This window comes from Homo sapiens, chromosome 12 (genome assembly GCF_000001405.40).
Source record: "Homo sapiens chromosome 12, GRCh38.p14 Primary Assembly".
In the NCBI taxonomy this organism is placed as follows: Eukaryota; Metazoa; Chordata; class Mammalia; order Primates; family Hominidae; genus Homo; species Homo sapiens.
In genome coordinates, this window is record NC_000012.12 from 16,278,176 (window position 1) to 16,769,272 (window position 491,097).

The 491,097-nt window shown below is 36.6% G+C and overlaps 2 protein-coding genes and 2 pseudogenes across 52 annotated transcripts, besides 12 other annotated features; 2 read left to right on the forward strand and 2 right to left on the reverse strand.

Moving 5' to 3' along the window:
- Positions 68,560-69,489: an enhancer, noted in NCBI's record as "NANOG-H3K27ac hESC enhancer chr12:16499669-16500598 (GRCh37/hg19 assembly coordinates)". NCBI's record gives its function as "activates a minimal SCP1, AML or CMV promoter by ChIP-STARR-seq in naive H9 embryonic stem cells {active_cell/tissue: H9 hESC(naive)}" and the evidence as "EXISTENCE:reporter gene assay evidence [ECO:0000049][PMID:30033119]".
- Positions 68,940-315,156, forward strand: MGST1 (microsomal glutathione S-transferase 1). Of its 35 annotated transcripts, XM_047428857.1 has the most exons (6): positions 69,603-69,723; positions 76,056-76,203; positions 79,430-79,524; positions 89,150-89,290; positions 105,332-105,429; positions 311,353-315,156. In XM_047428857.1, the coding sequence occupies exons 2-5, from the start codon at positions 76,078-76,080 to the stop codon at positions 105,411-105,413; spliced, it is 444 nt and encodes a 147-aa protein (XP_047284813.1). In that variant the 5' UTR covers positions 69,603-69,723; positions 76,056-76,077; the 3' UTR covers positions 105,414-105,429; positions 311,353-315,156. The 35 variants fall into 35 exon arrangements, 31 of the variants coding, with proteins under 31 accessions (XP_047284814.1, XP_047284811.1, NP_001401286.1 ...); XM_047428858.1 differs by lacking the exons at positions 69,603-69,723; positions 105,332-105,429; positions 311,353-315,156 and adding exons at positions 68,940-69,009; positions 91,594-92,887; XM_047428856.1 differs by lacking the exons at positions 69,603-69,723; positions 311,353-315,156 and adding an exon at positions 69,470-69,535 and having other exon boundaries at positions 105,332-108,950.
- Positions 70,420-71,349: an enhancer, noted in NCBI's record as "H3K27ac-H3K4me1 hESC enhancer chr12:16501529-16502458 (GRCh37/hg19 assembly coordinates)". NCBI's record gives its function as "activates a minimal SCP1, AML or CMV promoter by ChIP-STARR-seq in primed H9 embryonic stem cells {active_cell/tissue: H9 hESC(primed)}" and the evidence as "EXISTENCE:reporter gene assay evidence [ECO:0000049][PMID:30033119]".
- Positions 81,720-82,014: a silencer, noted in NCBI's record as "tiled region #9686; K562 Repressive DNase unmatched - State 12:CtcfO". NCBI's record gives its function as "represses a minimal TATA promoter and a strong SV40 promoter by Sharpr-MPRA in K562 cells {active_cell/tissue: K562}" and the evidence as "EXISTENCE:reporter gene assay evidence [ECO:0000049][PMID:27701403]".
- Positions 104,183-104,776: an enhancer, noted in NCBI's record as "H3K27ac-H3K4me1 hESC enhancer chr12:16535292-16535885 (GRCh37/hg19 assembly coordinates)". NCBI's record gives its function as "activates a minimal SCP1, AML or CMV promoter by ChIP-STARR-seq in naive H9 embryonic stem cells {active_cell/tissue: H9 hESC(naive)}" and the evidence as "EXISTENCE:reporter gene assay evidence [ECO:0000049][PMID:30033119]".
- Positions 104,777-105,369: an enhancer, noted in NCBI's record as "H3K27ac-H3K4me1 hESC enhancer chr12:16535886-16536478 (GRCh37/hg19 assembly coordinates)". NCBI's record gives its function as "activates a minimal SCP1, AML or CMV promoter by ChIP-STARR-seq in naive H9 embryonic stem cells {active_cell/tissue: H9 hESC(naive)}" and the evidence as "EXISTENCE:reporter gene assay evidence [ECO:0000049][PMID:30033119]".
- On the reverse strand, positions 120,700-124,334 carry SUPT16HP1 (SPT16 homolog, facilitates chromatin remodeling subunit pseudogene 1; annotated as a pseudogene).
- Positions 171,783-172,357: an enhancer, noted in NCBI's record as "OCT4-NANOG hESC enhancer chr12:16602892-16603466 (GRCh37/hg19 assembly coordinates)". NCBI's record gives its function as "activates a minimal SCP1, AML or CMV promoter by ChIP-STARR-seq in primed H9 embryonic stem cells {active_cell/tissue: H9 hESC(primed)}" and the evidence as "EXISTENCE:reporter gene assay evidence [ECO:0000049][PMID:30033119]".
- Positions 172,358-172,930: an enhancer, noted in NCBI's record as "OCT4-NANOG hESC enhancer chr12:16603467-16604039 (GRCh37/hg19 assembly coordinates)". NCBI's record gives its function as "activates a minimal SCP1, AML or CMV promoter by ChIP-STARR-seq in naive H9 embryonic stem cells {active_cell/tissue: H9 hESC(naive)}" and the evidence as "EXISTENCE:reporter gene assay evidence [ECO:0000049][PMID:30033119]".
- Positions 178,936-180,827: an enhancer, noted in NCBI's record as "VISTA enhancer hs607". NCBI's record gives its function as "enhancer in: neural tube[4/7] | hindbrain (rhombencephalon)[4/7]" and the evidence as "EXISTENCE:transgenic organism evidence [ECO:0001131][PMID:17130149]".
- Positions 235,165-236,695, forward strand: GOT2P4 (GOT2 pseudogene 4; annotated as a pseudogene).
- LMO3 (LIM domain only 3) lies at positions 270,197-331,999 on the reverse strand. 17 transcript variants are annotated; one of them, NR_045012.1, is made up of 6 exons: positions 329,761-330,039; positions 327,891-327,957; positions 322,480-322,693; positions 315,962-316,086; positions 282,238-282,363; positions 270,197-273,152 (listed from the first exon to the last, which is right to left on the reverse strand). NR_045012.1 is itself a non-coding variant. In NM_001243613.1 (6 exons), exons 3-6 carry the CDS (start codon positions 322,683-322,685, stop codon positions 273,047-273,049), a joined length of 504 nt encoding a protein of 167 aa, NP_001230542.1. In that variant the 5' UTR covers positions 322,686-322,693; positions 327,891-327,957; positions 328,826-328,975; the 3' UTR covers positions 270,197-273,046. The 17 variants fall into 17 exon arrangements, 14 of the variants coding, with proteins under 14 accessions (NP_001230542.1, XP_047285109.1, NP_001230538.1 ...); NM_001243613.1 differs by lacking the exon at positions 329,761-330,039 and adding an exon at positions 328,826-328,975 and having other exon boundaries at positions 322,539-322,693; NR_045013.1 differs by lacking the exon at positions 315,962-316,086 and having other exon boundaries at positions 322,539-322,693.
- Positions 272,756-273,257: an enhancer, noted in NCBI's record as "NANOG hESC enhancer chr12:16703865-16704366 (GRCh37/hg19 assembly coordinates)". NCBI's record gives its function as "activates a minimal SCP1, AML or CMV promoter by ChIP-STARR-seq in primed H9 embryonic stem cells {active_cell/tissue: H9 hESC(primed)}" and the evidence as "EXISTENCE:reporter gene assay evidence [ECO:0000049][PMID:30033119]".
- Positions 284,206-285,251: an enhancer, noted in NCBI's record as "VISTA enhancer hs336". NCBI's record gives its function as "enhancer in: neural tube[4/7]" and the evidence as "EXISTENCE:transgenic organism evidence [ECO:0001131][PMID:17130149]".
- Positions 326,421-326,921: an enhancer, noted in NCBI's record as "H3K4me1 hESC enhancer chr12:16757530-16758030 (GRCh37/hg19 assembly coordinates)". NCBI's record gives its function as "activates a minimal SCP1, AML or CMV promoter by ChIP-STARR-seq in primed H9 embryonic stem cells {active_cell/tissue: H9 hESC(primed)}" and the evidence as "EXISTENCE:reporter gene assay evidence [ECO:0000049][PMID:30033119]".
- Positions 331,810-332,309: an enhancer, noted in NCBI's record as "H3K4me1 hESC enhancer chr12:16762919-16763418 (GRCh37/hg19 assembly coordinates)". NCBI's record gives its function as "activates a minimal SCP1, AML or CMV promoter by ChIP-STARR-seq in naive H9 embryonic stem cells {active_cell/tissue: H9 hESC(naive)}" and the evidence as "EXISTENCE:reporter gene assay evidence [ECO:0000049][PMID:30033119]".

Here is a 491,097-nt window from a genome sequence, read left to right on the forward strand (position 1 = left end):
TATCTTATCATTATTACATTTCTTGTTATTTTTGGTTGGAATTCTGATAAGAAACTTAATTAGGTAACAAAAGTGCTAGTACATTTAGGTAACAAGCAGAGTTTACAAGAAAGTAATTTAAGTGCACTAATGAAAGGAGAAAATATTAAACGAAACCCTGCTTCCTTTTAGTTGACCCCATGCTTGTAGAACAGCCTCTCAGAGGAAATCAGAATCAAAAGGTGCTATTTAACTCCTTTATTATTAATCAGTAGTCAGGGATACAGCAACCAGCCTACACAGGCTTTGGGGAATATTGGATCTGGTATCACCCTGACCCTTCAGCTGGGTGAATGGGTGTTAGCATTCTATTTTGGAAAGCAGGAGGGCCAATTAAGCTAAAAAAGCAGCAGTGAAAGAGAACACCTTAACATTTAGTGGCTTAGCTGCAAGGACATAGGAAGAAAAGGGACCGGAACTATTGGGTCAAAGTCATAATAATTCAACACTTGAGTATAGGAATGTTATTTTCATGCTGTAGTCAAAACCTAAAGACCAATAGGGACTTTTGACTCTGGTTATCATCTTTTGGTTGTGAGAGACTGGGGGCAAAATACTCTGTTTTGACCCCTTCTAATAGCCTCATTGTAATGGTAGCTATTTGTCTCTGCTCAGCATTGCTACTTTGGTAACGATGCCCTAAATTTCCTTTGTGTAAATTGATCATGCAATTTATGATCCAAACTTGGACAGTTTTGTGCAGGTGAAAAGTGATGCTATTTATGGTTACTCCCCAAAAAAAAAAAACAGTTATAAACTGGGACTGTCCAGGGCAACACTCTAACATGTGTTCACCCTACCTTTGGAGAATGACTCCTATCTATTACCTGAGATCATGGTGGGGCTGTTGATCAGCATATGCCTTTTCTTCTAACCAAGTGGGTCAACACCCGGTCTAAGATAGTCCTTTTACTTTTCTCCTGTGGAATTTTAATCTTGAGTGGAATGACTTAAGAATGGGCATGGTGGCAGCTGAGTTATTCAGATGGCAGTGTATTAGTCTGTTTTCATGCTGCTAATAAAGACATATCCGAGACTGGATAATTATAAAGGAAAGAGGTTTAATGGACCTACAGTTTCACCTGGCTGGGGTGGCCTCACAATCATGACGGAAGGCAAAAGGCATTATCTTACATGGCAGCAGGCAAGAGAGAAAAATCGTAGCCAAGCGAAAAGGGAAACCCCTTATAAAACCATCAGATCTAGTGAGACTTATTCACTACCATGAGAACAGTATGGGGGAAACTGCCTCCATGATGAAAATACCTCCCACTAGGTCCCTCCACAATACTTGGGAATTATGGGAGTTACAATTCAAGATGAGACTTGGGTGGGGACACAGTCAAATCATATCAGCAGTACCCAAAAGGGACTGCCCATGAGGCCCTGATGAACTCAGCACCTCCCTGATACTTTTTCTTCTGGAGCTACGATTACTTTTTCCTTCTGTAGAAGGCTCAAAGAATTCCCATTAATTTTGGTTTGATTTAGTTAGCCCCATTTGGCTTGTGTGGCTTACAAAGAACCCTAAATGATACTTTACTTTTTTGTTTACCCTAGATGCAAGGGCAAGCTGTTCTCTAGCCACTGGCTGATTTCTTTAGACCCTGACAAAGTGCTCCTTCCTAAGCAGAGTAGCACTGCTCTTTCCCAGGGCCTGATGATGATCCCATCTGGATTGTTTGGCTCCTCTCTGTATACTTGCTCAAGATCAGGCTCCATTTGCATTTGAGCCTGATCTTGAGCAAGTATACAGAGAGGAGCCAAACAATTCAGACTGGCCATCAGAGAAATGCAAATCAAAACCACAGTGAAATCTCACACCAGTTAGAATGGTGATCATTAAAAAGTCAGGAAACAACAGGTGCTGGAGAGGATGTGGAGAAATAGGAACACTTTTACACTGTTGGTGGGACTGTAAACTAGTTCAACCATTGTGGAAGTCTGTGTGGTGATTCCTCAAGGATCTAGAACTAGAAATACCATTTGACCCAGCCATCCCATTACTGGGTATATACCCAAAGGATTATAAATCTGCTGCTATAAAGACACATGCGCACGTATGTTTCTTGCGGCACGATTCACAATAGCGAAGACTTGGAACCAAGCCAAATGTCCAACAATGATAGACTGGATTAAGAAAATGTGGCACATATACACCATGGAATACTATGCAGCCATAAAAAATGATGAGTTCATGTCCTTTGTAGGGACATGGATGAAACTGGAAACCATCATTCTCAGCAAACTATCGCAAGGACAAAAAACCAAACACCGCATGTTCTCACTCATAGGTGGGAATTGAACAATGAGAACACATGGACACAGGAAGGGGAACATCACACACTGGGGCCTGTTGTGGGGTGGGGGGAGGGGGGAGGGATAGCATTAGGAGATACACCTAATGCTAAATGACGAGTTAATGGGTGCACCACACCAATATGGCACATGTATACATATGTAACAAAACCTGCACGTTGTGCACATGTACCCTAAAACTTAAAGTATAAAAAAAAAAAAAGCATTACAAATCAGCAAGAAAAAAAAAAAAAGATCAGGCTCCAGGTGGTGGTAACCTGTGGTTTGGGGACACTTGAGTTAGTAAGAGCAACAGCATTTGCCGTCTTTGGAGGGGATATTTGGTAACCCTCCAAGAGAGCCACCTATTTAGAAATAAAGTTTATTTTAGTTATCTGTAAGGGGGAAAAATCTGACTTCAATAGGGACATAATAGTTAGCCAATAGGATATTCATTTAAGTGGGAGTTAGGAGAACTAAGTTATATTCCTGCCCCTTTATCACTTAAGGCAAATTTCTTCCTGTCTATGAGCCTATTACATTAACTGCAAAATACAAACAGTAAAGCCTGTCTCAGAAGATCATTTCTGAGGCTTGGTATAAAAAACGGCTTATGAAATGTCAAGAATTGCACATGGAAATGCCTTTGTTATTACTTGCTTCTATATTCCTGCATTTTCTAGCTACTCTAAGCAATGAGCCATAAAGAAATGTCATGGAACCACTTCCAAATTCCAGTTTGCACAAGAGACAGACGTTAGGAGGCCTGGATTATGCGGAATAGAGTTGAAGCAATGGGAAACCACCGCCTTTTTATTTGTCACATCCCTACTAGTTCTCAATACAAAGTTCACAGTGAGCTCAAAGGACAAGTAGTAATTCCATTTGAGAATAATACTTGGCAGAGTATATTGAATGTCATCATCTTTATCAACAGACTTGGGCCCTTGAGTAAGACTTATGCATACTTTAGTTTTATGCAAACCCCTCCCCCATTCCAACCCAGGCTTGTTCTCTGTCCCTGCCTCTTCTCTCTGTTATAAAGTGATATTTTTCTCCTTTATAGAGGCAGTGTATGGAATGTACGTAAGTTGGATACAATTTGGAAAACATCTAAAAATAGAAGAAAAACCATGGAAGTTTTTGAAGCATTTTGTTGGATGTTTTCTCCCCATGGCTTGTTCTCTTTATTAGTAGATTTAACATATTTAAATTGTATAATTGTATACAATTATTGTTCAATAAATTTTCTACCCCATTTGTAGGTACTGTTAAAAAGCATTTTAACCTGCCATTATGAACTCTTTGTAAACATAGTTTTTTATGGTTGCATTAATGGAGACATAGTTTACTTAACTATTCTTCCATCGTTGGTTAGTTATATTTGTTTCAGATTGGTTATAAGCCAGCCTTTGTCAAACGTTTGACCATGAACCCACAGTTGAGAGAAAAAAAACCTTTATAAATAATGCTGAAATGAATATTTGTGCATAAGGCTTTCCCCATTCCCTGATTATATCCTTAGGATGGTTTTTCAGAAGCAATATCACTGCCTAAAAGTATGAGAAAGTGTTTCGGTTTCTTGATATATAATGCAAAATTACAATATAAACTTCAGGAATTTTTTAAAATTGGAAAGCCTACATTGTTTTTGGAAGGCAAAGACTATACTTATCACTAGAATTCTTCATTGGAAAGACAAAGTCACAAATGAAACATAGGGAGTAATAATGTTGGCCATACTTGTACATGTTGGCAAATGCATCTTATTTAATAGAGAAAATTAGTCAGATGCTCATTTCGTGAGCTGATGACATCCATGTTTTTTTCTGAGGACCCAGAGCATGGATACATCAGATCTTGTAAGGATTGTTTAGGGAACACACTAGGAATGCAAGCCCTGCTTCTAAGGAGGCTATTTTTAAATATTCAGGATTAGAAAGAATCTCTATAAGCTACCTCCAATATGATTATAAATTCTGAGAAAATGGTGGTGCCTTTTAAAATGTTTGTACAGGGGGTTGCTGCAATGCTTTTCCATTTGTGTATGTATTTTCAGAATAACTTTTCATAGGTCCTCTAAACAGTAAGTATTTTTAAGGGAAGAGCTTTTCTAGCTCAGTAATTCTCTGTAAATGGTATACACAAAGGTCATTTGAAGATATTTATTCTTTTAGGCCTATCGATTCCATTTAATTCCATTGACTATGAGGTTTGGTAGCTGGTTTGAAAGCATTGTCAAGAACATGAGGATTGGCTTCCCTATAATTTAATTGTTAAAAATGGCACATCAGAGGCTTGGAGTGAAATTTTTGCTTCATTGTTCAAGGTGTAAAGCAGAAATGAAAAGGTAACATATTGGGCTTTACTTTTTGCTTTGTAAAGAAGATATTCTCTGTGTAAACCTCTGCTCGTCCATTATAAAGAGGCTATGGCAATTATATGATATCTATACCTTGATCCTTCTGTCCAGTGTGAAAGAGAATTACTTCAGCCCTGATACGGTTTGGCTCTTTGTTCCCATCCAAATTTTCTGTTGAATTGTAATCCCCAGTGCTGGGGGAGGGACCTGCTGGGAGGTGATTGGATCATGGAGGTGGTTTCCCCTTGCCTTTCCTGTGACAGTGAGTGAGTTCTCATGAGATCTTATGCTTTAAAAGTGTGGCACTTCCCCCTTCTCTCTCTCTCTCTGTCTCCTACTCTGTGATGGGAAGATGTGCTTGCTTCCCCTTCACCTTCTGCCATGATTGTAAGTTTCCTGAGGCCTCCCACTCATGCTTCCTGTTAAGCCCGCAGAACTGTGGGTCAGTTAAATCTCTTTTCTCCATAAATTACCCAGTCTCAGGTAGTTTTTTATAGCAGTGTGAAAATGGACTAATGCAAGCCCCTAGCAGAAAATAACTTATATAGTCCCAAGAATATATAAGATATTCAATTCTCTAATATAGTGTGTTTTTTTCCTTTTTCTGGGGACAATTAAGAATGAAGGGTATTTTTCTCCTATTTTTCCCTCCACACTATGCAATGACCATTACAAACCTTGCTATTTTGTTGAATTCTACATGCAAGATAAATCAGTATAAAGTAAGTAAAGTGGGAATGAGTCATCACATGAACACCATAATGGTTTATTTTATGTATCAACTTGGCTGGGCAATAGGGCCCAGATATTTGGTCAAATATTATTCTGGATGATTCTGTGTGTTTTTGGATGAAATTTGCATTTAAGTGAGTGGACTTTGAGTAAAGTAGATTGCCTCATCTAATTGATTGAAGGCCTGAATAGAACAAGAGGCTGAGGCTGAGCATACCCCCGCTTTCAGCAAGAGGGAATTCTCCAGCAGACTGCAAACTTCCTTTGCAACATCAGTTCTACCTGGTTTCCTAGCAGACTGCCTTTGGACTCAACTGCCGCTCTTTCCTGAATCTCCATACTGTCAAACTCACATCAGATTTTGGACTTGCCAAGCCTCCACAATCACATGAGCCAATTCCTTAAAATCCATTGATATATAGACACAAGCATATCCTATTGGTTGTTTCTCTGGAGAATACGAATATAGACACTGTCCATATCATCCCTATTGTTCATTCTGTTCATTCTTTTTTTTCTCTATTTGATCACAAAGGAAAAAGGATTTAAATACAACACTGGTAGCTTTCACATTGATGTGTGGAATTGAGACTTCTTGGAGTTTTTGGTAGGTGGGTACACACTTCCACCTAGCTTTCATGTCGAAAATTCAAACTCATCCTGTTCCAAGCTTAACTCATCATCTTCTTGCCTGATCCTACTCCTCTTTTTCCTTCTCTTAATGGTTCATGGCATCACCACTTATCCACATATTCAAGGTAAAAAACTGAGATGGCCTAGGCTCTTTCTTCACTTCTTTGCCTATTATATTTACCTTTTTCAGGAAAATATTTATTGGGTCCCTAACATGTGCTAGGCTATTTTATACTTGGTGGTGGTGGGGAGGGGCAGTGCTGTCAGTTCAACATTTTTAATGTTTTACAAATCCATCCTTTTTCTTTGCCTTCTACTCTGCTGTAGTTTGAGTCCTTTAGCGGTCTCCTTTGCACTGCTGCCTCAGGCACTGCTTCCATCTTTCTCGTACCTTAGTCACTTGTACATCATTTTCATCAGTTTGCCCTAGCTGCCTACCTCTTGCCCCTCTGACTGGCCTGATTTTTGCCATATGTTATACTGTTTTCTTTTTTTGCCTTATTTCCTAAATAGTGTTATTTAAAATGGCTTACTTTTAAAAATCAAGTAAGTTTATTTAACAAGGAAACTTTTATTTTAGGTGCGGGGGTACATCTGCAGGTTTGCTACCTGGCCATATTGCATGATGCTGGGGTTTGGGGTACAAATGAGCCCATCACCTTGGTAGTGAGCATAGTACGCAATAGTTTTTCAATCCTTGCCTTCTCCCTCCCACTCCCCAGTAGTCCCCGGTTTCTATTGTTGCTATCTTTATATCCATGAGTACCCAGTGTTTAGCTCCCACTTACAAGCGAGAACACACAGTATATGGTTTTCTGTTTCTGTGTTAATTTGCTTGGGATAATGGCCTCTAGCTATATCCATGTTATTGCAAAGGACATGCTCTCATTATTATTTTTTATTTTTATTTTTTCCCAAGATGAAGTCTTGCTGTGTCGCTTGGGCTGGAGTGCAGTGGTGCTATCTCGGCTCACTGCAACCTCGGCCTCCTGGGCTCAAGCAGTTCTCCTGCCTCAGCCTCCCTAGTAGCTGGGATTATAGGCATGCACCACCACGCCCAGCTAATTTTTGTATTTTTAGTGGAGATGGGGTTTCACCATGTTGGCCAGACTGGTCTTAAACTCCTGACCTCAAGTGATCCACCTGCCTCAGCCTCCCAAGCTCTCATTCTTTATTGTGATTTCATAGTTCCAAGGTATATATGTACCACATTTTCTTTATTCACTCTACTGTTGATGGGCACCTAGACTGATTCCATGTCTTTGCTATTGTGGATAGTGTTGTGATGAACAGGTGAGGGCATTTGTCTTTTCGGTAGAAAGATTTGGTTTCTTTCAGATATATACCCAGTAATGAGATTGCTGGATTGAATAGTAGTTCTAAGTTGTTTGAAGAATCTCCAAACTGCTCTCCACAATGGCTGAATGAATTTACATTCCCACCAGCAGTGTCTAAGCATTCCCTTTTCTCCACAGCCTCACCAGCATCTGTTGTTTTTTTGACTTTTTAATAATAGCCATTCTGACTCATGTGAGATAGCTCATTGTGGTTTTGATTTACGTTTAGCTGACGATTAGTGATGAGCATTTTTAATGTTTTTTTTGGGGGGGCCACTTGTATGTCTTCTTTTGAGAAGTATCTGTTCATGTCTTTTTGCCTTTTCTTTAATGGGGTTGTTTGTTTTCTGCTTGTTCAGTTGCTTAAGTTCCTTATAGATTCTGGATACTAGACCTTTGTCAGATGCGTAGTTTGAGAATATTTTCTCCTATTCTGTAGGTTGTCTGTTTACTGTGTTGACAGTTTATTTTGCTGTGCAGAAGATCTTTGGTTTAATTAGGTCCCAATTGTCAATTTTTGTTTTTGTTGCAATTGCTTTTGAGGACTTAGTCATAAATTCTTTCCCAAGGCTGATGCCTAGAATAGTGTTTCCTAGGTTTTCTTCTAAGATTCTTTTAGTTTGAGGTCTTAAATTTAAATCTTTAACCCATCTTCAGTTAATTTTTAATATAGTGAATTGTAGGGGTCTAGTTTCATGCTTCTTCATATGGCCAGCCAGTTATCCCAGCACCATTTGTTGAATAGGGTGTTGTTTCCCCATTGCTTATTTTTGTTGACTTAATTGAACATCAACAAAGGTGGTTGTAGGTGTGTAGCTTCATTTCTGGGCTCTCTATTCTGTTCCAATGGTCTATGTATCTGTTTTTATACTAATGCCATGATATAAAAGCCTGTGCCATGCTGTTTTTGTTACTGCAGGCTTATAGTATAGTTTGAAGTCAGGCTTATAGTATAGTTTGAAGTCAGGTAATATGGTGCCTCCAGTTTTGTTCTTTTTGCTTAGGTTTGCTTTGGATATTCAGTCTCTTTTTGGTTCCATATGAATTTTAGAATAGTTTTTTTTTGGTTCTGTGAAAAATGATGCTGATAGTTTGATAGAAATAGCATTGAATCTGTAGATTGCTTTGGGCAGTATGGCTATTTTAACAATGTTGATTCTTTCAAACCATGAGCATAGAATGATTTTTCATTTGTTTGTGTCATCTGTGATACCTTTTAGCAGTGTTTTATAGTTCTACTTGTAGAGATCTTTCACCTCAACAATGAAACTTTAATTTACTATCATAAATGAAATTACTTGCCATAAATGGAAGGTAACGATAAAGAAAATAATACTACTTAAAAATAATTGTTAACATTTACTAACTGCTTTTCTTTGGCCAGGCTGTTCTAAGAATGAATTCATTTATCTTTGAAACTATCTTATGAGGAAGATACCATTTTTATGAGCCCCATCTTACCATTATGGAAACTGAGGCACAGAATGGGAATAACTTATTCAAGATCAGTTACAAGTAGTAGAGCAGGGACTTAAATTTAAGTGACCTGATGCCACCACCTCCACTCAACATATGCTTTTTCCTTTATATAACAAAAAAAATTAAAAGATAGTACATAAACAACCACTTTTCTTACTGCAGGATTCTACATTATCTAATGCCCAAACCACATATCACTTAAAATCATTTCAATTTCCAAGATATTGGGAAACACTTTTCTATTTAATCCTCCCTAAACCTCCAGAGATTTTTTTTTTGTTTAATCTAAACTTGTTCAATATGCTCCCCTGCTTACAGTCTGTAAATAATCCCTTTAAACTGTGAGATCAAGTTAGAAATTCTTTGCTGGCACAAAAGGCCCTTTATGATCAAGTTCCTGCCTTGTGATAAGAGTCTTCCCTTGCTGTTCTGCCATGGAGCTGGATAACATGCTCACAGTCCCAGGACTATGCCATGTTCTTTTACCTTGTCTTGGTTTTTCACATGCTATTTCTTGTTCTTGGGACACTTTCATTTTCCATTCACTTTGGGAACTTCTCTTCATTCTTTAAACTTCAGCATAAATATCACGTCTCAGTAAATGTTTCTTTGATTCTCAAAGATAGTCTCTCTGGGCTCTTAAAACACTGCTTATGTTTCTGTCTTCTAATACATAGTATATTATATTAATTAGTTTGAATGCCCCTTTTCTTGCTTACCATGAGTTTTTTTGATAACAGGGGCAGTTTCATATTTATCTTTATAAGCCTAGCACAGTGCCTGGAATGTACTAGTTATTTCAGTACATGTCGAGTGGCTTACATGGCTGTGCCATGTGACATACCCAGACATAAATTACTTTCATTCAGACAGAATTCTACAAGAAGTGCTGCTTACTAAGTTTTCCTCCCAATTGACTACCAGGATCTTGACTCTAATAACTGGGTAAAATCCACTTGCTACCTATATATTAAAACATTGTGAATGAATGAATGCCTGGTTGATTTTCTGAATGAATGAATGAATGGTGTAGGTTTAGACACTCAGAATGTTATGAATGAAGTAAATGTATTACTATGCAGCAAGTAGACTGTATCTGACTACTAAAAAATATTTATTGAGCACCTAATAGAAGCCAGGCACCAAAATGCTATGATGACAGAATACCTATCTTGGTTTTATGGATCTTACAATCTAGTGAGGGATACCAGCAATTAGCAAGAACTACAGTTCAGTGAGCTAAATGCTATGATGGAGGAAGAAGGAAATATCATGGAGGCATATAGCAAGGCTTGCATCTCCACCTGAGAAAGCCCACATAAACTTTTCCATGGAAATAATATCTGTGCTTGGATCTAAAGGAGGAATAGAATTCAGCTGGGGGAAGATATATAAGTCTAGGATTGTTCTTAACAGAGGGTGTGCTCTCTGTGATAACGAGCATGCTACTGTTTAAGGATCTAAGAAAAAAAACTTTTTATGATTCAAGGCAGGAGCAGATTTGGAAGTCCTGGGTCAGGGACCTGCAGGAGTTGGGGGAGAAATGAGGCTGAAGAGTAAGAAAAACCAGATCATACACAGCTTTATAAGACAGAATTTTGACTCATTCTTGAAGTCATTCCTGGACCTGTCTACATAGAGTGAATTTCTACAATAAAGCAAGGTGTAAAGAGCTAAAGTCTTTGCCTGTTTAAGGTCAGAAGTCTGGGTGCCAATTAAGAGGGACTGGTGAGATTTGATAATTCTTAGCTATTTCTTTTACTACTACCACCACTCTACTGCTGTCATCATCTAAGCAAAATGTACAGAAACAGAAGTACCAGGATTTGGCAGAAGTACCAGAATTTGATAGAAAATTCTAGGTAGAATCTTTTCTTGAGACGGAGTCTTGCTCTGTCGCCCAGGCTGGAGTGCAGTGGTGTGATCTCGGCTCACTGCCAGCTCTGCCTCCCAGGTTCACGCCATTCTCCTGCCTCAGCCTCCCGAGTAGCTGGGACTACAGGCACCTGTCACCATGCCTGGCTAATTTTGTTATTTTTTTTGTTATTTTTATTTATTTATTTTTGTTTTTAGTAGAGACGGGGTTTCACTGTGTTAGCCAGGATGGTCTCGATCTCCTGACCTCGTGATCCACCTGCCTCGGCCTCCCAGAGTGCTGGGATTACAGGCGTGAGCCACCGTGCCCAGCCTCAAGGTAGAATCTTAATGACAGAAGCGAGAGCATCAGAAATGCTGTGCAGGTTTCTAGCATAGGCATCCTGGTGGACGGTGGTGCTATTCACGCAAGGGAACAGACCAGGAGAAAGGAACATGACTTTACCATTTGACATTTTGAGTTCGAGGCACCTAGGGCATATCCAATAGTTGACGAAAGAAGGGAATCAAATTCATTTTCTCTCTCTCTGTCTCTCTTTCTTTCTCTCTCTCTCTCTCCCTCTCTTTTTTTCATAGGAAGTCACTTTTTCCTTTGAGTGGAGGTGAAATATATCCCCCATTGTGCAGAAAGAACAGAATGACATTTTATGTAACAATGTTAAACCTTCCCAAGCCAAAAGCAGCTTAGAACATTACTATTTAATTACCCTCTCCTGAATACCATTTGGATTTCATGAAAATTTATTGGGGCACTGTGCTATTCCTTTGCAAGGTACCTAGGAAAGGCTATACAATGCTAAACATAAACTGTAGAATAGCAATGAATTTGAGAAAAAATTAAAGTTTTTATTAAAATAGGAAAATGGACAGGTTTTAGTTATTTTGAGATTAATTGCAAAATACTAATCAAAATTTAATTTTAATTTCTATACTTGTTCTTAGCCAAAAGGCTGAGAAGCTATTGAATTAAACTAAATTAAATTTAAATTTTAAATCAAATTTAATTTATTTGAGTGTCTTTTTTATTTCTTGGAGTGAACTAAATAATTTGGCTACTATTTTAATGCAAGATTGTATTTTCATTATAAGTAAAACATAAGCATTTGGATCATGTACTGTTAGTCAGTGTCAAGATAAAACTAATTCTTTGTCATTCATCTGAGATTTGAGTTTTGCCTGCAAAAACTTTAGAGAAGGTGTGAAGGAGGAAATTCAATTGTTGATGAATGTTAAGCCCCCCACTTTTAAACCTATCATTTGCTTAGAATATGAGTTAGTAGACATGTTTTGAGGAAATGGCTACCTTCAGGAAGGCATCTTACCGTGGAAGGGGGCAGGATTGGTGAGATGGATAAAGAGTTAGGACGGTGATATCTGATTTTTACAGTTCATCATTTTAGACTGATTCTCCCCTAATTTCAAATTTATACAACATTAGACTTGAAAGAGGGCATTTTGGCCAAGTCCTTTATGTTACATTGTTATACAGCTGAAGATCTGAGAGGTAAATTGACTGGTCTAAGCTAACTTAACTAATTAATAGGTTGTTCTGCAATAAAATTCACGCCCCTTGGCTGCTAATCCCATTTTTTTCTTCAACATTGTAATTGGATAAAAATCTGTCCTAGAGCTTTGAAGTTTGAGTATCTTAAAAATTAGAAATTGACTTGGACCAATAGAGTGTATGCCTAATCAAATCCATAATGCTATAGAAATGCTTTTAGACTTAGTTCTTCCACTATCTACACAAATTCGCACAATTAACTTCTTAGGACCTCAGTTTCTTATACAGTGACTTAAGGGCTTTGGATTAGATGATATTTAAAACACTCCAGTTTTCTGAGTCTAAGTTCCCTTTCTAAAGACCCTGGAAATTTACAAGAAATAAATCTTTTTCACAGTAGTAATAGAATCATCTTCCTATAAATTTTACTTTTCATATATGTAAACTATGCACAGGGCATAAGTAAGATTTAACCATTTTGAAAGATTCAATTACCATGGTTATGGCTAGATTTCTATCTTTGTAGTACCCTCCCTGTGGATCCAATTTGAGAGATGGACACAGAGGAAAGCAAAGGAAGAGCTACTCCATCTTTCTCTCTTCCTGCACTCCATAGTTCAAAAATTATCCCTGGCCTTTCAAAATGTATACAGAAGAAAAAAAAAACAGAACATTTAAAAATATATAGTTATAAATAGCTCTTTGGTTCTGATTTCATTGTTTCTTCAAACTCTGCACATTTTATTCTGGGGACTTTATTCACACACATGTAATTACCTGAGCTAAGCAATTTTTCATACTTTTCAAGGCTCTTGCATTATTGCACCTGTACGACGACGGCTTTATAATTCAGTAGTAATTGAACAGCAATTATTTTCCATGATGCATGTACATTTTTATATCAGATTGTTGGCAGATATTCTTTATGATGTCGTTTTCACTAATGAGGAAATTAGAGTAAGTTATCTCATAGAGTGAGATGTCTTTTTCTGACTCATTTCCCAGCTCTTGACATGGATTTTAGAAAAGTTTGTATATTGTAAAACAGCATATACGAATGGGAGCAACATTGGTTCTGGATCTATGGGGGCCAGGAAGAGCAGTGAACTATTTTATAGGTCTAGTAAGGTCCTGTCTGTTCCATCCATATGATGGACTCTGACAGCAAATTTACATATGCATGAATGTAAATATTTAGATTGTAAAATTCTAAGAGAACAAAGACCAAGCTTTGTACTACTTTTAAGCTTTTCATCATGCTCACTCAGCCTAGTATAGGTCCTCAGAAGGCACAGACTGTCTTAATCGTTTGGCATAAGACAAGAGAGCAAAGAGCTACCATAATTATCCAATAAACTCAGGCACCAAATCATTTTGATCGAGACCATTTGCAGCCAACAAAATTCAACATTTTTTGAGCACTTGCTATGTCAGACACTCTGCTCGATGGTGTGGTTTCTAAGGTGAATAAGACCTGATTAACTTTCATTTTCTTTAAGCAAGTATGTTATGTTTTAGATATGCCATATGTATACATATAAGCATGATAAGATTACTTCATTCATTCAAGAAACATTTATTTAACACCTGCTGTAGGCTAAAAAATGTACTAAGTAGGAGGGACCCAAAGAGAAAGACATGGATTTTGCCTTCAAGGAATTCATAGTCTCAGGGTTGAGACAGAAATAAGTACATATAAATACAATTAGAAAACCGTGAAAATTGTTCTCAGAGAGGTACGCATGGGCACTGTGGGATAGCGGATGAGGTGCACCTTAATGAGATTGTACAATAAAAACTTTCTGGAGAAAGTGATGTCTGCATGAAATCTCAAGGAAGAACAAAGGGTTGTCTAGGACAAGAAGGTAAAGCACATTCCAGGAAGAGGGGAGAAAGGGCAAAAGGCAATGATATGTGAAAGCAAATAGAAATTGAGAACGGTAGATACTTTTAGCTAGTTCTAGAGCATAATGTGAAGAGAAGGAGTGGTGAGAAATGATTTAGATGGGACAAAATTGTGGAGAGCCTTGCCAGTCATGAAGAGTTTAGATTGTATTCTCAGCTCAGTGGGAAGCCATTAAAAGTTTTCATCTGAGGATTAGTGGGGTCAGAACTACATTCTAGAGAACAAAGGGAACATTTTTCTAGCAGCAATGGGAAGAATGGACAGGAGGTCATAGTAACCGGGTAGTATGGAACTAATCTTTGTGATAAGTGATAGGAGCCTATTAACAGGCATTATAGGAAACGGTACAGATTGGTGAATCATTAAGGAGGGAAAATTTACAAAAATTTCTGACTGATTTAATATCTGTGCTAGGGGAGGGAAAATCAATCTTGATTCCCAGATTTCTGGCTGGAGAAATTTCACAGTGCCATTCCCTGAGACACAGATGAGTGAAGACGGTGGTGGGTGGTAGGAGATTGGGTGGGGGTGAGGGAAAAAATGAACCAAGTGTTGATATATTGCTTTGGGAAGCCTATGGGACACAGAGAAAGAGATGCCCAGACAGTTCATGTCTGAAGTTGGGGAGACCAACCTGGGCCAGAGATACAGATTAAATAAGAATCATCTGTTTACTGATGGTAGAGGGAGCCAGACATAAGAGTGGTCGAGGTCACTAAAGGAGGGTGGGAAGAGTAAGACAAGGGAAAAGCAAGGCTTCTTGGAGGATTTCAATATTTAAGACAGAAAAAACATTGCTTATGTGGGAAAGTAGGAAGAAATGAGAATGGCAGGAGTGGTATTGCCAGGTAGACTTAGGAAGAACTGAATAGTCAAATGTGAAGTTGATAATAATTAAAATGTACTTATTTGATTTAATAATAACCAGGATATTGATGTCTTTGGTGAGGGATAAATTTCATTGGTACATTCAGTACTACACTCAAGGTATTTTTAAAGTGCTCAGGAAGACGGAGAAGTTGATGAATTCCCCTGAGATGAGGAGACATTCAGGTGATATTTGAGCTGGACATGAAGAAAGTGGGAATTTGTTACGTGGAAAAGGTAAAAAAGTGAATTCCATCCAGAAAAACGACCTGAGCCTAAGAAACGTGATATATTCGAGTCGAAGTTTGGCTTGAAATAACCTGACCCTACCCCTTTCTCCAAGCCTCCAATTTTCCATGTGTACCCCATTGATCAAAGTTAAGTAGAAGGAAGTTGTAAGAGAGTTTCAGAAACAGTTTGCAGAGGTCAGCCTCCCAGTTATAGATAGCAAAATAGAGGAAAGGCTGGGAATAGACCTGAGAGAAAGTAATGCTGGAAATAAAGAGAAAAAGGTAAACTCAACAAACATGTCGTAGGTATCAACATCTAAATATGTTAATTATGTGGACAGGGCCAGGAATATTGGGCCCGGAGGGATATATAGACAGTGACTGCATATTCCCCCTGTCTCTGCCTCCTCTGCCATCGCACACTTATTTGGGTGAATGATGTTTAACTGGGATGGAGAATACAGAGGAAAAAGCAGGTTGGGGTCGGATATTTAGCTTGAATTTAGGCATGCTGGTTAGTTACTGAAAAAAATTCAGATCATGTTAAAAATACATCCTGGGGCACAAGAATATGAATGATAATGATGTTCATTTGGGAATCATCAATGTATAATCATTACAGCCAGTGAAATAAGTGAGGTCATCCAGGAAAAAATGTGTATAGTAAGAAATGAAAGGCCACCAACAACAAACCTTGTGAGAGACCCACACATTTTGGATTAGATATTTCTAGTATGTTTTCATTACTCACCCTTCTAGATTCTGATGTCACTGTGGCCAAAGGTATTCATAAGTAGCTAAGGGAAATGGAAAATCAAGTCTGTTCTAACATTGCTAGGTATTCTAATGTTTCTTTTAAAAATGAATCTTCTACTACTGAGAGAAAAAAAGGTTTGATTAATTCTTTATTTGCTGTATTTTTATTTTTCTTACATAAAAACCACAGTAATGATTTGAGACACATCATTTCATCATCTCATTTCCAGATACCTCCTTTTTGGGGCTTGTGTACATCTAGTCATACCCAGTTAATCTACTTTTAAAAATATACTTTGGGCCTTACTTTGGCCACCTCTACTGAGAGAAATCATTGACTGTTTCTTGAATCTCTTTATGCTATGCTGACAGTCTCCATTTAACACCCAGAGAGCACAGAGCATTTAGTTGTTGCATTCCCTTACATTTGCAATTCATTTTCTGTGTCAATTCATGTGGTTGATATTATAAAAATCATTTTAAACCTAGTTTAACTTTTCTTTTTTAACGTTTGGCTTATTCATAATTTTATGAGCTATAAATTTTATTGCATTGTGAATTGCTTTTCCCATCTGCAGATAATGCTGAGGAAGTCCTTGGAGGAATTGCTTAGGATGTGGTAGAAAGTGAAAAGAAAGGGACTTCTGTTGTGAATTGGTACATGTTAGGCCAAAATGTATCCTTGAGTAAAAAATAACCAAAGAGGAAAGATTTGGGCTTTGTAAATCTGGTTTTATTTGAAGTATTCACTCTAGTTGAACAGGTACACTCTGTCCACAACGTGCAAAATGAATCTAAAATTTAACACAATTGCATGCTTTACTGAAACAGCTCTAACTAATTCAAATGAAGTCCTTCTCAGCTAAGGATTTTCTTTGGTGTGAATTATCCAGAGAAGCTGTCAATAAGAATTAAAAAATTGGGAAAATGCAAGATTCTATTTTTCTTGTGACATGCTGACTTAGTCTTGGTACAGATTAAGACTGGGGTTATTAAGGTCATACCAAATATTTATCGAGTGTTGCAGGATTCTTCATGCCCATATTTTATCATTAAGACAAGGCAGAAACTAAGTGCCAGAAATATGTATGAAAAAATTATATTGATTGGTTTCATGTTGGGTTTATTTATATTGACAAAGTCTAAATGACGCAAAGGATATTGAAGAAAAAGTGCGATGAATTTTAGTTCCGAAATCCTTCTGGTTCGTTGATTTGGTACAAATGTAATTTTATTAAATCCCTTTCCATTCACTGACTGTCCAAACTTGGTATTTTTATTATTTCTCACAATGCATAATTGTGCCCTGAAGGAGTTTGGAGAAATCCAGTATGAGTCTTGGGAAGTAGAAGAGCCTAAATTTGAACGCTGTTCTGACTCATACCTCAGTCTTTTTATTTTGCTGCCTTATAGATATAATCCTTCTTAATATCTACTTTCTATGTATTAAATTGGTGCAAAAGTAATTGTGGTTTTGCTCAATTACTTCTGCACCGACCTGATATATTCACACCAAGCGTTCTCTCACCTTAGGTGCTTTTCTCTAGCTCTTCCCTAGCTAGAATGCTTTTCTCCCAGATAGCCACATATCCAGCTTCCTCACCTCCATCAAGACTTGCTCAGATAATATATTCTCAATTAAGCTGACACCGAGCTTCCTCTTTAAAATTGTTTACCACTTGCCTCCTCCACACTGTAGGATGGCCAACTTGTCCTAGTTTGCCTGAAACTTTCCCGGTTTTAACACTGAAAGTCCCACATCCCAGGAAACCCCTCAGTCCGATATCCTTTACTGTGCCCAAGTTTTAACCTATCTGTGTAATCTATCTATCTTTACACACACACACACACACACACACTCACACACACGTTTAATTGAATATTTTCCCATACTAGGATTAAGTTCTATAACGGCAGAAATTCTTGCTATTTTTTTTCCCAACAGAAGCATTTACAAGGGTCCCAAAATGGTGCTCAAAGAATATTTGGTAAATGAACAAAAACATATATATGTCAGGGCAGATTACTAACAATTAGAATAGAAAGGCCATGTTGACATTTTTCTGTCTGTCCAAATAACTACCAAAATTATGTTTTGGTTTTTATCATTTTCTTAACTCATACTTACAGGTAAACTCTGATTGAGTCAGAGATTCCAAATAGCAGAAAATGTAATGCCTTATGTACTTAGTGGTTTGAAGTGAAAATTGAGATTTATATAATGAAGATGCTGATTCATAGCAGAATTGTGCTTCAGGATGATCAGATGAAACACAAACTTTCCGTTGTGCCTCATTATTTAGAAGACACTGATAGAAAAGTGAAGAGAAGTAAATGATGGGCCTAAAATAGCATTATGGAACAGGCTTGGCAACTGACTTTAAAGTAGGTATGGTACACTTCAGTACTAGCAGATTTAGATTGAAATTCAATCAGCCAAAATATACTCAGGCACTTTTATATATGGCATACAGATATATGTTATCTAGTAAAAAATAAAAACTAGAAAACAAATATAGACCTGGATATGTTATTAGAAGGCATCTAATCAAGTACTCCAAGTAAAAATGAGGTCATTAGCCCAGGGAAATGACATAATTTACCAAGGATTACTCAGATCTCTCTCTCGGTGCCATCTTTATCACCATTTCTTTGAGCTTCTTACATTCTGGCCCTATGACCAAGTGTTAATGTCTTTTCTTACCCCCTTCCCCTTTCTCATTTAAAATTCTGAGGTTTCAGATACTTGTCCTTCTCCCTCACTGTCCTCCACATCCAATCATCAGGCTCTACCCATTTTATCTTTAAATATTTTTCACACTGCCTTCTCTTTTCTACCTTGGGGCTCAGAAAATGATAGCTCCACATGAAGGCCTCAGAAGCAGCTTCAAAAGCACAAGTTTCAGGCCGGGCCTGTAATCCCAGCATTTTGGGAGGCCGAAGTGGGCAGATCATGAGACCAGGAGATCAAGACCACCTGGCCAACATGGTGAAACCCCGTCTCTACTAAAAATACAAAAATTAGCTGGGCGTGGTGGCGCATGCCTGTAATCCCAGCTACACGGGAAGCTGAGGCAGGATAATCACTTGAACCCGGGAGGCAGAGTTTGCAGTGAGCCAGGATCGCACCACTGCACTACAGTCTGGCGACAGAGCAAGAATCCATCTCAAAAAAAAAAAAAAAGCACAAGTTTCTCTCTGACCTTCTCCTGCTCTCCTGTCTCTATCCCTTCATTATCCCCTGAGGCCAGCCATAGAAACTAGAATCCCTCTCCCCAAGGTGGGCCATAGAAACCAGAATGTCTTTTCCCCAAAACCAGCCATAAAACTTAAAAATATCACTCTAACTTCCCTCTTCTCCCCTCCCCACCTTTCTGTGCAAAAAAACTGGCCAAAAAGAAATGATCTGACAAGCTTTATTTGATTGTAGGTCATGAAACTCTAATTTCAGGATAGATTCCTGCCCCATACCTAGAAGGAAGGAATGCATGCTCAGAGAGGCCAAGAAGATTCCAGACAGACAGGCCTGGCTGGGTTTCCCATCCAGTCTATTGCATTAGGTCGTGGTCTGTTTGTCCAGTCATATTTCTACATGACTGTTCATACTTGGTTGAATCTAAGCATAAAACTGGACAATTTCCTTTGTATCTTTGGGTCTTCATTCTGAAGGTTCCTGTGTCACATACAACTGTGATCAAATAAATGTGTATGCCTTTTCTCCTCTTAATCTGCCTTTTGTCAGCTGATCTTCAGCAACCCTTCAAAGGGCAAAGGGGAAGTGTTCCCTTGTCCCTTCCTTACACTACCCGTACTGTTCCTTATTCAGGCCATCATTATTTCTTGCTATAATTATAATAAGAGATTCTCTACTGATCACCTTGCCTCCACTTTTGTGTCATCATAATCTCTCTTCTACTCAGCTGCCATCGTCTTCTATTAGCATCTCAGTCTCCAGAATAAAGCCCATGCCCCTTGAGAAGGCTCATACTGCCCACCATAATCTGCCTCTGCCTGTTCCTCATCCTTCAGTTTTCTTTCTACTTCATCAGCACTGAACTACCCGTAGTTCTCAATATAACTCTGGTGTTAGTTTCTTTCTTTTAACTCATGCTGTCTATGATTTCATAAATATTACCCTCTGTAGCCAGGCAAATTTTATTTTCATATTTCAAGATCTATTTCAGGGGTCTTGTCCTCCAGGAGGATGTCCTCATGTCTCAGTGGGTGGCAGGTAAGATGTTGTTCCTCTGTGTTGCCATAACACTCTGTGTTTCATAATATTACAGTGTAATTATCAATATACATCTCCTTTCCCTGCTTTCCCTTTATATTTTTCATACATGGACTGAGCCTTACTCCTCTTTGTATTGATGGCATCTGGCAAAGTACTTAGTGACAGACACTTTGGTTGATTCCATATCTTAGCTATTGTGAATAGTGCTGCAATAAACATGGTAATGAAGATAGCTCTCATACTGATTTCATTTCCTTTGGATGTACACCTAGAAGTGGGATTGTTGGATCACATGGTAGTTGTAGCTAAGCTAAGCGCTCATCAATGGATGAATGGATTTTTAAAAAATGGTATATATATACAATGAAATGCTATTCAGACATAAAAATGGATGAAATCCTGTCATTTATGAAAACACGGGTGAACTTAGAGGACATTTTATTAAGTGAAATAAGCCAGACACAGAAAGACAAATACCACATAATGTCACTCATACGTGGAATCTAAAAAAGTTGATCTCATAGAAGTAGAGTGGGACAGCGGTTCCCTGTAACCACCGGGGAGGGTAAAGGAGAGAGGAGATTGGAAGAAGTTGATCAACAAATATAAAGTTATCATTAGATAGAAGGAATCAGTTCTGGTGTTCTATTGCACAGTGGGGTGACTGTAGTTAACAATAATGTACTGTATATTTAAAAAGTAGCTAGAAAAAGGAATTTTGAATGTTCTTACTACAAAGAAATGACAAATGTCGAGGTGATAGATATGCTGATTATCCTGATTTGATGATTATGCAATGTATACATAAATTGAAACATCACATTGTACCCCATAAATATGTAGGATTATTAGGCATCAGTTAAAAACAAAATAAAACTTAAAAAGTACTTTGTGATAAAAACAACGATTGGTTGAGTGATTGAATAAATGAATGTGTACATGACTTCACTGTAAACGGCATTATATCAATGGACACATTCAAGTCATTCATTGATCAGCAAAGAACTTCCTTTTATGCTATTTTGAAAGGTGTCTTTTTGTGTCTCTTATGGAGAATCCTCTTTTATTTCAATACCTGACAAATGAGTCACACCTCAACTGTAATGAAATTTTCCTTTTACTGCCAATTCTCTGTTCCTGATGGAAGGATCCATGTTAAAACTTTTTATTTTACTCCCTTTGGACTATTGTAACAATATTTTGGCTGGCGTCCCAGCACACATAATGAGCAGACTTCAGTTGCTATGAAATGTTGCTGCTCAAATCCAATCCAACACTCGATCAAATAAGCACATAACTCTGGTTTTTGTGTCATCAAAATTAGAAATGGAAAATTATTATTAGTTTCACATAGACCCTGTGCCTCTGGGAGTGAAGGCAAAATTGTTCCCCTCTGGTGTTTTGTCCACTGAGTTTAAGAGAATCAAGCAACAGGTCCTCTACTATTTCCCTCGGGAAAGTCTTTCACTGTCGAGTGGAAGTGATTTTTTAAAAAGAAAGAAAAAGAAAAAAAAAATCTCTTCAACTTGTATTAGGTTTTCTTTACTAGTTTCTTTCTAACCTCTGCTCAGTTGAACTCCAAAGCATCTCTACATGATGGAGTGTTTTTGTTTGTTTGTTTGTTTTTGGCTAAAAGGTTTATTTTCCTTTTTGATGGTTGTTGAAGATATTGCCTTTATAATGACCCATTTACTCCCAGTCACTTGGAAATGAGTTGAGTACTCCCTCCTTCACACAATCTAAATTGGTTTAACATTTTTCATTGCAAGTTATTTGTGTAATTCCCTGCACATGCTAATATATACACCTCAATCTGACTACATAGACATCAGGTCCAAACAAATGATTTCAGGGGCCCAGGAGTGAATTACTGTATTGATCTGTTAAACAGACCTAAAATGCTTATTTGAATTTGGAAGTCACTTGCAATCAACAGCGTTTTAGTGAAAGGCATTTCCTGTGAATGACTTAGTAGTAGGAGGCAAAGCCATGTTGCTTAATGACCTACAGGGACTGGTATTCCAAGAAGTTTCCACAAAGGCCTTTACTACTAGCAGCCTTTGGTATAAGGCTTGATGTCAGTTTTATTTTTATTTTTATTTTTTATTTGAGATGGAGTTTCACTCTTGTTGCCCAGGCTGGAGTGCAATGATGCGATCTCAGCTCACTGCAACCTCTGCCTCCCAGGTTCAAGCGATTCTCCTGACTCAGCCTCCTGAGTAGCTGGGATTACAGTCACCCACCACCATGTCTGGCTAATTTTTTGTATTTTTAGTAGAGATAGGGTTTCACCATGTTGGTCAGGCTGGTCTCGAACTCCTGACCTCAGGTGATCCACCCATCTCGGCTTCCCAAAGTGCTGGGATTACAAGCGTGAGCCACCGCGCCCCGCCTGTTGTCACTTTTCTCTATTAAAAATAACCCTCAAAGTTAGATCTGGGGAATAGGAAAAATTTTTTCCATTCTACCTCTTCACAGTTGCATAAGACATTCACTAGGGAGGGTTTTAACACAGAGGAAAGAAAGCTTGCTGGGATTTGAAGCCAGATGGGCTACAATTCAAGTACTGATTCTCCCACTTCCTAGTTGTGAAACATTAAAAATGTTATTTGGCTTTTCTAAATCTCTGACTTCTCATTTATAAATTGAAAATAGTAATATAATACTCATATGATTATTGTGGGGATTCAATGTTGCAATGTACGTAGTATGTCTTGGCACTGGGTTGACAATAAAATTTAAATATTTTTCTCCCTTTCCCTTTTGCTAACAAAACTATTCTGCTATGCGAATTGATGAAGGTATGTTGGCAAATGTGAATGAACATCTGGGATGAATTTAACATGCATTTTACGAAGATAGGAAACCAAGGTACACTTTGTATTTAATTATTAATAAATTACCACAAATGATATTAAATAGAAAGTTCCATGTAAGTTCAACATACCACTGGTACTGCTAATATTATTATCTACTTAGTGATCAGCTGTCAGTCACATCCACTTAATAGCCCTCTCATGACCTATAAAGCTCTTTAAACAATTTTTTTCCAATGTATCTGTCTATATAGCTGAATATTATTCGGGGCATCTCAATCTTGCCTGGTTTTGTCAATAGCGCGTAAATGCATTACACTAAAAAGTTATTTCAGACATTCTGGAGGCCTTTCTTTCCTTTTGGTTTACAATTAATTGATCAAGAATGTTTAGTTTTCAAAGCAAGCAAAGTGTGTGTGTATGTTGGGGTGAGAGGGATAGTGATAGAAGCATTATGCCATTTGACTGGATCCAGTCTCTCACATTTCTATATCCTCTGGGCTGATTTTTTAGGTCTCTGAAGCATTATTCTTCATTTTGTATTATTATGTATCCTACTTTGTTGCCCAAATAATAAAAGCAGTGGAGTCTTTGGATTTAGGATGTGCGTGTGCTATGTTGGATGGGCAGCAGTGTCCCAGCCTCATGCTTCCTGATGGGTTTCTGGCTAGTTCCAAGTCAAGGCTACAGGAAGTCAGTTTGACCAAGGTCATGTAGGAAACCTAGGGGAGGATAAAGTGCTTTGTGGATTGCAGTCTTGTGCAGATGATCTGTAAAAAAAAAAAAAAAAAAAGGTGGTGGTGACAAGGGCTTCTAGATTGTGATACAAGCTAAGTTATGATTCAGTGAGAAGAATCCAACCTTTTTTTGTCCTCTAATTTGTTTTTCAAAAAAAGGAAAAAAAGGATTTTTGTTGCCTTAGCATTTAAGTTGCACGTTATATTTTAAGACGTTTCTTCCTTTTTTTCTTTTTATGGAACAACTCTCTGTGAGACAGATCAGTCTGTGAAAGGGGTTGAAGAAAAACAGTTCCTAAAGGCAGGTGTTTACGTTAACTTGTTTCTCTTTAGAACTAGACTCTTGTCCCATTAAAATCAGTGCCAGAAAAGATAAATACCCTGTGTTCTCACTCATATGTGGAAGCCAGAAAAGTTGATCTCATAGAAGTAGAGAGTAGAAAGGTGGCTTCTACTCTCATAGAAGTAGAGAGTGGGAGGCTGGGAAGCCTCCTACTTTTATAAGAGAGTAGAAAACTGGGAGGGTTAAGGGGTCAGGGAATAGCCAGAGGTTCGTTAATGGATACAAAAGTACAAGTAGATAGGAGGAATAAGGGCTCATGTTCTACAGCACTATAGCGAGACTTATAGTTAACAACAATGGATTATATATTTTCAAGTAATTAGGAGAGTGGTTTTTGAATGTTCCCAACACAAAGAAATGATAAATGTTTGAGGTGATGGATATGCTAATTAATCTGATTTGATCATTACACATTGTATACATATGTTGAAATATCACTCTGTACCCCATAAATATGTACAATTATGTGCAAATTAAAAATAATAAGTGCTAGACCAGTGTTAATTTGGCTATTTTTTACATAAATCTGCATTAATATCTGAGACAATTAGTGGTACCTCTGTCAACTATATTTAAATCCAAGATTCAATGTGTTGAACATGGCTGAAAAGCACAAATATTTAAATCAACCAGTGCTTATTCGTGCTTAGAGGAGACACACAAAGGAAGTATTCGGACACACACACAGGAAGATGCCATAGATGCCTTCTTCGCATTTATAACTAGAAACATGCCCACTTTCTTCCAACTCCTCCCTCTCTCACCACCCAACCCCCGTAAAAAACAGAAAAAACAAGACACAAAACCAAAATCCTGCCACAAATAACATCACACGCACAGACGTGTGGGACAGAAAGCCTTTGTCAAGAATGTAAGCCTCCGTGTATAGTTTTTAAAAAATTTTTTTGCTGAGGTTTTAGAGATGCTTCACTCTAAAAAAACAAGGTATAGAATTAAAAATAGAGGTTGTGGTTGGGGTGCGGAGAGAACTGAATTGCTCTTCATGGGCAAATGGTGGTAGGAGTTGGTTTTGAGAAGAGGGAGGAAAGAAGGAACAAAGGAGGTCTGAGTAGGGAAGGCAGACCTGAACCCGAATTGCTCCAGTAGCTGGCTATCTACTTTGATTCATTGGAGCAGATGATGTTATATAAGGAGAGACTGTCAAACAAAAAAAAAAAGGACAAGACTTTGCAGAAAACAAACATTTAAGAGGAAGAAGACCTGCCAGTGAAGGAGATTAAAAACAAGTTTTCCTTCTTCCAAGTCTGCTGTTTTCTTAATTTTCATAATCCAGACCTTTCCTCAGGGCATAACCATTTCCATCCTGGACTTTCTCTAATACCTTTTCTCTGAGCTCCGGACCTTGGAGAAAAGTGGGAAGCAACCTAATTTTCACCAACAGAACTGATAAGCAGCTGTATTCCATTCACCGAAAGAACACTATACAGCAGGCAAATTGACTAAGCTACGTGTATTAACAAGGAAAAGAATCTCAAAAACGTAAGATTGAATGGAAAGTATTTGTAAAATGATAACATCTAGTACGATAACATGCTTTTCAAGGTTAAAACTAAAAAAAAATCGATAATTGTCATAGAAAAATACAAATGAATGGGCATGGTAAATAGCAAATTCAGGATAGATGTTATCTTCAAGGAAGAAGTGAAGGGAACAAAACTGAGTAGATGTTTTTAGAGGAGGCTACATCTCTATCTGTGATCTTATTTTACTCTATTTTGTACAGGAATAGAAACTTTAACCTGAGTTTAACAGTGCATATGGCTGCCTAGCTAGAGATTAGGTTTTCCAGTCTCTCTTGCAGCTGCTTACGATCATTTGACTAAATCCTTGCCAACTTAATGTGATTAGAAGTGATGTGTGTGACTTCCCACTCACTTTCTTAGAGGAAATTGCTTGTCTTTACCTCCTCTCATTCCCCTTCCCCACGTGCTAAAATACCTACAAACTGCTGGTAATCCAGTCTCAATCCTCAATCCTGAAGGCACAGACTGTACCCTGGGGCACGGATCATGGTCCTTGGGCCAAAGGTCTCATTTCATATGATCTTTGAGCTAAGATTCTGTTTTAAAATAATTTTGAAGAGTTGTGAAAAAAAGAAGAAGAATATATCACAGATACCATAATTGGCCAGCAAAGCCTAACATATTTACTATTTTAAAATATTACAGATATTTGCCAACTCCTGTTATGGAGGATGTTGAAACAAGAGAGAAAGGACCTGAGTCCCTGAGACCTCCAAAAGCAGAGTTGCATATCTACTCTAGGTCCCCTGACTCCTATTTTTGTACTGGTACATGTGTGCAATATACATTTCTATCTTATTTGAAGGACTGCAATTTTGGGGGGGATCTCTTTGTTATATCAGCTTAGATGATATATTAATATTAACTAATATAATAGAAGAGTATTATTCTCAGTACTCTTTGGTATGTTTAAATAGAATTTAAGGGTCCTTCATGGATCCAATCTGCTATAGTACATAATGTGTACATTCATTCATTCATTCATCAAATATTTACTGAGCACCTACTATGTGTCATCTACTAGGCCAGATGTTAGAGATATACTAGTGAACAAAATTTGTATGGTAATGACCTTGAAGGAGCATGTTTTTGCTCCTAAAATCTCTCTGGATTTGATCTTGCCAATAAGTAGCCTCTATGTTTCTACTCTACACCTCATTTCAGTTGAAGGAATACTGCAGAGAGGTAGTTATTTCAAATGACCCTCTACTAAAAGAGTCTGAACAAAGATTTTGAAGAGGACTTCTGGGAACATTCACGGGTTTTGAAGTTTTACTACTCTGATTCTTTAAAAAGGTGTTTGATTATTGTAAAATATATCATGCATACAAAAGTGTGTACAACCCATCTGTATGGTTTAAAGAATAATAATAAAATGAATACCCATGAGACCATCACATAGAATTAGAAATACAATGCTAGGAGTGCCTTAGAAGTCCTCTGTAGCTCCACCTTTATTGAATTCTGCTCGTTCCTCACCTTCCCAAGCAATATATACTTCCTCAGTAATATATCCCATTACATGCATATGTTGATGCGTGTAATCGTTTCATTCATTAACTTCCACTCCTATGTCTTATTTTATTATGTAAATACAACACAGTTTGTTTGTTGACCTGTTGATGGAAATTAGATCATTTCCTATTGAGGCTATTAAGAACAACTTTGCACAAGACATCTTCCCTCGTAGTTAGAGTTTCCCTATGGTATCCATTTAGAAATGAAATTGCTGAAACATGGGATATGCCTATGTTGAATTTTCCTTAGTCATGCCAAGATAGACTTTTTTTCAAGTGGCTGTAACAATTTATATTATCACCGGAAGTGTGATAGAGACCTTCACCTTGTTTTTGGTTGAGTTTTAGTTTTAAAATTTGTCATCATTTTAATTTTTTTAATGTTATTTAAGTTCCAGGGTACATGTGCAGGATGTGCAGGTTTGTTTCATAGGTAAATATGTGTCATGGTGGTTTGCTGCACCTATCAACTCATCACCTAGGTATTAAGCCCAGAATCCATTAGCCATTTTTCCTGATGCTCTCTCTCCCTACACCACCCACCACCCTGACAGGCCCCACTGTGTGTTGTTCCTCTCTGTGTTTATGTGTTCTCATTGTTCAGCTCCCACTCATAAGTGAGAATATGTGGTGTTTGGTTTTCTGTTTCTGCATTGGTTTGCTGAGAATAATGGCTTCCAGTTCCACCCATGTCCCTGCAAAGGACATGATCTCATTCCTTTTTATGGCTGCATAGTATTCCATGGTGTATATGTACCACATTTGCTTTATCCAGTCTATCATTGATGGGCATTTGGGTTGATTCCGTGTCTTTGCTATTGCGAATAGTGCTGCAATGAGCATATGTATGCATGTATCTTTATAGTAAAATGATTTATACTCCTTTGGGTATATACTCAGTAATGGGATTGCTGGGTCAAATGCTATTTCTGGTTCTAGGTCTTTGAGGAATCACCACACTGTTTTCCACAATGTTTGAACTAATTGACATTACCACCAACAGTGTAAAAACGTCCCTGTTTCTCCACAGCCTTGCCAGAAATCATAATTTTAATGTTTATGAAAGTTAATTGTTTTTCTCTGTAGCTTCAATTTGTGTTTTTCTGATTTGCAATAAGTATTCTTCCATATACACAGGGCCATTTTTTTGCCTTTGCTATAAAATGTTCATTCACACTTTTACTTATTTTTCTATTGGGTTGTCTTATTTTATTGATTCTACATATAAATCCTATGTCAAAAAAATATGTATAGCAAAATTTTTTCATTCTGTGGCTTGTCTTTTTAACTCCTCATGTCTTGTGATGAACATAAATTTTTAGTCTTAATGTAGTGATATACCATTTACTTTACCATGTGCAAGTTTTACTATTGTTTAGGAAATTTTTCTGCATTTGCAGTTGTAAAGATATCCTATATTTTATTCTATAATTTCTAGAGTTTTACCTTTTATATTTGCCTTAAATATACAACTAGTGGCCACGTGCAGTGACTCACGCCTATAATCCCAACACTTTGGAAGATGAGGTGGGAGGATCACTTGAGCCTGGGAAGTCAAGGCTGCAATGAACTATGATCACATCACTGTACTCCAGCCTGGGCGACAGAGCAAGACACTGTCTCAAAAAAAAAAAAAAAAAAAAATATATATATATATATATACTATATATAATAAATATATATATATATACTATATATAATAGTTATATATATAGTATATACATATACAGTTTTATTTATTTAATTTATATAAATTTATTTATTTATTTATATAAATATAAATACAGTTTTATATATTTATAAAACTGGTAGTTGATTTTAGGGTATGATATGGGTTAAGAATCAAATTTATTTATTCCCTTACGGATAACCATTTGTCCCAGGCCCGCTCATTGAATAAATGTTATTCTCCCCAGTGACTTTTAATTTCTGTTTCAAATTATTTGTGTGGGATTATTTTAGGATTCTTTATTCTTTTCCATTATTCTGCTTATCTGCTCTCATGCAAATGCCACACTGTCCTAACTATTATAGATTTAATAAAAATGTTGAGTGTCAGGTAGGACAAATCTCCCACTCCTTGTTGTTCTGATTGATGATTACCTTGGATATTCTTTTTTCTTTGTTACTCTATCTTAACTTCAGAATCAGACGATTGTGCTGTTCTACTGTCTTTGTAGATTTGTAGATTTCATTGCCTTTATAGACGAATTGGAGGGAGAATTTTAGCTCCAGTTCTTTGTTTTTAAATTTACTTAAACATAATTCTTTTATATAATTTGACTTAAATCTGACTTTAATTCTTTTCTGTTTTTATATGATTTAAGTCTGACTTTAATATTTTCCTGTGTTTACATGATTTGTAATTTTGGTTCAAATGTAAACAAAGAAAAGTAAAGAGGTAACCTGGAAGGAATTGTTTAAAAAAGAAGAAAAGGAGTTTTTGCTGTTGCTTAGACAATGTCTATATATTGTTGCTTAAAAGACAAATCCATACATTGAGAAAAAAATAACTTTAGCTGGAAACAAGGAAAGTGTGAATCATAGAGAGTGAGGATCAAAGCATATGCCTGACCTCCTTGAAGAGTGAGGTGAGGAAGAGGAGGCTGGGCTGTCTCCCGGCTGGCTCAGACTGGCTTAGGAACCTCTCAGCTGTATTCTGGAGCAATCCCTGAGGGAGAGAGCTGAGGATCTTGAGATAAATAGTGAGGGTGGGGTAGAATGAATTCATTATGTAAATAATAGTTGCAAGCCAGATGTTCATAGCTTGGGTAGCTTGGGTATACCTTACTTGCCTGAGGCAGTTGTACAATGCATTTTGAGCTAGTTTTCATATCTCAGGGGCCTTGCTATCAAATTCCAAAATTACTCCCTCTCCTTAGACAGCTTGCCTCACAACTGCTGAAAAAAGAAACCGTTAGGATGGTCTCATATTGAGGAAATTTTGGTAAAGTGTGTTACATGCAAACAGGAAGAGTGCAGGAATTAAGCAATCCAGATAATTACTGTCATGAATGCTGGATGGTGTGAAAAAGAGAAAAAATACTGCTTTTTAGTGTTTATACCGAAGTACATAAAATGAAAAAGGAATGCCACAGAGCTAATTTTTTTTTTTTAACCCAAGCAGGCTTTTAACTGCTCAGATCCCATAAAAATCAAAAGGACGAATGTGACTTAAACTTGCCTTACTAAAGCACATTTTCACAACCTGGTATTTAAATTGAGATTTGGGGCACTCAAATAATCCCACAGGCATGTAAAATCTGATACTATATCTGCATCTAAGTATACTGCTCTGGGATTTAGAATCCCAATTGGCAACCTGGGAAAACCATATTACTTACACTTGCTCAAATAGTCTCCAATTAGTTCTTCTGACCTTCTTGTATACTAATAAATGGCCCATTACAGAACATTAAAACTGAATCCTTTCTATTAAAAAAATGATTTCCTTGCAAGTGAACATGATCTAGGTTTAATGTACAGTGTTAGTTAACATTAGGTTTTTCTAATGTACAGTGAATGCTTTCCAGTAGGAAGTGATTGTAGCACTAATTAGGCTTTCTGGTTCAGTCAATTAGCTGAGAGGGGGATGAGTCTTCCTACCATGATCTAGATATTGCTTATATTCTTAGTTTGTTTTTGGTCTATTACTTTGTGATCGAAAGAGCTGAAAACGCTAATGTGAAATTGTATAATGAGCCTTAGAAAATTATGAGTCTGAAGAGACATTTGGATCACCTCATCAGATCAATTTTCAAGTTTTATTTGGTTGGTGGCATGCACAGGCTGATTTGACAGAACTTCTTTTGGATTCTGGCCACACCCTCATTCCATCCAAAGCTCCCTTAGTACATTGTCACACATAGTAGGGGTCCAGGAGTTATGTGTTAGATTAATATTGTTAAATACTCTGGGTGACCAGTGATGAAAATTTCTGAAACATTTTCCTAAGAAGTCAGTAAACACATATTTATTGAGCACCCATATGTGGCCAGGATTGTGCATGAGCAGCTTGAAGGAAAATGCAAAAGAAGCATTAAATCTGTTGGTAGGCGACAATACAGGGAAAATATTAAATATTTATTTGAAATTCCTATATTTACTCCCACCGACCTCAGGAGGAAGTGTCCTTTGCTTTTCAGCTATTAATAGTTTTGGAGAGGGATACTGGATAAACTGAGAGTGGCCAAGTTACTTAAGAACAGGGAAAGCTGTTCGTAAGTTTCCAATGGAAGAGTAGGATGCTGAGAATGAAGTTTTTGGTGTCGCAAAAAAAAAAAAAATTAACACGGGAACAAATGATCTCAGCAAGGCGAGCTTTACTTTCTGCAGAAAGGGTGCTACTCAATAGCTGTCCAGCCATGAGAGCACACCAAACAAAGGAGACAGAGTTATTTATAATCTGACGCGTCTGCCCTACTGTTTTGTCCAATTTCCATTGGCTGGAATAGGACCTCACATTTTACACATTACCCGATTGGCTATTAGTTTAAAACTTTTTTAATTGGGTAAGGGGAACAGAACAAAGAAAGAAAAGGAAGTTGCCCAGGGATAGTTAAGGAAGCATCTGCAAATAAAGAATGGCATGCACTATGGGCTGTGGCTTGTCTAGTTCTGCCCAGGCATGCTGGAGCAAGCTAGGACAGCTGATTTGGAATATATATATATATATATATATATATATATACTAATAGTGGATAGCAATGTTATAGTAAGAAATTGTGACTTTTTGTAATCTTTGAAGAAGAACTTTCCCATTTCTCACAAGGAGGCTAGAAGTGGCCAGAGAATGGAGTGAGAAAAGCCAAAATGGTGATGAACTTTGCATGAGAAGGCAGAGCATGGAGCAGAAAAGAGAGAGAGAAGTTGCTCTAAGGAGTGGATCTTAGAGTACTCCTACAGAGTCAAAGAGAAATATTTAGTGAATTTTAAATGAATTCCTACTTGGTAATATGTGAGGTAAACAACTTTCTTGTCTTTCCAGGAAACCCTCAGTAAAAATATCTCTTTATGAAGTTTTTGGAGTCTGATTTGTTGAGAGGTTTGGAAATAGGACTTACACTGGTCTTAAGAACTGGTTACATTCAAATATAGTAGAAGCATAACAGGATATACTCAAGTACTCATTTATCTAGCATGAACTATAAATATAGGAGTTGTTTTTGCCACCAAATTTGGACACATGATTTGAAAAATGTGATTTACCTGTGCTTATTTAGTTGATTAGTCATTAAAATTTCTGAAATGTTTATCTACTGAATCAATAAACTTATCTGTTGAGCACTTATTATGTGTCCAGAATGAACTGTGCATAACAAGCCCTAAGGAAAATTAAAAAGATGTGCTACTTGTGGCTCTTTGAAACAACATAATAGAGATTATTTTAGGTAATTATAAACTGTCTTAGACTGGGGCTATCCCAGAAAACTCAGGCCACAGGCTCACTAACTACATGCTATCAGGAAGTTAAGCAGGAGATCAGAGAAGATTTTAATAAAGTAACCACTTTTTTTTTTCTGAGTTGCTATGGTGGGAATTTTACTGAATTAATATTTATTGAGCACCTAGTAGGTGCCAGGTGCCCTGCTAGGCCCCAGCACATAGATGAGGCATTAAACATGCCCTTCAGAAAAGCGTGGTCAAAGGAAGAAAGAGAGAGAGCAAGACATACAAACAAATATTATGGTAAATGGAATAAAGGTCATGATAGCTGTTACTGCAAGTTTAGCCTGACTGACCCCATGACCCTGTTGAGCTAGGCTTTGCCCATCCAGGTGCAGAGATAGGAATCCTGATGATTAGGCAGGGATAGCAAGTGAGGTCAAAGGAATTGGTGAAGGATGTTGAATAAATAGAAATGTACAAGGGACAGGAAGTAAATGGAGGAAAGAGATATTCATTCAATGGCATGAAGTCTAGTAGAGGTTTGGGGACTTAGTTGGTACCCAGTATTGCAAGAGCTTCCCAATTGCACTTCTTATTTTCAGTCCAAGCTCATAATTAGCAAGTGAATCTTCTTTAAAATATGGCACATACATGCTGTCCTCTCAAAAGTCTCACAGTTGTTTAAGAGCATAAGTCCCGACTTTTTCTGACATTCAAGATCATCTACAATTTAGCCCCAACATACAATTTTGACCTACAAGAACAGCATTTTTATATATTTCAACCACATAAATTTGTCTCTCTTTACTCCTCCACAAATATGCTCAACTTTAATCATGTTTGACTTCTTTATTGTCTCTGTGTCTTTTTAAAAAATTCCTAATTGCTAAAAACCTTTTTCTAATACTGTTCTTTCATGAAGTTCCTCCAGGTCCCCCTTGACTCCCACCCACAATATGCGATTTCTTTCTCAGCTGAATATACATTGTAATTGGTTTCTCTCTATGGTGTATTCTGTGTTACATTATTATTATTTACATATATCTATGTTTTTTAACCTCTGATTATGAGATTCTTATTGTAATCAACTTTTGATCTTTCCTCTCCTCATACTCATAGCAACTAATACAATGTAAGACTATCGATTACAGTTAAAATAAACAAAATTGAGTGTTTGATGGAGTTGATAGTGAGATACTTGAAGATCCAAAGCAGAAATGCAGGAGAGATACTGAGTTGTGATCCACTGGAGGGCTGATTGAAGAATCTCTCTTTCTCCTTTCCTCTTTTTCCCATGCTCTCTGTTCAGAGAGAGAGAGAGACAGAGAGAGAGAGAGAGAGTGTGTGTGTGTGTGTGTGTGTGTGTGTGTGTTTGGGGGGGAGGTCTTCTTAATATGTAAATGGAGGCTAGGAAATCTAAAAGTATTAGTAGCTGTGAGTAGGCAAAACCACTATAACCTTATTTATTGTGTAATGAGATGGACAGCTTCATTTAAACACTGTGAATAATAAAAAATGCTTTTTGGGGGGATTTCAATATACAGTTTTTCAACAGTTTCAATTAGTGGATATAAAGTATTTTCAATGCCAGCACTTTCTGAGAATGAATTTTATCCTAAAGACTTTTGTCTCCTACTTGCATGAGAATTTTTTTAACAAAAAACTACTATTTTTGTTTTGGCCAATTTTTCCCACTTGGAGTAGCTGTGTTTACCCAATACCTGTATCCCATTGTCTCTAGGAAGTAACTAGCTTGCTTTTGATTTTACAGGCCCATAGGTGGAAGGGACTTGCTTTGTCTCAGATGAGACTTTCAACTGTGGACTTTTGAGTTAATGCTGAAATGAGTTGAGACTTTGGGGGACTGTTGGGATGGCATGATTGCTTTTGAAATGTGAGGACATGAGATTTGGGAGGGGTTGGGGTGGAATGATATGGTTTGGCTCTGTGTCCCCACTCAAATCTCATCTTGTAGCTCCCATAGTTCCCACGTGTTGTGGGAGGGCCCAGGTGGGAGATAATTGAATCATGGGGGTGGGTCTTTCCTGTGCTGTTCTTGTGATAGTGAATGTGTCTCATGAGATCTGATGGTTTTAAAAACGGGAGTTTCTCTGCACAAGCGCTCTCTTTGCCTGCTGCCATCCACGTAAGATGTGACTTGCTCTTCCTTGCCTTCAGCCATGATTGTGAGGCCTCCCCAACCAGGTGGAACTGTAAGTACAATAAACCTCTTTCTTTTGTAAATTGTCCAGTCTTGGGTATGTCTTTATCAGCAGCAGTAAAATGGACTAATACAGCATGTATCATAGTGAGAACCAAGTGTGCATGGAGACTGGCTTTCCCAGCAGCTTCTCAGAGGGGTCAGGTAATATAACTAGAAGTACAAAGGAGTTAACACCAATGGGATTGTAGCCAGTTGAAGACAGGAGACAGAAAGGAGCACAACAGATGAACAGCTTCCTCTGTTTGACAAGTTCTGAGCAGAGACTATTTAGTCCTGACAATCAGCTGTGGGTTTTTGTTTGTTTTTGTTAGATATTATAACAAGCTCACCCTATCTTTGCTTTGTTTCATATCCTACTTCACTTTTATTTTCCTTCATTCCTACTTTCCTAGGACTATCCTGCCTTACCCCCATAAAACAAAATGAAACACTAACATGTATGTTTTGCCTCCGTCTCTGGGATAGGCTAAGACAACCGTATGAGGAGTGATTCTAGCAATCAGACCCTCAAATAGTATTTTGAAGTTGAGTCAACCACTGATTTCAAGGCATTAGGATCCCTAGCATGCAATAATATCACAGTTGTTAAAGTTTACTTTTGCATGTTCAGGGATATGTCTATGGCCTTGATGGTGGTGATGGTTTCATGGGTGTATGCTTGTCCCCAAACTCACTGAATTAGTACACAGTAAATATGCATGTCAATACCTCAATAAAATGGCTTAAAAAAGCTTACTCTTATAGTTAATTGGGAAAAGGCTTAGGGCCCCTACTTGCCAAGTTAAAGCATATTGTTAAAGCCACAGGCGGGTTTAAAGGAGATTTTTATCTCATATAGCCATATGGCTGACTGTGCTAGAAATCAGGCCTAGGATCTCATTACAAAGTAGAGCTGCAAAGAAGACTAAATGCAGAGCCATTCCAGGTGTCCTATGTCAACACTGAATGCCTGATAGGGAAAAAGTAGGACCCTTGACATTTGAGTAGACAAGTCTAAGAACAGAAAGCCCTGAATTTCCTCCAAGTGCTCCTGGGTAGCAGAAGAAGCCCCTTCTCCCTTTGTTAGAGGAGAACAGCCTCCATTTACCTGATGTCTCTGTCTGTTCAGGCTGTGATAACAAAATACTATAGACTGGATGGCTTATAGACACTAGAAATTTATTTTTCACAGTTCTGGGGAGGCTGGGAAGTCCAAGATCAGGGTGAAAGCATAGTTGGGCGTCTGGTGAGGGCCCTCTTTCTGGTTCAAAAATGGTGGCATCTAGTTGTGTCCTCACATGAAGAGAGAAGACAGTCTCTGGGGCCTCTATTATAACGGCACTAATCCCACTTATCAAGGTTCTAACCTCATGACCTAGTAACCTCCCAGAAGCCCTGCTTCCAAAATCACATTGGTGATTAGATTTCAACATATGAATGTGGAGGGGAGACAAATATTCAGACCATAGCACCTGAACACCACTCAATAGCCTCAGCTTAGAAGATGCCATGTGAGATGATGCCTGCTCTTCTCAAGATGTGCCACCAACACCATTCAATGCCTGTAGCCCAATATCAGGATACAGTCTCAACACAGACTCGGTAGGGAATCGAAATCCCTATTTGAGACAGGCAAAGCCTACAACAGAAAGAAATTATAGAATTTGCTATTATATGCCAACAGGAATTGGGAGAATATATATGAGAGTGGATTTTATGTGTTGGCATGGGAATGTGCAATGAAAACTGAATATGAAAAAAAACCCATTGACATGGTGGGCATTCAACAGTGACTCAGGATTCAGTGTTGTGACAGGTTCACTTGGGGATTGGTTCTGGTATTTTGTTGGAATGATTTATTGAAGCTTGGTCATGATGATGACCTACGATGAATAAAGTAGAGAGGCTAGAACTTCCCAGAGAAGGCTCAGGGAGGTGAGAATGTTAGACTAGTTTTGTTAGGTAAGACTAACCACTTGACTATGGTCCCTGGGAAGGTTCCTGGGAAGGTTTCAGAGAAGTAACAGGGAGGACTCTCCCTTCATGAAGGCAATAAGGAATGCCCTGAGAACAAGACACCAAAATCTTTGAGATGCTTATTGGTTGTTGTGTGCTCTCTGCAGGTTGTGGTTGACAGTCAGATATGCCATGGAACTAAGATCCCTATTATCTGTAGGGATGTTGGGATTTCATTATGCCAGGGGTCAGATGATAGTACTTAAACATCAGAGACAAGATGAATTTTATTACAGAATTGGAAGTAAAGGTAGCACATTGTGACAATCAAGGTTCCTTTACCTGCAGGATTCTGTGGCAATGGTCAATAGGTCATGGTATGCCTAAGAGTGAGACGGAGGAACAGGTAATGTATTGCTCAATTTGTGTATAAAAAATAAAAATGAAGACAGTGGCAAGGAGAACTTAGTTGCTAACAAGGGAAAATTGAGTTATAGGCATTGAGACTCCTGGCTAGTGGTTGGTTCCTGGACTTGTCCAGCAAATCAGAGGTCAGGAAGGAATAATCCTAAAAGAATAAGGACAAGACATTGGGAGGTGGGTCTTTGAGGATGGGCATAAGGTGAGTAAACCTTTGTTTCTCATGCTCACTAGAAAGCATTACCTCAGCACGGACTGTAAGTACCAAAGGGAACAAGTGGCCCTGTCCTGTAGTTATCATACAGCACTGCTCTTAGTACCCAGTACTTCTCTAGTGGGCCTGTAACATGAGTGGCCATGAGGCAGAGATGGAGTCTAAACATGAGTTCAACAACACGGCCTTCCTCTTAATGAAGGCTAGTCTAGCTACTGGCAGTGTGTAATGCACAATTTGCCAGCAGGAGTGACTAATACTTAGCCCTGGATTGGCACCATTTTTTGGAGGGAACGGCCAGCCCACATAGTGCCAGGTCAATTACATTGATCCTTTTCTCTCTTGGAGGGAGCAATTCATCCTTACCAGAAGCAATAATAGATCAAATAATGTGAATTTGTAAATACTGGACGATTTTTGGCCAATATTAGTGAATATTTAAGACCAAAAACATTATTCTGGACGTGGATATTGCAGACAGAACAATGCTCCTCTCTTCCCCAAACATATCTACATCCAATCCCCAAAACCTGTGAACATATTAGGTCCTGTAGTTAAGGAGAATTAAGGTTGCAGATGGAATTAAACTTACTAATCAGCTGACCTTAAGATGAGAAGAGTTGACCAGGTGTGGTGGCTCAACCTGTAATCCCAGCACTTTGGGAGGCTGAGATGGGTGGATCACCTGAGGTCAGGAGTTCAAGACCAGCCTAGCCAACATGGTGAAACCCCATCTCTACTAAAAATACAAAAATTAGCCGGGCATGGTGGCGTGTGCCTGTAATCCCCACTACTTGTCTGGGATTCACTGGATTCATTCCTGAGGCAGGAGAATGACTGGAACCTGGGAGGTGAAGGTTGCAGTGAGCCAAGATAGCACCACTGCACTCCAGCCTGGGTGACAGAGCGAGACTCCATCAAAAAAAAAAAAAAGAGTATCCTGGATTTTTCAGGTGGCTTAATAGCTAATTATTAGGGTCCTTAAAATTGGAAGACAGAATCAGAAGAGAGATACCAATGCGAGGACTCAGCTCAACCTTGATAGATAAAGAAGGGGATCATGCGTCAAAGAATGTGGGAGGCCTTTAGAAGCCAGAAACGGCAAGGAAACAGATTCTTCCTGTAGAGAAATGCAGAAAGGAATGTATCCTATTGACTTGATCCTAGACCAGTGAGATCCATATTGGACTTCTGATCTATAGAACTGTGAGATAATTAATTTTTGTTGTTTTAAGCTAGTGAATTGTGATAATTTGTCATAGCTTTAATAGAAAACAAATATAGTGAGTTTGTTTTTTCTGCCTGCAGTGCAAATCTCAGCTTTACATTCCAAGCCTTTATAGAAAGCCTTATCCATTGACATGATATGCCACACAACATTGCTTTGGGCCCAGAGATCCATTTTTTTTGGCAAAGGAGGTGCACCACTGGGCTCATTCACATGAAATTGATGTGTGTTCCTCATAACTTGTATATAGACAGCTTGATAACATGTGGAATAGGCTCAGTTAAGGCACCAGCTCAGGGGCAACTTTTAAGAGGTTAGTGCAATATATGTGCTGCACCTACAACCTGAACATGGAACTGTGTCCCTGATAGCAAGAATATTTAAGATGAAGAAAAAAGAGAGATACCTAGAATTTGTTCATTCTCGCTGCACTTCCATTCTCTCACATGCCTCTTATCCTGGAAAAGTTAGGCTTTGTTAGGTTGGAACTAAAATCTCTACATACTGCTTGGCTGCTTTAGGATTTCCCTGCCAGTAGATCATCAGGCAAAAAGGAGTTACCCTATAGACTAGGCTAATTGATCCCAACTACTATCAGGAACTAGGGTTTCTACTACACAATGGGGGTAGGATGTGGGGATTCACTGGCTGTTCCCTTGATCCTTCAGTGCACTCTGATATTTGTTAACAGGCAATCGTAGCAATAACAGCCTGACAATGACAAGGTGACTAAGACCTCAGATCCTTCCAGAATGAAGGTCTGGGTCACCTTATGAGACAAGAAATCCAGATCAGCTGGAATTCTGGCTAAGGACAAAGAAAATCTAGAATGGGTAAGGGAAGGGAGAGGTGATGAATGTCAATAGGGCTTTCGGATCAGCTAAAGCAGCTAGAAGTGCAGCTTGGGTTGCTAATCCTCTATATGTTGTTTTAGAAGACGGCAACTGGCTCAGTCTTGGAAGATTACAATTTTTTACCTCCCTTCCATGGAAGAAGTAGGGACACCTCGCTCACATATAAGATTCATATGTTATTAGAGAGTGTAAGCAGAATGGAGTGGCACTCAGTGAATTTTATCAGATTCAATTTACGTGTCATTTCATATCAGCCTGACTCCCTTGCCTACCCACTCCAACTTCAGCCGTTTGCCTTGCTTTCTATCTGGATTGGTCCCAAAGAGCAACTGCTCATACCATGCTGGGCTGCAGCCTCAGTCATCCCATCTCCTAATACCTCCCATTGTTTGTATCCTCCCCGGGAATTTAGGGCTGAGCTTTAGGGCAACCTTCATCTCACTCACTACAATTCTATGGAAAAGCTATAGTAGCTCAGTGCTTAGGTCCTACTTGCATGCATGCCTGGAGACTCTAATTTCTTTGGTGGCTGTCCAGGGTGGGAGAAAGAAATTATAATAGAAGTGTAGGAAAAATAAAGCCCCAAGAGGTGGACTTTGACCAATGAGAGATAGAAGACAGGATCAGATCATCTGCTTACTCTTCCTCTCTCATTGATTTTTTTCTAGCAGTGCTTTCCTTCCACCTTGTGGAACTGAGGCATTGTCTAGGCTTCCTCAAGAAGCTGTGGCCAGTTCAGTAACAGATCATCTTATTTTTGCTTTTCCTCCTTTCTTGCCTCACTTTTCTTTTTCCTTCACTCTTCCTCTCAATAACATTTTAGCACTGATGCTTTGCCTTAAACTCTGATTTTTAGAAAACCAGGGCTAAGATAATTTGCTTGAGTCATGCTGAAGACTTGAACTATAGGAGTCAATGAAGATGGTAAAGAGGGGTAGGTACATTTGTAAGACAATTAAGGGAGATGAATTGTCCATATTTGCTATTGCGTGGGATTGGAATTAGAGAACTGAATGAGGGTAAGAGAGGTGATTATGAAAACTTTGAAGTTTATAGCATTGAAAACTGATGAAATGATATGTTAACTGGGATTTCAAATATTAGATGTTTGGAGAGAAGGTAATGAGCTGAATTTTGACTATATTCTTCTTGAGGTAGCTGTGGGACATCCAGGTGTTGAAATCTAGGTGCAAGTTGAGAATGTGTGCTTGCAGCTAAGGTGGCGGCTTTAGTAAATGAAGGGCTGAGGTCAGCTTGCTACAGTGTAAATTTTTTATACACATAGATTTTTTACGACCACATTTCTGGCAGACATGTAGGTGTGTTTCAGCAGTGAATGTAACACCTTTTGGAAAATAAATCATCCAATAGCATTTATTTGAATGTCCCTTGCCCTAAAACATTTTAACGCTCCTGTCATTTATTTCTTCCAAATCATCTATCATTTATCCTTTCCTGACTAAGGCCACATTTATCCACAGGGCTGGCTATGATGTGCTATCAGAGGCACAAATAAGGCTGCTGTGTTTCAAGAAGTATCTCTTCTACTGCCTTGCTTAAGCTTGATTTTCACAATTAGTGATTCTACTGTTGAAAGATGTAATTTATCAAAACTGGGTAGATCATTAGTGGGTTTGGAGAGACTGAGAGTAAGCTTCTCTCTGAGTGAAGATTTTGATTATAAGGAAACGTGGATGTATATGTGCTTGTGTCTCTGTGTGTGTGTGTTGTTGGGGGAAGCAGGGTGCAATCAGTGATGTAAAAGGGAATAATAGTGTTCTACTTAGAGGTTAAGAGCTCAGGCTGTTGGGTCAGTGACCTGGGTTCAAACCCAACTGTGTGTTACCTGGCTCTAATGCCTTGGAAAAGTAACTTCACTGAGATTCAATTTTGTTGCATCCATAAAATTGGGGATAATTATAATAAATGTCTATAGGGCTGTTTTGTGAATTAAATGAGAAAATGGATGAAGGGTACTTAGTATACAGCAAACTCTCACAAATTATTAATAATTTTAAAGGTGTGGATGGTAATGCTAAAAGTAAACATTACCGTCTTTATAGTATTGTCCATAAAAGACCTTTTTGGTAAGGTATAATAATTTGTAAATAAGTTCAGATTCAGGATCCAATTTTTTTCTCTTAATTCATTTACTTTATAAAATAAATATACAAATCAATTTCAACCACCTCCTTCCCCACCCGCTTGGGTGACTCATCTACCTACCTCACTTCCTGGTTCACTGGGAAAATAGCTTCTCAGCATCATGGTGCTCACGCATTTACTTGAAAGGTGCACTGTCTGCTTTACCTCAAGAATACATCTTAAATTGTCCACCTGTCTCCTCTACATGGCCTTCACAATGGCAGTGGCCTCCTGTTGGTACTCCTACTTTCACTTTTCTCCCCGCAGTCTGTTCACCTCCTGGCCCAGAGACCATATTTAGACCCCTTCAATGGATTCCTGTTTGTGGTTTTTTTTTTTTTGAGGAATTCTTTTTTGCTTTTATTATTATTTTTAGTTGACACAGAACAATTGTACATACTTATGGGGGTACAGTGTAGTATTTTGATACATGTATACAATGTGTAATGATCAAATTAGGGTAATTAGCATATCCATCCAAACATTTATTATTTCTTTGTGTTGAGAACATTCAAAATCCGATTTTCTGGCTATTTGAAAATATATAGTAAATTGTTCATTATAGTCATCTTACAGTGCTATAAAACACTGTAGGGTGACTGTAATAGAACTTAATCCTATTTAGCTGCAATTTTGCATCCGTTAATAAATTTCTGCTTATGCCCTCTCCCCACTATCCTTCCCAGCCTCTAGTAATCTATTCTACTCTTTACTATTCTACTCTTAACTTTTATGAGATCAGCTGTTATAATCCACATGAATGAGAATGTGTGGTATGTCTTTCTTTTTTGCTTTTATTATTATTTTTAGTCAGTTTATTTCACTTAATGTCCTCCAAGCTCATTCTTGTTCCTTCAAGTGACAGGATTTTGTTCTTTATGGCTGAATAGTATTCCATTGTGTCTATATATTTCACTATTCTTTATCTATTCATCCATTGATGGACACTTAGATTGTTTCCATATCTTGGCTATTGCAAATAGTGCTGCAATCAACACAGGAGTAGCGATATGTCTTTGACATACTTATGTCCCTTTTTTTTTTTTTTTTTGGATACATACCCAGTAACAGGATTGCTGGATCACATGTTAGTTCTGTTTTTAGTTTTTTGAAGAACCTTCATACCATTTTTCATAATAGATGAACTAATTTACATTCCCACCAACAATATGTAAGAGTTCCCTTTTCTCCACATCCTTACCAGCATTTGTTATTTTTTGGTCTTTTTGATTATAGCCGTTCAAATGGGGATGAAATAACATCTCATTGTGGTTTTGATTTGCATTTTCCTGATGATTCATAATGTAGCACATTTTTTCATGGGCTTCTTGGCCATCTGTATCGCTTTTTATGAGAAATGTCTGTTCAGCTTATTTGCTCACTTTAAAATAAGATGATGATGATGATATTATTATTATTAGTATTTTGAGACGGAGTCTCGCTTTGTCGCCCAGGCTGGAGTGCAGTGGCGCGATCTCCGCTCACTGCAAGCTCCGCCTCCTGGGTTCACGCCATTCTCCTGCCTCAGCCTCCCGAGTAGCTGGGACTACAGGCGCCTGCCACTACGCCGGGCTAATTTTTTGCATTTTTTTTTTTTTTAGTAGAGACGGGGTTTCACCGCGTTAGTCAGGATGGTCTTGATCTCCTGACCTCGTGATCCGCCCACCTTGGCCTCCAAAAGTGCCGGGATTACAGGCAAGATTATTATTATTATTATTATTTATTTATTTTTGCTGTTGAGTTGTTTGTTTCTTGTATAGTCTGGTTTTTAACCCCTGTCGGATGAATAGTTTGCAAATGTTTTCTCCCATTCTGTGTGTTGTCTCTTCACTTTGTTGATTATTTCCTTTGTTGTGCAGAAGCTTTTCAGTTTGATATAATCTCATTTGTCTATTTTTGTTTTCTGTGTTTTTGAGGTCTTCTTCATAAAAGCTTTCCCCTGACCAATGGCCTGAAGTGTTTCCCTTATGTTTTCTTCTAGTAGTTTCATAGTTTTGGGTCTTATATTTAAGTCTTCCGTCCCTTTTTATTTGATTTTTTGTATGTGATGAGAGGTAGGAGCCCTGTTTCCTTCTTCTGCTTATGGATATCCAATTTTAATGAATTCCTGTTTTGGTTAGAGTAAAATCCAAACTCCAAACCATGATCTCCATTTACTCACATAAGTAGATTTCTTGCCTGGTCTCCCATCTCATTTTATATCATTCACAGGGCTTCATTCTGTTCCTTAAAACATCAAACCCTTTTTGTTTCCTTCTTGGTCATCTTCTTTCTTGGGCTTTTTCACTAATCTCGTCAGGATGAAAAGCTCATGATGTGTCTGGATCATTCAAGAATGATCTTCCTACTGCAATTTATTAACACAATATCCCTTTCATTTTCTTCACAGATCTGGTATCACATTTTTAACTACCTTTTTATTATTTTATTTGTATATGCTTCTCTCTTCTAGCAGAACTTCATGAGGCCAGACACTTTATGTCTATCTTGTTTATCTTTATATCTTCAATGTTAAAAGAGCCTAGCACAGAGTAGACAATAAATAATTGTTGAGTGAATGAAAGAATGAACATAAGGAAGAATTATTGCCCATCCACATCTCCATGGTTAGCAGAGTAGGAGAACAAGGTGACAAGAAGACCCCTTACATGATGATAATTTACAAGGTGTCTGTGCACCTATGGGTAATTGAAAAGAAGTAAATACAAAGGTTTTTAAAGTTGAGAAAGAAGTGTATAATAATAGCAAATACACTGAGCTTTGTTTACCAGGGACAGTTCTAAGAAATGTAGCTATATTAACTCATCTAATTATCACTACAATCCTAAAAAGTGGAAACTGTTATTAACATTCTTCTTTTATAATGAGGAAATAGTCACACAGGAGTTGAGTTAGTTTTGCTCAAGATCACACGGCTAGCAAATGTCAAGGCAGGTATATCCAAGCAGTTTGGTTTCAGAGCCCATGCATGTGACCACCCTACTCTAGTTTCTTACAGGTGCATCAATGTAATCTTTGATACTACCTGATGAAAGCAAGGGCCATATCTTATAAATGTTTGTATCCACTTAGCCCTAAATCCATTGCCTTACCTGTGATTGTTGTGTATCAAATTGAATGAGATATTGAAGAGTCTGAGAATGTCAGCAGGATAGGTGAGACAAGAAAGGTCCTAAGCTAAACATTAAAATTAACAACTTATTTGGGAGAATATTCTGCAGATTGGTAGGAAAAAAATGATAAAGATTAAATTAAAATGTGGAACATGGCGATAAATACAAATAATAGATTTTTGTGGAATCCAGAAAAACAAAAAGCAGGGTTAGAATGAATGTGTTTCAGGAGTGTGGCATTCAAAAGAAAGAATGTAACTTGACAAGGGTCTATAAATATGTGATTACATTGGCAGACATAACCCCTTAGTGGAGAGGAATGACTCACCAGGCTTCATAGCTTGACAAAAGTATCATCTTTTGAGGCCATGTGATTTTGATTTCTCTGATTCCATATTTACCAAACAACCTTCAAATTTAAATTCAATCTCCCAGTGTTTCCTGACCTGGATAAGAAAGCACTAGGAACAAAAAATAAAACACAAACAACCTGTCTGTTTTAAATCAAAAATTTTCATGGAAAATTATTAAATTTGCTCTCTATTACCAATTTGAGTAATGCTGCTTGAGTATTTTTAATCTACGCAAGCAATCCTTCTAGGCTGTGGGGGTGGTACAAAAATGAGTGAAATATCATCCCTGTTCTCAGTTTGCTTACAAAGTTGTAAGGTGAGGCAGTGTTTGTTTTAGTATAAATGTGGGCCTTATTATCATCTGGAGGAGCTGACCATTAAACTTGACCTGTAGCAGTGGAGGGTCAAATCCTGGGCCCATATAGCTTTGGAGTAATGTGTCTCCACCAGAAATGCCTGCATTTCCAGAAGAGGAAAATGCTTTTTCTTTCAGAATACTTACCTGGCACCTGGTCAAACTTAATTCATGTTCCTCCTCTATCTTGTGAACTGGTACTGACCTGTTCAACCAGCAATGAGCATGTTGGCAACTACAGACTAAAATAATGCCTGGGCTTCCGTGATACTGACACCAAACACTGGTAACATAACCCCCTTTTTAGGTGTGGCCTTGGGAGAACTTAAGAGACAAAGATTGTGTGATCTTGGCAATAACTTGGAAGATTTTTATTATTTGCTTACACGAAAAACCCAGAATAAATAATTTAAATCTATTTTAGAGTGTTCATTTTTCCATCAAGAATTATGTAGTTTGATAACTCTCTCTTCCTCTCTCTTACACACACACACACACACACACACACACACACACACAGATCCATGCACATATGGACACATGTGCATTGTAAGTGCATGAGGATGGGAGAAAGGAACATGGAGGTAACATTATCTGGAAAGACTTGAATGAATTTGGTTGCCACTGCAACCATCACCCTATGTCCTACTTGTCTGTTCCTAACATCTTATGGTCTTCAGCATGATCCCATAAGCTTTGGTGCATGGGGCCCTCCTCAGGCTAGTGTTAATAGGTTGACATAAAAATACTCGAAAATTACATAATTTTAAATGTCAGTTAAGGTAAAGATAATAGGCATTCTATGACAAAGGGAGTAAAGTTTCTCGCAGAAAGGCTGTTTAATAGATAACAAATACAGCCTCGATGGCTAAAACACTGCTGTGGACTCTTGTAACTATGGCCTCAGCTACTGTGCTTACTAGATAAGACTTCCAAACACTCGTCCAGTTTGGATTGAAATCAGTCTAAACTAAATATGAGATTTTTTTCTTTCCACCCGCTTTTTTCCTCCATGCTATTACTTTTTCATAGTTAATGTCTATGTGGAACTAACTCACTGCACTGTTTTTCCATTTGTGCTCCCCAAAGCCTCCTCCAGAGTCATAAAACCATGAATAAGAGGAATTAGCAAACAGAAAGCCTATGATTTTAGAGTATCTGGGGTAAATGGGAATATAATTAGGCTTGTGCTGGTTTACAATTAGGAAAGGGATTATATCTGCCTTTGCTCACTATCTATGAAGGTAACCTGGAGAAATAGGACTAATTTGCAGAAGAATTATCATGTTAGCCCATAGCTCTAGGTCAGCCTCTCTCTCTCCCAGCTGTGGTAACCCTACAGGCCCCTTCTTAAAGAGAAAGCACTGGCTACCACCCCTGCTGCTTTATAAATGCTCTCTCCAACCTGGAGGGATTGTGCTCACAGCACAGTGCAATTTTCATTTAGAAATGGGCTTCCAATTGTGTAGACACACCTCATTAGATAAGCCCTGCCTCTAGAATCAGGGACTTTCGTACAGGTGGTAAGTACTCGGGCGGGGCAGTGGGGGGAAAGCCCAACTAACAAGTAAATGAAGAAAAGCTTTGATTTTTACTCAAATAAATCAGGGAGGGCAACATTCTTTATTCCAGGTCCCCTGCACCATGCAATTCTAAGGTTTGTTATTGCTATTGTTTTATTTCATTTCATATTTCTTCACCCCAGGGTAGGCAGTCACATTCTTTGCAGATAATGAGGGTGAGGTTAGATATGGATTTGGCTTTGTAGAATTATAGAAAAATAAAAAAAAGCCTAATATATTGTTTTCCTCCTTAAGGCTCCCACTCCTATGCTTTCCTGTCATTGTCAGGTATGCCATTTGGAAGTATTCAGTTACATTTATTTAAATGTTTTCTTTTATCAGTCTCTGCTGAGGATATGTTTGGCACTTTGTTTTACTTATTGGTTTATCCGATGAGTTGTTTCTCAGTTGTCTAAGGAAATATGTGTGCTGATAACTGCAGCAGGTGTTAAATCGTTTGGCAAGGTTTGTCACTTGGCAGAGAACCAACCCAGCTTGGGCCACGTCCTGTGGTAGTAAATTTCAGCTCCATTGTAGGTTTCTCCTGCTCATTGCTGATTTACATGTCAGGAAGAACATCTTAGGAGGTTCTATTGGGTTAGATGACTCTGTTGCCCTCAGAAATATTTAATGAATCAGTGCCTATTAGAAGACCAGACTAGAGACAATTGCTCATCTATTTTGCTCTTTTTTCTGTTTTTTTTTCTTTCTCTTAGCCTTTTCATCATGTGAAAGAGAACTGCATCATAAACCTGCTGTGTGCAATTAATATGTGATACTGTACTTGCCTTTTTCTGGATACCTTTTTATGTTTCATGATTAGCTTTGGCTAACAGCGGAAATGGGAGAGAATTTCCAGAGAGGGATGCTACTAAAAAGGCTTTATGTGACAAACCATATTGTCAAACATTAACAGAAAATACACCACTGCAGAATGATGGCAACACGCAGAGAGAAAGCACCAATGGCCATCACAGATAACATTATACATGTAACCTCCTTTAAGTTCTTTTTTCACAGGTTATTGTTCTGCAAGTACATTCTGTAGTGTTATTTGGGTAAATTAATGGTTTTTAGAGTTAGAAAATGTTCCTCAGTAAACTCAGTGCCCCCTTTCTACATTTCATGAAATTACTTTTATTTTAGCTTTAGCTTTCATTCTGTCCTTTTCATATGACCTATTGGTAAACTGAAATCTTGTTTCATTCTCATCACTGGTTGTCACTAATGATGTTTCCAGACCTGTCAAAGATTGACTGTACTTTTGAATTACACCACCCCATCTAAAATAACCACCAAGTAGCCTACCGCCTGAAACACACATCCCATTTTATTCAAAAAGCATTTCCTCCAAGTTCGGAATTGTGATACAGTCTTTACTTGCTCACTTAAAACATGAAGATATTACAATGTTTCCAGCCATTCTCAAATTAAACTCTGAAAGAAAATGCCCCTGTGCAGTGTTTCAAAGATTGTATAACCATAAAATTCACCTTCTTGAAAACACCAATTCTAGCCTTGAACTAGACTGGTTTGGATCAGAATATCCAGGGGGAGTGGCCCGGGAAACTGTAATTTTGACAAAACACTTACTATCAGGCAAGTTTGGGGAACTCCTCTTTGCATCTATGAACTATCTGGTATAGGGGAAAGAGAATAGTCTACAAAGATCGGAAGATACAGGTTTGAGGCTGTGCTTTACCATTTACTAATTTATGACCTTGAGTGAGTATACTTCTCTGAGCTTCAATTTGCTGGTATGTAGATTAGGCATAATATGGCTTGTGAGGAGCTGATATTGAAAATAATTGACAGCCAGCATGGCATGGCAGCAACCAATCAGAATCAACACTGGCCAGAGAACCGTGCCAGGAATCAACCTTTTGATTGCTGGATTATGGGGCTTGGGAGCAGGTGATGGTAAGAAAGCCTGGAAAACTTGGAAGTCAGGTGGGAGGTTTTTGGGAGACTGGGGCAGTGGCTATTTACTAACCCGTGAGAAAGCACTGCAGTATTTTCACAGCTGGGAATGCTATATTCATATGACCATCAGCTGGCTATCAGCCCTGCATAAATGAAAAGGTGGTTGTACATGTTAACGTAAAACTTAAAAACACAGTTCCTAGTCAGCTGGGCGCGGTGGCTTACCCTGTAATCCCAGCACTTTGGGAGGCCGAGGCAGGCAGATCACGAGGTCAGGACATCGAGACAGTCCTGGCTAACACGGTGAAACCCCGTCTCTACTAAAAATACAAAAAATTAGCCGGGCGTGGTGGCAGGCGCCTGTAGTCCCAGCTACTCAGGGGGCTGAGGCAGGAGAATGGCGAGAACCTGGGAGGCGGAGCTTGCAGTGAGCCGAGATCGCGCCACTGCACACTCCAGCCTGGGTGACAGAGTGAGACCCTGTCTCAAAATAAATAAATAGAAAAAAAAAAAACAGTTCTTAATACTTAGTGTGTATTTAACAGATATAAGTTACCATTATCTTTTATGGTTTTATTACTTATATGGCACTTATTATACCTGGAATATAGGGCTGAAGAGACAAAGACCAGGACCATAAATTCATAGACACCCCCAGGGCTTCTAAAATAGGATTATAGCCAGAGTATTAATCTAGCCATAGGAGGACATGGATGTGAATATAGAAAGGGAATCTGAAATTGGGAGATGAGTCAAAGGGGAAAGAACAGACATGATATAAACCAAGGTTAGAGTGAAACTCACATGTTATCTTAAGCAGAGGTGGAACAGGTAGTTATTATGGGGCATACAAAGTGGACAACTGGCAGAGATCAAAGAGAAAGGTATTCAACTATTCAATAGTAGATGTCAAGAACCCAGATGTAGGGATGGGGATCAAATTAGATGTCTTAGTCAGTTTGAGCTGCTATAACAAATACCATAGACTAGATGACTTAAACAATAAACATGTATTCCTTGCAGTTCTGGAGGCTGGGAAGTCCAAGTTCATGCCAGCTGATTCTGTTTGTGGTTAAAGCCTTCTTCCTGGTTTTCAAATGGATGTCATCTTGCTATATCCTCCCTTAGTGGACTGAGAAGTCATCTTTCTGGTGTTTTTCTTATAAGGGCACTAATCCCATCATGAGGGTTCTACCCTCATGACCTAATTACCTCCATTCCACATACGATTACATTAAAGATTAGCCTTCAACCAATGAATTTTGGTGGCATGCAAAACATTCAGTCTCTGCCATTATGTGAGGGCCCAGCTAATAAAGGTGGTCAGGGACAGGAACACAGCCTTGGGGAAACTTGGTTGCACTAGTCACAGTGTTATGATAGAAAATAAATTGATGTAGAATGGAGATTAAACTTCTTAAATACAAGTCCTGAAATTATTTGTGTCTAAGGACTGGGCTGATTACAGTGTATAGATGAAGGCTAAGCAGACATTTCTCCAGTTGCTACCCTGATCTGTATGGGAAGAGCCAAACAATGTTAGGGGATACTGGGAAAGGATTGGGTGAGAAAGGAAGGCAATGACTTGCAGAGGGGCTGGCCTGGGAAACAGAAGTCAGCAGGCATGGAAATTGCCTGCTGGGGAAGTCATTCTTTGTCAACTCACACTCACCAGTAATTCCTGCCTCTAGCCCATTTCTCTCTCATTCATTGACGTCTGCTCCCCAAGTCATGTAACTGTATGGAAGCATATATGCATTACCCCAGGAAAGGATTATATACATTTATTAAATGGAAACAGAGCTAATTGTAGAAAACTTAACTTTAAAAAAAATACAAAATACTACTTAAGGTAATGAGTGACAGAAGTGTAGCCTGCAAATCTGTCATTGAACCACTGCTAGAAGGAAGAGGAATCCAGCTGCTGGCACCTCTGTGGTGCCAAATTTGAGAAAACTTCATGTTTTGTAACCCACAGCAGTATTGATTATTTTCTGCTGCCTTCTGTGGGAACCAGAAATAATTGTAGCAAGAAGGCTGGCCACGGGCAATAAGAAAAAGGGGTTTCCAAGTAGCTCAGGAAACACAAGGGAGGGGAGCATCTATTGGCTGGAACCTCAGGGTCCCAGGTTACGTTTTGAAACCTGCCTCTTCTTCCACAGAGCTCTGGCCAGTGTTGATGTGGAGTAATGGGGAACGTTTCTTCATCCCATTATCAGTAAACTCCAAAGGGAAGTCTTACCAAACTGCCTCCTGGTTGCTGTCATTTCTAAATTTTAAGCTGGTGAGTGGAGTTACTCATAAAGTGGGTACTTTGTACTCAATGACTTAAATAAATGCATATTTATTTATATCTTTAAATTAGTTTCTTTAGGCACCTCCTGTTCTAAGAACTGTCACAGTTAAGCTGAAGAGGGTAAGCTCGAGCTGGAAAGATAGTTTCTGTTTCTTGAGTTTAAATTAAATCCTTGACATTATAAAGCATTACGGATACATTACCATTGTCGATTTTGTCCTGTTCATATGTTTTTGCTATTGCATTATTCAGAATCAAGTTAAAAATTCTTTTTTATTGTGTTTGAATGTTTCTAGGATGTGGACAGATCAATATTTCTAGCCTGTGCACACACTCTACCTAAGGGCTGTGAGTCATATTTGCTTTGAAAGAAATAGCACTTAAGGACTGTCAGTCAAGTCAGTTGTAAGAAACATAGAACTCTTTAAGAAATACTCTGCCTCCTCCTCACATCTAAATATAGCTAACCGGTTGGAGTGTCTAAGACAGATAGTGAAGCTGTATTTTTAAAATGGTGCAATTGCAATTAATCAATGCAAATAAAAAGCTCTCAAGGTCTTTTTACCTATACATATCAAATATGTAACTTTTATTAAATTAAAAATTGTATAACATGATGAGTAATGAATATGCATAAGGAAATGACCCAGGTTCTTCAAGTCATTTGTAGGTCAATATTACAGTATTTTACTTTTATGGATCCCTATAATCTGGTTGAGAAAGCGCTGGGCAGGATGTGTGAAGATGGGATTTCTAGTATCCACTTGGCCATTGCTTAAGTGCATAAATCTGGAAAAACTACTGCCTTCGTCTCTTTCTTCCAAGGTCTGAGTTTCCTTTCAGACTATGGGTTAACAGCTATGTATTAAGAATTAACACTGTATCTTCAGGTTCATTTCCTATGTCTCTGTGAGAAGTTGGAGTTAATATCAATATAGCTTGATATAGAAACAATCTTCCTTTAACTGTACAGCTGGTTTACCCAATTAACATCTGTTTAATGCTCTTGAAAGTAAATAAAAGCAAAATTGTTCCTCTTGTGTCTAATATACTAATGGCACAACAACAATTTATCCAGTGACTACTTACCTTAGGCTCATCTCTGTGCTGGGTGTGTGTATATTTGATCTGCTCCCTGTATGTACTTCTATTTACCTGTCACATAATTTATATTTGGATTCTTCTGGCACATTACTGCCAGGAGTGCCAATAAAGTAGCCATACTGTGCTCTAATATCCTTGATTATATTTGTACCAGTGTCTACAGAGGTTACATTAGCAGACGGAACAATGGACTGTACCATTAAATTAGCACAATTTTGCAGCATCGCCTGGCAGAAGCTCACATTTAATCCAAGAGGTTATTCAACCCTATCCAATATGATTACTCTATAAATATTTGCCCAAGCTCAGCACCAGCCGTTACATCACTAATCACACACAGGTTTGTTACAGCGAAGACCCCCAATGTCAGCAATTTGAAAAACAAAGCTAATTAGTTTTGATTTAGGGATGAGAAGACTTATTAAATTGAAAGTGAACAGTTTACTTAGTATAGTGGCTATTTAGAGCACATATGAATATGAAGATTTATTGTTGTTTGCATGGGATTTTGAGTAGGAACGGAAAGACTAAGCTAGTAATTCAGAGATATGTGATGGCCAATGGCTGCAACCAGTGATGGCTGGGGGACTTGCGGGGTGGGGGGTTAAGGGGAGACAATAGAAACACCCCCTTAAAAGTACTACTCCAAACAAACATACATCTAAGTAAATGGTATATTTGCAACCAGCTTTAGGATAAGTTCCTGATTCCCCTTCCCAAACAGCACTGCCCCTAAATTTCTCCAACAGAGAATTCTGGGACCAACACTAGTATTGGTCCAAAGGTGGCAAAGAAGCCTCTTACCCCTACGTCTCTCAGCCACCAGCCTACTGTGACGCTTGAATTTGTTGGTTTTATTCTTATGTCTGCAGCCGTTAAAATCTGTTTTAAATTGCAAAGATCTTAGTAACATATAACCTTATCACCATGAAATAGTGCAGTACTATTTTATTTATTCTAGTTTTTGAAAAGCAATGTCATTCGATGAAGAAGACATTTACCCTGAGGAAAGAAAGGGAACTAACATTAATTGAACCTTTGATTGTTCCAATCAAGCACTGCATTACCCTCTTTAAATATTCTCTCATTTAATTTAGTACTCATAATTTTATTCGGTAGGGATTATTATTTCTTCCTTAGAGATGAGGAAACTGGGACCTAGTGGAGTTAAATAACCTACCTGAGGTCATCTCACACTGACTTCGGTTGACAGCCAGCTTCTTCCACTAACAATTGAGATCTTGGATAAGTTGCTTCCCTTCTGTGTGTCACTTGCCTTTTCTGTGATGTAAGAGGAGTAGATGAAATCACTCATCTTCCAACTTTTGTGATTGTACCATTTTATTAGTAAAAAAGAAAAAAATTGAGCATGTGCCCTTTAATATATTGACTATTTTAAATAATAAATATGTAGCATTTTGAATGCATTCATTTAAGAATTATTTCTTGCAAATTTTACACTAACAATATACACAGACCTATAAATTTTAATAGATTTTCCCCTTGACTTCAATGGATCAAGATTCCTGTGCACCCTACTTTGGAGACTACTAGAATAGATGGCTTCCATGGTTCCTACAAGTTCTATAAATGTATGATTGTAGGGTTTCTGGTCAGCTTTGTAAATCACAGAAAGAATGCACTGATAAAAATCTTATTGACATAGGTAAATTCTGATAAAGAAGCCAGAGAAGACTGGAAAAACTGGACCAAGAAACTAGTTCCGTTGGGAACCCTGAGTAAGGCAATTTGAAGGAACTGGAAACTCAACAAATGAGAAAGAAGAAGTCAGGATCACAGACTATTGATATAATCAAATAATAATAATAATAACAAATACAAGAGAATACTTTCTATGTACCAGTGTGTCCGGAATTGTTCCTTCCAGTGGGTTCTTGGTCTCGCTGACTTCAAGAATGAAGTCACGGACCCTCGTGGTGAGTGTTACAGTTCTTAAAGATGGTGTGTCTGGAGCTTGTTCCTTCAGATGTTCCTGAGTTTCTTCCTTCCAGTGGGTTCGCTTGACTTCAGGAGTGAAGCCGCAGACCTTCGCAGTGAGCGTTATAGCTCTTAAAGGTGGTGCGTCTGGAGTTGTTTTTTCTTCCCGGTGGGTTCGTGGTCTTGCTGACTTCAGAAGTGAAGCTGCAGACCTTCGCAGTGAGTGTTACAGCTCATAAATGTAGTGCGGACCCACAGAGTGAGCAGCAGCAAGATCTATTGTGAAGAAGGAAAGAACAAAGCCTCCACAGCGTGGAAGAGGAGCCGAGTAGATTGCCCCTGCTGGCGCCAGTGGCCAGCTTTTATTCCCTTTTTTGGCCCCACCCATGTCCTGCTTACAGAGAACTGATTGGTCCATTTTACAGAGTGCTGATTGGTCTGTTTTTACAGAGTGCTGATTGGTGCTTTTACAAACCTTTAGCTAGACACAGAGCGCTGAAGGGTGTGTTTACAATCCTTTAGCTAGGTGGAAAAGTTCTCCAAGTCCCCACTCGACCCAGGAAGTCCAGCTGGCTTCACCTCTCACCAGGCCCTGTTTTAAGCACTGTTTATTTATTTAATCATGACAAAAATCCCCATGAGGTAGGTACAATGATTATCTCTAGTTTACAGAAGGGAAAAATGTGGTATAGAGAGGTAAAATAACTTATTGAAGGATGTGTGTGTGTGTGTGTGTGTGTGATATATATGCCATCTATCTCATTTCATTTAATACTCAATAATTTTATTCGGTAGGGATTATTATTTCTTCCTTAGAGATGAGGAAACTGGGACCTAGTGGAGTTAAATAACCTGCCTCACGTCGTCTCACACTGACTTCTGTTGATAGCCACCTTCTTCCACTAACTATTGAACTGAATTGGTTCCTTCCGGTGGGTTCTTGGTCTCGCTGACTTCAAGAATGAAGCCGAACTGAATATGGCAGTTCTGAATATATGGTAGAACTGAAATTCAACCCCAGTCAACCACCTGGTTTTAGAAATAAATAATAAAAGGAAGCAGAGGAACAAAGAGTCATAGAAAATTGCTATTTCTTAGTGGACATTTGTTCATGCCTTTAGAATACAAGCGTCTCTACCCCATTCTTAAAACTCTTCCCAGGTTTCCCAATTGATAGGTGACTAAGATTCACTTCCATCCCTGCCTCTCCAGGAAGGCTCATCTAGTGTAAGACATTCAGTGCATTTCATCTAATTTCAGTGATAGATATCAGATCCAATTAAGACAAATTAGGGCCAAGAAGGTTTAATTCTGTGACTTAGTATGCGGTTAGAGTCAGACATGTCTTCCAAACTTGAGCAGAGAGTTTGCCTGGAATGCAGTCAACACCAAGGAAGCAGGGCAGAGAAATGGGGAGAGATCCTAATTTCATTTTATGACACTTGATTCAAGCCCTTACAGAAATTAGATATACCTGTGGGCCACCTAATTATATGAGTCAATAAATCCATTTTAGTTGAATTTGTATTGGGTATTCTCATATCTGCAATATAGAATGTTTTAACAAATATACAGAGAGAAGTCAGGCAGGGAAAGATCCCAACGTCTTTGAGATCAGCTTCAGGATGCAGGTAGTTACCATGGTCTTTCATATTCGGACCATGGCAGCTGACTATTAGATGGATCCAGGATGGCATTGCAGACATTTTCTTGTTTTTCTATGTGCAGAGAAAAGTCTGGTTGACCTTTGCTGGCAGATGAATTATTGCCTACTTCATGGTTTTGCCTAGGACCCGCCTAACGACTAACAAGTTAGCAGAAGGATGTGATCATAATCAACTAAATCACAACCAGAAATCTTGAAGGATTTATGATCAAAGTTGTAGTAATAGACTCTACAAAATCATTAATTGCAAACTCCAACAAAAAATAATCTTGAAAGAATCCCCTATATAAACGTTTCACTTTTTTTCTCAGTCCACGTCAATCTCCGTATTTCTGATGATTCTTTTGCTCATATTGTCCCTGATATGGCTCCCTTCCCCTGACTTTCTATGCAGTGGTACTGGGAAGAGATGTTCTTCAAAAGCATTTTTTTTTGTTTATTTTCACCAATGTTGATCTTTCCTTTTTCTAAGCCACTGAAGTTGATATTACCTGTTCTACTTATGAGCATGTAGTTATTTGTTGTCTTAGTACCTTGTACAGTTGTGTGTGTGTGGAGGAGAAAGCAAGAGAGAGGTATCACCCCACCTGATTCTTAGAGGACCAAGATGGAATGAACTCAAGCTCTATTCCCTGTACATTGAGCAAGACAGAGAAAACAGAAAAATCGGTGGAGAGTCTAGGTTTGTTGCTCAGCCTGAGAGTGGTAAATTCAGACACAGACATGTGGAGGCTGGAGTGCTTTCCACTGCAAAATCAGGCCAAATGTGGAATAGTCAGGAAAGATGTAAGGATCTTCAGGTTCAAATAAATCTTCACTGTCTGTCAAAGGAGAAGCAATATAGGTGATGAGAAGATGGCTGAACAACAGGCCAGACATTGAGGACAAGCCCTGAGGAGGTCCGGAGCATAGCCATTGAGTGACAGGGGTTCTTGGTAGGAAAGCCTTTGTTGGGATCTGGAATGAAGCAGGACCCTAGACTTTGAAGACTAGGTGTAAGCAGAGTGTAGGAGCTCTAGGATTCAAATGGGACATATGTCACAATCTGAAATTAGGTCCAAGAAATGCAATGCTCTAAAATAATCACAAAGAAGAATTAGGAGAGTGATACAATAGGCAGATCCTTAGACTAAGAACATGTAAGTTCTAGTTACTAGCTGAGTAATGTAGGTCAGGTTACAATAGCCTCTCTATGCTTCAATTTCCTCTCCAGTTAAAAGAGGGAGCTGGACTAGATGAACCCCAAGATTTCATGGAGATGCTTCTGGGATTTCCTAACCAAAGAATTACTCATTTTCTCCAATCATTAAATATTTTAGACCATCCGAAAGATTTGCATATTACTATAAATTATTTTAAATATTAAGGTTATCTTTAATATTTTATTTGAACACAGAATCCTATGGGAAAATATAGTTTGAAAACCCCTTGATCTAATGCTAGCAGAATGTGTTTCAGTGATAAGAATATGAGGATTGAGATATCTATTCTAGCAAGTAATCGTAGGTGGTAAGAGATTTGTAAGTTTTGTTGTTACCACTTGAGAGGATCTTGGGAGTAAAGGGCCTAAAGTACTGTTGGTAAAGGGCATAATACAATATTTGTATTTCTGATCACATATATTTATTATTGCATTGCATATATAAATAATACATATCATAATGAACATTTTCAAAAATAGAGATAAGGAAGAATATGGATACATAAATATACACATATGCATGTATATATGTATATGTGTGTGTGCGTATGTTTAGTTTTTCAGCAAACTTAGGGCCATGGTTTATATTCAAGAGTGAGTTAGGATGGTCTAGTAGGAGTGTTAAAATTACAAAAGTAATCAAATTACAAGATAAAGTAAACATGTCATAAAATAGGTAAATATAATTTGCTACAAAAGTTCAGCAGAGAATGACATCACGTTTAACCGAGTGAGAGCTTCAGAATTAAGAAGCAGTAGGAGCTGGGTTAGGCTGTCTGGATTTTAGAGAGACTGATGTAAGAAGGAAGACACTCTCGGCCAGGACAGAGGACAGGTATGGCAATGGGAGTAGGTGGAACATGTGTAAATTAACTACCTCCACACATTTATCCTCTCAACCTATTCTACTTTCTCTGCCTCATCATGAATTTCATATACAGTCAAGATAGCAATAATTTTTCTACTGGCCCCATAATACCTATTTTGTCCTTCCTAAGCCCTTGTTCACAGGGATTGTGAAGGAGCAAGTCTTCATGGTGTTCACAGGAAAAGTCCCGTCACTGTTAACATGGCACACCCTATTTACAGATCTCATTTGAAGCAAGAAGCAATTCATTTTTTTTTAAATCAGGATAGGAGCTTTAAAGTCTATCGTTATATTTCCAATCCTCTTTGAATAAGAGAACAGAAGAAAAGGATTTTGCTCTTACAAAAAGATGGCAGACAGGGAGGGTATAATTTTTCACAGTCAGTCAGCATTTAAAGATGATATTGAAAAGAAAAACATTTCTATATAAGTCACATATAGACTTCCATAAACAGACTGCTCTATGAGCAAATCTCCAATTAAAGATTGAGACTTCCCAATACTGGTTCTGTAGTAAGATGTAGCATAGGTTTTGTTGGCATAAAAAGAGTAGAACACACAGAAGAAAAATCCACTTGGACTCAAGTTATTGCCAGTTATTGAGTTATTGAATCAAATGATTGCCAGTTTCTTCCCAAGGAGAAACTGGAACTGTGATCGAAACCTGCTATATGTTGATTGTACATTAGTTGTTTAACCAAGATGTGGCTGTACTTGAGGGACCCCTCTCTTCTCAACCCATCTGTTGAAGTCCAGCTCCACACTCTGTTGATTCACCTAGGCCAATAGACTAGACTTGCCTAGGTCAATGAAAAGAAAATCAATTCCCTAAGACTTTACAGAGAGTGGAATACTTTACTAAAGACAGTATGGGGAAAGGAGAGGAGCCTTATATTAGACATTATGTCTAAAAACTTAATAAAAATCTCCGTTAGAAAAGAGAGGCTGGGAGGTGTGAGTGGGGAGGACAAAGAGAAGTGAGTTAAAGGGTACAAACATACATATAAATTCAGTGTTTGATAGCAGAATAGGGTGACCATAGTTAAAAAAATATATTGTGCTTGGGATATGGGCACCTTAAATACCCTGCTTTGATCACTATGCATTAGATACATTTAACAAAATTTTACATATACCTCATAAATTTGTGCAAAACTTCCTTCCTTTAGTCACATCTGTTCTTCTTCTGATGTCACATCTGTTCTGCCTCTGAAGATCATCTTACTCCCCAGCTACTTCATCTCTGTCTCAACCCTTTCCCCAACTGCTCCTGAAGTCTCACTGGCTCTGCCTCCTCACCAGGTTTCTGTTCCAGCAACCATCTCCTCTTTTTATCTCCCTTCTCTCTTATCTAGACCTGGCTAAACTCTCTCATTTTCAGTAGCCACTTTCTTTTGAAGGTGCCAGGGATCGCAAATTACTGATTTTCGTAGGTAGAAATTTTGAATTTTCCTTATGTATTCTAAGGAATAATGTTTATTTTCAAGATGTCTGCTTAGTGATTCTCAACAAATATTTCACATTCTCTTCAAAGAGGGAAGCTTGAGTGACATAACAGGTACTGTTAACACTGAGTGCAGGTGAATCTTACCCAGCTCTTACAGTCAAAATCTTGACATCCCAGACATTGTCAAACTAGGTAGAAGGCCCATTCCATTTCATGAATACTTCAATTTTATTGCAACATGGCATTGTCTAGAAATAAGATTGGAATGGTAGACTAGGCAGAAATCATTAAATTGCTTAAATTCCGGACAAGGGGAGCCACTAAGGGTTTCTAGTGGAGGAGTGGCTTATTAAGAGCTGTGCTTCAGAAAGTTCAAACAGACAGTCCTGGGGAGGCTCTGTGGAAATGGAGGGTGAAGAAGGAGAGGCTAAAACTACAGAATCCAGTTAGGAAACTATAGTAATATTTCTATGGTCACTCAGAAGGTGTCCTCTGATAAAAACCTGAGATAATTATCCTAATTCTACCATAGCCTGGAAAAAGCATTACTTTCACTCTGGACAATTTGCTATTTCTTATTTGGGTTTCCACCTAAGAAGGGAGTACCTTATAAAGCAGACTGAGTAGCTGATGAGCAGAAAGACAAAACGTCTCTTTTTACCGATTAAATTGGAATTCTGATTTATAATTCAGCAATAATAAATATATGACTATGAAGTCATTCTGAAGACTTGCATAGGCCAATAAAAAGGAAATATTTAAAATTTTTTCACACTTAAACACAGAGACATCTGTGAAGGCTCAGAATTTCAGCCCACTCACCTTCTAGTCAGTCATACTTCCCACCCTCCCTTTGTTTCTTAATTGCCATATAACATTTTAAGGTCATTTCGTCTGTTCTTCAGTTTCCTATCTACGAAAGGAAGATAATACTTATCCTAAAGTGTTATTTTGAGAATTGAATTATCAGTAGAAGAGAGGACACTAGAAAAAGAATTGAAGTGTTATAAGAATGTAAAGGGATAAGAGGTCAACTTTGTAAACAGAAATTGTTTGTCCTTGTGTTTCTGAGTGGGTCATACATGGCTGTGCTGAAAAGACAAAAGGCATTTAACATATAAAATGTATGTCCCTGCCTATTAATAATGTGTGAGTGTTCCACTCTTGGGCTTTGTGAAACGTTGGGAAACACTGGTATTAGATATATAATGTTTCTAGGATAAAAATTGTAATTGACTATAAATTGGTAACTCCATAAAAGTTTTCACAAGTGGTTGGAAAAATGTCCAATTGAGGTGAGTCAAATCAGAATTTCTCTGTTTGGGGTAGGTTGTCCTTTGCTCATCATAAAAACAATTCTCTTTACCACTTAATAATCTCAGTGCGCCTTTCCAGCACTTATGCCATACTTTAGCCTTGCTTGAAAATTTGTACTGTTGCTACCACTGATGCATCTGTTCTAGAAAGTAACAGGCTTTCGTTTCCAGGACTGTCAAATCAGAAGTTTTCCCAAGAACACAAAGATTCACACTATTATTGCACATCATAGAACTCATGCCTGTAGCTTGAAAATAGAAGTCTTTGGTGTAGGCATTTGCTTGTTTGACAGCTCTGTTCTAAATTTTGAAACTAGTGGTACTGTAAAGTGCCTGTCTGACAATGGTGTACCAGACCTTAGTCATGCAAAATAATTACTGTTCACGGTTCCTTAGCTGAAGTCAATAGCTCCCTGCAAAACACAACATAATGCAGAGATCTAAAGGTACTAAATCGAAAGGGAGAAAAAGAAGAATTTTAAACAGATTTGGAAGAAAAAAATAGATTCTACAAGATTTACCAAGTGATGTCTTGCAGCACATGGAAGGCTCTAAACTTTCTAAAAGAAACTCCATGATAGGAATGATAACTTTTATTAATCCATTCTGGTAATTGTTGTCAGGAAGCTTATGTGAGTTCAAAAGAATGAAAGCAGTTGTGAAGATGTTAGCAAATAGTGTATAGTGTTTATTTTCTTGACTTGAAATCATATCTTCAAGTTTGCTTCTGCGAATTTGGTATTTAAAGCCAGCAATATATCACCTATACTAAAGAGATTGATTAAATCAACTTAAAGAGCTACAGTTTTGGAACTAGAGTGGCAGGATGCCCTCCCTGGACCTTTGGTAAACTCCATGAATCAGTGAAATGGTATATCCTGGAAAAATCAATGTTAATCCAACAAATAAATAATTTAGTCTCCATGTCGCCTGAAACATTTGCCAGGGAATTCTGGGAAGATTGCTGCTTGACTGCTTGAGCGAAAAGGATAACCTCCTTCTTAATCCTTGGTACACAATTGCATTTAAGACTATCCCCCTTCTGGGAAAAACAAGGAAACAAACAATAAAATCGATTGTTTCCCTGGAAGAGACAAAAACACAGAAATAAATTAGAATTTCACAGACTCCTTTATGACATATTTACCTACATTTACCTTCAACGTTTTCAATCTAATATTAAGGTGGAACTACTTGTGATAGTTATGTAATTATCTTATTATTCTTTTATTGTCAACTTCAATGAAGTTTATAAAATTTTTTTTATTTTTAAAAAATGTTACTTTTTTTTGGCCGGGCACGATGGCTCATGCCTGTAATCCCAGCACTTTGGGAGGCCGATGCGGGCGGATCATAAGGTCAGGAGATCGAGACCATCCTGGCTAACACGGTGAAACCCCGTCTGTACTAAAAATACAAAAAAACTAGCCGGGCGTGGTGGTGGGCGCCTGTAGTCCCAGCTACTTGGGAGGCTGAGGCAGGAGAATGGCATGAACCTGGGAGGCGGAGGTTGCAGTGAGCCAAGATCGCGCCACTGCACTCCAGCCTGGGTGACAGAGTGAGACTCTGTCAAAAAAAAAAAAAATGTTACTTTTCAATGATACACAATAAATGTCCATATTTTTGGGGTATATGTGATAATTTAATACATTCATTAATTTGTAAAGATGAAATCAGTTTGGATGCTCTTTCTTTCTTTCTCTTGCCTAATTGCTCTGGTCAGGACTTCTAGTGTTATGTGGAATAAAAGTGGTGATAGTGGGCATCCTTGTCTTGTTCCAGATCTTAGAAGAAAGGATTTTAATTTTTCCCTGCTCAGTATGATACTAGCTGTGGGTTTATCTTATATGGGCTTTATTATTTTGAGGTATGTTCCTTCTATACCCAGTTTGTTGAGGGGTTTGCTTTGTTTTGCTTTTTAGAGATGGGGGTCTCACTATATTGCCCAGGCTGGTGCCTCGAACCCCTGTGCTCAAGGGTTCCTCATACCCCAGCCTCCTGAGTAGTTGAGACTATAGGCATGTGCCACCACACGCTTGTCTAAGGGTTTTATATATATACATATATCTGTATACATATGTGTGTGTATATATGTATACATATATACACACACATATATGTATACATATATACACATATATGTATACACATATACACACATATATGTATACATACACACACATGTATACATATACACACATATGTATACATATACACACACATGTATACATACACACATGTATACATATGCACACACATATGTATACATATATACACACATATATGTATACATATATACACATATATATGCGCATATATATGTATACATATATACACATATATATAAAATAAGTAATGTTGAATTTTATTGAATGCTTTTCCAGTATCTATTGAAATGATCATGTTTTTTTATTCTTGGTTCTATCAATATGATATGTCATGTTTATTGATTTATGTATGTTGAACCATTCTTGCATCCCTGGGATGAATCCCACTTGATTGTGACAAATTATCTTTTTCAGTGTGTTGTTGAATTTAGTTTGCTAGTATTTTGTTGAAGATTTTTGCCTCTATGTTCATCAGTGATATTGGCCTGTAGCTTTCTTTTCTTGTCTCCTTGTCTGCTTTTGGTATCAGGGAAATCCTGGCCTCATGGAATTAGTTTGAAAGTGTTCCCTCTTATTTATTTATGTATTTATTTATTTATTTTTGAAGAATTTGAGTAGAATTGGTCCTTCTCTAAATGTTCAGGTAGCATTCAGTAGTGAAGCCATTAGGCCTTGGGTTTCCCTTTGATGGGAGACTTTTTATTATAGCATCAATCTTGTTACTCGTTAGGGGTTTGTTGAAGTTTTCTATTTCTTCCTGGCTCAATGGTGATAGGCTATGTGTGCCCAGGAATTTATCCCATTTCTTCTAGATTTTCCAATTTGTTGGCATGTAGTTGTTCATAATAGTCTCTAGTGATTCATTATATTTCCATAGTCTCAGTTGTTGTGTCTCCTTTTTGTTTCTTTCTTTTTTTTTTTTTTTTTTTCCAGACACAGGGTCTCACCTTGTCACCCAGGCTGGAGTGCAGTGGCACAATCATAGCTCACTGTAGCCAAAAACTCCTAGGCTCCTGTGATCTTCCACATAGCACCCTCCATGTAGCATCATCACACCTGGCTAATGTTATTATTATTATTATTATTATTTTTGTAGAGATGAGGTCTCCCTATGTTGCCCAGACTGATCTTGAACTCTTGGCCTCAAGTGATCCTCCCACTTCAGTCTTCCCAGTGGTGGGATTACAGGCATGCGCTACTTGTTTCTGATTTCATTTATTTGACTCTTCTCTCTGTTTTTCCTAGTCTAGCTAAAGGTTTGTTGATTATCTTTTCAAAAAACCAACTTTTTATTGTATTGATCTTCTGTGTTTTTTTTTAGTCTCAATTTCATGCAAATTTCAGCTCTGATCTTTATGATTTCTTTCCTTCTACTTATATTGAGGTTTGGTTTGTTTTCTTTTCTAGTTCCTTGAGGTGCATCATTAAGTTATTTAAAGTCTTTCTACTTTTTTGATATACATGTTTATTGCTATAAACCTTTTTTCTTCATTCTGCTTTTGTTGTATCCTATAGATTTTGTTATGTTGTATTTCCATTTTCTTTATTTTAAGAAATTGTTGTTTCCTTCTCAATTACTTCAATGACCCATTGGTCATCCAGGAACAAGTTGTTTAAGTTTCATGTGTTTGTGTATTTTCTGAGGTTCCTCTTGTTATTGATTTCTAGTTTTATTCCATTGTGATCAGAAAAGATACCAGGAATGATTTCTACTTGTTTGAATTTGTTGAGACTTGTTTTGTGGTCTAAGAAATGGTCTATTTTAGAGAACTCATGTGCTGATGAAAAGACTGTATTCTGCAGCAGTTGGGTGAAATGTTCTGTAAATGTCAGTTAGACCTACTTAGTCTAGAGTATAGTTTAACTTTGATGTTTCTTTGTCGATTTTCTGTCTGGAAGATCTGTCCATTAATGACAGTCAGGTGTTGAAATCCCTACTATTATTGCATTGCAGTCTATCTCTCCATTTATATCTATTAATGTTTGTTTTATATGCTTAGGAGTGCCAGTGTTGGGTGCATAGATATTTATAATTGTTTTATCTTGCTGAATTGACCCCTTTATCAATTTACAGTGACCTCTTTGTCTCTGTTTGTTTTTAGTTTGCAGTCTATTTTATCTGATATAAGTATAGTTACTGGGGAGTGATTAAGTCATGAAGGTGGAGCTGTCGTGAATGGGATTAATACCTTTATAAAAGAGGTTGAAGGGAGCTCCCCTGCCCCCTCCGTCATGTGAGGAAGCAGCAGGAAGGAGCAATCTTACAAGCAAAGAGCAGCCCTGGCACACACCAAATCTGCTGGTGCCTTGATCTTGGACTTCCCAGCCTGCTGAACTGGGAGAAATAAATTTTCTGTTGTTTATAAATTACCCAGTCTAAGGTATTTTGTTATAGCAGCCTGAGCAAACTAAGCCATGCTCCTTTCCAGCTAATCACTGCCCCCACCCCATTAGAAACAACCACTATTATCATTTTGATTATTATACATTAGTTTTGTTTATTTTTTAATTTAATGTAAATGAAATCATACTCTTTTGGGTCTGGTTTCTTTTGCTTGGTGTAATGTTGAAATTTAGTTAGATATTTTTGTGTGTATCAGTAGTTTCTTACTTTTTTATGTGATGTAGTTAGCATTTCCTTGTATGAATATACCGCAACTTGTCTTTGCACTCTTCTGCTGATGAACATTATGGTTTTTCCAGTTTTTGGTAAGTATGAATAAAGCTATTAAAATCATTCTTGAACAATCTTTTTGGTGGCCATATGCTTTCATTTCTCTTGGGTGAATACTGTATTTAGAAGCAGAATTGTTGGATTATAAAACAGTTCTATGTTTATTTCATAAGAAACTATGAGACAGTTTTACTATTTGATTCCATTTTATACCCTCACTGGCAATGTATGATGGTTTCATTTGCTCCACAGCTTTGCCAATGTTTGATTTTGTTTGTCTTTAATTCTTGCCTTTTCAATTTTTGGGAAGAAGCAAATCGTTGTGGTTTTGATTTGCCTATCTGTGAAGACTAATGACATTGAATACCTTTTCATGTGCTTCTTAGTCATTCATATATCTTCTTTTGTGAGTGTTGAAATATTTTGAATATTTTCAATTTTTAATTTTCTACTTTTGTCTCAATTATTGTCATAGGTGTTCTTTTGCATACAAGTTCTTTGTCAGATACATGGTATTGGGAATATTTTCTCTCAGTCTCTGGCTTTCCTATTTATTTTCTTAATAATGTCTTTTGATGAAGTTCAATTTATCAGTTTTTTTTTGTTTTATAGATAATTTTTTGTTTCCTGCCTAAAACGTCTTTACCGACCCCAAGGTCATGAAGATAATCGAGGTTTTCTTCCAGAGGCTTTATAGTATTAGCCTTGAGGTCTGTGATTCAGCTTGAATTTTTGTGTATGATGTCAGTTAAGGGTCAAAGTTCAATTTTTTTACCATGTGGCTATTCAGTGGTTCCAGCCCCTTTTGTTGAAAGCTTTCCTTTCTTCAGTGAATTGTCTTGGCACCTTGTTGAAAATCAATTGATCAATTAAATATAGTTCTATTTCTGGATTCTATTCTATTCTTTTGACCTATTTGTCTATCCTTATACCCTTACTATACTCTCTTGATTAGCTTCAAGAATTTTTATCATTTTTTAGTTCTGTTCCTTTCATCGTGGCTACTTTTGCCTCTTGACAATATTAGCTTAAGAGTTTATTTCAGAAGTTAGCACAGCTTTCAGGCTGCTGTGTATCTCAGAGTGTCTGTCTAAAAAATAGGAAAAATAAGAACTCCCTTATAGGGTTATTGGGAGAAATAAACAATCTAGTATACATGTTTAAAATGTATTATAACTCTAAAATAATCCTTAAGTGTTCAGAATATTGCTTATTTTTGTTTCACTTTTTGCTCTCTTGACCTTAAAACATATTCTTATGCAAGTTTACTGAAATCCCCCAGTAAGTTTCAGATTGTGGCAGGGCACCTGTTCTGTGGATTTAGGGAAAAACAAAGGCCCCAATATAATTGAGGGGAGTGACAGGCACCTGTTTTCTTCCTATTTACAGCAAGCCTTAACAGAAGGTGATGGCAATTCTTTCTGCCATTTTTACTTTGTCTGTTTTAAAAACAGACAAAGGTATTACTGGACTTCCAATGCTTTGCTCTTCCAGATATTTCTAATTTGATCCCCTGAACAGTCTGCTTTTTTTTTCTTTATTGTGGTAATTCCTTTTTCAGATGAATGACCTTTGCTCTCCTCACCCCAAATCAATGACCTTTTAAACTGTTTTAATATTTACTAGGGAATTACTTGTTCTGAGGCTTGGATTGAGTTTCTCTAAAAGATGGTATTCTAGAATTTAAATGGTGGTGAGAGGAAGGGTTGAAAAGCTGAATCCATTCTTTTACCCAGACGAAACTAAGCTGAATAACAACTCTCTCTCTTTCTCAATCATTTAAGAGCTTATAACAAAGATGAATATAAAGTGTCAATTATTTTACAACTTTTACCTGTTACCGCCCTAGTTCACACCCCAACTGTCATTCTTATTTCTAAATGGAAACTTTCCTTCCACAAGCTTAATGGCAACTTTTTACCTTTTTGGCCTTTGTGTTTACTAGATTGTAAAATCCTGGAGGACAGCTCTTTGACGTTATTTATCTTAGTTTTAGATTTTAGCATCAAACCAAGTACATTGCATTCATTTAATAAATGTTTATTCAATTAAACCAACTGCTAATATTCTACCCAATACAGTGTCATATATATATCCGTATGTATATATATAATATTGCCTGATACACACAAACACACACACACATATATATATGTATGTAACAGGCAATAATTGTTCGTGATTTAGTGATAGTAGGAACTCAGTATTTATTCATTGATCAATTAATAGTTTGAACACATTCTATATTTAGAGCATTAGATGAGTCAAGTGCTACTTTCTTTTTTAAAAAAATGTTAGAACCAGCTGGACGCAGTGGCTCACGCCTGTAATCCCAACACTTTGGGAGGCTGAGGCAGGTGGATCACGAGGTCAGGAGATCAAGACCATCCTGGCTAACACAGAGAAACCCCGTCTCTACTAAAAATACAAAAAATTAGCCAGGCGTGATGGCAGGTGCCTGTGATCCCAGCTACTTGGGATGCTGAGGCAGGATAACGGTGTGAACTCGGGAGGCGGAGCTTGCAGTGAGCTGAGATCGCGCCACTGCACTCCAGCCTGGGCTACACAGGCAGACTCCGTCTCAAAAAAAAAAAAAAAAAAATGTTAGAACCATTCAACTAGCATTCTGTAGACCAAATTATCTAAACAGTAGCTCTCCTCTTCCTTTTTCTGCCATGTTATCCATAAGATTTGGCCTGTATCACCTTATAATAAATGAAGAGAGTCTTAAATTCTTATAATACCAAACTCCTTTGGAGAGAATTCAGAATAGATTTATGTCATCTCAAATTCTATCCTATTCCAGTTAATGTTACAGACAGATTCTAGTATACTTTACAAAGATAGGTGAATAAGTAGAGTTTTGAAAAGATACAGACATAAAAGTGAAGAACAGATGCCTTCTGATGCTAGATTTTCCAAAACTCCTACTGTTATGCTTATATAGAAATCATTCTCAGACCTTCCTTGGATTAATTTCTGTTCCTAGAGCAAACTGGTAGTTATTTCTTTCTTTAATAGAACATGAACTTGTCCATCACATCCTAGAAAGTTAGTCCTAGGGATATCCTTTAAAGCCTAAAGGAGTAAATTAAGAGCAAAAAAAGGAAGTAGACCTTGCAACAGGTGGTGAGTGTCTGAGATATAGCACTAGGAGAGAAATAATATAGATTGAAAACAGAAATCCTTAAACATTTCTCATATAAACCCATGAAAGATAGATCCATAAATATTGTGGGGACTATGGGGACTAGGAAGCTTGGAAGTATCCCTAATCTAGATAGTGATGGTAGGCTAAATATCTACGGCTTCCGTAAACGTTCCTCTAAACCTCCCTGTAAAAAACACACTAAGCTGATTGTGTAATGAGCTGATCCAGTACAATTGCCTCCAATTTCATTCTGGACCCTGAACAGGAGGGGACATCGTGACAAAGCAAATTGTCTGGTATCATGAATTTGGAACACCGTAAGTGATCTTTACTGAGGGTTACATTCTGTCATTGTCAGCCTTTTAAGGAGGCCTTGCCACCAGCGCAGGGGAGGTGAAGTCTAAGGGAAGGTAATATTGTCAATGCCTGCTAATTAGTTCTACCCTGGAGATTTTAACTTTCTGCGAAGTTTTTAAAAACAACTTCCAAAACTCTGCTGATCCTGAAATGTTCGAGAATTCAGAGTTCCTAGACAATGGCTACTGTCCCCCTTCCCACTGATTAGGGGAGTTGGCATTTCAGGAACCAGAGTTTCTAAGGGCGCCAAATAGAAGGGCTCAAAGGGAATCAGCAGGCGATGGTTACTGTGGGCGGGTAAATCAGGTGATTTAGAGGAGGGGTTTGGCGAGGTTGGGGTCGGGCTTTAAACGTGGGAGGGCTAATTAACAGGAGATTAACTGGAGAGGGGCGGTGCCTGCGTCCGGCCCGCGCGGCCACAGTCCCTGCATTGCGCGCGACCCGGCGGCGGGACAGGCTTGCTGCTTCCTCCTCCTCGGCCTCACCGTGCGTACTGGGAGGGGAGAAGGGGACCGCATGCAAAGGGTGGCAGGCAGGGAGGGCCAGGGTGGGTGGCAGATGGAAGACTTGGGGGGGTCTCTGCCAGCTGGAAGTGCTTGGCTCCACTTAGCAGCTAAACTTAGCTTTTCAATCGATCGCTTTTGAAAGGGAATTGTATTTCTGTCCCCGTGCGGGTAAGTTTTCCCATTTCTCAAACTCCAGGAATGAAACGAGAGAGTCTTTTCATGCTTGAGTGATGATTTCCAAACTTAGCCTTTTCAAGTCAAAGTAACCTCCTGTTTGAAAGGGTCCCTTGAACTCTGGGGAAGGAGGAAAAGGCACGTGTAGTAATGGAGGAAATGCCTGTAGTTTGAACGACTGCTGTTCTCCCCAAGAGTGCAAAAGCCTGCGATGTCTCAGGTTTCATGGGCATAGTGGCCTTTATGCCTATTGTAAGGCAGGATTTGCTCTTCTGAGTTCACTTTGATAGGAGAAACATCAGCAAGTTTTAAAATAATACTAAATAATACTACTGCTAATAATGCTAGCTATCGAAACAAGAGGATGTGGGTTAGATGATAATATTTTTGTGTGATATTATAGCCAGTGACAAGAGAGCTAAGGGTGAGCCCCTTGGGACGGTTCTCACCTGTGCCCCACTTCCCCAGTCTGGAGGAGGAAGCCATGTGGAAGGAGAAAAGGAGAAGGGAACTCTCTTTTTCGGGAATTAAGGTGTCATATATTGCTCTAGCTGGCTTGGGACAGAGGAGAGAGGAGTGCATGTAAATCTTCTAGTCTCTCTGCTTCTCTTGAAATGTGGCAGTCTGAGCTCCACGTTTATATTCCCCTATTTCTTCTCCCTAATTTCTTACCCAGTGAGTGCTGAGTGGGTGCCCGCAAGCATTGCTGTATAGCACCCAGGCCTCCAGTGAGCAATCCTTAAAGCCCAGTTTTCCTGGGGTCCCAGCCTGCTGTGAGTCCCAGCCTACACCTACCTTTTGCATATGCTTTTCTTGGCCTTAGGATAGTACTGGACTTTGTTGTCCTCTGCTGTTTCCAAAATAAGAGGGCTATGTGTGCGATTATCTTTGGTAATTAAAAAAAAAAAAAAAAAAAAGGCAAATCAGTCCAAATTTGGATATTACCCTCTCTGGCAGACGAGTAAAATTTTTCTACCGCTTTGTTTTAGAGTGGTGTCTATGAATCCCTGAGATTGGAAAAGGAGGTCAGGTCAGCACAGAGAAAGGCCTTACCCCACCACTCTCCCGAGAGGCACCAGCATTTCACCTGCAGCCTCTGGGCTCTGAACCCCACTTTGCATGAGACCACATAGTGGGCTGAGTCTGCAGCCACCACGATGCCTTCAGGAAATGCTAGAATTCATCTAGAGTTCCAGATTAACGTATCCGCAACATGGCCACCGAATTATCTTTTTTCTTTATCTCATGTGTAGTGTTTGTTAGTTTTAGAAGGTACAAAATTGCAGAGTCATGGCCCTGGGGATGCGTGCCCAGATTATTCATGTGTTTCACAATATTGATGCAGAAAGGCTGGCCACCTCATCCTGAGAAGAGAACTTTGCTCATTTTGGCCAAAAGCCTGTAAAGGGAAAGGGCGTTCCTCAACTGAGAAGTGAAGATTCTTCTCTGCTAGATAGTACGGGGGTTTGGGGGGAGGGGTAGAAAACAGGAATGAGATTTGACAAGGAAAGGCCTCCAGAAGACCAGAGCTGTTGAGAATTCTTAGCCTTGATGGTGGGTAGCCCAGAGGTAAACACTTGAGAAAACTAAGTTGCAGTCTTGGTCTCTCCACTGTGAATTTGGGTCATATTACTCACTACTTTTCTGGGCCTTAATTTCCTTACATACTAAAGGTAGAAAAAAATATTATTTGCTCTACCTCAGGATTTTTCGGGTCAAGCGAGATAAAATATGCAAAAGCTTTTTGAAAATTCTAAAATCCTCAGTGCCTAGAACAGCGCCAAAGTCGGAAGTTTTTTATTTACCAAACACACAGCATTTAACAGGTCCCAGAGCTTCTTTTTTTTTTTTTTTTTTTGAGACGGGGTCTCGCACTGTCACCCAGGCTGGAGTGCAGTGGCACGATCTCAGCTCACTGCAAACTCCGCTTCCCGGGTTCACGCCATTCTCCTGCCTCAGCCTCCCGAGTAGCTGGGACTACAGGCACCTGCCACCACGCCCAGCTAATTTTTTGTATTTTTAATAGAGACGGGGTTTCACCATGTTAGCCAGGATGGTCTCGATCTCCTGACCTCGTGATCTGCCCGCCTCCGGCTCCCAAAGTGCTGGGATTACAGGCATGAGCCACCGCGCTCGGCCCCCGCTTTTCTAACTTTATTCAGCTAAGGCTCACAAGAATCCAGTGAAATGGGAGTTCTTATTCAACTCCTTTCACAGGTAAGGTGAAGAGGTCCCAGAGAAGTTAAGTTACACTTACTAAGTGGCAGGGTCGAGATCCACCCGAATGCCAATCTAGTTCCAGAGTTTTGAATACTTGACACTCTACCCCATGTCCTCTTATGAAGAAGTCACCTCCACATTAGGGGACAGAGCTCTGGTCTCTGGCAAGAGAGGTTGAGATACTTATTACCATGCTGGCCAATGAATGGAGAATATAATGAGCAAACAAACCACTGTGCAAACATGATTGATCATTGTAAATATTTTCTATAATTCATAACCAAATTAGTGTTTTTCCCTGCTTACTTTTCTTTGATTATTTCTCCTTCATTCCTTGAATCCTCAAACCACTTAACATTTCATCCTGTTATTTATTATTATACAGGACCACTCTTCTCCCTCCTGACAACCTTTCCTGGTAAAAGGCTTTCAGTAATTTTGTTGTGGCTGCAGAGCCAACCATGATAATGGCTGCAGTTTTGTGCAGCAAACTCGTGGCAATTGATTGATAAATCAGCTTTGGGGGAAAAAAAGTTTACAACAGCATTGCCTTAATCCATGCTATAAACAACTACTATTTCTTAATGTTCTTACCTTAACTGCTCATTACCTGGCTCTTGGGTACCTGTGAAGGGGAAGATGTTACCCTGGAGAGATGGTTCATTGACTCATCAGGTGTGTGTCAGATGCTTGGTGCTGGCCAGTCTCCCAAACCCACAGACTTGAGGAGTTAAGCCACATTCTTCGTGATTGAGAAACTCTGTGTGAAGTGCACAGTGTGTTGTTCATTTTTAAAGAAAAGGCCTCCCATTGCCCTTTTTCCCAGCCACTGACTTCTTTGTGTACTTTCCTACCAACAGTCCTGGGAGGCTGCCATTTTTTTCTCTACTCTTTCAATACTGATTTTCAATGAGGGGGAAAAAAAAGTTCTCTGGACTTTTGTTCCATCAATACATAAATTTCATTCTGGGAACATTAGTAGAGGCCTATAGAGAATGTTTTAGTTTTAAAATTATTGTTAAGTAGCAACTTTCTATTTGATAAACTTACCTTAATTTTAAAAAACTTCACACGCTTGCTGTATTTCTTCACATCTTTGTACAGAGGCCTGGGACTTAGGGATCCTTTCTTAAGCTAATTACTTTACCTACACTCTGAAGGATAGTGCAGTTTATTCATGACTTTCACCCCTTCAATACTAGAACAAGCAGACACATTAAATGTTACCAAAAATATTATATTGCACTGAGAGCTAATCTAACATACTGTGCTTTCAAGACTAGAGACTTATGGAGGTTGATTAATTTGCTATCTAGGGGATTTTTTAAAAACCTTGCGCATGTAGTTTCTGTTTGCCTAAATCCAAGCTGTATATTTTTAGCCTAAGAAAACAAAAATAGGGGGGCCAGGCATGGTGGCTCATGCCTGTAATCCTAGCAGTTTGGGAGGCTGAGGCGGGTGGATCACCTGAGGTCAGGAGTTTAAGACCAGCCTGACAAATATGGTGAAACCCCGTCTTTACTAAAAATACAAAAATTAGCCAGGTGTGGTGGCGGGCACCTGTAATCCCAGCTACTCGGGAGGCTGAGGCAGGAGAATGGCTTGAACCCAGGAGGCAGAGGTTGCAGTGAGCCAAGATTGCACCACTGCACTGCAGCCTGGGCGACAGAGTGAGACTCCATCTCAAAAAAAGAAAAGAAAAGGAAACAAAAATAGGGGTTACTTAGGTAGCTTTGATTTCTTTATCTGCAAAATGGGAATTTTAATACCTCACCACATAACTGGAAAAAGAAAGAAGATGACAGATATAAGGGGTGCCTACTTGTGCCAGCCACAGAGTAGGCATTCACTTAATGTCAATTGAATTAGAATTAAGCAGAATTAAAGAGTTGAGAGCAGAATTAATCAAGCCTCTTGAAAGAGAGAGTATAGTGTAGTAACCGTATGGGGTGTTCGTGTCCCAGCTTGGCAGCTTAACAACTCTAATTCCCTTTTTCTTCTTTTGTGAAATGGGTATAGTTATGACAATTGTAATAGATTAACAAAGGTGATGAAAGTAGTGTACATAATGTACATAGTATAGTTGAACACATAGCAAGCTCTAATAAAGCTAAGTATATATGTATGTGGTTTTTAATCACATTCACCAGCAACACAAAGATGGCTATATGACCAATAAAGATACATATAAATGTATAGATTACTGGTAAGATGGATAGAAAGATTGCAGCTGATAGGTGTCAGGCTAATAAGGACACAATGCAGGGGTTGAGCTTTAAAGGCAGGAATGAACATCATCTAGAAGAGACAGTACTACATGCCAAGCAGGATAAATAGCCTCTAAGCTTGGGTCTGAGAAAAGTTGTGTGTGTTCTGTGGAAGAGAGAGAAGTAGATAGCAGGGCTGATAAAAGAACAAGAGGAGGTTACAAAGAATAATGGCAGAGGACTGGAAATGTACATTTTAAGCTTTACCCTAAGTTCCTACCTGTTTTGACTTCAGTATCACCAGTGTGTCTTGGCCTTCCTCTTCAGCACATTCCCAATTATACTTCCAATTCCAGACACAGATAACTACATTCCTCTACTCAACGGCTTTTAGTTGAATGTAACTTTGGAATGTGAAATGACTCAAGGATCATGTAAAGCTAATTCTCCTTCCCTATTACACCCATGAAAGTACCATATATGGTAATTCCTTACCTTGCATTTGCAAGCCTGTTTTTTGATGTTTCCATTATCCTGCTTCTCCTTCTTTACCTGTCTTCGAATTGATGATGATGGTGATCATGATGACAATTGTGATAAGGATATTATAAATTTATTGAGGGTTTTTCTTGGGCCAGTCCATATTTTATCTCCATTACATTAGACAATAACCCATTAAGTTAGAAGCTATTACTATTTCAATTTTTTTTTTTGGAGGGGGAGACAGAGTCTCACTCTGTCACCCAGGCTAGAGTGCAGTGGTGCCATCTTGGCTCACTGCAAGCTCTGCCTCCTGGGTTCATGCTATTCTCCTGCTTCAGCCTCCCAAGCAGCCGGGACTACAGGCGCCTGCCACCACACCCGGCTAATTTTTTGTATTTTTAGTAGAGACGGGGTTTCACTGTGTCAGCCAGGATGGACTTGATCTCTCGACCTCGTGATCCACCCGCCTCGGCCTCCCAAAGTGCTGGGACTACAGGCGTGAGCCACCACACCAGGCCTACTGTTTCGATTTTAAGAATGAAGAAATTTAGTCTCAGAGACTGAATCCCTCAAGCAAGGTTAACAGCTAAATCGTGGGACTGGAATTCAAGTCCTAAAGCCTACAGTTTTGAATACTACTGAAATGACAAGTTGTAAGTTGGGTCTCCAAAGCAGGATACATAAGAACTGAGGCCTTCCTAAGTTCAGTGCTGCTGCTAGGTACATAGCTTGATGTTTCCAAAGAGATCAGTCTATGACCTCTGGTCTTTTGCTTTCAACCTACTTATAGTTAATCTCAGTGCTAGTATGTGATGTTAGTCTATGTTTAGGGCATTTTTGCTATTTATTTTTGCTTATACTGCACCCTTTTTTTTCAAGTAGTACTTGCTTGATGTCTTCAAGCTAAATAATATAGAACTAGATAAAATATAATATTGCATACTTTTTTTTTTTTTTTTTTTTGAGATAGAGTCTCTCTCTGTCGCCCAGGCTACAGTGCAGTGGCGCAATCTTGGCTCATTGCAACCTCCGCCTCCCGGATTTAAGCAATTCTCCTGCCTCAGTCTCACGAGTAGCTGGGATTGCAGGCACACGCCACTGCGTCTGGCTAATTTTTGTATTTTTAGTAGAGATGGGGTTTCACCATGTTGGGCTGGCTGGTCTCAAACTCCCGATCTCAAGTGATCCACCAGCCTCGGCCTCCCAAAGTGCTGGGATTAACAGGTATAAGCCACTGCGTTCAGCCCCTATTTACTTTGACATTTTAAAAACTAAACAATCATTTCTTCTGCAAATAGTCCAAGATATTTTTAAGAACAGTATAATTAATGCTGCAATATAAGAACATCAAATGATCTTCCAGTTATTTTGGGTATTTATGTCTGCTTTTTCCCATTTTATTTAAATCTTTTTAAGATTCCAGACCAAAATTGAAAAAATGGTTGACCTCACCCAGGTAATGGATGATGAAGTATTCATGGCTTTTGCATCCTATGCAACAATTATTCTTTCAAAAATGATGCTTATGAGTACTGCAACTGCATTCTATAGATTGACAAGAAAGGTAAGAAATTTGGAGGTAATATTTTCTTACTTTTAAGAGTTGGAATTCTGGAGAGCAGTTTTCTTAATTTTCTTTTTTTATTTTTGGTAAAGCCCAATAGCACACTGTTTTATGCTGTAAGTGAAGTATGCCATCGTTTGGCACAGATGGATCTGATGTATTTATGGAACAGTTGCTTTCTCCTAGAAACTAGTAAATGGTTTTTTCATTATGGCTTTTACCTTTTTATCATTCTGCTAAGCAGATGAGATATTCTGGAATATCAAAGTTTTCACGGAAACTTTCTTTCATTTTGGAATTAATTTTGCCAATGAGGGTTTAGAAAACAATCATTTTCTAGACAGTTAACTGGTATTTTCAGCTCTAGTGCAGGTCAAGGGTATGATTTTGGTTAAAAAAAAATAGAAAAAAAAAGAAGAAAGAAAAAGAAGAAAAAGGCTGAGAATTAAAGTCTTACTTTCAAAGTGAGCCTCATATATGAGCCTTTTGAATTTTGTGTACTTCTGACTTTTTAAGTGGATACTATTTCTACCCAGCATTATAAGAATGACTTTTTTTTTTTTAAGTGCAGATGTGGGGAGGGTGGTAGACAGATTCTGAAGCACATATTATGTATTCAAGCAGGGTTTATACGTGCTTGAAGCGCGTAGAGCGAGGTTCCCTTTACAAAATTAAAATATTTTCACGGGGGTAGTCCCTGTGCTCATTCAGCAACTTCTTCCTGGAGACCATCTGTTTCTCTCTTAGGACCTGTCCTGAGTTTTGTCCTCTAGAGCCTTGATTTTATCTATAGGTCACAGTCTTCCCTAAGGTGTTTCCTTGTTACTTTTTTTTTTTTTTTTTTTTGTGAGATGGAGTCTCACTCTGTTGCCCAGGCTGGAGTGCAGTGGCAGGATCTCGGCTCACTGCAACCTCTGCCTCCTGGGTTCAAGTGCTTCTCATGCCTCAGCGTCCCAAGTAGCTGAGATTATAGGCACGCACCACCAGGCCCAGTTGATTTTTGTGTTTTTAGTAGAGATGGGGTTTTGCCATGTTGGCCAGGCTGGTCTCAAACTCCTGACCTCAGGTGATCCACCCACCTTGGCCTCCCAAAGTGCTGGGATTACAGGCGTGGGCCTGGCCTACTATTTTGAGGTATAATGGAAGGATGTTTGCATTTTAATGGAGGGAACACCTCTCATGCACTGATGTGTTGCAGCATCAGGGCAACAAAGTGGCTGTCTGCTTCCAGGTCCACACTGACTTCTAGACACAGAATGTCACCAAGGAAATGTACCCTGTCTTAAAAGAAAAGATGAAGGGAATTCAAATTTGGAGAGTGCCGGGAGCCACACGCTTTTTATGTGTGCTTGGTCATGCAGTCATTTTACACACTTGTTAGCATTGTCAGGTGAAATGAGGATTCATCTTTCCATTTTATATAGAGGGGGCAGTTAGAGGTTAAGTAGCTGTCTGAGTCCCTTTGGGCTGCTCTTACAAAATGCCATAGACTGGGTGGCTTAAGCAACAAACATTTGTCTCACAGTTCTGGAGTCTGGTAAGTCTAAAATCAAGATGCCAGCAGATCTGGTGTTCAGTGAGGGCCCAGTTCCTGACTTGCAGATGGCCATCTTCTCATTGTATCCTCACATTGGCAGAGCACAGAGAGAGAGAGAGAGAAGGAAGCAAACTCTCTCCTTTCTCTTCTTATAAAGACTTTAATCTCATTCATGAGGACTCCACTCTCTTCACCTAATTACCTCCCAAAGGCCTCATATCCCAGATACTATCACATCGAAGATTAGGCTTTAACATACAAGTTTTAGGGGGCCACAAACATTCAGTCCTTAGCAATAGCTTATCCAAGGTTACATACAAATAAAGAGTGAAACTGAGATTCAAACTGAAATTGCATTAAACCCAATCTAATGCCCTTTCCATTGTAATACATTTATTTCTTTATTCAACATATATTTATTGTACATCTAGTGTGTGCCAGGCACTTATTTAGGGGAGCACTACGATGAACAAGACAGACAGGCCTGACCTTAGGAACTTTATCTGGAATATTTATTCCAGATAAAGATGTTGAGGAAAACTGATGGGCAGTATCCCAGCCCTGTGCATCGGTTCTCTTCAACATCTTTATCTCTAATATAATGTTCATATCATATTAAGAAAAAATAGAAAACAAATGAGATTAATTTTGCAGTTTGTGTTTTTCTCTGCCATCAATTATTAAATAGTGGCACATGCTTAAATATTTTTTAAATGCAGATTTCAAGTTTCAAGGGATGGGGAAGCTATTTCAAAGAGCATAATAATTGCAGGAAGGAATACATGAATGTGTACTTCTTATTCCTAGGAATGCAATTCAGCTTCTCAAATTTCATTATACAGTATTCTTCAACCCAAAGTTTTATCTGATTTAGAAAAAGAAAAGAGGTACACATGTTCTGACAGAGTACAAGACACCTTTCCCATCCCTTACTCTTTTATGCTTCTTGCCTGTTCTCTAAAACCTTTGGCAGGTAAACATATTACTTTCAGATGAGCCAATCGCTTGGAAATGTTAATACACTTGAGGGAAGGTATGTCAACATCACTGTGAAAAAGATACCAGTGAACCATACTAATAGTCAATGACTTAGAATTATGCCTTTCCCCATATTTGCTTCCTTTTCACTATTTTTATTCACTGGTTTTTGTTCAAGTTCTTATTTATGCTTCTCTTTTTACAACTTTGCATTGTTAATAAAAATTCAGTTTTAACTATAGATGCCTTCTTCTCCTCTTGTGTTTGATTTATTGCTCCAAATGGGCCAACCTGGATGTCTATATTTCTTCCACTAAAATGCAAATAACTTACTAGGTAGAATATCCCCATGTTATTTCTTGGTTTGTTTGTTTTCTTTTTTTTGAGGCAGGGTCTTGCTCTGTCACCCAGACTAGATTGTAGTGGTGCAATCACAGCTCACTGCAGCCTCAACCTCTCGGGCTCAGGTGATCCTCCAACCTCAACCTCCTGAGTAGCTAGGACCACAGGCATGCATGTGGCCCACTACCATGCAAAATTTTTTTTAAAAAAATTTGTAGATATGGGTACTCCCTATGTTGCCCAGGCTGATCTTGAATTCTTGGGCTCAAGCAATCCTGCCTCAGCCTCACAAAGCGCTGGAATTACAGGTGTGAGCTATTGCTCCTGGCCAGTATTTGAAATAAGTTTTTTTTCTTGGTATTTGGATAGGTTTTTGCCAATCCAGAAGACTGTGTAGCATTTGGCAAAGGAGAAAATGCCAAGAAGTATCTTCGAACAGATGACAGAGTAGAACGTGTACGCAGGTAAACCAGTGTCTCTTGAAATTACTTACTTTATGAAACAATTTTGGTCAAGGAGTTCAGTGAAGATGTCTCAGGGTCTTGGAGACTGAGGAAAAAAAGTGAGACCTCTTACCTACTCCACATGACAATTACAGAAAACTGGATGTCTGAAATTGACACACTGCACTTGTATGTGTTGCCAATTTGGCAATACTGTACTTTTATGTGTACTTTCTTGGGGTTAATGACGTTGCTGTATATAGGGATGTATCAAAAGTAATGGCAGGGAGGAGGTAAAATGGGAACAGTAGATTCTTGGAGTTTTATCGTCTTTGTCCATAGGTGAGACTGTCAACTCATGTAAAAGGTTGAAGAATTAGGTATTTTTGCATAAGATTCAAAATAAGAATGTTGACACTCTGGAGGAGTAGGAACCTCTTTCTCTGTCCCTCTCCCCACTGCCATCTCTTTTTAAATATTATGTTTTAATGTACTGGGAATTCAATGAGCAATGAAAAGCAATAAGCCAAGATACGACTGGGGTATGATTGTTCCTATCACCCAGGTAGTGAGCATAGTACCCGTTAGTTTTTCAACCTTTGTCTCCCCTTCTGTACTCCCTCTAATAGTCCCCAAAATCTATTGTTGCTATCTTTGTGTTTATGTACCCAGTGTTTAGTTCCCACTTATAGGTGAGAACTTGTGGTATTTGTTTTTCTTTTCCTGTGTTAATTCATTTAGGGTACTTGCCTACAGCTGCATCCATGTTGCTGCAAAGGACATGATTTCATTCTTTTTTTTTTTTTGAGATGGAGTCTCACTCTGTCACCTAGGCTGGAGTGCAATGGTGTGATCTCGGCTCACTGCAACCTTCTTCTCCTGGGTTCAAACCATTCTCCTGCCTCAGCCTCCTGAGTAGCTGGGACTACAGGCATGTGCCACCACGCCCAGCTAATTTTCTGTATTTTCAGTAGAGGCTGGGTTTCACCATGTTGGCCAGGTTGGTCTCGAACTCCTGACCTCAGGTGATCCACCCACCTTGGCCTCCCAAAGTGCTGGGATTACAGGCGTGAGCCACCGGACCTGGCCAAAATTCATTCCTTTTTTTTTTTTTTTTTTTTTTTTTTTTTACAGCTGTGTAGTATTCCATGGTGTATACGTACCACATTGTCTTTATCCAATTCATATTGATGGACACCTAGGTTGCATTAGCCCTTTTTTGATTCTCTGTGAAAGTCTGAAGCCCCTCCCAAGATTTCTGCAGATTCCCTTATGGCATATCATCTCCAGGTTAACTCTGGATCTGGGTTCCTGCCTCTATGCATGTTTCCATATTCTGCAATTGGTTATGCTGGATGTTAATCCAGCCCTTTCATCAGTTCCCTTCAAAAATGAACTAAAAAAAATGTGGCTAAAAATAGACTTGAGTAAGTGGAAGTGCAGAGGCGTTTACACTGTGGCAGCACAAACATTTTAAGTTGTATGTTATTTCTCTGTCAGACAATGGCCTTCAGCGTCCTCTCTTTGCAGAATATGCCCCGTACCTGTACCTCCTTCACGCAAGCAATGCCCAGTGTTACACCATTTTTGAGGCTCTCCTCTAGCCCCACAGACTCTTCAACCTTTTCAGCACTAAAATTAAAAGTACCTTCTTGCTCATGCAAAACAATTCTACCCCCAAGCTATTCATCAAGCAAGAATGTTTCTCTTCTAAGAAGAAGTCTGTGCAGATACTTAGCACAAAATTTCACCTTCTATCTCACTTAGTTATATACTTCTTAATTCAGCAGCCCTGCTGAGTAAATCAGTGAGTCTTGAGAATGGGTTGTGTCAAGAATATGGATATAAAATAGTTTCAGGACAAAGAATCACTGTGGAAATTTCAAACAGCAGAACAATATCAAAGGAAAAATTATGTGTTAGACGAAAAAAAATAAAAAAAAGTGAGTGAAGCTTAAGTTTTCAAAACCACTGAAGAGACATGAAAACTTTTAAAGCCTTGTCTGGTCCTTTATGCACTTCCCCTTTTAGAGCAGGCAGCCGCCTGCATGATGCTAGTCATGGCCCTGTATTTATAAAATTGCCCAGAACTGGAAAGTGATCAGAAGCAATTAGACCCTCAGTAGTATTAGTAAGACTGAAATGAAAATCCAAGTAAGTCTCCTGTGTGAAAGCGTAACAAAAGATATTTTATTTGGGGATTTTAGATTCCTCCCTACTATTCTTTCCGACCTTCCACCCTTACTCCCTGCCCGTGGGATTGTACTTTTAGAGGAAAACGACGTTATCTAAATTGATCCGCTAGTCAGGTTGCAAATGAATGTTAGAAAGAACAATTGACCCCAGTTCTGTAAAGGTTCCGAGTCCTGGAGGAGGTGCAGCGACTGTGTGCACAGCGCCCCCTGGTGATGAGACACTGGCTTTTCCGCATACTGAGAGAAGAGCGTCTCCAACAGAGCGGAGTTTCCAGTTGTATAATGCTTTTTGAGACAGTACCTGTTTCATCGAAAAAGTGCCTAATAACACACTTTTGGAGACACTTTTCAGAGAGAGCGTTTCCAGCATCTTCCCTTTCCATTTTTAAGTTAGACTTTTTTTTTTCACCTCTCTCGTTACTTCAGTCATTGTAAAGCTGTTACGATTAGCATATTTGAACGGCAGAGCCAGAATGGGGCTACAAATGAAGTGAAAAGTATGCTTTACCGTGTGCAACAATTGTGAAAGTTAATACATACACATATGGAACAATTAACTAAAAACTTAAGGTAATATGTGTTGAAATACCAAGATATGTGACTTAAAGTCAGTTATTTGAGTTCTGGAAAGACAGAAACCAGTGATGGTTAGAAAGCACTTGACATATTTATTTATTTATTTAATACCATCTTAGCTTGTCTAGGAAGCATTCAAGACCATATACATTCAACACAAAAAGATAAAAAGAAAGTTGAAAGGCAAACAGGCCAGCTGGTGAAATACAGGGAGTCATTCAAAAGACAAAATAAAGGCTTGAGTTGGTATTTAGGGACAGGAGAGACATTTAGAATATATTCCCTTTAAAGGTAGAGAATAACCCTTCACTGAGAGTGTTCCATGGAGTCTAAGTGACACTTGCTGGGGACTCTGTCATGAGACTGGAGCATAGGCTAGGGGTTGAACTGGATGATGTCCCTCGTGGCCCCAGTGTATGAACACACATATATGGAGAGATTATTGTGTATGTATCACTGTCATTTCTTCTATTGGGATGCTATCAAAGAGCTTTAAAACTGGGTTCCTGACCCTCAGGGGTTTATAGTGTTCCCCCCCTCCCCGCCCCCAAAAGACCCACATGCATATAGGAATGGGAGAATGATATGAAGCCATGTTCCATTAGTTCCATGGAATATTTCATAAAGGAAGACCTTGAAGAGTATTAGGATTTGAAAGGAGAAAGAGGAGAGAAGTCTCATCAATTTGGGAAAATTCCTTTGTGAGAATGTGAACACATGGCTGGCTATGTGCTGAGGGTGAAGAGCTTTGGCTGAGATGAGGGCGTCAGGAAAAGCCTGCTGTGCAGCTCCTTTTGTAGTTGTTCACAGCCTGACAATCCCCAGAAGCATGTAGCAATGGCAGTCCAGGTCAGGTGGATGCTGGGATCCAAGTAATTCTGATCTGAGGGAAGGAGGCGTGGCTGTGGCCTCAAGAGCACAGAGATGGTGGGAAGGTCCGTCACAGAGCAAATATATGCCAGGGCATGTGTGTCCAAAGGAGAAAGAAGAATGGGAAAATGTAATCATGGGGAAGAAGGGTAATAGACCCAGGTAGAAAGTGGACTCTTAGGAAGACTGATGTCCACCTGGTGATAGATTTTGGCAGCTGTCCATAAATGGCACTAACGTGAAGGAAGCTGCCGCTCCAGGAAGGAGTCTGTCGTTGGAGAAGAGGGGAGGGTTAGGACGGAAGGGTGATAGTGCACTGCAGCAGGTGCTCACAGGGAAAGCTGGGGAACTGTTTGCCTGGAACAGAGTCTCAAAAGAAGTACAAAATACAGCATAAATTGGCATAAGTATGAGGGTCTGTGGAAAACAGGCCTTACTAGCATAGTGAGGAGTGTTATCTTTGAGAACATTTTGAGGGCTGACGAAAGAGAAAGAGAACTCAAAAGGGAGAATAAGATAAAGAGAAAATGAGGCTAGAAAAACATGCAGGAGCTAGAAAGGTAAAGGAACCCCTGCCCCTTGACCTTCCTTCCCTCTACCCTCATGGTCCTCTTACTGTCCTTGACTTTCTTCTCTGCTTTAACATTCCATTCTATTTGTCAACTGCGTAACACAGGCGTAGAAGTGGACATTGTTTTCCAGAGAGTCTCCTTTTTATAGTTTCTTCCTCAACCTTAAAATGTCTGTCCTTTTGGCATGTTGTGAAGGAGAACACTAACGTGCCTAAGATTGGAGGTGACGATATCTCTGTGATGCTGGGGGAGAAATCACAGGGGCAAAACAAATACTCTAGGTGTCATTGACAAAGTGGGCCCTTCTTTAATAGAAAATGGTATTCCTGTCTTTTCTTTCCCATCTCATTCTCAGTAGTACTTGTATTGCTCCATGAAAGAGAGGGCACAGGAACACTCACACCATCCTCTCTTTGCTTTTATTCTGTATTGAAGCCTTTTCAAATCATTACTTAGCTGGGCTGCTGCTGTCCTCTTCATGTCTCTATGTAGTCATCCTCTTTGTGAGACAAGCTTAGAGATAATCTAGGGAAGACAAGACAAAGGAAAGGAGAGGAGGAGAGTGACGATCGTTGAGCAGGCAATATGTAATAATTATATGCTTATTGCTATAGAAGAGAGTAACGTAAAGCAGAAATAGTTTTCATTTTGAAATACATATCAATAGCTGACAAACTATCAAATTCTCCATTTCTAGCCTAGATTCTAAAGCAATTTCTAATTCTGTAGACTTAAGGGAGGTGACATTTTAAAATTAAGTATTTTTAAAAATGTTGCTGGGCATGATGGCTTGCACCTATAAACCCAGTGTTTTGGGAGGCTGAGGCTGGAGGACTGCTTGAGACCAGGTGTTCAAGACCAGCCTGGGCAACATAGCAAGACCCCATCTCTAAAAAGAAAATTTAAAAAATTAGCCAGGCATGGTGGTGAGGCCTGTAGTCCCAGCTACTCATGATGCTGAGACTCAGGAGTTTGAGGCTGCAGTGAGCTATGATTGTACCACTGCACTTCAGCCTGAGCAACAGAGCAAGACCCCCTCTCTAAAAACAACAATAGCAATGACAACAATAATAATAAAAATGTCAAGTCCATAGTAGATGTGTTTTGTATTCGGTCTTAGCCAGAGAAACCCAAGATGCCACGGTTTGGAGCAAAACTGTGGCTAAAACATGCTTTTTGTTTTCTTCTAGCTCTGTTATAAAGAAAACATTTAGGAAATTCTCTCTTTCTCTCTTTCACCTATCCTACTTTTTGTGTGTCCTTTGTAGTTTTGCACCATCATTCCTAACGAATTTATTTGGCATTTGGAAGATAGGTTAGCAAAAATTTTACTATATTTGAAAGGCTAGTTATGTATTCTGTTATTTAGATATAAGAGCATGAGAGTCTTGATATTAAATTGGTAAATTAATTATTGGCAACCTAGTGGTTTGGGTTGGCAAGGATTCTGTCAATAATCATTTGGTAGAGTAGCAGAAGCAAAGGAGGTGTCTTAAGAAAAATCAACACCAAAAGGGTTTTCTTCCTTCGGGAGAAAGAATTTTTATAAAAAGAATCTTGAATTGCTAATTGTTATGAACCTCATAAGAAAAAAGTATTTTTATTTACAAAAATGAAATGAGTTCTATTAGATAGATGTCGTTTTGATATTCTAGGAACTACAAAATGCCTTCTGTGATATTTAAAGATACACTAAAAATAAAAAGAAACAGAAATAATGAGAGATTCTAAATAAAAGTCAAGTGGGCAAGGAAGCAAGACAATTTGAGAGAAAAAAAATAAATCTTACTTTGAAATTTAAGGATCCATTAGTGCTCAGATTTAGTTTTTAGAAGAGAGAGAAAAAAGGATACATATCTAGTATTTTGAAATTAGTGTCTTTAATAGTTATCTTTTTCCACAGAGCCCACCTGAATGACCTTGAAAATATTATTCCATTTCTTGGAATTGGCCTCCTGTATTCCTTGAGTGGTCCCGACCCCTCTACAGCCATCCTGCACTTCAGACTATTTGTCGGAGCACGGATCTACCACACCATTGCATATTTGACACCCCTTCCCCAGCCAAATAGAGCTTTGAGTTTTTTTGTTGGATATGGAGTTACTCTTTCCATGGCTTACAGGTTGCTGAAAAGTAAATTGTACCTGTAAAGAAAATCATACAACTCAGCATCCAGTTGGCTTTTTAAGAATTCTGTACTTCCAATTTATAATGAATACTTTCTTAGATTTTAGGTAGGAGGGGAGCAGAGGAATTATGAACTGGGGTAAACCCATTTTGAATATTAGCATTGCCAATATCCTGTATTCTTGTTTTACATTTGGATTAGAAATTTAACATAGTAATTCTTAAGTCTTTTGTCTGATTTTTAAAGTACTTTCTTATAAATTTGGATCATGTTATGATTTGTAACATTCACACAACACCTCACTTTTGAATCTATAAAAGAATTGCACGTATGAGAAACCTATATTTCAATACTGCTGAAACAGACATGAAATAAAGAATTTAAAGAATGATTTTGTTTGGTTTTATTTTTCCCAACATTTTATTTTCAAAAGTTTCAAACCTAGGGTAAAGTTGAAAAATAGTACAAAGAACCACTCTGTACCCTGCTTAGAATCGCCAGTTGTTAACATTTTGCATATTTGCTTTCCTTCTCTCTCTGTTTTCTTTTTCTCTGAAACATCTGAGAGTAAGTGGCAGATATCATGACATGTCACTCTTTAAAACTTCAGCACGTTTTTCCTATGAACAAGACATTCTCCAAATAACTACAATACCATTATTACACCCAAGACACTTAGTATTAATATACTAATATTTCATATATAGAGTCCTTATTCCAATTTTTTCATGTTTCCCCAGTAATAGTCTTCATAACTACTTTATTTTTGATCCAGGATTCAAAGATCAAACATTGCCTTCTGTTATCATTTCTATTTAGGTTTCACTTAAATGAGAGAGTTCTTTTGCTTTCTTTCTCTTTTGTATAACCTTGACATTTTTTGAAGAGTATAGACAAGTTGTTTTACAGAATGACCCTTAATCTGGATTTGTTTTATCTATGATTTTCTCATTCTTAGATTCAGATTAAACAGTTTTGGTGGTGTGTCCTTCACACTATAAAACATCAACAGGCATATGATATCAGTTTGCCCTGTTATTGGTGATATTAAATTTGATGAATTTAGTAAGGTAGTGTCAACCAAATCTGTCCATTTTAAAGGGATCCTTTTATTTTTATAATCATATGTGGGGTGATAATTTGAGACTGCATATCCTGTCTCCCCACAAACTTTCACTTAATAGATTTAGCACCCATGGTTTCTACATATAACTATGTAGCACGTAAATCACAAATTTAGATTTTTTTGGTCTTAAGTGGAATGTGTACTTAAGTCTTTATAATAAAGGGTAAGCTTTTAAAATATCAGTTTTTTCTTGTATATGCCATCCATCTAATTTATATTAGTTTTTGATTTTCATATCTTTTGATGCATTTTAATTTTAAATATGTATTTCTCAAACAGTACTTTTAATGACATTTGTGAATTGTTCATTTAGATGTGCCACTCAAGAGAAAAGTCACTGTGTTGTATTTTAGGTTTCATAGTTTGAGCAACTCTGAAGTCCATAAACAAAACCTATTAGACAATTGACTACGTAGAATTCCATACAAGTTTCCTTTTACTTCTTTTCCTAATGTTAAAAAGCAGCTTTGCATGCTGTGGATCTTGGCCTTAGGAACGCTTTGTGGTGTAATTGACAGAAAAGACCACGAGCTCAGGAGGGAAAAGTCCGAAACCCATGAGTTGGCTCTGTGTGCATGAACATGCACGCGTGCACGCGCACACACACACACACACACACACACCCTGCTCTGGAGTTGGGCAACTGACTTATGCTGTCTGATCTGCAGTTTCCTCAAACTTTACAAGATTTTTTGAAGGTCATATGCTTTTCTGTATGTGGAGCAATTTGAAAAAAGTATATTCTAAGCCATTAAGTGTTTCCCATGTGTGAATTATCTCAGTAATCTCTCAATCATAAAGATTCAGATAACTGAGTTCCTCCTGGTTTTGGGTCAGGTCTTTGTTGAACCATTATCACGTCTTTCATCGTTTTCTTAAATTTTCTTCTCACTTGGTGATGCTTCTCTGAGTAGAAGCAGAATGGATTGTGGTTATTGTAACAGTTATCCATTTAGCTACTAATATTTGATATTCATTAGTAGACAATTATTAGGGGAAAAGGACGTTTAAATTTTATATTCTCAGAGGTATAGGAACTATGTATATGAGCAGAACACACGTAAGGAAAAGTGCAAAAGTCTAGGGATTACCCAGTTCAGTTTCTAAATTTAAGTATAAGTTGTAAAAACAATTTAGAATAGTTTCTAACTATACTTTTACTCCCAAGAGAAGCTTTAGATACAGGGGGATTTATTAGTGAAACTGCTTTTATGAAGGAAGGTGGATGAAGGGGAAAGCTATTTACTGGTCTAGTCTCTCCTGAAACAAGGATTCCCCACCTGACTACAAGACAGAATTGGCTCTAGAGTGAAGTCTGTGTGCTAAGTGACTTTAACTTGTGATAGGACTCAGGTGGAATGGTACAGCTTGCCTTAACACTATTACTTATGAGGAATAGGATGGGTTTGTTTTCATGTTTCTGCTACTTAATTTGAAAACAAAGATTGTGGTTATCTTTCTATCTGCATGCATATCTGTGTGTACACACACACACACACACACACACACACACACACACATACACACACACATACTACCATCATCGGTTCTAACCATTATGGATGCTTAGTAATTAGATAACATTGTTACTTTTTCAAACACCACCATCTCCCTTCATTCAGGCCTTGTTCTGTCCTCACCTGTCCTAAGGCAACTCCATCACAAGCAGTTCAAGGTCCACTGAAACTGGAAGATATTTATCTGTATCTATTATAGAGTCATCATCTAGGGCAATGATGGGAGTTTTGGGGGCAGGGTTCAGTGACTCTCAAATGAAATTGGAGAGGGGTAGATTTTACCAGAATTACTGTAGCAAGGGCAAACGTACATTTATATAGATATTGAATCTGTATTATACTGGACAAAAGTTTGTATTTTTATATAATACTACATGATGTAGAATCTTCTTAATAGGTGGGACATCTGTAAGATGGAAATGAATACATTGAATTAGAACAATTTTTGAAATATTCTGTGACTCTAAAAATTCTATTTACTCTGGAGGCAGGTGTTGGTCTACTCTTTTCTCCATCTTGGGCATGTTGATGGATGGGGGTAGGTCATGAGATTTTTATGTACACTGAAAGCCTCCGTGGTTTAAACAAGGCTGAGAGATCCTTGTTGAATTAATGTCAAATAGACGAGTCTATTTTGAAGACTGAAAAAATGATTCTTTCAGGGCACAGGAGATCTTAGGCCCAGAAAGGCAGATTCAGAAGAACCTACATGTAAATGAGACTGGAGTGGAAATGAGAATGGCAGGAAATGCATGGAAACAGACTTGTAACTGTCTCATGGCCTGGTCGTCCAAATCCCAGAGGTTAGTCCATTCTCCTGCTTTGGTCAAGCTGCCCTGGAAGCCTCTCTTAGGCTGCTGTTGGTTCTCTCTGCGGGATCACTGCTAAAGATCCCAGAGTCACTCCATGTCCCAGTGTTCTGCACATTGCTGTATGTTGGCTTGTGTGGCCAAACAGCATGTTTGGTGAGTGTGGGTTTAAACCAAACAGAGTTAGAGGAATCAAATATTAAATGGCTTAAGACTAAGACAATCTGACACATCCATCATTCACTTCAAGATGGAGATGATCTCTCTTCAGTGAAACTTAAAACCTCAGTCTATTGGCCACAGCACCCCACATTCAATTCACCTTTACACTTGGAATGACTCTGCAATTGGGACTAGCAAGGCCAAGTCTGATGACACAGGACCCTCACCACTGTGGGTGCTTGGATAGGTATAGTCAATGCTTATCTTTGTATATTTTTTCCTGTTTCTTGGGCTATCCAATCATTCTTCTGACTGATACATTCTCCCTTTCACTACATTAAAACACAAAGAGGCTACTTCTTGGATCTAACCAATCAGGAAGTGACTTGGCATGTCTATGCTGAGTTTAGCTAGGAGGTTAACGATCAAAAGGTAATTGTACAATCTCTGATCCCTAGTTATTAGGGAGACCTCTCAAAACCCCTAAGCACTGCTGACTGCCACCTTCCCGATCTAACATTCAATGATTCTAAGGCCAGAAATTTTGCTAGGCAGTGAGGAGAAGGGCATGGAGTTTCGGACAACCAAAGTGTTAAATTTTAATGCAGTAAGGCCCAGTCCTAGGGAATCCTGATGGGTTCTATAAACCATTCACCTGAGAGCTCTACTTTATAAATAAAGAAACCAAAAAGAAAGTTTTCTGAGTTGCATAGTTGCATCACACTGATTCTTCATGGAGGCAGATGGTGAGAAGTGAGGCAATTTGCCTTGGGAGTCTTTACAATCCATTTAGAAACAGCAGCACAAAAATCCTATGATCATCTCCCCGCTGCCAGCCTGAAATGTCAGCCCTGTGGGAAGCTGCTAGGTGTTCCTGCCATCAGCCAAAGCGGCACCTCTACATTCATACCTTTCAGGGTGCTTTATTCACTATATATTCTATGTAAACTGTTGGATTTGACAAGGAGGAGTTGTCAAAGGCAGATTACTGGGAAGGGCCGTGTTGGGTTGAATTTGGCACCAATCTCTCATACTTGACAGCTCATGTACAAGATTGTGGATGAGCTATAGGACCTGTGAGCCTCCTCAGTCAGCAAGCGCAGGCCCTAAGTCACATTTAATTCAGAAAGCCCTGACAGCCCTGCATAAAATGTGAGCCGTAAAATGGAGAGATAGGAGCTGTGTGCAAGAGTAGACCATTTAAGTTATTGCCTTTTACTGAAGTTTAGGAAAACATGAACCAGGACAATATAGACTCTGATATACCACGAAGAGATCTGTATTAGTAACTTCAAGAAAATAATCCAAATAATCCAAACTTTAAGCCAGACATAATTTTTAATGACCCAAAACTAAGAGGGACATCAGTGGAGAGTTAGAGGTTGCCTAAAGTTCTTAGTCTTTTAGCCTAAGTCATTCGTATCTATACCTATATCTTTATAGAAGCAAAACCACCCAAAATAAAGAGAATAGTGAAGGACTGAAGCAGTGTGGTATAGTGAATAGATCCTGGATTTGAAAAACACCTATATCTGTGTCTTGAGTCTCGAGGCTTTCTGGCTGCCTGAGATAATGACTGAGGCTTTATGCCCCATCCTTAATTCTAAAGTGGCAAAATTAATACTTTACCTACTGTATTAATAGCCACAATAATTCTGCATGATAAGTCATCCTATGACTCAGTGGCTTTGCTAATGGTTCTGTAGGGTTGGGCTGATCTTGACTGGGTTTGCTCATGTGTTTGCTGTAAGTTACAGGGTAGCCAGGCGGTCCTGCTGAATATGTGTCTGGGTTCTCTAAGGAATCTGGAAATTGGCTGAAACTTGGCTGATTCAGAAAGATCTCAACTAGGGTTACTTGGGCAACTCAACTCTCTCCCATGTGTCTTATCCTGTACTACAGTGCTCAGCAAACTATGGACTCTGGGCCAAATACAGCCCATGGGCTGTTTTTATAAATAATGTTTTATTGGAACGCAGCAGTACTTACTTATTTTTATATTTCCTGCAACTGCTTTTGTGTCACAATGGCAGAGTGGCGTAGTTGAATTGTTGCAGTGGAGACCACACGGCTCACAAAACCAAAAATATTTACTCTCTGGTGTTTTACAGAAAGTTTTCTGATTCTTGCTCCAGTAGGTTAGCCTGACTGTGCTATCACAGCATAGGAGCAAGACAGGAAATGGAACTGCATAAATCTCCTTTCAAGAGTCTGCAATCATTACATCCACCAACATGCCCTTGGCCAGAGAAAGTCACAGGGCTGGCCTCAGAACTAAAGTGCTGGGAAATGGACTCAACCCCCTCAGGGAGATGAACCGCAAAGTCACATGGCACAGGGGCATGGATGCACAGAGGGATGAAGATTTAGGCCACTTATACAGTCAATCTATTGCACTTGTCCGCTTTGTTATGCTAGTATGAGTTTCAATTCAGACACATGTAAAAGCATTTTATAAACTTTATGACATTATGCAATTAAAACAGCATTTATTCTAATGTGTCATAATTTTATCAGATTAGTGGTAATCTGTGATATGCTCAGTATGAGAGCAATAGTTACAAACTAAGTAAAAAACACAATACAGGGTTTGTGAACTTGGCCTTCTCCCTCTCATTTGCAATGTGCTGCCTTAGGAAGACAGATGGGACAAGGAACAAATATTTGGACAGCCTTATCGCCTCTATAACTAAGTTGGTTCCCAAACTGTGCCCAGTCTGTTCTCTTGAAATTATAATATGCACCCTGCTCCCAACCAAGTGTTTCATCAAATTTAATCAGTTTCTGATTATTCACATATTAAATGTAGACCAGAGAATATTGCTGGCCCAAATGTAAAATTTTTGTGTTAGTGTTTGCTGAAATAATTGTATATTATCTTCTATGGGTTGTATATTAATCATGAAAATAAAGCTGTGCTAAGTTCTTGTTTGAGCTACCCAATTTATAACTTGATAGTGAAAGGAATATAATTTCCTTTGTAACTCATCTTTCATGACAATACAGTTAGAGTCTGGATCCTAGAATTGATTCTAATAATAGTTTTGCCACTGATACACATGAGAAACCCAGGCAAGTCACCTACTTATGCTCTATTCATTTCTTCACATTTAAAATGAATACATTGAACTAGAACAATTTTTGAAATATTCTGTGACTCTAAAAATTCTATTTACTCTGGAGGCAGGTGTTGGTCTACTCTTTCTCCAGTGATAAAATATGAATATCAAGATGTGGAAATAATTATAGCAGAAAGCTTATAGCCTTTATTAATGAGGTCAAGCTCAATTTGAGTTAAATAGCATTTTGTGGGTTTAATGTCTCAGAATAATAATCTTTAATTTTCTCTGAATCACCAATGTGATGTCACCAAAATGAAATGATTGTTACTTTTCCGAAAAATTCAATAAATGCATTGAATTACCTCCATTTAATAATTTTCTTCTATTAATTCTTCTTCAGACATTGAACATACTATCACTTGAATAGACCAGTAACTTGTGCTAGTAGTTGATGGTGGGACAAATAGAATGCTTGGAAGTAAATGAAACAGGGTTCCTTGGTCTAATCATTATTCTGGGTTCCCAGAATCTTGACTCTATAAATTAGTTAGGTTCTACCTAGTCCAAATGTGTACAGATAAAATAAAAGAAAAATGTTTATTCATTTCTTCATAAAGAAATATTTATTGAAGGACTCATATGTGCCCAGCACTATTCTAGATGCTTGGTATACAACAAGGACCACAGAAAAAGTTTGCATTCCAAAGGAAATTCTTTAACTTAGGGCTTGTAAAGAAAGAAAGATGGTGAAACGACTGAACTCATATTATACCAGAAGTCAGTCAACTATGGTCTGTGGGCCAAATCTGACCTGCCACCTCTTTTTGTATGGCCCACAAGCTAACAATGATCAATGGTTTTTACTAATGAACATTTGCAATCAATTTGATGACTAGAAACACTAACCTTGAACTCCAATTAAGCAAAATGTTAATCCCCTGAATAAAAATTCCATTCTTCTCATTAGTAGATCTTTGTTACAAAAAAAGGTACTTCATCATTATTGTTATCTTTTGAAGATCATCAGCTAAAAAATATGGAAATTTGTTTTCCTTCCTGTTTTATAAGTACCTATGTAACATACTTGATTTTGCCTCTTAGCTCACAAAGTCTAAAATATTTACTCTGGCATAAAAACAGACACATAGATCAATGGGACAGAATAGAGAACCCAGAAATAAATCCATGAATTTAGTCAACTCATTTTTAACAAAGGTACCAAGAACATGCATTAGGGAAAGAACAGTCTCTTCAATAAATGCTACTGGGAAAATTGGATCTCCACGTGCAGAAAAAGGAAACTAGACCTCTATCTCTTGCCATATACAAAAATCAAACCAAAATGGATTAAAAGCTTAAATCTAAGACCTGAGACTATGAAATTATAAGAAGAAAACATTAAGGAAACACTCCAGGATTTTGGTCTGGCAAAGATTTCTTGACTAAAGCCTCAAAAACACAGGCGACCAAAGCAGAAATGGACAAATGGTATCACATCAAGTTAAAAAGCTTCTCCACAGCCGAGGAAACAATCAGCAAAGAGACAACCTACAAAATGGGAGAGAAAATATTTGCAAATATCCATATGATAAGAGATTAATAACAAGAACATATAAGAAGCTCAAATAACTCAATAGCCAAAAGTCAAGTAATCCACTTAAAAATGGGTAAAAGATCTGAATAGACGTTCTCAAAAGAATACATACAAATGGCCAACTAGTATATGAAAAAACACACAACAGCACTAATCATCAGGAAAATACAAATCAAAACCACAATGTGGTATCATCTCACTCCAGTTAAAATGGCTTTTACCCAAGACAGAGAATAACAGATTCTAGTGAGAATGTGGCAAGAGGGGAGCCCTCTTACACTGTTGGTGGGGATGTAAATTAGTGCAGCCACTTGTGGAAAACAGTATGAAGATTTCTCAAAGAATTAAAAATAGAATTACCATATGATTCAGCAATCTCACTGCTGGGTGTATATTCGAAAGAACGGAAATCAGTATATTAAAGAGATATCTGTACTCTCACGTGTATTACAGCACTATTACCAATAGCCAAGATCAGCCTAAGTGCCCATCAACAGGTGGATGGATAAAGAAGATGGGATGTGTGTGTGTATAATATAATATTCCATTATATATTATATGTTACATATATTATGTATTAGATTATATATTACATATTATGTAGTATATTATATATTACATATTTTATATATTTTATATTGTATATTTTATATTATATATTACATATTACATATTATATATTACATATTATATAATATAGTATATATTATATACTATATTATCATATACTATACATACTATGTGTTACATAATGGAATATTATACAAAACAAAATATTATTTGGCCATAAAAAAAATTCTGTCATTTGAAACAACATGGATAGAACTGGAGGCTTTTATGTTAGTGAAATAATCCAAGCACAGAAAGACAAATATCTCATGTTCTCACTCATATGTGGGAGCTTAAAAAGATAACCTCACGGAGATAGGGAGTAAAATGGTGGTTACTAGAGAGGTTGGGAAGGATAGTAGGGATGTGGGGGATAAAGAGGGGTTGAGGAATGAGTTTGAGAATATGGTTGGATGGAAGGAATCGATCTAGTGTTTGGCAGCACAATAAGGTGACTATAGTTAATAATAATTTATTGTATATTTCAAAATAACTAGAAGAATGCAATTGGAGTGTTCCTAACACAAAGAAATGATAAATACTTGAGGTGATGAATACCCCAATTAACTTGATTAGATTATAATATGATTGTATCAAGATATTATATGTATCCCGTGTGATAACTGTTATGTATCCGTATCCATAAGAATAAAAATAAATAAAAATTTTTAAGAAGAAAAATAAAATAAAGTATTTACTCTGGCCTTTTACAAAGTTTGTCAACTCCTGATCTATACAATTGAATAAAAAGCATATAAATGGATACTGAAATTTCTCTCATTATTTTTCACTGACTAACTGGTGCCAGAATTTAATCAAAGTGACTAAGAACACCACTTTATTTCAACATTGGTCCTCTTATATTTGCCCCAAATTATCCATTTTTGTTTCAAATTATTACAATTATTACATTCTATATGGCTTGGTATATATGGGATACTCAGTAATTTTTCAAGAATTTTCTCAGTTGTTAAAGGATTGAAATATTGTTAATTGTCTTCTATGAAAACATAGCTTCTTATCAGCATGTTTTGAGCTTGTATGTGCTTTCCCTAGTAGCTGAATTTTTTTCCATGAGATCAGTTCTCTTGACATTACTGTGATGGAAATTGAGGTTTTAAAGTCCCTTTGGTTGGAAAAGTGTATTTTTGTTTGGAGTAGATATGCAGATATCATGATACATCCAGTGTAACACCATTAAATCACTCACTTCTCAGAAACGGTAGCTAAAACCATTAATGTTTAATCACTTCATAGCCAATGCCAAGTAGTTTACATTAACAGGGAGCAGAATATGCTATGGCCAAATGAAACTAAATGGAAAACTCAGAAACAGCTGATGATGTCTAACATCTTTGTTTTTTCCTGGGACATTTATGCTCACGGTGGTGATTTTATATTGCACACATATAATATAGTCATGGTTATTGCTTTTAAAATTGCTCCTAGTTTCTTTGATGGATTTAAATTTATTGCTGTTTTATGGAGAGATAGCATATTATTCCACCAGGAGCATCACAGTGTCTCATTGCTCTGCCACACAAACAAAATTTAAACCCACCCAAATCCAAAAATCACCCCAAATCCCTTTATCCAGAATAAAAACAATAGCCATTATGTTTAGGATACTGATTAGCATTTTAAACTATATTTTAAAATATGAAGAAGAAAAATGTCATAGATTACTATTTTTAGGAACCTACCCCAAAGTTACACTAGATAAATGTATGAAAGTACTTGAAAACCAGGTTATTTATTGAAGCACCATTTTTAATAGCAAGCGAATGCAAATAATTCAAATATTCACTAACAGAGACTGGTTAAATAAACTATGAAGATTAACACAATAGATTATTATGCAGCTGTAAAAAGAATTAGAAAAATCTCTATATGTTACTATGGTTACTGTGGAATAAACTTTAGGATATATATATACTCTTGTATGTGTGTGAGTGTGTATTTGTGCTTATGTTTTATTTAATTTAGTATTGGTTTGTTTTAGAGACAAGTCTCACTCTGTTGCCCATGCTGAAGTGCAGTGGGACAATCACAGCTCACTGTAAGCTCAAACTCCTGGGCTCAAGCGATCCTCCCTCTGCCGCCTCTTGAGTAGCTTAGACAACAGGCATGCACCACCATGCCTGGATAATTTTTAAATTTTTTGTAGAGATAGGGTCTTGCTATGTTACCCAGTCTGGTCTCAAAATCTTGGCTTCAAGTGTTCCTCCTGCCTTGGCCTCCCAAAGTGCCGGGATTGAAGGAGTGAGCCACTGCACCCTGACTGTTCTTATGTTTTAAAATCAATGAAAAGACAGAACATAAAGTTTGGAAAAAATAGTTAACTATAGAGGGAAGGAGGCAATAGAATAAAATGAAAAGAGATAGAAACTATTTTTAAAAGTATCTTGTTTTAAAGATGTGACTTTGAAAACATAAATATTTTACATAATGATTAAATTAATTAAACACAAAGAGCAGTTCCTAAACATTGAAAGTAAAAAGAAACAAAGAAACCTCAATGCGTATCCTATTGATGGCATAACCTTCCACAAAGGAACTATCCGAAGTGGTCTTAAAATGTAACAATTTGATTAAACATAAATGGTAGGACAACAGAATATGAAAACAATCTTTTCAGTAATAGTATTATTATTGGTAGTAGTGTTGATATTATTCTGAGACTGCAATCTGCATAGTGTGGCATGAAACAAATGAGTAATTATATCAGCATCACTGAAAACTAGGATTTGGGGCATGGCAGAAAGAAGATACACATACAAAATCAAATACGTAGAAACTCTGTACTACTGAATTTGAATTAGAAGTATTAGTTTTAACTGATGATGTGTTTTATCTAAAACAAAACAAAGATAATTATTTTTATCTACGTCTACTGAAAGGAATTAGCAAGCAGATGCAGGCAATGTGAGATGAACCTGGAATATGACTTACCATATTAGAAAATAATGATGCTATTCAATACAACTAGCATTGTGTCAAAAGGACTCTAGACTAAATGAATACGCTCCCATGCCAATAAATTTCAAGATGTGAAAGATGTTTAAATCTATGAGCTCATAAGATATATACACACACAACACCCACACACCTATATGTACACACACAGATTTTATACATATATATAAATGTATTTTATGTGTTCACGTGTGTGTATATAGTCTTTGAAGGATATTAAAAATCTTATTTTTTTTTAATTGTTTAGAATCAAACAAACCCTGAGCATTTATCTTGCCTCTTCTATATAAAGTTTAACTCGGCATAACCAATTGCTGATGAAGAAGAAATGTTTCCTTGTAGAAGCAAACCAGTGAATAATTGAAGAAAAAATTTATCTTTTCAACATCTAATGAGTTAATGGATTCAAGCAAAGATTATCCACGGCTGTTAACAACACAAAAAGACAATCGGAAATTAGCTATTACTGCGGGAAGTACCCAATACCATCTATGAAACTGTGTGGACAAAAACACTGACAAAAATCTCCACGAATCTCTAATTTTGAATACAAATTTAAAGAAAATGCAAAGGATTAAAATAGACCATGATGAAGTCAGAAAAATTCAGACAGAGAAAAATGCTCCAGGACCAGAAACCCATTTCTTCCGCAAAAGCTTCCAGGTAGAGATTGACTGACCGAGAGAACAGAGACATAGAGAGAACCTAGAGATTAAAAGAAACTTGAGCGATTTGTCAGCATTCAGTTGCAACGTATGGATGTGATTTGAATTCTAATTTAAAAACCAAAGTAGAAAGTGGTAAACAATTGGGGAAATGTGAACAATGATAGAATATTTAATATTAATGAAATATGTTAAATATTTTCAGATATGATAATGGCATTGAGTATGTAAAAAAGAGCCTGTTTTTAAAGAAATACCTCTGAAATACAGATGATATAATATCATCTGTATATTAGATGATATTATATATATCAGTATCATCAGAATAAAGTAAGGTTAGCATGAATTGTTAATTGTTGACACTGTGCAATAGGTACGTGGATAATTACTATACTGTTCTCATTCCTTTTATTTATGTTTGAAATGTTCTAAAATTAAAAGTTAAAGCATAGAGTGTAAAGTTGAGCAAATTCCTCCAAGACCTAAATATAGCTTATCAAAACTTACATTAATTAGATGCTGACTGTTGAGCTAATACTTTTTTTTAATGATGTGTGCTTCAGTTTATTGCACTTTTCAAATACTCCAGTTTTTTGTGTGCGTGTGTTTTTTAAATTTTATTATTATTAAAGTTTTAGGGTACATGTGCACAACGTGCAGGTTTGTTACATATGTATACATGTGCCATGTTGGTGTGCTGCACCCATTAACTCGTCATTTAGCACTAGGTATATCTCCTAGTGCTATCCCTCCCCCCTCCCCCCACCCCGCAACGGTCCCCAGTGTGTGATGTTCCCCTTCCTGTGTCCATGTGTTCTCCTTGTTCAATTCCCACCTATGAGTGAGAACATATGGTGTTTCGTTTTTTGTCCTTGCGATAGTTTGCTGAGAATGATGGTTTCCAGTTTCATCCATGTCCCTACAAAGGACATGAACTCATCATTTTTTATGGCTGCATAGTATTCCACGGTGTATATGTGCCACATTTTCTTAATCCAGTCTATCGTTGTTGGACATTTAGGTTGGTTCCAAGTCTTTGCTTTGTGAATAGTGCTGCTATATACATACGTGTGCATGTGTCTTTATAGCAGCATGATTTATAATCCTTTGGGTATATACCCAGTAATGGGATGGCTGGGTCAAATGGCATTTCTAGTTCTAGATCCCTGAGGAATCACCACACCAACTTCCACAGTGGTTGAACTAGTTTACAGTCCCACTAACAGTGTAAAAGTGTTCCTATTTCTCCACATCCTCTCCAGCACCTGTTGTTTCCTGACTTTCTAATGATCGCCATTCTAACTGGTGTGAGATGGTATCTCATTGTGGTTTTGATTTGCATTTCTCTGATGGCCAGTGATGATGAGCATTTTTTCATGTGTTTTTTGGCTGCATAAATGTCTTCTTTTGAGAAGTGTCTGTTCATATCCTTTGCCCACTTTTTGATGGGGTTGTTTGTTTTTTTCTTGTAAATTTGTTTGAGTTCATTGTAGATTCTGGATATTAGCCCTTTGTCAGATGAGTAGGTTGCAAAAATTTTCTGCCATTCTGTAGGTTGCCTGTTCACTCTGATGGTATTTTCTTTTGCTGTGCAGAAGCTCTTTCATTTAATTAGATCCCATTTGTCAATTTTGGCTTTTGTTGCCATTGCTTTTTGTGTTTTAGACATGAAGTCCTTGCCCATGCCTATGTCCTGAATGGTATTGCCTAGGTTTTCTTCCAGGGTTTTTATGGTTTTAGGTCTAACATGTAAGTCTTTAATCCATCTTGAATTAATTTTTGTATAAGGTGTAAGGAAGGGATCCAGTTTCAGCTTTCTACATATGGCTAGCCAGTTTTCCCAGCACCATTTATTAAATAGGGAATCCTTTCCCAATTTCTTGTTTTTGTCAGGTTTGTCAAAGATCAGATAGTTGTAGATATGTGGCATTATTTCTGAGGGCTCTGTTCTGTTCCATTGGTCTATATTTCTGTTTTGGTACCAGTACCATGCTGTTTTGGTTACTGTAGCCTTGTAGTATAGTTTGAAGTCAGGTAGCATGATGCCTCCAGCTTTGTTCTTTTGGCTTAGGATTGACTTGGCGATGCGGGCTCTTTTTTGGTTCCATATGAACTTTAAAGTAGTTTTTTCCAATTCTGTGAAGAAAGGCATTGGTAGCTTGATGGGGATGGCATTGAATCTATAAATTACCTTGGGCAGTATGGCCATTTTCACGATATTGATTCTTCCTACCCATGAGCATGGAATGTTCTTCCATTTGTTTGTCTCCTCTTTTATTTCATTGAGCAGTGGTTTGTAGTTCTCCTTGAAGAGGTCCTTCACATCCCTTGTAAGTTGGATTCCTAGGTGTTTTATTCTCTTTGAAGCAATTGTGAATGGGAGTTCACTCATGATTTGGCTCTCTGTTTGTCTGTTATTCGTGTATAAGAATGCTTGTGATTTTTGCACATTGATTTTGTATCCTGAGACTTTGCTGAAGTTGCTTATCAGCTTAAGGAAATTTTGGGCTGAGGCAATGGGGTTTTCTAGATATACAATCATGTCATCTGCAAACAGGGACAATTTGACTTCCTCTTTTCCTAATTGAATACCCTTTATTTCCTTTTCCTGCCTGATTGTCCTGGCCAGAACTTCCAACACTATGTTGAATAGGAGTGGTGAGAGAAGTCATCCTTGTCTTGTGCCAGTTTTCAAAGGGAATGCTTCCAGTTTTTGTCCATTCAGTATGATATTCGCTGTGGGTTTGTCATAGATAGCTCTTATTATTTTGAGATACATCCCATCAATACCTAATTTACTGAGAGTTTTTAGCATGAAGAGTTGTCGAATTTTGTCAAAGGCCTTTTCTACATCTATTGAGAAAATCATGTGGTTTTTGTCTTTGGTTCTGTTTATATGCTGGATTACATTTATTGATTTGCATATATTGAACCAGCCTTGCATCCCAGGGATGAAGCCCACTTGATCATGGTGGATAAGTTTTTGATGTGCTGCTGGATTCTGTTTGCCAGTATTTTATTGAGGATTTTTGCATCAATGTTCACCAAGGATACTGGTCTAAAATTCTCTTTTTTGGTTGTGTCTCTGCCTGGCTTTGGTATCAGGATGATGCTGGCCTCATAAAATGAGTTAGGGAGGATTCCCTCTTTTGCTATTGATTGGAATAGTTTCAGAAGGAATGGTACCAGCTCCTCTTTGTATCTCTGGTAGAATTCGGCTGTGGATCCATCTGGTCCTGGACTGTTTTTGGCTGGTAAGCTATTGATTATTGCCTCAATTTCAGAGCCTGTTATTGGTCTGTTCAGAGATTCAACTTCTTCCTGGTTTAGTCTTGGGAGGATGTATGTGTCAAGGAATTTATCCATTTCTTCTAGATTGTCTAGTTTATTTGCATAGAGGTGTTTGTAGTATTCTCTGATGGTAGTTTGTATTTCTGTGGGATCGGTGGTGATATCCCCTTTATCATTTTTTATTGCATCTATTTGATTCTTTTTTCTTCTTTATTAGTCTTGCTAGCGGTCTATCAATTTTGTTGATCTTTTCAAAAAACCAGCTCCTGGATTCATTAATTTTTGAAGGGTTTTTTGTGTCTCTATTTCCTTCAGTTCTGCTCTGATCTTAGTTATTTCTTGCCTTCTGCTAGCTTTTGAATGTGTTTGCTCTTGCTTTTCTAGTTCTTTTAATTGTGATGTTAGGGTGTCAATTTTAGGTCTTTCCTGCTTTCTCTTGTGGGCATTTAGTGCTATAAATTTCCCTCTACACACTGCTTTGAATGTGTGCCAGAGATTCTGGTATGTTGTGTGTTTGTTCTCATTGGTTTCAAAGAACATCTTTATTTCTGCCTTCATTTCATTATTTACCCAGTAGTCATTCAGGAGCAGGTTGTTCAGTTTCCATGTGGTTGAGCGGTTTTGAGTGAGTTTTTTTAATCCTGAGTTCTAGTTTGATTGCACTGGGGTCTGAGAGACAGTTTGTTATAATTTCTGTTCTTTTACATTTGCTGAGGGGTGCTTTACTTCCAACTATGTGGTCGATTTTGGAGTAGGTGTGGTATGGTGCTGAAAAGAATGTATATTCTGTTGATTTGGGGTGGAGAGTTCTGTAGATGTCTATTAGGTCTGCTTGGTGCAGAGCTGAGTTCAATTCCTGGGTATCCTTGTTAACTTTCTGTCTTGTTGATCTGTCTAATGTTGACAGTAGGGTGTTAAAGTCTCCCATTATTATTGTGTGGGAGTCTAAGTCTCTTTGTAGGTCACTGATGACTTGCTTTATGAATCTGGGTGCTCCTGTATTGGGTGCATATATATTTAGGATAGTTAGCTCTTCTTGTTGAATTGATCCCTTTACCATTATGTAGTGGCCTTCTTTGTCTCTTTTGATCTTTGTTGGTTTAAAGTCTGTTTTATCTGAGACTAGGATTGCAATCCCTGCCTTTTTTCTTTTCCATTCGCTTGGTAGCTCTTCCTCCATCCCTTTATTTTGAGCCTATGTGTGTCTCTGCATGTGAGATGCACCTGAATACAGCACACTGATGTGTCTTGACTCTTTATCCAATTTGCCGGTCTGTGTCTTTTAATTGGAGCATTTAGCCCATTTACATTTAAAGTTAATATTGTTATGTGTGAATTTTTTCCTGTCATTATGATGTTAGCTGGTTATTTTGCTCGTTAGTTGATGCAGTTTCTTCCTAGCATTGACAGTCTTTACAATTTGGCATGTTTTTGCAGTGGCTGGTACCGGTTCTTCCTTTCCATATTTAGTGCTTCCTTCAGGAGCTCTTTCAGGGCAGGCCTGGTGGTGACAAAATCTCTCAGCATTTGCTTGTCTGTAAAGTATTTTATTTCTCTTTCACTTATGAAGCTTAGTTTGGCTGGATATGAAATTCTGGGTTGAAAATTCTTTTCTTTAAGAATGTTGAATATTGGTCCCCACTCTCTTCTGGCTTGTAGAGTTTCTGCCGAGAGATCAGCTATTAGTCTGATGGGCTTCCCTTTGTGGGTAACCCGACCTTTCTCTCTGGCTGCTCTTAACATTTTTTCCTTCATTTCAACTTTGGTGAATCTCACAATTATGTGTCTTGGGGTTGCTCTCGAGGAGTATCTTTGTGGCATTCTCTGTATTTCCTGAATTTGAATGTTGGCCTGCCTTGCTAGATTGGGGAAGTTCTCCTGGATAATATCCTGCAGAGTGTTTTCCACCTTGGTTCCATTCTCCCCATCACTTTCAGGTACACCAATCAGATGTAGATTTGGTCTTTTCACATAGTCCCATATTTCTTGGAGGCTTTGTTCATTTCTTTTTATTCTTTTTTCTCTAAACTTCTCTTCTCGCTTCGTTTCATTCATTTCATCTTCCATCACTGATACCCTTTCTTCCAGTTGATCGCATCAGCTACTGAGGCTTCTGCATTCTTCACATAGCTCTCGTGCCTTGGTTTTCAGCTCCATCAGGTCCTTTAAGTACTTCTCTGCATTGGTTATTCTAGTTATCCATTCATCTAATTTTTTTTTCAAAGCTTTTAACTTCTTTGCCATTGGTTCGAATTTCCTCCTGTAGCTCGGAGTAGTTTGATCATCTGAAGCCTTCTTCTCTCAACTCATCAAAGTCATTCTCTGTCCCGCTTTGTTCCGTTGCTGGTGAGGAGCTGCATTCCTTTTGAGGAGGAGAGGCGCTCTGATTTTTAGAGTTTCTAGTTTTTCTGCTCTGTTTTTTTCCCATCTTTGTGGTTTTATCTACCTTTGGTCTTTGATGATGGTGACATACAGATGGGTTTTTGGTATGGATGTCCTTTCTGTTTGTTAGTTTTCCTTCTAACAGACAGGACCCTCAGCTGCAGGTCTGTTGGAGTTTGCTGGAGGTCCACTCCAGACCCTGTTTGCCTGGGTATCAGCAGCAGTGGCTGTAGAACAGTGTGTATTGGTGAACCGCAAATGCTGCTGCCTGATCGTTCCTCTGGAGGTTTTGTCTCAGAGGAGTACCCGGCCGTGTGAGGTGTCAGTCCGCCCCTACTGGGGGGGTGCCTCCCAGTTAGGCTATTCGGGGATCAGGGACCCACTTGAGGAGGCAGTCTGCCCGTTCTCAGATCTCAAGCTGTGTGCTGGGAGAACCACTACTCTCTTCAAAGCTGTCAGACAGGGACTTTTAAGTCTGCAGAGGTTACTGCGGTCTTTTTGTTTGTCTGTGCCCTGCCCGCAGAAGTGGAGCCTACAGAGGCAGGCAGGCCTCCTTGAGCTGTGGTGGGCTCCACCCAGTTCCAGCTTCCCAGCCGCTTTGTTTACCTAATCAAACAACTAACTCAGCAATGGTGGGCGCCCCTCCCCCAGCCTCGCTGCTGCCTTGCAGTTTGATCTCGGACTGCTGTGCTAGCAATGAGCGAGACTCCGTGGGCATGGGACCCTCCGAGCCAGGTGCGAGATATAATCTCCTGGTGTGCCTTGTTTTAAGCCCATTGGAAAAGCACAGTATTAGAGTGGGAGAGACCTGATTTTCCAGGTGCCGTCTCTCACCCCTTTCTTTGACTAGGAAAGGGAATTCCCTGACCCCTTGCACTTCCTGGGTGAGGCGATGCCTCGCCTTGCTTTGGCTCGTGCACGGTGCACTGCACCCACTGACCTGCGCCTACTGTCTGGCACTCCCCAGCGAGATGAACCTGGTACCTCAGTTGGAAATGCAGAAATCACCCGTTTTCTGCCTCACTCACGCTGGGAGCTGTAGACCGGAGCTGTTCCTATTCGGCCATCTTGGCTTCTCTCTGAGCTAATACTTTTAAAATATTTTGCACTCCACAGAGGAAGGTTTTATATGTAAGTCTGAGTTTTGTTTTTCTGAGTTGTTTTCAGTTGGTCCATGTGATTACATTTTTATACATGGTAAAAATTTATATATTTTTTTCCAAGTCTTTTTCTTTTTCTTTTCTTTTCTTTTTTCTTTTTATTTTTGAGACGGAGTTTTGTTCTTGTTGTCCAGGATGGAGTGCAATGGCATGATCTCAGCTCACCGCAACCTCTGCCTCCCGGATTCAAGTGATTCTCCTGCCTCAGCCTCTTGAGTAGCTGGGATTACAGGTATGTGCCACTACACCTGGTTAATTTTGTATTTTTAGTAGAGATGGGGTTTCTCAATGCTGGTCAGGCTGGTCTCAAACTTCTGACCTCAGGTGATCCATCCGCCTTGGCCTCCCAAAGTGCTGGGATTACAGGCGTGAGCCACCATACCCGGACCTGAGTTTCTTTCTTAAAGTTTGTGTTAAGATGTTGCCATGTGGGGACAATATCATAATATAACATACTATTCTGTGTGTGTCTGCACATGTATAATACAGATATTATTTTAAAATATGATTACAAATGGCATAATCTCTTTCTTAAACCATACAGGTTTTTGTTGCATTTTTTTTCATTAACACTATGCCCTGAGACTTTATTACCAAAGGGAAGAGGAGAGGAGGCATTTTCTATTCAAGAAGCCCACAAATAGGAATTAACACAGGTGCAACAGGGGGAATTCTTCATTGAAAAGGGACAAAAAGTAGAAATTCCTCTGGTACAAAAAGAGGGGGTTCAGAGAGAATGGATCTTGGGTTGGGATACTGCTGGGGTCCCCTGAGGGAACTTACCCATCTCTGGCCTTTGTGAGAAGATAGGCACCCTATTGAAGGATATGCCCCATGTAATTGATTTAAATGTGCCCTCCTGCCCCCCAAAATGTATCCAACTTCTAATCCTTGGAACCTATAAATGTGACCTTTTGTGGAAAAAAGGGTTTGGGCAGACATAATTAAGTTAAGGTTATCTCGATGAGATTATTCTGGATTAGATTGGGCTCTAAATCCAATGGCAAATAATTAGAAGAGAAGGGGAAACAGATGCAGAGACACAGAGAGAAGTCCACGTGAGGACAGATGCAGAGAGTGGGGTTACACAGCCCCAAGCCAAGGAATGCCAAGGGTTGCAAGCAACCAGAAGGTAGGAGAGAGGCAAGGAACAGACGCCCTGGAGAATCCAGACAGAACCAACCCTGCCAACAACTTGATTTCAGGTTTCTGACCTCCTGAACTGGGAGATAATAAATTTATGTTTTAAGCCGCTAAGTTTGTGGTAATTTGGTATGAATTGCTCTAGAAAACCAATATATCTCACTTATTATACCAAACTCTGGGAAGAATCCCAATCACAGGGCACCTAAGTGCAATAGGGGATGCCCAAAAGCATAGTAATATTGGTCAGGTAGTTTGCAGGGGTGAGTTCCAGAGAGAAAACCCCTAAGTATCTCTTGACGTACTTTTGTACGCAGCTTCCTGGAGTTCTGACATGCTCCTTGTGGGATGCAGAAGGCAGCTGATGGCTGCGAAGCAGTAGGCCTATCACAGGGATCCCTGTAGTGAGGGATAACTCTAGCTGGGGTTACAGCAGAGACTATAGGTGGAGTTGTAGAGTAACGGTAGAGGCCAAAGAAGGAACAGGAGTTAGGTGGGAAAGGGGAAATAGTATCAGGTGCTAGATATGCTGAGAAAACAGCCCATGGATTTCACCCACCGTGGACTTGCTAGAATGGATTTAGATAGGACAGATCAGAAGAAACTATTTGCAACTCAGAGAAGCAGAAGCCAGGGAAGAAATATAATTTGGAACTAAAGATCGCCTCCCCAGTATAAAGTTCTTATTGTGCCCAAATTTTATTTTGGAGAGGAGGAGAATCTTGAAAAGAGAAATTTTAATAAGAAATAGTTTGAACTGCAATATGAATTCTGCTGCAATGGACCATTGTAATCAGTGTGAATGGGGCAAGTCTAAAATTTCTTTTGTCATTAGGTGGAGGGAGGTTGGAAGTGAAGGAAGAACTCTGAGGTTACATCAATCACATGATTTCTTTAAAACTACATTTGTGTGCATGAATTGTATATAATATTTGATCTTATTACACATAGAAATGGCAAAAATCAGTGGTTATATGCTTTCAATATTTTTCTCAAGTAAAATCCACTATAATTTTTACCGGCTAAATTTATACTTATTTTATTAACAATTTATTTGCACATCTGCCTGGGAAAAAGTCTGTTTCAAACAATGATAATCTGATGCAACTGTATCTCTTTTAGTTTCAGACCTACCATCAAAGCCCAGGAGAAGCCCGTCTCTTTTCAAAGGGCTTTCTTTTTTTTTTTTTTTTCCTCAATCTGGGTGGCTAACTTTGATTTGTCTTTGGCACGATACTGTGGAGCTCACAAGTAACTCTCATTAAGAGTTCTGCAAATGCTAATTGATAGATCAGCAAGTTTGGAGGGCTGCTTTTAATACATACAGTTTCTTTTGGAGTTTTGCGTCTTTTCTACCTCTTAAGAGTCAAGTCTATTTGACAGCCAACTAGAGAGTATTGAAGTAATTGCCCATAAAATGAGAGTCTCCTATCTACCCTCTTCTCAGCACACTTGCCTAAAGAATCTGCCTACTGCCTTCACTCTTTGCTTCATTTGGTCTTTCAGTGGCTCGTTAGGTGTGGGCTCCTTTTGGCCAGGGCTACCCAGCTCTATTTCAGTTCCCTGTATGCCTGTTTGCCTTCGGAGGCAGTGACAAATTTGCTAGGTTGCGAGGTTTGCACTGGTCAATAAACCAGTCCAAAGTATCCAAGCAGTTTGTGGTTTGGAAATTCTTGAGCTCTTTTGGAGAAGATCGGTGATTTCCCATTGCCACTAGATGTCCCTGTGTGACTTTTCTTTTGGACATCAGTGCTGTACACGCGGCAAGTTATTTCTACTCTGCTGGATAGAAGGAAAGTGCTCCGCAGGCTCTGAAGAAGCAGTTTATAGCGGCATGTCACCCAAGCTAGGACTCGGCACAACTTAGCCCTAGCACATGGATTTAGAGTGCAAGGGTATGGCAATGCCGAAAATTACTCAGACTGTGCAGAAATCAGGATTATCTCTATAGAGGTCCTGGGATCTTTCCAACTTGCATCATTAAACTTTTCCTGCCTCCCAGCCTACTCTCAATACTGAGACCGAAGCTTCTAAAACAATCTGTCATGAAGAATTACGAGCTAGCTTTTAAAAAATAGTTTTTACTTCTGATCTTTTGCAGGCCAATGCCTGATGTTACTGTATATGACCAGTATGCCGCTCACTGTGTGAGTTTGCGAACACCCAAACTGTGTACAGTAGGCCCCCTTTGTCTCAGTTTTCCTTTCTGCAATTTCAGTTACCTATGGTCACTTGCAGTTCAAAAATATTAAATGGAAATTTCCAGAAATAAGCAACTCGTAAGTTTTAAATTGTGTGCCACTCTAAGTAGAGTGATGAAATCTACTTCCAACTCCATCCGGCCTGGGATGTGAATTATCTTTTTATCAAGCGTCTCTGCACAATATACACTGTCCACCCTGTCAGTCACTTAGCAGCCAGCTTGGTGATCAGATCGATTGTAGTGGCATTGCAGTGTTTGTGTTCATGTATTTTACTTAATAATGGCCCCAAAGTCCAAGAGTAGTAATGCTGGCATATTATAATTGTTCTATTTTATTATTAGTTACTAGTTATTGCTGTTAAATCTTTTACTGTGCCTAATTTGTAAATTAAACTTTACAAACTTTATAATCTTTATTTTATTGTGCCTAATTTATAAATTAAACTTTATCATAGTGCATGACATACATGTATAAATGGGAAAAAAAACAGCACAGTCATGCATTGCATAATGACATTTTGGTCAATGATGGAGCATATATATGGCTGTGGACCCATAAGATAATAATACAGCTGGAAAATTTCTATCACCTAGTGATGTCATAGCTGTCCTAACATTATAGTGCAAAGCATTACTCCCCTCTTTATGTTGATGCTGGTGCACACCAACCTACTGGGTTGCAAGTCATAGAAAAGCGAACAAGTAATGTCCTAGGCCTTCGCATTCACTGCCCACTCACTCACTGACTCACCCACAGTGACTTCCAATCCTGCAAGCTCCATTCATGATAAATGCCCTATACAGGTATACCATTTTTTTTTTTTTTGAGATGGAGTCTCGCTCTGTTGCCCAGGCTGGAGTGCAGTGGGGCTATCTCGGCTCACTGCAAGCTCCGCCTCCCACGTTCACGCCATTCTCCTGCCTCAGCCTCCCGAGTAGCTGGGACTACAGGCGCCCACCACCACGCCTGGCTAATTTTTTGTATTTTTAGTAGAGACGGGTTTTCACCGTGTTAACCAGGATGGTCTCGATCTCCTGACCTCATGATCTGCCCGCCTTGGCCTCCTGAAGTGCTGGATTACAGGCGTGAGCCGCCGCACCCTGCTGTTTTCTACTGTATTTCACTGTACCTTTTCTATGTTTAGATACACAAATACTTACCATTGCACTACAATTTGTCTACAGTATTCAGTACAGTAACATGCTACGTAGATTTGTAGCCTAAGAGCAATAGTCTACACCATATAGCCTAGGTATGTGGTAGGCCATACCATCTAGGTTTGTGGAAGTACACACCATGATGTTTTCACAAAGATAAAATCACCTGCCAATCCATCCCTCAGAATGTATCTCTGTTGTTAAGCAATACATGACTGTATATAGACATATTAAGTTGGTGCAAAAGTAATTGCGGTTTTTGCCATAAAAGTGATGACAAAAACTGCAATTACTTTTGCACCAACCATGTTACTGTACTGAATACTGTAGGCAATTGTAACACAATGGTAAGTATTTGTGTACCTAAACATAGAAAAGGTATAGTGAAATACAGTAGAAAACATTAAAAATGGTATACTTGTATAGGGCATTTATCACAAATGGAGCTTGCAGGATTGGAAGTTGCTGTGGGTGTCAGTGAGTGAGTGGGGAGTGAACGTGGAGGCCTAGGATATTACTTGTTTGCTTTTCTATGACTTGCAACCCAGTGGGTTGGTTTACACCAGCATCGTCACGGAGCTGAAGGTGGCTCACACTAGCTGGCAGGGGCCAGTTGTTACCAGTAGGATTTGATACTATTGACAGTTTCAGGCATCAACTGGACTCTTGAAATATACACTTGCAGATAACTGGTGTCTACTGTATTCCCTGTTTATTAAAACCAGTTAATTAACTATATGCTTGGTTGTCACAGCAATATCAGCTGGCTATAAGTGTCCTTTTAATGCTTACTCTCAATTTCTGTATTTATTTTGTGACACACTGGAAACACTTAGTGGAACCCTTCAAGCGACACTGGCCTAGGCATTATCACAGGCTGAGTTCTACATCCTTAAATTAAAACTAATGGACCTCGAGGAACTGGAGAGGCTTAAGGCAGCTTTAGGAGACTTGAGTGGAGACTCTTGTAATGTGGCAGGAGCTGTACTCTGTCCTTCCAGAACTCCTGCTCTAGGCCAGGCCTGGACCTTCCACTGAGCAACTACACTGAATCTCAGATGAAGGCCACTTTAAAACAGAAAACCATGGATGATCCCAGGAAGCAACAGCAATAGAGAAGGAATGCTTCTTGAAGTTCAGCTTCTGAACCTTCTTGGGGAAATTAAGTTAATCTTGTAAAGTGCCACTTTGCGTATCTGAAGACAAATACAGGTGGCATAGGGATGGTAAATACCTTGCACTGGGATTCGTTTTAATAATTAGCCATAGTGACACCTAGGTGATAGATAATGTGATGGCTTACCCAGCAACCAGCTCCAATTACAGAAATAACAGAAGGAAATTTTAGCTTCACAAACTGAAAAGAAATAGTTTGTTTACTCGATGCATCAACAGTTTGTATCTCAACAGTCATTTATTGAGCCAGTTATTTGTAATGCAAGAGCACAACTTGCCTAAAAATAATGTTGAGAATAGTGGTTAAGTGTCCTGTTTTGCTTATAGAAGACCATTTAAACCAGACTGTAGTTGAACTAAAATAAATAAGGTCTCTTTTTGTCTTTTTTGTGATTCCATGGGTCGGGTCAAATTGACGGCACGGAACATTGCTTACTCTTGAAATTCCAAACTCTTGAAATTTCAATTTAAAATATTGGGTTTTCCCTGCCCTTCTTAGGATAGCCAGTAGAAAAATGGGGTTTCCCTGGATTTCCTTGGTCTGGTAGGTGCAGCAATATGACATGAGTACCTCATAGGAGGGACTACAGAGAAGCAAGGATTCCAGATGGAGGGAGAGTTTGGAATGTGAAAGAAGGGTGTTATTAGCTGATGCTGACTCATTGGGGTTTGAAGTATGAACACGTGTTTAGTGAGCAATATTGGAGTTTTCATAGTAAGAGCTTGCAGAGGTGGCTGGGAGTGAGGCATGAGATCTCTCGGTAGAGGCAAAATAGAGTGATGAGAGCCAGAAGCACTGGATCAGGTGCTCCCAAGGGGAAGTTGTAATGAAGAGTGAGGCAGGATTGCGTAAGTAGAAAAAGAGAAAAAGAGAGCAATGCTCTTGTGAAAAGGGAGTTGAAGTGCAATACAGACTGCAGCTCCATCCGTCAGAGGGTTGAAATTTCACACACGAAGGCTCATTTTGATATGTTCACATTTATGTGGCAAGCGCTCCAAAAGGGAGGCCCTAAATACATCTTGTCAGAATAACTCCAGCAAAGACTGACATTTACACATTTCTCTGGTTAGGAAATGTAATAGAGGCAGGGGCATATACAGGTTTTATGGGGCCTAAACCTTATGTAATTTGAGGGCACCTCAGGGGAAAAAAAAAAAGAACAATTTAAAATATTAAACTGGGTAGAGAATTTTTTAAAAAAATTGTCCACTTTAGAAAGCTAACACATGCTACAAATTATAGAAAAAAACAGTATTTGTTTAAACTCTAAACATATGCATATTTGCTATATAGGCAAACTCATGTCTTGGGGGTTTGTTGTCCAGATTATTTTGTCACCCAGGCACTAAGCCTAGTATCCAATAGTTATTCTTTTCTGCTCCTCTCCCTCCTGCCACCCTCCACCCTCAAGTAGGCCCCAGTGTCTGTCGTTCCCTTCTTTGTGTCCATGTGTTCTCATCATTTAGCTTCCACTTATAAGTGAGGATATGCAGTATTTGGTTTTCTGTTTCTGTGCTAGTTTGCTAAGAATAATAGCTTCCAGCTCCATCCATGTTCCAATAAAAGACACAATCTTGTTCTTATTCCTTTTTATGGCTACATAATGTACATCATTCCATGGTGTATATGTACACATTTTCTTTATCCAGTCTGTCATTGATGAGCATTTAGGTTGATTCCCTGTCATTGCTATTGTAAAGAGTGCTGCAATGAACATTCACATGTATGTCTTTATAGTAGAATTATTTGTATTGTTCTGGGTATAGACCCAGTAATAGGATTGCTGGGTCAAATGGTATTTCTGTTTTTAGCTCTTTGAGGAAGCGCCACACTTCTTTCCACAATGGTTGAATTTATTTACACTCCCACCAAGAGTGCATAAGTGTTCGCTTTTCTCCACAACCTCTCTAGCATCTTTTATTTTTTGACTTTTTAGTAATAGCCATTATGACAGGTGTGAGGTGAAATCTCATTGTGGTTTTGATTTGCATTTCTCTAATGATCAGTGATATTGAACTTTTTTCATATGCTTGTTGGCCAGATGTATGTCTTCTTTTGGAAAATGTCTATGTCCTTTGCCCACTTCTTTTTTTTTTTTTTCAATTTTACTTCAAGTTCTGGGATACATGTGCAGAACGAGCAGGTTTGTTATGTAGGTATACATGTACCACGGTGGTTTGCTGCAGCTATCAACCCATCATCTAGGTTTTAAGCCCCACATACATTATTTATTTGTCCTAATGCTCTCCCTCCCCTTTCCCTTTCCCCCCACCCCCCGACAGGCCCTGGTGTGTGATGTTCCCCTCCCTGTGTCCATGTGTTCTCATTGTTCAACTCCCACTTTTGAGTGAGAACATGCAGTGTTTGGTTTTCTGTTCCTGTGTTAGTTTGCTGAGAATGATGATTTCCAGCTTCACCCATGTTCCTGCAAAGGACTTGAACTCATTTTTTATGGCTGCATAGTATTCCATAGTGTATATGTGCCACATTTTCTTTATCCAGTGTATTATTGATGCCTTTGCCCACTTCTTAATGGGGTTGTCTGTTTTTCTCTTGTAAATTTAAGTTACTTATAGATGCTGGATATTAGACCTTTGTCAGATGCATAGTTTGCAAATATTTTCTCCCATTCTGCACATTGTCTGTTTACTCAGTTGATAGTTTATTTTGCTGTGCAGAAGCTCTTAAGTTTAATTAGATCCAATTTGTCAATTTTTGCTTTTGTTGCAATTGCTTTTGGCATCTTCATCATGAAATTTTTGCTCATTCCTGTGTCCAGAAAGGTATTGCCTAGGTTGTCTTCCAAAGTTCTCATAGTTTTGGGTTTTACATTTAAGTGTTTAATCCATCTTGAGTTGATTTTTGTATGTGGCATGAGGAAGGGGTCCAGTTTCAATCTTTTTTATATGGATAGCCAGTTATCTTAGCCCCATTTACCAAATAGGGAGTTATTTCCCATTGCTAGTTTTTGTCAGCTTTGTCAAAGACCAAATGGTTGTAGGTGTGTGGCCTTTTTTCTGGGCTCTCTATTCTGTTCCATTGGTCTATGTGTCTCTTTTTGTACCATTACCATGCTGTTTTGATTACTGTAGCCCTGTAATATCATTTGAAGTTGGGTGATGTGAAGCTTCCAGCTTTGAAGAGCAATATTTTTACTTGTCAATCTTATCTCTAGAATTCTTTTTTGCGTATTTGCATTGCGTCTTCTTTGATTGCCTCTTCACATGACGATGATTGTGTAATTTGATTTCCTATAGTAAGAACAAGATAATTCTTTCCACTAGCCTCTAGCATGGTTAATTTCATTGGCACTCTCAGAAAGTTTCGTTTTATTACTTTCTCAGTAATATCATGCAAACTTTTAGGACTGTTGACAAATTTAGAAAGATTTCTATCAAATTTCTTTATCTGTAAACTTTCTGGAAGAATGTTCCCCAGGCTAACTGGTAGTTCCATACATTTCAGTTTCATTTTTCTCCCAGTATGTACATAGTTTGAATGCCTGACACAATAATATATGTTCAAGTCATAATCTCAACTCCAGTCCTTCACTTTTGTTCCAGAAATAAGAAAAACAGATATTGCTTATAGTCTTATAGTCATTTTGGGATATGGCTTTATAGTCTTCTAGTCATTTTGGAATACGGCCAAGTTATTTTCCTGTCTCTATATCTCTGTATGTCTCTATATCTATCTAGATATATACAAAGATATATCTATCTGGATATATACAAAGATATATCTGTATACATATGATAGATATATAGATAGATTGAAATATACATTTTTGTATATATATAACTGTCTATATCTATTATATAATTACTTGTATCTGTATCTATCTAGAGGGACCTAGAGAGATAGTAGGTAGATAGGTATAGACATTTATCTATATCCCACTAAAACACCTTAGAAATGCACTCCCAGCTCAAGTTCCCCTTAACCATATATAGAAAATGCTCTTGGCCATTCTAATGTCACCCATCATGAGTTGAAGTTTTATAAGGGGGAAGTTAAAATGAGAATAGACAGTGGTCTTAACTCTTTCCTGTTTTTAGTTTTGTAAATTGTTTAGAGACATATGACCACATAAACACATTGCCAGAGCCCCTGCCAGGCCTTTGGAAGATGCCTGTGCAAATAAGGGGGCCCTGATATTTTTGCTTCCTTAGCTTCACAGTAAATCTGTGAATGGTGACAGTGGTAGGAGAGTTTTCCCCAAAAATGTCAAGAATAGAGAAACCTACCCTGTCATATGAAAGAGAAGCAGCTTTAGCTTCCTGCAGTTTCCTTCCTCATTTCCAAAAGAGTAAAGTGAAAGAGGAGGTTATGGGAGGAATAGCCACACTCTCAGAGCCTTTCAGGGCAGGCAAAACCTGCAACGAGAGGCTGCTCACACAACAGCAGTGAGTCTGGGATCACTGCCACTGTGGTGACAGTAGTAGCAGCAAAGGTGCAAGGGAAAAACCACAGATTTGGAACATTGTTTCATCAAACTCAAGGCCTAGAGAAACAGCAGGTAACAGAGTTGATGGATGTAATTAAAACGGTTATAAACCTTTGATGCCCTCTGATCTTGAGGGACATGGGTTTGAGGAAAGAAAGTACACTGTGATTCCAGATATTATTCTAACAGTGCACTAAGCCTGTTGCGCTCATTATGTTACCCACACTATTTTGATTTTCCTTCCTTAGACCTGTGGCCCAGAGGTATCTGCTACACTTCAACACCAGGAATGTATTTAAACTACCAGGATACTGTATCAGTTAAACTCCATTCAAACCCAATCTGAATCAAATGGTATAGTCTTTTATTGTCATTTTGTTTAGTAATCTACTATATTGCTAGACCACAATTTCTTTATCCAGTTTATGAACATTTAGGCTGCTTCTAGTTTTTGCTATTATAAATAATGCTGGCACGAACATTCAGGTACATGTGTCCTTATGCTAACATAAAATCTATTCTCTGGACTATATGGCCTAACTACTGGACTGTAGAATATGCACATTTCCAATTACACTAGGTAATTACAAACTATTTTCCAAAGTGATGGCATTAAAGAACACTTCCACAGAAGTGTGAGAGTTCCTGTTGCTCCGTATCTTTATCAACACTTGATGCTGTTAGAACTTTTCATATTTCTCAAATTAGTGAATGATTAATAGTATCCCATTGTAGTTTTAATTAATTTATTTTTTTATTGTGGCAAGTATCTTTTCTTTTTTTTCTGCCATTGGAGTTTTGCCTTTTGGAAATGTTCATTTAGTTTGTTTGCCAATTTTTTCTATTTAGTTATTAATCATTTTCTTTCTTTCTTTCTCTTTCTTTTTCTTTCTCTCTCTTTCTTTCTTTCTTTCTCACTCTCTTCCTCCCTCCCTCCCTCTCTCTTTCTTTCTCACTCTTCCTCCCTCCCTTTCTATCTTTCTTCCTTTCTTTCTTTCTCTCTCTTTCTCTCCCTTTCTTTCTTTCTTTCTTTCTTTCTTTCTTTCTTTCTTTCTTTCTTTCTTTCTTTCTTTCTTCTCTCTGTCTCTCTTTTTTCTTTTCTTTTCTTTTGAAACAGAGTCTTGCTCTGTCACCCAGGCTGGAGTGCAGTGGCATGATCTTGGCTCACTGCACTGCAACCTCCACCTCCTGGGTTCAAGCAATTCTTGTGCCTCAGGCTCCAAGTAGCTGGGACTATAGGTGCCTGCCACCATGCCTGGCTAATTTTTGTATTTTTAGTAGAGACATAGTTTCACCATGTTAGCCAGGCTGGTCTCCAAGTCTTAGCCTCAGGTGATCCACCTGCCTCGGCCTCCCACAGTGCTGGGATTACAGGTGTGAACAACTGCACCTGGCCTTATTCATGATTTTCTTATGGATTCATAGTTTTTTTTATATACTGAAAACTAGCCCCTATCAATTTTATGTATAGCAAATATATTCTCTCAATGGACAGCTTGTTTTTTCACATGCTTTACAATTTTTTTGATAAGGTTTTCATTTTAATGTAATTAATTTTAATATATTTTATATTTGGGTTGGTGCTTTCTGAATAAATTTTATAATACTCCTAGTTTATAACAATATTTACATTAATTTCTAAAGTATTTATAATTTTATTTTTCACATATAGGTCATAATGCTGGGGAAGGATTTTTTATATATATATTAGAAGGTAGGGATCCAATTTTCTCATCACCATTTATTTAAAAGTCCATTATTTTTCACTTAGTTGCAATAAACCTCTGCCATATGTGAAGTATCCATATATGTCCGTGTACTTTTCTGACCTCTCTACATTTAGTTACATTGATCTATGCGTTAACCCAGCATAGTAATGCAGTATCTTAATTAAAATAGCTATATGATAAGTCTTCTTTTAAAAAAATTTATTTCCATAGGTTTTTGGGGAACAGGTGGTATTTGGTTACATGAGTAAGTTCTTTAGTGGTGATTTGTGAGATTTTGGTGTACCCATCACCTGAGCAGTATACACTGAACCCAATTTGTAGTCTTTTATCACTCAACCCCCTCCCCCACTTCCCCCAAGTCCCCAAAGTCCATTGTATCATTTTTATGACTTTGAATCCCCACAGCTTAGCTTCTACTTATGAGTGAGAACATAAAATATTTGGTTTTCCATTCCCGAGTTACTTCACTTAGAATAATAGTCTCCAGTTCCATCTAGGTTTCTGTGAATGCCATTAATTTGTTCCTTTAATGGCTGAGTAGTATTCCATCATATATATATATATATATATATATACACACACACACACACACACACCACAATTTCTTTATTCAGTCAGTAATTGATGAGCATCTGGGCTGGTTACATATTTTTGGACTTGAGAATTGTGCTGCTATAAACATGTACATGCAAGTATCTTTTTTCATATAATTACTTCTTTTCCTCTGCGTAGACACCCAGTAGTGGAACTGCTAGATCAAATGGTAGTTCTACTTTTAGTTCTTTAAGGAATCTCCACACTGTTTTCCATAGTGTTTGTACTAGTTTATATTCCCACCCACAGTGTAGAAATGTTCCCTTTTCACTGCATCCACGCCAACATCTATTATTTTTTTTATTATGGCCATTCTTGCAGGAGTAAGGTGGTATTGCGTTGTGGTTTTGATTTGCATTTCCCTGATCATCTCAATAGATGCAGAAAAAGCATTTGACAAAAATCCAGCATCCCTCTATGATTAAAACCCTCAGCAAAATTGGCATACAAGGAACATACCTCAATGTAGTAAAAGTCATCTATGACAAACCCACAGCTAACATAATGCTGAATGGGGAAAAGTTGAAAGCATTCCCTCTGAGAACTGGAACAAGTCAAAGATGCCCACTCTCAACACTTCTATTCAATGTATTACTGGAAGTCTTAGTCAGAACAATGAGACAAGAGAAAGAAATAAAGGGTATCCAAATCGGTAAAGAGGAAGTCAAACTGTAGCTGTTTGCTGATGATATGATTGTATACCTAGAAAATCCTAAAGACTCCTCCAAACAGCTCCTAGAACTAATACACAAATTCAGCAAAGTTTCAGGACACAAAATTAATATACATAAATCAGTAACTCTTCTACACACCAACAGCAACCAAGCTGAGATCAAATAAAGAACTCAACTCCTCTTAAAATAGCTGCAAAAAAATAAAAAATACTTAGGAATATATCTAAGCAAGGAACTGAAAGACCTCTCCAAGGAAAACTACAAAACAATGCTGAAAGAATTCATAGCTAACACAAACAAATGGAAATACATCCCATGTTCTTGAATGGGTAGAATCAATATTGTGAAAACGACCATACTGCCAAAAGCAGTCTACAAATTCAATGCAATTCCCATCAAAATACCACCATTATTCTTCACAGAACTAGAAAAAAAATCCTAAAATTAATAGGATTAATTAATTTTAGCCAAAGCAAGACTAAGCAAAAAGAACAAATCTAGAGGCATCACATTACCTGATTTCAAACTATACTATAAGGCCATAGTCACCAAAACAGCATGGTATTGGTATAAAAATAGACACATACACCAATGGAACGGAACAGAAAACCCACCAGTAAACCCAAATACTTAAAGCCAACTGCTCTTTGACAAAAGAAACAAAAACATAAAGTGGGGAAAGGACATCCTATTCAGCAAATGGTGCTGGGATAATTGGCAAGCCACATGTAGGAGAATGAAAATGGATCCTCATCTCTCACCTTACAGAAAAATCAACTCAAGATGGATCAAGGACCTAAATCTAAGACCTGAAAGTATAAAAATTTTTGAAGATAACATCGGGAAAACCCCTTTAGACATTGGCTTAGGCAAACACTTTATGACCAAGAACCCAAAAGCAAATGCAACACGCGAAGATAAATAGGTGGGACTTAATTAAACTAAAGAACTTCTGCACAGCTAAAGGAACAGTCAGCAGAGTAAACAGACAACACAGAGGGTGGGAGAAAACCTTTACAATCTATCCATCCAACAAAGAACTAATATCCAGAGACTACAAGGAACTCAAACAAAATAGCAAAAAAAAACAAACAACAAAGAGTCCCATCAAAAAGTGGGCTAAGGACATGAATAGACAATTCTCAATAAAAGATACACGAATGGCCAACAAACATCTGAAAAAATGCTCAACATCACTAATGATCAGTAATGATCAGGGAAATGTCTTTATATATATTTGGGCATTTTCCTTTACCCTGAACTTCTTAATCAATAGTATCTTTTTTTTTTTTGGTATTGCTGTATATATTTAAGTGTCAAGTAAAATATTTAATATAAATTTAATAATAAATATTTAATATATATTTTAGTGTCAACTAAACTAAATATGTATATATTTAGTTCCAAACATACACACTCATTAAGATTTTGATTAGGATTACAATAAATATAAATAGGTCAATATCTTTACATGCTGAGTCTTCTAATTCATGATCACAATTATTTCTCCATTTACTTACATGTGCACTGACATCTTTCACATATATTTTACTTTTCTTATAGAGTTTTTTTTCCATTCTTGGTTAGATTTTTTTTTTTTTACAAAATCCCACAGTTTATTCATCTTTTAGTTCTTCCAAAATTGAAAACATCAAGTCTTACTGCTAAGGAGAAAAAACAAACAAACATAAAATCCGAGACCCCTCCCCACTTCTCTTAAAGTCACAGAGCATGGAAGGAACTGCAGTGGGACAGGTGGGTGCAGAGAACCAAAAGGGGAGGATGGCAAGATAAACTCCCCAAATGCTTGAAAAGCTGTTCAACAGAAACTGTGATAAATACAGGACAATGCAAGACAAAGTTAAAATAAGGAGCAGCAGTGCTGAGAGGCTGTGTTGTAGATATGGCCTCCCTTCCTCTTCTCTTTACTCCTCAGGGTATTCTAGGCCCAAGGCATGACTTGTCCCTTCCAGATCTACATGTTGACTTCTTTGAGCCTTCCTCTAGATTTCACTAGAAGCAGTACATGAGGCACAACCATTCTTCCTTAGATATATCAGAAAAAAAAGAAGACAGTGGCAATTTTGCCTTCTATCATTGTACCATGTGTGCATTTGTATGGAGAAAATAACCGAGCCAGGGAGTATCATTGCTTTTTGTGTCTTCTAAGGCAGCAGATATACCTCAGAATCTGCATGAGGCAAGGAAGCAGGAAAACTCGGACAAAGGCACCAGCCCAATCTGCCTCACTGGCTCAAGTTGTATAGTTTATCACAACAATCAGTAAATTTCCAAGAACCTTGAGTATTGCAAAGATAAAACTTAAAGAGATGTGAGGAAGGTCATGGCAATAGGGTAGGTTGGAGGATTGAATGTGCTGGTCAAGAACCATGATATGGGTTATTAAGGGTCACCTTGTACCACTGTCTTGGAAATACAGCTTTGAGACACCAAATAAGATGTCAGAAGCCATCGATGTCCTGGCACAAGGTGACAGGAAGAAAGAAGAATGAAACAATATTTATTAACAGCAAGAGCCTCCTCCTGTCCTCAAGAACACCTCCTCCCTTGCCATCTGAATGGGGCCATTGGCACGTGTCCTGGTGGGCCTGGAATGCTCCGAGTAGATTGGTCCACATAAATGGCCCCCGAAACCCATAAACACAAATGGCAAAACTTCAAATGAAAACAAAAGGAAAAATACAGTTTCTATGTCATGTAAAATTTTCAGGGTTTGGCTAGAGGAAGAAAGGAGCTCAGGGCCAAAGTTCAGAAGTTACTTCCTCTTTTTCTTGGGGGGTGCAGAGCTGTGTGTGGAACCATGGTTGGAACCACGGTTAGAGCCATGGCCCAAACTGTGCACAGATGCCTTCCTCTTCTGGCTCATACTTCGACTTTGTTCTTCTTCTTCCTTATAACAACTTTCTTGGTCCGCTTTTCGGGCTTCTTCCTCCAGTTCATCCCAATCCTTTCCACTCTCTTCTTCACTACCCAACGACTCCTTAGAAGAGTCTGACTCTTCTGCTTCTGATGAATAATCTTCATCACTGTCCTCCTCTTCCTCTTCATAGTCATCTTCTGAAGGATTAAAAGTCTCATCTTCAATTTCAGACTCTGAATCCCCTTCTTCAGCATCACTCCCCTCATCGTCAGGCTCCAGAAAAGACCAGACACCTTGTTCGAAAAAGCCCTCAGGGTCATCAACAATGGTCTTTATTGCTTTAGTCCAGTTGAGGGACTGTACTCCTTCTGTGTACTTCAGGTTGCAGGAATTCAACCATTCCTTGATGGGTCAAGAGAGGCTACAAGAATGGCATTGATCATGGTCACTTTCTTGCTGTAGTCCTTGTAGACAATTACCATATCAAAGTTCTTCAGGTGAAACTGGACCGCTCAAAGTAAATCAGCTCTACTTCATCCAATGTCACCACAAAAGGTGGCCATTCCATAGCATTTACCAGCGCACTACTAGTGGGCTGAAGGAGGCAGGTACTCCTGTAGGGAGCTCTGTTAAATCCCAAGTCCCTAAAAGGCACTTCAAATTCCAGTTCCTCCTTAGTTAGAGCCTCTACTTTCTCCATGAAATTCTAAAAGGCTGTTTTCAGTTTGTGCCTCATTTCTCGTTCCATCTGCTCAGCATAGAGGTCATCTCGGTCATGCATATGTTGATGTTTCCCTAAGTCCGTGGTTGTCTCTCCCACTTCTGTGTAGAACTGCACATCCATGTGCCACTTCTTCCCAAACATGATGGCATTCTTGAGGTGAAAATGCAAGACAATAATCATTACTCCATCACAGAGCTGGAATGAAGCATGCTTAATATTATTGTACAAAATATCCAGTTTGTCTCCTCGAACAGATATGAAGCGGAAGCCATTGACACGGGCCTCCAGTGAGCCTTGCAGCCTCTTTTGGGCAATATTTGGGCGAATGTATAGATCTTTCAGTTTGGAATTACTCCAGTTTAGATTGATCACCAGTGAGTCTTGTTTTACAATGCCCTCCTTCTCTTTCTCTTCAGCTTCTCAAGTTTTATAACGTTTCTGTACTTCTTTAATAATTCGGAAAGCATTCTGAAGGTTCAAGGCTGGTACTGTCTGTTCCCCGGTCATCGTATGACGCTTGGTATGTAATTTCTTTGACAAAAGTCGCTTCAGGGTTAGGAAAGATGTTGCCTTCATTCCTGCCCAGAGCACTGCCTGGGCAATAAAAGTTGATTTGCAAGTAAGTATAATCTCCTTCCACGGACATACTTATATTCTTGATTGTGGCAATGTGAAAAGGTGTTGCAATGCCAAACACAGGCATTATTACAGTCTCATATTTCTTATCGATGTAGATCTTCATTTCCCCAATATGTGGTTCCTTAGGCATCAGAGATGGGTGTTTATAGGACACATTAGATTTGTGAGCTTTCTGAATCTCCTGTTCTCCCTTTTGTTCAGTCAGTCACCTCTTTGCTTCTTCATTGAGTTGAGCCACTAGTTCTTTTTGATGTGCTCTTCACTTCTCTTCTGCAGTCATTTCATTCCTGTTCTTTCTGTAAGTAATGCTGCCCGAGAACCTCTTCCCAAAAGGTCCTCTGCCTCATCTTTCTCCTCCTCCTCCTTTTCCTCATCTTCGTTCCTTAGGAAAATACCCACATTCTTCACTTTCTTCTTCACAGAAGTGAGAACAGTAGCTGGGCCATCCTCATCCATAAGCACTGTGTCACTAAGGAACAGGGCATAGGTTTTCTCTTCTGGCTTTTTCCCCTCCTTGTTAGTCAGGTCTGAGAATCCCAAACTGATGCTGAAAACCATTCCTGTCTTCAGTTTGTATTGATTTTTACTATTGATTACTAGGAAGCTTTCATGGAATTCAATTCCCACCCCAAATCCTAGGTTTCTGGTAATTTTGTTCAGGAGTTCTGGCTTCTGCTTTTTAGCCACGTCCATGACAGCATTATATACATCACATATCTTCACACCATGTCTTAATTCCTTCAGCAGCTCTTCTTGAAGCTGGAGTAAAAAGTTGTAATTTTCTTGAACTTCCTGAGGAGGATCAGCCATCAAAGTGCGAACAGGTTGGAGCAATAAGACTCGAAGCGAATACCCATGGCACAAGTGATAGCCCCAAAATACATGTGATTCTTGTCACTCACCACACTGAACTTGAGATTATAGTTGCCACCACTCTGAATGATAGGAGGGTAACACATTTCCACAGTAGAAGGGTCTGCCCCAGCAAGGTATTTTTTCTCTTCAACGGCCTTTTCCACAGACTCAGCCAGTTTGCTGTGTCAAACTTTCTCATCTGCATCAACTATTTCCATGACTCTTTCCTTGAAGAATTTGTTGAAGACTTCAGAAGTGATGCCAGCTGCTTTCTTCATTAATTTGAGCTCCCCATCCTCCCTTACAGCGACTGTATATGCCACAACTGCACTGATATCTATTTTGTCAAAGCCTTCTTTGTTGAGGCAGTCATTCCAGCTCTTCATGAACTCTCCAGGGAATTTGTCTTTGCTGAACACTCCAATCTTCTTGCCATTCTTGCTTTCTTTAATGGCTTCAATCATTTTGTCAAAGCTATTCTTACTACTTTCATTCTTTTCTCATATCAGCAGTCTGATGGCAGGGGCTCCATTAGCATTCTCATTGCCCTTAGTGTTGGCAATTTGTTTCAAAAACTCCACTTTTTTTTTGCTGGCCATAAAGATGATTTTGTCATCACAAAAGACCATGGTAGTATCAGTTAGTTCATAACCAAAGAGCCATGTCTGTAAGGCAGTTGATTTGGAATAAACAATTTCTTCATCAACACCCACTGATGCAACAATGGCTCAACGTTGGCATACTCATCTTCTCCTTTCTGCCAATTGCTGTACAGTCTCTTCACTCACCGATAATAAGCGTCTTTGTCCAGAGTCACAGCCATAGCCCTGGACGCCGCTTCTCCTCGGGTTCTGAGAATCACGCGATGTCCCGGCTCTGCCACCTGCTCTCGGCCCAGGAATCCCGCACTCTTATTCTTGGTTAGATTTATAATAAGCTACTAACACTTCTTATGCTACCATAAATTGTATAGTACCATTTTCTTTTTTTTCTGTTTATTGTTGTGTTATATAAGTGCAGTTGAGTTTTATGTATCACTTTGTATTTAGAAAAGTTGCTTATGTCCCTTATTAATACAATAGATTCTTTTGTTTTTCCATTTACTTTCACCTTCTCAGCTTTTTCTTGACTAGTCTAACCAGATATTTGTATTTTTCTTGTTCAGTCTTTTAAAAACCCAACTTTCACTTGTATTGATCTCCTTCATTATATAGGTGTTCTTCATATTATTAATTTCCACTGTTTGCCGCATTATGTCCTTTCTTCTTTATAGAAAGAAGTATTGTGGGATTTATTTTCTACTTTTTAATATATATTTAAAAATAAAAGTAAAAATAAAATACATTTAATATATTCTCTATATATTTATTATTATTAAATAAATTATCTAGTAATTAGACTTAATCATTTTTATCCTTTCAACTTAATCATTTTTATCCTTTAAACTTTGACTTGATATAATCATTTTTATCCTTGACTTAATCATTTTTAGCCTTTCAACTTCGTAATATGAATACCTAAGACTGTAAGTTTCCAAGAAATACAGCTTTAGCTGCACCTTGCATGTGTCAATATGTAGGATTTTTATTATCCTGCATATTAAAGTTTTAGTTAAATGGTTTAAATTTTTATTCAACTTTTTTTGACCCATAGATCATATAGACATGTGTTATTAAACACTAAATGTGTGAAGTTATTCCCCTTTTTAGCCTGCTTTATTGTTTTTTTAAGTTTCTGGCTTAAGAGCACTGAGATTAGAAGACATGCCATGTATGATTTCAAGCCTTTGATGTGTATTTAAATTTTCTTTACTGACCATTGTATAGTCAATTTTGCAAATGTTCTGCAGATGTTCCAAGTGTATTTGAAAAGAAGGTGTGTTTTGCAATTATTGGCTATAATGTTCTGTATGTATTAGATTGGTGCAAAAGTAATTGCTGTTTTCACCATTTTTTAATGTCAAAACTGCAATTACTTTTGCACCAGCCTAATATCAAAGTTTTCATTATGTTTGTATTAGTCTCTTTTCATACTGCTATAAAGAACTGCTTGAGATTGGGTAATTTATAAAGGAAAGAGGTTTAATTGACTCACAGTTCAGCATGGCTAAGGAGGCCTCAGGAAACTTATAGTCATGGCAGAAGGTGAAGGGGAAGCAAGGCACCTTCTTCACAGGCAGCAGGAAGGAGATATTCTGAGCGAAGGAAGAAGAGCCCCTTATAAAATCACCAGATCTTGTGAGAACTCACTCACTATCATGAGAACAGCATGGGGAAAACCACCCCCATGATTCAATTACCTCTACTGATCTCTCCTTTGACACATGGGGATTATGGGGATTATAATTCAAGATGAAATTTGGGTGGAACTAAGCCTAATTATATCAATGCTGTAAATATTTTGTCTGATTTTTTAATATCAATTATGAGAAAACTGTGTTGAAGTCTAGTACTCTGATTGTAGAATTGTTCTTTTCTCCTTATAATTCAATTAATTTTATGCCATGCATTTTAAAGTCATGTTTTAGGTAGATACAAAATAATACATACAAGTATATCTATTTGAATTGTACCTTTTGTCCTAACAACTTGATCCTCTTTCTCCCAAGCAATTATTTCAGCTTTATAGTCTATCTTGTATAATATTAATAAAGTGACATTAGCTTCCTTTTAGTTAGATTACTTGATATATTTTTTCCATTCTTTTACTTTCACCTTGTCTAAATCATTATGTGTTAGATCTATTTCTAATAAATTGCATATAATTAGATTCTTTTTAAAAATTCAATATGGCAATCTTTGTCTTTTACAGTGCATTTAGTTCATTTTTATTTAATGTAACTGCTGATATATTTGAATTTATACCTATGATTCAAGTTTTCTTTTTGTATTTTTAATTATTTATTCTTTTTTCTCTATTAGTATAGAAACTATATACTCTGTTTATATAATATTTTAAAATAGTTATTCTGTAAATTTCTACAGGCACACTTAACTAATCAAAGTCCAAATTTAGCCAATATTTTTAACCTTCTCTGGGACATTTCAAGGACCATAGGAGCTTTTGCTTCATTTATTCCTCTCCCTATTTTTGTGTTATTGTCTTTGTCTATTTTAATACTTTTTTAAACTCTAGAGATATTATTTTATTGAATCAGTGGTCTTCTAGCTTTACGTCCTCATTACCACTTTATCTTGCTCTTTATTTCTTCATTTTTCTCAGACCTTCCAGATGGAATTGCTTTCCTCTGGCTCTGAGATACATTTTTTACAGTTGACTTGAGTGTGGATCTACTGGTGGCAAACTCTCTCGGTTTTTGTCTTCTAAGAACTGTCTGGTAAATAATGAAATTAAGGCAGAAATCAAGAAGTTTTTTGTAACTAATGAGAACAAAGATACAACCTACCATAATCTCTGGGACACAGCTAAGGCAGTGTTAAGAGGGAAGTTTATATTAATAGAACATCCACATCAAAAAGTTAGAAAGATCTCAATTTAACAACCTAACATCATAACTGAAAGAATTAGAGAACCAATGGCAAACCAATCTCAAAGCTAGCAGAAGACAAGAAATCAAAATCGAGCTGAACCAAAAGAGATTGTGACATACACACACAAAAGAAAATTCAAAAGATTAGCAAATCTAGGAGCTGGTTTCGTGGAGAAATTAATAGGATAAACCTCTATGCACCCCTACACACACAAACTAGATAATCTAGAAGAAATAGATAAATTCCTGGACACATCCACCCTCCCATGACTGAACCAGGAAGAAATTAAGTCTCTTAACAGATAATAATGAGCTCCAAAATTCAATCAGTAATGAACAGCCCACCAACCAAAAAAAGCCCAGGACTAGAAGGATTCATAGCTAAATTCTACCAGATCTACAGAGAAGAGCTGGTATCATTCTACTGAAACTATTCCAAAAAATTGAGGAGGAGGGACTCCTCTCCAACTCATTCTATGAATCCAGCATCATCTTGATACCAAAACCTGGCAGAAATAGAAGAAAAAGTAAACCTCACGCCAATATCCTTGATGAACATTGAGCAAAAATCCTCAACAAAATACTAGCAAACCGAATCCAACAGCACATCCAAAAGCTAATCCACCACAATGAAATAGGCTTTATCTCTGAGATGCAAGGTTGGTCCAACATACACAAATCAATAAATGTGATTCATCACATAAACAAAACTAAAGACAAAAACAGTAAGATCGTCTAAATAGACATAGAAAAGGCTTTTGATAAAATTCAACATCGCTTCATATTAAAAACTCTTAAACTGGATATTGAAGAAACATACTTCAAAATAATAAGAGTCATCTATGACAAACTCACAGCCAACATCATACTGAATGGGCAAAAGCTGAAACCATTCCTCTTGAAAACTGGCACAAGACAAAGATGCCCTCTCTCACCACTCCCTATGTTACATAGTATTGGAAGTCCTGGTCAGAGCATTCAGGCAACAGAAAGAAAGAAAGGGCATCCTAATAGAAAGCCATCCAAATAACTGGCTATCCCTGTTTGCAGCTGACGTAATTCTATATCTAGAAAACCCCACAGTCTCAGCCCAAAAGCTCATTAAGCTAATACAAAACCTCAGCAAAATTTCAGGATAGAAAATCAATATACAAAAATCACTAGCATTCCTATAAACCAATAACAGCCAATTGAGAGCCAAATCAGGAACAAAATCTCATTCACAATTGCCATGAAAGAATACAATATCTAGGAATACAGCTAACCACGGAGGTGAAAGATGTCTACAATGAGAATTACAAAACGCTGCTCAAGGAAATCAGAGATGACGCAAACAAATGGAAAAACATTCCATTCTCATGGATAGGAAGAATCAATATCATTAAAATGACCATAATGCCAAAAGCAATTTATAGATTCAATGCTATTCCTATCAAACTATCAATAATATTTTTTTCGCAGAACTAGAAAAAACGGTTTTAAAGTTCATATGGAACCAAAAAAGAGCATGAATTGCCAAGGCAATCCTAAGCAAAAAGCTGGAGGCATCATACTACTGGACTTCAAACTATACTACAGGGCTACAGAAACCAAAATACCATGAAGTGGTACAAAAACAGACACATAGATCAATGGAATAAAATAGAGAACCCAGAAATAAAGCTGCACGCCTATGACATCTGATCTCTGACAAAGCTGACAAAGCAAACATTGGGAAAAGGACTCCCTATTCAGTAAATGGTGCTGGGATAACTGGCTAGCTATATGCAGAAGATTGAAACTGGACCCCTTTCTTACATCGCATACAAACATCGACTCAAGATGGATTAAAGACTTAAAAGTAAAACTGAAAACTAAGTTATAAACACCCTGGAAAACAATCTAGGCAAATAGCATCTGGACATGGGAACTGGCAAAGATTTGATGAAGAAAATGCCAAAAGCAATTGCAACAATAGCAAAGATTGACAAGTTGTATCTAATTAAACTTAAGAGCTTCTGCACAGTGAAAGAAACTATCAACAGAGTGAAGAGACGAGACAACCTACAGAATAGGAGAAAATATTTGCAAACTATGCATCTGAAAAAGGTCTAATATCCAGCATCTCTAAGGAACTTAAACAAATTTACAAGAAAAAACCAACCACATTACAAAGTGGGCAAATGACATAAACTGACACTTTTCAAAAGAAGGCATACATGGGGCCAACAAGCATATGAAGAAAAGCTTGATATCACTGATCACTGGAGAAATGCAAATCAAAACCCCAATGAGATACCATCTCACACCAGTCAGGATGGCTATTATTAAAAAGCCAAAAAATAACAGATGCCGGCAAGGTTGTGGAGAAAAAGGAACACTTAATATACTGCTGGTGGGAGTGTAAATAAGTTCAACCATTGTGGAAAGCAGTGAGGCACTTCCTCAAAGAACTAAAAGCAGAACTACCATTTGACCCAGCAATCCCATTATTTGGCATATACCCAGAGGAATATAAATTGTTGCATCATAAAGGCACATGCATGCATATGTTCACTGCAGTGCTATTCACAAGAGCAAAGACATGGAATCTACCTAAGTGCCCATCATTTGTGAACTAGATAAAAAAAAATATGGTACACATACACCATGGAATACTATGCAGCCATAAAAAAGAACAAGATTGGCCGATTGCAGTGGCTCACACCTGTAATCCCAGCACATTGGGAGGCCAAGGCAGGCGGATCACGAGGTCAAGAGATCAAGACCATCCTGGCCAACGTGGTGAAACCCTGTCTCTACTAAAAATACAAAAATTAGCTGGGCGTGGTGGTGTTTGCCTGTAGTCCCAGCTATTCAGGAGGCTGAGACAGGAGAATTGCTTGAACTCGGGAGGTGGAGGTTGCAGTGAGTCGAGATCACGCCACTGCATTCCAGCCTGGCAACAGAGCAAGACTCTGTCTCAAAAAAAAAAAAAAAAAAAAAAAAAAAAGACAGGAACATGGATAGAGCTGGAGGCCACTATACTTAGCAAAGTAATACAGGAACAGAAAACCAAATACATGTTCTCAGTTATAGGTGGGAGCTAAATGATGAGGATGCATGGACATATGGACATAAAGAAGAGAACAGCAAATACTGGGGCTACTTGAGGTTGGAGGGTGGGAGGAGGGAGAGAAGCAAAAAAACAATAATAACTTTTGGGTATTAGACTTAGTACCTGGGTGACAAAATAATCTGTGCAACAAATTCCCATGACAGGAGTTTACTTATGTAACAAATCTGCACATGTACCCCGATCCTAAAATAAATTTTTTTTAAACTGTCTTTATCGCATTCTCCCTGAAAGGTATTTTAATGAATATAGAATTATAATGTGATAGTGGTTTTCTCTCAGCACATTCCAACTAGTATTCTATTATCTTCTCACTTCCATTAATTTTGTTGGGATGAAAGCTATCAGACCAACTGTACCTCTTTTAAAATTAATCTTTGCTTCTGGCTGTTATTTTTACCAGCTTCTCTTTTAATTTTATATTTTGCAGTTTCACTGGAAATTTTTATCCTATTTTACATTTGTTGAGATTTTCGTATTTGTGTTTTCATCACTTCTGGAAAACTTTTAGCTATTAATTATTGGGATTTAAAAATTCTCTCTTTTTACTACTTCTAGATCTCTGATTTAATATTTGTTAAATCACCTCCCTCTCTTTTCTATATTTCCTCATCTCTATTCCAAATTTTCTAACTTTTCAAAAATCTGTGCTGCATTCTGGACTATTTCTTTTGAACTATCTCCAATTCACAAATTCTCTTTTTAGTTGAGTCTAACCTACTGTAAAACCCATATATTTACTTTTCAATTTTGCTTATTGTGCTTCTCATTTTTAGAAGATACTTTTTTTCTGCAAATCTATTTTGTCATTACTCCATGTTTCTATTTTCTGAACAAAATTTTAATTTTGTCTCTTATTTTTTAAACCATTATATGTTAAATCTGTTGGGGATCAGTATTGTGTAGCCTGTGTTTGTAATTTAAGCATCTGAGGTCTTTGTGGATACAATTTTTCTTTCTGATTTTTGTTTATGATACCTAGTTTCCTTGAACAGTTCACAAAGAGATATGTCAACTACTTATTTTCCTGGAAATTTATTTGTGAGAGTTATCTGAGGTCTAGAGTTAAGGTGATGTGTAATGTGTGTATGTGTGTGTTTGTGTGTGTGTATGTGTGTGTATATGCATACACACATATCCACACACACACCTATATATATTCTGAAAGGAATCTCTGGATCAGAAAACAGAGCCTTTATTACCCACAAAGTATCTTTGTACCTGCAACCTCATTCTCAATAGGGTGATGTAATAAGGGCTAGACGTTCACCTGTGCATGCAGTGGGATTGTACCATAGGAGAGGATCGCTGAAATTATGAGACTTGGAGCTTATATAGGGTGAGAGAGAGAAAACTTTACTCTGAAGTATAAATGAATCCTCTCTGGGGAAGAGAGGGAAGAAGAACTTAGTTTTTACCTCCCTAGAATACAGAAGTGTAAGCAAATGGCTTCTAGGGAGACAAATTTCTAAGCCTTTGCAGAACAATATCCTGTTGCTTCCATGGCAGCTCTGGTGTTAAGTCAGCCTTTAACTATTTTGCCAGCGCTTTTTGCCCAGAAAGCCTGTACCACACAGAAATGTAAAAATATTCACAGAAAATTGTTTTCCAACAGGTGGTCCTCCCCAGAGTTTAGCACCCTTTGCTTGCACCAAGTGCCTCAGGTTATAGGCAATCTGGCACCCATTTAACCTCATCTAAGTTAAATTAATAGCTTGAGGTATATTGAGCCACTCAGATAACATATATTAACAAATTTGAAAGAGAAAAAATACTTGTTTTATGTTATCTCAGAGATAAATCCCTCCTCCCTCGTGAGTTCTCAGCGCCAAAGTAAATTTTCTTGTATCCTGGGAAGTGAGTGGGGTAGTGTAGCGCAGATTTAACTCTGAGCTTTCTCTTTGCTGTTCATAATCTGCAAGGGTCTGAGTAATGAAGTTTAAGTTTGTCAGGTTCAGCAAATGTCACAGGGTCAAAGTGGTTATAGTGCTATGCTTACCGTCATTTCTCTTTAACTTGGAGATTAGCCTATCTTGTCTGCTCTTTGACATTTTAAGATGATTTACCATATTTAAAATCTATCATTTTAATTATTTTAATGGAAGGGTTGAATCTACCGTTTTACTAGCATTCCTGCTTATATACCTCCTAAGCATCTCTGAAATACACTTAACTCTTCCTGTTTCTTCTTCCATCTCTCCAGTTCAAGTTCCCACCAGTTCTCACCCGAATTGCTGCAATAGCCCGTCTGTGTTTTCTAAATCTGCAAATATGATGCACTCAGTTCTATAGACGCTAGTCAGATTTGTAAAAGCATATATGTTGGTATATATTGCATATATGTGTATATATTTGATTATATATGTTTATACACTATTATATGTACGTAATATATATTTTTACACATACATATTAATGTTTATATATTACATATAAATATTAATATATGTATATGTAATACATATATTATATATAAACATACATAATCAAATATATAATATAAATATATAATATAATATATAAATATATAATCAAATATTCAAATATACTCAAATGTATATGTTTGATTATATATATATTTGATTATGTCATCTCCCCATATCCCAAACCCTTCACCAGCTTCTCATTATTCACAAGAATAACGCCTACATATAACTATTTGGTTTGACTCCATTTTTTCCCAAGATGTTCCAGAATCACTATTTCTCTTGCTTTTGTACCCTGCCAGGCTGGCCTATGTTCAATGTTTTGTGTACCTCATATTCCATGCTTTTTTCTGACATGGAACCTTTGAATGTACCTTTCCCTCTGCCTGCAATGCTATGCTTCCTGCTCCACTCCCACTTAGCTCTTCCTCTGTTCAACTATTACTTCCTTAGGGACTTTCTCACACCTCTTTTTCTCATCAAGTTCTTTTGTCATGGACCCTCAAGGTATTACTTGCTTTCTTTTCTGGGCACTTTTCGCAGCTGTAATTGTATATGTGTCTGTTTTCTTTGCCTGTCTTCATGTAGGCTCTAAGCTGCATGAGGGCAGAACCACATCCATTGAGCTCACCGTTACAGCTAGTCCTTAACATCTAGTGCAACTCTGGTACTTGGGTCATTGAAGGTAGTAAATATAAACATATTTACTAAATAGGTAAAGGAACGCAATGTTGATTATATCTTGTACGTTATATGGTGAAATCCTCTATAGAGAGTTACCATATGATACACTTGTGAGATAGTCAAAGGAAGAGTAAAAGTATATAGAAAATATTGCCTATGATATTTTTGTGTTAAATATAACAGATTATTGGCCTATTAGGTCAGAGATCTCACATTCTTCAAAAATGTTAGTTTTCTTTAATAATATACGATGATTTTGGATGACAGCATAGGTAATTCATTCTAAGAAGAGGTAATGTGACATGATAAAGGGCTGTACAAATGGTGGGGCTTCAGATCCTGTAAATCCTAGTATGAACAGTGTCATAATGAAGTTGTTTTCTAATACTCTTGACAGAGGCTAAAACTAGGAAAGAAAAATGGCTTATCTCATGATGTATTCTCTATGATAATGTATTTTCTATGATGATGTATATTAGAATTGTATTCTTTTTAGATGTAAAAGTAGTGTAGAACAATCACTAAGAACATAGACTTGAGAATCATGTCTGCCTTAATATTCAGGCTCAAACACTTATCAGTTCTATGGTCATTACAGAGTTAGATAAGTTCTCTACACCCGAGGTGACTTGGTTGTCAAATGAAATTAATAATAATACCAACCTCATAAGGTTGTTGTAAGGATAACAAGAGTTAGCCCATATAAAGTGTATAAACTAGTGCCTGATAAATAGTAAACTATTAAAAAAATTAGTCACTATTATTACTGCCTGTGATATATATGGATTTTTAAATTAAGAAGTTTTACACTTGCAGTGTGGACATTGAGGCTATATTATTTCTGGATAGTTTCCTCTTATAGATCAAATTTAAGGTCACGCTTGAAGTCAGAAGACTTAGATTTGAATCCAAACCACTAAATGTGACCATGAGTACAATCTGAATCATACTTACATCTGTAATGTAGAGGATGGTAATACCTACCTGAGAGGGTTGTTTTAAAGTTTCCAAACATGGTAGATAGTCTAACTGCTCCAATCAGATCTCCTAGTTGCCCTTTGTAGTGAGATATTATTTTGAGCTATTAATTTTTTTCCTAATATCTGCCCAGTTGGAAATTGGTCAGAGGCATTTGTTGCTTGAGGAGAATTAGGATTGTGCATAACAAGCATTTAGAGAAAGAATCAACTAATATTTCAACTTTGACATCCAAAATAGGCTTTTGGAGCCTGATATGGTTTGGCTGTGTTACTCCCAAATCTCACCTTGAATTGTAGCTCCCATAATGCCCACATGTCCTGGGAGGGACCCAGTGGGAGGTAATTAAATCATGCGGATGAGTTTTTTCCATGCTGTTCTCATGGTAGTGAATAAATCTCATGAGATCCGATGGTTTTATAAAGGGCAGTTCCCCTACCTGCCACCATGTGAGATGTGCCTTTGCTCTTCCTTCACCTTCTGCCATGATTGTGAGGCCTCCCCAACCATGTGGAACTGTAAGTCCATTAAACTTCTTTTTCTTTATAGATTACCCAGTCTCAAGTATGTCTTTATTAGCAGGGTGAGAACAGACTAATACAGAGCCCTCCTCAAAAACAGTAATTTTGAAAATAATATTTTTGTTTGGAAAAGTCAACCTTTAATGGGGAGAAGAAAAGGCTCTTGATTCAAGAAGGACTCAGAATGAAGCAGAACATAGATAATATGTCATAATAATAAGCCAGAAAGAGAGTAGGGAACTCCTCAGTCCACCCCACCTGTCCTGGATGGTGATAGTGAAGGTGGTTAATTTAGGGGTGAGTTGTGTGGCTACTCAATGAACATCACTTTAAAAGAAAGGAAGGAGAAGAGAGACCAGCAAATTAGCATCAAGAGAACCACTATCACTGACTTTCTCGAGCCCTATTTGGCTCTGCAGGAGCTAAACTGGTATCTACGGATGCTGTGTTGCCATTTGGGCAACCACCACATACCACTTGTGTTGAGAAGCCATGCTAGCCACTGCTCAGGTAGCTGTCAAGGGAGAGTCTTACAGACACAACTGCCTGCATGTCCATGAATCCTGCAGCAAAAAAGACATCTGTTCATCCCGCAAGATTTTGCTAACTCTCATCCAAGCAGCCCCATTGTGAACAGAACACTCAATTTTTAATGGTACAGGCATTTTATGACCCCTGAGAACAGCAGGTAAGTGGTGGTATGGAGTTGAAAGAGAATTCTCCCAGCATCCGTATCTGGATTGAAAGGGTAGATGGTGAAATACCCATCACACCTGATTCCCTTTTATCCCCTCCCCAGGTCCAGTGAGTAAACTCTCACTTATCCTTATAGATAGATCTCAATTTTCTCATTTACCCTTATTTTTTTCCATACATTCTCAAGGAAGTGTCGGTTATCCCTTCTTTTTGGGATAAACCACTATAGTTTGTATTCTAGCATTTGTCATAGTATGCTGCCAGTATTTGTTTACATTTGTTTCCACTTCTAGACTATGCAATTAATAGTGTTATTTAATCTTGGCATCTCCAGCATATAATTTCTGACACATTGAAGACTCTTAGCCATTGCCAAATCAATGAATGAAAGTATACATATATTAATATGAATATGTGAATGTATATTATTTTCTTCTTACAAACATAATATTAAGGCTTACTTTCTGCAAAATTTAGAAAATTCAGAATAAATATAAGTTTTGTAGAAACTGTAGAATCAACAACTAAGTATTATGATATTTGCCTGCTAAGAGTTGGGACCATCTGGTTTTATACAAAAAAAAAAATAATAATAATAAGGTATTTCCTCTGTTACCAAGAGAGGTAATATTGGTGCTCAGAAAGGCTCTCAGGTCCCCCCTAGCTTTCATGCTCTCTTTATTCCTGTGGAATATCAATTTTTCTAGCTACTAGCTTTTATAGTTTTATGTATACTGATTTATGATTTTCTAGCCTAAAAATGTGGACTCCACAGGTTGAAGACTCACAATTAATTGGTAAACCATTTATTAAGTTCAAACTACTGACCAGACTTGAAAGATTTATGTTTTCCTCCGTATTACCTGATTTCTTTTTTTTTTTTTTTTTTTAGGCCTCAAGGTGTTTTTATTTTTTTTTTTATTTTTTATTTATTTATTTATTTTTTTGAGATGGAGTCTTGCTCTGTTGCCCAGGCTGGAGTGCAGTGGTGTGATCTCAGCTCACTGCAAGCTCCATCTCCCGGGTTCACACCATTCTCCTGCCTCAGCCTCCCAAGTAGCTGGGACTACAGGTGCCCGCCACCATGCCCGGCTAATATTTTGTATTTTTAGTAGAGACGGGGTTTCATCATGTTAGCCAGGATAGTCTCCATCTCCTGACCTCGTGATCCACCCACCTTGGCCTCCCAAGCTGCTGGGATTACAGGTGTGAGCCACCGCGCCCGGCCAAGGTGGTTATTTTAAAAATATTTTCAGCTGGGCACAGTGGCTCATGCCTGTAATCCAAGCACTTTGGGAGGGCGAGGCTGGCAGATCACTTGAGGTCAGGAGTTTGAGACCAGCCTGGTTAACATGGTGAAACCCCATTTCTACTAAAAATACAAAAAATTAGCCGGGCGTGATGGCACGTGCCTGTAACCCCAGCTACTCGGGAGGCTGAGGCATGAGAATCACTTGAACCTAGGAGGCGGAGGTTGCAGTGAGCCAAGATCGCACCATTGCACTCCAGCTTGGCCAACAAGAGCAAAACTTCGCCTCAAAAAATTTTTTTTTCTGATAATTACTATATGCTTTAGCATGTATTGTAGGTCAAAACACCTATGTAAGGGACTGGAACATTAAAAGCCACATTTGCATTTCATAGTAGATATGTACATTTTCTGGAATTATATGGTCAGATAAGATGTCTTATACTACTCTTCCTACATTTCTTGACATTTTTCTAGTTTGAATACAAATACAAGAACTTTGCTCAGTAACATTAGCAGTTTACATTGTTTATTTCACAATGCCTTAATTTCCATAGGGAGGAGGGGTACATTGTGAATTACACAGATCTGAGAACCTCCTCTTATTTACTCATCTGATTTCCATGGCCATGAATAAAATACAGTTGACTTTGAACAACAGGAGTTTAAAACATGTGGGTCCACTTATGCATGAATTTTATTTTGCCTTTGCCACCCCTGAGAGAGTTAGACCAACTCCTCTACTTCCTCCTCTTCCAGCCTACTCAACATGGAAACAACCAGGATCAAGACCTTTGCAGTGACCCACTTCTACTTAATAGATAGGAAATATATTTTCTCTTCCTTATGAATTTATTAATAACATTTTCTTTTCTCTAGCTTAATTCATCTTAAGAATACAGTACATAATGTGTATAACACAAAAAATATGTGTTAATTGACTGTTTATGTTATTGGTAACGGTTCTGATCAACAGTAGGCTATTAGTAGTTAAGTTTTTGGGGACTCAAAAGTTATATGTGAATTTCCAACTGTGTGTATGTGGAGGGTTGCTTCCTACCGCCCATGTTTTTCAAAGATCTACTGTATACCTAGCTACACAAACGAGGGGAAATGGCAGGAATGGCTTGCTTACTTATCTTCAAACATCAGTAGTAGAAAAATTATAGATAAAATTCTATAAAATTTATTTTATAAATATTTGCAGCCATAATCAAGAAATAATCTTTCATTTCATTTCATATGCAGAGATTTTGCAAAAAGAGTAATATACATTTAGTAGTCCTTTTCATGTGCATTTGTATATAATCAAATAGTTGCCTTTACTGGATAACATAGGGTCACCTGGGCCTACCATTTTCATTTGGTTCTTTAAATATTCAATGTGAGAATAAGATATAAAATGAGACCATGAGGAAAAGAAAGAACTTTGTAGATGCAGATTTAATTGGTTATAAAGTCAATTTATACCTCTACTTTAAGAACTTGCATGTTTCTGCTTAAAACTATTTATAAATGTTCTGTTATAAGCTTGTTATTTTAATGATGTGAATGAAGATAGTTTGCAAAGTTGGAAATGAGTAAGGGTCAGATTCAGCCTTCAAAAAATACAAAAATGTGTAACTAAATATTGTAGTGCTAACACTGAGGATTGTAGTGCAAGTCATTTTAAGCTTTTATATCTAGATACCATAACCTGGAGTGGCTTAAACAACAGAAACTTATTTCTCACAGCTCTGGAGGGGAGGACTCCAGCATGGTCATTCTGGTGAGGGCTGTTTTTCTGGATTTCTTACGTGGCAGGGTGAGGGGGCAGGGGGAGGAAGTAAGCTCTCTCCTGTCTCTTCTTATAGGAGCACCAACCCCATCATGAGGGCTCCATCTTTATCTAATTACCTCCCAAAGGCCCCATCTCCAAATACCATCACATTGGAGATTGGGGTTTTAGTATACACATTTTGGGGGAACACAAACATGTAATCCATAACACAGGAAAATAAGCAAAATGGCTGAGGGTGTATATGTAAAAAAAGTTGTTGTAGACTGGAGAGAAGCATTGAGAAAGAATTCTCAAAGATTGGAGCAATTTGGTTTGAATTTCTTGAAAGTTCATTGTTGAAAACTGAATTAGGAATCTGTAGAATTTGCATTCCTCATGCCAACTGCAGTATATCCAGATCAAAAGTGTGGACCAAAAGCATGCATTGGAAGTATCACAAGGTAGCCAGTTAAAAATGGGCCAAGTTATTTAGCCTTCAATTCCTGTATGGATTAATTATCTAGTTGACAGATAAATTATTTATTCAACAAACTTTTTTGTAGTCTTACTTTGTTCTAGGTTCTCTACTGTTGTGTTAGTTCATTCTCATGCTGCTATGAAAAAATATCTGAGAGTGGGTAACTCATAAGGGAAAGAGGTTTAATTGACTCACAGTTCCACATGGCTGGGAAGGCCTCAGGAAACTTACAATCATAGCAGAAGGGGAGGCAAACACATCCTTTTTCACATGGTGGCAGGAGAGGGAAGTGCAAGCAGGAAAAATGCCAGACATAAAACCTTCAGATCTTGTGAGAACTCACTCATTATCATGAGAGCAGCATGGGGGAACTGCCTCCATGATCTAATCACCTCCCATGAAGTCCCTCCCCAACACATGGAGTACAATTTGGATTTGAATTGTAATTTGGATTACAATTCAAAATGAGATTTTGGTGGGGACAGAGAGCCAGACCATATCAACTTAGCTGTATAGTATAGAAATGAATGAAAACTAGTACCCTCCTCCAGGAGCTGAGAGAGCTATTTGACCAGTGCCCTGCCAATGGAGAGTAGCAGATCAATGAAAGAATCCAAGTGTTATGACTGCTGATTTAGTACTCTTTCTAGAAGCAATATTGCTTCTGAAGTTTGATAGTCTAACCAATAAGGGGGTATGCTCAACAGTAAAGTAAGCAAATCAATACCTCTAACTTATGGTAGGTTAATAAGGGCCTAGATATTTGGAGCTGTGAAAAACAAACTTGCAGAATCTGAGGTAATGGGCCCTAGAGTTTCTACAATATGGGTGAAATTCTAAACCCAAGGAACATCCCCAAACACAACTACTAAAACATCAAAAGTATTGGCTTTAAAATACAAAAGCAGTAAAGCAAGTATTTAAAGTATCAAGGCAAGTATTTAAATGTAATTGAGGTCCTTTCTTAATTACTTAATTAAATCACTTCTACATATGGGGACTAGGAAATCTTCAATTTCCAGCTTGAACAGCTCTTCCATGCTCCTTGCTGTAGGGAAGGTCTTTTAAGACTTGGTGGCTGACTGCACATACATCTCTTCATGAGGAAAATAAAGGAGTCAAAGCAGGGCAAAGGGAACTCACAATTACTGAGTATCATCCATGGGCCCCGAGTTTTATGTGTGTCATGACACTTAATCATCAAAACAACCTTATAGAGTGGCGATTATTGTCTTCATTTTACTGAAAACTAAATTCAAATTTTAAAATACTATGCCCAAGGATGCACATTGTAAATGACAGAGCCAGAAATTGAGACAAGCTGATCTAATTCCAAGGTTCATGTTCTTTGCAGCATATCCTGCCACCTCCAGGGATTAGAGAAAAATTTGAATGAGTGAAAAAACATCCGAAGGTAAAGCAGGGAAGATGGAAGTTGGGAATGGCTAACATTTTGATTTTTGTTTAATTATCACATATATCAGCAGAAGATTTGGGTTTATAATGCTCATTATTCTCTGATAAAAAATTCACGTTTCAACAAGCGGTGTCAGGAACCAAACTCAGTTCCCTCACTCACCTCTGTTGTACCCAGAAGCAAACTCTAATACTCTTAGTTTTCCGAGAGACTATACATTCACTGAGAAATAAGAAGATAAAATCCTGGGCTCTGGAAGCAGATAGCCTGTGTTTAAATCCCACCTTTGCCACCAACTTGATATATGTAGACAAATTATTTAACCTTTGTGTGCCTTGGTTGTCTCAAGAGGGATACTAATAATAATGCCTAACTCTTACACTTGGGAATAAATAAAATAATACATATAAAGAACTTAACACAGTCCAGTCCATAGTGAGTGCTCAAGAAACACTAGTGACATCTTTATGTTGTTAAACTGAATTTGATCCATTTCAAGGATCAGTAAAAAAGTTCACTGATCAATTTGGAGAACTCATACCCACCCCTCAGAGCTTATATGTTTAGTGTTTGCGAGTCCTAAATTGGAAGAAGATCATTATTGATGTCCAGGCTCATGTGGCCTATTCAGAGACGGTAGCTCTACTCCAGAAATTAGGCTTCTCCATGGCTTTTCAGCACTACCTAAATTGGAGCCACTTCTCTTCAAGATCCTACCACTCATTTGATTGTGGTCAGGTCATCACCAATCTTAGAAACCCAAATCTGACAATCTTCTTTCCCCGTGTTAGGGATCTAACCATGAATTTTAAGTTTGAGCCATTCCCTTTTCCAAATGCTCTGTTCTTGCCTTTTCTCAGATACCTCAGCCTACCTCTTCTTAAAATACAAGCTCCTGTGGGCATTATCTTCAAGATTCACACTTTGTCTGGCATATTCTCTTGTCTGGCTCTAAGGAAAGTGTTGTTTCTTCACCAGGGGTGGGAGTGGTGAAAAGGCAGATACTGGAACTTTAGAAACCGTGGTCTGTCCTTCTTGGGGGAAGAGAGATAGGTGCCTTTATTATTTCCTAGAGAGATTCCTTCAGAAAAAAGGAAAAAATCTCGACAATGAACTTTCTCAATAAATTACCTTGTAATTACCATGCTATCTGTAAGATACTGTAGGAAATATGGAGAATAATATGATATATTTCTTCAAAGAGGTTATTCTCTAGTTAGTCAAAGGAGACCAAGTCAAGGCAAAACAATTGAGATACTTGGGATTCCTGGAATTTCTATCAAACATCTGAATATCTTTCCAGTGATTTTAAAACATGACAATTTTATCTAAGAATAGCTTGGAAGGTTATATATCTCAGCCTGAAGATATACTTTGATGGCCGTAATCTTTGCCTTTCTGCTTCAGTGATATGGAGACGGATTGGATGCCAGGGTGTCAGAGAATCCGCCTAGCTGATTAGGCTTCCATAGACATAACAAAGGCCATACTTTAAATTAGCTCCAACAGTCTAATCAGAGTGAACAGACTACTTGAATCTGTGATGGAGACATATTGGCAGCCGATGAAGGCTGACTAGAGGGATTCTGGTGAAAAACCAAAGTATATAAATGCTAAAAGCAGTTTGATTCTAGTGTGAGGAAAGGGTGATTTAGAAGAAAACATTTATGTTAACAATTCATTTCTATCTTAATTTCATTTTCTTTAAAGTTTAGCTTTACATATATGAATTTTAAGAATCATACAAAATAATTTTTTCTCATCTATTTAATGAGTGACTTAAAAATATATATTTCATAATAATTACACTCAGGAGCATTTTGATAGCACAGATCACATCATCAAGATGCCCACTTCCATCTGAAGCAAAATGCACTAATTGAAGATTCAGATCTTTTGATTGAAGAAGCCAATTACATATTGATTCTGCAACCTGGTACACGTTCATAATCTAAGAAAAACACACATTACTTGGCATGAAAGCCATTAAACTTATTCTCATAATGAACTTTTCTAGATATGTTCATTTGTTCACGTGTTTTTAAATATAGATTAAAAAAACTATCCTAAGTCAGGTTTCCTGGGAAACAAAATCTGAGTGGAGGTTTCCATGCAGGAGGTTTATTGGCAAGTGCTCTCAGGATCAACACCTGTGATGGAGTGAAGGGAGGAGAAAGGGTAGAAGGCAGAGCTGAGTTGTGATGCAATCACAACAAAGGCTCCTCAGATTCTAAGGAGAGCTCTGGAACTGGGATGATCCTTCAGAGCTAGACCTTTCTTCCTATTCATCTAACAGTGATTGGATATGGGGAGCTGTCTATAGGAAGCGGGGGTGATCTTGGGTGAGAATGCTCTCTTCTGCTGAGAACAACTGCCAGAGGACTCAACTGAGCACCTTTAACCATTAGCTGAGGCTTCTTAGCAGGTGAGGGAATGAGTGCCTCAGCATCCATTATAGTCCACCCACTCAGTTTCTTAAGTTCATTTATTTTCATGATAAATTCTGGGAACAGCTCCTCCGGCATTCGGATTGATCTCTTTTACTGAGGAAGAGTTGCCTGAGAATGGTTAGTGGGATGCAACACAGCACCGTCTCTGCAATTGGTCTCAAGACTGGAACTGGTACTCATTGTCTCTCTTCTCTCCTATCCTCTGCTACACATTTTCCCCATCCTTGGCGGCCATCTCTTTTGATCTAGATTACTTAACCAGATGAAATGATCCAGACTTAAGCCCTGAGGAATCTGAATCCCTGATTACTATACCCGTGGCTGCTGCACATATCCATTTATCAATAAATTTGGGGAAGGGAGGTACTAAACATATGCCCCCATTGCTTAAGAGTAGCCATATCTCCCCCTACTGATCAAAATTCATTACCTCTAAAAATATGGTGACTCCTTTCCTTCCCTGGTCATCTCTTGGCATGAGGAGCCTGATGTAACCCAGTAACAGGCTTAGCTTAAAGTTTAATCAAATTATTGTTTTGTTCTCCGGTTAAAACACTTCCCTCTTGAAACTAGACCACTAAACCAATAAAGCCCAGAGTGGCAATAATGGAAATCACTAATTCCCCAAATGGGATCACTTCTATTTCTAGTTTATTTACTGAGGACATAATAAAATATGACTGCAGATCTAGGATCTACAGTGCATTTTGAAGAATATTGCTCTATTCATGTGTAGAATAATCTCCTAATTCTTACCTCACTTTTGCCTTTACAAGGCTGTTCCATCACTCTATCAAACCTGTAGTTTCTGGATGGTGTGGTATGGGATAGGTCCATGGACGTATATTCACTTTTATATTTTCCTTTCTGTAAAGTGGGTCTCTTGATCTGGAGCAATTTTAGATAAAATGTCATGATGGTGGGTCAAAGACTGTAACCCCTGGCAATAGTGAGACAAATCCGTACTTGGAATATATGTCCATTTTGGTCAAGATGAATAACTGCCCCTTCCAGACTACAGGGGTCCAATGTAATTAGCCTGACACAAAGTGGCTGTTCTGGTTTCATTGAGGGATGTTGACATATCTGGATTCCACATTGATCTCTCACCATTACTCTAGATCTTTGTGGCTGGCTGGTTGGACATTTTTGGCAGCAGTGTCGCTGGTTAGATCAGCCTCATGCAGTGAGCATTCATGCTGGGCCCACACATAGTCTTCATTCCACCATCATAGATACTCCATTCTTGCACCCATTTGTCAGAACTGGGGTGATCATTGGATGAGACTGGCTGACATCAACTGACTGGTTAACTCTATATCAGTGGTGATTAAGTTCTTCTTCTGTGGGACATGTGCTCTCTTTCAGCCCTCTGATCAACCAGCCCATCTATTCTCTATAGTGTGTATATGAATCTATCCATCTATCTATATATATTTATCTTGGACCAACTATCTTTTTATACAGTGTGGATGATCAGATATACCGCACAAATCCCTGGCCAGTGGGAGAAGTTCCCCTTACTACTTTCAGGGCCACTTCTCAGTGGAAGTCCATTTTCAGCTGGTATCACACATAACAAAATGGCCTATTTTCAGCATGTGCCACACAGACCAAGACTGTCCTTTTCTGTCTCCATTATCAGGTCAAAAGGAAACACACATGATGCCATAGGAGTGAGATGAGGTGCAATTTTGGTAGCTGACAATGGGGCCTGGGTCACCTGCTTGCAATGTACTTGTTCTTCTGCCTCTGGATTGCTTCTGTCTGATCCCAATGTACTGTATCCTTTAGATTTCTGCACACATAGTCAATTGATATTCTAATTAAGTTACTTAGAAACAGCTTTAATCTGTTAGGTCTCACTTTTAAGATTTCCTACTGGATACAAGATCAGAGTTTATTCTCAGGCCAGTTACTAAGACAATGCTTTTCTGGTTACCTTATCCAATCCCTCACAAATTATGAGAAGGCCCCTTTCCTGTATATGAGCTCCAGGTACTGCTTCCTCTAATTATTTTGGGTGGTTCTCCCTTGATGCTAAGGTTGTCTTGTTACATGGACATGCTGATTGGTACTCAGCTCAGTATTCCAGGGAAGACTCTGCAGGTCTCTGGAACTTCCTCTCTGTGTCACTCTCCAATCTCCAGTACTCTACCCTGTGAACTCTAGCAGCCTTCTTTTCCCCTGACTCTGTTTGTCTCCTCCACTAAGGAAGACTGCTGAGCTCTTTAAGCCACAGCCTGGAAACTCTCTAAACAGTAACCTGGAGCAATCAGAGGGCTCATCTTACTTTTTTCATTTTCTTAGGGATCACTGACTTTAATTGCCTAATGTGAAATACATTGAAAACCACTATTTCATATATTTAGTTGTTTCATGTGGGAGCATACATCTGATCCTCATGTTGGCCCACGTCCTCAACTATTAATGTCAACTCAGACCTGGCATGTAACAATCCTGTAATTTTCTAGGTGTTTCTATTTTCTCAGTGTATAAGATTAGACATGAAGATAGGTCACAGCAAGTATTTGATTTTAAAGTGAAACAAAAAACAATTCTCTGATATTTTGTTGTCCCTAACCTATGTACAAAAAAAATTCTTGTTGTCCATGCTTATTATTTATCCTCTAGAATTATTTTACCTCTAGTATTTGATTTTAAAGTGAAACAAAAAACAATTCTCTGATATTTTGTTGTCCCTAACCTATGTACAAAAAAAATCCTTGTTGTCCATGCTTATTATTTATCCTCTAGAATTATTTTACCCAGCATCTGCTCTTTTATAGCACTTTGTCTGTATACTCATTATGATGCTAATTACCTGTGGATTTGTTATTTTGTTACTCAGCATACATACTCCTTCCTCATGCTTCCTTGAATTCTGTTATTGGTATTACATTTTCTCCATTTTGCTCCTCTAACCAAGAGCACCAGATCTAAGGTAAGTCAATTCTATGCTCCCTCAATTCACAGAAAGTTGTCATTCCCCACTTGGCAGGTACATTCTCACCAGGCCCTTTCTGCTATGATTCCCACGTGATAGTCTCCTGTCTTGCCTTGTTGAGTGTCGGTGCTCCAGCCTGGTTCTCCAGCCTCCCATTACTTCTGAGAGTCTCCCAATATATCTAATGTATTTCCTTTATTTATAGCACATTCAGAGTACATTTATAGTCAATAAAACAGCCTATCTAGCTTTGTTTTATGGCTATGTGTCTTTCTCTCTGCAACTAGACTGTGAGCCAGTGGAGAGCTAGAATCATGGTTTATTCACCCTTGTGTCTTCTGCAGGACCAAGAACAATTGTAGATGTTAAATAAATGCTGCATTAAATTTAATCAATCATCAAGTGTTTTTAGCACCTTCTTTGTGAAGGATATAGTGTGTGCTTGCACAAACACGTCACAGTCTTTAAGTCCAACAGAGGTGTCATAGAATCACCTTCACCTTGATCAAAGCCTTCCTGAAAGAACTTTGGAAGAAACAGACAATATTTTCAATTCAAAAATATATTGGAATAAAGTCTCTCATGCATCACTTTACAAAAAATTCAACTTTCTCTGCAAAATTGAGCAGTCTAAAATCTCCTAAATCTGTAAGTTGCTGACTAAGTCTCCTCTCTCCTGGATACTTTTTCATGTTTGAACATTTGAGTTGAAATTTTTCTTTTCCTCTAATTATTTCTTCTTGTAAGGCCCAGGATTGAAATCTGTGCTGTTACTTCTCCCTACTCACTTTCTGGCAGAATGGCTTCCACCATAAGCATGAAGATGGCTTCCAAATTTTTATTCCAAAGCCTAATTTCTCAGTGACACTCCAGTTTCACATCTGCTTCTGACTGAGTGACACGGGCCTATCCACACACTGCCACCCATGAAAGCTAAATCTGGCACAAGTTGAACTCCTCACCATTTAAACTGTCACCTTGTCATTTCCCCACCATCATTAAAATGAGAGTCATCCCTCAGACTTGGGAAACGGGATATATTTTTGTCTCCTCTGTTTTATAACCCAGTTCATACAGATCAAGTCTGTATGAATGTGAGTCACATGTTCCCAAAAGTCAGGCTTTTTCTTCAGCTTCTTCACCTATGCACATGCCAAACAAAGAAACAGAACAGACATGTTTGGAGCTATATAATAGAATCAATCTATAGGAAGGAAAAAAATGTGTTTTACACAACCATCTTTCAGTGGTGTTTCTGAGAACCTAACACCTCTTGCCCTAACACTGAATCAATTTGATTCAGGTACATGGAACCCAGGGTTAGAATGAATAATCATCTACTTACAGCAATTATGGTCTTTGAGTTAAGTTTAGTTTGCTGTATTTTGTACTTTATCTACTTAAGGACAGTAAGGTAGATAGATCCAGCCAAAAGTAATAAAATAGCCATAATATCCATAAAAATATAAATATTTTTGGAAACTAGTGGGTTTTTTATTATGTATTTATTTATTTAGAGACAGAATCTCTGTGTTGCCCAAGTTGGAGTGCAATGGCATGATCTCGGCTCACTGCAGCCTCCACCTCCTGGGCTCAAGTGATTCTCATGCTTCAGCCTCCTCAAGTAGTGAGATTACAGATGTGAGCCACCAATGCCTGACTAATTTTTGTATTTTTAGTAGAGACAGGGTTTCTCCATGTTGGCCAAGCTGGTCTCAAACTCCAGAACTCAAAGTGATCTGCCTTCCAGGCCTCCCAAATTGCTGGGATTACAAGTGTGGGCCACCGTGCTCTGGCAGAAACTCATTATTAATTCTTAAACTATGGGGCACCACACCAATAAAGACACTTCTACCTCCATGATGACAACAACTAGATCTAAAGCACAGTCTAGAGAAAAGGCAGCTGCTCAAGAACATGCAGCAGAATCTCAGAGCTCCCCTGTTCTTCACGTCCTTATTCCTACTGCCCCACTGGGCATTTCCTTTTACAGAAATTCAAAGAGTCAAAGTCCTTATTTTCCCCAAGCCCTTTCTCAATACCCCATTTTCTATTCACACAAGTGTGAAGGTGTAAGCACATTTTCAAACCTCTTCTCTCAACCCAGGGAGTTAATTCATGCTCGTTTTATTATTGAAATATCACTTTCATTTGTTTTTTTCCATTCCATGTTTTCTGTCACTGATAAGTTTGGTCTCATATCTCTTGCCTTGATTATTATAATACAATAGACTCCTTATGGACTCCTTGATTCCATTCTATTGTCTTGACCAGTAACCCTCCACACTCCTAATAGATTTGGCTTTCTAAAGGGATATCGGATCACTTTATACCCTGCTCAACAAAATGTCTCATTGCTACTATAATAAATTTTGAGGCTGACACTATGTGTTTGCTTTACAATCTTCATCTCTTACTCCTCACTATAGGGTTCCATTCATCTTACCTTGGCTATATTAGATCTTTCCTAAGCATACACTATACTTCCCTGCATCTGTGGTTTTGTAACAACTGTTCATTTTGATTGGAATGCTCATTCACTGCACTTTTCTGAGTCAGAAATTCTATATATTCATCCTAGCAAAACTCAAAGGACAATTCATTTTGATTCTTCCAGTTGAAATTAGACTCTTCTTCCCTCTGCATTCTTTTTGTTCTAGTTGTTTTTCCCCTTTAAACCAAATAAGTTTGATTATTATTTAAATTTTTATTGCATTCATTCATTCACTTCCTCAATCATCCAATAAATATTTACTGAATGTTAAGTTCATGTGTGACTTCTTGATAGTGTTCAATTCCATTCCATTTCACTACATGCATTTGTAGAATGCTATACCTATCAAATGTATTAGGCTTCATCCTGTTGTAGTTAAAAGCTGAACAAGGCCGGGCGCGTGGCTCACGCCTGTAATCCCAGCGCTTTGGGAGGCCGAGGCGGGCGGATCACAAGGTCAGGAGATTGAGACCATCCTGGCTAACACAGTGAAACCCCATCTCTACTAAAAATACAAAAACAACAACAACAACAAAAAAAAATTAGCCGGGCGTGATGGCCGGCTCCTGTAGTCCCAGCTACTTGGGAGGCTGAGGCAGGAGAATGGCATGAACCAGGAGGCCGAGCTTGCAGTGAGCCGAGATCACACCACTGCCTCCATCCTGGGTGACAGAGCGAGACTCTGTCTCAAAAAAAAAAAAAAAAAAGCTGAACAAAACAGAATTATATTCATTCATTAATTGAATAAATATTTATGAAATTTCTATTGTGTGTTAAACATTGTGCCAATTACAAGGAATGCTGAAATTAAGTTGACAATTTGCAGTCTGGCAATAAAGACTTTAAACAATTGTTTACATTATTCTATTAAGGAGAAGTTAAAGTTACGAAAAACGATTTTAAGAAGACTAACATATTTTGGGGGCTCAAGGAAAATGTCCAAGTGAGAAGAGGTGCTTAGGCTGAGATACAGGTGATGAGTGGGAATGATCTATGTAAACAGGGGATGAAGGGCAGAGGGAAAGAGATGAAAAAACCTGTCTCTGACCTGACAATGTTTAAATCAATATTATAGAAAGCAATAGGCATTTAAATAATAATCAAACTGATTTTTTTGTCTGAGACAGAGTCTGGCTTTGTCACCCAGGCTGAAGTACAGTGGCACAATCTTGGCTCACTGCAACCTCTGTCTCCTGGGTTTAAGCGATTCACATGCCTCAGCCACTTGAGTAGCTGGGATTACAGGGTGTGCTACCATGCCCAGCTAATTTTTGTACTTTTAGTAGAGACAGGGTTTCACCATGTTGGCTAGGATGGTCTCGAACTTCTGGCCTCAAGTGATCCGCCCATCCTGGCATCCCAAAGTGCTGGGATTACCGGCATGAGCCACTGGGCCTGGCCTACATTTTTTCTTTTCCATTAAAGGATAATACCTAAAGGAATATGACTTGATACTGGCTATTGAGCTTTAATTATTTCCATCTAAGCATTATGCTTTTTCCTTTTAATTTTACATTTTAAAAAACTTATTTTTTTAATGTTTTTTCTTCTTCAGGGAGTCATACTTATATTGGATCTTTTAAGCTATTTTCTATGACTCACCTGTTCTTGAATATTTTAATTTATTACTTCTTTTTGGTTTTTAAACTTTTTGATTTAATCTTATATTTCTCTTGAGGCATTATACATTGTTTTTATTCTCTTTTGTGTTCTTTCTGTTTAGTCTTTATTTCTTAAATTACTTTTACATTTATTTCCAACTTTTCCTAGAGTTTTGTAACCTTTTTTAAAAAAATTATTTTCCCAATCTCTTCAAACCAGAGTTTTTCTAATTGTCTTTAAGATGTCTTCAAATTTTGATTTATTTTCATAAATGTCCCTTCATAGCTTTTTCCAAACATTTTTAAATATTATTTTTTAGCTGACTTAAAAATATTTTTTTTTTCGCCTTTTTTGAGGGATCCTATATTTTGGCTTATTTTCATTGATGTTAATCTACTTTTAATCTCTTATAACTTTGTTTGCAAATTGATCACAGTGTTTTCTACTAGTTATTTTAAAGTAAAGTGCATTTTCCTAATTTTTTTCTGAAAATGAGTAGGACAGAGTAACATTTCTAGATACATATTTCTAAAGCTTCCCCTTCAGTTATATTCGTGACTTCTTATCAAGCTGTATTGAACATTTCTATTGTTTTTTTTTTCTCTTGGGGATGTTATCATGAGTTTTTAATTATTATTCTAGTGTTTATGGTGGATTTTGGAAGATTTCAACAATTTCACTGATATTGCATCTGTATGAAATTCAATTTTCCTAGAGTTTTAAATATATATTTTACTTTGCTAAATATATTTTAAACTTTATATGTCCCACCAAGTGCATTATGTCATTTAGTATTATTGGTTTTGTTGTATAAAAGTATTTTATTTAAAATGTTTTTCGGATTTTATGTATGTCAGATGGTTAAAAAGCCTTACATTTTGTTTGTTATTTTTATGAGGCTTGCTTTTACTTAAGATTTCTATTTGTGCTTATTTGCTCCTAATAATTTCTTAATTTTTGGTCTATAAGACATATTTATTTTCTAGTGATTTCTAATCTTTTCAATTTCTATACCATCATTTAAACATGATAAAATGTAGCCATCTTTTTTTGTGCCTTTGTTTTTTGTTCCTTCTCAACTGGGCTAATATTGTCTACAATTGTAGTTCCACATCGTTGTGTACATTTTTGTTTTTTTGAAATCTTCCCTGCCCTTTTTTCTCTTACCTTTGCTTTTTAAGATAACAATAAACATTGTTAAATTTTTTGAACATCGTTAAATTCCAGCACCTTCTGAATTTATTTATCTTATTTATGTTTTTCTTCAAGGATAATTTCAAAAGGGTTTTCTTTGTGCCTTGCACTTCTGAATCTTTTAGTTCTGTATATATCTTTATTGCACATTTACATAAATCATAATTCAGTTACTTCAAAGCAGTTTTCCTTCAATATTTCAAAACAATCACTGATGCTGAGCAGTTTGAACTACTTATTATTTATTGGTGATTCTTCCTTGTGGTTATAATTTTCTCATTCTTTTGATAGTCTTAACTGGCATTCTCCTTTCCTTTTTCGTTTATCTTCAGTTATGTTTTATATTTTCTCTCCCTTCATCCTTTTCTGTTGACTTCTGAGTTATTTCTTCAATCATATCTTTTGATTCCTGCTAGTCATCCTTTTTTTTAATTACAAGCATACCTCAAAGATAGGTATGCTAACTAAAGAAAGGTTTAGTTCCTGACCAATAAGATGGAGCAAATATCTCAATTAAGTGAGTCAGCCAACATTTTGGTTTCCTGTTGCATTTAAAAATTATGTTTATACTATACTGCAGCCCATTAAGTATGCAATATTCTTATGTCTAAAAACTGTACATATCTTAATTTAAAACATTTCTTGCTGAAAAATGCTAGTGATTATTTGCAACTTTAGCAAGTCATAATCATGTTGCTGGTGGATGGTTTTACTTCAATGTTGATGGCTTCTGACTTATCAGGGTGGTGGTTGTTGAAAGTTGGGGTGGCTGTGGCAATTTTTAAAATAAGGTAGCAATGATGTTTGCTGCATCAATGGACTCTTCCTTTTATGAAAGATTTCTCTGTGGCATGTGAGGTTATTCGATAGCATTTTACCTGCAGTAGAACTTTAAAATTGGAGTCAATTCTTTCAAACCCTTTTGCTGCTTTATCAACAAAGTTCATGTAATATTCTAAATCCTTTGTTGTCATTTCAACAATATTCACAACATCTTCACCAGGAGTAGATTCCATCTCAAGAAATCACTTTCTTTGCTCATCTGTAAGAAGCAACTTCTCATCTATTAAAGTGTTATTATGAGGTTACAGCAGTTTAGTCACATCTTCAGGTTCTACAGCTAATTCTAATTCTATCAAATCTGTCGTTGCCTCCTCTACTGAAGTTTTGAATTCCTCAAACTCATCCATGAGGTTTGGAAGCAACTTATTCCAAATTTTTATTAATGTTGATATTTTGACCTCCTCCCATGAATCACCAATGTTCTTAAGGGCATTTAGAAAGATGAATCTTTTCTAGAAGGTTTTCAATTTACTTGTGCTAGATCCATCAGAGGAATCACTAACTATTGCAGCCATAGCCTCACAAAATGTACTTCTTTAATAATAAGACTGAAAATCAGAATTAATCTTTGATCCGTGGGCTGCAGAATGGATATTGTGTTAGCAGGCATGAAAACACTAATCTACTTACACATCCATCAGAGCTCTTGGGTGATCAGGTGCATTGTCAATGAGTGGTAATATTTTGAAAGAAATTTTTTTTTTCTGAGCAGTAGGTCTTAACAGTGGACTTAAAATATTCAGTTAATAGTGCTATAAAAAGATGTGCTACCATTCAGCCTTCATTGTTTCATTTATAGATCATAGACAGAGTAGATTTAGCATAATTCTTAAGGCCCCTGGGATTTTCAGAATAGTAAATGAGCATTAGCTTCAACTGAGTTACCATCTGCATTAGCCTCTAACAAGACAGCGAGCCCGTCCTTTGAAGCTTTCAAGCCAGGCATTGGCTTCTCCTCTCTAGCTGTGAAAGTCCTAGATGGCACCATCTTCCAACAGAAGGCTGTTTGATATACATTGAAAATTTGTTATCTACAGTAGCCAACTTTATTAATGATCTTAGCCAGATCTTCTACATAACTTGCCGAAGCTTCTACATCAGCACTGGTTACCTCAACTTGCACTTTATGTTATTAACATGGCATCTCTCCTTAAACCTCATGAACTAGTTCTGCTAGCTTCCAACTTTTCTTCTGCAGCTTTTAAAAATAAAATCTCTCTCAGCCATCATGCAATTGAAGAGAATTAGGGCCTTGCCCTGGATTAAGCTTTGGCTTCAGGGGACATTGTAGCTGGTTTGATCTTCTATTCAGACCACTAAAACTTTCTCCATATCAGCAATTAGGCTGTTTGGCTTTCTTATCATTCATGTGTTGACTGGAGTAGCACTTTTAATTTCCTTCAAGAACTTTTCGTTTGCATTCACACCTGTTTGGCATAAGAGGCCTAGGTTTGGCCTATCTTGGCTTTCCATATGCCTTCCTCACTGAACTTAATCATTTCTAGATTTTGACTTAAAGTGCGAGATGTGCAACTCTTTTTTTTTTTTACTTGAACTCTCAGAGGCCATTGTAAGTTCATTTATTCAATATTTCAATATTGTGTTTCATGCCCTAAGAAGAGGGAGGGATATGGGGAGATGGCTCACAGGTGGAGCAATCAGAACCCACAGTACACCATCTTGTATGGGCGCAGTTCACTGTGGCCCAAAAGAATTGCAATAGTAACATCAGAGATTACTAATCACAGATCACAGCAGATATAATAATAATAAAACAGTTGGAAATATTGTGAGAATTATAAAAGTGTAACACAGAGGCAGGAAGTGAATGCATGCTGTTGGGAAAATTATGTTGATAGACTTTTTTGATGCAGGGTTTCTGCAAACATCCAAGTTGTAAAACAGCAACAACAACAAACAACAACAAAAAAATGCAGTATCTGTGAAGCTCAATAAAGTGAAGTGCAATAAAACAGGTATACATGTATTTATTTCAACCATCATATTTTTTCCCTAAAATTTATTCTGTATTATTCCTATAGCATTTATAAAATCTCTTCTTTAATCCATTTGAGAAATTCATTTTGATGATTTTAAATATTTGACTGGTCCTTTTCAATACTACTACTTGATGTGGTCTATGCATTCCATTTGTTATCTGCTTTTAATAGTGATCCTTCACATTGAATGGCTAATTACTTTGCCTATGAGTTCACATTATCTTAGATGTATCAGATCCCTGGCCGATATTGTATGCTGGGGTTACACATTCTTCTGATAAGTTTAAGGAGAGGTGAGGAAATGTACCTCATGGCAGTGGATCCCAGGCAGTCCAGAGTACCTACATCATAATTCAATGTCGTTCTGCCAGACAACTTATCACGTAGTGGATTCCACCACAATCTCTTTGAAAGGAGTACCACTGAGAGTACAGTAGCTCCTAGGTTTAAAAATCCACAATAAGTTAGGATTTGGAGTGGGGAGAATGAGTGAGTACTTATGGTCAGTGGGTGAAAATTTGTCTACATAAACTCTCATCTAGTTTTTATCTGCCTAGTCTACCTTAGGTGGTTGAATTTTTTTCCTCTTGATTTCTCCCTCATAGTAGCAATGGAACAAGCAATGAGTCTCCCAAGGACAGGTGGGAGAGAGCCAAAAGTAACACTTAAAAATGATTCAACATTCCTTTCTTCCCCTCTTGCTTTTATTGTCACACCTAAAACTCTGTCCTCACTCGCAAATCTCTCCTCTCTCTCTCTGACACACACACACACACACACACACACACACACACACACACACACACACACACAGAGAGAGAGAATATTGTCAGAGTTCTCCAGAGGAAAAGAATCAATAGGCTGTGTAGATAAATAGAGAAAAAGATTTATTACAAGGAGTTCACTCACACAATTATGGACGCTGACAAGACCAAAGAGCTGAAGGGTGACTTGGCAAGTGGGAATTTCAGGACAGTCAATGGTGTCTGTCAATGGTGACCTAGTCAATGCTCTGAGAACCTGGAAACCAATAGTGTGTGTATTAGTCAGGGTTCTCTAGAGGGACAGAATTAATAGGATAGATGTGTATATAAAGGGGAGTTTATTAGGGAGTATTAACTCACACGATCACAAGGTGAGGTTCCACATTAGGCCGTCTGCAAGCTGAGGAGCGAGGAAGCCAGTCCAAGTCCCAAAACTGAAGAACTTGGAGTCTGACATTCCAGGACAGAAAGCATCCAGCATGGGAGAAAGATGCAGGCTGGGAGGCTTAGCCAGTCTAATCTTTCTACGTTCTTCTGCCTGCTTTCTATTCTGGTTGTGCTGGCAGCTGATTAGATTGTGCCCACCCAGACTGAGGGTGGGTCTCCCTTTCCCAGTCCACTGACTCAAATATTAGTCTCCTTTGGCAACACCCTCACAGACACACCCAGGAATAATACTTGGCATCCTTCAATCCAATCAAGTTGACACTCAACATTAACCATCACAGTGTGGTTTCGGTTCAGAGACCAGCAAGCTCAAGACACAGGAAGAGCTCATGTTTCAGTTTAGGGCTGAAGGTAGGAAAAAGCCTATGTCCTAATTCAAAGGCAATCAGGCAGTAGAAATTTTCTCTTATTCAGAGGAGTATAAGCCTTTTTGTTCCATTCAGGCCTTCAGCTGGTTAAATGAGGCCCACCCACATTAGGGAGGCCAATCTGCTTTACTCAGTCAATACACTTAAATATTAATTTCATCCAAATACAACCTCATGGAAACATTCAGAATAATGTTTTACCAAATATCTGGGCATCCTATGGCTCCTTAAGTTGACACATAAAATTAACCATCACACACATCACACATACACATCCCAATCCAAGGCAATCTCAATGTCCCCCAAGGCGTTCAGTTAGTTTTAATGCCAGTTGATTATATGTATGTTTCTACCTCTCTTTTCTAATGTCTGCAGGGTTGATTTTGGGATAGGAATCCAGTAGTCCATGTCAATTTTCCATCTTATCAGAATATTCCTATTCATAATTCTTATTTATATTGCCACCAATACCTTTCTTGTGTATTGGAGAAAATTGCTTCTCTTCTACAAAACTAACTTCTATTGTGTCCATCTCTTTTCACAGTCCCCATTACATTTCCCACTGCATTGACTAATTAAGGACCTGCACTTCATGCGTATCTATGTTAACATGTATTTATTTCTATTTCATCTGGATCAGTAAGAATATTTCTTTTATAGGAACAAGATAAATATTGGATGAGCAGATAAATGAATGAATAATGAATGGATGAAATGATCACTGAGAACAAATCCTTAATGCAGAAATTGTGAAACACTATGCAAATGAGAAAGAAATGCATTTCATGAATGGTGCTAGAAAGTACTATAGTTAAGCTGTGAAGCATTATAAAATACTTTCTAGTTTTAAAACACAAGATTAAACAACGGAAATTTCTAGTTCTTCCGATCACTTATTATGTCTCATTATAGTTCCAAGTAATTCTCATTTATTTTATTTCAGTTGTGTGTGTGTGTGTGTGTGTTTCCGTTCAATTTTTAACATGCTTCAACTAGATTTGGCTAGTGTTTATATGCTGGATACTGAGAGAGACTCTTAGGAAATTATACTATGACTTGGTAAGTCCCTAGATGATTCAAAGATTCATTTTCACCTTAATTGAACAGACTTTCTTTTTCTTTCTTCTCCCCCTCCTTTGCTCCCCTTCTACCTGCACTTTTTTCTTTCTTTTCTTTTTTTTATTTTTCAGCAGGGAGAAGTGGGAGTGCTAAATTGTTTTTGGAGCATTCAGTTCCCTTTGGGGAATTAACCAGCATGCTTGACTTCTAAGAACTCTTAGAGTAAAACGATTTGACAGAATGCAAATTTAACCCTACTTTGATAGCTTCCGTTGTGTGATTTTCTCATAAGCCAAGATCACATTTGATATTAGTTTAGTTTAAAAACAATTTTCTTATGAAATTGAAAGAACATAAGCAATGAAATTTGAAGGAGAAGCGACATTTTTAGTTCACTTAACCTGGCAGGTTTGTGTAACTCTTTCATTGCTAATTTTACATTTATCCGAGATTCTTTTTAAATTTATCTCATAAGAATATTCATCTTTTAAACAAGAAGTTTGTTTTTTTAAAATATTCATTTCATATTTGTTGAACAACTGCTATATGCCAATGTACCAGGCTTTCTTTTAGGACCTGGGATACAGCTAACAAAAAAACATTTCACAGCACATTCTTGTTGTTTATTCTTAATTTTATTTTGATTTTATTTATTTATCTCAATTAAATGTACAAACAAAGCATAATAAAAGAAAAAATACAAATGAATATATATTGATATAGCCCAGGTACACTAATGAATTATTATTCACAATTTTCCTAGATTTCTACTTATAGCTTCCAGGTAACACTTTTGCAGTATTACTACTAAGGATTTTCTTTTTCACGATTCCAGGAAAATATGCCTAAAACAAATTTGCACTTCTAATTTTATCATCTAAACTTGATTTTCTTCATTTCATGGCTGAAACATATATCATTTCAATCAAATTATTGCTATGAATTTTTATTTATTTACATTGAAAACACTTTCATCAAATAATTTTTCCTTTGTCATCATTCTTAGTATTCTCAGAAGAAAATTTTCATCCATTCAACATTCAGCAAATATTTATTGATCTTTTCTAACATGCTGAGTGCTAGAGATAGGGAAATAAAAAGACAAGATGTGTAATCAAATCACAGCTATAATTCTAAAAGTTGTGAAAAGACTTGTAACCCTAGACTTCTAAGATTAATAAGTAACAAACAACACAGGCTCAAGTGTAGAAAATTAAAAGTTGTACATGATTGTGTTGTTTATTATCTTATAATAAAATATAGAATCTAATGTTGTCTTGTACTTAGAGACATTATTCAGATACTACTCTAGGGGTATTTCAGGGTAGCCTTGGTTTTTCAATAGCCCTTGAGTCATAAGAACTATATAGGAAAATTGAAAATATAGAGTCTGTATGATATCTTTTAAAGAAGTTATTTCCACCCTGCTGCAAATACACACACACACACACACATAACACCTTCTTAAAATGGACCTGATGGTTTCTTGGCTCCACTAAAATTATTTGAGCTTCTAATCAGTGAAACTACAAACTCTGAGTTCCCAAAGTCTGGGAACTCAGCCTCTTCCAACAGGAAAAAGGCATTTCTAATAGAACAAGCTATTTGCTTTTCTTGATATTTGCACTGAAGAAATGATGACCAATAAGGAGAAATCTATCAAATATTTACTCAGTGTTTACAATATAAAAAGCACTCTTGTAGGTACTGTGCGTGATAAAACAGACAAGGCAGGCCCTGTCCTCAAGCATTTTATTATCTACTTAGGCAAGCTGTGACATATGATGTGCCTCATTCAGAAGAGGTTTTCCAGAAAAACTTGATCGAAGAGGTGAAACAAGGTGTTCTTGCAGGATAGGTACTCTTCATACTCTTAAGTTCATTGAGGGAAGGAAATACATTGCATACGTCTTTCTCTTTCCCTGTTGCAGAGAACAGTGCTTGGCACTCAATAGAAACTCAACAGATATTTTCTAACTAAACCTAATGAAACAGGAAAGAAAAAAAAACAGTAAAAGGAAGTATTTCAGGAAAAGATGTGAATAAATAAAAGATAATGATAACAATTATTATTAAAGCTAACATTTATGAGTTGCTGTTTTAAGTTTTTAAATGTATCGGCTCATTTAATTTTCACAAGAGCCTTATTGAAATAATCGCTATCATGATGCCAATAGTGTACAGAAGGAGAAACAAAGGCATAAAAAAGTTAACTACCTTGTCCACAGTCATGCAGCTAGCTAGCAGCTGAAGCAGGACTTAATCCCAGGAAATCTGGCTTCAGCATCTATGCTCTTAACCAGTCCACAATAATGTTTCTCAAAGCACTGTGAATAATATAAAAAAAGATATGACATGATCATTGCCTTCAAAGAGCTTAAACTGTAACTGGAGAAAATTGTGTAATTCTGGCCATTTATATAGCCAAATAGTAATAAAGACATTAAAATTAAAACTGTTGCCGCTAACCTTGGAATGAAGAGCAAGGGCATAAATGATCCAATTAGAGAAAGACAAGATTACTGAAGCCTGGAGTACCCTGGGAAGACTTCCTGGAGGAAGAGGAACTCATATTAGTCCTGGGAATGTTAGTAAGATTAGAACAGTTAAAAAGGAAGCATATCCCAAAGAGAAGAAATGCTATGAACTAAAGGAGGGTGACTCTAATCAACAAAAGGGTATGCTCTGGAGAAAATTTATAGACCAGATTGTCGGGAATGATGCTTCTGTATTTGAGAATATTGGTTAATTGTCAAAAAGGAGAGACTGAAGCATATGGTAAAGGTGCCTGACTGACAAGCTGAAGCTTTGGCCCTTCTCGATTTTTCAGGTCTAGTGGCACTTGAATCTTTAGCACAACAGGGAGCCTCTGTGCCCAGGGTTCAGTGGCTTCCAGGAATTCTTCCCAGAATAAACCTCAACATTCTGCAGTCTTCATGGGTGCTGGCGCAAGTTGCTTTTCAAGTTCTTCATACTCTACTGACCTCAGACTTCTTCTCAGCCCGAGGAAAACAGCTTCCTCTTCCTCCTGGCCATTCACCAAGACACACCATTCTCTTCTCTCCTTGTCCAGGGCGCTTAGCATGGTCACTTCCAAAGTTTGTGCATTTTCAAAAGAAAATGAAGACATCCTTCCATGCTGTTGCAAACATGCCCTGAGGCAAGAAATCACAAAGGCTCTTTGGAAAACAGGAATAAGTGACTGCAGGTATGACAGAAAGTGAAACAGAATAAATGAAAATTAACGCCCCACAGATGTATTTATCCACAAATTTTATCATAAGGTGACTTGTTGGTAGTCACATAAAAAGTAGAAAAAAACCCCTCTGAATCAAGTATTTTAAAGTATTCCTGGGTATCTTTCCTCTAAGTCTCAGATTATCCACACAGGGTCCACATAGTTTTAAGAATAGTTGGCATGCCTAGGCTTAACTCTGTGGGACAGTAAATTTTTTTAAAAAAAAGCTTTTGCCTGCTCTTGGAAGACAATATTGTGTTCAATATAGTGCAGTGCTCCACAGCTTGTAAAATCAACTATGTGGCACAAATCTGAAGACGTCTTCAAAAGATATATGGCAAGAAAGATATGTTGCCGGCTTTAGTCATCTTTGCCATTTCTCTTATGGAATTTCACTATAGTGGCTGGACATGTGCAACCCACATCCTGTCTGGCCTTAATGTGATTTTTCTACAAAAGGAGAGGAGGACAAAAGTAAAAGCAAAATATGCTTTACAATGAAAAATGCAACCCTCAGCCACTGGGATAAAATTACATTGACAGTGGGGGAGTTATTTTCTTCCTTCAAAGAACGATGTTTGATGTTCCAACTAGACTCTATGGTGATGAAGCTCATAATTTGGGAGCTGAATCAGATTCGAATTTAGAAAAGGGGTTTCAGACGTTGCTTAGCAGGGTGATTTTAGGGGTTAACATATGAATAGAGATTACATTATAACTCATCTGCCCTGTGTTTGTTGGACACAGCTTATATGACCTATTCCTGATGGTTGCTCATAGAAGGATATTTAAATTCTGTTGTAATTCTTCCTTATAAAATCTGTGACATTCTAATAGATAGAAAATGTTTAAATCTTGTCTAGTTTCTGCTTCGTTTCCTTCTTTATGTTGATTTCTTCCTATTTATCTCTTTTGTGCATCACACATATTTCACTATAAACTCGATTTTTGTGGGTGAAAGGCCACAACTAACTGTTTGCATGTCTTATCTTTGCCCTAGAGAGTGGTAACTCACAAATGAGCTGGCTGCACCTACTGTACATAAAACAGCAACATCACTTTGATCTCTCCCTTAATGTGCTAGGTTTAGATTACTTTGTGAGCAAAGGGGGTGAAAGGTGGCAGGATACTATTTTAACTAACTACTGGGGGCAGTATTTATTCGTGGTGCAGATTTTTAATGGGAAAGATGGAACATGAAAGCCTGTCAAATGTATAGCTCAAAGAGTCTGACAACACAGAATATTTTATAGATGAAAGGTGAAGAATCTCCAACTTCTTAGTGTAATATAAATTGTATGGGAAAAGTAAGACATGTAAAAAAAAAAAAGCCAGATAGAAAACTATCTATATTCTGCTATGATTGCATAGAACCCTGTCACAAAACCAGAGGACTATTTTAGAGTTGCATTTATTGGATATAAAGTATGACATGGGCAACATTAAAAATGTACACTTTTAGAAAGATTCTCATTGCACTTATAATTAATGTAATATTGTTTTATTAAGAATAGGTATTTTGGAAAGTATCTATTCCAATGTGGTAAGAAGATGGAAACCCAGAAAAAAATGTGCCAGGAAAATGTCTTCTATGTTTGGAGTAGTGGCTTTATCTTGAACTTCCAGTCAGACTCTAATTATGTTTAATTCAAAGATTGCTTGAAAATTCTACCTTTACCTTTGATGAGGTCTTCAGCTGTTCTTTCTTGATTCACCATAGCCTTGCCCTAGAGCATTGATTGTCAATCTTTCTGTCCCCAAACACTGGTGGTGCCTGATATACTCCTGTCACTTATAGTGGCTCCTTATGGTAATATTTCTCAAGGTGGAGGGGTAGAAGGTGCATGAAAACTTCTGGAGTAACTTATGTGTTTTAAAGAACTCTCCAAGCTGATTTAGGTATACCCACAATTTTCCAACATGGACCTAGGAATCATTACTGTTAAATTATTTAGCCCTTTGTAATCTGGCCATAACCTGCTTCATTAATTAAATCAACAATTAGAAACCTTACTCATATTTTCTGAATCTCACCTTTTTATATATTATTTCATCTATCTGGAATATCAAGTCCTACCCCACCTCCACTTAACTCCCTCTCCAGCACTCTCCTGTTTCATTTTAACATCAAAGCTCAAAATTGGCTCTTCAGCAAAGCCTTTTCTATCAGCTCCCAGAAAATGTAGTTGTTCTCATCCTGGATATTTCCACAGCAACATTAAAATGACTCTGGAGGTGCATTTATGGTGTGATGTTCTAACTTTCCTGGTTAAATAGCTGTCTTCTCAACTCAACCAACAGACTGGGGGTTAGGATATTTATTCATCTTTGTAATTCCTAATTTAAATAGAGTAGAAGTTCAGATACAATGGTGAACACATTGTAAGTGATGAATAAATGATTGCTTGTATGCATGTGTATTTTTCATGTTATATTAAGAAATGTGTGTGTACACACACACACACACACACACACATACACAGTAAAGCGTATAAACCTTGGGTATAGAGTTTAATAATTTTTATATTTGGATACTCCATGTGACAGCCACTCAATAATTCCAACTTCTTAGAGGTTTCCTCATGCTCCTTTCTAGCCAATACCTTCTCCCTGCCACTAGAGGTAACTTCTTTTTTGATTTTCATGGAATGAATTAGATTAGTTTTGCTGGTCCTGAACTCCATGTGGACTCTATAAATGGAGTCAGATAGCATTTACTGTTTTTTGTCTAACTCAACATAATGTTTTTGAGATTTATATATGCTGTTACATGTATCAGTAGTTCATTCTTTTGCATTCTGGTGTGGAATTCCATTGCACAACTATGCCATAATTTATTTATCCATTCTCTTCTTCATGAGCACAAAAGCTATTCAGTTTTCAATTATTAGGAATAAATTACTACCAATAGTTTTGTACCTATTATTGTTTGTGGACTTTATATTATTTTTTCTTAAGTGTACACCTAAGCATTGGATTGTTGAGTTATAGAATTGGTTTTTATTTACTGAAAGTGGCTGTGCCCATTTATGTACTCAAAAGCTAAATATGAGAGTTCTAGTTTCTCCAGATCATTGCCAAAAATTGCTATTGTCTGCCATTATTTTTAGCCATTCTGGTGGTTATATAATAGTATCTCACTATAGATTGAATTTGCTTTTCTTTAATAAATAATAATGTTAGTAAATTAGTCATTATTAGCTATTTGGATATTATCTTTGGTAAACCACCTCTTTAATTCTTTTACATACTTCTTATTTTTTTCCTACTGATTTGTTGGAAATCTATATATTTGGATACAATTCCTTTGACACCTGTATAAACTACACATACATCTTTTCTCAGGTACAGATTGCCTTTCTTTCTTGTTTAAAATTTACTTTATTTTTTAGAGCAGTTTTAGATTCATGGCAAAATTAAGTGGAAGATAAAGAGATTTCCCACATACACCCTACTCCCACCCAGGCATAACCTCCTCTGCTATCAACATCCTACACCAGAACGATACATTTGTTACAAACTATGAATCTACAATGACAGGTCCTTATCACCCAAAGTCCATAGTTTACATTGGGATTCACTCTTGATGGTGTATAGTCCATGGGTTTTGATAAATGTGTTATGATATCTATCCACTATTATGGTATTGTAAAGAATAGTTTTGCCATTTAAAAAATCCTCTGTGCTCTGCCTATTCATATCTGCCTCTCCTGTTGCTAGCGATCATTGACTTTTTACTGTCTCCATCATTTTGTTTTTCCAGGATGTTATATAGTTGAAATCGCACAGTATGTAGCCTTTTCAAATCAGCTTCTTTCACTTAGTAGTATGCATTTTAGTGTCCTCCGTGTCTTTTCATGGCTTGAATAGCTCATTTCTTTTTAGTGCTGAATAATACTCCATTGTCTTGGTGTATCATCACAGTTCATTTATCTGTTCACCTACTGAAGAACATTTTGGTTGATTCCAAGTTCTGGCAATTGTGAATAACCCTGCTTTAAACACATCCATATGCAAGTTTTTGTGTAGACATAAATTTTCAAGTGCTTTGGGAGAGGGATTGCAGGATCATATCATAAGGGTGTTTTTAGCTTTGTTGGAAGCTGCCAAACTGTCTTGCAAAGTGGCTGTACCATTTTGCATCTCCGTCAGCAATGCTCCACATCCCCAGCAGCATTTGGTGCTGTCAGTATTCTGGATTTTGGGCATTCTAATACGTGTGTGGTGGTATTTCATTGTTTTTGAAGTTTGCATTTCTCAGATAACACATAATATGGAGCGTCTTTTCATATAGTTATTTTCCATCTCTCTTTTCTCCTTGGTAAGTTGTCTGTTCCGATCTTTTGCCCATTTTTAAATAGGGTTGTTCATTTTCTCATTGTTGAGCTTTAAGTTTTCTTTGTATCTTTCGTAAAAGAGTATGTTACTAGATGTATCTTTTGCAAATATTTTCTCACAGAGTGTGGCTTGTCTTTTCATTCTCTTGACTCCTACTTTCATAGAGCAGAAGTTTTAATTTTAATGAAGTCTAGCTTATCAATTATTTCTTTCATGAATCGTGCCTTTGGTGATGTATCTAAAATGTCATCACGATACCCAAGGTCATCTAGATTTTCTCCTATTTTATCTTCTAGGAGGTTTACAGCTTTGTGGTTTACATTTACATCTGTGACCCATTTTCAGTTACTTTTTTGTGAAGGATTTAAGGTCTTTGTTTTTATTTATTTTTTGCATGCGGATGTCTATTTGTTCCAGAACTTTGTGTCGAAAAGACTTTATTTTCTCTATGTATTGCCTTTGCTCTTTTGTTAAAGATCAGCTGGGATCTGCACTCTTTATTCTGTTCCATTGATCTACTTGTCTATTCTTTTACCAATACCACAATGTCTTGATTATTGTAGCTTTATAATAAGTCTTGAAGTAGGGTAGTGTCAGTCCTCTGACTTTGTTCTTCTCTTTCCATGCTGTGTTGGCTATTATGGGTCTGCCTTATTGACTTTTTTTTTCTTGGTCTGCTTGTTTTTATCAGTTATTGGGACAATTGGGTTAAAATATTATAGTGTTTTATATACATCAATTAAATCAATTTGATGTGTCATATTGTTCTAATCTTTTATATACTTACTGATTTTTTACCTGCTTATACACTGTTACTGAGAAAAGTGTGTTAAAACGTCCAATTGTAACTGCATATATGCCTGTCTTTATTAGTTTTGTTAACTCTTGCTTTATATATTCTGAAACTATATTACTAGAGCCATACAAGTTTAGGGTTATATATATTCTTGTTTATGACCCTTTTATCTCTATGACATGTCTCTTTCTTGTGCTACTTCTTACTTTCGATGCAATTATGTCCAATATTAATTCAGCAATAGTATCTTTCTTATGCTAAGTATTTACTTGGAATGATTTTTTTCAGTTATTTTCAGATTACCTTATATTTATGTTTAAAGTATGTTTTTTGAAAATAACATATAATTTGACCTTTTAAAATATATCTAAATCTTGTGTTTTAGTAGGAATGTTTAGTCAGTTTACATGTAATGTAATTACGACATAGTTAGGTATAAGTCTAAAATCTCGCTTTTTGTTTTTTCATCATCCCATCTGCTCATTATTCCTTAATCTTTTTTTCCTGCTCTGTTGTATTAGTAAAATATTTTTGTTCTTTATTTTATCTCCTCTATTAGCTCTTTTTTTGTTATAACTTTTAGTATCATTGTTTTGTGGTTACTCTTGAAATTCTTAACTTATTACAGTATACATTAAATTAGTATTTTTACAACATCATAAACAATGCTGTTTCTACTAGTTGTACTCCATTAAATATCATCATTTTGTTTGTTGTCCATTTTACTATTATTTCATGCATTTAATTGTAATGGAAGAAAATAACTCCCAAAATGTTACTATTGTGGCTCTAATTGGCCAACAGTCTCATATGTATCCATATATTTGTCCATTCCAGGGTACTTTATTTCTCTTGGTCTCTATTCTTCCATCTTGGATTATTTTAATCATTATACCTGTGAATTAGAGACTCTATAAACCCACAGACAATGGTACTGACTGAAGCTCTGCAGGCAGAATTCAAATCCATAACAAGAAAACTGTCACTGCCCTTTTAAGATAGGAGGATCCAAAAGTTGTCAACTTGCCACTAAATTGTTGTAATCTCCCTGAGAAACAGAGCTATAATTTTTATCTGTGTTGTCGCTGGCTGATCGATCAGTCAGATAGCGTAGCCAGATTAGCCTTAGTGAGTAGTATTCCATGATGTTGAGCTCATAGTCTCAATATCTGCCACTCTGATCAATCCTTGTTTGCTTGGACCAACACTGAAGTGGATGATGACAAAGGCTGACAGGTCTATTGGCTGATTTGGTTTTTTTTTTTTTTTTTTTTGTCTACTTGGATTTTTAGTGCACCTTCCATGGCTGGAGGCTTCTGTGGGTATTAAGTTATAAAGCTCTTTATACTTTATACAAAATCTTATATATCCACACACATGCCTTTACTCCAGACTACTTTGTCTCTGATCTTCCAATCCACTTTCATTGTCCCTTGATCAGCTGCCCAAGCCATTTGCCACTGCTCATGAATTCATTATGTATCCTCAACTCACAATACTTTTTCCTTTGCCAAAATGTGCATAGACATAAGCACCTCAAAAAGCTTCAGCTATTGGGAAGATTTCTTTTGTCTCAACAGTATCTTTCAAAGTAACTCCTACATGTGACTTCAATACAGACACCATCATTTTCAGCTTATCCTCACATACAAAGTCAGTCCATCCATAAACCAAGCTTGGACTTTTTCTCCCTCCTTCAGCTGGTTATATAGAATGTTTCACATGGCCATAGGCATAAGCTGAAGGGGGAGTGCTGGTACAACAGTGGTGAGTGACACTTGGTTCTGGACAACCTGCTCATGCAATTTACTTATGCTTTTTGTTCCTGCTTAGGGCACATAATCCCAATTTATCATGGATTGCTGCAGGGCCCACCTGACTTTATGACTTGATGGGTCTAACAGAAGTGAGCTCGTGGACAGTTTCAGACAGACTCATGGTTAAGGCATGGGTCCAAGTGGCATATGAGAAGCTGTTTTTCTAAGGGCATATAGTGTTTTGCTTTGTTTTGTGTACATGGCATGGCTTTCCCAAGTGACTTGAATTGTGATTTTCCCACTGAGACTTGTCATAAAATCCATACTGTATTTTTTTAACACTGCTGAAACCGCCACATTCATAAAGTCTGCTTGATTTTGAGTAGAAAACCGCAGGGATTTTTTGTACAGCATCCTGGGCTTGCTGTCTAGCCCTTTTCTGCTCTAGGCCCCATCCGAGATCAGCTCACTAAGTCACATACTATATTAGGCCAGAGCAATGTTCTTAGGTGTGGAATGTGTTTTGTCTCTAGAATCCAAAAGGCTAGTAGGGATTGTAATTCCTTCTTTGTGGCAGGGGGTGTGAGATATAGCAATTAGCCTTTTGCTTTGGTGAGATTGTACTGGCGTATCCCTTATGTTAGGCACTAGACACTGCTGAGTTGATAGACCCTTGAAGATATAATTTATCTTCTACCCTCCAGGTCTCATGTGCTTTACCAAATCCTCCAGCATGCTAGCCATCTCTTGTTCACTTTGCATTCTAAGGATTATATGATGTCATTAATGCAACTGATCAATGTGATGTTCTATGTAAAATCCAGATCTCTTTATGAGAAAAAGTAGGAGAGTTAACATGGCCCTTGGGCAAAAGTGTAAATGTATGTTGTCCATTCCATGTAAATGAAAACTATTTTGGTCCTCTTTCTTGATTAAGATAGTGAAGAATTCATTCGCTATATCAATGCCTGCATGCCAGGTACCTGAGGTCATTTTATTCTGTTCTCACAGAGCTGTTACAGTCACGTGGCAGCTATAATCAGGGCTACTAGTTGTTTGAATTTGTGGTAACCTGAAGTTATTCCTCCAGAATCTATCTAGTTTGGGCAAGGACTACTTATGGCAGGATACACCAAACCTGAAATCTTTAAGGACGACACTAATATCCTTCATATCCTTAGAAGTATAACATTAGCTTCAATTTACTAACTTGGCATGGGTATTAGTTTCAGATCTTTCTACTTGGTCTTTCCTGAGATTATAACTTTTACCTCCACAGGCCAAGGTAATAATGTGAAAGTTACTCTAATTGGCATGTATGTCAAAACCAATTACACATTTGGGATTTGGGAAAATCACCAAAGTATGGTTTTGTGGACCTAGTGGAACCACTTAATCCAGTCTGACCAGAGCACCGTTTGCTTTATACTCCCTCTGGGTGACTCCACTCTAACTTTGACATTTTGGGTCTCCAAATATCACTATCGAATTAGTGCCCATGTCCAAATGACCAATAGCAATATCTGGATATTCTGCTTTGCCCAGTGTAGAATTATCCAAACAAATAGCTAGAGGTGCAGTTGCAGAGTGACTAAGGAAATTATTTCAATATGTGTTTGTCCAGGTGCAGTCTTTTCTTCTTGGGACATAGTCATCTTTTCACTTAACAGGTTGTAGGTCTGAAACCTCACTCAGGTCCAGGAAATGGAGAAATGACCATGACTTTTTTAAATCAAGGTCGCCATCTTCAGCCTCTTGAGGAGTCATTCCTGCATTTTTTTTGGTTATATAATTTAAGAGATATGTTTTGGCTGTTCATTTATTTGTATTTAGAGATGCTGTATTCTATTAACCATCTCCACAACTCCCAGAAAGTTATGCCTCCCTCCTTACCACTCCAACCTTACCAGTCCTGTGTTAATTGAGACTCCCAGGCCCCTGATGGTTAAATGCTGCCACTTAGCCTTTATTGATTCCATTTGTTCTGTGGCAAACAAAATCTCTGTGACAGCCCCTCCTATCATCCACTCTGTGACATCCCCTCCTGTCAAGCCCCAAGTGGTGGCTTGGGGAAGAGAGCCACCACTGAACTTCTTGTTGATTCTGGTATCCATCTCCCTTGTACACTCCTGATGGCCTTCTTAAATGCTTGGGGAACAGAGCCACCACTGAACTTCTTGTTGATTCTGGTGTCCCTCTCCCTTGTACACTCCTGATGGCCTTCTTAAATGGTACTTCCTCTAGGCCTTCCCATGGAACAATATAATCCTCTGTGGGTCTTCTGTCCTCACATCATATAGTCTTTGCAGCATGCCTATTTCCCTAAGCCTCTCTATTCCTTTCTCCACAGTCTGCCATAGCAACTCAAGTAATGCAACTTTACTCAGCATGGACCGTCACTTTCTCCAGACTTCTAAGAGATGCCATAGCAGAAAATTTATGCCTTTCCCTGCAGTCCTTGTCAAGTGTTAAATCCCATGGCCTTATATCCTGAGAGGATGGCTCTAAATCAATAAACTCTCCTTTATCTAGTTTCATGTCCTGCCTCCTTGATCAAAACTCTTAAAACCAGTCATTTATCCAAATATGCTGGCTAATCATTGAAGCTCTTTTGGGGGTATAGTGTCTTTCCTCACCACTCAGGTCTGGTATAACCTTGAGTTGCTTTTGATATAATTTAACCCAAAGTTTGGGCCTGGCATTTAGGAGATGAGATGAGGGAAAATCCTGAAGATGACCCTGTTGCCTTGTGGGAGAGAGGACTCTGCAGTGTTTTCTCATATGCAAGAAGGGTAGCTGTGAAAAAGGAAGGATGCACTATCTCTGCAGGATCTAAGGATTTAGAAAACTTTGGGGAACCCAAATCTTTGGGTGAATAGGTGCATCTGACTGATCTCATATGTCGGGATACCAGGGATTCCTAGCAAGGGCCCCAAGCTTGGCATAATAGATTTGACATAGTTAAACATTCTATACACTTTCCCAGCAGCCACTTTCAGCCAGGCATCCTGGAGGCTCTCCTGGCACTTGCACAGCTCAGATATTCAAGGTCCTGGTGGAAGATTATGGTGCTCACCCATGGGCCTCCCCTTTTTCATGGGCTGTAGGCCTCAGTTGCTGTCTAAAGCCTACAAAGAGTTCCTTTATATATTTTTCCAGATTTTCTAGTTGCTTATGGTAAGAACTTAATTTCAAAGCTGGTAACTGCATCAGGGTTGGAGCTGGAGGTCTCAATCAATGATTGCTGAATAAATAAATTCATTGCATTTGAGATGCATCTGGACATCTTGTATGTTCTGATGAATACACTGAGTAGGCATTGGGAGTCATCTATGTATGGTAGTAGTTGAAAGACACTGTACAGGTTGTCGAGATATCCAATGAAGCTTATAAAAAGGCCAAAGAGAGAAAAATGTTAAACATTTTAAATTTTAAAATGAGAAAAGAGCAATATTGAAAGGACAATGAGTACGACAATTAAGAAAAGACAGAAAGAAGAAACATAAATATTTTATTTAAACATTATTGTCCTTCAAATTAACAAATACTTACTGAATTTCTCCTATAATTTATATAATTAACAAAGAAGAGATTGTATGGATTTGTGGGTGAGTCAAGAATTAGGGTTCAATGAGGAAGAATTTTTGAAAGACTAAAAGTGTTGGGTTTCAGCCTAACTACTTAAAACATAAAGCAGTATAGATCTGGAGGATAGGGTTAATTCAGTCATCAGCTAAGCAAGGGCAGGCTTAAGACTTTGCTGCTATGATGCACACGAGATTATCAATTCAAAAAATATCAAGGTGGAAGAAAAACAGTAATGGTTCCAGAATTTTCATAGTGATGGAGATTTGGGGCAAAAATATGGTTGAAAGCAAATTCAGAAGACTTGTCTGGAGGTGACATTTCTCCATAAACACACTTTTAAAATTTAAAGTCTGTGTTATAGATGAATAAAAATAATCAGATTGATGATTTCAAACACATGTTGGCTGACTCTATTCTTATTTACATAATTATAGCAATTGTTTAAATTGGGATGGTTTTGTGAAGCAGAGGATTTTGGAGGACCTTTATTTCTCTCCAACTCCACCCCAAGCTATCCTTATCCTGCAAATGCAATGCATGACTGTGTTAATGAAAGAGGAGGCTGGGAGATTCCACATGAAAGAGTGAAGTAGGAAACATTATCCCAGTTGGTCTGAAAGGCATATATGTACTTTAAGAGATATCATTTATAAGAAGAGAGGGGGAAGGTTAGATGTTTAAAAGCTGAGCTAACAATGACAAGAATAGTCCATAAAAATGTTGGTAATTTTAATCCTAGTGAAACAGGAAGAATAATGATGCTATGCAGTCTTACGTTGAACTCTATGTAACTTTAGTTGTTATATTAGGCCATTCTTTTGCATTGCCATTAAGAAATACCTGAGGCTAGACAATCTATAAAGAAAAGAGGCTTAATTGGCCCACAGTTCTGCAGGCTGTACAGGAAGCTTGTTGTCAGTATTTGCTTCTCGTGAGGGTCTCAGGGGACTTACAATCATGGCAGAAGGTAAACGGGAGGTCAGTGTATCACATAGCAAGAGCAGAGCAAGAGCAAGAGTAGAGAGGTGCCATACACTTTTAAGCAATCTGATCTCGAGTAAACCCACTCATCACCAAGAGGATGGTGCTAAATCATTCATGAAGGATCTGCCCCAAAACCCAAACACTTCCCGCCAGGCCCCACCTCCAACACTGGGCATTACACTTCAACATTTAAGACAGGACCCCCACTCAAACCATATCAGTTGTTAAGGTGAGTATACAGTAATACATGTCCAGGTGGATATGTTTCATAGTTAGTGAAAGGTGTACAATTGGACGAAGAAAAATCCATGGCCATCTGCCTGTCTGTGACATAATAAATGCTCCATGTCATTGTTCATCAAAACAGAATGGCAATAAGCAAGATCAACTATATTGTGATGCCAATAGGGGGCCCTGTGGCTTTGTGATAAAATCCTACTCATTTATTCAAATTTTGCCCCAAAAGAACCATATAATTAGCTCCATTAATAAACAAGTGAGTCCTTCCACTCATCCATCTATCCCCCCATTCTTCCATTCTCCCATTTAGTGCCATTCACCTTCGTTCTTCATTAGTTAACAGTGAGAATACTCAAAAGGCAAATAGCTCTGCAGTTTTCTCTCCACCTCATTGGAATTGTGGGAACTTTTATTGAGTGGTGAGGGTTAGGGTAATGAAACTTGGAAAACTGCCATCCTAGGATCCCTCTGTGCTACCAATATGCAAATAATTTAACAGTAATGCAGTCAAGAGTTCCCTGAGTAAAGACTCTCCATTTTCATCACTGTTGGTAAGTGCCAAGAGGGACAGATGAGAATAAGTTATAGCCACACTGTGACATGTAATAAATCTTCCAAAAGAGGTTTACATGTACTCAGCTCTTTGGCTTTTATCCTGTGTATGACACTTCTGTTTGCTTTGCATCTAAGCAACAGAAAGTAATCAGCTGCTAAGAACTTAATTATTGGTTGCACGGATAACCCTTAGGGTGTCTGTGTCCAGTCACTTGGGCCTCCTTCTACATCTCTCATCACATAAAGCAATATGTTTCCCTGAGTGCCTGCCTCTCTGGAAAGCATGGTGGTTCATTTCTCCTTCAAGAGGAAGACAAAGGGCTGCTGAAACAACAAAATACAATGAAATGGCTGTTCCTTGGGAAAATGAGCCACTAATTGTTCTTGATGACTGAAACAAAGGAAGAGTCCTAGGGCTAGAAATCACTCAAGAGCAGAGCCTTGATAACAGTCAGAAGCTGAGAGGTAGAAAGTGTAAGGAATTCTAGGGAGAGGAGTGAGAAAATACTGTAACAGGCTTGCAAAATCCAACTCAGAATCGCACTAGTGTATTAATGAGACAAGTTAAACCAGTCACACTCCCACCTCTTAACCAAACTGTTAACACAATTTAACACACTTTCAAAGGGGCACCCCTATGATGTGCTAATGAAGTCACTTTCTTCCCAGCATGAGTGAATGGGCTTTTCCCCCTTTCTTGAGCTCTGTTTGATCAGGAAGACAAAATATTCAAATATCTTGTGAATGTAGGAGGCGGTTAGGATGGTTTTCAAATATATATATTCCGTGTGTGTGTGTGTGTGTGTGTGTGTGTGTGTGTGTGTCACACACGGAAACTGAGACATAAAGGACCAAATCTACAGCTCAAAGTTAGTACAATTATCTGAATTTGAATTGGTTTTCTGCTTCAGCTTTTCCTTACTGTTATTTAAATGCTGTGAAATTAATAAATACTGTTTAGGAATTTTCTCTTTTAGGATTATAAGTAACCTGGAAAATAACAATAACTGAAATGCTCTGTAATTTGTAAGCAGTCAACAGATGTATAAGTATCATTTCAGTTTTCAAAATTACATTGTAAATTGTTTGAATTGGACTTTGAAACAATTTTTCTTTTAACTATAGGTGGTGGATACATTCTAGAAACTTGCATCTTAAAGCAATCAAACAATTTATTTTCAGTATAGATTCAAGACTAAAGCAATCTCCGAATAGGTATTGTTTCACTTAGATAGCTCCAAAGACAAAAACTAGGTCCCATGAGGCTAAAACAGTGGTATGCATAGGGGGGTTTATTTTTACTATCCTTTAAACTGTCCACATACAATATTATACACACGCAAAGATATACAAAATACACTTTTTATGCATTACATATTTCAAAATAAAAGGAATTCTCAAAAAAACTTTGTTCCATAGCTGAAATATTAAAATAAATTGAGTAGAGGCAATGCATTTAGCATTCTTAAAAGTTTCTTGAAAGATTTTATAGAAAAACTGCCCATTATTCTAGTTGACAACAGTTATATGAATTTTTTAAAAAAGAAAACCTGTAAAAAACAAAAAAGGTCTTTAAACTATATGATATACAGATCACTATCTATATTTTTTTAAGAGCATCTAAACTTTGGTGGAAAAGGTTTTATAAGTTCTTATTGCTCTTATAAATCTTTGTGGTTATGTGACAATGATTCATGTAATATTATTGCATATCTGACTTTGGCAGTTACCCATTACACCATGTTAACATATTTCAATAAGTAATCAATTTGGTTTTCCAGTACCCTGATTTAATACAGGTTTCATTATTTGCCTAGTATTTATGTTTTAGGCATGTTTTCCATCTTAGTGTAGGACTGCCCTTTTTGCATTAGCCATTTTAGGATAAAATACTTAATAAGATTTGCATTTAAAAAATGAACTTGAGGAACTGGACCCCCTCCAGCCAGAGCAAGTAATTATGCCATTTGTATTGCAAAGCAGGAGTGGCTATAAAGCAATGGTATACTTTTTTAAAGATTGATAACCCTAAGCAGTATTATATTACACATAAAATGGCAGGTCTGACAGAGGAACTAAACGTGGGCAGTGTATAAAATCCTGAGAACTGTAGAGAGTTGCAAAGTCTTTACTTTGTCTTTCTATAAGATAGCCAATTAGAAGGAACTGATTATGGCTGATATCTTTATTTCCTATAACATCCCTGTGTCATATATTGGTCTTGTCCTAAGAGAACCCTATGTTTTTGTAGATAGCAAGATTGCCACATCATATACTAGTGGATGCTCTCAAATTCACTTCCTTGTATTCAGAGGCTCAAATTAGATTGTGTCTATAGGAAGTGGCCAAAAAAAAAAAAATGGAAACTGTTTGGTTGTCATCATGATCACCCTATCCACCAAACTGAAATTTTCCATTGCTGATAAGAACTCAAAGCTCGCAATATTATTACTACTAAAGAATACAACAGAGAACTTTATTGAGCAGCTCAAAACTATTTAAGATACTTGTATTGAGATACTCGAAACTATGTTCCAAGTACTGTGTTAAGTATCTGACAGTATTTATCCCATCAATCCTCACAACAACCTGGCAAGTTTGGCAGTATTAGTCAAGATACCCAGTCTAGTTTAACTTTAGGAGTGATGTTTTTAATTATTATGGTAAACTTATTTAAACTAAAAAATGTTTTAAAAAATATTCTGAAGATATTTTCCAAACAGAAGCATCCACGACTACGTTTCAGTGAATTACAGGGCATTAAAATGTTCTGGCCTTAAACTGGGATCTTTTAAACTAATAGCAGTCCTAGTGGTTTTTAGAGGAAGGTTTTATAAAAAGATGTGCCTAAATTATCAATCATGGTCTTTCTTTAGGATAAAAAGATACATGCCAGGTTGTTTTTCAGGCATTGGCCAACATATATTTTCTTAAATTTGATTAAAGTGTTCCCAATCTTAATTTAACAGGATTCACATCCTCATGAAGGAAAACACTAAAAGAAATGCAAAGCAAATGAGAAAAGTAGTCTTATAAGAAAAACAAAATTCCACAGAGGCAACAAGCCAGTGTGACATGAACCAAGAACACTGATGGGGAAAACTTTGACTTTTCCTATGAGCTCAGTAAACCCATTTAGGGAGTTGTTAAAAACTGAGAGAGGCAATGTGGAGATAGCAACGTCCTTTTAGACTTCAAAGAGAAGGAAATATGTTTAGGACCTTCCTGATATAAAAAGCTGTTAAATTCTGAAGCTTTTCCTTAACATTTATTCTCGATTCGAGACTCTAATGTTCAGTAATTGGATTCCATGTTTGATTGTTTCATATTTCAATCAGCAGCCTACTTAAAACAACAAGTCAATCAAATGAATATTCTGGTAGTGTTTTTTACATTATTTATATATACATACAAACAAATACATAAATATCTACATACATTTATATAATAAAGACAGCTCAGCAATTTTTAGTTAATTATGAAATAAGGTATATCAGTTTCTTAGGGCTGCTGTAACAAAGTATTATAAAATTGTTAGCTTAACAGAAACTCTGAAAGTTCTGGAAGATAAATGTCGGGATCAAGGTGTTGACAGAACTGGTTTCTTCTGAGGACAGTGAGGAAGTGTCTGTTCCATGCCTATCCCCTGGCTGCTAGTGGTTTGCCAACAATCTTTAATGTTGCTTGACTTGTAGAAGCTTACCCTCATCTCTGCCTTCATCTTCGCCTGGCATTTTCCCCATGTGCGTGTCTATCTACAAATTCCCTCCTTATAAGGACATCAGTCATAGTGAATCAGGGATCCATGCTACTCCACAATGACCTCATCTTAATACTATATCTGCAACAAGCCATATTTCCAAATAAGACCACCTTCTGACATGAGAGTTAGGACTTCAACATGTAGATTTTGGGGAGACAAAATTCAACACAAGACATAAGGTTAACTGTGAAAGAAAAGGGATGTTTAACATAGAAAGTTAGAGTTGGTAGGAACTTTAGAAACCTATACGACTTTCAAATGGGAATGCCCCGGCCCAGAGGAATCAGGTGACTTACCAGCTGATCACACAGCCAGTGGCAGAGCTAGGACTGGGATTCAGATTGCTAAGTTCAAACACAATACGCTTCCCACCACCTAGGTTTCAACTTACTGATAATAGAATACTTGTACAAATGATTTCATTTAGGAACTATTTTTTCCTGGTAGGCAAATTACTTTGTTAAATAAGATTTTAAGGTTTGGACTACATATTTCACATACTTTATGGGGAAAACTCTGGATGCTTCTCAAGAACAAATATGTTAAATTATTAAAAAATAAGAATTTAATCTCTATTTCTCCTCCTTCTAGTGATGATTAAATAATGAGGGCATTGTGCAAAATACTCTACTTATACTATTTCAATTTATCTTTATTGAAATCTTAGAGGGTAGATCTCATTATTCCCATTTTAAAGATGAGGAAGAAGAGAAAGATGTTAAATAAATCTACCAAAGTCACCCGATAATAAGTTACATAGCTAGGATTCAGATTGGTTTATTTGACCAGAAAGTCTTTTTTCCTTTCAACTATGACAAGCTGTTTCACATATTTCATTTCTGACGTCACAGAATAACCTGTAGAAATGTAGAGGAAGAAGAAGTCAGAGATGAATCATTTTAGGCATAATATTTCTACTGGAAAATATGTCAAGCATGTGAGTAGAAATGTTCCTTGGGTAGGGGTGGATAAAGGGAAAATTCAAGGCATCAAAACTGAACTGTCAATGAAACCTGTAATTAATGTAAAAAAATCATCAGTAAGTTTAAGTAGACCAAAAAAAAAAAAAAAAAAAAAAAAAAAAAAAAGGAGATGGGAAGATTTGAGGAGAACCAGGGCAGGACAGTGTCAGATATCTCACATTAAGAAGAAAGTGAAGGAAGAGAGGCTATTGAACTAAATTTTGTACTGGAAACAAATCTTACTCATTTTGTATCATTAGTACCTAATCTGCATTAAATAATTAACAAATATGTGTAAAAATGAAAACTTTGGAATTGACAGTGGAAAGCATTTTAAATAGAATTTTGAGGACAATGATAGGATGTAAGTCTATCAAATATGCCTAGTTTCATAATAGTCTACCTACCGGTTTGAAAAATAATAGCCAACATTAATTGAGCACTTGCTATGTTTCAGGCTGTTCTAAATAGTTTGTAGGCAACACTGCATTAAATTCTCTCAACAAATTTATGATATGAGTACTATTTTGATCTCCATTTTTAAATGAAGAAAATGAGGTTTAGAAGCCACACAGTAAGGGGCCCACTGGATTATTAGGAGCAATCACTCTTAACCACTGATTTCACCAAGGAAGAAGAAATGTTATAAGAAGGAATTTAGTTCACTTTTTTTTTTCACCTAGCACAGCACTTGGCAGGTATTTAATAAATGTTGGATAAAGTTTTAAGTTATGTTTTATTAAGGATTGGGTCCATGGAGATGCAGAATAGCACAGGGGAGTCTTCAGAGGATAAAGTAGATGATGCTAAAGAATGAAAAGAAACAGCAGAATCAAGAAGCCTCATCAAGTGAAAAATAATCTATGCCTGAGCATGGATAGACAAGGCAACTTTTTGTGAGAAATACTTCATCATCTATTGCTATGGTTCATCACGTGTTGAATTTCAGAAATCTGTACAAGAAAGTTACATTTATAATGGCCATGAAACCCAAGAAAAAATTCCTTATTCCTAAAGTTTATGTTTTGCAATCATCTGTTTCAAAAAGTTTCAAATGTGAAGCATATTGTTAATAGTGTATAACCATAAAATTTTCAATAGTAAGTTATTGAAACAAAGTAGATGATGCAAGAATTACTTAGGGGTATGTGTGTACGTGTGTGTATAGGAAGAGTCATATTGAACTATTAAATGCAAAAATATTTTTGTTAAAATTGTTGGATGCTAAAATATATATGCAATTGCCTTGATATATTTGAGCAAGTGTTCACTTTCTATGTCAAATATAGGTACATGTTTATTTAATATTTATTGAGTTTCTGTTATATGCCTGATATCGTGCCCGGCTCCAGGATGTCTCTATAATTTTAAAATAAAAAAATTAAAAACCTGCTAGTTACAGTTTGTTAAACCTTTTGTTTATAAACTCTGGAAATATGTAGTGTTCCTATTTTTCCCCAATTGGAGAAAGTCGATAGCTAATTCTTGTAAATGCATATAAGTTATTGTCAAATATTTTCTGAATGTTAGATAAAATACATTGTAGCCCCAAACCATCATTTATAATATTAATCATTAGTTGTCAGAAGCTGAATAAAAAAATATAGTTTATCTTAATTTTTGAAAAAACGTTTTAAATCTTAATTCTAATTTTAAAATAGCTATATCATTAGCTCACACAAATATTCTATCCAAGTACATAAGCCATACCCTCTCAGACAATGGGCTTAACTCATGGACTGAATTAAAAGTTAGATAGGAATATGAAAAGACAAACTTACTTAAGGAACATCAGTAGTTATTTCTACAATAAACGTCTTTTTCAATCACTACTATTCCAACAGAGGTTGAGGGCTCAGGAACATTAATCTAATTCAGTATTTTGGAAGTATTATAAATTAACACACAAACTGAGTCACCTCCCCTACGTACTCCTTAGTTTATATTCTCTAACTCATAAAAAGCACCGTCAACCTTTGGGCTTTTTTTAAATGGCAACCTCAAGCTATTCTGAAGTCCTCATCCTTATTCTCTCCTCAGCCAATCAAATGTGAAATTCTGTCAATTCAGCTTCTGAAAACTGATAACTTGCATTTGTTTCTCCACTTCTTCCTTAATTTGAATGTTCACCCTCTAACCTGGACTAATGCAGAGTCATTAACAGCTCTCCCTCTCTTTGGTTTACTCTGTTCCTTCCAGTCCATCCTAAATGCACGCGTGTCCTAAACCTGACTTGTCACTCCGTGCATAAAGGCATTTTAAGTTCCTCTACTGTTCAAAGAATTTGGACCATCCTTTTAATACAATTCATATAGAGAGACTCATGGTTTCTGCATGGGTCTTCTCATATCCAGGCATTAATAAAATAACTGACATCACTTTAACTAAATATTTTTACGACAAAATTCTTACTAATGCATACTTATTAAATATTTAGAATTACTCCAATTACAGTCCTAAACTCCTTTAGAAATATATGTGTTCATAAACATGTACATTACATTTATATGTATATACATTTACATTTGATTTTGTTTTAAGAAACTTAGGAGTGTGCTCTAAATTGTCGTATTAATTCAAAGTTGGTCATCTTATTAGGCTGCAAAAAATGTGGCCTAAATACCCTAGTTTATAATTCAGCAAAGTGCTTGGAAGAGGCACAGTAGGAATGATGAATGGTAAAGATGGGATTATTACTCAAGTCTCATTTGTGACAGTTGACTTCCGTGATATTTATCTTACATTTTTCTTTTTGGCTGTGTGTGTGAGTGTAATACACTTTATATATTAGCATTGGTCCATCTATTATTATATTGGCAGCAGGAGATTTTCATTGATTAGTTTCTCTCTATTTGCTTTTTCTTTCTCTAAACCTTCATGCTGTAATGCAGAAGATTTATTTTCAATGATTTATTAAAATGTAATTCTAAGGTGACTCCTTATCAAGGAAGTAATCTGCAGGCTATCTTTGTTTAAACTTGCAAGCTGCTTTGTCAAGGAAAACTGCCTATGAAATTTTCATTATAATAGACAGCTTTTCATAATGAATGAAAAACAGCTATTATGATTGAAAACAAATTGCTCTGAAACATATTCTTTGAAACAATGTGCTGCTTAATTGTATTTTGGAGGAGGGGGAGGTGAAGGCAATTCTGTTTAATTGGTTACATTTTTCAGTTCTATAAATTAATTTGCACTACCCAATATCACTTAATTTTTCCCTAGGAAAGCTTTTGCTTGCCCTAGCAATATTATAACTGCTAATTCAATTACACTGAAATTGTTTAATAGAAAATATAATTGCTTATTCATACAGAATACCCATTAAAGAAGTGCAAAAGCGTGAACCCGAGGGTTACTGCATATTAATACTTTGGGAATAAAGATGGGAATGTTGTGCAGCGAAGGTGCCAGCTGATCTTTAATTGTTCATCACCTGCCTCCAAAATAATATGAATGGACCCAAACTAAATGACCACTCATTACAAGTTTCAATTTAGGAGCTTGGCTGGGGTCAGCAGATTGCTTATGCTGATCGCAATGATTTGAAGTTGTGATTACCATAAGCAATTTAAATTTTATTGATCTCTCCTTCTGAAAGTTGTAATTGAGCATAGATGTTGGACCCAGAGTTCTCCAAACTAAATTGTACTCTGAAGCCCTTGCTGGATTCCTGCAAGAATCAATAAGCAGTCAGTCACATTAACAATGAAATAGGTCCATTAACATACGATGCTATTGGTGAAACTTTATTTAGGAAGGGTGTTAGTTCACTTCATTGCTTTATCAATGAATCTTGGCTGTACAAGGAAAAGTATTGCTTTAATATGTGTAATAAGCTTGTATGAAAATGAAATTATATATTATAAACATGGAATATCAGTAGGTAGGCAGTTGAGTATTTATATGAGAGTTATTGTGACTCATATCATCATTTTACTGTAAACAGAGGTTTCATATGACTGGAATTGCAGCTTGCCTGCTGCAGTGCTTTGCAGTTATTCGGAATTTTTATTCTTCTTTATTAGATACAAGGTTTCCCTCCATCAAGGTTAAGTACATCTTGAAGTCTCCATGTTCAGTGATAAGTAGTGGCTTGTTAGGAAAGCTATATGACCTATCCTGCTGAGCTGAGAGCAGGGAATTCTTACAGAAATCTAAGTAGTTCCAAGCTATCTGAGGCAGAATTTCATACCCAGAGCACTGCTGAGCCTTGTTAGCAACCCTGGCCTACCTATTATCATCAAATTAGAAAATGCTTTAAACGACAAAAGTCTATTAAAACTTTATGATAGACAGGACATTGGGAATAAGATTTGTCCATTTTGAAGGCAATTAAAGAAATTATTCTGTTTATTTTTCTAAATTTAATCAGTTATTATTTGGTTCTTCCATTCACTTCCTTTCTACTTCCTAATAGAATGATGGATAGTAAACTCTTGAAGATTCCCAACCTCCTGGAAATTTTAAATCTCAAGAAGTGTGGGTATAATAATATCATCACCTAAGAAACTTGTGGCTAATACCATGAGCTTCAAAGCCTCTAAATGACCTACGGCATGGATTCTTTAACTTGGTACAATGTGGTGAATGAGGAAGAAAATGGAATCAAGAACCTTTCCATTCAATATTTATTACCCTAGTTAGTAGAGATAAACATTATTTCCTTTCTCCCTTTGGTTAGCCTGAGTTACAGATGATAATCTCCTTTAAGTGATCCAAGTCATAGGTCATGGATCCTGCAGCCCTTTATTATTTAAGAATTAATTTAATAATGGTACACATAGACAAATTTTATTTTTGGATCTTCCTTGCTGAGTAACAATGTCTAGTTCAACTGGGGTCGAGAATGACCAAGAGGTGGGAACAGAATGTCAGATCAAGGGCCAGGGAGTAAAGTAGAGAATCTTATCTTGATCCAGAGAGTGCTGCAGGTTTTTACTAGAGTGTCACACAGAGTAACTCTGGAACTCAGCTTCTCAACCACATCTTTTGCTCTCATGACCTTGATATATACAATGCCCAGCAGGAATTTAACTTTGCGTATGGCCTGGATTGCATGTCTCTCCTTATGGGAAAGTCTCCCGTGGCGGTTTTGCTTAAATGACCTAAAAGAGGAATAATGACCCACATAGAGATATGGAAAAGGCATATTTTAGAAATCTGAATGCTACATTTTAAAACCTTCTGTCTTGTAGAAACAGAAGGTTAATGGATTAAAAATGTGACTTAATCTCTCTATGCCTCACTTTCCTCAGTGGTATAAGAACAATAGAACATACTCTTATAGGAATGACATTGGGATTAAATAAAACAGTCCATGTAGGAAATTTAGTATAGTGCCTGGCACAGAATGAAGTCTTAATAAAGGTTAGTTGTTATTAGAGTGTCATATGTCTGGATAGCCTTGGATAGCCCTGGTGTCTTATTAACAGTGTGGCAGTGCAATGTTTGGATGAAAACCTAAATGTCCACTTTAGCTATTATCATTCAATGAAGCAGTGAGTGGAGAGCATGGCATATACATTTTCTGCTGGAGGAATCGGGAATGGGAATGGAGAGAGTGCTTGAAGACTTGTGGCTGGTGGGAGGGTTAGAGTTCACGGAAGGCCAAGGTGAGGTGTGCTATCCAAAACATAGATAGGTCTCTACAAGATGGGAAGTTGCTGACTATTTTCTCTTACATATTCCTACCTTCTTTAAAGATTTTGGTTCCCCTTCGAATGGTCTCTGTTCTGACCAGGCATCCTCCTCTGAGTACATTCCCACTCGGCTTGAGCCTGCCTAGGGCTTTTGTGTAGGCATCTAATTCAGGTCAGTTTTTTTTTTTTTTTTGAAAAATATTTTATATTCTTGGTGGTGGTGTTAATCACCTCCAGTTTAATAACTTCTAACTCATTCTCTACGCTCCATCATCAACAATGTTAGATCTAAATTCAGGCTATATTGTAATAGCCTTGTTTTTAAAAACAGGTAGTTATTGAGTAGATGATTAAATGAATTAACCCTCATAAGCGCATGTGTGTTTTAATAGATGTCAGGTGATGCAGTCCCTTAACCTTAACAAAATACTCTTAAATGGTAACTTTAGGCTTTATAGCAGGCTGTTAAAGGAGATACTATAAAGCAAGAAGCTTTCTGGGTATCTCTTAAATCATACGGTATTAGTAATTATGTGACCTTTTTGCAGAGTGGAAAAGGCTTAGGAGAAGATTCAGAGGAAGATATAGAATAAATGAGTGAAGTGGATGTGGAGCACATTAAGAGTGAGACAAAATAGAAGTGATAAAGTAATAGAAACAACAACAAAGACTATAGAGTAGAGTGCTTTGGAGACAACTAAGTTAAGAGGATAATGGGTTATTTCAATAAATTGGAATATTGGAAAAGAATGCCCAAAGGAAAAAAAAAAAAAGCACATCATAACATCACTGACCTTGTTCAAACTCAGGCTGCCTAGGTTACTTATGGCATTAAAGATGCAAATTATTATTAATCCATAGATACCCTGAACACTAAGGGGATTTAAATTAATTATTTTTCTGCATTTGACTTATATAGTTATTCTATATTACTTAACTTCTAGATCTTGTCAGACTCACTAAGGTACATCATTCCAAACAGTTTATCAGACGTACAACCAGAATGGTTTTCCAAGCACTTCTTATGCTAACACTTGCCTGCCAAAGATGATCCTTTATGACTCTTGGATGTTTTAAAGCATGTCAATTTATTATTAAGTCAATATTTTGTCTTGGCACCAACAATATAAAAACTCTCTAGGAAAAATAGGTTCTTTGGATAAGAGTCTGTTTCTAAATAAACATGAGAAGGGGTTCGAACCCATGAGAAAAAAACATTTCAACTCTCCTTGAAAAACACATGTGCTTTTCTTGCTTTCCAATTATTAGCAAAAAACAGAATATTAATATGTGTCTCAATTATCTCACAGGAACATTGACAGAATAATTGAAACAACCTGTACCCAGAACAACTACACCAAAACAATTGGTTGTTTTTCCTGGGTATGACCTTAAAGACACCATAATCGTCTTTATCATGTATTATCGTCTTTATCATGTATTATCCCCAACCACCTTTTAATCTTACTTGGTTTACCAAGATGATTAGTTGGCTTGAAATAGCTATTCCTAACAATAAAGTATGACACTGAATTCCGGATATACCTTGTTTCATGTGATTTGAGGATATATGAGAAGCCTGTTTTCCTAAGGTCTCATCACCCACAGATAATCTGACTGAGGATATGGATCTGAACAGCTGGAAAAAAAACCTGTGATCAGCAATCACACACTTTATGTTAATTTGCTCCCCATCTCACCTTAGATACTACTTCATTATTAAAAGTACATTTTCAGAAAATTGGGATACTGTATCTACATATGCAGATATGAATATGTTTCATTTTCTAGTTGTTTGGAGCTTTTGCAAGCATTTTGCATCAGTTAAATTTTTAAACTTCCAACCAACCTTCTTCAAGGAACAGGGTGAATATACTATTTTTAAACAGATGAGAAATTTCAAGTAAAAAGATGACTTTCATAAGGTTATAATAAGTCCATAGAGACCTTCTAGTTCTTGATCCATTAATATAATCTACAGAGGACAGCATTTGCTGTCTTGTGTAACACAAGCAAGTACATAAGATAAAATAAATAGTACATCAATGAACTCTAAGTCTTTATGAAACCCATCTTTTTAGAATGTATAAATGCATTAATATTAAGGTTCATTAAAAGATGCACTTTACCCCCCCAAAAAAAACTAGGAAAAACCTTTGTTGAAATTACAAACTACAGAAATTCTGAAGTCACAATTTTTGCTGAGATAATAGAAAGAATCCTGGCAGAAGTTGTTCTAGATGCAGATTCAAATCAATTGTTTATCTTATCTTGATTTGATCTTCATTTAGTGGCAGGGTAAGCATCATCTTTTTATAATGTAGAAAACTGAGACACAAAGAAAAGGAAAGTGGTAACTTTCCCAAGATCACGTGGTAGCTAACTATAAACTAGAAATAATACTCAGATCTCCTAGCTACAGGTTTGGCGTTGTTTCTACAACATTTCAGGAAAGTGTGATGAGATTTTATTCCTCTTATGGTGAAGCTTTGCTATTCTTTCACTTCCTTTGTGACTGATAACTTTGGCAAATCTGATATACCCGCTGTAGACTAACTTACATGTCTTCTTTGTTCTCTCCCACCCTTTCTCTCTCTTGAAGATCTTCTAATCTAAAACTTAAAGGGTAGTTGAGCAACACTTCATTTTTACTTGTCAATCTATTTTTTAATGTTATGTTGTTTCTTAAAAAACTAAGCAAAAGGAAAGGCAGAAAATTAAGAGACTAATACTGCTTACCTCTCCCCTTACCTTACCCCAACACCTAGTTTTCTTTTTTTAGAGATGAGGTTTTCTCCGTCAACCTAGAGTGCAGTGGTGCTATCATGGCTCGGCTCACTGTGGCCTCAAACTCCTGGGCTCAAGCCATCCTCCTTGCCTCAGCCTCCCAGATAGCTAGGGTTACAGGTGTGCACAACCATGTCCAGCTTCACTTTTTTCTTAAGAGAAAGAGATTGGCAATAATTTTTTTAAAAGACCGGTGAAGAACATTCGCTGTGAGGTAGTATATGCTCTGGGGGTGGGGGGAGGGAGGGCATCAGGAAGAAGAGCTAATAGATGCTGGGCTTAATACCTAGGTGATGGGATGATCTGTGCAGTAAAACACCATGGCACACGTTCACCTCTGCAGCAAACCTGCACATCTGGCACATGTACCCGTAACTTAAAATAAAAGTTGAAGAAAAGGAAGAAAAAAAAAGAAATCAGTGAGGCAGAGTTTTTTTTTTTAAGCAGAAAAAATATTTTGCTCTTAAAAATAGATTCTACTTTGATCCTTTGATCTATATGAATATTGAGCCTTTACACTTGCTTCCATATTTTCTACCCTACGTAGTGTGAAAATAAGGCACAAGACATTCACTAATAAGCCTGTTTTGTTGTCTAAGTACAGCTCATCTTTGCTTCTGCCTCTTGGTCAATAACTACCACAACATATTTGAAAAGAAAGATTACTTTAACGTTAAATGCTTTTTCGAATTTCAAAGTATCTTCTCTGTGATGATAGGAAGTCATAACGTATATGACTGGCTATCACATCATTATCTTTGGAGGCCACAGGGCATGGTTGTTAAGAAGCATATTTGGACTCAGTAGGCTGGGTTCGAATGGCAGTTTCATTACTCGTTGACTATTGAAATGTGAGCCAGTTACTTGACTGTTATACTTCATCTGTGAAGTGGGTATACAAAGACTTTATAAGTCATAAGAATTATGGGAAATAATTTACATAAAAGATTGTTTTTTAATAGATCCTGCACATAGTGAATGGTCAACCGCAGTTACTATGAAACACTAAATGTAGCGGGAACACAAAGTACCATTTATTTCATTACATTTCCGCCCATTTTCATGTTATCTAATGCTGCAGACAGGCAAAACTTCCAAGCTTCATCTTTCTTTTCTCTGGCTGGTAGCAAATAGAGAAAAATTTTCTGTTGTTTTTCTTCCTTTGAAAGGAATGGGTAGTTTTTTCTGGTGAAAGAATGATTTCTTTCACCCTCACTGTGATTTAGTTTCAGATAATAATATGATTGAAAAATTTAAATCTAAGAGCCTGTAATACATAATTAGCCATGGGCTGTGTGTGTTTCACCAAAGGGCAAGTGTCATGTTCAACCAACAAGCTATTAATTGTTGAAATCACAGAATAAAGCAAACTAGCCTTTTAGAACCATGTAGTAGTCCCTGGATTCCTATGCAAAGGTACTCACCTATATTACTGTAACCAATAACATCACAATTTCAGTGCCTTAACATAATAGTCATGTTTCCTCTTCAAGTGACAGTGAGTTCAATGTTCCTGAATGGCATGAGGTTTTAGGTAATAATTCTGATAACTGAGATTCTTCCATCTTGTGGCCCCTCCATGCCCTAGGGCTTCATAGTCCTTTGCAATGTATGTAACAAGCTTAAATAAATTTTTCAATAACTTATACACATAACGCCAGGGAAACTCTGAAAAACAAAGACCTTTTGATTCCCATCTGACTGCTTTCTATTGGCTCATGCCTCATTTCCCCTTGTGCACACGTATTTACCTGACACAGCAGTGCTCTGTGTTGTTTATACTTGGAATAACAAACTAGAAATACTGTACTCCTGTACCAACACTGCCTCTGAGAAGAGAAGTGTGCATGACCAGCCAGGTCTCCAGATGTAACCTAGGTGTGAGACTAAAAGCTTTCTTTATTGACTTAAATTTGAGTAATGGCAAGAGGAGGGGTGGTGGTATGGTTTGTGCTTGTACAGGGAAGAAGAACTCTACTGACTTGTAGGAAATAATTTTTGACTGAATCCTTTTGAACTCAAAACAGTTATGAAAAGCAAGGTGAAGTATATGGAGCTGTTTCTGTCTACATTTAATTCTGACGAACCTACATTTTATGGGAAAGTAGGACCAATCGGATTCAACTCTAGCCACAACCTATATTTGAAGGCCTAGGTTTAACTGGTTAACATTTAAATCAGAGGTCCCCAAATCCCGGCCAGTTGACCGGTACTGGTCCATGGCCTGTTAGGAACTGGATCGCATAGCAGGAGGTGAGCGTCGTGAGTGAGCATTGCCGCCTGAGCTCCGCCTCCTGTCAGATCAGCTGCAGCATTAGGTTCTCATAGGAGCCGAACCCTATTGTAAACTGCACGTGACGGATCTAGGTTGCACGCTCCTTATAATAATCTAATGCCTATAAGGTGTCACTGTCTCCTATCACCCCGGATGGGACTGTCTAGTTGTAGAAAACAAGCTCACTGATTCTACATTATGGCGAGTATGTAATAATAATAGAAATAAAGTTAGCAATAAAGTGCACAATAAATGTAATGCATTTGAATCATCCCCAAATTATCCTCCTCCTTCCCCCACCCCAATCTGTGGAAAAATTGTCTTCCATGAAAGTGGTCCCTGGTGCCAAAACCCTTGGGGACTGCTGATTTAAATGGTTGGAGATATTAGTGCATAAAGTATGATAGTTTTGTTCCCAACTCAGTTACATCTTCCCACACCCCTTCGACCATTGTCCCTTTGGCCCTTTTTTCTTTGTATGTGCGTTCTCAGTTAATATATAGCTAATAACTCTTATTTTTCTTATGTTTTAGACTGTTTACGCTTATCTGGATGTAAGAATGAAAATTGACTTAGTGGAAACACTTGCATATGTGTAAAGACCTAAATGGTGGTTCATTCAAGAAAATTAATCTGTGTAATAAATGGATTAAAACAGCCATAAGTTTTTTTAGAGACACGTCATTTCTGATTTCTGCTCACATTCATTGGCAGCTAGTCCCATGGCTGTACTGAGCCTCGAAGGAGGCTGGCAAGCATAGTGTAACTTTGTGCCCCAGAAAGAGAAGGAATGAATTTGTGATTTGTGAAAGGTTCAGGAGCTTCACCCCACCATCCCTCTCTCAGGATTCTGAAATTTTTAAATAGCTGGCGAGGTCAAGGCTACTAATTCTGATGAAAAGTGAAGGAATCTACTGTATACAACTGAAGCTTGATAGGACACTTTAACATAATATGTCATTACTGAAATGTGGCCATGACAAAGATGCTAACACAGCTTCCTTTTGTCATCTGGTCTTAGATTTAAAACCTTGATTTAATGAAAGTGTTGATACCACACTGAAGAAAAAAAGACTGATTTTTTGGGGTCATTAAATATGAGCCACTTGAATAAAGGAAGGATGGTCTTGGATAGGTAAGGTAAAGGGTATAGTTTATATTAGCATGGGACAAAAGGAGAAACTACAGAAACCTACAAGAATCCCAGTGAGATACATTTTTCCTCTGGATAGAAACCAATAGCAAAAGTAAGGCAAGGGTTAAATAATTAACTCTCTATTTTCTTTCTTTTAACACACTTTCTCTTTTGTGTCAGACACTGAAAAGCATGGCCTCAAACTTTGAACACTTTGAAATTTCCTCTCTTTTTTTCCCTAAAGATTTCACATTTTCCACAATTGTGTTGCACTGATAACTATCACTCCCTTCCCTCCACTGATAATCCCAGTTTTATGTAACTTATAAAAGGCAGTCTGACCCCGAGACTTCATAGCAGGTAGCAGATGGCTTTGGTGGATGCCTATGTCTGCTATTAAAGTAAAAAGACAGGAAGCAGCACAGACAGTGTTCTTTTATTTAAAAAAAAATTTGGGTTGTCATGTGATATGAAACACAAATCTAAGAGCTTTCAGCAATCACAAACCTCATGTAGTGTGATTTTCACTAGAAGGTCAATGTAATACCACCTTCAAGTCTGCGTGAAAGATGCATTGCATGAAAGAAAAGATGGTGTTTTCTGGTCTACTACTTATACATGTAACAATTTATTATACAAAAATCAGAGTACAATTCAGACAACTTGTGAATGCTTATTGAAGTTGCCAGGCAAAAATATGCTATTCCATGCCATATTAGCATTTTCTGGTTTAGGCCAGCTGATCTATTTGAATTAGGTTACATAAACCATCACATTCAATATGTAAGTTGAACATGTATATTCAAATATTTTTCCTTTTAAAATGGAACTGTGACTCATATTATACAGAACTTACTCTGAATAAAGTAAAACTAGACAGATTGCAGTGCTTTCCCCCAGTCAGCTAAGAATTCTAAGAGCCCACAGACATAACAGTGAGAGTTTCAGGTTTGTTTTCAATAGTCAGATGTGTTGCTTATTCCACTTTTAAAAAGTTCATAGAACTCATTAATACTTTTATATACCATAATCATTCACCTTCAACATTTGATATTGTGTTTAAAATATGACTTTACTTAATTATTTTCAACAAGCACTTTTCCGGAGTATCCACCAGTCAGAAACACCATTTCAAGTGCTCTGGAACCTTCTGCTTTTACATATTAATAATTCCCAAACAGAGTGTCTGCTTCAGACATTAGTTTCTGAAATAGAATTGAGTCTTAATTAGCTCAAGAGAAACTCCTACTTAAGTAGTCTTAGAGAAAATGCACTCATTTCCACCTCTAATATATCCTCCTGTTGTTTGACTGTGATGAGAATGGTCTTTTAAAAGAGGCCTCAGGTGTGAAACCAACTGTTGAGGCTCATTGTCAGCTGCTGGTTTCTAGAGTATTAATTCAAAATTAGGGAAAATATAAGACTATGTCTACATTGGCCAACTATCGCAAAACAACAATTTTCAGTTAAGGGTGCAGCATCCTCTACAATGCCCTTGAGGAAGATTCAGAAGCTCATTCTATTTCCATCTGCTTCCATCATTAGAGAATGCAGTTGATTGATTCAACCTCTCTAACAATAAGAACGAATGTTATTTAACTAAAAGGTGAGTATCGGCATCATATCTAGGTCAAAATGAACACAAATAAGCTTGCTGTTTGTCAATTACATATCTGTATATACATATGCAGATTCACAAGTATCTATACAATTTTTCAAACATAGAAATTATACTTTTTATGGTTTGAAGGCTGAAATGACTTCATTTGTATCGGGTCTCGTTGTTGGATGAAAAGTGCAAAAGAAGAATGAGCAAAAGAACAGCTGCTGTCTCCTCCAATCTTCCTATCAAGAAATGACACTGAGTACTCATCTTACACATCTTCTACATCACTCATTTAACACCAGATATAGTACATTATGATCAACATTTTTATTAATATCATCATTGGAGGTCTTGAGTGTATATAGCTTATTTCATCAAAATATGGAATGTTGCTTGTGGGTAAAACGTATATATATTTTAAATCCCTGTTGGGTCTGTTGGAGTGCTATATACAAAGTAGGCACTCAGAAAATATTTGTTGTAGGATAGATTAATTAAATGCTTAAGGCAAGACTGCTAATTGTCCCCTAGTATTTATTCACCCCTTCCTATAGGAATAGAAGCTCCATCTCCACCCTCTGGTGTTAGGACACATGGCTGTCTAGCTAGGGACTGCATTTCTCAGCATCACTAGCAGCTAGATAATCTGGCCTGTGTCCAGTTATTTCTTATGACACTGCTGTCCTCTGCTTCTTTCACCTTTTCAGGTGTAGTGATCATCCAGCGTCATGCACAGTAGATGAGAAACTCCTAGGGGATGGTAGACAGACAAGGTAGAAGGAATTTAGATGGAGCAAAATTATTTATGTGTTTGAACCTCCCACCTATTCCTGCACTGCTAAATGTGAGAAAACAGAGTTCCATTTTATTTGAGTGAGATTGCATTCTGTGATATCTTTGTTACTGCTGCTGGGCTAGCACTATAACTGACATAACATGCATAATGCTCTATTCCTTTTTTTTTTTTTTTTTTTTTTGGAGACAGAGCCTCACTCTGTTGCCCAGGCTGGAGTGCAGTGGCACAATCTTGGCTCTCACTGCAACCTCTGTCTCCAGGGGTCAAGCGATTCTCCTGCCTCAGCCTCCCAAGTAGCTGCGACTACAGGCATGTGCCACCATGTCCAGCTAATTTTTTTTGTATTTTTAGTAGAGACAAGGTTTCACCATGTTGACTAGACTGGTCTCAAACTCCTGACTTCAGATGATCTGCCTGCCTTGGCCTCCCAAGGTGTTGGGATTACAGGCATGAGCCACCATGCCCGGCCATAATGCTCTATCCTATAGATGCCATTCTAGAATTCCACAGATCCACTGGTTGTCTTCTACTATGATTGTGATAATCTGAGAAGCAGTCAGGTCTGACTTAAAGGCATTTGTGGCTATTGAAGATGAGAGAACCCATCTGTTAAGGATGCCTGCTCTCAAGCTAAGTATCGGCAAAATTCACTAAGGCTGTGGTCTTCACTGTAAGAGAAGCCACTGTAAAATGAAGTCAGAATTGCACAGATTATCAGAGTGAGCTGCCTTTTGTTGCCTATGTAATTTGTAATTATCTCAAATAAAAATCTAACAGCAATTTTTTAAGGTTTTGCAAAGAACTAAAAATGAAGTGCAACTTAGCCTTGAATAATCAAAGCATTTTTTTCTAAATACCTCTATGCCTTAACACACGCACAAAAATGTAAGTAAATTGAGGAAAGAGATTGTTTCATATTTCTGTTTGCACAGAAATCATGTTTATATATACGGCAAAAGAGTGAACTCATCCTAAGTATTCACTGAGGGTTGTTGAATTGATTGTTCAGAATATAGAAGCTCAAAAATATTGTACATATTCTAGTGTCTATGACTAATAATTGGAATAAGTTTCACAATAGTTTACTTATCTAAGTATTATTTTCTCCACATTGGTAATTGCTATACTGTTGGTAGTACAAAAATAAATATTTGGGGAACTTTCTACATAAAAAAAAATCCAGTCATTGCTAGAGTTATTTGAGCTAATAGCTATGTTTCAGTTGGGATTTCCAGAATATCTGCTGAATACTTTATCCTGCAATTTAGATCAAGAAAGCAGGGTTTATTTTTGATCAGGGTTTATATATTTACAGAAAACAAAAGAAAAATCTCTAGATTCCAATTAGGTTGAGTTTGCTTTTTTGAACAATAAATTCAGATGTCATAATAATGAAATATTTCTCCACCACACTGAGCCTTTGAAGAACAGCTTTCTTATGGGTAAGTTGATCAGTTTGGTCTGGATAAACAGGAGCTACCCACACAGAAATCACTGGTTTCGGGAAGAAGGCTTTCTGTAATTTGTGTTGTGTTGATCCCCATCATAACAGGAGAGTAATCATGGATGAGTAACTTTTATGTCTTGTACCAGTATAGATATGATGAAGAATTTCTAAGTACCTAATCTATTGCCCAATTTTGAAGAGCTAATTGAATCATTATACATTTAATATAGCCTTTTGAACATTTTTAGCAATTGCTTCCAGAAAAACATGACTTGTGACATTTTAAAAAATTACCTTAAAAATAATATGAAAAAATCAATAATAAACTCAAATAAAAAATAAGTTACTTAAGAGTTAACTATTTTTCCAAATTAAATTGCACATTAAGTTCTATAGTTTTTGAGATCATTTAAAACAAAATTTCCACCAACCTCCCTTTATTTGAGGGTATTTTAAAACTAAAAACAATTAAGTTTTTGAGATCGATTTAATTTTTACTTCTTTTAAGTACCAGCATAAACATCTGCCATCTGGCATAGAAATTACTTCATATGGCGGGAGGAGAGATGAGATTTATTTAAAAGTTCTTTGTCTTTGATACTTTTCCCTGCTGCATTTTCCACTAGTGTAATTTGAACCTGACTGTATTTAAATAACCATTTATCGCCGTAATGGAAGAGCGGACTTAAAAATACATAACTGCTGTCATTCCAGGAGACTGTATTAAGGAAACATAGAATTTGCCATTCTAGATCAGACCATTTGTCTGTCTTGTCTCACACTTGCCTCCGGCAGTGGCCAACATTGAAGACAATGGAGAACCGCAAAAATATGCAACGTGGGCACAACCCATTTTGCGGGGAATAATTATTTTCTCTGTTGGTATTCTTACACTATGGTATATTAGAATTGAATCACCCCCACCTGTTTATATTATTAATAATTTTATCAATCAATACACTAACCAGTTCTGCTAAAATTATTTTACTGAATTATGCTTAATGATCTATGGTATTTCTATAGAGGAAATACTCTTATGGGACTAACACTCAGGTTTTTAATGCCTTGATTTTTAAATATGAGAAAGATATGGGGAAATTTAGGCTGTATAGCACAACAAAACAAACTGAAACCCTTTAATTCTTGCTTGTACTTCAAAGCCCAGAAAAAAACATATTTACTACAAAAGTTCAGCTTGCAGGTCCAGAAGACAATCTAACATGATCTAGCTTTATACTAAATTTACTATTGATAGTAGAAGAAAAATTCTATGCTGGGTGATTAATAGGTTGGCCAGAATGTAGGCCTACAAATTTTTATCTTCCTTGACATCTCACCAATGTTGTGGAAAAAATATTACAGCAACAAATTCATTTCATGATCTGTCTCTGAAGTTATAGGTGGGTACTATGAGCAGAATACTTACCAAGTGTAGAGCTCACATACACACACATACACACACACACACACACACAGACACCAATGTATGCACACATTGTCCGCTCCACATACTCACACATTTCCCCAGTGCTCCAGGCATTTTGAACTGTTTGGTGCCCCCTGTTCATTATTTGCCTTCACTTTGTCCTCTGCTAGTTCCTTCCTTACCTGTCCCTAGGCAAATATAAACTGTCCTCCATGATCACATAAATTATACCCATTCTTCTATAAGACTACTATTATAATCTCTCAAGGAATTATAAGTGCATAAAATTTGTGTAATCTTTCAGCCAACTTCTTACCTGCCCCATAAAAAGTACTTATAAAACAACTTTTTTCTTGTCTCCTTCACAACCAGAAAAAAAACAAATCTTTGTAAATTACTGTCAAATTACAAGTACCACTACTGGTGTGATCATTTTTTGGGATAATATGTTTGTAAACATATTTACTACAAAAATCAAGAGTTTTAAATTGGGTAAACGCCTGCCCACCTGGTTACTCAGTTGAGTAGGGCCTTCCTTCTGTTTTTTTTTTTTTTTTTAAAGTCCTCTGTTGGTGTGACTATTAACGCCAAATCACTTTGAAAGTTCAGCAAAATGTTTTCAGTTTTGAGCTGAAAAATGGTATTAGTGGCTGGAGATGGTATCACATGACATTTCCAGCCTCCAGAATGATAATATGTTGTCTGCTGACTTAATAAACTCTCTTTCTACAATTGTTAGTATCTTCGGAGATATCTTTTCAGTATTTGTTTTTATGTATATTGAGCAATAATACAATCATACATGGTCATGGATGACTAAAAATATTCAAATTGGGATACTTAGGTAGTGAATGAGTTTTAAAAGTGCTCTTAAATAGGTAAGCAGTTGAAAATGATTTATTTCAATTGGCGTTGTACTGAACTGGCAGCAAAAGGAGAGGCAGGGAAAAAAATCCTCATCCCTTCCTAAAATAAGAGAAAGAATTTTAACTTTGAGCCAAGCTCTAAAGGCATCTGGAAATCCTTGCATCGGTTTCTTAGCTTCTTGCATTTTGTAGGCTAGCCTTTCCATGAAGGCAAAAAGAACTTTCTCAGAATAAACACTTCTTCCAGCTAAGATCAATCCCTACCTTTTAGATGTAGCATACCTATCAAAAATAAAGCTTGGCAAGATTTTATCCATAATGCGACTTGATAACTTTTAAATCTGTTGGCCAGAATCTTCACTTTAGCATGAGACAGGTTAAGATATCCCTCTATCTCCATAGTTCTCAATGGAAGCAATTTTTGGCTCCACATTCCCCCCATCCCCAGGATATTTGGCAAAGTCTGGAGACATTTCTATTGTCAACACTGTGGGGTTGGTACAGGCATATAGGAGTTAGTGGCCTGAGATGCTGTTAAACATCCTACAACGCACAGGACCAATGCACCAATGAAGAATTGTCTTGCCCACATATCAATAGGGCTGAGATTAAGTAATTCAGCTCTAAATGAAGAGTATTAGAAACACAAACACAGAGAGTGTTGAAATATCTCACCACCCACTCTGGAATGAGAATTATACATGGTTTACTATGAATTAAATTAAGCATAACCATATACAACTGTCAAAGAAATACACTAGGCTTCTAATAGCCATTTTTTTGTTGTTTTTTAGTTCACCTCTGTAAGGAACTAGAAATAATCTTTCTATTTATTTTTGGTTGGTTTCTTAATTTTCTAGTGATGCTGGTATTCCTCTGTCTCCCACACCATTCTTGACTGTGCTGTTTGTGTTTTGAATGGTCATTTCCTTGTATAATGACTTGCAATGCTATTTGCAAATCAGTCTCATCACTGGCCGTGTGCGACAGCTCACACCTGTAATCCCAGCTACTTGGGAGGCTGAGGCGGGAGGATGACTTGGGCCTGGGAGGTTGAAGTTGCAGTGAGCCATGACTGTACCACTGCACTCCAGACTGGGTGACAGAGCAAGACTCTGTCTCAAAATAAACAAATAAATAAAAATTTAAAAAAGTCTAATCACTGAGAATGGAAAGGCCTCAAGTTAATTTTAAGTAGCACTCTTTGTCATCTTATTTCTATAGGGAATTTGCTTGTGTCCCTATAGAAGTTATGTGTCTAACCAGGGTATTCTATGCTATACTGGAACGGAGTGAACAATTTGTTCTGCAACATTTGAGTTTCAGTTGGAACAGCTCCCATTACTGACTGTGAATGTAGACATGATGACATTCCTTGTGTAATACCAGTAAGCATCCACTTATCCTTCTCACTGTACTTGTTGTAGCTGCTTAACATTGTGTTTTGTTTTGTATTCCTATTTAAACATTCCATACCCAATAGCAAGAAGGCAAAAATGTCACGAAATTGACAGAACATGTAAAAGTGTGTTTGCAGCTTCAGATGAAGAATTACAAGGAAAAATTTTAATTTTACATTTCATCAGGGAAAAATTCTGATACTTCTAAAAAACATTGTCAATTCTGATACTTCTAAAAAATTAGAGCAACATATTAGAAAACCTTTGTGCTTATTGGATTTCATTCAATTTTGCCAAGACTCTTGGATATCAATACCAAAGCAGACTTTCAAAATTACTCTACCCCAAAGCTGAACACATATCTCCAAGGTATTCTCAAATGATGGGCATTGTCTTAGGCCAGGTGGCTGGGCTGATTTTCCACTGCCTTGCTCTACTCCCCACTGAACACACAAATTCATATAACCTTTTTGATCCCCTTTCTCCCTCTGTCCTTCCCCTACTGCCACTTTTATGTCTTGACCATTCCAGAAGAAATGACAAATGGTTATCTTGAGGTCATTTTTGAACGAGAGCAATAACAGTAATATTGATAATAAAATCCAAATTCAGAGAAGACCTGCGTTTGATTCAGAAGCTAGTGTGTTTGTGCATGGTGTTAAAGGTGTACTAAGTAGGTATTAATCTTATTTTCTCCATTCATTTTACATGAAAGCTGTCATTATTGGGATAAGAATAAAATGAACATAAGTATGATAAATGATAAGTGCACATGGGAGTCAATATACCACTCAGAGAGAGCACTGCTAATCAACCGGTGCAGTAGGCTAATGCACCATGTGAACAGGCATCTCAGGGAGAGTCTAAATTTGTAACTCAGGGAAGCTTGGCATTTAGCTCGAGCTGCTTTTGGCTTAAGGGGAAACAAAGGGTACAATCATGTGTGGATTACAGCAGCAAATCATGTTTCAGAAGGTGCCTTTGCAAGACCATGTAAAACAGAACCAATTCTATATCCCTAACAAGGCCCAGCATATACATGAGTTGTTTAATGAATGTTAAATAATGTTAATAAAAATGGATGAAAAAGTACTGTACTCTTTTTTTAATGAACAGTGAAAAGAAAGAGTAAGAGAATCAATTAGTTCTCAGTTTGAAACCTCTGGCTTATATATTAAAGCTGATGAATACAATTTTAAAAATGCAAGTGCTGGAGTCTCTATGCTATTGGGAATCTGTCATCTTTTAAAACATACTTTTTAAACTTGATTCTTAATTATTAATAGATTAATGATTCCCATTGCTTTTGATGATCTCAAGATCTCTTACATAGTTTCTTTGTTAACGGCAATACCATTTCTGTTTCCCTTATTCCAGTTAGCCAAGAAGCTAGGGAAGTAGCAGGTTTATAGTTCTGTTATTTCAACTAAAATGCATTTCTTATACCCTTAAGAGAGGAGTGGAGTAGATAGCAATTCAGCTGCATAGAAATATGGTTGGCTGGGCTCATGTTGGTTAAGGAGACTGTTGGAAGTAGCAATTCTGGAATGATTAGTGGCTCTTAGTGACATCAGTCACCTTGGCTCTTACTTCAGGTATTTTAGAAGTGTCCCTGTTGCACTCCCTTCCCAGGTGGCTGATGAATTAATGATTATTTACTGAGCATCTACTATGTGCCTGATTCATTGTTAAGTACCTAGAGAGCCACAAAGAAAATGATACAGTGAAATAGAAAACCCGTGCTTAACTAGCAAACACTACCTTCTGGCTGACAGTTCAGGAAAGAGTTAGCGTCTGAAAAGAAAAAAAAAAAATACATGATCTTGACTAGAAAGAGGAAGTAGATTAGCTTCCTCAGTTTCCATTTTCCTACCTACCACCACAAGCCCCTACTCTCATATTCCTAGTCTAGACCCAGTGAGGACTTGGTAATAGGTAAGCAACTGCTGAAGGACAATAAAAAAAGTGGAAAGGAGAATAACCATAGGGAATGCAGCCAAAGACTAAGAAAGGTGGATGTAGTGAGAGTGCAGATAAGACTCCTCACATCTTTAACATCATAAGCTAGCTGACATCAAACACTAAGCAGGAAAAATAAGGAGACAGCAGTGGTTGTGAGGTAGTTGCCAGCTTTATTTACCACCAACTAAATCAACATTGTGCTCTGTTATTTAAACTTACATTACTACAAGTATATAATCATAATTCTTGGTGTATATGCTACTTATTCCCATGAATATTGAGCAAGAACAATATATCAATATAGTAATATACTGCAACCTTCTCTCAGCAAGCATTCATCTTCACTGTCTACTATTTCAGGCCCTTCGTAGGTGCTGGATAAACAAAGATGACCAAGACATGTTCCCTGCCCTCAAAGAGGACAAAATCTAGAATTTTCTTTTAAAATGTGCTGATTTGGTTGCTACACCAGAGTCATCGTCATAGTTGGTTAAACATATTGGTTAAATATAATCATTTTGTTGGTAACCCAACAAAACTTGAACTGCTTTAGATAATAATTTTTTGATAAGGTCAGACTTGAAGGAAGGATTTGAATAGATCACAGGGATAAAGAGCATTCCAGATTGATGGAAATATGTAACTAAAAAAGGATCCAGTCTTTGAAAGATAGCATGGCACCCACCTGTACTGACAGGGGTCGAGGTAATCGACTGAAATAAGGTGAGAAAGAAGAGGATTTCTGTATTGCAGATAGTGTAAATAAAGTCCTTGGAAAGAGATTTGGCCCTGAAGTCAGGAGATCTGGGTTTAATTTTATAATCTTGAGCCAATCAGTCTTAATCTATCATCTTTTAACTCTCCTATTCATAGAAATGAGGATGAGAATATATATTTGTCTATACTGTAATTCACAATTTCACAGAATGGTTTCTAGGCTGAATAAGAACCTAAAGCAAATTGCTTTGAGCTGTTGGAAGAAAGATACTATTCAAATCCAAGGAAGTATTTTAAGATCTTATATTCACTCACTTTTATATGTGGTTTTGCTAAAATAGAAAGATTAGTTTGAAGTTCATCCTGCTGTTTTGGTAAAATCAGTAAAAATGTCTTCCTGATTTTTTTCTGAGTGTAAGATAAAATTTATTGTCCTCAGCTAAGTAGATTATCAGCCATTTTCTTTGAATAGCCATATCTTAAAAGTAGAATCTCTTTTATTTATAGATAGCCTAAAAAATGACATGTGAACTTATAAAATTTCATGTAAAATGAAGCATGTTAAATGCATGTGATAGTTCTTACTCCTGAGTTTGTTATTCCTTTCTATGTAACACAAATAGAATCCTCCCTAACTTAAATTTTAGTAGTTTCAAAACAGATTAATACAAATGAGTTTCTTTCAAGCATATATAGTTTAGGGTATTTTTAAAAATAAAATTACTATCTTACTTGTATACTACTCAACTGTATTTGAACAATGATATTTGTAGAATAGGTAGATGGAAACTTCATTTTCATCCTACAAGTAACTAATGCTCAGCTATCAGTTGAGGTCATACTGCCTCTTAAATCTAAGGAAGATTTACTTGATTCCTTATTTTAAGTCTTGAGATTTCAGCTCCTTCTACAGTAGGTTAGATCATGCATCATTTTGCTATTTTGTTCATTCTGTCCCTGTTCTGTCATATTGTCTCAGAGGTGGAAGCCATCCTGTTTACCTGCTTTTAACAGGTAAATGTCTCACAAAGAACTTTTTAGTATTAGCTGAGTTTAATGATAGTTTGGGGAAATGGAAAGGGTTCACAGTGCAGCGTTGTAAATGTCAAAATTGCATATTAAACATCTTGGTCCTTTAAAAATATCCATCTGTAGGTATTTTTGAAAATCAGGCTTTAGCCTTTCTCTGTATTATTTATTTATTTGTTTTTGAGGTGGAATCTTGCTCTGTGGCCAGGCTGGACTGCAGTGGCACGATCTTGGCTCACTGCAACCTCTGCCTCTTAAGTTCAAGTAATTCTTCTGCCTCAGCCTCTCGAGTAGCTGGGACTATAGGCGCGTGCCACCACGCCCAGCTAATTTTTGTATTTTTAGCAGAGACGGGGTTTCACCATGTTGGCCAAGATGGTCTTGATCTCTTGACCTCATGATCCGCCTGCCTCGGCTTCCCAAAGTGTTGGGATTACAGGCGTGAGTCACCACGCCCGGCCCTTTCTCTGTGTTTTTAGAGCCTCCCTCTCCTCTCATTCTCTTGAAAGCCAAACATAAAATGAAGTTAAAATAAATTCTTCTTATTTTTGTAATACAGAAAATTTTGAATCTCTCTCCATTCTTCTTAACTCATGACTTTGTAGTTATACTTTGCACTGCCACTTTTCCAAACCTATGTGATTCTTTCACTGTGAAGTCTTGATGTTACTATAATATTTTTTATGTTATTTAATATTCTATGTCAAATATATCTTAGACTGATTAAACCACAAAATTACTAGAAGAAAATTTTGGTGAATTTTTTTTTAATTTCAGAAAGTGGGAGGACATTATATACATAAAATAGATAATAAATTACAATATTAAAAAATGTATAGATTGGACCACATGACATTTATTTTGTCCTTACCCCTCAAAAAAACAAAATAATTAAACTTTTAAGGATTTCATCCTTGAGTCTCTTAAATGTTTTTTTAGTTTATTGACATGAAATTCACATAACATAAAGTCATGTGAAATTGAACAATTCAATGGCATTTAGTACATCCACAGTGTTGTACACTGCCTCTATCTAGTTTCAAAACATTTCCGTTGTTCCAAAATAAAACATATCACTAAACAGTTTCTCCCCATTGCCCCTTCCCCTAGACCCTGGCAAGCACCAACCTGCATTGTGTCTTTATGAATTTACCCGTTCTGGGTATTTCATATAAATGAAATCATACAGTACGTGATGTGTCTGGTTTCTCTCACTTAGCATGTTTTTGAGGTTCATCTACAGTATAGTATAGGAGTATGTATCTACTATACATATTAAAGTATGTTTCTGTGCTTCATCCCTTTTTATGCTTGATAATATTCCATTGTGTGTATATATATATATAACGTATTTTTAATAGACTGTATCTTTTTTTTTTTTTTTTTTTGACGGAGTCTCGCTCTGTCGCCCAGGCTGGAGTGTGGTGGCGCGATCTGGGCTCACTGCAAGCTCCGCCTCCCGGGTTCACGCCATTCTCCTGCCTCAGCCTCCCGAGTAGCTGGGACTACAGGTGCCCGCCACCACGCCCGGCTAATTTTTTGTATTTTTAGTAGAGACAGGGTTTCACCGCATTAGCCAGGATGGTGTCCATCTCCTGACCTCATGATCTGCCCATCTCAGCCTCCCAAAGTGCTGGGATTACAGGCGTGAGCCACTGCGCCCGGCCTCTTTTTTTTTTTTTTTTGAGACAGGGTCTTGCTCTGTGGCCCATGCTGGAGTAAGGTGACACACTCATGGCTCACTGCAGCCTCAACCTCCTGGGCTCAAGCCATCCTCCCACCTCAGCCTCCTGAGGGGCTGGGACTACAGGTGCATGCCATCGTACATGATTAATTTTTAAAATTTTTTGTAGAGATGAAGGTCTCACTGTGTTGCCTGGGCTGGTCTCAAACACCGGGCCTCAAGCAACGCTCCTGCCTTGGCCTCCCAAAGTGCTGGGATTATAGGCCTGAGCCACTGCACCTGTATCTTTTAGAGTAGTTCTAGGTTCACAGCAAAACAGAGTGGAGGGTACAGAGATTGCCCACATATGCCCCACCACCTAACATTTTAAAACACCTGTTAGCCTCCACAATTATATGTAAATATCAGGAGTCAAGAAATGGATCATAAAGTAAATATGAGTTAAAACCATAACACTTCTAGAAGGAAACATAAGAATAAATCTTTATAACATTGGGTTAGGCAGTGATCCTTTGGATAATACACAAAAAGCACAAACCTTAAAAGAAAAAATTGATAAACTGGATTTCATTAAAATAAAATAAAAATTTGCTTTTTTTTTTTTTTTTTTGAGACGGAGTCTCACCCTATCACCCAGGCTGGAATGTAGTGGCATGATCTCGGCTCACTGGAACCTCCACCTCCTGGGTTCAAGCAATTCTCCTGCCTCAACCTCCTGAGTAGCTGGGACTACAGGCATCCACCACCACACCCAGCTAATTTTTGTATTTTTAGTAGAGACAGGGTTTCACCATGTTGGCCAGGATGGTCTCGATCTCTTGACCTTGTGATCTGCCCATCTCAATCTCCCAAAGTGCTGGGATTACAGGCATAAGCCACCGTGGTCGGCCAGAAATTTGCTTTTTAAAAGACACAGTTGAGAAAATCAGAATACAAGCCAGAGATAAAATATTTGCAAAACACATATCTGATGAAGGAATTATATACAGAATGCATAAAGAACTCTTAAAAGTCAATAATAAAAAGGCTAACAAGTCAACTGAAGAAATAGGTAAAATATTTATCAGGTAATCTAAACCTGATGAAATGTCCCTGACCTATCTGCTAGCTAAGAAACAAAAGCCAGGGATTGGCAAATGTTTTCTGTAAGGGATCAGGTAGTAAATATTTTAGGCTTTGAGGGCCACACATGGTTTCTCTCACATATTTTTTTTGTTTGTTTGATTAAACCATCCTTTGGCTAGGCCTGGTAGCTCCCACCTGTAATCCCAGTGCTTTGGGAGGCCCAGGCAGGAGGACCATTTGAGGCCAGTTTGAGACCATTCTGGGCAACATAGCCAGAGCCTGTCTCTACCAAAACAGACAAACAAACAAAAAAACAAAAAATTAACAACACTTTGAAAATGTTTAAAAACATTTTTTAAAAATAACTCACAGGCTATACAAAAATAGGCTGTGGGCAACATACAGTCCTAGGATCATAGTTTGCTGATCTCTAGCCTAGGCTTCAAGTAGAACAAAGAAAAAAAATCAACTGTGCCCTATCCTGAAAAAAAGAGACAGAAAGAAAGACCTCACCAAAACAAACAAACAAAAAAAGCCCTCACTTACTGAGAATTAATAATAACATCTCTGTCCTTAAATGTGTTGATGTTTCCAATTTTCAGTATCTACATGGTCCAGGAAATCCCAAGCCAAGATATGCAATTAAGGCAGATCTGGGTAGGTAATGCTGATAGATGCTCAGGGGAAGCAACAACATAATTTCTGGTAAGCATTCTCTCAAATCAGATTTAGAGGAGCAATGCATGACTCAAACTAAATATTTTAAAATGGAAAAGAAAAACCCCAAAGAATTTCTCTGTTGGAATTGTCAAATATTTAAAATGTTGAAAGAGAAAACAAAATTGAAGATATGTCTAGGATCCTCAATGATCTTTAGGTGTTCTAAAAAGAAAAAGATGTGTAAGAAATAAAAAATAATAAGATGAACCAGTATATTTAGAAAATATTCAAACAAAATTTATAATAATTAACACTACAGTTATTGAAATTAGAAACAGTAGATGAGTCAAGGAGTAGATTGGACATGGCTGAAGAAATAATTAATAATCTAGACGGTAGATCTAAAGAACATACAAAATACAGCACAAAGAGAAAAAGGGATTGAAAATATAAAATAACGGTTATAAAAGACAATGGCTGGAGTGAGATGGGCTAAAATAATTTGATCATAGTTTCAGATAGAAAAGAATACAGGGGGGTATGGGGGGTAACATTCAAGGTGAAATACTGAGAATTTTTCAGAATTGAAGAAAGTCCTCAAGCTTCATATTCTGAATGCATAATGAATTCCTAACAGGAAAAATTTTTAAACTTAAAGTTATATGATAGTAAAATTGCGGAACACCACAGTAAAAGAGAGCTTAAAAAAGACTGGAGAGAAAAGACATTTTACACAGAAAGGAATAATAAGCAGATTGACAATGTAAGCTAAGGCATATAAAATAATAACATTGAGGTGCTGAAAATATAATAGTCAACATAAAATTGTATTCTAGCTAAATTTTACTTAAAACGCTGAAGGAAAATAAAGATATTTTCATGAAAACCAAAGCAAATTACCACCAGTAGACCTCCAAATTCTGAACTTCTGGCAGGAGGAAAATTATCTCAGATGGAAGGTCAAGAGAGGCTTATGAGTAAAGATACTCAGAAATATGTGAATACATTTAAAATAGATTTTTCTGTGAGAAAAAGAAAAGGAATGTTTGATCTGAAGTATAAAAAAAAGAGCAAGGGCCGGGTGCAGTGGCTCACGCCTGTAATCTTAGCACTTTAGGAGGCCAAGACAGGTGGATCACGAGGACAGGAGTTCCAGATCAGCCTGGCCAAGAGGGTGAAACACCGTCTCTACTAAAAATACAAAAATTAGCCAGGCGCAGTGGCAGGCGCCTGTAATCCTAGCTACTCGGGAGGCCGAGGCAGGAGAATTGCTTGAAACTGGGAGGTGGAGATTGCAGTGAGCCAAGATCACGCCACTGCACTCCAGCCTGGGTTACAGAGCAAGACTCTGTCTGGAAGAAAAAAAAAAAAGAGTGAGAACATGTAAAAATGCAAGAACATGTAAAAATGCAACAACAAGTTGATTGTTCTAGAGACAGGTATGTTCTGGAGAAGGGAAAAGATAATGGCTGAGATACGCAAAGGATTAGACTATCATGTCGGATACACCGAAATCAGAGACCTTACCCAGTGTCAAGCTTGACTAATCATTTCAAGGATTCAGCAATCAGGAGTCCTAGGCAGAGTAGTTTCAAGGTCTTGAACCACCAGTGCAGCTCCTTTATTGCAACTTCATGACGTGCTCTGGCTCAAATAATTCATGAGTCCTCCAAGTAAGACTAATGTAGGCAAGAATGTTACTTTTGGAAGGGATCCATTCTGTCATAAAAAACAGCTTTATGTGGATAGCTACATAGCTTATTTAACATTTAAATGCCCTATAAGCATTTATCTGGAATAAATGCCCTATATGCCCATAGATGCCAGGTTTGTTTACCATAAGCAGGCACAGCCTGCTAAAATCATTCATTCTACAGATAAGGACTACTGTATTCTGCTAGCAAACCATTAGTGTGTCAGTATAATATTCATTAAGAGATTTTTTCAAGTTGCCTTATTGTTTCTTGGGGATGATCCCTTACTCCTCAAAAGGGGAATAATTGGATCCTGATGTGCCCTTAATAATTTTCTTCCTGATTATTAACTTTAGACATTATGTTAAATATGTATGATAAAATCATAATGTTAACTCTAAAAACATATATATTAATAAAACATGCAACTTCCAACCAACGGTGTGAAAATACTTGGAATCAAACCCTCGTTTAATCCAATGGCAAAACAAACAAGGCAAATAGAGCATAAAACAAGATATTAGAAATGATTTCAAATATGTTAACAACCATATTCTAACCAAAAGTTGACATAGATATATTAATATCAGACAAAATAGAAATGAAGGCAAAATATATTATTAGAGACTCTAAAAATCAACCTTATTGATAAAAGTTTTGTCTTTACCAGTTTCAGTTCACCAGTAATATAGAACCATTTTAAACAAATATGCATGAATAACATAACCTTAAGACACACAAAGCAAAAATGGATGACTAAAAAGTATATATTGTCAATTTCATTATCATAATGGGAGATTTTAATACACTTCTTTCATAAAAATTAGTAAGAATGTGAAAGATTTGGGTACTATAATTTTCCTGCTGGATCCAATGGACATTTCTAGAACTTGTGCCCTCAGATTATACTACACATAAAATGCACAGTACCTTCTTGAGAACACACAAAATATTTACAAAAACCAGCCATATTCTAGGCATAAAACAAATATAAACATATTTCAAAAAAGTAATATCATATTGCACATACCCTCTGACTACAGTGGGACCAAATTAGAGACCAATAACAGAAAGATAACTACGTATGCCCACATATCTGCAATTAAAAATATCCTCAAAGCAAAAATAACCCTTGTCAGACTCCCTTGCAGCTAGTACTCTGGATGGGATTTAGTTTGCAATGATCATGAGCACTCTTCAGAGTCTGAAATTTGGAACTGAACTGGAGAAAGAGGTAGAGCAAGAGGCAGCTGTTTTGTTGGTGTGAATTGTAGCAGAAATAACATGGTTCAGGAGCTAGAATCTATAGCTAGGATTTGCTAACATGATTGGTGAAGTTCTGATTGCCCCAGGAACAGAAGATTCACTGGAGTACAGTTTTGCTTGGAGGGCTTTGGAAATTTTCCCAGAGGCACGATAAAGAATCTGTTTTTTGTTTGTTTGTTTGTTTGTTTATTTTTTTACTTTCTGTTTTAGTCCATTCTCACACTGCTGTAAATAAATACCTGAAACTGGGTAGATGGGTAATTTATAAAGAAAACGGGTTTAACTGGCTCACAGTTCCACAGGCTATACAGGAAGCACAACTAGGGAGGTCTCAGGAAACTTATAACCTTGGCAGAAGGTGAGGGGGAAGCAGGCATGTCTTATATGGCTGGAGCAGGAGGAAGAGAGCAAAGAGGTAGTTGCTACACATTTTTAAACAACCGGATCTCGTGAGAACTTAGTGTCATGAGAAGTGTCATGAGAACAGCAAGGGGGAAACCATCCGCATGATTCAATCACCTCCCACCAGGCCTGTCCTCCAACACTGGGGATTACAATGTGACATGAGATTTGATCAGGGACATAAATCCAAACCATATCACTTTCCAGTGATGTTGTAAGATATTTTGCATCTTATAAATTTTTTAATTCTCTTGCGCTTAGATGAGTAAAAGCAGATTGCACCTAAACCCTGATCACTATGCCCACTATATTCATTTATTCATCTCTCACTTTTCAATCCACTCTAACCTGAACCTGCTCATTACTACATCAAAATCGTTCTTGCTACAGTTAACAATATTCTATGCAGAACTCAATCCCATAGTTGTTTTCAAACATTATTGTATTCCCTCAGCTGTCATTTACTCTGTTGACCACCTTCCCCCTCTTAAAACCCTATCTGCTCTTGGATTCTGTGAACGCACATTCTATGGACATTGTTCTTGCCTTGTACCTCTTTGACAGCTTCTTAGTCTTTTGCAGGTTCATCATCTTCTACTTGGCCATCGAATGCTCGTTGTCTCAAGGCTTAGTCCCAGGCTCTCTTGTAGGCTCGATTTAGAAGTGTAACGTTCGGTGTAATAGCCACCAGCTGTGGATATTTATGTTTAATTAAAATTACATAGGATTTAAAATTCAGTTCCTCTGCTTGAGCTAGTCACTTTATTCAAGAACTCACCCGTTACACATGGCTCAGTAATAATTAATAAAAATATGAAAGATTTGACCATATTGGGATGTGAACTATGTTTTAATCCATTTTGGATTCATTACTTTACCGAATTTGAGGATTATTGTCTTTCAAAATATCCATAAAATCCTCAGACATTATGTATTCAAATATTATCTTTTACCGTTCTCACTATTGTTTCCTTCTGGAACTCCAATAATTAATTTACCTACCCACATATCTCTAGGCAAACAATTTATGGACAAAAGACAAAATTTAAATGGACATTAGAATATTATTAGAACCAAATGATAAAGATAAAACACAAAATGCATGTCATGGAACAAAGCTACATGTTTTGAGGGAGATCTGTAGTCCCAAGTACTTACATTAGTCAAAAGGAAAATCTAAAAATTTTTGTACTAAGCATTCAATTCAAGAAAGTACTAAAAGCAACATCAAAATAAATTCAAAGAAGGTAGAAAAAAAGAAATTACAAAGTAAAAGCAAAAATCCCCTTCTTGTTTAATTTTCTCTTTTGCTTGCTCCATTCCAACCACATAAGGGGCTTCGATGACCTTTGAACATGCCAAGCACTGCTCTTACCTTGCCAGATGCTGATGTATCTGCTTCTAATGCTTTCCCTCCTCAAACCCACATGGCTTGTTCCCTGCTCTTATTCAGGCCTTTGCCCAAATGGGACCTCGCTGAGGCCTTTCCTGATCCTCTGATACAAAATTACATCCCTATTCCCACACTTCGTAACTACTCTACCTTGACAGAATTTTTCCATTGGATAGATCACATTTAACATAGAATATACTCTTACACAATTATTTGTATGTCTCTTTACATTAGAATGTAAGTTTCATCAGCTAAGGGAGTTTTAAACTTTTTGCCTGAAGCACCTAGAAGAATGCTCAGCTATTAATCGAAAATTGATGACTATTTGTTAGATAACTAACATTGATGAATATAAAAACAAAGAACAATAATAGAAAATAAGGTTAAAAATGCTTATTTGAAAAATGTATAAAATAATTGGCAAATTTATTTTTCTAAGTAAGATTTAAAAAGTAATTTGGATATTAAGTGCCATTTTATCTCAATATATTTGATAAACTAGATGAAATAAATACACTTATTACAGAATGCTATTTAGAAAAAGAAAATGACTTAAGAAGAAATAGAAAATCCAAGAGACAAGTGTCAATTTGTCCAAGACTGAATTCCTACAGGCTGGCTTTCCTGGAAAACGAGTTGGGCTCATGAAGAATTCTGTGAAAACTGGCCAGAGCCTAGTGCTTAATACGATCAGTCCTGGAGGAAGGCTCACAGAGTAGATCAAGCCACTAGCCAATCATGTCACGTAGCTGAATTACAAGTTTTGGGACTTCAGCAGGAAAAGGACTGGTGCTCCCTAATTCTTCAAAGCTAAGGTGGACAAAAAACAGTGGGTACAGGGTTCTACTTGATTATACTCCTGTAATTGCAGGACTCGCATTACAGTTCTTGATCACATCAGAGTGCTCTTCCAGGCCGCGACTGTTTAAGGGCCTGCCATATGCCATCCCTGATTTCACCAGAGAAGAACCTAATCATCCAGGTTAAAAAACCTGCAGCTCAATGGCCAGAATTTCTCCTATAGGAATCTGATGCTCAGCATTGCAAGATCCTGTGTGCTGCTCTAGAATCCATTAGGCAATGGTGGAACTTCAGGCCACGTACTGCTCCTGCCTCTGTTGTCTCTCAAAAAAAGCTTTTCCAGAATAACATTTGTGTGTCCTCTCTAGACGTTCCCTTCCACTGGGTGAGTAAACCCCAGAGATTTTCAATAAAAGAAATCCCATTAGGTTTTGCAAAACAAACAAAAAACCAACACCAACACCAACAACAAAAAAACAAACCTAGAAAACTTTATAGTTGAATTCTACAAAATATTCTGGGAAGAAATAATTTTCTCAATCTTACATAAATTCTTCCAGAGAAGAGAAAAAGAAGAAAGACTCTCCAACTAACTTTTTTAACAGATTAGCATATTTTGATATCAAAACTGTATAGGAACGATACAGTCCAGAATGGCCAATATTACTGGTGCACGTAGACATTTAAGTGGTAAAGAAATATGGAGGGAGATAAAGAGGAGGCAAGAGGAAGAAAAGGGTAAAGGCAGTAATATCTTAATATGTTAATACTAGGAACACTACCAGAGAAATAATATCTATATCTTCTAGATCAAGTGATAGAGACTTTTTTTAAGAGACAGAATCTTGCTCTGTTGCCCAGGCTGGAGGGCAGTGGCGTGATCGTAGCTCACTGCAGCCTCAAACTCCTGGGCTCAAGAGATCCTCCCACCTCAGCCTCCTGGTAACTGGGACTACAGGTGTGCACAACCACACCTGGATAATTTTTTAAAGTTCTTTTGTTTTGCAGAGATGGGGTCTCACTATGTTGCCCAGGCTTGTGGGCTTAAGTATATTATTTACAGTTACAAAAGGAATGATAAAAGCATTTAAACATTAATTTAAAAATTGGCTGGTGAATAGGCTAAAGAATGGTGAAAAATTTGAATTACATACCCATCTGTACTATAAGGAATTTGAAATATATATTTTATTGCTAATGGATTAAGAAATAAAGGATTGATCAAGTTATTTAGAGATATTGCAGTAACCGTTAGAAGAATTATATATTAAATGTTAAAACATGGTTTCCTCTGGAGAGAGGGTCTAGGAGAATGTGAAGTTGAATTAGGAGAATATTGCTTTCTTTATAAATCTTTCTGAACAATTTAATTTCTAACCAATACATTGCTGTGATGAAAAAATAAAATGTGCTTACTCCAAGCCCCTGTTTAAATTTAGTTAATAGCTTCACACTACTTGAGTAGTGATAGATACTTAGAGCATGTAAGACCCTTTGGAATGGGGCCTCAGTTCCACCCTCCCTCATCTCTCTCCCCTCTCTGCACTAGATACAGTGATCTTCAATTCCTCAGTGTCATACCCTCTTGTGCCCCAAAGTCTTCATATCTTGATGTTCTCTCTGTCCAAGATGCTTTTCCTCTTCCCCATTGCGTTAGCCCACGGAACTAAGGTAGTTTTCAAATGTCAGATCAAAATCCCCTATTTTGAGAAGTCTTTCTTGTTTACTTTCCTCCATAGTCTGCCAGGTTTCTTTTTCATATAGTCCCCTAGAATTATATTCTATAGCACATTTTTATTTTGAAATTACAAGTGATTAATGTAATTAATACATATTATTTTAATGTACATATTATTAATATGTAATTTCAAAATAAAATAAAATTACATGATTAATATTGGTCTCCTTGATCAGATACTACTGGCCATAATGTCATGAGTGTGCATTTTTTTAATCACTATTTCTCCACCGCTTAAATGGACACAAAACAGGTGGACCAGGCATAGTGGTACACACCTGCAGTCTGAGCTGCTCCAAGAGGCTGAGGCAGCAGAGTTGTTTGAGGCCAGGAGTTTGAGATCAGCCTGGGCAACATAGTGAGACCCCATCTGTACAAAACTTTTTAAAAATATTATCTGTGAGTGGTGGCATGCCTGTAGTCACAGCTACTCAGAAGGCTGATGTGGGAGGATCCTGTGAACCCAGGAGTCTGAGGCTGCAGTGAGCTATTATCGTGTCACTGCACTCCAGCCTGGGTGACAGAGCAAGATCACCATCTCAAAATAAATAAATAAATAAATAAAAAATAAATAGGTAAATACTTATTGAACAAATAAATGAGTCATTTATTGAATAATGAATGATGAGGAAACAATTTTGGGCCATTATAAATAAATGACAGTTTCCAATTCATTTTTTCCTTTCATCTTAAGATGGTACTAGGGTTTATGATTTCTGTTTTAAGATCTCTAGTTCATGTTTGCTTTTGCTGAAGTTCAGCAAGTTGGACTTGGTTTTTGAGCGATTCTTAGTGGTATATAGTGTTAATATTGCCTTCATACTCTCAGAGGGAGCCCTCATGATTGATAGTATGCAGAGCTCATAATGGGATATCTGGGTTGCCTGTGTTCCCTTGTTTACAATCCAGGGCAACAGCTGGTCAGCCTTGCAAAGTATTCATCACTGTTTTGGATTTCTACAATGGCAAGTTCTTCAGGGGCAGAAATTTTTTCTCCTTATTTCCATTATTCATTACAAGGATTTATTTGAGTTGCTTTGCATCATTTAATGCTTACAACAATGTTGTTATAGATGAGGAGTCTAACATTTAGAGATTAAATGTCTTGTTGAACATCATATAGTTAGTAGAGGTAGAGCAGGCAGAGACACTTTTTCAAACTCTTTAAAAGTGCTGTTTATGTCTCTTCCTTCCTCTCTTGATAAAGAATCACCAACTATGGTAGAATTGAATTGTTGTGCCCAGTTATTTTCTACCGCCATGAAAGAGACTTCTACATTCTCACCTGTCATCATGCAATTCCATTGTCTCCCTGAGGGAAGAACATACTTTCCAACTTGGCTATGTGAGTTACTTTGGTCAAAAAAATGTGAATGGGAGTGACATATACTATGTCTACACAAAAACTTTAGGCTGGGTGTGGTGGCTCATGTCTATAATCCCAGCACTTTGGAGGCCTAGGTGGGAAAATCTCTTGAGCTTAAGAGTTCAAGACCAGCCTGGGCAAAGTAGTGAGACCCTATCTTTACAAAAGAAAAAAAAAAGTAGCTGGGCATGATAGCATGTGCCTATAGTCCTAGCTACTCAGGAGGCTGAAATGAGAGGATCACTTGAGTCCAGGAGGTTGAGGCTGCAGTGAACTAGGATGATGCCCCTGCACTCCAGCCTGGGCAACAGACAGAGACCCTGTCTCAAAAAATAAAACCAAACAAAATGTAAGATCCATTGGTTGTGGCCATTGCTCTTTTCCTTCTACCATGAGAACAGCATGTTCCATATATGGGCTGCTCTTTCAACCTAGATCCCAGAATGAGGAAGAAATGCAATAGAGCTAAGACAAAGCTGTTCTATAGCCAACATGTAATATGAACAAGAAATAAACATTTGTATTTCTAAGCTACTAATATTTGCAGGTTGTTTTTTTACAAAGCATAACTCAGCAAATGCTGACTGCTATACTAACTAACTTAGCAATCACTATATACTTGGCAGAATACAAGTATTGTATTCTGTACTGTATGCCAAGTACTATACCCTTGGCAGAATAGTAAGCATTTTGCATATAATGATATCATTTGATCTTTATACAAACCTATGAAGCTGGTATAACTATCCTATCTTCCATATAAAGAAAGCAAAGCTTAGGAAGGTCATGTAAAGAATGGGGTAGATTCAGGATTGAAAATCAAGCTGTATGACACCTGAGCATGGTTAATTAACTCCTCCATCAAAATCCCTCCATCCATCCCGGGACACATGAGACCCAATACTTTAATAAACTAAACTTCAATTTTTTAAAGACCTTGAAACATGAAATGACATGATTTATTAAGTACTTTCAAGATCTGAATTACTCAAATGGGTAGAATTAGCACAATAGGAGATGTGTCCATTTATTGCTTCTCAGCTCAAGAAACCAAGCCATGCAGAGAATCTTACTCTTTACTCATTGGGCAACATCCTTTGTAATATAAGATTTAATCAAATTCTCTCGATATAACTATTTATATGTTTTGCTTTTAGCTTCTATGTTTATGGTTCAAGCTCAGCTAGGGGTATAATTATTTTGAAAGGCAGCAGAAAGAAAAATCATCTAACATTAAGTAGATCTGTTGTATGGTCATCCTTTCAAAACCAACTAGATATTTAATATTTGACATATCACCCTGATCCCAATTACCTTATGTGTAAAATGGAGCTGAAAATACTTCACAGCTTATTGACTGGGAGCTGGAAATAAATGATCTCTGCAGGAATTATATAACTCTAAGCGTGATGATTAATTGTTCTATGTTAGGCCACAGCCTAATGGCCGAGACATAGAAAAAGAATGGTATAGTGGAACAAGAGTTGTTTTGGAAGACAAGACCTGTATTCTGCTTCTGCTTCTGCTGCCAGTTCCTTTTATGATTCTCAGCAAATCATTCATGTTATCTGGACCTTGTTTCACCATTTCGTTGTCCATTTTCCTCTCTTAAATAATGAGAGGATAGGAGAATATGTTCTCTTTTGCCTGTTAGCTTGAAAAGGCACCGATTTTAAACTGAATAAATGTAAGTACTTTACATTTAGTGTTTCAAATAGGATGAGCTTACTACAACATACAACATGTCATCAAGTTCAAGGTGATGTGAACATTTCTTATAGATAGAATTATGTTTAGCTATATTCTTTCTAATGAATGTTTCTCTTTTTTTTCTTGCACACTTGTATTCAGTACAGATTCTTTCATGAAATAAGTGATCAGTAACTTTTTCTTTTTGGTAATACCTTTTTCCCGTTTCTAATATTTTGAAAGCCGGTGTTTTAGTAGTCATTTTCTGTAAGGCCACGTTAGTCTATGAAGCAAAGTTTGATTTTAAAATATCAAGGTAGCACCAAATGCACTTTGTCTACATTGATGGCTTTCTATATTGTTACATTGGTTCAATTCTCTTATTATCATTATTTAAAGCACATAGTTATATGGACTACACTGGATAAAGGTATGTATGAAAAGTATAAATATGTATGCCAGTGTGATTTTAAATGTCATCCTTCAATGTTCATATGAAAAAAATGGAATGATATGTAGGATGGTAGATTCAAATTAGATTTCTCACCTAACATTTTTAATATTTGGTTTCTTATTAAGCAAATAAAATAGGTGATAATGTATTAAAATCTTGCACCTGAAAAATAGTCATTCTGTGAATGGCTGACAGCACTTTAGGGTAGCATTAAAGTCACCATGTTTTCCTGTATCTGGGGAGCACTGTCACAGTGCTTGATTACTTCACCTAACAGGCTCTCAGAAAGATGGACCCCAATGTGGCAGCTTGTAGCTATACATTAGCGCGGTTTGTGTTACAGCCAATTGCCGTCTGACCTCTCCTCCCAGCAGAGGCAGTGTAGCGCCATCTGTACATCTTTTAGTCACATTAAATCATGTCATCTAAAGGGCCTCTGAATGTGAACAAGTTTACCTTATGCTTAGGAGAGAAATTAGTCAAACTGCTGAACTGCAAGTCCATGTTCATTTGCACTCACCAATTTTCATATTGTTTAAATCTTTTCTGGAGTGATAATACTGTCAGAGACTGCTATCTGTTCAAAATCAGCTACTGTCATAGCTAGACTATCACTAAAGATTTTTTTAAAAAGGTCATTAAGGTAATTTGAACTTTATATTTATATGCCAACTAGGTCCCAAGGTTGGAGTCTGAACTACATTCCCAATCAGGATATGGATTTTTCAGACATAATTTGGCCCAGGGGCTACCTTGCTAATGTATATTTACATGAAAGACCAAGAAATTTCATAAGACACAAGCTACTCTAAAAGAGAGAATTGAAATGACCAGGCCTATTGAAGGAACACCTTCTGGGCCCCTGGGCATGGGATATGGCCTAGGTCTGCACAATCAAAATATGCCATTACCCTAGGCACAGTAATTTTCTCCCCCGAGGAATGCACATGTGAGTAGGCTAAGGCCAATCAGAGCTCTCCCCAGGATTTTCTTTGCAGAGAATAGGGCAAGATTGTCTTTGAGATGAACTTGCTAACCCTGAAAAACATGATTATGGTTGTGCCAGTGACCATCTTAGTGGAACAGAGAGTAAATCTGCTTTATCACTGGGAAGACAGAGTCCTCATTACAGTACTGAAGCTTCTACTTTTATGCCAGCCAGACTGGAGCAGAAGTAGGATTTCTGGACCTTTGGACTTCAAAATTGCATAAGCCTTTTTTTGTTTGTTTTTTACGTGCTTGTTCAAGTCCATGTTTCTCAAAGTGTGATCTCTGTAGCAGCAGCATTAACATGAGCTGAGAACTGGTTAGAAATGCTCATTGTAGGGCCCTATCCCATACTTTATAAATCAGAACCTCTGGGAATAGGGAAGAAGTATAACAGACTCTCCAAGTAATTCTGATGCATTAAAGGTTGGAAAACACCGGTTTAAGTTATTTTGAATCAAGTTTCTAGCCACCTTCAATTGGCCAAGTCCTGATATAGCAGTGACAAATAAGAACTTTCATAACAGTGCTAATAGTAATCAGAGAAGTATTTTGGTTAAGAAGTGTTCTTACTTGACCATATCAGAGACCTAGTTTTGAATAAGGAGACTCTCTCAGGAGACTCCAGGAGTATCTGTTCTTAGTTTAGCCCCATACCAACCTAGCCTCAAGTGGAGTCACAGCCCACTGGGATATAAACATTGAAGAATCTGTTCCGTCTAGGACTTCAAATTATTAGAATTTTAAAATTGTGGAGATATGGATAGGACTCTTCTCTGAAACTTTATGTCAGCTTGAACACATTCTATTTAAAAGAACTGCTTAATTTTAATTTCAATATCTATGTTTAGAAGAGAACCTTTATAGATTGTCTCAAGGGGGAGATTTAGTCCCTCAATCTAAATATCTCTGCCTTTGATCCAAATCATTCCAATTTACTTTAACATAAGAGGGTGACTTTTTTCAACTGGCTTAATGCTGGATACTGTGTCGTCAAGGTAAAAATATAGTGAGAAATCTCTTGTGAGCTAATGGCATAAAAGCGGTATGTTCCCTGATTAACAATTAAAATAGAAAATGTGTGCTTCTGAGAAGTATTGCATCCTTGATCAAAAAAATTAAATAAAACAAAAACCACTGTCCTTCACATGCTTATGAATGCAGAATATACCACATGGAAAGTACTGGGTTTCCTTTAGTGTTATTTTTAAATATTTAGACATCTCTGTGATGCATGTTGATGATTTGGCATATTTAATTCTCATGATACCTTCTTCTCAGAGGATTTATGCTTTGAAACATATCTAAGATCTGAAAAATTATTGCCTTAATTACAAAAATAGTGTCTTTTGTACACTTTGTGTATTTCATAAGTTTGAGTATGACTACCAGTAATTACTTATTAATTGTAAGACCTGGACTAACAAACAGAAATATGTTAATCTATAAAATTCTTTGCAAGGATATTGACAACATTGACAAAATGTTTAATTAACATTTAGTTATAATTAAAGTTATATAAAGTTGCCTTTTGCAAGCTATGATTGTCTCCACAGTTCAGAGGCCTTGCATGGATGGGACCTGTATGGCTATTAATGGGAGCAAGTTTCCTGTTGGAAGTATGTGTTAGTATTTTGCAGAGAGGCTTCTTTTCCAAGACCCAAGTAGGCTTAAAAATTCCATGGGTACATATCAGTATTTTAAAGAAAACTATTTCTGAAATTAGGGTAAACGTGAAAATCATCATCAAAACAGAAAGCCAGATTGTTCTTGGTCCTTATTAATAGTCTCCTAAGCCACTGAAACAGAATTCAGCCAGCTCATGGAAAATTCTTATATCAATGTTTACTGTATATATGTTTATTGCCTTTTTAAAACCAGTGTACAGCAACAAACAGGGATAAACTTTGAGGTCAAACAAACATTTGTTAAAATTCTGGTTGTACCAAATACGCACCAGCTGTATGGAGTTAGGCAATATACTTTTTGTGAGGCTTTGTTTCTTTAATATAAAATGAAGATAATTAACACCAGTATTCCTAACACCATGTCCTACAATGTCCAGGATAACAAACCTCCATTCATCTTTTGAAATGCTGCAACATGGATGAAACTGGAAGCCATTATCTTAAAATGAATTAATGCAGGAACAGAAAACCAAATGCTGTGTTTTCTCACTTATAATTGGGAGCTAAACATTGGGTCCTCAAGGACACAAAGATGGCAACAGTAGAAACTGGGGACAAATAGAAGGGGAGGCAGGTGAAGAGGGTTGAAAAATGAACCATTGAGTACTATGCCCAGTACTCAAATGACGGGATCATTCCTACTCCAAACATCAGTATTGCACAATATACCCAGGAAACAAACCAGCACATGTACCCTCTGCATCTAAAAGAAACATTGAAGAAAAGAATAAAATTCAAAGAAATAATTACCAATAAAATAAAATGCAAGGTGATTTGGAACTTTGATGCTCATGGTATATGTAGGTCTATAAGCATGATTACCAACAATGCATTTTCAGTCTAAGAGGATAAATTTTCCAACCGGAAAATGACCATTTTTCAGTCAAGGATCTAGTAAGTGTACTTACTCTTTCATCCCTCAGGGTCACATTTTTTTTTTTTCAAAATACTTTCCCTGATACTCTAGTCTGGACTATATGATCTGCCTTTGTGTTTCTCCAAAACTGTATTCATTCTGCTATCAACAGCTTTTAGAATATACTGTCTTCTGTCTCTCTTATCCATTATAACGCATCCTCCCTGAATACTGAATTGATATATCATTTGCTTTGAAATTTCACCATCTACTTCAAGGTAAAGCATTTGTCACAATCAGTAAGAGCTCTTGATTAATTATAGTCCCCTTTCCTTTATAAACTGTTTATGTATTTATATGACAAAAATATGAAATTAGAAAACTGGATAAAATATAACGTTGCAGGGATATGGATGTGTAACAAGCCTCATATGCTGCAGGTGCATGTGGATTGGTGCTGCCCTTCTGGAAAGCTGTCTGTCATACTTAGCCAAATCAAATATATACTCACGTCCAGCCCAGCAATTCTGCTCCTAGGCATGTAACATAGAGAAATTCTCAGAGAGGTGTGTAAGGGGATTTGTTAAAGGATGCTAATGTTAGTGTTATTTCTGGTGGCAGAGAATTGGAGGCAATCGAAGTGTCTATCTCCAGGGGAGTGCACAGATCTAGTGTGGTTGGCAGCATGTATTACACACTGTACTCTGCAGCATTCAGTAATAGTGGAGCCAGATAGGTGAATATCCAGAAACATGTGTGAATCTTTAAAATATAACGCTGGGTGCGAAGATAAGAACAGTAAACTATAACACAATGTCATTTAAAATGTATGCACACAAAACAGCAACACACATTTTAAGTTTTTGAAATGATTTAAACTTTTATTTTAGATTCAGGGGTACTTTGTTACCTGAATCTTTGTATGTTGCATGATGCTGAGGTTTGGGGTACGACTAATCCCGTCACCCGCAAACTGAGCATAGTATCCAGTAGTTAGTGTTTCAACCCTGGACTCCTTCTCTCCCTCTCCCTTCTAGTAGTTCCCCATGTCTATTGTCATCTTTATGTCTATGAATACCTAATGTTTAGCTGCCACTTACAAGTGGGAACATGCGGTATTTGGTTTTCTGTTCTAAAGCAAATATTTTCAGGAACACCTAAGACCAAAATAATGTATGTCAAATGCATTGGAATGGTTGCTTTGGTAGGAGAAAGAAAATGAGAATGCTGAATGCTGATAACAGGAAAAAAAATAAAAAGAAAACATATAGGAGGTTAAATGAGACACAAACAAGAAGTCCTATAAGACCTTTTACAAAATTTGCATAATTGAAAAAGCACTGACAAACCACAAAGATTTCTAAAGCTTAGCAGCTATTAATTGGCACTGCTAAAAGAGGAAGAAGTTATGGATTATAGAAAGGGAATAACTTAGATGCTGTTATCTAAGAATAAGCTTTGTCTTCTTAGAAGAGAAAGAAATATTTAATCCTATGCCAGAAGGGAAAAGATGAGAACCACTGAATCTGCATCCTTTGCTGTCGGAATCAAATGTTTGGCATTTTAGGAAATTTCTTCTCAAGGGCTAGTCTTGAAATCAGATCCCACTGTTCACACGCTTTTCCTTTGTTTAACCAAAAATAAGAAACAGAAATTGACAGGCATTGAGAGAAACAGAAGACTCATGGAACAAATAATAGTTCTTTTTAATCATGGAAATGAGGTAGTGTTAATCAAGCAAAAACAAGCTAGGGAAGCAACAGCAGCAAATGGAAAAGGAGCAAAAAGCTCATTAAAGCAATGATCTGAAATCTAGAGAGAAGAGTGGAATGAAGACTGCACATTCTCACACTGCATCATGGTAAAGTGAAAAGAGAAAGCAGAGTTTGGTGAGAAAAGAATCTCTTCAGTTATGTGTAAACAGATATTTCAATTTCTATAAATTTCATTTCATATTTTATGTCTCAGTGCAATCAAAGTTTTTCTGATTGTTTTCTGAATTTATAGAAAAGGGAGTTTTAACTAGGTCGTGGGCCAAATACTTTCTTCAGAAAATTTAGCCAAATTTAGCCAATTTTCTCTGCTTCCTTACCTATAACCATTTTTCACCTGTTAATCGTTCTGGTTGTAGCCATTTTTACTGTAATTTAGCCATCTCTAAAGCCATGGTTCTCAAACTTTGTGCGCTTTTGTAAGAATTCCCTTGGTAATATGTTAAAATAGCACATTCTTTGGACATCTGTCCCCCAGAAATTCCGGAGTAGGGCTCAGGAATCTGCATTTCTACCAGTTCTAGTCTAGATGATAGTCTTTGTAATCACATTTTATGGAATATCTCCAAGGGGCTAGTTTTGGAAATTGGAAAATAATATACATCTGCGAATGTCACATTCCTTAAAGCAAAGTCATCACATAAGTAAAAGTTAGAAGCACTATGATATGACCCATAAAATGGGTGAATTTTTTCATCTTCCATCATAACATATCATTGTGAAGGATTCCAATGTACTTTCAAATAAAAGGAAACACTACTTCGAGTGTACTTTTGAGTTATCATTATTTCACTCATATTTAAGACATTTTTCAAAATCCAAAATTATGGGATAAGAAAAGACTTCTGGCTGAGCTGAAAGAGGCATAATGGTTATTCTGAAAACTGTCCTAAATGGGACCACTTCCTAGTATCTCTCCCTGGAAGCCATCATCTGCCAGTGAACATGCATTTACTCAGTTACCCAGGACGCTGTATTTTTTATAGCAGCACAGACAGAAGAACATTATTACCACTGTGATACCAAGAAACAGAAAATTGAAAACATTGCTATTCCTGGTTCTTCTTCCTCAACTCCTCCAAAACTCAGTCCAGGCCATGTTCCTACGTGGATTTATCCAGCTAAGGCTGACATAGAGTGCAAGTCCTCCCAGGAAAAATGAGGTAGTACATCTCTTCTCAGGTACAGTTAATGCCAGTGCACTGTAACCCCTGTGGAAGGGCAGAGCATGTGAGGCTAATCATCTCATTCTTTTGAAGAAATAGGCTGAGCCCTTGAAGAACAAACATGCCATTTTATGCTCTAACAGGAGACCCGCTTTCCATGATCAAATGATATGTTAGAAAAGCCTAGAAGTAAGTAAGTAATTAAGTAGATTAAGTAGGGTAGCTCATGCACCAACTAAGGGAAAAAGAAACAAGCCAAAATCTCTAAAAACTGCCCATCTCTGTTTCAAATTGGGTGTTATACTATTGACAAGTATTGAAGTAGCAATTTTAGAATACAGAACCATCTTTGACTTAAAAAGGAGACTCCGGTGATATAAAGAATGATTTGGGTTATACTAAGATACAAAGGGCCTTTAGAAAAATGATCAGAGTTGCAATATGTCTCAATAGTATTTCTAAATATCCTCTTAAAATTTGTATTTAAAGGGAGTCTTTTAGGACAGATACTTCATGAAAAGTAATTGAGTTACTGTTAGTAATTGAGGAATTTTATGGGACCCTCCAGTTTTGACATATAATCTCTCCCCTTTAAGTATTTTCTTTAACATAGGTACAATAACAGCATCTGCATTTGTTTTCATTATGCTGATGCAAAATTTACATGTTTAACTACGTGGGTAAATGCATAAAATTATTCACTTCGAATAGCTATTTGCAATTTAATCAAGCAGGATGAAGTGACAGGTATTCCTTTCCTTATCGTTTTCTCTATAAAGAATATTTAATTTTTCAGGCAGTCTCTCTCTTCCTTTTAGATAACTTTTGAGGTATCAGGTCTAGAACATTTTACCAGCACTGTGTGGGGAGCTTCAGTTGCATCTGTGGGTGTTTTGTCCCCATTTGTTTCCCTGTTTTTTGTAGAACTATGGCTCCTGTTAGTGTTTCAATCAGATTTGGGGGAAAAAAAGTTTCTCTGGCATTCCTTCATTCCTTCTTCTCATTTCAGTGGGTGCCATTACCAATATCTGCACCGAACAAAGAGACAAGAAACAAAGTTGTCGTGTCTCAGTCCAAATTCTGAAACCCAGAAGAGTTTTTTTTTTTCTCTCTACACCATTTGATTCGCTGTCTTATAAATTTAAAGGCAGACTTGCTTTAGTTTTATCTTGTTTTCATTTGCTCAAGCTCCGTTTCTCAGTTCCGGATGTTCTGAAGATTATGTGTAGAGATCTGACACCCATCTTTTCTTGGCTGTGGAATCCTGGCAGATTAAACTACGAACACGATAGCACTGCATTCTTCTTAAGGCTACCAGAGAAATGCCTTCCACTCCGGCCCTTAGTTTAGTAGTGCATGTTTTTAAAACAAATCGGTCAAGTTTAAAAGGGATTTTTAATAATAAATGTTAAAGGTACAATGAGATGAAAAAAAGTGTTTGGTGAGTCATTTCTGATCATTTTAAAGGACAGTCTTAGAATTTCAAGGAAGCTAGAATTCCAGGGGATAGTTTCATAAGTATGTTTAAACTTTAGATATTTGTCAACAATTAATTATTTCTTAAAGATTATACTGTTGCCAGAGAAGTTTTCTTTTTTCCAAATCGAGTGTTTACTTTTCTTCTATCTTAAGACTGTACTTTCCACTTAATCTTCTAGCAGGTGCCTTTGTTTAAAGAAAATAATTAAAGGTTATGCCATTAAAAAATGTGTCCAAAATGAAGCAAAGTGTAACTACGATAGTTGGAAAATATAAAATATTTGGCTGAGATGCCTGACAGACAACAAATAAACTGGAAAAAGAGAGGTTCTTATTATAACAACAGCTATTCCCAACCTTCTAGCTTGATCCATTCAGGGACACATTTCAAGCAGTTTCAACTCTTTTAATTAGAATTTATTTTTAGATATTTAGATTACATTACATTTACAGTTTTATTTCATTTTGTAAAGTTTCATTTCAAAACGGAAAAGATACTTATTTTGTGTGCCAGTCCTGTCCTTTGATGGTGGTGCTTACTCCCCTAAAACTCTACAGTTGTTACTTCAAAGATTTAGGTCAAAATTAACTTAGAGTCGTTTTTGACAAAGCAGAGACTTAGAAGGCCTTTGCCCAGGATGATGTTTACACATAGCAGGTGCTCAATAAATATATGTGACTGATTGTGAAAGTCATCATTATCTATTAAATATTACTATCATAAGGGCAAAATCTATAGGGAGAAAAATCAGTGCATCTATTTATCGTTCTTTTTGTTCAATGAAAATGTACTTAGAGGTTGGGCGTGGTGGCTCACGCCTGTAATCCCAGCACTTTGGGAGACCAAGGCAGGCGGATCACAAGGTCAAGAGATCGAGACCATCCTGGCCAAAATGGTGAAACCCTGTCTGTGCTGAAAATACAAAAAACTTAGCTGGGTATGGTGGTGTGCACCTGTAGTCCCAGCTACTTGGTAGCCTGAGGCAGAAGAATTGCTTGAATCTGGGAGGCAGAGGTTGCAGTGAGCCGAGATGGTGGCCACTGCCAGCCTGGTGACAGGGACTCTGTCTCGAAAAAAAAAAAAAAAAAAAAGAAAGAAAGAGTACTTAGAGTCAATCACAAATACACAGATATACATTATGCATTTTCTTTTAACCTGAACTTCCTTGTGACATGTAAATTGACTTGTTTATGTTAATAGCAGCCGTTTAGGAGTAGGTTTCTAAAGCACTGCATGATAATTAAATTGGGCATAATTCACAAATTGTATGCTACTTTGAAAATGGGCTCCTTCAAAAAGGTATAAGCTAGAACAGAATATATACCTCACAACTGTATCTGAACAGATTCTCGTTACATAAAACCGCACACACAGTGTGGCAAAGATAATGTCAGCACTTAATGTAGAAAAATAATGCAACATGTTCTCCTTTTGGTTCATTTACTGCCATATGTTACTTGAGTAATGAAAACCTATTTGGTGTAGAGACAGAAGTGGATGTATTCTGAAAACCCTGGTCAACAATGAAGGCTTATATTTGCTATTTCTGGAATGACTGCTACGTACTCAATTATGAAACATCTCTAGATTATTAGGAAATTTCATTTGATGTGTCCCCTATAAGGACTAAAGGAGGGCATTTAGTTTTCTTTCTTCATTACCCAGTTACTGTGTAATGAAAATTCTTCCAAATTTGGAAATGCCTAATAACTATGCAGTTCTACTAGTACTAAATTAATTAATATTTAAACATTTTTATCTCCATAAGAGAATGCTATTAAAGAATTACTGGTTGCCCAAATACTCATATTTATCATTACTTTATATGATATCAAACAGAACTGTGAATTAAATATTAATTTAAATTATTCTAAAATGTATCAAAAATTCTATTAATTATCTAAATTATTCTAGGTTGTGGAAAAATCTGGAGTACAAATAATAAACTTTATCAATATTTAAACAGAAGTGAATTAAATAACTTATTTAATATTACTGAGAAGCAATGTCTACAGCTCAAATCCGAACAAATAAAAACCATGTTTTGCTGTTTATTTTATATGATTGTCGAAGACAAATGAATTCCAAGGTACAAAAATAATTAGAAACACAAAGACAAATGATGGCAAATATTTTGTGAATTTGGCTTCTTAACTTTTCTGTTTGATTATGAAGAGATTTCTGCCAGGACAAAAAATAAACTGATCAATTTCTATAGAGTCATTCCATTAAGTTAGCAAATTTTTCAGACATTTAGGCTGACCTGGATCCAAACTACAAATTCATGGCTCTTAATCCAATTTGAAGTTAACTCCCCAAGTCCCTAATAAATAGGTGCAATTGTGTGGGATTATACTCTTCGCTTAAATTCACCTCAAAGATTTTTTCTGATGAAGTTTTAGCCCACAAATTTTTAGTTTACCATTTACCATTTATTGAGGCAGTATCTTTCAATTTTGCATAGTATTCATATAAATTAAAATATAATGAAAAATAAGTACTTGAACATAGCCCCTAAAGCCTCATGCAACTAAAAACAGTGGCTGATAAATTACAAAGAGAAAAATAAACCAGTTTACAGTGGCACTTTGCTAATGCTGAATTTTAAGTACGTATCAAAAAACACTGAAGTCAAACAAAGAAAATGTTTTACTAAATGGTTAGAAAACAAACTGAATCCTTCAAAATAGAAACAGCACCCTCCTCTCTTGCTCCTCCCCCTCCCACATATGTTACACTAAGCATTGTCTTGTCTAAACATATATAAATTGCTTGTTTAGAACTTGGAAAGAATTTAAGGCAAAAATCATGTGACTATGGGAACAGAAATTTAGTACTTCAAATTCAGGGTATCAGAAGCATGTCTTGCCACTTTCAATCCTAGGCATAGATTCTGGAACTCTTCCTACATGATGGCTGGAGGACAATGGAATGTCTTCAGCTTCAAACCACTGGTGTTAGCTCTAGGATTTTGAGGTAGAGCAGTATGACATTAGGAGTAGAATATGAATGACAAGTCAAATACAATCTCTGAGGGTGGAAGATGCAGGGTGAGGTTTCAGCGGATGGTGTTAAGAATGAAGAAGGAAAGGAAAGAAGTTAAAATAGAAGTTTTTATGGGATGTGGTTTATCTTCCCCCACCCTCCCCCCTTTTTGTTTCTTCTCTTATTGTTATTCCCCACAATAGTTTGGGTTGGACAGGCAATGTAAATATGGATGGTTTCAAGGGAAGGAAAATAAGACAGAACGGGTGGTCAAATAGCATTTTTTTCTACTTTTTCCCTCATTCTTAGCTTGGCTTCACTCATAAATGTTATTTTTTCCTTTCTTTTATGTTTTATTTCCAATATTTGTTCTCTTACCCCAGGCTTGGGCAGAAGGTGGCAGAGGTGGTAATCAGTAAAAATCTAATCAAAGCACAAAGAAGACAGTCATTCTGTTGTCTTTCTTTCCCTTTAACTGCCTTTGTTATTAGGATGAAGGATAAAGGACATGAACATTTTCTGTTCACCACTCTATCTCTTCTCTACTATTGGCTTCATAATTGTACATCCTCTTTAGACAGGAGGCAGGACTTAATTCTGGAGGTAGGGCTTGAACCCCAGACCGAAAGGAGGGCTAGTTGAAATAGGGATAGGGTGGCAGCAGCTTTCCATAAGACATGTCCAACAGTGTGCCGGGTCAGTTTATCATTGCCGTGGTAACACCTGGAAGTTACCACCCCTTTCCATGACAATGACCCAACGACCTGGAAGTTACCACCCTTTTTCTAGATATTTCTGTGTAATTTCCTCCTTAATTTGCATTTAATTAAAAGTGGGTGTAAATATGACTGCATAACTACCTCAGAGCTGCCACTCTGGGCACATTGCCTATGGGGTAGCCCTGCTCTGCAAGGCACAGTACCTCCGGTGCTGCTGTATGCTGCTGCCCTATGCTGCTGCTTCGATAAAAGGTGTTGTCTAACACTTCCGGCTCACCCTTGAATTCTTTCCTGGGAGAAACCAAAAGCCCTCCTGGACTAAGCCTCAATTTTGGGGCTTGCCTCCCCTGTGTCACTATCAGTCTAAGCACTGCTGCTGCCTGCCCTGGGATTTGGAGAGGTTCTGGCATTGCTCTGACCTGTAACTTTCTCACTTTTTTGTAACTCAAATAAACACTACAACCACAACTGGCCCAGCCTAAATGTTGTGTGATATTCAAAGAAACATAGTCCAGCAAACAATGTTAGTAAAATGTCACCCAGATCTTTACTTTCAGCTCTTGAAAATCACAAAAGGAGATCCTGTTCAAAATTCACAGTACCACTTTTCTGTAATTTCTCTTCCTTTACCACTTTCTCCCACGCCTAGATGCTTTGAAACCCCTTTTTCTCTACCTCTAAACTTTCAGTTTTCTGATATAAATTGCCTTTAGGGGGGACTTTTTTCCTTTTCTAGCTTTCTCTTTCCTTTTAATTTGCTCTATGTTCTCATTCCAGTAAACTTCTACCCTTTCTGATACAAGTCTCCCAATCTCTTAGCTGATTTTTCCCCAACCCCCAATACCCTAATATGTCTGATAAAGCTAATGGGGAGATTAGAATGTGGGGCGTGGAGTGGGGAGAAGTAAAAATGTCAGAATTTCCTAATAGGTAGGGAAATTTAAAGATGCTTGGAGGACTCACACATTAATATTCTTTGCCCTTGTTAGAACATCTTCAATTACCTTTCTCCTTAGTTGTCTCCCTTTTAATTACAAATACATTCAAGTTCTCTTATCCCCTAAATAATCCCCACAAACTTGCTTAAAATTTAACCTTTCAACCTAATCCTCAGACAACCCATAAAAATAGCTTTCTTATGCTGCCTCTATTTTCTAATCTTCCTTTTTTAAAAACAAACAAATCCCACCGAGGCTGGCTTCCATGCTTGCTATAGGTTACCAGTTGTTAAATTTAATGGCTTCTTTTCAGGCCTACATCGTATGGATTTCTCTGAAGTCTTAACATTCTTTCTTGAAATTTCTGTTTCTGTCTCAACAAATTATTTTGTATTTATTTTTCTTGTGACTTTTTCTTAGCCTGCTTCCTTTATATTCTCACTATGGACACATCCCAGAGGGCAATCTCAACTATTTTGTGGATAACTCTCACATCTAAAACTCCAGACTTTTTTCTGCAGAGTTACCACAGGTCCCTTTGAAAGTCTAATGAGAGGCAGCAATACTTTCCACAAGAATAAAAAAAATGCCTGTTCAATAAGCATATAAAGTTTTATATTCTGTGTCTCAAGCTATATGGACTCCTTGAGGTTCATCCATAGACAACCTGCTCCAGAGCTAGATAGCACTGCGATTAACATGTCTAGCTGAATATCCTTTAGGCTCCTTCAGCTTGTCAGGTTCTTAGCCCTCCCTGTAAGCTTCTCTTACTCCATCAAAACTTTATCAAGTTCCTCCTGATTTTACTTTCAACTATTGGCATCACTGTCTAACAGATCATCCAGACTAAAAACCCCTACGTAATTCAGTGTCCTTCTTTCTTCCGAGATATACCAATACGGCACCAAGTTCCGGCAATTTCATGGAATCATTTCCTAGTTATCTGCTTTACCTGCTGTTATATTAATTGGGCCCTCTTCACATGTTTTTTTATACTCCAACATTTTATTCTAGATTTCTCTCACTGTAATTCATCCTCATACTGTCAACGACTCTGTGAAGCTATCTTTCTAAAGCACAGATCTAACCTAATTCCATGCCTAAATACATTTGTTGACACCTTATTGCTTCAAGCAGGGTCACAAACTCAAATGCCCTTAGAAGGCAGACAACGAATATAAATCAGTGAAAAAATGACTGGGCAGGAAACAGCCCAGAGGTAGGGGATCCTAGAGGCAGCTCCCACTCAGTCCTTGTCATTTGTTGCCATATAAAAACACATGTCCAATGTTGCCAAATATTTTAGTTTTTCAAGAGAAGGTAACATTTAAATTTTTTAAGTAAAATCTCTTAATTTTAAATGATTAGCTCCAATTATTTAAAGTATGATGTAAGATAAAACTGTCAAGAACGCTAAAGTATCTGACATTTTATGCTAATTGCAAGCTAACAATTTAGCCTGTTATAGTTTCATGGGTGTTGGCAGAAGATATGAAAGATAAAGAACTTTATTACTCATGGTAATAACAATAGCCACTGTCAACATGCGCCCTCATTCCCTGAACCCGATTCCAACAGTGACATGAAGGGGATCAGGAGAGAGCAACACACACAGTGGTTTGTAGTACAGGAGAATTACCCTGAGTTTTGGGACCTGAATATTTTATAATGGGCAGTAAGTTTGCCTGCCATCTACTCTGGAAGGAGGCACTATTTTCCAGGTCTGTTTGCTACACAAACATCTCTGTGAAGATGGTATGGAAAAACAAAGGCAGTGAGTACTTCTGCTTGTAAGATATGCAGAAACCTGAGAGACATATAGAGAATTGTCTCTCTACAACCAAAATTAAAACAGATTCAGAGAGCAGCTCTAACCTGTGGGATGTGAGATTGTGACCTATGGTATAGAGCTGAGGTCATCATACTACAGCCTGCATACTGGCCATCTGTTTTTGTAAATACAATTTTCTTGGCCCTGTGCCATGCCAATTCATCTGCATATACCTATGTGCTTTTGTGTACCATGGCAAAGTTGAATAGTTGTAACAGAGAGCAAGCTTAAAATATTTGCTATTTGATTTTTTAAGGAAAAAAGACTACTTTTTCTTGACTGAACACTGGTATAGAGAACACAATTTCAGCATGTTATCTAGAATACTTTAAACATTAGGATCAACAATTAACGAATGAATTAAACAAATATGTTTTGAACAGTTACTGTTTGTCGGACAGGGTACAAACAAGATAGTGATGCTGCTGAAACAATAAGAACAAAAAATCATTCCTTATTTTCTAGGGGCTCCAGGCCCAATAAAGGACACAGACAATAGAACAGTGAAAATAATATAGCATAAACTTTCCTATACTTGCTGTAACCACATGGATTTGTGGAAGTACATAGGAGGGAGAGTCTACACAGCCTGGGAGAGTAGGGAGGCTTCCTAAAAGAGAGTCTTCAAAGATGAAGATGTATTCCCTAGATAGAGAAAGAGGTAAGGACATTCTACATACAGAAAGCAGAGGGTTCAAAACTTGGAGGTTGGAGAAAGAAGACAACATTGGGCCAATGTGTTTGGTAGAGAGAAAATATTAGGTACAAGAAAGGGCAGTGTGTATGTGGTGGGGTGGAGAAATGGGTGACATGAGTAGGGGCAAGTTCATCAGAGGCTTTGAATGTCTTGCTGAGGAGTTTATTCTAAAATAATGAGAGCTTTAAGGTAAGAATTATATGGCATTTTTGGAAGTTAGTGAGACTGAAGAGGAAAAAAATGCCAGTTTGGATGTGGTTGCACTGACTCAGATATAAAATAATTAACACCAGAAGGAAGCAGTAGGGAATGAAGAGGAGGAATGGATTAGTTCTCACACTGCTATAAAGAACTACCTGAGACTGGGTAATTTATGAAGAAAAGAGGTTTAATTGATTCACAGTTCTGCAAGCTGTTCAGGAAACATAGCTGGGAGGCCTCAGGAATCTTACAATCATGGCAGAAGGTGAAGGGAGGGCAAGCACATCTTTACATGGGAGCAGGAGACAGAGAGAGAAGGGGGAAGTGCTACACTTTCAAACAACCAGATCTCGTGAGAACTCACTCAATATCATGAGAACAACAGGGAGGAAATCTGCCCCCATGATTCAATCACCTCCCATTAGCCCCCTCCCCCAACATTAGGGATTCCAATTCAACACGAGATTTGGGTGGGGACACAGAGCCAAACCATATCAAGGAATGAGCAATAGGAAGGAAGAGGAGATGGGATTAGATATTCACATTCTTTCATGTGCCCTCTGCTCCAGCCACATCAAATTATGTCCCTTTCCTTGAGTTCAGCATGCTTTTTTCATATGTGTGTGTATGCACATGTGTGTATTCTTTTCTGAGGTGAGGAAGAAGGGATCTCTTTATGTACTTAGGGTCTCAGTGCCCACCAGATTATAAGCAACCTGATGGCAGGAACCATGCCTTGATTATCATTATACTCCTAAAACCCTATGAAGAGCTTCGTACTAAATAGAGACTTAGTACATTGCTGGTAAATGAATGAATGGATGAATGAATCAATGAATACATAGGTGTAACTTCACCTTCTTTCCCACTCATTCATTAGAACTCAGCTCAAAAAGAACTCCTCTTTATAAAGCTGAATTCCTTTCTTTACTCTTGTTACTTCCCTCAGAGTACTGTGTTCCTAGAGAATCTTGCATTATTACATGAAATCAAACTGAATAGCGATGGTCTCTGTCAGCCCCAGGAGAATTTTAGAACTCACGGGGGAAGTCTTATTTTTTATCCTATCTGTAGTGCCTGGTGCAGTACAGACAGTTTATAGTTGTTGCCTAATAAATGTTAGTAAGATGAACATGTACTTACACTTTACCAGGTTTATCTCTGATGAATCAATCATCTTTCTAAACAATTCAGACTGACTATTCATCATTTCATTTGGTAATCCAGTCCATGATCTGATCTTCAACTTTGATATATCTTTAGCCTGACAACAGTTTAATTGCTGGACTGCGCAAAGATGGACACAGTCTCACTCTTTTTGTGCCTGATCAAATGAATGTATGCTTAATGTAGTGAAAACTTCAGACAACTTGGCATCATAATGGCTAAGAACCATAAAAATGAAGAAGAGTATAAGCAGTTGCTTGCCTGTGTTCTAATTGTATAGGCACTGTTTTAGCTTACCATCTGCAAAATTAGAATGATATTAAGTTTATCCCGAGTGTAAAGTATGAATAGTAGGTGGTTAGGGGGTATTTTGGACTTACAGTACCCTTTGCCAGCAGTGGTTTGAAGATTCTTGATGCTGCTGCTATGTGCTTTTATCCCCTCTGAGAGCACTCCATTTGCCTCATTAACCATAGGACTTGAATTAATATGAATTATTAAAGCAATTTCTTGTTGTCTGCTTTTTAAAAAGCATTTGGCTAAACATCATTGTTCTTTTCACAGGAAATGTTGATTAACCCTTTAGCATAATTGTTTAAAGAAAACATAATATTGCCAGTTTTTTTAATGCCTTAAGACAGTGTTAATAATGAAATATAACATAGTTAATTATTATGACCCTGCCTCCCCCTTCCATGGGGAGAAAAGAAGTGCTATGAATATACAAACAATAGATTTTCAATGGATTACCATATTTCTTCTTCCTTTTCATCTAGTTTTTGCACATCTCTTCTACTATTATCACACTTACAATGTCACCATCAATCTTGGATTTTCATAGTGTTTAGCATTAAAAAGAAACCACTGCATAGTCTTAGACATTCAGCTACAAGAAGAGTTTAGTAAACACTATAGCTTTAGTCATGCACAACTAGGGAACTAGAAGACTAAAGAGCTCCTTTAGGTATTGTTTGAGATAGATGTGTAAACTGGGTGGACGCCAATTGACAACTGTAATCAAGATTCATAAGTTCAGAGTGGACAAACCAGATAGATGGTGGACCTTACATACCAATTTTGAAGTGTATTTATCCATGCCTGAGTGTGCTGTCATTACACATCTGTTTATAGGAGCATGTAGTCTTCCGGAGTCAGTTTTGTCAACTATGTTGGTCTCTTGTGCCTGAAACAATCTTTAGGGGAACAAGGATGAAAGTCACTTCTCTAGGGTATATAGCCTTTCTCTAGATTTCTCAATTTGGATACGTTTAGGTAGGAGTGATTCAGAGCTTTGTGCCCAAACCTGGTCGCAAGGAGACAGTATAATGAAATCAATCCTGACTCTAATTATTATCCGCCTAGACTTCAGACAAGCTAATATAGCTCTCTTGATCCTTGATTTCCTCAACTATACCAGATGAAATTTTATAAGAATTAAATAGAGTATTCTATGTAAAAGAGTTAAAACAGTGCTGGCATAGAGTAAGTCCTTAGTAAATTTTAGTTGTTATTTTCTCACACAAACCTTAAAAGGAAGCTCAGATAATCCTGGCTTCTTCTTGCTGACTTCTACGTCGTGCAGTTTGGAAGGCTCTGTCAGATGGCAGTGGCTCCCTTGGTCTTCCAGAATTTCCTGCTTTAGTCTGCAGGCATAACAGGAGATATGACCTTATTTAGACATTAAAGGGAGGAGGTGGGGAAGAAGGGAAAGGAAGAAGGGAAAGAGAGAGAACCGAAGAAGGGAAGGGAAGAAAGAAGAGATGAAAGGAGAGAAAAAGAAAGGAGGAAAGAAATACCTTTTCCTCACAAACTTTGCCAGTCTATTATGAGGACAGCATTTGCTAATTAGCAAACTGTTTTAAAATTTGTACAAAAATAATTATGGATGAAACAGAAAGCTATGCCTTAACACATTGTAATATTGAGTTATATTTGTCTTTATTTCAGTTGATTCAACAGTTGGCATTGCCACCCATTACCTTATCAGTATGCAAACCTTGGTTTTCCATTTTGAATTTGTATTTTTAAAACTTACATTAAACATTTCCCTGTGAATAGTATAAGTTTCTCATATGATGGTTAATGATAACTTTGCTTAATCCAGAAACCGTAGTTTTTCTCTAACACTGTAAAATCATTTTAGGTCTTACTACAGGCAAACAATGACATTTATACTAGAGCTGAAGATAAAGTAAGTGTTGGGTGCTTCTTCCTGGTTCGAAGGATGACTTAGTCAGGAAAGTTAATGACTGATATTTGGCTATAGAATAATTTAGAAGGGAAAGGCAAAATCAATTTTTATGAATTAAAAAACTCTCATGATTATTTAACATGCTATTTATAAGCTCTTTTGTAATGGAGAATGCTGACATAAGAAAAACTAGTGTAAACTATGAGGCAAAAATTACACTATTTTGTCTTAGCTTTGAATAAATAAATACTAAAATTTGTTCTACAAAAGATAGGCCTAGTTGTATTTTACAAAGGCTATGTTTGTATAGCATCTCATGGATATAAGTTTATATTCAAAGTTAATATAATTTTTAAATTGTTTGCATTTTTAAAATTTTTTTGACAATTATCACAGCCGAGCTGAAAGTGTTAGGCAAGTTAAAGTAGGCACTGAGAAGACACTTTTTTATTCCTCCTGATAGTCATTGATATAATTAACTGCCAGCAGCAAAGTTATATATATATTCCATGGCCTTGAATTTGAGTCTAGCTAACTGGCCCCTGTGGGGCTAATGCCCATGACTTTGGCCTTTTTTACTATACTTAATAGTACAGAAATACAGATTCATTCGGCTCCTGAAGGATTAGAGCTTTCTCCATCTAGCCTCCTCTTCAATACCTATGCTGAATTTTTTCTTTTTTTGCTTTCAAGGATCTAAATTTGGCAATAATTGGTGAGTGCTGATTCTTAAACTTAAAAAAAGTCATATTGGCAATCTTTTTTTCTCTCTAGTCACAAAGTGTTAAAAACACCAAAGAGAAAAATGGAAACGTCCTAGCATTCCTAGAAGGCATTGTTCTTTATGCTCCCTTTAGGCTAAGAAAGGGAATGCTATTTCTTCTTCCTTGTTCTTAAAGAAGGGAGAGAATGCAAAGAATATTAGATCAGGAAAATGTTCTACTTTTTCAGTCTTATTAATATGCCCTTCCCACCAGTACCAGCCCCTCTCTTCTTTTCTTTTTCACCCCTTCTCTCACTAGCAACAATTTCCTGAGGACACAGAGTCTGATAGTGCAAATAGGGTCACATTTGGAGACAGTTCGGTGATATATGCTAATATCCACTCTGGACTAGCTGAGATCACCAATTTCATTTCTCTTGTTATCTATACCCTATGAACTGCAGCCTTCAGGGCAAAAGGTATTTAACCTGCAATAATACATTGCCTGGGAGCCATTCAGTGTTTATGTCAGTCTATATTTTTATTTAGAAACAATTAGAGCTAGTTGGATTTCAAGAATTTTCTTGAGTTTCAGGTCAAAGTTTATTTTTTAAAAAAGAGAATAATCTACAACTTTGTCAGCATGCAGCTAAAATAACAACTATATTTTTAGATTGCTAGTTCTTTTTTCCTTTGGCTGCATTTATCCCCTGCTGCCATAAGGTATGCACGGACATATACACTGAGAGCACACAGGGTGAAGGATGTGGGTATGGATGGTGGGGAAGATTTGTAAGAGATTTGTACTTGGTAGCAGTAAAAAAAATTCCAATAAACATTGTTTTCATAGGATAATCTCATCTCTGGAGAATAACAGGCATTTAATTAAAATAAAAACACCCATTGATTGAATTACAAAATTTTTAGATAATCACAATTCTGACCTGTTGCCAAGTTAGAAAATATAGTAATGTTCTCATTTGGTACTAATGGTATTGGCTACCACTGAAGTTTTTACTCACTGTGATACCTATTACCAATAAAACAATGTAAAAACAACTTCAAATATAATTTTAAATGATTACAAATGTTGATCATGTTACATTATTTTTCACTTTACAATTATTTCTTTTCATCCCTAAAAATAAATACCTGAAAATATGAAATCTTTATATAGACATCGCAGACAAAACATAAAATCTGTTCAAGTCAGGTCCCCTAATATGGACTGGGATAAACAGAAGCCGTGCCCATCATCAGTGCGCTTTTTCAAAATGCTTGTCTATTACATAAATAAAATAATTTCTTGCCAATGAGGGCAATTTGCATATAGCACTGAGATACAGTATCTCTATTTTTTCATTAGGCTGTTTTCAAAGAAGTGAGTAGAAATTCATCTGAGTTATGTATATAATGACACGTTAAAATAATATGCTTGTGATAATCTCATGAGAATCAAGGGCCATGTGACCTGACAGCCAGGACTCAGAGGGGAATGGAGTTTAGTAACTAGATATATCCCCAACCGTCTCTAGGGACCTCAGAGTAAGTGTTTGTAACTAATCTACTTTTCCTCCCAGTGTACAAATAAAGATTAAAATTCTGCATATCTGCTTCTCTAGTTATCATTATCAAACAAATCATTCTTTCATGTGTATATATACAGATACACATATACATAAACATACATATAACTTAATCCACTGCCTACTATTAGCTTCGATTTCTTCATCTGACTCAGTTTCTGCTTCTTCATGACTTCAGCTTTTCATGAACTCTACGGAATTCTCCCATAACTTATTTCCTGTTTTAGCTCTCCCTGCTTACTCTGATTCTCTCCACATTTCCCATTGAAAATTCCTTAAAAAGGAGAATTTTATGCTTGCCCTCTGCTCCGTCCTGCGTCTGCCCACTGCCCTCCTACCGTCCACCATGGCTCCTCTGCGCTCCAGCTGCGTCGTCTCCGGGATCGCCGCCGCCTTCCACCCGGGCTCGCCTCTGATGCCCCTGCCAGAGCCAGCTCCTGGTGGACCCATGTGGAGATGGGACCACCAGATCCCATCCTTGGAGTCACCGAAGGCTTTAAGAGGGACACCAATAGCAAAAAGATGAATCTGGGAGTTAGTGCCTACAGGGACCACAACGGAAAGCCTTACAGCATCCACAAGGCAGAGGCCCAGATTGCAGCCAAAAATTTGGACGAGGACTACCTCTCCATTGGGCGGCTGGCTGAATTTTGCAAGGCATCTGCAGAAGTAGCCTTGGGCGAGAATAGCGAAGTCTCGAAAAGTGGCCGGTTTGTCACTGTGCAGACCATTTCTGGAACTAGTGCCTTAAGGATCAGAGCTAGTTTTCTGCAAAGATTTCTTAAGTTCAGCCAAGATGTCTTTCTGCCCAAACCAACCTGGGGAAGTCGCACACCCATCTTCAGGGATACTGGCATGCAGCTACAAGGTTATCGATACTATGACCGCAAGACTTGCGGTTTTGACTTCACAGACACTGTGGAGGACATTTCAAAAACACCAGAGCAAAGTCTTCTTCTTCTGCATGCTTGCTCCCATAATCCCACAGGAGTGGACCCTGGTCCCAAGCAGCAGAAGGAAATAGCAACAGTGGTGAAGAAAACAAAAATCTCTTTGCACTCTTCGACATGGCCTACCAAGGCTTTGCCAGTGGCAATGGTAACAAGGATGCCTGGGCTGTGCGCCACTCTGCCAATTATACGCCATTGTCGCTGCCAATCATACACCAAGAACATGGTCTTACACAGTGAGGGTGTGGCAGGCTTCACCATGGTTTGCAAAGACGCAGATGAAGCCAAGAGGGTAGAGTCACATTTGAAGATCTTGATGTGTCCCATGTATTCCAACCCTCCCCTCAATGGGACCCGTTTGCTTCTACCATTCTGAATGCTCCAGATTTGTGAAAACAATGGTTGCAAGAAGTGAAAGGCAAGGCCCATCGCATCATTAGCATGCAGACTCAGCTGGTCTCTAACCTCAAGAAGGAGGGTTCTACCCACTACTGGCCACACATCACTGCCCAAATTGACATGTTTTGTTTCACAGGGTTAAAGCCCGAACAGGTGGAAAGGATGAGCAAGGAGTCCTCCATCTACGTGACAAAGGACAGCTGCTTCTCTGAGGCAGGGGTCACCTCCAGCAATGTGGGCTACCTTGTCCATACCATTCACCAGGTCACCAAGTAATGTCCCTGGTGCAAGGAACCAGAGACAACCTTTCTGTCTTCAGCCTCTGCTACTGGGAGCTTCACAGAGGATGAGAGAGGGTGGATGGTAGTAAGTGGATCATTTCCTTCAACCACAGTGTGTAACACTCAGCGATTGAATGTTTCTCAGAAAAGAACATGTAGTGACATAGGGCAGAGGCATCTGTGGCTGGTGTCTGGAACATTGTGGCTCTAAACAAAACTCTACCCTATCCTTTTAATCCAACTTTTCTCAAAGAGTTTACATGTGCAAGAAAGTCATCACACAAGGAAACCTGTCAATTATGCTATTGGAATATTTTAGAAGATTTAACTGAAGTGTTATAGAGTTCGGGTTCCTCATGATAAATAGCACACATTAGAGGCTTTGAGAGAAGACCTAGTTCTGTCATGAACAGTTGGCCTCAGGTCTGTCCTCTCATCATGGAGCAACCTTATCAACAGACCATATTGCAGAAATTTATGTTTATGAAAACCAATGAGTCTGCTGCCACTACAGCAAGGAAAATATGCAGATTCCTGTCATATTTAAGAAAAAGAGAAGGCTCTCTTTTCTTCTTTGTCATTGCTGTTCTTTTCCTTAGGCACAAAGAATTTTAACCAATGTAAATTTTTATCCCATTCTACCGCATGATTGACCATCAACCCCATCCTATCGGGATTTATTTAAAAATAAAGAGGCCGAGCACAGTGGCTCATGACTAATCCCAGCACTTTGGGTGGGTCACTTGAGGACAGAAGTCTGAGACCAGCCTGGCCAACTTGGTTAAACCCCGTCTCTACTAAAAAATCAGTCAGGCATAGTAGCGGGAGCCTGTAATCCCAGCTACTCGGGAGGCTGAGGCAGGAGAATCGCTTGAACTGGGGAGGCGGAGGGTGCAGTGAGCCAAGATCGTGCCATTGCACTCCAGCCTGGGCAACAAGAGCGAAACTCTATCTCAGAAAAAAAAAAAAAAGAAAAAAAAAAGAATAAAGAATGTAATTTTCTGCTGATCTCATACCCTCACCCTTCTCGGCAAAGAATAGTGGAGAGTAGGTAACCACACTTTATCTCAGCATCCTCTTCAATGATTGTGTAAATTCCTCCAGTTGGGATGTTGTCTCTGACCAGTTGGACCTCCTCCCTTTGTTGAATGTGGTTGTGCATTTGCTCATCTCACATCATGAGTCAGACGCACAGGCTAGTACTAGGAAAGAGGATATTCTAGGCTATGTGTGCTGCCAGCTGGGCTCAGGCTTCACCCATTGGAAAGAACCACCATCTGCTCTAATTATGTAGACTTATTGCAGCCTAGTTTCTCTGTTACAATAAAATTACTGTAAACCGCCCCCCACCCTGCCACCCCATGCCCTGCAAAAAAAGAGAATTTTATTTACTCATTTTTTTAATGTCAGGCCTTAGCATTAGTTCCTAACCAGACTTGGGTTGTATGCCCATGCTGACTCAATCAGTTCTGGCTTACGAGGTCTGTATTGTGCCACCTCTTTAGCATGAGCTGTAGGTAAGGGCGCTTCACACAAAAGAGTCTGACACATCTTTTACATCCTAGCTCAAGCTATTGTTACTTTAACCCACTATATTTTCTGAATTAGTCTTTCCAGTAGGTTATCTAAGGAAAGTAATATGGAGTCATTATTAGCCATACAGCCCCAACTCAAATACATTGATTTTGTCAAATATGTTGATTATGCAGTCACCTGGCAGGGACCTGAGAGAATAGGTAATGTTGGCAAGATTTTATGGAATGGAAATTCAATTGGGCATCAGAAGACCTGGATATTAGCTCTCTGTGGCCATGAATTAGGTCTCAAAATTGGGCAAGTTTCTTAGTCTTTCAGACTTTCCATTCTACATCTGAAAGTTGGGGAGATAAGCTGTACAACTTATAAGGTGGCTCCCAGTCTGAAATTCTGTGGGCCCACATCACGAATCTTGAGGTCAGAATATATCTAGAATATGAAGAAGGCAATGAGCCTCTCAGAAGCTTCTAGGTGATAAAAGATCAGAATGAGGGCATTGCTTTTTTTAAAGGAAGACTATCTATCAGAAATGACCTCCCTGAGCTAATATGTACTTGCAGGTCTAGGATGGGTTATGGCAAACCCACTGACTATAGTCCACATACAAAATAGTTGGGACAGGACTGAGACACTCAAAGTCTGAGAGAAATAGATTCTAGAGGAAGGAAGGAAGTCAATCTATCAAATACTTTCAGAGATGACTTAACTTACAATTAGCGAGTGTGCCTATTCTCTGATAGTCAGGAATGTCAACACTCAGTACATTATTTGATTTAGCTCTACATTTTTCTTATCCCAGAGGCTGACAGTTTTCAGTGGCTACAGTGAGCTGAACCCCCAAGAATATAGACATGAATGAAATTGGAGTTACATTAAAAAAAATCAATATGTAACCTGAGAAGCGATATGCAAAGTCATTGGAAGGAAGCTGAATGGCTCCTAGGCCAGCAAACTTCACAATCATCTGATCGAATATATGAGATCTAATGAAAGACTCTTAGAAGGCAGGTGCTATGATTTGAATGTGTCCCTCCAAGTTCATGTGTTGAAAATTTAACTCCCAATGCAATAGTGTCAAGAGGTGGAAGCTTTAAAAGGTGATTAAGTCATAAGTTCTCTCCCCTTATGAATAGAATAATGTTGTTATCACAGGAGTGAATTTGTTATAAAAGTAAGTTTGGCTTCCTCTTGTTCTTTCTTTTGCCTTGTGATGCCTCCTGCCTTCTGACACAGCAAGAAGGCCTGTACTAGATGAGGATCCTTGATCTTGGACTTGCCAGCCTCCAAAATCATGAGCCAAATAAAATATTATTGTTTGTAAATTACCCAGTCAGTGCTATTTTACTACAGCAGCACAAAACAGAGACAGCAGGTATCAGTAATATTTTGTTATAGTAGCACAAAATGAACCAAGACAGCAGGTAAGCAAATCATGGAACAATGGCCATGACAGAGTGTTGCAAGCCAACTTGGCTTGTGCTCATCTAAGCACTGTCCACAGAGAAGAGAGTTTTAGCCAATGGTCTTCTGCTATTCCAGATTCATTAACAAAGTAGCAATAAATGCCAGTGGTGGACTTTGAGGTTTTTGGATTCTCATAATTTCTTATTGGAGATTAGTATATGGACATTCTAGTTATGTTAATACATAGGTCCCTAAGTTCTTGATTAATGTACATTTAGCCTTAAAGAGATGCATTTTCATTTGATGTGATAAAACAATCAAATGTTGTTCTTCACACCCAAGGACCAGACACTAGGCAGTGATACATTCACCAAAGTGATGGTGGTCACACTGAGGTCTTCAACATGGAAGAATGTCAGTAAATACAGACAGTCTTCCCATGGTGACCACAACGCATCCATGTGCCTTCAGGTCATTCTTATGCTTAATTTTTAAAAAATATTTACACATTTGCCCTCAGAGTAAAATCCCAACTTCTGACATGGCCTTATCCACTGCTACCTCATCTTCTCCAACTCTGCTATTCAGTGACATCACTCAAACCACACTTCCTCTCTTCCTGTGCTGCTAACTTATCAAGGTTGTCTCTGCCTTGGAGCCTCTCCACTCATTCTTCTCTTCGCCTGGAAATTTCTTTTCCTGATATGTATGTGGCTTATTCCTGTTCAGCATTCAGGCCTTAATTAAAAATAATGACAGAAGGCTTCTGTGACAATCCTATCTAATATAGTTCTCCTATCTCTACTTCATTCTATTTCATTTAGTTTTGAAAAGTTTTATTTATTATAGCTAACACTAGTCAAAATGATTGCACTTATTTGTTCCCTCTTTTTTAAAAAAAATGTTTTCCTCACTAAAAATATTTATTCTGTGACAGCAGGACCTTGCCTGTTATGCCCATTGCTATATTCTTAGCAACAAGGAGACTATCTGAAACATGTAGAAAACTCAATCAGTGTCCTTTAAATGAATATAACAGATTTTTACTCTGGCCGTTATCTGATCAGCTTAAGCTTCCCATACTAGAGAACAATTATCGGTTTTGTTTTGGTCAGGTGGTGGCATTCCCATGGGGCTCACAAAAAGACCCTGATTTTTAGAAGAAAACTACGTGGTTTAGGTTGTGCTTCTCTCCAGAGCCTTAGTCCAAAGCAAATAGACATTTAGCATTAAAGAAGATGTATTTCCTACTTGGAGGCCTGAGGACATTATCAGCTACACTGATAATCTCAGAACCAGAACTAAATAGGGAATTCTTTCATATGCTTCTAATCGGGTAGATAAGTTGTGTATGATTTATACAATGTAATTCAAAGTAAACTTTTCTAATTATAATGTCACTCCGTGTTTCAGGAATTGAGAAGACAGTGTGCCATAGTGGAAAGAGCTCAGGCTCTGGAACCAATAGAGCTGGGTTTGCATTCCGCTTTATTGCTTACTAGACTTTTGCCCATGGACGAGCCCTTCCAACATTTGAGTCCCAGTTTTCTCATCTGTAAAGCAGAACTGGTAATATTTTCCAGAGCTGCCGTGAAGCATGTAAATATTATGCATAAAATACCTGGCATATCGTAGACAGTTATTGACTTATAACTACCATTTTTATGAAGATGTCACAGCCTATGTTGGTATTGTGTTTTTGTATTTGATTTTTTATCTGGCTGCAAGTTATAGAGACTACTTCTGGGAACACCAAGTTATGGGTTATAGAAAGACAGCTATCTTGAGAGGAGAAAAGTATGAAACTCATACCATTGTTGAGTACTGTCTGAACTGGCAGTGGATCCAAGATAGCAGTGGGAACTGTAGTAGCTGGCATTCAAGTATATGCACTAGAGGACTCCAACATTCACATTGTCCAGTTGCTCTCCAATCAGATATTTTCTTCTCCTTTTACTACTTGCTTAGTCTCTATATATATTGTGTATATCTTTTTATTACTTCATGCTTTTTGCTAACAAATAGACTACATTTTTTTACAGTTTCAGCTGACTACAACTCTGTCTTCATAACTCCACCTTTCTCATTATGACCCATCCTCTGCTTCATACCTCTTAAGTCTTATGTTCAGCTTCCAAATTCTACTAACTGCCTGGTTTTTGGTTTGTTTCAGTACTTTGTTCTGAAGAGGTTCTCATATTGGTCTTATTCAAGTTTTATGATCAAAACCATGCCATCATTCTCTAAGCCAGATATCAGTTTGACCCACTTGAAATCAACATTTGTATATGTCTTAATGGACAAACAGCAATTTCATGTGGTACAATCAGATACATGTTGCCTCTGGTGAGGAACCATTGCTAGAGCCAAGAGTGAGGTAGTGCTATTTAATAAATAAACAACGATAAAAGTAAGAGGTCTATTTCACCCATTTAGGACCAGTTGTGGCTGGGACGGGCATTGGATTGGCTTTTTGGCAAAATATTTAATCATTTTTATTGCCTGAAATTTTCGACCCAGAAATTTTAGACCTAAAATAGACCCTTTATTTAGTATAACCCTTTCACTTTAGAAATAAGGAAACCAGACCTCAAACAGATAAGTCCCATGTGACACATAAGAAATTAAAAGTTGGAAAACTAAATTAGTGAAAGAATGTTACAAAGATACTGGTTTATTTATGTTCAAAAAATCTGAGTGTACAAAAAACACTAAGAGACAGACTATTCTATCAGAAATATCACAATCTAATCGGGAAGGAAAGATTAGTATAATAAATATAATAACTGTATGCACAGGGTGAGGAAGCCTAATGATGGAGTTTAGGGGAGACTCAGGGCAATTTTCAAGAAGAGCAGATGTCTGGACTGAGACTCGAAGAGCTGAGTCAGTGTTGGGAGGCGGCTATGACTGTGAAGCAGGTTCCAGAGTAAGAATGGGGAAGATGTGTGAGCGTGTGGTACGTGGTGTGGGAAACAATAGGGAGGTTGGGCCATAGGTTTTCGCTGAGAAGTGTCCATGTCTGTCTCTCCTCTCCCTCCCTATCCTCTGCATTGTCTTCTCCCTCATCTCTATTATGTTCACCTCCAGCAAATCTTAAAATAAATTTGCATTCTATCTTCTGATCCAAATAGCACTGTGAAAAGGTTATTTAAGAACATTTAGAGTGGCAGAAGGAAACCATTTGGAATTTGAAATTTATCATAATTAAACCATGAGTTGTAAGGAGCCTGTTTCATTTGGGGTACCCAATAAAACTTCTTCCTTACCCCGTCTTCTTATGGAGGCTGTCATTTCCTTGGTGAAGGTCACTTTAAATGGTATTCAGGTCTTTTCAGGTGTTTGCAATCCAATGGGTGTTGTCATTTTTGCACTTAATAAGCACACTTCCAATTCCTTCATCCAGTCATGATGCCCTATAGTACACCACCCAATATATCCTCCTCCCCCAGGATGACAGCACGCAATTGATTACCGCTCTTTAGGTACTCCCCTTTAGCTAGTTATGGGCCACCTACTTCAGTATGGTTCTGATCGTGTATACTTAATGCAGCTGCTTTATTTTTTCCTGTATGAGTGACTGAGGTTCTAAGAAATGATTCGTGTGAGGAAAATCAGTAGACTATCTTGTCAGAATAGCCAGACCACAAATAAAAATCCAGAAAGACCTATGCCCATTCCAAAAATGCAATTATAGAAGTACAATGTTTTGAACTTTCTACATAACAAAACCAAAAATGACCGTTTATTGAAAAAGCAAGAATTTCACATAGGCATTTACATTTTCCACTTCCTCCTCATGTTATGGCTTAAAAAGTAACTCTTTGCCAAAAATAAGACCTTATTTAGAGGCAGACAAGCAGGAAAAGCTGAATACTAAGCATTGTTTAAGGCAGTAAAGAGTTTAATTCAATACATTTTACCCTAAATTTAACTACAGAGTTCAGCATTTAAATGTACTGAGAGATTCAGAATCAAATCTTAGGCAAAGTTTTCAAAAATCTACCAAAGCTTTTGTGTGTGTGTGGTTTTCTCTCACTTCATTGCAATATAACATATTTTTTGTCTTTTCCCTTTGACGATGAGAATTAACTTGCAAAGAAATTTAAATTAACATCAAAGTGAGAAGAGACAAGAAGAATTTATGAGCTGAGATTAGCACTCCAAAGAAAGAAAAGTGAAAATACAGCAATAAGATAACACTCTTGGTAGGCTGTAAATGCTCCTCTGCTTTTAAAATTCCCTAACAAGGTGAGTGAAAACCATTCCGAGAACACTATTGTCAAGAGACACCTTTGAACTGATCTATCCTGAAGAATAACCCCCAGAAAGGTAGAAAAAAAAAATAACTTTCATATGTTTGTGGCCACACGGTGCAGCTCCGACTTCTGAACATTTTTCCCCAATTATTTTTGTAAAGTATTGATCGCAATTTAATTTTGCAGTCCCAACATGAGAGGCGCTTCATGCTGAAATGTCTCACAGGAGATTGTAATCAGGGTCTAGCCTGAAGGTGAAGCGCTCGTACATAGGTTTTACTCTATTCCTCCACTCTTCATCAGCTCGGGGATTGGAGCAGAGGGCATTCTCAGGCAGATTAATTTTTGACGATGGGATCGATGGAAGATGTTTTTTCCTCCTGACATTGAGTCATCTAATTTGCTGTTTATCTTTGGCTTATTGAGTTTTGAGCATTGTTAAATCATACCTTTCAGCTGTTTAATTTCATATGTGAATTTTGCATTCCCCTCTTGTACTTTGGCATAACTCTTTTACCTAAAATGAGCAGGATGATGGGCCTTTTTTGACACAGGGTTACTGCTTTTGAGTCTGTTAAGTACTCCAAGGTAATGTTATGGTACTTCTAGCCTTTTTTTCTTTGCTTGTGGCCATAGATCAGTTCACCTCTAGGGAAATCATTACTTGCCATCATTATTATCCCCAGCAGCTTCATCTATTCTTCCTTGTTTCCTGACTCCATGGCTTGATGAAGTGCCTAGATGTGCGAACACCTTATCTCAGGTCTCATAATTAACCCCTTCATAACACAGGGTGAGAAGATTATTTTTCCTGGGATATACTCCATCTAGTTCAATATTTGGGACTCTTTGTAGTAATCACAGCAGCTTTAACAGTTTCAACTCTGTTTCTGCAGTAAGATGTGAGTTTTGTAAGTGTGCTGATGGCTAGAAGAAAAATGCTTTCTACCTAGAGAAACTTGGCCTTAGGTAACCTTTCTTTCTGTTTCCCTTAAAGGTAATCAAGCTGTATCTCAAGACAGTGCCTCATCTATACACCTGAAAATTCCCCACAGTGGCAATATTGTATTAAATGTTAGTCATTCTATAAATTTTTATGAGTGTAGTCATAATTATCTAGAAATTAATAAAATATGAAGTGGGCTTTTTTTTTTAGTTTGAAAGACATATGACATATTTGCAAATAGACCTGAAAACAAAATAAAAGTAAAGATATTGACAGAATGTACTTCTAGATTTGAATTTAACATTAAAACAATCTGTCAGTTCTATCAATTCAGTAAATTAGAACCATCCTATTTTATACACCAAACCACTTACGGGTTTGATTGAATAGAGAAATGTTATTCCTGCTATCACGAAAAGAGCCCTGGACCAAGTCTTAGTAAATCTGATCCTTGCTCTGCTAACTAGTTGGATTTTTTTGAGAAAGTCGTAACATATCTTTGACTCTCAAGTTTTCTCATCAGTAAAATTGGGGAGTTTAAAAGACAGATTGTTTTCTAGGTGTAAAATATATTATTTTACTCTGTAATGTTATGTACATATTCATCTGTCACCCAAGGCCTCACTCTCCTCCTACCTCTTCCAGGAAGCTTTCATGCCTGTTGCTGCCCACAGTGCAATCACTGATGTACATACTCTCACAGCCATTCACTTGCTGTTTTACCTTCATTCTGGTGATGCTTTCTGGTACTTAAAAAAAATGCTTCACTGTATGTTACAAGACGGGCTTATGATTCTGTCTTACATGCTATTCCAATATCTCTAAAAAATGACTATCCATTCTTTGAGGCTGCATTTTATTTTTGGAAAAAGCCCAAAATTATCTGTAGGCGTTGTTGTAAAGAAGATGAGTAATCAAGACTGGAAACTTAGTTTTCAAGTGAATCTCTATATTGTTCAAGTTTCTTAACTGAAACTGACTATGAACACAACTCCAAGAGAAGAGATCTCAGAATGCATTGCATTGTCAGCATTGTTAGAATAAGCATATTGTCCGGTGAAGTAACTACTTTGGAAAAACAGTTTTTAGTTTGATGCAATTTAATTTAATAGTTTTATTTATCGGTTTCATGCCCTTACAGCCACACATTATATGTCTTGTCCTACTAAGTTACAATTTCTTCCCAGGAAAGAAAATGGTGTTAATCTGTATACATTTGCTTTGTAAACATTTCAATTCTTTCCTCAGTTCAGACTTTAAGTTGCTATTAAAGAATCAATCAACTAAATTTGTCAGAAAGTGTTTGTGTTTTATTAGCTGGTATCAGAGATGAGAATGAGTCAGCATTTTAAAAAATGAGGAAGTAAACTTTCTGTGCCACAGAATATATGAATTATACATGTAAATAAAAAATTACCAATTAATATTCATATCTATAAACATTAGTGTAGGTTATTGTCTTTATGAATCACATTAAAATACTTTGGTTCAGAACTTTTTTGTTAACTAATCAACAGGAAAAAAAAAATACTTCCAAACCTGTTTGTGAAAAGAAAGAGCCAGAAATACTCTATTTCTCCAATGTGTACCTTTCTTGAGATCTGAATGAACTGTGGAGGTTCAAGGAAAATATTGAGCTTAACGATGCTGGAGGCCAAGCAACCATATCCACCAATTATGTCTATAAAGAGAAGTTCCCTGGTAGTGCTGACCACATCAGTTCATCAAGTCCAAGTCCAGTCAGACAACACATACACAAGCAAGATTAGAGGGAACACCAAACCTGTTAGACTTGTTTGGCTGTTGTTGCATATTCATAAAATAGTAATGGTCACTTTGTTTGTTCAACCTAAACTTCAAAGGTACTTTAACTCCAATGTTTTGGTCTTCATTTTCACTATATTTTGTACTTATTGTACAAACCCATCTATTATATACAGAGCTTACATATTTATGCTGTGTAAGGTAACTATGACTATGTGGCATATTCATACCATAATTATATATTAGTCTTGAAATAAATAGCTAGGATACCTAATGAAATAATTATTGTAGAAGTCATTAATTTATTGAGCTTCTGTTAACATCCTTACAATAAACTCTGTGTTGAATATCATCTAATCCCCATTGTAATCCTATAGATGGCCACTGTTATTGCCTTTATCTTATGGATGAGAAAATTTATTAAGAAGGGACCTTAAGAATCATGGAACCCATTTTTTTTTTTATCAATATGTCTCATGCTAGGTTTTATTCCTGATGTGAAATAGAATAAATTGGCCTTCTTTCCTTTTCACCTGATATAATTTGTTACTTACCTTGAGATAATTTTTTTTTATTATACTTTAAGTTTTAGGGTACATGTGCACATTGTGCAGGTTAGTTACATATGTATACATGTGCCATGCTGGTGCACTGCACCCACTAACTCGTCATCTAGCATTAGGTATATCTCCCAATGCTATCCCTCCCCCCTCCCCCCACCCCACAACAGTCCCCAGTGTGATATTCCCCTTCCTGTGCCCATGTGTTCTCATTGTTCAATTCCCACCTATGAGTGAGAATATGCGGTGTTTGGTTTTTTGTTCTTGCGATAGTTTACTGAGAATGATGTTTTCCAGTTTCATCCATGTCCCTACAAAGCACATGAACTCATCATTTTTTATGGCTGCATAGTATTCCATGGTGTATATGTGCCACATTTTCTTAATCCAGTCTATCATTGTTGGACATTTGGGTTGGTTCCAAGTCTTTGCTATTGTGAATAATGCCGCAATAAACATACGTGTGCATGTGTCTTTATAGCAGCATGATTTATAGTCCTTTGGGTATATACCCAGTAATGGGATGGCTGGGTCAAATGGTATTTCTAGTTCTAGATCCCTGAGGAATCGCCACACTGACTTCCACAATGGTTGAACTAGTTTACAGTCCCACCAACAGTGTAAAAGTGTTCCTATTTCTCCACATCCTCTCCAGCACTTGTCGTTTCCTGACTTTTTAATGATTGCCATTCTAACTGGTGTGAGATGGTATCTCATTGTGGTTTTGATTTGCATTTCTCTGATGGCCAGTGATGGTGAGCATTTTCTCATGTGTTTTTTGGCTGCATAAATGTCTTCTTTTGAGAAGTGTCTGTTCATGTCCTTCGCCCACTTTTTGATGGGGTTGTTTGTTTTTTTCTTGTAAATTTGTTTGAGTTCATTGTAGATTCTGGATATTAGCCCTTTGTCAGATGAGTAGGTTGTGAAAATTTTCTCCCATTTTGTAGGTTGCCTGTTCACTCTGATGGTAGTTTCTTTTGCTGTGCAGAAGCTCTTTAGTTTAATTAGATCCCATTTGTCAATTTTGTCTTTTGTTGCCATTGCTTTTGGTGTTTTAGACATGAAGTCCTTGCCCATGCCTATGTCCTGAATGGTAATGCCTAGGTTTTCTTCTAGGGTTTTTAGGAACCCATTTTTTAAGTAATAAAGTTAAGTCCCAGGGAGCTAAGTGGCCCACATAAAGCTACATGGTCAAAACTCAGGTTAAAACAAAGCTCTCCTGACCCCATTGGAATGTTCTTCCTACTCTACCTTCCAGACTCCTAGTGCGGTATGTTGCTGGGGAGATATAAACTTTCATTTGTGATTATCTTATTATCTCACTGAAAGAAATCAAACTGCATGAGAAATTTCCTGCAGAATATTGTTAAGATTTTTTTCCTTTGGAAAAAAATAAAATTCCTATAAACGTGTTAAGGTTTTGATACTAAGCATATTTTTGTTTAGAAGGTACAAACATGATTTTATTTTTATTACCAAGGTCTTGCCATAAAGGAATTTTGAGTCACAAGTATGAATTCATTCTATCACCATAAATTAGGTAAGGTATTTATAATAAAACCAGGTCTTGGGATTTACGTCTGAAAGAGATAAATCCTAAAATTGGTTTTAAAGAGGCTGTGAAAAGTGAGCCAGGAAGGGAGAAGCCCTGTTTTGAATGCCAAAATCTGGAAAAAGTGAGTCATGATGGCTGTAATCCTGGGTCAGAGTCAGGGCTGCAGTAGTTGGTGTATCATTATAAAATCATGTTTTACTGTTGCTCCAAAACTCCCCTCCTCCTGTGAACAAGAACTTAGGAACCAAAAGAGCTGAATCATGATCTACAATAAGCTATTTCTGCTGTATCTATCATCATCTACATCCATCCTGAGCAGAAGAATTCCTAGGCTGTGGCACCACTTAGCTCTAGGTTACAGATGAGGGGAGCAAACGGTGGCCCTTCATGTTTTAGTTAATTGCCCATCAATACAAATACCCAGTTTGACCCATCTTAAATGTCTAGTGTTATTTGTTTCAGCCATTCTGCAACATGAATTTCTTCCACTATCATATATCTGGTTTCTTTGCATGTATTAAATAATAATAATATTTTCAAAAGTATACCAAAAAAGAAAAAGAATAAATTCTAAAGCTCTGGACAATCCACAATTTCACAATGAGCTCTTTAATAATTTAGAGGTGATTTAGGATTCTGTAATTAATTTCAAATCATATAAACTTAATAGCCATTATGTCTTACACTAACATCATATTTTCAAAAAATCTTTGCAACTCTGATAGGATATAGGTATGTTGCATTAAAATTTTGAATAAGGCTAATAAATCACACATGGAATTAGTAGGTTATGGAATTATGGAGCAGGCAGGAGATTATAAAACAAGTTGTTAAATTGGGGTAATTTGGCCATACATAACTGTTTCCCATCACTCCATTTCCTAGCCTAAAATGGTATAAAAGGTATGTCTTATAAAAGGAGTCTGAGGTTCTGGAATCTTCTGGCTTGGTCAGTGCTTTTGCTCTATTAGGTTGCTAAGACTACCAAACTTCAAGTGTACATCATGGGGAATAATAATAATAAGTCATCAGGAAGCCATATCCCATTCTATCTTCAGATATTTTTCATCTTACTTATACACCTTGCATGGAGTCTTTGCTGTGGTTGCTAATCCTGGAAACTGAAGTAGCCTTTATTGTCTGGCCCAGAGCAATCAGCGCATACGCCCCCTTATTTAATTTTTCTAAGCACTGTACAAGGTAGTCAGAGAAGGTGCTATTATCATCAACCTATAGAAAAAAGAATATAAGGCTCAAGGAGGTATTTATCCAAGTTTGCAGAGCCAGGCAATATGTGAAAATATGTTTAAATCCAGATCTGTTGATTCTAATTCCTCTATTCTGCTACTGAGTCTGTGAAAAAGGGTTGACAGAGGCGATTACTTTTGAATGAGCAGGTGCTGTAGACCTAGCCAGATGATGAATTAACAAAATAATTAATTCCAAATCGTTTTGGCTTGTTTTCGCCAGGCAAAACAATGTCCGCCTTTTTCATTTTGTGGGGATAACCCATACATTTTCACTGACTGCATTGCCTGGTTCAGTGCCTGCTTTCCATAGTGAAACACACAGATATCATCGTAGGCTAAACATAACTCAAGATATGGTACTCTGGGGAGGATTCAGCGAGGGGAACGTATATAAAGAGTTGTCTTATAGAGTGCAAGGACAATAAAAATGAATATAAAAGTAAACATTGGTTCAAATAAGTTAAAAACAAGACCCGTGCTCTTAAGAATATTATTATGCAAGCAAGAGAAATATCCAATATTTATGAAGCATTATTTTATTTTTCTTAATGCCATATATCTAGGCAGTCAGATGTATGTCTGTTGTCCCAGGAGTATTATCAATTTATGGTGGCGTAATAGTCACTCATGATGAATTTTACTTTATAATCATATTGTCTTTGATAAGTGGCAAAGCCTAATGCAAAGTGCACTAGGTAAAAGGATGGTGGAGAGTATACAGTTTAGTGCTAGCACTACATTCTAGACGACAATAATAGTGAGGCCTATTATGTGAATCTACTCATCACTTAGCCTGGGAAGACTTCTATGCTTGAACAAATGCAGTAGTTTACCATAACATATATAAGTATGAAGCACCCAAGAAGAGCCCATGTGGATTGGGGATGCAGTGAGCCTGGCTAGAAGGGTGAATGCCATTTTACTTTAACATTTATCTGACAACGGGCCAATTTGAGAACTAATCAACTACTTGGCTAGGTCCTTGTGGATAATTAGACTTACTTTGTTAGAAGATGAAAGTCAGTGAGAGCTCTTAGCCTTGATGATTCAGGGAGAGGAGAAGGGGCTTAAGTTGATTTGAATCCTAAACCATTCATTAATCCACTTAACCTCATTCATTTTAGATATGACTACTAATTTCAGGGCACTCTTGGCTTTTCTGTAGCTCTTTTCTCCTTTAGTGCTTCTTATATAAACAATTCCTTTCTTAGTTTTTCATTTTGTTTCTCTCTCGCTCACTCTTTCATTCTTGGGAAATGACTTTCTTCTTTCCCAGGATACCCAGACCATTGTAACTATGATGATTTGTTTCATTTCCGAGATTACCCAGTATGCTTTACAATTCCCTGGTATATTCATTATCCACCCAATGATAGTCTGCGAATTTAAGTGCCAAAAATAATTATTGACTTATTTTGTGCCTTCTCTTTAATCACACGTCAAGATTTAGTGAAAATGTTACATTTCAACAAGGCTGTCCATGATTCTTGTAGCAGAATTAAATACCACCCCTTCATCTGGGAGTACCTGGCACACAAGTCTATCAACAATTTCATTGTCGTTTTAAATTTTTAATATACCTGTCTTTACAAATGAAATGGGAACTTCTTCAGGCAGGGGTCACATCTTCCTTACTGATATAACCCCATCGCCTCCTGGTGTCTTCCACTTAAGAGATGGCCAATGAATATTAGTTTGAAGAATTGCTTAAACTTCTTTTGTGAAATGATGAAAAAGTGAGAGTTGGGCCCAGTTATTCTTCTCTAGGCAAAGTGTTTGGGCTTGTGTTATTTGTTAGAACATAAATGAGTTGGCATTTATGCTTATGGAATAAGTTAGAAATCTATAATTGTAAATTCATGCTGATTTTAATGAAATCAAAACTCAAAGTGTGAAACCATCCAAATAAATATAATTTTCTCCAAACTGCTTTGATATGAAAAAGACTCTTTGGCATAGCTCCAATTAACTATCTTAGTCACCCACACAGAATCAAGAAGACTCCTTCCATCTGATTATAAGTTTCTGCAAATAGCAAAAACACTCAAAGCATTCCTGGTTGTTCTCTCTGTATGGAAATTTTCACAACTCAGAGCAAATAGAATGGACTGATTCTGTCATTTGTATAGACAGATCTGATCTATGTTTCACTTTTCAAGCTTTAAAAATCTTACTGAATATGATTTTAGTGGCAAAAAGAAATCATATAAAACGTTAATAAAAATGATGTTTTTATACTTCATCTAATATTTTATGGCCAAGGCACATATTCAAAGTTTAATTATAATTGATTAAGTTTTTATCATAATACTATTGGTGTGTTCTAGTCTGCAGTTCTTAAGTGTAGTATTTAAGGGTCTTTGTTTTTTTAAAATGTCAAGCTTTTGTTTTATATTCTTCCAACCTTTGCACACTACTGGTATCTCTGCTTCTGTTAATTGTTCCAAACACCTGCTACAAACTCAGCCCCTGAACAAACAAAAACTACAGGGAACTTGACAGCGAAACAAATAAATACAGATATAGGAGTTTTATAAAACCTGCCTTCTGACTAAATCTGTAAACACTCAGGCTGAAAAACGAGATTGTCTGCAGATGTATCTGCTGGCAAATGGGAAAGAAGTGACCCACTGAGGCCAGTTTATGGAGGGGGTGAAGGCATGGTAAACATGTCTGCCTACCCCTTGATAAGTTGTTCCAGATGGTTGCATAGATACAAGACAGACTCAATGAGCTGGCTCATTTCTACCATGAAGTAAAAGAAAGTAACTCTCCATCATGGGCCAGGGCAGGATATTTCACTGTCCATGTGTAATGTAACAGGCAAGTAGTTTTGAAGGTACCCACCCCTCATTATTTGAATGAAGGAACTTTTCCAGCACTGGGCATATATCACATGCCTCCCAGCAAGATTAGAGCTTCACTAAAAGTAAGAGCATGGTCTTTGCCCATGAGGTAATAAATTTCGTGTGCTAGCAACAGTGAAGACTTGGGAAGTGAATAAAGAAATGTCTTGAAGCATCTTTTAGGCATGTCAGGAAACGGCACATTCAATATAACTCATATGAAAAAGTAATGTCTGATGGTGCTTGGGAAAGAGAGGGAGAGAATAGTGGTGCTTTTAGTAGTAATTCAGGAAGTAAGTTGCAGCACATGTGTTCATCACTGAATAGAAGCAAAGGAATTGTCTTCACCTTACCCCTGACCAAAAAAAAAAAAAAAAAAAAAAAAAAGTAATGATCATGGTGAGTGGAGTAGGAGGGTCTATGATCCCTTCTAACCAAAAAACCTAATTTTCAAAACAAATTTAACACTGAAAAAAAGAGACACAGGCTAGGCAATCCTTTTTTATTGAGATTATTTTTATTTGACAAACTAGGAAAAGTTAACATCAGTGTTTTGCTTTCTTTCATCTTTTTGTTCTTTTGTTGTTGCTATACAGTGAAAACTAAAACAAGGGCCCTTTCCTGTATAGAGGTAGAAGAAAAAATAAGGTTGAGAAAAAAATAGAGGTGCAAAGAAGAAGTGAAATTTCAGAAGGAAAATTAAAAAGAACCAGTACTCAGGAGGCTGAGGCAGAAGGATCCCTTGAGCCTAGGAGTTTGAGGCTGCAGTGAGCTATTGTGCCACTGCACTCCAGCCTGCATGACAGAGTGAGACCCATCTCTGAAAAAGAACTACTAAATGAAACAAAAGGATTCCTTGAGTTTTTAGGGACTTAAATGTCCAGCAAGACCTTGCACTCAGAGAGACAGGTTGGTAAAATGTGCTGAAGCTGAGTGTGACTTGGAAGAATGCCAGCGGGAATGCACAGAGGCGCTTCTTTGTGCGGTATTGTTTCTGTGGGTAAATGCCAAGACTGGCCCTGGGCTAATTGAAATGAGCAGCTGCATGGGTCACATCAGTATAAAGAGCAAGTATTAACAGGTGCAGGGGGGACCACAGGCTTTCCCTTTGTCAATATTGAAGTAAACAGGTAATGCTGTTCATTTGTCTTCTTAAAATGTAAAACTTCAGGCTGAAATTGAAAGCAGCCCTTGGCATCTCCTATGTGTCTGTCAATGAGTCTAGGGTGCCTCAAGCTTCCCAAATTCAAAACCAGGCAGTTACTCATGTCCAGGAGGAAACAGAAGTTCAAGGGCTATATCTTCAGGTGTTGATGCTCAGGACAGACTGCAAAATCACAGGAACTTCTAGCAGGTGTCGAGTGTCTTTCTCCCAGATGTTACAGATTGCATCTTAAAGTTGTTTTTCTTCAAGAAGCCTCTTGCGGGGGGAGAAAACCTCTCTCCCATTTCTGATTCCATTCAGGGCCACTATAATCTTATTCTTGTTTGCTTGCTTGGGGCATAAAAAACGCCAAGGCCAGTCCTGCTAAGTTGTTTCATTCCCTCTGAGTCTCTGTCAAAGAAATTGAACTAAAATGGTTGCTGGGAGTTAAAAAAATTAACATTCTCACCACAAAAACTTCAGATTGGACTAAGGAAAGAATCTGTGAGTGGGGCTTAATGATCCAGCAAAGCTATAGGGTTTAATTTTAGACCAGAAATATTTTTCATTTATGTTTATTAATGTGAGATTTTGCAACAGAGGAGGAAAGGGAACTGGAAGCTATAAAACAGAATCATAAACAGTTGATTTTATCATTAGGGACAATAGCCATTTTAACTACACTGAGTTGGAGTGTTCAGGGGTACACAAAGCGTTCGTCTCTATCCCAGGTTTTTATTGCAAACCTGGAATTCTGCAATTTCCAGATGGCAGATTGGGTAAACATATTTTCCTTCTCTCCATTGCATACTACCTTAGCATTTTGACAAATCTGCTGTTTCATGTAATGCATTTTTTTTAAATTTTACATTCCTCATACAAAACAATACTGAAAGAACTAAAACATGGCTCTTTTGTCTTAATATTCAGAGTTGCTTTTGTACCAAACTTATGTAATAACATGTGGCTCACCTAGGACCTGCTCCAAATCCCAGGAGAGATTATTAACAAAGCTAATAAGAAATATCTTTTTGTTGAATCTCAGGTGAAGCTAAGGAAAACATGTGAGCATAGCTTGGGACCTTTCGCCTTCACAGAACCTCCCTCTTCCTCCTGCCACTTTAAACCAAAGCTGTTGAGTTGAGCTGACTATACTTTCTTAACTAGTATTTAAAGAGTCAGTCTGATTTTCTGGTTTTGCTTCATTTTGTTTTGTTTTAATGAAGAAAGAATTGGCATGTAAAAGACAGAGGACTCTCATTTTTGTTCATTTCACTAGAATTATGGATAATCTGGTATTCCACTTTAATATTCATGTGTCGGGGAAAATGTTAAAGGTGAGGCTGTACACACCTCATAGTAGCCTCTGGATGTGTTAAAAAGAGGCTGTACACCTTGATTTGTGGAATCAGCATCGCCTGTAGCCATATCATTTAGGCCAAGCAGCTGGGAGGCTCAGCCAACCATTTGTCTCTCTGGGTTCTCCTGGAAACAGGAACATCTGCTTTTCTATGAGTTATACTGTAAATTGAGCCTTGCTTTTTTCTCGGTTAATTTTTTCCTACATTTTCTTCTTCAAGCTCATCAGGCTCTTTGGAACCTTTCTGAATAGTTCAGTCATAAATTACTTATCTGGAGATTCCAGGATTGTGTTAATATTCTAGGATGGTAAACTGCATTGTCCAACTGATTGATTGATTAATGAAGCATTTGTGCCATTATGTGCCAGATATTGTTATAGATCCTAGAGGACTTTTAAGGCACTTACAGTCTAGTGGGGGATGCAAAAAAAAAAAAAAGTTTGTGATCAATTACTCACAGTAACGTGAATGTGGTGGTAAACAAACACTGACAAGGGTGTATCTAACTCGGGCTTGCAGGTTAGAGAAGCTTTCCCACAGCAATTTCTTTAGAGAAGGTACCTGGCAGGTGAGTTAATGTTTGCCGGGAAGAGAAAATAAACAGGATATTCCAGGCAGAGGGAACAGCATAGGTAGGAACAGGAGGCATCATAGAACATGGCTATTCAGGAATAAGGGAAAATGCAGTGTGGCTGGCGCATGGTTTATTACGGTGAGGTGGAAGATGAGTCTGGAAAGGTAGATGAAGCCATGCATGTTATTTTGGGATGTGGAAAAACTATAGAATCTTTTAACTGAAGGCAGTGGGATATCAACTCAAATTTAGACACTATTTAGCTTACTTTTCCAAACAATAAAAAATCATTGATAAAATAAGACAAAAGAATAACTATAAATGATGCATAAATACAATCAATAACCTTTATGTAGTAAATAAGGTAATCTGGAGGAAAGTACTATGAAACACATATATTCGATATGCACATTTGAGATAAAAGGTATTTGTTAGAGTATGATGTTTCCTCCCCAAATTCTTTGGCAATACTATCTTTTCTATAATGGGCATTTTCCTCCTCAACACAGTCACTGATTCAAACAAAACATCTGCAACCATCACTGGCTGGATTCCCACCACTAGGTGCATTTCTAATGTGCTTTTCATTTATCTTTTTATTGTGTATTCTAGGGGGCTGCATATAGTAAGGGATGGCACATGAAACACGGGGCTAAATGTTCCCTTATGTATTGTGTGTAGCAGGGATAAGGATGCCTATTTAAAGAGCTAGAAAATGATCTTGACATATTTAATAATATATAATCTGTAATTTTTAATCCCGGAAATAGACTTGCAGGACAATAAAATGGGCTTTGGGTTTTTATTTTTCTAGACAATAACCTTTTTTAAAAAATGTGAGATAGTGCTAGGTTTGGTAGAAGCAATGGGAAATGATAATGATTCTCAACTTGAACGTTCTTTTTTATTTCATCCTATAATAACATGCTAGGCAATCAATTGGGAAATGCATTTGTACCATCCAGCATTGATCTATTCTCCCAGGCCTTGTAAGCCAGGCTGCCATATCCTGAACACTACCAAATCTGATCAGAAATGTAAGTCTAAACTACTTGTGGGAGAGATGGTTCTCGGGTGCTGCTCTTCACCCCATTTACCTTCACGTATTTTTGTTGTCCTTACTTTGAAAATCCAGATCCCAGCTCATGACACTGAGTGCAGTGCCTGCCTCTGGTCCCCCTTAGGGTTTGACTCCCTTATAGGCACCATTTCTGGTTCTCTTCTTATCCAGCATTTTAAAAATTCTGCTTCCATCTTTTACTTTAGTCTCCCAAATGCCTTAATTAACTCCTCCTCTTATTAGCTTCTAGCCACTAGCCCACTCTTCAGCTTTACCAATTGCTCACCCTAGGGTGGGATCCAAAAGGACACAAAACTGAAAATTATACCTAAAGGGTGGTCATCAATGAACAAGTGGCCTCCGCGAGAGTTAGCTGTGGGCTCAATGTATAATATACACAGCTGGCTGACAAAAGACAGAGCTTGCAAAACAGGCCTGGGAAAGGTAATGATATTTAGAAATTTGGGGGACCTACTAAGAATTATAAAGAGTTTTAGTATAAGTAGAAGATAACTCACAATTGTGCTGGATCAAGTTCCAGCATGACGGATATGGACATTCATGTTTGCTTGCGACAAAAACAGAGATAGTCAAACTACACAAACACCATGGGGATTCCCCAGTTACATGCAGGAAAATACTTATGGTCTATAGTGGAACCATGCAAACTGCCAATGAATTAGTAAAGTTGCAGTTTTCATTAGAAAAAAGTATGATATTGATATATATAAAGCAGCAACAATATAAATCGTGGTCCTCATTAGCAATGGCTCTTAATATATTTCCCACCAGGCAGGCTACTCTGCCCACAACCAAAAATATGTGTCAAAAGCATCAAAAATGTTCAGAAGAAAGCCTCCAAGATTATATAAATTTTGGAAAAGAAGACCTTTGAGGAAAGGTCAAAGATTGGGGATTATTCTGGATGAGAAACGATTTTGAGATTATCTATGAGTATTTTAAGTTTCTTATTCAGAGAACAGTTGATAAGCATTTTTTATCTACCACTACCAAAGGCTAAAAGTGAAACACAAAGGATTTAGGCTTGAAAGGAGAAATGCTGGGTGAAGAGGGCTGTCAACCATTGGAAGGGTTATTTAGTCTCCTCCTAAAGCCTGAGTAGAATCTCAGTAACTTGGTGTGTGTGAGTGTGTGTGTGTGTGTGTGTGTGTGTGTGTGTGTGTCAGGTGAGGAGGAGTAGGGGAGTTTCTTGTCTAAAGGCCAGGAATACACTAGCTGTTTCTCTTATTAGGAAGTCTATGAGATATAATTGAAAGAGTTAAAAAATTATTTTAACCATTTAGATTTATACGCTGACTTTGAAGCAGGACAATAAGTAATCTGTAACACTGATATATTACCATCTGTCATTGTATTTCATGTGGTTCACTGTGTATGAAAAAACTACGTGGATAAATGAAATCAAAAATTTCAGAATTATCAATTCTATCTAACTGTAGCCCCAGTAGTCTTTTAGAAGAACAAGTGGAAGAAATGGTTTTGAGAGAAGTAAAGACAGTAAAGAATGGTACTTGAAATCATTTAGAACTGAAAGAAATGTTGGTAATTCTGGTTAGAATTCTGTTTTGGCACTAAGTAAAAAGGCAACCTTGAAATGACAATGTATTTGTCCATTTTCATGCTGCTGATAACGACATACCCAAGACTGGGAGGAAGAAGAGGTTTAATTGGACTTACAGTTCCATATGGCTGGGAGGCCTCAGAATCATGGTGGGAGGTGAAAGGCACGTCTTACATGGTGGTGGCAAGAGAAAATGAGGAAGATGCAAAAGCAGAAACCCCAATAAAACCATCAAATCTCATGAGACCTACTCACTACCCTGGAACAGTATGGGGGAAACTACCCTCATGATTCAAATTATCTCCTACTGGGTCCCTCCCACAACATGTGGGAATTATGGGAATACAATTCAAGATGAGATTTGGGTGGGGACACAGAGCCAAGCCATATCATTTCACCCTTAGCCCCTCCAAATCTCAAGTCCTCAAATTTCAAAACCAATCATGCCTTCCCAACAGTCCCCCAAAGGCTGAACTCATTTTGGCATTAACCCAAAAGTCCACAGTCCAAAGTCTCATCTGAGACAAGGCAAGTCCCTTCTGCCTATGAACCTGTAAAGTCAAAAGCAAGTTAGTTACTTCCTAGATACAACGGGGATACAGGTATTGGGTAAATACAGCTGTTCCAAATGGGGGAAATTGGCCAAAATAAAGGGATTACAGGGCCCATCCAAGTCTGAAATCCAGTGGGGCAGTCAAATTTTAAAGCTCCAAAATTATTTCCTTTGACTCCATGTCTCACATCCAGGTCATGCTGATGCAAGAGGTAGGTTCCCATAGTCTTGGGCAACTCCACCCCTATGGCTTTGCAGGGTACAGCCCCTCTCCTGGCTGCTTTCATGGGCTGGTTTTGAGTATCTGTGGCTTTTCCAGTAGCATGGTGCAAGCTGTGGGATCTACCATTCTGGGATCTGGAGCATGGTGGCCCTCTTCTCACAGCTCCACTAGGAGGTGCCCCAGTATGGACTCTGTGTGGGGGCACCAACCCCACATTTCCCTTCCGCACTGCCCTAGCAGAGATTCTCCATGAGGGCCCTGCCTCTGCAGCACACTTTTGCCTGGACATTCAGGCATTTCCATACATACATTGAAATCTAGGTGGAGGTTCCCAAACCTCAATTCTTGACTTCTGTGCACCTGCAGACTCAACACCATGTGAAAGGTGCCAAGGTTTGGAGTTTGCACCCTCTCAAACCATGAGCTGAGCTGTACCTTGGCCACTTTTAACAACAGCTGGAGCAGCTGGGATGCAGGGCACCAAGTCCCTAGGCTGCACACAGCATGGGGATCCTGGGCCCAGCCCAGGAAACCATTTTTTCCTCCTAGCCTTCCCGGTCTGTGATGGGAGGGGCTGCTGTGAAGACCTATTGCATGCCCTAGGCACATTTTCCCCATTGTCTTGGAGATTAACATGTGGCTCCTTGTTACTTATGCAAATTTCTGCAGCCAGCTTGAATTTCTTCTCAAAAAATGGGTTGTTCTTTTCTACTGCATCATCTGGCTGCAAATTTTCCAAACTTTTATGCTCTTTTTCCCTTTTAAAATGGAAAGCTTTTATCAGCATCCAAGTCACCTCTTGAATCCTTTTCTGCTTAGAAATTTCCTCTGCCAGATACCCTAAATTATCTCTCTCAAGTTAAAAGTTTTGCACATCTGTAGGGCAGGGGCAAAATGCCACCATTCTCTCTGCTAAAACACAGCAAGAGTCACCTTTGCTCCAGTTCCCAAGTTCCTCATCTCCATCTGAGACCACCTCAGCCTGGCCCTTATTGTTCAAATCACTATCATCATTTTTGTCAAAGCCATTCAACAAGTCTCTAGGAGGCTCTAAACTTTCCCACATTTCCTGTCTTCTGAGCCCTCCAAACTCTTCCAACTTCTTCCTGTTACCCAGTTCCAAAGTCGCTTCCACATTCTCAGGTATCTTGTCAGGAACGCCCCACTCTACTGGTACCAATTTACTATATTAGTTCATTTTCACACTGCTGATAAACACATACCTGAGACTAGGAAGAAAAAGACATTTAATTGGACTTACAGTTCCATATGGCTGGGGAGGCTTCAGAATCATGGCAAGAGATGAAAGGCACTTCTTTTTTTTTTTTTTTTTTGAGACAGAGTCTCGCTCTGTCACCCAGGCTGGAGTGCCGTGGCGAGATCTCGGCTCACTGCAAGCTCCGCCTCTGGGGTTCACGCCATTCTCCTGCCTCAGCCTCCTGAGTAGCTGGGACTACAGGCGCCCACCACCATGCCTGGCTAATTTTTTGTATTTTTAGTAGAGACGGGGTTTCACTGTGTTAGCCAGGAGGGTATCGATCTCCTGACCTTGTGATCCACCCACCTCGGCCTCCCAAAGTGCTGGGATTACAGGCATGAGCCACTGCACCCGGCCGAAAGGCACTTCTTACATGGCAGTGGCAAGAGAAAACGAGGATGATACAAAAGCAGAAACCCCTGATAAAACCATGCGATCTCATGAGATTTATTCACTACCATGAGAACTGTATGGGGGAAACCACCCCCATGATTCAAATTATCTCCCACCAGCTCTCTCCCACAACATGTGGGAATTATGGGAGTACAATTCAAGATGATATCTGGGCGGGGACACAGAGCCAAACCATATCAGACAACTTTATTGAAATTAATATGGTGGGTTAGGGTAACATATAATCTATCACTCTGAACTCCTTAATTTCTTAATCTTTGTTTCCCATCAACTTCAGATTAAATTTAATATTTTAAATAAGATTTTTACATTTGAGAAGGTAAAATGTACCCTACGATTTTAACAGGTTGTCTGAGTAATACAATTTAAAGAGTAAGGGGGTATTACATTTACCACCCAGGTACACAAATACTTAATTTCCATGGTATCCTAATCATAAATTTTCTTTTAAATTATAAATACTTGTAATTCCATGTTCTATCCCAAGATAATTTCAATGCAATGAGTCTAAAACTCATCTTCTTCCACAACAAATGACCACCTCCTCCTGTATTGACTGCCTCCTAAGTGTCGTGGAGGTGTACCTTATCTCTAATTCTGCTACTCTATTTGCTTAAGTATACCCATATTTGTCAACTGTATCAGCTGGTCCCCACCGTATAATGTCTGCCGACTCTACCCCTGCTTTCATAAGGCCACCAGATTGAACATCCTAAAATGTAAACCTGATCATGCCTTCCCCTGTGTTGTAAGTTTTAACAGGCTCCTCATCTTCTGTGTCAGTGGTCTTCATGTCTGATTGTTTTCCACTTATATGGAGCTCAGGGCATGACAACATACCAACTGAATCAAAGTACACACATACATATATTTTTAAAGATTTGGAGACTACTATTTCATAAAATAAACAAGGCCCTTCATCACTGGATTTTAATCTGCAACTCCTCTACATACTAGTTTAAGTTCCTTTAACATACTAAAACCTCTCATACTTGGAAGTCTTTGTGTGTGTTTGGAATGACTTTCCTTCCTTTCCCTAACCCACTGGAAGCACCATTTTTTACTGCTCAAGACTCAGCTGCTTTTCTCAGAATATATAGCTGACACTCTTAAAGTTGAGCACTCCTTCCTCCCTGCTCCCAGATTATCCATTCCAGACTTTAACAGCATCAATTTGCAATGGAGCTGTTTTGCCCTTGCTTTCCCCACAGATTGTGAGCTACTTGATCTTGGAGCCTTGATATCTCCTTCCTCTTCCTTCTCCACCCTTTTCTTTCCAGGCTCCTGGATTTGCACAGTGATTGGCATAATTTATTTTATTTTTTAGAGCCAGGGTCTTGCTGTGTTACCCAGGCTGCAGTGCAGAGCTGTGATCATGGCTCACTGAAGCCTTTACCTCCTGGGCTTAAGCGATCCTCTCACTTCAGCTTTCCGAGTAGCTGGGATTATAGGTGCACACCAGCTGGTGATTGGTGTATAAAAGGAACTGAATATGTGTTCTTAGATGCATAAGAAAGAAGAAAAGAGGATGAGATGAAATACTCTTGAGATGATGCTTTGGAAGTTTGCGAATTATTAAATTATCTTCTCTATAGACAGAGGAAGCTATAGCACTTGGCATCTGGACAGAGCGACATTTAAGATTGGGTTAGAAGGTTGTTATAAAATAAAAAATTGTATTTGAGGCAAGGCGTGGTGGCTCACGCCTGTAATGCCAGCACTTTGGGAGGCTGAGGCAGGAGGATCACTTGAGGCCAGGAGTTCCAGACCAGCCTGGGCAAAATGGTGAAACCCCATCTCTACCAAAAATACAAAAATTAGCTGGGCATGCTGGCATGCACCTGTAACCCCATGAGAATTGCTTGAACCCAGGAGGCGGAGGTTGCAGCAAGCCGAGACAGCGCCACTGCACTCTAGCCTGAGTAACAGAGCAAGACTCTCTCTCAAAAACATAAAAATAAAAATAAAGAAATTTTAGAGGGGCACAAGGTTAAAACCTGATTTTGGATTCACAACCAATAAAACCAAATTAATTGATTTCACAAATTTGTTATGCATATTTTAATACACACATATATTAGGGAAAAGAATGAAGTGGCAGACTGTTTATTTCTTCATGTAATATTTTAAAAACTAGACCTATTATCTAAAATCACAATACTTTCATTAAAAAGTCTATTTGTATACCAAGACAAGCAGGAAAAGTAAATATCAAATTAAATAACTTTTTTTAGTAAATACAATTGAGTAAAATACATGTAAATATTATCTTTGTTTTTCTTTTTTTTCCCTGCAAACAGAGGAAAAACTTCATAGATTAGAAATGATCTTCAGATAGGATTTGGAAATAGGCAGAAAGACTTTCAAAACTTCTTTTATATCTAAGGCAAGGATCTGACATTATCTCCTCAAGGTGAAATACCCTTGAATGGCCTGACATTTGCACAATGGCTTTCTTTTTGATCTGTCTGTAGTTCTAACTAATTACTTGAAAATACCTTTGCTATTTCTCTGCATCCTTTTTCCTATATTGTTTTATGACAATCTAATAAGAACTAAGCCTTCCCCACTAACCATACACAAAATTAGACAAATTGTAACATTCTAATGGAAATACTAACTTTACATTAAAAAGTTAGGGTAGAGTTTTGGGATTATGCAAGATCAGAGAGAAGATAAAACAGATACCAGAAACTATTCTCAGGTCTCTTTTTTTTCAAGGATTATGGTTTCTCATGTGATAGGAGAGAGCCAGATTGGAAGGAGAAGTGACGACATCATACTTCGGGCTTTTATAATGGACTCTGCAAAATTTCCCTTCTTTAAATCAGGCTAAGTAAGAATATCAGAATACAATGTGTCAATAAAATTCGTAAGTTTCGGTAAGCCAAGTATATCAGGCAGGGGTTGCTTTTGACTACATGTAACAGAAACCCAACCAGAGTAACAAAAGTAAGTCAGTCATGGTGACAAGATGCCCAGAGATAGCCTAGACAGTCCAAGTTCAAGTCTGTTTAAGTCCGCCCTGCTGCAGTGGCCCCCAAATCATCAGTGGACCTTTTAGTTTGTGATTTCATTCTCTTGGTCATCTGTGCTTTAGATGGTTGGTCCACCTCTAGTTTTCATTTGCATTTTTCAGGCAAGAGGAAGGAAACAATAGCAAAGAGAGTAATTCCTACATCTGGAAAGATTCATAAATCCTCCATTGATTAATTTTCATCAATTAAAATGGTGTGAAATGGCTATTCCTGGATGCAAGAAAAAAAGCTATGAAATAGAAACCCTTTGATTAGGCACAACACTGGTCCATATGCTGTTAGTAAGAATAAAAGAAAGAAAATATATTGAGTGGACAACTAGCAAGTTCTGCCACTCTAATCAAAAGCATTTATTTATGTCATATTTGTCCTTAAAAGCCCAAAGAATTTTTGAAACCGGAATACAACTGCACTTTCACTTGAAATATGGCATTCCTCATATCCAGGGAGTCATCGAAGAACATACATTTCTTATTCCCTCTTTTGTAAGTCTGTTTGCTACATTAGCTATAATAATTTAGGGTAAAATTCTCAAATCTCAGAGTCATACTTGACCCTTCTTCATTGTTCCTTTCACGTTCAGTCAACTACCATTTTTGGTAAAATTTCCTCTTCTCCATTGCTATTTCCCATTCTTTTCATTCTGTAATGGCTACTATGCAATGTAGATGCTTAACTCTTTCTTTGGTTTTTACCAAGCCGTCTTGACTAAACTATCAACATCCTCTCTTGTCTCTCCCCGAGGCCACCCTGTATTCCAGTTGGAGTAAATCTTCTTGAACTTTGGCATTAGTTATGCTATATATCTGTTCAACATCTGTGATGGCTTTCTCTCTGTCAGATAGATGAGTCACCATGAAACTAATTGCTAGTAAACTTAGATTAGGGGTGGTCTCTATACAAACACCCACATTCCCTCCATCCTCTGATGGTTCTTCAAGACTAAAGGTAAATGTCAATTGTGATGCCTTTTCTAATGTGCCCAGACAGAATAAATCACTTCCTCCTGGGTGCTCCCCCAGTGCTTTGTAGATATCTCTACTTCCTCAGTTATTACCTGTTACCTTCTGTGTTAACAGTTGTTTGCCTGTCTTCCTCAAGTGCAGGGACTCTTCATTACATTCCTCACAGAACATGGCTGAGAATCTGACATGCAGAAGGTGCCCAATAAATGTCTGAATGACTCACTACATGAATATAGTGATTACTGAGTTCATCTTGCTAAATATCAGAAGCAGAGGCTTCCCCAGTATAAATGCTAGACACATACATGGAACTCAAAACAAATTTTTTTTGAGACCAAAAGAAGGCAATTAAAAAAATGCTTTACCATCCACTATCTCTGACTACGGCCTGAATCCTCAATTTACTGTCCTCTTTGAATCTCAGTATTTCACTTAGAAGAAATTGCCTTGTTTGCTTGTTGAGTGCTCATCTGTAATTGTTATTATTTGGCCCATGTCTACCTAATGGAGCATAAACCATGCCTGATGCTCATCCAATGCAGATTAGCACATAAATGACTCTTAGAGAATTTGAGATTAATAAAAATAATAGTGGTACTAATAACTTGAACACTATGTATCAGACATTATGTTAAATGCTTGCCTTAGATTGTTTCATTTAATCTGCAATAAAATGCTGTAAAGTAGGTATTACCTCCATTTTACAGATGAGAAAACTGTTACTAATATAAAGCTAAGTAATATTTTCAAGATCATTTTCTGCCTGATGGCAAAGCTGATGTTGCTAACCAAGATGTTCACAGTCTCAAACAGTTTCAATGGGAAAAATGTAAGGGTGAATTGAGACTAAGAAAATTGTGTTTTGAGTTAAACAGTAATCAAGCTAACCTTAAAAATAATAACTAAAATATAGTCTTGTCAAATATCCTTAATTAAGACTGGGGATAAATTCTTAAGTCATCATCTCAGCTGTTGACTTATTCTTCTGTTTCTTTATTGACATCTCAGTGTCCAACTAGTGTAAAACACTCATACTCTTCCTAAGTGTAAGCAGGTGATTTCTTATACTGCTGCTTTATACACATTTGTTTGGTCGCTGCAGTTTTCAGGTTGAGTATTCCTTTCTGGAACAGTTCACAGCATCTTACTGTGCTGCACTGCGTTTTTCTCATGCCTTTTATTTTTGGATTTCTGGTTTTCTAAGGTATTGTCTTTCAAAACAAACTTTTTAAATTGACACCTTAAGTAAGAACTACACACACACACACACACACACACACACACACACACACACACAAAACATAACCTACTAGTCAATCTGCCTGCATTGCATCAGGGTCTATAAAAGCTATGGGTCCACAATTGTACTCAAAAGGGGAAGAGTTAATGTTAATGCATACAAAAGAGTTGTCATACAAAAGAGAAAAAGCCAAATATGATATATGTGGCTTGTTTCTTCTATTGAATGTGTATTTACTTATATAGCATCAATTTGTATTCATCTCTATTTTCTAAGTAGATAAGATTAAATGTAAATGTAGAGAATTAAGTCAAACCATGCCAAGAACACAAAGTGCTAATCAATACAATTGGGAATGCATTATAATCAGTTCAGAAGTGGTCCAGTAATTTGTGTGAGAAAAAGAATTAGCCAAATATCTAACAGGAAATTTGACTACATAGGTTCAAGTCCTTATTTCTGAGGGGACAAAAATATCAAAATAATCCTATAGCTTATAATGAGATACTAAAATCGCATACATACTATTCTAGTCAATTTGGGAAAAAGCACTGGGTTATGAAAAATTATAACCTATATGAAAGACTTGGAATTATGAAAGTTCCATTGATGTGATAGGGAGGATGACTATTAAATTATCGGCTAACTTGATGTGCACTGGCTGAAGTTTGCATCATTTTGGACAGCATAGCTAGTTCTTGTGCCCCAACCAAGGTTCATATCGTCAATAACACAGATCCTGTAAGTTTAGCAAACACACTATTTTCTAAATTTTTAAAGGAATTACTAATCTTAGAAAGATATAAAACAAATATAGAAATTTTAAATTAAAGTAATATTTTTCTTACAGCTTTAAGTATATTTAAAAAATGGCCCATTGTGAGAATTTTTGTCTGTTTTTAAAGTACTTGAAACTTATTACATGGGATTTTAGTAAAATGTTTAGAAGAATTAGACTAAGATTCTAATCAATGTTTAAATGGTTGAATCTGATTTATTAAATTTACAAGTTTTGCTTTATTAGCTGCTTAAATGGTGTTCAAATGTTGAGATAAATTGTATTTATTAGGGTTGTATGTTTAATAAATTGGGCATTAAACAAAGAATAAGTAGCAGCAAACATTATATTTTATGCACCGATGTCTCTCAGGCAAATAACACTTAAAGAGGACTGGTATGCTGCTACACACAGGGTGGGTGCCCACAGTTCTGACATATATAGTTTTTCTAGGGCCTTTAATTTTTTTCATCTCATCTTCTGGAAGTTTTAAAATATCAAAGACAAATAACATACTCATTCTGGAAGTAATACCAAAGACAAATAGTATACTTGTTGTATTATCTTGATTCTGAGACTGTAGCCTCACATTATTATGGCATATTTATCCTTATGCTGAAACTCGCAACTTTTTACTTCAGTGTACCCTCACGTCGATGCTGACCACTCTTGTTTTCATTACTGCTATATGAAGAATCCTCTATTCTTGGTACCCTAGATTTACAGGCTCAAATAAATGCCTTCATGTTATGGTTGAAAGAAAGAGCTCCCAAACAGATTGCATCTAGAAAAATATAATCACTCTCATTCCCAATTTTTATCTTTAAAGATAATATTAACTCTGATATGTTTGGAATTTTTGCTCAAGCATAAATAACTCCTAGTTCTTGGCTATTCCCAGGAGCTAGAAAAAATAATAGTGACAATAATAATGACAACAATATAAAAGATGATATGGTAGAGTGAAAAGCACTAGACCCAGAAAACTTGTGTTTAAATAGGCACACTACTTTCTGACTCTATGACCTTGGGCGAATTAAGTAACCTGGCTGTGCTTTCATTTTAATAGTACCTGTGTCACAGGGGTGTTGTGGGAATTACATGCGTGTGCAGAACTACCTGATACATGGCAATTGTTTGGTAAATATTCGCTATTATTACTAAAAGTTATTGAAGATGGGTCATATGAAAATGTTACCTGTTTCAAATGAACTGTTTTGCTTTAGGTGATTTAAACTCTTCTCCAGGAGCAGGGTGAAAAAAGATTTTGATTATGTATTATCTGAATGTCTCTTGTTCCCATTTTAATTTGTACTATGGCCACTAAATTTGGTATAGTTAATGCCAACCACTTTGCCCGTAAAGCCAAAATATTCTGTAATCACCCCGGTGATACCAATTTCGAGTATTCAGCTTCTGAGTCCAGAATACCAATTGTGTAAAAAGTGCAGAGAATTCCAATTCACTTTTGAATGTAATGATCTGAACCAAACACAAAACCTAGTTGATCCAAGATGATTTGGTCTTTATAATTTTGTGCATTACGTGATCTGCACGCCCAAAACAGGAGTATCTTTGAATTTAACATATTTTCCTTTTCAGAAAACAGAATTCTTTTAATTAAAAACATTTTTAAAAAGTTCAGTGTGTGTAATTGTTAACACCTGCTATGTGTTACCAACAGATGTTTCTTACTTACCTAAGGGAACTGTTGTAATTATTCTATAAGCTTATTGGAATGGCATTTACCAAGATAGTTGGGAAAGTTTAGTTGGTGACTTTTTATGTCAGGTTTGGTATTTTTTTAAATCCCTTCCCCTACTGCTGTCATTATCCACAAACCCACCCCAACCAAGCCTGCCAAAAGCAAAAAAATGTCATTTTGTGGTACCAAAATGCAAAACTGGCAATGATCATGCATATTTTAGTCTTCAGGAAAAGTTACTGAAATTAAATCGTGTGTATACTAAAGCGTTGTAAAATTGACTCAAGTGTTTTAGCAGCTATTCTTTGTACTGTTCAACACGAAAGTCTTACATCTTGATTATAAAAGTAAAAATATACCTTTCTGAATAATACTTTTCTAATAGCATGGCCTCAAAGGAAGCTCTAGTAAAAATGAATTTTCTTCATTTTTCTGGCCATTCATAAGGTTTTATAAACCCTAGGCATTCTGAAATCTTCGTTTATGATACTAATCACACAATTACCTACAGGCATGTGTTAAACTTGACACTGGTTTCAGCCAAATAATGGACCAGTTGCAAACAACGAATAAAGAGAGGCAGCTTCATTTATAACCGCTATTTCAACAGAGCTCTATTGTAATCATAGCAATCTGAGGGTGACTCATTAATTAATTGATGTTCTTTTTTATCATGTGCTATTGAGTTAATGAGTAATTTGTGTGCGATAATTCTCTGAACACATTGATTACTTGAGATATTTTCTGGGGCTTTCATATCAATAACATGCTGGAGAGGTAGAAGATGCTATTCGCTTTTGTGTGCTCATTATTAGCAGGTTGGAGATGAGCACAAACCAGTGCAAAGACATGTTAAAGTTATTTGATCTAGGCCAACCCTAAGTCTGCCCAACAGGAGGCTGAATGCTCAGGGAGAGGCCTGTCACATAGTAGGTGCGCAATAAATGTCAATTAAACTAATGACTATTAAATCTCTGCTTTCTATTACCTTAAATTACATTAAAACCACATTTAAAAAATATAACAATGTTTTTAAGAAAAAGTAATGATCAAAAAGGCTTTTGCTAAAATTGTATTTTGTGCTAATGGCCTATTACAATAAACATGCAGATTGTTTTTGCAACTTACTGAAGTGAACACTAAACATGTTTGGCCTACATAATTTCTACGAAACTGTTTAAGTGATGATTCAGAGAGTGGTTTGCCTAAAGTGATAGTTAAAAGGAAAACACTTTTGCATGGCATGTTTTACTACAGATATAATTTTCAGTGCCCTGTTTCAGTTAAGGTGCAACATCTCTTCTGTAAAAATGTAGAATTGAGTTTCCTGTTTTAATTCATTATACAGAATAGAAAATTTGAAATTTAATCTGACAACAGCAACAGAGTTGCTTTCAGAAAGATCACCTAAAATTTGTATAAATGTGCAAAATTACACCCAGCAATTGCTACCTTCATTTTTGAGAGTTTTATTTTCCCCATAAAAATAAATAGCGGTAAACGACCTAGCGCAGAGATCCTAAACATTACATTCAGAGAAACATTTGGGGTGCTTTGTCTATGCTTGTTATGACTTAGCTTTAGAAAGTAAATGTCCTTACACACCTTTTTTTTCTTTTCATGGACTTAACATATGCTTTCTAGAGATCATCTTAAATTTTGCCAATTAAGTGCAATCAAATAGTGTAACACCCCTTTTATTAAAAACATAAATCCAAATGTAAAAAAGTGAATGAAAGAATCCAGCAGATATTTATTAAGCAAGATGAAAGTGAAATTACAAACACAGGTCAACTTTTAAACTCAGCACTCTGTTGGAGTGGAGGTGCACGGTCCTTCATCATAGGCAGCCTATGCGAGATGCATCTTAGGAAGGGAGCTTTCGCTGCTCAGAAATCAAAGCTCCATCGGAGGTGTCCTACTGGAGGCATCAGACAACAAGCTAAATGACGTTAGGGCTACACAACACAAAGGGGAAAGTTGACAACAATTCAGGGGCTTTGAGTAGTCAAGACAATTAGCTTAGTACTTCAGGTCAATAAATGCTACAATTTATGGGCAATTAGCTGTAAAATGGCCTACAGCTGAAACACTATTCTTGTCTTATTTCACGATTTCATGGAGATTAAAGATAATCTAAACAGATTAAGGCCTTAATCTTTAATCCAGGTGAGTAATTTTGTTTGTAGTAAAAAGCATAAGAAATAATTCTCAGCATATTATGTAAAAGAAAAAGCAGTGAAAACCTTGTTTGGTCTTCCAGTGGCAAGGATAGTTGAACAACTTCAAGAAGCTGAGAGAAGTTTGTTCCCAATTTACAAGTATTTTGACATATAGATAAACAAAAGCAAAACCAGTTAAACCTTAAAAGATCATCTGAATAAGATCCTGACAATTATAATTTTACATCCATGTGAATTTCAAGCAATTGTTAATGGGGACCAGCAGGGCTGCATTAAGAAAACCACTTTTCACTGATCTCTCCCCCACATATTTTTAATTTGTCTTGCTTTGTTTATTTTGGTTATGCAAGTCCTTTCTCTTCATGAAACAAGTGTAAGGCTCTAAGGCTAAAATAATAGTTATTTTTGTGGGCCCCAAATAGCTACTTTTGAATTTCTTTCTTTAGTATATCTCAAATCTGGGGAACATGGAACTTGAAGACTCCTAACCATGAAGCATTTGGAAAAATACATATCATTCACTTTTCACAGAACCATTTTCTTAAAAATAAGAGGCAATATCCAGATTCACATGCATGTTCATAATAAAGCTTTGTTTTAAAACAAATCCACACCAGCATTATTTTCAGCTTAATATTTTGGCCCCAACCCAAGAATTCAGGTATAACATTTAATTTTCATCTGTAATGCATATATTGGAAGGACAAAATATATATGCAAATAACACTGGAAAATATTGTTTCCTATACAAGTGATCAAGAAAAAAACAAAGAAAAAGAAAACCCATAGCACTAAGTTTGCTGTAGTGAAAATATGGTTAACGGTGCCGTGCAAAATTAGATTTGTTGAAAAGTAGTTCTATTACAGGGAGCAAAAGCAAAGAAGCAAGTTTGTGGGCAACTCGGAAGAGGGGATCATATTCTCATTTCCTTAATTGTAATTTAAATAATCATTCTCCATAATTTCTCTTTCTAGAGCTTTCTTCTTTGTATGCTATCACGTAAGGTAGTACTATTTCACCTTAAAAAATGGAAAGACAAATTTCAGCCTAAGAATGATGTATTCTGAGTTGGCAATTACTTAAAACAATGAGAGAGTAAAACACATCAAACTTAAAGTGTTTACTTTTTGAACATTAAAATAAATGTCAGGTAAATACAGAAAAATATATAATCACTAGTTCTCAGCATTTTATCAATCCCTTTGTTTCTCTTCTTCTAGAAGATTCTATGAGCATTATGTTGCTCCGATCAAAAGTAACCTCACTACTCAAATACCATCATAGCTTCAATGTGCATTATAGTGATTTCAGTAGATTCACACTCAAATCTTTTCAGTGTCATACATTTATTAAGCCATAAAGTTATGAAACCCTCAGCTCTTGTGGAGAGATCTGGGCAGAATTTATACAAGAAGAAGTTTAATTTATCACTTAAAAATCATCTCATAATTGTGGTAACAGATTTTTAAAGTAACCCTTTGGAAAAAATTTTACGTGATACCCAAAGGCACTAGTTCACATAAGGGGTGTGGCTGAAAAAGCAAAACAAAGCCATTGTGTAAGTAAAGAGCACACAAAAAAAGGATATTAAAAGGAAACCTGTTAAGCTTTAAAGTTATTCTAAAAATGGCACTTTTCACGTTGGTATAAAATGAAAGTGCTTTAAGATGAAATTTTTATGTATTTTTTTAAAGCTGATTTTTAACCCCCTGAAAATAGGGGGTTATAACAAGAACACTGATAGACTCTAACTCATAGCGGCAATAAGTAGTGGATGTCACTAAAATGCTCTGTGTGTGTCTTTATTTTTTAGTATTTTTAATGTTGATAGACTTGCTTTATCTATCTGTGTATCATTAGTGAGATTTGCTTTTCAATTCTTTACTAGAAAGTTACAGCTCATTTAAAATAGCTGGTAAATACAGAAAGCATAAATATACAGTAAGTTTAAACACTGATTGTACTAAATGCAACAATACAAAGAAGCAAATGGAACACAAATGGTAACACAATAAAACTGTATTACATTTGTGCTTCAAATATTACAATACATTATATACAATAGTCCAAAATAAACATCTCATGCCAAGTGACACAAAAACGAATAGCAAGCAAAAAAATCCAGCCATATGTACATTACTTTTTTCTTTAATAATAAACATTCAACTCTGAACTGGGGCAATTTCACTACATACAGATGCAGTCCGCCTTTTATTCCATATAACCATCCTGCCTTCCTATATCTACGCTATTCAGTAGGTTCCTGTGTCAATTCTTATGTACATGTGGAGCAAAAAAGATAAAAGAATGTAGTGCTTTGTATTCTTAATGGGGTGATGTTGATAGATCAGCGAACCTGGGGTGCATAACCTTCTTTCATTAAACCTTCCTCGTAGTCCGTCTGGCAAAGGATCATGTTATTCTTTAGGAAAAATTTGTCTCCAACACAAAATCTGAAAATATTTTAAACAATAAAATGTGGTTAAGACCATTTCACTTGGATCTAGAAATTTGAAGATTTATTTTCCTATTAATAGTTTCGCATGGTAATTCCCTGAATCTGAAAACCTGGCTTAGACAGTTGTCTTCATTATCAGAATTAGACCATTTACCATTTACTTCATTTAATGAAATGTTGCACACATTTGAAATCTTGCCTTTGCATGCAAAAATTCTAAGGATATTGAGATAAACACTTTGGGCACCAAAGATGACTTGCTTTTTTTTTTTTTAAACCACACTGGAAAGAAAAAAAATAAAAAGAACTGATCTGTATTTACACCCATTAAAATAAAAGAAAGAATGATAATAATGTTTCACTGCAGTAATTATGGATGATTTCATCTCTGGCCATTTAGGCACTTAATAAAAAAGTAAAAGGCATTAAAATGAATCAAACAATTAGAAAATAGCCTATTTTAAAGCTTCCCATTTAAAGCTTTCTTTTACTCTGTTATTAAAATGTGATTAAATGTTAGTAATCTAGAAGTGATCATTCTGAAATGAAAGTTGCTCTAGCATCAGATTCTGATGCTGAGCCATTTTCCTTTGTTTGTGGCAAGTTCACCAACATGAAATAGTAGATGTCATTTCTTAGAGCACTTCCAATTCAACCAAAGGGAGTAACCTAAATGAACTACTTAATATTGATGTGATAAACTAAACTAGTTTCCAATAGCTAATTATGCATTTTATTTCATAAAGCATTGTTTAATGTGCAAGACTGCAATGTTTTTAATAAGTGTTCTTTCTGTATGATTTCCCCACGGTGACACTTTGGACACAATTAAGGTCAGAAATAAATGTTTTTTCTGTTTCTGGTACATTTAACAATAAAGTAACTCTGGGGAGATCTGTATATATATTTAATTGTAACAATTTAACCTTCAAATAGTGGTGTCTGGTAGAGTTGACCCAGTAAAACTACTTGTAATTATACAAGTTGACCTCTATGACCTTTGATAGTAGTCTCTCTTTATCAGATAGTCAATTTCAAATGATGTTCCAGCAGAAATCTTAGTGGATAGATTAAATTGTGTAGTGAAAGCCACCCTTTAATGTTTTGTGAAGTTGAAGGTTTAAATGAGGAGCAGTTGGACTGATTTACATTTGCAAAGATTGGAATGCTAGACAAACAGTGAACCTATTTTTTTCCAACTGGGTAGCTTTGGAAATTTATCCTTATACTAGCTAAGTAGATAGAGAGGAAAATAGTGTAATAAAAAAAGTAGACTGAAAAGAATTAGCTTTCCTCTTAAAGGAAAATTGGTCTATTTGTGGAATTTACTTTTTTTCCCCAGGATTACTGCCTGCTGATGATGTTGATTGAAAGCACAGACTATGCACTGATCTTGAAATCCTAGGGTTGTTTGTGGTCAAAGCTACTGGATACAATGAACATTCAAGTTTGGGGCTTTAAGTATATTTTCTTTGTATTAGTTGTAACCTGTATACTTTAAATGTTGCACTTCAATAATGGTGTTTGTGCAAGCCAGTTTGATATCCTTATCAAATGAAAAGTGTCTGAAAGGCAGAGAGGTATACTGCAACCAGTAGGGTCCAAACTCTACCTTCCCACTTATGATAATTGAAAATAAAACTTTGGTTTTTAATACCTGTGACATCAGTCGACTTTGTAGGCTTGTGGCAAGGAGTAGAAATGAAATATCTAAAATCTTACCTCAATGTTTGAAACATAGGTAAAATAGCCACCTTTTTATGCTTACCATGTGCTAAATGCTAAGCATGTATGTACATGATCACATTTATTCCCTACATCCAACCTAGAAAGTAAGCATTGTCATGGCTTTTTACAGAAGAAAAACCTAAGACTCCGTGCCAGAATTTCAAAGCCCTGCCCAAGATTCTGTAGTTAAAACGTTTATAGTAAAGGAAGAAAAATAACCCAGGCCTTTTTGGATTCAAGACTCAAGCTTTTACCTGAGGGCAGTAAAGCATGCAGGCTACAAGAATAATGTGAAGATTAAATGGTTATACAGGGTGTAACTGTGTTTTTTGTATTACTATTATTTCTTTTGCATAACTTTAAAAAAGTCTGCCTACTATTCAATTAAGTGGTATATATAGAGCAACAGAGGCAGAGCGAGAGAGAGACAGAACTTTTCTAAAATATTCCTACCTGACATATTTTATTACTAATATGTTATCAACTGGATAAAGTGCATTTTATATGCATTTCAATTTATACTTAAAGGTCAAGATGAAACGAACATGGATGAGGGATGTCACACTTGCACATATGACTCAAACAAAACAGCCTTGAAAGCTGTGGTTAAGAGCAGATTACGACTGGTATGCAATTAAGGTTGACATCCTCTTTAAAAAATGCTTCATATATAAATATAAAGAAATTTCAGAGACAGCAATACAGATAGTATGTATTTAACAAATTAATCTGTAACTGTGATTTTGTAAGAAATGCTAATTTCCAGTGTGATTTAACCAACTTCTTATGAGATTCAGCATTTGCAGGAAAAAAAAAAAAAAGCATTATGAAAGGAGTGATAGCCAGAGGATACTGTAAGTATATTAACAGGCTACAATTACTAAAAATAAACATAATCTTTCTTGTAATCTGACCCTAATTACTTGTAGTATGCTCAGTTCAATTAATTTTACCCTCATTTAAAAAAATTATGGTAAGGAATAAGAAGATGCCCAATTAGATTATTAAACCATCTAATTCTGATGTTTTGGAATTAATATGAGATGTAATTTCTAGATATTTTTGAGTGATTTAGCTGACTTCATATAGTCTTAGAGACTTGAGAAGTATATGAAACAAGTGTAAATAGTAAATCATCCTTATAAAATATAGTGCTTAGTTTTAAGCAGGTTATCAAAAGCCTATGCTAAGAAGCCTCCACTGGTAACATCCCTTTTAAGAAATAAAAATGTTAGCCTAGCCATCTTCTTTCCCTAATGTTAGTGACTGACAATTATGATTAATTTCTATCTTACAACACTTAGCTAGGGAGCTCCAATCCATATTTCTAGTGTCTATACTTTCCTATTCCACATCTTCAGTTAACTGTAAGTTAGAGATTTCTATACTATACTGTTTTCAATAAGAAGTCCGGGTTGTGTACTCATTCCTCCACTATACACCTGTGAACAAATTTACTGTCTTTCCCACTGACAGTCCGGTTGTCATTATACATCTCACTGCTAACAACCCTTAGTGTATCAAATGACACTACCCACACCCCAAATCTTGCTATACATTATTCAAAGTTTACCTTACTTTAAGTCCACTATATCTATTCACATTTATATGCTCTTAGTCAGAAAATAAAATACCTCTCTTGAAATGGGCCTGACTCCGGAGAGGGAGACCAGATTCGCTCCGCCTCCCGGGTTCCCGCCATTCTCCTGCCTCAGCCTCCCCAGTAGCTCTGACTACAGGCGCCCGCCACCTCGACCGGCTCATTTTTTTGTATTTTTTAGTAGAGACGGGGTTTCACCGTGTTAGCCAGGATGGTCTCGATCTCCCAACCTCGTGATCCGCCCGCCCGCCTCGGCCTCCCAAAGTGCTGGGATTACCGGCATTAGCCACCGCGCCCGGCCAGGTTTAAATCTTGAGTCTACCACTTTCTTCTAACTGTAATCTTGGGCAAGTTACTTACATTTCCTATACTTTACTTTCCTCATCTGTCAAATGAAGCTAATAACTACCTATTTATGGGATATTTTGAGTATTAAACGAATGAGTACATGTAAAACACTCAGAACGGTGTTTGGTGTTTGACTAATACTTTATCAGAATTTGCTATCATTATTATTTGGTAATGATAATCTTTTCACCTTTACTTAAGTTGTTCCCTAGCAAGAAATATTTCTCCCCTTTTTCTGTCTACTTAAATTGTAACAATCCTTGAGTTCCCATTGCCTCCATCAACATCTTCTGACCATGTAAATTTGCTTATTCTGATGTTTCCCAAAGCACTTATTTATTGGTGTATTGTTTATTTTGGTGTTTCAAAATTTCTCATGAATGTGTAACTGGTTTGCCATTATAGTCAGCAGTTCTGCGGTAAATGACCACGAGTTATATTTCTTTTGAACCCTTTGCAGAACCATCATAAACTGTACTACCACTTAAGGTGTGTGGTCAATAAAAATTGGTTAAGGTAGATTTATTCCAGAAACCAACAGCTTTAAATAACAAATGTATTTTAGATGACTAATTTAAATTTGTATTCATTTTGACTTTTATTTAATGGCTTTTCAAAGACTAAGTTTACAATTTCATTTCCTCTAGGTGCTTGCTCTCTTTCTACTCCTCCATGTGCCTACCAAACCGCTTCTCTAATCTCTGAACATACTGAGCCGCTTTTCATTTCCTAAACACGTCAAATGCTTTCACATCTGCATGCCTTTGCACGTTGCTCAATTTGCCTGAAAATTCCTTTCCTCACTGCTCCCTGGCTCCCTCATCTTCCCCAACCCCGAGCAGACACACTTCCTGTAAGTCAACCAGTTCTAGGGAGTTCTTTTTTCAAGACCCAGCATATCAGGCCTTTGATGCTTCCCTAACACTTCAAGAAGGATGGCTCTCTCTTCCCTCAGTATAGCTCTATTTAGCATCGATTACACTCTTCTGTGAGTCTTTGATGTCCTGTCTCTCCCGTAGCTCCGGACACCTCTAAGAAATAAACCAGATTTTATCCACCTCAGCTTCCACAGAGCCTAGCACAGTGCTTTATTCTTAAAAAAAAGAAAATTAATTAATTGTTACATAATTTTACATATTTGGGAAAATTTCATCACAAGCTTTTTATTTTTCCTTTTCTTACAAAACTATCATTTAGTTTTATTGTGTTTTCTAAGGAGAAGGGGCTTATTCACCTTTAAGAAATTAACCTGTTATATAGAATCTTCCAATTCTGAATGAGATTCAAGATATCATAAAATAAGCTTAAATAACCCTCCTGCGGTACCTTTTAAAATAGAGAAACTAGCCGAATTTTAATGCAGGATTCACGTTTTAGCTATACGCCTCTAAAAGGGGCAGAGGAGATCTATATATAAGGGACAATCAATCCTGAAAGGTTATTATTACTGCTACTTTTTAAAACATTCAGAAATGCTTTGGATCTTAATGATACTTTGATTTAAAGGTAAAGATGAAATGACTGCTGAATACAATTCACAAACGCGTAATTCCACAACTTTAGACGTCAATAAAGTTTGCTTAAGAGAAAATGCCTATGAATTACCTATTTGCCTTGTGTTTCACTTGAAAAGTGCAATATTGCGACAATGATTTGGCTACTGGAAGTGGGATATGGGTTTCCTGGAGGAGACTGAAGCAAACTTCAGAGTAAAAGGAGAATCTCCTATATGAAAACCTTCTGTATCCTGGGTAACAAAATTTGTCTGCTTTGCTTGACTGATGAAGATTAGCTGACTTCCCGCATTAGTTTGTCTTGTAGGGGCTGAAGTGACAAGACAATAACTAAGTGCTAATTGTGCATAACCGGCACTAAAGATATGCAGTCCCATTATGGCATGTAATAAATGAAGCGAACACAGAAATATATTAGGTACTTTAATAATGATACTAGAATAGTATTTCGCAGCAATAAGAATGTGAACAGTTTTAGAGTCAAAATTTAGGAGTGTTTGTCTTACTTGACTGAGTTCTCCTGAGGAGACAGACTTAATTGTGAATGCAACTTTTTATTTCAATGGTGAAATAAAATAGATATATGATTTGTAAATAGCATTAACAACCTACAATTACTTTGCATCATAATAGAATTTAGGCTGGGTTTAGCACTTGAATGTTTTTATTTTCTATGTAGAACATGGATAAAATAGGTAACCCTACTTAATAGAAGAAAATGGACAAAGGACATAAACTGCCTACTTCTCTAAAAGAAGGAATACCAAAGGACCACCAGGGATCAAATAAATGCCAGTTAGAAATTATAATGAAATACTATCTTTCATCCCTTAAGGTGGCAAGGATTTTTTTTTTTTTTTTTTAAACGTAATTCCTAGTGTTTTAGAATGAATGTGAGGGAATGCGTAGTTTTGTAGATTTCTGCTAGGAGAATAATTGGTATAACTTTCCTGGAGATCATTAAGCAATGTACAGCATATGCCTTCAAACTGTTATATACCTTGTTTAAGTAATCATGCTCTGTGAATTTAACCAGATAGAGATATGAGCATTTGTTTTTATACAATCTGAATATCTACATTTAGCAAGAAACTCTATTGTGATATATGTCTTGTGGGAAAGTCAAGTTAGTGGACTATTATTTGGTAAATTATAAAAATAACTAACTTTTGAGAACCAGTTGTGTTCCTGACATTTAACATAAATTATTTTATTGAAGTTTCAGACTCTGCAAGAGAGGTATTAGTGTTTCTATTTTGTAGGTGTGGGAATCAAATTCAGAGAGATTAAGTAACATACTCAAGATCACACAGTTAATATATCAGCTACTATATGGTGGTGCTGAAATCTGAATCTCTTCTCACTATAAATGTCACATTCTTTCTACTATTCTACAGGGTCTCATAAGGTCCATTTTTATATTGATAATACTGATAATATTTACAGCACAAAAACTTTTGAAGATACAACTTATATATCTGATGATAGAAGACATATGTGAAGCTCTGTCCATAAAGCTGAACTCAGAAAAGCTTAAAATATCTTAAAAGAATTTTTAATGGCAGGTAAAAAAGGCACAAAATATAAATTGAGTGAAAAAGTCCAAATATCAAACATTAGGATTCTCCCTTGTAACTTTAATTTGCTTAAATGTGAGTGTAATATTTATACAATGTCATTTGTCCTATAGACATAGGAACATGTATGGCTGGCTATATATCAAAATATTAAAATGTTTTCTTTTAGAAGAATGAGACATGGGACAATGTCTTGTTTTTATCATTTTCTATTTTCTAAATTTCCTACTATGAATATGTAATCTTTTATAAGTAGAAAAGCAATGACTTTATGATTCCATAATGGGAACTGCATGGTTACTGGCTGCTATTAGTTGATCAACATGACAAGTCAACAAAAGTATTCTAAATTTACTACTAAGACACCTTTAAAATGTATAAAATACATATATACATGCACATAAAGGTGTCTGTATGGATGTGGGAATGTTTGTGTTTGTATATCCTTATCCCTACCAAAAACATGTGCATTTGCCAATTTATTTTCGTCTAAATGTTACCCTAGACTGAATGAACTTACTTTGATTCTCAGTACTTGCTGGGAAGAGTCAAGACATTGTAAGATAACATCTTACATGACTGTCTGGGTAACTATTACATTATAAGGTACATTAGGCAACAATCTGAATATCTACATTTAGCAAGAAACACTATTGTGATACATGCCTTGTGGGAAAGTCAAGTTAATGGAATATTATTTGGTAAATTATAAAGATAACTAACTTTTGAGAACCTGTTGTGTTCCTGACATTTAATATAAATTAATTATTTCATTTAAGTTTCAAACTCTGCAAGAGAGGTGTTAGTGTTTCTATTTTATGGGTGTGGGAATCAAATTCAGAGAGATTAAGTAACATACTCAAGATCACACAGCTAATATATCAGCTAATATATGGTGGTGCTGAAATTTGAATCCCGTTCTCACTAGAAATGTCACATTCTTTCTACTATTCTACAGGGTCTCATAAGAAGATTCTGCATCAAATAGTACCTTTCAGAGTAAATTACAATAACTGAGAACTTGATGCAACTAATATTTATTGATTATATACTCTGCCAGGTGTTCTCACAGAAAGTCAGTGAATTCATTTTCATTAAAATCTATCAAGTGTTCTAATTTTTGAAATGTTGTATTTTTAATACGTACATTTTAATGTTCTAAAATCCTCTCCATTTATCATATAAAACAGGTGCCAGTAGTATATAGTTTTCACAGAAATAAAAAATATAACTTTCAATAAGAAAAAATGGAATTAAGTGATAATACTTTTCAGCTGAAAGAATTCTCTGAGATGAACTAATCCAGCTTCATATGTTACAAATGAAAAACCTGAGGTCCAGAGAGGGAAGGTGTTTGTTTGGTTTAAGATCGCACAGCTTATTAGTGGCAGAGCCCATATTAGAATTTAGGTTTCCAGGTTCCCTGTTCAACACTTTTTCAAATGCTCCTCTCCAATGATAATAATTGTTTAATTATTAGCTATATCTGGACTGATTCTCAAAGATATTTGAAGTAACTGCAAAAGTACATATAGGACAGGGTTAAAATTTAAGGTAAACAGCTAGATTGGGTGGGGGTGGTGGCTCATGCCTATAATCCCTGCACTTTGGGAGGTGGAGGTGGGAGGATTGCTTGAGGCCAGGAGTTTGAGACCAGCCTGGGTAACATAGTGAAACTCCATCATCTCTATAAAAAATGAAAAAAAAAAAAAATTAGCCAGGCATGGGAGTGCACACCTGTACTCCCAGCTACTCGGGAGGCTGAGGCAGGAGGATTGCTTGAGCACAGAAGTTGAGGCTGCATGAGCCATGTTAGTGCCACTGCGCTCTAGGCTGGGTGACAGAACCAGACCTTGTATTTAAAAAAGCAAAAACAAAAACATGAGGGATAAGGAATTTAAAATATAAAAAATAATAAGAATATAAAATACCTGCAACAAATTCCTGTATATTTGCTTCATTGCCAATTTATTTACTCACATAAGTAGTATAAAAAAGTAGATATTTAAAACTACTTTTAAAAAGACAGGAAAATAATAAAAGAAGGAATGAGTAAAAGAAGTCAGAGTTTACGGTAGTGTTTCCATTTTCTGTTACTTGCTCTTATATGATGCTTTTCTTTCAGGTAGAAGTAAGTCTTAAGACCTTTCTTCTCCTTAGTAGCTTGTCTCTGGCATGGGATTAAAGTTTACAGAACAGAAAAACGCTGAGATTGATTGCTTTAAATGTATGAATATAATTTCCACCTATTAAATAAATAGCCAGCACAGAGAGGTTAACCATTTCTTAGAGACCAAAAAGAGACCTGCTTACCTCTGATTACAAAGCTGACATGCAAAGCAGTCCAGGTGGTAAACATTGTCCTTGGCACGCATCACCATCTCAAAGGCAGGGATGAGCTTACTACAGGCAGCGCAGTTTCCCGTTACACCAAAGAGCCTAGAATAAGAAACATTTTTTTTTTTTTACAAACTCTTACAGAGAAATCTGAGATCGTGAAGAGAGATGATGTTAATATACTCTGTAAAGCTACAATACACAATGCTTTATGATGTACACAAGTGGATTTTATCCTAGGTGTATGCATAAATATTCTTCTGCAATATATTCTCCGTTGACCTTCCTTGATGAAAATCACATCTTGTTTGAGAAGAAAAGGAAAAGACAAATACATTAGGAAGCTTACGTAACTGCACATAAACAGAAGTCAATGGGGGTGAATTCATAGCAAAAATCTCTGGGTTAGAGTATATAGAAAATATAAAAGCAATATAACTTTGCTCTTAATGTTATATATTAAACATTTTAGTTGGGAAAGGAACCAACTAATGAATGATTCACTACTTTTTGACATTTAGTTACTAAAAGGTTTGCCATTATTATTAAAAATACATTTATGAAGAAGCCATTTAAATAGTCAAAAAACATAGAGGCGCATGCATGCACCTTATGGCTCTATACCATAGTTATAGCTATGATTATGTTATTCAAGTAGCACATTAAAGTAAATGAGGCTGTAAACTATATATAGCTAGACCAGAAATTGAAGGATAATATACTGTCAGAACCACTGGAATTGTCTAGGATTTAAAAAAAATTCCTATTTGCTGCAGATTCCTGAGAATCGTTATTGTAATGACCTAAAAGAAGTACAAAATAAAATGTCTCTCATTTCATAACGTGAGGAAATATTTTATCCATTTGCACTGGCAATATTTAAACCAAGTTTCTTTAAAGTTGATAATGGAGGGGAAGAATTATTACAAATAATATTCCATGCATAGTAGTTAATGCACTTTTTTACTAGGAAGCAAACTAGATGAAAAACACCACATCTGCCAGTTTTCTTTTTTCTCCAGTGTCAGGCTGACAGGAGGAAAATATAATGGCTCTCATGGGAAAGACCAAATTAAAAGCAGTTCTAAACTAATGAATTCAAAGGTGCTATAGAGAAAACTCATTTTGGTTATAAAAATGTACTTTTAAAAACCTTAGCCTTTCATTTTATTGAATTTAAGGATTAGGCACAAATGTGCTGAAGTCTCTCATTACTTTCTGTAGACTCCAAAGAGAAGTCTTTTCTTAAGGCATGCATATTCATTTTCAAGTTTATAACTATTTCCTTTTACCAGGATAATGACAGTTGTTGGAAACAGTTGTGAGAATGGTTTCTAAGTGTCTGGCAAAATGTGCAATGAATGTTTATGCTCATATTTTTGTTGGATTGTCTCTTGAAGAGCATAAGCGCCTTGAAGGTAGAAACAATAAATGCATTTTAAAGACTTTGCTAACATAGTCTGTGCACTTGATAAAAAGTAAGCGAAGTTTACATTCAAGAAGATCAAATTCATAATTGTTAGACACTTATTTTCCTTAATGAATTAAAAAATACTTTAGTATGCTTATTTTAAGGACTATAACCCAAGTAACCTTCATGTTCTCCTTTTGTAATCTGTATTTTGATAAATAATATTTATTTAAAAAGAAAGAACTTGCTCGAAAATGTAATATCTTAATTTCCTACTGGCATCATCAAAAATGAAACCATCACCAACTAAAGCTTTCATCCTATTCATTTGTAAGGAGAATTTTTTAGTTCATTCTAACATTTCATATTTATTTTTCAGTGTACTTAACATGATCTGCTTAGGAGATCTGCTTAGGAGATCACTTACATGTGCCATTGTTTCTTCTGTTCTTTATTATTTTTGAGAAATAAGAAAAACTTAAAAGTTCTTTATTCAATGAATATAGATATACTTGTGTATATAACATCTGGTTAACATGCGATAAAGCCGTTTTTAAGAATTATTCAGTTTGTTCATATCTAATAAACATACACACAATGCCATTTTGAAATTCTGGACGTAGTTTTCCCCCATTTCAATTGCTCTCGCTAGCTGAGCATTTATCAGCTACCTGATTAGAATTTGTTTCCACACAAACCATTGATCATCAGCCTATTACTAGGCAAATGACAGTTAATTACCCACTACATTAACCACTGGGACCTGAGACCTGCTTCTGCTGCCATCAGTCAACATGATAAATGTGGCAAGTTCAGTAATGCATGGCCAGCCCTGAGCTGCCTGCTATACTGTGAACAACCCTCAATCTCACTTCCAGGCCCAGGAAAATCTATGGCAATCTGCATAATTACAAGCTCTGGGTTAATAACAGACAAATGATTTGTTGCATCTAAACAAAGTCCTTGGAATGGTCCGAGTCTCTGATGGCTGCCCGTACGGCGCACTGCTACCAGTGTACTTTCCACTACAATGTGCACAAAACAGTTCTCTGACGTTATAGCCTTCCAATTTGTTGCCCTCCAATTTATGGATTCTGCATATGTGATTTTTAATCATTAAAGGACTCTTGAAGCAATATTATCTTAATTATTCTCTGCTGTAACCAGGGAATTAGGCTTCAGATAAAATTTTCTTCTTCCACGCACTTTCCCTGCCTCGCTGGAGGCTCCATCAGTTTCCATCTACACCTGGACTCTGATATCCTAATGATGAATTATTGCCCCTTTTCCTAAGAGGGCGAATCTTACAAGGGAACATTTTACTGAACTGTCAGCTCACAGACTGAGTGTGGAGATGCGGAAATCTGATCTAATTTACTGCAAAGCGATGCATTTGTTAGACTTTTTCCTCAGTTTTGTCCAAGGATCAAGAGATCATTCTATAGCTACATTCGAGTTCTCTTTTTTCTCAGTGGGACAAACCCAGGATTCTCTGGGAAAATAAACAAAGTATTATTTTATAAAATGGGATTTTCAAATGTATAATGTTATCCTTTGGTTTCCAAACATGACATTTGGGTTTCGAGGCAAAAGAATTTTCATATATGTCAATTAAGCATAAGACAGGCATAGTTCTCCTTTGTAAGATTTTTTTTCAGATTGTGCCTAGGAAATATTTAAAAACAGTCTCTTAACTATCTAATTCATTTTGAGTACTCATAATCCTGATAATTCTTGTAACCTCTTCCTCTGCACTCTTTACTCCCACACTCGTTTATAAAGTTATCATAGATCCACTTTTCCATTTAAGCTGGAGATCCTTGTAAATTCTTGTTTGTAGTGCTTGTACAGTCACATCCTCTAGATAAGAGGGCCTAAGAGTTCTTAGTCGTACACTGAGACAGACAAAGCATTATTTTAAAAAGGAAGTCATTTTGAAATTTTGATCTAAATTAATCACAGCATACCAGCTTATACATTTACGGTAAGGAAAAAAATAAGCTCATTGATCTATTTTGCTCATTTTAAGATGTCTTATAGATTATTAAATCATGATACATGGTAATTTGCCAATTTATGGGCTAGATTTTTCCCTATCATTTATGTTCATAGTAGGCCTTAAGCAATATGACCTTTATCTTGTTTCTGACACACTTCCAAAAGTAGGCTTATAATGTAAAAGGTGACAAGTACCGGCCATACAATATCAGTGCATATAACTATTAATATCTGTAGAAATCCCAGAGATGTTTCTGTCCCCTTTCTATTCCATTTTTTTGCTTTCACTACCTCATTTTGTCTATCTAAAAACAGACATGAATATAAAAATCAAACAGACAACTTTCTAACTTTCTTAGGGGTAAGAACACGGCCTACCTGTATGCTGTATTACACCTGCCACACTGTAGTGAGCATGCACAGAGAAATATTTAATAACTTTTGTGTATGGGTGGCATTGCAAGAACTAAGACAAAACAAGTTTAGATGTTTTTAAAGGTGCCAGAACATTTTGCATTTTTACTAAATGTTCAACAGCTTCGGCAACATTGCCATAAAGCAAGCAAACTCTTTATGGTTTAGTGTATATCCATTTCTAACGTTCCTGCGGACTGGGGGTAGGGAAAAACTCAAGACATATACTCATTTAACATAGCAATAATGAATGTGGTTTACTACAGGCATCAGGGGAAAATGAGTGTTCATTGTATTAGTGTCTTTTATTTCACAGCACCAGATGTTTCTATAGATTTTTTTAACCAGGTCAGTGGCTCAAGTCACTAAATCAAATTCCTCCAAGCTATGTAAAGCATAGTATTTGACTCAAAGTAATTTAATATTTGAGGAAAATGCACAAATATGTCACTGCAGTAAACCTTAATTCTGAGTAAAGATCAGATCAGTAGTCAAGCAATCCTCATTTAATGAGATAAATATGCATAAATTTAGAAGTTATTTTATTTTAGAGTCTCACTCTGTCACCTAGGCTGGAATGCAGTGGTGTGACCATGAGTCACTGCAGCCTTGACCTCCTAGGCTTAAGTGATCTTCGTGCCTCAGCTCCCCAAGTAGCTGGGACCACAAGTGCATATCAACAGACTTGGCTAATTTTTAAAAAAAAAATTTGTAGAGATGGGGTCTCTCTCTGTTGCCCAGGCTGAACTCACACTCTTGGGCTGAAGCCATCCTCCCAACTTGGCCTCCCAAAGTTATCAAATTATAGTGTGAGCCACTATGCCCGGTCTAGTATTTGTTAAAATATTAAGGATAAGACTAGTTTAGTTATAATCCTATCTTTAAAAAAAACTATAGAATAACTACAGATGAACAGAGAAAGGAAAGTTTGGCTTTCGAAGACTATGAAATTGCAATCAATTGAAAAGATTTTTAACTTTTGACTGTTGGATGGAAAAGTTTTATTGAATATGTTTTGTGGGAAGGAATGAACATTTTCACAGATTGAAGGACAATTGCTTTTTTGTCTATTACAAACATGCTTCTCATCTACTTTCTTCTTTTACTTTTTCAACTAAGGAAGGTAGTGATAGAAAATGAAAACACTTTAAACATTCAATTCTTTTGTTTTCAACTTAAAAAGTTAGCCCATTACAGGCTGTAGAGAGTTGAGTCTATTGTTCTTTCTCTTTTTGGGTTCTCAGCATGTGCTCCACTGTCATAGAGATAAATGTATTATGAAAGTTAAAGAAAAGTAAAAAAGAAAACACTGAACATTTTAGAATGTACATATAAAAATATAAATGTTTAACATTATTTTGAACTGTGTTTCTAATTGTTGCAGTTAGGTCTACCACATATTAAATATTTTCATGGATGATTTTGAATTTTCCTGAAGTTAAGATTAAAAGGCTGAAAAAAGGAACACTGACACTCTGTTGGTGAGATTGCAAATGAGTACAGCCATTACAGAAAACAGTATGGAGGTTCCTCAAAAAAATTAAAAACAGAACTACCATATGATCCAGCAATCCCACTACTGGATTAAAAATCCCACTACTGGAAATCAGTATGTTGAAGAGATATCTGCACTCTCGTGTTTATTACAGCACTATTTACAATAGTCAAGCTATGGAATCAACCTACATGCCCATCAATGGATGAATGGATGAAGAAAATGTGCCATATATATATATATATATATATATATATATATATATATATATATATATATATATATAAAATGGAGTACTATTCAGCCATAAAAAAGAATGAAATCCTGTCATTTGTGACCACCTGGATGAACCTGGAGGGCATCATGTTAAATGAAATAAGCCAGGCATAGATGGAAAAATACCTCATGATCTCAGTCATTTGGAAGCTAAAATAAAAAGTCGACATCATAGAAGGAGAAAGTAGCATAGTGATTACCAGAGACTGGGAAAGGGAGCAGAGAGGGAAGGAGGAAGGGGAGAGATTGGTCAATGGGGCCAAAATGACAGTTAAGAGAAATAAGTTCTGGTGTTCTGTTATTGCACAGTAGGGTGACTATGGGCAACAGTAAATTACTGTATATTATAAAATAGGTAGAAGAGAAGCTTTTGAATGTTTTCAACACACAAAAAAATGATAAATAATGTATGAGGCGATGGGTATTTGAACTACCCTAATTAGATCATTACACAAAATATATATGCATTGAAACATCAGACTGTACCCTAGAAATATGTACCATTATAAGGTGCTAATTAAAAAAAGAAATTTTCAAAAAAGCTTAAAAGTTGACCATATATTAAAGAAAAGACATTTTCTATTTTAAAACCTTAGAGATTATTTATTTCATAATTAAATCTATATTAACTCTAGCTTATTTAGTTCAGCCTTTGTAAATAATATTTTTCTTTATTAACACATACAGATCATGCCAAAACAGAAACATAAAAGCCATTTGCTGAAAGTTCAACGTATAAATATATACATGTATAGTACATATATTCATTCTCTCTCCAAACATGCACATACACACATAATAGGCAGATACTACACTGAATGAAAAGGAAAGAGAAGAAGAATTAAGTTAAACTTACTAAGTGCCTAACTACAATTTCAGTAAAAAACTACCAAAAGCCCATGCTACATAGTCATATATATATATGTTAAAAACTACAACTTGGCACTTGAGGTCAGGAGTTCGGGACCAGCCTGGCCAATATGGCAAAACCCCATCTCTACTAAAAATATGAAAAATTAGCTGGGTGTGTTGGCAGGCGCCTGTATTTCCAGCTACTCAGGAGGCTGAGCCAGGAGAATCACTTGAACCTGCGAGGCGGAGGTTGCAGTGAGCTGAGATCGTGCCATTGCACTCCAGCCTGGGCAATAAGAGTGAAACTCCACCTCAAAACAAACAAACAAACAAACAAACAAACAAAAAACTACAACTTGGTACCTGAAATCCCAGCAATAATTCATGGTATTGAGAGAAAGCTGAGGTTCAATGAACCTTTTTTAATGAAAGTAGATGCCTACTACGTGCAAGGTACTTTGTGGGAAATGTTCAGTGGACTATGGGTGTGTGTTGCCAGGCAACCAGTGAGAAGGATAACTCAGGGATAGAATACGAGAAGTGCTCTACAATAAAGGGGAGGATGGTACATCACTTGGTAGGCTTGTGCTGGAGGACTGGGGAAGACAAACCAGCTGAAGCAGGACTTGAATGACATGGCATTTCACAAGTAGAGAACTGCGGGGAGCTGAAAGAAGGTCATCGTGGGATGATGTTAGAGGGTGAGCAGAAGCCTCTATGTGGTCAAGATCAGGGTTTATTTAAAGGCTATTTTTTAAATGACCAATATGGTAGTAGTCTGCTTGGTGGAGGTTAGGTGGAGTAGGTAGAGAAACCTACACAGCCTGGATGGGTGATGACAGCTTGGATGATAGAAGCTTCATGTTTGGTAAGTTGGTATTTTAAGAGAATCCTCAGAATATCATCCCTCTCCTACACTCAGGCAAAACTCCACACTTCCTTCAATCAGACAGAACACCACCAGGCAGCAGTGGGTGCTCAAGCCCACTCAGAGGGCTCACTCCTAAGATCCGCCAACCACTAGTTGGACTTACTGAGTAGCGATCATGATCTGACCCATTTTAACAACATGGTGGGGGTAATAAAATTACAGGTAAAAATTATCCCTGAACAGGAGGGAGAAAGAATATTTAACTGTTTGATTTTTTGGAATTCTTGAGATCTAGACTTAGTACTACACTGGCAACAATAGAAAATAAAAAGGAATACTAAAGGTGAGGAAAGAGATCTTGGTGAAAGTTATTGTCATCGGTTTCTCTGGGTATTGTATGTTAATGGAAACCTGATTTCCCATTAGAACTACACAAGACTTGTAAGAACCTAGCATTACAGAAGAATCAAGTCAAGCTCTGTGAATAATCTGTATAAAATACCTGCCATAAACAATTACAGAATCCATTCCAGTTTGAAGGTTGTGATTCAAAATAGATTGTTTTAGACTTGAGATACTCAGAGAAACATAGAAAACAGAAAAGCAATACCCTCCATACTCTGGATGTGGATCTTTCAGTTTTACCAAATGGCTGGTTTCTCCCCAACCTCCAATCCACTCATAATCCAAGCTAAGTACCCATTCACTTACTGTCTATTGCTGTGCTGACCAGCATTTTAGCCACCAGCCACATGTGGCTAATGACTACTTGACATGTAGTGAGTCTGAATTGAGATGCTCTAAGTGGGGCATATGTACCAGATTCCAAAGCTTAGCACAAAAAAGAAAAATATTTCATGAATAATTTTTGAAAATATTGATTACACATTGAGATGGTAATCTTTGGATACATTGCATTAAATACGTTGTTTAAAAAACTAATTTCACCTTTAAAACACTTTCCTTGGCTACTTTGGCTACTAGAAATATTAAAATTAATATGTGGATTACATTCTATTTCTATTGGACAGTGCTGGTCTATAGCTTCAGCTTTCTTTACATCCCTGGATATATGACAGTTATAACTTTGAAACAAATGGAGATCCAAAATTTTCTAACTGAAATCCATCCTAGAAATCTCTCTTATAATGTTCTAAGCTTAAAGATAAGAAAAAATACAGGCCAGAGACATTTTTTTCTAACTTGAAACTTAAAAATATGTATGCTAATAGTGTGAATCATTATAGCTCTCTCATAATCTGAAATAGATGACAATGCCCCACCTATTGTTCCAGTTTCAGGCTTACTCAGTGTTAATTCCTTTCTAAACTTGCCATTTCCTGCTCCATGAAGACAGCAACAACAATATGTAAAGAAAAATGGGTTGACGCTTGGGCTAATTGGCCCTGTCTTAGCTCTGCTATAGAGAGCAGAAAATATCCCATGTCTACACACAAAACCTTACACAATTATTTAGTGTCAGAGCTAGCAAGAGAACCTATATCCCTTATCCAAATTTGTTTTTCCTTCTCACTATACTTCTTTGTTTTTCCCTGCAAAAATGGGGCAAGAAGGGGTTGTTTTGAATAAAAGTCTCTAGGTTTCTGGACTGACAGAGGGTAATGGCTGGTCTACATAGAATCATCATGTCTCTTTCTACACCTGACTCTTAAAAGTTGCAAACAGTGTTTAAACATTATACTTTCCCTTTCAACAAATAATTGTCAATTTCTTCTCATACCCATTTTCCAAAGCCTTACGAGCAGGTGTTACTGCTATTTATGATCAGCACAGCAGCCTACTGGGAGAAGCTATGCAGAGAAAAGTAAAATAGAATGTTTTTCCCTTAACATTTGATGAGAAAAATATTTCCAGGCAAATATGGCAATTGTACCAACATTTCATAGAATCACAAAATCTTCGATCTGAAAAGAATCTTTTGTTGCTAGAATAAAAGAAATGTGTCAAGCTTGCTATTTATTGTTTTGATATTTAAAAGACAGGATTTTTCAAACTTTTAGACATAGTTATGGAAAGAACTAGAGTATTAAAAGGGAGAAGGGAAAAAGAAACAGTAAAATAAAGGATAACACATATGTACTAAAACAGAAATATTTTAACTATATCTTTAAAGTAATAGAAACAAATATTTTATCTAATCACTATAGCTCCTTGTTCTAATTTTAAGGTAAGTTTATAATGAAGGAAAGGCCAATCAGCCACAATTATACGAGCATAAAAATCTACAACTATTTTAGATATCGTGGGAAATTTAGATACTACACATCTCTCCCTTGATATAGCTCAGGAAGCTGCTAGTTTCAGCCACAGTACAATTAATGCTAATTGGAATATGCTTTACACAATTTCATAATAAAAGCTTTTAAGAATTTTTTGTGATAGTCTATTCTATAATGAGTTTCAGAAAGCTTTGTCTACTTAAAATTGAATAGGGTTTTCTAGGTGAAACTTTTTATGTAAGTAATACTTTCCTAAAAATCGGCATTGAAGTCTTTTGATATCTTTACAGACTTCTTAGAGACTCATAATTACCTTCTTTTCTATCTTTCTTTTTCATCCTTTTCTTTCCATACACTATATATAAAAGTGAACAAGAAATTAAGTGGAGAGGTATCTGGTTTGAAAATATTTTTTTTTACTCATCTCGTAATTAAGGCACTTCAAATACTGAAATTTTCAACAGAAAAGAAAAATAAAGAAAATGAAAAGAAGCATTATAGGAAAATGATCATGGTCATTTTGTGAACAGTTGGGAAATAATCCTGGGAATGACATTTTCTTAGATCTTTGTCAAATAAGCCATTTAATGTTTTCATGTGTCAATTTCACCATCTTTCCAAGAGCCACTTACTCACTCAGGCACTAACACAGGCTTAGCAAAGCTCCACTGTGAAACACGAACGAGTGATTGGTGTAATCTGGACTGCAATGCAAAACTCACTTGTTCTGATGTAAAGGATATCTTTTATATCCAGAGATTGTGATTTAGTGACAACAGTCACCTGATTATTCACAAAAAGTTATCAAATCACTTACCTTGAATAGGTAAGGTATTATTTAATTCTTGCAGCTAGCCAGTAAATTTTCAGATGATCAAACATTTCTTCTAGGGTTAATTATTATTACTTACTTCAAGAAAAAGTGCTGTGTAGGAGAATAATGTCAACCTATATAAGAATCTATTATCAGCATGGCACATGTATACATATGTAACTAACCTGCACATTGTGCACATGTACCCTAAAACTTAAAGTATAATAATAATAAATTTTAAAAAAATCTATTATCTACAGTTTAGTTTGAAATTTTATTTAATATTTTATCTTACCTCGTTGAAGAAACAACCTAACTACTAATGTTTTCTTTTAAGGTAAGTAGCAGGGTTTGGGGCATTGTGTCACCTATTGTATAAGTTAAATTTTCCAAAGAAAAGGGATGCAAAAAGTGTTATCACAGATATTCATCCTTGTATTTAACTAAGGATATTACGTTACAAAGGCATCAGTATTTTATTGTACTGAATTTCTTTGACATAAGCACCTAAGATTCATGAAGCATATTCTATTTGGTCACTTTTGTTAAAGTACTTTCTGCAAAGCAAATTTAATATCCAACACCATTTATCTCATTAGTATAAATAGTATAAATATTTGTTTTCAAATTCTTTAAGAAGGTACTCTAAACACAATCATTTGAAAAAATATATAGATTGAATATCTCTAAAAGCAAGGGTATTCATATGTCACCATTTTTCTAGGACAATCCTGGATATAAACCTGTTGCCTAGTCTATATACTCATGTTATCTTTATCAAAAATGTCCTGGGTTGGGTAGAAAATTATATGGCAACCCTAGTAATAGCCAAAGAGCAATGAGAACTCAAAGGTTTCACAATTTCTGTTCTTTGGTTCCTTCACTGACTCAAATATGCAGATTGAATTAAATACCCTTTCAAGATATTTATGTAATTATAAAATTCTGTGATTCTTCATTCTAATCAAAGTGTAACTGGATCATTCAGCTAACACTAATTTAGAAAATCTGACTTAGTTTTCAGACTGAACTTGTAACATTGTCTTAAAACTCATTGAAAAGGGAAGGCATATAACTTTTATTTAATATAAGCTAGTATTTAAAATACATACACATTTTTTAAATTTGTGAATCCTTAAAAGGATTTTTGCATTGCCTCAAAGTGGGATTTAAGAGAAAAATCCCACATTATCAAAATAAAGCCATGAAAGCAATTATTTGTAGGATTAGATGAACTCCTTTTTGGAATAAGAAATTAACAAAAGGAAAGAGATTCAAAAAGACAAAATGGTATCCTGCAAGAAAAAGGTACATTTCATTAGTATTAATTTGTTAAAACTTGATGCTTTCCATAATAAATTACCACAACTCTCAATCCAGTATTAAGAAGGAGAAATACTAAAGTTGTACTTTTACGTAGTAAAGCTCTACAGAAGGAATTACAATAAAACCTGTAGATTACATATTTATATGTTCACATACAATATTGTTCATAAACATTCTCTATGTTTTCTGCATAGTGGTCCAAACTCTTTTTTTTTTTTTTTTTTTTTTGTAAAGAGCTGTTTCTACAGTGCTGACTTTAATTAACGATTTTAGAATGTGTATCTATCTTCTTTATTAAAAAAAAAACAGAGCTACTAAGCTATTTCCTTTATTGGGTCACCTTTAGGACTTATTATTTGAAGTACTTCTTAGAAGCTGCTATGCCAAAGTGCCTAGAATTTTAACTGTTTCTCAAACAGATCTAAAACTGGATGTCAAACCCTTCATAAATAGAGTATGTGTTAGGGTGTGTAATATCCACGTATATCCAACTTCTAACTTGTAAAATATATTTAAGTCAGTTACCTCTGACTTAAATATATAGATTATATATATAATTTAAATATATTATATATAATTTAAATATATTATAAACCATATAATGCTCTGCTCACTGTTAATAAACTAAATATTTTTGTAAAAAACAGAGACCAACCACTTTGGGAAAACCTGTTCACAAAATATAGGTTAAAGTAATTTGCTCTAAGGATACTACATTAAGGCCAAACCTGCTAAGGTATTTGATATGAATTTATTCACCTAATTTTTAACAGTTTGATAACAGCAAGTGGATATAAAATTGATCATCAAAATAGGAAATTATAAATATGAAATCCACAATGCTTGAAAGTAGAGATTTTTTTAAAGGAGTGCAATTCTTAAAATTTTCCTGTTTTTATTATGTGTTTCTCTATCCAGATACATCTTATAAAAGGAAAGAAAAAATACCTTTTTTTTTTCCTATGAAAGTTAGGAGTAAGCCACTCAGTCAAATCACAGATAGGAAAAAACATTAAATAAATATATTCCAATGTCTATTCATAAGTGCCCCGGACAAAAACCTCATATTAACATATTATTCATATAAATACTATTTGGGGGTTTAGAGAGAATATTGAATAAGGCAGGTCCAATTTAAAATCATTAGTGAATGAAGTCAGATATAGTTGAAACAAAAATTTTGAACTCAGACATATTGAATATTAAAAACATGAGGTACTGGAATCATTTGACAGCTGATATTCAGTGGTAACCAGCGGCCCTGAAAAGACAACTTAAAAGATATTTGAACGCGTGTGTGCGTGTCTTTCTATGTGCTTGTGTGTCCACATGTATAAATAAAGTACTAACCTACTAGTTATCTCTTTTTACTCTCAGCCTGTCAAAAAAACCTGTCAGCTGCAAAGGCGATAAGGGGGGCAGTTAAAAGAAGATACTGGAGCCTTAAGCTTCTTAATGTGCCAAGAATCAATCCCATGAAAGCAAACAACTTGAAAAAGGGTTATACGTATTTAGGAAATCTCTGAGGCTCCCTTCCTGCTCTGCTCGAGCTGGAGCGAGTGCTCAAGTTTTCTCACCCTAATGACCCCTGAAGCAGCCCTGAGGGATTGCAAAACAAGGCCGTTACACAAGGCAGCTTGCTAATTGAGAAGTTGATCGGGGGTAGAGAAATCCTGCTTTACCACGTTAAGTGTCGAAATCAAGCATGACTAGATTGACGTCGCCAAATCACCGTCTGGAGGCCACTCCACGCCAGGAGCAGCAGGGCTTTTCACACCTGATAGGCCCTCACTCTATCTACATCAAGTCACATTAAGAAAGGAATGTATTACGGAACTGGAGTCCGTGCCCCTCAGAGCATTACTCCACTGCCTAATTGCTGCTTCTCCGCTTCCCCGCTTCCCCGAAGTAACAAATGTGTCCACGTGGACCTGCAGCTTACCTGATCCCTTTGGAAAACCAACCTTCCTCCACCTACTCTGCCGATTTGCTCCATTATAAAAATGCAACACCACCAAGACCCAGAGTAAGTTAGAGGAAGACAGTAGGGCTAGAAATTTTGTATTACATATCTCGATCACATTGATTTAAATTACAGGGACCTTGGAACAATGTATAAACGATGACTCTTTAAACCTTTTATTTTTAAATGAAGTTGCAGATGCAGGATGTCTGATCAACGAAAACGCCTGTCTCTCGGATAGTGATTTAGACACCACACGGTGTGCAGAGAGGAGAGACCTTCTGCTTTTGAACTTTGAGTCCCCAGTCACGGATTTGCTGCTCTCCAACCTAAAATCTCCTGTGACAGATGGCATAATAGATATTCCCAACAGCCCAGACTAGCAGGCTGATATTACTTGGTATTTTTTCTTATAGTCTTTCTGACAGGTTCAAAGCACTTAACCAATGATGTGTTTTAGGTAGGGGATAAAAGGTGACTTAGGAACTTTCCCCCTATTTGTACCACTTTTTAAATTTTAAATCTCAGTTTTCTTACTGACACAATGGAGCTAATTCCTATCTGTGCTCTGTTAACTGCAAGACACATAAAGAAGAAAAATGGCTTGTTTCCAACCGCAAAGGATTTATCGGCCATTAGAAAAGAAAGTCTTCTATAAATCTGTAATAGAAAAATTAATCCTTACCATACATTTTGAGAGGTGGTAGGTGGCATCCATTCTGTGAGTGGGGAAACAGAAGTATAGAGAGGTAGCAGTGACATGTCTAAGATCTCATAGTCATTAACAGCAGTGATAGAAATCTGGCCGAGTCCGAGTCTATGTGTTCTGATACCTAGAAGGGTGCTCCCTACATAAGGCACCTCCTTTCTTACCCTCAATTGAAGTATGATACATAGTATGACAAACTAGTAACAAAAAGAAACAAACACAAAACACACAAAAGAAAAGGTGTTTTCGTTTGTTTATTTTTACCTAGAAAAACATAACAGGGCAATCTACAGTATTATGTAACCTGGTACTGACTTCCAAGTTATAATCTAAACTTAACATTATGATGTCCGTCATGTTTTTATAAAAAGCTCCCTATTCTCTTTTGCAGCTCAAAATTCATAAATAAACCCATATGAATAAAACCCCACTAAAATGGAAGCTTTGTTTATCTTCAAAAATATAGGCATAAGGTCAATTTCCACACACTAAACGTCATACTGTCTACGAAGCCTTTTTAATGGAAAAAGCAACTAAAAGACCAAGTCCTCTCTGATAATGATACCTCCGCAAATTAGACAAATTAGTCCAAAGATTTCCCTTTGCTTACATTTTAAAGAAACATCTGAAATCAATATCAATACGAAATTTGGTCAATTATGTAAGGGCTTAGTGTATAAGAGCTAATGTTTATTGAGCCCTGTCTCTGTACCAGACACTGTTCTAAGCATTTGACACGAGTTATTTCATTAATCCTCAGGACAACTGAATGAGGCAGGTTTATTCATCCATTTTATGGATGAGGAAAATGAGGCATGCAGAATTATGTAATACACCCAGCGTCACATAGATAGATAATAGGAGAGCTGGACTCCACACACTGAGCCATTTAGGATTTCCCCTCTTGTGTCAAGAGAACAACAGAAGGAGCCTCAGAGGCTATTCACTACTACCTCTTAAAGATCACTTTTCATGTCCTGACCTGTAGGAAGTGCTTATACATAAAGCTAAATTCTTCACTTTCTACTCACCAGGGCCTTACAGTCTAGTTCTCCCTACGTGACATCCTTCTCTTCTGCAGACTACATTACCCTCCCTCTCCCCATGTTCAATGCACGTAGAAATGAATGTCGGAACATTTGCAAGTCCCTCGAGCCACAGGTCTTGAACTTAACTTTGAATTTGCCTCCTCTTCTCAGACCCCCAAATCTAGCCCTGCCGCTGTGTTAAAAGGGGATCTGTCCTCTTTTGTCTCAGTAAGCTACTTCTAGCGCGCATCGCTTCTCCCTTGCACTCATACTACAACCTCCCAGCTGAACATCTTTCCACCAGCCTGCCCTGCCCTGCTGTCCGCCTTCCACTCTGCAGCCGGTAGCCTTTCTATAACACAGCTCCAACCCATTGATCCTGCTTATAACCTTCCATAGCTCCCCTACTGTATGCAGGATAGATGCAGGGAAGCATGAAAGGTCCATCCTGTCTGTCTTCTTTTCTGTCTTCTATCCCATCACTGAGCCTCAGCCCCAATGTGCTGTCTACTCCCTGGACTCAGCATCTACTTTCACACCTGATGTCCTACCACTCCTGCCTGCTGAGTTCCTACTAAATCTATTCTTCCTGGAAGACTACTGCTGCTTTTTTTTCATATTCAGATCAAATGTCAATGGATCTATGAAGCCTCTCTGATTTCCTTGAGGCAGAATAAATAACACACTTCTTTAGACATTTAAGCACTTGTTTTCATATACTACTTCATCTTTCAGAATCTGTATCAGTTACGTACCTGTTTGTCTCTTTCTCACTACATAATAAGCTCCCTGAAAACTTGCCTTCTCCTTTACTCTGCACCTAACACATGTGATGTTCATATGCTCCATAACTGCTGAATTAGAATGTAGAGATATATAAATGGAAATTAACATTCTTGCATTGTCCAACTATATAGACTGCATACAGGGATTTTACTTATGACCCCTAGATTAGTACCATCTATTTTTAAATACCATTTTAAATTCAGTGTACAATGGACATAAGACCTGTAGGTGGAAGTCAAAAATAAATTACTTAAAAGCTGTTACAAAGAAATGATTATACCACCCTCCCCACGTTCTTTCCTAAACTATCTATTTTAGAAATAACCCAATAAGGGCAAAGCTATATGAGTAAAACTACACTGGAAGCTTGCTAGGCAACATGAGAATCTACTTGCTGAAACTTAGCACCAATTCCATCTGTCTTTGATCACACTCAAGATGGTTTAGGTGCCAACACATCAGAATTCTAATATTAGCAGATGCAGAAAACTTGTGACTGGTAACATCTGTATCCCTCATATCTAGTGATATTTCTTTACCATCATTACCCCATTACTCTAAAGAGTTAACAAACAGCATGATATTATATACCTAACTTAGGCAGACAGTCAGAAGGTGCACCAACACCCACCTGAATTCTGAAAGGCCGTAAACTTTCTTCTTTTTAGGATCATCTCCTAAATTTCCTTTTCAGCTTCTAGGACCATCTCTTATCACAATTCTTCCATGAAGGCCTCCTAAATAAGCTGAGTTATTAAAATCACATTTTCCTAAGTAGTTGGCAGTTATTCTTCATTATTTTCATCATATAGGTTGTCATCTTATTGCATTTATTTCAGCATTCCTAAATATATTATTCTACCCCACTCCCTCCTTCTACCCTCCAGTCAATATTTATTGAGTACCTATTATCAGCCAGATTTTCTACTAGATGTTGTATATAATAAAACAAATAAGAATTTCCCCTGTTCACAAAACGTTTGTGGTATAGTTTTGGAAGAGGACAAGTAAGAATAATAACAAACAAACAGAAAGGACATTCTCATCTCATAACAAATCATTCTGCACACATCTAGAGGAGAATTTTTTTCCTTAAGGCAGTAATTTCCTCATTTCACTCATCTGTTCAATAACTTACAATGGCTCCATCTCACCAACATAATAATATTCAGGTTGCCCATGATGGTTCTCTGGATCAATTTAACAGGGCCACAGTTCTTTCTAACTTTCTTCTAAATGTGTCACCTAATTATGGCTGCCAGATTTAGGATCACAAATTATTTTATGTGACATTTTTAGACTAAAATAATTATCCATTATTTATCAGAAATTTGAGTTTACCTGGGTATCCTGTATTTTGTCTGGCAACACTACAACTAATTCCACCATCTCATTTGGAATTAGATGTACAATGGACTCCAGTCCTCAGTAGGCAACAACTTTCATAAGAAATATATTCTGTCCTCATTGCTCACGGCACCTCATCGCCTCCCAGAAGTCTTGCCAGGCAACAGAGACTGAGTTTTTCTTTAAACTCATAGTTTCATGAAACTTAGAAAATGTTAACTAACTACCTAAAGTGACAGTACTGCAATTTTCTCAAATTCATGTACAATGAATGTTTAGGGGAATTCTAAGAGAATTTTTTCTTCCAAAGCTTGTATAAACTACTCAAGTTTGAGAACAATTGTATTTTACTTAGCTTACCTGAACAATATAAATTAAAAATAACTTCCTACTTTTAACTCTACATGGGGTAGAGGGAGAAAGGGGAGGGGTCAGGTAGAAGGGATGGAGGAACAGGGAAGAGAAGAAGCAGTTGTGCTCTCTTTGGAGTAGATGGTCTCAGGCTGGCCCATGCTCAGGTCTGACCTTAGGTATAAAAGTTTCAAAGTATTAAAATAAAAATCACATTAGGCCGGGCGCCGTGGCTCATGCCTGTAATCCCAGCCCTTTGGGAGGCTGAGGCGGGTGGATCACTTGAGGTCAGGAGTTCGAGACCAGCTTGGCCAACATGGTGAAGCCCCATGTCTACTAAAAATACAAAAATTAGCCAGGTGTGGTGGTGCATGCCTGTAATGCTAGTTTCTTGGAAGGCTGAGGCAGGAGAATTCCTTGAACCTGGGAGGCGGAGTTTGCAGTGAGCCGAGATCGAGCCACTGAACTCCAGCCTGGGAGACAGAGCGAGATTCTGTCTCAAACAACAACAACAACAACAACAACAACAACAACAACAACAAAACATTAATTCACTAGAAGAATATATTCAAGGAGAAATAATTCATGGTTCTATACTTAACAAAGTCTCACTTGAAATAAAAAGAAAAGAAAAAGTTCTTTATTCTAATGAAGTATATTGCATTGTTAAGGTCTAGTATATTACATTTGTACACACTCTTGACAGACTGTATCATTGCAAATAGGTGACCTTTTCCAACCCAAACACTCTCTAGAGCTTAGTTTTTTAAAAAGGCACTGATTATAAAGGTCATAAACTTCCACAGGGATTTTTTTTTGAAGAGAACAACATGTTTTCTCTTCTAGCATTAAATTGTATATATATATTCCCTTAGATACACATAATTTAGATATTTAGGGTAACCGTCATTAAATGGTTTGGCTGTTTTCCAATAGAATTAGGAAACCAAGAACAAGAATTGTCCAAATTTGTTCAGATAATTATTACCAGAAAAACAATAGCTGTGTTTCACAAGGAGGTCTTTGGTGAGCCTCAGAAAAGAAGTAAAATCAAATGTGCCTGATGCCACTGATGAGAAACAATTTTTTTGGTAGGATTTACATAACCTTCCAAGTTTACATTTAATTGACTAACAATTTGGTGATGGTATATCAGTAGCTTAAAAGCCAACGCAGATGTATAAGTGAATAGTTCCCTTGCTTCTTATTTGTCGGCATTATGGCCTAATAATTTGAAAAAAAGATTTTAGAATCTTAGCCAGGGTAATGGCTCTAAGTAAAGAAAGATCACGTTGGTGGAATCCTTTAGTTGAAGTCTTACTCAGTAGGAAGGCTGAGGCTGCCTCTTCTCTCTCAACCCCACCTAGCCTACTAGGCACTCAGTAAGAATTCAGAAAATTTTTATCTTGTTTTTCCAGTAGAAATAGCATTTCAGAATGACCAATAGATTCAGTGGCCGAGTGAATGCGATACTTTACAGAAAAATACCAGCTTATAAATGTAGAAGTGATAGGATGACAATCTAATTTTTCAACCTGTACTGATTTAGATAATGATTATCCATTGTTATTTATACCCACTAGGTTTAATTGCCAACAGAGAACCAGGTATCTGTTGGTATTTAAGTAATGTTGCACAGGGTGCTTTCTGGTCACAATGAGAAAGGTGTAACTGTACAAAAGCAGGATCAGTTTATCATCTCATGATCAATTTAAGTGTCACAAATAGTGAGATAACAGATATTATGTATTTCCTGATATTATACAATATGATATCATTTATCATGTATTCTAAAACAAAATATACACCTACGTTATTTTTATTTTTTAATAGAGATGGGATCTCTCTATGTTGCCCAGGCTGGCCTCCAACTCCTGGGCTCAAGTGGTCCTCCCACCTCAATCTCCCTAGTAGCTTAGACTACAGGTGCATGCCACTGCTTCTGGCAATATCTGAATTTTGTCAATGTTTAAAGCAACTTCTGTTTTACTGGGAGCACTAGGAATAGAAGGATCAAGAGCAAAGACACCACAAGGATGCAACCAACCAAATGAAGTAGGTGAAAAATTTTAGAGGACCACTTCTATGGTCTCTTTAATAAGTGAATGTCATGAAAATGACAATGTTCAAGATTAAGAGAAACTTCATAGACATGACCATCAGATGTAAAGTGAAATCTTGGATTGGATCTTGATTTGGAAAACCTTTGGAGGACTTTTCTGGGGACAACTAGAGAAATCTGAACAAGGATCAGGTAGTAGATTATATAAAATTTCACTAGCATGGAAAAATGTAGATCATAGTCTAAAAAATTAGGTTACAAAACAGAATGTAAATACAATCTCAATTTGATAAAAAATACATACATGTGCATAAATACAGGTAGAAAAAGATTTGGAATGATGAATAATTAGAGCAAACATTAGTAGGTTCTGGTAGAATCATGGTGATTTTGTTACTGCATTTTTGCTAATCTCTATTGTTAAATTTTTCACGATGTTCTTATAGTTGCTTTGCAATAAAAGCTTTTATTAATTATACAAAGAAACAGAATTGACCACTGTTAACACCTTATTTGTTTTAAATCTATTATGAATAAGTATACTGTGTATTGGACATGCTATATACAACACAGACATTCAGTCATCCCTCAAGTTTATGTTTGTTGTGCTATTTTATAACTAATGTTTTGATGAAATTGCAGCCACTAACAAATTTTTTTCTAATCTACAATTAATCAACATTGTAAATAGTTAGGTACAAGAAAACCATTGGTTATCTGGAGAGAAACAAAGGAAGTTCATCAGTGCTTGAGTTTGAATGATTGAAAATTCAATTACAGATGACAGGATCAATTTATGGGGACCTCGGAGTAAGTCCCTGAAGCCATGTCCTCAGTCACTAAACACTAGAGTACAGCTCATAAGGATGGGTTCTGGAGTCAGTCACACTGTCTGGATTTGAATCCTAGCTCCATCACTTGCACCTTGGGAACTTTGACTAAATGACTTAATTACCCTCAGCCTCAGTGCCTTCTTCTCTAAAATGGGTTTAATAATACTGTAGTTCCCAAGGGCTAGAGGAGATTACATCTGTACAGCACTTAGCACATATATAACTCATTGAGAATACCTGAAAAATAATACTAAAATATAAGATACATAAAGGCAAATATTTCTGTCCATTTTTTTAACTGCTGGAGCCTCAGTTCCTATAACACTACCCATTATAGAGTAAATCCTCAAGAAATATTTGCCATGATCTGAGTTTCATTCTGTTGACTTTCTTTCACAATGTTAAAACAAACACTCAAAATTCCATTGCTATTATAACAGGCTTACCATCAGTCTCATTGAGATTTTTCTGTGATACTTATCTAGCAGGGAAGAACAGAAAAATAGAGGACTTTTTTTTCAGCAGAGTTTTCCTTTAAAAAGATTTCTTCATATGAATGCTGAACTCTAAAGCATATATATTTTAATAATTGTATTACTACTCTTTATTAATTTCTTTTATATTCCTAACAAGCTATTTTTGGCATAGAATAAAACTATAAATTTGATTTACTTTTTTATTTAGCTGCTATGCTAAATGTACCTATTTCTTGAGTTTTCTCGATTTTCTGCAGATAAAATAATTATCTTTTTTACTATTTATATTTATTTACTTCGTTTTCTTATCTTATTACATTGGCTAGACCCTTTAAAACATTAAATATGAGGGACAATAATGAGTATCCCTGGCTTTTTCTTGGCTTTAATGGAAATTACTTTAGTATTTAGCTGTTTTATAAATTTGCAGTTAGGTTTCAGTAAATTTTCTTAATCATATTTAACTGGTTTCTTCCTGTTTCTCTTTATTTGGAAGTTTTGAAATGGCTGAATTTTATCAATTGCCTTTTTGGTACAGACTGCCATAACTATGGTGTTTCTTCCTCCAGTTTGATAATACAATGAATTAGATTGAGATATGTCCTGGTGTTCATTCTCTGAATTCTAGAAAACATCTTACCTGTTCCTATAGTATTATTCATTTTAGACAGTGACAGACTATTTGCTAATATCTTTCAAGTTTTTGTATCTGTATGCAAAAATAGCATTAGTGTTTTATATTTTATATTGTCTTTATCAGGTCAAGGTACTGTATTAGAGTTATGTTAGTTTTGCATAAGCTGCTTTACATATTTTGAACTTAAGCTTCCTGTGTAACACTTAATTGTGGATACTATGGAAGTGGCTAGATATACATTGCTTAAGCTTGTTGGAGAGTAATGGGCTACGGGTAGAGATTGAGCCATCACAATAAGAGGAGGGATTGAAACCATGAGGACAAATAACATCTCCTAGGAAAAATAAGTATACCACAACAAGATCACCGTTCCTAGGTACGGTCCCTCACTCTTTTAAGTATCTGATTGGGATGAGACGCCCAGAAAAGAATCAGAACTAGGCCGGGCACGGTGGCCCATGCCTGTAATCCCAGCACTTTGGGAGGCCAAATTGAGTGGATCACCTGAGGTCAGGAGTTCGAGACCAGCCTGGCCAACATGGCGAAACCCCGTCTCTACTAAAATAAAAAAATTAGCCGGGAGTGGTGGCATGCACCTGTAATCCCAGCTACTCAGGAGGCTAATGCAGGAAAATCTCTTGAAGCTGGGAGGCAGAGGTTGTAGTGAGCTGAGATCACTCCACTGCACTCTAGCCTGGGTGACAGTGCGAGACTCCGCCTCAAAAAAAAAAAAAAAAAAAATCTAAACTGTAGGGTCATGGCATCCAAGACAGTAGAAAGCTTTTAAAGAGAATAAATGATCAACACTATTAAAAGAGAAGAGAGACTGTAAGATGATCCCGGATAAAATGCCCATTGGCTTTAGCAATTGGATGTCAGTAACAGCAGTATCAGCAGAGTGGTGAGAGACAGAAGCCAGATCACAAGTGGGTAAGGAGTGCAAAGGAGGTTGAGGGAGTATGGATGACAACAACAGACTGTTCTTTTTTTTTAAAAAAATTAGACAATAGGGGAATTGATAACAGTAACATAAATTTGAGGGATAAAGCATCTTTTTACAGAACAGAAAAATCTTGGGTACAGCCATATGTTGACAGTCAAGTAATTGTAGAAAAGAAGATACTAAAGACTGAAGAAAAACAAGTTACCTCATAAAATGAAGACACACAGAATACTGGAGGGAATGGAGCCAAGGACATAAAATTGGCCTTAGAAGGAATAGGAAGACCTCATTCCCATAGATGGGATAAAAGAAATTAAAGATAAATGGAAAAGCAGATAAAATGTAAGAGGCTGATTTATATCAAACCTGATAAAAAACATCAGGGAATATCAATCTGTATGTTATTTGCTTGTTTCTAGCAATGCTTAACCACACTGTAGGAATGGATTGAAAAAGGGTAGCATACCCATGGCAATTTGTTAGACTGGAGCAGTGGTGAAAATTGAGCTAGCACAGGCATGGGAGGAGACACAGAAGATGGAAGTGAAGGGGACTTGCCTGATTGACAGTTGGGTTCATAGTGGGCAGGAAAGATAGAAGTCTTAAAGGTTTGACCAAATTAGGAGAAAGAGACATGACAGGAGAGCTGAATGTCTGAAATCAAAGATCAGTGCTATTACAAGTGAAACAGGACTACAGTGTGGAGTTTAAGATTCCTGAGATGAAATACTTTTCCATAAGGAAAAGACACTGTATATAATTCTGGGATGGCAGGCTGATGTTCAGTAGGGTCAAGGAGGCTCAACAAGTTAGGGCTTGGTTTCAAGTGAGTCATCTCTAAGCCTTTTAGAATCCCTAGAATTGTGGTAAGAGGGAAATGACAGCAGTGAGTAGGGGTAAAAGGTAGTATAATTAGATGTACGAGTTTTGTTGGAGGATGCATTTTTTAGTAGTGAGTGGGGAGAGTTATGTGTATCTAAGATTGCCAGTTTCTCCTCTTGGCTTCATGGAATGTGGGATTTACATGAGTAAGTAGTACCTTGCACCTGTTGACAGCTGAAAGAAAAGTTGCCTCCTTAAAGGAGAGGCAAGTTTCAGGTAAGGCAACAGATGAAATTCAGTTAAAACAATATTTTGATGGGAAAGGCATCTGGCCAAAAGATTGTGGACACAGCAAAAGTTATTGACAAGGACATGAGGTTTCTGGAGGACCCAGTGGAAAAGTGTTGAGTGAACGTAACAGCAGAAATATACAGAGAATGAGGAAAGGAATGGAAACAAGAGACGTTTTAGATTAACATTGGCAAGTGGAGGAGTGGGGGGGGTAAGAGGCCTGTTTAGAGGTGGATGGCCTCAGATGTCTTAGCTTTGGCACAGTGAGGGTCCCAGAAAATATCCCACTTAAGTCCAAACATATTGCAATGGCTGCCATGAAGTTCAAGAAACAGCAAGAGATTTCTTTTATCAGGACGGGCTGCTTCTCGCCTCACAAAGCAGTGCCAAGACTCCTTGTTAGGCTGAAAGCTCCCAGGAGATTTCTGAAGCAGGAGTGTAACTGGTATACATTGGATGAAGGGCTCTGATCCTCTCTTCAAGAATTCAGGATGCGAGGAAATATTTTCAAACACCTTAGCGAACTGTACACATTAAAGGGCCTGATCAGTTATCTGAAACCAGAATTTTATGATTCTGACCAAAAAGTTACATACTAGTAGCTGTGTGCCACATTAGAGTTAGTTGCCAATGTCTTATATACAAGAGATTTTACTGAAATATCTAGAAAAAATATCTGGTTTATCCAGAAAAATCAGCAACATTAGGCCCACATTCGTACAGTGTGCTGGAATTAAGTCATGGCTTCCCCCTTTGGGTGGCGCATGCAAGCCCCAGTTCACAACGTTATTTTTCCTTCCAGACTCCGGAACCTGGAGGCAATTGAGTTTGTAATTCCCGTCTTAGCCCTTGGCAAGATAAATAATTCAGCCTATTTTATTTACATTCAAGTATCATGGTAGAAAACAAGTTATTGATTACTGCTTCAAGAAAAAGGATTTGCATATTTGTGTATATATTTTTAAAAAGTGGATTAACTTTATGTTAAACAATCACTTGGCCACAAAGATTAATATTAACCTATATTAAAGGTTATTTTTGCTACCATCTTCATCCTACACAGTGAGCATAAATGTTGTTTCAAATATTGTTCCCAAATATTATTCAAATTCACCTAATTTTACATATAATTGCAGATTAGAAAACTAATTTCATCACAATCTCCCCTTTCCTAAATTCCTCTCACTCAGCTATCTGAGCATCTCTCATGCATCAGGCCCTATGTTCCCACCTGTATTTTCTTTCCGTTGAAGTCCACCCATTCCAATTATTTAAGTGATTTCATTTGAATGATGTCAAAACTAATCCTCAGGTGATGTAAGCAGCTCCAAATATAATAATAGAAAGGAAAATATGGGTGAGAAATTACAAAAGGCTGGAGAATCAATTAACATATATACTTCTAAACAATTGTTAGAAAGTAAATTTGATCTGGGCTTCCCAGGAAACAAAGAAAAGAGGGAAAATGTCAACATGTATATGATTCACAGGCCCAAGTAAAACATCATTTAGTCATTTATAGTCTCAGAAATCTTGCTTATCCTAAGATCTGGGCGACATTTCACCAGTGAGGCGGTAGGACATTGTGTGATACAGTAAACAAAGTCCCCAATAGCATCCTTAGGACACTGATGTTTTTGCAGCTGTTAATGAAAATCTTCAACACAGGAAAACAGCAAAACCTTGATGTACAATTCCATAAAAATTTTTGAGGGGCCAAAACAATAGGGGTCAAGATCAAAGACACAGGGAAGGATAAATTAAAAACCATCACAAGGAATAATTCAACATCCAGTTTTTCAGGTAATCTGCCATAAATACTATTTCCTTCAGATGACTTCTTAAAACATAAGAATGGAAAAGCAGCATTTGAAGTTGTAATCTCTGGCAAGAACACAGAGTGTTAAGATGTCATGATACGATGAAGTCCACATACGGAACAACTAAGAAACAACTAAAACACGTGCATGAATGGAGAACCACTGCATGGCTGTGGCAAGGAGAGCGGAGGATCCTAATCTTCCCCAGCAAGGCTTTCTGGTTCTCCTCCAACACACAGCTGAGTCACAGAGGCCCTGGACAATGTGTCTGGACAAATCTCACGCTAAGCATTATCTTCTACGTCCACAGAAAAAAATCTGTTGTATAATATTGTCAGATTCAGGCCAACTGAATTCTGGAGGACATATGCAAAGACACTGCATTTCATCTTTGGACGTCCTTTCTTGGCAGGACCACTTGTCTCCCAAAGCCTGTCCTAGGATGTGGCAATAAGGCTATACCGTCGGGGTAGAGATTTCAAGATACACATCTTTTGACCCCCCATTGCAGTAGATGATGTTTTTTTCCATTTCTCTGGTACTTGAGCTAAGCTCCTGTGGCTCAGATTATTTATTGCATTACTTTTGTAACCTTTCTCCCAAAGGAACATGTAAGCCATACACAGTTGGCATCAAATATTACTGGATGACAGATTTGTTTTTAAAATGGTAAAATTAGACAATACGTCTCATCTAAATTCATGGAATTCTCCCCTCTAATAATAGAGTCATGTGATAGCTTAAAAACACATGCTTTATCATCATTCAGTAGCAGTTTATTCATTAGAACATTCTGTACTCCTCTAAAAATCCAACATATCTCGTCACATCTCATATTTGGTTATTTTCCTTCTCAAAAGGTCTTGTTACAAATCTAATGCATTTAACTACCAAACTATGCCCACAAGGGTACTTGGACAATGGCTTACATTTTAAATTATAGCAATTGTGGGTGCTGCTGACCTGTCAATCTCAAATATATTCATAAGCTACACACACGAAAATGAAATGAACAAAGTGATTCAGATTAAACAGCTCTGACTATCCATTTTAAGAAAATCACTGGGTGTGCCTAGGATCCAATGCTAACAATTTGTTACGCACTGCAGTGTTACAGCTTTCTAAATGGTAAGTAACTGTTTAAAAATTCCAAAGCATTCTTAAAACGTTTCACTTAAACATTTCTGCAATAAAATCTTATTGAACTGTTGCTTTCATTAATTTTCTACAGACTAGAGAGCAAGGAATTCAAGTTCGATTTTTTTTTCTTTTACTTTGCCTACTACTAGCAAATAAACTGTGCCTCTTTTTTAAATAAACCCCTGGCCTTGAGTTTTGGCCCCTTAATAGTAGCCTACATGGTTGACTACCCTTGGTGTTAAATTTTCTTAAATTGTATTTCTGTCAGTGTATCATTTTTTTAAGCAATGGACCCTATAATAGCAAGCACTGGTCTGTCAGGAGTGCATTTTAACAGCACGACACAAGTATTTTTCACTACAGGAGACAAACAATGATATGTATTACATGCAGTAAACACTGCCTTTGGTACACAGGGTTCTCTTAGCATTTATCTGTCTAAAAATCTCACTGTGTCCTGAATGGGGGGTTTCAGGGGGAGGGAGAGGAACCTTGTCTCATATTAATGCTGCCAGTAGCTATGGTATAGTGTTAGAAAAAGTCCACAAGCATTGCTACATTTCTCATGAAAGAAAACCTTGATTTAATTTTAAATGAACAAAACAAGGAATATTAATTCATGCTTAAAAAGTCCCTTTCTTTCAGATAATTACCCTGTCTTTCTCTTACGACTTCTTTCCCAAGCTTTGGTATTTTCCCCCTTTTATTCACAAGTATCTTTATCAAACAACTTTCAATTAAACATAAAAAGCTACTAAGACATAGTGCTCTCCAAATTTAAGGTGCAATACTCCAAGAAATGCTTAAAAAATTATTAGCATTTCCATGCATTTTCTACTTTTTCCTTTAAACATTGTTTTCATAATTTTTAAAATGTATAATAAAGTATTTACAATTTATAAATATATACAAATATACAAATTGAAGGTGTGCACTCAAATTTCTTTAAGAATAAAGATATATAATCAAATTGTTTAAAGAACACTGTGAAAAATAATGTGAGTAAAAAAGTTGGTATTCAATTTCCTTGCCACCTGAGAAAAAGATGCAAAATCAACACTATAAAGAAAACCTAAAACAACCTAAAATTTTATAATATAATTCTACTCTATGGAATATTAAATATAATGCTTTACAAGGCCATAGAACTTTTATAAGGTAAAACAGGGAGAGCATGGATATATAAGGTATTTTAGAAAACTATCACCTCAGTTACAAAGGAAATAGAATTTTCAGTAATTCTCCCAAAGATCCAAATTCATCCTAATTTATATAAAGCACACTACAATCTTAATTTAACAATCCATTCCAAATTCCAATAATCTCCAGTGTTGAGATATTTTTTCCATACAGCCTAAAGTGCACATATTTAGACATTTCTCCACCCATCTCCTTTGCACACGAAAAGTTGGTAAACGACCTCATTATACTAGTAGCCTTTCATATTCTTCATTATTAATCACTCTTAAACCTCTTCTTCAATCTTCTCCTCATGTTTAATTTCTCCCTTATCTTATCTTCATAACTCAGTGCCATTCTCCCTTCATAACAACAGAAGCTGACATTGGAGGAGTATCAGCCAATGTGTACCGCTCTTTCCCTACTGTGGTCCACTGTCACCCCTAACTATTTTATGAATAGGATTCCTATTTCTAGAGAAGAAAACGCAGACTTGGAGAGGTTGAGTAAGTTGCCTAGGAATGTGAAGCTGGGGTGTAGCAGAAGGGGGTCGACGTCAGGTCTGGATACCTCACCGTGATGCAACCTGACATGCCTCTAAGATCTACGAATTAGATGTAACCTCACCCAGTTTGGAAGATTTTAGGGAAGTGACAAGAACTCATGTAACTTTTTATTTTTTAATGAAGTGATATTCACAGAAGATTATAACAACAGTAGATGAATGCATCCTAATAGGAATACATAAGTTATCTGCCACTGATGATCATTGATGGAGAAGGGGCAATACCTAATGTAGTAGAATAATGAGAAACACATGATGAGACATTTAAAATATACTGTACATATTACTATGAGTGCAGTATAAGCTTGTGGCTTTACTTTTACTTGTGACTTCACAGTAAAAAATTAGGTCGTAGTGCAGATGAAAGCCTCCGTATAAATTAGGAAGGAAAAATTTAAGAAAAATTAATTTAAAATCTCCTGAAAAATTATGTCTTTTTTAGGTTGCTGCAGAAGTCAAGAGCTAACCAAGAAGACAAGGAATGTAACATATTTAATCAAATAAGCACATCATCTCTATTATAAAGACAGTGGTTTGTTTAATAACTATCACTGACAAGATTATTTCAGATTATTTAAACACCAAGCAAACTATCAGGTCAAGATCAAGCAACTTTTCTTTAAGATCAAGCTCAAATTGATCTGCCTTGGAAGACGAGGATCACCAAGTGATTAGGAATATAGGTTCCTCAACTCAATCTGGACAAGAAAAGCATCTGCCAGGAAGAACAGAGGGGGACTGTTAGAAATTGTAACAGAAAAAAGCCCCCAAGATGCAGACCACAGTAGGAATTAAGCCTCGTAAAGCTCTCTGGCTACTGTCTCCGTCTAGCTTTCTGGGAAGTATGTGTTGGATTTTTTTGTGCATGAAGTATAAATGCCACCGTTTTTGAAAGCCCACCCATTCATCCTGTACCTCCTTATAAGATTCAAAGCACATTTGCATAGCTTCTTAGCCAAGTATGCATGAAGATATCCCAGCCCATTTTATAAATATACATGCAAGCTCGAGAACTTTGATTTGTACCCAAAGTTTAAACTTAAACATTTTTAAAAGACACTTTGTACATACAAATCCCACTGTTATAAATAGAAATTAATATTTAACTTTTGGCTTTGAGGATTATGCTTAGCTCTTCTTGAAGCAAAACTAACATTAGTGAGCTAGGATTAAGGTTAGTGGGTTAGGTTAGTGGTGAGAAATATAAGCATAAACAAACTCTCATGTAACATTTGTCTCATCAAGAATGTAATTCACGAAATTGTTTTAAATAACAATATGTCCTTAATGTATCTTCTCTAAGTGCTGGATTTAGAAACATTTATCATAACTAGAGCAAATATATTATTTTACATGTTTTGTAACTATAAGATAATTAAATAGGGCTTGGCTTGACTTTAAAAAGTGAAAAAAATACAAGAATATCACCCCTCAGACCTAGAATAGCGGACTTCAAGAGTAGAAAATTAATGGCCTTTGAAAAATCCACATCTTTGCAATTTGTATTACCTAAGAATTAAAAAAAAAAATCGGTATCATTGTGATCAGGACAGTTTGATGACATCTTTGGTCAAGATCTTACTCTCATAAATGCTGTGTTGGCAGTCCTAGCTCATCAATATAGGCATTTCCTTGAATTTCACATTGAAATACTATGATGTATAGATATTCCATTTGCCATATTAATAGACGAATGTAGATGCATCACTTTAAAATCAAACATGCGACTATATCATCCCCCTTAGATTGGCAACAGATCATCACGTGACCAAATCCAGAAGCCTATTTTCAAATTCATATTTCACAACTATTACTTAATCACACAGGGTCATCAATGGGGCCAAATAAAAAGACATCCAAAAAAACTTCCAGTAAATAAATGAAAAATAATCTCATTCAATTCAGCAGATGAATTCTATAATCCCAAATGAAATTGATTTCACAACTGCCTCACTGAATAAGCTTTACAATGGTTTTCAAATTGAAGTATTATCACTTTTCTAGGGGACATTTAGAAATGTATACGGGGCATTGTTTGTTGCAACAGTGATAGGTGGTACCATAGACCTACACAGTGACTACCCCTTATTCTTGCCCCTCCTGCTCTCCCACACCCCAGCTGCACTAGTATCTGTGATGTCCTTCAAACATATGAGAAAAACTCCCACCTCAGGGCCTTTGTACTGGATGTTCCTGAGCCCAGAATGTCCTTCCCATACGTGATCATGGCTAGCTCCTTCACTTTCATCAGGTCATTACTCAAGTCACCGTCTCAGTGAGGCTGTCTGCACCCCCTCCACACAAACCAAAATTCTACAAACCTCTTGTACTGCTTCATTTTCTCCTCATTGTGTTTATCATCTCCTCATGCCCTATACTTATTTTGTTGATTACCTATTTCCCCTAAGTAGAATATAAACTCTACAAGGGGAGCAGGTATTTTTGTGTTTTATTTAGTGCTTATGTCAAGGCCTTTTACAGTACCTAGAATATACAGAATGATCACATTTATTGAATGAAAAAATGGGAATGGGGATGATTGTTTTGCAAGAGGTATCAATTGTACAAGGAAAGATAAGCATTTTGCAAGGGGTGTCAATTATTGATAACTTACTGATATCTGTGATAAGAGATGGAACAATACAAATAGCATGAAAGTTACAAGCTAAGTCTGTCTTGCTCTGCACCCAAAATATAACCCGTGAAGCTCAAAGCTCAGCTTTCATAAGAGGACCACTGGCTTATGAAATAATTTTTATGAAGTCCAGATACTTTATAACCTCCCTGCTTCAGAATATTTTCTAATCTCTCCTGATCATACCTCTTGTCATTCTCTATATTGGTTCCATGGGACTTAATTGGAGTGAAACTCTTTATATATTCTACTTAGTTATTTGACAATAATAGTGACTATGTTTATCAGGTGTAGAAAATTTGAAAAATAACTTGCTCTTAAGTTCTTTCCAATTTTCCCAGACTGGATAGCTTATTCTTCACAAAAGAAAGTATGTATAACTTTGTACTTTATATATTATACAAAATTAATTAGAAATGTAGTATTTCACATTCATTATTTATAAGAACGAAGTATTGGCACTCAAATATTTGTCAAGTGACTAAATGGTTTCATTGTAGAACTTTTAAAGAGATAGCAAAGCAAGTAATCATAAACACAAACCCCAATCCTGCCTCTCAGCAAGGGTTGCACCGTGAAAGAAGAGATTCTTCTAGCTCAGGAACTTTCTAATATTTTTCCTAATAAATGGTCACAGAAAATACTGGCTTATAAATTTGAAGGCAATTACTTATAATTTCTTTGTATCTCCCAAAGTGCAAATGTTCCTCAGTGGATATTCACATGCAATATTTATAGACTCTAAAATTACATTCACAGTATAAGTGAGCATCTCACCTGTAAAATGCAAATAACCTGCTCATGGAAACTAATACTTGCATGAAGTTACAACTGCTTTTTCCATCCACTTCCCTTACTCCTACCCACCCAGGTAAAGGAACAGGTACTGATCCACTCATGTTACCAACTTTATACATAGATATTGGTAAGAATATATTTTTATTGAGCAGCTAATAAACAAAAAATAAGTGGTATGCTTAATGTTGTAAGGTATTTTAAAATGTAACAGTCTTGATTCTTCTATTTTTTGGTGAAATGTGAGCAGTATGTCAAAAAACACTATCCTAGAGATGGAAAATTAAAAAACATTAAAAATAATTACTAAAGAGATTTCAAAATCTTTTAAAAACAAAAAGAATAAAATAATTTCAAAAACAGGTAAATAAACATCTCTGTTAGAACTGCTAAAATAAAAACATAACATTGTTCTAAAAGTTTTAGAAACTAGGAGTAAAGTAATGACATCTAAAATTAGCTTTTCCCTCTTGTTGCTTGTTGGGATCCCACAGCATAAATGAGACAGGAATTTATTTTTTCTCTGTGGTATCTGGATTACTGTTAAACATTAGGATTAGCACATTTTATGAAGTTCCATGCCTGCTTACTAGTCCTTGTCATATCTGATATTTATGTTTACTAAAATTGATTTTCTCTTTTTATTAATAGCTTGGGTTTAATGTGGACGATGCTTCACTGCATTAGTGATAACAATTTTACTTAAATATTGCTTTGGTGTGCTCTTCTGCAAATACTCTTTCAATTCCTAAGAGTCTTTTATTTTCCCAGTAGCCCAGTTGGAGAGTTTTAATATTAAATTGAATCATAACAACACATGCTGATTAGAGTCTAACTTAATACATGCAGCTTAATGTTAATTTTCCACCTTCAAATCAGGGATTTGACTATTCCAAGATGATTATTCATCTCAAGTGTGATTTCATTTTAAACTTGTAAAGCCCACAACTAGAGATTTTTGCATCAGAAAACACTAACATGATAGCGCAAAGGAATTCGGCGAAAAGAGAATCATTACATAACTACAAAAATACTGTTGAGAAGAAAAAGGTTTATCAAGAAGATTTCATAATACAGCACAGAAGCAAAAAATGGCACAAGCAAATGCACAGTTGGCTGATGTAGTTAGTTTGTGAAGATAGAAAACGTTTGGCTTCTATAATAAGAGGATATGCTTAGGTCCTAATTCCTTTAGAGAAAGTTATCCATTAATACTGATAATAAAGGGGGGAAAGGCATAAGCCAAAGGAATTGTTTTAAAGTTAGAAATGAAAAGCTAAATGCCACATTTCTTGCTTCACAGTATAAACTTCCACTTCAAAATAAGCTTCGTGTAAGCACCTTGAAAAGGGAAATACATGGTTAATCATCAAAACAAGTATATTATCATAGTAAAAACAGAACTAGAACAGGCAGTATCAAACTCCCTCGGAGCTAAGAAAAACAGAATTAGATATTTAAAATCACAAGGAAATAAATTTAGGCATTCTGTAGTTTTATAAAAGTTGTCCTACATGTTAGACTGATTAATATCCTGTAAGAATAGATGAGTGCTATAGTTTGCAATATTAACGAATTAGCTGGCGTCAGGTGTTTGAATTTTACAAGTTTTAAAGCTTACCAAGCTATGGTGATTTGTTGGCTAAAGTCAATGATGACAAAAGGTAATGGCCATTCTAAGGTTACACAGATTCCAATCTCTGTATGTGCAGCATGTATGTATATAGATCCACACCTCTTCAAATGCTTAACAAGAGGAAGTGCCATGTGTCAGCAGAAGTAATCATATACACAAACCAATTTTTATAAGCCAATTAAACTAAAAAATAAAAAAGAAAGAAAAAGGCCATTTATAGAGACATGGCTAATACAAATGGAGTTTTATAAAAATACCTAGCAAATTGAACAGAGTATTGCTATTTTTATTTTTATTCCCTTTGTTTTCCAGATCTTGTCCAGCATTTACACTTCATATATTGTATTTTTTATTGATAAAAGTGAGAAACATTGGCTAATTTTTTCAGAAGATAGGATGAGGATGCAGTACATGGCTTTGAATAATAGAAGACATTCTCATACGAGTTGGAAAAATGTTTTCAAACCAAATACCAAAATAAGACTTCAGTGCCCCACAGTGTAATGAAGGGAAATACAACGGTCATTTAGGTTGGTGCAATTCTTTTTTTAGGCTATTTCATTTTTATGTGAGGCAGAAAATGGAACTACATAATACATTTCTACAATTTATATATTCATCAAAACCATTTACAAAATTACTACTTTCAGCATATTTTAAAAATGAGATTGCTTAACAAATTATGTTTATGTAGTCAAAACACACCATTAAAATTTATTATTAGTCACTTAATGGAAGTTAATGGTGAGTTTATAAATGAAGTGCTGGCTTACTTTGATATAGTCTAAGAGCAACCAAAAATAGAAATTATTTCCCAGAATTCTATGTATTTATAAAGTGCAAAATAAGCAATTTTAGCAATTCTCAAATGTAGGTTTTCCAGATGCATTTAATCCTAAATACACTTGTAGAAACAGAATATTTTTCTGCTAAGTCAGGTATGTCTAACTTATCCATCTTACATGTAAAAACTATCCTGACTGAAGTATTTCATACTTATTAAAAGATAAAAAACTATAAAGATACAGAAACATTATAAAATATTTTTAATACTCTGGGGGGTCGTGAAATTTCCAGTGAAACTATCTCAAGTCTACAAAACAAACTAAAACAAAAAGCCACAAAAGTAAAATAATTATATTATTGGTAAATACTCATTTACTGAAAATGAATGCATTATAGAATTAAAGATAGAAAGATATTGCAGATAAATTTACCAATGAGAAGAAATTCTGTATGTGCAGTAAATATTTTTAATAGAAGTTGTTTGGGGGCAGTTTTTGCTCAGGAAGTCTAATGTGAATTCACCTACTATTTTCCAGAATGAGGGGCACTCTTCTGAAGAATTATCCAAAAAAATTATCACTCCTAATTTGTATTGGTTCAGGGTAGTATAAACGCTAAAATATTTAAAACAGAATTCAATAATGCTTCTTCTACAATAAAGGGAAAAATGATCTTAAAATTGTAACTTTTTATAAAGCTGCAAATAAGATAATTTTTAAGGAATATAACAGTATTTTTGTAACAGATATGGAGTTCAATATGCTCATGTCAAAATATTTCATAATACTAAAATTAACTTAGACATTCAAACATAAAAATTATGACAATAATATGGTGTTTAAAAGCTCAAATGAAGCTTATAGAAATAAAGCTTATTTGTAGAGTTCCATTTCATATAAAAGTTTATGCTTTCAGAATTTAGAACAGTAAAAAGTGGTTTTTCAAATAATAAGAATACATTGCTTTCCTGGAAAAATACTTCCAAATGATTATTAAAAAGATGACAATGAAAGAAAAAAGAATGAATATTGTATCAACATTAAAAAAGCATCTGTGCTATAAATTGCCAGATAAAATAATATTAACAACATATTCCTATTTACCTTTACACTTATAATTATGTACCAATATAAAGCTGACCTTACATAAAAATTTAGAAGCACCAGGTTTGATCAGCGTGAGATAAAGTTACAGCTAGATTTATGCCCTATGTGGCAATTTATTTTTATTTTCTCTTTTAGAGTTATTATATTATTATATTAAAGCCTATAAAATTTGTAGTCAGCATAGCAAGCTTCAAATCATTTTAGTTAATTAGCAACTATGGTGAAGCATGAAGCATCACTCTTTCCCAGTAGTTTCATTTTAAACAAATCATCCTCACGTATAAAAATAGCAAATTGCATTAAATTTTATATAAGACATTTTACAGCTTCTTATATAGGAAAAGCTATAAGCAGCTTCCATGGCACATACCACAGCAAACAGCTTTGAATAAACTCTGGCAAGATATCATTCATAGAGATACAAGATACATACAGCCTATATAGACTTAATGCTTAAAGTACGTCACAAAAAGTTGCAGGTTCAAAGAAAGAACAACAAAAAAATTGCCCAGAAGTTGAGTTCCAGTTACATTCTGACATCCTTTATTGCCTTCAAGTTGAAAAAGAAAGTATTTTGGTATTTCTCCTAGTTCTATTTAATGCTTGCTGCAAAACATTAAATAAAAGCATGTAGAATTCCTAATTCTAAGACTCTGATTATGCACTGGCTGGCTACTTTATTCATATTTTTTCAAACTGAAATAAGGCGGATAGATCGCAGTGATGAGTACCTTAAACATTATCACTACAACTTTGCTATTTTTACACAGTCATTTTTAATCTACTTTAGACAATATCAATTTTAAGCTCCAACTTAAAGTACAAAGATGTTTCTATATCTAATTTGTCATAAGTTACTCTTCAAAAAAATAAAAATAATTATAAATGCATTGGATAGATTTTTAACAGATACATTTCTTGGTCTGCCTGGCATATAAATATTGACTGGGTAGATTTCATAATTTCAGTCAGAAACATGTTAGAGGAAGTTTTAAAAAGTCAGTCCTTCTCTTTCTTTAGCTAATGAGTTTCCAAAGGAGGAAAGCAATCCCACAAATGGGCAAATTCTGTCTCATCAGATATGTACATTTTATGTTCCACAGCTAAATGAATGATATGCCAGTCCAGTTCTGGAAAGTGAAAAATTCCACTGTTAAGATTTGATACTTAGTGTACAAACTATGGAAGATTTTTCTTTCTTTTTCTCTTAAATATAGCTACTAGTGCCATAAAGGAGAAAAAAAATGGAAAGACATCAAATTTTCCATAATAATAGTTTCTATAACCCTTAAGAAAATATCTTACAGTCTAAATTATTATATTTTCATATTATTTAATATCTCAAATCATCATTCAAAGAACTTATAAATCACATCATCATTATCACTACTCAAAGTAACACAAGTAAAACACAGATCTTTAAGTCTCATTGCTCATAATTAGGAGTGTTTCTTTCTTTCTGTTTATGGAGGGAGAAGTGTATTAAGAAGCTAAATGTAATTGGCAAAAATATTTTACTTTTCACTGTATGTAAAAAATTATCTGGCCCAGGACAATACTTGTAACCAACAATATATGTGGACAGGCAAATTACTATTTTATTACTTTCCTTATTCTTACTTATGTTCTTAATAATTTAGACATGAAATATAAATATGTAAGTTATTTATGTTCAGTTTGGTGCCTCAGAGAAATTACATAATATCAAAGGGCCAAAAATAAAACAACTTTTAAAATAGAACTTAAGTGATTAAACATTGGTTATATAAAATACAAAATGGAAGTATGCTGAATTTGGAGGAAAATGAGAAAAATTACTTTTAAAGCTCAGGAAAATAACCACAGAATATTACTTGTTCACTGATTATATTACAGATTCTATGTAATTAAATAAACAATTAGATAGTGGCAACTTTAGGTGTACCTTCCTTTTTCCTTTAGCTAATTTCACCCATTGCCTGAAATCATACCTCTCACACAGTAAGCATTTAATAAACATTTTTGAACAACTATTTGTATCTAATCAAAGAAATTAATTTGTAAATAAAATCTGCTTGACTATATTTGTTGATTTACCATACAGAATCAGACTATTTTAATTTGCCAATCAGAGACATATGCAGTTGAACATCTACACAATTTCACTGAGACACATGCTTTCCACATAAAACTAAATACCACATCTGCGGCATAATCTATAACACGTAACACAGTGTTTTACACACACCAATTCTCCACTTCACTTCTGCAATTTTAAGTGTTGATGAAGTTGCCAAATAAGTCACATTATATACAACAAACTTTCAGTTTAAATAAGGGACAAGATTGCTGTTAACAACTTAGTTTGAAATGTTAACAACCGTTAGGCTGTTAACATAACAACTGGCCATTAATGTGGTAATGACCAATTTAAGCGGAAATCGTACTCTGAGAAATGAATATATTGGCAATCAGGACCAGGGTTTATATTTGAAAGAATATTATATACTTTTAATAAGTTAACCACCATTAAAAGTTTGAGCCTATCAGGAGGTAACTGAAAGTTATTCTACAAAAAGCCACATACACTCTTATAGAGATACAAAAACTTCTGATATGAAAACTATTTTTGATAAATGCGTTTTAGCAAAACACTTGAGACTATCAAATATATTTTTACTACCACAAGGAAAAAGAAAACAAAACAAATCTAAGATTACTGTCTTTGCTCGATGCTATGTTGACAGCTAAGAAGCATGTTATACTCACAATATAGGTATTTCCTTGGCAAATTTTTATTTTTGTTTTCAAAAACCCCAGATATTTCAGTTGACATTCTTTCAAGTTTACTTAATTTTTGTCCTTTGGTTTATTAAAACACCTTAACATTGCCCGGGCTATATAAACTCCTTATTTGAAATGGTAACATAAATCCACTTGAGATACTGAAATTACAAACAAATGTAAAAGTCAAAAGGAGTCAAAAAGCTATGACTATTGGTTAGTACAGATAAAGCAAAACTAAAAAGCAGTATTAAATCACTAAAAGCAAATACAAATGCTTTATGTGGAAATGAGGCTCTAATTCACAATGGGCAGAAGAGAAATTTTTATTTCAAAGAGGAAAGTTCAAAGACCGGAGAGTTCTAAAAAAATGAACATTGTACATTAATTTTGATTCGTTGTGCCAACACAATGAGGGAAATCCTGGCTGGAGAGAGTGACTTCTCATTGTTGGCACCTTGCATGTGTTTTACGCACTTGGAACACAGAGAAGTAGTAACAAGTGGCCATAATTAGTCAGGAGGCTGTCAGATGAGGCCGTCCTAAGAGCGAGAAGGAGTAGAATCTGATAAACAGTACCGCTTTCACCCTCTTGTAACTACCATTAATCAAATGATATATTTTTATATCTAAAGATTGGATCTGACTGAAAATAGCTGAATTATATACTAAGAACGACCAAATTCCCTAGAAAACACCTCATCAAATGACCAAGGTACTAAAGGAGTTACCATTGATTGATAAATTTTGTCATAAGGGAAAAAATTCCAAATAAATCGCTTAATGTCAGACCAGAAAAATGATAAATTGTATTAAATATGAAAATCCCAATGATGCCATATATCATTTCTCTAATTTGATAGATCCTACTTTATTAATATAAGTAATTTGCAGCTGAAGTAAGTCACAAAGTTGCCTGAAAAGCAAAATAATTTTCCTTCAGCAGAAATTCTGTGTTGAGTACTTAATGCTGGAAAACAAGCTTTAGTAGGCTTCATAGCTCCATAACCAAGAACACCTGCCTTGTCCTGAAAGCATTCAGATGTTTACAGGTTGGAGAGTGGCTGTCATTTTCCTATAATGATGGAGGTCTTTACTTTGTTATTATCCATAAAACTACTGGCAAGTCTGAGGCGGTTCAATTGCTTAGTTGTATTTTTGAGATTCCCGTTTAGAATGTCATGAGGTGGGGCGAGAGGAAGATGTATCTACACTTGGGGAAAGTTTTCAAAACTCTACAATAAATGCACTAATAGATATTAACCAAGGATTTGCACCTGACTTCCTCTGACACACCTGAAACAGAGAAGACAGCTGAATAACTTTAGAAGACTAAATTCAGGTCCAACTTAGAGGCAACAATTAAACTCTTTTACACAGTCCATTTTTTTCAAGTTGAACTTTTTAAAAATAGTTAAGATATTTTGCCAAATGGCTGATCAATTTCTTTGTGTTATGCTCAACCCCCATTCCCCCTTAAGCTCCAAAAAAAAAAAAAAAAAAAAAAAAGAAAAAAAAGAAAAAATAAGTAAATCAACCTGAATGCTGATTTCGACCAAATACATCCTTGACATTAACTGGCAGTTTCAACATAGGCAGCGCCATAACCAACTGCCTGAGTGTGCAGGCAAGCCAAATTGAAATACTTTAAATATTGTGGTTTGTTGGCTATTCCTTAAGCATTAATTTGAGTAACACACACAGGGCAACGCTTTGAAGGCTGACAGGTAACTTCTTTCAGGAATATAAGCTGGCAGTAAGGAAATGAAACAAGCAAACAAAAAATACACTTACAAAAGTACTTTAAAAGGCATCCAGTCATCACTGGTGTGCAAGGATAATTCCTACCTCAGATAGTCTCTGCGACAAAGGATAAGATTAGCTTTAGTGTACAGGGTGGAGCCCACCTCTCCCAAGCGACAGTCACAGCAGGCACACTTCAGGCAGTCTTCATGCCAGTATTTGTCCAGTGCCTTTAGAAGATACCGGTCCTTGATCTTTCGGTTGCAGCCAGCACAACCTTTCGGCTTGGTGTCTGGCTGGACTGAGAGCATTTGTATACCTAAAGGAAGACAAAAGCAAAAAAGAGAGCTGAGACTACCAGACAGAATAAAAAGACCTCAAACAAGTTAAATATTTAATATTTCCTTATTCTAGGAGTGTTAGCTTTTCTTGTTTAGGGCTATACTGAAATCAAACCCAATTTTGGAAACAAAAAGTCTCAAACTTTATCAAGTGCTTATTAAATCATTCAAAAAGTTACACATGCCAAGTGACAATAATAATAAATTCATGTTGACCATGGTAAATTGACATTATAAATATGAAGTTCAATAACATTAAATAATTTTATAGTATCTTCATTCTCCCCATAGAGCAGTTCCTTTAGAAAGAAAATGTGAGTAAATAACAATCTGAAAAGAAAGCTATTTAACAAATTAATCTATGCACAGTCCCTACAAGTAAAAAAATGAGTTTTGCTTAACTGTTTAAAAATTTCACTTAATATGTGCTTGATGGTGGAAGGAGAGGGCACCTGGTATGGGGTTACACTAACCTTATTCAGCAGTAGAGGTGTTTATAGTTAAGTACACAGAACAGCTACCCAAAAAGCTCACCAATCCTATATTTCTTGCTTGCATCCAAATACTTCTTCTATGTCCTTGATATTTCAAAGTATTCATTGTGTTCAAATATAACATTTATACTCACAAGCATCAGTCAGCACCTATATTAATGGCAGATTACTTAACTATATACTATATGCTTTTATGTAAACCTAAAGTATATGATTATACCATTTATTACCATAAACATGCAATTATTTGTTTTATAAAGGAAAGAAAAAACAATAGAAGGCAAGATCTAAATATATATACAATTATACAAACATATATAAGTAAATATATACATGTTATATGTATACTATGCTAAACATAGAAACATTTATATATTTTAAAGGTATAAATCCATCATAAATAAGGAATCCAGCTGGATTCCATGGGCTTTACAGTTTGATTGAAATCTTTTGAATGAATGGACATTCACCTTGAGTGTCTTCTTATTTCCTAGGTATTAAAACACCCAGCTTTAGCAAGAAGCTGGACCAACTATCCAATGCCTCATATTTATCAAATAACTCATTTTAAGCACTATAAAGTACTGCAGACATCATCAATTCCAAATTCCCTCATTTTACAAATTATGTTACCGAGGCCCAAGAGAGGTTCAGAGACTTGCTCAAAGCTGAAAGACAGTTACGCTATAGACTCCAGCCAAATGGCCTTCTTACAGTCCAGAGACCCTTCTGCTGCATTATGTTTGCTCTCCTAGGCATAAAGTTTTAAACTTGCATGTAGAAGGATACAAAACACCAAATGTGCATGCATTATAGGATAAGAAATGTCAAGCTATAATCTGCACTTTTGTACATTTTCCTTCTCCAAAACAGCTAAACCTCCTCCAGTTTCCTCTGATATCTTATGATGAAGGCTTCACCCCCATCACAACTTTCACAACCTTTTAAAAAAAAAATCCCACTGGTAAGAGACATCAAGGCATCCGCAGAGCGGAATAACTTTTCTAACTACAAATAATACATGAGTTGCACAAAATATTGTTAGGATGTTGAACTTTCATTAGAAAATAACTCGTCTGGTAGAGTTGTGTAGGGAATGGCAGGAAATAAAGCAGAGTAGCTGTTCTTTCTTTCTGCATCATAAGCATAGCTGTAGTCACCGGAGCTGCAGACTAACAGCTGGATTTGTAAGAAGAGCAGGTGGTATCCCTATAGCCTGCTTTCTGTTCCTTTCCTTTGAAGGAGCTAAGGGCCTAGTGTAGATTAATCATAACCCTTGATAGCTCTGCTAAATCTCACTCTCTAGAACTTCTAACAAATGAAGTTTCTTTGATCAGAACTAGTTATCCTCTTCTAGCAAGGTTCCACAAGGAGTGAATCCCATTAATTACAGTGAACAACAGATCCAAGTGCCTGTTAACCACATATCTAGGGGGAAGGGGAAGTTTTGATTTACTCAGTGAAATTCTGGATGGTGTTACTGAAAACACCTAGATAATAAATATTAAGAGAAGCCATTCTAATTAAGCCATCCTAATTAACGGCCATTCTATTAAATTTGTAAGGCTATTATTTTTATTTATCACAAAGCTCAAAGATGAAAAATCGAAAAAAAAAAAAATCCCAGTAGCAGCTAAGTTATATTTCCCACAGTTGTGTTTCTACCATCAAGCATAGAAGGTCAGCTGTTTTATTCAAAATGCTTTGCAACCAAGACAGGGGATACCAACATTTGGCACAAGTAACACTACCCTACTTGTCTTCACAAAATGTTTTTGTTGTGTTGACATTTTAATTTAGCACTCAGAGGCCAATTAATATTTGAAACTCTTACATTCTGTTTGGCCTTGGGCATAAAAGGAGTTTGATATTTCACACTCCATCCTGGTACCTTATTTGAAGAACATCATGGCAATTCTCTTGAAAATGGAATCTCTTGAATTCCATGCAAGTTAACAATTGTAGCAAAAGAACTATTTTGTAGTCACCATGTTACCGTGTACTTAAAAGGCATAAAGCAGTCAGCAGTCTCCCCTCTTCCACCAGAAGAACATGTCTGGGTAGAGTTACGTGTTTGTAGCTAAGAAACATTTCACAAGTTGCTCATAGCACATCAGAACTCATAACTAGTTTTAGATTGGCATGTAAATTGTTCTGAGGGAAATTCTTATTGCCTCTGAGACCCTGCCATTCTGAGTTATTTGACAGTTTAAGGGAAATCATAATTAAAAAAAAGACATAAATAATAGCCTGTGCAGTGTGGTGTGCAGAAATAAGTAGAACCATTTCATTTAAACTCTGGTGAGCTTTTAATTGCCTGGATTGCATTGTGAAGCGGCCTAACGGTTGATTGCCTCCATTATGTTCCCTTGTTCTGTACCATTCATCCGCACAGTCTCAGCTTCAGTAGTTAACACAACAAAGTAACCACAACTCCACAACACACAGGGGTTTAAAAAAAATAATAATAATGAAAGATTTGCAGCACTTAGACACAGTCTTACATTTTTGGACTAACTACACAGAGTGAATAGAAAACATTTTGTCCGTCGGAAAATTCACAGAGAACAATTTGGGAGAGGGAAGAGGAAGAGGGAATACATAAAGGGGGTTGGAAGAGATGAGGTGCTTCAGAAAGATGCTAAAATGGGAATGCAGGTTCTGCAGCTGGGAGCATTGACACAGATTAAAAGAATTTGGCCAACATGGCCATTCGATTGCCAAGAGGCACCAGACAAAAGATTTTCTCTCCTCCTGCCCATCTTCATCCTCTTCCCAGCCCCCAACCCAGGTTGGAAAACTGGATTGGGCCTAAAAGCTTGTTTCTCTCTGTTCACTGGCCCAGAGCATCCCTACAGGCTGCAGCCCCCTAAGGGACAACAATGCAAATAGATGTCCCCAGATCTCAGGCACTGGAGCTGCTTAACTCTGTTCTGCCCCTTCAACTCCCAGCCCCCTTCCCTATCCTTCACCCCCCTCCCCTTTTTGAGCAATGGAGCTGGGAACCAATTTGATTCCCTTTTTCTCCAATGCAGCTGCAAGGCTCAGAGATACTGACATTTTTCCACTCTTATCAGTTTAATTACAGTTACCATGGCAGCAAAGTGCTAGTGCTTGGCAAAGGCCAACAAGAGATTTGCAAGACTGAGTTCAATTTTGATGCAGCTCACATGCAAAATAAAAAAAAAAAATAAGAAACATACATACACTCTAACAAAGAATCCCTTGCGGAGTTTATGCTCCAGCCTTTTGTGGTTGTGTCTTTGCAGCCACACAGGGATGGTTTGCAAAGAATGTAGCAGTATTTGTTGCATCTAGCAAGATTAATTGGTTTAAGCAGCAGTCTTTCAAAGCAGTTACAACAATAATATTTCGGTTCTTTCAGAAAGACACAAAAGCAGCGGAAAAGCAGAAAGGCTTTTGAGCGGCCAGGAGTGCAGAGCGCCAGCAAAGTGCATCTATGATAGACTGTAACCTTACCAAAACTTTTCTCCTTTTTCTGCATGAGTTGACTTAGGCGTGTCTGAGTTGCAGCAGCTTCGCATTGAGCACCAAACCCAAAGGTAGAAGTAGAAGGGGGTCTCCTTGATTTCGCTTAAGTGTGGACCTGGTGCGCAGCCTACACCGCCGAGGACCGACTATTGTGAAGCCACTTTGGGAGCGGGTCGGAGTGGCGGCAGGGGGTGGGGGAAGGGATGAGGACGGCCAGACAAGACAGGGCGCACACACGGAGCCCCTCGCAGTGTGCAAAATGATGGCGAATGACAAAGCCACATGCTTCCCTAACTCTGCCCGTAATCCTAAAATCCCAGCGGCCCCTTTTAGCTTCCTGGTAACAAATGGATTTGATTAAACTGTCACATGCAGCGTTAGCATAGCATATCATGTTCAATATGAAAAAGATCATAAATCTGACTTGTATTTCATAACAGCAATCTGAGTAGTCCCCGTAAAAAATGTGCTGCATCAGTTTGAATCTCAATCTATTAGGATATAGGCACCTTGGTCCAGGGACCTTCCCTCTTCTAGCCACTTCTGCCCCTACCCGCCTGCCCCCCCCCCCCGCCCCCATGCCCAAACACAGCCACTTTTCCACGGCAAAGGAACAACATTTTGTTATTATGGCTGCGTGGAGAGAGGCAGAAGCGTCAACAAGGACCAAAAGATTGTAATATCAACTCTTTAAGAAGTGGGGGTTCATGAATTCCAGCAAGTAAGGGGGAGGGGTCCGGAAACCCACCCAGGACTGAATTCTTTTCCTATGGGCTGGGAGCAAACACTTCCTAATTCCAAACTCTCCCTGCCCCTCTCTCCCCGGGAGTCAGGGGTGTGGAAATACTGCAGTTCATGGTGAACTTTGACTATTATCCACTCGAGTCGTACTTGAGACGTTCCGCGCCGCAGCCGCTCTCCCTCCTTCCATCAACATCTTCCGCCTGCATCTATTTCATGTCTCATCATAAAAATAATGAAGCCTCACATGATTTAAACAAAACCGTCTCAGTAGAGCTGCAGCCCGAGTGAAAGTTGCAGTGCGGAGCTGGGTTGCAGCTCCAGTTTATGCCTCATTAGCAGAGGTTGGGGAAGAAAAAAATACCCACATCCGCACACGCACGCGCGCACCCGCAGACACACACACCACAAATAAGCCGACGCGTGTGTACACAGTTGCTGCACTTACCTTCTCAATTAAGCGATACAGGGGGAGGCCGTTCAGTAAGCACAGTGGCTGCTTTGTAGCGCTTCTCCTTGGGAAAGGTCAAAAAGAAGCATTGTTTGAAAAAAAAAAAAAAGACGGGGGAGGGAATGTCTATTTTTTTTTAAGTTTAAAATAATGAGGTCCTCAAGGATACGCCAAGCAATGGTGTTGACCGCATCTGAGCCACAGGTGTCCTCCTTTTAGGCAACTGCAGTCCGAGGCTGTCTCTCTCCGTCCTGGTTCAAGACAACTTACCCCAGCAGCGTGCGAGGAGCCGAGCTGAAGGAAGCTCCGGCTCTCAGCTGCAAAATGCAATCCCTTCCCAGCCAGACATAATACAGCCAAAGAAAAGGTCACTCAGTTATTAGTGAGCCGGCGGAGCCCAGGCAGCGCTTGTCAAGACCACAGAGAAGCAGCTCCCTTCCGATTTAAGACTATTTACCTCTCGCCCCCACCCCTCCCCTCTTCTTTCCTTCTCTCCCTCCCTCTCTCGCTGGCTCCCTCGCTCGCTCTCGTGTGCCTGTTCTGCAGCTCAGTCAAGTACAGCCGCCCTCGGAAAGTGCAAAGCAGCCACGAGACAGATCGGGCTTTGTTGCTAATTTCCCAGGGTGAAAATTTACAAGCCTGCGAGTGCAGTCAGCACAACCACATGCATATGCTACTCACAAACGCTGGGGACAAACCCGCACACAAAATGTGACCTCTGCAGGAGTCGACTGAGGAAGGACCCTACCTCCTGGACCAGTCCAAAAGAAGAACTCCTGCGAGAGAGCTCCGGAGGAAAAGGGTAGGGTTCCTAAAATAACCAGGGCATTTTGGAATAGGTGGCTACATTTAAAGCAAATTGCCTTCCAAAGCCATTTCTGAAGCTACCAATTATGGAAATTAAAATAAAAGCAAGAGAATCAAACTGCTACCAGAATACCCTGGAAAAAGCACACAACCCTCCCCTTTAAGAAATGCCTGGAGGTGGCTGCAGTCGCTGGTCTGTCTGTGACTTCCATTCATGAACTCTCTGAAGTCGCTGCTCCGCAAGTCCGCCACACAAGCCTGGTTCAGGGGATCACACACACACTCTCCTTCCTCCCTTCCTCCCTTCCTCTAATGGCCCAAGACCCAAACTGTGAACTTGTTCTCCATTCACTAATGCTGACCCCCACCACCACCACCCCGAAACACACTTCCTGCAATTACTTGAATTCCTTACTATTTAAAACTCACACGCTCCAATGAAAAACAGCCAACAGCACTGAGAAACATGTTTTCAGGACTAACTTGGTCAAAGAACCATAGTTTCTGCACCATTACTGCTTTGTCTTCACAGGCTTGTTTTAAGGCCTTGACAGATTTTTTTTTTTTTTCTAATAGGTCCCATTCTCTCTAACCTCCTCTCCTCTTAACTTTCCTTGGCATCTATAAAGGCCACTGGTAGCTTTAAAATACCTTATTATTTTTCTAAGTTTTCAAACTTCAAAGTCACCCTCTGTTTGGGCTGCTCTTAAAGTACCCTCACCAGATTTTACAAAGCTTTGTCAGAGGTCAAGCTTAAAAATGGTCCACATTTGAAAGACACTCACTGAAATGTTTAAGAGCCAAGAAATATTCAATTGTTGAACTACAAAAAACTTTTTTTCTTCTCTTCACCATCAGTTTTAATCTAGCTCTAGTTTTAAAAAAAAAATCAAAGCACCCCCCCCATGAGTATTTAAGCTAAATTTTGTTTTTCTTCATAAAGAATAAAGGCACAACATTGATAACTAGTTTTTACCCCCTCCCTTTTGAAGGCTCATAATAAAATAGCCTGTGGTTTGCTTTCCTCTCCCTTTAAAAGGCAACAAAACTCAGAACTAACCTGAAAAATAACGATATTCACAGACGGTAGATTAATGAGAACCCCTTAGTTGACTTGTTCTGTACATAGGCAGATTTCTTAAGTTTGGCTTTTCTGGCCCGTCTAGGCAGGCATACATGCACTTCACCCATCCGCACAGCTCCCCACTGTTCTACCCCACCTCTCTGCTACAGCCACTCTGAAAACACCCCAGTATGTGTGAGTGTGTGTGTGTGCATATGTGTGCATGCATGTGTGTGTGTCTCGTGCGCTCTGTCTCAGCCAATGCACTGAGAAGAAGAAAAGAGGGAGGGAGGGAGGGAGAAGTATGTGTGGGGAAAGGGAGAAATAAAATCAAAACAAATGGTACAGCTAATGAGGACAATTAAATTAATTATGTTCAAGGAGATGAGATTTTTTTTCCCTCCAACTGTATGATCTGTTACCCCTCGCTGGCAACTGCTGCTCTGTAATTCATGGCAACTGATTAGTGCATCTATGCAAATCTTTGTTTAAATCATTCAACTAATTAAATGATGGGATTATTCCTCTGCCTACGGTGACATCATTCGCGGTAATTAGTACTCTATTTGGACTGTGGCAGTAAGATTCCTGATATCAACACCAACCTGCAAAGACATTAACCACTTTGTCACCTTTTTCTTAAGGGACAAACACCCAGATCTCTAAGTGCATCCCATCCTCTTCCTTTTTCCCCAATCTTCCTTTTCCTCTCAATTTTACCATTTCCCCCACACTTATAAGCAAGTAATACTGCCAAGCAAGGAGGAGAGAGAGAGAGAGAAGGAGAGACAGAGGAGAGAGAGAGACAGAGAGAGAGAGAGGAACTTAGCGAATAATATGCCAAACCACATGTGTAAAGGAATAAAATGGAATAGTTAACATTCAGCTCCATGCCATTCATTTTCCCCTAAAATGTAATGATAATTAGATGGGTCATAAAATGCTCTTCTTTTCATTATGACTGATGAAATGCATTAAAGCTGACAGGGTATTACCTGACAGTAATTAGGTTTTGTCATGAATTAAATTATTTGAAAGCAGGCTATCTCCCCAATCACGCAATTTACAGCAAGATTTTTTTTAATCTGTGCTACAGAAGGGAGAGAGATAGAAAATAGCAGTTTTTCTCTTCATAATCATATGAATTATTCACAGAAAAAATCATCAGAAAAACCCCGTGCAGATGAAGAGGCTTGCCACTTAATGTACTGCACAGATGTGATCATCAGCGGTTGCCGACAATGAAATATACAAGTGCACACAAAGTGATCTGGTGAACAAGAGGTGGAATTTAATCATCTTCTGCTGACACTTTGCGAAAAACACCATTAACCCTCAGCAAACTCCCTGTTTTCCTGGCTCCCCCCAACCCCAAAGTCTCACCCCTCCCGCGAGGGAAAAAGTGAAAGAAGAATTTGTGCTTTTGTTTACTCAGCCAAGCTAAAGGTTGGATCCAGCCAGGCAAGCAGTTTCTTCATTTCCTGAGAGTAAACTACCCAGTTTAATTACAGATCCTTTGGAAATCTTTGCGAAAGGATTGCTATAAAGAGCCAGATCTTTTTGGTCCGATTACCTTTTGCCTGTGCCCTCTTTCTGCAACTCATCATCAGACGTTTGATGAGAGAATTTACTTCATCCAGCCCCCATCCCAACACTTATTAAAGGAAAAAAAAAGGCAGACTGTCTTCTTCAGGGGTCTTATATTGTGATACCTTGATGAGGGGAAAAGGGGAGGGGAATGACAAAATGGGGTGGAGGAGGGTGCTGAGGGGGTGATTAGATATATACTACTTACCTTTGCCCAAAGGAGATCTCCCACAAGAAAATAGTGTGTATATATGTATATTTCTAAACACGTCTTCAAGTTTTCAGCTGTTTCTTTCTTTAAAACACACCTCACAGATTACTTTTGTGTGCGGGTGTTCAGTTACGATTTCTGTGGCGTCCCAGAGATGCTCCGGTTAGGTTGCCGTCTTTTTTTTTTTTAATTTTTTTTTTAGGGCAGCAGACAGGTTGTTGGGGGGAGGCAAAGGATAGCACACCCTGAAAGTCCAGGAGCAGTGAAAGGTCTCGGTCAAGGGAAGGATGAGGTTGATACTGCCCCCACCACACACACTCCCACCATCACTCTTCGAAATTCAGCAACACAAATGAAAGAAACCTCTGCTTCAGGCTTCCTGTCTTTCTTGTGTGCCTCTCCCTTTCTCACTTTCTTCCCGAACTGCATACAAAACCTGAGTGGGCCAGAGCTGCTCCTCCAGTATTTAAACACCTCGCCAGGTCCCTAGTTAGCAGCTTCCTTCAGCTCATCCAAGAAGCTGACAAGTACTGTTAGAGGAGGCTGTACATGTTGCTCTAATGGACCTCATTAAGTTCTACTTACAGATGTTCTCTTAACATAATTGATCTGCGGTGAGTTGAGAGGACTGCAACTTATTCCCTAGCCCCCAATTATGGTTGGGTAATTAGATCCCCAACCTCCAATTTTTCACATTCACCCTTCTAACATTCCAAAATATCAAAGTATCTCTCACCAAAGCTCCCCCTTACCGGACTCCACTCTACTCACTGTATTGACAGTTAGATCTGCTCTAACCTTTGTAGTGACGCCAGTTTTAATGGTGCATTCAGTCCATTGACAGAGCTGTGTTTTCTCCCCCAGCCTCTCTTCTCCTTTCCTCTCCACACTACCACCCCCACCCCACCCCCTTAACCCTCAGAAACAAAAGGGTAAAAAAAAAATCCTCTAACTTGTATAGTTTGTACTTTTGATAAAAGGTTTCAGTGATGAGCTTTGGCAGTGGTGCTTCCTTTCTAATGTCTTTTTATCTGTATTAATTCCTCAGATGAAAACTTTAAGGAACAATGAAGGAGAGAGGTAGTGCTCTGAAACGGTGAGAAGAAAAAAATTACACAGCACACCTGGGACAGATGAAGCCAAACTAGTGCTTTTATAATGCCAATCAGCAGGGCTGTTATCATCCCTCTAATTAGGAAAGCAGCCTAAAACAGAGAGCACTTGGGGAAATGGTAATGTTATGGTTTTGCACTTAAAAGGAGAGACATTTCCTGCACTGTAAGAATCTAGGATTGGGGCTGACAAGTCCTTTAATTAATGGGCAGGATTCCCTGTGTGTGCAAGTGTGTGTGCATGTTTTAATTCATAAAAGTGGACAAAGGGTGTTATGAGGAGGAGGGAAAGAGAGATGGGGGAGGGAGGGTGAGTCCATTAGGTTGAAGATGAACAGAGTTCATAGCTACATTCATCTTTTTTTTTTTAACCCCCACAGGACTGAGGTGCAGAACTGGAGTGAGCTGTTTTTCTAGGAATTTGAATGTTATACTGAATAAAAGCCCCAGGCCATAAGGCAAACACAAAGTTTGAGAGAACCCATATTTCAAGTTGGCAAACCCCTGTGTCTAGCTTGCCCCTGGTCGCTATCTCTTTGGGTTGGTGTTTCACCCAGCTCCTCTGGGCTTTGCTGTAGACTACTTTCCCACACACAGGTGCCTAGGATTCACTTTCATTTTGCCGTGCTAAAGAAATATGTAGCTTAAATAATTCCAGCAACAAGATTACTCTTACTGGTAAAAAAAAATGTGGACTAGTATCCTAAGACAAAGAGTTAATATTTGTCTTTTTGAGGGTTTTGAAACTGAACACTTTGAACCTGGCAGCATCGAGTTCTCAATACTGTTTTAAATGGCTTTTTAACACTTAGGAGAAATTCTCCAATGGCTCTAAGAGATACTTCTCAATTTTTTCATTCCCTCTCTCTGCTGTCTGCTATTATTCACAGATATGCATATTCCTACACGTAAATACACATAGGGTAGATTGTTTGAGGGATAATTAATCTAAAATTTAGTAAGATCTTATCTAATTTATTATTTCTTTTTTCCAAAATAAATTCAAATGCTCTATTGCCATCTCAGCTATACTAGTGTGTCACCTAAAAATTACACTTAGATATTACACTTACACCAACATACTAAAGGGATGCTGATTTTACAGTAGTCACAGTGATTGATTAAACAAATTTATCTTATATCAAACTAGTGCTTGACTTGTAAGTCTACTATGTAGAATAAATAAGATTCTTAAAAAGAACACACATTATTCATTTAATTTTTGTAGTAGTATCAACGTCTTTTTAAGGGAAACATAGCCTCTGCTTTCAAAATATCACTAAATTTAGAACCCTAAATTTACCCTGGTCAGAAGGGAGCAGCTTTACAATAGTGTAATTTTATTTTAACATTTTGTGAACAAATTTAAGGTAAGAGTAATCCTTAAAGAAATAAATGGGGTTAGTCATTTTCTTATACAGTTGAAATGGCAAAGCAGCCTCCTTCTAATTTAATGGAAGCAGAAAGTGAAACCAAATAATCTAATATTCAATACCTTTTTAAGATAAAAAGAAGAAACTAAAATGAGGCCCCAAGATTAATTTTATAATTTACCAGAGATTATTTTCAGAAGAATTTAAAATGAAATAAATATCATGTTGTTTGTACTCATTTGAAAGAAAATTTTCATCACTTTAAAAGAAAATCACTTTCTGAACAAAGTAGTACATGGCATTCGCATATGCCTCCAAGCAGCTGGGAAAAATATGTAATTATTTTAAATATCCTTACACAATGTATTGAACTATTAAGCAACCATGCCAGGCTTCAATTCCCTGACAATTCTTTCCATGGATAGTATTTTTTTAAAGACAATGAATACTTTTTGAGGAAAATGAAAATGAGTTTTAATTTCCAATAACCTAGGGTGGGTAGTAAGCCTAACAATAGGCAATACTTTACTTCAGTTTGTAAGAAAGAAAGAAAAAAGAAAACAACAGCTAAACAAACAAAACAAAGTTTCTAACAGGCTTGATACCTTTCCTCTGAATCACTCCACAAGAGCAAACTGCTCTCAGTTTAAATCATATTGCATGACAAGTTGTAACTTACATGTGTGTAATATGCTAAATGAGCTTTCAAAATGTTTGCTAATTCTTTACCTATACAGACATCACAGCAGACTGGATTTCATGTAAAATAAGCTAAGAAGGCAAAGTAAAAATGACCCACCTGTCCCTCCTGCAAATTTTGTAAGTTTTCATTCATAAATGGAATTTTCTCTCCAAAATTATACACTTCTGTTTCAATTTTCCACACATTGAACAGAATCATTAGCCACTGCTAAAAGAAAACTTATCTGAGGCTTTAAAATGATAGTGTCTTTTAAGAATCTGGGCCAACCACAATTCTGGCTATTGCCAGTCCCTATTCAATTTGATTTAGAGTTGTTTTATTTTTAAGTTGTAATATTTATTTTTACATGGAAAACATGTGTCACCACTTCATATTTCAGAGACAAATTTAATATGTTTATCTTGGTTGAATTCTTTTAGAAGTTAGATGTATACAATCTAAAAGAAGATGGCACCTACTTTACAATCCTCTAACTATTTCTTTTTGAGTCTGGATACTGTTAGAAAGTTTACATCTTTATGTGGCTGTAAGCCAGGTCTGAGGTCTGATAGGCAATGTAGTCTGCCAAAGGTGCTAAGTTTAATGCAGATAATGGTTGCCCAATCATTCTCTAAGTACTTAATTTTTATTGTGTTTGCATCAAGTAATTGTCTTCCACTGAATCCCATCCCTACCCTCATTCCTCCCCAAGAAATGGGTGGAAAGATTTTTAAGCAATGTTTCAAAGGCATGTTACTCCATTTCAGTTAGGCCCTCTGAACTGATGTAGATAACACAAAGTTAAAAATATCTGCATTTTCCAAGATTAGAGACAATGCACAGAAAGCATCTACTATAGTGATTAGCTTATATAAGCATCTTAATAAATGGTACTAATTATTATCATATTCAATATAGCCCAGCTCAATTTTTTACTCCTCATTGTACAATCATTCTTGTTGTGATCTTCTCTGTTTCTGTGCTTCTTTAACACTTTCTGTAGTTTATTGAAAGTGAATTATGGATAGTCTGTATTCCCTGCTAGTCTAAAAACCTGGGGGATTCATATTTTGTCTTATTTAGCTTTGCATACCACACAGTGCCAAGTAGAGTGTCTTGCTCACAGTAGACATTTATTAAATGCTGATCAAATTGATTTGAATTAAACGAAGAAGCTACAGTGCTAAAGAAAATGTTTATAATGAAAATTTTAAATCTAAGTTATTGACAAAAATAAAAATCTAAGCATAGTAAAGTCAGATGTTCGTTGATAACATTTTGATATTTTAGGGCCGGCACGGTGGCTCACGCCTGTAATCCGAGCACTTTGGGAGGCCGAGGCAGGCACATAACCGCTTCAACCTGGGAGGCAGAGGTTCCAGTGAGCCAAGGTCATGCCACTCACTGCACTCTAGCCACTCATGCCACTCACTGCACTCTGCACCTGACAGATGACAGAGTGAGATCTTGTCTCAAAAATAAAATAAAATACAATAAAATTAGATATTTTTACATTATGCAAATATTTAAAAAGATTTATTACAGCATACTGTAAATGTTGATTTTGTCATCTGTCTTCATGAGTAGACCATAAGTTCTTACAGGCAGAACATATATTTTAGTATCTGCAGGGCACAGTCTAGCACACAGTAAGTACTTAAATGTTTACTGCATGAATGGCAAAATAGAAAAATAAGAAGAAATAGAAAGATTCAATGGACAGTTAATCTAAATAAAATTATCATTACTTAAAATCACTAGCTTTCTGTGACAAATAAGGGAGATACAAAATGGAGGTCAATAGAATTTTAACAGAAACTAGAATTACAAAAGCTTCCTATAATATACAGACATTTAGAATTTTTACAAGGTTTATAGTGGTAAGAATGCTTAGGCTAGGCAGAGGATATTTATTAGTTATTACTATCAGATATCAAATAACACCTTTAAGAGTCTACTTATAGTGATAGAACATCTTAGGTGACATTTAAAAGGATGTAGCTTTTCCTCATTATGTCCTAAAATACTTAAGAAAACACTAAAAAGACAAAATCATGGCATCAAGTCTCAAATACGCTAAAGCAAAGCATCTAGGTGGAACACCCACTAATTACAGTTAGGCCAATTTTCTTGGCACTCTCAGGTTTTATCTCATGACAAAGTCAACACCTAAAGTGGATAGGAAGACGCTTTGTAGTTTTATCATGTTATGCCTACTGGTCTATACCCAGAGTGTATTTTAACCAAAGAAAAAGAATGCCCAAATGTTGATTGTTGAGGCAATTTTAGGTCAATTCTCAGACCTCCATCCGGTTCCCCAACTGCCATCTCACTCCCCATTTAGAAACAACATCTTTCAGAAACAAGTAAGCAGAAGCTATAGGGGGGGACTACTGATTGCTCATTGCATACTGGCTGCTTCTTCCTCCAGAAGAAATGATCTGAAGATGGTGAGAGAAACATCCTAAATACATTGAATGCTGGGACTTTTAGACTGTTGTGTATTATATCTTCTCAGAGTTTCAAAGGACCAGGCAGGAGGTAAAAGAGAAATCACCACTCAGTTAAAAACTAAAAATCATATTGGAATCTGGGCAATCAACTTCCTTTCTAGATGTGAATCTGAGAAGGAGATTTTGTTGCCATTGTTGCCATGCTATTTTTTTGGTCAGAGAGTGTGTCTAAGGACAATCCACTCATCCTATATTCTGAGAGTCACTGAGTTTAGAAAGTACTCCATGTAATGATTTGTAAAGAGAGGTAAAAAGAAACAAAACATTAAGCACCAAGAATTACTGTGGAATAAGGGAAAAATAATTACCAACCTGGAAGCCCAAAGGAAGAATATGTTTTTAAAATTGATTTCTTGTAAGACTCAAGAGAACATTTCTGGAACCTGTTTGCTATGTTCAATAAAATGCAAAAAGAAATGCTTCATGAACCTCCATGGAGCAGGATAATCAGCCTACAAGGAAAAGGGTGAGGTACAAAAGAGGGACAGAAAAGCTAAAAGAGAATTTCAACAAAACTTAAGGTGTAACAGAAAAATTAAGCCACACACTTTAAAAGGTACTGAGAATACTAAACTCTAGTAATGGTAATACTGAAGCAGGAATGAAGTGACAGGGAGGATGGGCTGAGAAGCTGTCATAAAATGTACAGGATGAGGACAAATAGATGAAAAGTATGAAAGGAACATGATAGTTTATAAGACCTATTATGGAGCTTCAATATGTAACTAACTAGTGGTCCTGAATAAAGAATTACAACATAGTAAACAGAAGCAGTAAATAAAAGTATAACAGAAAAATTGACTGTTTGACCTACATATTCAGAATTGATTGACTTTACTAACTTCAAGATAAAATGATAAAGGAGACCCACAAAACTCATATTGAAAACTTCTGAATTGCAAAAGAAACAAATAATAATTTAGAAACTCAAGTATCCAAATAGGGGGGAAATAGGAAAAGAAGCGATTTTCACCAAAGAAAAATGTATCCAGCTAGCTTCAGACACTAACTGTAAATATTTCAAAAAAAGAAAAATAAGAATTTTAAAAGGATGATATTGTGAACCAAGAATTTCATATCTACACAATGTATTTTCTTATGTAAAAACCATTTAAGGATGGTTTGTATGTATAAAAGATCAGCAAAATGAATATTTATGTACATTTACAAAACAAATGACTTGAAAGATTGCTCTAAATTAATCTAAAAGAATCAGATTTTAAAACCCAAACATGGGAGGGTCATGGCACAAAAGGATTGGGAGTTTTGCCTTTATCTATTTGGATCAAAATTTTAGGTGCAATGTTAGATATTTCATCAAGCAGTAGAGTATTTCTGTAATCCTGTGATTTCATTTGATTCTCTTCAACTCCGACCGCTTCCCCATCACCAGGAAATATATTTCTCATGTCTCATTGCAAACCTCACAGTTCAGATGGAGCCTCTTGTTAGGTCCAACGACCTAGGAAACTAACTAGCACTTGCGAGATGTCCAAAATATCATACAGTTGGCCCTCTGTAACTGTAGGTCCCATATCCATGGATTCAGCCAACTACAGATAAAAAATATTCGGAAAAAACTGCATTTGTACTTAACATATACAGACATACTCTTGTTGTTATTCCCTAAACAACTATTGCCATTGTATTTGGTATTACAAGTAATCTAGAGATTATTTAAAGTATGCAGGAAAATGTGCATAGGTTATACACAAATACAACACCATTTTATATCAGTGACTACAGCATTTGCTGTTTTGATATTTGCGGGAGGTCTTGGAACCAATTCTACATGGATACTCTGGGACAACTGTATTTACATGGCTGAGAATTATGCTTGATAGTTTCTGTTTGCTATCTATATGGCAATATATTGTCAACTTTTTAAAATCATTTATTTCTCTCATTAATGAGGCCTTTATCACGACTAGATTTGTTTTACAGATTAGGAAATTTAGGATGCTTGGCCAACTTTCTCAAGACACCACACTAAGTAAGAAATAAATTTGAACTTACATTTTCTGACTTCAAATCAGATATGTGCTCCATATCTTGCCTAACATAGGACTGCTTCATAGATTTTTAGAAAATGGTAATTTGTATTTTTTTTTGGTTGTATACCATCATTTGAGTTGAAAAAAGGAAACAATCTTCATGTCACTTAATACTTCAATCAGTTTAACCTTATTGTTCAACTCTCAAGTGTACAATTATTGTGCATAATGGTATTAATATGTAAAAAATTACTTTTCTAATATTCAGTTGATATGACAGTAGGTTCCAAACTGCTTTTTTGACATCTATTTGTTTGATTACTCTGAATCAGATAGTTTAGCATTACATTTTTTGGAAAGAAATATGAGGACCCTTAGTTAGCTACAGTAAAGCTTTTTTTTAAACAATAAATTTTGATATAATTTCAAACTTACAGAAAAATTGCTGAAACAGTACAAGAAACTCCTATATACCATTTACCCAAATTCAACAATTATTTGTATGCTGCCTCATTTACTTTATAAATCTCTGTCTCCCTCTTCATATGTATACATACATGCAAATTTTCCTTTAAATATTTGAGAATACATTGGAGACATTGTGCCCCTCTACCCTTGAATAGTTTATCATGTGTTTCTGGGAAAACAAGAGCAAAAAATGAAATCTCTATGTTCTCTGAAGTAGTTAAAACCCAATTATAGAAATCAGAAAAACTTAACATCCATAAAATACTATTATCTAATTCACAGTCCATACACAAAATTCATCAATTATCCCATTAAGATCCTTTATAACCCACCCCATTCTGTCTCCATCCAGGATACAATTCAGCATCAGGCACTGCATTTAGTTATCATATCTCTTCTTTTCTTTCTTTATGGAGAAGCTTGAAGTCCAAAACACATTTCTTCTTATGGCCAGTAAAGTTTGGAGGCAGACCAGTTGTTCACCATCCTGGTTTACATTTAGACTTATCTGGGGAAATCTGCAAAGCCGTTTTACTATTCCCACACTACCCTTGCTGACTCAGAATCCCAGGGAAGGAATTGCCCCAGAACTCATATTTGTTTTTTTTTATTCTTCAAAAGATCTAGTCATTCTGATGATCAGCTAGCTTTGAAATCCCTGAGGTCAACCAATGCTAAACTTGGAGAAGGAGAGCAACACTGCTGAGGCTAGCCAGAGAGGCAATATTAGAGAGAGAGAGAGAGAAGAAAGATGACAGGAGAGAAGAGGAATGACAGAGAGGAATCAGAGGCATGTCATAGAAGGTGGAAGCTTTTCCAGTAGGTACTTAAGAATATTTACCCCAAAACGACCACTAGTAAAGACAGCTCTGGAAAGAGTAAAACAGAGACCCTTTTGGCTTTCATAATTTTAAGATATCTGTAAGCAGCTTGTTTCTTGAACAATTATAACCTATTTGGCAAGAAAACATTTCTGTAACCATGTAAATCTGAAGAACAAAATTAGTGTAATTACCTTCTCATCACCTTTAATATATGAAAATTCATCATAAATCTGCAAAAGTACAAAGTATTTCCCCAATTTGCTTGACATCACCTTTCTGGAGGCATGCCTGTTAGTTAACACCTCCACTTCACTGCCTAAGTGACTTTAGAAGTTGCATTAGATTCTGAAAAACTGCACCATGTAACTCAGGTAAATTTTGGTAAAGACATTCATAAGGGCAAAATTATAAAGAAATATCTTTTCTCTAACTGTTTTTAGTTTAGGATTACATATAAGCAAAGAACAGCTAATACTACCAACAAAGTCACATAAGAGTATAAAATCATGAGCAGAATTATACATGAACCATACAAGTGACTAATGAAGAACCATATAAATTGTCAATAGCAATGAAGATGATGGTTAGCCAGATCAAAAAAGATGTATTCTGAGGCAAAAATATACAATGTTGAGACCTTTACTCCTAAATACATAACTGTCTTCACTAGAAGATACAAATATCAAATTTTAAAAACTTGTTGTATTAAAAGCTCTTCCTAAATCCTCTTTGAGTTCCTATAATTTAAAAAAATTCCATAAAGTTAAAAAAAGTAAAATCTTAAAGCAATAGTTCAAAGATCCAAGCCACCTTTGTTTTTCCTCCAATAAGAAATACTAGAGTTGTTCCTATAGAGCCCAGTCATTCAAAATATTAAAAAATAGGGCTGGTATACTTGATTATCTCCATAATTGCTGCTTAAGGAAAATATACAGTTTTATACTTTTAGGAGTCTATTGTGTTTATGTTATTACCATATGATATGACAAAGTGAAAATTAAGAAGCAGCTTTAGGTTGGCTGTGCTCAGCTGGGGTGGTTTTCTATTTTTTGTGCTATAGCTGAGGTTATTCATGTGCTTGCATTTAGTTAGGTCTCTGCTGGTCATGGACTATCTAAGATATCCTCATCTTCCAGGGTCTTTCCTCCATAAAGTTCCCCTTTAGTTCAACCTTCTTTACAGCATGGCAGCTGGCTGCCAAGAAGAATCATGCCAAGAAGACAAGTCCCAGTGTACAAGTATTTATTTGTCAAGCTTCTGCTTGCATCACACTTGCCACTGTCCCGTTGGGCAAAGCATGTCACATGGCCAAGCCTAGAATGGGAAAGAACTATACCAGAGTGTGAATACTATGAGACATGGTGCTTTAGAAGCCATCAGTGTAACAGCCTGCCAAGCGGAAGGGTTTTAGATGCATTTCTGTCTGTGCTGGCTAATAATTTGCATCTGATTATCCATCTTCAAATATTGCAACTCTAGACAAGGATAAAGCAAGAAACGAAGATAGGTATATATTCATAAAAGTGCTTAGAAATATCCATCAAGATATATAGATTTTGTGGCTAAATATATTAATTACTCTAAATGGAATCACATATTATTTGATTAGCCAAGATTAGAACTGATAGTTGAGCTGTTTCTAATATGTTGACTACTAAAAGTAATAGCACAGCTAATATCAGAGTGTAATAAAACAGAAACATTAGGCTAGGACATAGGATCACATAAGTGTCATCAAACTATGTACCTATAAGGGTATCATTTAAGTTCTTTAGGCCTCAGTTTTTTATATATTAACACAAATGTCTTAAACTATATTTTTTCTTAGCATTTTTTCAGCTCTAAAATTTGCCACATCTTTAAAAATTCTTTAAGTATTATTAGCAACACAAACACACACACACATACAATGTCACCCAAATTCCCTCATTAATCAGTTAGCTATGCCAGGGATTGTGAGAAATATGTAAACGTTAATTTGTGGTTATTAAAGATTTAATTCAACTAATTGGGCCCTGTTAGTTACCTATTAAAATCTCAGTCACAACCGATAACATGGTCAAGAGGGTGTTTCCATGGTCTAGGTTCCCCTGGATATTACCAGATAGCATCATGATTAGAAATAAACAATAAACAAGGTTTTTATTGGGGGGGGGGAGGCTAAGGATACTCTGTATAAATGTGTAAATATTATAATTAAAAGAAGAAAAAGGGAGGTTACAATGTCCTAATGTACTGGGAGCTAAGGAGTGCTTGTAATCTCTGGTCATCAGAGATGGTGTACAAGAAATGTTTCTTACTTTAGAATTCTTCTTCCCAGATTTTTATCCTTTTCAACACAATGAGGCGACTGAAGCAACAGAATATTCATAACTCCTCCTCCTCCTCTGCCCCTATTAATTCTTTCCTCCTCCAGCCATTTAGTTTAGATTTTCTTTTACTCTTACAGACAAATCACCCGAAGTTTACGGCAATCTAAGGCATTAGCTGTGTCTACAGATGAGCTGATACTTGCAAGACAGAACTTTTGTCAGATCCATAAATTGCTTTCTATTGTTCCTTTCTCTAGTGCTCATATTCTTGCCCTTGGACATTGCTAAATAGTTATTCTACTTCCCATTTGTATATATGGCATCTCCAAATAAGCTAGTTCATTCCCCTCCTTTCCTACCTCCTTATATGCCATATCCTTCATACTAATTGGTCCATCCTTCTGAGAAGGTAAGTTCTACATGACATATAGGCTTTATGGAGTGCTGAAATATGCTTTGCATCCACAGTGGAATTTCCATGCAGGATTTTTTTTTTGTCTTGGCTCATTGATTATTAAATCAAGTTTTCTGTGTCCTGAATTGAGTCTTCTACTTCTTTTAGGTTGATCTTGCTGTGAAGTAAATACTGTATAGAGTTGTCTGAAATAACTTTCTAGGATGATAGGCATGTTCTCAATTTGCATTGTACAATACTCTACTCTCTAGCCACATGTGGATATTGAGCACTTGAAATATATTTTGTGTGACTGAGAAAGTGAGCCTGTATTTTAATTAATTTTAAATTAAATAATTATGTATGACTAATAGCCACCATGTACTGGTAGTGTAATGGCAGAGAGAGTAGCCATTTTGCACTTTAAGAGTTATTTTCTTGACTTCCTGACACAGATATTTCTTACACATGGAATGTCCAGCCTTAGAAAATGTTACCCAGTCTAATAGATCTAGATCCAGATTTATCTTCTACAGAGTATCTTCTTGCCTTTGAGTCTGTACTGATCCTCTTTTTGTTGAAACATTAAGTGTACCTTGCCTCTGGCACTTAGAGCAGACTATTATGCATTGTAATTTATCTGCATCACAAAAGTGTGATTTTTCTCCATAATCAGATTTAAAACTCTTTGAGGTCAGAAACTCTAACATTTCTTTTGCATTCCTCTTGGCAACAAAGCATATGCTGGGTACCTGGTTGTTGCTCTGTAAGTATTTATTGCATGGATAAATAAAGTAGGTTACATCAGGGAGTACGGTGACTGGGCAGATGGTGTCCAAATGACAAAAGCCCCACTTCTTCCTGCTTGAAGTGATGGCATATTTTGATAAATTTCCCATAAGGTCCTAGAAAAGTATCTGAGAACTAGAATATGCACTTAAGGAGGCTGGCAAGGAGAGAGCCAATTTCATGGAACTTGCAACGTGTAGTTATACAACTGCAGTATGTTGCATACAAGGGCCTCTCTGATTTCCTCCCAGTATAAAATACACTTCAGCAGAACAGAGTACTGGAGTGAAATTGTAAGCTTTCTCTCATGTGTGTAGAAAGCCACATGGTGGCTCCCACCACTAGTGATTTCAGATCTGTGTAATAGTTCTGGTTTGACTTTTTACAAGTTCTTGAAATTGTTGGCTATGTTATTCGTATATACTGTGTAGTCAAACTGTTAGTGTAAAGACTATTTTCCTGAACTTTCTAGAGCTGAGTAGGATAAGAAAACAAAATGATAAAGCAAGGAATACAAACAATGCAACACACTGCTAATGATTTTAAATCATGCAGACAAAAAGTTTCTGAATAGCTCATGAAATTCTTGATATGTTTGAAAAAATATACCATTTGAAGTAACAATACAGTGTCACTAACATTTTTGAAAATAGTCAACAATGTTTAGAATTTGTTTATACATATGGCATGCATTTTAGATGTAACAGCCAGGAAAATCTCATTATTGTAGACTTCACTGGAAGATCTCTGAGGTCCCTTCCAGCTTTAAAATGCTGAATATAATTCAGAATTTATGATAATTTGAACTAGGCAAGGCTGAAATTTACTTTTGTATGATCTATGAAGCAAGGATTTGCTAATAGTGTAAACAAGATTGCTTGAGGCTTTTAACCAAGCCGTTTTTAAAGATTTTAACACGTTGTGTGATACAAATGGGTCTAATTTCAAATGATTCCCACCTATTTATTAAAGCACGCAATGAAAGACTGTTACTTAGAAGTGCTTTTATTAGCAGCTAAATGTACACTGTGAATTTGAAAATAATAAATCTGCATTTCTTATTAGAGTATATGGTTTGTGTTTTACTTAATTCTGTTTGGTTTCTCTAATGGTAGAAGATATCAATGAAGGTTTTCTGTAATTAGAAATGACTACTTCAAATACAATTGTCTATTTCATTAGTTTATTTTTCCCCTTCTTACTTTATGCATTCTTTATCACCTTGATCTATTTAAAAATATATTTATGAGGCACTGATATTTCACAAGCAATGTAATTACTCTTTGAGGAATAATTAAAAACTTAGGGCTTCTTAAATTTGGCTGTAATTCTGATATCTATTTACAATTATTCAAGAGTACAATGGATTAATATAGAAAGTGTAAGATTAGGTTGATTCCTGTAAAGCTTTAATTTTCTTCTTCAGCATGTTGTCATCATAATTTGTTTCTCTTGATTTTAAAACAATTCTCTGTGTACATAAAGGCTAAGAAATATTCTGTACTTTACTATGAAACTAAGATTCTACTCTAGGCAAAAGAGCTTGAAAATTTACTTCACTTACAAATAGCAAAAATCCTTCTAAAGGCCTGTAGAGATAATACATATAGTATAATTTACAAAAATGAATATAAAAAGATTTACTTTGTAAAATCTTATATACAGTTCAGAATGATAATTTGAAATTGAAATTGAATTTAAAACACAATGTAGGAAATATTTGATATCACTTGCTGTATGTTGACAAAGCTAAAACACAAAATCATTTCTATTAGAAGATGTTTGTGTAAAAATCTTTATGGTTTCCCTTCACAAGTGTATTTTTAAAATGACATATTTTTGTAGCATGTAGGATGGTGGTATTTTATAACACCATTTTCTAGATTCTATAGTCCATGTTTATACTAACAGAGAGTGATGCTATAATAATAACAGTCACGATTTACTGTAAAACTTTTACATCATAGTCCTTTGAACATATAAAAAACTTTAAAAACATGTATTATTGTATACTTTAGTTAAATAATATTCACTAAATATCTAATGTGTTGCTTAACCTGGCCTAAATATTCTGTACTATCATCCTTAATCCTCACAAAAACCTATGAAATAAGAACTATGATCATCTCCAAGTTATAAATGGGGAAATTGAGGACTTGAAGGAGACAGTAACTTGCATAAGAGATTCACGTGGTTGAGAAAGCATTTGAATGTACATGTCTGACTCTAAAACTTGTAACTCTAAAACTCTTACCCCTCTAGTTTTTCTGAGTAAAGGGTTTATTTTCTCATGGTGTCGCCCTAATCACCTTAATGCCTTAATATCTCCATATATTAAATACAAATTTCATTATTGTTGCTAAAGAATGGGAGCTCTTCTTTGAAAAGGGATGGAATTACTCTATTTGAAAAGGTGAAGAAAGTAGTCTAGGGTATTAAACGTTTTCAGTGGTGGCTTAACAAAACTTGAATACAGTTATTGCCAAGTTATTTTGCTCACCAATCCAAGTGGGTACTTTTGAAATCCCATCTGGTTGCATCTACTTCTTGTGTTCCATCTATTTTTCAATGTTAAAAATTTCATCTGAAATTCTTTATACCAATGAAATGATTTCTTCTATCTCATTCAATTCAGGACTTCTGCCCCATGCCAATTGGTCTGAGATGGTAAGTTTCACTCATTACCTCTTAGCATAAAAGAAGTGCAATGATGTAGAAAATATAATCTGTTGAAGAAATATTGGTTGCTAGAGATTCCCATATATGAGGCTTAAATTTTAGTGATCCAAAATCCTTTTCTGTTTCATCTTTTTCATTTTGCTTCCTAAAATGAGTATTACTTCAGATTTTGCAGTAAGTACCCACTAAATGCAGATAGCACCCAATTCAAAGCAATCTCGGTTTTGACGCTACCATTTTAACCCCAACAGTGTTTTGGTTGGGTGAACCCTAATAAATGAAATCGCTAGGAATAATCAACACCAAATAAAACAGAAGGACTATAACTGCACAAGAAATAAAATGTGACTAAATAAAATTGGATATAGTATAAGATCTTATTGAAATATTCATCTATAATGTTCTATCCAGGAAAATTTGTCTTAGTAGAATAATCACCAAAAGCAAGCAATCAGAAAGTCTAAACATTAAGACATCTTTATATGAGCAAAACTGATTGATTAATCAGCTTTCTGTCATAAAATTTACTGATCAAAATTAAAATATTTTCAGTAAAAGAAAAATGGTAATTGACAAGAGGAAATTATTTAACTATAGTCTGTAAGAAGTTGACCATTGGATTAAATTGGTTCATGGATTTACTCTAAATAACCTTCCAATAAAGTTTATAAATATTTCAATAATGATAAATTATTTTATCTTATTAAAAAATTGTTTTAGATAGGCGCTTGCTCTGTCACCCAGGCTGGAGTCCAGTGGACTGATCATAGCTCACTGCAGCCTCAGCCTCCTGGGCTCAACTGATCCTTCCACTTCAGCCTTCCAAATAGCAGGGATTACAGGTGCTCACCACCACACCCTGCTGAATTTTGTATTTTTTGTAGAGATGGGACCTTGCTTTGTTGCCCAGGCTGGGATAAAATACTTATTTTTATAAATAGAGATTCAAAGTATCAAAAGCTGTAAAAGCACCAGGGTTGAAATATTTTGTGTTTTCCTCAAATCTATTGTTTCCATTCCTAAATCTATTTATGAAATGAATTCAATTATGATAAGATTTGTCCTATCAACTCATAGCGTTTTTGTGAAGATCGAATGAGATGACAACTACAAAAGTACTTTGTTAAATTTAAAGCATTATTTAGTGGTACTTATTATTTTGAACTGCCTGTTAAACATTCTTTGTTGAATGTATGACACAAATCAAACTTATGGCATTTTCCCAAAAAGTGAAACTCTCTCTATGACTTGCCCACCCTGTCAATGATACTACAATTCTAACGCTTCCTCAAAATTCAAGGGTTGAAACCTCAGCATTTCTTTTCTTTAATTTTTTAATTTTTTTGAGTTCCTTTTAACTCCTTTTCTATCATGATTATACAAGCCAAATAGAGCCAAACAGTCTAATCAACCAGACTATATGTGATAACCAAATTGTTGTCACATCTCAACTGCTACTCAGTTATAACTTTATCTCATTTTTATAATAGACATATTTCTGAAAATGTGCAGAAATTGATTTTTTTACAAATGAAATTTTATTCTATATACAATAAAGTGATTTTAAGGAGTTCTACTTTGAAATTTTGCGTAGAGTGAAAAATTCATTATCACTCTAGATTTTTCTATATGTCATTAAAACATGACATGCAAATATTATTTTCCATTTTCAAAGAAACTCTTGCAAAAGACATGCCAAATGTGGTTCATTGAAGATTCTCTTCTCTGGCAAAGCTAGCAATTCAATGACCCATTGAATTAGTGTCATTGTGGTTATGTGGTTTGGTTTTCTGCTTTATATTAAACCCCAAAGCTTTAAATAAATGAGTGTGATTATTTGAAAGTTTTAAGCAATAGTAAAATAAGGGCAGAGAAGAAGGAACAAAGAGTTATCCTGTAATTTATATTTGAGACAGTATGGATGACATTTAAGATATAACTGTAAGAAGCAAATTATAGTGACCATAACTCAGCTGCATGATCAATTTTATTTTCAGTGGGACTTGGAATAAAATAATATAACTCAGTAGAACAAATTTTGTTGCCCAGGATAACTGTTGAGAGTATTTGAATTCATTGCATGGGAAAGAGGCATCTTAAAATTTTTTAATGATAAAATTTTAAAAAAATGGTAATCATGCATGTTATTAAAATTAGTGCAATAGAGTCATCTTAAGCATTGACTTTCCTATGGTAGGAAGTTTTTATTTGAAGAGTTTCTGAGGATTATTTTGTCATCTCATATACTCCTTAAAAATTTCTAAGAATATCAGTGAAACCACATGATGCAATTATGGTCAACTTAAATGACATGGTCATGGTTCAATGACAGAGGTTAATTGTGCATGTAAGCTTTCCTATGTAACTACTGAAATTAAAAGCTGATAGACCTACGTTTTAATTTGCCCAGGTTTTAGGTATTTCTGTGTGTCTACTATAGTAGAAACAAAATTGACATGTGGAAAATATTACAATATATTGTAGTATAATTCTTTAAATATTTTAATAAAATCTGGGACTGGCCATACATTAAAATACAGTTCAAGCCTGTAATCCCAGCATTTTGGGAGGCCGAGGTGGGCAGATCACAAGGTCAGGAGATTGAGACCATCCTGGCTAACATGGTGAAACCCCGTCTCTACTAAAAATACAAAAAATTAGCCAGGTGTGGTGGCAGGCGCCTGTAGTCCCAGCTACTTGGGAGGCTGAGGCAGAAGAAAGGCGTGAACCCGGGAGGTGGAGCTTGCAGTGAGTCGAGATTGCACCACTGCACTCCAGCCTGGGTGACAGAGCGAGACTCCATCTCAAAACAAACAAACAAACAAACAAAACAAACAGTTCAAAATATATGAAGACATATAGACTAGCAGGACAAGCCATGTGCAATTAGGTTACAGCTTCTAAAATGAAAAATGACATTGTATGGATTTCCACGTTTCTCTAGGAAGAAAAAAAGAAGCAAATAAAATTAGAACAAAAATTTTGTATTACTCACCCAAAGCCACTGTGGACCAAGTGGCATCAGAGTGGTACAAGCAGCACCTGGATCCTTAACGCCTAGACTAGGTATGGAAAGAGACTAATTCACTGGCTAATAACATTAATATCTGAACTGGTCTTAAGAGATAACATACATTAGCATGTTGAATCACACTGTTATTTTCAAACTGTAGGGTTCAAATAGACAGTGATGATAATGAAGTTTAGCTCAGTCCCAGAAAAACACAGATATTTTTTCATAAAATGGTTGAAGGTTTTATGACTAAAATTATGCTGAAATGTGTTTTTTAAGTTTAAGTGATCAATTCTTCTATGGTTAGTTTCCAGTGCAGTTTAGATTTCATAAAAATGTTCTTTTTAAAATAAAGGTAATTCAAAAGGTAATTCCCTTTTGAATTATTTTTGTGTAATTAACTTCACAAATGAGAAAGAAGAAAAACAGTCTATTATCAAACCACATATTTTGGTTTTAGGGCCAGAATACATGAATATTTTATCCATAGCCTAACACCATATTATTTTAATATTGTTTTCATTAATTATTGACATATATAATACCCCTTAAATATTGAAGAAACTATAATCTCTAAAGTCTTGAGCTATTATTTTCTGTTTGTAAACAAGAAATGTTTAAAATCTGAATTTAACCTAAACCAACCGGGCACAGTGGCTCACACCTGTAATCCCAGCATTTTGGGAGGCCAAAGTGGGAGGACCACTTGAGGCCAGGAATTCAAGACCAGCCTTGGCAACATGGCGAGACTCTGGTCTCTACTAAAAATTAGTCAGGCGTGGTGGCACGTGCTTGTAATCCCAGCTACTCAGGAGGCTGAGGCAGGAGAATCACTTGAACTCGGGAGGCGGAGGTTGCAATGAACCAAAATTGTGCCCGACAATTTTGTTCTCCCACAAAAAAGAAAGAAAGAAACAAAAGGAAGGAAGGAAGGAAGGAAGGAAGGAAGAAAGGAAGGAAGGAAGGAAGGAAGGAAGGAAAGAAGGAAGGAAGGATGGATCACCTAAACAAGGTGGGTGGGATGAAAAACATTGGCTTTTTTCAGTCTTCAGTGATATCTTTTCTCTTTTCCTTCAAAACTTCTCTTCCTATGTTCCTTATGCCTTTTATTCCACAGGACTAGAAAGCAAGTGCTGATGTTACTTTCTATCTGTCTGTCTGCCCTTTTGTCATTGTTCTCATTCAGGCTCTTGGTATTCTTCAAGAGAACTATTAAACTCTGTGCTTTTTAGGCCAGGCACGGTGGCTTCTGTCTGTAATCCCAGCACTTTGGGAGGCCAAGGCCAGCGGATTGCTTGAGCCCAGGAGTTCGAGACCAGACTGGCCAACATGGCAAAACCCCGTCTCTACGAAAAACACATAAATTAACCAGGCATAGTGGTGCACACCTGTAATCCCAGCTACTCTGGTGGCTGAAGCACCTGAATCGCTTGAACCTGTGAGGCAGAGAGTGCAGTGAGCGGAAATGACTCCACTGTACTCCAGCCAGGGTGACAGAGGCAGACTCAAAAACAAATGAACAAACAAACAAACAGCTTTGTGCTTTCCACTTTCACTCTTGCTTCCATTCCCCAATTTATGAACTATTTTGCTACCAGAATTATCTATCTAAAATCTGAATCTGATCTGATTACTTCCTCTTTTATTACCTTTCAATACTGCTCTCAGGTAAATGATCACCCGCCCCAGACTTAGCTCCAATGACTCCATGCCTCACAATGAATAATCACAGCGAGTTATATGGCCCTCCATCATGAGTCCACACCACCTTTGGTGTGTATCCTCCTACCATATTATGCCATTCGTTAAGAAGCAGGGATTTGTTTTTTAATGAGCTTCTTTCTCTGTCTCTTGCAAATGTGAACCGGCCCTGGAATTTTTCATAAGCCCCTCTAGGGAAATGCTTTAAGGGGAAAAAAGAGGGGTTAGCACTATCTATAGGCACTTGCTGTGTGTGAACTTCTTTACATGACTTTGCTTAAGACCTCACAGCCACTTCATGGCCCAGGTATAGTTTTTATTTTGTGAATAAAAAGACTAGAGCTCAGAGAGTCTATCTACATTGTCAGAGATGATACCTTTGTCTAAAAAGTAAAGCCTAGAATCAACCATTTGATTTCTAGAATAAAAATCTTTGCACAGTACCTCACCCAGGTTCTAGAACTGTGATATGGGCCAGGAGCTGCCATTGGGCACATTAGGTTAGTGTATCCTCCTGTGATTTAATCACAACACAAAATAGATTTTCGTCTTTGAGGATTTCCACAATGACTTCTCACTACCCCCACAGGCCACAATGGGCCAATAGCCTCCACACTTTGTACTTTGATATTTTTGCTCAAAGGTGCACTAAATCCCAGTAGAGCCCCTCTACATGAATCTTGGGCTAGATCCTGTGCGGGTCCACATTCACAGGGCAACCCACTCGGAGTAGTAGGCTCCAATTCACAAGTCAAACACATATCACGGGAAATATCAGTAAATTGTACAAATTTCAGGATCCAGAGAAAACAACGTATGATCCTTTGAAAATCATTTTTTGAAAAATGCAATGTATATAACTTCAAAACTTTATGCAGAGTATTTGGCTAAAAAATATATGGACAGTAGATTTAATTTATAATGTTAAGACAGCTTTATTTATTCATTGTTTTGAGAATGGACATGAATACTTTGACATGAAGATGGCCAGGACATGGCAAAATGAGGCTAGACAGAGAAAAAGCACTGTGCCCATGCCTTTGTCAAATGTAGGATCCACCATGTTGCTTTTGCAAAACGAGGTTAGAAGGCAAAAATGAGGTTAGAAGGACAGAGAAAAAGCATTGTGCCCATTGCTTTGCCAAACGTACTTGAAAAAGAAGAGAATTTCCCAAGGCCCATATCTCTATGATAGAAATCTATGAGTTTGGGAAAGAGTTACGTGAGTAAAGATCATAGTTATCTAGCAGGAAAACTACTTGTCACCAAAAATAAATAAATAAACAAACAAACAAACAAATAAATAAATAAATACAGGTATATCCAAACAAAAACATTGTGTTTTAGTCTATTAAGGAGAATTTCAATGAAAGTTTATGATTGATTGGTTGTCATAATGGAAAATAGTTTCCCTGATTTTGCCTTATTTTCCCACTCTCCCCATATTTTTTCTTGTCTCTTGATTTTTTTTTTTTTTTTTTTTTTTTTTTTGAGACAGAGTCTTGCTCTGTCACCCAGGCTGGAATGCAGTGGTGTGATCTCAGCTCACTGCAACCTCCCCATCCCGGGTTCAAGCAATTCTCTTGCCATAGGCTCCTGAGTAGCTGGGACTACAGGCCTGTGCCAGCATACCTGGCTAATTTTTGTATTTTTAGTAGAGATGGGGTTTCACCATGTTGCCCAGGCTAGTCTCCAACTCTTGGCCTCAAGTGATCCTCCTATCTCAGCCTCCCAAAGTGCTGGGACTATAGGTGTGAGCCACCATGCCCAGCTATCTCTTGATTTTTAACATTCTCCTCTAATCCCTTGTACCTAAAAATTACAAAGTTTGTGACACATAACTTGGAAATTTTAAAATTCTATGGGTACTAGTACTGTTACATTTATTTTAGAACTGAAATGGAGTTTCCCAGAGACTCCGTGTGTTTCACAGTAAATAATGTGTTAAACAAAATAACCAGTCAGAATATATTCAGCCAGATTTCATGCAGGTCTGGGGTGAATTTTAAATTTTTCTCATCCCTAGCTTATTTAATTTTCTAGTATTTGACCTTCCTAAAAGCAGGCAACTGTTAACTTAATGCTAATGGTGAAAGCGAAAGCAACATGGTGGATCCTTCATTTTATTCTACTTCACTGCCAATTTGTGTAACTGGGAAGGACGTAAGTTTTTGCTCTCTGAAAAAAGAATGTATTTATCACATCTCCTCCCTTGCACAGAATGAGCAAGAATTTATATTGGGAATAAAAGGATAGTAGCTGTTTCTTTCACTTGCTACTTCAGTGGAAGACAGTAGGCAGGTAAAATCTTTTATATATATATAAAATTATATATATAATATATATTATATATATATAAAATTATATATATATAATATATATTATATATATAAAATTATATATACAATATATATTATATATATATATATATTTTTTTTTTTGAAATAGAGTCTCACTCTGTCACCCAGGCTAGAGTGCAATGGTGTGATACTGGCTCACTGCAACCTAAGCCTCTTAGGGTCAAGTGATTCTCTCTTCTCAGCCTCCCATGTCTGGGGCTACAGACACTTGCCACCACGCTTAGCTAAGTTTTGTATTTTTTTTTAGAGATGAGATCTCACTGTGTCACCCAGACTGGTCTTAAATTCTTTGACTCAAGGGATCAACCCACCTTGACCTCCCAAAAGGGTAGGATTACAGGCGTGAGCCACTGTGCCTGGCTGCATGTAATAAAAAAACTTACCAACTTCAATATACTCACAATTCTTATTTATATACAAACTACTTGCAATATGTTTTTCTTCTAGTGTGACTTGAGATTCTCTTTCATTGATAGGACTTAATAATCACAAAAATTAAGTCACATATTTTGAATTATTTCAAATATGTGGGAGGACAAGTATATGTAGAGGGGAAGAACTTCTAAAGTTGATATTTTATAATACTCAATGAAATGATTCACACACACATATATAATACATAAACGTCCATATTAGTAGAATATTTCCATATATCTTATACAGATGTTGAGCTATTTATTGACATGTGTGTGGAGAGGACTAAGACAAGTTTCCTGGTTAACTATGTTGATATTGGGCTATTCCTATACATAGTAATATTGCAGAAGAAAAGTGGGGAATAGAGGTGGCAGATGGCCAATTATAATACCAAATTTACATAATAAGGACAGGATTTGATTGGCCAGCAATGTAGCACACAGTCTTTTGTAGCATATTATATTATGTTAACATTAAGATAAATGTATGACAAATAAAAAATTAAATGATTTAAATAATTTGTGTCCAAGTCAGCATTAAAATACGGTTGCCTTTAATAAAATACTATTTTATGATCCACTCACACAGACTTTCTGTATCCAAATCATCCAGAAGATACCAACTCTTCTTATGGAACAAATCAATTTTAAACTCTTTCTTACAAAATTTATAATAAAATAAAGCTATCAGAATAATGGTATAAATTATTAGATAACTATGAATATATATAGATATTTCATTACAGGTAGAGGCAGTTTGTGGGGACTTTAAACACAGAGATATTAGAAGTCCAGGACAGGATTTTTGTATTTAGAGAAATGTTTGTTTTATGTGTGTGTTTTTTTTTTATGATGGGAATAGGAGGAAAGTACTCAATAGACTAGGACCTCTAATATGAAATTTACCAGCAGTGTAAATAACTATTCCCAGAACAACTTTAGATCTAGAATTTAATGTCATATCATAAGAGCTTCTTTACTTTTGTAGGCATGTTATTATTTCCCCATATGTTGAACTTTCATATAGTCAGTTTCTTTTAGGAAGAATAATGCTATATTGTGTTATTTATATGTCAGAGGGAGATGGATACATTTAACTGATATTATGGAATAGATATATAATCACTATTGTCACCTATTTTAATGTACTTTTAAAAGAAAATCAATTTTATTATTTATAACATACATGAGTGCATTCTCTATTTCAAATCTGTAACATTGTGTGTGACCATTTACTATTATTCTGGTTATCTAAATTAATTTTAAAAATTCATCATCATATATATAGTTACTTATTTGCCTTTGTTTCTTTGCTGAGCATATATATATATAATATTTTTGAAAGAGCTGAATTTAGATTTTTATTATGCTTTTGCTACCACTGTCTTGAATTTTATTTGTAGAGTACAAATATGAAGTCCTAAATGAGCTTGAATTAAGTTACACTATGTTTTTCATTAAATAGATTTTTTAAAAGAATAGGCTTTGGGGAGACAATAAATATACAATATTATAAAATTGTATTTTGCTTTTAACTTGAAATAAAAGTTTAATCCTGAATGGTGGAAATGGTACCTGAAATTTTTCCCTCAATGTTTTAACAGATGAGACTCTTATCTGTTATAAATTCTGGATTGTGGTTGTCACCAATTTTGTGAAAGAAAAAAGAGCATTGCATTAGCCAATGATTCTTTGTCAAGTTACACTATAAAGTATTATTGCATTTTGCAACCATTCACTGATATTAAAAGCTGGGATTTTAAAGAAAAGCTTTAGATTCAGGGCCACCAAACTTAAGGATTATCAAATTTGGGGACATTGTATGAGAGAAGCCCAGGTAGGCAGTTTCTTTCTATTCTCATTCTTACCTTGAGGAAAAAAATTTAGTCATTAATATGCAAATATTCCCCTGACTTTATTTTATTTTTAACTTATTTCTAGGTTCCCTGTTTTTCTCTGGGATTAAACTCTATATTAATAAGTTTTTATGCTTTATTAAACTATTTATTATTGAAACTATATTAATACATTTAATATGAAAAATTAAAGTCAAAATCTCTTCAACTGAACTAGAGAGCTGATTTGAATATCTAGCTATTCAGGAAACACACATACACACAAATCACATTTTACTTAAAAAAACCTAATACATTTTTGCAGTTGTTTGTTTTTTATATTTTGGTCTTGAACAATTTAAAGTCTGTTGATTTATTTGTTATACTAGTTGGTAGACTGATCATTCAGGCCACAACTTATTCTAAGCATCCTTAAATAAGATTTATCAAGAACAACCATGGATATAAAAGTAGAAGTATTTTTTTTCCCTTAAGGGATTTCAAATCTAGCTGTAGAGAAAAGTATTACATATGGAAACCAAGAAGAACTATTTTGGGCGATGGTGCCCCAAACACAGCTTCTTCTAAAGGAAACATCACTGGGCTAGCCCCTGATGGGGGCTGCTTCTTCCCAGGCTGCCATCTTCTGAATCAGGAATGGTTGGAATGAAGGAATTCTTGATCTTAGAGAAGCCAAATCACAGATTTGCCAGCAGCCAGTTAGCTAGAATAAAGGATGAGTAAAGCTAAGCAGATACATTTTTGAGTAATCAGGTTAATGCCTCAGGAATCAACTTAGCTAATCAGATTTGCTACTCCAAACAGGCCATGAAAGCTGAGTTTAGACTAAGGTGCCTGTGTGGGACCACATCAAAAGTCAAGTTTTGAAGTGGCACAGAGCTAAAATAAACCAAAAGAGGCGGTTGATACTGGAGAACAAGAAACACTTGTGAGGAGTATGGCTGTTAAGTATGATAGAGCACCAAGAAAAAGGTGATTGAATTCTTGTTTCTAAAGTAGCCAGGGCTAACTAAAATTCAGAAACACCCTTTAGCTCCAGCCTCTGGGACGGGCTTTCTGAATACGCTTTAAAAAAAATCTGAGTTTGACAAATGAGAAATTTTGTACAGGTTATTTTTTGGTGAATGTAGAAAGCAGGCTTCAGGATTTAATTTTTAAACCCGTTTCTTAAGTCATTGGTCAACAAACATTTTCTGTCAAAGGCCAGATGGTATTTTTTTGGCATGGTAGGTAGTGCAATCATTGTCACAGCTACTCCACCCTACTGTTGTAGTGAAAATTATTCTTTTTAAATATTTTTAACCACTAAATGTATATAAGTCATTCAGCCCTAACAAAATCAACCAGCAAATTCAATTTAAGCCACGCATCATAGTTTGCCTGACTTAAAAGCACGAGTCTGGAATTCCAGATTTCTCTACTCAGCACTCATTCACAACTAGGTGACGCTGCACAGGTGGCATTCCTTCTGGGCCTTGATTTTCTTCTTTACAGTGGGACAACTGGATTATATGAGCTTACAGACCCCTATCCCTCTAAATGCTAAACTTATTTTCTCTCTCTCTTTCTCCCTCTCTATATATAGAGAGATATCTAGCTATCTATATATATACAGATGTATATACAATATATAATATTTATCTATATGTAGATATCTAGCTATCTATCTCTATATAAATATATATTTCCTCTCTATATGTCTATATATAATATATAATGTTTATATATAGATATCTAGCTATCTGTATATAGACATACATAAAATATATATAAAATATATAAAATTTCTCTCTCATAGAGATATCTAGCTATCTATATATAGATATGTATAAAATATACATATTTATTTACATATAGATGTATAAATATCAATATTTATAGAAACATAAATATACATATTTATTTACATATATATATATTTTTGAGACCTGATCTCAGGATCTCATTCTGTCACCCGGGCTGGAGGGCAGTGGTGTAATCAGGTATACATCACCACATCTGGCTAAATTTTTTTGTTGTTGTTGTATTTTTTGTAGAGATGGGGTTTTGATCTGTTGCTCAGGCTGGTCTCAAACCCCCAAGTTCAAGCAATCTGCCTGCCTCGGCTTCCCAGAGTTCTGGGATTACAGGAGTGAGCCACTGCACCTGACTGTATATTTTGGTTAAATCATTATAAAAGTTTATTTATTTTATGCTTTAAAACTTATATCCCCATATTCTATGTTAATGTCTATAAAAATCTACTCTTTTTTGTCATTATGAAATAAATGGAAACATAAACAAAAATTTATCCAGCCAAGATATTTTGTAAGCATAAAATGTATTTATGTCTATTTTACAAAGCAGGTCCTGGCCTCTGTTTTCATTATCTCTAGGTTTAAGTAGTGATCTTCTGATAGTAAGTCTTCCAGTTTCTGTTCATTATTTGTAGTTCTGCATGAAGTGTGCTCATCAACTGATTTTTTAGGGGGTAGGGATGTCAAAGCTTCATAATTTCTATGTTTATTCAGGTACCCACTGTGGATACCAAAAACCAGAAAGTAATTAGGATTTAAAGACTTCCATCAGTTTTTTTGGGGGGTGGTGAGGGGAAGTTTTTCATTATTGTAAGAGCAAGTTGAGTGCCAAAGATAGAAAGATAGTTAATATTTTTAAAGCTTTCTGTGTAGTTTTCACTTCTGTTTTTCTGTTATTATAGTTTACAACATGTAGAGAACTGAGAGTGACTGAGAGTACTGAGAATTTAACCTTGAGGAGTGCTTAACACATGATTTCTTTTCAAAACTAGACCGTTACAGTCACAAGTCCAACTTATGCCACGGTTTGAAATCTCAATTTCATATTCTTTCTGTATTTTTATTTTCATCCCAACTATAAAATATACTATGCTTCTCTATTTTCACTCTAAATTATAAACATTTCTTAGTATTATTCTATGTTTTATTTAAAAAGCAACCTGGGCTGGGCACGGTGGCTCACACTTGTAATTCCAGCACTTTGGGAGGCCAAAGCCGGCGGATCACCTGATGTCAGTCAGGAGTTCGAGACCAGCCTGGCCAACACGGTGAAACTCCGTCTCTATTAAAAATACAAATATTAGTTGGGTGTGGTGGCATGCACCTGTAATTCCAGCTACTTGGGAGGCTGAGGCAGGAGAATTGCTTCAACCCTGGAGGCAGACCATTGCACTCCAGCCTGGGCAACAAGAGCTAAACTCCGTCTCAAAAAAAAAAAAAGCAACCTGGAAAACAGAAATTATTATGCTAACATTCAAAATGTAAATGTGTTCTCACTTCAGAGATTAAGGAAACTGGTTGGAATTTGTTTTGTAGGCTTCCGAAAGGCACTTACCTTCAGTCAGAATTGACTAGATCAAGGAACATTGTGACATAGATGAAGTTAAACCTGAGCATTTTGTTAAACACCCAATACCTTTTAGAGCCATAGGTCTCCGCATTGGGTACACATTCACCTCTCTTTTCCTTGCAGGACTCAAGCCCCAGAGCTTTTCTGTCTTCCTTTTCTCTTTCTGATTCCACTCCTCACACCCTGTTCTGCTCTACATTAATCTAATAACCTAAGGACTATATGTGTCAACATTTGTATTAGAATAGGAACTTTTTCAGAATCCAGTGGCTATCTCCAAAGTGAGTAGAGGTGATATCCAAGGTAGGTGGCCTTAAGCCCAAACCTACTCTGCCTATACCTAGGAGTAGCTCTGTTGGGTCCACATTACAATATTTTATTTTTACTTTATCCAAAAATCAACTTCATTCATTCATAAAAAAGAATTATATGAAGATCTTTTATAAAACAAACTAGGGAGTCCTCAATATTAGTGTGAAAATGAAAAAGACAGGATATTCTCAGTATTAAAATCTTTCTTGCCCCCATGATGTGCTGAGCACTATATTAGAGAATTCACTAAAAAGTAAATTATGGTCTGTGCTTTCCAGTCACCGGCTGTTTGATAGGAAATGCAGATACAAGTAAATAATTGCAATAAGATATTTAAAATGCTGTAATTCGAGGTACTAGATACACAGATGACACAAAGACAGAAGTGGTTAACTCTGTTGGTTGGGGCAGACAAGACTTCATAGGAGACCACTGAGTTAGATTTTGAAAAATTAACTTTACAGATGAAGAAAGTAATGAGGAGTTTTGTGCCAAGACGTGGTGGCATGAAACACATTTGCCTTCTATTTTGAATAAAGAACTAGTCTTGCGAAGACTTGAAGTCAATAGAAAATCCATTTTCACGAAGGTAGTAGCTACCTCCAATATTCAGGGGATAGTGGCACTGAATCAAGCTTCAATACACAGCCGTCAGTGGCATTGATAATGTGCAGTGATATACTTATTGGATCAATTAAATTGTATAATCACAGTTACTGTTCTGTCTATAGTTTCATTTTGTCCTAACATTTATAGAGCCTCACTCCAACCTTCCAGATTATTCCCCTAGTTATCCAATTTCCTTTCAATAGTGTGTTTCATTTTTCTTAACATAGCAACTGTTAGTTTCTGATGTACCTAGATACCCTGGCTCTTGCAGCAGTAAAGAACAGGAGTCTTGAATTTTGTGGTCATTTTTTGCAGAGGTGGAACAGTTCAGAGTGATGTGCTTTTGTGTACTGCACTAAAAGAGAGTTTAGTAGAGACACTGGGATTGAGGAGGTCTGTGGGACTAGGGTTTTGGGTAAATTATTCATATGAACTTTGGAATTACTCACGACCATGACTGTATTTGGGATAGTAAAGGTTTGGTGTTTTTTTTTTTTTTTTTTTCCCGGAGTCTCGCTCTTGTTGCCCAGGCTGGAGTGTGGAGTGCAGTGGCATGATCTCGGCTCACTGCAACCTCCGCCTCCTGGGTTCAAGTGATTCTCTTGCCTCAGCCTCCCGAGTAGCTGGGACTACAGGTGCCCACCACCACGCTCGGCTGATTTTTTATATTTAGTAGAGATGGGGTTTCACCATGTTGGCCAGGCTGGTCTCAAACTCCTGACCTCTGATAATCCACCCGCCTCAGCCTCCCAAAGTGTTAGTATTTACAGGCTGAACCACTGCACGCGGCCGAGGTTTGGTGTTTTTAATGAATTTGGGTATTTGGCTTTGTTAGTGTGTTCTCATGCTGCTAATAAAGACATAACTGAGACTGGGTAATTTATAAAGGAAAGAGGTTTAATGGACTCACAGTTCCACATGGTTGGGGAAGCCTTACAATCATGGCGGAAAACGAAGGAAGAGCAAATGGACTTCTTACATGGTGGCAGGCAAGAGAGCCTGTGCAGGGGAATTCCCCTTTATAAAACCATCGGCCATCGGCCAGGCGCAGGGGCTCACGGCTGTAATCCCAGCACTTTGGGAGGCCGAGGCAAGCAGATCACGAGGTCAGGAGATTGAGACCATCCTGGCTAACACAGTGAAACCCCGTCTCTACTAAAAATAAAAAAAAATTAGCCGGGCGTGGTGGCGGGCACCTGTAGTCCCAGCTACTCGGGAGGCTGAGGCAGGAGAATGGCGTGAACCCGGGAGGCGGAGCTTGCAGTGAGCTGAGAGTGCGCCACTGCATTCCAGCCTAGGTGACAGAGCAGGACTCTGTCTCAAAAATAAATAAATAAAATAAAATAAAAAATAAAACCATCAGCTATCATGAGACTTACTACCATGAGAACAGCACAAGAAAGACCCACCCCCATGATTCAATTACCTCCCACCAGGTCCCTCCCATGACATGTGGGGATTATGGGAGCTACAAATTCAAGATGAGATTTTGATAGGGACACAGCCAAACCATATCATTCTGCTGCAGCCCCTCCCAAATCTCATGTCCTCATATTTCAAAACCAATCATGCCTTCCCAACGGTCCTCCAAAGTATTTTTTTTTTTTTTTTTGAGACAGAGTCTCTCTGTGGCCTAGGCTGGAGTGCAGTGACACGTGATCTTGGCTCACTGCAACCTCTGCTTGCTGGGTTCAAGCAATTCTCCTGCCTCAGCCTCCTGAGTAGCTGGCACTACAGGTGCATGCCACCATGCACAGCTAAAGTTTTGTATTTTTAGTGGAGACAGGGTTTCACCATGTTGGCCAGGCTGGTCTCGAACTCTTGACCTTGTGATCCGCCTGCCTTGGCCTCCCAAAGTGCCGGGATTATAGGTGTGAGCCACCGCGCCCGGCCCCAAAGTCTTAACTCACTTCAGCATTAACTCAAAAGTCTACATTCCAAAGTCTTATCAGAGACAAGGCAAGTCCCTTCCACCTATGAGCCTTTAAAATCAAAAGCAAGTCAGTTACTTCTCCAATACAATGGAGGTACAGGCATTGGGTAAATATATCCATTCCAAATGGGAGAAATTGGCCAAAACAAAGGGGCTACAGGCTCCATGCAAGTCTGAAATCCAATAGGGCAGTCATTAAAACTTAAAGTTCCAAAATGATCTCCTTTGACTCCATGTCTCACATCCAGGGCATGCTGATGCAAGAGGTGGGCTCCCATGAGCTTGGGAAGCTCTGCCTCTGTGGCTTAGCAGGGTACAGCTCCCGTCCTGGCTGCTTTCATGGGCTTGCATTGAGTGTCTGCAGCTTTTCCAGGCCCATGGTACAAGCTGTCAGTGGACCTACCATTCTGGGGTCTGGAAGACCATGGCCCTCTTCTCACAGCTCCACTAGGCAGTGTACCAGTGGGGACTCTGTGTGGGGGCTCCCACTGTACATTTCACTTCCAACTGCCCTAGCAGAGATTCTCCATGAGGGCTCTGCCCTTGCGGTAAACTTTTGCCTGTATATCCAGGTGTTTCCATACATCCTCTGAAATCTAGGAGGAGGTTCACAAACCTCAATTCTCGATTTCTGTGCATGCTCAGGCTCAACACCACATGGAAGCCCCCAAGTGTTGGGGTTTACACCCTCTGAAGCCACAGCCCGAGCTGTATCTTGTTTAGCCATGGCTGGAGCTGAAGCAGCTGGGATGCGGGGCACCAAGTCTCAAGGCTGCACACAGCAGTGGGGCCCTGGACCCAGCCCAGGAAGCCATTATTTCCTCCTAGGCTTCTGGGCCTGTGATAGGAGGGGCTGCCATGAAGGTCTCTGACATGCCCTGCAGACATTTTATGCATTGTCTTGGCTGTTAGCATTTGGCTCCTTGTTACTTATGCAGATTTCTGCAGCCAGCTTTAATTTCTCCCCAGAACATGGGTTTTTCTTTCCTACTGCATCATCAGGCTGCAAATTTTTCAAACTATTATGCTCTGCGTCCTCTTGAACACTTTGCCACTTGGAAATTTTTTCCCCCAGATACCCTAAATCATCTCTCTTAAGTCCAATGTTCCACAGATCTCTAGGGCAGGGGCACATGCTACCATTCTCTTTGCATAGCAAGAGTTTCCTTTAATCCAGTTCTCAAGAAGTTCCTCATCTCCATCTGAGACTACCTTAGTATTGCATGCTTTGTCAGCCTGGACCTTATTTTCCATATCACAATCAGCACTTTGGTCACAGCCATTCCATTCAACAAGTCTCTAGGAAGTTCCAAACCTTCCCACATCTTCCTGTCTTCTGAGCTCTCCAAGTCTCTATGAAGTTCCAGACTTTCCCACATTTTCCTATCTACTTTGGAGCCCTCCAAACTGTTCCAATCTCTGCATGTTACCCAGTTCTAAAGTCGTTTCCACATTTTCAGGTGTCTTTACAGCAGCACCCCACAACCTGGTACCAATTTACTGCATTACTCTGTTCTCACACTGCTAATAAAGACATACCTGAGACTGGGTCATTTATAAAGGAAAGAGATTTAATGGACTCACATTTCTATATGGCTGGGGAGGCCTCACAATCGTGGCAAAGATGAAGGAAGAGGAAAGGGACATATTACATGGTGGCAGGCAAGACAGCATTTGCAAGGGAACTCCCTTTTATTATTTTATTTTATTTTATTTTATTTTATTTTAGTTTAGTTTAGTTTAGTTTCGTTTCGTTTCATTTAGTTTCGTTTTTTGAGATGGATTCTTGCTCTGTCTCCCAGACTGGAGGGCAGTGGTGCAATCTTGGCTCACGGCAACCTCTGTCTCCCAGGTTCAAGGAATTCTCCTGCCTCAGCCTCCGAGTAGCTGGGACTACAGGCATGTGCCACCATACCTGGCTATTTTTATTTTCTTATTTTTAGTAGAGACAGGGTTTCACCATGTTGGTCAGACTGGTCTTAACCTCCTGACCTCACATAATCCACCCACCGTGGCCTCCCAAAGTGCCGGGATTACAGGCATGAGCCACCACACCCAGCTTCCCCCTTATAAAACAGATCTTATGAAACTTACCACTATCATGAGAACTGCACTGGAAAGACTCACCCCCGTGATTCAATGACCCCCCCGCCAGGTCCCTCCCACAATATGTGGGAATTTTGGGAGCTACAATTCAAGATGAGATTTGGGTGGGGACACAGTCAAACTATATCAATGACCAAGAGGGTAATAAATGGCAGATAGAGATGTTGAGAGTATGTAGCCAGGTGTCATGGGCCTAAAAAAAAATTGCAAGTGAGTGACATTATGGTGTGAAAAGACAAAAATAGGAATTAAGATGACCATCTACTCTCTTCCAAGCCCTCATGGTGTTTTGGACATTTGAGAAAGCTATAGAAAAGTATATGAATGATTTATGAAGATGTAGAAGATGCAGAAAAATTATTTATAAGGAAATGGGATTCCAGAAGGCACAAAGGAAGAGTTGAAAAGGCAGCAATAGGGAATTAGTTGGTGTGAAGTATAGAATTACATCAGATTAAGAAATAAAAGGTGATAGATTATAGAAAGGGACTTTACTTGGCCAGTGTCCTTGGACATCAAGGATGGGTAGCACGGCAGGCTAGAATTTTGAACAGAATTCTAGTAGAAGGATGTTTCTATGTTGGGACTAGGAGTCTATGAATGGTGAAGAGTTGGATTTGGAGCCTCTTACCAGTCAGCAGTGTTGCACACTGCTGTCTGGACATCTTGAGAGAAAATTGGTAAATGTTTGTTTTGATTTTTCTGATTAGCTTAGGTTTGGGCCTGGCCTTCTCAACCTTGACACTATTGACGTTTTAGCCTGATAATTCTTTGTTGTAAGAGGACTCTCTTTTGCATTATAGAACAAACAGCAACAAACCTGGCTTTACTCACTAGTTGCCAATGCACTATCCTCCCAGATGTGACAATCCCAGATGTCTCCAGACATTGCCAAATGTCCCAGGTTGAAAACCGGTGGACTAAGCTCTTCTACAATTTTGTAGGGCAGGATGAAGTGGTACTAAATCTGAAATATTAATGACAGCTTTTATTAAAACTTCTTGGCTTAGGCAAGGAATTGTGCATTGGAGTAGTAATATTCCAAAGCTAAATATTCCAGTTACTGAAAATTACTTTTCAGGAATATATGGAAGTGTGATTTAAAAAATTCTAACAATTTCTTGTTGCTTACAGAATAAAATCCAGATTTAGCACGTTAGTGAAATTTTTTCCCCAGTAAGTTCTGCTCTTCAGCTCTGCTTCCACATTTACCTTTCTGCCAACCTTCCATTCATGGCATTTTCCTCAAATAATTTTTATAATTTCTCATTTTATTTTTGCTCATATTTTTGGTTGCATATTTCTTTACCATTATTTTCCAAATAAATCTAGGTTTCAAGGCACATCCCAAATGACATCTCTGTCATGAATCCTTCACCAATTCTATTGGTAGAATTTAATATCTTCCTCCCCTGCATTGAGGTGGTACAGTGTAATTTTATACTATTTATTACATTCTACATTTTTATTGACGATATATTTTTTCCCATGGAATACAATATCTCCCTATAAAGTGCAGATCCAGTTCTTTAATTTTAGAAAGTTTTCTTGTATTATATCATTAAAAACTTCTTCTGTTCCATTTGCCGAATTGCTTATTCAGGAAAACTATTAATATTTAGGTTGGATCATATTTGTATTCCATGTCTTTATTGTCTTTCTAATTGTCTTAATCACTTGATTTTTAATGAATTTACTGTGATTATATTGAGTGCTTTTCTTAGGTCTCACTTTGCATTTTGGATTTGTCTAGCCTGTTTCCAATTTATAAAAAAAATTACTTGTTGCATTTTAATGGTACTAATTTTATGTGTGTATGAAAAAGTAAAAAATATGTAAAAAAGGAATCCAAATACATTTTTTATCCTCAGCCCAAAAGTAAAAATCTTAAACAGCTTTTCTCTATTTTTAAAAATTTAATTATAAAACTGTGTTCTTCAACTTGTATTCTTAGCTTTACAATTACTCTCTAATCTTATTCTGTATTTTAATAATTTTATCTCTGTGGATTTAAAAATATCAAATTTGTATTCTAATTAAGTAATGGTACAGAAGAAAGTATTCATGGAGAATTCTCTTCATTTTCTGCAGTTATATTTTCCCCCACTATTTCTCATCATTTCTCTTTTTTTTCTCTTCCTCTTCTACCTTTATTTGCCTTTTTCCTTTCTTTTTTTCCTTTTGGCTGTTATAATTTGCATATCTGACATTTCTTGTAACTGCTCTTGTTTAACACGGTCAGAGCCAAAACTCTGTTTGACTTGCTTCTCACCACATATGAGACGTCTTAATCTTTCAAATTACTTAGTATTGCATGCTTAACCTATTTTTCTGAAACCTAAGGCATGGTAGGATGCTTGGTAATTATCTGAAGCCATGTACAATTTTTTTGGAGAACTCAACTCCTCTGTCTTTCTCTCTTATCCAATATTTCATTAATCTTCTGAGATACATCCATGCCCCTTAGTTGGGAATCTTACCCCTTTGGGAGAGTCAAGAGAGAAACATCAGCACTTCAATACGTTTCTCCCTAAAATGAAGTATTAATAAGATTTCCCAGGATTCTGTCTTTGTCTTCTTGACATTTTTTTTTCTCTGATCTGCTTCTTGGTTGAGTTGGAATAGAAGTGGTGGAAGGGTAGATTTAGAATTATGTCTAACCACAAAGCAATCTTTTGTATCCTTCAGTGGATACTGCTTTCTAAACAGCTTTATTAAACATTGATTGACATTCAATAAAACTGAAAAATATTTAAAGAATACAATTTGATAAGTTTGATATATGTGTATAGCGAAGAAGCCATCACCATAATAAAGATAATTATATATCTATCCCTGCCCCAAGTTTTCCATGCCCTTTTGTGACCCCTTCTTCCTACCTTTCCGATATTCTCCCCTCTTTCCCATTCCAAGGCAACCACTGTCACTATAGATTAGTTTGCATTTACTAGATTTTCATAAATAGAAGCATACAGAATGCACTATTTTCTATTTGGCTTCTTTAACTCAGCATGATGATTCTGAGATTCATAGATGTTGTAGTATGTATCAATAGTTTACTCCTTTGTATTGCTAAGTAGAATTCCATTTTGATTTGGGTCTTTTTTTTTAATATCTTGCATTTATCTACACAACTTTTTAAACATGTGAAAGGTGGATTTTCCTCTTCTTTATAGATTTTATTTTTCTGCTATTTTAAATACCTTTATAAATTTTTTTGTTGATTGGCAGTTACTGTGAATTTCACTTTATTGAGTGCTGGATACTTTTGTATTTCTATACTTATTCTTGAGCTTTGTTCTGAGACACAGGTTATTTTTGAGATATTTTACATATTCAGGTCTTGCATTCTAGCTTTGTTATGTGAGACTGGAACAGTACTTAATCTATAGCCTATTATTCCCCACCAATGAGGTGGGACCCTCTGTGTATTTTACTCTATGCTCCATGAATTATGAAGTTTTTTTCAATCTGTCTGGTGGAAACAGACACTGTATGTGCCTCTGTAAAGTGGAAAATTTCCCCCACCTTTGGGTAGTTTTCTCACATGCATGCGCTGACAGGTATCCAGCAAGAATACACAACGGAGACATCTGGAGGTCATCAGAGTTGCCTCTGGATGCAGCTCTTTTCTGTTTGACACTCTGTCCTTAGATGTTTAGCCTCCTTGGTCTCGTTCCCTGGACTATCAACTCTGTTTGCTAGACTTGTAGATTCTGGTGGGATCTGGCTGGGTTCCCTTCTCTCTGTGCAGCAACCGGAATATGCTTTCAAGGCAGCACATTGGGCCAATTACTGGGCTCACTTTATTTGCTTCTTATCTCTCTGGGATCACTGAAATTTGTTGCTTCAAGTCCAGTGACTTAAAATCTGATGTTTTATATAATTTAATAAATGTTTTTGGTTGTTCGTCCAGATGTAAAAGAGATACTTTTGTTTTCTCTGGAGAGTATAGCATGAATTGTGCCTTTCTCAATGTTTTGTTGCAGTTAGTTAAATTTTTAATGAATATCAACATTAAAAAACTTATAGCTATTATTGGAGTGAAATTCTATGATTTGCTTTTTATGTAGTATGTATACTCTAATGTTTTTATTTAATTACACGTGTCTTTATTACTAGATTTTATAATCCCGATGTCAGCTAAGACAGCTTAAAATCTAGAAGAGATTGACTTGAATCCCTATTCAACAACTTTTAAGACATCTAATTCTCTTTGCCTCAGACCTATACATTAGTGGACCAAGGTTGAAACTGTATCTGTGTATGAAGAGAAAGAAAGGAAGCAAAGAAGCAAGCAAGGAAAGAAGAAAGAAGAGAGGTAGACAGGGAAAGAGAGAGGAAGGCTTAATCTTCCAAAACCAGTGTGGAAAAACCTTCATTTTAAAGCCTAGTTGAAGAAACTGACATCTATGAAGAGAATGTCAATATAAAGAGTTCAGGGATGAGATAAGGTTACATCTAAGGTATTATTAGAGATGAAAGGAGGGAACCTGGTGCTGTTATTCTAGGTGAAGAAAGATGGTAATGGCATAAAGTTATGAACCACATATATGTATAGAATTTTTATTTTTATTTGCCTAGTAGCTTTCACTCTCTCTCCTTTGCGTTACAGATTGTAGTTCTTGGATCAAAGGCATGAAATAATTAATCTATCCCACTCTCCTTGGCCACATGGTTGGCCTATGGAGGTAGTGAGATTTGAGATAAGTGAGAGTTTCCATATAAAATAAGTGACTCTACTCCTCTCTATTCCAGAAATTTCTTTTTTTTTCTTTTTTTTTCTTTTTTCTTTTTTCTTTTTTTTTTTTTGAGATGGAGTTTCACTCTTGTCGCCCAGCCTGGAATGCAATGGCGTAATCTTGGTGCACTGCAACCTCCACCTCCCAGGTTCAACTGATTCTTCTGCCTCAGCCTCCAAAGTAGCTGGGATTACAGGCATCCACCACCATGCCCGGCCAATTTTTTTGTGTTTTTAGTAGAGACAGGGTTTCACCATGTTGGCCAGGCTGGACTCGAACTCCCAACCTCAGGTGATCCACCTGCCTCAGCCTCCCAAAGTGCTGGGATTACAGATGTGAGCCACCGCACCGGGACTATTCCAGAAATTTAAGCCTTGAGCAGACACATGGAAACCAATGGCAATTGGTGTTGGTGCTGAGTCATTTGTGGCCAGCTCTCTGGAGAGATGATTCCTGTCTTCCAAGAGTTTTACATTAATTAATCTAGAACCCATTCAGTGAACTCTATTTTTACTTAAGTTAACCAGCTTTTATTTCCATTTACTTAAAACTAAAGAAATTTCTCCAGTAGAAGCTACAAGCAATTTGGTATCATGAGTAGACAAAATTGTAAGTATATGATGAAAACTGAAGCTAAATAGGTGAGTGGGGCCAGGTCATAGAGGGCTTCCTTTTTCACGTTATATGCTTAGTATTTATTTTGTAGCTTACAGAGTTTTAGGAAATAAAATGAAGACTCTGTCAAATTTTAGTTTTTGATCAATCATTCTGACAGCAGTATTAAAGATGGATTTGAAGAGAATAAACCTTGAGAGGGAATGAACAATTAGATTCTGCTTAAGCTAAAAGATACTGAAGACCTAAACTAGTATATTAGTTTTCTATTGCTGTTAAAACAAATTACCACAAACTTAGTGAGTCATAACAACACAAATTTATTATCTTATAGTTCATAGGTTAGAAGTCTAACATGTATCTCACTGAGTTAAAATCAAGGTGTCATCAAAAACCATGCAAGCAAGAAGATCATGGAGTAAAATATTTATATATTGAAAGAAAAAATACCCACCAGCTTAAAATTTTGTTTAAAGGAATTAATATTTAAAAGCAAAGGAGAAACAAAAACTTTCTGAGGACAAAAAAAAAAAAAAAAAGAAATTTGTCATCACTAGACCTGCCTTGCAAGAATTGTTAAAAGTTCTACAGAAAGAAGATTGACATTACTAAGAAACTTTAACATATACATATATAAAATGATGAGCATTAAGAAAGGAATAAAAAAAGGTAAAATAAATATTTTTAATTTTCTTATTCCTAATTGGTGTTATAGATAACTGGGTTCAAAATAATGATAGCAACGATGTTTTGAATGATTATAGCTTATGGGCAAGTAAAATAAATAATAGGAATATAAAAAAACTGGAAAAAGAAATAGGAAGTATTCTACAATAAAGTAACTTGCATTACACATGAATTAATATACTGTTATTTGAATGTGTACTTATATTAATTGTAAATATATACTGCAAAATCTATAAAGACCACTAAAAATATTTTTAAAACAGATAATATTCTAAGCAAATAGAGAACATGGAATCATATAAAATGCTCAATTAAAATTAGAAAAGGCACAACAAAAGGGTAATATTAAAAAAAAGCAAAAAACAAGTGCAACAAGGGCAATGACTGTTTTTATGGTTACTAATGTGGTAGATATTAATTAATCTATATCAATAACTACCTTTTGTTTGTTTGTTTGTTTGTTTGTTTGTTTGTTTGTTTTTGGAGATGGAGTCATACTGTCGCCCAGGCTGGAGTGTAGTGGCATGATCTTGGCTCACTGCCACCTCTGCCTCCCAGATTCAAGCAATTCTCCCACCTCAGCCTCTCGACTAGCTGGGACCACGGGCACACACCACCATGCCTGGCCAATTTTTTGTATTTTGGTTGAGATGGGGTTTCACCGTGTTGCCCAGGCTCTTCTCGAATTCCTGAGCTCAGGCAATCCACCTGCCCCTGCCTCCCAAAGTGCTAGGATTACAGGCATGAGCCACTGTGCTTGGCCAATTACTTTAAATGTGAAAGGTCTGAATACATCAATTACAAGACAGAGATTGACTGAGTAATTAAAAAACAAGATTTAATTGGCTGGGCACGGTGGCTCACGCCTGTAATCCCAGCACTTTGGGAGGCCGAGGTGGGCGGATCACTAGGTCAGGAGATCGAGACCATGGTGAAACCCTGTCTCTACTAAAAATACCAAAAAAAAAAAAAAAAAAAAAAAAAAAAAAAATTAGCTGGGCATGGTGGCGGGTGCCTGTAGTCCCAGGTACTGAGGAGGCTGAGGCAGTAGAATGGCATGAACCCGGGAGATGGAGCTTGTAGTGAGCTGAGTTTGCATCACTGCACTCCAGCCTGGGCAACAGAGCTCAAAAAACAAAACAAAACAAAAAAAAACAAGATTTAACTATATGTTATTGACAAGAAATGCACTGTATAAAACACAAGATGCATTAAAAGTAAAGGGATGAAAAAAGATATACCTTGCTAACACAAATCAAAAGAAAGCTCGAGTAGCAATATTAATTTCAGAAAAAGCAGACTTAAGAACAAAGAAAATTGTTAGAAATTAAGAAGGATATTACATAAAGATAACGGGTTAATTCAACAAGAAGACATAACAATCCTTAATGGATATTCTTCTACCATGAGAGCCTCAAAATATAGGAGGCAAAAATGGAAAGATCTGCAATGAGACTAGACAAGTTCGCTATTTTAGTTAGAGGCTTCAACATCCATTTATCTGTAATTGACAGACACAGCAGGAAGAAAATTAGTAAGGATATAATTGAACTAAACAGCACCATCAATCAAGTGGATCTCATTGACATTTATAGAATATTTCATTTAACAACAGCAGAATCCACACATTTTTCAAGGTCACGTGTAACATTCACCAAAATAGACTACATTTGAAGTTATAAAACACACATCAACAAATTTAGAAGACCAGAAATTGTGTAAAGTATGTTCTTAGAACACAATGGAATTGAACTAAAATCTAACAGATAGATAGCTGTGAAATATTATTTGGAGGTTACACAACACACTTTTAAATAACACATGGGTCTGAAAAAGAAATTTCAAAAAAATCTTTAAAAATATTTTGAACTAAATGAACAAGAAAAATCTGAGGAATGCAACAAAAGCAGCACTAAGAGGGAAATTTATAGCATTAAATGAATTATTAGACAAGAAGAAAGACCTAAAATTAATAGTCTAAGCTTTCATCTTTGGAAAATAGAGAAAAAAGAGCAATATCAATAAAGTCGAAAATAGAAAAACAATAGATGGTATCAATGAAGCCAAAAGGTAGTTCTTTGAAAAGATCAATGAAATAGAAAAAACTCTAGTTAGGCTCACCAAAGAAACCAAACGGAAGACACAAATTACTAATATCAGAAATGAAAGAAGGGCCATTATTACTAATCTTATGGACATTAGCAAGATAATAATAGAATATTATCAATGACACTATGGCCCACAAATTTGATAACTTAGGTGATGGACCAATTTTTTGGAAGTCATAATCTATAAAACCTCAGCAAGGTAAACTACATAATTTGAATATGTGCATGTCCATTAAAAACATGTAATCTATAATTAATAACCTTTCAAAATGGAAAGCACCAGGCCCAGATGGTTTCCCTCATAAATTCTACAGAACATTTAAGAAAGAAATGGTACAAATTTTCTACAGCATCTTTTAGAAAATGGAAGCAGAATGAACAATTCCTAATTCATTATATAGGGCCAACTTTAACCTTATATCAAAACTGTATAAATTATGCAAAACGAAACTATAGACTGAAATCTCTCATGAATATTGACATCTTCAACCACATATTAGCAAATCAAATCCAATAATCTAAAAAGAGAATTATAAACTATGATTAAATAAAATTTTCTCCAGGTATTCATAACTGTGTCAGCATTTGAAAATCAATTAATGTAATCAATCACATTAATGTCCCATAAAAAATTCACATAATTATATCCATAGATGCAGAAAACAATTGACAAAATTTAACATTCTTTCTTGATACAAACTCTCAGCAAACTAGGAATAGAGGGGAACTTCTTCAAATGAGTAAAGAAGGTTTACAAAAAACTTACAGCTAATGTCATATTTAATGGTGAGAAATGAGATGCTTTTTTTCAAAGACTGAGAAAAACCCAGAGACGTCTATTCTCACTACTGTTATTCAACATCATACTGAAAGCCTGAGCCAATTCAATAAGACAGGAAGAGGAGATTAAAGTATATGATTGGGAAAGAAGAAATAAAACTGTATGTTTGCAAATGACATAATCGTCCATGTAGAAATCTCCCCCAAATTGCCAAAAATTCCCTTCTGGAACCAATAAGTGAATATAGCAAAGTTGCAGGGTGGAAAGTTAATATACAAAAGTCAATTGTTTTCCTGTATAATAGCAATAAAAAAATTGCAATTTGCAATTAAAAACCTAATAGCATCTCATTAGCATCATAAAGTGAAATTTTGAGGTATAAATCTATATTAGTCTATTCTCACATTGCTATAAAGTAATATCTGAGGCTGGGTAATTTATAAAGAAAAAGTATTTAATTTGCTCACGGTTCTGTAGGCTGTCCAGGAAGTGTGATGCTAGTATCTGCTTGACTTCTGGGGAGGCCTAAGGAAATTTACAATCATGGTAGAAAGTGAAGGGGGAGCAGACATATCACATGGTAACAGCAACAGCAAGAGAGGGAGGGGAGAAGTGCCACATGCTTTTAAGTAATCAGAGCTCATGAGAACTCATTCACTATTACAAGGACAGTACCGAAAAGATGATATGAAACAATTTATGAGACATTTGCCCCCATGATCCAATCACCTCCCACCAGGTCCACCTCCAACATTGGAAATTACAATCCAACACGAGGATTTGGGTGGGGACACAGATACAAGCCATGTCAATATCTAACAAAATTTTTATAAGATCTCTATGAAAAAAAACTACAAAACTCTGACAAAAGAAATAAAAAAAGATAGATTAATAGATATTCATTTTGTGGATAGAAAGACTCAGTATTATTTAGTTGTCAGTTCTTTCCGACCTGAGCTATAGGCTCAAGCAATTTTTTTTTTAAACTTTATTTTAGGTTCAGAAGTACATGTGCTGGTTTCTTACATAGGTAAACCCAAGTCACAGGGGTTCTTTGTACAGATTATTTTGTCACCCAAGTACTAAGCCTGGTACTCTGATCCTCTCTCTCCTATCACACTACTCTCTCAAGTAGCCCCCAGTGTCTATTATTCCCCTCTTTGTGTCCATGTGTTTTCATTATTTAGCTCCCACTTATAAGTGAGAACATGCAGTATTTGTTTTTCTTTTCCTGCATTAGTTTGCTAATGATGGCCTCCAGCTCCATCCATGTTCTTGTCGGGGACATGATCTCATTCTTTTTTATGACTTTTGTATGACCGCATAGTATTCCACAATGTATATGTACCATTTTCTTTTTCCACTCTACCACTGATGGGCATTTAGGTTGATTCCATGTCTTTGCTATTGTGAATAGTGCTGCAGTGAACATACATGTGTATGTGTCTTTATGGTAGAATGATTTATATTCCCTTGGCTATATACCCAGTAATGGGATTGTTGGGTCAAATGGTAGTTCTGTTTTTAGCTCTTTGGGAAATTACCACACTGCTTTCCACAATGGTGGAACTAATTTACACTCCCACGAACACACCAACAGTGTATACATGTTCCAACTTATCTGCAAACTTGCAGGCATCTGCTGTTTATTGACTTTTTAGTAACAGCCATTGTGACTGGTTTGAGAAGGTATCTTGTGGTTTTGATTTGCATTTCTCTAATGGTTAGTGATATTGAGCTTTTGTTCATATGTTTGTTGGCCACATGTATGTCTGCTTTTAAAAAGTGTCTGTTTATGTTCTTTGCCCACTTTTAAAAACTTTTATTTTAAATTCAGGAGTACACATGCAGGTCTGTTATATAGGTAAGCTTGTGTCATGGTGGTGGGTTGTACAGATTATTTCATCACCCAGGTATTAAGCCTAGTACCTATTAGTTATTTTCCCTGATCCTCTGCCTCTTCCCACCCTTCAACTTCCAGTAGGCTCTGGTGTGTGTTACTTCCTTCTATGTGTTCATGTGTTCCCATCATTTAGTTCGCACTTATAAGTGAGAACATGCAGTATTTTGTTTTCTGTTCCTGCATTAGTTAGCTAAGGATAATGGCCTCCGGCTTTACCCATGTTTCTGCAAAGGACATTATCTCATTCTTTTTTAATGGGTGCACAGAATTCCATGGTGTATATATACCACATTTTGTTTATCCAGTCTATCATTGATGGGCATTTAGGTTGATTCTATGTCTTTGCTATTGTGAATAGTGCTGCAATGAACATACACGTGCATGTATCTTTATAATAGAATGATTAATATTCCACTGGATATATACCCAGCAATGGAATTTCTGGGTTGAATGGTACTCATGTTTCTAAGTCTTTGAGGAATCACCACACTGTCTTCCACAATAGTTGAACTAATTTACACTCCCACCAACAGTGTATAAATGTTGCATTTTCTCTGCAACCTTGGCAGCATTTGTTATTGTTTGACTTTTTAATAATAGCCATCCTGATTGGTGTGATTTGGCATCTTATTGTGGTTTTGATGTGCATTTCTCTAATGATTAGTGACACTGAGCTTTTTTCCATATGCTTGTTGGCTGCATGTATGTCTTCTTTTAAAAAGTGTCTGTTCATGTCCTTTGGCCACTTTTTAACGGGGTTGTTTGTTTTCTCTTGCAATTATGTTTAAATTCCTTATAGTTGCTGGATTATAGAGCTGTTTCAGATGCATAGCTTGCAAATATTTTCTCTAATTCTTTTGGTTTCCTGTTTACTCCGTTGATTGTTTCTTTTGCTGTGCAGAGGCTCTTACGTTTAGTTAGATTCCATTGGTAAATTTTTGCTTTTGTTGCAATTGCCTTTGGTGTGTTCATCATGACATCTTTGCCAGTTCCTATATCCAAAATGGTATTGCCTAGGTTGTCTTCCTGGCTTTTTATAGTTTTATATTCTACATTTAAGTCTTTAATCCATCTTGATTTGATTTTTGTACAGTGTAAGGAAGGGGTCTAGTTTCAATCTTCTGCATATGGCCAACCAGTTATCCCAGCACAATTTATTGAACAGGGAGTCCTTTCCTCCTTGCTTGTTTTTGTCAGCTTTGTTGAAGAGCAAATGGTTATAGGTGTGCAGCCTTATTTCTGGGCTCTTTATTCTGTTCCATTGGTCTTTGTGTCCATTTTTGTACTAGTACCATGCTGTTTTGGTTACCATAGCCCTGTAATATAGTTTGAAGTCAGGTAACATGATGCTTCCAGCTTTGTTCTTTTTGCTTAGGATTGGCTTGACTATTTGGTCTTTTTGGTTCCAAATGAATTTTAAAATAGTTTCTTCTAGCTCTGTGAAGAATGTCATCACTAGTATGATAGAAATTTTATTGACTCTGTAAATTGCTTTGGACAGTGTAGCCATTTAAATGATATTGAGTCTTCCTATCCATGAGCATGGAATGTTTTTCCATTTATTTGTGTTATCTGTGATTTATTTGAGCAGTGTTTTGTAATTGTTATTATAGAGATATCTCACCTCCCTGGCTAGCTGTATTCCTAAGTACTTTATTCTTTTTGTGGCAATTGTGAATGGGACTGCATTTCTGATTTGGCTCTTGGCTTGGCTGTTGATGGTGTATAGAAATGCTACTTTTTTTGTACATTGCTTTTGTATCCTGAAACTTTGCTGAAGTTGTTTATCAGTTGATAGAGCTTTTGAGCTGAGACTATGGGGTTTTCTATGTATAGAATAATGTTATCTTCAAACAGAGATAGCTTGACTTTCTCTCTTCCTGTTTGGATAGCCTTTCTTTCTTTCTCTTGACTCCTCTCTGGCCAGGACTTGCAATAACTATGTTGAATAGAAGTGGTGAGAGAAGCCACCCTTGTCTTGTGTTGGTTTTCAAGGGGAATGCTCCCAGCTTTTGCCCCTTCAGTATGATGTTGACTGCAGGTTAGTCATAGATGGTTCTTGTTATTTTCAGTTATATTTCTTCAATGCCTAGTTTATTGAGAGTTTTTAACATGAAGCGATTTTGAATCTTGTTGAAAGCCTTTTCTGCATCTATTGAGATAATCAAGTGTTTCTTGTCTTTAGTTCTGTTTACGTGATGAATCACATTTATTGATTTGCACATGTTGAACCAAACTTGCATCCCAGGAATAAAGAGTACTTGATTGTTGTGAATTAGCTTTTTGATGTACTGCTGGATTTGGATTGCAAGTATTTTGTTGAGCATTTTTTCATCAATGTTCAACAAGTATATTGGCCTGAAGTTTTCTTTTTTGTTGTTGTGTCTCTGCCAGGTTTTAGAATCAGGATAATGGTGGCCTCATAGAATGAGTTGGGGAGGATTCCCTCCTCCTCAAATTTATGGAATAGTTTCAGTAGGACTGATACCTCCTTTGTACATCTGGTAGAATTTTGTTTTGAATCCATCTGTCCTGGGCTTTTTTAGTTGGTAGACTATTACTGATTCAATTTTGGAGCTCATTATTGGTGCATTCAGGGAATAAATTTCTTTCTGCTTCAGTCTTGGGTGTATGTGTCTAGGAATTTATCCAACTCTTCCAGGTTTTCTAGTTTGTGTGCATAGAGGTATTCATAGTAGTCTCTGATGGTTATTTGTATTTCTGTAGAGTCAGTGGTAACATCCCCTTCATCATTTCTAATTGTGTTTGTTTGCACTTTCTGTCTTTTCTTCTTTATCACTCTAGCTAGTGGCCTATTGTATTAGTCTGTTCTGACACTGCTGATAAAGACATACCCGAGACTGGGCAATTTACAAAAGACACAGGTTATTGGACTTACAGTTCCATGTGGCTGGAGAGGCCTCACAATCATGGCAGAAGGTGAAAGGCACACCTCAAATGGCAGCAGATGAGAAAAGAGAGGTTGTGCAGGGAGACACCCATTTTTTGAAAACCATCAGATCTCATGAGATTTATTCACTATCACAAGAACAGCACTGGAAAGACCTGCCCCTGTGATTCAATTACCTCCCACTGGGTGCCTCCCACAACACATGGGAACTCAAGATGAGATTTGGGTAGGGACACAGCCAAACCATGTCACCTATGTATCTTATTAATTTTTTTTCAAAAAAACCTCTTTGATTCTTTAATGTTTTGAATAGCTTATCTTGTCTCATTCTTCTTCAGTTTGGCTCTGATTTTGGTTATTTCTTCTCTTCTGCTAGCTTTGGGGTTAGTTTGCACCTTGTTCCCTAGTTCTTTTAGTTGTGATGTTAGGTTGTTAAACTGAGATCTTTCTAACTTTTGATGTGGGCATTTAGTGCGATAAATTCCCCTCTTAACACTGCCTTAGCTGTGTACCAGAGATTCCAATATGTTGTATCTTTGTTCTCATTAGTTTCAAAGAACTTCTTGATTTCTGCCTTAATTTCATTATTTACCCAAGAGTCATTCAAGAGAAGGTTGTTTAATTTCCATGTAATTGCATGGTTTTGAGTGATTTTTTTTAGCCTTGATTTCTATTTTTATTGTGTCATGTTCTGAGTGTGGTTGGTGTGATTTTGGTTCTTTGCATTTGCTGAGGATTGTTTTATGTTTAATTGTGTGGTCAATTTTAAAGTATGTGCTATGTGATGATAAGAAGAATTTATATATTTTTTATATAAAAAATATTTTTTTCGGAGAGTTCTGTAAAGGTCTGTCAGATCTGTTTGGTCCAATATTAAGTTCAGGTCCTGAATATCTTTGTTAATTTTCTGCATTGATGATCTGTCAAATACTGTCAGTGGAGTGTTGACATCTCCCACTATTATGGCGTGGAAGTCTATGCCTTTTTGTAGGTCTCTAAGAACTTGCTTTACCAATCTTGGTGCTCTGTGTTGGGTTCATATATATTTACAATAGCTAGATCTTCTTGTTGAATTGAAGCCTTTGCCATTATGTAATGCCCTTCTTTGTCTTTTTTAAAATCTCTGTTGGTTTAAAGTCTGTTTTATCTGAAATTAGGGTTGCAACCCATGCTTTTTTCCCAATTTCCATTTTCTTGGTAGATTTTTCTTCCATTGCTTTAGTTTGAGCCTATGGGTGTCACTGTTGGTGAGACTGGTCTCTTGAAGACAGTGTAACATTGGCTTTTGCTTTTTTTCCAGCTTGCCACTCTATGCCTTTCATTCAAGGCTAGTATTGTTATGTGTGGATTTTATCCTGTCCCCGTGTTGTTAGCTGGGTATTATTCTGGCTTGTTTGTGTGGTTGCTTTATAGTGTCACTGTTCTGTGTACTTAACTGTGTTTTTATATGAGCTGGTAATGGTCTTTCCTCTCCATTTAGTGTGCCTTTCAAGACCTCTTGTAAGGTGGGTCTTTGGTAATAAACTCCCTCAGCATTTGCTTTTCTGAAAAAGATGTTATTTCTCCTTTGCTTAGTAAGCTTAGTTTGGCTGGATATGAAATTCTTGGTTGAAGATTCTTTTCTTTAAGAATGTTGAATACAGACCCCTAATCTCTTATGGCTAGTAGGGTTTCTGCTGAGAAGTTGGCCATTATCCTGATGGGCTTCCCTTTGTAGGTGACCTGCCTTTCTCTCTAGCTGCATTTAACATTGTTTTTCATTTTGACCTTGGCACATCTGATGATTATGTGTCTTGGGGATAATCTTCTTGTGTGCAATCTTGCAGGGGTTCTCTGTATTTTCTGAATTTGACTGTTGCCCTCTCTAATGAGGTTGAGGAATTTTTCATGGGTGATATCCTGAAATATATTTTCCAAGTTGTTTGCCTTTTCCCCATCCATTTTAGGGATACTACTGGTTCACAGATTTGGGCTCTTACATAATTCCATATTTCTCAGAGTTTTTGTTGATTCCTTTCCATTTTTTGTTATTTATTTTTGTCTGACTGTCATATTTCAGAGAACCAGTCTTCAAATTCTGAGATTCTTTTCAGCTTGGTCTATTCTACTGTTAATACTTGTCATCACATTGTGAAATTCTTGTCATGTGTTTTTCAGCTCTATCAGATCAGTTAGGTTCTTTTAATACTGGCTATTTTGTCTGTGAATTCTGTATCATTTTATGGTGATTTTTAGTTTCCTTGGATTTCCTTTGCTGTTCTCCTGAATCTCAATGATCTTCATTCCTATCCATATTCTGAATTCTATTTCTTTCATTTCAGCCAACCCATCCTGGTTAAGAACCCTTGTTGAAGAACTAGTGCAGTTGTTTGGAGGACATAAGACACTGGCCACTTGAGTCACTGGAGTTCTTGCATTGGTTCTTTCTCATCTCTGCATGTGGGTGTTCCTTTAACTGCAGTGTAGATTGGGCATAATCAGTAGACTTCCTTTCTGGATGTTTTCACAGGGCCAAGGCTTTGTGCAGGGTCTTTATTTGTAGCTGATTTCCTGTCTTTGGTTTCACAGAGGGGTATGTTAGTGAGGTATTTTTGGCATTGAAACTTTGGTATGTGATCCAGTAGGTGGCACTTAGGCATAGTCATCAGCTGATAGATTCTTGGTCACTTGTGTAGCTCCCCTGTGTTTCTTCACAGTTCTAGCTCTCAGTGCTCTGAAAGTGTGGGCTCCTCTCCCACTTGAGTGCTGGCTGTAGATCATGACTTGGTACTCCTGGGCTGCCCACTGCAGCTCTGGGGTAACGTTTCCTCCCCAACTTTGAGGCAGCAGAGGAAGGGACTTTAGTAGTGGTTGTGCCAAGGGTCTTTTGTTTGTCTCCTGGGGTCTCCACCCCAGAGAGATGCAGGTCAGCAATCACTCAGTGTAATCAGCTTGGGATGGGGGGATCTGTGCTGTGGGTCCAAGCCAGAGGTTCCCTGCCTGGTGATGAGCAGGGCAGGTGGGTTGGATCTGTGTGAGATGAACGGGCCTTCTCTCCTGATGCAAGCAATTCCTATCAAAATCCCAGCCATTATTTTTTTTCTTTTTGATATTGGTAAACTGATTCTAAAATTTATATTGAAAAGGAACAAACTCTGAATAGCCAGTGCAATATTGAAGAAAATGAAAGTTGGAGGACAGGCTGGGTGCGGTGGCTTACGCCTGTAATCCCAGCACTTTGGGAGGCTAAGGTGGGTGAATCGCAAGGTCAAGAGATTGAGACCATCCTGGCCAACATGATGAAACCCCATCTCTACGAAAAATATAAAATTTAGCTGGGCATGGTGGCGCACACTTGTAGTCCCAGGTACTTGGGAGGCTGAGGCAGGAGAATCGCTTGAACCCAGGAGTCAGAGGTTGCAATGAGCCAAGATTGTGCCACTGCACTCCAGCCTTGTGACAGAGTGAGACTCCATCTCAAAAGAAATAAATACATAAATAAAATTAAAAAAGAAAGAAAATAGGAGGACAGACAGTACTCAACTTCAAGGCTTACTATAAAGCTATAATAAGACAGTGTGGTATTGGTGAAAGAGTAGACAACTAGGTCAGTGCAGCAGACTGGTTAGCCCCCAAATAGACACAAGCAAATATAGTCAACTGATCTTTGACACAGGAGTAAAGGCGATTCAGTGGAGAAAGGATAGCCTTTTCAACAAATGATGCTAGAACAATTGGTCCTCTACATGCAAAACAAACAAACAAAAAATCTAGACACTGACCTTATACCTTTCATCAAAATTAATTCAAAATATATCACAGACCTAAAGCGAAAATACTAAACTATAAAACTTCTAGATGATAATGTAGGAGAAAATCTAGATGACCTTGTGGTTTTGTGATGAGTTTTTAGATATAACACCAAAAGAATGATCCATGAAAGAAAAAAATTGGTAAGTTGGACTTTATTAAAATTTAAAACTCCTGCTCTGTAAAAGGTACCTTCAAGAGAATGAGAATACAAGCCTCAGACTGGGAGAAGATATTTGCTAAAGACATAGCTGATAAAATATTGTTATTCAAAATATACAAAGAGTTATTAAAACTCAACAATAAAGACACAAATAACCCAATTAAAAATGGGCAAAATACATGAAACATCACCCCACCAAAGAAGATACGGAGATGGCAATAAGCTTATAAAATGATGTGTGATAGCATATGTCATGAAGGAATTGTAAATTAAAACAATGAGATATCGCTATCTAAAATTAAAAAAATATATGATAGTACCAAATGCTAGTAAAGATGTGGAGCAACTCTTATTTTTTGCTGGTGGGAATGCAAAATGATACAGACATTTTGGAAGATGGTTTAGTAATTTCTTACAAAGCTAAACATAGTCTTATAAGATGCAGCAACAAGAGGATGGACGGTACTCAACTTCAAGGCTTACTATAAAGCTATTATAATCAAGACAGTGTGACCACTGGCGAAGGAACAGACAAGTAGATCAATGCAACAGAATAGTTAGCCCCCATATAGACACACACATATATACTCTAAAAATGTACTTCTAGGTATGTACCCAAATGAGTCGAAAATATATCCACACCAAAACTGCACATGAATATTTATTGCAGGTTTATTCATCATTGCTAAAAACTGAGAGAAACCAATATAGCTTTCAAGAGGTGAATGGGTAAATAAATTGTGGCACAACCATACAATTTATTCAGCAATATTATTCAGCAGTAAAAATAAATAAGTTATGAAGCCATATGAAGATACGGAGGAATATTTAATGAATATTGCTTAGTAAAAAGAGGCAGCCTGAAAAGACTATATACTCTATGATTTCTACTCTATGACATTCTAGAAAATGCTACAGAGACAATAAAAGATTTGTGGTTGCCAGATTTTCAAGGGAGGAGAGAGTTGACTAGATGGAGCACAGGACATTTTTAGGGGAGTTAAATCATTTTTTACAATACTTTATCAAGGAATACATGGGATACATTTGTCAAACCCCATAGAATTCACAACGTAAAGAGTAAACCTTAGTGTGAACTGTGAGATTTCAATAATAATTTATCAATCTTGGTTCATCAATTGTAACACATGTCTTACACTAAGGCAAGATGGTAGTAACATGGGTAACTGAGAAGTGGGGAGAAGTGGTCTGTGGGAACCTTTTGTACTATCTGCTGAGTTGACTGTGAAACTAAAACTTCTCTAGAAAATAAACTCCAGTAAATTTTAAAATGAATTAGGGTGTTGGGAGACTGTATTTCTTTCTGGAGGCTGCAGAAAAAATCTTCATTTTTTTCAGCTTTTAGACATCATTTGCATTTCTTGGCATGTGGCCCCTTCCTCTGTCTTCAGAACCAGCAAGGTGTACTTAAAAGTATATTACGTTAAAGAAAGGTGTTTCTTTTAAGATAATTAGTTATCTTTCTATCTATCTCTGTCATCTATTTTTGTAAAACAGGAGAGAAACTTGAAGAGCTTGAAGAATGTTACCAAGAATGAAAAAGTTTGAAGATAGGGGAGTTGGAAGGAATACCTGGTAGAGGACATTCTTGAAGGTGTGGAAATAGAGTCTAGAACACAACTGAATAAAGAGAGCTCCCCATTTTGTGAGATTGGAGGTGAAGAGGGAAATTTGTGGAAAGAGGAACTTGGCAAGGATGACCAAGGTAATATCAATTTCTTGTTTTGAAGTAAAAATCAAGGTGTTCCACTGGATTAAAAGTATTTATTGATTTAATGCTATACTTGTTTATTCGATAATTGGATACTAAATATAAGCCCTTTTTGATAATATGTGTATAGTTCAAGTAAAAAGAAATTAAAGAAAGAGGAACCTGAGTTTAATGAAAGAAAAAATATTTTTGCAGAAATTTATTTCAGGTATTCTTTGACATCTTGCAGAAGATGCATCTGAATTTGCTTTTAATTTTAAAGAATACATCAGGCTGTTCTCAATCATCCTCTCCTCCTCAAGGTTATTCTTCATCTCAAAATTTAATGTCAAATGTTTTCATGCTTTGATACCAAAATATCTAGCTGATAATACCTACCTGAGTTCAATCTGTACGACTAAAATATTTTGGGAATATAAGCTAAAATTGGTCTGAAAAATCTATATGTATCCTCTACACTGAAAACTACCTCAAGAGACAGTGATAAGTATTAGAAGAATTTTTAATGATGAAATTACACACATTGCTTGTATGGTATTTGTGGCAAATGGACTAAAAAAAGAACACATAGCAGAGTTCCAGAATTATAAAATAGTTAAATCTATTGTTAAGTATTTGTAATACTAGAAGCAGTAGAGGCACAAAGGCACTGATAACATGTTGGATTATCAAAACTAATGACAACTTAGGGTTGGGCTATGTTTTTTGTACTGATGGTTAAATAAAGGGCTTCCTAATATTTTGGGCAATTTCTTTGCACAAAATAATCCCAGAACAATGGAAAAACTTGATTTAGAAGAAGATTTTCATTATCTATGTATCTATGTGCCAATATCTCTATCTGTCTGTCTGTCTATCTATCTATCTATCTATCTATCTATCTATCTATCTATCTATCTATCTATCTTTATCTATCTATATCTATCATCATCATCTATCACTCTATCACATCTATCTATCTATCATCATCTATCACTCTATCACATCTATCTATCATCATCTATCACTCTATCACATCTATCTATCCTTTTATTCAATGGCCATCTACAATGTACTTGATGCTGGGAATTTTCTGTGCTACCTCAATCATGCACAAGACCTACCTCTTCAAATCTTTCGTAAATCTAGGTACTTCGTTAAGTATTTGGTTTTCAAAGGTCTTCTCACTAAACAAAATCTAGTAAATCTAAGTAAATGAAAGGCATTCTTAAATCAACAGATCTGGAATTAGTAGGTGCTAATTATCTATAATGATTGTCTAGCACATTAATAAAACATAAAAGGTGTGATGAATGCTATCAACAAGCTCAGGATGAATAAAAAGTTTGTTAAACTGCAATCTGAAATTTGTCAGATGTCACCAATTTATTACTTCAATATATCTTAAATGAAGTGAGAAACATACTAGTACTCTTATGTTGTAACTGATTTTTCTTATTTTCCCTATGTTCTTAGTGATTTTTATTCTATTAATTAAAAATTCTCTCATAATTTAGATTATAAATTCATGGGCCCCAAAACTTTTATTTTGGATGCTAAATAGGCATTCTAATTTTTTTTCTACTGTGCTTTATGTTTATATTTGCTTATATTTAAGTACTAAACTTGAACTTGTAAATAGTAAATAAATGAGGTTGGCTGGGCATGGTGGCTTACGCCTGTAATCCCAACAGTTTGGGAGGCTGAGGCAGGTGGATCACCTGAGGTCAGGAGCTCGAGACCAGCCTGACCAATGTGGAGAAACCTCGTCTCTACTAAAAATACAAAATTAGCTGGGCATGGTGGTGCATGCCTATAATCCCAGCTACTCGGGAGGCTGAGGCAGGAGAATCGCTTGAACCCGGGAGGCAGAGATTGCGGTGAACCGAGATCATGCCTTTAATCCCAGAACTTTGGGAGGCCGAGGTGGGTGGATCACTTGAGGTCAGGAGTTAGAGAGCAGCTGGGGCAACATGGCAAGACTCTGTGTGTACTAAAAATACAAAAATTAGTCCGGTGTGGTGGTGCACACCTGCAGTCCCAGCTACTCAGGAGGCTGAGGCATGAGAATGGCTTAAACTCAGGAGGTGGAGGTTGCAGTGAGCCATGATCACACCTCAGCACTCCACTCCAGCCTGGGTGACAGAACAAGACCCTATCTCAAAAAAAAAAAAAAAAAAAAAAAGGATGAAGCTTAAGAAAAGACAAAGTGCTATACCTCTCAAGTTTTACACTTTATTAATTTCACTCCAGGCCTTTTTTGACTACTTTATTTAGCTTAAGCTCTTCATGCATATCAACATTCTTTGAATAGCAACCCTATGCCAATCATTAGAGACACAAATATATTGAAGTAGAAAGATAAATAAATTAACCGGTTTATTTAAACATTGGATTGCCATACAGTAAAGAACTAGATCAACACGAATTAAAAAATAAATTCAAAGAAAAGGTAAGTCACACAAGAATAAGAATGATATGCTACCATTTATGCAAGATTTTAAACACACAGAATAAGAATGTAATTATTTATGAATCGCACATACATAAAGAAACAGTATGGAAACCTGTATGGAAATAAGAGAGTGAAAAAGAGACTAGAAATGTAAGGGCAAGTCCAGTCACAAAATACCCAGTAAGCTCAGTAAGAAATTCAGACAATACCCCGAGAGGGATGGAGAGTCATTGAAGGGTGTTACAAGTTTGAGGAGAGGTGCAACGGCATGCATGGTATAATTAGGTGTGCGTTTTAGAGAAATCACTCTGACTTCTGTGTGAAGAAGAGACTGGATGGGTATAAGATTGAAAGAACAGAAACCAGTTAGGAGGTTGTGATATTAATCCAGATGTATGATAATTGCAGCCAGAACTAGCGTAGTTTAGTAAGAAAGAGGAAATTACGCAAATTTGAGAGACACAGAGACCTGATGACAAAGGACTTGATTAATTGATTCAGTAGGTGAGAGAGGGGGAAGAACTAAGAATAACTCAAGCCGCCTGTGATGTGATCAATCCTCTAAATCCAACAGAGTTTACAAGCAGTATGTAAGGTGAAAGAATACATTACATTACACCATGGAAATGCAATCAGTAAAATCCAGACTGTGGAACATTCCACACAACAAACCTCCCAAGCTCTTCAACAAATATTCTGCAAGTGGGAAAAGTATGAAGATGGAAGGAAAAGCCTATAGATCGGTGGCTCTCAACCACAGGTGATTTTGTCTTTGACAGGCCATTTGGCAGTTTGGAGATATTTTTGGTGATCACACCTAGGGAGATGCTATTGGTAACTAGGGGACAGAAACCAAGAATTATCTGGTAGGTGAGAGAGGGCGAAGGTGAGGTAAGAGAGGGGAAAATCATCTGATTTTACACAGAACAGTCCCTTACAACAATGACTGGACTAAGAATGTCAATAAGATGAGGTTCAGAAACTGCCACAGATTACAAGATAATTTAAGAAGCATATCAACCAACCGTGATTTATGACCTTTTATATTAAGATATGTATAAAAATGACATTTATGAGAAATTTGAACATTGACTAGATATTTAATAAAAGTAAAAATTATCGTTATATTCTAGATGTGATGATAATGTTATTGTATTTAGTTTTCAAAAGTCCTTATTTCCTGAAATATATATGGAAATACTTACAAATTAGATTATATGATATCTAAGATTTGTTTCAAAATAATGTGGGAGGAAAAATAGATAAGGACAATTGACAATTGATGTTTATTAGGACTGGGTGAGGGTACATGGGGGTTTGTTACGTTATTCTGTCTTCTTTTGTGTATGTTTAAAAGTATGCATGACAAAAAAATAACTCCAGCTTTCTGTTTTGCATCATACCATTTGTTAAAACAAAGAAATATAAATCATTAAATCTTTGTCTTGTTTAAATTCTTCCTCCTTTTAAAAAAAAACCCAATTCATATAATGGTATATATACTCCTTTATAATATGTTTTGTTAGCAGCAAATTGTTTTGAACATTTCTTCATATAATTAATTTTAAAAACATTAAAATGCTTCATGCTATTTTACATTATATAGGTATCATTCATGCATTTTTGCTTTAAAATAAAGTAGTAAAATAATTATGCATGTGAGCATGACTCTTGTGAGGGGCTCTGATTATTTACTCAAGATACATTCTTCAATATAGAATTACTGAATTAAATATACTAATGTACATCAAACTATTAATATAACCTGCTGCCAAATTTCTGTCCCTATAATTATTATTGATCTATACTCTGAAACCATTGTACTAAAGTGAACATTTTGTTACACACTTACCTCTAGATATTATCATTTTTGTGAACTATTTTGTAATTAATTAAGTATAATGAGATTTTATTTTAATTTTTTTTAGACTTTTTTTTAGCTGTTGTTTTTTGGACAACTAGAATCAATCATTGACATTTTAAAATTATTGTATTAGGCCCTTGAGTTTGAGACCAGCCTGGCCAAGGTAGCAAAACCCCATCTTTACTAAAAATTCAAAAAATTAGCTGGAAGTGGCACATGCCTGTAATCCCAGCTACTCATGGACGCTGACGCATGAGAATAGCTTGAACCTGGAAGGCAGAAGTTGCAGTTGAGCTGAGATCACATCACTGCACTCCAGCCTGGGCAACAGAGTGAGACTCTGTCTCAAAAAATAAATATAAATAAATAAATAAATAAAAATAAAGTAATTCTATTATGCCTTTGAAATTGTCTTGGATATATAAAGAAATTTGGAGATAATCCACATCTTTAAATTATTTTCTCTTCACAGGTAAAAGGTTTCTCTCTACATTCTTTCAATTTTCCTTAAGATTCCTTTGTAAAAGTTTCAGTATTATTTTGGCAGATATTGTACATTTCTTGTTAAGTTTATCACTGAGAATTTTGTGTTTTGTTTTTATTATGGATGAGATCTTTAAAATTTTCTGTCTATAATAACATGAGAAATCTCTTGAGTTTTTATATTATATTTCCTTTCTGGTTATTGACATTTGCTATTTTTGTTTGATTTCTGAGATTAATGTTCTTGAGTCTTTGAATGAGGCAAATCAATAATTTGCATCTAATAATAATTTGCAGCCATCTTTCTGATAGTTAGATAACTATTTTTGGGGTACAACAGATTTTCCAGAATCCACATATAGACAGTATTTCTGCTTCTTGTTTAATGCGTAGCTCTTTCGTGTGGACTTTTAAAGGAATTTGAAATTAAATAGATTAAGTAAAATTATTTCAGATAACAATACCTCAATAGGCACAAAGACAATCAAATGAAAAAAATTGAATCACCATGTTTATAATCTTCTAAAATCTGTATTCTTTACCCAAACTCTTTTCTCCTACAATGTGATGGTGATATACTATCCACAATGAAAAATACCGAAACCTAAGACTGGAAGTGAGGAACATTATTTCTGGCAATAGTAAACATTTCTGGCTGGGGGTCGTAAAATAAAGTAGCTTGGTAGGAGCAGAGATGTCTTCGGGGAAGTAAACTGTGCGTCGTTTAGGTGGAGGAAAGCAGTGGAGATAAAGACAGCAAGAAGCCACATGGAAACTAGGTATTCTCAGATAATCGGTATCAGGATAACTGAAATCCACAACAATTCCCAGATCTCACTTTCTTATGCTCCAAGGAATACACATTCTGTGTTGCCTACTGTATATTTATATAGATTAGTATTTTTCTCAGCTTGAATTTTGAAATATGAGCCACACAAATGGCAAGGTTTGCTGAAAGTATGTATCTCTTAAAAACTTTAAACCTAGTAAGAACAGGTGAAAATACTTTTCACACAATGCTTTCTGGATAAATAAAAAAAACTATTCACTTTCAGAAGCATTAAGTATTATAAACTGATGTATACCAAGTAAATGCTAAATGAATGTCAAATGAAATATAAACTATGAATGCATGTCTTTGTTTTTGTAAATAGTATTCTAACACCTTTAATGTTTTTGCATCTCGGTCATATGCTTAAATAAGGGTCACAATGGTAAAATACCTAGGAGAAGAAAATTTTATACTAAATTTCCAGTTGAATTATTGCAATGGACATGTTTGAAGAGAATCAAATTTTTATAATATCTTGTTCAGTTACAGCCCTAATCAAGTCTGCAAATCATGCCTTTCTATAATGTAAGATAAATGATTAAGGGTCCATTTTGTTATTAATTTCCATTAGCACTGATGAGAGCTGAGCACATGTATCAGAGGCAGAATAGACTCTTTAAGAACTAAGAAACATTAAATATATTAAACAGATAAGATATTTAAAATGTCTAGACTTTGATAGCACTTTCTTCAAGATCATCATAAGCAGAATACTGAAAGGTGTTAGCAATTCAATCAATGGAAGGCACCCCTTTTCTCTAACCCAGCAGTGAGAACAATTGCTCCTGAATGACAAAGAGGGAAGCTCTTCTGAAAATGCTATCATTTGGTTGTACCCAAAGCTCTTCTGCAAACACTGCCAACTACTTGTAGTCATTGAAGACTTTATAGCGCTAGAAAAATAAATGAACGTGAGTACCACATTGCTCTCCACCAACTTGTGCATGGATCTGTCTCAGTTCTGCAGGTTCTCTTTTGTATTGAGAAACTTGCTAGTGCTGCCTTCTGTTTTTCTGTTTTAGAAACAATTTTCAGAATCTGTTTATACCAGCAGGGAGAAAGATATTTTCTTTGTAGGAGGCTGATGTACCCGGAATCCCTCATTTTGGTCCTATAGCTTCTACCTAGCTAATACCTATTAAGTAAAATTTTAAAAGAAACAATTCCAATAATGTCTATTTATTTCTTCCTAATTCTTTTTTCTTGTGAAACATCATGATGCCTATCTGTGGAGCTAAGATGCTGAAGTGGTCACCACACTTTCCCTTCACATATTTATTTTACCAAAAATTACTTTGAAAGTCTATGTGCAAGTCTAAAGATACCTTTTACTTTAAAACTTCCCCTGTTTATGTACAGAAAAATATTTTTTGCCAAGATGGCTTAGGAAAGGCAATACTAGCAAATGAAAACCTAAATTAAGGAAGAGAGAATAAATAAATTTTTAATCATACAAAATTTAATACTTATGTTAAGGAACAAAATATTAAAAGTCGTTTTATACAGAGTGAATTTATCTCAGAGCTGAATTCAAAGTTGGGCAGCTTTGAGTGATATGATAATCATGTTTTCCCCCTTCAGTTGTACTAGGGGATTGAAATTTATATACTCAATAACTAGAAAAGAATCATAAAGGATCAGAGTGGAGGAACCTGTCTCCCTCCATTTTTTGCTGTCATTCCCACAGTGATTTTAATATTTTTCCTATGTCTTTGCTGATTTCTTCTGCCAAACATTGTTTTCAAATGCAGGCTGTTCTGAAATGAGTACTATAAACTGCATGTTTCTTAGCATATACACACGTTTTCCAGGTACTACAAGGAAATCTTGAACAACAAAAAATGAAAACATAGAATGGCCAAGTCTCCTGCCAGTTCTAAACTTTACTAAACTGACTTTAAGTCTTACATTTAAACTATTTTTATCACTTAACTCAAAGTTTTTATCTTTCTGAAACATAAAGGAAAAGAGAATCTTTCACAAACCAAACAACATCACATTTTCTTTATTTGTGGTTTTCAAATGTTTTGGGCAAAATTCCAGAAACACTTACAGGTTTTATGCATTTAATTCATGTTAAACTGGACTAGTGATTTATACAGTATGCTTGAGGTTTTCTTTTTCCTCTGAATAGTGGCCAGAAATATTGTTAATTTATTGAATTCTTTGTAGAAAGTGATGTGTGCATTATGTGGAAACAGTAAGGCAGCTACAATGTGTCATATAAATAGATTCAATACCTTATGAAAAAAGTATACAACTTAAGGATAACTGGTCTTTTCTTGGATCAGATCAGAGATGTGACAAATGTTTCTTCTCGTTCAATGATCATAGCATAATTGAAAGAGAAACAAAGCAGTGAGTGGCTCTAGCTTTGTAAGCCATTTCTGCAGCTGTATATAAACTACTGTAGGCATCACTTTCATTTGTCTTTTTAAAAATGAAATATAGTCATCCACATTATGATATTTGTCTTCTTGAAATTGGAGCTTAAAAAATAAATTTTTATAACCATTTCAATTAAAGAAATATCCATTTGTAGTCATTTACTTTATCAGTAAACTCCAGTTTGGGCACTTATATGAAACCAAAATATTCTGTTTTACTTTTAATGACTATTACAAATAATCTAGTAGGAACATACAATACATCTTCTATTACATATTACTTCTAATTATAAAATGACAATGTCTTGATTCTATTCTCCACCATATATATTTATTTTGTGAAATACAAATATTTTCTTCTTCTGATGAATGAATTAAAAAATATGTGAAAATTGTAACAGCTTTAAACAATATCATGCCTTTTGGAGGTTGTGATTCCTATACATTTTTCACAAGCCACCATTTTCCTAGGTGTCTGTCACAAAGCTAGCAAATTCTTTTTAGGGCATTTGAATTATTAAAAGTTTGTCACATATTTTTCAGTGGAATGCTGTCTTCTCTCATGCCCTTTCACTGAATAATGTTAACCACATATGATATTCAAGTGATTTACCACTCTTAGTCACACATACTTCACAGTGTTTTTGCTGGCAGAAATGTATTAAACTACCCATGTGCTTTGATGGGTCTTCATTGTAATATCTGCTAAGTAGTTGACTTGTGCTGTCTTGCAATCTCTGCTGATCAATTTTTCACTGAATAAACAAATTTCACTACAGAAAACCTCAGTCCTAAACAACATTTGCAATTATATCCTAAATAGCTAGCAAACCATTCCATGTAAAATGCCATTGTTAATATCTTGTGCAATAATTCATTACGTAAGCCATTACTACATATGTTACGGAGCAAGAGGTTTCTCCTCCTACCTGTGAAGCTAATAAAACTATCAGAATATTTGTAAAATGTCACAATTTTAGAGATATGACCCAGTTAAAAGTATTATCAGTACCACAGGTAATTTAGGATCAAAATTTCTGTGAATGAATGACTAATGGGAAAAAGGGATTGGCCAAATTTGAAAAGGTGTTTTTTAGAAAGAAACTCTATCTTTTAAGATTCTGTTATATACTGAACTACTGATCAACTTCTTACATAAATAATCAGCACGTATTCAAACCAAGTTTCTGTGATTCTGTATAATCAATCAGCACAAAAACAATTATGAAAGGAGTAGGCCATGATTGAGCTGTCATTTCAGTGCAGCCACAGTTGTTGCTGATGGTCTTGCCTGCCCTAATTCATGGAGCGCCATTCATTTCCTGGTTTCTGGGTGTATAGCAATCCCTCCTCCATATTTCAGACTTTTGGAAGTACCCAAATGGAAAGGGTTTATAAGGCTGCCCTGATTAAATTCTATTATTACTTAGGACTACCCAATACGTTTGTATTTTCTTTCTGATAAGGCAGATATTTTAACCCCCTTTATAGGATTAAGTTAAGCATTAGTGTTAATTAACTACATCTCAGTTTATTTAATCTATGTTTTTAAAATTTATATGTAAATTTAAGAAAATTTCTTGAAATACTGTATCATTTGAATATTTGGCAGTGAGGCTATAGCAATGAAGAATGCAGTAGGGTTTTAAAAAGTTTAACTTGGCAGTCTTGACTTTTAATAATGTTCACCTGCATTGAGTGTACTTAATTGTTTTACACAAAGTCTGAACTTTGGTAATATTTCTCTTTGGACTACTTTTCTTTCTCATTGAAAAACATAACTTAAACACTGGAGTGACACTGTGTTAACATTAAGAAAAAAAATCTATGCTACCCAGAATCTTCATAGAAAAACTGAAAAGATGCCAGTACATTTAGAGGGCAAAAGAGTGAAATTTGAGAAAAAAAAATATGGTTGCAGAAAACCTCTAGAGGTTATCTTTCTGCTTCATCCTGCTGGCTTCAGGCAAACTTTACCTAAACTATTGTAGGCAGATGGGTATCTGGACTGTTTTTAAAGATTTTGAGGGAAGCAATTCCATAATCTCTTAATATCCTTCTTTATATCTAATCTTTTTGCTCATTTAATTTAGTTAATCTTCAGCAGACATGGATAATGTTACCCTTTACAATATAATTCATCATAACCTTGATAATTGAGATATTATTTATATATGAAAGAGTTTTCTCAGACAGAAAAGAATATTATAATTTTAAATAGAGACTTTAACATTGTTAATGTAAGACAAACATAAACTTATAAATTTTTAGACCAATTTAGAGCAAAGATAAAATCTGGTATTTAATGAGAAGATAATGCTATCTTTGGAAGGGCCTCTAACTTTTTTTCTTTATTGAAAAAAAATTCTACTTCCAAACATGGATAGAATCTTTGAACAATCCTAAGTTCTGAGATGTGTAAAATTCTGGCTTTCATGTTTAGTATTTAGTACTGTTTGTGCTGCAGGTTTGTAACAAATTTATGACTCCACTTACACATTGTCACTCTTCTAATTATTGTTAGTAGATAAATGTGAATCATACAATATTAATTAATTTTTTAAAGGTTTGAAATTGAGGTACTTTATATTTTCATCTTTCCCAAATTTTCCTGTGATTTTAACAAAGACACACTAATTTTGCAATTTTAAACATGACTATAAAATAAAGACATGTAAAAATTATAGTTATATGCAAATTAGTGTGGTCCTTTTCTAAGCAGTTAAGCTAGTAGACTGCATGTTTTTCTTCAGTTATAATAAAACTCTTTATATGAAAATGTCATGTCTCATTTCTTTAGCATTGGGTCAGCCAGACAATATAAATGAATAAAATTGTATGGATGGAAAAAAATCCATCCATGGACTGAAAATACAGTCCAAATTTATTTTTATTGTATAATATTATACAAATAAAACATTAAATATTTTAATTTACTTTTAGTTAAAAAGGAAGCAGATATGTAAAATATTAGATATGTTTAGTTCCTTCAATTACCTTTATATTTCATTAATTGTTAGTCTGGTTTGGACACAAAAAATGTTTTACTTTCTTCTGTTGTAGTGTCAACATTGGTTTTTGTGTATTCTGTTGAAATGCATCTTTTAATTTTAAGCAATGCTTAGTTTGCTTCAGTTTACAATGGAAAACAGATTTTCTCAAATATAGGTACTTCCCAACACATATACAAATTTTTCATAAGAGTTTGTGTAATTTGTTGAATTCTGGTTTTTAGCATCATCATGTTTAGATTTTTGAACTATATTGCATGGTATTTCAGCAGCAGATCATTTGCAATTCTTCACACATACTAGCTTCTTTTTGTTTAAGAATTTGGTCTTTAAATATAGAATTTGTGAAATTTGTTCTGTCCATATCTTTTGTGTTTGTAGAACCGTCTTAGCATAGAAAAATGAGCCAAATGTCCTGTGCCATTTAAATTTCCCGAAGATAAAGTTTCTCTGAGAGTGAGTTGTTCAAATCATAAATTTGTGTAACTAGTGCAAAAATTATTGCAAAGACATTTAAACAATTCTGACAGATAAAATATCAACCAAAAAAAAGCCATGTTTTTGATTGGGTTTTCACTGGTGACAGATGATAAGTTACTTGAATTACAAACATTATTTTCAATCCTTTATTTGTATGTATGCATATATGTGTGTGTATGTATACACATATACGTAATCAGCATTGTGCCATATAAAAACTATGAATCTCTGAATAGTAGAGAAGACTAGTAACTGGGTTTCCAAATCAAGCAAAGCATCAAAGTATCAGTGGTTCAAATTATAGGAGCATATCCAGCGGAAATTCTTCATTACTCTCATCATGGTGTGTTTCGTTGCTAACTTTTTAGCTCAAAGAGATGCCTCATGAATGATACTGTGAACACATGTAAAGTGTCTGGTCTCTGTCCTAGTAAGACATTGCTACCTTAGATTGAAGTTTCATACTACTGCAGGAGCAATGCTCTTATTCATGCTCACCAATTAAATTATTACATTCATCTCTTCAGGATTTTTCTCACAATATAAATAATGTTCTGAACTTGTGCCTGTCATGGTACTAAGGCCTTAAAGTGCTTTGGTCATGTCAACATTCTCATCTACAGCATGAATCATGTTGCTTCATAGCTGTTAATATTTAAATTTGGACTTCCATCAACTGTAATAGACAGCTCAAACTAATTGGTCCTGTAGTTCTCAAGTCTGTCTTCTACACTTTGAACTGTATTTTCCACTACACTTGTATTCGCAAATATTTGTTTCTATTTGGGGCTTATAATTTCTGCTATCCTCCATAAAAACTTCTTTATGAACTTATCAGCTGTAAAAGGCTTTGGTATCAGAGCCATTTTTTTTTCAGTTAATACACATTTGCATTTTACTAAGCACCACCACTTTATTTGCATTTCAAAATAAGTCCTGTTTAAATATCAGTCTTTTTCAGTTAATTAAACATTTTACCATACTTTTTTATGAGTTGGTCAGAATTTTTTTATATAAGCAAATTAAGTGGTAATCTTTTGACATAGACATGATACATTGGCATATTAAACACTTAGAATTTTCAGCATTTCCACAAATAAATATACATTCTCATTTTTCATAAAACATGGGCCCTCTTGTCTTATCTTATGTTTCCCGCAGAGACATGGATACAAGAAAAATTTCCCTCCATTTTACTTAACGAAAAATAACAGCATGAGTACTATGATAAAAAAATACCTAATACTTGACCTCAGTGGCAAAGAGAAATGGTGGGGACCAAGCAACTGAAGAGACCATATGCCACTTAAGAGGATGAATTACAACCCGTTTTTAGCTCATTGATGCTACATAAGAATTTCTGCATTTTTAGCTGAACCTAATATATGGAGCTGCATGTGAAATATCTTGCCAATAGCAGAGTAGACCAAACACAAAATACCCAGAGGGCAAATTTGGCCCAAGGACCATAAGTTGGTGATTCTGCTTTAATACATTGTTTTTTTTTTTTTTTTTTTTTTTTTTTTAGTTCATAACAGAATTACAAGCTTTACTACTCAACTTCACCACTAGGCTTTTCTCCAAAAAGCAACTCATAATTAAAAAGAAAATGATACTGTCCTTAGAGAGTAAATATTTTGCTTTTGTTGATGATACACAAAAAGAATCTGCTGTATACTTTCAAGAAAGTTTTGAAAACGTTTTGAATTTGTGAGGATAGCAAGTATGCACTCCGGAGTCTAATGACCTTGGGTATATCAACCTTTTGTGTCTATAATCTCACCTGTAATATGGGGAAACAATGGTTCCCACTGATGTGACTACTGTAGGAATTAAATGAATAAACATGTGACAATTCTAGTACACCTCCCTCCCACTAAAAGAATAGACTTTATTTTTAAAAGTAGTTTTAGTTTCACAGCAAAATCGAGCAGCAAGTACAGAGAGTTACAAATATTCTCTTACTCGACACATGCATAGACCCCCACTATCAACATCCCAAAGCAGAATGGTACATTTGTTACAATGAATAAATCTACATTGACAGATCTTTATCACCCAAAGTCCATGGTTTACATTAGGGTTCACTCTTGGTGTTGTGCATTTTATGGGTTTGAACAAATGTATAATGACGTGTATGTACCATTATAGTTCCACACAAAATAGTTTCACTTCCCTAAGCATCCTCTGTGTCGCCTCTGTCTACCCCTCACTCCTCTCTAACTGCTGGCAACCATTAACATTTTTACTGTTTCCAAAGTTTTACCTTTTCCAGCTAGTCATGTAGTTGGAATCATTTGGTATGTACCCTTTTCAGATAGACTTTTTCACATAGTTATAAGCATTTACGTTTTCTCTATGTCTTTTTATGGCTTTATAGCTCATTTCTTTTTAGTGCTGAAAAATGTTTCATTGTCTGGATGTACTACAGTTCTCTATTCACTTACCGAAGGACATCTCTGTTACTTCCATGTTTGGGCAGTTATGAATAAAGCTACTATAAACTTCCACGTGCAGGTTTTTCTATGTGGACATGTTTTCAACTCATCTGGTTTTAATTCTAATGAAGTCCAGTTAATCAATTTTTCTTTCAAGCATTGTGCCTTTGGTGTTTTTTCTGAAAAGTCATCACTACGTCCAAAGTCATCTAAATATTTTTCCATGTTATCTTCTGGAAGTTTTACTGTTTTGTGTTTTACATTGAGGTAAAAGATCTATTTTGGGTTAAGTTTTGTGAAGGATGTGCCTGTGTGTGGATTCAATTCTTCTGTTTTACATGTAGATGTCCAGTTGTTTAAGCATCATTTGTTGAAAAGATTACTTTTTTATCCATTGTATTGCCTTTGATCTTTTGTAGAAGTTCAGTTGATTATATTTGTGTGGGTCTATTTTCAGGCTTTCTATTCTGAAATAGGTCCCATTGACCTATTTGTCTATTCTTTCACTAATACCACACTGTCTTGTGCACAGTAGCTTTAGAGTAAGTCTTGAAGTAGACAGTGTCAAATCTTCTACTTTAATCTTCTCCTTAAATACTGTTGCTAGTCTTGGTCTTCTGCCTCCACATATGAATTGTAGAATTCAGTTTGTCAATATACGCAAAATAACTTGCTGAAATTTTGTTTGGAATTGTGTTAAACTTATAAATTAAGTTGAAAAGAATTTATATATTGACAATATTGAGTTTTCCTATCTATGAACGTAACGTGGAATATCTCTCAATTTATTTAGGTCTTCTTTGATTTCTTGCATAAGAATTTTTAATTTTCTCATATAGATATTGTACACGTTTTGTTAGACTTATATCTGCCTGAAGATTTTAGTAAGTAATAGCTATTCTTATTAAAATAATAAAAATAACATCATCATCTGAAAGTGACATATTCCCATTGATCCATTTTAAGGTGGCAATACTGATTTAAATAAACATGCTCTGGCATTGTTTCAAAATATCAATACTCAGTGGTGAGTACATGGGCATTTGTAATAACATCTATATTTTTGTCATGCTTAAATATTAAATAAATAAGTAGATATATATGTATATAATTTTTAAGTTGCACAACTTGATTGTCATTGCATAGCATAGACCAAAGCCATATATCCTAGTTTTAAATCCAAGCTTTATAATCTACTAACCATTTAAGCTGGGGCATTTTACTTAAACTTTTTGGCTCTAAACTTCATAGCTATAAAATAATAATAATAATACATTAGCTTATTTGGTTATTGAAAATTCAATGTATAAAACAATGCCTTATACACAGTTTATAATATATGACTATTAAATATTATACTCTTTTAGTCACTTCTTAAAATAAATGGATTATTTTTATAAAAATCAAGTATATATAATTTCAGATATGAAAGCAATATGTGTTCACCACAAAAACTGTAAAATAATATAAGGAAACATAAAGAAATGTCCTCATGATCCTGACACACAGAGATAACCATTATTTACATTTCAGTGTCTTTATTTATGGCTTTTTTTAAATTAATGTCTTTTCTTTGGTTTTATTTTACATAGTTGTGTTCCTATTATATTTACAATCTGGTACCCTGGCATTTTTTTTTTCACTTAGCATAATGACAAGAATATGTCCATTAAAAAAATATTGTTTTAAGTAGATGGGAAACATTCCACTCAATAGTTTTTTTTTCCTAACAATCATTGGCCATTTAGATTGTGTCAAAATTGTGTTACTCTAAATAACATTCATAAACATCTTTAAACAAAGCTTATTTCCTTAGGATATGTGATAATGCAAAAATTAAGAAAACAATTTATGTTACATATACATGTATATTAATCAAATCAATCAAATAAAACTGAGTATGTAGGTGCACTGTAAGTTGAAAGTAGGGAGGCTTTATATAAAGATAAAATGAATAATTTTACATTCACTCAGTGCAGAACACTTGCACATATGAAGTTATTAAACCTCCAACAGTCAAACCTCCCAAAGACTCAATAACCTGTATTCAAATATACACCCATCTTCAATTTCATGAACTGTACATGAGCATTAATATCATAAAAGAGTACATACTGTGTGATTCCAACTATATGACAATCTGGAGAAGGCAAAACTTTGGAAACAGTAAACATATTAATGGTTGCCTATAACATCTGTATATTATAGCCTCATAAAGAATAATACCTATTTAGGGGAAAATATACTGTTTTTATGTCTAACTTGAGGTATTCTTAAAGGAAGTAATGTTGGATATAAGTGGGAAGAGATTCTAGAACCCCATTCCAGGCTTCTCATAGTTTTTTACCACCAAATAGTCCTTAGATTGTCTCTGACTTCTCCTACCTGCTTCTCAAACTCAATTCCTGTAGTATGGGTTTTCTCACACACCAAGTTGTACTATGGGGTAAATATTGGTCTCATTTAAAATTAATCAAAGAAATTAAGCATTTTATCACTGTTTCTGGGCAGTATAAGATTACCAATATGACACTAATGAGTGATAAAATTCTAGCCAAAGACAAAGAAACTGATGCATTATAACTTACACAGAATTATGTTTAAGAAATGTCAACTTTCATTGGGATACCTGAACAATTAAAATTATTTCAAAGTACCACCTACTCATTTAACATACAGGCCATCTGGTACTTAGAAAGGACAAATACCTTGAACAAAACCACGTCTCTTGGCTTCTACTTTGATACATGATCGATTCCCCATGTTGATTTTTTGGTAATTTAAATGAACTTTAATTTAGTTATTTATAACAATTAACAAATTGTAGTGAAATAAATTATAATGAAAGGAAAAGAAGAAAAACAAGTTAACAGTTAAATTACAGGTAATATTGATTTTATAAATCTACTGCACATCACTGTTACAGGTGTTAGTTTTACGCCACTCTGCTTTAGCAAATATAAATGTTTTTATTTGTATGTACCTGTGAATTTGTTAAGATTCACTTATTTTTATATAAAGAGGGTGATTTTCTTTTGAAGGGCTAGGTGAATGTATGAATAGAAAGTGAAAAAACGGGCTGATCCTTATGATAGACATCAGTTTTGGAAAATGCTAAATCCATTATTGGTTCCTAATTACCAATATCCTACAACAACAAAGACCAATCTTAGAGAACCATACCAATATCCTACAACGGCAAAGACCAATCTTAGACTGCCATACCAATATCCTACAACAACAAAGACCAATCTTAGAGAGCCATAGAATCTTCCCAACCAAATCTGTGATATCAGTGCGATGAATCAAGAGTGAGCTGTGAGCCTTTTAAGTGCTTAGCATTTGGTGTTTAAACAGTAAAATTAAGGTAGAGTTCTTAAGGTCAGCAGTTTTATTGAAGAGGGTAGGGAAGGGACACACTGGCATTTCCAAAGATCCAAAAATTAGGGGTTTGCTTCATCCCTTTCCAAAGAGTGAGAAGTATAACAAAATTCCTGCAAAGTAGGCTTTACACAAAGGACTAACATTTAACCTAAATACATTTATCTCTTAGTACATCAAGTTCTTAATTGCCAAGCATATATTACCAAACTGAAATTGAGGATAAATGAATATTTTATATGCAGTCTCCAAAGGCATAAGAATTAAAAATTAAAGTAAAGGCACTTGCCAATGTTTTAATTTGCCTGTTAAAAAAGCAAACACAAATATTTGATGCTGACTATATTTTAAATTCTTCAAATCTAACTCAGTCAATCACAGTAGCAGTAATTTGTAACTAAATAGGGTTTTCTTGAATCTTACAGGGAAAGAATGCTGAGGACAACAACAACACAATGGCAACCGTTTTTTACTTATTATTTTACTCTCACTTTTCTATCACTGGGAATACTGTTGGGGAGCAAGAATAACTAACACTTTTCGAATATTTATTATGTGCCTTGCATTCTTCTAAGTACTTCACATGTATTAGTAGGTACTATTATCATTCCCATTTTATAGGACAAAAACCTGAGGCACCAACAGATTAAGTGATTTGTGCAGGATCACACAGTTAATAAGAAGTAACAGTCTAGAGATGAAACCCTTCCTTATAATATTGACACAATACTGTAATGCAGTAAAGCCTTAAAGCATATTATATCTTTTCATGTCAAGCAAATTGACAATTTTCGACTCATTTCCAATTGGCTTGGAATATGTCATCACACACCCAACAATATTTTTATATCCCAAAGATAAAATGAAGATTAGATTTCATTATATAGAGGCCCTTTAAAAATTATTTCCACAAAAGAGAAAAACTAATTTTTCTTTTAAAACATCAGTGAGAATGCTAAAAAATAACAGGTTATATTACTTGGTTTAATTTCCATTTATGGGAAATTAGATCACGTTGTGCTAAATCCATATAACATAAGGCTGTTATCCATGGGTTGCTTTGAATTTTCTTTAAATTCCTTCCACAGCACTGTATTTATCCCAAGTAAGTAAATCCCTTTAAACCCCTATTTTGTGGCTATCTGCCATGTGCTCTTATTACCAAAGGGTAAACCTAATGTTTAACTGTGTCCTTCTATTTGCCTTAAATAAAAGAAAACCCTAATACGTCAATTATAGCCAGCTCTCAATTATCTGTTGTCACGGGACAAAGACCACAACAGCAAGGATAATTTAAATCCACGAATAATTAGAAAGTCTAATTTTGCCATTATCTTGATTCTTCCCTGTAACAAATCTTTCTTGTTTGAACTGAAAATAGGTAGAAAAAAATAGACTCAATCAAATATTATGGTTTTTTTTTTTAAATGTTTCTGATATAGACTAGTGAAAAGGCTAATTGGGAGAGAAATCTATCCAAAAGCATCCAAAAACTGAGTGAGGAAGGTAACCTGTATGTAAAAACTCCCATTATTCATTCATTACGTAAGAGATTCTCAGGTGAATTTAGGGGTATATGAATTTTCCGAGAAAGAAGCCATACCTTCAAATTTGAAAAGTTTTAGATTTATTTATTTCTTTTTTTGGATCTGATCAGCTCACCAGTCACTGTGCTGATGCCATCCCATATTCCAGTGATATTAGCACCTCCATTGACATCTGGCAGGATGCCTTCTGTCAGGAGCCTTATAGCCAATCAGAGTTGATGATATTGTATTAATGGTTCCATAATAAAATGAAAAAGATGGCCTTCATTTTGATGAAAGCTGTAAAGTAGCTATTGTGCTTGTTTGGTATTGCAAGGCCCAAATGTATTATTTATGCAATTTTTCTTTTGAAAGAAAAACTGAAAGAGCAGATTTCATTTTATAGCATTCAGTCAAAGCTATTGTCTCATGAATGTGAACATTTCTGTATTTTATTTCCTCAGAGTGTAGAAGGCATTTTTTAGAGATCATCTAAGTGGGGATTTAAAAATTTAAAAACTGCTTTTAAAATAGGTAGGCCCTAATGACTGGATCTATTGTTCATACTGGTAGATAAGCTAAATCAACACTTGCCACATAAGAACTTGCACTTAGTTGGAGGTATAATTTCCAAGGTCTTAGCTAGTCATTAAGACTTTCTGTTTGCTTGTTTTAAATAAAGAGAAAAAAGTCAGTAATTTTATCATAAAGTAATTTATCAGGAACAAATGCACAAAACAATAAAATATATTTTTAAAATACTAAAGCTATTTTGTCTAAGTATGTCATTGTGTACTTTTTATATAGGAGTTTCAGTCTGCAGAAACATGATTATACCAAAGGAAAGTAAGAAGAAAATAATCCACTTATAGGAAAAAAAAAAAGCAAAACCAAATTTTAATGAAAAAGCAGATTTAAAATAATAACATGATATAATGACTTTCTTGGTAATTTTATTCAAGTATCCACTATCTAATTTGAACTTCATAGAAAGTGCAAAATTAGCACAGGTTGAGTAGCCCTTGTCTGAAATGCTTGAGACCAAAAATGTTTCAAATTTTGATTTTTTTTGGATTGTGGAACATTTGCACATATATAATGAGATTATCTTGGGGATGAAACTCAAGTCTAAACATGAATATATTTCATATACACTTTATAGCCTAAAGAAAATTGTATTCAACATTTTAAATAATTTTGTGCATGAAACAAATCTTAAGTACTTATGAGTAGAATTTCTAGTTCTGGTATCATGTTGGCACTCAATAATTTCAGATTTTGGAGCATTTCAGTTTGTGTTTTTGGATAAAGGATGCTCACTCTGTATTAATGAAGTAGGCAAAATTATAGAGATAGTCAAAGATCAGTGGTTGTCAGGAGCTAGGATGACAACCTAGGGATGCCTAGGGGTGAATAGGCAGAGGATTTTTAGGGCATTGAAACTACTCTGTATGATACTATAATGGTGAATAAGTGTCATTATGCATTTGTCTAAACCCATAGTCTATATAACACCAAGAGTGAACCCTAATGTAAACTATCAACTTTGGGTGACAATGACCTGTCAATGTAGGTTTATGCGACATAATTAATGAGCATGTACGGGAGCAGGGAATAAGGGAAATCTGTAACTTCTCAATTTTTCTGTGAAGCTAAAACTGCTCTAAAGAAAGGCTTAAAAATACAGATATGCCACATCTTCATTTTTGGCCAATGATCTTGCTTCTTATTTTACTAAGAAAATAGGAGTGAAGAAGATAATTTTACCCTGTTCCCTCTACCATGTTTACCCACTGTTGTTGTCTGAATGTTTGTGGCTTCCCAAAATTCATACATTGAAACTTAATCCCCATTATGATAGTATTAACAGATGCAGCCTGTAGGAGATGATTAGGAGCCCTTATGAATGGGATTAGTGTCCTTATAAAAGAGGCCTGAGAAAGTTTATTTGCCCCTCCTGCCCTTTGAAGACACATAAAAGGTGCCATATATGAGGAACAGGCCCTCACCAGACACCAAATTTTCCTGTAACTTGATCTTAGACTTCCCAGTCTCCAGAACTGTGAGCAATAAATTTGTGTTCATAAATTATGCAATCTAAAATATTTTGTTTTGACAGCCTTAACAGACTAAGACCTTCACCTACCTGCATCTGTGTTTATCTACTCTGTTTTCTCACCTCTTCCACGAATGAACTATTTAGTGCTCCTAGCTGAGGACAATCTTCTTGTACAATAAATCTTACGCATTCTTGCCTACTCAACACCATCACTCTAGTAATTATCCCTTCTATTGCTGTTATCAATTACCGTTTTTCTTTCTTCATGCGGTTATTTCTCTCATTAAAAAAAAAACAAAAACTCTTTCTTGATCTCCTTTGCCCTCTGGTTATCACCCCCTTCTTTTCTTCGATTTATATTAAAATTAATCAGAAGAGTTGTCTGTAAGTAACTAGTCTCCACTTCCTCTAGCACAAGTTTCTCTTGAATCCATTCCATTTTTTTGGCTACTCATTACTCCATCAGAAGTGTCCTTTTCTTTGTCAAAAATGAGTGCCATGTTTCTCAATTCAATGCTAAATTTTCAGTCCTCCTCTTATTTGATTAGTTGGCAACATTTGACACAGTTGAACCTTAAAAATTTCTACTTTTTGAATTTTTTTTTTGCTCTTGCCTAAGGATTGTTCTTTTCAGTTTCCTCTTCTGATTTTTCATAACTTCATAACATTGGTGTGTCTCAGAGCTTATACCTTTTACCCTTTGTATTTCAGTCCTTATACCTTTTCTTCTTTCTATCTGCATTCACTCTCTTGTTTTTATCCAGTATTGTGGTTTTACAGTTTTATTCTCTGATGGGGTCTTGCTGTGTTACCCAGGTTGGTCTTGAACTCTTGAGCTAAAGTGATTCTCCTGCCTCAGCTCTGGAATAGTTGGAATTACAGGCATGCACCATCACTAGTATCATGGTTTTAAGTGACATTTATAACCTATAACCTTCCAGCCTCAGCTTTGACCCTATATTCCAACGCTGAATATACAAGTACTTATTTGAAATTTGCATTTAGATGGGTAATAGTTATCACTCAAACTTAGCATGTGCAAAACCACTGAAACCAGTTCCCTCTAGTCTTTACCATCTCAGAGAATGGCAACACCATTCTTCTGGTTGTTTAACCCTAAAGCCTTCTACTCATTTGTGCACATCCGTCAACCAACCGATTAGCATATACTAACACTCGACCTTCAGAAGATAATCAGAATCTGATGACAATCACAATACTTTCATCACTACCACCTTAATCAAAGCAGATATCATTTCTCACTTGGAATATCGCAATAGTTTTCTTTTCAACCTTTTCTCTCCACTTCTATCTTATTCTTCTTAAGTCTGTTTTTAAGAAATTACCCAGAGTAATTGAATGAAAAGAAAGGGAAGTTCATGTAACAAGTCTCCTTAAAGCCCTTCAATAGCTTCCTGTATCACTTGGAATAAAAGCCAAATCCTTCTCATAGTCCTTGGCCTATACAGTGTCACTTCATTGTCTTTTTACTCTCAGGTATTGCTACTCTCCTGCTTATTCACTTTGCACCAGCCATCCTGTCCTCCAGCTTGTTTCTTGAACACAACAGACATGCCCTGCTTCAGGGTATTTTCATAGACCATTCTCTTCAGTGGTAGGAAGGTAAATTTAAATTTTGGAGTTCCTCCACATGTCTCCCTAATCCTTGCCTCTTCCTTTTTCCCTCACAGTTATGTCGAAGTGTTTTGAGGAGCATTAGCTTACATGGTATTGGGTTCAATGCACAGGATGTGCACCTTGCTTTGGTGTCATTATTACCTACTTTAGTATCTGCTTACAGTGCTATTCTTATCTAATCTTCCTTTATGAACCTTTACAGTTCACTCACTCCCCCATTTTCTTTATTAGTCCACAATGTTACTTCAGGCATGCCAGCTCTTCAGGTCATAACTGCGCTGTTCTTGATCTCCTGGTAAACCTTCCACTGCCCCAGTACCCCTCTAGGCTGCAGAAAACTCTTGTTAAGGTCATCTTAGGTCTTTCTGCCCAGATGTGTCATGTGAAGCATTCTACCCCTCCCTCCCCAGTCTAGGCATGGTGACACCTAGGGACCTTGTGAACTGCATCTCTTCCTTGGGAACAGGGAACTCAGCTCAGATTATTTTTGATTTAAGTCTTTCCCTTTCCAGGGATTCATTTTGGGTAGAAGAAACAGAAAAGTGTTATTTCAGAAAAGTGTTATTTCTCAAGAACCCACCAGTACTCATGTTCTCTTTCCCCTTCTTTGATTTTTCTCATCACCCACCCCTTTGTGGAAAATTTATGCGGTCTTGAATAGTGCTGGAGACTACAGAAAACTTCTTTTCCTTACTGCACATTTTTCCATAGCTTCTGTCTGTGCAAAATTTCGGGATTTGAAACATAAAACTATGAATAGATTTGCCTTTGTTGTCTTTGTTTTGGTGTACCATCCCTCCCTGGTGGCAGAAAGCAGGTAATACTCTAGCTACTCTTTGAAAGGGGAAGATAGTAATAAGATATAGAAAGTAAAGAAAAAAACTCTTCAATGTATATGCAAAATATTATCCTTCTACACAGAATTTATAATCTATTTGGAAGCAAATATAAGATACTCTAGCATAATATTTATCCCGAATATATATCCCGAAGAATACAGAGTATTTGTGTATTCTAGGTTCAATGCATCTTAATTTATGATGCAATGAGTTTGGTGTTGAGCTGTAGGTTTCTTGAGTTTCAGATTCAGGGGACTTCATTTCAGAGAATCATTAAATCACTTTGAATATTGTATGGATATTTAAATATATTATCTATATTACATATTTAAATATGCTGCACTATATTATAAATACACTGTAAATGTTATATGTATGTCATTTTATAGAGCTAGAGATAGAGTTAAATACCCCAAATATTCTACTATCTACTTTTGTTTTTATAAACTTAAATTAGAAATCTATAGCCATAAATTACTTTTAAAAAACTCTTCTTCTTTTTTCATATTAGAATGATAAGCAGAAAAAGATTATCAAGTACTTCATATCTAGTATCCTCTCTAGAAAGACAAAGTAACCCAGTGGGGCTTTGCTGATATTTGCTTATAGAGTTGTTATCTTCCCTCCTCCTTCCCTTCCTCAATCTTCTCTTTCTCCTCCTCTTTTTTGAAGACTAATTATGATGGTCTCCTCTGTAGTTATTTCCACCCTCATCTATATAAAGCATTCCCTTAAAATTCTGCTTGTGTTCCCTTATATCCTATAAAGCAATCAGCCCTCTAGTCCCAACTTCTGGGAATTTAAACCTTGTAGCTGCTATCACCTCCATCCTCAAATTCTGAATTATAAAAATTGTGTTTATCCTATAAAAAAATTGAACATTTATAACATTGAGGGGTTTCCTTTCAACTGAGGTACACTCAAAGTCTGAAATGCATGAGAGAATCTGGTATAGAGACATATTTCAGGTAAGGCAATGCCTAACTTAATCAGTTTAAAAACCTTGGAGGAGACTGGTGTCACTGTGGTAGCTGGGGGCTATCTGTGCACCATTTTGAAAGTTGGGATGAAGTAACTTATATCAGAACTTCCAAGTCAGAAGTGGTTTTCACTATGGAATTAGCTTCTCCAGCATCTAGATGACACATGTACCCCCAACAGCTGTAGTCAATCTCTTGGATTCTGATGTCACCTGGTGGATGACCTGCTACAGGTGGAGAGCACAGCATATTTGTACATTGGGCACTTTTTGTTACATTCTTTGATTTGACAATAGATACATTTTTTAAAATTTTAGAGTGTTTCCCTTGTTTTCTTCCTTTACTATTTTTGCCACTTGTAATAATGTGAAAAGAATCCAAAGGAAAAGCCTTCATTTTTTTTCACATAACCCTATTTGCCTTAAAAAATTTAAATATTCCCTTTTCTTCATTTATGTGCTCATTCTACAAATGCTTGTTAGGTATTTATTATGTGCCAGGTTCTGGTGAGGACATAATTTCTGCCCACTGTGTAGGTTATACTCTAAACACATCAACAGTCATGTATATAAATATTTAAGGGCTGGGCGCAGTGGCTCATGCCTGTAATCCTAGCACTTTGGAAGATCGAGGCGGGTGGATCGCTTGAGCCCAGGAGTTTGAGACCAGCCTGGACAACATGGTGAAACCCTGTCACCTTGTCCCTATAAAGAATAGAAAAAAAGTCATCCAGTGCGGTGGCACATGCCTTGTAGTTCCAGCTACTCAGGAGGCTGAGGTGGGAGGATTGCTTGAGCCTGGGAGTTCAAAGCGGCAGTGAGCTGTGAGCATGCCACTGCACTCCAGTCTGTGCGACAGAACAAAACTCTGTTTCAAAAAAAAAAATATGAAAATAAATATTTTAAAATTATTTTAGTGATTATCTTAGTCCATTCAGGCTGCTAAAACAAAATGTCATAAACTGGGTGGCTTACAAACAATTGACATTTATTTCTCATAATTCTGGAGTCTGGGAAGTCCAAGATCGAGGCCCTGGCAGATTTGGTGTCTGGTGAGAATCTGCTTTCTAGTTCATAGATGGTGTCTTTTTGCTGTGCTCTCACATGGCAGAAGAAGCAAACAAGCTTCCTTGGGCCTTTTTTATGAGGGTACTAATCCCATTCAGGAGGGCTCTGCCCTCATGTTTTAATTACCTCCCAATGGTTCTATCTTCTTGTAATATGACATTGAGGGTTGGGATTTCAACATGTGAATATTAGGAGGACATGAACATTCAGACCATAGCAGGGCCATGAAAGAAACACGTTCATAATTAAATAGAATACAACCATCAGTTTTACTCAGGGGTAGGCTTTAAAGAAGAGACCATTCTTAGACCTTCTAAACATAAGCACTTCTGTGGGTACATTTCTATTATTCAGCACATTTTTAATTTTACTCTGAAATTTATTATAATTTGAAGAAGAATTTCTATAGACAGGCTTCTGTCCATAATTAAATTAATGTAATGTTTCAGAAGAGTTACTTGAAAAGTTTTGATCTCATAGTTGTGTTCATAGTAGGTACCTATGTGGTATAAGCCACTACGGGTTCTTTGTTCCAAGTTAAATTCCTGAATTAGAACTAGGAATGAATGCACAGATTCATTCCTGATTATCATTGGTAAACCATTTCTGGCTATTTAAGATAAGTTTTCCAAAAGCACTTGTAATGTCTCTTGATTCTAGCCTGATGATTAAGAATGAGAAGCCGAATCTTGTCTAAAACTTGATTTAATTAAAGGCTTTCAGGAATATCTACTGGAGTTTTAGAAACATTGTTGATTTATGCAGAGTTATAGGGATAGAGAAGATAACTTTTCTTTGGTGAACTTAGCATAAGCCATCTATAGGCTCTCATATATTATGCACATGCCGTGGTCATGTTTTCAATTAAATGGAAAAGAGAGCCATTAGCTTGTATAACAAATATTTATTCATCCCCAACTGAATGCTGCAAGAGGAGTAAAGATAGAAAGTAGTATCAGAATGCATCATAGAATCTACACTACTCAGTCCATGTTGTTAAGCATTTAAGGTTTACACAGAGCAGCAGTGTGCTGCAGCAGTCACATTCCAAAGTGATTTTTCTGCAATCAGAGTTTCATTCATTACCCAATTTTCATGCAACTCCCCTGGCATTTGAAATATGTTTCAAGGTAGACTCCCCAAGGGCTTTTCCCCTCCCATAATAACTGATCTGCAGTGTCCAAAGACAGATCTAAATATCTTTGGTGCAAATTACTTGAGGCCTGCAGAGCATGATTCTCTGTCATCTTCATCACATTTCACACCTACAGAACTGATAACAGATTAATATCTAGGCTGAAAATATTTCATCAGCGTCTCTGGCTAAGGCACCTTGCATTATTTTATCTGGGGGCACCAATAAAAGGAGGAGGGGGCCCAGGAAGAAAAAATTTATTTGCACTCAGAGAGGAGGAATAAAAAAAGAATTTCCTCTAGTATTATGAGAAAGGCGACAAAGCTGGTCCTGGCAAAGTTCTCTGCTCCGATTATGTATACACTTTTATTCAATCATTGTATCGCTCCGTGTCTGACATTTGGTCAATAGTGCAATCTACCACCGATCAGAATAAAACAGCCACCCAGAGCACCTTGGAATTTCATTAGTTTCCTTTCAATGTAGTCCTTATAACTAGATGTTTATTTGGAAACACAAATTCAAAGTTCAATTCTGTGCCCTGTCAATATTAGTAAAAAGTCAAGGATCCTAGATGTTACTGTAAACCTGGTTTTTTTCTTATTTATTTATTTATAAAAAAGAGTTGAGGGAGGGACAGTAGAGCATAAAAACAGTTACTAGAATTAAAATTTAAAATAAAAAATGATTGAAAGCAAATTTTACACATATGGAAGGTCTATTTCTTCAATATTCTAGGTTATGATAAGTGCAAAAATGGAAAAGTACCCAGAAAATATTTTTACATGTGTATTCAGTATTTGTATATTATAAAGGATGTGAAAGTGAAGCTTAGTGGGAAAAGTGTTCTCGACACATAATATTGTTAATTACAAGGAGGGAGCACAATGTGGTGCAAGGAAATGGATTTGGTTTTGTCCAAACATAGACATTAGTAGTGGCCCAACCACATATTAACTGTTGGCTTTGACACAACTTTTGTCTAAGCCTCAATTTGCTTATCTGAAAATGGAGTTAGTGTCACCAAACTTGAGCTGGACAAGAGATGAAATATATAGTAGCATATATCTAAAGCAGGTCATATGATAAGTCCTTTATATTCATTTCCTCTCTCTTCCTTCCTTGTTTCCACAGTAATCAGAATAAAAATTATCTGAGTATCTTATTACTTTGAAAAGATTTTATTCTACTTGATACATTCTGTTCCTCAATTATAGATTTGTTTATTCGACATCTGTTTTATTTTCTTTCTTTCTTTCTTTCCTTTCTTTCTTTCTCTCTCTCTCTTTCTTTCTTTCCCTCTCTCTCTCTCTTTCTTTCCCTCCATCCCTCCCTCCCTCCTTCCTTCCTTATTATTTTTTTTTTTTTTCTGAGACAAAGTATTGCTCTGTCTCCCAGGCTGGAGTGCAGTGGGGTGATCTCGGCTCACTGCAACCTCCAGCTCCTGGGTTCAAGCGATTCTTCTGCCTCAACCTTCTAAGTAGCTGGGATTAAATTCATGCACCACCATGCCTGGGTAATATTTGTATTTTTGGTAAAGACAGGTTTTCACCATGTTGGGCAGGCTGGTCTCAAACTGCTGACCTCAAGTGATCTGCCCGCTTTGGCCTCATAAAGTGTTGGAATTACAGGCATGAACCACAGTACACAGCCAAGATCTATTTTGTATCAAATGAATTGATGTTTTAAGGCTATACAGGAACAAATGAATGAGTCAATTAAAGATCAATAAGAACTAATATTATCATAAGACTAAGTCAAATGATGCAAATATTCATAGTAACACCTTTTTAAGAAAAGAAATTTGGTCAGTTATTAGAAGATTATCTTTAACTGGGCTAATACTGATTTCATATTTTAACATAGTGTGCTGAAAGGATATGATCAAGGCCTTATTGCTATGTCAGATACAGATTTAAAATATTATCTGCTTTTGAGATAAAAAGAAATTCCAATAAACTCATAAAAGAGACCAAAACACTTGGTGCAATTGTGGGATTGACAACTTAAAGTTTTTGAATAAAATACATTTTATTTCATCATAACACATTTTTAACTTCTTTCCATTTATACCATTAACAGGCAGTACCAGTCGTGTTTTTTCGTTGTGTTTTTTTTTGTTTTGTTTTATTTTATTTAGAAGCTTTGGTTCTATTTTCTAAAAATTACTGTTTGTAATAATAAATGTAATATTCAACTTCCTATTCATACTTTAGTTTTGACCCATGGTTGCAATTGTCTTTATGTGCTTCGAACCAGCTAAATATTATTCTATATTTTATTTTCACCACAACAATGATTTGGGATATTGTATCTGAAGCAAAATTCACTTTCTGCAGATTATAAAAAGTGGAAAACCATTAGAACTCTGTAATGTCAATCACTGCAAAATAGGGACTTAAATTTTCTATGAAACTGTGCATTTTCCAGTGGCTTTTCAAATCAAATTACTGCTTGGTAATTAATATTTATTGGGTTCTTATGTGGTAGGCACTCTTCTAAGTTCTGTATGTATATTAGCTCATTTAATCTTTACAACAAACTTTATGAGATAGGTATTATTATTACTCCTATTTTAATGATGAGCAGACTAAGGTACAGAGACACTTACGGTCACAAAGATACTAAGGGGCAGAACCAAAGCATGAGTTAATGCTGTCTACCTCCAGAACCTGAGCTCTTACCCACCATTCGCGCAACAAATAGTTGGTATGTCATTTTTCTATGCAATGGAAAACTTGAAGATGGGAATATAAGTAGCTCTTTCAGCATGATCTACTAACAGAATTGGAATCTGAAGATAAATCATAAAACTTTTAATGTATTATTCTTCTGAAAAGACAACAGGATTATTAATATAATAGCCGACTTTCAAATTTTCATGAGGAACAAGTATTTACCAAAGCTTGAATGAAACATAAGGTATATGAATGGAAAATTTATGAAGATTGACCTTCTCTTTTACATTTGTAATCTTGAACCCAGAGTTCATTGGCTGTTATTAAATTGTTTTTAAGAAATGTGCAGTGGCATTGGTTCTCTTGCTTCTCTTGCATTTTTTCCCTTTGGGAACAATTTCTCCCCACTGCATGTGTTTCTTGTAGAGCTGTCAATCAAGAATTTGCATTCCCTGCCACAGCAGTAGGCACATAGTGCTTAGTGGTCAATTAGAATATCTCAAGTAGAATATCTCAACTCAAGGAGCAAGGTGATTGGTCCAGGGACACACCCACAATCCCAGCACAACCTGACAGAGGTCTTTAAGGGGAAGCGACATAGAAGCTGGGAAAGACACAGCTTCTCTCTCCCTGGAATTTAACTGTGGGAACCACATAATCCTGGAGCAGCTGGAGACAATCTGGCAGCAACAGAGAGAAAGCCTGACTGAGGAAAAAGCCACATGAAGTCAGGCAGTGGCTAGAAATGGAAAGGAAGAGATGAACCTCGGTGACACATTAGAACCTCTGGCCAACCATCTTGTTCAACATTGTTCAGTTATACTGGCTTTCTGTCTAATTCTGTATTCTAACAAACTTATTTCTGTCTCAGGGACTTTGCCTTTCTGGTTGCCTTCATCTATGCTATCTTTTCCCCAGATATTCACATGGCTTCATTCCCAACATCCTTTTTGTCACTTAGATCTCATGTGAGTTTTCATCTACACGGAGGGTAATTACCGGGTCATTAAATCTAAATGAGTTACCATATTTCCTATTTACTGTTTATGAGCTCACCCTGCTATATTTGATTCATAGAACTTTGTACTATCTGGCATTGTGTGGCACTGTCCACTAGAGTATAAACTCTGTGAGTGTAATAGAAAGGGATTTCTTGTGCATCTTTACGTACCTAGCATAATAAGCAACAGGCTGGCATATAAGAGCTACTCAGTAAATATTTGTGGAAAGATTAAATGTAAGGCAACAGACTTAAAAAATAGTTTGATTTGAGTTTCTATCACACATGACTGAAAATCTCTTGTTCCTTGTTACATGATACTATCAGACAGTCTATTCAGATGATTTTAAAAAGACATTTATAAAATCTGGATGAAAAAACTCAACAAATCCTCACAGAATTGTTTTCATTTTACGTGGTAATTTCATAGGCTACTGGACTAACTAGATAACCAAGAAGAAATGGATAAATTCTTAGAAACATATAACATACCAAAACAAAATCAAAGAAGAAATAAAAAGCCTGAACAGACCAATAACAAATAAGGATATTGAATCAGTTATTAAAAACTTCTCAACAAAGAAAAGCCCAGGGCCAGATGGCTTCACAGGTGATCTCTACCAAATATTTAAAGAAGAGTTGATACAAATTTTTCTCAAACTCTTACAAAAAAATAGAAAAAGAAATAACACTTCCAAATGCATTTTATGAGGTCACCATTACACTTATACCAAAGCCATACAAAGACATCACATCCAGACAAAATTACAAGCCAGTATTCTTAATGAACATAGATGCAAACATCTTCAGTAAAATGCTAGCAAGTTGAATTCAACAGCACATTAAAACGATTATACAACATGTCTCAGTGGGATTTATCCCTGAGATGCAAGGATGACTCAATATATGAAAACAAATAATTGTGATATACATTAATGCAATCAAAGATAAAAACCACATGTTCATTTCAATAAATACAAAAAAAGTATTTGACAAAATTGACCATCGAGCCATCCCATAAAGACTCTCAACAAAATAGGTATGAAATGAACTTATTATACTAAAGGTCACACGTAAAGATTACACTAATATTATAATAAATGGGAAATAATGAAAAGCTTTTTCTCTAAGATCCAGTGTAAACCAACAATGCCCACTATTGCCACTTCTAGTCTTAGCTAAAGCAATTGGACAAGAAAAATAAATAAAAGGCATCAGAATCAGAAAGAAGTAAAATTTTCTCTGCCTGCAAATGTCATGACCCAATATTCAGAAAATCTTAAAGACTCAACAACCCAAAACAAAAACAAAAAACTATTGGAACCAATAAACAGATTGAGTACATTTTCAGAATACAAAATTAACATACAAAAATTAGTGGCATTTCTATACACAAGTAACAAACTATCCAAAAAGAAAATTAAGAAAACAATTTAATTTATATTAGTATCAAAATGAATAAAGTATTTAGAAATAAACTTAAGAGGTGAAAAATTTCTACACTGAAAATTATAAATTATTGATGAAGGAAATTAAAGAAGACACAAATAAATGAAAAGACATCCCATATTCATGGGTTGCAAAATTAATATTGTTAAAATGGCCACAGTGCTCAAAGTAATTTATAGATTCAATGCAATCCCTATTAAAATTCAAATTACATTCTTTATAGAAATAGAAAAGACAATCCTAAAATTCACATGGACTCACAAAAGGCCCGAAGTAGCCAAAGCAATCTTGAACAAGAAGACAAAAGCTGGAGGCATCACACTTCCTAATTTTAAAAATATATTACAAAGCTACAGTAATCAAAACAGTATGCTACTAGCATAAAAACAGATATATAGACCAATGGGATGGATTAGAGAGCTCAGAAGTAAACCCATGTATATATGGTCAACCAACTGGGAAGGTGCCAAAAGCACATAATAGGAAAAAGATAGTTTCTTCAATAAATGGTGTTGGGAAAAACTGAATATGCAAATGCAGAAAAATGAAAAAATAAAATTACACCTTCATCTCACACTATATGCAAAAATCAACTCAAAATGGAACACAGACTTGTATTTAAAACCTGCAAATATAAAGCTACTAAAAGAAAACATGCATATGAGCTTCTTGACATTGGTCTGGGCAATAATTTTTTGAATATGACATCAAAAGCACAAGTAAAAAAAAGCAAAAATAAAGTGGAATTATATCAAACTAAAAAGCTTCTGCACTAGCAAAAGAAACAATCATCAGAGTGAAACGCAACCTATGAATTGAGATAAAGTATCTACAAATCATATATCTGATAAGAATTAATATCCAAAATGCATAAGGATGTCATACAACTCAATACGAAAATGACAAATAATCTGATTTTTTAATGGTCAAAGGATCTGAATAGACATATTTCCAAAAAGACATACAAATGCAAAAAAAACCAGGTTTATGCAAAGTGCCTAATATCACTAATCATCAGGGAAATGCAAATCAAAATCACAGTGAAATATTACCTCGCACCTGTCGAGATGGCTGTTATCAAAAAGACAAAAGATAACAAATGTTGGCAAGAATGTGGAGAAAAGGGAACCCCTGTAAACTGTTTGTGGGAATGATAGTTGGTACAGTGACTGTGGAAAACAGTGTGGAAGTTCTTCAAAAAATTGAAGATGGAACTACCTTATGATTCAGTAATCCCAACTCTGAGAATACATTTATCTCTCCAAAGGAAATGAAATCAGATTGTCAAAGAGATACCTATATTTCTATGTTCATTGCAGCGTTATACACAATAGCCAATATATGGACAAAATGTAAATGTTGACAAATGAATGGACAAAGAAAACATGATGTGTGTGTGTATGTGTGTGTGTTGTATGTGTGTGGGTGCATGTGTATACAGGCAGAGATAGGATATTTTTTAACCTTAAAAAAAATCCTGTCATTTGTACGAAAATGGATGAACCTAGAGCAGATTATGCTCAGTGAAATAAGCCAGATATAGAAAGGCAAATACTGCATTGTTACATTTATACATTAAACCTAAAATGGTCGCTGTCATAGAAGTAGGGAGTAGAATGGTGGTTGCCAGAGGCTGGCAAAAGGGGAAAATTGGTAGATGTTGGTTAAAGGGTACAAAGTTTCAGAATTGCAGACAAATAAGTTCTGTAGAGCTAATGTATAGCATGCTGACAACAGATAACAATTCTGTATTGCATGCTTGAAATCTGCCAAGTGGGTAGATCTGGTGTTCTCATTACACATGAAATAAATAGTAAAAGAAGAGGAAGAGGAAGAAGAGGAAGAAGAGGAAGAGGAAGAAGAAGAAGAAGAGGAAGAAGAAGGAAGAGGAGAGGAGGAGGAAGGGGGGAGGAGGGAGGAGGAGGAGAAGGAAGGAGAAGGAAACAGAAAGGAGGAAATGACTTGGGGCAGGTGATGGATGTGTTAATTAGCATGATTGTGGTGATTAGCTCACAATGTGTATGTATATTAAAACATCAAGTTGAATACCTTAAATATATACAACATTTATTTGTCAGTTATACCTCAGTAAAGTCAAAAAGTCAATAGGCTACAAAAATTCCAGAGTCATTATTTTTAAAATTAAATTTACAATGTTTTATCAATCAATACATGAATACATCTTAATTTTATGTCACTGTAACTAGTACTATTCTAGGCAGTAATAAAAATAGTATTCTAGTACTATTCTAGGAGTAACAAAAATATAATAGAAAACAAAGAAGATGAATGTAACACTTGGGAAATGAGCAGACTTAAAAAAAAAAAAGGAGCTTGCTATGATTTGAATATGCATCCTAAAGTTCATGTGTTAGAAAATTGATCCTCAGTGCAACAGTGTTGAGAGTGGGACCTACTGGGAGGTGTTTAGGTCATAATGGTTCTGGCCTCATGAATGGATTTCTGTCATTATTGTGGGATTAAGTTTATTATCTCAGGAGTGGGTTTTTATAAAAGCATATTTGCCCCCTCTTTTGCCCTCTCTCACTCTCTCTCACCAACATGATGTCTTTCATCATTTTATGACATACAAAGAAAGCCCTCACCACATGTGGCCCCTTGATCTTTGACATCCCAGGCTCCAAAATTGTGAGCCAAATACATTTATGTTCATTATAACCTACCTAATCTGTGGTTATAGCAATACAAAATGAACTAAGACAGAAAATTAGTATCAAGAAGCAGGGCTGTTGTTATAATAAATACTTGAAAATGTGGAAGTGGCTTTGGAACAGGGTGATAGGTAGATGTTGGAAGAGTTTGGAGGACAAGGCTAGAAAAAGTGTAGATATCTGTGGAGTATTAAGGGCAATTCTGGTGAGGACCCAGAAGACAAGAGCTTTAGGGAGAGTCTAAATTTTCTTGGGCTTTATTGAAGTGGTTGTGATTAGAATGCTAATAGAAAAATGGACAGTAAAGGTGATTCTGATGAGATCACCTTTCATCTGACAATATCAGATGAAACTGAGAAGCAAGGTCAGCTAAGCAGCAAAGCATTTATGGTGCTGCATGGCTTCTTTTGGATACTTACAGGAAAATGAGAAGAGAGAAATGATTTAAAAGTAAAATGTATAATTAAAAGGGAAGCAGAATGGAAATATGTGGAAAATTCTCAGCCTGGCCATGTAAAGAATAAAAAGCGCGTCTGGGAGATAATACAAAGTGTGTGGCCAAGAGATCATTTGCTAAAGAGATTAATATGGATAGAAAGAAGCCAGGTTCTATTCATGAAGACAATGGGAGAATGTCTCCAAAAGCATTTTAGAGATCTTTAAGGCAATCTAGGGCCTTGAGGGCAAGTTTTCAAGAGAGATGCTCTTAGGACCTCAGTATTCACTGCCCTGTGCCTTGTAACTCTGTTCTCTGATTCTGCAGCAGTGCCCTTTGGCCACCTCAGCTGTGGCTCAAGCAGGCCCAGCTATCGCTCAACTTGCTGATCTGGAAGATACATGCCATAAACCTTGGTAGCGTCCATGTAGTGCTAATTCTGCAGGGATGTAGAATGCAAGAGCTATGATGGCTTGGTGGCTTCCGACTAGATTTCAAAAGATGTTGTGAACAGCCTGGGGGCCCAGGCAGAGACTTGTCACAAGTATGGAACCACCACAAAGAGTCCCCACTAGAGGAATGCCCAGCAGAGCCATATAAGCAGGGCTACTACAGAGAGTCCCCACTAGAGCAATGCCTAGTGAGCCATAGAAGTGAAGCAGCCCCCCGTACCCCAAAACTGTAGGGCCACTAGCATGCAGCCTCAGCCTGGGAAAGCTGCAGGCATGAGGCTCCAAGTCATGAGAGCTGCTGGGTGGATTGAGACCAGCATAGCCACACAGGCAGGGCTGTCTGAAGTTTTGGGGCCTGACCCTCACCCCAGTGTGCCCAGGATGTGGGACATGAGTCAAAGGTGATTATTCTCCAACTTTAGAAATTAATTGCTTTCCCTTTTGGGTTTTGGACTTATGGGGACCAGTTAGCCCATCTTGCCCATTTCTTCTCTTTGGAACAGAAATGTCTTTTCTATGCATGTCTCACCATAGTTTTTTGGAAATATACAACCTGTTTAATTTCATGGACTCATAGCTGCAGGTAAATTTGCCTCAGGAGGAATTATGCCTTGAGTCTTACATCTGATTTAGATAAGAATCTAGACTTTGGACTTTACAGTTGATCCTGGAATGAGTTAAGAGTTTGGGGGCTATTTGAATGTACTGAATGCATTTTGACTGTGAGAAGTACATGAGTTTTGGAGGCCAGGGGTGCAATGCTGTGGTTTATATGTGTCCCCCTATGTTCATGTGTTTGAAATTTAATCCCCACTGCAATAGTATTAAGAGCCAGGGCCTAATGGGAGGTGTTTAGGTCATGAGAGCTCTGCCCTCATGAATGAATTAATGTTGTTATCATGAGTTTGGGTTTATTATCATGGGAGTGAGTTTGTTATAAAAGCTAGTCTGGCCTTCTCTTGCCCTCTCTTGGTTTCTCTTGCCCACGTGATGCCTTCTGCCATGTTATGGTGCAGCAAGAGGGCCCTCACCAGATGTGGTTCCTCAGTCTTGGACTTTCAAGCCTCCGGAATTGTGATCCAAATAAATTTCTGTTCATTGCAAATTACCTAGTTTGTGTTGTTCTGTTACAGAAACACAGAATGAAATAAAAAGAGGTTAATGTCAGTAGTAATAGTATAAATTGAAAATGTGCTGGCATAAAAGAAGGATGGAATCATATTGCCTGAAGTAATCAGAGAAGATATTCTGGAGAGTATAGGACTAAATCTGGATCTGGAACTGTGGAGAAATTTCTGATGATGAATAGGGGGAGGAAATAGCTCAAGTTAAGGAAAAAAGGTGGAGCTAAATGCAACTTTTGTGAGGGATGGTGAGGAGTGTACCACAGTCCACTGAAGAATTCATGTGGGGAGTTGAGAGGACTAAATTGATAAAGTCAGGTTATTAGAGGGCATAAATTAGAAACATTTAGCTTTTATATTATTTACACTAGAAATTCTTGCACAGAAAACTGATCCCATGATAAACACCTTAGGAAAATTAATCTGGCATTAGTATGCAGAAAAACTGTAAGAGGAGAGGGTTTAGAAAACTCTGTGGAAACATTGATCTCAGTTCATATGGGAAATATTGAATCTGTTGGAAAGGGTGGAGGTGGGGAAGATATGCAGAGGGAAGAAAAGATAGTTCATTCAAATTGAACTCTCAACATAAAATATGAGGAAAAAAGCAGAGAGTCAGGATTACTCCTGTGCTTCTATGTTTGGAAGAATGGGGAAAAAATGAGACCATTGATGGAAATACACAAGTTGGAAGTAGAGCTAGTTTAGGGATAATTATGAATTTGGTTTTCATAATCTAAAGTAATGGTAATATAAGTAAGTAGTATGTTTCTAATGGCAGTTCTCAATTTGGGGTTTAAGCAAGAGGTCAAGGTAAGAACCATAGATTTGGGATTCAGTAGCATTGAATCCATAGAGATCCAGGTCCAACTTATGCTTTAGGCATAGTAAGCATAGTGCCTAGGGCTCACAATACTTTTATTGGCCCATAAACACATGTTAATTTCTTTTTAATTAAAAGGAAAAATATGAACTTTAAGTCAAAAAAGTTTTGCTATATAATATTAATATATTCGTCTTCATACCAATGCAACTGTAAAACATAACTTAATATTTTGTTTCATGAAAGAAGGGGCCCAGGAAGACAAAAGTGCCTAGGGCCCATGAAAATCATTATGATGTCTTATAGATTGAGCTATGGTGATGAAAATGAATTATTAGGAAGTGAGCAAAAGGCAAAGAATGAGTCTTAGAGCAATGGTTCCTAAGATTTGTTCTTTCCTTGACATATCCATTTACATGAATAACATGCCTAAAAGCATGCATGGTGGCGTGAGGCATACATACTAATTCCTCACTAAATAGATACTGAGTAACTGGGCGTGTATTTCAGCCAGCAGGAGCATGATGACTGTTTTATCCACATCATGGTGACATGGATGGCAACCTCTAGCCAACTTTCTGTACATGGATCCTATCAATCCCCCAACTCCTTCCTTTAAGGGATCACTTAAAAAGAAAAAAAAGGAGATGTTAACTTAGCTTTCACAATCATTTTTCTTTGTTTAGATAGAGCATTTTCAATTTTTGAATCAGAAAAATAAAATCACAGAAAACTATTATTATAATGGTCTTAAATATGAGCATAGCGATAAAAGAATTCAGCATTCACTTGAGAATACTAATGCAAAATTAAATGGTATGTTGTTTAAGAATGGTAAGGAAACTTCTTCATACACCTGGTTAGCCACATGATTCTTCAGGTCTCCAAAGTGAGCTCTTAATGTAACATAAGGATGCAAAATATATTCTCAAAGCTCTGGGTCCCTACTCTATTAGTGATTTAAGAAAAAAAAGAATGCATTTTATATGTTATATTTTCCTAAGTATATTTTGTTTTTCTATTTTTCTATGCTGAACTCCTCTTATGTCAAATATCACAGAATTGCTTTCAATTTTTCTCCTGAGAAGACATGGTATTTAAAACTTATCTACAATTAGGTTAACCAGAAATTAATTCCTTGTTTTTGGTATATTTCTAAACTGTGCTCCTGTTATTCTTCAACAAACTTTGCTAAAGGAATGACTACATTTCTTTAACACTGCAAATAATAAAGTTAACTGTGTATTTGAGCAGGTTGACAGCTTCACTTCGCAAACTCACCGTAAATTCTGAAAACAAATAGTGGGCTGACAATGGTTGAGATGACAACAGAAATAATTTCAAGCAGTAATGAAAACAGATTTAAGCTAGTACACACGACGGTACAAGCCTTTTCTTTTTAAATGGTATACAAGGGAAAGCAATCAAAAGAGAAGGAGGCAACATGCCCATTAGGTATGGCACAAAGTCTTGGCCCATTGCAATAAGTTATTTACAAAATCAAGTTATAGTGCTTCCTTTGTCCTTACCAGCAGGTGCAGCTATTAAGCAGGAAACATTGACATATAATATGGCCTTGAGGGGAAAAATAGATGGTTTCTTTTCCTTTCCCTTTCCACTACAAATGCCTAACACCAGCATGATAATTTAATAATTCAATTTTCATTTATAGAAAAAAAATCCATTTATTTGGAGTATTTTTTTCTTTTTTTTGAGACGGAGTTTTGCTCTGGTTGCCCAGGCTGGAGTGCAATGGTGCAATCTCCCTCACTGCAACTTCCACCTCCCAGGTTCAAGAGATTCTCCTGCCTCTATCTCCCATGTAGCTGGGATTACAGGTGCCCGCCACCATGCCCAGCTAATTTTTGTATGTTTAGTAGAGACCGGGTTTCACCATGTTGGCCAGGCTGGTCTCGAACTCCTGACCTTGTGATCTGCCCGCCTCAGCCTCCCAAAGTGCTGGGATTACAGGCATGAGCCACCGCGCCCAGCCTGGAGTCTTAGAATCACTAAACTCTGAATACTTATGTGTGATCAAATCTTATGTTGCATATTTACTTAAGAAAATGCCTTTTTTGGTCCTCTATTTTCTTTATGCGATTAGTTTTCCTTCAAGTTTTTAGCAGAAGCCTACAACTGGAGTGTATGTTTAAGGGGAGTAGAATCAGCTATACATTTCTTCTTTAATAAAGTGAGCTATCCAGGATATGGTAAAAGCAGCCCTGTAGTACTGAAAACTGACCAGAGTTTACCTCTAGAAGTGGGATCATAATCGGAGTGGGTGCTGGGTGGTGGTCTTGTTGTGCCTACCTTAAGGCAGATAATGGAGTAGCAAATGTGGAAAGCACCCAGTTTGTCAGCAATGTCCTCAGAAAGTGTTCAGAATGCAAAAAAGAAAAGGCTGAAGAACCTAGAAAGCATGGGTTTAAGGAGCAGAAAAGCAAATGACATATAGTTGTGAATAAGACAGGATGAAAGTCAGCAATGAGCAACGTTTTACAAGCAGGGGATAAGAGAATCAAAGAACGACCAACAGTACCAAATGATAAAAACTGACAAACTTCCATTGAATTTGGCAATTAGAATAGTTTCAGGGAAACTGGTATCATATAAAACCAGAATGCAGTGGGTTGTATGACTATAAAAGGTAAAGCAAAATTAAATTTCCTTTGAGTATCTTGGGTGTAAATGGAAGAAGCAAGTTAGGGCAGCATTTGGGAGAATGAATGAATCTTAGAGGAGAAAAAGGAAATGGAGCACAATGACCTGAGAAAATTTAAAGAGCTAGATGAGAAGGGAAAAAGGAAAAAAGTAACACACTATGAAGCAAAGTCCATGGGTTCCTGGAGGTCTTGGAGGAGGTGGTAAAAGTTGACCTCTGAAGCTCAGGTGACAGTATTGCTTTTGATGGGGAGGTATTCTCTTTCTGGGACAGCAGGAGGGAGAGGGAGATAAGTGCAGACACAGTTAATTGGCTCTTTGTTTGTAAAGGATGGGCAGAGTTTCTATTTTATCTTCTTCATTATCTTTTTTCCATGAAACAGGCAAGAACACTTGCTGAGGGTGAGAGTAGCAGGAGTGTGGTAAATACCTTGAGTTGAGTAGGAAATCTTTGAAATAAATGCTGATAGCTTATAGGCAGCTGGAAACCATAATTATGTATTACTTGTCTACGCAAGGGCTTAAAGTGGATGGTAAAACTTATTCACAACTGACTTTGCAGAGACAGAATAATAGAAGAACAGGGAACTGATGAAATGATGACTCCTCCCAAGAAATTGGGTGAAATGGTTAAAGGGGTACAGTATATGAAGGGCAGCTCTTTAGATTCAGTGTTTCTTACTGATCTTTATGACTCCAAACTTTAGCAAAGAAACCAGCTTGTGATAGGCACAAAATAAATGATAGTTAAATGAAGGATGTCATGAAGTGGCTAATGGAAACAAAGAAGTGTCTGTCTTGATGACATTAAACATAGTAATAATAGTCCTTATACCAATAATAATGACAATAATAGCAAACATTTATTGAGTGCTTATATGTGCCAAGCACTGCTTTGAGCTCTTAATTTGCATTCTCACTTTTAATCCTCACATCAGTATATGAGGGACATAATATTGCCACTGCAATTTTACAAGGGAGGATCAGAGAGGTCAAGTAACTTGCCAAAGCCACATAGATAATGAATAGAGGAGTGAAGGTTTAAATCAAGTAGTCTAATTCCTAAGCTCATGGTCTGTAGAGGAGTGAGAGAACTAGAAGTATAGGAATATATGATTGAAGAGATGATATAGAGGTTTTAAGATTGATTTTGTAGCCGCATTCTCCATCATTTACTCCTCTCCTACTTACTGTTTACAACACCATGTCTAATGCACAACAGATATTTGATAAAAGGTTGAGTGATCGTGTAATAGAGGGTTTTGACAAGAGATGCAGTGGGGCTGCACATTTAAATCACTACATCATTTAAACTAGAGTAATAGCCTTTGAAATCTTTTTATTCTAGCATAAATATTTTTGGGTGACAAATATAAAACATAAATGAGATAATCAATAATTATCAGGCAATGATGGTAGCCTTGGTGTGTGATCTTTGTATCTTAATATTAAGATATTTTCCTTAAGGGTGGGGCTGGTCTAGGTTGTCCATCACCTTGTAAGGTTTTCTTGCACTTCTCGGACTCTCAGATTTCTTGTTGAGGTACCTGGAACTATGATGCCACCCTACCTTATTGGCTTATTATTAGGTAGAATTTTATTTGAGAATATAAAACAGGATTTCACAACTTTACTTGAAACCCATACTCTGCTTTAGTAAACACAAACATCACGAGTTCTACTTTAATGCTATTGGGGAACAAGTGAATCCTGTGAGGAAGAGCAAATCAGAAAAATGGGCAACATGTTACTTACAAATTACAGCCTGATTCCTACCCTCCTTAGCTTTAAGAGTCAGTCTTAAAACATTTGAAGTTTAAGGTAACTTATGAAATTGAAGAATAGAAAGAATCTATATCAAAGTTATGTTTAAAATGTTATGTTCACCTTGTTGCCTGTAAATATCCTTGGAAATTTCAGTCAGGATGCTATTACTTTAATCAACCTTTCTTAGGTCCTTGAGATCTTAAAACTAATACAACATTTTTCTTCAACACAAATTTTCTTCAGTTTTATTAACACATTAATTCAAACTGAAATCTGAAAATTTAAGTTTGAGTAGATTAGATTGGAAAAGATTTAATTATAATACCTTAACAGGCAAGGGGATCAAGCTTCCATCATAACTTTGTGTGCTAATGTAGTTTTTCCATAATATTTCCCTTATATTTACAATATTTAGAAAAAAAGCACTTGAACAAAAAAATTCAACAAATATGTTTGAATGAAAACTGTCGGTGAAAATAATAGATGTTTAGATATTTTTCTTTTAATATTAGCTTCCAGAGAGCAGAAAATAAGTTAGATATTTTAGATAAAAGATTTCCAATAGAATATGTAATGTTCTATGGGGATGTTTTTGAATGATGCATATAGAAAATTTATTGGAGAAAAGGAAACTGAAGCAAATAAAAGCAAATAAAAAAGACTAATGTTTTACTTTTCAGCACATTCAAACATAATTTCAGCAACATAATATATAAGTACTAAGAAATAGACTAAATATTTTATTTTAAACTATAAAATAATTATAACTCGATATTATAATATTGAATTTGATCATGTTCTCCAAAGAACAGAGGAAAAAAGAATTGCAGGTATTGAGACAGCCTTGAAAATAAGAACTCACATATATGTTTAGAGTCTAAAAAACATCAGATTACTCTCTTTACTATTTCATTTCTGTTTGGTGTTCTCGGGAACCAATTTCTGGCAATCTTCCAAATCATTTTTTTAAATTTAATTTTAAAAGGGTTTTTTTTATTATAAAAACAATTCAGGCTTATTTTAGAAAAACTGGAAAATATATTAAAGTAAGACAAAACAATTGTCCGAGCCCTGCAAAGATAGAAATACTGCTAGAATTTTGGTATATTTTCTTCACTATTCTTTCAAAGTTGAATTTAATTATGAAATTTTTGGGTTTGCCTTATTTTGTTTTTATTTTAGCAATTATATTTTTATTTTCTGAAAGTAGTGTTACACACATAGAGTTTGTAATGTAGAAGAGAGAAAAACATGAGGCTCCCATAGAGGTCTAAACTAGGAGAGGTATGAGACAGTAGACAAGGAATAATAAGGAATGGTGTATTCATTTGGATAGTCTAGGTTTATTTTGACTTATGCCAGTCTGGGCACAGTGGCTCACACCTGTAATCCCAGCAATTTGGGAGGCCAAGGCTGGTGGATCACTTGAGGTCAGGAGTTTGAGACCAGCCTGTCCAACATGGTGAAACCTCATCTCTATGAAAAATATAAAAATTAGCCAGGCATGGTGGTGGGCGCCTGTAATCCCAGCTACTCAGGAGGCTGAGGCAGAAGAATCAATTGAAGTCAAAAGATGGAGGTTGCAGTGGGCAAAGATAGCACCACTGCACTCCAGCCTAGGTAACAAAGTAAGACTCCATCTCAAAATAAATAAATAAATAATTATTAAAAAATATTTTTACTTATGCTGCATGAACATTGGTTTGCAGATGGGGCGAGTGGCTCTGCTCCAGGTGGTCACTCAGGGATCCAGGCTGATGGAGACTTAACCTCATGAAACAATGCCAGACACCATGGCAGGGCAAGAAAAGAGCTGGGGAATCATACATAAGTGTTGAACTGCTTGAACCAGGAAGTGACATGCATCAATGCTACTCTGTTTTCCTTGGCAGTCGTCACATGGTTCTCTCTAATGGCAAAGAAACTGAGAAATGTAGGGGAGCAAATAAAATATTTGGTGGATGCCACATTCTCTAACACAGAAACAAAATGAAGAGATTTATATTTTAATATATGTGTAAGAGCTTAAGTTCCACGTTACCCCTGATTTGATCACTACACAATCTATGCATATAACAAAATCGTACATGTTCCCCATAAATTTGTGCAAATAAAAAATGGAAAATATCCCACTTTAAAAAATTTTTTGAATTGCCCCGACATCTCATCTCCTTTCATAGGACTCTAATAACATTTACAATCTTAGTACAATTAAAAATAATTACATAAATAATTATATTGTCTTAAACTTTTCTTAGTTTCATTTGTTTTCCTACACAGATTTTCGTGCACAGAATAAGTGTTAGGCAACATTTATTCCATGAATATTGGTCTGTAACTTAAATATTGTAGACAAGAGAAACTGAAGATTACTAAAATATAAACTGTTACTTTGATATATTAATGACATACCTTGACAAAAATAGTATCTTATGTTTTTGTCTCTACTTCACTAGAACTACATCATTTACCTGCTCATCTTGAGTGGCTTCCCATTCCTTACATAATGAAATCCATGCTTCTTCACATGACATATTAAATTCTCCAATATCTGGCCCTTGCTTACATCTCCGTTTACCTCCTACCTGACATTTCATGTTCTCAAAGCATTTTTACTATGTCCCAATACACCACACTGCTTTTTCTTTCAGTGATTTTGCTTGAACAGTCATTGCATGGATCATCTTTCTGAACGTCAATCTCTTTTTCTAGAACACACCAACATTGCCTGATGAATTTCTAGTCGTTGCCTAAGACTCAGCTCAGATGTTATCTTTTCCTGGGATAACTTCCTGTCTTATTTGTTCAAATAGTACCCTGTGCAATAATACTCTGTCCTGCAACCATCAGCTTATAATGGTCTCTTATATGACTGCCCGCTTTACCAGACAGTGAGCTTTCCAAGGCCAGTGAGTAGGTCTAGTTTATCTTTGGACTCTGGTGCCAATCATAGTAATTAATTTATGTGTTTGAAGGTTAGATAATTGGATCCAACAGGTAGAGTAGTCTGAAAGCCTTTCCCTTTTCCTTTTACACAGTCCCTGAAATGCACCCTTCAAACCATTCTTCTTGTTTGTTTCATTTTATTAATTCAGTAGGGGCTCTTGTAAAGTTGAAGGTTACAGACAACATTCATTCAGAGTGCTTTTAAATAGGACGGAATTTTGCACCGTGTTTCAAGGATAGCTTTCTGCACCCTGGTGTAGAAGGGTCAGTTAACTTTACAGTGTGCCTCAGGGAGGCACATTATGTTCCTTCTCACCCTAGTAGGGCTTTCACAGTATTATGCCTTTCCAAGAGGCAGAAGTGCAGATTCTATGAAAAATGAATTATTAATGTCTGATTTTCACAGCAATAAAATATTTTTGCTCAAAGAGTAGCATTTCTTCCATGCTCTCAGACATTCTTTCTTAATATAAAATCCTGACCCTTTAGTAAGGTGTCTTTTTGAATCACAGATTTGCTGACTTTAATAAACACACTGCTGTTACTTTTAATCAGCATACAAGTTGAGTTTGGAAAGTTTGTGGTCTGATGACAATAAAAACTATAAGTGAATAGTTATAAATAAATATATAAATTAGACTCAACATTTCCTATGTAGAAAATGTAGTTTCTTGATGGGGATGGCATTGAATCTGTAAATGACCTTGGGCAGTATGGCCATTTTCACGATATTGATTCTTCCTACCCATGAGCATGGAATGTTCTTCCATTTGTTTGTATCCTCTTTTATTTCCTTGAGCAGTGGTTTGTAGTTCTCCTTCAAGAGGTCCTTCACATCCCTTGTAAGTTGGATTCCTAGGTATTTTATTCTCTTTGAAGCAATTGTGAATGGGAGTTCACTCATGATTTGGCTCTCTGTTTGTCTGTTGTTGGTGTATAAGAATGCTTGTGATTTTTGTACATTGATTTTGTATCCTGAGACTTTGCTGAAGTTGCTTATCAGCTTAAGGAGATTTTGGGCTGAGACGATGGGGTTTTCTAGATAAACAATCATGTCGTCTGCAAACAGGGACAATTTGACTTCCTCTTTTCCTAATTGAATACCCTTTATTTCCTTCTCCTGCCTGATTGCCCTGGCCAGAACTTCCAACACTCTGTTGAATAGGAGTGGTGAGAGAGGGCATCCCTGTCTTGTGCCAGTTTTCAAAGGGAATGCTTCCAGTTTTTGCCCATTCAGTATGATATTGGCTGTGGGTTTGTCATAGATAGCTCTTATTATTTTGAAATACGTCCCATCAATACCTAATTTATTGAGAGTTTTTAGCATGAAGGGTTGTTGAATTTTGTCAAAGGCTTTTTCTGCATCTATTGAGATAATCAGGTGGTTTTTGTCTTTGGCTCTGTTTATATGCTGGATTACATTTATTGATTTGCGTATATTGAACCAGCCTTGCATCCCAGGGATGAAGCCCACTTGATCATGGTGGATAAGCTTTTTGATGTGCTGCTGGATTCGGTTTGCCAGTATTTTATTGAGGATTTTTGCATCAGTGTTCATCAAGGATATTGGTCTAAAATTCTCTTTTTTGGTTGTGTCTCTGCCCGGCTTTGGTATCAGGATGATGCTGGCCTCATAAAATGAGTTAGGGAGGATTCCCTCTTTTTCTATTGATTGGAATAGTTTCAGAAGGAATGGTACCAGTTCCTCCTTGTACCTCTGGTAGAATTCGGCTGTGAATCCATCTGGTCCTGGACTCTTTTTGGTTGGTAAACTGTTGATTATTGCCACAATTTCAGCTCCTGTTATTGGTCTATTCAGAGATTCAACTTCTTCCTGGTTTAGTCTTGGGAGAGTGTATGTGTCGAGGAATGTATCCATTTCTTCCAGATTTTCTAGTTTATTTGCATAGAGGTGTTTATAGTATTCTCTGATGGTAGTTTGTATTTCTGTGGGATCGGTGGTGATATCCCCTTTATCATTTTTTATTGTGTCTATTTGATTCTTCTCTCTTTTTTCTTTATTAGTCTTGCTAGCGGTCTATCAATTTTGTTGATCCTTTCAAAAAACCAGCTCCTGGATTCATTGATTTTTTGAAGGGTTTTTTGTGTCTCTATTTCCTTCAATTCTGCTCTGATTTTAGTTATTTCTTGCCTTCTGTTAGCTTTTGAATGTGTTTGCTCTTGCTTTTCTAGTTCTTTTAATTGTGATGTTAGGGTGTCAATTTTGGATCTTTCCTGCTTTCTCTTGTGGGCATTTAGTGCTATAAATTTCCCTCTACACACTGCTTTGAATGCATCCCAGAGATTCTGGTATGTTGTGTCTTTGTTCTCATTGGTTTCAAAGAACATCTTTATTTCTGCCTTCATTTCGTTAGGTACCCAGTAGTCATTCAGGAGCAGGTTGTTCAGTTTCCATGTAGTTGAGTGGCTTTGAGTGAGATTCTTAATCCTGAGTTCTAGTTTGATTGCACTGTGGTCTGAGAGATAGTTTGTTATAATTTACCAATGACTTTCTTCACAGAATTGGAAAAAACTACTTTAAAGTTCATATGGAACCAAAAAAGAGCCCGCATCGCCAAGTCAATCCTAAGCCAAAAGAACAAAGCTGGAGGCATCATGCTACGTGACTTCAAACTATACTACAAGGCTACAGTAACCAAAACAGCATGGTACTGGTACCAAAACAGAGATATAGATCAATGGAACAGAACAGAGCCCTCAGAAATAACGCCGCATACCAACAACTATCTGATCTTTGACAAACCTGAGAAAAACAAGCAATGGGGAAAGGATTCCCTATTTAATAAATGGTGCTGGGAAAACTGGCTAGCCATATGTAGAAAGCTGAAACTGGATCCCTTCCTTACACCTTATACAAAAATCAATTCAAGATGGATTAAAGATTTAAACATTAGACCTAAAACCATAAAAACCCTAGAAGAAAACCTAGGCATTACCATTCAGGACATAGGCATGGGCAAGGACTTCATGTCCAAAACACCAAAAGCAATGGCAACAAAAGCCAAAATTGACAAATGGGATCTAATTAAACTAAAGAGCTTCTGCACAGCAAAAGAAACTACCATCAGAGTGAACAGGCAACCGACAACATGGGAGAAAATTTTCGCAACCTACTCATCTGACAAAGGGCTAATATCCAGAATCTACAATGAACTCAAACAAATTTACAAGAAAAAAACAAACAACCCCATCAAAAAGTGGGCAAAGGACATGAACAGACACTTCTCAAAAGAAGACATTTATGCAGCCAAAAAACACGTGAAAAAATGCTCATCATCACTGGCCATCAGAGAAATGCAAATCAAAACCACTATGAGATATCATCTCACACCAGTTAGAATGGCAATCATTAAAAAGTCAGGAAACAACAGGTGATGGAGAGGATGTGGAGAAATAGGAACACTTTTACACTGTTGGTGGGACTGTAAACTAGTTCAACCATTGTGGAAGTCAGTGTGGCGATTCCTCAGGGATCTAGAACTAGAAATCCCATTTGACCCAGCCATCCCATTACTGGGTATATACCCAAAGGACTATAAATCATGCTGCTATAAAGACACATGCACACGTATGTTTATTGCGGCATTATTCACAATAGCAAAGACTTGGAACCAACCCAAATGTCCAACAATGATAGACTGGATTAAGAAAATGTGGCACATATACACCATGGAATACTATGCAGCCATAAAAAATGATGAGTTCATGTGCTTTGTAGGGACATGGATGAAATTGGAAATCCTCATTCTCAGTAAACTATCGCAAGAACAAAAAACCAAACACCGCATATTCTCACTCATAGGTGGGAATTGAACAATGAGATCACATGGACACGGGAAGGGGAATATCACACTCTGGGGACTGTGGTGGGGTGGGGGGAGGGGGGAGGGATAGCACTGGGAGATATACCTAATGCTAGATGACGAGTTAGTGGGTGCAGCGCACCAGCATGGCACATGTATACATAGGTAACTAACCTGCACAATGTGCACATGTACCCTAAAACTTAAAGTATAATAAAAAAAAAAAAAAAGAAAATGTAGTTTCATGATAAGTTCAAATAGGGGCTTATTTTTTTTTTTCAGAAAAAGGTTCTCTGTATAAGTATAGATCTCTGTTTGACCAAGGGAATACTTACGTACGGTAGGAGACAGCACAAAGCTTTCTGTACTCTTAAATTCTACATTTCTGTCCTCTCAACCCTACTTGTGGTTTTACACTGTTAATTACACTATTTGCTCTGTTTTGTATTGCACTCAGATCATTTACCTCAGATCTAGTTAAAAACATCTCTTTACCAGTAATTCAGCATTTAAAAATTAAATTATTCAGAATTAAAAAAATTAAATCCGTTTTACATTGTTAACTAACATTTGTAAATGAATTTCAAGACTATTGACTATATAATCTTCTCAAAAAATATTCAATTTTTGTTTGCTTGCTATTCTAATTGCTCTTAAGTCAAATGATGGGGACTTTTTGTTCCCTGCCATTTATGCTAGTCACTTACATAAACTCAACTTAGGCTATTTAGAAGGTCCATACATCCATAGAGCAATTAAGCTTTGTCTAGCAGTAGGTTTCAATCTTTGTTCAGTAAATATAGTTGCTGTAAATGTAGGACAACTTGCCTTGTTTTTTGAATTGGAAAAAGCGCAACCATGAGTGCTTCTGCCTAATCTTTCTGTAATGGTTCAGCCTCATGGTTACTCATCAAACTGCATTTTTGAAGTTCATTTATTAAACCATAGAGGAAAAAAATTTCAAGCTTTATCAGTTCATGAAAAACCAAATACAGTGTCTCATTCTAACAAAGGCTGTTACAATTCTGAAGGTGATTTGAAATATGGCCTTTTAAAGAGTAACTTCCCCTAGAATGGATTTCCTGTGTTGGTTTCCAAAGGGAAACCATCTAAAATGACCCCTCCTAACGCTGAAAGAGTGTGTGAAGCCCACGTAACTATATCAATGCCTGGGTTTGCCCAGAACACTGCAATTAACCTCTGTTTCAGCAACTGTGACTGATACCATAAGAGGCATCACAAAAACCTTCTCTAGGGTCCAGGGCTTTGCCAGACATCTCATTGTTCCTTTTCAGCTTCATATTGGGGACATGGTCTCAGATAGGCTTCAGGATATCGCTAGTCCACTATCTTTCCTCAAAGTTTAACAAATTCTATTCCCCATTCGAATCTGCTCAGAACACACATAATGACTTCAGACAAGAAGGACTCTCCAAAAGTAGTTTATCAATAGAAATTAAAATCATTGTTTTCTCAATGAAGTATCAGGCACTGTAAGAATAAACATAAATTACAAGTATGATCTCTGGCTTAAAATGGCTGCTTTCTATCTAGATAGAGATATATAACATGAAAAACATAAATGTTACTTGAGAGTTGGAAAAACATGAGTCTTGTTTAGTAACATATTTTTTTCTTCATGTATTAACATGAACTAGTTTATTAAATTTAGCCATATCTTAGAGGGCATTTTCACATTCAAACCTGGTTTGCATGCCTTCTGTATGGCAGTCAGAGTACTGGATGATTTCACATACAGATTTCCAAAAGGTATGAAATTGGAATAATTATCTCCACTTTACAGATGAGAAAAGTAAAGCTCACAGTGTTTAAGTAATTTAGCCACTCTCATTCAGTTAGTTTGCTAATGAGCCTGGATTCAAGCTCAGGTCTACTCAGTGAGTCTGAAGAGATGGGCATGGAGCAGGTATGTGTCACTCTGGGAGGTGATGTGATAGCTGTGATGACAGGGAGGTGCTGAGATCCCAGATGGGGACTGGTGGGTATGATACCCACAGAAGGTGCCAAAAGGGAGAGGCTGGTGATGAAGGCAGCAAGCAGCAGGTCAGTCTGTCTCAATGGTATCCATTTACTGACTTTTGGAATCTTCCAAATCCCCCACTACACATATGGTTGAACTCTGTCACTGCAAGTACTGGTAACACTAGGCAGAAATATGTAACTGAATGAGCCCAGGATTTGCAGTCAGATAGATCTTTTAAATTCTTGTTTCTTCACTTATCAAATATGTGTCATTAAACAAGTTAATCATTTAACTGAATTCTAGTTTTCTATTTTATAGAAATATGACATTTACCTCACTGTGGATTACATTAAATAATAATAGAAAGCACTTAGCACAGCTTCTGTCAACTAGTAGGTGCTCAGTAAATTCTAGTTTACTTTCTTCTTTATTCACTTTCCTTTCTTTTTCCTGCCAACTAAAACATTCTGATGCTTGTTTTATTCAGACTCTTCCAGCTGATAGAATCAATTTGGTATATTTCTTCCCAATATGGAAACACATTCTCATATTCTTTATTTTATTTTATTTTGTTTTATTTTATTTTATTTTTGAGAAGGAGTCTCGCTCTATCGCCCAGGCTGGAGTGCAGTGGCGCGATCTCGGCTCACTGCAAGCTCCGCCTCCCGGGTTCACGCCATTCTCCTGCCTCAGCCTCCCGAGTAGCTGGGACTATAGTGCCCGCCACCATGCCCGGCTAATTTTTTGTATTTTTAGTAGAGACGGGGTTTCACTGAGTTAGCCAGGATGGTCTCGATCTCCTGACCTCGTGGTCCGCCCTCCTTGGCCTCCCAAAGTGCTGGGATTACAGGCGTGAGCCACCACATTCTCATATTCTGTGGTGAGCTCTTGGGATTTTGTGACACCTTACTCTTGCACACTACTAGACATATTAGTACTTGTGTCTCTTCCTAGTGTCCAGTAGCAAACAAATACGCCGAAAGACATAGATTTTATGTATTATCTTGGAGACAGCTGAAAAGAATTCCAGGAGCAAGTAAACAGAGGTCACCATGGGGAGACTGCTAGCAGATTGAAAATGCAAAGCGGAAGGTCGTTGCAGTCGTAGGGTAGCTGGAACTCCAGACTATGGCTTAGTGAAGGATTGAGATCTCCCTCTAATTCCCCCTGAAATCAGCCTCAGTGATGTTCTTCTAGCTAGTCTCTGTGGATCTAGTCTTATTTTCTCTTTAGTTTTTTCTTCACACAGCAACTACAGTGATGTTTATTTATTTATTTTAAAAGTATTTCATGGCTCGCCGTTGCTGTTAGGGAAAAATCTGAAAAACGTAGCTGGCATTAAAGTCCTTCAGGATTGGCCCCTTTGCTCCTCCAGCTGACTCTTGGCCATTCACATCATGTCTTGCAGTTTCAGGGACATATATACCACGCCCCTGACTCTCTACGGTACCTGGTGCATATGAGGTACTCATTAAATAGTTGTGGAATAAACTACTGTACTCAGACATTCTGCTCCCATTGATGTCTGACTTTTTTGCTAATTTAGAACTATTGCAAATAGTATTATAAATTTTTTTATCCCAGGAAATTAACCAGCAACCAATTCTACTAATATCAAGAATAATCTATAGCATAGATTGTCTAGTGAAGATTTGACTGATGTGACTATGTTTTTCATAATTGCTTTTTGATCACCTATTTTCTTTGGCTTTTGCCTCTCTTTGTCAAACATAGCTTTGTAGGCATCTATTCAAAATATCTGCTGATAAAAGGAAATTGTCAAGAAATCAATTATTTCTCATAGCATTTGAAACGATTTTACCAAGTAAAATGAGTCAATAATTGGACAAAGTGTAAGCAAGTGTAAGCAACCTAATTTTTTTTTTTTTTTTTTTGGAGACGGAGTCTCGCTCTGTCGCCCAGGCTGGAGTGCAGTGGCACGATCTCCGCTCACTGCAAGCTCTGCCTCCCGGGTTCACGACATTCTCCTGCCTCATCTTCCCGAATAGCTGGGACTACAGGTGCCTGCCACCACGCCCGGCTAATTTTTTGTGTTTTCAGTAGAGACGGGGTTTCACCATGTTGGCCAGGCTGGTTTCGAATGCCTGACCTCATGATCTGCCCGCCTCGGCCTCCCAAAGTGCTAGGATTAGAGGAGTGAGCTAACGCGCCCCTCAAGCAAGCGAATATTTAAAGAAGACTTAGGTGATTCCTTACTCTGTGAACACTTAGAAATTGTTCAGTAATTTGAAAGATTGTTGGAAACGGGGTGTTTATCCCTGTTCTGAATCATAAATTGGAGACATTTCATTGTTCCAGTAGCTGAAGATCTTCTCTTTTGTAGTACAATTATCTAACCGATTCTTGTAACTAAATAGGTAAAAGTTAAAGCACGCCTATCATTTCTTATTGAAATTAATAAGAATTAAGTTTTCCCCATTTGGTCATCTATTTTTGGATGTGGATTCTCAGAAACTGATCATACTGTATCTCAAAAGTCAATGACTACAACTCACAGACCTTCACTGGTTATGTGTTGGGTACTGGAGAAATGTGGGAATTAATTTATGCCCCGATAAACCTGAAAGCTTATTAGGTCAGTTAAAACTAATAGTAATAACTAAGCACTAATATAATAACGTCATTACAAGAGAAAACTGATAAGACAAAATTAGTCAATAATTGTACAATGAAGTGCCACCGTGATGAATGAAATTCTCTGTTCACTATTACTCCTGTTGTATCTATTGTGTTTATATCCACATTAGATATGATACGTATCATTCCTCTTTTATACCTGAGAAGGTGTGGGAGAGGAGTGGAGAGGGAGGGAAGGGAGGCAAAAATTACGTAGAATGCATTTATCAGTATCTACCTTATTTTCCTGTCTGATTTCTATTTAATTTTCCCAGAATGCACAATATCTTATAAAATAATTTAGCTTATGAAAATTAAAAGTACTATGATTGATACCCAGGTGTAAACAAAATTCTGTATTCAGAAGCAAAGCTTAGTTGTTAAACTCAAACCTGTATGAGGCAAACATCTATTATTTGAGTCACTATATGAACTTTATTATCTATATATCCAAGAGAATGGGTTAGGGAATAAAAATATCTAATCAGGTATAACTGACATCTAATCATGGAAAACTATTGGTGGTGATAATAATAGCAATATTAGATAATGTTTATCAAGCACCTACCAAGTGTCAAGCCCTTTACTAAATATTTTATATTCATTACCTCATTCAATCTTGACAATACTCCAAGAGGCATTCTCTTTTAGCATCCCATTTAAGCAATGAGGAAATGAAGTTTAAATAACCTCTCCTGGAGTGGCCAGCTAATAAGTGGTGGAGATTTGATTCTAAGCCATGAGTCTAAATTATTCCAAAGCTCGAGTCCTTCACCACCAGCCTTTTAAGATACCAAGATGAACAGAAATGTTGTTTCAGTTAAAAGATGGGTCACTTTACAAATATAAAGTTAGACAGAAAAATAGAAAATGCTAAAATGTGCTTGGTGAATCCTCCTCAGTGACAGTCAAAATGCAAAATTTCTGGAAACATTCTATAATTTCTAAGCTTCTAAATTTAAATGTTTCCCTGAGTTCCTCAGTTCCTCTGTTGTCCTTCCCTGACAATAACACTTTAGCAATTGTAGAAACAGAAGCACAGTGAAAACTGACCATTTGAGTGATTATAGAGTAATTGATATGATAATGTTATTTAAGTGTTCTGATCTTTATGCATGAAATCTTGCCAATGTTTTATCATTTGTGATATCATTTATTTAGAATGCAGGCTGAATGTTTTCTGGTGTCATCTCCATTTCTGGACAATGCAGACCTGAAAACCAATATCATATTATCAACATATCTTAAATGATAAAACAAAGCATATGTATGAAGGAGTTCATTTACTTTACCCTTTTTTATTTTCAGGAAGTCAAGCAACTTTTAAAAAGATACAATAAATGTGTTTTTGGCACATCGAATAATTTTATACACACATCTAAAATAAGCAGGTTCTAAGTACTGAGCTGCCCATAGTTAAAATAGTTATTAAAGTCCCAACAGCATTAAAATTTAAGCCTTCTTTATTACTTTTAAATCTCTTGTATTTCACTATGGATGGCAGCTGTTCAAAGATATGCACCTGTTAACCTTAAAATTGCTGAAACAATTTTTGTCCTTATAGATTTGTCACAAGGAGCTTGTAGGCTATATCTGCAATAGCTTATGTGAAAATGTTCCCTCTGCACTGCATCTAGGCTAAATATAATATATCCAGAAGATACACGTATTAAATATTAAAGGAATGTTTAATCAATATTAGTATGTTTAATATTTTTACTCATTGGTCCTTACTTTCCTTATTATTTGATGACAGAAATTCCTTTAAACTGGCAAGCCTTCTAACAGAAATTTCTTTCTTTCCTATAAAACCACTCTGGAAATAGATATGTTTGGGTGAACAAAAATGCTGATTGGAAGAGAAAGGGTTACTCTAACTCTCAGGACATTTTGATAAGATATTTTAATACCAATTTATTAAAGTACCAGCATACTAGTGATATTGCTGCAATTCATTGTACCTAGAAAACTCAGCATTTTATGGAGTTCTAAGGCATCCCAATAAAGACTCGCTCCACTCTAATAAAGCAATACTCCGGGCAAATTTACGGTTGAGTTCTATTCTAATAAATCTCCAATTGTAAACTAATGAAAAGACCCCACTATACCTCCCTCATCCACTCACACAAAAGGAAGCAATTTGAAAACGTTTGACAAAGTAACACTGCACATCATCAGCACTGAAGAACCTCATTTCCCGTCCATGGAGATATTGCATTATCATTCATATTAAAGAATAACCCAATGGCACTTATTTTCAGGAAACTAAATTACCACACAATCAATAATGCATTCTAGTTTAATCTGAAATTTCAGCATGTATGATATTCTGCTTTCAGTTAATATCTTGCTGTACAGCAAGCTTTGGTATTGCAATATTTCTATAAGAGAATTACCTGACTAAATAATCAAATGCTAAAGTAGCTAGCTAAGAGATATTAATCTATTCTGTAGATGGCTTAATGTAACCAGGACCTGGAAATAAAAGGCAGGTAAGCAAATATTTGAGGAGATAAAGGGAAAATTATCAAGCATTTTAACTATTTCAGAACAGAAAATGTCAATAATGGGATGTTTTATGCATTTGCAGTAGTTCTGCTTTATTGCCGATTTACATATAAATTGCCTTATTTTAGGCTCAGGAAGTTTTTTACATATCTGTTTATGATACACATCTCTGCTGAGATGTCAAAAAGGCTGTTGCATAGTTTTAAGTTCTTTAGACAGAACAAAATTTTAGCAACATCTTTATTAACCCTTGGTGAAAGTTGAAATACAGGTTAACTGTATTTATACCAAAATTTTAGCTAACAAAATTGACAATTTTAGCTTACAAAAACATTCCAAATAGGAAACTTTTATGAAAAGGTGAACACAACTAAATATTCATTAACTCTTCTTCTTTTGGAAAGAGGCTAAAGTTAGTGTTTTCATAAAAGACTAAGAAATGCAAATAGATCACATTTATGGGCCCCCAAATCCCCTTCTATAATCAATGTAAATGCAGTGTTTTCAGGTAGCAAATCTAGCAATTCCAGAAATATTCCTCTAAAATAAGTACTTTTGTTATCATACCCAGTAACATATTCAATCCAAATATTACATTACTTTAATATATAAAACTCATAAATGCCAACAGAATTTGCATTTGAATAGCATGTTAGGAATTTATAAATCCAACAGCATATCTAATTGGAAAATAGATAAGATTAAAAAATGTTGTAAAAAGGGAAAAACTTATTTTGTGTTCATTGTTGCCCTCTAGTCTAGGGAAAGCCTTTTGAAATTTTATTTCTGTGAAAAGTATATGGTCAATGAAGTCCTCAGTTCTGAAGCCTCGGACAGATACTCCTTCCCGTGTGGCTACATGACTTGATTGAGCAGCACTGAAGTTCTGCTGTGTAGCAAGAAACAGTAATGTTAGAAACAGGGTCAGCCCTTTCATAGGTGGAATAGATCAGGCATGATTCTCTGGAGACCTGGAAAGCCCTCTTCTAAAATGTTTCAGTGACTGATGCCTGATAAAAGATGCTCACATGATCGGAGAACAGGCTTGAAAAGTATTAGGAAGGCTGAGTACAAACTATGAGTTCCTTAATTTGATGAGGGACTATCTTGTTTAGTAGTTGAAAATAATGGCCTGGAAGAATGGACACAGCTGAACATACTCTACAGATGAACTTTTTGACAGATGTGCTGTAAACAAACCACAATATTAAGTTTAGAAATAAAAGCCTTCTTTCTTGCATTCTGCTATTCAACAACAGGGCCTCCATGTGTGAACCACTGGGACATTTTTCTTTTAATATAGCATCTATACCATACCAGATAACATAAATACTTAAGATGTAGTTAAAGAAATAAACTTAGCCTTTTAAGTGTTTAGAATTCCCATGAAACCCAAAGAATAAAATATGCCGAATAAAATTAATCTTAATGAGTCTCAGGTTGTTTGTTTGTTTGTCTTCCTTTAGGGCAGAAGAGAGCCGACTGGGTAAACAGTTCAATGAAACATGGTTACCTACTATGCCCTCTCTTACTATCTACCCTTTATTATTCCCTGGCACCGTTCTACTTTCCAGAGAGCAGGTAACTAGTGCAATCAAATCCCCTGATACACCTAAAAAATCTGTCTGCCCCAGGTTCCCTATAGTCTAGTCAGTGTTTTGTGTGGTATGCCTCGTTTCCAGTAACCCAGTTAAATTAAAGGTTTGTTGAGGGCTAGGCAATCTACATAATCACTTTGTATGTTTATGTTTTGGGGTTATTCTCTTCCTTATTTCTTAAGAATGACCTTGGAGTTTTTTAAAAACATGTCAATAAATTACTGCATTTTTTTTTCATTTTCTGTCTGTGTTCCCTTAAATAATAAAACTGCTCATTACTAGGTACTAGATTGAGTTGTTACTTGTAAATTAAATGCTCTATATGTTTAAATGTGGATTAAAAATGTCCACTTTACTTGACTTTGCATATAGAAGACCTAAGCATGAAAATAATTTTATGTTCTATATATATCAAAATCATATAAAATGCACAGGCATATTTTATATGTCATAACCACAGATGGGATACCTTTCTAAACATACTAACAAGTCTGTTTACTTATGAACTGAGGCATTAAATTATATTTTAAATTCTCTTTTTAACAAAAGCCTATTTCATGTCTGCTTGTACAGACATTTTACTGGATACTAGGAGGGATATGAATGAGTTCAAGTAAATGGACCCTGATCTCAAAGGTCTGAGACTTGCAGTGAAAATTGAAAAACAAACATGCTCAGAGAAACCAGAGAAAACATTTAAAATGGCAATAATTCACAACTGCATGCCACTGCTTGATTGCAAAACGGTAAAATATGAGAATTAATGGACCACTCAGAGTGGAGCTATATTTAAATGCTAAGATTTCTTCAGAGAGGTAAGATTGACACAAAGCATATAAAATTGATCAATGAAAAAGCAAACAGTGTTCATTGGTGACCTTGTCTTTATGGCCCTGATAAATTCACTCATTATCCATGTTATACATCCACTGTGGGAGCAAGGGGATGTACATATTAACCAAACTGAAACTATCACAGGGATATTTTCCAAGAACTGCGTTTGCAGTAATGATAACTGCCATATTTATTGAATTTTTTCTATGTGCTAGGCATTGTGTTAAATGCTTTACATACTTCATTATTCAATCACTAGATAAGTCTATAAAGTAGGTTCTATTATCTCTGGTATATAGATTAGGAAGGAAAGCTTTAGAGAGCTTGTACAAGATCAGACTGCTGTGGACTGGTACATTGCTGAGCTAGTATTAATTGAAATTCAGGCCTGTCTTGCTCCAAAGCCTCAATCTTTTCCTTAGGCCATGCTACCTGCAGTATCCCTGGAACATCACCTCAGGTACCAATGTCTAACTGAAATATATCCTCAACATGTGAGCAGAAGGTATTAATTTACTAATTTATTGATAGTTTGGAAAATTGAGTGTTTACTTTGTGTTAGGTGCTGTGAACAAAGCCGGAGAAGATAATAAATTTTCCAGGCCTCTAAATACCCACGTTCTAGTAAAGGCAGAGCTCAATAATTGCCATAAATATGTAAGATACAAATAATGCATTTCCAGGGATGAGAAGGACAAAAGTTTTGAGATGGTTTTATAAAAAAGGCAACATTTGAACTAATCTTCATGGATGACCTTCTAGTTGGCCAGTTGCGTAAGGTTGACCAGGCAGTAGGCCCCATGTACAGAGGTTTCAGAGAACTTCTGGTTGTGCAACTTGGTCACAATTAAAAGTTCTTAAGGAAGAGTGATTTAAAAAAATAAGGTAAGAAAATGAACAGGAGCTAAATAATAAAAGATGACCTCTGTAAACCAAAAATAAAATTGTAAGAGTCCCCTGCAACCAACTGACTGAATGGACCCCCTCTCTCAGCCAAGGGGATTTCAAATAAAACTAGTTCAGGCCACTGTGGGAAGGGAGTTCAGACATGCCTCATTATACTCTCCTCCCAAATTCAGGCACAAGTTACCAACATTAAGATTAAACCTGATATTTTAAGACTGACAAAACAGAATCTTTGTAGCAATAGGATACCAAATTCCAACCTGACTGTAGCATAGCATCACATGACAGATAGCAGGCCGCAAAAGAAATCAAAGTATTTAACCTCAAATTATACTTCTTTAACGTATTTTAGAATGGCTCAACATAGCTGTTTCTTGTGGGGAAAAATTGCATTCTATAGAGAATCTCCTTCTCTTACTGAGTATTTTCTGGAGAGTTTAGCAATTTTCAAAGGTCTGAATAGGAAATATTTGCCATCTATTGTCTCTAAGGATGGCCACCTATTAGATTGCATCAACATAAGAAGAATCTTAGGCCGGGCATGGTGGCTCATGCCTGTAATTCCAGTACTTTGGGAGGCCAAGATGGGTGGATCACCTGAGGTCAGGAGTTCGAGACCAGCCTGGCCAACATGGCAAAACTCCGTCTCTACTCAAAATACGAAAACAACAAAACAACAACAGCAACAAAAACATTAGCTGGGGGTGGTGGGGCACACCTGTAGTCCCAGCTACTCGGGAGGCTGAGGCGGGAGAATCGCTTGAATCTGGGAGGTGGAGGTTGCAGTGGGCTGAGATCAAGCCACTGTACTCCAGCTCAAGTGACAGAGCAAGACTCCATCTCAAAAAAAAAAAAAAAAAAAAAAAAAAGAAAGAAAGAAAGAAAAAAGAAAAAAGGAACCTGGTATCCCAAGCCCTTACCTTATCCCAGACACTCCTTTCTATTGATTCCAGGTTTTTAGTAGTAACTTAACTCTTTCAACCAATCACCAATCAGAAAATCTTTGAATCTACCTATGACCTGTAAACCTCCCACCACATCCCGCCTTTCTGGACCAAACCAATGTTTACCTCACATGTATTGATTGATGGCTTCTATCTCCCTAAAACATATAAAACGAAGTTGTAACCAAACCACTTTAAGCATACATACTTAGGACCTCTTGAGTCTGTGCTTTGGGCCATGGTCACTCACATTTGGTTCAGAATACGTATCTTTAAGTATTTTACAAAGTTTGCTTATTCTGTCGACACCTCATATGCCATGGTAAAGATGAAAGATTTGATGTATTTTTAAAGCAGCGGGGACTCATTAATAAATTTAGAGCACAGAGTTTCTTAATAGATTTGTTTTTGAGAGGGTAAGAATAAAGAGTTGGTGAAACAGAAAGCAAACAAAGAGGGCAAAAAGAGAGAGAATTGAAATATAAAGTAGTGCAGAGAGGAGTTGTTTAGGAGATATAATCAAGAGGATGTACTGGCTGATGGATAAGGAGCAATTCAGCATAATTTCAAACTTTCTGCTTTTTGGGATTGGCTGAATGGTAAAAGGAGATAGGAAATATACGAGGAAGAGTTATTAGGGGTCAGGGATTTCTATTTGGATATTTTAAATTTGAAAGGCCAATGACATATTCAGGTGTGTAAGAAGTAGTTGGATTCTGAATAAATGAGATATAAAACAGAGGAGTGGTATGAGGGAGCAAAACTGTTGTCTTCATTACTGTAGTGATTAGCTTGGATAATATGGCTTAATATGAGAGCCAAAAAACTCTGATAAAGAACTTCGAAAAAGCCCTCAATAGAGGTGGGCCCATGTGGAAAGTTTGCAGAGATACAAATTACAGGGCAGATAAACAGAGGCTGAAAATAGAAGAGGGAGTTATCAATTGGAGCAACCACCCAAAAGACCAGGAGGGTGATATCTAGAGCACAGATCACTGGGATTAGACACCTCCTATCTCTCAGACACTGAGCTATGTTCTGGGGATACACTGAAGAACAAGGAAGACACTGACTGCGCTTTCGTGGAGCAGTATAGTATGGGATGCCAAAAAATGGTTGAACAAATAAACTTATGCAAATGGTGCTCAATGCTAGAAGAAAGAAAAAAGTGCTGAAATGAAAAATAACTTGGTGAGGCACAGATGGGAAGCCTATGTAGATTGAGTGAACAGGGAGAATCTCTCTCTGAGAAGACGGCATTTAAGCTCAGCTAGGGAAGGGAAGAAAGAATGAGCAATGTATGTGAAGAGCTGGGAAAGGCATGCTAGGAAGAAACAACAGCATTTGCAAAGTGTCTCTGGAAGGAAAGAGCCTGGTAAGTTTGAGGAGATGGAAAAAGAGCATTGTAGTAATTCACTGTAAGTGAGGAGAGAGGTAGATACGGGCCTGATAACATGGGGTCTTACAAGCCATTATAAGAAAGTCTGATTTATTCAAAGTGCAATGGAAAGTCATTGAAAGGCAGCATCATCAAATCTGAGTTTCAATATCATTATTGTTGTCATGTGGAAAATGAACTGGAAGGAATCAGTGGAAATAATAAAATGAGGTAGAAGACCATTAGGGCATTCTGGATGAGAGATGATAGCACCCAGAATCAGTGTGGTTGTTGCAGACAAAAATGACTAGATTCGGTACATAGAATGGCTTATTAATGGGTTGATTGGGAGTGAAGGAGAGAGAGGAACTGAGGATGATTCCTGATTTGGTGACAACAACTGAGATAGGGATTATTGAGTGTGCGAGAGGACACATTAGAGCAGAAAGCAAAGGCAGAGTTTTAAGATGGTAAGTTTGGAGATACAATTTTGGAAGTGATCGATGTGGAGATGATAAAGCCATGTGACTAGATGAGTAACAGAAGGAACAGTGTTTTATCTAAAGAGAGAGAAAAGGAATAATTTTGATTATGTGTATAAATAAGTTTCCAGAAGAGGGAGACACTTCAGGAGGCCTCTGGTTAATAATTTATCTATCTATCTATCATCTATCTATCTATCTATCTATCTATCTATCTATCTATCTATCTACACACAAACATTTTTACCCTTGTGAAGTAGAAAGCAAGGCACCTTCTGATGAAGAGGTGAGATATGGGGCGGAAGGCTTGAGAAGAGTAGTAAAATTCACGAATGAAAGAAAGAGAGATGATCACAAAAGTATAAAAGTATTGACAAGCCAGTGCATTGGGAGGACATTGATTTATGGATTTATAACAGCATTAGTCCAATTTAATTAAATCCCTCCAGCATTACCCAAAGTGAATGATCAATCAGATTGATTGCTTTTGCAGTTTACAGAAAAAAAAAATGAAAAGGATGTTTGTGGGCAAGGTGGGGGAGGATGATAATTTTAAAAATTACTATAGTGAGGCCTTCTGAGCTGAGATAGGAAGAAAATAAAATTAGAAGGGAATAAAAGACTGAGAGATTCCAAGAGAGCAAGAATCTTAAAAGAAAGACTCTCTTGGATTAAAAATATCTAAATTTACACATTAAATGGAGGGGGAATATTGGATTGATGAGATAAAATTGACAGGATTTAGAGAGTGATTGAAAATGGCAAATAAAAAGTAGGGAAAAATTTGAAACGACTCTCAGAATTCCACCTTGGGTGATGGATGGAGAGTCCAATGCACCATCTAGGGACTTGGGAAAGTGAGTTTTTTTTCCTCTTTTTCCCTTTTCCTTCCAAGGAGATGACACCAGTGTTAGTCATGTAAGCTGGAGCTGCTTTTCAGACACCTGCATGGAGCTGCTAAGGCAGTTGAAACTGGTAGGAAATGCTTGAAATAATACGATTTAGGTTGAAGAATGATAATAAGTATGTAAGCAGTAGAAGATAGGAAATAGGTAAAATTGTCCTGGAGGTCAGAACTTCAAGATGCGCCATCATTGCAGGGAAAATTTTGTTGCCTTTGATCCCACATATTCATAGTTTCCTCCTCAAGTCCCTCTATTATCATAGAGCAACCATCTGTGTTGGTAAGATTCTCCAGCCACTGTCAGCTTTGTTACTGGCCTGGAGAAATTTGAAACTCCCAGAATGACCCAGAGACTTCCTCTCTTTGTGTTTTTACTCCATTGCTCCAGCAATGATGGACACCTTTGGTCTCCGAAGGGCTCACATCTGTCAATTGGGCAAGACTCATTTTAACTGCTGGCCAATTTGAATGTTCTCACAAACACCACGGCAAAACACTGGATCCAAAGACCATGCCGCTGATTTTCAAAAACTGTCATTAACTGTTCTGACTTATGGTTTCCATCAATATAACAAAGCATAATCAACCTTCATAATGTAGTTTGCTTTACTCTTTTCATTTGGTGGTTAAAGCAAATTTTGACATCCTTGATATCTCCAGAAACCATATATAAGCCCTATGGCTTTCTGTGGGAGGGAAAATTGTGCCCGGAGTCTAGACCAGGTACACATTCCTGGAGTAGAGCAGTAATTCAAAATCTCCTTACTTCATGATCTTGGGTTTCTGTTTCCTGGAGTATTATTTGAAAGTCACCTCTGTATTGCATTCAGCACAGTGAATAATGCACAGTAGGTACTCTGTACATATAATCTGTCCTCCTCTCTTTTTCCTTCTCCCACTCCCAGTTTTAAAACTGATGTCTATATAATGGATGCACACATAATGAAATTTGCTAACATCTCAGCTCTTTTTTTCATATTTAGTATGTTTCAGAAATATGTTATAGTTGGCATATGTTGGTAACTAATATCTATATTATAGTGAAGAACGATTACATGTACTCTTCATCCTTCTAAATCTGATTCTTAGGATAACTTTTCACTGGAAGCTACAAATTCTTTCACTTGACTGTCTATGGATTAATTCGTATTATGGAGATGGTTACAAATTTTGTATAAGGAGAGTGACCTATACTTTTGACTTCTGGTATGTTATTCTTTACATAACTCCTTACACATAGTAGGTGCTTAATAAACTGTGGATTGGTTTTCTTTCAAGTGATGGCAGATAAATATATCTTAAATGAATAATTTTAGGGATATTTTAAAAATGTGATGGTAGCTTAAATAAAAAAGTCCAATGTGGAAAGATAATAAAGTATTGATTAAAAGTATTAATGAAATAAATTTGCTAGATTAGAACTACTTGATAAATAATATTTCTTATTACTAATGTCTTTATTATGTATCTCAAAAATCCAAAAGCAGATTAGAAAGTTAACAACTAAATTCATTTTTCCCAAGCTTGTTAATACAAATGGATATATGTAATTTTACTTTTTTCTTAGTGAGTGAACTAGTATGTCTGCTTATTAGTTAGCAAAGCCTTACAGGTGTGCACATTTTGAGAAAAATACATGTAAACATTTTCATCTAACCATTTATTTTCATGAAACTGGGCTTTGGCCAACTATACGTGTTTTAAAATCACTTAAGAACCTTATTACTTTCATTGAAAGTCTTCAAATAAATTATAACATAGTCTACAAAGAAAATAGGCTCCTAGGGTAGATATATTGTTGCCTTTTATTTTTACAGCCCTTCCTTCCTTCCTTCTTTCCTTCCTTCCTTCCTTCCTTCCTTCCTTCCTTCCTTCCTTCCTTCCTTCCTCCCTTCCTTCCTTTCTTCCTTCTTTCCTTCCAGATATATCTGTTGTCTGTCTACTATGTGAAAAGTCCTTAAAGTCAGGGTTTAACATGAAGCTTCATAATACTTCCATTGGAGTCAGAAAGACTGGCAATTCAATATACGTGTAAAGAAATGAAAACACAAGATAATTTCAGATTGTGATAAGATCTATGAAGGAGGCAGATATGGGGCTGTGATAGAGATGTACATACTCACATACTCATAGCATTCAATGAATTTTCAAGAGATCATACTAAGGAATATGGAAAAAAGCCTGTAGTACAGAGCTTAATGGCAACACAATTTGATTCCAGCTCTCCTTTGCCTGACAAGCAGAACATAATCAAAATAAAGAAGAAACAAGTGATCTGGGGTGAAGTCACTTTAATTATACTTCTTATATTTAAAAATGGGAAATTAAACTATAAACAGATTATCATATTGATTATGTAAATATAATGATTATCTGAAAAATGTAAAAACTGGAGATGGGAATCTGGGTTGAAGGCAGAATTACTGTGTTTGTCTGTATGAATTTTTTTTATCCTCCATTCTCTTTTTGCTGCTCTCACTGAATGTTTATTATGCCAGGCACTGAGCCAGACTCTGAGGGTAGAAAAAGTGAATAAGACATTGTTCCTCTCGTCAAGGAGTTCACAGTCTAGAGGATTCATATGACACTTCACATTCCTAAGTTTAGCTCTCTTGGGAAGAAAAAAAAAAAGAAGCAAGTATAAAATTTCTTTGGGTGAAGCAACCTTGACCAAATGTAACTATGTAAAAAACCTACCTAAAATCCTTCTCCCTCAGGAACCTAAATGAATCTTTCCCTCACCTCATTCATGGCTCTGCTCAAGTGTTACATTCTCAGTAAAGTCTTTACCAGCCTTTGAATATAGCATCCTAACTTTCCCCAGGACTTCCCCATCTTTGTTTTTCTCCTTGGCACTCATCATCCTATAAATACCCTATGATTTAATTATTGATTTATTTTTAAAAATATCTGTCTTGTGCCTCTAAATGGTGAGTTCCACGAGATGAGAAGTTTTGCCTCATTTTGTTCATTCGCGCATACCCAGTGCCTAGTACGGTACCTGTCTCAAACCTGGTACTCAATTTATATTTATGAATGGAAGAATATTAAGATAATAGAAAAGTAAAATATATGTTGCTTTTGAAGGATTAAGTAGAAAAGAAACAGAAATAGTTATAATTAAGGCATTATTCTAAACCTTTCAAGGCTACCTCTGTACCTCCAGGTACTCATTGCTATTTATTGCTACCTAAACCTTGGTAAAGTGTCTTCTGCTCAAATAAAAATAAATTATTTACCATAAATTAGAAGGCAATGATTCAGCTACAGCTCAAACTCTACATGAACAGCTTTATCAAGTCATTTCTTTATGTTCTAGAGGATAGCTGACTAAGACAGCTACTCTCAAAAAATGATGTTTAAACAATTATGGTTCACCTGCTATACATTTATAATTCATCAATTAAAAAAGAAGTTTCTCTTTTACCTTAGCTTTGGGAAAAGTATTCTCAGAAAGAAAGCTAAGGTTGGATCCTGTTGGTGATTGTATTGTTTTAAAGATAACAACATTACCATATACATCTTGGCAGCATTTTTGAAGCTCAGCATTTTTGAAGCTCTAGTAGCCAGATTTTAAATTTTAAAAAATGTAGTTACCAAAATAAGGCTTTTCCAGTGTTTAAAAAGCTCAATGAGACTATATATTAAAGTGCAGTCCATTGATGACCATGTCTTATATTAAAAAAATATAATTGTGTTCTTGAACACTTTTAAAGGCCGAGGTAGCTTGTTTATTTACAATAATAATGGGGCCAGCTGTTATCTTAAGCAAAAGTTACAAGTAACATCGATAAGTGGAGTTTAAAATGGAGGAAATTTCCTCCCTCAGGGAAGAAATATTCTCACAGAACAATTTTTCAGGTATCAGAGAATATGAAGGTGGTTGATGCCAACCTACACTCATTGTTCTGAGCCCTTAAGGGTGGAAGGCCGACTAACTTGACTGGGCTCTTAAAACAAACAAACACAAAAGACATGGGACAATTGCATATTTAGGATACCAAATGTAGCTTGCAGGCCAAAAACACACACACGAAAGAAGGGAAGATGGTCTTATTCCTGAAGCTCACAACTAGAGATTTGGTGGGAAATATGTAATAGAAAGGTTGTTGTAGGCATTTTCTCCTTGTTGCTTGGTTAGCATAAAGCATTTAGTAAAATCATATTGGGTATATAAATACCCAATACATTTGAATGATAAATCCATTTTCCTTGGAATGAAAGCAGATAAAGGCATGGGTCCCGGAGCTAGACCCCTCAGGCACAACGTTAACTCTACCACTTCCTTCTTGTGTGATTTTGGGCAAATTAATTAACTTGTGTAAGTCTCAGATTCCTCCTCTTAATATAGGTTTATGATTATAACTCTTAGCTGTACTATCTTATAGGACTATTTTATTAAATTACATAATACATGCGTAAGTTCCTAAATAAATGCCTGGCATATGTTAAGATATCCATAAATGCTAGCTGTTCTTATTGCTATTATTAATATTATTCAGTCAAATCCATCCAAAAAATACAGAGACTTCTCCAAAATACCGAGGAATTTAAAAGGATAAAATATTTTAAATTTTCTTGTCTGTTAGTCTAAGACTTTTAAACAGAGCAATCTTCTTAGAGGGATTTATTACCATTGTTTTGAGATCTATTGGTGAATGCAATTTCAGACTTCCCTGATTTTAAAATTTGGGTTGTAATAAACTATTTGAATGTGGAGGACACAATGTAGTTAGTTACATAACCAGACACTTTTGGTTACATTCAAAAACAAAAAAAACAAAAAAAAGGAAAACAGAACAAACCAAAAAATATATATATATCTTTTTGAGATGGAGTCTCACTCTGTTGCCCAAGCTGGAGTGCAATGGTACGATCTCGGCACACTGCAACATCTGCCTCCCGGGTTCAAGCAATTCTCCTGCCTCAGTGTCCCCTAGTAGCTGGGATTACAGGCACGTGCCACCACACTCAGCTAATTTTTGTATTTTTACTAGAGATGGGTTTTGGCCTTGTTGGCCAGGCTGGTCTCGAACTCCTGACCTTAGGTGATCCACCCACCTCAGCCACCCAATGTGCTGGGATTAAAGGCGTGAGCCACCCAAAATATTTTAAGAAGTAGTTCAACTGCGTTGAAAATCTTAGCTGTGCTTTAACATTACGAAGATATTTATACCATAAAGTCCTTTTGCTTTTCATAAATTGTATGCTCCGGATTACACTTTAGATTCACACTTCTAACTTTCCATATAATCACAGAATAATTCCTGGGCAACAGTCTGCCCTGGGATTCTCACTCTACAGAGATGGGGCCAGGCAGCAGATCCCTATCCTCAATAAAGGAGCAACTTGATCCATGTTAAACTGCAATACAATGACTATTTAGAGCACTAAAAATATACTACTTGGTTTCTTTCTTTCCTTTTTCATTTGTAATAGTTAATTAAATAAGACTGAATGAGAATATAGCCTTTCTGTTTGTATTCTACTATAAGTTTTAGAATTAATTTTTCCTTTTTAATTTTCTCTCATTCATTGTTATTTTCAACAATAGAAAAATATTTCCTAGTAAAATTTCACTTATGGTTAAATTTTGGGATCTTCTGGGATGTATTAGACCTCCCCAACTTGTCTTCGTGAAGAAAAGAGAATATTTAAAGCTGGTAGTGAACCATTCTCAGTGCAAGGTTTCCCTCTTCATTATTTAAGCTTATATTAATTCAGTGATTTCTGGTAAAGATTTCTCTTGTGCAAGAGTGTCTAAATATTTCTACAGTGGTTCTAGCCATACATTGTATTGATATAGACAGGAGGCAGGAATGTGGGGTGCCTGGTGAGGGCTCCATCCTCAAGTCTGGACCCACAGCCCTAAATGAGAACAGTCATTCCTACTTTTATGCCCAAATACTGCCTTTTGGCTGACGATGCCCCCTATCCTGTGTCCATGTAAACTCCAAATGGCTGGCTCTATGAGCAGAAGAGTGGCAGAGCAGCACAGTGGCAGAATGGTGCAGCAGAGAAGGACAGAAGAGAAGGGGCACTTGAATGTCGAGAGGAATTTGGCTAGGGATGGTCAGAGAGGAGATTGGCCATAGGATGGCTGAACTCCAGGGGAAGATCATCCTTCTCCTCCATCCCGTTTCATGCTCCCCATCCATCCCACTGAAAGCCACCTCCATCATTCAATAAAATCCCTGCATTCACCATCCTTCAAGTTTGTGTGACCTTCCCGGATGCTGGAGAAGGACCCAGGTACAAAGAGAGCAGGTGTAAAAGGCTGTTACCCTGACACTCCACTGAGCTGGGTAACAGCCGTCCCTAGACAGCAAAGATAAAGGAGCATTGTAACACCCCTAGACACTGCCTTGGGTCCGGAGCCCAGAAGCTCTCACTCCAGCTCACCTGCATGCTTCTTGTAAGGGTTTGAGTGTGCAACAGCCCAGTGAACAAGTCACATCCCTGGCGCCAGTCCCGTGAGGGGTCAGGGAACTCTCCTGTTTCAGTATCCTCTTAAATTAATATAAAATCTGAGATTTTACTGATTTAATAACAGTTTAAAATTTCATATCTACATTACCATAAGAGATTACCATGTAGGTTACTGATATTAAAATTTAAAATAGAAAAAAAACAAAGATGTGAAAAACAACAACAACAAATTAAGCTGTGTCCTCTGGATTTCCAGAATTATTTATTTATTATTTATAAAGTGATGTGTTTAGATGCTTGGAAGGTGACCAGGATCAAGGTAAGCCTCTATTATGTCTTTGTGCCATATGAAAAAGTTTAATTTCATTACAGCATTTTTCTATTACACAAACATCTGTCAATAGGGAAGACTGATCTTCAGAAACACACACACACACACACACACACACAAATGTTAAATTGTAATAACTTATAAACTATGGTGCCTGGTGGACTCCCACTTGCAGATTTCCAAGATGCAAGTATCACACAGGTCAACTCACTGATGAGCTGGAGCACTGGAGGGTTGGGGATAACTTCCCTGGGGATATTAGTAAGAGTTTAGATGAAACATAAAGGATCACTGGCAGCTTCAGGTCTATGCCAAGGCTACTTGGCTTCTCGCACCGTAGTGTCATCCCATAAGGCCCTGCTCATTCCTTTACTACTCATACCTCGTGGTTATACTTTCCTTTTTTTCTTCTTTAATTGGAAAGATATACTGACCAGTACAATGGGTAATATAACAAGCATGTGTCTACCTCCAAAAGTGATTGATTTTTTTTCATATTTGCCTTTTTTGTACCTTGAACACTTCTCAGTAGTGTACTTCGCTGGCTTCAGCAGAGTGACAATACTCAGAAAAGGTAGCCCAGCATGTGTAATGGTAGATTGCATGCCATTTCTGTTATTGAACAGGTTCATAAAAATGGACTACATCAGATTAACAGAAATGCTTGTATGTTCAGGGCAGGCACTACTCATGATATTTTTCTATTTATGACTTTTTGTTCTGATCAGCAATGCATTGGTACTATAGTTTGTCTGTTTGTCCCTTCCAAACCTCATGTTGAAATGTGATGTTGGAAGTGAGAACTAATGGGAAGTGTTTGGATCATGGGGATGGATCCCTCATCAATGGCTTGGTGCCATCCCTGAAGCATTGATTGAGTTCTCAACTTATATAAACAGGTACATATATTTAGGAGATAAAGAACAAAGTTTATTAGGGAATTAAATTTGTCCAAGGAATTAGAGAATTAAAATTGTCCCTTTCAATTGGATATCTTCTAAAAGGCCAAGATGTACTGAAACATTGAATACAATCTCCTCTAATACCACAACTTTTCTCATCATGGCCCAGAATTTAGAAGATGCCTGCATCTTCTAACTTCAGCAACAGTAACTGCATGGGTAACTGTACAAAATGCATATACTTAGTCTATTGTTAGAGTAAGTATTAAATGTAAATCGTACTCTATTATTTCTGATGAGAGGTGGTTGTTAAAGAGAGTGTGGCACCTCCCCACTCTTCCTCTGGCTTCCTCTCCTGCTATGTGATCTCTGCACACACTGGTTTCCCTTCACATTCCATCAGCCTGAGGCCCTCACTAGGTGCAGATGCTGGTGCCATCCTTCTTGAACAGTCTGCAGAACTGTAAGCCAAATAAGCCTCTCTTCTGTATAAATTACCTAGATCAAGTATTCCTTTATAGGACTGAGACAACTGATCTCAGGAAATTAAGCTCTTAAACATAATGGAATGGTCAACGTAAGAATTTGCATGTATCTAAATCAGCTTAAGAAAATAAACCTGAAGATATACAGGTTTATTGAGAGGAGCAAATGTCCTTGAACTTGACATAATGAACTCTTCCTATTGAAAAGTGATACATAGGCCAGATTCTCCAATTTGGCACCACTCAGTATCCTACTTGCAAAAGAAGGAATCCTTTTACCCTGTGTGGAAAGAAGCACAACCACTCAGGTTGCAGACCAGTAGTAACTTTGTGATCCTCAATTTTCTTGTCTGTAAAATGAGAGAATTATGGTAAAGATAATACTTTGTAGACTTTGGAAAGGAGTCTGTAACACCATGTCATGGAAGTGTCTTTTTGCCCTGATTGAGCTAAGCAGAAGGAATGAGTAAACATTAATTTAAAATTTGAGTCAAGATGAATTTTCTTTATGAACTAGATGGAGCCCTGGACTTTTCTCTAAAAAATAGGACTTACTAATGACTTCACTATTTTGGAAATCCAGTCAAATTATATATTCGCTCAGAGCTTTAATGTCTTCATCTTTAAAGAGAACAACTATATCTCAAGACATTGTTGTTGGGGCTAAATGGAATCATGAAGGCACTTTTGAATAAAGGCACATTGTCAACTATTTTTATATGAAGATACAATTACTTAAAATAAAGATAAATCCTATATTACACCAAAAACTTACTCTCAATCTATTTTCATTAATATTATTTCATTTTGAAAGCAAACCTTTCTTAAAACAGGAGTTATGTTTGCTTAGTTATATGTAATAAAGAAAAGAAGAAAGAAAAAACCAAAGAAAAGAAAATAAAAGGAAAGAAAAGCTTTCCTAATTCCATCAAGTGTCTTAGATCTTTAGTGGGCAAAATTATACTCTCTAACATCAAAATATATAAACAGTTATATATATACTTAGGAGATACAGAACAAAGTTTATTAAAAAATTAAGTTTGTCCAAGGACTGATTCCTTTTCAATTGGGTATTTTCTAAAAGGCCAAAATGTATTAAAACACTGAATACCTTTGGGTATATACCCGGTAATGGGATGCCTAGGTCAAACGGTATTTCTATTTCTAGATCCTTGAGGAATTGCCACACTGTCTTCCACAATGGTTGAACTAGTTTACAGTCCCACCAACAGTGTAAAAGAGTTCCTATTTCTCCACATCCTCTCCAGCATCTGTTGTTTCCTGACTTTTTAATGATTGCCATTCTAATTGGTGTGAGATGGTATCTCATTGTGGTTTTGATTTGCATTTCTCTGATGGCTAGTGATGATGAGCATTTTTTAAATCATGCTGCTATAAAGACACATGCACACGTATGTTTACTGCGGCACTATTCACAATAGCAAAGACTTGGAACCAACCCAAATGTCCAACAATGATAGACTGGATTAAGAAAATGTGGCACACATACACCATGGAATACTATGCAGCCATAAAAAAGGGATGAGCTCATGTCCTTTGTAGGGACATGGATGAAGCTGGAAGCCATCATTCTCAGCAAACTATCGCAAGGACAAAAAACCAAACACCACATGTTCTCACTAATAGGTGGGAATTGAACAATGAGAACACTTGGACACAGGAAGGGGAATGTCACACACTGGGGCCTGTCGTGGGGTGGGGGGAAGGGGGAGGGATAGCATTAGGAGATATACATCATGTAAATGACGAGTTAATAGGTGCAGCCCACCAACATGGCATATATATACATATGTGACAAACCTGCACATTGTGCACATGTACCCTAGAACTTAAAGCATAACAATAAAAAAATTTAAAAACAAAAAACAAAAAGCATCAACAACAAAAAAACACTGAATACCATCTCCTCTAATGCCACAACTTTTCTCATCATGGCCCAGAATTTAGAAGATGCCAGCATCTTCTAACATCAGCAACAGCAACTGCATATGTAACTGTCCGAAATGCAAACATGTGTATGGAAAGTACAAGCAATAATTAAGAAGTGAAACGACACACCTCACATACACGAAGAAAGTGAATAATGGTATGAAGAGTTTTACTCTTTTTTACATGCTCCATAATATTGAATTACTTTTATTCTGCAGCTATGTCTTCCAAATATAAAAAAATTGAAAAGCATAATCATTTAGGTAAATGTGTTTATCTTTAGGTACAGGTGATAATTAAGCTTATAGGAAATTATGAACGCTGCATTTATCAAGAATAAATCTGGTTTGATTGTGCCATTAAGCTGGAGTTTCATCCAGCCTTAAGTTTGTATCTGCAGAAGAAACAAAATTGTGTGTTAATTTTTAAAGAAAAATTAAAGAAAGTGAAGTTTAAAATACATGTACTAATTGTAAATGCACATTTTCATTTCGTTGAAGTGCAATGAAGTGTTTTTGCTTCACTTTCACACACACATATTCACATATACACACAAATATAAATAAATTAGTATGTGATAACACGTATTATGAAAGGTCTTTCACACTGGAAAATATTGACCTCCACATGTGAGACATTTTTCTTAAGTGCTAACGATGTAAAGAAAATCTCTGACCTCAATGTGCAGGGAGGTACCACCTGTACAAAAAGAATTGTAATTTGATTAGGTAAATAGTGGAATGGAGGTGTGCATAGGGCCTAAGGGAATTCATGGTAGGTATCCCTAAACCATATTTTCTGATGTTGGAGCTGAGAGATGACACAGAGTAGAGCAGGAGTTGATTGGGCAAATATGCTAGTATTTGTGCCGATAGGCCAGAGATTTCCAGGCAGAGAGAACAGCAAGTGCAATCTTCATAGGTTCTGTGTACCCCTTTCTGATGCCTATTTACTTACTCAACTCCATAAGTGGGCATTCCTGCCTTTATGCCCCAGCTCTCTCAGCTTGTTCTCTTTGAACACAAGCTTCACTTCTGTATGTCCAATGCCTGGTACAGGCCTTGACATTTAATAAATAATGAGGAGGCAATCTAGTATAATGAAAAAAACACTTAATTTGGGGTAAATTCTGAGTTTGAATTCCATCTCTTGCACTTACTAGCAATACATAGAGTGAATTATATAATATTTTGAGACTTACTTTTATCATCTGTAAGATGAGAATAATAGGTACCTAACTTTGGAATATGTTATGAAGAGTAAATGAGATAATGAATATAAAGTACACATTAAAGTGCCAATTGTATACTAAGGATAGAATATGTGATAGCTATAGAGGAGATTTCTGGTTATCTATCAGTGAATTCTCTACTCATCTAATTTAGTAAAAGTAACCTTCTGAAGTTGTGATTACACTTCCTAGTCTATGTTGAGCCTAGGAGTAATAATATGAATAAGTTCTGGCTGATGGAAGACTAGTGAAAAATTCTGTTTCTTCCTTCTTGTTGAAAACAATGGCTGGAAAGTAAGGGTTAATTTTATACTATGTGATTGAAGCTACCATCAAGCTTTAAGAAAAAGAGAATGTGTATCCTTTATTCCAGGGGAACCCAGCCCACGGCCACGGACCTGTTAGGAACCGGACTGCAGAGCAGTAGGTGAGTGGCAGGTGAGTGAGCAAAACTTCATCGGTATTTACAGTCACTCCCCATCGCTCTCATTACTGCCCGAGCTCTGTCTCATGTCAGATCAGCGGTGACATTAGATTCTCATAGGAGCACGAATTCTATCATGAACTATGCATGCAAGGGATCTAAGTTGCATGCTCCTTAGAAGAATCTAATGCCTGATGATCTGTCACTGTCTCCCATCACCCCCAGATGGGAACATCTAGTTGCAGGAAATCAAGCTCACGGATCCCACTGATTCTACATTATGGTGAGTTGTATAATTATTTAATTATTTATTACAATGTAATAATAATAAAAATACAGTGCACAATAAATGTAGTGTGCTTGAATCATCCTGAAACCATCCTGCCCTCCCCAGTCCACGGAAAAATTGTCTTCCACAAAATCAGTCCCTGGTGCCTGAAAGGTTGAGGACCACTGCTGCTTTATTCCATAGTTAAACTGAAGCTCCCACTTCTGAACTTTTCCCGTGAAAGAATAAAACTGTTAATTTGACTTTCTCAATACTGGTAGAGTAGTAGTAGTAGCGGGTATCATTGATAATGGAATAGTGGTATTGGTAGTCATTGAAAGTTCAAATTCATAGAGTTTTGAGAGAGTGTAGTACATCTGGGTAACTGTACATGGGTTTGCAAGGGGTAGGGTGAGGTTAGGGGAGAGCGAGAGAGCCATAAGAACACTGGTAATTCATGTTAAGGACCATGGATTTAAACTATTGATTCATTTTAAGCATGAGTGTGAAATCAGATTTCATTTTAGATAGCTCATTCCACTCAGGGACAAAAAGGATTAATAAGCATTCCCTCTTAAGAAAGGGAGGCGGGATGCAAAGAGTCTAGTTAGAAGACCTACTCAGATATTCAAAAGAGAAAAGCTGATGGTCTAAACACAGGTAGAGGGCACAGCCATGGACATGTGTAGCTGGTCTAAGACACATTTAGAAGACAGGTTGTTTCAAAGACTGGTGACTCTTCATGTCAAGGATGAGTTAAGCAGAAGAGGAAAGAATAACTCAGATTGTGAGCTTGGAGTAATAGGCTGAGTGAATATTTGGGTTGCGAGATGATTTCTATTTTGGAAATGCCAAGTGAGGTGCCCAAGGAACACTCATTTTGAGATATCTTGTAGGCATTTATGCATTCAGCATCACTATCATCACCACCATCACCATTATTATCAACATCATCATTCTCTTCATTATCATCAAATCAAATTATTATAGGAATTTTGAACAAATCACTTGCATAGATGTAAAAAATTGAGATATTTTCTAGAAATGTGTGGTGTCATTATTTTTCTGAAACTACTTATAATATACTTGGTTAGGTTTGGAGGGATGACATGCTACAGCAACCGAGAACAGACTCTTTCAACTCTCTTTCATGAGTGTCAACATGCCTCTCATTAATTTATTTACATAGAGTTTTAGTTTGTTGGAAAAAAATTTCTGCCTTTTCTACTTATTATCCATGGAATTTTGGGCAAATAACTCTATTTCCTCATCTGTAAAAAGGGCAGCTACTGGTGTCTACCCTAAAAGATATCAGTAAAATTCATTAAACTGTTTCATAAAGTATAGACCACTTATATACATTTGTGATATAATCTTTACCGTGTCATTTGAAGCACATTTATAAGGTTTTAAAACCTCTATTTTTATATTTAAGGTTGCACAAGATGATATGCATGGTTCTATGGCTCTAAGATCTTCCATTGTAACTTGACATTTGAATATTCATTTTTTGATTGTCCACAGTTGTTTTTATTAAGTTTTTCTTAATTGCAGAGAATAATAACTCAAATAACCTTAAGCAAAAAGCAATTTGATAAGAGAACGTACATATTGGAATGGGAAGACAAAAGTCAACAGGAAAGAACACAACTATCCTTCTTGTAGGGTCTGCAATGTCATATTCACTCTCTGTCCCTTGGTCTCCCTCTGTCTTTCTCTCTTTTTCAGTGATTCTCATTTCAATTTAAACTTTATCTGAAGGCCAGCTTCTCTATTTAGTCATTGTTAATATTTCCTTATAATTTAGACTTGCAAACAGATTTTAACTTCCCATGACCTTACCCCACCTCTTACCATTCTTATTACTCTTACCATTCTTATTATATTACTTTGACCAAGTATAATACAAAATATGGCACCTGCCTTCAGCAGAGCCTTGACCCTAGGTCCTTCTTCCGCAGTGATGTGGGATGGTGAGCAATGATCGTCTCTATTAAGTATGGTTGGCATCGTCAAAATTATTTCAGGTAAAAAACACAAGCATGGGGAATTTAGCAAGATGGGTATGACTATCCCCTCATCTATTTTGTGCATTGAGTACAGATCCATACTTTTATTATGACAGCCTGAAATTATGTAAGCCAGGGAACAAAACCTCTCTAAAATGCGGGGGAAATATAGGTGGGAAATAGAGTTGAATGAAGGTTGGAATTTAAGCATAAGAGACAGACCGGGAAGAAAATGGTCCTAAAAGTAATATTACAAAAATGGTATTTCTTCATATAATGTGGTTTTTCTAATCACTGAGGGAGCAAAAAAATTAAAATACGAGTTTATGAAACGTAATGAAAACACAACAAATCTCAACACCATGATTGCCAATGACCTGAAGATCAAGAGCATTTTGTTGTCAGATCATTTAGGCTGTGGTTTTCCCAAAGACTACTCTCTAGAACTAGTGTCATACTTGGGTAATAGCACTTTGAAGACTCTGTAGTTAGTGTCTTAATAGATAAAAATTAGTTGTCAGACACATCTCCAGGTCATTTAATCTCTTTCATTTTATCCCTCTAAAATATTTCTGCTAAAGCACCCAAATAACACAACTAATCTTTAATAATCCACTTAGTATTTCCACAAAAGATTTGCATGTTTCACTGATATTTTGGTAGCTGCTTCTTGAGTTTATGAAGGATCAAACACATCAAGAAATTTACTATAATTTTATTTTGCATCAATTTTCTAAAATATTACCAATGGTTTATTAGCCACTAAAATATCAGAATTAACCTATTACTTAGCAATATAATTTTCTTAATTCTTAGTCACACTTCACCCTAATGCAGATCTCTCAAAAATCTAGTTTAATTCAATATGAAGGATAAAGAAAATCAGATCCAATGCACAAGTAATAAATATGTGGCTCTTGCCATGTTAATAAAATGCAAAATAAGAAAAACATCAAGAAAATGAATTACTAGTTTTGTTTTTATAAAACTTAAGCTTCCAGAGGACAAGAATGTTGTCTAACGTATGTCCAAGGTTGTGTACTGTTGGCACTTGGATATTAAAATTCAATATTTACAAGTGAAACATAATTTACTGAGCCATTCCAATGCACAAGCAAATGGGATGTATTGAATATCTTGGGATTGCTGAAATGCACTTTGATTTTATGCAACATCTTGTTAACTTTATCTGTTTTTCATAGCTCTTTTCCATTAGAGGGAGGGCAAGGGGAAAATTGGATCAAGGTCTTGCTTTTTAATACTAGGCATCAACACTATGAAAAAAAATCAAAGACACATTAATAAACTAAATATTACCTCCCACCGCTCTCTGGCTACCAGGCACACACAGTTCTTTCCACGGGACTCCTAAGAGGGCTTTCAATAAAGTAAAACTGTGATTTTGACATTTTTCTTGCTCGCTGCCAGGAAATTCTAAATTGAGTCCCAGTTGTTTTTCAGATTAATCCATTGGAGAAAAGAGAATCTGAACACAGTATTTTACAACTTTTTGAAAATGCATTTAGGCTAAATTTAGGTCTGGGTATATGTATATATCGCTAATTATAAAATGGTCCTCTTACATCAAGCACACCTTAGGAACATGGCTGTTAAAAAAGATGAGGTAAGGCATTTCTAACATGTAAGAGCAAATTTTCTGTGAATAGTAGGAACCAAATGTTTATTAAAATATTTTTAAGACATGCTATATTTTAAAAACTGGCCTGCTTTTAAGAATTGAACTATTTTCTCTCTTAAAATCATAAAAATAAAGAAAAATATCTACTGATAGCTTCGCTATTTGTGTTACATCTAGGAAGAAAATAGTACTTTTTATGAAACCTTACTCAATGAGACTTATGCTTTGAGTTCTTCACTCATATGTCAAACAGGTAAATGCACAAGGTGCATTTCAAAATCAAAAGATGCTAGTGATTTCCATATTTGCTTTCTGATCTTTTCTAACACACTCTAGGAATGGCTCCCCAGGAAGGGCACCTCGAAGCCTTCACCGGCGAAGAATACAGTGGGCTCGGTCCCTAGATATGCGCTGCATGGAGCACATGACACCTGGGCAATTCCTATTGATAGAAATGGAAAGGAATTGCACTTCTAGCCTTTTTAAGAGCTCATTTGGTGCTTCACATGAGACTTTATTAAAAATAGCACAGCTTTCAAAAACCTTTTAAGGCACTGGATGCTTTTTTAAAAATCTAGTAAATATGGATGGCTGATTAAAGAATGTATTTTATATACTGTATGGTAATGTTCCTTTTTTCTGTTCATTTTCCATCTTTCTTTTCATTTGCCTTTACTGAGTCTTCAAGTAACAAATGGATGTTTTAAGAGGACCTACCACTCTCCGTAGCACAAATTCCTTCGTACTAGTGGGAACTCCATCCTATCCTTTGCCTTACTCCAACCACGAGACATTGCAGTTTACATTTAATGAGCACTTAGCACAGACAAAATCAAATCGATTTTTCCAGACAACTTTTAAGGTAGATATTATTCCCAGTTTGCAGAGTAGAAACTGAGGCTCGGAAAAGATTAGTAATTTGTTCAATATCACATATCTAGCTGGTGACACAGCCAATGCAATTTGAAAACAGGTCTTTTGGTAGCGATGGTTATTGTGGTGGTGATGATAATAATGTTAGGTATCTTGCAAAGTCATTTTCATATATTTTGTTTAGTCTTTACTTGATTGTATGAGTTTTATACTCTCACTTCAAAGTTGGTGATTTTCCCCCTACGTGTAAGCAAAGTCTACCAATTAAGGGTTTTATTGAGAAACACTGGTAGTACCTAATAATGGGAGTAAATAATAATAACCCTTACTATAGACTTACTCTTTTATGTAAGGCTCTGAAAACAAAATTTTTTCTCCCTAAATGCTATTTTCTGAAGAGTCCATATTATTACCTGCTTCCCCTGTCATTTCCAAGTTTAAACATTTGTAAAAAGAAACTTCCTTAGAAAACTGTCAGCTTCAGAAAACTGTTTTATTTTTCTTTTACTTTTTTTTTTTTTTTTTTTTTGGTGTTCAAGTCAGGAAACTTGGGCAGAAAATAGAAGAGTCAGTAAAGTGATAAGTAGAATGACTTGGATAAAGTGGCATTGGATCATTGAAAATCCACGTCTACCAGGAAGTCTAAGGAGGGAGACCAGGCAGGCCTCTCGGGCAGAGCTGAGGTCCAGGTTTCCAGAAGTGCTGCTTGTGCAGAGGGGTGATCAGAGCACAGAAAAACCTGTTTCCCACTTTTACAGTCTATAACATGGGGGTAGGAAGTGTTTGATTAAAATCTTAGAATATCTAGGTAGGTGATAAAGTCTCTTTTAAAAAGCATTGAAATATATAACTTTGGTGAAATCCTTGTGGTAGAGGTGAAGTGACTATTTCCTTCTTAACTGAAGATGATCAAGGATGATTCCCAACTTCCCTTCTGCCATGGCTTTTTCATCTGTCTCCTCTCTTGTTCTGCCAATGGTGAAGGAGAGCCTCCATCATTCTCATAACTGTGTTATATGCAAATAGCAAATTATTGTTCCAGGTCTAAATCATTTTTTCAGACTTTCTTAGCAAATGTAATCTTCTTATCTTTTATTTTCATTTCATTCAATTCTCCTAAATACTCTCTAATTTTAAATGCTGTATACACATAAAATCCCAAATCATAAAAATTGTTTTACCTAAAGTCCACAGAAAAGTGATTATGTTTTAAAAAACATTTTATATAGTTCACCATTTTGTAACCTATTAAATGTAATTTGATTTAAAAGTTTATAGATTCATGTTAAGAAAGGAAGGAAACAACAATGTGAAGGAAAGTTTCTTAAAAAGAATGTTCCTAAAATTTTAGAGGTGCTAGAATAAAAACAATTTACATAGGAAGAATTCAAATGACATTATAAATTACGATGTATACTCAAACATTTTTATGCATGGAAAACAATGGTTTTATTTTAAATTGATAGAAATTAGTCATGACTACATGTTTGTAATTTGTCAAGTGATTCTTTACAGTTCAACAGAAAGCAGTTTAAAGGACTATTTGAAGAAAGTTTTTTTTTTTTTTTTGGATAGAATTTTTATTCTGTGATGACCTGGTCTCATGTGGTTCCAGAATTCATAGTTCTCATGTCTTTGGCTATGTATCCATGGGATAAAAGGATGACTTCTACATCTTACAATGTATACCTCATTAAATGCTTACAGTCTCACACAGGGACCAATTGTTTAAGGCAGCAGGGCAATATAACCTTTGGAAGATTGGGTCTTGTTACCTGTTTTATAAAGGGCTTTTGAAAATTATTTTGGCCAATTGTTCATCCTTATTAGGCCACTGACTAAAGGATAAGATCTTCCTGCTCTATAAATGTATCTTCACCAATGAAGGACTTATATATATCACTAATTGTTTCATTATAAGAATATAGTACAACACATTATGAAAACAGTTTAATAAATTATTTTTTTGCTTGGTAAAATTTAATTGAGCTAATTATTTTTATTTCTTGTTTTACTATTTCAATATCACCTTCTTAAAAGAGGAATCGCTAAGGTAAAAAAACCACACACATTAAAAAAAATGTCACCTAACTCTTGTCAGAAACCTTGTTAATATGTACCAATTGGACAGACCCAATTGGAGAGATATTTTTGAGTTTGTGAAAAATCTAAATCATGAAATATTTTCAAAGATAATCAAAGTGTCAAAAAGCCATGGTGCTCTCTAGGGAGGACAATGAATAGATACCTTTATATAATTTTATCAGGTACCTTAGGAATGATGTAAATAGAAGTAAATAATATATTTATATACATTTCTGCATTGAAAAACTAATAAAAATACTTTAAAAACATGCCATTTCTCAGTTTTTCTCTCTCTATTAATTCTCTAGTTGTTTCTTTATTATATTATGCACTTACGCCTCTGGCCAACATTACCAGCATCAAATTTACAGGAAAAAAAAAATAAAAGAAAAATATAAAATTTAGGAAAAAAGTTTTACATTTTCTTAGGAATTAGAAAAATAAGAAAAGAGGATTTAATTTTATTTTAGACTATCTCACCTTAGTTTACTCCCTAAAAAATTAGCATTTCATGCCAGCATAGATTTAAAACAATGAGCCAAAAGTCACTTATAAATAAGCAGTGAAGAAGAAGCTCCTTTAAGAATGTGACTTAGGCCAGGCACGGTGGCTCACACCTGTAATCCCAGCACTCTGGGAGGCCGAGGTGGGCAGATCACAGGGTCAGGAGATCGAGACTATCCTGGCTAACACGGTGAAACCCCATCTCTACTGAAAATACAAAAAATAAGCTGGGCGTGGTGGCAGGTGCCTGTAGTCCCAGCTGCTGGGGAGGCTGAGGCAGGAGAATGGCGTCAACTCGGGAGGCAGAGCTTGCACTGAGCCGAGATCATGCCACTGCACTCTAGCCTGGACGACAGAGTAAGACTCCGTCTCAAAAAAAAAAGAATGTGACTTAAAGTACGATAAAGAGAGCTGAGAAATGTCATAAGAACAGTCACTACTTTTACCTGAATGCCCATACTTTACTTACATCACCTCATTACATGCATTCAATTATCCAGAAAGATAGGCATCCGGATTCTCATTTTACAGTTAGGTAAACTGAGGCTTAGATAAATTAAAATGTTTACAGAAGATCACTCAAACATTAAGTGGCAGAAAGAGAATTTGAACAGATTTCAGGCAGGAAAAATGTGAAATTAGAATATAATTTGTAGGCCAAATAAAACTGGTGTTTCAAATAGGTAGAACTAAAAAATTATTTACAGGCGGTATAAATGAGAATTCCTATGAATTTCCAAAATGTCCATTTACAACTTTTCATTTGAAAAACTTTCTAACTATAACCGACTTAGAGATCCTTAGAGGCCCAATGACACTATTAATGAAATGTTAACTGCTAGTCCTCTAGTTCTAGCAGGCCAATTAGTTTCTGATCTATAACAATACTTCACCATTGAATCTGGGATCAAAATGTCAGATTCTGGCTATCTTCTGAGTGAAATCCTGGTAATGGCAATACTGTAAATTGTAACCACCACTTTGATTTGTACATCTCTTTAAAAATAATAATTTTAAAAACAGGCTATAAGAGAAATGCTACATTTTGAATATAGAGAAAAAAGAATTTGGCTCTTAATTCCTTGGGATTCATTTTCGTGGTCAAAGGGTTGAAAGCTTCATTTTAAACCATATACTCATTAAGAGCCTATTGTTTGACAAAGACCCAACTTAGCAAGTATGGTTGCTTGAAGTTAAAAGTGTTTTATGTTTATATTAAAATATTTGATGAGATAAAATAATACTTTGGTAAAGTTATATAATGTTTTGATGTACAGATATATTTCTTTATTACATTTCTGAGTATTAAAAAAACTTCCTGTGTTTCTTGGGATTTGACTTTAAATATACAAATGGGAAATTAAGGCAGTGAAAAAAGTTGTAGTAATTACTTTTATAGGAGGATATCTGATGAAAAAAAAAGGAATTCTCAAAATAATCAACAGTTCTCACAGTGGCTTGGTTCCCAGACAATGTGATCTCATTTGTAGAGATGAAGTTATCAAAATTTACATTCAGAATTCTATTTCTATGTACACACAACACTATAGTTAACATGAAGTTACAAGGTGAAATATTCCATCTCAACTGATAAGTATTTTCCTATACAGATGTCTATGAGTGTCTCTATTTCCACTGCTGGTTTTAGTTTTTATTAACCCTTTCACCATCTGTGATGGTAGCATACTAGCGTCATTGTGCTTCTCCTCTACACAACTCCTAGAGAGGTTTTCTTAAAAGAGTCAGGAACTTCCTAGCTCAACAAATTTAATGGGAAGACATGCAAATGAAAACCAAGCATATGAAAGGGTACTCAGCATCACTGATCATGAGAGAAATGCTAATCCAAACTACCAGGAGATATCATCTCACTCCAGTTACAACGGCTTATATCAGAAAAACAGGAAATAGCAAACGCTGGTGAGGATGAGGAAAAAAGGGAATCCTGGTACACTGTTGGTGGGAATGTAAGTTAGTACAACTACTATGGAGAACAGTTTGGAGGCTCTTCAAAAACTAAAAATTGAGCTACCATATGAGCCAGCAATCACATTGGTGGGTGTATAGCCAAAAGAAAGGAAATCAGTATATTGAAGAGATAACCTGCACTGTCATGTTTATTGCGGCACTGTTTATAATAGCTAAGATTTGGAAGCAACCGAAGTGTCCATTAATAGATGACTGGATAAAGAAAATGTGGTACATATACACAATGGAATACTATTCAGCCATAAAAAATAATGAGATCCAGTCATTTGCAACAACATGAATGGAACTGAAGATTATTATGTTAAGTGAAATAAGCCAGGCATGGAAAAACAAACATCACATATTCTTACTTATTTGCGGATCTAAAAACTCAAATCAATTGAACTTACGGACATAGAGAGTAGAAGGATGGTTACCAGAGGCTGGAAAGGGTAGTTGGGGGTTGGGGAGGAGGTAGGGATGGTTAATGAGTACTAAAAAAATAGAAACAATTAATAAGACCCACTATTTGATAGCACAATAAGGTGACTATAGTCAGTGATAACTTAATTAAATATTTTAAAATAACTTAAAGAATGTAATCGGATTATTTGTAACTCAAAGGATCAATGCTTGAGGGGATGGATACCCCATTGTCTATGGTGCACTAATTTCACATTGCATGCCTGTATCAAAACATCTCATGTACTGGGTAAATATATACACCTACTGTGTACCTACAATTTTTTTAAATTAAAACATTAAAAAAAAACTTTAATGGATTACTGATAATAAAAGGAAAAAAAATTACTCCTCCTTGGCATGACATTCATGTTTCTCTGTAATCTTATCTCAGCCTATATTTCTCTCCACACCACCTATGAGAAGAGTTCACCATTTCCCAAACTTGCCCTTTACTCTCCTATCTCAAAGTTGTCTTTACACATTTTCCTCTCTTATAATAACACCCCACTGTTATCACACTAATCTATAAAATCATTATTTACTGGATTACTTCAAAGTTTACTTTGGCAATGAAGCCTTCTCTAACCTTTTTGGTCTTCATACTAAGAATGTATCTATCTGCTCCTGTGTTCACAACATGTTATTTCTTCTCGACCCAACGATTTAGCTCTTTCTTTCTAAATTATATTTATTTATGTACCTCCTAATTCATCTACTAAATTTTAAGTTTCTTGAAGTTAAAAAAAAGTCTTATCAATCTTTATATCCTCTGAAAAATCTAGCAAATATGTTATATTTATATTTTTGTATGTATTTATGTTATATTTTATATTGTATATATAGTGTATATATCCTCTGAAATATCTAGCAAATATGTCATATTTTTGAGAATTATTTTCCATTCTGCATATTAATTAAATTAAATTTAAACTTAAGCAGTTAATTTGAATGAGATTTATTAAACCGATTATAATATTCATTGTATGAATATCATATTTTGAGAATATACCAGCCTATAAGGTATTAACATTTTTCCCAAGTATTGAATTTTTCTCAAATAAAACATCGTGACTTTTCCCATTGCACATTGTTGAACATAATTGCAGACAATGGCTGCTGATTGGTGGTGCAACATTCTATAGAAAGAGCTGTTTCTCACTACAATATTCACTTATACAATAATCAGTGCAGAATTTTGAGTTACATGAGAAAATAAATGCGATAATCAGAAACACTGTTTTAGAGTCTTTTTTCTCAAATAACTTCTGTATGAACTCACATGCCTCAAAATATTTAACAGAACCCCTACCACCTCCATCAAAAAGCATTATATAAAAATGAATTACAATAGAACTGAGTTCATGAGTTGTTTCCTTTTCCCCTTGTACACCTTCAGTCCTGTGGGGAGTGTTGTACTGTGAGAGGCTAAGAGTATTAAATATGAGAGACATTTGTATATCTTATAGCTGGACTACTACAAAAAGGTGAATAGCCAAGGCAAAAGAATTTCTAGCAGAGAAAAGGTGTAGCAACAAAATGAATCCTGTATGGGGAAGGGAAAGGGCAAGGAAGGGAAAGCAGACAAAGAAAGTAGGTATGAATTAAAAGGAGAATTCTCAGTGCCTATACAAAGTGGACTTGAAATTGACTCAAAGTGATCCAATATTAAATGACACTTATAACATCTTCTAGATTCTAAGTGGCTTGGAATAGGACTGCATTCTTTGTGGCCATACTTATAATTTATACTTAAAAATTCAGACTTAGTTACTGCTCCTGTGTTCCCAACGCATTATTTCTTCTTAACCTAATGATTTAGCTTTTTCTTCCTTAAATTATATTTATCTCCTATTTCATCTACTAGATTTTAAATTTCCCGAAGTTGTTATTAAATAACTTATTAAAGACATCTACCAAGCTCAAATGTCTTTCCAGTCCCTGTGGTCATTATGGAAGGTTTGTTGAAGAAACAAATTAAACTAAAGTTGAATGAATAAATTTCAGGTCTGACGCACACAGTCTAGGAAAACAATCAAATGTATCCCGTTTTTACAGAGGGTGAATTTAACAAGCTTTACACCAGTGCGTTTTACATTGATTTTGAAAAAATTTTAGAATTAACTTTGCAAAAATTATTAAAAGGGCATTAGAACAAGAAAGTGAGAATTACAAGGAAGCATAACATATTCAATAAGAGTAAGTCATGTTAGACTAACTTACCATTTTATGATGGTATTACTAGCCGGAGAGATAAGGGCAAAGCTTCAAACAGAGTAGTTTCCTTGGTTTAAAGATACCTTCAAGGACCCAGGCCACTTTGAACCTTTTATTCTGCCATTTTACAGCCTTTCTCTTTGGATTTTCCCTCATGGGAAGTAAGATCGTTGTTGCAGCAACAGGGAATTCCACACAAAAAGCCCTGGAGCCTCTTTAAGGAGCATTTCCTTTTTATCAGAAGTTTGTCTCCCAGAAACTATACAAGCAAACTCTGTTTTAGGTCCAGTAGAAATGGGTCGTATCCTCATGCTCTCTTCCCTCCAAAGTAGTACTGGGACTATAAGGATCTAGAATTTTTATCCTCTATAGAGGAAGATGGGTTCTGACAGCAAGGAGGAAGTATAAGGAAAAGCAATTACATGGACAGCCATATTAGCAGAATAATGCTAATTGCTGTAACAAACAAAAATGACATACACTGGTTCAAACATGATAGACATTTGTTTCTTGATTCAAAAGAGTTAGTGTTTATGAGTGCTCAGCTCTCTTAAGTAATTGTTTAGAAAGCCAGATTTCTTCCATCTTATGGCTCGTCTATCGTCAACAAACGACTTTTAAGTTCACTGTGTTGGCTTGCATCAAGCCAGCTGAAGGGAAAAGTGTCGGGGGAAAAGACACTTGCTTTTAAGGCCCATTGCCTGGAAGTCACACACACCACATCCAAACTCATTTCATGGGTGAGAGCTAGTCAATTGGCCTCTCAGCTCCCTACCAAAATGGGAAACGGTTGCCCCAGCTAAAGTGAACTTCTCAGCAGCAACCAAATTGTGAATGAGAACTGAATATATGAGTAAGTTAATCAAATAGTTTGATGGTGGACTGATTGTATTTCAAGATTTTTGGTTATGAATACATTATCACTCCAGATGGATATCTCTAACAGAATATCTCAGTGTATATCAGCATTTTTTTTAACGAATGACTTGTTTGAGGACATAGATGGCATGCTAAATCAAATTTTGAGATATCTTGAAGTTAAGAGGAAAAGCCAACATATCAGCTCAAAGTTCCAGGATCCCAAAAATATTTCAAAAAATAAGAATAAAGGTGAAATTGGGGATAAAATTGCTGGAAATAAATACCAACTTCTGTAGTTAGGTCAACACATTCAGCAGCAAGCACTATTTAATTTGGCAAATATTTATTTAGTTATTATACTCAGGGCATTGTGCCAGGCCAAGTACAGAATATAGAAAATAAGGGTTAAAGCAGAATATATGAAAAAGAAAGGACAGCCTCAGTTGATTGAAAAACAATATAAATTTTTAATGTAGCATTCCCCCCTTTCTATTTCCCTGTATGAGAACGTACATATGTGTGTACACGTACATGTTTGTATGTTTATATACACATGTTAGGTTAAATTAGAAGATTTATAACATACAGAACATTCTCTACTCTTTGTTTTTCAGATTTTTGTTTTAGGCTCTTGGTACAATAATTTAAAGGGGACAATTAACAAACTTGATTGTTTCTGGGAGAGTATGACCAAGTCGGTAAGTGAATTTGAAATAAATCATATGTATTTGCTCATTTATTCACTGATTTATGACTGAGTTTCCATTTATTTCTCTTCAAGGAAGTAGGTTATGCGTATAAATAATCATAGGATAAGGTAGAACATGGAGAAATGCTTTAAAAAATTAGAATAGTGAGAGAGATTTCTTTTAGCAAAAGAGATAAGGGCTGGGAGCTACCTCCCAGAAAGACAGATAGACCAGGATACAGTCAAGAGGGAAGAAAAGTGGGGCTGTATTCCAAGAAGGAGGACAAAACTTTAAAACAGAGATATCACTAGAATTGTAAACTGTTTATCTGCAGCTTGAATGGCGTGAAGGAAATAATAGGGGGAAAGGCCATTAAGTTACTTTGAGATAAAATTGCGAGACCATGGATTCTGCGTTAAAATTCTTGAATTTTGTTTAGGAGTAAAGCAACTGCAAATATTTATAAAATTCTTCCTATTCATATAATAGAGGTTATAGAGGTCATAAAGGTTTGGCCTATATTTGTTCATAGGAAGAATGGTAAAATAACAGCAATAACACAACAACAGCAAAACAAAACCTGTAGGTGTTTAAACTACAGAAGAGAAAATTTATGGTCTGCAGGATTATCATAGTGAGGGGGAATTAACCTTATCCATACTTTCTACTCATCTTTTATCCAAAGCTCCTACACCATCCCACAACCCTTAACTAGGATCAAGAGTTAGAAACTGCAGAAAGGCTTTTTAGAAGTGGGGTAAGGGTGGAAGTGTTTCATTATCAATAAAAATACCTTCAATATATAATAAATCCAATTTTAAAGGGTTTAAACCTAAGTTCATGACCACTTGCCAGGGCAAGGTAGAAGGATGAGAATATCTTATGGAAAGTAAGGAATGAGCTTTCTAAGGTCTCTGTTCTGACAGAAGTATTAACACTATGATTTCATAAAATATTGTGTTTCCTTGCTTTTTCTCCTTCTTATGAAAATACATATCACATTCACAAAGTTTTAATTCACTTCAAATTTAGGATCTATTTTATACAAAATGATCAACTGAATATTAGGTATTACTAACTGAGAGAAGAGTCTTACATAGTTTATAGAAACAGGAAAGGAAATCTTCATACAGTGCTCCATGTGGTCCCTTCCCATTATCAGTTTTTAAAAGTCAAAGATTACAAAATATAACAGAAGTATAATATTCAAACCTAAGCTACACAGGACACGTGCAGAGTGGAAAACTAGCAAACAATCACCTTTTCACAAGTCCTTTTATTGCACAATTATTATTTTAATTTCTGTTAGAGAAAGGGTATCATTCATTGTTGCTCTGAAATTCAATGAGAGCTTCAAACAACTCCTAGATAGCTATCATAAACTGGGCACTAGTTTATCATACCCAGTCTGACAGATTCATTGTGTTATTGAAGGATGTCCATAACTGGCACACACCTTACCTATCAAATGTTATTCCTCCAAACTCCTCAACAGAAATTCTCCTCTCATGTCAAGGCTGCCCACTATTTACACTAATTTCATTGATGCCTCTCAACATTTTCTTGGAATGTCCTTCCTCTTATTTCCTAACTAAAAGTCAACTCATTCTGTATTTTTTCCTCACATCTTCCCAACTAGTCTAGCCGATGCCAGCTTCATCCTTCATTGAACATGACATAGTAATTATTATCTGAACTTCATATCTTGATAATCATATCATATCTAAACTTGTGCTACTCCCTATTTGTTCCATATTGGTTTTATTTTTCCTTTTCAGTCAGAATATATGCTCTATAAGGGCAGATGACACATTACACATTAATTTTGCATTTCCTGGAATATGTAGATTGGTACTAGGAGTCAAGCGAATGTCTTAGGAATACTTACATAGTAGAGTTCAGTCTAACTCAGCTTAATAAGGATTTATATTTTCTTTGACTTTGAAAAAAAATACTGTCATCACACAAAAAGAATTTTGATTTTATATATTCTTACAAAATTATTAAAACTAAAAAACACAGCTTAAGGATTTTGCTATAACTGTCTTCTTTATCTTATTTTTTTTTTTGCGCCTTTATCTGGCATTACTTTCTGTTATCTTACTGCATTCTTGCTTTTATGGTGGATTTGTTATAGAAGATTAGGATACTGTCAAGAGGGAAGAGGGATGGGGTTGTATACCAAGAAGGAGTAAGAGATATATTACAAACAATCTGTAAACAGTGTCACTTAAAAAAAAGAAAAAAACGATTAGAGACACTAGTAACACGCTCACTTACCTATAACTATGAAAACTATCAAAGGAATCTGTTTTGTGTGTGTGTATGTGTGGAGGGGTCTGTCTACAAATTGAACACATAACTTTTTGATCAAGTTACAGCAAAGAAAATTTTAAAAATCATGTGACACGAATCAATAATTTGGCTCTGATTTTTGAAATTAAGCTTCTGTGAACTTAAAATTTCTGTCATTATACGATTGTTATTGTAAACTCAACAGCAGACTGTGAGCTCATGGAGACTAGAATAACAAGATATCTAATGTATGACAGATACTTAAAAGATATATTTGTTAAGTGAGTAAAGTTTATTATTGTCACCATTGTTTTACTTATTGATTTTTTAGGTTACATTTTCTTTTCTTCAGTTGGTTATTTGTCTTTCTATTAAAGATTTTCTATTTGCTTTCTTATCAGAAAAAGTTAAATCATTTTTTAAAAATCTTGTGACTACTTTAAAAAATAAGATTCTTAGGTCTTTCTTTTAAATTTCTTCTATTTATAATGTCTACCTGGACTGGGAATTCCTTGAGGAAAATGATATATGCCCCATTAATTCTTGCATTTCCAGCTCCTACCCCAGTATCAGGCATAATCAGCAGCTACCCCATAGCATGGAATGAAATAAATATTAAACACACATGTCTTCATTTTCCCAATATTATCCCCTTGTGTAAACCAATATTATCATTGAGAAGTGATATTGACCAGTGTTACTGGTTTTACAAGGAGTCTAATATAGCTGAGAGTCTAACCCAAAATGTTACAATGCTTACAGGAAGGACTTTGGACTTAGAAAGGATTTTGGATTAAAATTATTGCTGACAATACAAGCTATTTGACATTGGACAAGTTACCTAAGATTTTTAAGTTTTAGTTTCTTCAACTGTAAGATAAGGATAATAAAGGCACTGAAGTCATAGGATAGTGACAAACCTCAAATAAGTTAATGCATGTAAAGCTTGCCACAGACTAATGGCTCAATAAATATTAGTTATTGTTATAACTCTTTCCTTCCTGTAAAACAGAAACAATGTGCAGAAAAGATTTCACATATGAACTAATTTATACACCAGTCATCTTCTTTACACTTTCTCTACCTCATTGATATAATTTCAGCAAAGGATCTTTAGTAACATAATAAATAACTTTATCTCAGCTTCTTTAGATTTGATACTATTAATCTCTGCCTTGAAACATGCTAATAGCAATAAGATCAAACAAGTTATTGAGCTGCTAATATGAGTTAGCCATTATGTTAAACACTTTGTATGCATAATCTCAACAAATCCTTATAACATTTTATGAGGTAAGCTCTATTATTATTTCAATTATACAGGTGATAATGTTTATAATTTCTCATAATATCTTGTGGTTTTCTCTTAGCCTATATCACATTTACATATTAATTTATATCATTTTTATGGTTATCTGTTTAACCTTTGTCTTACCATTAATCTGTAAATTCCAAAAGGGTAGAAACCACACTCTTTTAGGAAAAATCACTGTATTCCTAGAGACTTGTGTAATTCTCAGTACTTATTAAGAATTCAATACATTTGAGGCTGAGGCAGAAGGATTGCTCGAGGCCAGGAGTTCAAGATCGGTCTGGGCAACGTAGCAAGAATCCTTCTACTCCCCAGCCTCTGGCCCCATTTTTAAAAGGAAACAAAGTTAATTAATTAGCCAGGTGTGGTAGCACACCTGAAGTCACACCTACTAAGAGGTTGAGCAGGAGGATTGCTTGAGCCCAGGAGTTTGAGACCAGCCTGGGTGATATAACAAGACCCTGTCTTAAAAAAAATAAAGTTTAATAAATTTATGTTGAGCTAATGTATGAAATAAGAATATAGCCAAGATAACAGTACTAAAGGGATGGCTCGGAGGTTCAAACCCAGGGCTGTCTGACTCCAGAGCCTGTACTCTTTACTATTAAACTGATTCTCCAGCTTAACACTGGTGGCTTCAGATGGATTTGTGCTTTATCTACCTCTCTGGTGAAGGTACTTTACCTGGAAGATGTGCTTACCTCCGTACCTGGCCATTACTTCTCAATATCTTCTGTAGGGCTTTCTGACACCCTTCTTTCATTGGTGTTTCCCAGGGTCAGGTCTTAGTTTCTGCTCTCTCACTCACCAGGACACCTCTTTGAGATCCCCGGCTTCATTACTATCCACATCCTGATGTGGTATCCCCTGTCTATATCTCCAGACTTGGCTTCTCTCTGGGACTCCAGATTTCTATATCTATTTGGTATCTTTATTTAATTCTTCATTTCGTACTAGCCTATGTATAGTTGCATTATCTTCCCCTGACAATTAGGCTCCATTCCTTGCTCCGTACCTTCATGAATAGTCCCACACAATCCAAAAGCTTCTTCCCTTTCTTCTTACTAAGACTGTGTCTTCTTCTACCTTCTAAGTGCCACTACCTCAGTTCAGCCACCTGCCATTTATCTCACAGTTTACTACTGTATTGCCCTTCCTTCTGTAGACTTCTAAATTTTCTCCCACTACTCATTTTTTCCTCCTGGTTTCACAGCTAATCAATGGGTGACTATATGTCCTAGGCTGTCTTGCAGAGTGTGGCTGGCCATAAGCCTATATTCAATCCAATACTCTGTGAGCAGAAATGTGCATAAATTCTACGTCATCTCTTAAGGGAGAAATCTACTTTCTCTAGGCCCTCTGTTTCCCCCTATTGCTCAGAAATAGTAAAAAATGCATCAACAGCCACTTAGATCCTGGAAGACTTTGGAAGTCTTGTGGAGTATGGTTGTCTCCTGCCCTACACAACTACTTTGCTCATAAATTGTTAGGTAAAAGGGAAATACTCTTCTAATTTCCTGTAAAACATTATATTTTAGGGTCTTTTTATAGAAGCTTAGAGTGTATCCTAAAAACTTCATAAAATTAGTTTCTCTAACTCCAGTTTTACTCCACTCTATGCCCATAATTTTAAATGAGTATACTCATTCTAAAATGCAAATATTGATAGGTCAATTCCTTATTTAAAATTTAGAACTGGCATTTGCTTTGCTGTATTTCCAAATTTTCAAAAATAAACATATATTGGTTTTATAATGATGAGGAAATAAATAAATCCATTAGTGACTCCCTCAAGACTTTAAAATAAAGTTCAAGCTGCTTAGTGGGACTAAAATCCCTTCATGTTTTGCATTCTGTCCATTTCTGGAGTCTTAACTTTTGCCACACCCTCACAGGCCTCCTGTCACTGGAGTCCCTGGTTGGTGGCAGGCCCTTGTATACATCTGCATCTTTACAACTTCTGCTCTCTCTCTGGATACATTTTCCATGTTTTCTGCTAGACTAATGGCTACTCATCCTTCAAAGCTTAGGTCTAGACTCAGGTCAGTATTGGATTCTCCGTAATCTCTTTTCTAATGCCTAAGGATCAGTTAAATGTCCCTCATCTGTGTCTTGACAGAATCCTATCAGTATCTTTACTGGGCACTTCCCACATTAAACTCCATCAATTTCTCAACCAGACTTTGTCTATTCTGCAATAAAAAATGTGCTCTCAGCCCAGTGCAGTGGCTCACGCCTGTAATCCCTGCACTTTGGGAGGCCAAGGTGGGAAAATCACAAGGTCAAGAGATCGAGATCATCCTGGCCTACATGGTGAAACCTCATCTCTACTAAATTACAAAAATTAGCTGGGCGTGGTGTCGCACACCTGTAATCCCAGCTACTTGGGAGGCTAAGGCAGGAGAATCATTTCAACCTGGGAGGCAGAGGTTGCAGTGAGCCGAGATCATGGCACTGCACTCCAGCCTGGCAATAGAGCAAGACTCTGTCTCGAAAAAAAAAAAAAAAAAAAAAAGTGCTCTTATTTAACCAGGTTCTGTGCTTTTTATCCTCATATCTATGAATAGTTGGTGGTCAAGTTTTCTTTAATTCAGTGAAGAGAATACACATTTTTTTACCATAATGTTAAAAGTGAGCTTAGTTCCTTCCTATCAGAATTTCCACATTTTAGTCCATATCGACTCCTTATAAAGTCATAAAATAGTAAGTATATTTAAATTGAAATGGGATATATGATTATCATAATTAGAAGCTGATTAGAAATGTATATTTTCTATTGATGTCAGCTTTCCCCAGAGACCTTAAAACTTGCACATCGTGAGACTTTAAGAAGTTTCTGAGGAATATTATTTTTGATTATTGAAGAGATAATACTTTTACAAAAAATGAAGATTATAGAAAAGTTCACAGTGTTTCATATAACAAATAATCAGTGAATGCTGAATTAATAAATAAATGAGTGGTTTGTTTTTGGTAAGTGTAGCTTATCAAACATTAAAAGACTAAATATCATTTACAAATATGCTCAAAAGCCAGTGTTTTGGTCCTTGAACACAAATAAAATTTGCCATTTGCCATATTGTTAAAAAATCTGTTAGTTCTTAGATTTCTTTGGTTAGGAAAGCATTAAAAACTCCTACAAATTGGAAAAAGATTGACTTTCTTTTTTAAACTTTCAGATCAAAATTTTATAAGGTTTTTACAAATTATTCATTCTAAAATTTTAGAACATTAATTCTAAAGGAATTAACCTTCCATTCAGAAATAGCGTGTTGGTAGACTTACATGTAAATTTGTTAGTAAAACTGAAACTGTCCCATTTATGAGCTGGTATTTTACATTTATTTTTAAAAGTTTATATTTTCCTAGACCCTTTATTTCTTGCCCTAGGCCAGGTTTGCACATAAGGAAGAGTTCATTAAAAGTAAGTTATTTTTGTATGTTTTACATATATTCATTTGTTAAGCTATTAATACAACCACACTGATACGTTTTCTGCTGCAAATATATTAAGTGTTTACTGATCAAAGAGCAATTGTATAACCAGAGCCAGTTTCATGGGTGTACAGTCTGCACAAACGATTGGGTGTTTAGAAAGTCTTTCACTTGCTTATGCTTTGCTATTAGTAGGGGCTCTGGATTTTCATTTTGTACTGGCTTCCACAAATTCTGTAGCCAGCCCTATGTATAATTTAAAAAATTATCCTAATTACATTGTCAGGGAGTGCATTGTTAAAATGCCAATTTCTAAACAGCTACCCATAAACCACAAACCCAGAGTTCTAGCTGTCTGCCAGGCTCTGTTCACCCAGCTTAGCTGTCAGGAGTAGCACACGGGTTAAAAGAGAAAGATTCTCCTAAGTGTCAATCCCTCCTGCTGGCTCAAGAGAACAAAGCTGGCAGGCAAAGTGAATCAGATAGCGCACTGTGCACGCCCCAGCTTCAGAATACAGTAAAGCCCATCGGTCTAATTTCAGCTTTTCCAGCCCTGGTAGCATCCCTTTAAGTTTACTAAGTCGGATATACCTGTAAGCAAGCAGTCTAATGTTTTTGTGATCTTGCTGCTGCGAAAGTATTTAATAATAAGCCTCAGAAGTTGGGAGGTAAGAAGGAAACCTATGATGTCTAATGCCAAGGTGGTGTTCAATGTGTTGAAAGTTGATTAAATTTCCTTTTAACACCCCTTGAAACTGACATTTTGCTACCGTTTAAATTTTTTTCCCTCCAAACTATTTTTTATACCCATGATTTACAGTGATATACAGCAAAGCAGTGGCTATGAATTGGCTCAAAATGATTCTAGGCGTAATGAGCAGGGATTGAAAAAGTCTGCTCATGTTCATTTAAGGGAAGGAAAGCTAACTTTATCCTGCAACTGCATGCCAAGGCAGGGTCAAAGATTTCAGACTGCTCGAATAGTACCATCCACATTTTATCGGTTTGAAGTGATAACCGGGTTCCAGAATCCCATAGATTGATAAAAAGAAAATATATTTAAATAGATTAGTGCATTCTCAGCTATCAGTTGCAAAATTACTTGCTATATTCACATGCTTCCATTTTTAAAGTTACATCTGTTTCAATAGAACTAGTCTAAATTTGAAAATTAAGAAATACAGCATATTTCTATATTTTATATCTCAAGTATCTGATTTTTTAAAGAAAGTTGTTTTCATATGCATATCTATTATAGGAAAATGTGGAAGCTGGACCTGAAACCTTATAAATGATAGTGGTGGAGTCTTTGTTGACATGTGTAATTAGAGCCTTACAATTATAATGTAAATGCTCAAATAATACAAAGCAGAATGCCGTGTGAATAGAGTAATGCAGTATCTTCTATGTAACTGACCATCAACTGTGACCATTACAAAGGTATTTATTTAATTCCAACTGTGTACATTTTTTCCCACATAATTGTTTTATTTTTACATCAATAGTTAAAAAATAAAAATCCAGCAAGATTTTCTCTCACAGTAAGAAGACTCTAAAATATTAACTACCTATTTCTTTTGCTTTTGAGCCAAGCCCAGCAGTTCAATCTTATATAACGTTCAACCCTATTCTACCCAATATATCTCCTTTTTGGAACAGATTATTTTTAAATGGCATTCTGTGTGGGAAGTATAGAAAACTAAAAGAGGAGAGTATCCATATAAACACTAGAATTTCTTAAAAAATTAGGATAAGTACTAATAAATAAGACTTATTAGTATGTAATAAGAGAAAGCAGGAATGAAAATTATTTTATACAGGATAATATCCCTCCAAAATATAGAAGTAGAGTATTGTACAATAATTCCCTATATTAAAACACAGGATGGAATAATGTTAAAAAATCACACAAAGCCTATCGTCCACATTAAATTTCCACTTCTTGTCAAGACTCTAGTGCTTAAACAGATCTTAAGAACCTTAGTCTTTGACAGGTGATGGACTAGAATAAGGAATAGTAATATAAGAAGATATAGTTGTGGTAGACCTTCATGGACAGTAACAGAATAACAGTGGAAAACCTCTGACCACATAAAAATAAGTAAATAAATCCAATATATAATCTTCACAACATTTCTTATCATTGTGTGATAAATGAATATAAATATGAATATAAGCTATAACATGCTTACAACCTTTAATTCCATACTGCAATTTATGTATCTCTGATATTTAATGATTTTCCATTTAATACTACTTAAAAGAGCCTCAAATATTCTTTTTTTCATCTTTATATGTGGCAGCTACAAAAAAGAATAATACAAATGGTGACTGGTGACTCATATTATGAGCATCATTGCCATAGGTGACAAGATTTCCAAATATGGTGAATGACTCTTGATAAAATTCTAAACTAAACAAATATGTAAAATCTTTCATAGATTTTTATTGTAATACATTTCTGGAAAATTTAGCCTATGGGGAAACTGTGCGCATGTGAAATGGCAACAAATTCTAGACTCAGATAATTATAAATAGTTTACTTTCCCTATATGGATTTTTCATGGACTCTTCCAAATTTGTGAAGAATGTGAGACAATACACTTCATGTGTGGGACTATTCTACTCATTCAAGGCAAGTAACATGCTGTTCCCCTTCACCAATCTTTGTTGAAAAACCAGGCTTGCAAATTTCCATAATACCTTCTAGGGGGAGGTACCACCTCTATCATGAAAACTAGGCTCCATCTATGTGTTTTAGTAATTTTTTTTTCTGAGATGGGGTCTCACTGTGTTGCCCAGGCTGGAATTTGGCAGCATCATCATGGCTCCCTGCAGCCTTGACCTCCTGGGCTCAGTTGATCCTCCAACCTCAGCCTCCTGGGTACTGAGTCGCCTGGACTACAAGCACATGACACCATGCCTGGCTAATCAATTTTTTATAGAGATGGAGTATTGCTAGGTCGCCCAGGCTGGTCTCAAATTGCTGGGCTCAAACAATCCTCCCACCTCTGACTCCCAAAATGCTGGGATTACATGTATAAGCCACTGTGCCGGCCTTGTAATTTTGTGATAAATAATGTAGCCATATTTTCTAGTTGAGGTATTTATATTTAGACTCAAATATGATACCATTTCTATATGAATTAATAGGGCATTTGTTCACTTATAAGAATCCAACTTTACTGCTAATGACTATAAGAAATTTCAAGGTAGAAATGTTAATAGTAACTTATTAATTCATATAACCTGATAGCACTTTAACTGGATAAGCAGTCAGAGAGAGCTGATTCAAGCCTCACTGATGATTTTTACCAGTTCTGTGATCTAGTGCCACATGTTTAACCTTTCTAATCTTTCATCACTTTATTTGGAAAGTGAAAATAATGTTGTATTTTACATTTGTTGTGTTTTATAGAGGCAATGCAATTTTATTTTCCGCTAAGACACGGTCTCACTTTGTCACCCAGGCTAGAGTATAGTGGCACAATCATGGCTCACTGCAGCCTTGACCTCTCAGACTCAAGTAATCCTTCCACTACAGCCTCCTGGGTAGCTGGGACTATAGGCACACACCATCATGCCTGGCTAATTTTTTGTATATTCTATAGAGACGGGGTTTCGCCATGTTACCCAGGCTGATCTTGAACTTCTGGGCTCAAGTGATCCTCCCACCTCGCCCTCTCAAAGTGCTGGGATTACAGCAATTTTTAAAAACCCTGCTTAGCAATTAACCAATACATGTTAGCTATTATTGTTCTTGGTCTTACAAAAAACAGCTTTGGATTTGGTCTGTATATTTCTTGACTTTTGCTTTATATACTAAAAAACAAATATGAGGAGATATTAAACTGTGTTAAAAGCCATGGGATCTATCAAAGTTGGTGACGCAAAAATCAAAGGTAAAATGTGCTTTATAATGAATGTGATAAGAAAATGTGTGAGACATAAAGAAGCTATTTTTCTATACAGAAATAATTTTTTAAAATTGTTACAAATTCCACCTAGCAGAGTATTTCCTTTGCCTTTTAGTGTCATGAAAGCGTTTGATTTACTCAACATAGGCTGAGAGGTGCCACAGTTAAATTCTTTCTGCTTTTGTCTCGACACCAAGTAGCAATTGAGCTCAGAGCCACTGGTCGCATGTTTTTCAAGACTGGGTAAGTTGCCTCAGCTTCCTCAAATCTGAGGTAGCATTTTAAAAACACTTTTGTTAGATTAAACACATTTTTTTTCTACTTTAAACATCTCAAGCACCTAAATCAAACTTAACCCAAATTATAAGTAAAGATGTAACACACATATAATGTATGAATCTATGGTTGTCTTCCCTCTATCTCACAGTATCTGAGGACTTCTTTTACAATAGTCATTTGGAGGGTGAAGTAAGAAAACAAAATACATGTTCCCAATGAGAGCTGTGACTTAAGCATAGGCCTTCTTTCTCCCCATGGCCCTGTGTGCCCTTAATTCACAGCAAAGTAGTTGAGCTACGGATTGTTCGATATTTAAATCTTATGGATTGGTAATACGGTTAGTAATGTATTCTTTTTAACAAAATCTATCACAATAACATTTGTGTATTGTGTCAAGGCTTTTTACCTACAATCTCTAAAACTATAGTACGTATTTTAAAAACCTCGTTTTTTAATGTGCCAATACTCCTCATCACCCCACCACTGTATATGATTAGTGATTAGCTGGGGAACACTGTAACCTAAATTAACTAATTTCGCCTAATGTTAATTTAATAAAACTGTTTTTACCTAGACAAATTTCTTGGCAGGTTTGGGATTTTACTATAAGTGGGCGATACAGTTTAGATGTTTGAGCTGTCCAAATCTCGTGTTGAAATGTGATCCCCAATGTGAAAGGTGGGGCCTAGTGGGAGGTGTTTGAGTCACAGGAGTGGATCCCTTAGGAATGGCTTGGTGCCCTCTCCAAGGTAATGAGTTTATGCAAGATCTGGTTGTATAAAAGAGTCCGGACAACCCCCCACCCCCAGCTGGCACCCTCGACCCCCTTTTTTTCTTGCTCCCTCTCTTGCCACATGACATACCTGCTCCCTCTTTGCCTTCCACCATGATTGGAAGCTTTCAAGCCCTGACCTGAAGCAGATTTTGGCAGTATGCTTCTTGTACAGTCTGCAGAACTGTGAGCCAAACTAAACCTCTTTTCTTTATAAATTAGCCAGCCCCAGGTACTTTATAGCAATGCAAATTAGGCTAACACAGAAAATGGGATTATTGAAAGAATCCTGCAGATGGATTTATTAGCCTCTCTTTCTGACCAAGTGAAGTACCTGTTAGATCAGATTGCAGCTTTGTTCCATCCCCAGTATCACAGTGCCCATGTCAAGGATGTATGCCAGTCTTCAACTTTCTTTTTTTTCAGCCTCTGCTCTTTATTCCCCCTACCCCAGACCCCCCAGCCCGATTCTGTCCTCCTCCCCCTTAGCTCATTTCACCACCTGGAAACAAACATTACCTTATTTATCTGTTTACTGTCTGCCTTCAAAAGAACACAACTTCCTTTGGGGCAAGAGTTTTGTTTTTTGATCACTATTCTAACCTGTGCCTGGGAAATAGAACATAATAAACCTTTGTTGAAGGAATAAACAAAGCAAAGGTTTTTCCTGGGCTGTATTTGTATAATCAACGCATGAGACTCTTTTGCTTCTGTTGCCTCAAGTAGTCCAGTCTAAAATTATACTTAAATATAGAGGAGTAGATAAAATTAGAGATTAACTAGGGAGCAGAATCATTATGTTATTTAACCCTATGTGGAAACCCGGGAAACGAGAAATCTTAGGAGACTGAATGGAGACAGTCCTTAGAAGCTTTCAATGTACCCTTTCTGCATCCCAGATAACAAAGCCCTGAAACCTTAGAAAATCAACACATCCACATTTGTATTTTCATCAAATAGCTTTCTTAAATAGTAACGTCAATCCTATGTATGACCAAAGATATCTCCCTTATATGCCACCTACATCTCTCCTAGGTGAGTAAGCATAGTTAAGACTCAGTCTACCTGTCATCTCCTAGAGTCGCTAAGGGATAGATAGTTTTTTTTTTTTTTCTCACTTATTAGTTTGGCTATCAACTATATTCACAAGTCATGAAAGACTATCAGAGAAAGCCAATTCACGAATACTAACTCCTACTTGGTATAATTGGGAAGTTAGTAAATAACCAGAGAGCAGAAGTCACATATCTCAGGATATGGTACCTTACCAATTGCAATATTTATTGTCAAAATCAAGTGATGCACATTGTAACGTCACCATATTTCCCCAGGAGGTCTGGGGATTAATAATTGCATAAGCATCTATATAATTTACATATATTTGCATACCATGCTCAAACTCCTCTGACATTCACATAGGTAGAATAAAATAACTACTGAAATATTACAGTGGTTGCAGTCAGGCCAAATATTGAGAAATTCTAGAAAATGTTAAGGGCTGTAATGGTCAGTGCAACAATGGACCAACTTTCTTGATTTTGTTCCTCATGTTAGGGACGGTTCCAGAGTGAGTCGGAGAGCACAAATAGAAAGAAAGAGGATCAACATGAAGACTGCTCTTGAAAACAGTTATGTCTAATGCTAATATATCGAGTATTTAATTGGTTTAAGGCACCATACTATCTCCCTAAGGAATTGCTTTTGAGATCTTAGATGGTATTGAAGTAGAATTGTCTCCACATGGAGCAGTTGTACCAGAATTTCTACAGGAATGAGCTGCTTTTTATTTTTTTCCATTGCCTTCCTTCTCTTCTAAATAATACCAACATATATACTGAATTTGGAAAAGCATGCTGCAGTTTCAAGTCCTTATTTTATTAAAGTTTAGGAAAATTTACTAGTTTATGATTCTGAGGTTCATAATTTTCCTTTAAATAAGCTGTAGGTTAATGTGTAAAAAGCCCTGCAGATTTTTTTCCTTTGTTTAAATAATATCCTGTAATCCAAGCCGATATACTTTACAATAGCATGTTAAAAGCAAATAGGAAAGCAGTTCAGCTCAAAATTAAGGTTTCTCCATCAGCATTTCTACTCACTCTGGCTATTTTCTGATACAAAGCTTTGGTCTCTCCTTTCATGATGTTATTCTGCAGTAGTAAAGCAAGTAACCACAGCTTCATAATGCTAAGCACTCCAGTGGGAAACACAAACAGAGTGCATAAACCAAAGTATTCATTTCATGAGGTTTTATTAAAAGGCTTCACCTCTAAATTGAGCTGTCATACACTGTTGGGAAACTTTTTACCACAGTTTATTTTAACTATGTAAAACATTAAAGGAATGGAATTCCTTCAGCTTTTCATATAATGGGCATGACCTCTCTTACACACCACAAGCAATCTATACTGCATTTAATCAAATTGGCTGGAGAGTAAAATCAGGCCATATGTTTTCCCACTTCCCCAATTTTCAGAAATGACCCCAACCTCGTTAACATGCTGTAGATTTTCATGTATATCCAGCAAGCTCTTTGGCGTTCTTACTGAGAAACGATACTGCATGATTAAAAGATATCCTTCAGATGAGAAGGACATTGGGTAATTTATAAATCATTCATTTGTGACACAGCTTCATACAGTATTTCAAGGAATTGCATTAACTGCTTTCGCAGTCTCCTCAAATGTTGCTTTCAGTTGACAGTGTCATAGGTCATTACCGATTTTTTCCTTATGTAAGCAATACCAACTTTCTATTAAAAATACTAATTTCCACTCTACTACGGTATCTTTTGAAGTGGCATGTATAATAAAAAAATCAAGTTGCTTTGAAATATTAAAGGAATATATTTAACTGAAGGGTTTTCAGACAGGTTGTTTTTCTGTATTCCTGATGACAGAAAGATTTTAGCCTACAAAGTCAATAGTAAATTTTATTAAAGTCATTATTTTCCTGTTACAGGCCTCGTGCTTTAAATAAACTACAGCTGACAATGCTGTCTTACACACTGTCATACTGTAAAATGTCCCCTCTTTATTACCGCAGGGACAACTCATTTAGAACTTTGAAAGTGTTTTCACATTAGAGTTGCTCATTTGCAGAGCTGGCCTATGGCTGTGTTTAAAGAATGTGGTTGATACTTCTACTTTCCTCTAAATATTCTAGGGAAACATATAAACTTGCCAACGCAACATTTTTTAGATAAAGATTAATGTTCCTTCTCCATAGATAAAATATATCTCAATCTTTCCATATTAGTGTGCTTTGACTACTTATGACATTATTTTTCCCACTAGTCCATTGAGTACAAGGAAGAGCAAAACACTTGATAGGTATATGACTGTTCTGTTTCAGGAATTTTAATTTCCCCCCAAATTGTATTCTTTAATAACCCACCTTCTCTGCGTCATCATCTTGATCAACATAATCTTGATTATAGGAAGGTATAATGGCCAGAGATTGAATAATCATCCAGAAAACATTTTCAGCAAAATCAACAGGAATATGTTTATTATTTTGGAGCCACAGCATGCCATCCCAAGCTGTGCTCATTTAACACCCTGCATAATACACATCTTGTCACATCATCCTTTAGCATATATTATATGAATGAATTTTTCTTTTCTTCTCCACATGCATTCAAACTCATACCTACTCACATACACTACTGTGAAGAGAAAAGAAACAATCTGAGAAAGAAAAAATAAACAACTTGCCTTACATTTGAAGTCATTTGCATTCAATGCCACTAAATCCACATGTATTTCTCAACCTCTTTTCCTATTTTAAGGTATTTCTTGAAAGTACATCTATAATGTTGAGGGTTATGAAAACCAGATAAAAGTTTACCCTAAATTCTTCAAATTCACATGGTCAGAATTACTGGACTCTTGTTTCTTCCTTTTGGAGAATAAAGCAGAGCAGGAGAGGCCAGGTGCATAGTTAACTCTCGGGATAGATACGGTTGGTCCTTTCTTCGACCCTCCAAATCTGGCATCATTTTATTTTAGCTCATGCTGCATTCAGACCCAAAGGAAAAATGAGAACATGTTTATAAACCCTTGTCCTAGACCAATAAAGACTTGATCAATGGCAGGTCTTTGATTTCAAACCCAGCTCTCTCCTGTTCGATCTTCAGACAGTAATCTTTGCTGCTGTTCTATGCCTACATTCAGCTCTTATTGGTGTCTATTTCTGTGGCCTTTTAGACTAATTTAAATTGAATGGAGGCCATAACGTGCTCTCCCTTGGAAAGATGAAATAATTCATTTCAATAATATACTGTAAATAAATAGCTTACATGTAATCCTTATGAAAGGAGAAATACATAACTAACAAATATTTGCATTTTTTTCTGGTTTATTTCTTCTCTGTAGTACTACTACTAAGCTATGTTTGGCTATTTTGTATTTAAATTACCCAAGCTTCTCATCATGTGCACACAGACATTCTACATACACACATGCACATACAACACAACCCATGACCTCTTCAATAATTTCAACAACCCCGAATTTTCCCCACACAGCTTCTATAAAGCTTAGAAGCCCAGCTAAATCACAATCACTGGAGTTCCTTATACCACATGGTGTGAACCTAGATGGTATCAAAATGCCTGATTTGTGATGTGTGTGTTACTGTTCACTTAAAAGTGCTTTTACTACCTTTTCTTATCAACGGAAAACTTTCAAGATATTTAAAGGCAGAGCCTTTAAACCTTCTGGCTGCAATAAAGCAAAAATGGCAGGTGGCTATATGAAAGTGGTAGAATATATTTAAAGAAAATCACTCATAGGGAAAAAGTGCAACATTGCTTAGAGTCCATTTATACACTTTCTATTGGGAAGAATGTGTTTTGGAGTGATGTGGGATTCTTTCCATTTGCTCAGTGAGAACATTAGCTGCTTTATAGAGCAATGTTGTTATTTTTAAGAAAGATGGGGAAATGAAACATTAGAAAACCTTCCTAGCAATCAGAAGAGCTGAGTTCAGCAATGATAAATAAAGAGGCCAGCAGGCTAAACTTAAAACCACAAATTCCTTAAATAGAAAAGATTAAAATTCTTTACCATTAGGCAACCTTTTTGAGCAACAGAGGAGAAGGGACTTAATGCCTTTGAAGCAAGGCCCCTGACTAATTAGAGAAAAGGAGAGAAAGAGATTGTGCTTGCTATTCTGAACAGGTTATTGAATGTGACCAATGCATACTTGTTAAAGAGCTGCAAGATGATACTTTGGCATTCGGGAAAAAAAGGTGAATATTTTCAACGTAGGTCACTGAGACAAGTCTCTAAAATCAGTTTCAGTCAAATTTACAAGAAAAAAGCAAAAAAAAAAAACATTAAAAATTGGGCAGAGGACATGAGCAGACACTTCTTGAAACAAGGAATATAAGCGGCCAACAAATATATGAAAAAAAAGAACCTCAACACCACTGATCATCAGAGAAATGCAAATCAAGACCATGATGAGATGCCAGTCAGAATGGCTATTATTAAAAAGTCAAAAAACAACAGATGCTCATGAGGTTGTGGAGATAAAGAAATGCTTTTATACTGTTGGTGGGAGTGTAAATTAGTTCAATGATTGTGGAAGACAGTGTGGCGATTCCTCAGAGACCTAGAGGCAGAAATACCATTTGACCCAGCAATCTCATTGCTAGGTACATACCCAAAGGAATATAAATCACTTGGTGAGGTGTGGTGGCTCACGCCTGTAATACCAGCATTTGGGGAGACCAAGGTGGGTGGACCACTTGAGGCCAGGAGTTTGAGACCAGGCTGGCCAACACAGCGAAACCCTGTCTCTAATAAAACTACAAAAAAAAAATACAAAAAATACAAAAAATTACAAGTGGTGGTGCACACCTGTAATCCCAGCTACTCAGGAGGTGGAGGCATGGAGAATTGCTTGAACCCTGAAGGCAGAGGTTGTAGTGAGCCAAGATTGTGCCACTGAACTCTAGCCTGGGTGGCAGAGTGAGACTCTGTCTCAAAAAAAAAAAAAAAAAAAAAACAGCCCACAAAAACAAAAGGAGTATAAATCATTCTATTATAAAAATACATGCATGTATATGTTCATTGCAGTACTATTTCCATAGCAAAGACATGGAATCAACCTAAATGCCCATCGATGGTAGACTGGATAAAGAAAATGTGGTACATATACACCATAGAATACTATACAGCCATAAAAGGGAAGAAGATCATGTCCTTTGCAGGGACATGGATGGAGTTGGAAGCCGTTATCCTCAGCAAACTAACGCAGGAACAGGAAACCGAAAAACATATGTTCTTACTTATAAGTGGGAGCTGAATAATGAGAACACATAGACACATTGTGGAGAACAACACACAGTGGGGCCTGTCATGGTGGGTAGGAGGAGAAAGAACATCAGGAAGAATAGCTAATGGGTGCTGGGCTTAACACCTAGCTGATGAGTTGATCTATGCAGCAAACCACCATGACACATGTTTACCTACGTAACAAACCTGCACATCCTGCACATATACTCCTGAACTTAAAATAAAAGTTAAAGGAAAAACCCCGCAAACTTATACAGATCAAAATAAAATAAATAAAATCTGTTTCACTGAGAAGTTAGGTTCGGAACCAAGCTAAACAAGTACTACAATTTGTCTCCTTTTAACTCATACTTGCCATTTTGCTTCTTTGATGAAGAGTAGCCAAAGGTCCCTGCTTTCCATCACTCTGGCATTCACTGCCTCTACTAGCCGCTGTGAACCTTTAAATGTCCACATGTCAAAAAGGGGAAGCTTTTACAATTATATCCATCAAAGGTAAAAATTCTCAAAACTTATCACTTCCTACAACAAAAATTACTTATGTTTAAGACGGTAGTCGTAATTACCATGTAAATATGATAGGCAAACTGATAAATAATTTTTTAAAAAGGATTTATTTTCACCATGGAAGCTAAGCTGCATCTATGAGAGAACAGCAAATACTTGGGCTGGAAAATGGTTGATCCACTGTCACCATGTCACAAAGCCTTAGAACTTTTAGGAGGGATGGGAAGCCCTTCCATTTTCCCTATGAAGAATTGAGATCCTGACTTGGAAGAATGGCTTGCCTCAGTGCTTGGTACCCATTAGCAGGACAGTGGATGAGGAAAGTTTCTTTTTTTTTGTTTTAAAATTTTTTTTATTATACTTTAAGTTCTGAGATGCATGTGCAGTACGTGCAGGTTTGTTACATATGTATACACGTGCTATAGTGGTTTGCTGCAACCATGAACCCGTCACCTACATTAGGTATTTCTCCTAATGCTATCCCTCCCCTAGGCCCCCACCCAATGACAGGCCCCAGTGTGTGATGTTTCCCTCCCTGTGTCCATGTGTTCTCATTGTTCAACTCCCACTTATGAGTGAGAACATG

Bases quoted from the DNA above. Each gene is read 5' to 3' on its own strand.
- MGST1 (NM_001414355.1), top strand. From the start codon at position 76,078: ATGGTTGACCTCACCCAGGTAATGGATGATGAAGTATTCATGGCTTTT. The intron at 76,219-79,429 runs GTAATATTTTCT...GTATTTGGATAG, and splicing joins GAAAGGTAAGAAATTTGGAG to GTTTTTGCCAATCCAGAAGA. The intron at 79,525-85,619 runs GTAAACCAGTGT...CTTTTTCCACAG, and splicing joins AGAGTAGAACGTGTACGCAG to AGCCCACCTGAATGACCTTG.
- LMO3 (XM_047429156.1), bottom strand. From the start codon at position 326,714: ATGCAGAAAAAGGAGAAAAGTTTTG. The intron at 316,087-322,538 runs GTGGGCTCCACC...CCTCTTGTTAAG, and splicing joins GTGACTGTCGCTTGGGAGAG to CATTTGAAGAGGTGTGGATC. The intron at 273,153-282,237 runs GTAAGCAGGTCT...AAATATTTTCAG, and splicing joins TGTCAGCTTTGTAATCAGAG to ATTTTGTGTTGGAGACAAAT.